This window comes from Rhinoraja longicauda, chromosome 8 (assembly GCF_053455715.1).
Source record: "Rhinoraja longicauda isolate Sanriku21f chromosome 8, sRhiLon1.1, whole genome shotgun sequence".
NCBI lineage: Eukaryota > Metazoa > Chordata > Chondrichthyes > Rajiformes > Arhynchobatidae > Rhinoraja > Rhinoraja longicauda.
Window position 1 is genome coordinate 66,735,683 of NC_135960.1, and position 576,716 is coordinate 67,312,398.

At 45.0% G+C, this 576,716-nt stretch overlaps 10 protein-coding genes and 2 non-coding genes across 26 annotated transcripts in view; 7 read left to right on the top strand and 5 right to left on the bottom strand.

The window, feature by feature from the left end:
- Nucleotides 1-842, bottom strand: part of satb2 (SATB homeobox 2) — a 205,688-nt gene extending 204,846 nt beyond the window's left edge. Inside the window, exon 1 of the mRNA XM_078404577.1 lies at nt 665-842. Within this exon, the coding sequence (XP_078260703.1) occupies nt 665-842 (178 nt within the window). The remainder of the gene's footprint in view (nt 1-664) is intronic.
- A 98,482-nt stretch (nt 843-99,324) lies between these two features.
- Nucleotides 99,325-126,902, bottom strand: ftcdnl1 (formiminotransferase cyclodeaminase N-terminal like 1). 6 transcript variants are annotated; one of them, XM_078404164.1, is made up of 7 exons: nt 125,950-126,902; nt 115,604-115,789; nt 115,354-115,495; nt 115,176-115,271; nt 112,700-112,855; nt 107,951-108,142; nt 99,325-100,723 (listed from the first exon to the last, which is right to left on the bottom strand). In XM_078404164.1, the coding sequence occupies exons 3-7, from the start codon at nt 115,466-115,468 to the stop codon at nt 100,284-100,286; spliced, it is 999 nt and encodes a 332-aa protein (XP_078260290.1). In that variant the 5' UTR covers nt 115,469-115,495; nt 115,604-115,789; nt 125,950-126,902; the 3' UTR covers nt 99,325-100,283. The 6 variants fall into 6 exon arrangements, with proteins under 6 accessions (XP_078260290.1, XP_078260292.1, XP_078260289.1 ...); XM_078404166.1 differs by lacking the exon at nt 125,950-126,902 and adding an exon at nt 120,565-120,755; XM_078404163.1 differs by lacking the exon at nt 115,604-115,789.
- On the top strand, nt 125,902-135,283 carry c8h2orf69 (chromosome 8 C2orf69 homolog). Its single transcript, XM_078404161.1, has 2 exons — nt 125,902-126,326; nt 130,548-135,283. The coding sequence occupies exons 1-2, from the start codon at nt 126,111-126,113 to the stop codon at nt 131,388-131,390; spliced, it is 1,059 nt and encodes a 352-aa protein (XP_078260287.1). The 5' UTR covers nt 125,902-126,110; the 3' UTR covers nt 131,391-135,283.
- Nucleotides 135,284-164,972: 29,689 nt separating this feature from the next.
- snx4 (sorting nexin 4) lies at nt 164,973-201,563 on the bottom strand. Its single transcript, XM_078404160.1, has 14 exons — nt 201,375-201,563; nt 194,257-194,381; nt 188,008-188,146; nt 184,426-184,575; nt 182,543-182,590; nt 179,643-179,698; nt 176,908-176,980; nt 176,641-176,702; nt 176,291-176,356; nt 175,509-175,598; nt 175,293-175,392; nt 173,381-173,526; nt 171,129-171,243; nt 164,973-166,537 (listed from the first exon to the last, which is right to left on the bottom strand). The coding sequence occupies exons 1-14, from the start codon at nt 201,546-201,548 to the stop codon at nt 166,490-166,492; spliced, it is 1,392 nt and encodes a 463-aa protein (XP_078260286.1). The 5' UTR covers nt 201,549-201,563; the 3' UTR covers nt 164,973-166,489.
- A 672-nt stretch (nt 201,564-202,235) lies between these two features.
- On the top strand, nt 202,236-274,363 carry tgfbr2l (transforming growth factor beta receptor-like). 2 transcript variants are annotated; one of them, XM_078404578.1, is made up of 8 exons: nt 202,236-203,741; nt 213,910-214,014; nt 241,980-242,133; nt 245,768-245,970; nt 249,103-249,917; nt 254,339-254,480; nt 266,218-266,345; nt 273,686-274,363. In XM_078404578.1, exons 1-8 carry the CDS (start codon nt 203,711-203,713, stop codon nt 273,914-273,916), a joined length of 1,809 nt encoding a protein of 602 aa, XP_078260704.1. In that variant the 5' UTR covers nt 202,236-203,710; the 3' UTR covers nt 273,917-274,363. The 2 variants fall into 2 exon arrangements, with proteins under 2 accessions (XP_078260704.1, XP_078260705.1); XM_078404579.1 differs by lacking the exons at nt 202,236-203,741; nt 213,910-214,014 and adding an exon at nt 215,449-215,754.
- Nucleotides 274,364-285,476: 11,113 nt separating this feature from the next.
- Nucleotides 285,477-378,078, bottom strand: osbpl11 (oxysterol binding protein-like 11). Of its 3 annotated transcripts, none has more exons than XM_078404168.1 (14): nt 377,621-378,067; nt 353,829-353,897; nt 347,290-347,465; nt 339,038-339,117; nt 335,000-335,179; nt 330,574-330,787; nt 327,148-327,293; nt 326,108-326,248; nt 312,959-313,102; nt 305,884-306,373; nt 297,042-297,228; nt 294,291-294,473; nt 289,767-289,920; nt 285,477-287,257 (listed from the first exon to the last, which is right to left on the bottom strand). In XM_078404168.1, the coding sequence occupies exons 1-14, from the start codon at nt 377,761-377,763 to the stop codon at nt 287,180-287,182; spliced, it is 2,385 nt and encodes a 794-aa protein (XP_078260294.1). In that variant the 5' UTR covers nt 377,764-378,067; the 3' UTR covers nt 285,477-287,179. The 3 variants fall into 3 exon arrangements, with proteins under 3 accessions (XP_078260294.1, XP_078260296.1, XP_078260295.1); XM_078404170.1 differs by lacking the exon at nt 377,621-378,067 and adding an exon at nt 359,950-360,081; XM_078404169.1 differs by lacking the exon at nt 326,108-326,248 and having other exon boundaries at nt 377,621-378,078.
- LOC144596064 (glycerol-3-phosphate dehydrogenase [NAD(+)], cytoplasmic-like) lies at nt 377,902-411,218 on the top strand. 3 transcript variants are annotated; one of them, XM_078404173.1, is made up of 9 exons: nt 377,912-378,224; nt 390,297-390,614; nt 392,995-393,172; nt 397,257-397,397; nt 398,063-398,201; nt 399,862-399,974; nt 402,822-403,055; nt 403,498-403,604; nt 410,409-411,218. In XM_078404173.1, the coding sequence occupies exons 2-9, from the start codon at nt 390,571-390,573 to the stop codon at nt 410,503-410,505; spliced, it is 1,053 nt and encodes a 350-aa protein (XP_078260299.1). In that variant the 5' UTR covers nt 377,912-378,224; nt 390,297-390,570; the 3' UTR covers nt 410,506-411,218. The 3 variants fall into 3 exon arrangements, with proteins under 3 accessions (XP_078260297.1, XP_078260299.1, XP_078260300.1); XM_078404174.1 differs by lacking the exon at nt 377,912-378,224 and adding an exon at nt 383,015-383,167; XM_078404171.1 differs by lacking the exon at nt 390,297-390,614 and having other exon boundaries at nt 377,902-378,224.
- A 7,082-nt stretch (nt 411,219-418,300) lies between these two features.
- On the top strand, nt 418,301-418,518 carry LOC144596403 (small nucleolar RNA U3). Its single transcript, XR_013547598.1, has one exon. It is a non-coding gene; the product is annotated as a small nucleolar RNA U3 (small nucleolar RNA).
- An 11,606-nt stretch (nt 418,519-430,124) lies between these two features.
- LOC144596404 (small nucleolar RNA U3) lies at nt 430,125-430,342 on the top strand. Its single transcript, XR_013547599.1, has one exon. It is a non-coding gene; the product is annotated as a small nucleolar RNA U3 (small nucleolar RNA).
- Nucleotides 430,343-450,471: 20,129 nt separating this feature from the next.
- znf148 (zinc finger protein 148) lies at nt 450,472-493,632 on the top strand. 3 transcript variants are annotated; one of them, XM_078404175.1, is made up of 9 exons: nt 450,472-450,663; nt 453,371-453,472; nt 467,034-467,098; nt 475,758-476,110; nt 480,379-480,525; nt 481,628-481,751; nt 483,891-483,974; nt 485,503-485,621; nt 487,916-493,632. In XM_078404175.1, the coding sequence occupies exons 4-9, from the start codon at nt 475,784-475,786 to the stop codon at nt 489,509-489,511; spliced, it is 2,397 nt and encodes a 798-aa protein (XP_078260301.1). In that variant the 5' UTR covers nt 450,472-450,663; nt 453,371-453,472; nt 467,034-467,098; nt 475,758-475,783; the 3' UTR covers nt 489,512-493,632. The 3 variants fall into 3 exon arrangements, with proteins under 3 accessions (XP_078260301.1, XP_078260303.1, XP_078260302.1); XM_078404177.1 differs by having other exon boundaries at nt 480,400-480,525; XM_078404176.1 differs by lacking the exon at nt 453,371-453,472.
- A 2,738-nt stretch (nt 493,633-496,370) lies between these two features.
- On the top strand, nt 496,371-569,607 carry slc12a8 (solute carrier family 12 member 8). 3 transcript variants are annotated; one of them, XM_078404580.1, is made up of 14 exons: nt 496,371-496,472; nt 514,491-514,708; nt 516,072-516,218; nt 517,414-517,605; nt 520,158-520,389; nt 537,656-537,769; nt 541,106-541,193; nt 543,105-543,192; nt 544,158-544,304; nt 556,072-556,756; nt 558,154-558,251; nt 560,678-560,795; nt 565,192-565,252; nt 568,425-569,607. In XM_078404580.1, the coding sequence occupies exons 2-14, from the start codon at nt 514,583-514,585 to the stop codon at nt 568,588-568,590; spliced, it is 2,262 nt and encodes a 753-aa protein (XP_078260706.1). In that variant the 5' UTR covers nt 496,371-496,472; nt 514,491-514,582; the 3' UTR covers nt 568,591-569,607. The 3 variants fall into 3 exon arrangements, 2 of the variants coding, with proteins under 2 accessions (XP_078260706.1, XP_078260707.1); XM_078404581.1 differs by having other exon boundaries at nt 496,377-496,450; XR_013547588.1 differs by lacking the exon at nt 560,678-560,795 and having other exon boundaries at nt 568,425-568,488.
- A 2,761-nt stretch (nt 569,608-572,368) lies between these two features.
- The window catches only part of LOC144596370 (collagen alpha-3(VI) chain-like), a 112,111-nt gene continuing 107,763 nt past the window's right edge, over nt 572,369-576,716 (bottom strand). Inside the window, exon 34 of the mRNA XM_078404626.1 lies at nt 572,369-572,428. Coding sequence (XP_078260752.1) covers nt 572,369-572,428 — 60 coding nt within the window. The remainder of the gene's footprint in view (nt 572,429-576,716) is intronic.

Genomic DNA, 576,716 nt, shown 5'->3' on the forward strand with positions numbered 1-576,716 from the left:
TTCTCTGCGGATTTGAGGACACCTTTGCTGAACTATTGAGAGAAGGCCAAGATGCAGACCCTCCACGGTGGCAGCGTGGAGGCCACCGACTGGAGGAGAGCCTTTGGGAGCTCGCCCTTTCGGAAGGGACGCTGTGGAGGGGTAGATGGGTGGGTAACAGTAACCTGTACCTGCCTTCTCTCCATACCCCCTGATCCCTTTAGCCACATGGGCCACATCTAACTCCCTCTTAAATATAGCCAATGAACTGGCCTCAACTACATTCTGTGGCAGAGAATTCCACAGACTCACCACTCTCTGTGTGAAGAAATGTTTTTTCATCTCGGTCCTAAAAGACTTCCCCCTTATCCTTAAGCTGTGACCCCTGGTTCTGGACTTCCCCGACATCGGGAACAATCTTCCCGCATCTAGCCTCTCCAATCCCTTAAGAATTTTATATGTTTCAATAAGATCCCCCCTCAGTCTTCTAAATTCCAGCGAGTATAAGCCTAGTCTATCCAGTCTTTCTTCATATGAAAGTCCTGCCATCCCAGGGATCAATCTGGTGAACCTTCTCTGTACTCCCTCTAAGGCTAGAATGTCTTTCCTCAGATTAGGAGACCACGACAGATGAACCGTGCCTCCCAGTATTAACGTGTCTCTACTGACAGAGTCGCATCCTTACCTCCCAGAGCTTTGACGGGTGACCCATTGGACCTGGCTCTGCTTCCGTCCGTCTGGCTACCGTTGGGCTCCAGCCTGACCTTCTTACCCGGGGGTGGCCCCTGTGCCTCCGGGCTGCTGCTCTCCCTCCCGGGGCTGTCCCGGGGGAAGGGGCGAGGGCTGCCGCTTCTGATTTCCATTCTCCGCCACCAATGCGCCGGAGATCCCGAGTGCCGGTCACCGCGGAGAGTGCATAGATCTTGGAAGAAAGGAGACAGAACTGAGCCTCACAACCTCACGGACTTGCCCGAAATCCAACACAAAGCATTTCCACCGGTCACACGGGCGCGATGGTTGACCCTTTTATTAGGCGTATCTTATCGAAACGTATAAGATTATTAAGGGGTTGGACACGTTAGAGGCAGGAAACATGTTCCCAATGTTGGGGGAGTCCAGAACCAGGGGCCACACAGTTTAAGAATAAGGGGCAGGCCATTTAGAACTGAGACGAGGAAAAACTTTTTCAGTCAGAGAGTTGTGAATCTGTGGAATTCTCTGCCTCAGAAGACAGTGGAGGCCAATTCTCTGAATGCATTCAAGAGAGAGCTAGATAGAGCTCTTAAGGATAGCGGAGTCATGGGGTATGGGGAGAAGGCAGGAACGGGGTACTGATTGAGAATGATTAGCCATGATCACATTGAATGGTGGTGCTGGCTCGAAGGGCTGAATGGCCTCCTCCTGCACCTATTGTCTATTCTAACTTTTCAAATAAAGTCGGGTCACTACTTAACGCCAGCGACGGCGAAGCCTCGATTAAAGGTGTTCTCTCTCACACACGCAGCAGGCACTGCGATATCAACACATGTACAGAAACACACAACTTAAACTTAAACGTCTCTGAAAACCAGCGGCAATTAATTTCAGGTGTCTGTGAGTGCAGTGATGAAAGTTAAGGCTTTGTAGAATGAAACCCACGCTTAGACCCCCTTCAATGGGATGCAGGGAACGAAAGTCGAGGCACCAAAAGCCATCACGGAAAAGGCTTTCGCTTAAACGAACTTGTCACATTGCAACGCGCTCGACAGCTGTTGGACATTTTTGAAACAGACAGAAGCACCTTTCCCTTCAATACTTGTGGGAGCGGCGCCGTTTGAACGCGCCTGAGAGTGGTAACAGCTCGGACACACTCAGGTGACTTCTTATGACATGGTAATCGTATTTCGTATGATTACTGTCGCTTCTACCGCTATCCCCCGGGGTTGAAATCCGACTTTTGACCGTTCTTCTATTGGAGGTGACTAGTTCGCTGGAGACGAGGCCGTGTCTCTCCCTCTCTCTCTCTCCCTCTCTCTCTCTCTCCCCCTCTCTCTCTCTCCCCCTCCCTCTCTCTCTCTCTCTCTCTCTCTCTCTCCCTCTCTCTCTCTCCCTCTCTCTCTCTCTCCCTCTCTCCCTCTCTCTATCCCCTTCTTTTCTGCGCGGCAGCCTGACATTTACGCCTGCCCCCAGTCGCGTCCCCTGCAACTTACTATCTAGGAAGTGTCTGCTGGCAGGATGTGCGGAGTTGTGGCTCTGTCCATGGGCGAGGAGCAGGGGATCCAGGTCTGGAGGTTGCGCTGCCAGGCTTCAGTCAGCGACTCGGACCCTGTCCGTATCTCCCGCCGCTCCGATGCTCGGATGTGGGTGGATGGAGAGAAGGGGTCGGCGGTGCGAAAGAAAGTGGGACTCGCACATACACACACACACGCACACACACGCATACATACACACATACACACAAACACACACACACTATACTCCAGAGGGTTCCCCTTCCAGCGGCCACCCCTTCCACCAATTCATATAGAAATTATTTGAAAGAACTATCACCCTCCAGAACAAAAAAAAATTACTTCAAAGATTCAATATGCAAAATAAAACTTCCAGTGAAGCTGGCGGGCGAGTTTAGGAGCCAAGAGCCGCCCTTGTCACTTTGATCATATCTCTCTCTCTCTCTCCACGATCGAAGCCTTGGAACTGACGGCGACAGACTGAGAGAGAGATTATTAGTTGCGTTGTCTCATCAACCCTCCTCCAGTTGTCCTCCTTTCTCCTGAATCCCTGCTCGCTTCCGTTCCTGGTCCGGGACAGACTTCTGGTTTTTTTTGTTGTTGCAATCAACGATCGAGCCTCCAAGGTGAAAGGAGAGGAGGAGGGGAGAGGGGGAGAGAGAGGGAGGAGGGTGAGGGGGTGGGGTAGTCACGGGCGTGTGGCTCTCCCTGCGGCTCTCTCGGACAGCGGCGCTCAGTTTGATTAGAGAAATAACACGAGAGAAAATGCACACCTCCCTCCTCACCAACACACACACACACACACACACACACACCAACCACATGCACTTCCCGTCTTTGACGCGCAAGAATTTTTAATCAGCTTGATTACTGTAAGACGGCCCGCATTTATTACAGATAATAACACCACATGACCAGATGATTAGATGGCTGGTTGAGCCTCCTGGATAGAGGCGCTGAATGCCGCAAACACACACACACACACACATATAAACACACACACACACACACACACACACAAATACACACACACACACACACACACATACACACACACATATATATATATATATAAACACACACACACACACGCACATACACACACACACATATATATATAAACACACACACACACACACACACAAACACAAATATACACACACACACACACACGCACACAAACACACACACCTACCCCACACATACACACACACAATCACACACACACACACACACGCGTTTACAAGCTGACCCAGAATGCAGAAAGACAGATGCAGAAAGATCAAAACTAAGGGCGCGAATAAAATTGTAGCCAAACAAACCCTAGTTGTTATTTGGAACCATGTAGGCCGACGGAGATGCACCCCGTGTGGGAAAAGCACTCTCTTTACACACGCACTGTCCCCCCTACATTACTTCGGAGTTAAATTCCTGTCACAGGGAGAAGCGTTCAACACCCACTTTCTCCCCTCGGTGTAAATAGACAATTGAGAGCACGGTCTAGTTCTTCCTTTTATTTTTATTTTTTTCAACAGGAGCGTAGTATAAATGAAACAAGTGCACTGCCGCGTAAAATTAGTTAATAATAAACTGTATTCTTGATAGACAGATGCTGTCGGCTTTTAATAATTTATCAGAACGAACGTAAATTTGTCTGGGAGCCAGCACTGAATATTTAATAAAGTCAACAGTTCTATTCGCTCCCCGCCTTTGTCTTTTCAACCCGAATGTTTGCATGTGTCACCCGGCCCTACGTAAACGTTTGCTTGCTTTGCACCGGCTGTCCTTGGGCTGGCGGACGGATAAATCCCACTCCCGGGAAAGTGGACGTGCATCGCTTTTTGCTCTTGCATTCTCACTCCCTTCTCGAATTCGACACCAGCCCGCTGCTCTTTAAACTACTGCAGAAGAGCCTTCACTTTACTGCACCTTAGCATCGTTGTTTCTCTTCATCTTTGTTAACCAGGGTGAATCCCGTACTTTGGGACTCGACACATCTTAGCAAACGATGCTTGGCCACGGCGACGACCAGGCAACCCAAACTTGCTGGGATTATTTTGTTACTTGCTTGTGCGGGCGACCCAGTCAAGAGAGCTCACAGCTTAAGGTGGCTCCTACCTAACTCTTATTAAAAAAATTAAAAAACTTAATGCCTCAATTTCGGGACAAAGTGCATTATAAAACAAAGTAGAGTCCAGTTTTTATAAATACACTCCTGCGATTTCAGAGTTACACATTATTAACCCTCCAGTAAGAATAGAGAACAGAACCGGGTTTAAAGGGTTAAATTAATCATGATCTCTAAAATGAACAATGGATATAATCTTATTTTGACCAATAATTTAGCTTACAAAAAAAAAGTTTTTCAACTGACTATCTAAACTCAACCGTCTGAGTCTGAGTCTGAAACACGGTTCTCAAGAAGCTAACGACAGTTAGATGTGGCCCTTGTGGCTAAAGGGATCAGGGGGCATGGAGAGAAGGCAGGTACGGGATACTGAGTTGGATGATCAGCCATGATCATATTGAATGGCGGTGCAGGCTCGAAGGGCCGAATGGTGTACTCCTGCACCTATTGTCTATGTTTCTATGTTTCTATGACATTATTTTGCGCTACTTGACAGCGAGTAAGTACCCCGGAATATAAAGCGTGTAATCTATTATTGCCCGGTTCATCCCCAACAATGATGTCAACTGGATTTATTTAATGATCCGGAATATGCGACTGATGCACCATCGTCCATTTCTGCAGAAGCAAAGAATGGACGAGTTTTGCGAGGGGCATTTGCCGCTTGGAGCAGCTTCTCTGCGTTTGCTCGGTCGCCAGTAGCCCAGCACCAGCAGAAATGCTGTGTGTCACCAGCAGCCCCAGCACCAGCAGCCCCAGCACCAGCAGAGATGCTGTCTGTCACCAGCAGCCCAGCACCAGCAGAGATGCTGTCTGTCACCAGCAGCCCAGCACCAGCAGAGATGCTGTCTGTCACCAGCAGCCCAGCACCAGCAGAGATGCTGTCTGTCACCAGCAGCCCAGCACCAGCAGAGATGCTGTCTGTTCCCAGCAGCCCCAGCACCAGCAGAGATGCTGTCTGTCACCAGCAGACCAGCACCAGCAGAGATGCTGTCTGTCGCCAGCAGCCCCAGCCCCAGCAGAGATGCTGTCTGTCCCCAGCAGCCCCCAGCACCAGCAGAGATGCTGTCTGTCGCCAGCAGCCCAGCACCAGCAGAGAGGCTGCTCTGTCACCAGCAGAGATGCTGTCTGTCGCCAGCAGCCCAGCACCAGCAGAGATGCTGTCTGTCACAAGCAGCCCAGCGCCAGCAGAGATGCTGCTCTGTCACCAGCAGAGATGCTGTCTGTCGCCAGCAGCCCAGCGCCAGCAGAGATGCTCTCTGTCCCCAGCCAGCCCCACGCCAGCAGAGATGCTGTCTGTCCCCAGCAGCCCCCACGCCAGCAGAGATGCTGTCTGTCCCCAGCGGCCCCACGCCAGCAGAGATGCTGCTCTGTCCCCAGCAGCACCAGCAGAGATGCTCTCTGTCGCCAGCAGCCCCACGCCAGCAGAGATGCTGTCTGTCCCCAGCAGCCCCAGCACCGATGCTCTCTGTCCCCAGCAGCCCCAGCACCAGCAGAGATGCTGTCTGTGTGCACACAACTGGTCCTCCTTAACTTCAGCAGGGAGGGCTTGCCCGTACGGTGGCGCCACTGCGCCGTACACTGGCAGCAGAGCGTAACCGGATCGCACAACTCGAAATTCCTACTTGCTCTGGCCTGCCCTGGCCACCCATTCACATGTCAGCCGCCCTCGTCTCCTCGAAAATAAAATAAAGTAGGGCCAATCGCGACTTGGATAGCGAGGTGGAGGGGGGGAGGGGGGGAGAGAGAGAGAGAGAGAGAGAGAGAGAGAGAGAGAGAGAGAGAGAGAGAGAGAGAGAGAGAGAGAGAGAGAGAGAGAGAGAGAGAGAGAGTGAGAGTGGGGAAACGCCAGGCTTGAAAGAGCAAACATTACCTTGAGACGGAGGCGGCTCGGCTGCAGGACGGGAAAGAGGAGGACAATTTGAAAGCGATCGCTGGTCTTCCCAAATAAAGGTGAAGTCGTCCCGGAGAGTTGTGCGAGGTGAGCCGGCAGCAGGCGGCCCGGAGCCCGTGAGTAGCGCCTCCCGAAGCCGCGCATTAATTGCCTGATAATATCTACCGTCGGGATGAGACGCGTGTTTGCCTTCAGTGCAGATTGGGTCGATATTCATTGCATTTTAAATGGGTTTTATTACAGATCTGCAGTTTAATGCCCCCTCGGATCGCGTGGACATTGGGTGCCCATTGAGTAGTTTTGCAATCGCAGCACGCAGTTGCTTTGCATTTGCCCTGTTTCTTTATATGAAGCGAGTGTTTATCTCCAGTGTGGTATCATTTATTAACTATTTAATGCATAAAATATGACAGCTATCACGAGGCGGCAATTAATTGCTCGAGTTTTTTTTAAAAGTTGGCGGAAGTTTGACAATCCCGGGGAGAAAAAAAAAGTCCCGTCCGTCCGTCCCCCCCCCCCCCCCCCCCCCCCAGATGTAACCGATTGCAACAGAAATTTGGATCGTTCATCAGCCATCCACTCTCCTTCCTTCCCCAGCCCGACCGGTTCTCCCTACAACTTGGCTGTGATCAGAAGTAAGATAAAGTGACCGACCTGTTTTATTTCCCGCTGTACAGCAGAAAAATTATATTCTGCCTTGAATGCGCGTTGCTCTCTAGCCTTTCAGAAATGTATCCATTCCAAACCTTGACCAAAACCGAGAGGAAATAAAATATAGAATACACGAATGAAGACGCGTCTCTGTGAAATGCGGAAGGACTAGTGAAAGATCGCTAGTATCATTCTTTTGATATTACACCTCATGTAACCATCTCTCACCTGACAGTCCAAGCGAGTCTATTATCTACCTTTAGCCAGTATGCCCACCGCTTGCATGACAGACCCGCCTGGGCTATCAGTATTGAAGGCGTGTGTTTCAGGCGAGGGAAACAATGACAAAAGGATCAAAACTGAACACTTTCTCTTTCCGAAGTTGTAGTGCTCGCAGGATACGACAATGCCCTCTCTCAAACTGTGAACACGCCAACTTCCGCAGAGCCTGGTCTTTCAATCTGTAAAATGTTCAATAACCTTTGCTGTTTCCAAAGATCTCTGGTCGTAATGATTCAAATCATGTTGTGAATTAATGCAGCTGATTACAAACTGCAAGTGTGACTGGGCTGGATGGGGATTGTAGCAGTTCCCCAGTGATACTCGATAATCCCCAAAGCACCTAGACAGGTCTGCAACCCGGCCTCGGTGAAAAGAAGCGCCCCGATTACTGACCTTGTTCAACGGAATACAAACCAGTATTAAGCGCCGTTTTCCACAAGATCTCGCTGAGACTAGAGACGCACTTTTTGGGAGTTTTCCCCAGCAATAGAACCAGCTTCCACAAAACAAAACGTGGTCGCGCCAGAGGTGTTTTGCGGCATGTTAAATGTTAAATGTTAAATGTCATGAAGCGGCACTGTGCTGCTCAAGAACAACTTGTCAACTCTGAAGTCAATTCCACGACTTCACAATGAGGTGACTTTGCCTGTGTGTCTGGGAATCGCGTAAGGGGGGAGATGCAGCCCTTAAACAGAACGCAGTGGTTGAGAAACTGGCCCAACTTTGGAAAGGAGACTGCTCATTGTCGGTGCTTGAATTCATAAATCATTGAAAAGTATATTTTAGTGGCGTTGAATCTCAGAAAGCGTTTGAAACCGTTTAATCTGCCTGTTATTTTTTAAATCTAAACCGTGCTCAATACTTAGCACGCTTTTCTATTTCCCTCATCGTACGCTTGATACAAGTAGCATTTGATGTTAAATGTTCATTTATCTTTGATATTTTAACAATAAAAGTTTGACAAATTAATCTAATTGTGATTTCGTGTTGATGAACATCAGATTTGGTTAGTTGTTTCGCGCTAGTTAATATCAGACTGGCAAAAGTAAAATAAGCCGTGGTACCAAACGTGGATCAGTGGGAGTTTGGCTATGTTTTGTTTGTGGGCTTCCTGGAAAGAAATCTGCTCGCCGAGTAGGAGCCATTAATTGGAACATCTCGTGCCTCAATATAAAGTAATCCCCCAATCTTTTCACTAACGCCCTTCTCTTCTCCGTTTTTTTCCGTAAGAGAGGTCGAAAAGGCAGGACGAATCAGGACGAATGCTTTCTTGCTCTCTCACTTGCTGTGGATTGTATAATTATCTGGAAGAGTGTTCATCTCATTGTGCGAGACACCGAAACGTTTTGCTTCCAATTGAAAGCGAACGGGGGGATAAACTATTCTGAATATAATTAGCTGGAAGAAACATTTACTGGAAGTGTATACCATGCCCAAAACGGTCTAAATAAATGTACGTGCACATGTTGTTTGTGTGTACCTGTGTGTCTGGGTGTGCTATTTAAATGCATTTAAACATGCTGGTATAAATGTGCACGGGCATTCTAGGTTTGTGAGTCTCTACCCGTTCCATTGCACTAATGGGGTTGTGAAAAAACCCGTTTCGCCTGCTTTTTGTCAAGAAATTACACCCACCGACACTGATCTTGACAGTAAGTCGCTTCTGTGACATTCGACCTGATGTGTTACAATTCGGGCTTCAGTTTGATTTTTGATAAGCTTGTTTCGCAGGGAGCGGGAGGGGAGACAATCTAAAGAAACAATTTTCATTAGCAACATAAATTGGGAATTGATTAATTTAGATACCTTGTTCTTCCAGCTTCAGCATTTATAGTCACACCGTGCAGTAAGTAGCCCAGCTTGCAGTCCCTTGTCCTCACTGATTCTGTTGAATTGTGTTAATGTTGTATCGAATAATACGCTTAATTAAATAGGCGGTCATGCAGAGAACTTAAAACTCCAGAAATGGCCTATAAAGATTATTTATTAACTTTCACATTAAAGTGTACCAGCCTCGCAAACCCGGCCAGTTTATTTAATATCTATTTCAGACTGGATGGGGCACATTTTGCGGAACGTCGTGTCCAGTTGTAAGTGGTAAAGCTAATATATTAGCTTCTTTTTTTTCTGGAATGGATTCTAAAAGCAACCAGAAATAGGTTGTCCCCTTTATTTTGTAGATGGGAGCCCTTCCCTCCCCTGCTACACACTGCTACCCCTAACAAGGGGATGCATGCATTAAATCCAGCGTGGCAGCTTCCAATTCAGAGCACTTTAGTGGCTAAGCCTTAGGTTTATTCTGAAGTGTTGTATTACAAAGTGTCCCCCCCACCCCTCCCACCCCCTCCGACCGACTGGCGGAGCCTTACAATTTCTCCTCTTTGCGCTGGCCGCGCTGAGTGTTGTCTGCTGGAACTGGCACAAGAAACTTCGACTCAAGCCCCAAAAGATGCAGAGGTAGAGACAGCAGCGAACTAGAGAGACAGGGCGAAAGCGACACCGCAGGCTCAACGTCTCCGAGACGCTTGGCCCGAAAGTTCAGAGCATCCGGGTGGGTTGGTTTGTGGACAAGTGTAAGCTATCTCGAAAATCGATTCCATCATCCATTCAATTTAGGCTCAGCTGCATCCAAGCTGGCTTAATTCATTAATTACACGATTTTATTTTTTTTTAAAAGCATTGTTCTACTCTGAGAAATGTAATTAGTGCACATTTCTTCACTGGATTTCGCATGGTTAACAACCATTCTCAAAATACACTTTTTTTAAAATGTTGAGAGAATGAACAGATTTAGATATTCAAGAATGAATTATATCCCCCCCCCCTTTCACCCCCCCCCCCCCCCCCATCCCTTTCACCCCTCTCCCCGCCATCTGAAGAATATTCGCAGTGCCTGCGTTGATGTCTGATGACTGCACGTCACATTGCCAGGAGACATGGTGTTCAGCGCGCCATCTCCTGGATCACACAGAACTTGGATCATATCTCACCTGAATCGGAAACTTTAAAAAAAACATAATCCATGAAAGGGAAACGATTATATTAGTACCATCAAACGTACTGTTTTAAATCAATTTCATTTTTTAACTCAATAGATTAACTGGGTTGCATGAAATTTTTCTGGCACCCCTTTGTTGATTAGTCAATAAACTTGGTCAATGTTTCAAAACACCTTTCGCATTCCTTCTCTTCCAGAAGCTAAAACAGTTCGAAGTCAAAGCACACACCATGCCTGACTCCTTAATGTGTGATCTCTAAAAGCGCGACGTTCGTTAAAAATATTACACAGAGTTAAGGAAATAACGATAAACGGATGCGTTACATTCCGGTCTCAATGTTAAAATGTGACCGCCGTGAACAGACGCCTTATTTAGTGCCACATTTGAAGTGACAAGCATGTAGTCTATTATTTTTGTCGGTTAACTGTGAAAAATGAAATTATTTACAACGATGCTTTCTTTCCCTTACATCTTTAAGAATCCTTTATTTTGATAACAATTTAGTCCTGCTGTTACAACAATTTATTAAAATTAGTTGCTTCCTTAGCATATCATATCATCATCATCATATATATACAGCCGGAAACAGGCCTTTTCGGCCCTCCAAGTCCGTGCCGCCCAGCGATCCCCGTACATTAACACTATCCTACACCCACTAGGGACAATTTTTACATTTACCCAGCCAATTAACCTACATACCTGTACGTCTTTGGAGTGTGGGAGGAAACCGAAGATCTCGGAGAAAACCCACGCAGGTCACGGGGAGAACGTACAAACTCCTTACAGTGCAGCACCCGTAGTCAGGATCGAACCTGAGTCTCCGGCGCTGCATTCGCTGTAAAGCAGCAACTCTACCGCTGCGCTACCGTGCCGTGTTATTGACTAGTTTCTAAGCCTGGCGTGTGTTTGGTGGAACGGCTGATGTTCAGTTCCGATCTGGGACCTGTTCACTGGACGGACATAGAAAAGGTTGTCATTTGCCACTGTTGCTTTGAAAAACAAGGTTTATTTCTCTTCGTTTTTATTTGACAATCATTTTTGTTGGCCTTCAAACAATGAAATATGTGTGTCCTCGTGGCATTATTTTGATGCGGGCGAAGGATTTCTTTTGTTTGTTTCGAACCGTGAAGAGGAATTTGTGCATACGTGTACTGTTGTATGTATGTGTCACTGTGAAGGGTGTGTGTGTGTGTAGTGCATGTGTATGTAACTATAGGGTACGTGTATGTGTGTGTGCGTATGCGCCTGTTATTTGAGTAAATGCGGTGTCGTGTGTCATATGCGGTGCCTGTTCTTTGAGTGTGTGCGGTATATGTGTGTACGCCTCTTTGAGTGTTTGCGGTGTAAATGTGTACGGCTGTTTTTTGAGTGTGTGTGTGTGTGTGTGTGTGGTATCATATGTGTGCCCGCCTGCTCTTTAAGTTTGTGTGTGGTGTATGTGCGTACGCCTGTTCTTTGAGTGTATGTGGTGCATATGTATACGCCTGCTCTTTGAGTATAATGTGGTGTATATGCATACGCCTGTTCTTTGATTGTATATGGTGTATGTGTGTACGCCTGCTCTTTAAAGTGTGTGCGGTTATGTATGTGTGTGCGCCAATTTGAGCGTATGCGGTGTATAGAAACATAGAAACATAGAAACATAGAAAATAGGTGCAGGAGTAGGCCATTCGGCCCTTCGAGCCTGCACCGCCATTCAATATGATCATGGCTGATCATTCAGCTCAGTAGCCTGTACCTGCCTTCTCTCCATACCCCCTGATCCCTTTAGCAAAAAGGGCCACATCTAACTCCCTCTTAAATATAGCCAATGAACTGGCCTCAACTACCTTCTGTGGCATCGTGTGTGTAAAACGCCTGTTCTTTGAGTGTGTGAGTGCGTGGCTGTTGTATTTGTACTATGATATATGTATTATGTATTACACATATCTAATACAATTATATTGCATGTTTATCTATACATATATAATACAATATATGTAGATATATTGTACTATGATATTTGTACTATGATATGTGTGTGTGGGTGTGTGTGCATGAAGATTCCCTTTAAATTGGGAGCAAATGTGTCTATCCGACGAGAATTCTGAATCACTTTCTAGTTATTTTCATCTTTTCAGTTAATAAAATAAAGCGCGAGATCCGGTGCAGAAACGCGTGATTCTTTAAAATATTAAACATATTAATACGATGCTGCAAATGGTGTCATTCGCTGAAATGATAAAGAGACGTCGCTTTGATTTAACGTGGCTGGGCGAACGAACGATTGATTGATTGTCTTTTACGTAACTTACATAAATCACACGGCTGTTTAGGAATAACCGAGAATATTTATATAAACCGAAATTAATCTTAATTATATCTCATAAAATATTACCCGGCTTGGTACTTAGTTTTGTAAACGTCACTGGAAAAGTTGGTGTGGGTTTTTGTTAAGTCTGGAGTTTAGAATGTAGCATTGGTCTCTAACATTTTGTTCCACCGCCCCATACCGGCAGTCTCAGAGGAAAATATAAATGTCCCATAAAATGTATTTAATATACGATGGAAAACTAAGGTAACGCTGAGGTTCTGTGAGAGGATCCCGCTTCAAGGTTGCAAGTCTAACTTGTTTAGCAACGGACGTCTGTCTGTTTGGCGTGAACTCTTGCGATCATGTGCACCTGCAATGAGGGGAAATAAGCACATTTCTGGTCACCCCAGTGTCGGTTCTTCCAACAGAAACAGGCTACCCATGAAATGGGACAACGTGCGCCGAGATTTTCATGAGCATTTGTCACAATTAAACGATCATGATACATTATATCTTAAAAGAAAACTATTTTGATTTGGCGTCAGTAAAGATCGCTGGTTCTCAATCGTAAGGTGTGAACACAACAATGGCTGAAAGTGGTGAATGTTTCACTGTAGAAGGTGATCAATTCACCTGGAAGTCAGTAGCACCATTCAAACTGTTCTGCTGAACAAAGATTAACAGCAATTAATGTTATTAATTTATAAATCTAATAATCATTATTTGTTCGTTTATATCATGTCGTCTTATTAATAACGTTGTGAATTAATTCAATTAGACAGCCTGTGTCCCGTGATCCACATCTACTGGTTGAACAGCTGAAAATAATCTTTCTTAGCCTTCAAAGAATACAAAAGCTTCAAAATGGGACGTGTAATTTCGTTTCATTTGGCGCCTGCTTAATAAAGGAGGCGAAGGGAAATGATCACAGAATCACTCAACAGCCGTTAAGATATATTCATATTTTAGCATATTTGTTAATATATATTTTTAAGGCATTTTAGAACCGCTCAAGATTCTTTATCATTTGCATTGAATGTATAACCCAATTACAAATCGGGGATAATCGATCGCCATTATTGTGTGCTTTGAGATGACAATCGATTAGGAAATAATTCCTGTAAGAAGGGTCTCGACCCGAAACGTCACCCATTCCTTCTCTCCTGGGATGCTGCCTGACCTGCTGAGTTACTCCAGTATTTTGTGAATAAATAGGAAGTATTACCTGGGTAGTATGTGTAGGAAAGAAATGCAGAAGCCGCTTAAAACCGAAGATAGACACAAAAAGCTGGAGTAACTCAGCGGGACAGGTAGCATCTCTGGAGAAAAGGAATGGGTGACGTTTCGGGTCGAGACCCTTCTTCAGAACGTAGTGCACACGTGCGGCCTTGCAAACGGATGTGTGTGGTAATCGATAATGGAAGATTTCAATATTTATATAACAATGCGAATTGTCCCGGCCGCAAACGGCATTACTCCGATTACAAACGAACATGACCTATACCGCGGAACCCGTGGCCAGGTCAATAAAACACCATGACTTATTTTTGGTGCTCCACGTGATTAAAAAGAAAGGATATTTCTACCTTCAAGGAGAATTGTGTTATTGTATAATACATTTATCAAAGCAATAAACATCGATTTTTGAACTAAACTGATGAATTGATGGATTGTGATTTTGCAAAACACCACATTAATTGCGATTAATTCACTGACTTTGTTCACCTTAGTAATTCTGTTGAACCCTGAGGTCCAATTCATTTTTGTTGGACTTATTGCCCACACCCACCTCATCAACGGTTACGCAACATAATGTAATCAGAATTTTAAGAGTAATCTTCACACAATAAAGGCATTTCCAATTAGGCTTGTTCCAGCCCTGAACCCGTCCTTCGGACTTTCAGCACAAACCGAAGTTTAATGACTTCCCCGAGCTTCAATATGCCGAATGGATAAAGTGAGACGGAGGAACGGCGCCGAAGCAGATGATGTAACCAATCTGACCAGCTCCAAATGGAAACGCTCTCTGTGGATTTAAAACTCGATGAACAACTATTGTTTACTCCTGTCCACGATTATGCTTTATGCTTTCCTTTCTTTCAAAATACAACAGATCCTTCGTGGTAACTTTACAGAATACAACGCTCCACATACATTCTGCAAAGTTAATATAAGGTCTCTTTGTGTTTGTGTTGACAGGATTGGATAAACCCGGAAAACCTCATGCGAATTTCCCACTTTCATGTCAACTTAGGTGCTTAAACTTAATCAGTTTAACATTAAAATACTGTTTTCCAAGTAAGATTTATATATATATACGATGATGCTTTATGCTTTATATATATAAATATATATATATATATAAAGCATAAAGCATCATCGTATATATATATAAATCTTACTTGGAAAACAGTATTTTAATGTTAAACTGATTAAGTTTAAGCACCTAAGTTGACATATATATATGTGTGTGTAATTATTTGAAAACCGTAAAAAGGCTCAGTTTTTCCAACGAGAAAAGTTTAGATTTTGTCAAAGATAGACACAAAAAGCCGGAGCAATCAATGGGTCAGGCAGCATCTCTGGAGGGAAATAATGGGTGACGTTTCGGATCGAGACCCTTCTTAGGCTTATCGGTACCCCATTCTGTCCCATCCCCAGTCTGTGCATTTATATGCAGGGATGGAACGGATTTTAAGGGCGCATTTTACAATTAATTGTACAACCGGTCACTATCGTCTGGTCACTGGAGGTTGCCGTTTTGGGGGATTTCTCTGCCCTCGGGCTGTGATTGCCGGCAACTACAACGCACAGCCGCTGCCGGATAGGGCAAACCTAACGAATGTTTCCTCAGCGGGAACCTACTACCGACCAATGCCGGACACAGCGCTGAAAGGTTTAATTGGTGGAAAATGTACACCCACGCAGTTGCAATCAGCCTTTACATAAACTCCTAAAGCGGGTGGGATTTTATTGCGTTCGTTTTCAATTATCACCAGCGATTTATCTTGTACTTATCTGTAACTCCAGAGCTGAAGCGGAAGCCCTTGAGTACCGCAATGCCAACACGCCGGGGCATTTGTGTTAAGGGATCCCTCCTGGAGCCGCGTGAGCTGAGTCCTGGCGTGTAATGGGATTAGCAAGGAGGTCGGGGACGCATGGGTCGAGGCGGCACAGACATGGGCTATTGAGCCAGTTGTGCATTTACAGGCCGACTCTCCCGGAGGCCCTACTCCACCCCCCCCCCCCCCCCCCCCCCCCCATCCCCATCCGATCCCAGGCGGTAAATCATCCTCGACACATGGTTTTCCTTTCCCCTAACTCCCCCTCAGTCTGAAGAAAGGTCTCGACCCGAACCGTCACCTATTCATATTCTCCAGAGATGCTGTCTGACCCGCTGAGTTCCTCCAGCTTTTTGTGTCTATCCTCCACACGGTCACCAAACCAACTTTCCATTATTAACACGGCCACTCGTCCTTAACGCTGCAGTGTATTGTGATCCAAAGTGGCGTGACCCGGACTTGTACCTTCCTCCATTCTGGTGCTCCATAAGGGCAGGAGAACCTGGGGTTTGGGACACCCCGAATGTTCTCTCCGCGGGTGTCAACAGCCAATTTGCCCTAAACAGTAAATCGCTTGAACGAATTCGGCGCGGTTAACATTAAACCGGGTACTTAACATTCAATTTCTAACCTGCCCACGAAATGTGTGAGATGATCAGATTTGGGTTCAATTGGCTCCGCGACTCAGGGGAGATTTGAGGGGGGGTTGAGGGGGGGGGGGGGTTGAGGGGGGGGGGAGAAAACCAGACAGAGGATTGTATACAATAACATATAATTAACATAAGAAAATAACTGCAGATGCTGGTACAAATCGAAGGTATTTATTCACAAAATGCTGGAGTAACTCAGCAGGTCAGGCAGCATCTCAGGAGAGAAGGAATGGGTGACGTTTCGGGTCGAGACCCTTCTTCAGACTACAATAACATACAACATTTGACAAACAAAATGGCACACGAATTAATGCATCGTTTAAAATAACTTGGAAAAGATTCGGTAAAGTGAAGAAAGATGCATTCTCTTTGGTCACCAAACACGAATAAGGCAGAACAGTTTTCGCACACAGATGAACCAAGATCTTGGGAGGTTGTTCAGGGATGACTGGGAATTGAATGCCCTGCCGGAAGGATTGCAATAACAAAAGAATTTAAAGGGAATAGGATACACACTTGTAGCCAAAGGCATGGTGGTGGGATTTAAAAAGAACAACCCAAATGGAAAACCCGACACACATCCTCGGCGAAATGCCCCCCACCCCTGACTTACTCTAACTATGGATACAGTACGTATCGAAACAGTTGGCTACTAAGGCCTTTACCTGTTTACTAAGGCTATTCTGTTTGTACTTCTCTTAAAAATACTTGAAAACAAAAACTCACGGGACCCATAGCACAAAAATAAGGCACGGCCGAGTTATTGCCTCCTTTACCTTGCACTACCTGGATGCTGTGCCCAGTATGTGACTAGGTGACTCCGGACAGGCGGCATTGGTCAGCTGAAGGTGCATTTCTCCCCGCCTTTCTCCACAGTAACATCGTTTCCAAAGCCCATTTCTAACAGCTGGGAATATTTGTTACCGGTTCATCACGTTAATCACATTGATTTCACACGATATTCTGCAAATTCACTTTTTTTTTTGCGGGCAGGTTAAATATATATATATATATATATATTGTATAAAATTGTATTTTAATATATATAAAAGAGAATTTTCAGAATAGCATGTGAAATCAAAGTAGTATAAGAAAATAACTGCAGATGCTGGTACAAATCGAAGGTATTTATTCACAAAATGCTGGAGTAACTCAGCAGGTCAGGCAGCATCTCAGGAGAGAAGGAATGGGTGACGTTTCGGGTCGAGACCCTTCTTCAGACTGAACAACTTGATCAACTTGAAGAACCGGTAACAAATATCAACAAGTGATCAACTTATACTTTCTTATACAACCTTTACAATATATATAACTTAATAACTTAATACTTAATAAAGAATATTGTTTGCAAATATGTGTGTGAGGTAATTATATAATTACCACACACACATATTTGCAAACAATATTCTTTATTAATTAGTGCACCAGATACCAGATACCAGTGTACGTACACACACACACACACACACACACACACACACACACCGATCAGCCAAAACATTATGACCACTGACAGGCGACGTGAATAACATTGATTATCTTGTTACAATGGCACCTGTCAAGGGGTGCGATATATTAGGCAGCAAGTGAACCGTCAGTTCTAGAAGTTGATATGTTGGATGCAGGAGAAATGGGCAGGAGTAAAGACCTGAGCGACTTTGACAAGGGCCAAATTGTTATGGCCAGACGACTGGGTCAGAGCATCTCTGAAACGGCAAGGCTTGTGGGGTGCTCCCGGTCAGCAGTGGTGAGTACCTACCGACAGTGGTCCGAGGAGGGACAAACCACAAACCGGCGACAGACAGGGTGTTGGGCGCCCAAGGCTCATCGATACGCGAGGGCAACGAAGGCTATCCCGTCTGGTCCGAACCGACAGAAGGTCGACTGTGGCACAAGTCACAGAAAATGTTAATGGTGGTCACGGGAGGAATGTGTCACAATACACAGTGCATCGCACCCTGCTGCGTATGGGGCTGCACATGGAGGACCAACAGCATATTAGGCAGGTGGGCATAATGTTTTGGCTCATCAGGTCATAATGTTTTGGCTGATCGGTGTATATTACAATATATAGTATAAGAAAATAACTGCAGATGCTGGTACAAATCGAAGGTATTTATTCACAAAATGCTGGAGTAACTCAGCAGGTCAGGCAGCATCTCAGGAGAGAAGGAATGCGCGACGTTTCGGGTCGCGACCCTTCTTCAAGGGTCACCTGTGAACACCTGTGAAGAAGGGTCTCGACCCGAAACGTCACCCATTCCTTCTCTCCTGAGATGCTGCCTGACCTGCTGAGTTACTCCAGCATTTTGTGAATAAATACCTTCGGTGTATATTACAAACAACATTCTTTTTAAAACATACATTCGTGCACCTGATACGAATGTGTGATCACGTCAAAAGGAATACAATTCTGACCTCTTTCTGTCGCTTTAAATGATTTCTTATTCCCCATGTCGTGGCCGAAGTGTTGTGGCAACGATTGCTGTTTACTTACTGCTGACGAACGAGTTCCACCTTGTCTTTGAGGTGCTTGGAAAGTCATTGCCTTGCCTTTAATGAATACCAACCCTCAACATTTTCTTTAAAGAATGTGAAACCTCTGCGAATTGTCACCCATCCGTAGCAGGCACGGGCAGGACCGCTTATGAACGGTGGTTTCAGGCGCACGGGGCTGCTAATTTCACCTCGGTCAGGGAGCGAAAGGGAACGCTGAACGTAAAAGTGTCGTCTCACTTATTCGTCTCACTCTACACACACGGAATTAATCGCAAGTTTTCAGCGCTTCACTGTGATAAAGTGTTTGTGGAAAGAAGCGTCCATCTCGTGTGCATCGGTGTTTTGAACATTGTTATGAGCTAAAGAAAACACGGGTAAAATTACCACAAATGATGGAAAATCGGCGAGAATTAAAGGTAGAGAAACGGAGCTGTGTGAATGCTTGCACCGGGCTGGGCATAAGATGCACGAACACCTGTCATGTCACCTCGTATCGCCAAAGAAATTACCCCAATTACCAAACGCATCTTTGCAAAATTCCCATTAATCTTCAAGTATTGAATCAAACAGGTGTTCATGGAGTTTTTACACCCGACCTTTTTCACTCCAAACACCTTGGCGATGGATAGTAATGCGTCTCCATTATACGTATTTGTCAATTTGGTAAACGCAGGAATAGGTGAAACAAACACGGTCAGAGTTTTCAAATAGTTAATTTTAATAGTGGGACCATTGACAAAGCAGCCCGTGCCACGATCCCGTATAAATCGCCGACCCGCCAGGCTTTATTGGTGATTTTGCAATATCTTAGCAATTCTCCCTGATGTTAAATATTCCCGCGAAACTTTCCTTAGATAATCCAGCGGAGGCTTGTATACACTGGAATTTAGAAGGATGAGAGGAGATCTTATCGAAACGTATAAGGGGTTGGACATGTTAGAGGCAGGAAACATGTTCCCAATGTTGGGGGAGTCCAGAACAAGGGGCCACAGTTTAAGAATAAGGGGTAGGCTATTTAGAACTGAGATGAGGAAAAACTTTTTCAGTCAGAGAGTTGTGAGGAATAGTGAATCTGTGGAATCTGTGGAATTCTCTGCCTCAGAAGGCAGTGGAGTCCAATTCTCTGAATGCATTCAAGAGAGAGCTAGATAGAGCTCTTAAGGATAGCGGAGTCAGGGGGTATGGGGAGAAGGCAGGAACGGGGTACTGATTGAGAATGATCAGCCATGATCACATTGAATGGCGGTGCTGGCTCGAAGGGCCGAATGGCCTCCTCCTGCACCTATTGTATATTGTCTATTGTCTATTGTCGGGCCCGTTCCTTTTTGAGGGAACTTTAATCCGTGAGCGTTTGATGGGGTCGTGGTCTATCTTCCCTTGTTGAATGGAGTGGACTCAGATGGGACAGTATTGTGGAAAGTTACTTAACATCTACCACATTTTTCTAAATTAAAAAAATAACATTGTGGAGTATCTATTTTAATAACCTTGTTTCAAAAACTATATACTTAAATTCCTCACGGTGATTTGTTAATGGGGCGTTTGGGCACCCATTGCAGCTGGGCCACATGACTGAAATGTCTATGAATAAACTGCAGATGCTGGTTTACACCGAAGATGGACGCAAAATGCTGGAGTAACTCAGCGGGACGGGCAACATCTCTGGAGAGAAGGAATGGGCGACGTTTCGGGTCGAGAGCCTTCTTCAGAAAGAGAGTCAGAGGAGAGGGAGATATGGAGGTATGGAAGGGTAAGGTGTGAAAACGACAGATCAAGGGGGACGCGTTCAAGGAAAATGCAGAATAGATGATTGTTCATCATTCATCTATTCTGCATGAATGATGAATAGATGCAGGGGAAGGTGACAATGAGGCATGCAATCAGTAAATTTGAATCAGGAGGACAGTGAAACTAGTCGGAGATCTAGGATGGGGAGGGAGGGAGAGAGAGGCAAGGCAAGAGCTACGAAGTTAGAGAAGGGATATAGAACAGAAATGAAAGATATGCAAAAAAGTAACGATGATGAAGGATGATCGAGGTCTATTGCTGGACGGTGGGTGGCCTTTCATTTCACTGCACACCTTGTATGTGTATGTGACAAATAAACTTGACTTGAGCAGACCATTTGTTAGTTGTGGGTTCGGCGAAAAGCAAGCGAGCAGGGTGCAATGCGCAAGACGCAGGGTGTAGGTTATGGGGGATAAAAAAGTGGGGTAAGGAAGCGCCGGCGCTGTAGTTGGGTGAATAACCCACGCTTAATGCTTTTCCCAGAGGTTTGCAAAGCCTGTCGGCATTGTTTCTCCCGCCCACGACCCACATCAATGTTTTAAGAAACATCGGATTATAAATTTGCGTTTATAGAAAACTCTTTATAATCCCCCCTTCCAGTCACACAGCTGACGAAGTGCATTGCAAAAGTACCAGCAACCAATGTCCATGCAGCAACCTCATACAAACAACAACGCGACGCTGACCAAATCATTTGATTACATAAATATTGATAAATAAATTCCCTCCTTGTTAATAGGACTGTGAGATCTTCTACATCTGCTGGAAAGACGGAGAGCAACTGGTTTCGCATCTCAAGGACAATGTTTCTACAAATGCAGCACTCCCGGGGGACTGAATTGTTGTCGGTCTGCATAACTGTACCGGGAGAAACTGGAATCCATAAAGTTCTGCAACGTTTTTCTTTACACCGACTGCCCGAGAGCGCTTCGCTTCATAAAATCACTTCAAAGTCATCCAAGAGCGACTGCAGCAGGAATGAATAAAAAGTACATTTGGACACTAAAATACTTCACATAGAAAATAACGAATGCTTATTATATTTTGACAATGAATGTAACGTTGGACTGTTTAAAGTACCATCAATGTTCGAGCTGAATAGCCGCCTTCAATTTTTTTCCCCCTAACTTTCGTATAATGAAACTAATTTTCTGGAGGCCGCAATGGAGGTTTCTTTCTTAGGTTTTTTTTAGAATCTGAAGAAGGGTCTCGACCCGAAACGTCACCTATCAATTTTCTCCAGAGATGCTGCCTGACCCGTTGAGTTCCTCCCGCGTTTTGTGTTCATCTGAGAATTCTTTAATAACTTGTTTTGGGTCCATTTATAATTTCTTAAGACCCGTGCTTAAAAAATGATCAAATGTGCATGGTACTAAATCAAATCCGGCATAGATCACGACAAACCATTTTGCCCAGCCAAAATATTCACACCTCCATATTTACTGAAGTGCGTGACAAGTTTATTTGTGTCCATTTTCAGCAAGCGAATATTTGACCTGAAATGTCAGCCGTTTCTCCATCCATAGACGTTGCCTGATCTGATGAGTCCCCGTCCCCCCCTTCCAACCCCCCCCCCCCCCCCCCCCATTTTCTGTTTTTATTTCAAATTTCCAGCATAGACAGTTATTTTTACTTTCAAGCATCTTGTTTCAACCATTTTTCTCACCATTTAAAATATTACAAATATTTGTCAAATAATGCACTTGAACCTCAGTTAGTTCCATGTTGGAAACGCCAGTCAAGTACATTCCAAAGAACTGGCACATCATTTGCAATTTCTTTGTCTGTCCTCAGATCAACCCAAAAGAGGAATGAAAGTACAATTAACATGCTTCGGCATATAACATGCACCTAAATTTAGCACTCCCAGCTCCTTCCCTGAAATCAATACGTCCCAAATCTCTAGTACTGCTATCCAGACTAAAATTTAAAATGTATCAGAGGAACCTTGCATGGTGCTCCCCAGAAATTTGATTTCATTAAGAATATTACAAAAGTTGAAAACTGAAGGCAACTATTTAGCTCAATTTTCTAGTATATTTGTAACACCTCACACATTAAATAATGCAATGTCTCAGTCTTTGACAAAATATTTGTTGTTTTCTTTGTGAATTATTTTCCTGCATATGTCCAAAATTTACTTCTTATTACGACTATAGTTGGCCCATCTCGTGCAGTGTAGTACTCTAGGCTGTTCAAGTAAATAAAGGCATTTCACAGAATTAATAAACTGAATGGCCCCTTTTCTTGTGTCGGAAGGAACTGCAGATGCTGGTTTACACTGAAGATAGACACAAAATGCTGGAGTAACTCGGCGTGTCAAGCAACATCTCTGGAGAATCTCCAGCGATGCTGCCTGTCCCGGTCCATTTCCTTGTTGCAATATAGGATTCAACAATGGGAGACATAATTCTCCCTAACAATTATTTTTAGACAGCCTTCCCTGCACCGTGTGATATAATCATAATGACATCTACAAAATTGAGAAAGTAATTTTCTCTTTTTCTGCAGAAAGTCACTATCGTGGAGTCTCCCACTATAAACTCCTGGAATTACAGTCCATTGCTGACATATATTAAATGACAGTGATCAATGTCACACAGACCGAAGGTATTTATTCACAAAATGCTGGAGTAACTCAGCAGGTCAGGCAGCATCTCAGGAGAGAAGGAATGGGTAACGTTTCGGGTCGAGACGAAGTATCTCTCCTGAGATGCTGCCTGACCTGCTGAGTTACTCCAGCATTTCGTGAATAAATACCTTCGATTTGTACCAGCATCTGCAGTTATTTTCTTACACTATAATGTCACACAGACCGACGGAATTGACATTCACTTTGATTTTACGTTGAACAAAAAATGATAGTGGAACTATTGTTGACACCTCAATGAACTAATAAGTTGCAATCCCCCACTGAGAGCTTTGCAAGGTTAATCTTGTGGAAATTCCGTTCCCCTTCAGAGGGTGAGTTAGGGCTGCAGTTTAACTGCATAGAAAAAGGTCTGGGATTGATTATCGTAGCCGGGAACAGTGGACAATATACAGTTACAAACCAACATTCCTGGTGTCATGGACACCCTATGCAGGCATGGTTACCCTCTTCGGCATGGCGCTGTTGTCCAAAATTAAAGCGGAAGTGTTTTGAGAGTGGATGGATTCAACCAAACCCTCAAAACTTAAAACAAAGCCCACCCTTTCCATTTACGATGTGCTTAGGTAAACAGGTTAATCCAGCAGTCGATAAATTCAGTTCAGTGAAACACAACTATTTCAACAGAGCCGCACTAGAGAGGAGAGGGACCTAGATCTGGAGTTACATCGCTATTTTAGCAGGAACCCTTTAATTTAGAGTGAAGCATAAGTAAAGGATTAGCTACCCTACTGAAAAGGAGCTGAAATGCTTTGATTAAAATGATAGTGTCTACAGTGGAGATTAAACGAGCTGCCTTTCCTTCTGTGCAACTATCAAATGTACATGAGATTGTCATATATTCCCTCTGCCATTACATAGAGTTATCATCAGACGCTGTCACGTATCCTTTGCCACTAATTCAGGTTCAATGATTTGCAAATGTTCAGAATTACACGCACTCTTTAGGACATTTTCAAAGAGAATGTATCGGAGCGGGACGGGTGGTGCAGCGGTAGAGTTGCTGCCTTACAGCACCAGAGACGCGGGTTCGATCCTGACCATGGGTGCTGTCTGTACGGAGTTTGTACGCTCTCCTCGTGACCTGCGTGGGGTTTCTCCGAGAGCTCCGGTTTCTTCCCGCACTCCAAAGACGTACAGGTTTGTTGGTTTGTAGGTTAATAGGCTTGGTAAAATTGTAAATTGTCCCTAGTGTGTGCAGGATAGTGTTAGTGTGCAGGGATCGCTGGTCGTGGAGCCAGTGGTACCAGTGGGCCGAAGGGCCTGTTTCCACGCTGTATCTCAAAACTAAACTGAAGCTAACTACAGTTTAGGAGCTCTGGCTCCTCCGCCCTTCAGTGATATAAGCAGACTTCTTTGGCAATAAGATTGTGATTATCCAGTCCTCCGCCCTTTCTCTCCATCACTTACAACGCCTTGTTTCTCTGGTTGCCCCTTCTAAGGTTCCCAAGTTGCCCTCCCACCCCCCCCCCCTTGCCCTCCTACCCCCACCCCCCTCATGAATTGTGTACATTCATGGTCTGCTCATTTCCAACTCAAACACTGACCTCCATTCCCAGCTGCAGAGTGCGATGATGATATTGATAATATTTCCCTGAACTCAGTTCCACGCCCCTTTTGAAAGTGTGATATCATTAACTCTCTCCTGAAAAAACCCAACTGTTGACCCTTCCTTCCCTGCAAGTTACCATATGTCCACCAACGTCTTTGCACTACTTGTACTTGCATAACGGCTTGATTATGTGTTGCATGATTTGACTTGATAACATGAAAATTAGGTTTTTCACTTCATCTGGGTAATAATAATAATAATAATAATTCAATACCAGATACCAGCTCAATAACAGATCTTCTACTTGGAATCAAAGTGTAACTTACAAAAGAAATCGGGCCCTTGACTCAATCAGTTTGCTTACTTCAAAGGATCATGCAGTTTTAACTGATAAGAAAAACTGAGCAATAACTTTACATTGACGCAGCTATTTAACCTTTGTTCACCATAATTAAAGCAAATCAAATTACCGAAAAATAGGCAAACTGAGATTTTTATAAATGTCCCTTGCACTGAATAGTCAGGCAATCACTTCCACTATTACCACCTAAAACTAAGCTCTGCTTTGAAGAAGTATTCCGTTCCAGAGAAATGTCATTCTGTAGTATGTGGTCAAGAGGCAGGCACCTCATGGCTTCTGCTATGAATCAGAAAGAAATTGATGTGATCTCTGAAGGTGAGAAAATGCTTGATGTGAATATCAGTCAAGTATAAAGAATCAAACATACTGCAGTCCAGCAATAATTGCACAATCCTCACATTTACACTGCATCTGTCATGCATCTGCACACTCACACAACCTATCCAAGTCACCCTGCATCCTCATAGCATCCTCCTCACAGTTCACACTGCCACCCAGCTTTGTATCATCTGCAAATTTGCTAATGTTACTTTTAATTCCTTCATCTAAATCATTAATATATATTGTAAATAGCTGTGGTCCCAGCACCGAGCCTTGCGGTACCCCACGAGTCACCGCCTGCCATTCTGAAAGGGACCCATTAATCCCTACACTTTTTTTTTCCTGTCGATCAACCAATTTTCTATCCATGTCAATATCCTACCCCCAATACCATGTGCTCTAATTTTGCCCACTAAACTCCCGTGTGGGACCTTGTCAAAGGTTTTCTGAAAGTCCAGATACACTACATCCACTGGCTCTCCCTTATCCATTTTACTTGTTACAAACTCAAAAAATTCTAGAAGATTAGCCAAGCTTGATATCCCCTTCATAAATCCATGCTGACTAGGACCAATCCTGTTACTGCTATCCAAATGCGCCACTATTACATCTTTAATAATTGACTCCAGCACCTTCCCCACCACTGAGGTCAGACTAACTGGTCTATAATTCCCTGTTTTCTATCTCCCTCCTTTCTTAAAAAGTGAGATAACATTAGCTACCCTCCAATCCACTAGAACTGATCCTGAATCTATAGAACGTTGGAAAATGATCACCAATGCATGCACGATTTCTAGAGCCACCTCCTTGAGAACCCTGGGATGCAGACCATCAGGCCCTGGGGATTTATCAGCCTTCAGCCCCATCAGTCTACCCAACACCATTTCCTGACTAATGTGAATTTCCTTCAGTTCCTCAGTCACCCTAGATCCTCTGTCCCCTAGTACTTCTGGGAGATTGTTTGTGTCTTCCACAGTGAAGGCAGATCCAAAGTACCTGTTCAACTCGTCTGCCATTTCCTTGCTCCCCATAATAAATTCACCTGTTTCTGTCTTCAAGGGACCCACATTTGTCTTAACTAATCTTTTCCTCTTCCATATCCGAAATAAGCTTTTACTATCCTCCTTTATATTCTTAGCTAGCTTACCTTCGTACTTCATCTTTTCTCCCCGTCTTGCCTTTTTATTTACCTTCTGTTGTTCTTTAAAGGTTTCCCAATCCTCTAGCTTCCCGTTCATCTTTGCTATGTTATACGTCTTCTCTTTTATTTTTATACTGTGCTTGACTTCCCTTGTCAGCCACGGTCGCCTCTTACTCCCCTTAGAATCTTTAAATGCAACTTGAGTTTTTTATTCTTACAAGTTATTCAAAAATGGATTTCTCCAGTAGGCTTTGTCTATAAATCATTAAACCTTCCAAGTTAGAAGCACAACAAAGAAACATGGACCAAAAGTCATTCCAGTCTAAAGTCAAGTCATTTGTTTCTAGAATCTGAAAATTAGTCATTTGTTATTCAACACAATCAAAGTTGGAACATATAACATACTGACACTTTGCTCATTCCTTGTCTTCACTTTAACTCAAAGCACGCACATTTGTAAAATAAATAATAAGGTCTTACTGCTATTTAAAGTGGGAAGGATAAATGTTTAAAGGCCTAATTTCTAAGTGACCGTGTTCTGAATTAATCACAATAACAAGTTTTAAAAAAACTAGCCTGTTCAGTTTGACTCAATTCCCTTTCTTTGCACAGCAATATGTCACATACCGTATGTCATTTTGTTATGATTTAATATTTCCTGGCTTATACCTGATAGAAGCAAAGGAAAGCTTGGACTATGTAGTGTGTGTGATTGCTGTGCATACATCATCTGTAAGGTGCACTGGAGCAACTCAAAAGAGGTTCTGTAAAAGTATTTCACAAATCTGCAATTTCAACCATTTAAAAGGATAATGGCGACAGATACACTAGAATACCTTTAACTTCATGTTGGCCTTTATCTAGAAAGAAGTCCAGAGTTTTAGACAATAGACAATAGACAATAGGTGCAGGAGTAGGCCATTTGGCCCTTCGAGCCAGCACCATCATTCAATGTGATCATGGCTGATCATTCTCAATCAGTACCCCGTTCCCGCCTTCTCCCCATACCCCCTGACTCCGCTATCCCTAAGAGCTCTATCTAGCTCTCTCTTGAATGCATTCAGAGAATTGGCCTCCACTGCCTTCTGAGGCAGTGAATTCCACAGATTCACAACTCTCTGACTGAAAAAGTTTTTCCTCATCTCCGTTCTAGATGACCTACCCTTTATTCTTAAACTGTGGACCCTGGTTCTGGACTCCCCCAACATTGGGAACATGTTTCCTGCCTCTAACGTGTCCAACCCATTAATAATCTTATATGTTTCGATAAGATCCCCTCTCATCCTTTTAAGGCAAGGAGGACTTGTTGAGATTATGTAGGACTCCAATGAGATACCTTTTGGAGTATGGTGTACAGCCTTGTGTTAGGTTCTGAGGCACACAGGAACTGGACTCAAACGCACGACTCACACACAAGAGTCAATTTGGAGAAAAAAGGCGTTCTTTAATTTCCAAATTAAAGAACACTGCGATACAAACCAAAACCCTAAACTTACTTAGCTACAAAAACATTAGTTACAAAAATACTTACTAGGATACTCACTAACTATACTACGCTTGACAAGAACTTGGAAACAATGCGGGTAAGTCGAGAATCAATGACCGAGAGCACATGAATCACAAGACGAACTGGCACAGGACAAAGGGAGGCATGGACTATATATACATGAGGTAAGGGCACACAGGTGGAAACAATCAAGGCGGGGCTGACAATTACAATGGCAGGAAGTCAAGGGACCTGAAATGAGATAAGAGGTAAGTTTCACCTTAAAACAGGAAGTGAGCGCGAGACTTGACATGAGTGATTTTAACTTGACGAACCGCACTAAGGACAAGACGTGGACATGACATGGGAATCTAAACACAGAACATGACCCAAGACTAACAGATATGACGGGACATTACAGTACCCCCCCCCCCCCCCCTTTAGGACCGACTCCTGACGGTCCAGGCTGGTCAGGATGAGTCTTGTCAAAGTCCTTGATCAAAGTCTTGTCCAAAATGAAGCTGGCAGGAATCCAGCACCTCTCCTCAGGACCGTAGCCTTCCCAGTCGACCAGAAACTGGCGACCGCGACCTCTCTTGCGGACTGCAAGAAGTGCCTTAACTGTGTAGACCGGACCACCGTCGACGAGCCGGGGGGGGGGGGGGGGGGGGTGGAGGGGGCTTGGAGGCGGGCACAAGTGCACTTTCCTTGACCGGTTTTATTTTGCTGACGTGGAATGTAGGGTGAACCCTTAATGACCTGGGGAGTTGTAGACGGACCGAAACAGGGTTAATGACTTTCGAAATGGGAAATGGACCCACGAACCTTGGAGCCAGCTTTCTGGCGTGGACGTGAAGTGGCAAGTCGTTTGTAGACAGCCATACCTTCTGGCCTGGGCGATAATGCGGAGCGGATCTGCGGTGGCGGTCGGCTGCCGCTTTCATCCGGGACTGACCCCGGAGTAGAACCCTCCGAGCTCCGTCCCAGATTCGGCAACAGCGTCGGATCATGGCGTGGGCAGAAGGCACCGTCACCTCACCCTCATAAGCTGAGAACAAGGGGGGCTGATAGCCGTAGGCACACTGGAAGGGTGTGAGTCCCGTGGCAGCCGTAGGAAGCGTGTTGCGTGCGTACTCGACCCAGATGAGATGGTCGCTCCAGGTGGTCTGGTTCTGCGCGACCAGACAGCGCAAGCAGGTCTCGAGCTCCTGGTTCATCCGCTCAGTCTGGCCATTGGATTGCGGATGGTAACCAGAAGACAGGCTGACGGTGGCACCTGTCAGGGAACAAAACTCACTCCAAAACTTGGACACAAACTGAGGGCCTCGGTCCGAGACAATGTCTGTAGGGAAACCATGGATACGGAAAACGTGAGACATCATTACCTCTGCCGTCTCTTTGGCAGAGGGGAGCTTGGCCACAGCAATAAAATGTACCATCTTTGAAAATCGGTCTACCACCGTCAGGACAGTTGTGTTACCTTTGGAGGCCGGCAACCCAGTGACAAAGTCGATAGAGATGTGGGACCAGGGCCTCTGAGGGACTGAAAGTGGGTGCAGCAGGCCCGATTGGGCTTGTCTGGAGGGCTTGCTCCTTGCACAGACAGGGCAGGCGGCCACATATTCAGCTACATCCTTCTCAAGTGAAGGCCACCAAAAATGCTGCTTAACCACAAAAACAGTTCTCTTGGCACCTGGATGGCATGTGAGCAGGGACGTGTGAGCCCAGTGGATTACCTGGGGGCGCAATGTCACAGGAACAAACAAACAGTTAGTAGGACAGCCACTCGGTGCTGGAGTCTCATCATTAGCCTGCTTCACATCTGTTTCGATCTGCCAAGACACCGCTCCTACCACACGGTTAAGTGGCAGGATGGGTTCGGGTTCTCTGGTATCAGGTTCAGGGTAATAAAGTCGGGACAGGGCGTCTGGTTTTGTGTTCTGGGAACCGGGCCTGTAAGACAGAGAAAAGTTGAACCTACTAAAAAACAGAGTCCATCTGGCCTGACGTGAGTTGAGTCTCTTGGCTTTACGGATGTATTCCAGGTTCTTGTGATCTGTCCATACCAGAAAAGGCTGCTCGGCCCCCTCCAGCCAGTGCCTCCACTCTCCCAATGCGGCTCTGACCACCAGCAGTTCTTTGTTTCCGACATCGTAATTCTTTTCTGCTGGGGTCAACTTACGTGACAGGTAGGCGCAGGGATGAATCCAGTTGTCCTTTTCCGCTCTCTGGGAAAGTACCGCCCCAATCCCCTCGTTGGAGGCATCCACCTCCACAATGAACTGTCTCTGGGGATCTGGGATGGTCAGAACAGGAGCGTTGGTGAACAATGTTTTGAGGCGCTGGAAGGCGGCTTCGGCCTGAGGATTCCACTGGAACTGGGTCGTGGAAGACGTGAGAGAGTGCAGAGGAGCAGCAACAGCACTGAAGTCTAATAAAACGTCTGTAAAAATTTGCAAATCCGTTAGTGGGGGTGGGCCAATTGGCCACCGCACTGACCTTATCAGGGTCCATCTGGATGTGGTCGGCCGATATAATGTAGCCCAGAATGGACATTGTGTCTGCGTGGAAGTCGCACTTCTCGGCCTTCACATACAGACGGTTAGCTAGGAGCTTCTGCAACACACACTTGACATGACGCTCATGAGACTGTATGTCTGGAGAGAAAATAAGAATGTCATCAAGGTTGACAAAAACACACTCATTGAGAAATTCCCCGAGGACCTCGTTCATAAAAGCTTGGAAGACTGCGGGGGCATTGGTTAACCCGAACGGCATCACCAAATACTCGTAGTGCCCGTTAGGGGTGTTAAACCCAGTTTTCCACTCATCCCCCTCTCTGATTCTCACTAGGTGGTATGCATTCCTTAAGTCTAGTTTAGTGAATACTTTGGCTTTGTGCAACAGTTCAAAAGCAGAAGACATCAAAGGAAGTGGGTAACGATTCTTGATCGTAATCTCGTTTAGGGGGCTGTAATCTATGCAGGGACAAAGTGACCCATCTTTCTTGCCCACAAAGAAAAACCCCTCGCCTGCTGTCGAGGAGGACGGGCGAATAATGCCCGTCCTCAGGGAGGACTCAATGTACTCATCCATTGCCTTCCTCTCGGGGCCGGATATGGAGTACAGTCGCCCCTTGGGAATAGGGGCCCCTGGCAGCAGGTTGATAGCGCAGTCGAAAGGTCGATGAGGAGGTAGGGTGGTGGCCCTGGACTTGTTGAACACCTCCTTCAGTTCATGGTAACAGGGTGGAACCTTCGACAGATCGGGATAGTCATCATCATCATTAGAAATCTTTATTTCTTCAGATTTAAGAACATTTATTCCCAAAACCGCCCCGATCTTCCCGTAACTCACCCCTTTGTTCACTGGTTCAACGACATGAGTGTGTGCACTCAACCCCCCATCGTCTGATCTTACCCGATCGCCAATCAATCTGAGGATTGTGTTTCTGCAGCCAGGGGAAACCAAAGACCAAGGGATGTTGAGCTGAGTCAAACAAGTGAAAAGACATTATCTCCACATGGTTAGCATTGAACATGACTTTGACAGGTTCTGTACGATGAGTTATCTCAAACAACTGACGTCCATCTAAAGCGCTCGCCACAATAGGTTGCAACAAGGGTACAGATTTAACCTTACACGATCGAGCTAGAGTCCAGTCCATGAGACTCTCGTCGGCTCTGGAGTCGATCAAAACCCCCCCGAGTCACAATTTGCTGATTCAGAGTGAGGGTTACCTGTGTCAGAGGTCGAGGAGGTAAGTCCGAAACGGGGAATTGACACACCAGTGTCCTTCTTTTCACTGGTGAGCCACCCCTTTTACCGAGCAGTCGGCCAGACGGTGTCCTTGTTGACCGCAGTAAAAGCAGGCTCCGTCCTTCAGGCGGTGCTGTCGCTGCTCCGGAGTCAGCCTGGTTCGTCCTAGCTGCATGGGTTCCTCCGACGGCTGAGAGGACGCTGTTTTCTCCGGCCAGCGATGGACAGAGAACGATGACTTCTTCGGTGTGAAGGACCCGGAGGAGCGCCCCTGGTGATTGGGAGGACGATCAGCAGCCTGGTGTCTTTCCTTTTCCTTTATCCTGTTATCGACAAGAGTAGCCCTGGTAATTAATGTCTCTAGATCACTGGGTAACTCAAAAGGTGAAAGTCTGTCCTTTATAGCCTCTGACAACCCATTCATGAATGCATCCACTTGTGCAGGCATATTCCACCCACCGTCTGCTGCAAGGGTTCGGAAGTCAATGGCATAGTCTATCACTGGGCGAGTGTTCTGTTTTAGCTGCAGTAAGACTCGGGAAGCTTCCCTAGCAGAGGAAGTGTGATCAAAAATACTGCTAAATGTTCTTTGGAAGAGGTCTAGATCCTGGCAGACTGTGGAGCCCCGAGACCACTCCGCAGTGGCCCATGCTGCGGCTCGTCCTGTCAAATGGGACACAATAAATGCTACCCTGGCCTGGTCTGAGGGGAAGTGTGCAGGGTTATGCTTGAAGTGGAGATCACATTGTACAAGGAATGATCTACAATTCTCAGAATCTCCAGAGAACTTATCTGGTGAAGCCAGGCGTAGAATCAGCGTGGGGTTCGCAGGCGTGGCCGGAACAGCAGGCGGATGGCCAGCTGGAGGTTCAACGTGAGCCAGTGGAGAAGCTGCCGAGGTTGGGTCGAGACGAGCCAGAACCTAATGGAGTTGTACAGCGAGGTGGTTAATCTGGGTCGTCACTGATGACTGGAACTCGCCTTGTCTATCGTTCAGCTCGCGCACCCCGTGACTGACTGAGCGCAGCTGCTCCTCCTGGTGCTGGATCTTAGTGCCCTGGTTGGCAAGGGCTGATTTCCAAATCTTAGAGTCGGCTGAGTCCATATTATGGCCAGTTCGTTCTGATAGGTTCTGAGGCACACAGGAACTGGACTCAAACGCACGACTCACACACAAGAGTCAATTTGGAGAAAAAAGGCATTCTTTAATTTCCAAATTAAAGAACACTGCGATACAAACCAAAACCCTAAACTTACTTAGCTACAAAAACATTAGTTACAAAAATACTTACTAGGATACTCACTAACTATACTACGCTTGACAAGAACTTGGCAACAATGCGGGTAAGTCGAGAATCAATGACCGAGAGCACAAGACGAACTGGCACAGGACAAAGGGAGGCGTGGACTATATATACATGAGGTAAGGGCACACAGGTGGAAACAATCAAGGCGGGGCTGACAATTACAATGGCAGGAAGTCAAGGGACCTGAAATGAGATAAGAGGTAAGTTTCACCTTAAAACAGGAAGTGAGCGCGAGACTTGACATGAGTGATTTTAACTTGACGAACCGCACTAAGGACAAGACATGACATGGGAATCTAAACACAGAACATGACACAAGCCTAACAGATATGACGGGACATTACACCTTGTTCTCTTCACCTCAGCAAAGATATAAGTGCAGCTTACAATCTCCTGATTTATCCTTTAAATTTTGGGGGAAGATTCCTGAATGTGTATTGTTCCAAAAAATGTAAATTATCCTTTGGTTGTGGGAAAGAACTTTTGGAATAAGACTTGAAAAAGATTGATACATGGTATTATAAATATTTAAATAAGTCTACAATGTATGAAAATACAAAGTCTCCAATGCTCTACAATACCTGGACTATCTGCGGCATGCTTTAAAAACCTATCAAAAAACAATGCCAAAAATCTGAAGGAAATGATCTGGAAATACTCTGTAGGTAAAACAGCATCTTTGCAAAGAGTGAAACAGAGTTAATGTTTCAGGTTGATGTTGTTGTTGAGAGTCAAATGAAAGGTCCTTGATTGAAATGTTAACTATATTTCTTTCTCTGCAGATGCTGCCCAATCTCCTATGTATTGCCAGCATTTTCTGTTCTTTCTTATTAAAAAAATATTCCTGCACAATTGAATTAGTTTAAAATAATTCACTAATTTAAATTTAAATCGCAATTGCATTGTGGAAGATGCTGTCAGCCAAAACCTGTACCAATGCAGGGTTTTTCAAATTGCAACTTTATCATTTTATACTTAGAACATAACATAAAGGTACACGAAATGGAGAAGCCATATAACACATTTGTTGTTTATAAAACATAAACAACGAATGTATATGACGATAGACACAAAATGCTGGAGTAACTCAGCGGGACAGGCAGCATCTCTGAATAGAAGCAATGGGTGATGTTTCGGGTCGGCCCTTCTTCAGACTAGGAGTTAGGGGAGTGGGAGACACAGAGATAAGGAAGGGTAAGGCGTGAAAACGAGACATCAAAGGGGATGGGGTGAAGGAAAATGTAGAATAGATCAATGTTAACTAGGGGAAGGTGACAACGAAGCAGACAGAGATAAAATTTAATCAGGGAGACAGTCCGACTAGTAATTGAAAGCAGACTAATTAAGTGTTGCAAATCAAATATCATGTGGATGTCAGAAATCTGAATGAAAGAAAACAGAACAGCATCTGTGGAGGGAGAAACTGAGAAGCATCTGGAGAGAGCTAAAGTTGCAGCAGCACTGGAGAAGACAAAAACATTTAAAGTTACAGAGAAGGGGAAAGGGTGGAGAGAGCAAAGGGAATGCATGCTAGGGTGTAGACCGAGGCTGTCCAGGTGACATGATGCTGACAGAAGCATCCATTTAATAAATCAGTGAACGCAACGAAGGAGAGAGAACAAAAAGAGAACATTCCGGAACTGAGGTGTGGAACACAGCAGTTTCTGTAAATCTGAAATGGAAGCAAAGACTCAGCGCATCAGGCACTTGGAAAGATAAGGCACATGCGAGCATGTTGGCCTTTATGGGAAATAGATCAGAATACAAAAGTATGGAGTCTTGCTGAGAGGATGCAGGACTTTGGTGAGGTACCATTTGAAGCATCCTGTGCAGATTTGGTCTCCTTACCTGGGAAAGATAGTTATTTTTGCGTCAGTGCAGTCTAGAATCACCAGACTGTTTCTTGGGACGAGGAAACTCTCCAGTAGAGGAGAGTAAGGGTAAGACTGGCAAAGGATTATACACAAGGGAGTTTAGAAGACTAGAAGAAATGGCAGAGTAGTCTAGCTGGAACTTGTGGGTAGTGAGTAGTGAGATGATGTGAATATAGAAAGGTATGTAGGAAAATAACTGCAGATGCTGGTACAAATCGAAGGTATCACAAAAAGCTGGAGTAACTCAGTGGGTCAGGCAGCATCTCAGGAGAGAAGGAATGGATGCTGCCTGATCCACTGAGTTCCTCCAGCTTTTTGTGATGCCCTGAATATAGAAAGGTGATGAGTTGTAATTTATTTTGGAAGATTTTGGCATTCTCTGCCTCACGAAGCTCGGAGTTCCCAATCATACAATCATACCATTAAGCAGGAAAATGCATATGCATATGGTCATGATTTTATCGAGTAGAGGATCAGGGTGGATAAGTTACCAAGCCTTTTGTATGTTATAAGCAGGCTACTGGAGAGTAAGTGTCACTGGGTTGCAGTGTCACCTCTTTGCTAATGATTGAGAGTAAACTGAGGGACAGACTGGTCTGAAGAAGCATCTCGACCCGAAACGTCACCCATTCCTTCTCTCCAGAGATGCTGCCTGTCCCGTTGAGTTACTCCAGCTTTTTGTGTCCGTCTTCAACTGGATTTGTCTTGCTCTTTATGCTCAAGGGAGAAACTTGTGGTTGAGTAGATCCCACTATTGTGGTCACACGTTAACAGCTACGTTGTGGAACAAGCTATTCCGAACTGTCATTCTTCAGAAATCCAGCTTGGATGCTATCCGGAGCTGAAGACTTTGCTTTGTCTAGTTATTCTCAGTCAATGATGAGTGTTTGACGGCACTGGGCCTGTACTCGCTGGAGTTTGGATGGATGTGAGGGGGCCTCATTGAAACTTACTGAATAGTGAAAGGCCTGGATAGAGTGGATGTGGAGAGGATGTTTCAACTAGTGAGACAGTCCAGGACCTGAGGCCACAGCCTCAGAATAAAAGGATGTTGCATAAGAAAGGAGATGAGGAGGAAGTTCTTTAGTCAGAGGGTGGTGAATCTGTAGTATTCATTGCCGCAGAAGGCTGTGGAGGCTGAGTCAATGGATATTTTTAAGGCAGATAGATTCTTGATTAGTGCGGGCTTATGGGGAGAATGGGATTGACAGGGAGAGATAGAGCAGCCATAATTGAATGGCAGAGTAGGTCTGATGGGCCGAACAGCCTAATTCTGCTCCTACAACCTCTGAACTTATGAATACTTGTCATGGCATGGAGTGGATCATGTTGCCTGAGGAGTGACCTCTGAGATGTTGGAGACCTCAGGGAGCAGCTGAGCTGGAGCTTTTAGTTGGTCCACTGGCGGAACATGTTTACAAATGTTTCAGTAATGTCGATGATACTCACATGTTGGGCCCCGCACCAAAAATAATAAGGATCTTCTCCTTCATCTCATGTTAGCTGTTTCTTTGCCCACTATCGTCAACGACTGGAATGCAGATGGTAATTAACACAATCCAGCTCCAGAGGTTCTCCCCAGTAATTAGAAAAAGCAATGCTAAATGCATGAATTATGACAAGCAATTATGACACGTGGGGTCTCGTGGACAGTGCCTTCTGCAAGTGTGGGGACCCAACACAGACAGTGGAGTACACCGTCACCAGTTGCCCCAAATACCGGCCACCGAATGGTGAACGAGGTCTGATTGACCTGGACGAGGTCTGATTGACTAGGCTCACCTCGACGGAGCTGCAGGTCTAAAAGACATACAACAGAAGAAGAAGCATTTTAATTAGTGAGCGTTGTGGCAGTAACATGGACCCAGGAAGCACAGAAGGAACAGGTGAGATGCAATAAGTGCAACAGCAAAAAGTCATCTTTGCTAAATTTCACCAAACAAATATAACATAAAAAGCAGAAGGCAGCTTTTGATAGATTAAAAACCAAGGTATATCTTCTCTTCAACGACTGTCGGTTGATACCCCTTGCCCAATCAGCAACATGCCAAGAAACGCTTGAAGAGTCGGAACAGCTTCATGGAACTAGAGCCAACCGTGCCAGGTACCAAAACCAAACAACAGAAGGAACCAGGGCACCACCTGCCTTATACTACCTGGAAAGCCCTAAACCGCCTCCGCACTGGAGTGGGACGTGGCGGACTCAACCTGAAGAAGTGGGGCTTCACGGACTCTGACAAATGCAACTGTGGAGAGGTGCAGACAGTGGCCCACCTGCTGACTTGCAGCAGAGGGGCATGCACTGCGGACGATCTCCGCACAGGCACAGATGTGGCACTGGCTGTGGCAGACCGGTGGCACAACGTCGCCTGACACCCGAGCGAACGCGATATTGGCTAAAAATAATTACAAATCACAATTACATCACAATATATACATTATTCAAAGTTTGTATTGACTGAGAACGTTTGTAAAAGCACAATGTGAATGCACAGACATTTCCTTAAACTTGCTACTATTATATTGATGTAATTTCAGGAGATTTCAGAAAAGTAATTACTTTGTGCAATATACTTCGTTGGAGCCAGGATTTTGCCATAAATGCCATAAGTGCCTTTTCACGCCTTTTTTTAAATGATTTCAGCAAGATAATGCCCTTTTCACGATCGAGTGCCTAAATCAGCCTTTCTTTTGTCGTGTTAACGTAACTTACAAGAAAATGTTCACCACCGGGGCGAAACCGTGGGCGCCACCATCGATCGTTCATTCGTGGGCAGTGGACGAGGCCCCACTCTTTTGCAGTCAGGCTGTAAGTGGGTGTTAAGTGGTGATTGGAGAATGGTGGGTGGGGAAGGTCCAGTCTTTTCAATCTGAAGTCAGGCTGTGAGTGGGTGTGAAGTGTTGGTTGGGGAGGGGTGGGGGAGGGGGTACCAGGGTTAAGTTTCTGTTTCTCAAACCTGCGGTAGAACTCGTTCAGGTCGTTGGACAGCTGGCGATTGTCCAAGGAGCGCGGGGGTTTTCCTCTTGTAGCTTGTGATTTCTTGCAAGCCCTTCCAAACTGAAGCAGAGTCATGAGCTCAGAACTTGCTCCTCAGCTTCTCAGAGTACCTTTCCTTGGCAGCTCTGATTCCCCTTCTCAGCTTGTACTTGGCCTGCATGTAGAAGTCTACATCCCCGCTCCTGTAAGATCTACACCTCCAAGCGTAAAAATGCCTAATGTCAAATCAACGCCATGTAAAAAACTGAACGATTTGGTGAGAGTGTACGGGAGTGATATATGCTCTACAGACAACTGTGTGCTGTTTTGCAAAGCATGTGAGAAAGCAGTGAATCATGAGAAGAAATATTTTGTCTCCCAGCATGTACAACAGACAGCTAAACACATTTTTAACCATATTTTGGTGGTGGAATTAAATGCCTTTTTATGCCTTTTTTTTGTCAATAAATGCCTTTTTCGTGCCTTTTTTGTAATTATATTATGCCTATTTGCCTGCCTATTTCAGAGATTTTTAGCTCCTAAACATCCTGGCTCTATACATCATGAAAGCAGACCTCAAATCCCACTTGAGTTAGAAATGTCATTTTGAAATTTACGACTCTTTTAGAGATATTGCATCATTCAACTCTCACACAATCAGAGGCTGCCAACCCACACAATCGTTGACTGCTGGCACTTTATTTTGTCTGGAAGCTGCATTGAGAAATAATGGTGGCAGCAAACCGCGTTTGAGCCAGGCTCTGATTCCACGTTAATTAAGTCGATTTATTTACCAAAATCAAACATGTCATGAGCTGCATTAGCTTACATTCAATGACTGCTGCAATCTTTGACAAATTTCTGATCTTTGAAAAAACACACTCTGTCCCTGACGACCGTAAATCTAGCCAATCGCTTCATCAGAAGTCAGTCGTACCTGTTTTCAGTTCTGCTTCACCCAAGATCATCTGGTTCCCATACTTTTGACATCCAGTTTTCCACTCTCTCATTCCTTGGATGAACATTTGGCCAGCCTAAAAGAGCAGTTAACAGGTTAGTGTTTCCTTCGACGTTTTCATTTCCAGATTTATTGATCTGTAGATTGGTGTTGTTGACTCTTTTTAAATTCTTGGCTGAAAGAACCTTCGTAGATTTGTGGTGTTGAAGCCCAAACTGGAGAGATTGCAAATTCTCCAAGGCCAGGTAAGACAGGCAGATTGATGGTGGTGGACACAATGCATTTGAAGAACTATCTATTTCTCTTCTGGTCTTGCCTCAGTCCAACTTTATACAGGGCCAATTCCTAACAAAATGGCACTGAAACTGGAATTTTGCTGGATTAACTTAGTGTGACAAGCAGCACCTCTGGAGGACATGGAAAGGTGTTGTTTTAAGTCAGAACCCTTCTTCAGACTGAAATAATGTACTTTAATTAGCAACTCTAAATCAGTAGCTTCTTTACATTAAAAAAAAGGCACAAAGTGTTGGAGTAACTCAACGCGTGAGGCAGCATCTCTGGAGAACGTGGATAGATAATGTTTCAGGTTGTGACACTTCCTCAAACTGATTGTGTGGGGAAGTGGGGGGAGGGAAGAAAGCTGATGGGATGTGGGGCAGGACGGAGCCTGGGAGGGGATAAATACATGGTTGCACAAAGGCCAGAGATGAAAAGACAGAAGGTGTGAGACAAAAGGAGCTCTTTCAAGACAGAGCTAGATAGAGCTCTTAAGGATAGCGGAGTCAGGGGGTACGGGGAGAAGGCGGGAAAGGGGTACTGATTGAGAATGATCAGCCATGATCACATTGAACGGTGGTGCTGGCTCGAAGGGCCGAATGGCCTACTCCTGCACCTATTGTCTATTGAGGAGTAGAAATGTAGGTAGAAAGGGAGGGGACAAACAGGTATGAATCCAGCTGGGGCACAGGGGAGAGAGGAGGCAAAAAGAAAAGGGAGGTGGGTGAAGTAAGGTGAGGGGGAGTTTTGTCATGAACTAATATTGGACAATTCAATGTTCATACCATTGGATTGTAAGCTAAAATCTGTCCAGGACAGGTCCTTCCAGGTGAGACAGAAGTTCACGTGCACCTCCTCTCACCTCATCTACTACATCCAGTGCTCCCGATGTGGCTTCCTTTACATCGGTGAGGCCCGGCGCGGACCAAGTGACCAATTAGGCCAAAAACGTGCGCTCGATCTGTCAAGGCCTACTAGATCTCCCGGCTGCTAACCATTTTAAATCTTCCTCCCATTCCCATACTGACCTTTCTGTCTTGGGCTTGCTCCATTGCCAGAGTGGAGCCGCATGCAAACTGGAGGAACAGCACCTCATACCCTGCTTGGGTAACTGGCAACCCAGAGGTATGAACATTCATCTCTCCAATTTTAGGTAACTACAACCCTCCCTCCCTCCCTCCCTCCCTCTTCTTCCCTCAGCCTCCCTTTCTTTCGCCTCCCCTCTCTCCCTCTGCCACACCTGGATTTGCACCTATTTCTCCCTTCCCTTTCCACATGCATTTCTCCCGCCAGCTTCACAATTTGCGACTCTTCCATCCTTCTGTCTCACACCTTCTGTCTTTTCATCTCCGTCCTTTGTCCAAACATCTGCCTATCAACACCCCCCCCCCCCCCCCCCCCCCCCCCACCCCACCCTCACCCTCACCTGTATCCACCTATTACTTTTCAAGTAGTATAAGAAAATAACTGAAAAAGATGCTGGTACAAATTGAAGGTATTTATTCACAAAATGCTAGAGTAACTCAGCAGGTCAGGCAGCATCTCAGGAGAGAAAAAGGGTGATTGCCTTTTGCCTCCTCTCTCCCCTGTGCCCACCTAGACTCATACCTGTTTGTCCCCTCCCTTTCTACCTACATTTCTACTCTTCAATAGACAATAGACAATAGGTGCAGGAGGAGGCCATTCGGCCCTTCGAGCCAGCACCGCCATTCAATGTGATCATGGCTGATCATTCTCAATCAGTACCCCTTTCCCGCCTTCTCCCCATACCCCCTGACTCCGCTATCCTTAAGAGCTCTATCCAGCTCTCTCTTGAAAGAGCTCCTTTTGTCTCACACCTTCTGTCTTTTCATCTCTGGCCTCTGTGCAACCATGTATTTATCCCCTCCCAGGCTCCGTCCTGCCCCACATCCCATCAGCTTTCTTCCCTCCCCCCCCCCCACTTCCCCACACAATCAGTTTGAGGAAGTGTCACAACCTGAAAAATTATCTATCCACGTTCTCCAGAGATGCTGCCTCACGCGTTGAGTTACTCCAACACTTTGTGCCTTTTTTTAATGTAAAGAAGCTACTGATTTAGAGTTGCTAATTATAGTACATTATTTCAGTCTGAAGAAGGGTTCTGACTTAAAACAACACCTTTCCATGTCCTCCAGAGGTGCTCCTTGTCCCACTGTTAATCCAGCAAAATTCCAGTTTCAGTGCCATTTTGTTAGGAATTCAGACTGAAGGTCTCGACCCGAAACGTCACCCATTCCTTCTCTCCTGAGATGCTGCCTGACCTGCTGAGTTACTCCAGCATTTTGTGAATATTACTTTTCAATCTCTGTCTTGCCCCACCTCTTTCCCCAGCCCATAATCAGTCTGAAGAAGGGCCCTGACCCGAAACGTCACCCATCCATGTTCTCCAGCTGACCCACTGATCCATGTTGCTCCAGCACTTTGTGTCTTTTTTTTTGTAAACCAGCATCTGCAGTTCCTTGATTCTGCTCATTTGTATCAGTTCTGTGCTTTTTTCCCTGGGACCTGCTCTGTTAAAATCTCGCCCATGAAAAAGCTTGGGCACAGGTCCATCTACAATGTAATTTCAACATTACATCTCAAACATCTGGATTTATAACCGAAGAGAGAGATGCCCCTTTGTCAGTTGGAATATGTCCTTCCAGGTGGAGCGGTTTAGACCAACAGAAATCAAATCTTATACCTAAGTTTTTCATTTTAGTTTTGATGGCACAATTTTCTTAGCTTATTTGAAAATCTAATATTGCATTTGAATCTATTCTTCAATTGGATTCATTCCTCAAATCAAACTGGGGTGGATATTTTAAAGTGGTTTATTTGAAGATTACGCACGATAGGTTTAGTATAATGTGCAAGGAGGAACTGCAAATGCTAATTTAAACCGAAGACAGACAAGAGGCTGGAGTAACTCAGCGGGTCAGGCAGCATCTCTGTAGAAAAGGAAGAGGTGACGTTTCAGGTCGAGACCCTTCTTCAGACTGAGAATCAGGAGAAAGGGGAACGAAGATATAGACGGTACTTAGGAGAAATTAATAGTAGATATGCAAAAAGCAATGATAATGAAATAAATGTGGGGCACACAACAGGCCATTGCTGGCAGTGGGTTAGGTGATAACGAGTTAGAGACAGAGGAACCCACCATGATGACAGTGGAACTAGTGCAATGACTAGGGTGGGAGAGGGACGGAGAGAGAGGGGATGCAAAGGCTAATAAAAGATAAACAATAGACAATAGGTGCAGGAGGAGGCCATTCGGCCCTTCGAGCCAGCACCGCCATTCAATGTGATCATGGCTGATCATTCCCAATCAGTACCCCGTTCCTGCCTTCTCCCCATACCCCCTGACTCCGCTATCCTTAAGAGCTCTATCTAGCTCTCTCTTGAATGCATTCAGAGAATTGGCCTCCACTGCCTTCTGAGGCAGAGAATTCCACAGATTCACAACTCTCCGACTGAAAAAGTTTTTCCTCATCTCAGTTCTAAATGGCCTACGCCTTATTCTTAAACTGTGGCCCCTGGTTCTGGACTCCCCCAATAAGATAGAGAAATCTATATTCATAACTGCTGGGTTGTAAGCTGCCCAAGCAAAATATGAGATGCCGTTCCTCCAATTTAGGTTTGGCCTCAGTCTGACAGTGGAGGAGGCCCAGGACAGAAAGGCCAGTATGGGAATGGGAGGGGGAGTTAAAGTGCTTGGCAACTGCGAAACAATCACCCAGTGTGGCTTGGCTCAGCGAAACAACAGTTTAATGTAACCACTATTACATTACACTCTAGATCATCCCAGCTACTTGTCTCTGTCAGAAAGCTACTTGTTCAAGTCCCTATCTGGAAATCTACCAACAAAGATCTCGACTGATGGTCCAATGTCGCACTGAGGGAAGATTGAACTCTCAGAGTGGCTATTTTTCAGGTGAGTGACTAAATCAGTTAGGTGATAACGAGTTAGAGACAGAGGAACTCACCAGGATGACAGTGAAACTAGTACAATGACTAGGGTGGGAGAGGGACAGAGAGAGAGGGGATGCAAAGGCTAATAAAAGATACTGTGGCGCAACGGTAGAGTTGCTGCCTTACAGCGAATACAGCACCGGAGACTCAGGTTCGATCCTGACCACGGGTGCTGTACTGTAAGGAATTTGTACGTTCTCCCCGTGACCTGCGTGAGTTTTCTCCGAGATCTTCGGTTTCCTCCCACACTCCAAAGACGTACAGGTATGTAGGTTAATTGACTGGGTAAATGTAAAAAATTGTCCCTAGTGTGTGTAGGATAGTGTTAATGTGCGGGGATCGCTGGGCGGCGCGGACTTGGTGGGCCGAAAAGGCCTGTTTCCGCGCTGTATCTGAAATATGAAATAAATATGAAATCTAAATTCATAACCGCTGGGTTGTAAACTGTCCAACAACCCAACCAAATCAGTGTTCTATCCATGGCACTGTAGGAGTAGAGGAGTAGAGTATCCTTGCCAACTTTTCCAATGTTTATCCCTCAACCAACGTCGCAAAGACAGATTACTACTTTGCCAGAATTACATTGTTATTTAGGAGAGGTTGTTATGTTTGAAAGAACTGTGTTTAAAACTGGCTGCTGCCTTAACTATCTCACCAGCTGTAAAGCTGCATTGGAACAATAGACAATAGACAATAGACAATAGGTGCAGGAGTAGGCCATTCAGCCCTTCGAGCCAGCACCGCCATTCAATGCGATCATGGCTGATCACTCAATCAGTACCCCGTTCCTGCCTTCTCCCCATACCCCCTCACTCCGCTATCCTCAAGAGCTCTATCCAGCTCTCTCTTGAAAGCATCCAACGAACTGGTCTCCACTGCCTTCTGAGGCAGAGAATTCCACACCTTCACCACCCTCTGACTGAAAAAGTTCTTCCTCATCTCCGTTCTAAATGGCCTACCCCTTATTCTCAAACTGTGGCCCCTTGTTCTGGACTCCCCTAACATTGGGAACATGTTATCTGCCTCTAATGTGTCCAATCCCCTAATTATCTTATATGTTTCAATAAGATTCCCCCTCATCCTTCTAAATTCCAGTGTATACAAGCCCAATCGCTCCAGCCTTTCAACATACGACAGTCCCGCCATTCCGGGAATTAACCTAGTGAACCTACGCTGCACGCCCTCCATAGCAAGAATATCCTTCCTCAAATTTGGAGACCAAAACTGCACACAGTACTCCAGGTGCGGTCTCACCAGGGCCCGGTACAACTGTAGAAGGACCTCTTTGCTCCTATACTCAACTCCTCTTGTTACGAAGGCCAACATTCCATTGGCTTTCTTCACTGCCTGCTGTACCTGCATGCTTCCTTTCATTGACTGATGCACTAGGACACCCAGATCTCGTTGAACTCCCCCTCCTCCTAACTTGACACCATTCAGATAATAATCTGCCTTTCTATTCTTACTTCCAAAGTGAATAACCTCACACTTATCTACATTAAACTGCATCTGCCATGTATCCGCCCACTCACACAACCTGTCCAAGTCACCCTGCAGCCTTATTGCATCTTCCTCACAATTCACACTACCCCCCAACTTAGTATCATCTGCAAATTTGCTAATGGTACTTTTAATCCCTTCGTCTAAGTCATTAATGTATATCGTAAATAGCTGGGGTCCCAGCACCGAACCTTGCGGTACCCCACTGGTCACTGCCTGCCATTCCGAAAGGGACCCATTTATCCCCACTCTTTGCTTTCTGTCTGTCAACCAATTTTCTATCCATGTCAGTACCCTACCCCCAATACCATGTGCCCTAATTTTGCCCACTAATCTCCTATGTGGGACCTTGTCGAAGGCTTTCTGAAAGTCGAGGTACACCACATCCACTGACTCTCCCTTGTCAATTTTCCTAGTTACATCCTCAAAAAATTCCAGTAGATTTGTCAAGCATGATTTCCCCTTCGTAAATCCATGCTGACTCGGAATGATCCCGTTACTGCTATCCAAATGCTCAGCAATTTCGTCTTTTATAATTGACTCCAGCATCTTCCCCACCACTGATGTCAGACTAACTGGTCTATAATTCCCCGTTTTCTCTCTCCCTCCTTTCTTAAAAAGTGGGATAACATTTGCTATCCTCCAATCCACAGGAACTGATCCTGAATCTATAGAACATTGAAAAATGATCTCCAATGCTTCCACTATTTCTAGAGCCACCTCCTTAAGTACTCTGGGATGCAGACCATCAGGCCCTGGGGATTTATCAGCCTTCAGTCCCATCAGTCTACCCAAAACCATTTCCTGCCTAATGTGGATTTCCTTCAGTTCCTCCATCACCCTAGGTTCTCCGGCCCCTAGAACATTTGGGAGATTGTGTGTATCTTCCTCAGTGAAGACAGATCCAAAGTAACGGTTTAACTCGTCTGCCATTTCTTTGTTCCCCATAATAAATTCCCCTGCTTCTGTCTTCAAGGGACCCACATTTGCCTTGACTATTTTTTTCCTCTTCACGTACCTAAAAAAACTTTTGCTATCCTCCTTTATATTATTGGCTAGTTTACCCTCGTACCTCATCTTTTCTCCCCGTATTGCCTTTTTAGTTAACTTTTGTTGCTCTTTAAAAGAGTCCCAATCCTCTGTCTTCCCACTCTTCTTTGCTATGTTATACTTCCTCTCCTTAATTTTTATGCTGTCCCTGACTTCCCTCGTCAACCAGAAAGGAACGTGATTGGAATGAAAGAAAAGCAAGTTTTTATTTCTTTTGCTTCAGTGGGTCCAACACTTATAATTTAAAGAGGATTGCCATGATTAAAGCACGGGCCTACTTAAAAAAAAAGACTTTGTTTGCAGATTTTAGAACAAGCTGTATTTTAGAGGAAGCTCCAATGTACACATTGGAATTTAGCCTGCTGACGTGCTGAACTCAGAGCACCAGGACAATGATGGAGTTACTCAAATCAATTCCAGCAGCGTGGCTCTGCTGCCTCACAGTTCCATTGACCCTGGTTCGATCCTAACCTAAGGCTAAGATAGACACAAAAAGCAGGTGTAACTCAGCGGGTCACACAACATCCCGAGACTCTTCTTCATCTATCCTTTTTCTCCAGAGATGCCGTCTGGCCCGCTGAGTTACTCCAGCATTTTGTCTCTATCTGCAGTTTAAACCAGCATCTGCAGTTCCTCCCTACACCTAACCTAAGGCTGCTCTTTGTGTGGGCTTTGCATTTCCACTCTGTGATGGTCCGGGTTTACCCCAGATGGTCTGGTTTCCCTCCACATTCCAAAGACATGGGTGGCACAGTGGCACGGTGGTAGAGTTGCTGCCTTACAGCGCCAGAGACCTGGGTTAGATCCCGACTACGGGTGCTGTCTGTATGGAGTTTGTACGTTCTCCCTGTGATTTGCGTGGGTTTTGTCCGGGATCACCGATTTCCTCCCACACTCCAAAGAAATACAGGTTTGTAGGTTAATTGTCTTGGTATAATTGTAAATTGTCCCGAATGGGAATAGATAGCATTAATGTGTGGGGATCGCTGGTCGGCGCGGACTCGGTGGGCCGAAGGGCCTATTTCCGCTCTAAATCTCTAAACTAAACAAGACATGCTGATTGGTAGGTTAATTGATTACTGTAAATTATTCCCAGTGTAGGTGGGTGGTAGGAAAACCAGTGCAGAGTTCATGGACATGCAGTATAAGAGATAATAGGTTACAGAGATATGTGGGGAAATAGAAATTCATTAAGAGCTGGAATAGTCTCAATGAACTGAATGGCCTCCTTCTCTAGCACATTGATCCAATGATCTAGTGGCATGAGTTGAGATCCAACAAGGATAACAAGATGCAATCTATTTAATGAAACTCTGGAATTTATCCCCAAAAAAGATCTGGTATAAATAAAGGTGGCTTTTTAAATTAGTTTTTTAGTTTAGTTTAGAGACACAGCGCGGAAACATGCCCTTCGGCCCACCAAGTCCGCACTGACCGGTGATCCTCACACATTAACACTACCCTACACACTAGGGACAATTTTACATTTACACCAAGCCAATTAGCCTACAAACCTGTAGGTTTTTGGAGTGTGGGAGGAAACCAAAGATCTTGGAGAAAACCCCACGGGAGAACATACAAATTCCGTCCGGACAGCACCTGTAGTCAGGATCGGACCCGGGTCTCTGGTGTTGCAAGTGATGTAAGGCAGCAACTCTACCACTGCACCACCACGATGCCCTATGTTCACTGTGTTGTTTTTGACAGAAAATCACTCATCCTTAGCTGGCCTGTTCTCTGTGTGACATCAGAACCACGCTATAATCTCGCTGACTCTGGGCTGACCTCTGATCGTCCACCCAACCCATTCAGTCTAAGGATGATTAGGAACAGGTAGCACGTGCCATCCTTACCAGTAACACTTATGCCTTGCAAATTAATAAAAACAATTCCACTTTAGGAAATAGATTAGGGCGGCACGGTGGCGCAGTGGCAGAGTTTCTGCCTTACAGCACTTGCAGCACCGGAGACCCGGGGAACGACCCTGACTACGGGTGCTGTCTGTACGGAGTTTGTACGTTCTCCCCGTGACCGCATGGGTTTTCTCCAGGATCTCCAGTTTCCTCACACACTCCAAAGACGTACAGGTGTGTAGGTTAATTGGCTTGGAAGTGTAAATTATCCCTAGTGTGTGTAGGATAGTTGTTAATGTGCGGACTCGGTAGGCCGAAGGACCTGTTTCCGCGCTGTTTCTCTGAACTAGATTGATCATCTAATTATAAAATGAAATGAAAGCAGACATTTCAGCAAATTCTCCACAGGTCAGGCAGCATCCATGGAGTCAGAAACAGAAGAAGGGGCCCAGCCCAAAATGTGACCTGTCCATGTCCTTCACGGATGCTACCTAACCTGGTGAGTTAGTCCAGCACTTTCAGGTTGCTCGAAACAGAGTTAATGTTCTTTTTCAGCGACCTTACCTGAATTTTAATAGTTGTTCTGGTTTTCACCATAGTCAGCCTGAATTCTCACTATTTGCAAAACCACCCACTTTTGTATCATCTTTGAACTTGCTAATCTTGCCATGTATGTTCTCATCCAAATCATTGACATAGACAACAAACAGTAATGGGCCCAGCACCGAACCCTGAGGCACACCACTAGTCACAGGCCTCCAGTCCGAGAAGCAACCTTCCACCATCAGCTTCTGCTTCCTTCCTTGAAGTCAGTTTTCTATCCATTCAGCTATCTCTCCTTGGATCCCGTGCGAGCTAACCTTCCAGAGCAGCCTATCATGTGGATCCTTGTCAATATATACAACATCTACAGCTCTGCCCTCATCAACCTTTTTGGTCGCACCCTTCAAAAAAATGTAAACAGGTTCGTGAGACCCAAACTCTAAAGTACAAAACCATGCTAACTTCCCTTGTCTATCTAAATGCGTGTATATCCTACCCCTCAGAATCCTCCCTCGTAACTTTCCAACTACAGATATTAAGCTCACTGGCCTATAGGAGAGATATCGGAGGTCGTTCTTTCCCGCTGTTGTGAGACTGCACAACCAGCACTACTCCCAGCAGACCAGTCAACAGACCAGTCAACAGTAACAGTAAAGTAATAACACAGTGAATGATGACAATTTATCCTTATCTTTATTTTTATTTATAATGAATGTCTCTTGCTATTCACTTTGCTGCTGTAACACTGCAAATTTCCTCGGTGTGGGACAAATAAAGGAATATATTATTATTATTATTATTATATTCCCAGCCTTTTCCCTGCAGCCCTTATTGAATCAAGCTGCTTGATAATGGAACCAGCTCGAAAAGGCTGGTTGTCATAATTCACGAGGCACTCTGGAAATATGTTCTTCATTCAAGTTCTCTTTCAACCTCGCAACACCACCTCACATACATCTCACTTCCAAGTAAAAATCCAGCCCATTGTTGTAGTAATGTTCTCCAAATAACTGGTCAGCTCTTTCTCGTAATATACCTCTGTTTAAAAGGAAACAATTTCTCCCCAGAGAATCTTGACTGTTCATTGTCTGAAAATTTACAACTGTCTTGTGAGCCATGCGTTTCAGACAATGAGGTCGTTAAGTAATACATCTGATGGTTTATCTGCTCCCCTGGTACACCTAGTGCAGAGCATCAATAGTTCCTGTCTATGCTGCCGAACTAATTAGATGGGACTGTACATACTGAAATGGGTTTTAGAGGCATTCACAAACTTGACACATTGCAAATTGCATCTTGCAGGTGGGATTGGCTTGTATTTAACAAGTGCAAAACAGTTCAGGCTGGAGGCAACTGAGGCAGTGAACTGAATCCAGCCTTTTCAGGAGCAGGTGGCAGTCAAGATGTGCACTCATTTTGATTTCAGGTCCAATTTCTCCCCATCATATAGTTTAGAGATACAGTGCGGAAACAGGCCCTTCGGCCCACCGGGTCCGCGCCGACCAGCGACCTCCGCACATTAATACTATCCTACACACACTAGGGACAATTTTTACATTTACCAAGCCAATTAACCTACAAACCTGTACGTCTTTGGAGTGTGGGAGGAAATCAAAGATCTCGGAGAAAACGCACGCAGGTCAAGGGAAGAACATACAAACTCCGTACAAACAGCACCCGGGATCGAACCCGGGTCTCCGGCGCTACATTCGCTGTAAGTCAGCAACTCTCCCGCTGCGCAACACCGTGCTGCCCTAAATTATGTCCCCTGAATTAAGAATTTGCCATCTCTCAGTATCTACTTTCTCAAGCCCCCTTTATGTTTCAATATGATCACTATTTATTCTGTAGGAAGGAACTGCAGATGCTGGTTCAAAGCGAAGATAGACACAAAAAGCTGGAGTACCTCAGTGGGACAGGCAGCAGGCATCTCTGGAGAGAAGGAATGGGTGACGTTTCTGGTTGAGACCCTTCTTCAGACTGGAGAAGGGTCTCGACCCGAAACGTCACCCATTCCTTCTCTCCAGAGATGCCTGCTGCCTGTCTCACTATTTATTCTTCTAAGTTCCAACAAGCAAAGGCACAACCTGCTAAATCCTTCCTCACATGATATCCCCTTCATGCCAGGAATCAACATAGAGGACCTTCCCTGAACTGTCTCCATTGAAAATACACCTCCTCCTAAATAAGGAGACCAAAACTGCGCACGATATTCCAGCTGTGGTATCACAGCTGTCACAACTCTTCCCCACTTACACACTCCATTCCTTTTTGTAATAAAAGGCAGCATTCCACTTTCCGTCTTAATAACTTGCTACACCTGCCTGCTAACTTGTTCTGTTTCATGTAAATGGACACCCAGATCCCTTGGTGCAGCAACATCCTGAGGTCTCACTATTAAAGTAATATTCTGCTTTTCAATTCTTCCTGATTTAAGTTTCTTCTCTCCATTCACCATTCCATTCTTTACTGTGATTTGGATTGTTTAAATATTTTCTGCAGTCAAAATATATGTGGTCAAAGTCTTTGCCACCTCATTACATACCGTTCTTCATTTCTCAGATGCATCCTCCCATCAGCCCACATTTACAATAGCTACATTCTTCCTATAAGCACACCTGGTGAAGTGCCTCCTGTGTGCATTGTGGCAGGCCTGATAGCTCACTGCTGTCTTGCTGTATATCAACATCAGCCTGGTTATGGCAAAATATCCTCAGTCGAGTCCATTGGAGCATGGGCTAACTAAACCCCAAGCCACCACACCTCTGCCCTGTGTTCCTTGAAACTGGCTCTGATTGCAGTTCTTAAATTGTGCATATAACCACCACCCTCTGACCTAATCTGCTCAGCTTTAGTGGTGCCTGTGTCTTAGAGGGTGTGTTGTGCCCTTTATCGTTGTTGTCTCCTCTTCTTCTGCCCCTCTGCTTTATCTCCCACTCCTCCACCTCTGTGACCCCTTCACTGGAGTTCTCTGGAGTTCAGGATATTCACCTCTTAACATCCCCTTTAAAGATATCACAGTAGCTGCATTTATAAGCTGCATCCAAAACATCTGCATGATGAGGCATCAGCACTGATGTTAAAGGGGGTATTTACAGTTAATCAAATCAAAAGCAATATAATAATTGAATGGAATGGAATACTCTATTGTCACACGTGGCAAGTCACAGTGAAATCCTTTGCTTGCAAATAGTTGCCACGTAAATGGCACTGACAAAGTTACAAAGTACCCCACGCCGGCTCCTCCATTGTTCTTCCCCTTCCTCCCCTCACAGTGGTTCCCCAGGCGATGACAATGGAATGCTGTTTGTGAGCAAACCATGTTAGTGCATGTTAGTGGACAAGTTAGGCCGAAGAGCCTGTTTCCACGCTGTATGACTCCATGACCTGACAGATAGCTGATTGCATTTTCCTCCTGAAGAGTTTTATAGGCTAGTGGACCTTCGGCCTGTGCAGGATGGTCTCCTCAACCTTAGTCATGTGTTGCACTCAAAATGTCTTCCCTTGATGTCTGAATGGATGCTTGACAGCGTGGTGTGTTGTGGTGCTTGTCTGACTCAGCATAAACATGGAAGAGCGGTGTTTGTAATGACCTGGGGGGGGGGGGGGGTCACTGTGCCATATCCAGTAATGTTCAGGGGTGCTTGCTTCTGGAGGAGCCAATAGCTATTACCTTCTACAAGCCTCTTTTACGAGCAAACCTAGCAGACTGTTGGCCCATCTGATGCACAGAATATCCCCCAGGTCTTTATGTCCTGCGTATGACTTTGACCTGTGAGACTGAATTGTGGTGTTCTCTCCCGCTCTCTTCCAAGACATTATTGTAGCTTGGTCACCATGGGAATGCACCTCAAGAGATGATTCGTTTCTGCCATTGATGTGTAGCAACGTTCTGGTAGCTGCTTTAAGTAGTACATGGTCCTGTGGGGAACGTACCAGGCTCGATTATAGTGCTCCGTTTTCTACCTCATTGGTGATCCTCAGACTATCTTTGATCGGACTTTGCTGGCTTTACCTTGCACTAAACGTTATTCCCTCATGTGCAGATGCTGGTTTAAACCGAAGATGGACACAAAAAGCTGGTAACTCAGCGGGTCAGGCAGCATCTCCGGAGAGAAGGAATGGGTGACGTTTCGGGTCGAGACCCTTCTCCAGATCATGCATCTATACACTGTAAATGACACGATTGTAATCATGTGTTGTCTTTCTGCTGACTGGTTAGCACGCAACAAAAGCTTCTCACTGTACCTCGGTACATGTGACATTAAACTCAACTGTAACTGTTATAGTGCGACTTTCTGAATGTAAAACAGACTGACACTTTCAAATATCACTTTGGCCAACTTTATGATATTTTTCGTATTGGCATGAAAACGGTAAAATTCAGTTACCAGGCTTCATGACTTTAGGTGCCCATGGCAATGGTCCCACTCTGGTTAATGCTACAAAGTGCATTAGCACCAGCTCACCTCCTACATTCTGCAACATTGTTCTTCAATAAAAAAGGAACGTTGCAATATGATTAGCAAATTGTTGATACAGTACCATTAGTAAAAGAGATGAAGAGCATTTTCAAAAAAAGTATTCACAAGTTCACAAGTTATAGGAGTAGAATTAGGCTATTCGGCCTATCGAGCCTACTCTGCCATTCAATCATGGCTGATCTCCGCCTCCTAATCCCATTTTCCTGCCTTCGCCCCGTAACCCTTGACACCTGTTCTAATCAAGAATTTGTCTATCTCTGCCTTAAAAATACCCACCGACTTGACCTCCACAGCCCTCTGTGGCGATGAGTTCCACAGATTAACTACCCTCTGTCTAAAGAAGTTCCTCCTCACCTCCTTTTTAAAAGAGCGCCCTTTAATTCTGAGGCTATGACCTCTGGTCCCAGTCTCTCCCACCAGTGGAAACATCCTTTCCACGTCCACTCTATCTATGCCAATATTGTCAATTCCCTCTGAATATTGACCAACATAAAACTGGTTAAGTAACTCTTTTGCTGAAGTTATGCTGGAATAACTGCACCTGTAGAGGAGTTGGAACCCGCTTTCGATACAACTGTTTAGTTTTCTCGTACTGTACAACATCAGGGTGTGTGCTCTGGCTGAATGGCTTCAATCAAATCTGGGGATCACCATTAAATACGTCCCATAGTTTTGTGCTGGGATGCTTGCTGCTGTGTGGCACTCAGGAAACTATCTGTAACAACTCTCGTGGATGTCCAATAAAGAAAAAACGAGGGGAAAAGTTGCTACTTCCCGTGGCGAATGAGACAGGAGAAATTATATTGGGCAATATGGAAAAGGGAGAATAATTAAACAAATATTTCTCATCTGAAGATCACATTTTTTTTTAAATTAATTTTATTTAAATTTTAACAAAACAAATACATGTATGAACTCATAGTACGCGATGGTACCTACATTATAAATTCGATTATACATTTTAAATTCGATTATACCTGTATTGTTCTGTATTATCTCCCCACCCACAACCCCCCTCCCCCCCACCCCCCAGTTAGAAAAAATAGGAAAAAGGAGAAGAAGAAAGATAAAGAAATAAAAATAAAAAAAGGAAAGAAAGAAAGAAAGAAGAAAGAAGGAAACCTGGAGACAAGAAGGAAACACTTCTGGCTAATTTCTTATTAAATTCTTTTTGCAAATAGTGGAATAAAGAGTTTAGAGTGATTAAGGAACTGAAAGAAATTAGCGCTGGTATCAAAATAGTAGTGGATTGAAGGGAAATAAAACCAAGCAGCTGATGAGGACAGAAGAGACCAGACGCTGCAATCTTGAGCAACAAATAAATTGTTGGAGGAGCTCAGCGGGTCAGGCAGCATCTGTGGAGGGAGACAACGTTTCAGTTCGGGGCCCCTTCTTCAGACGGATGGAGAAAGGGTGGGAGAATGCTGGAAAAGAAAAGTTGGAATGGGCAAAGCTTGGCAAATAATAGTTGGATACAGGTGGCGAAGGGATGATTGGAAGAAGAATGGAATTAGTGAGAAGGCTGGAGTGAACTGGAGACAAAAGGATGTTAGGTAAGGAAAGAGGAGGAGGACTGAAGTGTAAATCAGGAGGGAGGGATATGGGTGGAAGTGGACAGAGGGAATGGGAAAGGGGGCGGGTAAAAGCAAAATGGGAGCTCAGAGATGGGAGATGACACTAAGGTGAGGGGTCAGACTGGAGTGATGGGAATGATGGGAGAAATGTGTGCAACTGGGAGGAGAGATGATGGGGTAGGAGTGGGGAGAAAGAGAAGTAGAGGAGTCGAGGGGTATTACTTGAAATTGAAGAGTTTATTGTTCATACCATTGGGTTGTAAGCTGCCTGAACAGAATATGAGGTCCTGTATTCGCAGTTTGCGTGAGGCCTCACCCTGGCAAGGGAGGAGGTTAAGGGCAGAAAGCTGCTCAGTACAGGACTGGTAAATGGAGTGAACACGGTTAGCAACCGTGAGATCCAGTCGACGGACCCAGCGCAAGTGTTGGGCAAAACTGTCCAAGTCTATGCTTGGTCTTGCCAATGAAGAGAAGGTCACATCGGCAGTAGACAAGGGGGGAAGAGGCACAAGTGACCCTCTATCCCTCCTGGAAGTTGAGGATGTAATTAAAGAGGAACAGTTGAGGATGTACGTAAATGAGAATGCATTCCAGCCCAGTTGATCTTTGCTCTCATAATTCATGATTAGCTCGCCTGACTCTTCAATGCTGTTATTCATTGATTATCTGCTCATATACCAGCTCGGAGAAGAATTAACCTCTGAGTCAAAGGGATCTGAAGGAATATTTTCTCATTCCAGTGGCTCTAGTCAGATAGTGCCATCCCCTGTCCTTTATTGGAACTCACTCAGAGTTTCCTGTTCAAAACCCCAGCACGCCCACACCGACTGTCATATGTTGAAAGACTGGAGCGACTAGGCTTGTATACACTGGAATTTAGAAGGATGAGAGGGGATCTTATCGAAACATATAAGATTATTAACGGGTTGGACACGTTAGAGGCAGGAAATATGTTCCCAATGTTGGGGGAGTGCAGAACAAAGGGGCCACAGTTTAAGAATAAGGGGTAGGCCATTTAGAACTGAGATGAGGAAAAACTTTTTCAGTCAGAGAGTTGTGAATCTGTGGAATTCTCTGCCTCAGAAGGCAGTGGAGGCCAATTCTCTGAATGCATTCAAGAGAGAGCTAGATAGAGCTCTTAAGGATAGCGGAGTCAGGGGGTATGGGGAGAAGGCAGGAATGGGGTACTGATTGAAAATGATCAGCCATGATCACATTGAATGGTGGTGCTGGCTCGAAGGGCCGAATGGCCTCCTCCTGCACCTATTGTCTATTGTCTATTGTCTATTGACCTGCCATCTCTGGCACAGATGGTTGTAGGTGCCTGAGTTAGAAGGGGGTCTGAATGGGGTTGAAGCTGCCCCAGCAACACAAATCAAGCTTAATGCTTTAATGAAGCCATGAGGGTGTGCTGCAATGTCAGAGGTACTGCCTTATAATGAGGATATTTAACTGAGACCCTGCCCCCTGCTCAGCTCAACACTTACAAAAGAAGCATTGGATATAACAGCCAAGAAGTCAAGTTGCAGATTTATATGTCTTTACTGAGGCTGCAGTTGGGTGATGTATGCAGTTCTGTTTGCCATATTAGACTGTAGAATGGATGTGAAGGCTTTGGAGAGGGTACAGACGTCTACCAGAATGCTGCCTGGATTAGATTGTATCACCTCTAAGGAGAGGTTAGACAAATCTGGATTGTTTCCTTTGGAGCGTTTGAGGTTGTGGGGATACTGGGTGGAAGTGGATAAAATGATAAGAGGCATAGATTAGAGTCAGAACTTTCTTCACCAGGGTGGAAATCTCAAAGACAAGAGGGACGAGCTTTCAGGAGAGAGGAGCAAATTTTAAAGGTGTGCGGGGAAAATGTTTCACCCAGAGAGACGGGTGCCTGGGACAGGCTGCCAAGGTGATCGCGTAGTCTGATACCACTGTGGCGTTTAAGAGGCTTTCAGAATGGCACATGGATATGCAGGGAATGGATGGATATGCATCACATGCGGGCATAGGAGATTAATTTAACTTTGGCCGGGCCTGATCTGTGCTGTACTGTTCTATGTTCTATTATGAGACACAGTGGAGTTTTCACTCCGTGTCTTGTCTTATCCGGTAACCGTAAAATCGGCCTACCTGGTCTTTTTCATGTGGCCGTTTTCTGAAGGTTTGCTGTGTGCAAAAAGGCTGCCTTGCTTGCATTGCAACCCCATGAATCAACTTCTAAAGTGCTTAGGTTAATGTAAAAGGTAGTTGGAATTTCCTAAATAGGGTACAAACAGCAGTCTTGTGCTCACAGATTCCTTCATTACAGTGAGATAGGTTCTCTGGACTCAGTTCATGCTCCCTCAAATTATTCAGTCGAGAAAAGGTGAACATTTTAATGTTTTTATGAAGGGATTCAGGACATTAAACCGCAAAGTGCAAAGCTTGAGGAGTTCTTTGTGGATTTGGAAAGTGATAAAATATAGTGTAACAAAAAATACTCGTGTATAATGTACAGTGATGTTGTTTTCCGTGCTATTTTCAGGCAACCGGTATATTCATGCTGCAGGCCCCACATTCCCAACAGATGCTAGGTGGCTGAGAATGTACTGTATAAAGTTTCATGCATAATGACACCATTTTTTACTGCGTGTATCTGCTTAGTCCCAGCACATTATATCTGCTTGTGCAATCCAGCGGGATTATGGTAGGTTTTTTATCTGGAGTGTCGTGAGAGATGTTTAGTGCATACTTTGCACAAAACAGGCTCTACTGCCCTTAAAATCCCTGAAAGCACATGAATGTGAGTAAGGCCAGTGTCTCCGCGACCTCCAGCTGCAACTGCGATCAATAAGCAACCAAGATGAATAGTCTGACAATAACTGCAGATGCTGGTACAAATCGAAGGTATTTATTCACAAAATGCTGGAGTAACTCAGCAGGTCAGGCAGCATCTCAGGAGAGAAGGAATGGGTGACGTTCTGACATCAGCCTGAAGAAGGGTCTCGACCCGAAACGTCACCCATTCCTTCTCTCCTGAGATGCTGCCTGACCTGCTGAGGTACTCCAGCATTTTCTGAATAAAAAGATGAATAGTCTAGCTGCCTGGGAGAACAGGTAAGGTTTTGTGGAAGTATGTGTTTGCAGTGCCCGGAAAAACGTCTGATGAGTCGTGTGGACCATCGCTTGTGAGTGTGCCAGAGCTCTCGCCAGCCAGGAGCAGTGCTTGAGGTGCAGGCTGCATACTAGAGTACTGTCTCTAGCCTCACTGCAGCTTGGATCGCAGTTCACTTTGGCCTTTCCCGATGTTACAGCAGGTGACCACGATGCATGTCAATGTCGTCACCATGGGCTGCCCAGGTTGGCTCAGAGCACCGTGTTTGACTGAACTCGTGCAGCGGGGAAGGGGGGGGGCCTTTGACTACGAGCTCCAGCCGTTAGCAAAGAGAGAGCTTTTCCATACGGTTGTGAATGGCCACTGGAGTGTGAGATAGAGAAGGGACTGTAAACAAAGGGGCAAGTGATTTCCTGACGACAATGTCCAAGGTTTTGTTTTGCAAACTTGAAGTTGTTCATAAGTTCATAAGCGATAAGAGCAGAATTTAGGCCCATCAAGTCTACTCCACCATTCAATTATGGCTGACCTAACTCTCCCCCTCAACCCCATTCTCCTGCCTTCTCCCCATACTAATCAAGAATCTATCTATCTCCACCTTAAAAATACCCATTGACATCCTCCACAGCCTCCGATGGCAAAGAATTCCACAGATTCACCGCCCTCTGACTAAAGAAATTCCTCCTCATCTCCTTCCTAAAGATATGTCCTTAAATTCTGAGGCGATGACCTCTGGTCCTAGACTCTCCCACAAGTGGAAACATCCTCTCCACATCCACTCTATCCAAGCCTGGGATAGTTGTCCTTATTACTCATTCAAAGCACAGATGATGCTTGGCTGATGCATAACTCCAGCATCTCCTGTTCTACCTCCAATTTCTGGTTAGACTCACTGTATGACGCTGTGGCAAGAGGTGTTATGTGGACTCCACATTCCTTCTGTTGCTTCAGAACTGAATTGGAAGTAGGCAGACCATTGCAGCGCTGGCAAACCATGTCTTCTGTTTATTGGGTAGCTGTGCTTCCTAGGGATTGTTGCTTGTCAACCGATTCCTCATTTGCTCCAATGCCTCGTCCTCACAAGCCTGTAGTCTGAAGAAGGGTCTCGACCCGAAACATCACCCATTCCTTCTCTCCCGAGATGCTGCCTGACCTGCTGAGTTACTCCAGCATTTTGTGAATATGCAGCTTTTCTTTTACCTCTTCTGAAATGTTCCCATGTTCTAGCTGAAAATTAATCGTCCCAAGTTTAGGATAACTCACATTCCCAAGGGACACGACAAAATGCTGAAGATAGACACAAAATGCTGGAGTAAGTCAGCGGGTCAGGCAGCATCTCTGGAGAAAAGGAATAGGTGATGCTTCAAGTCGAGACCCTTCTTCAGAGTGCCGATTGCTCAGCTGTTATAGTAAAACCCCTGTCCCACTTAGGTGATATTTTAGGCGACTACAGGTGACTAAGCTGTCTCCACACAGTCGCCGGGGTGTCGCCTGTATGGTCGTGAGTCGTCTCCAAAGAGTCGAATCATTTTTCTGGTCGCCACTGGGTTTTGAATTGTTTAAAAAATTTCGACGGCTGTTGGTTTGACGCCAATGATCGTAGCTTGACGTCTCCTGACGGGGGCGCTGTCGTAGGTTGTCGCCAGGTTGTCGCCAGGTGACGTAGGTTGTCGCCGGTGCTGACTTAGTTGGATTCCATTGGCGACTACCTACGTCAACCGGCGACAGGTACCGGCGTCAAAGCCGGAGGCCAAAATGGCGTGAATTGTCTTCAGTTGTCGCCGACAGTGTCGTAGCTTGCGGTAGCTTGTCACGGGTAGATGTAGGTTGACTTCGGTTGTCGAAGGTGGCCGCATGTGTGGTGATAGGTTGTCGTAGGTGCGGTGGACATCCTAAGTCGCGACGATTGCATTGCCGGTTGTTCGTAGCTTGCCGTAGCTTGACGTCGACTAGGTGGTAGGTTGTTGTAGCTTGTCGTAGACATTGTCGTGGGGGGGTCCAGTCGCCGGTTTTTCGGCGACCTGCTACGACTATTGCAGTCGCCGGCAGCCGCCTAAAAAAACGCCCAAGTGGGACAGGGCCCTAACTAACTAACTGAGGAAACATGTTCCCAATGTTGGGGGAGTCCAGAACCAGGGGCCACAGTTTAAGAATAAGGGGTAGGCCATTTAGAACTGAGATGAGGAAAAACTTTTTCAGTCAGAGAGTTGTGAATCTGTGGAATTCTTTGCCTCAGAGGGCAGTGGAGGTCAATTCTCTGAATACATTCAAGAGAGAGCTAGATAGAGCTCTTAAGGATAGCGGAGTCAGGGGGCATGGGGAGAAAGCAGGAACGGGGTACTGATTGAGAATGATCAGCCATGATCACATTGAATGGCGGTGCTGGCTCGAAGGGCCGAATGGCCTCCTCCTGCACCTATTGTCTATTGTCTATTGTCTAACTACCTCCTCTTGCAGCTCATTCCGTATAACTATCACCTAAGGATGCCCAGGATGAATTTCTGATCTCCCAACCTACTTCGTACTTTTCCAATCTGCACTTTCTCTGTCCCTGCAACATTATACTCTGGCATTCTGTTTCTTTTTCTCTCTCGCACTACCTTGGTGTACTTATGCATGATCTGATTTGCCTGGGTTGCATGCAAATCAAAGTTTTTCACATCTGACAATAATAAAACCAATACCAATAATATTACTGACATATAAGAAAAACCTGTGGCAATATATGTGTAAACTCTTGATTGATACAGCATGCAAAGGTGATTTATTTCCTTGACAGAGAATTTTTAATACAGATGGCTGTTGTTTATCATGCTCAAAAATTAAAAACATGCTTTGGCCAAGACCATTTACTTGCTCCAAAATACCCTGATGTTATATTGACTGCAGAGAGCTGGAAATGAAGTTCTCTGGTGATTTCAACTATGGCAACCAAATGGGTGCAAACAAACTTGGGCCCTCATTTTAGATTATCGAGCTCCAGGACATCAGGTGACAAGCTTGTGTTACATGGTGTGTGCTCCCATTTCTCCACAGCAGCATGGCACCCACCTTGTTAGTTGAACACTCTGGATCGGGCTGATCACCAACGGTGATGAAACAAAATACAGAGCGGAGGTGCAGAACCTGGCGGACTGGTGCTCTGATAACAACTAGTCCCTAAATACCACCAAGACCAAGGAGCTGATCATCAACTGCCGTAGGTCACACAACGGGGAATACGCCCCGATATTAATCAACGGGGACAGTGTGGAGAGAGTGTCCAGCTTCAAGTTTCTGGGCACTCACATTTCGGAGGACCTAACATGGTCCAATAACACTGCTGCGCTGATCAAGAAGGCACAGCAACGACTGTTCTACCTAAGAACACTGAAGAAGTCTGGTCTACCCCAACAGCTGCTGACGACCTTCTACCGCTGCACCATAGAGAGCATCCTAACACATGGCATCCCTGTGTGGTACCTCAGCTGCACGGAGGCAGAGAGGAAAGCTCTTCAGCGGGTAGTCCATAGAGCTCAGAGGACCATCGGAACACAGCTACCAGCCTTGGAGGGCATCTACAACACACGATGCCTCAGAAAAGCCACCAGCATCCACAAAGACTCTTCACACCCCTGCAACAGTCTGTTCGAACTTCTACCATCGGGCAGACGATACAAGGTCTTCTACACCCGCACCTCCAGACTCAGGAACAGCTTCATCCCCAGGGCCATAGCTGTTATGAACTGGTCCTGCTGAGCCGGATGGTCACATCGCACAGTGAACCGGCACAGATCTACTTGCACTTTATTCTGTTTTAAAACTGTTACAATTTGTTTCATTGGGATGTTTAAATTAATACTGACTAGCTAATTAAATTATCGCATGGTATGGGAGGCGCATTCCCAATCTCGTTGTACCCCTGTACAATGACAATAAAGATATATTGTATTGTATTGTATTGTATTGTATTGATAGTAGGACAAGTATTAATACAAGTCAGTAAGGTAACGCAGATATCAGACACCATGTGAACCATCGACCAGGATGTTCACAGCAGCCAGACAAGCAACCTTTAAAGGAGCGCCTTGTGTTTTAAGTTTATTACAAACACCTCGTCACGGTACATTCAAGTCATTTCATCAATTTTCCTGAGGCTAGATGTAACAGTACTAAATTCAATGCTGCCTGAGTAACCTGCTCTCTATTCACATTGGGGAGAGTGAATCTACTCTCATGGCCTTGTTTTATGCAACACTGAATGATGTCCTGTTTAAGACCCGGTCAATTTTCGCACCTGGATTTGTGCTTCATGGAAGATAGACTCAAAAAGCTGGAGTAACTCAGTGGGACAGGCAACATCTCTGGAGAGAAGGAATGGGTGGTCCTTTTGGGTCCAGAACCTTCTTCAGACTTCTTCAGTTAAGTTTTCAGGTCAACATAAGGTGGTACGAGAGAGGAATGGAAAAGGACAAAGTTAAAAAAGGACGAGGCTACATCAGAGGAGATGTCTATTTTGACAATTCTCCTTCAATAACATCTCAGGGAGTGACTCACATGAATTTCAGTCTGAAGAAGGGTCTCGTCACCCATTCCTTCTCTCCAGAGATGCTGCCTGTCCTGCTGAGTTACTCCAGCTTTTTGTGCCTATCTTCAGTTTAAACCAGCATCTGCAGTTCCTTCCCACACAAGCTTAATGGAATTGGCTTGAATGACTTGTAATTCAACATATAATTAAGTGACATTTTGCAATGTTGAAAGTCTTTACTTTTGTTTAAACTTTAAAGGGTCAAAGCACAGATAAACTGATGAATGGATAGTGGGCTTCAGTTAGCATTTGAATCAATTGTTCCACCGTTGTTTTTGCTAGTTCCCACTGATCATTTTCCAGGACCCACAAATCCTCCCGCCCAAAGCTCTGCGGCCCACATTTGACCTTACACCATCCCGTTCACCCTGAGGTCACTGACCACAATGGCTTCTCAGTGCATTACATATCAACTTTAGAATTTTCACCTTCTAGTCTGATTACCTCCGTGTTCTCAGCTCATTCCACCTCTCATCCACTCCAACCTTGTATTTGATATGTTTACATAGAAACATAGAAAATAAGTGCAGAAGGGGGCCATTTGGCCCTTCTAGCCAGCACCGCCATTCATTGTGATCATGGCTGATCATCTACAATCAGTAACCTGTGCCTGCCTTCTCCCCATATCCCTTGATTCCACTAGCCCCTAGAGCTCTATCTAGCTCTCTCTTAAATTAATCCAGTGAATTGGCCTCCACTGCCTTCTGTGGCAGAGAATTCCACAAATCTACAACTCTCTGGGTGAAAATGTTTCTTCTCGCCTCAGTTTTAAATAGTCTCCCCTTTACTCTTTGACTGTGTCCCCTGGTTCTGGACTCCCCATCATTGGGAACATTTCCCCTGCATCTAGCATGTCTAGTCCTTTTATAATTTTATACGTCTCTATAGGATCCCCTCTCATCCTTCTAAACTCCAGTGAATTTCCTCCTCCAATTCCAGCCTCTTGCCCATCTCCTACCACTGGGTGGGGGGTACCTTCATTTGTTGAGGCTTTGAACAAGGTGTACAGGAGAAAAATAGAGCATCTGGTGGAATGGTGCTGGCGACAACAACTTCCAGCTCAATGTAAACAAGACCAATTGTCTAATTGTTAATAGACAATAGACAATAGACAATAGGTGCAGGAGGAGGCCATTCGGCCCTTCGAGCCAGCACCGCCATTCAATGTGATCATTGCTGATCATTCTTAATCAGTACCCCGTTCCTGCCTTCTCCCCATACCCCCTGACTCCGCTATCCTTAAGAGCTCTATCTAGCTCTCTCTTGAATGCATTCAGAGAATTGGCCTCCACTGCCTTCTGAGGCAGAGAATTCCACAGATTCACAAATATATGACTGAAAAAGTTTTTCCTCATCTCAGTTCTAAATGGCCTACCCCTTATTCTTAAACTGTGGCCCCTTGTTCTGGACTCCCCCAACATTGGGAACATGTTTCCTGCCTCTAACGTGTCCAACCCCTTAATAATCTTATATGTTTCGATAAGATCTCCTCTCATCCTTCTAAATTCCAGTGTATACAAGCCTAGTCGCTCCAGTCTTTCAACATATGACAGTCCCGCCATTCCGGGAATTAACCTAGTGAACCTACGCTGCACGCCCTCAATAGTTAACTTCAGAAAGGGGAAGTCAGGAGACCAGGCACCAGTTTTCATTGGTGGGTCGGTGATTGAGAGAGTTCAAATTCCTAGGTGCCAACATCTCAGATGACCTGTCCTGGATCCAGTACATGGGCATAATCACAAAGAAAGCACGTGAGTGACCTTACTTTCTTATCGGTCTAAAGAGATTGTTAGATATGTCTCCAAATACTCTGACAAACCTTTACAGTGGTGGGGTGAAAAGTATTCTGACCTGTGATGGTCATCATGATCTGGTACGCCAAACCTATGCACAGGATTAGAAGAGGCTGCAGTGACTCTGTCCAGTCAATCACTGGCATCAGCCTCTCCATCAAAAGCATGTGCATGAGATGATGCTTCACGAAGGAGCCATCTATCATTAAGGATCCCACCATCCGGGTCATGGCCTTTTCTCACTGCTACCATCAAGCAGGAAGTACAGGAACCCGAGGTACCACACCACCATGTTCAGAAACAGCTACCTTCCTATGACCCTCAGGTTCCTAAACCAACCTGCACAACCATAATCCTACCTCAACGACGGAACACGACAGTCCATCTCGTGCACTATCATGAAATGATGTTTTTCTATTTATGTTTTTGAACTAATGCCTTGTTTTTATGCGAAGTCTTCTTTCTTTTTGAAATACTATGTGTGATTTATGGTGTGCAGGAAAATAACTGCAGATGCTGGTACAAATCGAAGGTATCACAAAATGCTGGAGTAACTCAGCAGGTCAGGCAGCATCTAGGAAGAGAGGAAATGGGTGACGTTTCGGGTCGAGACCCTTCTTCAGTCTGAAGAAGGGTCTCGACCCGAAACGTCACCCATTCCCTCTCTTCCTAGATGCTGCCTGACCTGCTGAGTTACTCCAGCATTTTGAGATACCTATGTGTAATTTATGTTTGTGTGTTTGTCCGAATCAATATGCCTGTGACCCTGCTGCATCAAGCTTTTCCTTGTACCTGTACCTCACCGTACATGTGCATCTAATAAACTCCACTTGACTTGACTTCAAACTCTATAATTTCATCCCGAAATGTCTCCATCTTTATTTGCCCCCCTTTAATTCACATCCACTTCCTTTGATCTAGCATTTGGCCCAAATATCATTTTCTTTGCTCAGACTTCCTCTGGTCACACGCCCATGACGACTTTGGGGACATTGTTCTGTGTGAGAAGTTATAACAACATAATTACATAATAACATCGGCGAAACCAAACGCAGGCTCGGCGAACGCTTCGCTCAACACCTGCGCTCGGTCCGTGTTAACCAATCTGATCTCCCGGTGGCTGAGCACTTCAACTCCCCCTCCCATTCCCAGTCTGACCTTTCTGTCATGGGCCTCCTCCAGTGCCATAGTGAGTCCCACCGGAAATTGGAGGAACAGCACCTCATATTTCGCCTGGGCAGCTTGCAGCCCAGCGGTATGAACATCGACTTCTCCAACTTTAGATAGTTCCTCTGTCCCTCTCTTCCCCTCCCTCTTTCCAGATCTCCCACTGTCTTCCTGTCTCCACCTATATCCTTCCTTTGTCCCGCCCCCCCGACATCAGTCTGAAGAAGGGTCTCGACCCGAAACGTCTCCCATTCCTTCTCTCCTGAGATGCTGCCTGACCTGCTGAGTTACTCCAGCGTTTTGTGAATAAACAACATAATTACTACTCATTTTCTTCCAGGATGTCATTCTCTCAAACCAAGGAACTTGAACTTTTGAACCATGGTTTACAAAGAGCTTGCAGATCCCAGCACTGCAAATGTTAAATGTTTGAAGGAGGACAAAAAAACAACCTTGCTGACCTAGCTGGTCAACAACTTGTGCAGCAAATATATGTAACAGGGGTAAGCCGATTGAGCTTGCTTGGTATGGCCACTATCTATATACTAACACTCTCGTTTGTTTGTTTGTTTGTTTGTTCCTGAACTACAGCCAAAACGGTACACGATAGCATGACAATTTTCACCCCACATTACTCACCTTTGGTGATAATGGAAGAAGTTTCATTGAAATCGGTGTTTTATTTAAAAAGTTATTCACATTTTAAAATGTAAATCTATCTTCTAGGGAGGGAGGGAGGGATGGAGGGAGGGAGGGGGGAGGGAGGATAAGGGGGGAGGGGAGAGGAGGGAGGGAGGGAGGGGAGGGGTGGAGGGAGGGTGGTAGGGGAGGGGAGAGGAGGGAGGGAGGGGGGAGGGGAGGGGGAGGGGGGAGGAGAGGGTGCTGCTCCAATGCAGGAGAGGTTTGGGCCCAACGGGTCCACTAGGTCTAGTCTAATACTAACATTGCAAGTCAAGTCTTTTACGTGAAGATGGTTGTGAAAGATTGCAGCAGGATCTGGATTGATTGGCCAGGTGGGCGGAGGAATGGTTGATGAAATCTAATACAGAGGTGTTGCATTTTGGGATGTCGAACAAGGGCAGGACCTACACAGTAAATGGTAGGCCTCTGGGTAGTGTTGTAGAGCAGAGGGATCTAGAAGTACAGGTGCATGGTTCCTTGAAGGTCGAGTTGCAGGTAGATAAGATGGTCAAATAGGCTTTGGGCACTTTGTCCTTCCTCAGTCAGAATATTGAGTATAGAAGTTAGGAGGTCATGTTGCAGTTGTATAAGACGTTGGTGAGACCTAATTTAGAATATTGTGTTCAGTTTTGGGCACCATGTTATAGGAAAGATATTGTCAAGCTTGAAAGGGTTCAGAAAAGATTTACAAGGATGTTGTCAAGACTAGTGGGTGTGAGCTATAGGGAGAGGTTGAGTAGGCTGGGTCTCTATTCCATGGAGCGCAGGAGGATGAGGGGGGATCTTATAGAGGTTTTCAAAATCATGAGCGGTGCTGGCTCGAAGGGCCTCCTCCTGCACCTATTTTCTATGTTTCTATGTAGGAATAGATCGGGTAGATGCAGAGTCTCTTGCCCAGAGTAGGGGAATCGAGGACATAGGTCAAGGTGAAGAGGAAAAGATTTAATAGGAATCCGAGGGGTGATTTTTTCACACAAAGGGTGTTGGGTGTATGGAACAAGCTGCCAGAGGAGGTAGTTGAGGCTGGGACTATCCCATCGTTTAAGAAACAGTTAGACAGGTACATGGATAGGACACGTTTGGAGGGTTATAGACCAAGCGCAGGCAAGTGGGACTAGTGTAGCTGGGACATTGTTGGCCGGTGTGGGCAAGTTGGGCTGAAGGGCCTGTTTCCACACTGTATCACTCTATGACTCTAATCAGGAGCTAAGTGACAAGTTGCCATGGAACAGGACTCCAGCAAGAGTCAGCATCTTTAGGAGTATGAGGGAGAGACGTGAGTGTACATAAGTCGAGCCATCGCCAAGAAATCTCAGAACACTGGGCGGCACGGTAGCGCAGCGGTAGAGTTGCTGCTTTACAACGAATGCAGCGCCGGAGACTCAGGTTCGATCCTGACTACGGGTGCTGCACTGTAAGGAGTTTGTACGTTCTCCCCGTGACCTGCGTGAGTTTTCTCCGAGATCTTCGGTTTCCTCCCACACTCCAAAGACGTACAGGTATGTAGGTTAATTGGCTGGGTAAATGTAAAAATTGTCCCTAGTGGGTGTAGGATAGTGTTAATGTACGGGGATCGCTGGGCGGCACGGACTTGGAGGGCCGAAAAGGCCTGTTTCTGGCTGTATATATATGATATGATATGATATGATAACACAGAACAGATACCTCAGAACAAAGACTAGGCGTTAGAAGTCTGTGCTGTGATGTACTCGACAACAGGCTGGATTGCCTTAAAACAACTAGCAGGTCAGATATAACACAACTTGTTCTTGCCATCTGGTGCCCCAGCCTGGCGAGCAGGAATTGAGGGTCTCTTCAAAGGGCTTAATATCGCAATAATTGAAAACAATATATAAGGAATAGTAAAGTCATATTTATTGAAGGAATGAATTGTAAAAAAATAGGCAACCACTGAATGGTTTTAGTTACTCCGATACCTTCATTTCATAATGCAAGAAAGGAACACTTTCAACGCAGAATATGGAAATATTTTATACTGTATAATATCCTAAATTCTAGTGTAAGAACCACATTTGGAACCAGCACTATTTTAGTGTAATAAACTGCATCGAAAATAGCAATGAATTACAAACGGCAACTTAATTTCCTAGTAATTAGGATGAATGACATTGTAACCACCGATCTCAGCAGTTGCTACCACAGAGCAGTGTCTATTCTTTGGCCAGAGTCCCACTGCAGTGCATCCTGTCCATTCAGCTGCTTTCTATGTGTCCACATTAAATCTCACCAGCCATTATACAACATCTCCTTTACACAAAGGCTGGGATTCTCTGCCACCTCCCAGGGAGATAGCAGGAAATCTTCGGGTGCTGTTTTGTCAAAGCCCTGCTGATTCATGCAACTTCCAACACACCTTCGGCAGAAAGGAAACATAGAAACATCGAAACATAGAAAATAGGTGCAGGAGTAGGCCATTCGGCCCTTCGAGCCTGCACCGCCATTCAATATGATCATGGCTGATCATCCAGCTCAGTAACCTGTACCTGCCTTCTCTCTATACCCCCTGATCCCTTTAGCCACAAGGGCCACATCTGACTCCCTCTTAAATATAGCCAATGAACTGGCCTCAACTACCTTCTGTGGCAGAGAATTCCACAGACTCACCACTCTCTGTGTGAAGAAATGTTTTCTCATCTCGGTCCTAAAAGACTTCCCCCTTATCCTTAAGCTGTGACCCCTGGTTCTGGACTTCCCCAACATCGGGAACAATCTTCCCGCATCTAGCCTCTCCAACCCCTTAAGAATTTTATATGTTTCAATAAGATCCCCCCTCAGTCTTCTAAATTCCAGCGAGTACAAGCCTCCTCGTGGTGCTCATTGTGCTCATTGTGCTTCCACCAAAGTGGTGCTCATTGTGCTTCCACCAAATTTAGGTGTCACACATGGATCAATGCAGGACATGGCCTTTTGTTAACTGCATTGGCAGCTCTTAATCATTCAGCTCCCAATACCAATGCCCAACTTCTGAGCATCCATTTATTTTAGCAATTGATAATCAATCTGAAGTGTGCAGGAAGGAACTGCCGATGCTGGTTTACACTGAAGATAGACACAAAATGCTGGAGTAACTCAGCGGGACAGGTAGCATCTCTGGAGAGTTGGAATGGGTGAAGAAAGGTCTCGACCCGAAACGTCACCCATTCCTTCTCTCCAGAGATGCTGCCTGACCTGCTGAGTTACTCCAGCATTTTGTGAATAAAACCCTTCGATTTGTACCAGCATCTGCAGTTATCTTCTTATAGCATCTCTGGAGAGTTCGAATGGGTGAAGAAGGGTCTCGACCCGAAACGTCACCCATTCCTTCTCTCCAGAGATGCTGCCTGTCCCGCTGAGTTACTCCAGCATTTTGTATCTATCTTCGATAATAAATCTGATATTGCCAGCACAATAATAGTTGTATGTAATCAGCATTTAGCATGTGTTATTACGAGGAGTATTTATCTCTTTGGTGCAAACATATTGCTATTAACTATTGATTTTATACCTTTCAGCATTTTACAATTCAATTCAGTACTGATATGTATGACTCCTTCTATTCACTCCTGAAGCTTCGCCATGAATAGGCAGATGGGTGCAAAGGAATTAACAGGTAACCGAATCCTCATCCCTCCTGTCACATTACTGGTAGTTGACCTTAGACATACAGCGCCATATATATTTTATCTTTACTTCTCTGCCTCGATGCAGCCTCTTTACTAAACCACATTTTTGGACGTGAGCTGCAGTTACCCATCTGTGGCTGGCAAACTATGGGGAGCATTTGGCTGATGGATACACTTTCCGAGGCAATGTGAGCCTGGCCAAGAATATCTTTTTGCCCAGGAGGATGGTGACTAGCTGGGTGGCCAATCTGTGATGATGCAACAGAACGGCCTGGCAGGCTAGATGTGCCGCATTTCCATTAACATGTGCGTGTGTGTGTGTTGGCTTTCTCTTCCTGATCCCAGTGTGGGATATGGAGGTGTACTCAAGGTGAAAGCATGAATGGCTGCCTCACGCTTTAAGAACGTTAATTTATACTAAAAATTAAATTTATACTAGAAATTAAAATCATTCAGCAGTAAACATGTCTGTACAGTTGTTGTGAAAAATAAAAACCTTTATTCATCTCCTTAAGGGAAGGTAATCTGCCTTTCTAACCTAATCTCGCCCATGTTCAACTTTAGTTGCCATAGAAGTTGGTGACTGCCACTTGCCCTCTGTGCAGTCATCTCAAACCTCTACAGCCTGAGACTGCTTTGCCCCAAGTACTGCCGGGTGGCACGGTGGCGTAGCGGTAGAGCTACTGCCTTACAGCATAGAAACATAGAAACATAGAAAAAATAGGTGCAGGAGTAGGCCATTCGACCCTACGAGCCTGCACCACCATTCAATATGATCATGGCTGATCATCCAACTCAGTATCCCGTACCTGCCTTCTCTCCATACCCCCTGATCCCTTTAGGCACAAGGGCCACATCTAACTCCCTCTTAAATATAGCCAATGAACTGGCCGCAACTACCTTCTGTGGCAGAGAATTCCACAGATTCACCACTCTCTGTGTGAAAAAAAACTTTCTCATCTCGCTCCTAAAAGTCTTCCCCTTTATCCTTAAACTGTGACCAGCACCAGAGTCCCGGGTTCGATCTTGACGACGGATGCTGTCTGTACGGAGTTTGCACGTTCTCCCCCGTGACCTGCGTGGGTTTTCTCCGGCATCTCCGGTTTCCAACCACCCTCCAAAGACGTACTGGTTTATAGGTTAATTGGCTTGGTATAATCGTAAATTGTCCCTCGTGTGTGTAGGATGGCGCGAGTGTGCGAGGATCGCTGGTCAGTGTGGACTCGGTGGCCTGTTTCCGTGCCGTACCTCTAAACTAAACTAAACTCAAAGTAAAGAATCTCACCAGCATCTTCTCGGGGCAACTACAAATGGATGGGTCAATGCACAAGCCACCGTATGAATTTAAAGCAGCAGCAGTGTGGCCTTATGGTTTGTGCAATCAGAATCCCGCACCTTCTGCTGCAAGTAACCATCTCTTGGCAGTCCAAGGAACTGCAGTCATTACGCCCTGGGAATGAGCCAAGGCTCCAATGCTCAGCGTCCAGTGAACATCCTCCAGCAGTTGTCATTCCAATCCCCCAAGGGACAATTTACGATTATACCAAGCCAATTAACCTATAAACCTGTACGTCTTTGGAGGGTGGTTGGAAACCGGAGATGCCGGAGAAAACCCACGCAGGTCACAGGGGAGAACGTGCAAACTCTGTACAGACAGCATCCGTCGTCAAGATCGAACCCGGGACTCTGGTGCTGGTCACAGTTTAAGGATAAGGGGGAAGTCTTTTAGGACCGAGATGAGAAAGTTTTTTTTCACACAGAGAGTGGTGAATCTGTGGAATTCTCTGCCACAGAAGGTAGTTGAGGCCAGTTCATTGGCTATATTTAAGAGGGAGTTAGATGTGGCCCTTGTGGCTAAAGGGATCAGGGGTATGGAGAGAAGGCAGGTACAGGATACTGAGTTGGATGATCAGCCATGATCATATTGAATGGCGGTGCAGGCTCGAAGGGCTGAATGGCCTACTCCTGCACCTATTTTCTATGTTTCTATGTTTCTATGACACACATCCCCTCCCAGGGGGCTTAGCTTGTAGGCAGTTTCAGAAATATGTAGATATAGCTGTCCTTGTAAACTGGTTCTGATTGCGAACCTGGGTTGGCGTCTCCTGCTCTAATGTGGTACAAACATCTGCTTTGTAGTCTAATCAACATGTTCACAGTAATAGAGACACAAGACACTGCAAATGCCAGAGTCTGTTTTCAGGTAAACCGCAAGATTCTTTGCTTCTCATCCACCCCTCCCTCCCATCTTTCTCCCATTCCCCTGTTCCTTGCATCTCCTGCTTCCACTCATCTCCCACCTGTCGCTACTTCGAGTCCCTCATTTTCATTTTACCACCCCTTTTTCAGCTCCCTTCGATCCCCTTCTACTCACTATCCCTCCCTCCGGCTTTACATTTCACGCCTCTTCTTTCTTACCTGGCTCCTTTTTGCTCCATTTCACCTCTAGCCTTGGTGACTGTGTCCATCCATCTACCACCTTTACCCACATATCTTTGGCCAGTTTTTGCCCCACTCCGTCCCTTCACCTCCCTTTCCCAACTTCTCCCCTCTACTTCATTGGTCTGCAGAAGGTTCCTGGCCCGAAATGTTGCCTGTCTATTTCCCACCACAAATGCTGCCTGGCCCGCTGAGTCCTTCCAGGCAAAATGTTTATTGCTCAAGTTCATAATGATATTGCCACTGGCAAACTGAGAATTTCATCCTGAGAATCTTGAGCAAAAACAACATTGAAAATCAGTGCAAATAATCGAGATCCAAAGAACATGAAAAACTAATGCCATGTCCATATCTTGTGCTTCTCAGGTATCTCTGAACTTATCTCAGGATGAATATCATGGAATACCAAGTAACTACAGGTAAATCACCAAGTAAAACATGATATTCCAGGAGACCGAGGAGTGACCTTATTGAGATGTACAAGTCCACGAGGGGCATGGATAAAGTACACTCTGTGTGTTCACTTTATCCACAATCCCAATCACAATAATCACAATAATACTTTATTAGCCAAGTATGTTTTGCAACATACGAGGAACTTCATTTGCCATACGGTCATGACAATTAAAAAGCACGAGGAGACACTAAATACAGTTTAACATGAACATCCACCACAGTGACTCCTCCACATTCCTCACTGTGATGGAAGGCGAAAAAAAGTTCAATCTCTCCCTTCTTTGTCCTCCAGCGGTCGGGGGCCTCTAATCTTCCGTTGGCGGGACCTCCCATGACCCTTATGCTCTTGTGCACCTCAATAAGGTCATTACGGTAGAAGATTCTAAAACTAAATAGAGTGGATGTGGAGAGGATGTTTCCAGTGGTGGGACAGTCTAGGGCCAGAGGGCACAGCTTAAGGAAAAGAAGGACGTACCTTTAGAATGGAGATGAGGAGGGATTTCTATAACCAGAGGGTGGTGAATCTGTGGGATTCATTGCCACCTCGTTGGGTATTTTTAAAACAAAAAGTGATAGGTTCTTGATCCGAAAGGGCGTCAAAGGTCACGGGGAGAAGGAAGCAGAATGCGTTTGAGAGGGAAATGTAGATCAGCTTTGAACGAATGGCAGAGCAGACTTGATGGACTGAATTGCCTAATTCTGCTCCTATGTCATATGGTCTAACTAGAGGGCATAGGCTTAAAGGGAGAGGGGAGACATTTAAGAGGGACTTCAGCGGCAGCTATTTCACTCAGTGGGTAGCCTGTATTTGGAATGAGCTGCCAGAGGCAACTAGAAAAGCAGGTACTATAATGACTTTCAAAAGACATTTGGCAGATGTATGGACAGGAAGGGTTTAAAGGGATACAGGTCGAATGCAGGTAGATGGGACTAGCCCAGTGTGCCAACTTGGTCGGCATGGACAATGTAGGTCGAAGGTGCTGTTTCTGTGCTGTAAGCTCGATAACTATGACTCTATGACTCGGTGTGACTGTGAGGGTCAGATGATATGGCATGCTCCAGCTGAAAAGAACATGATGTGGCAACATGGCTAGACCTGTCCTGCAAAATACCCGAGACTGATGAAACTCGGCACAAAGCGACTCTTGGTGCTCACGTATCCACACTTCATGCACACTTTGATGCAGCTTCGTGCAAAGGGAGTCATTGGGATGAGGGCATGAGGAGTTAATTGTTCTTCCTTTCTCTGGACATTTGTACATTAAGTCTTTGTGAGGTATTGTCCAGTTTTGGCACCTGATAAAGGTGATGCCTGGAGCGCAGGATGGCAATTGAACCCCTTACCGCGGCACTTTCCATCGCCCGGTGGGGGCTTAGGACCTTCATTGGCCTGCTCGGCTCGGCCCTGGGGACTTTCCATCGCCCGGCGGGGGCTTCAAAAGTCGGGAGCCTCGATCGCCTCGAGGCAGCAGTTTGACTGCCTGACCACGGGAGAAGAATGAGGAGGAAAAGATAAGACTTTTCTTTGCCTTCCATCACAGTGAGGGTGTGCCTGGAGCAATCACTGCGATGGTTGTTTGTGTTAAATTGTAATTGTGTGTCTTGTGTTCTTTATTGTTGACTGCCGGACCCTGACGTGAGAGGACGCTGGCGCTATTTGTTCGCCGCTTCTCCGTCAGGACAAATCTTTTGTTTGTTTGTTTGTTTTTATGTCTGGTTCGCTCTGTAAAGCGTCTTTGAGTATTTTGAAAAGCGCTATGTAAAATAAATGTATTATTATTATTATTATTATTATTATTATTACAGCAGCACTGAGGACTCGTACTCGGCGACTCGGCCCCCTCCCACAATCCAATCTCCTGGCAGTGTTGCTTCTTGGTAAAGCACTCAGCCAGCTTGTGGGTGCTGACCCATGTTCCCTCCAGTCTTGGTGAACAGAACTCTGACAGTGATGGGGGACCAAGGACCAGCAAGACAGGTTTTCATTTAAACTTTGCCTCATCTAGTTTAGTTTAGAGATACAGCGCGGAAACCGGCCCTTCGGCCCACCGAGTCTGCACCAACCAGCGATCCCTGCAAATTAACACTACCTTACACACACTAGGGACAATTTTACATTTATACTAAGCCAATTAACCTACAAACCTGTATATCTTTGGAGTGTGGTCAGGTCACGCAGGTCACGGGGAGAACATAAAACTGCGTACAGACAAGCACCCATAGTCAGGATCGAACCAGGGTCTCTGGTGTTGTAAAGCAGTTGCTCTACCGCTGCACCACAGTGCCATCCCCAAATGCTATCCCCAGATAGAGGGGACGTGGCTGTGTTCTGCAGCTGCGGCTCACCGGCAGTCTCTCTGTCTTTTTTTTGTTTTTTTGTCTATTGTCATCGTTTAATGTACGTTTTGTTCTATTTTTAACTCTGTGTATGTGGGGGGGTGGTGGGGTGGTGGGGGGGTGGGGGAAACCTTTTTTCTAATCTCCTCCTCAACGGAGATGCGACCTTTACCGTGTCGTATCTCCGTTCGCGCTACGGCCTAACACCGTGGAGTCGGCGGCCTCCAGCTGGGATCGACCTTGAAGACTCCGGTCGCAGGGCCTGGACTTACCATCTCGGAGGCTTCGGCCGTGGGCCCTGCAGACCGTAACATCGGGAGCTCGCAGGTCCCTGGCTGGCAACCGGTTTTTGGGAGCTCCAGCCGTAGCAACTTCGACCGCCCCGAAGCGCGAGGTACGATCGACCCGCTCGCAGGCCCTTCATCGCCCTGCGTGGCTCGGCCGCAGCACTTTCCATCGCCCGGTGGGGGCTCAGGACCTTCATCGGCCTGCTCGGCTCGACTCGGCCCTGGGACTTTCCATCGCCCGGTGGGGGCTTCAAAAAGTTGGGAGCCTCGATCACCTCGTGGCACCATGGGAGAAGAATGAGGAGGAGATAAGACTTTTCTTTGCCTTCCATCACAGTGAGGGTGTGCCTAAAGCAATCACTGTGATGGCTGTTTGTGTAAAAATTGTATCTGTGTGTCCTGTGCTTTTTGTTGTCTACTGCCGGACCCTGACGTGAGAGGACGCTGGCGCTGTTTATTCGCCGCTTCTCCGTTAGGATAGTTTGTCTGTTTGTTTTTATGTTATGATTGTTTTTGTAAAGCGCTTTGAGCTTCTGGTAAGGCGCTATATAAAATAAATGCTTATTATTATTATTATTATTATTAAATGTATGATGCAATTATCTCAACAAATTATTTCTCAATCTCCAGATGAACAGGGGTTCCAGGCAGAAGGCAATGATTCATCCATGCACAGGGAGGCCTTGACCTATCACCTCCCCTGCCTGGCCACATCATCCTTTCTATGGCCACATTCCTCCTTATTGCTATAGCACAATCCAGAGAGAAGCCATCCCTTCCGTCTGAAGAAGGGTCTCGACACGAAACGCCACCTACTCTTTTTCTCCAGAGATGCTGTCTGACCCGCTGAGTTACTCCAGTATTTTATGTCTATATTGGGGCTCTCCGACTTGTGCAACCCAATTTAAACCCCACTATGTTTTCTGGCGTCAACAGCTTTGCAGCAGCTTCCAAACCCTCTGCACTTCCTGTAGCTGGCATCCAGCCAGCAGGAGGCAGTGATCAGCCAACGAAACGTATAAGATTATTGAGGGGTTGGACACGTTAGAGGCAGGAAACATGTTCCCAATGTTGGGGGAGTCCAGAACAAGGGGCCACAGTTTAAGAATGTGGGGTAGGCCATTTAGAACGAAGATGAGGAAAAAAAAATTCAGTCAGAGAGTTGTGAATCTGTGGAATTCTCTGCCTCAGTAGGCAGTGGAGGCCAATTCTCTGAATGCATTCAAGAAAGAGCTAGATAGAGCTCTTAAGGATAGCGGAGTCAGGGGGTATGGGGAGAAGGCAGGAACGGGGTACTGATTGAGAATGATCAGCCATTATCACATTGAATGGCGGTGCTGGATCGAAGGGCCGAATGGCCTCCTCCCGCACCTATTGTCTATTGTCTATAAGAGATTCGTCACTGGAGCTGACAGTGAGCAGTGGGACACAAACAAGAGGTCTGGCACCAGCCAAAGGGACCAGGTTGGACACTCTTGTCTCGCCCAGGCATACCAACACATCGCCCCATCTGCAGCTGGATACCTTGTGCCATTTCAATCGGAACTGTTGAGGTGGTGCCGTCTGTGCCGTCAGCTCTGCCAGGTCATCCAGCCACATCCATCAGAGAGTTGAAGTCGAGGATAGACACAAAGAGCTGGAGTAACCCAGCGGGACAGGCAGCTTCTCTGGAGAGAAGGGGGAATGGGTGACGTTTCGGGTCAGACTGACAAAGGGTCTCGACCCGAGACGTCACCCATTCCTTCTCTCCAGAGATGCTGCCTGTCCCGCCGAGTTGCTCCAGTTTTTTTGTGTCTATCTTCGGTTTAAACCAGCATCTGCAGTTCCTTCCTACACAGATAGTTGAAGTCACCGCCCAGAATGGTTGAGTGGGATGTGGACCGCAGTGGTGGGAGTCGCTGGAAGAAGGCCAATTGTTTATGCTTCGTATCTGGCCAAACACACTGATGCACTGGGATGGAGCATTTTTGTTCAGGCCGGTTATTGAGGAGACATTTTGGTTCTATGGTTCTATTTTGGGTTTGTGTCGGTGTACGGGCGTGGTGAGTCATGGCCTAAAGGTGCATAGAATAGCAACCATTGATTCCATTATCCAAGCAAGAATCGATCTCCAAACCACTTACAAATGTAACTTACATGCAGGAATCAATTTTCAAGATTCAAGATTCAATTTAATTGTCATATGTACCAATTAAGGTACAGTGAAATTTGAGCCATACTAAGTCAAAAGCAACAAGACACACAGCCATATAAAGTAAAATTTAACATAAACATCCACCACAGCGGACTCCACATTCCTCACTGTGATGGAAGGTAATAAAGTTCAACCATCTTCCTCTTTGTTCACCCGCGGTCGGGGCTGTTGAACCGTCCGCAGTCGCCGCTGCCGACTGTCCAACCCCTCGCGTCGGGATGATCGAATTCTCACGGCATGGAGCTCTGGCCTCTTCCTACCAGAGACCGCGGGCTTCCTGATGTTAAAGTCCACTAGAGCTCTCCACAGTCGATCCTCAGCAAAGGATCGCAGCTAGGCCATGTTAAAGTCCGCGCCGCGCCCGCGGTTTGAAGCGCCGGGCCGGTCTCCAGGAAAGGCCGCCAACTCCTCGACGTTAGGCCGCAGTGGGGAACGGAGATACGACACGGAGAAAAATCGCATCTCCGTCGAGGTAAGAGGTTGAAAAAAAGTTGCCCCCAATTCTGAGATTACAAGAATGGTTCATTAATAAATAGCATTGCCTATGAAGGGAGCAAGCTGTTATCTCACAAAAGGATGGCACTTAAGGCCTATGCTCGAGAAACAGAACGAAGTTGTATCTCAAGCACCTACATGGGAAGATGAAGGGGGAGGTGTTGTTAGTGAAGAGGAAGGAGTGAGCTGGGTGCCACCAGAGGAAGGGAATCGCAGAGGAGTAGAGTGTGTCACAGAGGACCCACTGATTGTGGAAGGTTGAGAGCAGAAATTCAGGAAATCGAAGAAAGGGCAAGGCACATCAGAGACCTTCATTCCTCATAACAGTGGATGGGGTGGAGCCCGCAGATCTCTGGCATGCACGCCATAACAACGTGAAGGGGAGAATAAATAACACCTTTTATCTTTTGAGTCTGAAGAAGGGTCCTGACCCAAAATGTCACTTATCCATGTCCTCCAGAGATGCTGCTTGAGTTCCTCCAACAGTCTGTTTGCTGTTCCACATTCCAGCATCTGCAGTCTCTTCTGGCTCCATGACAATAACAGTGATATTCCTGGGTAATTTCTTCTCTCCTCCTGAGCAATACACCGTGGAATGCTGCGTTTTCAGACCTCAGACAAAATCCCTGCTACCAGCTCCAAGATAAATCTGTGCTTCCCAGTAGCCTCCAAAACCAGCTCAAACCAATTTTTAGACACCATTAATGCCTGTCGCTCTATCATTATTAGGTGAGCGGACCAGTCTGGTGTTCACTGGTTCAAAACGTGTCTCTTGGAAAAAATATCCGACTAGAAGCCTGAAGCGTCAAGCAACATCTGCTTTGGTCAGCTGGACACGGCATGCCAGGGTAGAGTCCACATACTCAAATCATTTTAAGCCCTTAGGTGTTACAAGGCTGTGTGTGAAGACATTCCTTTGATTCAATCTTTGCAAGTGGTGAAATTCACAATCTGGAGAGGAAATATAACAGACGGCGAGAGTCAGATCATGTTTTCCTATCCGCTGAGAGATTCTGAGTTCAATTTTCCTTACTTACACCCGAAGCATTGGAACAGAAACCAACATATAACCTACATTCACTCAAATATGGTCATTACTTCTCTGTGTATAATTCACCCTGGTGCAGTAATATCTGCAGTGTAACCTCTGCCAAAAAAGACTTCTAAAGTAATTGAACATATTGTGGCGGATCAGGCCACTCCTCGGGTCAGCCCCCTCGTTACGTGACGGACAGGTGAAAGGAGTTAAAAGCCAGACCAAGGGAAGGCGTGGATCATCCCTTGGAGAACTACGCTGTGGGCACCAGCTCACAGCCTAATAAAGAATCTAACAAAACACTGCCTGGCGTCTTGCCTTTTCTCTGGCCTCCGCCAGGCCACTACATTGGTGACCCCGACGTGATTTGAACACGCAGCCTTCTGATCCCAGTCTGCACCACCATCAGACACCAGCAAAAGCTGGTGCTATTATCACCGTCGTTGGGGACCGAACGCCAAGCAATGTCGCCTACCCTGTGCTTTTCCGGGAAACGCGAGGGCCGGCCGTCAGTGATCCCTTCGGCGGCCGGCCAGATCCATCGCGTGTTCGCTCGGGATCGCCGCACCGGGGGTCGGTTCCTCGTCGACACTGGAGCAGAGGTGAGCGTCCTACCTCCTTCCACCGCCGATATCCATACGGGCAAACACGGCCCCCTCCTCACTGCGGCGAACGGTAGCCCCATCAACACTTACGGGGTCTGCCAGCTCGCCCTTAACTTCGGCGACAGCTGGTTCACGTGGCAGTTCATCATTGCCGATGTATCCCAGCCGCTGCTGGGCGCCGACTTCCTGCGGGCGCATTCCATGCTCGTGGATGTCGGGCGGCAGCGCCTGGTGCACTCCAGCACGCTGAGGCCGGTCTCCCCCAACGTCGGACACCTGTCGTCCGTGGATGCGACGTACGCGCGCATCCTGGCGGACTTCCCGGACATTGTGGAAACCCACTTCTCCTCCTCCACTCCCAAGCACGGGGTGCAACATCACATCCCCACCACCGGGCCACCCGTGCACGCCCGAGCGCGGCGTCTCGCTCCAGACAAGCTCCGTCTAGCTCGAGAGGAGTTTCATCAGATGGAGTCAATGGGCATCGTGCGCCCTTCCGATAGCCCGTGGGCGTCACCACTCCACTTGGTCCCCAAGGCGGACGGGGGTTGGCGACCGTGCGGGGACTATCGGCGCTTAAATGACGCGACCGTTCCCGACAGGTACCCGGTTCCGCACATCCAGGACTTTAATGCCCACCTGGCCGGAGCATCCGTGTTCTCCAAGGTGGACCTTGTGCGCGGATATAATCAAATCCCGGTCCACCCCGATGACATCCCCAAGACTGCCATCATCACCCCGTTCGGCCTATTCGAGTTCCTACGGATGCCGTTCGGGTTGAAGAACGCCGCACAGGCCTTCCAACGGCTTATGGACTGTGTGTGCCGTGGCCTAGAATTCGTCTTTGTCTACTTGGACGACGTACTCGTGGCCAGCCGCTCGAAGCAGGAGCACTGCACCCACCTCCGCCAGCTGTGTAAACGCCTCAGCGAGTACGGTTTGTCCATCAACACTTCCAAGTGCCGTTTTGGGGTGACGGCCATCGATTTCCTCGGCCATCGGGTGACCCCACAAGGGGTGGTACCTCTTCCGGACAGGGTCGAAGCTGTCCGCCGTTTCCCCCGACCGACCACTGTCAAGGGCCTGCAGGAATTCGCTGGGATGGTCTCGTTCTATCACCGCTTCCTGCCGTCGGTAGCCCGAACTATGCGCCCACTCTTCCACCTCATGGCTGGTCGCCGCAAGGAGGTCGAGTGGGACGACGAAGCAGGAGCGGCCTTTGAGCAGGCTAAGGAGGCCCTGGCCAGGGCCACGATGCTCGTCCATCCTAAGGAGGATGCCCCAACCGCCCTGACCGTGGACGCTTCGGAGGTGGCGGTCGGCGCGGTGCTAGAGCAGCACATCGACGGGTGTTGGCGGCCACTCGCCTTCTTTAGCAGGCACCTCAGCGGGGCCCAACGGCATTACAGCGCGTTCGACCGGGAGCTCCTCGCCCTCTACCTCGCGGTACGCCACTTTCGGTACTTCCTAGAAGGGAGACCTTTTACCGCGTTCACCGACCACAAGCCACTCACATTTGCGTTCGCCAAGGTTTCGGATCCGTGGTCTGCGCGGCAACAGAGACAATTGGCTTATGTGTCGGAATACACCACCTCAATTCGGTTCGTGGAGGGAAAAAACAACAGGGTGGCCGACGCCCTGTCTAGACCCGCGATCCACGCCGTCCTACAAATGGCCGGGGGGATCGACTATTCCGCCCTAGCAGCCGCACAGCTGGGGGACGAGGAGATGGCCGCCTATCGTACAGCCGTGTCCGGCCTGCAGCTGGAGGACATTGTCTGTGGCCCCGGGGATACAACACTGTTGTGCGACACCTCCACTGGCCTGCCGCGGCCCATCGTCCCTGTCGTCTGGCGTCGCAGGGTATTCGAGGTGCTCCACGAGCTGTCTCACCCCTCCATTCGGGCGACGGTGGCCCTTGTATCCTCCCGTTTCATGTGGCACGGGCTGCGTAAGCAGGTCGCACACTGGGCACGTACCTGCATCCCGTGCCAAACTTCAAAAATCCAGCGACACGTGCGTGCGCCTCTGCAAGAGTTTCGTGTCCCTCGGCAGCGTTTCGACCACATTCATGTAGACATCGTGGGGCCGCTGCCGCCGTCCCGGGGCATGACCCACCTCTTCACTGTGGTAGATCGCTTCACGCGGTGGCCGGAGGCCATTCCGCTGGCAGACACCTCGACGGCCACCTGCGCGCGGGCCTTGGCGGCGCACTGGATCGCCCGGTTCGGGGTACCACTGGACATTACATCCGACCGGGGGCCACAGTTCACTTCGGAACTGTGGTCGGCCATGGCAAGACTCTTGGGTGTCAGCCTACACCACACTACGGCGTACCATCCACAGTCGAACGGGTTGGTGGAACGCTTTCACCGCCAGCTGAAAGCTGCCTTGAAGGCTCGGCTCACGGGCCCAGACTGGGTGGACGCCCTGCCGTGGGTTTTGCTGGGGATCCGCACCGCACCCAAGGCGGACTTGGCCTCCTCCTCCGCCGAGTTGGTGTACGGGGCCCCCTTGACGGTTCCCGGGGAGTTCATCCCACCAGCGCACGGTCGAGTGGAGCAGCCTTCTGACGCCCTGCAACGTCTTCGGCAGACGGTGGGCAGGCTGGCACCTGTGCCCACATCACGTCATGGGACATTCCAGCCACACGTCCCTGCCGCTCTGGAGGACTGCCAGTTCGTGTTCCTGCGCAGGGACGCACACCGATCACTTCTCCAGCGGCCGTACGAAGGCCCCTTCCGGGTCCTACAACACGGCTTGGCCACATTCGTTCTGGACATGGGGGGTCGCAGAGAGACTGTTTCGATCGCACGGCTGAAGCCGGCACACGTGGACATTGATCGGCCGGTGCCGGTTGCACAGCCCCGCCCGCGCGGTCGCCCCCCGTCCAAGCTACCCCCTCCAGTGTCTGCTACGACCCCTCCACCTGTCGGTCAGTCGCCGGTCCCTGCGCCGGTCATGGTGCGCACCCGGGCTGGTCGCCTCGTGCGCCCTCCTGTCCGTTTTGTACCTCCGGTTCTTGGGGGGGGTCCTGTGGCGGATCAGGCCACTCCTCGGGTCAGCCCCCTCGTTACGTGACGGACAGGTGAAAGGAGTTAAAAGCCAGACCAAGGGAAGGCGTGGATCATCCCTTGGAGAACTACGCTGTGGGCACCAGCTCACAGCCTAATAAAGAATCTAACAAAACACTGCCTGGCGTCTTGCCTTTTCTCTGGCCTCCGCCAGGCCACTACAATATAATCAAATTGTTTTGATTTCTACTTCATTTATTTTTCATGGAAATGTAAAACTACATTGTTGAGATAAATCACCAATTGTGTGTCTCTGCTTGTGTGCATGTGTGTTGACATATCTATATGCATGTCTGTGCGTGTGTGGCTGTGTGCGTTCATATGTGTCTGTGAGCATGGTTATATCTGTGCGTGTGTGTGTCTGCATGTGTCTCTGTGCATGTGTGTGTCAGGAGTTGAATGTTTGCACACACTTCCATATGCATGTGCTATATGTGTGTGTGCATGCATGTCTGTGCCTGTGCAAGTGTATTTGCATGTGCAAGTATATGCATTTGTAGGGAATTCTCCACTCTCCAGTCAAGAATGATCCCAGGAATGAATAGGTTAACCTATGATGAGTGTTTGTTGGCACTGGGCCTGTACTCGCTGGAGTTTAGAAGAATGAGGGGGACCTCATTGAAATGTACAGAATAGTGAAAGGCTTGGACAGAGTGGATGTGGAGAGGATGTTTCCACTAGTGGGAGAGTCCAGGACTCGAGGTCATAGCCTCTGAATTAAAGGACGTTCTTTTAGGAAGGAGATGAGGAGAAATTTCTTTAGTTAGAGGGTGGTGAATCTTTGTCACAGAAGGCTGTAGAGGACAAGTCAGTGGATATTTTTAAGGCAGAGATAGATTTTTGATTAGTACAGGTGTCAGAGGTTATGGGGAGAAGGCTGGAGAATGGGGTTAGGAGGGGGAGATAGATCAGCCATGATTGAATGGTGGAGTAGACTTGAAGGCCTAATTCTGCTCCTATCACTTTTGACCTCATGATCTAACTCACTCAATGGATAACTCACTCAATTATTTGTTTCACCTTTTATTTTTATTTAAAAAGATCATTTATATTCATATTAAAGTATCTTCCAATTAAATATAATGATGGATCCAAAAGAAACAAAGGTAATGCGCAACATTTTACATTGTGGAGACTGCTGAATATGAGCCATTTTAGGAAGTCCCATTTTCATCACAATGGCAAGATGGTGAAACAAAAGTGAATGAAAACGGGTTTACCTCCCAGCTGGATGATGTTCACAAGTTCACAAGTTATAGGAGTAGACTATAGACAATGGACAATAGGTGCAGGAGTAGGCCATTCGGCCCTTCGAGTAGACTTCGGCCATTCAGCCCGTCGAGTCTACTCCGCCATTCAATCATGGCTGATCTCTTCCTCCTAATCCCAAACTTCCTGCCTTCTCCCCAATACCCTTGACACCCGTTCTAATCAATAAGCTTGCTCTGATAATGATCAGCAATGCTGCCAACTGGCTGGTCACACTGCCAATATTCACCCAGCGGTGTGAATATTGATTTCTCTAGCTTTGTAACCCTTGCTTTCCCTCTCTCTCGTCCCTCCCCCTCCCTAGTTCTCCAACTAGTTTCACTGTCCTGATTAATTTTATTGTTTGTATGCCTCGTTGTCACCTTCCCCCCGGCCAACATTCTACATTTCCTTGATCATCGTCTGCTTTGATCTGTCGTTTTCATCCCTTACATTCTCTGTGTTCCCTTCCATATCTCTCGTTTTACTCTCCCCTGACTTTCAGTCCGAAGAAGGGTCTCAACCCCTAAACGTCACCCATTCCTTCTCTCCAGAGATGCTGCCTGTCCCGCTGAGTTCCTCCAGCAATTTGCGCCGGCACGGTGGCGCAGCGGTAGAGTTGCAGCCTTACAGCGAATGCAGCGCCAGAGACTCAGGTTCGATCCTGACTACGGGCGCCGTCTGTACGGAGTTTGTACGTTCTCCCCGTGACCTGCGTGGGTTTTCTCCGAGATCTCGGTTTCCTCCCACACTCCAAAGACGTACAGGTATGTAGGTTAATTGACTGGGTAAATGTAAAAATTGTCCCTAGTATGTGTAGGATAGTGTTAGTGTGCGGGGATCGCTGGGCGGCGCGGACTCAGTGGGCCGAAGGGCCTGTTTCCGCGCTGTATCTCTAAATCTAAATCTAAATCTAAATTTAAAATCTATCTTCGGTTTTAATTTTCATGAGTCAGGTGGAACAACTTCCCTGGTGATTTGGAGCCATTATAATCACTACTCACCACGCCCACAAAACAATATCAATCCATATATAATTTTGTCTGAGCTCATTCTAAAATAATATTCTGTAATTTTATTAGAATATTCGGATTCTTGTTGATTTTTTAAAAAGTACTAAATTTTGGTTTTGATGCAGATCATGTGGCAGTCTCTAAAGGATTAACATTGGGTTAGTGAGGATGGGAATTTGTTTCAGATTCCACAAGATAATTTCAGCCATACAACTTCCTGTTTAGTTTAGTTTAATTTAGAGATACAGCGTGGAAACAGGCCCTTCGGCCCACCGAAACTGCACCGACCAGCGAACCCCGCACATTAACACTATCCTACGCACACCAGGGACAATTTATAACTATACCAAGCCAATTAACCTACAAACCTGTGTCTTTTGAGTGTGGGAGGAAACGGGAGATCCCATACAGGTCACAGGGAGAAAGTACAAACTCCGTACAGACAGTACCCGTAGTCAGGGTCAAACAGGGTCTTTGGCGCTGAAAGGCAGTAACTCTACAATTATGTCACTTATTGATTTCCTTTGCTCAAGCTAAAGACCAACACATCTGCCAACCTTAACTTACTGGGATTAATACATCCTGAAGTCTACCCTCTTCAGAGACTGTGCAACAATTCTCTCTTCAAACTCTACGAAAAAAACTCATCCTTTATTTCAATTCCCCAATAAATAGCTGATATTGCCTCCATGTTTGGAGACTCTTGTGGAACTGTCGTGTGGAGCAGTGAAGTCCAATTCTCAATTATCCATTTACAGAAATAAGTTATTGTTTTCTTTGGAAATCTAAACCAACACAATTAAATGTTCATCTCACGAAGAAAAAAAGAAATATTTGTAAATCTTCACAAAAATAGGAAAAGCTGGAATTGCTAAAGCAGATTTGTAAAAATCTGAAAAGAGTCAATTTAATATGCCAGGTGCAGGCTTTTCAATCATTTTTGATGAAAGGTCCAAGTCTGAAATATGAACTTATTTTGTTACTGTACAGATGCTGACATGTGTGTTGTGTATTTCCAGCACTTTCTGCTGTTTCATTCTAGGTGGAATTCAATCATCTCTGTATTTCTTTTTGACATGAACAAATGTTATTAACAATGTGTTGCTACCAGAGCTAATTACTTCAACGTGAGCAGAGGAAGAGACAGAAGGAATAGTTTTGGTTTCTGTTTTAGCATGCATTGGAAATGTACTTCCAACTTTTGAAATCGCTCATAATACAAGCAAAATGTCTAAATACATAAAGGCAATCCAATCTAAGCAGAGTGGGATTAGTAATAGGTCATACGAGCAAAAAACCAACACAGCTTCCATCAATTGAATGATCCCTGGTTCTGCAAACAACGATGGCTCTTCTGTCCTATTTCAATACAAAGTGCTACCTCAATGAAGCAACTAATGTGGAATGGTCAGCATTAATGTGGCGATCAAACTGTGAATATAATGGTAGGTGAAGCAAATTAATTATCTCTTTAATCTGCTAATTTCAGACAACTGCATCAAGTTTAAAAAGACTAACAATAAACAGGCTGTAAACAGACAGGATCGAATCCACTCAGAATAGTGACTGTAATAAATAGATATAGTCATTGGTATCTGAAATTGCAAATGAACCTGTCACTGGGTTGAAATAAAATAATAAAATGTTTTTCAGCATTAGTGGTTGATGGAGGTACTAATGTGATAAGCTCTTAAGGATAGCGGAGTCAGGGGGTATGGGGAGAAGGCAGGAACGGGGTACTGATTGAGAATGATCAGCCAAGTTAGGAGGAGGGGGAGTTCAACGAGATCTGGGTGTCCTAGTGCATCAGTCAATGAAAGGAAGCATGCAGGTACAGCAGGCAGTGAAGAAAGCCAATGGAATGTTGGCCTTCGTAACAAGAGGAGTTGAGTATAGGAGCAAAGAGGTCCTTCTACAGTTGTACCGGGCCCTGGTGAGACCGCACCTGGAGTACTGTGTGCAGTTTTGGTCTCCAAATTTGAGGAAGGATATTCTTGCTATGGAGGGCGTGCAGCGTAGGTTCACTAGGTTAATTCCCAGAATGGCGGGACTGTCGTATGTTGAAAGGCTGGAGCGATTGGGCTTGTATACACTGGAATTTAGGATGAGGGGGGATCTTATTGAAACATATAAGATAATTAGGGGATTGGACACATTAGAGGCAGGAAACATGTTCCCAATGTTGGGGGAGTCCAGAACAAGGTGCCACAGTTTAAGAATAAGGGGTAGGCCATTTAGAATGGAGATGAGGAAGAACTTTTTCAGTCAGAGAGTGGTGAAGGTGTGGAATTCTCTGCCTCAGAAGGCAGTGGAGGCCAGTTCGTTGGATGCTTTCAAGAGAGAGCTGGATAGAGCTCTTAAGGATAGCGGAGTGAGGGGGTATGGGGAGAAGGCAGGAACGGGGTACTGATTGAGAGTGATCAGCCATGATCGCATTGAATGGCGGTGCTGGCTCGAAGGGCTGAATGGCCTACTCCTGCACCTATTGTCTATTGTCTATTGTCTATTGTCTATTGCCATGATCACATTGAATGGCGGTGCTGGCTCGAAGGGCCAAATGGCCTCCTCCTGCACCTATTGTCTATTGTCTATTGTCTATTATGATATGAATGAATACAAGGATTGGGCAACACGGTAGTGCTGCAGTAGAATTGCTGCTCTACAACGCCAGAGACCCGGGTTCGATCCCGACTACCGGTGCTGTCCGTGTGGAGTTTGTACATTCTCCCCGTGACCTGCATGGGCTCTCTCTGGGTGCTTCAGTTTCCTCCCACACTCCAAAGACATGAAGGCTTGCAGGTTAATTGCCTTTGGTAAAATTGTAAATTGTCCCTCGTGTGTCCCTGGTCAGCACGGACTCAGTGGATCAAAGGGCCAGTTTCCACCCAGTATCTCTAAAACTAAAAAAAAAACAAAAAGAAAAATCATTAGTTCCATTTCTGAATGGATAATTACCTATCACCTCCCAGAACAGAACCTCCCTTTCACATAGGATCTATTGAATGTGCATCCCGAATATATCTAAAACTATAGTAAACACATAAAAAATGATAAAACGTTGATCTCATTTCTAGTTTTAAACTGAACTATTCCACTGCCGTTGTATCCAGTGAATATCAACCCTACAATCTGATTATCATTCTGTTGGGATTTTTATAGGGCTTAATTAGAGAATGTTGTTTTTGTAAGTGGGTAGAATCTGAGAAAGGACACAAAACATTGCTGGATGTGTATTTTTCATCCAAAATAAAAGCAAGCACCAGCGCAAAAATAAGAGGATGCTGCACATATTAATTTGCATACCTAAATCTGGGATGAAAATTATAACCATGGATAGAATTAAATACATTTCCTTGACCATATATTCAAGGTAGGCTACATTTGTGTCCGTCAAAACATTATTTAAAAAATGAGAAGTATGTTACTGACCAAAACCCCCCCCATTTAATTGTGCATTGTGGTTGCAGATTCTTTCCTGGTTAACCCAACATGTAGTTAGTGGCAAAGAGGAGGATAATGGTCAATAGCCAACGTATAGCATTCTGATGAAAGGTCGTCAACTTTACTTTTCTCTCGAAGATAGACACAAAATGCTGGAGTAACTCAGCGGGACAGGCAGCATCTCTGAATAGACGGAATGGGTGATGTTTCAGGTCAAGACCCTTCTTCGGACTGAGAGTCAGGGGAGAGGGAGACTGTGGGATATCGAGGAGACCCTTGTGAGGGCCTCATCTATGATGGAAGAGGGGAAGCCCCCGTTCCCTAAAGAATGAGGACATCTCACTTGTCTACTTCTCTCTGCTGATACTGCCTGAACAGCTGCATATTTCCAGCTCCGATTTCAAATTTCTGGCATTTTGCATTTGTTGTCATCAATATAAATTCCTTTTGCCAGGTGCAGCATTAATAGGACAAAGGAAAGGCGACCTTCTCCCAGCATTAGTCATCTCCTCTCCTACTGTGTGACAGTATCTTCAGTCATTTAGTGGGTCAACACTACAATCATACCACTACCTCAATCTGTCATGATGAAATTACTTCAGCACAACAGCAGCACGGAGTCATAGCGAGGAAACGGCCCCTTCGGCCCAACTTGCCCACACCGGCCGACATGTCCCAGCCACAGTAGTCCCACCTGCCTGCGTTTGGTCCATGTCCCTCCAAAACTATCCTATCCAAGTACCTGTCTAACTGTTTCTTAAACGTTGGGATAGTCCCAGCCTCAACTACCTCCTCTGGCAGCTTGTTCCATACACCCACCACCCTTTGTGTGAAAAAGTTTCCCCTCAGATTCCTATTAAATCTTTTCCCCTTCACCGTAAACCTATGTCCTCTGGCCCTCGATTCCCCTACTCTGGGCAAGAAACTCTGTGCATCCACCCGATCCTCTCAGCAGCAATAGATCTTTAGACGAGTTGATATTCCGACTCCAACTGCACTAAAGATAATAAGTGTAAAACCATCTGCAAGGGATCATTTTTTATACCCATTCGATTCTTCAAACTGGATATGCTCACTTCAATTTGATCAGTGGGGAACTTGGTGCTGGGTTTTACCAGTGCTAACAGAGAGACCATGTTCTCTATCGCACATGAATTGTCCCATTTTGTAGGAAGCAGGTTAAGGGTAGGTATGCAATGGCCAGCGTCCATTGGCCTTCTGGGTCTGCAACGAGATGAAAGCTTTGCTCTTTAAGCATAGTGAAATTTAACTAATTCGGAAACTTGGGTTATCAGGGAACATGAATTACCAGACAAGTTCACTTTAAAAAATTCAACATGTTTCATATTAGCAGTTCAGAAAGCAGCTCAACATTCACTGGTTGTATATATATATTATATATTATATAGACACACCTGCACACACACAAAACAATATATGAAATATCTATCCCTATATATGTGGTAAATGAAATATCTATCCCTATATATGTGTTTGCCTCTACATTTTACATACTACTATGATAGATTCTCAACAGAAATCCAACTCTATATGTATAAAACCGCAATGGGAAATTAATAAAGAGATCTGAATATAGGTCATAAGGTCATAAGGTCATAAGTGATAGGGGTAGAATTAGGCCGTTCGGCCCATCAAGTCTACTCCGCCATTCAATCATGGCTGATCTATCTCTCCCTCCTAACCCCATTCTCCTGCCTTCTCCCCATAACATCTGACACCTGTACCAATCAAAAATCATGTTTGACTTCATACACTTCACCTCCAATTTCCATCCTGCCCTTAAATATACCTGGACTATCTCTGACATCTCCCTCCCGTTTCTGGACCTCACCATCTCCATCACAGGAGACAGACTAGTGACGGACATTTATTACAAACCCACCGACTCGCACAGCTATCTGGACTACACTTCTTCCCACCTGGCCTCCTGCAAAAAGTCTATCCCCTACTCCCAATTCCTCCGTCTACGCCGCATCTGCGCCCGGGATGAGGTGTTTCACACTAGGGCTTCCGAGATGTCCTCGTTCTTCAGAAAACGGGGCATCCCCTCCTCCATTACAGATGAGGCTCTCACCAGGGTCTCTTCTACATCCCGCAGCTCCGCTCTTGCTCCCCCTCCCCCCACTCGCAACAAGGACAGAATCCCCCTCGTTCTCACTTTCCACCCCACCAGCCAGCGGATCCAACATATCATCCACCAACATTTCCGTCACCTACAACGGGACCCCACCACTGGCCATATCTTCCCATCCCCTCCCCTCCCTGCGTTCCGCAGAGACCGTTCCCTCCGTAACTCCCTGGTCCACTCGTCCCTTCCTACCCAAACCACCCCAACCCCGGGCACTTTCCCCTGCAACCGCACGAGATGCAACACCTGTCCCTTTACCTCCCCCCTCAACTCAATCCAAGGACCCAAACAGTCTTTCCAGGTGAGACAAAGGTTCACCTGCACCTCCTCCAATCTCATCTATTGCATCCGCTGCTCTAGATGTCAACTTATTTATATCGGCGAAACCAAGCGCAGGCTCGGCGATCACTTCGCTGAACACCTGCGCTCGGTCCGCATTAACAAAACTGATCTCCCGGTGGCCCAGCACTTTAACTCCCCCTCCCATTCCCAGTCTGACCTTTCTGTCATGGGCCTCCTCCAGTGCCATAGTGAGGCCCGCCGGAAATTGGAGGAGCAGCACCTCATATTTCGCCTGGGCAGTTTGCAGCCCGGCGGTATGAACGTCGACTTCTCCAACTTCAGATAGCTCCTCTGTCCCTCCCTTCCCCTCCTCCTTCCCAGATCTCCCTCTATCTTCCTGTCTCCACCTATATCCTTCCTTTGTCCCACCCCCGACATCAGTCTGAAGAAGGGTCTCGACCCGAAACGTCACCCATTCCTTCTCTCCCGAGATGCTGCCTGACCTGCTGAGTTACTCCAGCATTTTGTGAATAAATCGATTTGTACCAGCATCTGCAGTTATTTTCTTATACAAAAATCTATCTATCTCTGCCTTAAAAAATATCCACTGACTCGGCCTCTACAACCTTCTGTGGCAAAGAATTCCACAGATTCACCACCCTCTTAACTAAAGAAATGTCTCCTCATCTCCTTCCTTAAAGAACATCCTTTAATTCTGAGGCTATGACGTCTAGTCCTACTAGGGGACTACACATCCTCTCCAGATCCAGTCTATCCAAGCCTTTCACTATTCTGTATGTTTCATTAAGGTCCCCCCTCATTCTAGAGAGCACAGGCCCAGTGCCGACAAAGGCTCATCATATGTTAACCTATTCATTCCTGGGATTATTCTTGTAAACCTCCTCTGGACCCTCTCCAGAGCCAGCACATCCTTCCTCAGATATGGTGCCCAAAACTGCTCACAATATTCCAAATGCAGCCTTACCAGCATCTTCTAGAGCCTCAGCATTCCATGCCTGTTTTTGTATACAAGCCCTCTTGAAATAAATCCTAGCATTGAGTTTGCTTTCTTTACTACCGATTCGACTTGCAGATTAACGTTTTAGGACTCCTGCACCAGCGCTCCCAAAACAAAAGTCCCTTTGCACCTCCGATTTCTGGATTCTCTCCCCATTTAGAAAATGCCCTTATAAAGCAAATATAAAGCAAATATAATTTAAAACAACGTGAGGGAAATGAGGGAGGCATAGGAAAGTCCTAGAGACTCTATCTTTTAATGTATCAAGCCACCACTTACAGTACTAATCTCCTTTTCTCACTTACGGGGTGAAATGATTGACCTGTTCTGACAACTCAGTGGGAAAAATGCATAAGGGCTGTTCTTTTTCAGGTGCAATTTGCATTAGTATTGGTATTGATTTATTATTGTCACATGCACCAGCAAGTGGCTGCCTCGCCAACAGTCTGTCTGTCCTTTCTGCTGTTTTTGTTATTTTAACTACGTGTTAAAGAGTATGTTTTAGTGTTCCTTGGTTTGTTTTATGTGGGGGGTGGGGGGGGGGTTCTGGGGGAAACTTTTTTTTCAATCTCTTACCTCGACAGAGATGCGATTTTGTTTCCGTATTGTATCTCCGGCCAAAAATGGTGAAGTTGGCGGCCTTTCCTGGATCAATCTTACCATCGTGGAGCTTGCGATCCATTTGTCGGGGATCGACTGTGGAGAGCTCCAACCGCGGCCCTGTGGACTTTAACATCGTGGAGCCCGCGGTCCCTGGTTAGAGACCGATTCGGGAGCTCCAAGCCACGGAGAGTTTTAACCGTCCCGACGCGGGAGTTTCGATCACCCTGACGCGAGGCCTTCGGATCGCCGGCTGCAGGAGCTTAGATCGCCCCGACTGCAGATGGTTCGACAGCCCCGACCATGGGAGAATAAAGAGGGAGAAGATTGGACTTTATTACCTCCCATCACAATGAGGAATGTGGGGAATGCGGAATCCGCTGTGGTGGATGTTTATGTTAAATTTTATTTTATGTGGCTGTGTGTCTTGTTGCTTTTCATTTAGTATGGCTGTATGGTAACTCAAATTTCACTGTACCTTAGTGGTACCTGAGACATAAAGCTGACCTTGAAACCTTGAAACCCTTGAAACCATGATACAGTGAAAGTGTTTGTTTTGCATACTATCCAGGCAAATCATACCAAACATGACTACAACAAATATTGCAAAAAGTGAAAGGAAACGGAGTACAAGATATACACCGGTGAGCCAAAACATTATGACCACTGACAGGCGAAGTGAATAACATTGAATATCTTGTTACAATGGCACCTGTCAAGGGGTGGAATATGTTAGGCAGCAAGTGAGCAGTCAGTTCTTGAGGTTGATGGGTTGGATGCAGGAGAAATGGGCAGGAGTAAAGACCCGAGCGACTTTGACAAGGCCCAAATTGTTATGGCCAGACGACTGGGTCAGAGCATCTCTGAAACGGCAAGGCTTGTGGGGTGCTCCCGGTCAGCAGTGGTGAGTACCTGCCGACAGTGGTCCGAGGAGGGACAAACCACAAACCGGCGACAGACAGGGTGTTGGGTGCCCAAGGCTCATCGATGCGCGAAGGCAACGAAGGCTATCCCGTCTGGTCCGAACCGACTGTGGGAAGACGAGGGAGTGTGATGCTCCGGGCAATGTTCTGCTGGGAAACCCTGGGTCCGGCCATTCATGTGGACGTCAATTTGACACGTGTCACCTACCTAAACATCGTTGCAGACCAGGTACACCCCTTCATGGCAATTGTATTCCCTGATGGCAGTGGCCTCTTTCAGCAGGATAATGTGCCCTGCCACACTGCACACATTGTTCGGGAATGGTTTGAGGAACATGATGAAGTGTTCACGGTGTTGCCCTGGCCTCCAAATTCTCCAGATCTCAATCCGATTGACCATCTGTGGGATGTGCTGGATCGACAAGTCTGATCCACGGTGGCTCCACCTCGCAACTTACAGGACTTGAAGGATCTGCTGCTAATGTTTTGGTGCCAGATACCACAGGACACCTTCAGGAGTCCACGCCTCGGTGGGTCGGCGCTGTTTTGGCGGCACACGGAGGACCATCAGCGTATTAGGCAGGTGGTCATAATGTTTTGGCTGATCGGTGTACTGTTACAGCTACAGAGAAAGTGTAGATAACAGAAGTGCAACCATGTAGATTGGGAGAGAAGTAATACATCCTTAGCATGTGAGAGGTTCAGTCAAGTGTCTTATTACAGCAGAGAAAAAGCTCTTCTTCAATCTGGCGGTACACGCTTTAAAACGGCAACGACGTCCTAGTAACAGCAATGAAATAATAATCAGATCACCTTCTGACACCGGTGAAGGGGACCAGAACATTGAAGGAGAGCAAGGGGTTTTTCCCCCCCCAATTAATAGCTAGAAATTGTTTGCACATTACCAAAACAAAACATTACATTACACAAAAAGCTAGAGTAACTCAGCGGGTCAGACAGCATCTCTGGAGAAAAGGAATATGTAACGTTTCAGGTTTGAAGAAGGGTCTGGACCCGAAACGAGTCTGAAGAAGTGTCTCGACCCGAAATGTCTTCTATTCCTTTTCTCCGGAGATGCTGCATGACCTGCTGAGTTACTCCAGCTTTTTGTGTCTATCTTCGGTTTAAACTAGCATCAGCAGTTCCTTCCTGCACATTGCCGAGTTGACAATCGCATTAACTTGGCGCTTTTTTCCCCACACATTTCCAATGGCTAATTGGTCCCATTTGTACAAGATATTTGTGTTCACCAGTACTGTTTTTCCATCATCAGAGGATGTCAACAGTACCTCTATGTCATTGCAAGTGAAAGCTTTCAACCACATTGGCCTAAATGTACAATAGTTGCCAATCACCTTCAAAAACATCAGCTTTAATCAACACCGAAGGTTCAAAGGGAATATTATTTAAAGATGCAATCACAGCAGACTTCATCCACAGCTGAACTGTTGCCCTTGACCGCACAAATATCCAGTTCACTGCTCACACAGCAGATTGGCCTTTCCTAGACAAGGGGCAATTACAGTAGCCAATAACCTACCAACTGAGCTGGCAACCATGTGTGCATCTGCCGTTACTCACTTGCTGCCCTGCTTTTGCCATGTATTCTGATTGCCTGCTCTACTTGCAGGCATACAAGGAAACCCAAGTCCCTCTCAACACCGACACTATTCAATCTCTCACCATTTAAAGATTCATGATTCAATTTAACTGTCACATGTACCAATCAAGGTAGAGTTTCCCCATTCTTCCCCCCCCCCCCCCCCCCCCCCATCCCCATCCCCCACATAAAACAAACCAAGAAACACTAAAACATACTTTAACACATACATAAAATAATTTAAAAACAGTAGAAAGGACACAGACTGTTGGCGAGGCAACCACTGCTGATGGCGCCACCCGGTGTTTCTGGGTAAAGTACTTCACTTTACCATTTTGCTTTCTTGTGAACTGAATGAACTCAGATGTTTCCAAATTATATCAGACTGAAGAAGGGTCTCAACCCGAAACGTCACCCATTCCTTCTCCCAAGAGATGCTGCCTGTCCCGCTGAGTTACTACAGCATTTTGTGCACTTGTATACACTAGAATTTAGAAGGATGAGAGGAGATCTTATCGAAACGTATAAGATTATTAAGGAGTTGGGCACGTTAAAGGCAGGAAACATGTTCCCAATGTTTGGGGAGTCCAGAACAAGGGGCCACAGTTTAGGAATAAGGGGTAGGCCATTTAGAACTGAGATGAGGAAAAACTTTTTCAGTCAGAGTTGTGAATCTGTGGAATTCTCTGCCTCAGAAGGCAGTGGAGGCCAATTCTCTGAATGCATTCAAGAGAGAGCTAGATAGAGCTCTTAAGGATAGCGGAGTCAGGGGGTATGGGGAGAAGGCAGGAACGAGGTACTGATTGAGAATGATCAGCCATGATCACATTGAATGGCGGTGCTGGCTCGAAGGGCCAAATAGCCTCCTCCTGCACCTATTGTCTATTGTCTACCTTCGATTTAAACCAACATCTGCAGTTCTTTCCTACACATTGTTTCCAAATTGTATTCCATGCTACGATCTTCACCATTCACTGATCCTACCTCTTGCCCAACCCTCTGCATCCTCCTCACAACCCATATTGCCACCCTGCTTTGGGTCATCAGCTCACTTGATTTATTACAAATGGTCCCTGCGTCCCACTCACTGATGTTGTTTGTGGGCAGCTGGAGGCCAGGATCAATCCCCACAGAACCCGTCAGTCTCCCACCTGAAAATAATTTGTTTGCTCCAACTATAAGGAGGTTATGTTGAATCTCGAAGATAGATACGAAATGCTGGAGTAACTCAGGTAGCATCTCTGGAGAGAATAAATGGGTGAAGTTTTGGGTTGAGACCCTTCTTCAGACATGAGTCAGGGGAGAGAGAGATATAGATAAGGAGGGGTGTGAAAACTGGACAAAGGGAAATGAGATCAAGGAAAATGTAGAATAGATCATTTTTAGCTGGGAGAAGGTAGCAACAAAGCAAACAGAGATAAACTGCAGTCGGAGACAGTAGGACTGGTCGGAGAACAGGGAAAGGGGAGGGATGGAGAGAGAGGGACAAAAAGGGTTACTCGGAGTTAGAGAAGTCAATGTTCATAACGCTGAGGTGTAAGGTGCCCAAGCGAAATACGCTGTTCCTCCAATTTGTGCTGGGCCCTCACTCTGACAATGGAGGAGGCCCAGGACAGAAAGGTCAGTGTGGGAATGGGCGGGGAAGTTAAAGTCTTTAGCAACTGGGAGATCAGGTAGGTTCGGGCAAACTGAGCGGAGGTGTTCAGTGAAACGATCGTCTGGCCTGCGCTTGGTCTCGCCGATATATAGGATATTGAATCTCTCTGTCTGGTTGGGCTACAATCAGAGAATACATTCACTTCTGGTCACTACACGTTTGGAGGATTTCAGGTCCTGGAAAGTGTGTAGAATGGTTTCAGGGATTTTCAGAGCAAATATTAGACTGCCGTAAAACAGAAATATTATCTTGAGAGAAAAGAGGGGGGGGGGGGAGAGGTTTGATGGAGATGTGCATGCAGATACATGAATGGTTTATACTAAATATAAACAGCTGTTCCCTTGATTCAAGAACAATGGAGCAAAGATTTTAAGGTACAGGAAGAATAAAAGGAAGATTTGTTTTTAAACCACAGAGAGGCGCTATGCCTGGAAGGGAATGGAATCAGAGCCCACCTGGCCTTTCGATGTGAATGTGATGGACAATAGAGGAAAATTAATTTGCAGAATTACGGCAAGTATCGCAGGCTGCACGAGGAACCTGCAAGGCTGATGTACAAAGTTGCGCGTTGTTGAGTGGAAATCTGCCTAAGCCTGCATGTTTCTGCCTGGCCTGACTAACCTCCTTGATCTTGTGTGGCACAGAGCCTCACATTTCCTGCACGAGTGCTCCTGTTGCAACGTTGGGACACCAGAAGTGTGAAAGTTACAACGAGAGGCTTGTTCCTTCTTCTATTAGAGGGCATTGAATCTCAAGAATCTCCTGGCCCCAAGGATTCTGGATGCCAGGTGAGATATATTTATGGTGGAGATGGATAATTATTTGAAAGATTTGGAAATTACACTGAATGGCAGGACAACCTTGAGGGACCTGGTGCCTACTCCTGCTCCTATATTCTGGGCTGTGGCCGTTGATAGAGTTGTCATGGGACTAAATTCCAAGAGAAATACGAAACAAAGCTAAAACAAGGGAAGATGAACACAGTTCTTTAAAACTGAATGCCCTTGTTTAAGGAAGGTTACAGATCGAAGGTAGATATGAATCACCTGATGGTCACACACACACACACCATAAAGTCAGTTAATTATTATTAGCTTCAGGAAGTAGTGTTAAACTTGCTTTAACCCAGGATCTACCCTATGCATCTATTAATGAGTTCAACAGATTCCGCATTTTCTAGATTACAATCATATATAACTTTACAGCACAGAAACACGCAATAGAATATCAGCAAGTACTCCTGCACATTGAGGGAATTAGGGAACCATTATACTTCAGTGATCAGATTTGGACCAGAACTTGCAAAGAATAAAGTAAGATTTCAAGGTCATGTATATATTATAACTCTGCTCACTGCAAGCAGAAACATGCATGTTAAAGCAGAGTTCCTCTCAACAACATGGACATTTGCACGTCAGCCTTGTTCTGCCATTATTCTGCTAATATTAAAATATACGTTTCTCCATCAAGCACCCATGTGTGCACCAGGTCAGGCAGCATCTCTGGAGAACATGGATAGGTGACATTTCAGGTTGAGACCCTTCTTCAGATCCGAAGAAGGGTCGCAACAATAGATAATAGACAATAGGTGCAGGAGGAGGCCATTCGGCCCTTCGAGCCAGCACCGCCATTCAATGTGATCATGGCTGATCATTCTCAATCAGTACCCCGTTCCTGCCTTCTCCCCATACCCCCTGACTCCGCTATCCTTAAGAGCTCTATCCAGCTCTCTCTTGAATGCATTCAGAGAATTGGCCTCCACTGCCTTCTGAGGCAGAGAATTCCACAGATTCACAACTCTCTGACTGAAAAAGATTTTCTTCATCTCAGTTCTAAATGGCCTACCCCTTATTCTTAAACTGTGGCCCCTTGTTCTGGACTGTGTCCTTATGGGTGTTTGATGTTTGGTGTGCACGCAGTGACCAAGGCCCTGTCTGATGCTATAGCTCTCTATGAATCTTATGACCTGTAAAACGGCATGTGAGCACGGCAAGTCAGTGTCTTCAGAGAGAGAGGAAGTATTTTCCCAAAGATAAGACCACGGTGCAGAATCGGTGAGTCAGTGGTGAAGCAATGGTGCTTGGCACTGATCTTAAAGGAAGCTTCCTACAAAAATAACCAAGAGACCTGAGGCAAGAACTGCCTCTGTTCATGTGTTGGATCCTGCAAGGCATCCATTCAAGGAGAATTCTGGAGTTCAGCGGTTTTGTCATCAGATTTGTTGAAAAGTCAACAATACATTTGCAGAAAGAAAATCAGGAGCAAAATGATGCACTCGTTAAGAAGGTATTTATTCACAAAATGCTGGAGTAACTCAGCAGGTCAGGCAGCATCTCGGGAGAGAAGGAATGGGTGACGTTTCGGGTCGAGACCCTTCTTCAGACTGATGTCGGGGGTGGGACAAAGGAAGGATATAGGTGGAGACAGGAAGATAGAGGGAGATCTGGGAAGGAGGAGGGGAAGGGAGGGACAGAGGAGCTATCTGAAGTTGGAGAAGTCGACGTTCATACCACCGGAACATCGACTTCTCCAACTTCAGATAGCTCCTCTGTCCCTCCCTTCCCCTCCTCCTTCCCAGATCTCCCTCTATCTTCCTGTCTCCACCTATATCCTTCCTTTGTCCCACCCCCGACATCAGTCTGAAGAAGGGTCTCGACCCGAAACGTCACCCATTCCTTCTCTCCCGAGATGCTGCCTGACCTGCTGAGTTACTCCAGCATTTTGAGAAGGAATGGGTGACGTTTCGGGTCGAGACCATTCTTCAAACTCATTAAGAAACTGTTTTAAATGTTTTACAGAGTGTAAAAACAAGTCAGACCATACTCAAGATGAAAACAGTTGAAATACTTTTTAAGATTTATTTTTGAAAGGAATCCATGACATTTAAAAATCCATGGTATTTATGTGAGGAAATAATATAATTCTAACATGAGTTTTTTTTAGGCAAAATAACTTGCTCAATAGTAACCCAAGGCAGAATTATTGATTAATTCTAAATCAATATTAAATTTTGATTTAGTCCTCAAAGCATAACATTCACAGGGTATTTAACAGGAAGACTGGTTTGTACATAGCTTATGTTAGGTGATTCCCCTCAATGCAACAACCCAGCTTGTGGGGACAGACAGAATCAATAGACAATAGACAATGGACAATAGGTGCAGGAGTAGGCCATTCAGCCCTTCGAGCCAGCACCGCCATTCAATGCGATCATGGCTGATCACTCCCAATCAGTACCCCGTTCCTGCCTTCTCCCCATACCCCCTCACTCCGCTATCCTTAAGAGCTCTATCCAGCTCTCTCTTGAAAGCATCCAACGAACTGGCCTCCACTGCCTTCTGAGGCAGAGAATTCCACACCTTCACCACTCTCTGACTGAAAAAGTTCTTCCTCATCTCCGTTCTAAATGGCCTACCCCTTATTCTTAAACTGTGGCCCCTTGTTCTGGACTCCCCCAACATTGGGAACATGTTTCCTGCCTCTAATGTGTCCAATCCCCTAATTATCTTATATGTTTCAATAAGATCCCCCCTCATCCTTCTAAATTCCAGTGTATACAAGCCCAATCGCTCCAGCCTTTCAACATACGACAGTCCCGCCATTCCGGGAATTAACCTAGTGAACCTATGCTGCACGCCCTCCATAGCAAGAATATCCTTCCTCAAATCCCGGAGTCCCGGAGAGTATCTTCACATTTCTGTGCAGGAAGGAACTGCAGATGCTGGTTCACACCAATGATAGACACAAAATGCTGGAGTAACTCAGCGGGACAGGCAGCATCTCCGGAGAGAAGGAATGGGTGACCTTTCGTGTCGAGTCTGAAGAAGGGTCTATATTGACTGGGTCTGTATCGACTGTCGAGTTTATACTCAATACTCTGACTGAAGGCCAATGTGCCAAACGCCTTTTTGACCACCCTTTTTTTTTTCCTGATGTCTATTCTGGCTGCCAGACCTCCATGTGTATTTCATCCCACTCATTGAAAGTCTATCTTCTTATTAATTTTCCCAAGGTCATAACTAGCACGGTGGCGCAGCGGTAGAGTTGCTGCCTTACAGCGAATGCAGCGCCGGAGACTCAGGTTCGATCCTGACTACGGGCGCCGTCTGTACGGAGTTTGTACGTTCTCCCCGTGACCTGCGTGGGTTTTCTCCGAGATCTTCGGTTTCCTCCCACACTCCAAAGACGTACAGGTATGTAGGTTAATTGGCTGGGCAAATGTAAAAATTGTCCCTAGTGTGTGTAGGATAGTGTTAATGTGCGGGGATCGCTGGGCGGCGCGGACCCGGTGGGCCAAAGGGCCTGTTTCCGCGCTGTATCTCTAAATCTAAAAATCTAAAAAAAATATAGCAGACTGATAAAGAAACCCCCATGTAGTGCAATCAATACAATGTGATAAACACAACAGCAGTAATTATGCCAACAGGCCTCACTTTACATTGTAAGGACCTTGCGCTTCTTCCAAAACTCTCCAGTTCCTTCCCCTATGGCCTTTTCTGCCAAATGCTTGCAACGTTCAGGTGTAAAACCAACTAAAGCGGTGCCCACTGTTGCAACTCCGAAGTTGTTAGCCAGTTTTTCAATATGCTTCTCGATAGAACTTGGGGAAAAGTACACGTATTCTTCACCCTGAACGCAATAGGAAATGTGTTTCTCCATCTCTTCTGTCAGAGGTGACGAAGTTGCACCTTTAAAGCTCTCCACGTTACAGGCAATCTCCACAGTACCTTCATGAGGAAAGGCCATTGCCTGGATACCCGTGAGGCCACCAACATTTGCTCCACGGACGGCGGAGGCAATCTGTTGGCCGACGTTCAGATCCTGTGTGTCGATGGTCACGTTGCAGTTCATAACATAGGGGCTGGCACCAATACCTGAAATGTTAAAAAAAACAATTCACATCTTCGATAGATGCTGCTTTTCAGAAACAGCGTTTGCTTTCAGTGCAAAGTTTGGTTTCAAAAATACATCTTGATCTTTCCCTGATTCACATTAGTGCACAGTTATTGCTGCTGCTTTGATGTTCCCGATTCGATCCTGACCTCTGGCATTGTCTACGTACGTTCTCACCATGACTCAGTGGGCTCTCTCTAAATGCGGCAATTGTCTCAAACCAAAGACATGCTTGTAGATTAATTGGCCACGGTAAAATACGCCTAAAAAGAATCAGAGGATGTTGATGGGCATGTGTGAGACACAATAAATTGCAGAAAGATAGAGATATAAAGAATGGGGAATGGGTTTGACGGGATTATTCTCTGGAAGGCAGCATACACCCAATGGGTATTTATTCAAAAAATGCTGGAGTAACTCAGCAGGTCAGGCAGCATCTCGGGAGAGAAGGAATGGGTGACGTTTCGGGTCGAGACCCTTCTTCAGACTGAAGGGTCTCGACCCGAAACGTCACCCATTCCTTCTCTCCCGAGATGCTGCCTGACCTTCTGAGTTACTCCAGCATTTTGTGAATAAATACCTTTGATTTGTACCAGCTTCTGCAGTTATTTTCTTATACACCCAATGGGTATCTGTATTATAAAATTAACAACTTGCAAAGGGCTTTTTCAAATGCTCATCAACCTGAAATATTAAAACGGCTAATTTTTCTACAACTGTTGCCTTTCCTCTACCTCTAGCATTTTCTGTTTTTGTTTGCAAATGGTAATGGTTTTATCATTATAACACAACACAACACTAACATTGCACAAACCATTATCCAAATCTTTGTCAAAGAGGAAGATCCTAAGAAGCATTTTTTTTTAAATGAGAGAGATGTAGAGTGGTGGAAAGAGAAAGAAATTTAGGGATTAAAGATTAGGCTGCAATAACTAAAGCAATGGAAGCCAGGAATATTCAAGATGACAGAATCTCTGAGGAGATTGCAGAGATAGGAAGAGTGAAAGCCTCAAATCTGAAAACATTGAAGTGAATATTAAAACACATGCATTTCAGTCAGTAAAACAGGATGGAATATAAACCATGTACTGAATGAGCTCAGACTTAACCGACGTTACAAAGTGACGATCAGCCAGGAATGCAAAGTATAATGGTTCTGTCTAAAATTGGCAAAGGCGTGGTTGTGAATTTGCTCAGCAAACAGGGTGCAACCAGGAAGGAGGAAATGGCAGGTGACATTTTGAAATGGACAGTGTGGATCTGTAAGATTTGAGAAGTTTTCCCTCATTCTGCAATCAACACCAAACCAAAGAGCTGCAGTTTGGACATTTTAAACGGGAGACTGGGGCTGATAGCGGAGAAAGGCTGCGGTCAGTTTACCAAGGGATGTCACAATCTGTGGGTCCTAAAATGGCCGCAGGACCTCGTGACCAGCCACAAGAGCAAAAACCTTACAGCCCAGTCTCTAGGTTTCTGCAAAGCCACGGCCAGAACAATGGATGGGTATTGGCCATGCAGAAACCTGCGAAACCAGGTCGAAGTCCAGACACTGGGGCGCTGACATCAGCACACTCACAATGCCCCAAGCCGACCTACACAGTTAATCTCGTTAAGGGGGCACAATAGCCCATAGAACACTACCTGGTAGGTGATGGGAAACCAGTTAAACCCATCACCTCGCAACGAAATACCAATTAACACCGTCTGACCATCCCCGGTACCCCCGGACATAAGCGCAGATCAGAGAGAAAACTCATACATATATTTTAAACAAAGAGATCCCAAGATCTGGCGGGAGATAGGACGGGTCAGAATAGTATAACTGGCCACGACTTTTGGGTTTTAAACTCATGCAAGAAACTCAAGTCAAACGGATGCAGGAGGAAGAAAAGACAGGCAAGAAGAACGGATGCAAGAGAGAGGAACCGGCACGCAACTCGAGAAGAAATACTGCAAGAAAACCTGCAAGGAACGCAAGGAACGGAAGGAAGAAACTCACGGGACAAGCACGACCCTCACGGAAAGCAGCGGAGAAGCAGCACGAACAGCCAGTAACCCCAGTAATAGCCCCATGGTGAGCATGTACCCCAATCCTGCATATCCTGGACATAGTTTAGTGTAGAGGGGAGGGTGGTTTGAATAAACGTGGGTGTGTAAAGGAATATGTGTTGGTCAATTTTGCGATGTGTCGTACGTTCCCCATCTTACATTCGTGTATATGTCTTGTAGAACTGTGCGTTTTAGAATTCAGAGTAAAAGGTATTCATGTATATGTCTTGTAGAACTGTGCGTTTTATGATTCATAGTCAAAAGTATTCATGTAATTCGGTATGTGTCTTATAGATATGTCTTATAGAACTGTATAAGTATTCATGGACAATAGTCCCAAGCGCTCAATAAAAGCCTTTTCCATTTAAACCCTGGTCTTCAAATCTGGTCTGGTTGAATTATTCTGCACTATAAACGCTCCTGCATCTAAGACCAGTGTCTAGAACCGTAGGGGGTGAGTGGGTCGAACCACTCACGGGGAACCAGTGTGCGCGGCCTGGTCAAGGGATCAGAGCAAGGCACGGGGACCTTAGGTCGGGTGAAAGCTCGGCGCAGAAACCCCTTACAGATAATGGCGACCACGAAGGGACACTGGCAGCAGGACGATAGTGTACCAGAAAAGGATTTGAAAACTAGGGATGTAATGGACGAGCGCATTGCGGACTATGTTTTTAGCAAGGTGAATATCACCAAACAATGGATGTGTGGTTTATTAGAGGACAAGCGCCCACTGGATGCAGCGATCCGGTGGACGGCCAGTAAAGCCCACAAGAAATCTGTAGAAAAGGCGGTCTGGCTGACCTGCTATAAAAAGCAGGTCCAGCTTTTGGACCGCGTGGTTGTGGCACAGGCAGCCCAGATCAGGGACCTTCAGGAGGAGGTAGAGGAGAAGGCTGCAGGTGGGCACCACTTGATTGAGGCTCTGGACTCTTTAAACAAGGAGCGCCGGGTCGTGACCAACCGCCACGAAGCCAGGGTAGAGCTGATGGAGTGCCAGATCACTGAGGCTATGCGCAGTAAGGGCAAGCTCAGGGAACAGTGCGCTTCCCTGAGCCGCCAGCTGGAGACCCAGGAAGAGAACCTCAAGGGGGTTAGGGCAGCCTACAAAATGGTTTTGGAGGACAGGTCGGAAGGGGCCGACCACGGGGCCTGCCTGCAGGAGATAGAGGGTCTGCGGAGTGCTTTAAATAAAGTAAAAGGGTTGGTCTATCTAATGAACCCCCCAGCGAGCCAGTCGCTGGCGGTTGCGAAAGTCCCGGTTCCGGTCCCCAGAAAGACCGTGGTGGCTTCGGCCCCCAGACTCCACAATTCCTCTAGCTACGAGGCATCCTGGGAAAGGGGTAGTGTAGGGGAGAGAGAGAGAGAGGAGCTCCCGGTCGAAGACTCGGCACCGGCGCCCATGTTCCCGGTCCTGGAAACCAGACGGGGACCCACCGCGCTGAATGGGTACGCCGGACCCATTCAAAGCGAGATCGTGGTGCCCCACAGCTCCCAGCAGTTAAGAGCCATGATCAGGCATGTAACGAAATTGTCCGAATCAGGGGACCCTTCGCTGCATTTTAGGGAGGTCGAGCAAACCGCCGCAATCAACGGTTGCGACGAGGGAGAACGGGCAAAAATGTTGCTGTTCTCCCTGGACAGCTCGATCCTCCAATGCCTCTCAGATGAGAGTAAAAGAGGGACCAGGACCTACGATCTCCTACGGGACGAGGTCCTGGAAGTTTTGGGGATGGGCGATGAGGGTCCATTTGCCCGATTGGGGAGGACCCTCCAGATGGAGGGAGAACCCCCAAAGGTTTTTGCGGCGCGACTGTGGTCAGTCTACCAGAGCAACTGCCCGCACGTCCCCGCGCGGGATGATCTGGTCGGGAATGGGAGGGCCCAGTGGCTCCGCTGTTTGGTATCAAACAGCCTGGCGGCCGTCAGGGAGCAGGCGAAAGCCTGGTTTGATCCCACAAATAGTACGGAGGAGGCGGTTTTGGACCGTCTCACGGTAGGGTATAGGAACACCCGGAGTACGTCTACCCGACTCGTAACAGGGAAGGTGCACATGGCGGAGGCTACTGCACCGGTCCAAAAGGAGTGGCGACAGGAGGGTAACCCTACCGCACAGTCCAAGTGTTTCAGGTGCGGTAAGGTGGGGCACTGGCGGAAGAATTGCAGGGTCCACACCAAGGAAGATAGGGTTGGCACCACCCAGCGCACCGAGGTCCCAGTTAAGCCCGAGATCATCGAAACGATGATCGAGGTGATGCGGTCCCTCATGACAGCACAGGGGAAGGTGGCAGTCGCTACCGGCTCCCCGGGTACGGGGGGGGCACTGGACATTCCCCAATGACATCAGCCCGCGCAGCCTGCCTATCTGTGTCCTCTCCGCTACGATGCGTGGAAGAGGCCGCTTGTGGAGATGGTAGTGGAGAGGCAAAGGGGCAGTTACCTGTTGGACACGGGGGCTTCATGCACCGTGGTCCACACAGAGGAACCCTTTGACTCTCCCCTGTCCACGGGGGTCCCTTTCGCACTGGCGGGGTTCACAGGGAAGGAACAGGCTGGCGCGCGTTCCATCCCGCTGTCCATTCATTTGGGAGCACTCCGCACCACATGGGAGTGTATCCTGATGAAATGGACAGCAGGGGGTGGGAAGGGGATTAGGGGAAAAGAGGGGGAAGGGACTGTGCACCATGAAGCCGCCCGAGGGTTACGACCTCGAGCGCATGGTGGCAGAGGTCCCGGCCGAACTGCAAGAGTGTGTGGGGAACAACCTGAACGCGTTTGCGACCCACAAACACGATTGTGGTAGGGTAGGTAGTTGTAAGCCTGGAGCACAGGGGTCAACCACAGGGGCCAGCCCTGGGAGTGGGGACTCACAGCCAAGGATGAGGCAGGTCACGCAGACAGGCAAGGTTGCCTGCGTGAGGGGGGAGGACATTCTCCAGGAATGGAGAGTCTCGCGTTTTGGGTGGGATTCAGACGAGGAAGGGCCTGATCAGCTCGACCAGGGGCTGGATCCCATTACGGAGGAGTCGGAGTCGGAGGGGGACGACAGTAACGTCCCCGACTCAAGCACCAGAAGGCGGGGGTAGCGGGCGGAGGCTCACCACCTGTAGGTACAGGCAGGGTGAGGCCGGATGCCGCGGGTATACCCAGCACCAAGGGGGCAGAGCTGGATGAGGCGGGGCCAGGGTCGGCAGCTGCGGAGGGTACCCGAGCTGCGGCACGGCAGGAACCGGTCCTCAGCCAGGCTGTCCAGGGTGCAGTGCCTAAGGTGACTCTCCGTAGGTCTAGCAGGGGACCCCAACCTAGAAAGTTTTGGCCAGAGGTCAATCACGCCCCGAGGTACCGGAGCCAAGTGAGGAGGAGAGAGCTAACATTTCAGAGGAGGTTTAGCCCCCGCCAGGCAGCGACAGGCTGCAGAGGATCAAAGGTGGGAGACAGCGTGGTGCAGCCGCAGGAGACGACCCGCTGCAGCCCTGACAGGGATTAGCTGAGCCGCCCTGGGAAGGCGGCACTGTATTATATTTTAGATAGATAAGGATTAGGTAATTAGATAAGGATAAGTAATTTAGATAAGTTTTGTGGGGCAAAAGTATTCATGTAATTCAGTATGTGTCTTATAGATATGTCTTATAGAACTGTGAAGAGCATTCATGTACAATAGTCCCAAGCGCTCAATAAAAGCCTTTTCCATTTAAACCCTGGTCTTCAAATCTGGTCTGGTTGAGTTTTTCTGCACTATCAACGCTCCTGCATCTAAGTCCAGTGTCTAGAACCGTAGGGGGTGAGTGGGTCGAACCACTCACGGGGAACCAGTATGCGCGGCCTGGTCAAGGGATCAGAGCAAGGCACGGGGACCTTAGGTCGGGCGAAGGCTCGGCGCAGAAACCCCTTACAGATCATAGGGCCTGTTCCTGTGCTGAACTGTTCTAAATGATGGAGCAAATAGGGCCTTGAAGCTCATCAGATGCAAATGGTCAGATTCTGCAGCTGAACAAAGAAGAAAGACAAACTTTGAGAGAAGGTGTATGCAGTATGCTGACTCCTTAAATTACCCTTTCCTCCCTTAAAGTGAGTATTCCAGTCAATGACCAAATGAGTGTTGCCTAACTATAACCAAAAGACTCAATTCACTTTTTTATTCAACTTTATTTCGGGAGAGTTTTGCTTGGGATTCAAGACACAGTCTGAACTGTCCTCGACTTAACCAAGTCTGCTGAGCAACACCTTTTCCTTGATTAAATGCTACTGGTAACTGAATAGGAAACTATAAACCCACTACAAATATACCTTTTCAATTCACAATCCACTGATAAAAGCCCCAGAAAGGGTGCAGGTGAAGAACCTTTCTATTCTTTGCAATAAGGGAAAACTCTGCAGAACAACTTGTTGCAAAAAATGATGCTCTTAATGGTTGAATGCGATGTGCAATTATTCATTAAAATATGTCATTATCACTTTTGTGTCAACAAGAAGGGTCTCGACCCGAAACATCACCCATGCCTTCTCTCCAGAGATGCTGCCTGTCCTGCTGTTACTCCAGCATTTGTCTCTATCTTCAGTGTAAACTAGCATCTGCAGTTCCTTCCTACGCATATAGAGATTCTGACAGTTTCTGCTTTGGAATTAAGAGGACACGAAGTCCTGTACTTATAGACACCTCGACTTAATTCCTTTTCTCGGAGTAAGTGGGCCTTTGGCTGGGTGACGAGATAAAATACATAATATATGATCTGGCATATTTCAAGTGAAAATAGTATATGAATCAAACAATATTCCAGGAATCCCCTCAATCTCACTTGATGAAAATGGAGCTCTGATGTATTATGTAACACTTCAAAATCAACATCTAAAAGCTGCAAACCCACCTGACTTGAAGATACAGAGGCATTAATAACAAGGATGAAACTCTTTGTATTTCTTCTGTTTTTTGTTTTTTAATTGTTGTCTTTTAACATGTACGAAATAAAATAAAATGAATGAATGAATGAAAAGGTAATTTAGTTCAATTGAGGGAAATGGGGCAATTTGCTTAACTAAGGCAAGAAAGAACAGAAGTCACATTAATGGTATGAGTGGATTTGCAAACCTAAATTTTCTGAGTGTAATTCTGACGCTCACTTATTTCAATCACACAATCATAGATTCCAATGCAGGATGCCAACCTGTTAAACCACATCTGGAGGAAATCGCAGCTCCCACATCTGCCTTCCTTTCTGTACCCTTCAGACCGCTCCGGTTAAACCAGTTCAGTTCTTTTCTGCGTTGGACCAGGGATCGTTTGAGAGGTTGATCAGCATATCCAAAATAAAAGAGACTACAATCCGGCACATCATGCGTTAACCTTTCAGCAACATCTGTGAGTAGATGGTAAAAAGGAAAGCAAAGTAAAGCAATCCTCCACTTTCAGAGCCGACTCTTGTTATCTGCCTCCTGGACCAACACATCAGGTAAAAGAAAGTTTCTACATTGGATCAGCAGAGTACAGAAAAACAGGGAAAAAAACAGATGGAGAAAAACAATATTGTGCAACTTTGATGAGGAAAGTTATTGGATTTTCGCATTCTGAAGTGAGCATTGGGAAAAGATACTGCAAACTTTGTCAAGGTTCACAAACTACTTCACCACCGCAGCAGTCGGCTTCAGGAGAAGGGTCTCTCCTGACCTGGCCACTCCTTGGCTGGCTTATTGCTCTGATGCATCTATACGCTAAACGTCCCCACTTACCCAGATGACTAAAGAAAGAGGTGGCAGAAATGCGCGATGGTTCTCTGAACAGTTTAGGGACTGGTTAGAGGGAGGTGACTTAAACATGTATTCGATATGTCATGGCACCTTGTTAGATCTCACTTGATCATTCGTTTTCTCCCTTCTCCCTTTCACTCCCAAACATTAAACTCTTACTGGGTTACAGTTGCACAAGCACCTGCCTGCTTTAGATACCCCAACCAAATATTAAATATCAAGTTAGCTGCTGGTAGCTTACAATGCTAAGCTTGTGCAATCAGTTTTAATTACTCCCGTCTTCCCTCCTACTTGGTTCACCTTTGGAGCTGCACGATGGACTAATTCTGACCCTTTACCTAGGCTGCTCCGAGTAAACAGAATCCCCAGTCTTTAAACTTGTTTTTCATGTATTTTCACAGAAATCTTATCTTTCATATTATCTTTGAAAATCTGGGGCAATTCAGTGCGCTGATTCAAAGGTGACTCTGAGGCATTCAATTAATTCCCTCTCCTTGCTATAAAGTAATCCATCAGTATATTTCATTGAGAATGTAATTGTTATAGAATAACAACTTATGCTATCTCACAACTTAAATGTAGAAGGCAACTTTCAAGCAGCGAAATTACCCAAGGTGCTTCACAGTAGTGCTATTAAATAAAATTGGGCATGAGATCACACAAGAAACGTATAGAAAATAGCTTAAAACCTGGTCAAGGAAACTTTAGGAATACCTTAAATGATCATTTTAAAATCGAATCATTACTACACCAGGTTCCAACATGGACAGGAGGACATGTTGTAGTCCGTGACCTAACAATTAGTCCAGATTCCATCATCAAGGTTCCAGATGATATGATTGCAGGGAATCTGTAGAGAAGAAAGAGGAAGGGGCCAAGGAACGATCAGGAGGAAGAGGAGGAACTTCAGAGGGAGAAGTATGGCAGAGAAGTTATGTGGTTTGCTGGCTATGATGAGATAGATAACAAGTGGAAGAATGTCAAAAGTTGTCTTTCCTTGTCAGATGAGAGAGTGAATAATAGTATGCTCATGACACATTGTATAACTACTACCTGTTAACTACTGGCTGTTAACAAGTGCTAACAGTGGCAGTTAACAAATCGTTTTCTTCTGAGTTGAATAAAGTGATAAACGACTCGAATCTTTCTGCAGTACTCATTAAACCCGAGCTGGGAATTGAAAACTAGGGGAACGCCCCGTCCCCCTGCGTACACCCCCCCCCCCCATTTCCATCACTGTATGCTCAACCATGACAAGTGACACAGGCAGGACTAGAATCCTGCAAAACTTGCCTCAATCACAGCTATGGAGGGTGCCATTTACAAAAATAGCAACCAGAGTCCCTCGGATCATGAGGCACAGTAACGTCCCCTGTGCAAACCCACCACAACACCTCCACTGCCTGCTTTGGTGAACTCATTTGGTGAACTCATACCGAGCACGGTGGCGCAGCGGTAGAGTTGCTGCCTTACAGCGGATGCAGCGCCGGAGACTCAGGTTCGATCCTGACTACGGGCGCCGTCTGTACAGTGTTTGTACGTTCTCCCCGTGACCTGCGTGGGTTTTCTCCGAGATCTTCGGTTTCCTCCCACACTCCAAAGACGTGCAGGTATGTAGGTTAATTGACTGGGTAAAATGTAAAAATTGGCCCTAGTGTGTGTAGGATAGTGTTAATGTGCGGGGATCGCTGGGCGGCGCGGACTCGGTGGGCCGAAGGGCCTGTTTCCGCGCTGTATCTCTAAATCTAAAAAAAAATCTTTAAAAAACCCTCAGACTACCTCTGATCGGACTTTACTGGCACTAAACCTTATACCCTTATCGTGTGCCTATACACTGTAAATAGGCTCGATTGTAATCATGTATTGTCTTTCCGCTGACTGGTTAGCACGCAACAAAAGCTTTTCACTGGACCCCGATACACGTGACAATAAACTAAACTGCACTGTGGCCGGGAGGTTGCATATAATGCCAAGCTGGCAGGCAGAGGAGAAGCAACAGGCAATATGACCTTGTTGCTTATTGGATGTTGATTATCCATTCAATCAAGTTACTGCACAACCTCTATCAATTATTTGACATTACATTAATAATGAATTACATTTCAATGGTCATAACACAATTTGTTCACATGTGTGCTTGTCAAGATATATTACTACATACCACAATGAAATGAATGCAGAATCAAAGCTGGTCACCATATTGTTTATCAGTTGTCATTAAAACCACTCAGGATCTCTGCCATTTTTGGAGGTGGTCTCGGAAAGAAAGATGATCCTCAAACTGCGGAGCATCTTGGACAATACATCTCACCCCCACCCTGACACACTGGTCAACCTGAGGAGCACCTTCAGCAACAGACTGGTATCAAATTGTACAACTTGCAATTTAGCGAGAGGTACTCTTCAATAAAAGGCACAACATTTTAGGATGGACATCAAGGCATTGCAATAATGGTTCCAGAGGTTAGGGATTACAGATACGAGTTCAGACTGTAGAAACTGGGGTTGTTCTGCTTTCAGGGGTAATGATTTGGAAAAAATACAAACTGCTGGAAAAACTGAAGGAATCAAGCAGCATCTTTGGAGGTAAAGGGATGATTGGTGTTTCTGGTCGAGATTCTGCATCGGGATTGGTGTCGGCTCTCAACCCGATACGTCCGTCTTCATACAGGGTACCAACGCAAACATCAACCATCCCTTTGCCTCCACACATGTCGTTTGACCTGGTGAGTTTTTCCTGCAGTTTGTTTTTTGCTCCAGCTTCCAGTGCCCGCAGTCTCTTGTGTCTCCAATGACTTGAAAGGATCAGGAAGAATGGATTGTGAGAACCTGTTTTCAATGACTGAGTGTGCAGGAAGAATCTGGAGATGCTGGTTTAAACCGAAGATAGGCATAAAATGTTGGAGTAACTCAGCGGGACAAGCAGCATCTCTGGAGAGAAGGAATGGGCGACGTTTCAGGTCGAGACCCTTCTTCAGACTCAATGGCTGAGTGACTGCTAACTAGAGGATACTGATTTGAAGCACCACGAGGGAAAACTTCCTCATTGCCGCCAAAGGTTAGTGTTGGCATTGGCTGATAAAGGTGGTGGAAACATGCAATAAAGCGTTCAATCAGTAAAGAGGTAAATGTACAAGAGCAGGAAATGTGGGGATATGAGTACAGAACTGGTAAGCAGGGAGAACTGAATTAGTTGTCAAATGATCCAGGTCAAATGGATCAAATTGGCTCTTTTTAATACTGTAAAACGGCATGATTTTATGATGTATAGAGGATTCACCATGACTTCTGGACTTTCCAAAGGTGCTTACATACAATAAAGTATTTCAGAAGTGTGGTTACTGTTAAAATACAAGAAATATAGCAGCCAACCTGCACAGAGCAAGTTCCTACAAACAGTAATGAATTAACAGCTGCTGGTTAAGGGGTGAAGAAATCCCCTCCACCACACCAAAACACTGTGCCGATCCCATCTGCAATCTGGGCTTTCGTTTAATATATATCTCATCTTGAATATGGTACCCCTAACTCCTCGGCTCTGTAATGAAACATCACCCTAGATTTTGAGAGGAGATCTTATCGAAACGTATAAGATTATTAAGGGGTTGGACACGTTAGAGGCAGGAAACATGTTCCCAATGTTGGGGGAGTCCAGAACAAGGGGCCACAGTTTAAGAATAAGGGGTAGGCCATTTAGAACTGAGATGAGGAAAAACTTTTTCAGTCAGAGAGTTGTGAATCTGTGGAATTCTCTGCCTCAGAAGGCAGTGGAGGCCAATTCTCTGAATGCATTCAAGAGAGAGCTAGATAGAGCTCTTAAGGATAGCGGATGGGGTATGGGGAGAAGGCAGGAACGGGGTACTGATTGAGAATGATCGGCCATGATCACATTGAATGGCGGTGCTGGCTCGAAGGGCCGAAGGGCCTCCTCCTGCACCTATTGTCTATTTGATAAATGATCATCAACCTGAAACATTATCTGTTTTCCTCTGTCTGCAGATGCTGACTGCCCTGCCGAGACTTTCTCGCACTTCGTTGCTGTTGATGTGGGCTCTGAATCGAGGAGTGAGAGTGTAATTGGTGAATCAAGGCAGATGATAAGATACCAACCGAGCTGCCAATTCAACGGTGGGCGAAAAAAGAGCAAACTCACCGCGACATCAACTCACCGCAAGCCACTCTGCCACACTCCTCCAGGCTAACGGACTCTGAGAGAGGGTAAATGGGCACAAGGTCCACTGCTCCAAGGCAGGGGTGAACGCCAACATGAGCGGTCATGTCAATTAAATTAAATGCTTCAACGCAGGCTGTCAAAACCGAGTTACCTGAAAGAGGAAAATGCCAGTGTGTTTTCATCATCATTGAAACCGAGTGTAAACATGCTGCCAATTCAGTCAGTCTGAAGAAGGGTCTCGACCCGAAACGTCACCCATTCCTTCTCTCCCGAGATGCTGCCTGACCTGCTGAGTTACTCCAGCATTTTGTGAATAAATCGATTTGTACCAGCATCTGCAGTTATTTTCTTATACTATGTAAACATGCTGCCATTGCTCCAACCCTGCTCTCTCTCCCATCTCCCTTCTCACGTCCAACAAAGACTCACATTAGGAAGCTATGCATGGCATCCTTACCCGGTGCCCCGACCTAAAGGTAGGACATATCCTCAATGTTTAACTGATTTACTCCAGGGATAAAGGAGATATTACGCTGACAGGTCCAATGTGTTCAAGAGTTTAGTAGTATGGGAGGTGATCTCATTGAAAGATATAAAGTGCTTACGGGGCTTGACAGGTTCGATGCAGTGACAATGTTTCTCCTGCCTGAGGTGACTAGAACCAGGGATCTGATCTTACTTTTATTTCCAAAAATAAACTTTGTTCAGAATGAAAAAAATATATACCAAACAAATACTGTCTAAAAACTCTCCAGACACTCTCGGCATCTAAACATGCATTGGTGTCATAGCCAGTAATGTTCGCACCTATTTTTAAGCAAAACAAACCATCCTTGCCACTCATGTGGCCCCTGGGGTGATATCCTTTCCCCTCTGTGAGGGCGGTCCCCACTGGAATCTGCCCCTCAATGTCCAGCAGCGGAATGACCCTAGATTGTTGTCCTCCCCACACAGCCTTGGTGTTGGCTGCACCGAGCTTCAGCGAGTCCCTCACCATCTCACAATTTGGGGTCAGGCACGCACCATGAGAAGAAATCCTTCTGCAGTTGTACAGGGCCCTAGTGAGACCGCACCTGGAGTACTGTGCGCAGTTTTGGTCTCCAAATTTGAGGAAGGATATTCTTGCTATTGAGGGCATGCAGCGTAGGTTTACTAGGTTAATTCCCGGAATGGCGGGACTGTCATATGTTGAAAGACTGGAGTGACTAGGCTTGTATACACTGGAATTTAGAAGAATGAGAGGGGATCTTATCGAAACGTATAAGATTATTAAGGGGTAGGACACGTTAGAGGCAGGAAACATGTTCCCAATGTTGGGGGAGTCCAGAACAAGGGGCCACAGTTTAAGAATAAGGGGTAGGCCATTTAGAACGGAGATGAGGAAAAACTTTTTTAGTCACAGAGTTGTGAATCTGTGGAATTCTCTGCCTCAGAAGGCAGTGGAGGCCAATTCTCTGAATGCATTTAAGAGAGAGCTAGATAGAGCTCTTAAGGATAGCGGAGTCAGGGGGTATGGGGAGAAGGCAGGGATGGGGTACTGATTGAGAATGATCAGCCATGATCACAATGAATGGCGGTGCTGGCTCGAAGGCTGAATGGCCTCCTCCTGCACCTATTGTCTATTGTCTATTGTCTATTCACTCAGAAGAAATTCTTTACGTAGGAAGGCTGTGGAGACTCAGTCACCAAGTAAATGCAAAACAAAAATTGATAGATTTTGGTATTTCAAAAAAATCGAGGGATATGGGGCTAGTAGCAGAAAATTACCCACTGAGGTGAAAAGATTTGGTATGGTCTGACCAAGTGGCAGGGCAGGCACATGGGCCGAAAGACCTGCTCTGTTTATTTTCTCATATTCTTTGTAAGTAATGATTGAATTTGACTTTGTTGGCTTGCTCATGAGTTTCCCTTTCCTCACAAACCTTCCCTCAGAGTTCCACTGAGACAGTCCTACAAGGATCATGACTTCACTAACAAGTTTCAGAACCAACTTGTGTGGGAAGGAACTGCAGATGCTGGTTTACACCGAAGATAGAAGATACACAGAAGTTCTGGAGTAACTCAGTGGGACAGGCAGCATCTCCGGAGAGACAGAATGGGTGATGTTTCGGGTTGAGACCCTTCTTCAGACTCACCCATTACTTCTCTCCGCTGAGTTACTCCAGCATCTTGTGTCTACCTTCAGAATCAACTCGTCAGGACCATCCCACTGCCAATCAGTTGGTGCTGCCAGATTTGTTTCTCCTCTCATCTCACCAATGTGACCCAACCCCAGGCAAACTTCTCCTACATGATGAACTTGTAAATACCAAACCTAACACCCACTGAGGAACAGAATCTGAGCTTCAAACCAAAAGTTTGAACTTGGGGCCCTATCTTTGAGCACTTATGTCCCGAACCAGAAAACACTTAATTTCATCTGTTTCTGAAGTTAAGAAAAACCTTAAGAACAAAACGTGTTGAAATCTTACCCAATGTCTCAACTGGACCTGCAAGAGTTAAAACAGATCTGTTGTAGTCATAATCTGAAAATATGTTCAGCACAGTTGTTTGTATTTTCTTCTGTCCTGTAATCAAGGCCAAACACAAGCATTTCCGTAAGTTATTTTTCCTCAGAATTGTAGCAGTAATAGAAGAAATGAAATGTACCTTGGTTACCACAGAGTGCAGCTGTGGCGACCCTTTCCACAATGTCTTTCTTTCTGGCTTCAGAAATATTCAGTAAACACACAGCCAAGCGGAGACTTAATTTTCGCGATGCCATACCTTGACTTGATCAGGAAGCCAAAAACTGCAGAAAGTAAAAATGTTTCATTTTATTAATATCTTGCAGAATAATTTCCCCGATGGCGCTTACAGCTTTCCAAGCAAGAGAACAGCATTCTCTGAACTCACGCACCGACCGCGGCACGGTGGCTCAGCGGTAGAGTTGCTGCCTTACGGCGCCAGAGACCCGGGTTCGATCCTGACTACGGGTGCTGTCTGTGCGGAGTTTGTCCGTTCTCCCGTGACCTGCGTGGATTTTCTCAGCGAACTTCGGTTCCCTCCCACACTCCAACGACGTACAGGTTTGTAGGTTAATTGGCTTGGTATAAATGTAAAAAATTGTTAAAATGTAAAAAGGAAAGTGTTAATGTGCGGGGATCGCTGGTCGGTGCGGACTCGGTGGACTGAAGGGCCTGTTCAGGGCCATCTTTACAGCATTATGGGCTCCGGGCAAAGCAGTGTACTGGGGCCCCTACGACAACTACTCACAGGAATAAAAATGTAAACACAATTTCACGACTCCTGTTGTCCCCCTCCCCAGTGCCCATTCTCAGACCCCCCCCCCATTCTCTCTCCCCCAGACCAACTGTTACTCTCCGCCACCCCCTTTCCCCAGCACCCCCATTTCCCCCACTCTCTCTTCCCCCCCACCACCAACCCCCACCCTTGCTGTCCCCCTCCCCAGTCCCACTCTGCCTCCTCCCACCCCCACTCTCTCCTCCTCCCACCCTCCCCGTCGCCCCCACCGTTACTCTCCCCCACCCCCCTTTCCCTACCAGCCCCCCCCCCCCCTGTCGTGCCGGCGAAAAGCACTTAGCGATGGACTTAGGGTGATACATTGTTGCGAAAAGCACTTACAGATCGCTGTGAGAAGCACTTAGGGATGGAAAAGCAAAGCACTTAGGGAGCTAATTGTTGCGAAACAGATCGCTGTGAGAAGCACTTCGGGATGGAAAATGTTGCGAAAAAAGCACTTATTGAACCTACATTTTTAAAGTAGTATTTATTTATTGCAAGTCACTTAACATACACAGATCAGCATGGGGTCCCTATGCTCGTGGGGCCCCGGGCAAGTGCCCATCAGGCCCATGCGTTAAGACGGCCCTGGGCCTGTTGCCACGCTGTATCTCTAAACTAAACTAAACTAAACTAAACTAAACGTTTAAATGTACAGAGGAACCATGGCGCAAGTTCTTTGTCAATTTGCCTCTTGACTGGGAAATGTCCTTAACCCTGCTTTGCATTGCTGCCTGCAGCTCTGTTGATTTTGGACATTTACCTGTCCAGCTGCTGCCTGCTTTATTTTGCATTACATTAAGAGTGCTCAGAGCCGTGCAAGCACTCACCGAGCAGATAGTAGTACTGTTACAAATCCAAATCCAAATGAACTTAAAACCAAGGAGTTGTATTCTTGCAAGAAACACTTGTTAATGAACACTTACAAATATAAAATGAAACCAAAAAATTCTGGAAACACTCAGCATTTAAGAAAGTGTTTCTGGAGATGTAACGTTTCAAGAACAGATCTAACTTTTCAGGGTCAATGACCTGAAGTCAATATGAAGGATATGATATAAGAAAATAACTGCAATGCTGGTACAAAATGGAAGGTATCTATCTATTCACAAAATGCTGGAGTAACTCAGCAGGTTAGGCAGCATCTCAGGAGAGAAGGAATGGGCGACGTTTCGGGTCGAGACGTCGCCCATTCCTTCTCTCCTGAGATGCTGCCTGACCTGCTGAGTTACTCCAGCATTTTGTGAAGGATATGAATTCAGTTCTACTCTGAGTGGGTGAAACTGCCAATACTCCAACTCTTTGTACTGCAAACAGCACTGAGCTTCCTTAGGCCGCAAAAAAACAAAAAGACAAAGACTTCACATATTCGATCTTCATACATGACAATACATTAGTTCAATCACATTTTTTTCAGAAATAATATTTTGTGGCTGTGCGGATTGTTTACAAATGCATAAGAAGTAACAATGACTCTGAGACAATAAATGGCAATAAATTAAGTGATTGGGGTTGTTACATTTTATGAGTACACAAAGGTTTCACATTGATGAACACTGGGTTGAGGATGACCTTTGGAAATACAATATTGGTATCTTTAGTAGCTCAGGAGGTCATTAAACAAGCTCTTTATTATCTATCTTCTTACTGGAGCAAGCCTATAAACTGAATGTAATAATAATGCAATTAAAGGGCATATAGAACATATAGCACAGGAACAGGCGTACTGCCACATCCATTTGTACACCATTAGTTAAATGCACCCTGAACTCATGAAAGATCTATCCAGACAATTTCCAGGCAGGAGAACCTGCAGCCACCCACCAAGTTGTGCGTGGTCTCCCAGTAATTCAAGGGTATATTGTGAGTCCCAAGTACTGTGGGAGCTGGGTTCCTCCTGTGTTGGCACAGGTATCTCACTTAACACAAGCACACCAAACTAACAGACCCTCCATCACCAACACTCCTCAACACTCTCACAGGACTTCTGTCTCTTTTGCTCCTCTTAAATTCACACAACCCCCTTCTCCCACACTCCTCTTAAATCAAAGGATGTTGTTTTTAAACTCAAAGGACCTCGATCTCCAGTGATACAAGAGTTGGCCAATATCTGATGCAGACCCTTTATCCTGAGGCTGTAGCTCCTACTTAAATTCTCCCCTGGTCCACAAGATCCACTTTGCCAAACACGTCCAGAAACATCCATGTTTAAACAATATCACCTCTCATTCTTTTACACTTCAGTAAATATCAACCAAATCTCAATCATTCAATCTCTCTCAGGAAGCAATCTGATGAACCTCTGTCTTCTAGGACTGTATAAAATCATGACAGGAATATATTGGGCAGATGCACAGAGTCTCTTGCCCAGAGTAGGGGAAATCAAAATCTAGAGGGCAGTGAACGGGGAAAGACTTTACCGGAATCTGAGGGGTAACATTTTCACACAAAGGGCGATGGGTAGATGGAATGAGCTGCCGGAGGAGGTAATTCAGGCAGGAACCTTTGCGACATTTAAGAAGCAATTAGATAGTACCTGGATAAGACAGGTTTAGAGGAATATGTGCCAAGCAAGTGGGACTAGTAGTAGATGGGACATGTTTAGAGGAATATGTGCCAAGCAACAGGCAAGTGGGACTAGTGTAGATGGGACATGTTTAGAGGAATATGTGCCAAGCAACAGGCAAGTGGGACTAGTGTAGATGGGACATGTTGGTCGATGTGGGCAGGTTGGGCAAAAGGACCTGTTTCCACACTATGCTGTGACTATGACACTATGACTCCATGTTCCACAAGCTCAGCACATCTTTAAGTGCAGAGGCTAAATACAGGGCTCTAACAGTTCGTTAGACACAACTGGATCAACTTTTCCATAGAGCTCTTATTTCCCAGATGATCGCTGTTCCTTATTTATTGGCAAACATTTTAATTTCCAATTCTAATCCATTAGGTTAAGCAGCATTTGTGAATGGGAAAAACACGAGAGACCCAGATTCGATCCTGAACTCGGTTGCTGCCTGTGTGGAGTTTTCATGTTCTCCCAGTGACAGTGGGTTTCCCCCGAGTTCTCCGGTTTCCTCCCACATCCCAAAGACCTCAGGGATCTCCGGTTTCTTCCCACACTCCAAAGATATACGGGTTTGTAGGCTAATTGGCTTGGTATAATTGTAAATTGGCCCTAGTAAGTGTGCAGGATCGCTGGTCGGCACAGACTGTGTGGGCCGAACGGTCCGTTTCCGCACTGTGTCTCTAAACTAAAAACCTGTTGGTTTCTAGGTTAACTGGCCACTGTAAAATTGCTTCTATTGTGTACGAATGGGATAACATAGAACTACCGTGAACAGGTGATCGATGGTCCACATGTACTTGGTGGGCTGAAAGGTCTGTTTCCATCGAAGGTAGACACAAAATGCTGGAGTAACTCAGCGGGTCAGGCAGCATCTCTGGAGAGAAAGAATGGGTCTGTTTTCATGCTACCCAACCCACTGAGTTCGTCCAGTGGATTGTTTGTTGCACCAAATTCCTGTCTCAGCAGTTCCTTGTGCTTCCACTCATGCCTATGTACAGTAATTGATTTTTAATTTGACTCTACTTTTGATGACTTCATGCTCATCTTGGAATGAATATTAAAAAAATTATTCTGATTACTTCCCTCGAAGATCGTTTTGTAAAGATGACCAATTAACCATGTTTGTAAGAAAATAACTGCAGATGCTGGCCTTCATAACAAGAGGAGTTGAGTATAGGAGCAAAGATGACCTTCTGCAGTTGTACAGGGCCCGAGTGAGACCACACCTGGAGTACTATGTGCAGTTTTGGTCTCCAAATTTGAGGAAGGATATTCTTGCTATTGAGGGCGTGCAACGTAGGTTTACTAGATTAATTCCCGGAATGGCGGGACTGTCATATGTTAAAAGACTGGAGCGACTAGGCTTGTATACACTGGAATTTAGAAGGATGAGAGGGGATCTTATCGAAACATGTAAGATTATTAAGGGGTTGGACACGTTAGAGGCAGGAAACATGTTCCCAATGTTGGTTGAGTCCAGAACCAGGGGCCACAGTTTAAGAATAAGGGGTAGGCCATTTAGAACGAAGATGAGGAAAATCCTTTTCAGTCAGAGTTGTAAATCTGTGGAATTCTCTGCCTCAGAAGGCAGTGGTGGCCAATTCTCTGAATGCATTCATGAGAGAGCTAGATAGAGCTCTTAAGGATAGCGGAGTCAGGGGAGTACGGGTAGAAGGCAGGAACAGGGTACTGATTGAGAATGATCAGCCATCATCACATTGAACGGTGGTGCTGGCTCGAAGGGCCGAATGGCCTATTCCTGCACCTATTGTCTATTGTCTATTGTCTATTGGGACAGGCAGCATCGCTGGAGAGAAGGAATGGGTGACGTTTCGGGTCGAGATCCTTCTTCAGACTGACTTTTTATTTTATTCAAACCACTTTTTCCTATTTAATTGCCCTAGTCCATGCAGGGTGAACGTTTCTCATAATGTTTGCATTACTCTTGCTGCAATCATCCTTATATTTTAATTAATGTCACAAACAATTAATATTTTAATTGCACTCACCCTTTGATACGTGCTGATAAATTAGTTCTCACTTCTGCCGGAGTGTTGTGACTTTAAAGTGCCACCTGCATCATTCGGATCAAATTATGTTTGCTTGCAAATATTTGAAAAGGATACAAACTTGATAAAGGCGTTTCCATATTTGTTATGAATAAAGTCTATTTTTGACACTTGAAATTTAAAGCTCACCTTCAAATTGAGGACGGTTCAGTTACTCAAATTTATAAAATGGAAGCAAACAGGAGACCTTTGACCATTGGCAGCAGACTCCAAACATGACGAGTAACACAATCCAAATGTTATCAAATGGTGCCCTCCTCTGGCATTGATAAAGTATTGCTTGTCGAAATTCTGGGTTCCACAGATATGATTCAGGTTCAGATCAGATTCAAATTAATTCATTGTTATTTACAGCAAGGTGCAATGAAATTCCCTGTTTGATAAATACAACGATAAACAAATGAGTGCAAAGCAGCAGAATAGTGCAAAGATTGCAATATGATCTGAAGTGGTGCAATAAAGCCTTAAGTAAAATGTATAAACAAGTAACCACAGATGCTGGTTTACAAAACAATGTGCTGGAGTAACTCAGCGGGTCAGGCATCATCTCTGGAGAACATGGAAAGGTGGCATTTCACAGAGTGCTGGAGTAACTCAGCGGGTCAGGCAGCATCTCTGGAAAACATGGATAGGTGACGTTTCACAGAATGCTGGAGTAACTCAGCAGGGCAGGCAGCATTTCTGGAGAACATGGATAGGTGACGTTTCACAGAGTGCTGGAGGAACTCAGCGGGTCAGGCAGCATCTCTGGAGAACATGGATAGGTGGCGTTTCACAGAGTGCTGGAGTAACTCGGCGGGTCAGGCAGCATCTCTAGAGAACATGGATAGGTAGGTGACTTTTCAGGTCAGGATGCTTCTTCAGACACAGATAAATATGGAATAACGGATTGACATAGTGTTAAAGTAAGAGTACTTGGCAGCAGCTCAAAGAGGTAGACACAAAATGCTGGAGTAATTCCGCGGGACAGGCAGCATCTCTGGATAGATGTTTCGGCTCGAGACCCTTCTTCAGACTCGACCCGAAAATTCACCTATTCCTTCTATCCAGAGATACTGCCTGTCCCACTGAGTTACTCCAGCATTTTGTGTCTATCTTCAGTGTAAACCAGCATCTGCAGTTCCTTCCTACACATACCTCAAATAGGTAAATGGTTCTGGAGTCTGATAGCAGTGCGGAAGAAGCAGTACTTAATTCTAGACATCTGGGCTTTTGAGTTCCAGTATCATCCCCCAGAAGAAATAACAGAATGGCCAGGGTGTCAGCAACCCTTGACGATACTTCCAGCCTTTCTGGTGTCACGCGCCATCAAGATTCAATACTTAGGTACTTATGATGGAACCTGGATTCCTCCTGCTTTGGGAAAAAGCTAAATATCCCATGAAATGGTGTGCTGTAGTTATTGTCACAATTAAATTCACAACATTACTCCATAAGATAGTTCCTATAATAGTAAAGGGTAGGAAGAAGAAAGCAAGGCTAATGATGAAAGGGTAAATTTGAAAGTAGCTCACATGTGGAGAGAACAACATTGTCTTAGTTTCATCAGAACTTATGTTGAAAGGTTATTGTCCCAAAACAGGATTTATCTCAAGTAGTACTAGTAGCAGCATTTGCTGTTTAGTTTAAATAGTTTACAGCATGAAAACAGGCCCTTCAGCCCACCAAGTCCATGCCAACCAATGATCACCCGTACACTAGTTTTGTCCTACACACTAGCGACAATTAGATAAGCAAACTCATCTGCAAATAAGCCAACTAAACGGCGGCATGGTTGCGCAGCGGTAGAGTTGCTGCCTTACAGCGAATGCAGCGCCGGAGACTCAGGTTCGATCCTGACTACAGGCGCCGTCTGTACGGAGTTTGTACGTTCTCCCCGTGGCCTGCGTGGGTTTTCTCCGAGATCTTCGGTTTCCTCCCCCACTCCAAAGACGTACAGGTATGTAGGTTAATTGGCCGGGCAAATGTCAAAATTGTCCCTAGGGTGTGTAGGATAGTGTTAATGTGCGGGGATCGCTGGGCGGCGCGGACCCGGTGGGCCGAAGGGCCTGTTTCCGCGCTGCATCTCTAAATCTAAAAATCTAAAAAAACCTGTACGTCTTTGGAATGTGGGAGGAAACCGGAGGAGTCACGGGGAGAACATACAAGCTTCATACAGACAGCGCCCATAGGCAGGATTGAACCCGACTCTGGCGCTGTAAGGCAGCAACTCTATCTCTGCAACACCCTGCTGTTTTCATTTGTTTTCAAATAATTCATGAATAAAAAGGTGCAATTGGTAACAGACACCATGAAACTAATGAAATGCCCCCAAACATATCTGGTTTGCTATTTCTCCCTGGGAAGGGGATCAATTGTCCTTACCCCTTCTGACTTAACAATTACTCCAGAACAACGTGGTTGAGTTTTAAATGCGGTTTGAAAACCACAGAAAAACACACAAGTATGCAATTTGGCCCATCATGTCCATGACCTTTGCAAAAACAATTCAGCTTATCCTGCGCCCCCTCACAACCTGAAATTATTCACCTTTCACTTACCAATCCATTTTCCTTTTGAACATCATCATTTAATCTGCATCCATGATCCTCTAACAGTGCATTCGAGATTCTAATCACTCACTATATAAAAATATTTCTCCTAATGTTATTTTTGGTTGTTTTGACAGTTGCCTTCATTCCAAATCCTTTAGTTCTTAACTCCACTTTGTCTATACCATTCATGATTTTAAATATTGCTATCAGATCAGCTCCGAATCTCCTCTGGTGCTAAGAGAACAACCACAGCTTCTCCGGTTGATCCCTGGAATGGTTGTAATTGATTCAAAGATACAGCGTGGAAACAGGCCCTTCAGCCCACCTCGTCCATACTGACCATTGATCACCCGTTCACACGAGTTCTACGTTAACCCATTTTTGTATCTACGTCTTACGATTTAGAAATACCAATAAACCTACAAACCCAGACGTCTGTGAGATGTGGGAGGAAACTGGAGCACCTGGAAGAAACCCACACAGTCACAGGGAGAACTTGCAAATTCTGCACAGTCAGCACTGGAAGTCAGGATCGAACCTCGGTCTCCCGCACTGCGAAGCTGTAGCTCTACTAGCTGCGCCGATGAGCCGTCCTTTAATCTAGTAAGTTCTTTTCCAAAGCCCACACATTTTTAAAATATGCCGTGGCCTCCTTGCTCTTATACTCTATTTATAAATAAAAGCACTGTGAATGAGTAACAAATGCCCACATATTCAGGATGAAGTTTATAACTCCCCTCTTCAATACCATACAACTTGTCCTTAATGTTATATTTCAATTATATATGAAAGACTGCCAACGTCTTCATTTATAAAGCAAATTGTCTGTTTAAAATCATTGCAATCATCAGTCAGAACATTGAGTATAGGAATTAGGCCGCTGTGTAACAAGTGTCGATGTTGTTGGTGAGACCACACGTGGAATATTATGTGCAGTTATGGCCATCCAGCTAGAGGAAGGATATCACATATCTGGAAAGAATACAGAAAAGATTCATGAGAATGGTGCTCAGACTGATGGCCTCGATTTTAAGGAGTGGCTAGATAGGCTGGGGTTGTTTTTGCTGGAGTGTGGGAGGTTGAGCAGCGATCTTGTAGAGGTACAAAATGGATGGTCAGTTTTTTTTCTCAGGGTAGGGCAGCCTAAAACTAGAGGGGATAGATTTTAAGGTGAAAGGAGAAAAAATAAAAAAGGACATGGGGGCAACATTTTCCACACAGAGGGTAGTGAATATATGGAATATACTGTAGGTTGAAACCAGCAGATGCTGGTTTAAACCGAAGATAGACACAAAATGCTGGAGTAACTCAGGCAACATCTCTGGAGAGAAGGAATGGGTGAAATTGCGGGTCGAGTCCCTTCTTCAGACTGTATACTGGCAGTGGAAGTTGTAGAGATGGTAGACAATTAGATGGATAGGAAAGATTTCGAGAGATATGAGCCAAAACCAGGTAATAAAGGACTAGCTTAGTTAAGCAACTTGTATAGACCATGGACATGAGGGGTCAAATTGCATCCTTGTGTGCTGTCAGCATGTGCAGGTTGTGCCAAAGGGACATGTTTCTCTGCTGTGTCTTTGACAGATCTTTTTATTATTTTCTGCAAAGGGTTCCTGACACAAATGTTATCTGCTTTCTCTCCGCAAAAGCTGCTTAACAGACTGAGGTTTTCCAGCATTTCTGTTCTTTTGTTTCCAATTTCAACATCTGCAGTTTTATTTGTTTTCCTCCACAGTTCTTTCATTTTGGTTCACAGACTAATCAGTAAACCTGTAATAAAAATGAACTACAGATGCTGATTTATACCAAAGATAGACACAAAATGCTGGAGTAACTCAGCGGGTTAGAGTCTCGACAGAAAAAGTCATCTATGTATTTTCTCCAGAGATGCTGCCTGACCAGCTGAGTTACACCAGCCTTTTGTGTCTAATTAGTAAACTGCAGGTCCACTGCTGCTTTAGGCTTATCTCCTTCCTCAAGTAAAACTTCAGATACAAATGTGAAAAAGCAGTGAACAGATACAAGTTCAGAAGTTGCTGCAGCAGAATTAGGTCATCAAGTCCACTCCGCCATTCAATCATGGCTGGTCTATCCCTCTCCCTCCTAACCCCATTCTCCTGCCTTCTCCCCATAACCCCTGACAATAGTCAATAGGTGCAGGAGGAGGCCATTCGGCCCTTCGAGCCAGCACCGCCATTCGCCGTGATCATGGCTGATCATCCACAGTCAGTACCCTGTTCCTGCCTTCTCCCCAGGCCCCCTGACAGCACGGTCAAAGTGTGAAATTTTCCATGTTCTACAAGGATCTTGTTGTAACCTTTGGGATCTGGGACCATGGACACATCTGCCAGAGACGTGACAGCAGCAAACCTGTTCCCCATCACCCAGATACGGGGTGCTCTGACACTCGTACTAATCAAGACTCTATCTATCTCTGCCTTAAAAATATCCACTGACTTGGCCTCCACAGCCTTCTGTGGCAATGAATCCCACAGATTCACCACCCTCTGACTAAAGAAACTCCTCCTCATCTCCTTCCTAAAGGTACGTCCTTTTATTCTGAGGCTGTGCCCTCTAGTCCTAGACTCCCCCACTAGTGGAAGCATCCTCTCCACATCCACTCTATCCAGGGCTCTGGCTATTCGGTAAGTTTCAGTGAGGTCCCCCCTCATTCTCCAAACAAACCTCCAGCGCCTGCAGGCCCGGGGAGTGCAGGCCCAGCCCTGCGTGTCGCGTTAACCCACTCGTCGCTGGGCCTGGGATGGTCCCGGGGGAGCTCCTCTCAGCGCACCTGTGACGGGAGGAGTTGGCAGCTCCCCTCGCTCCGCTCTGCTCCGCTCCGTTCCGCCTGTCGTTCACTGGTGGTCGGGGGGGGCGGGGCGGGGATACCGGCTGCCGGGCGCTAGGTCGGACCCCGGTCTCCCGCAGCCCTGTGGCCGGGGCCTAGTGGCCATGAGCGGGCGTGTCGGGGCAGCAGAGGCCGAGGCCGCGGCCGCTGGGTCACGGAGTGTGCCCGGGGTGGAGGTGCTGAGGCTGAGCGGGGTGGCGGGCTGGGGCCCGGACAAGACCAACGACCTGCTGCTGGGGCTGGGGCCGGGGCCGGGGATGGGGCTGGGCGGGCGCCGTGCCAGCCCGCACCACCTGCTCTACTTCCCGGGGGACGTGCAGGTGAGCGCCGGGGATGGGAGTCGGGCCACGGAGCCCCGCCCGGGGATGGAGGGCTGGGCTGGGCCTCGGGCCGGGGATGGAGGGCTGGGCTGGGCCCGGGCCGGGGATGGAGGGCTGGGCTGGGCCCCGCCCGGGGATGGAGGGCTGGGCTGGGCCCGGGCCGGGGATGGAGGGCTGGGCTGGGCCCGGGCCGGGGATGGAGGGCTGGGCTGGGCCCGGGCCGGGGATGGAGGGCTGGGCTGGGCCCGGGCCGGGGATGGAGGGCTGGGCTGGGCCCGGGCCGGGGATGGAGGGCTGGGCTGGGCCCGGGGATGGAGGGCTGGGCTGGGCCTGGGCCCGGGCCGGGGATGGAGGGCTGGGCTGGGCCCGGGCCGGGGATGGAGGGCTGGGCTGGGCCCGGGGATGGAGGGCTGGGCTGGGCCCGGGCCGGGGATGGAGGGCTGGGCTGGGCCCGAGCCGGGGATGGAGGGCTGGGCTGGGCCCGGGCCGGGGAGAGGGTGAGGGACCGCGGGCTGGGGGGGCGGTGGGTCGGGTCGGGCCTTGGACTGGTGCCCGAGCAGTGGGGGGGGGGGGGGGGGGCGGTCAGGACAAAGCGCCCAGGGAGGGAAGGAGGAGAGAAGAGGGAAGGGAAGGGAAGGGAAGAAGGAAGGAAGGAAAGAAAAAGGGGGTGGAAGGAGGGGGGGGGGAGAAAGAGGAAAGGGAAGGAAAGAAAGAAGGAAGGAAGGAAAGAAAGAGGGAGGGAGGGAGAGTGGGGGGAAGGAAAGAAACAGGAAAGGGGAGGGAAGGAAGGAAAGAAAGAAAGAGGGAAGAAAGGAAGGAAAGAGGTGGGAAGGAAGGAAAGAAGGAAGGAGGGAAAGAAAGAAGGGGTGGAAGGAGGGAGGGAAAGAAAGAGGAGGAGAAGGAAGGAAAGAAAGAAGGAGGGAGGGAGGGATGGAAAGAGGGGGGAAGGAAAGAACGAGGAAAGGAAGGAAAGAAAGAGGGAAGGAAGGGATGGATGGATGGGAGGAAAGAGGGAGGTATGGCCTTGGGTTGTTTGGGGGGGGGTGCAGGGCCATGGGGGGGTGCAGGGCCATGGGGGGGGTGCAGGGCCATGGGGGGGGTGCAGGGCCATGGGGGGGTGCAGGGCCATGGGGGGTGCAGGGCCATGGGGGGGTGCAGGGCCATGGGGAGGAGACGGGGGCGAATGTGGTGTCACCTTTGCTGAATGCAGGCAGGTAGCCCCCCTTCAGTCTCCCTGCGGTGGGAGATTAGCTGCAGATGCTCCGTTGTCGCTCCGCTCATGCAGTGACTGTGTGTTTACCGTGATGAACATTGTAAAATAAATGCAGGTGGTGGATATCGGACATCAAACCAGAAGAATGTGTGGGGAGGAACTGCAAGGGAGTAAACAGACCGAGGGACTCAACAGGACGACAGTAAAACTAGTACGATGACCAGGACGAGGGAGGGACGGAGACAGACAGACAGAGAGACAGAGAGACAGACAGAGAGAGAGAGTTACTTGAAGTTAGAGAAATCAAAACTCATACCTCTAGGTATAAGCTGCCCAAGCGAAATATGAGATGCTGTTCCTCCTATTTACATTTGGCCAAAGCAGAAGATGACCCTCAGTGTTGGTCAGGTAGACCAATCTAGCAACCCCCTACTGAGGAAGCACCTTCACCACGCAGATTGAAGCCCTTCCAGGTGCCATCTCAATGTTGTCAGAGCCCGCCAGTTATCATAGGTCTAGTCAGTGAAGCCCAGCTTTCACAAATTAATATTTAAAATAATTATTATAGCCCAGATTCAGAAACAATATGACAGTCCATTGCAGTTTTCATTTCCAGACTGTTTCCGCTTAACGTTTAGGATTTTCGATTAAAAGGAAGCTGAGAGGGCAATCACACCTTCCAATTTATCTCCAATTTAAAAATATTCCTCCGTTCTATTTTTTTTTCTTGTCTGTTCACCTAACCTGCCTTTATCCCATGAAGTGCATCCTTCCAGCACACATTACCATCTAACAGGACTCCACATTGAATCCCACAACTTCAGATAACCATCCATTCCAGTTTTCAACCTTGAACATTAACTTTGTCTCCCCCCCCCCCCCCCCCCCCCCTTTCCGTACAGTTACCTAACCTGCCGGGTATTTCCAGCAGTTAGACACAAAATGCTGGAGTAATTCAGCAGCCATCAGGCTTTTGAACATGACAAGAGCACAAGAGAACCTCAGCAACATGATATTCTATGGATTGTGTCTCTAGTTATACTGCAGACTTTGGTTACCCCATATTACGGTTATATTAATTGAACTTTTGATGACTGCATGTTATCTGTGAGTTACTGTGCTTACCGGCCAGTAAAGCTACAACAAATCATGAGAGGAATAGATCAGGTAGATGCACAGAGTCTCTTGCCCAGAGTAGATGAATCGAGAACCAGAGGACATAGGTTTAAGATGGAGGGGGAAAGATTTAATAGAAATCTGAAGGGTAACGTTTTCACACAAAGGGTGGTGGGTGTATGGAACATGCTGCCAGATGAGGTAGTTGAGGCAGGGACTATCCCAAAATTTAAGAAACAGTTGGACGGGTTTAGAGGGATATGGACCAAGCGCAGGCAGGTGGGAGTAGTGTAGCTGGTGTGGGCAAGTTGGGCTGAAGGGCCTGTTTCCACACTGTATCACTCTATGACTCTTATCAAATAAGAATTTCATTATTCCATTGTTGGTACATATGACAATTAAACAGTCTTGACTCCCTCTTGACTTGGTCTGCAGGCAGCACGGGCTGCTCAGCATGAAAATCACAGCTGTGACACCTGATGAATGCCTGACTTTTGATGACCCTTTGCTTGTCCAGTCTTCCATGCTTTTATGGGATGGATGGAAACATTTGGGAAGACTGAGCTCATTTAAGAAAACCTTCTTTGGTGATCAGACCTGGCACTTTCAGGAGCTAAAGTTATTTCCTACAGAAGTGAAGTTAACAGTCAGATTAACAGAAGGAATCCTGATTGATCATAAAAGCAGAAAACATAGGGAATAGTAGGTAAAACAACAGCAGTGGAAAGAGAATGAGAGTTTCTCAGAGAATTGTTTTGATGAAGTTGGCTTGACTTAAAATGTCAAGCCAACTTCATCAAAACTATTCTTTGAGAAACTCTCTTTCTCTTTCCACTGCTGTTAACTGTTTCTCTTTCATCGGCCTTCTGAATGCGACCAGCATTTTTAGTTCTTAAGTTTTTCACATCTACAATAGTATGCTTTTTAAATTCTGATATTCTAGATTGTTTGAATCCTATTTCCACTGTTTCAGAACTATTAAAAAAAAGGATTTTAAAAATAGCCTGTTATGCTAAATCTCTCAAATAATTTGTTTATTTCGGAAAGAAACTAAAATGTGTGCATCAGTGGTTGAGAAGGGGAATGTGAGTAATTCGAGTAATTAATTTTGCAAAAATGTAAATGGAAGTATTTTCAAGTCAAAATAGGTTTGGTAAGGATTCTCTGTGTGAAGGTCGTGTTTGTGCTCTGACAGCCTAATAAGCAAATTGGGATGGCTGTTTTCCAACTTGAACTGCTTCCAAACTTGGATATTCATCAGTTTCCACTTGCAAGCCCAGGCAATAAACCATTACCAACTCTTTCTTGGAAGTCTCTTCTGTGAATTGTTTAAACCTTTAAATGCTATTTGGTCAAAACAAATCTCTTTGAAGAAGCTGGAGTGAATGTACAATAGTGTAGGTACCTGGGATTCACTGTGACTCAGTGTTTCAAAGAATTCTAAATTAGTGACTAATACCAGTGCAAAAAAAGATTTGCCCACATCTGAATTCTGGATATAACTATCTGGCTTTTACTGTCAACAGGTATTTCAGTTCAGCTCAGAAATACAGCACAGACACAGGCCCACAGAGTCCGCGATGACCAGCGATCCCGTACACTGGCACTATCCTACACACTAGGGATAATTTTACATTATTTCCAAAGCTGATTAACCCACAAACCTGTACGCCTTTGGAATGTGGGATGAAACCAGTGATACCAGAGAAAACCCACGCGGTCACGGGGCGAACGTACAAACTCTGTACAGACAGCACCCATAGTCAGGATCAAAACCGGGTATCTTGCGCTGTATGGAAGCAACTCTACCGGTGTACCATTGTGCCTTCAGGTAATGTGAATGTTTCAGTGTTTGGTGCCCTGTGAAACATGTATTTGCATTTTCTTTGCAGGATTATCATGAGCTGATGATACGCCATCCAGAAAATGTTCGCTGGCAGCAATGGAGTCTCGAAGAAGTTGCCGTTCTATTATTCCATCGTTTTCCTAACAGTCACATATGGATCATAAAGGCTTCCCGGATGCATCTACACAAGTTCAATTGCTATGACAACTTTGTGCAAAGCAATTTGTTTGGTGTTCCTGAACATAGCTCTGACTGTCGGGCTTTCAAACACTTGTATTCACTGTTGATGAATGGGTTCAAGGAAGCACGCACTGTTCTGCGCTCACGGACAAATGCTGATGGAGGGTCTCATGATTCATTTACAGCTGCCCATGATGAAGCCTGCAGTGGTCACTCTAAAATTGCAAATGGCCTTGCTTCGAAGAAGGACCTGAGTACTCCAAGTCTCTCTGGAAATTACACAGAGGTTGAAGACCAGAAATGCACTGACCCTTCATTGAAATTTACATTGGTTGGTTTCAGCAAAGGTTGTGTGGTATTGAACCAGCTACTGTATGAATTGAATGAAGCACAAAAGAACAAGGAACTAGCTGCCTTCATCAATAACATTACAGCGATGTACTGGTTGGATGGTGGTCATGCTGGGGGAAGTAATACCTGGGTCACTGATCCAGAAATCCTGAAGGGATTAGCCAAAACAGGTATTCCTGTGCATGCACATGTGACACCTTATCAAGTGCGGGATAGCATGAGGGCTTGGATTGGGAAAGAGCATAAGAAATTCATTCGACTCTTGACGGAGTTTGGTGCTAAAGTGACAAACCAGCTTCATTTTGAAAATGAAACCCCTTCTCTGGAGAATCACTTTCGGATTCTTCAAGTATTCTGATGTGCTTAGAATCCATTGTGACAGAAGAATCACTAATTGCTGGTCTGACTTGTTCTCAGTAAAGCCAAGTAGAAAAATGCTCACATGTGAAACTGGTACACCAGAGAAATACATTTAATATTTTGAGAACTGAGTAATTCCATGTAATTTTGTCCACCTCAGAACCCTAATGGCGACTAAACTATGTTTCTGCACATTAAAATAGTGTTGTGGGTACTGTCTGAATGGCCTTTACTTTGAATTCTGTTCTCTTGCATTTTGTGGACTTGCTCTAATAAAATATTTCATTTGTACATCTTCAAATGCAGTGCAAAGATTTCCAAGTGAGTGAGGGACAAGTGATTTTCTTTTGTCTAACCTAGACCGTGTTTGTAAATTGAGGTCTCCATCAACAAATTGAGGATGCTTGATTTGATTTTGGGAATTCATGCTTAATGGCTGAAGTTATCAGCACTCTTGATTCTTAAAAGCGTACTTTAAAGATTACTCATTAGGTAGTTACTAAATGAAAATTTATGGTCATTGACATGGACAGTGTAAACAATCAGAACCTTTTTCTCAGGGTGGTAATATGAAATACTGGAGGAAATAGCTTTAAGGTTAGAGGGGCAAAGTTTAGACAATAGACAATAGGTGCAGGAGTAGGCCATTCGGCCCTTTGAGCCAGCACCGCCATTCAATGTGATCATGGCTGATCATTCTGAATCAGTACCCCGTTCCTGCCTTCTCCCCATACCCCCTGACTCCGCTATCCTTAAGAGGTCTATCTATCTCTCTTGAATGCATTCAGAGAATTGGCCTCCACTGCCTTCTGAGGCAGAGAATTCCACAGATTCACAACTCTCTGACTGAAAAAGTTTTTCCTCATCTCCGTTCTAAATGGCCTACCTTCTTAAACTGTGGCCCCTGGTTCTGGACTCCCCCAACATTGGGAACATGTTTCCTGCCTCTAACGTGTCCAACCCCTTAATAATCTTATATGTTTCGATAAGATCCCCTCTCATCCTTCTAAATTCCAGTGTATACAAGCCTAGTCGCTCCAGTCTTTCAACATATGACAGTCCCACCATTCCAGGAATTAACCTAGTAAACCTACGCTGCACGCCCTCAATAGCAAGAATATCCTTCCTCAAATTTGGAGACCAAAACTGCACACAGTACTCCAGGTGCGGTCTCACTAGGGCCCTGTACAACTGCAGAAGGACTTCTGCTCCTATACTCAACTCCTCTTGTTATGAAGGCCAGCATTCCATTGGCTTTCTTCGCTGCCTGCTGCACCTGCATGCTTCCTTTCAGTGACTGAGGCACTAGGACACCCAGATCTTGTTGTACGTCCCCTTTTCCTAACTTGACACCATTCAGATAATATTCTGCCTTTCTATTCTTACCACCAAAGTGGATAACCTCGCACTTATCCACATTAAACTGCATCTGCCATGCATCCGCCCACTCACACAACCTGTCCAAGTCACCCTGCAACCTCATAGCATCTTCCTCACAGTTCACACTGCCACCAATTCTTTGTATCATCTGCAAAGGAGATGTGCGGGTATAGCTTTTTTACACAGAGAGTGATTAGTGCCTGGAATACGCTGCCAGGAGTTGATGGTGGAGGCAGCTATAATAGTGATGTTCAAGAGGCTGTTAGATAGGCACATGGATATACAGGGAATGGAGGGATATGTATTATGTCCAGGCAGATAAGGGTTTGCCATGGCATGTTTGATAAGGACAATGTGGTCCGAGGGACAAGTTCCTCTGCTGCACCGTTCAATGCTCCATGATGCTAATAAAGAGAAGGGAAGGAACTCGCATTGGCTTGGTTAGTACATACCTACAATCTTTCCATTCAATTGTTGTGACTCATCTGATTCATAAACGTAGTTGATGAGTCAAGCAAACGCCACTCTAAAATTATTTTAGATTCTCTTGCATTTAAACCCACTATATTGGTGGTGATAAGGGCACGGCAGAGTAGATTTTAATCATGTATTTGTGTAAGCATTTTTTTGTTTTACACCAGATATTATCAGACATTCAAAAAAGTAAACCTGATACTGCTTGCAATTTGTTTTCCAATACCAGGTACATAGGGTTAGCGACAAGAAAATATCATTATCTCACCATGGATAGGACAGGTTTGGAGGGATATGGACCAAGCGCAGGTAGGTGGGACTAATGTGGCTGGGACACGTTGGCTGGTGTGGGCAAGTTGTGCCGAAGGGCCTGTTTCCACACTATGACTGATTTTCTGGTAGAAAGGAAAACTTAATCCACTCTTACCAGACCCAAGATTTCCATTCTGAAGATTTAAATATGTTTTATATTGACTAACAAATTCGTAGTTCATTTCAATAGGAAGGTGTATTAAGTATTTTCCTTTCATTACGTAAGGATGTCTTGAAATAATTTACAGTTTACTATATGCTTTGAAAGTGTAGTCCTGTTGAGCTAAAACAGTGGATTCCACTTTCCAGTACACACAAGTAACTCTGGAGTTTATCAGGCGCAATGAATGTTATTAAGTCAGCGGTGTGCGAGGAGGATGTTTAATGCCAAAAGCATAATCTGCACATGGTCAGAGAGGTTGAAATTGGAGTGGTAAAAAAACAAAACTGAAAGTTATTTCAGGTTTAAAACATTAGATTTTCCGGATATACACTTTCCAAGAAAAAAACATGGCAACAAATAACATTTTCAGGAATATTAATGGAATGAAACATCCTCATAATCTTGTAAGAACCAAGAGAATGCTGAAATAAATTAGGTTGAGGAACTTCTGAGTAAATGGCCCCAGGCAGGCTGAATGATCCTCCTCATTTGTAACTTCCCTGTGATATCTTGATACTTCCCACACCGTCAAACAATCTGCAGTTTGAAAGCAGCACACTTGCCATTGTGCACAGACCCAAAAGCAAAAACAAATGTCTGAAAACAGACTTCTTGAGTAAAACCAATCTCCATTCCAGCACAATTCTATTCCCTGTGAAGCCATAGGAAAACAAAATATTGGATTAGTGCACCTCATTGTAGTTACTGGCACTCAGAAGACTACAGTCAACATTGAAGGTGTAACCAATATTTGCCAGTGACGAAGGAAATTCAAAGTGATGGCATTGGCCATTTAAACAATTAACATTTCAGTCATCTCAGAGATTGTATTTTCTATAGTAACTTGCCCCTTAAGAAGCCCAAAGTAGCCAACCAGTTGGCTTGTGGGTTGAGAAAAACATGTGTGACCTTGTATCTAAACTTGTGCATGCAACATCTAAGATTTAAAAGACAAAACCCCCTTAATTAATCACAGAGGATATAAATGGTCCTTAAAACTTTGATGTTAAGCCAGAAGTGTGTTGTAAAAAATAATATGACCTGAATGTGAAAATGCACAGCATGTTTCAATCTAGAAATGTGGTTCACCCTGGACAGATGAAAGATGCAACAAAGGCAAACAGTCAATGATGTTTGGCATCGATGTTGCGGGATAACTTGCTCTCTAAACACTGAGCCTTCCAGCATTTTGTGGAGTTCAGCTTCCTAAATTGCTGGAAGGCCTCAATGCAGGCTCACTTATGGTCCTGACTTAAACCTGCCTTGATGTGAGCTCCTGCGGAATGTTGTTCCCAGATGCCCAATGATAAATCTCTAGAGTATAGGAAAGAACTGCAGATGCTGGTTTAAATCGAAGATGGACACAAAATGCTGGAGTAACTCAGCGGGACAGGCAGCATCTCTTGAGAGAGGGAATGGGTGACATATTGGGTCCAGACCGTTCTTCAGACCACATCACCCCGATTCTGGCCTCTCTCCACTGGCTCCCAGTACAGCACAGAATCAACTTCAAGCTCCTCCTATTCACATACAAAACACTAAACGGGCTTGCCCCCCCCCCCCCCCCATATCAAGAATCTTCTAACCCACCACTCTATCTCCAGGTCGGTCAGGTCGGCCGACTTGGGGCTACTGACTGTCCCGCGGTCTAAGCTTAAGCTCAGGGGTGACGCGCTTTTGCGGTTGCAGCTCCTAGACTGTGGAACAGCATCCCTCTCCCCATCGACTCCTTTAAGTCCAGGCTCAAAACCTATTTCTACTCCCTAGCGTTTGAGGCCCTCTGAGGGGGCGCTGTGAACTGTTTATGTATGTGCTGTTATGTTTGTGTGCCATTGTATGTTCGTTCTTAGTACCTGAACTGATGTACAGCAGTTTGGTCAACGTGGGTTGTTTTTAAATGTGCTATACAAATAAAATTGACTTGACTTGACTTCAGACTGATAAATTTCTAGAGATCTTGCTTGATCTTGTCTCTGTGCTGGAGCTTCAATGTTCCACTGCTAACCCCAAATGCAAAGATGCACTTGAGAACGTAAGGTTTTAAGTAAACAAATCATTAATATTCAATTAACGATTAATGCTGGGGTGTCTCAGAATTGACATGGCCTCCACAGCCTTCTGCGGCAATGAATTCCACAGATTCACCACCCGCTAACTAAAGAAATTCCTCCTCATCTCCTTCCTAAAAGAACATCCTTTTACTCTGAGGCTATGACCTCTGGTCCAGGCTCTCCCACTAGTGGAAACAGCCTCTCCACATCCACTCTATCCAAGCATTCAAAATTCTGGTACAGAAACCTCAAAAAGTGTATTTAATTCATAACAATCCATGGAAGAAACCCACCATGAAAGGCAGACTATTTAGGGAATCTATTAAAACAGCTCCCAGGAGAGCAAGCCATGCTGGTGGATGGTTCGTGGTTAAGTAACATTTGATAGTAGTTTATCGAGAGATCCTGTTTTAAATAGTCTGTTCTAATCATGCTATCAACTGACAGAAATGAGTCACTACTCAGCCCGAGGCCATCGTACACTATGACAGAGTGCGCAATACTTCTGTTATGAAAATTTGGTTGGTACAGCATTCCAATAACATTAGTGAACAAAAGTAGCTTTGTTGCTTTGCTATTTCATCGGTCTGGAATTGATTGCACAAAATGCTTTTCACATGTAAAATCATTTTTAAATACTGTGATTTTCAGCTGAGAAGTTAAAGTTAATTTTGAAGAGAGTTCCACACTAACCAAACAATCCCACCGATTCTGTGACCTAATATGTTATTGAGTTAAGTAAAATGGAAAAATCCTCTCACGGATAGAACAGTAATTATTATCTCGTAACTGTGCTAAGGCCAAAAACTCAGCACAAAGGCTAACTGTTTGCTAGTCAATGCACTGCAGGTATTTAGAAATATCTTTGCCTTTATGAGTGTCATGAACTATTTCAGCTGAAAACATTACCCTGGAATTTGCTCAGCAGTTCCCAGATGACTTTTGACATCTCCTCTCAAAGCCATTTTCCCACATCAGAATTTCCATGCAAAAGTGGAAATCCTTGTATTATTTTAAATTGTATTAAGGAATGTCTAGTATTCAATGAACATTGATGTATATGTTGTAAACTTTCATCCCATATATCTTGCATTATAAATTGATTCAATTCGTCCTCCCATGCTCGTCTATAAGATTCTGATGACGGAATGTCAATGTCAAGGAGAATATTGTAAATAAAAGATATTAATTTATTTGAGTTATAATGTCGATTCAGGCATACATCAAGTGTTTCTGGACCTCTAAACTTATATTCTTGCATGTGTGATTTTACATAATCTCTAAGTTGTAAATATCTAAAATAATTATTAACATGTAATCCGTACTTCTGCTGTAACTCCTGAAACGAAAGAAAAGTTCCCTTATGATAAAGATCTCCCACCCTTTTGATTCCATAACTTTTCCATTGAGCAAAGCCTCTATCTAAGACAGACGGTTTAAAAGAAGGATTATTCGCAATAGGAAGGAAAACAGATAATTTACTCAATTTTAACGTAAGCTTTAATTGTTTCCAGGTACGGATAACACTATGTATAATGGGATTACCTCCATATGTTTTTTTATTTAAATTTATTGGAGCTAAGAGGATCGCACCAATATCGAATGGTAAACAATCCTCTTTCTCCATCTTTAACCAATCCGATTGTTGATCAGAATCATCCAACCAGCAGGTTATATTTTTAATATTAACCGCCCAATAATAAAATAAAAAGTTAGGTAAAGCAATTCCTCCATTAATTTTAGACTTACATAAGTGTCTTTTATTTATTCTATGAGTCTTGTAGTCCCAAATAAAATTAGTAACAATTGAATCAATTTTAAAAAAAAACTTTTTTGGAAGGTAGATCGGAATTGCTTGAAATAAGTATAATAACTGTGGAAGAAAGATCATCTTTATAGCATTACTACGACCAACTAATGATATAGGAAGTGTTTTCCAAAATTGGATATTTCTGTGTAATTTAGCAAGTAAAGGAGGAAAATTTGATTTAAATAAAGAAGTATATTTCCTAGTCACGTAAATTCCAAGATATTTAAACTTTTCATAGGCAATTTTAAAAGGAAATTGTTGAAGTATGGCCGGATTATGCTCCATTATTGGCATAATTTCACTTTTATACCAGTTAATTCTATAACCTGAAAATGAACCAAATTGAGTTATGAGATTTAATAAATTCGGAATGCTAATTTCTGGCTTTGTAATATATATTAATACATCATCCGCATATAAAGAAATTTTATTGGTTGTATATTTAGTGTTGTAGCCATAAATATCTGAATTTGATCTAATACTCTCAGCAAGTGGTTCTATAATAAGGGCAAATAAAAGTGGTGATAGTGGACATCCTTGTCTACAACCCCTAGCTAAATGAAATTTAGATGACAGCATTTGATTAGTTAATATTCTAGCTGTTGGGGATGTATATAAAAGTTTCACCCATGCACAAAAATTTTCACCTAGTTGAAATTTTTCCATCACTGAGAAAAGATAGGGCCATTCTACTTGATCCTTAGGTAGTTTAAGCAAATCTCCATTTTCTGATCTAATTTTATGAATTGTAGAGTCATCTTCTAATTTACGGAGTTGACGTGCTAGCAATTTCTGTGGTTTATCTCCAAATTCAAAATGTTTTTGTTTAGTATATTGAAAAAGCCTTAAAATATGAGCTGAAAGGATATAATTTAACTTATATTTGAGAACTGCAATTTTATTATGTATTTCAATAGAGGGAGCGATGGCATTTGTTATGTCTAACTGTCTTATCTGACTTTCCAGGTCATTCTGTTCAGCTCGGTTCTTCTTGTTTTGAGACGCTTGAAAAGCAATAATACATCCTCTCACAAACGCTTTAAATGTTTCCCAAAGCAGGGACGCAGGTGTTTCAGGAAGGTCATTTGCGTTAAAAAAAATCTCAAATTGCGATTTAAGATAATCATAACATGCTTTTTCATTTAAGATTTGCGGATTAAATCTCCAATTAGTCTGTTTCCCCGTTACTCCTTGGAGTTTTACCCTAAATGTTAAAGGGGCATGATCGGATATAATAATATTATGATATTTTGAATTATACGTATAAGGAATAAGTTTGGAGTCCACCAAGAAATAATCAATTCTTGAATAAGTTTTATGCACAGGTGAATAAAATGAATACTCTCGGCCTGAAGGATTATCAATCCTCCAAACATCTTTTATATTTGCATTATTTATATAAGAGTTTAATAATTCACACGACTTGGATTTTGTTTTCCTTTGAGTTGAAGATCTATCCAAATAAGGATCTAATGTACAATTTAAATCTCCTCCAATTATCAAGTTATATTGTCCAAATTCTGGAATGGTATTAAATATTTTTTTTTTAAATAACGGATTATCAAAATTTGGTGCGTAGACATTCACCAATATCAATTTTGTAGAATATAGTTCTCCCACTAATATAACATATCTACCTTCAGTGTCGACTATAGAGGAAGTATTTATAAATGGTATACCCTTACGAATTAAAATAGCAACACCTCTTGATTTAAAGGGAAACGATGAGTGAAATACTTTATCAATCCATTTGCCTTTCAGTCTATTATGTGCTACATTTTTAAGATGAGTTTCCTGAAGGAACATTATGTCTGCATCAATAGATTTTAAATGTCTGAAGAAGGGTCTCGACCCGAAACGTCACCCATTCCTTCTCTCCCGAGATGCTGCCTGACCTGCTGAGTTACTCCAGCATTTTGTGAATAAATCGATTTTAAATGTGAAAGTACTTTACCTCTTTTAATTGGTTCATTAACACCCTTGACATTCCAACTACAAAATGTAATACCTTTAACCCCTGTTTTCCTAATAGAATCTTGCATCTTAACCGATAAATGGGCTATAATAAAGCAAATGGTCTGGCACCCGGACTACAACATTTTTCTTGAATGAGGGGTGGATGATCTTTTGTACAGCGTAGAGTGCCTCCCGGAAATATCTCCCAAAAGTATATAATTTCTGAAAAATGACATGATAATAAAAGTTAAATCTAAAAAAAAAATCAATATATAAAAGGTTAAAAGAGTGCAGGAAAAAAGAAGAGACAACTAAAACTACAACTACAATTAGTGCAGTTAGTGTTAGCCACCCTAAGGTGGCAAAAAATCTAAGGACTTCCGTGAGATGTAAAAAAAAATTAATACTAGCTCCGTTTTTTAACACAGTTATTTATTTTTTTTTCCCGTTTTAAAATATATATATTTTTAGAAGCAAGGGGAAATAAACAGGACAGGCCCAAAGGAATTTAATCCAAAATAGGCCAGTTTTCCCCCCTAGGGTGTATTAGTTAAATGTTAAAAGTAAAATTTACATGAGTCAAGTGTTACTTGAACTTCTTATTGGTAGTGATTAATAATATTTTTTTATTAATAGTAGTTAATAAAGATTAATAGTCATATAGCTTATTCACTGGTCTTGGAACTTTAAATTATAACGCCTTATAGCCCAATCAGTTCTCTGCCAGTGATTACAGCCGTGGAGTGGTATTCATCCCTTCAGCGAGTTTTCAATCTCTCGGGCGAATTCGAATGCTTTATTGTGATCAGTATAAAAGGTTTCTGTCTGCTTGTAGGTGACTCGCAGTTTGGCCGGGTACAACATTCCGAATCTGAGCGATGGGATCTTCCTCAAAATTGATCTTGTCTCATTAAAAAGTGCTCTTTTCTTAACCACCTCAGCAGGATAATCTCTAAAAATACGGATATTGTCGCCTTGGAATGATAAGTTTCTGTTGATAGCGATTCTCGACAGAATATCTTCTAAGACGTGAGAGTAGTGTACCTTTAATATCAGATGCCTTGGGGGAGCGCCAGCAGCTGGCCGAGCTCTCAGTGCTCTGTGGGCTCGATCCAGCAAAGGTTTTGTGTCCAGTTTCAAAACATCCCGTAGGAGTTCAGCAGTGAAATCACAGAGGTTTTTTATCTTTCTCTTGGCCTTCTTTAACTCCAACAATCCTTAGGTTCTGACGTTTAGAGCGACCCTCTAAGTCAATGCATTTCTCGGTTACTTTCGCTAGTAGATCAGATAGGCGTTGAGTCTCCGTTAATACCCTTTTTGTTGTATCAGCGCTTGTCTCAGCTAGAACTTCCAACTCGCGTATAGCCTCGTCATGTTGATGTACCGTAGTAGTAATATGCTCCAACTTACTGGTAAAGTCGGAATCCAGCTTTTGTAGTTTAGAGTTTACTTCCACCATATGTTCGTTCATACTATCACATATTTCTTTCTTCACTGATGATAACTTCTCACTGATGATAGTTGATATTTCTCCCTTCAATCCTTTCAACGATATTAATTCATCTTTCATTTCCTGAAAATCATCTTTCATACTTGAAAGCTCCTCACCAACTATGGTTCGAAATTCCTCCAATCCAATTTTTTTAGGCTGTGGCTTTCGGGACTATTTGGGAATTTCTTCTTGGGTCGGCACTGGAATTGAGGCTGAGGCTGAGGCTGAGGCTGATGCTTCCATCTGACCTGATTCCTCTTCTGGCAGCCTGGCCTTGCCAGCTCGTTTTGCAGCAGTTTTTAACGGGGGAGTGCGACTTATCGACATATAAACGGTAGGAGTCACGGTCTAATGACTTCACTCACCCTTCGTTGAAAGTTATCGGCAAATTTCAGTGGACCCGTCCCGTTCTTTCCCGTTCTTTCCCCTTTAAGATCGGATAATACATAGATTACATTATTCGAAGACGAAATTAAATAGGATTTTTCCTAGTATCTCTCCTATGTGTGATAAATGTCAATTTCAAGAAGCTAATTTAACTCATATTTTCGTAACTTGTATAAAAATGCAAAACTTCTGGTTGGAGATTTTTAAAATAGTTTCTAAAGTTATTAATAAAAAATTAGATATGGACCCAAAATTAATTATATTAGGATTATCAGAACATACTACAAATTTTACAGTAAGTCAGGTACATTTTCTTGATTACAGTCTAATAACTGCGAAAAAACTAATACTTAAATTTTGGAAAAAACCAATAACCCCCACAACAGAGACCCTGTATTTGGAAAAAATAAGGTTTGCCTTAATCGACAAACCTGAGTTATTTTTAAAAATATGGTCTCCATTTATTGAATTTTTAGAAAAGTAAATGGGTTTGGCACAGGACTAAAATAAAAATAAAAATTTAAATAAAAAGTTGAAACTTGAGTTGGGGGTTGGATGTACAGCTGTGGTTTTTGTCTCCCGGATCTACTCCCGTTAATTTTTATTGTTAGATCCTTTTTTTTTTTAACCCTCTTACTCTCTCTTCCCAAGTTTATAGTTTTATATTTTTATTTTTACTTTCTCTCTTCAAAATTTTAAAAATTGAAGCTATGTAAGAACTTTGTAACAAATGTGGTTTTTTTTAAAAATTTCGATTTGTACATATGCTTTTCAAAAAAAAAAAAAAAAAGAAATCCATATAAAAAAAATAAATAAAAATAAAATTTAAAAAAAGTGGAAATCCTAAAGTTGCAGTCAGCTGCTCTTGGCTACTTTCCAGACACTGCCCCAGTGGCCCCGACTGTGAAAGTGCAGCTGTGTCTTCACACTCACACAAGTGAGCAATCTGCATGAATATTCTGTGTCAGGCATGATCTCTACCCCAGCTCTTTGGGTGGCACGGTGTCACAGCGATAAAGTTGTTGACTTACAGCGCCAGAGACCCAGGTTCAATCCTGACTACGGGTGCTGTTCATACCATTGGGCTGCAAGCTGCCCAGGCGAAATATGAGGTGCTGTTCCTCCAATTTCCAGTGGTATGAATGAACATTGACGGTGGTATGAACAGCGGTATGAACATTGACTTCTCCAACTTTAGATAGTTCCTCTGTCCCTCTCTTCCCCTCCACCTTCCCAGATCTCCCACTGTCTTCCTGTCTCCTCCTATATCCTTCCTTTGTCCCGCCCCCCTGACATCAGTCTGACGAAGGGTCTCGACCCGAAACGTCGCCCATTCCTTCTCTCCTGAGATGCTGCCTGACCTGCTGAGTTACTCCAGCATTTTGTGAATAAATACCTTCGATTTGTACCAGCATCTGCAGTTATTTTCTTACACTAGCTTCACTGGGATCAGTTGATCGAATACGGCTTAGGATCTAAATCTTTTCTGTCATGGTAGAACATAAAACTTCAAAAATAGTGCAGCACAGGAACGAGCCCTTCAGCCCACAATGTTTGCGCCAAACCTGATGCCATGTTAAACTGTTCACATCTGCCTGTATGTGATACATATCCCTCTATTCCTTGCACTTCTATGTGCCTGTCTAAAAGCCTCTTAAACACCACTAAGACATCTGCCTTCACCACCGCAATGCAATGCAATGTGTTCCAGGCCCTGACCACTCTCTAAAAAACTTGCCCCGCATTAGGTTTCAATTCCATATCAAACAGTGAGATTAGTTACTGCATATTTAATTGGATTTAAAGAATTCACATAGAACATACATGAATAAATACCTTTGATTTGTACCAGCATCTGCAGTTATTCTCTTATAGAACATAGATGAAGTTCTTGAAAATCATCCTTGAAAATCAGCTTGGCTCTATCAATAACTTTGGCATTAGTCTATAAAAGAACGGCTCGACTAGGTCTGTTTGGATATCCAGGAATACGTCGTGAGGCCACTCTCTTCCATTCCCTTCACGAGCAGAGGTGGGCAGAAACTTCAATTCTTGTGGTGCTCCAGGCTTTTACAGTGTATAATTGGCAGATATATGTTAGCCGATGGTCTTGGGCTCTGATTGAAACCCCTGGCTAAGTTTGAGGTTGCTGAAATTATCCATGGACCACCAAGGACTGAGAGACGTTGGTAGAGGTGAATCCAGATTGCTTGGGCACTGGCCATTTTACAAACTTTTATAGCAATTGTCTACAATTTTGCTGGGATTAGCACAAGAGCGTCTTGACAGGTACAATTGCAGGGTAAATGCTGGGATTGATTTTCAGCATCAATAATTTTTTTAATCAACAAAATTACAATTTCAGTCTTGTCTTTCCTACTTTGTTCAAACGTTCTTTCTCTGGAGGCAGTGGAGAAGAGATTTTGTTTTGGTGGAGACATTACTTGTAATGTGAAGTGAATACATAGTGTACTGTTACAACTTCAATAGCCAGAGAAATTAGGAGGAATGTCAAAGTGAATCTGTAGGAGATCTGCCACAAAGTAAATCCAGTTGGTCGATGCAAGAAAAAGTGAATATCGTGGCCAGAATAGAAAACATGTGAAGAGTGAAGAGGAGGATGATATCATTGAATTTACAGTGGTGCAATGGAAGCTGTGTGCCTCGGGCAGCACGGTGGTGCAGCGGTAGAGTTGCTGCCTCACAGCGTTCACAGCGCCGGAGACCCGGGTTCGATCCCGACTACGGGTGCTGTCTGTACGGAGTTTGTACGTTCTCCCCGTGACCTGCCTGGGTTTTCTCCGAGATCTTCAGTTTCCTCCCACACTCCAAACACGTACCGGTTTGTAGCTTAATTGGCTTGGTATAAGTGTAAATTGTCCCTAGTTTGTGTAAGACAGTGTTAATGTGCGGGGATCGCTGGTCGTCGCGGACTTGGTGGGCCGAAGGGCCTGTTTCCGCGTTGTATCTTTAAACTAAACTAAACCATCTTGCGATCTTTCATTGGTGGATTGCATCAATAATAGAGGTATCTTCCATTGGTCATGCACCGTCTAACTCAGCTCCACATGAATGAAGAATCTTTGAGGGATACAGCACAGAAACAGTCTGCCCACTCAGTCTGCACCTCCAGTCAACCACCCATTTACACTAATCTTACATTAATCCAGTGTTATTCTCCCACAGTCTCAGCAACTCCCCTCAGATGCCACCACTAGGAATGATGTACAGTGGCCAATTAACCTACCAGCGCACAGGGTTGGGATGAGGGAAAGGAAGCAGAGCACCCCAGGGAAATCACACACAGTAGCTTCAAATATGTACCATCACCTCATCTGCTTCTCAGTCTGTGATGTCCAACTCGATGATTATTGGTGTAGAGAACAATGTTGAAGAAAAAAAAAAGTCAACATATCTTCTCAGCGAGAGTAAGTGGTACAGAAAGGGAGGTTAAGTCGACTTTCTTGTCATATGCACAAGGTACTGTTGCAATGAAATTCTTGCTTGCAGCAGCATCACAGACACTTAGACAACACAATAAACATAAACTATACAAAAATTATACAGGGCAGAGAAACGAAAATGACTGTCCAAATTCAACACATTAGTGCAAAAACACAATTAGTGAACAGGTCCATGGTAGTGAAGCAGGTAGTCTGCTCTGTTCCAAAGCATAGGTAGGGTTAAGAAATCAATCCTGTGGTGAGCCATCATGTCCATAAGTTCAAGGAGCAGAATTAGGCCATTCAGCCCATCAAGTCTACACTGCCATTCAATCATGGCTGATCTTGATCTATTTTTCTCTCTTAACCCCATTCCACTGCCTTCTCCCCATAAGGATAGCGGAGTCAGGGGGTATGGGGAGAAGGCAGGAACGGGGTACTGATTGGAATGATCAGCCATGATCACATTGAGTGGCGGTTCTGGCTCGAAGGGCCGAATGGCCTCCTCCTGCACCTATTGTCTATTGTCTATAACCCTTAACACCCGTACCAATCAAGAATCTATCCATCTGCGCCTTTAAATTATCCATTGACTTGGCCCCCACAGCCTTCTGTGGCAATGAATTGCACAGATTCACCACTTTCTGACTGAAGAAATTCCTTTCGAAAGGTATGTCCTTTAATTCTGAGGCTGTGGCCTCTGGTCCTTGACTCTCTCACTGGTGGATACGTCCTCTCCGCATCCACTCGATCCAGGCCTTTCACTATTCGTATTGCATTGTTGTACATGGTCAAACAGCAGCCATGTCAAAGGCAGCCCCACTTTGATTTAAGCTTTTACTTTCTCGGTGGTAAAAATTATTGCAGGGAAACAGTAAGGAGGAGGAGCCAGCGCTGCCGTCGCAGCTGCGGATTGCCTGCAGTCCGCCTGTCTTTTGTGTTTTTTGTTGTTTTTGTCTGAATTGTAGTTTAATATGATGTAGTGTTGTATGTTATGTTTTGGGGGGGGGGGGGGTGGGAGGGAACGGGAACTGTAACATTCTCTCTCCCGAACGGAGACACGACCTTTGTTCTGTGTCGTGTCTCCGTTCCCGTTGCGGCCTACCACTGGCCATGCACCTGGGACCACCTGGGTCTCTGGTTCGCAGAGCCCACGGGCCGGACTCACCACCTGCGGCGCTGGCTGCCTGCGGATGCTGCGGGAACGGCTGCGACTCGTCTCCGGAGGCTCCGGCGCGGGCCGCGTGGACGTCGGAAGCCCGCAGGCCCCTGGATGGGGGCCGACATCGGGAGCTCCGGCAGCGGCAGAGGCAGCGTGTTCGCCCGCCCCGAATCGCGGGGCTTGGGTCGGCCCGCCACGGACCTTTCACCATCGGGCGCGGCCTGAAATAGGCCGCGGGATTTTTCACCGCCCAGCGGGGGCTTCAATGTCAGGAGCCTCGACCGCCCCGACGTGGCAACTCCAACAGCCTGACCGCGGGACAAGACGGCAGGGAAGAGAAAAAGACATTCTGGCCTTCCATCACAGTGAGGAGGGACTGGAGGAGACTCACTATGATGGATGTTTCTTTTTGTTTGGTGTTAGTTGTGATTGTATGTGTTATTGCATTTTTATTGATTAATCTTATTGGTCTTATTGTTCAACTGCGGGTAATGTTTCATTTCACTACACATTTATGTGTATGTGACAAATAAACGACTATTGACTATTGAGATAGAAATAAAATGCGAATCGTAGTCAACCAATTCATATCCAGAAAATCAACTGGAGCAAACAGATAAAGACCTCTCTCAAGTCTGAAACGTTTCCAGCATGTACACAATGTTTATCCAGAAATCCTGACACATTTCTGTAGTATTATCGCTGTGGTATCTTGTATTCTCATTGCTATCTCTTCAGAGCTGATTAAGCAGAGAGGATTTTGAGGTTGTTCTGTCCTGACACAGAGAGCAGCAACAATGTATTGGGTTTAAGTGCTCTGAGGTGCACCAATGATGCATCGGCCCTGGGCTTCAGTAGTGCCCACAGATAATAGAGCAGAGCAAGATAGACCACTCGACCCTAAAAACTGTAGTATGTCATGGCGCAATTTTAGTAGGCAGAAACTTGCAGAAACATTTTAAAAGGAAAATAACAAAAATCTGTGAATTGATAGATGAGATATATTCTGCATTTTTATGGTTTCATCACACATACTGTTCCCCCCCAACACTGATTACACTGCGAAAGGCACAGCGAACGGCGGGTTTTGCCTACTAAAATGGCGGGCGTTACGCTCCTTTGCGTACTACACTTCAGTATAGGCGATTTCAACAAAGTGGTTCATCTTGCTCCTCTAGTATCTTTGGTAGTGCCTGACATTTATGGGTGCATCACTTACCACAGCCCAGGTGGGGCTGGTGGGGTGGTATTGAACATTCCACACAGCTTGCTGACACACCAGATGGAAGGAACAGAATTACTCTACTGAACCTCATCAGTATAATCGTAAAGTTCATTGCCTTTTCCTTCACTGTTTTCAGGCCACATCTGTGGACTAGTTATCTGGGCTACACCTGCCTCTTGCAAAGACACCATTCCCTGCTCTCAATTCATCTGTCTCCCATCGCATCTGCTCTCAAGATGAGGCTTTCCATTCTTTGCTATCCGAGATGCCCTCTTTCTTTAGTAAACGTGTTTTCCTCCTTCTGCCACAGATGGATCCACACCCCGCATCTCCTTGCATCCTGTAGTTTTATTCTCACTCACCCTCCTCCGAGACAAACCTCATTGAAACGTACAGAATAGTGAAAGACTTGGATAGAGTGGATGTGGAGAGGATGTTTCCACTAGTGGGAGAGTCTAGGACTAGAGGTCATAGCCTCAGGATTAAAGGACGTTCTTTGAAGAAGGAGATGAGGAGAAATGTATTTAGTCAGAGGGTGGAATTCTTTGCCACAGACTATGCTCCTATCATATATGACCTTATGACCTACATTAAATTACCACTAATGACAGAACATCAGGGCTGGAGGGAAACCATGGAAAGAGAAAAAGGAGACAATGTTCCCGGCCGATTATCATTCCCCTGAACAAGACACATTCGGAAGGTTTAGTTTCATTCAGTTTATTATTATCGCGTGCACCAAAATACAGTTATAATTTTTTTTTGTTATTTGTTCCCCGCGCATTAACACTGTCCTACACACAATAGGAACAATTTTACATTTATACCAAGCCAAATAACCTACAAACCTGTATGGCTTTGGAGTGTGGGAGGAAACCGAAGATCTCGGCGAAAACCCACGCAGGCCACGGGGAGAACGTACAAACTCCGTACAGACGGCACCCGTAGTCAGGATCGAACCCGGGTCTCCGGCGCTGCATTCGCTGTAAGGCAGCAACTCTACCGCTGCGCCACCGTGCCGCCCAGTGTGGGTCAGGAGTTGGTGCAGGGAGCAATGTTCAGATATTTAGACCAGTGGGATCTCTTCTGGGGCCGAGATGGCGTGCACAAGAGGGATGGGCTGCTTCTGAACTGGAGGGAGACCAATATCCTTGCAGAGAGTTTCACTAATGCCACTTCGGGGGTTTAAACTAGAGAGGCAGTGGTGTGGATGCCAGAGTTGAAGGTCAGAAATTTGAAATAGCAATAGAAAGGTAGAGATTAGGACCAGTAAGTCTGAAAGGAAGGACTGGCAGGGAGAGGTGTAGAAATGTGGTGAAGCTGATGGATGGAACTGTGCTTATTTCATTGCAAGCAGTATTGTGGTGGAGGCAGATGAATTTAGAGCCTGAGTCAGAGCTTGGGACTGTGATACTGTGGCCATTGTGGAAGTGTAGATGAGAGAAGGACTCGACTGGATGGCTCAATGTTTCAGATGTCATAGAAACATAGACAATAGGTGCAGGAGTAGGCCATTCAGCCCTTCAAGCCAGCTCTACCATTCAACATGATCATGGCTGATGATCCAAAAAGGCTTAGAATTTTATTTAGTATAAGAAGATAACTGCAGATGCTGGTACAAATCGAAGGTATTTATTCACAAAATGCTGGAGTAACTCAGCAGGTCAGGCAGCATCTCGGGAGAGAAGGAATGGGTGACGTTTCGGGTCGAGACCCTTCTTCAGACTGAAGAAGGGTCTCGACCCGAAACGTCACCCATTCCTTCTCTCCCGAGATGCTGCCTGACCTGCTGAGTTACTCCAGCATTTTGTGAATAAATACCTTAGAATTTTATTTATTAGGTATATCTGAGAGAGTTTCTTGCAATGTACATAGATAGTCCAACCTAAGAAGGGGGCAGTTCATCAGGGACCTGGGGTGGAGGGCACTGCACCGAGGAGTCCCCTGCAACCTGTTTCTCTCGCGGAACTGCAGATGCTGGTTTACACTGAAGATAGACACAAAATGCTGGAGTAACTCGGCGGGACAGGCAGCATTGGCAGAAAAGGAATAGGTAACTAAAGGAATGTCACTAAAACGAAGGAGCTGATTGTGGACTTCAGAAGGACGTACACTCCACTGGAGATAAATGGGTCTACTGTGGATATGGTGAGCAGCTTTAAATACTTGGGAGTCCGCATCACAGAGGATCTGACGTGAGCAACGCACATTGCCGCACTGGTGGGTAAGGCAAAGCAGCGCCTTTACCACCTTAGACAACTGAGGAAATTCAGAGTGTCTCTGAGGATCCTTCATTGCTTCTACTCTGGGGCTGTAGAGAGCATCCTGTCCGGCAACATTACAGTCTGGTTTGGGAACAGCTCTGCCCAGGACAGGATGGCCCTGCAGAGAGTAGTGCGTTCGGCAGAACGCACCATGGGAACTACACTCATCCCCCTGCAGGACCTATACATCAGGAGGTGCAGATCCAGAGCAAGCAAGATTATGAGGGACCCCTGCCACCCCAATAATGGACTGTTCCAGCTGCTACGGTCAGGCAAGCGCCTCCGCTGTCACGCTGTGAAAACGGAGAGGATGAGACGGAGCTTCTTCCCACAGGCCATCAGGACTGTCAACTTTTATAACCCCAGAGACTAAATTTTTGTGTACACTATAGTAACTTATTAACTTTATTTATATGCTGTAACTGTAATTATTTTTTGTGCACAACCCGCAGGCATTGCCACTTTCATTTCACTGCACATCGTGTATGTGTACGTGACAAATAAACTTGACTTGACTTGACTTAACGTTTCAGGGGAGAGGGAAACTGGAGGTGTGACAAGGTACAACGAACAAATGAATGAAAGGTATGAAAAGAACAAACCAAAGCCAGCATTGATGCTCACGGAAAGGTGGAGCCCACAATGGTCCATTGTTGTTTGCGGAAAAGGTGATAACAAGGCGATATGAACAATGACTCTAAGCAGGACGACTGTGAAATTAGTAGCAGTGAAACAGTGAAACTCCTACAAAAAATCTTTGCTGGCTGAGGGAAAAGGTCTGAAGGGCCTGTTCCTGTGCTGTACGTACATCCAGTTCTATGTTCTACGCAGACAGTTTAATTTACAACAATCAAACATGGACAGCAGCATTGTATTGATGTCTGAAAAAAATACGTCGTGAAACTTCTGTAAAAAACAGGCCAACTATTCCAACAACTCTCTGGTTTCCACAAACTATGTCACACTTCTATTGAAATCGTGGTGGAATAATTACAGAAATTGCAAAGCACACTGAAGTTTTGCAATTTTGGTCTCCTAATTTGAGGAAGGACATTATTGCTCTTGAGGGAGTGCAGCGTAGGTTCACCAGGTTAATTCCCGGGATGGCAGATCTGACGTATGATGAAAGAGTGGGTCGACTGGGCTTGTATTCGCTGGAATTTAGAAGGATGAGAGAGGATCTTATGGACTCATATAAAATTCTTAAAGGATTGGACAGGCTAGATGCAGGAAAAATATTCCCGATGTTGGGGGAGTCCAGAACCAGGGGTCGCAGTTTAAGAATAAGGGGTGGGCCATTTAGGATTGAGATGAGGAAAAACTTTTTCACCCAGAGTGTTGTGAATCTGTAGAATTGTCTGCCACAAAAGGCAGTGGAGGTCAATTCACTGGATGTTTTCAAGAGAGAGTTAGAATTAGCTCTTAAGGCTAAAGCAATCAAGGGATATGAGGAAAAAGCTCGAACAGGGTTCTATAGACAATAGACAATAGGTGCAGGAGGAGGCCATTCGGCCCTTTGAGCCAGCACCGTCATTCAATGTGATCATGGCTGATCATTCTCAATCAGTACCCCGTTCCTGCTTTCTCCCCATACCCCATGACTCCGCTATCCTTAAGAGCTCTATCTAGCTCTCTCTTGAATGCATTCAGAGAATTGACCTCCACTGCCTTCTGAGGCAGGGAATTCCACAGATTTTGGATGATCTGCCATGATCATATTGAATGGTGGTGCTGGCTCGAAGGGCCGAATGGCCTACTCCTGCACCTATTTTCTATGTTTCTATGAAGTCACAGCACAAGAAAAAATAGACAGGCATCTTGCTTCAGTTGTGCTGTAACCTTTGTCCCATAAGTGGAGGATCTGGAGAAGGAGTGGTAACAGAGACCCCTCGGTATCTTCTGCTCAACAGCTAACCCGGGCTTTAACGAGCACAGATACCCAGCAAACCAGACCACGAACAACAGTTAGCCACCGAACAACATCAGGCAGGACCCGTCAAATGGCTCCGTGGAAATAAAATGATCTGGAAACATCGGCAGAGGAATCGCGGTCTGGATTTAACAAGAACGGATTTAACAAGAATCTCAGTCAGATTGCACCAACTTGAACTGAAGTCGTTGCTGAGTTTCCGATACTTTGCTGTGCCTATTCTGACCACCAGGTGGAGGCTGTGGACCATTGCAGCAACTTGCACCCAGTAAAATATCTTATCCAAACATATAAGATTATTAAGGGGTTGGACACGTTAGAGGCAGGAAACATGTTCCCAATTTTGGGGAGTCCAGAACCAGGGGCCACAGTTTAAGAATAAGGGGTAGGCCATTTAGAACGGAGATGAGGAAAAACGTTTTCAGTCAGAGAGTTGTGAATCTGTGGAATTCTCTGCCTCAGAAGGCAGTGGAGGCCAATTCTCTGAATGCATTCAAGAGAGAGCTAGATGGAGCTCTTAAGGATAGCGGAGTCAGGGGGTATGGGGAGAAGGCTGGAACGGGGTACTGATTGAGAATGATCAGCCATGATCACATTGAATGGCGGTGCTGGCTCGAAGGGCCGAATGGCCTCCTCCTGCACCTATTGTCTATTGTCTAAAATTAATGTCAATGCATGAACAGTTCCTTTATGGAGCTGCCAGTGTGTGAGGTGTTTAGTCAATAGCAGTCACAAATATCTTGCCTTACTTTGCGTCACGGTGTCTGATCATTTCAATATAAAAGAGTAACTACAAGGAGTACACGTTCATGTTATAGGAGAAGAATTAGGCTATTCGGCCCATCGAGTCTACCCCTGCCATTCAATCATGGCTGATCTCTGCCACCTCATTCCATTTTCCTGCCTTCCCCCCATAACCCTTGACCATTCCTGCTGGGGTCCCCTTCCAATCAACTTTAGCCGGCTCCTCCCTCATGCCTCTGTAGCCACCTTTGCTCAGCTGTAATACCAACACATCAGATTTCATTTTCTCCCTCTCAAATTTCAGGTTAAATTTTATCATATTGTGGTCTCTACCTCCACGTGGTTGATTTACCTTGAGTTCCCTTATCAAATCTGGTTCCTCACACAACATTAAATCCAGAATCACCTTTCCCTGGTAGGCTCCACTATAAGCTGCTCTAAGAAACCATCTCGGAAACACTCTACAAATTCTATTGGGGTCCAGTATCAACCTGATTTTCCCAGTCTACTGCAGATTGAAATCCCCCATGACCATCGTAACAGAATATTTCTTACTCTTGATATAATCTTGTATCTCTTGATATAATTTGTAACCCATATCCTAGCTAGTTCGGGGGCTTGTAAATAACACCCATCAGGGGCTTTTTACCCTTGCATTTTCCTAGCTCAACCCACAAGAATTCTACGTCTTCTGATCCTGTGTCACCCCCTGCTAAGGACCAAATATCATTCCTTACCAGCAGAGCTACCCCACTCCTGACAGCCCGCCTGTCTGATTTTTTGATAGGACGTGTAACCTTGAACATTCAGCTCCCAGTCCGATCCTCTTTCACCCACGTCTCTGTAATGCCATAACATTGTACCTACCAGTTTCCAACTGTGCTACAAGCTCATCTAATTAGTTCCCTATACCACGTGCATTCAATATAACACCTTCAGTTCAGTATTCGCCACCCTTCTGCTCCCATTGGCCCCAATTTTTCCTGACGTTACTATCGTATCCCTTGTTAAAAGTTCCGTCCTATTACTTCTGGAGATGCCTGTAATGTCTTCTGCGCTCTCCTACCATTTAACTATTTAAGGGCGGCGCAGTGGCGCAGCGGTAGAGTTGCGGCCTTACAGCGCCAGAGACCACGGTTCAATCCTGACTCTGGGTGCTGTCTGCACGGAGTTTGAACGTTCTCCCCGTGACCTGCGCGGGTTTTCGCCGGGATCTTCGGTTTCCTCCCACACTCCAAAGACATACAGGTTTGCAGGCTAAACTGCCTTGGTATAATTGTAAATTGTCCCCAGTGTGTAGGATAGTGTTAATGTGCGGGGATCGCTGGTCGGCGCGTACTCGGTGGGCCGAAGGGCCTGTTTCCGTGCTGTATCTCTAAACTAAACTAAACTACATCCATGCACTTTGAATTTGTTGACTACACCGCCCTCCCCCAATATTTAGCTTAAAGCCCTATTTGCGGACCTGGTTGTATGGTCTTCCAGGAATCTGGTCCCAGCCGGGTTCAAGTGGAGTCCGTCCCATCGGAACAGCTCCCTCCTTCCCATGTATTGGTGCCAATGCCCCAACGTTCAAATAAACCTCGTGGTTTTGGCACGTTGTACTTCATCAGTCACAGTATTGAGTAGAGAAGTTGGGAGGTCCTGTCACAGTCATATAAGTAATCGGTGAGGCCATATTTAGAGTATTGTGTTCAGTTCTGATCACCATGTTATAGGAAAAATGTTGTCAAGCCGGAAAGGGTGCGAATAAGATCTACGAGCGTGTTGCCACAATTCGGGGGCCTGAGCTATAGGGAGAGGCTAGGAGTTTATTCCTTCGAGCGCAGGAACATGATGGGTGTTCTTGTAGAAATTCATGAGAGGAATAGATCTGGTAAATGCGCAGATTTTTGCCCAGAGTACGGGAATCGAGAACCAGCAGTCATGGGTTTAAGGTGTGGGGGGGGGGGGGGATTTAATAGGGTGGTGTGTGTATGCAAGGGTGAATGCAAAGGGTGGTGTGTCTATGGAATGAGCTGCCAGAGGAGATAGTTGAAGTAGGCACTACTGCAACGTTTACGAAATATTTAGACAGGTACACATACAGGATAATTTTTGAGGGATATGGGCCAAACGCAGGCAGGTGTGACTAGTGTACATGGGGCATGTTGGTCAGTGCAGGAACAGTTTCCACACTGTTAAGCTCTATGACTCTATGAAATATGCACTTTCATACTCTCACACAATCTCTCGCTCACATACTCACAACTGATAAACACACACACACACACACACACACAAACACACTGCCATCCATGGACACACACAGACACTCTCACACACTAACATAATCACCCACTCACACGTTGTCACACACTCTAACACACACACTGCCACACCACCCACATACACAGTCACGTTTACGGGCACATACTCACACTCACGCACAAAATCACACACATCCACACAACGCAGGCTCAAGGACACTCACATACCAGCACACACTCTCTCACACACATTCTTCCATGTGCCCACTCACGCACTGTCACTCACAAACAATGTTGGGGGAGTCCAGAACCAGGAGCCACAGTTTAACAATAAGGGGTTGGGCCATTTAGAACGGAGATGAGGAAAAACTTTTTCAGTCAGAGAGTTGTGAATCTGTGGAATTCTCTGCCTCAGAAGGCAGTGGAGGCCAATTCTCTGAATGCCTTCAAGAGAGAGCTAGATAGAGCTCTTAAGGATAGCGGAGTCAGGGGGTATGGGGAGAAGGCAGGAACGGGGTACTGATTGAGAATGATCAGCCATGATCACATTGAATGGCGGTGCTGGCTCGAAGGGCCGAATGGCCTCCTCCTGCACCTATTGTCTATTGTCTAAAAAGGACGTTGTGAACATATGTTCCGTATAGGGGATTTTCGTCTTCAGGGTGCTAGCTCTGACATTTGCTCTGCCTGGTTGTGAACTGGCCGATTCTTCCTGCTGGCTCAGTGTACCCTTAGATCAATAGTCAATCAATAGTCGTTTATTTGTTACATACACATAAATGTGTAGTAAAATGAAACATTACCCGCAGTTGAACAATAAGACCAATAAGATTAATCAATAAAAATGCAATAACACATACAATCACAACTAATACCAAACAAAAAGAAACATCCATCACAGTGAGTCTCCTCCAGTCCCTCCTCACTGTGATGGAAGGCCAAAATGTCTTTTTCTCTTCCCTGCCGTCTTGTCCCGCGGTCAGGCTGTTGGAGTTGCCACGTCGGGGCGGTCGGGGCTCCCGATATTGAAGCCCCCGGAGACCTGGAGACTAAAAAAAAAACTCTCCCCATCCACACATCTGTCCGAAGATAGACATAAAAAGCTGGAGTAACTCAGCGGGAAAGGCAGCATCTCTGGGGAGAAGGAATGGGTGACGTTTCGGGTCGAAACCCTTCTTCAGACCTTTGTGTCTTTATTTGGTTTAAACCAGCATCTGCAGTTCCTTCCTGCACATCTGTCCCAGAGACTTTTGAAAGTTGTAATTGTATGCTTTATGCATTTACTCTACATTTAGTTTATAGTTTAATTACATGTTATATCTAATTATAATTACTCTAAAGCTCAAATGCTTCCTGTGGCAGGTCGACCCAGACGTGGACTACCCCTTGAGTGCACTATTTGATGCCAGCATCCCTCTTTAATCTCTGTCCTCTCAATTTAAGACTCTGCCCTCATGTTGTTGAGCCTTGTCCACTCTGGGAAAATGTTTGAGAGTGTTCACTTCATCGATACATTCATGAGCCTGTACACTGTAATCGGGTGACCTCTCAGCCTTGTATGCACCAGAGAGCAACCTCTCAATCCATCCAATTCCCTACAACAAACGGGCACATTCCTGGTGAATCTCTATTGGATCCTTTCCAACTAAATTGCATCCTTCTTACAACTGAGCGACCAGGACTGCACAGAGTACTCCAAGAGTGGTCACGCCAACGACTTGCCCAGCATCATCATGATGTCACAACTCTGTACCCTACCCGATAACAGCAAGCGTAACAACTCTTCTTCGCCCACCCTGCCAACATGAACCGCCAGTCGCAGACAACCAAGATATCTCTTTTCCACTAAGCTCTTCCGGGTCTCTACCAATGATTTTAATCCCTCTCCTGGTTTGACGTGGCAACATACAACATCTCACAGTATTCAGAGGTAAGACTTCTTTTGTCACTCATCTGTCCACCCTTCCAGCTGACCCAGATCTTGATGTGAACTTTGGCAACCGTACTCTCTACCAACTATGCCGCAAAAAATGTCGGTGTCAGCAGAAAATCTTCTAACGATTGTAACTGCATTGTCATTCAAATTGTCCCTGTACATGTAAAGAACTAGTGAACCTAGTACCTACCCCTGTGGCACACGACTGCTCACAGTCCTCCAATCCAAAAATAACATTCCTCCACTGCTACCCTTTGGCTCCTTCCTGCATCTCATTTTGTATCTAATTTGCCCAGTTTACTTGGATTCCATAACCAGCTCTTTTAATTGCAGCTCAGGTCGGGGAAAAAACACACAAAATAAATCTCGTAGAACGGTGTTGCGTTTCTCAAACAAATGGGCTTATTCAGGCCTTAACAGTGAGCACTCTGTGGCAACCCAAACTGTTTCACTGATTCACATCACCCACTACCTCTTATGTTCTGCATTTCAATGGGTACAGGCAGATTTTCAATTTTTGATGTAATTCATTAGTGAACAATGTTTCTTTGTCATCTTTCATTCTTGTATGAGTAACTTTTTTTCTTGTTTGTGTAACCTTCATTCTGTGAGTAACCATCAACTTTCTGTGCCAGGCTAATTAATTGAAAAAAATATCCCATTTGTCTGACAGATGCATGTAATAAAGAACCCTTCTTTTTTTCATTCTGTATGATGGTCGTTAGCCTAATTTGCCATAGTCTATGTTTATCTTTACTTTATTTTAGAGATACGGAAACAAGCCCTACGGCCCACTGAGTCCGCAGTGACCAGCGATCCTCGCACACTAACACTATCCTACACCCCTAGGGGAAATTTATAATGATACCAAGCCAATTAACCTATGAACTTGTATGTCTTTAGAGTGTGGGAGGAAACTGGAGATCCCGGAGAAAACGCACGCCGGTCACGGGGAGAACGTACAAACTCCATACAGACAGCACCCATAGTCAGGATCGAACCCGGGTCTCTGGCGCTATAAGGCAGCAACTCTACCGCTGCGCCACCGTGCTGCCCAAATTTCAACTGGATTTACCTTGTAATATGAACAACTCCTGAATCTTTCTATTGCCTCTACTAACATGACTTCTATGCCACCGCCACTATGTTAGCCTATTTTCCCAACACGTTTCCCCATTATGTATAGGAAAAAACAACTGCAGATTCTCATACAAGAATGCAGATGCTGGTTTAAATCGAAGGTAGACACAAAATTCTGGAGTAACTCAGTGGGTCAAGCAGCATCTCTGGAGAGAAGGAGGACTCGACCCTTCTTCGGTCTCCCCATTATGTATGTTTTGAGTTAAATATATTAAAACTTGCTAATTTTTCTTATCATTTCCAAAATTTAATATATGAAATGCTTCTTACACTCTTGGCTAGGCCTAAGTAAGTCACATTAAATAGCATCATCTAACACACATTCTAGAAGTAATTGTTGCCTGTTTATTTCACTTCCCTCCTGCTTGATTACTATCAAGGTCTTCAACTTATTATATTGTTCTCTATTATCACAAAATAAACAAAATCAAAACAATTACAATCAATAACAACGCAAATGCTAATATGTGCGATGTAATCCTAATGGGTGCACATTGGTATTCACTCTCCAGTCCCAGGCTGGTTGCACCAAATCCAATCTCTACTTCTCTGCTATGCTTTCCAATAGTCTGAGTGCTCTCGGACCAGTCACGAACGACCATCTCACCGCCCATCATCAGTATCTTCCAATTATCATGGAGGTGTGGTATTGTTGGAAGGTTGGATGCAATAAATCTCCTTCATGTCTCACCCAGGTCATGTCGTAGCATATTCCTCCGTCCGAATTCACAAAGCTCCTTTTTTTGTTTATCTCGCACCTTTTGACTTTTCATGTCCGGTCTTTGCCCAATTATCTGTATAGCAAATAAACCCACAGCTGTATCCACCTGTCATTTTCTAGACTGGTTCCAAAGGGGTAGAGTTGTTTTTGATACAACTATCAACTAAAAGGTAGTAACATTGTATTGTAAACTACCTTTTCTGATTATTTCATCTTTCTGGAGTCATTGGTTTGATTGTAGCACCTTGCATTGAAATGTTGTTTCAAGATTATGGAAATGAAGATAGACACAAAACGCTGGAGGAACTCAACGGGACAGGCAGCATCTCTGGAGAGAAGGAATGGGTGACGTTTCGGGTCGAGACCCTTCTTCAGACTGGAAATGAATGCTGTTTGCTGCAAACAAACTAATAACAGTATAACAGTATAACAGTATAACAGAGCTTTATTTGTCATTCGGTACCGAGGTACCGAATGAAACTACATAGCAGTCATACAAAAAAAGAACACAAGACACATAACCCCAACACAAACGTCCATCACAGTGACTCCAAACACCCCCTCACTGTGATGGAGGCAACAAAACTTCCACTCTCTTCCCCACGCCCACGGACAGACGGCTCGTCCCCGACCGACCCGCACAGTCCCCGCAAGGGGATGGAAGTCCCCGCGGCCGAGTCGCACCGGGTGCTGAAACGTCTCGCGGCCGAGCCGGGCGATGGAAGGCCCCGCGACCAAGCCTTGCGCAGCTAAGTCCCGTGGCCGAGCCGCACCGGGCGATGTTAAGTCCCGCGGCCGAGCCGCACCAGCGATGAAAAGTCCCGCAGCCGAGCTGCACCGGGCACTGTTAAGTCCAGCGGCCGAGCCGCACCAGCGATGTAAAGTCCCGCGGCCAAGCCGCACCGGGCGATGAAAAGTCCCACGGCCGAGCCGCACCGGGCACTGTTAAGTCCAGCGGCCAAGCCGCACCGGGCGATGTAAAGTCCAGCGGCCGAGCCGCACCGTGCGATGTTAGACCCCGCGGCCGAGCCGCACCCCGTGCCGTGAGGAAGAGAAAAGTTTCCCCCACCCCCCCCCACACATACACAACCAAAAAAAAAAATACAAAGACCATCCCAACACCGACACACAACAGAAAAAAAAGGAAAAAAGACGAACAGACTGCTAGCGAGCCGAGCCGCCTATTTCCAAAGCAGCATAGTTGTATTTCATACAACGCCTATCAACGAAATGTTGTAAACAACCTCTCTGATGTATTTCATCATTCTGCATCCAATGGAGTCATTGGTTTAATATAATCACCTTGCACTAAAAAGTTATTTCACGATTTATGCAAATGAATGCTCTATACAGCAAACATGCTAATTCAGAGTTTCCATATGGGAGAGTTGTTTTTAATATAATGTCTATTAACTAAAAGGAAATAAGTAACAACATGTTTTAAGCTAGCTCTTCTGGTGTATTTCATCCATCTGCATCCACTGGGGTGATTGGTTTGAGTGTAGCACCTTGCAAGTAAAAGTTATTTCAAGATGTATGGAAATGCCGATGCTGCCTGACCTGCTGGGTTACTCCAGCATTTTGTGAATAAATACCTTCGATTTGTACCAGCATCTGCAGTTATTTTCTTACCAAAAAAGTAGTAGTAAGCAACATCATGTTGTAAACTACGTTTTTTTCATGTATTTCATCACTCTGCATCCTATGGAGTCGTTGATTTGATTGTAGCACCTTGCCTTGCACTGAAAAGTAATTTCAACATGTATGGAAATGAATGATGTTTGCTACAAACAGGCTAATTCAATGTTTCCAAAGCAATAGAATTGTTTTTCATACAGCGGAAATCAACTAAAAGGTACTAAGTAACAACATATTGTAAACTAACGTTTACAAATTCCAAGAATTTGCCTTCCTTAATACCAAATCGACTTGCAAATTAACTTTTCAGGAGTCCTGTACCAGCACTTCCATGTCCCTTTGCACCTCCGATTTATGCATTCTCTCCCCATTTACAAAATAATCTACGCCTTTATTCTTATTACCAAGATGCATGACTCCGCACTTTGCTACACTGAATTTCATCGCCACTTCTCCGCCCACTCTCCTAATCTGCCCAAGTCTTTCTGCAGAGTCCATGCTTCCTCTACACTGCCTGCTCTCCACCTACCTTAGCATCATCAGCAAACTTGGCCACAAAGCCTTCATTACCTGATCCAAATCATTAATATACAACGTGGAGAGATGCGGCCCCAACACCGACCCTTGCGGAATTCCACTAGATACAATGGCTTTCAAATAAAAGTTAGTAAACTGCCTTTTCTGATGTATTTCATCACTCTGCATCCATTGGAGTCATTGGTTTAATTGTAGCACTTTACAAGTAAGTTATTTCAAGACCATGTGGCGCCGTTCGATGGCAGCCTCGCCAACAGTCAGTCTCATCCTTTTCTTCTTTTGTTGTTTTTAGTCTGTTGTTAAATGTATGTTTTAATGTATCTTTAGTTTTGTACTATGTGGGGGGGGGGTGGAGGAAACTTTTTTAATCTCTTTCCTCGATGGAGATGCAACTTTTTCCGTATCGTATCTCCGTCCGCACTGCAGCCTAACATCGTGGAGCTGGTGGTCCCTTTGCTGGGGATCGACTTCAGGAGCTCCAACCACGGGCGCCTGCGTACTGAACATCGTGGAGCTCGCTGTCCTTGGTTTAGGGACCGACTTCGGGAGCTCCAAACCGCAGGAACTCCAATCGCCCCGACGCGGGAGCTTCGACAGTGGATGGCTCGACTGCCCCGACCGTGGGAGAAAAGAAGGGAAGAAGCTAATACGTTATTGGCTTCCATCACAGTGCACTGTGGTGGATGTTTATGTTAATTTTTATGTAGTTTGTCCTGGTGCTTTTTCGGTATGATTGTATGGCAAATCAAATTCTTTCTATGTTTTTACAAACTTGTCTAACAAATTCATTACAATTACAAAGATGTATGGGAACAAATGGTGTTTGCTGCAAACAGGCTAATTCAATGTTTCCAAAGCAGTGGAGTTATTTTTCATATAGCGGCTATCAACTAAAAGGTACGAAGTAACAACATATTGTAAACTAATGGTTCTGATGTACTTCATCACTTTGCGTCCATTGGGGTGATCGGTTTGATTGTAGCATCTTGCACTGAAAAGTTATTTCACGATGAGTGGAAATGAATACAATTTATTGCAAGCAGGCTAATTCACTCTTTCCAGTGTTGGAGTTATTTTTCATACAACAGCTACAGCAATAGGGCGGCACGGTAGCGCAGCGGTAGAGTTGCTGCTTTACAGCGAATGCAGCGCCGGAGACTCAGGTTCGATCCTGACTACGGGTGCTGCACTGTAAGGAGTTTGTACGTTCTCCCCGTGACCTGCGTGGGTTTTCTCCGAGATCTTCGGTTTCCTCCCACACTCCAAAGACATACAGGTATGTAGGTTAATTGGCTGGGTAAATGTAAAAATTGTCCCTAGTGGGTGTAGGATAGTGTTAATGTATGGGGATCGCTGGGCTGCACGGACTTGGAGGGCCGAAAAGGCCTGCTTCCGGCTGTATATATATGATATGATGATGATATGATATCAACTAAATGTTATTCAGTAACAATGTGTTTTAAACTACCTTTTCTGATGTACCATCGCTTTGCATCCATTGGAGACATCGGTTTGGTTGTAGCACCTTGTACTGAAGTTATTTCAAGATGCATGGAAATGACTGCTGTTTATTCACAAAATGCTGGAGTAACTCAGCAGGTCAGGCAGCATCTCAGGAGAGAAGGAATGGGTGACGTTTCGGGTCGAGACCCTTCTTCAGACTGATGTCAGGGGGGCGGGACAAAGGAAGGATATAGGTGGAGACAGGAAGACAGAGGGAGATCTGGGAAGGGGGAGGGGAAGGGAGGGACAGAGGAACTATCTAAAGTTGGAGAAGTCGATGTTCATACCACTGGGCTGCAAACTGCCCGGGCGAAATATGAGGTGCTGTTCCTCCAATTGTGGGCCTCACTATGGCACTGGAGGAGGCCCATGACAGAAAGGTCAGACTGGGAATGGGAGGGGGAGTTGAAGTGCTCGGCCCCCGGGAGATCAGTTTGGTCAATGCGCAGGTGTTCAGCGAAGCGATAGCCGAGCCTGCGCTTGGTTTCGCCGATGTAAATAAGTTGACTGCTGTTTGCTGCAAACAAGCAACGTCACTGTTTCGAAAGCAGTAATGTTGCTTTTTCATACAACAGATTTCAACTGAAAGGTACTATGTGTTGTAAACTAGTTTCTGATGTATTTCTCTGTATCCATTGGTTTGATTGTAGCAACTTGCACAGAAACATTATTTCAAGATGTATTGAAATGAATGCCGTTTGCTGTAAACAGGCTCATTCACTGTTTTCATACGGTAATCTTTTTCATACAACGGCTATTAACTAAATGTAGGAAGTGACAACGCTTTGTAATTATTTCATCACTCTGCATCCATTTCTCTGTATCCATTGGTTTGATTGGAGTACCTTGTATTGAAAAGTTATTTCAAGATGTATGGAAATGAATGCTGTTTGCTGGAAGCAGGCAAATTCACCATTGTCAAAGCAGTGGAGCTGTCTTTCAGCCAATGGTCATCAACTAAAAAAAATCCCTCTGCACTATAACACTCCCCAGAACGCAACCATTTATTGTGTAGGTCCTTTATTCACAAAATGCTGGAGTAACTCAGCAGGTCAGGCAGCATCTCGGGAGAGAAGGAATGGGCGACGTTTCGGGTCGAGACCCTTCTTCAGTCTGAAGAAGGGTCTCGACCCGAAACGTCGCCCATTCCTTCTCTCCCGAGATGCTGCCTGACCTGCTGAGTTACTCCAGCATTTTGTGAATAAATACCTTCGATTTGTACCAGCATCTGCAGTTATTTTCTTATACGCATTGTGTAGGTTCTGCTCAACTTACCGAAACGTAACTTCTTCATATTAAAGTCCATCAACCATTTCTCAGCCAACCTGGCCAATCGTTCAAGATCCTGCTGCAATTTTTCGCAACCCATCTTCATTATCTGCAATACCAACCACTTTTGTCTCATCTGCAAACTTGCTAATCTTGCCAAGAAAGTTATCATCCAAATCATTGACATAGATGGCAAACAGTAACGGGGTCCATCACTGTACCGAGGAACACCACGAGTCACACGCCTCCAGTCTGAGAAGCAATCTTTCACCATCACCCTCGCCTTCCTTCCTTCCATGAAGCCAATGTCCTATCCGTTCTGCTATCTCTCCTTGAATCCCAGTGTTGTTTTTCATACAACGGCTATCAAAAAAAAAGTAACTACGTTTTGTAAATTACCTATTCTGATGTTTTTCATCAGTCTGCATCCACTGGACTCATTGGTTTGACTTGCACTGAAAAGTTATTTCAAGGTGTATGGAAAAGAAACCTGTTTGCTGCAAGCAAGCTAATTTATTCTCCAAATCAGTAATGTTCTTTTTCTACAATGGCTATCAACTAACGGGTAGTAAGTAACATGCGCAGGGAGGAACTGCAGATACTGGTTTAAACCAAAGATAAACACAAAAAGCTGGAGTAACCAGGCAGCATCTCTGGAGAAAAGAAATAGGTGACGTCTCAGGTCAAGAACCTTTCTCAGACGTCTGGGTTAAATTAGTTAGTGCACATAAACACTCCAAGCTCCCAGACGAAGCAGCTGTGTGTTTGAGCTGGTGCTACTGCCGTACCTTTACAAATGATCATTCTCCCTTCTAAAATCTACACCCATCTAGTTTTATCCAAATGTTACAAGTGGCAATAAGCTAAACTAAAAACAGTCCACGAAAACTTAATAATTGTGTCACCCCACTTGGTCCAAACGATGGTGAAACAATACACAACTTCAGAAAAGGAACAGGGAGACAACATACAGACAATGTACAAAGAAACAGGCAACATACAGACACTGTACAATGGAACAGGCGGGCAACATACAGACAATGTACAGAGGAACAGGCAACATACAATGTACAAAGAAACAGGCAACATACAGGCACTGTACAATGGAACAGGCGGGCAACATACAGACAGGAGATAAAGACCAACTCAATCACAGACATCATAAATGGCAGAGATGGTTCTGTTTGCACCACTGTTTGCAGGATCAAATCTAGAAAAATGCCAATCTGGATAGGCAAATAAAACACAGCATGGTATTATTCTTGGATGCCATGTTTGTATCAATTTGAATTAATATCAATGAAAAATCGTTTTATTAGATTGTGATAGATTGTTAGATTGTGTGCAGTTTATGCACATCATTTTACACAACTTGTACACAATGTTAAAGCAGTATGCAGCATTAGGCTCCAGTCCTGCTGATGGCCGCAACGCTATTCCATGTTTGATGTCATGGGTTCCATTTGGGATAAACCACCTTGATGATCATTTGGCTCGTGGTGAGTAGATACCCAGGCAGTGGGACAAGAGGCAGGCTGAAGGTACATGTCCAATGTTGCAGTGCTAGTGAGGAATCTACAATCATTTCAAAACTAATCTAGGGTGCTGCTGGACTGGGAACTAAAACAACCACATGGATAGGCAATAAAGAACTGAGGCAACAGCCTCATTGAGTCAGAAACCCTGGTCAAGAAGTTGCGATAGAATCTCAAAATCAGTTAATGTGCTGAGAACTGACCTGACTGAAGTCCAGTAAAAATCTCCAACTAGAATGAAACAAAAAAAACCATCATGTGCATTTTCAAAAGCAATTTTATTTCGCGTATTTGGCACAGTATCTACGTAGGAGGGAGAGAGTGAGTGAAGTTAACAGGAGAAACTATTATTTCTCTATAAACCAAAAGGACTAGGCCATCCATGAATTCTGAACTTTTGACAATTTAAGCAAATCAAAATAGAAATAAAAAAAACACGCAGTAATCATTTGTTCCCAGGTAAAAACGTGTACAAGACTGGCAGAAAGATTAAGGCACCTTTGTTTAGTGTTTCTTATTCAGTTTGGCATTTAAGAGAAAATGTATAAACTACAAATAGCATCCGTTACATCATTATTTTTTTTTCGCTGTCCAAACAGGTGGTGTTTACAAGTGTTCAAATTCTCCCTTTTGTCATCTGCTCTTAACCTGACAATTGGTTCTTCATTTCTTTTTAAACAAAGATCACCTTCACATTAAGTTGTAATGAGCCAAACTTTTGTAATCCACCATTTTAGTCAGAACAAAATTAAAGAATTGCACCTCTTGCGTAAAGCATGCTTACAATGGAAGTGAACTTTACCCATTGACAGTTCTGGTGTCGTTAACTTAAATAGAAAAATGGCAATTTTCCCTCCAAACTCCTGCTGTAATTACTGAAGTGTTTCACCATCAATCTTTAAACAATGATAGCATTACTGCAGTTACAAATTAGTGTCAAGAACTGAATCTTAGTATTGAAACACCAGCAGAATTTGGAGGAGGAAGAGAAAAGTATAAAAGGTACATTTCTCCCATGTTTGCAGGTAGAATTAAACTGGACTTTGGCATTGACCTGCTTGTGGACAGGTTGCAAGCCCAGTTACCCTTGGTATAATTGACACGCATGACAAAATGGCATCCAAACTGATTACCATCACTTATAACAAATGGTCATTTGCAAAATATTAAGGTCCTGTATCATTAATCAGGCTGGTGGCTGAAAGGCATTTCCTCCATATTCCAGCCAAATATTAGAACGTGCTGAATGGTCAGCCGCTCACTTATGCAATTACAAAATTCAGCTACAAAATAAACTGGAATTTTCTCAAAGGCAAAATTTAATCTAACTTTTAAAGAAAGGTTGAGACAGGACTGGAAAAGGTTAGACCCGTAACCCTATTGGAGCAGTCATACATTTTATGAAGATCATGGAAAAAAAAAGCCCCGATGAAAGCCTTTGCAAAATGTCAAAAATAACAATTGGCACAATGCGACCACATCTGGAAATGATCTGAAGCCTCCAAATCCACAGGAAGAAACCAGCATAGCATATGGATTAGTAACAGAATGAAATTCACTGCCTGCTTTCCCCTTAACCCCACATCCCTGGAAACATGAGTTTTGAACTTTATTAGTAAGACGCTTTCTTACAAAAGTTTCTTTGTGCCCAGTCAACAAGTGGATTGAGAGACACATACAATCGCTGTAAAGAGGAATCCATGTGCTCAACATATACAGTTTTGAAATCTACAATTTGTGCTTCTCTTCGTGTTCAAGTTTATTGAATACAAACGTTTACATCTTGCTAAAGCATTCCTTTGCATTGGTCCAAACTTGAATTCCCTAAAAACAAAAATGCATTTTACAATTACTTTTGGTGATATCCTTTCAAAACAATGTTAAGCAATTTAAGATGCATGCTTTTTCAAGACCAACTTGTCGACTAGAATATATTTGTTCAAGTAACAAACAAAAATAATGCTCAACTTCATTTTAATCATATGTTGTCTTCTTCCTGGATCTAACAATTTATACCGATATCAGCTATGTTTATAGTGTAAGAAAATAACTGCAGATGCTGGTACAAATCAACGGTATTTATTCACAAAATGCTGGAGTAACTCAGCAGGTCAGGCAGCATCTCAGGAGAGAAGGAATGGGTGACGTTTCGGGTCAAGACACTTCTTCAGACTGATGTCAGGGGGGCGGGACAAAGGAAGGAGATAGGTGGAGACAGGAAGACAGTGGGAGATCTAGGAAGGGGGGGGGGGGGGGGGAAGAGAGGGACAGAGGAACTATCTAAAGTTGGAGAAGTCAATGTTCATATTTATATTCACATCTCCAAACAGGACCAGCAGTACTCTGCCTCCCATCCCAATGCTAACCTGCACCCATTCACATGGTCCATGTTCATTCTTTCCCAATGGGAAAACAGTGAATCTCTATCGTTGCAAAATACACTAGGTCTCTTTTAATTAAAATTAAAACATTTAAAGCCAAGCTCCAATGTTGGTGGAAATTTGAATTATTGCCAACTTGTGCCAATTTTGGCAAAAGCACCAAATCTAAAATAATCCGCACATTTTGCAAATCACTGAATTACAATATCCTCATCCATATCAATATAATGCAACAATACTTATCTGTAACTCCTAAAAGCATTTTAATTTGCAAACAATTAATAAACCAATTTCCATTTTGCACCTCACTACCATTCATCCCAAACCAGGTAAGGGAATAAGAACAAACTATTGTACAGTATCATCTCAGATGGCTGGAGCAATTAGGCTTGTATACACTGGAATATAGAAGGATGAGGGGGGATCTGATTGAAACATATAAGATAATTAGGGGATTGGACACATTAGAGGCAAGAAACATGTTCCCAATGTTGGGGGAGTCCAGAACAAGGGGCCACAGTTTAAGAATAAGGGGTAGGCCATTTAGAATGGAGATGAGGAAGAACTTTTTCAGTCAGAGAGTGGTGAAGGTGTGGAATTCTCTGCCTCAGAAGGCAGTGGAGGCCAGTTCGTTGGATGCTTTCAAGAGAGAGCTGGATAGAGCTCTTAAGGATAGCGGAGTGAGGGGGTATGGGGAGAAGGCAGGAACGGGGTACTGATTGAGAGTGATCAGCCATGATCGCATTGAATGGCGGTGCTGGCTCGAAGGGCTGGATGGCCTACTCCTGCACCTATTGTCTATTGTCTATTGTCCATTACCTTACCAATGCAGAAATGACTGAATTGGAATCTACTATAAGCTTCAGTTCTTTCACCGCGGTGGGCATTTGCTCTCCACTGTGGGAACTGCAGCAGGATTGCCATTCATGCATGAGAAAGTAGAAGGGAACCAGGAAACTTGTGATGCATTTATATTAATCTTTTGCTGATCCCAAAACCCAGAGTTGATTTGATCATTTCAATCTATTCCCGAGCTTTAATCAAATTGATTAACAATTACAAATTGCTTTGAGTAAATGTCTTTTTTTTTTTAAATAGGGAGGAAGAGAATGTTTCTGACGTTGTTCGCAGTTGTGTTTAAACTCTCGTGTGCATCAGTTAAGTAATCTGTTCCCTTTCTTACCTCTTACAGGGATTACTGGTCGGTGCAGACACAGTGGGCCGAAGGGCCTGTTTCCGCGCTGTATCTCTAAACTACACCAAGCCTAAAGTGCATATTCATGCTAACCGAAGTACTCATCTCTTCCAAACTGGGAATGTTTCACTCAGCTGGGAAAGTTCCATCATGAAGCACAATATTTTCAGTTTCAATAATAAGTTTAAACTGTTGCCATGGTGTCGCAACGGTAGAGTTGCTGCTTTACAGCGCTTGCAGCGACAGAGACCCGGGTTCGACCCCGACTACGGGCGCCGTCTGTACGGAGTTTGTACGTTCTCCCCGTGACCGCGTGGGTTTTCTCCGAGATCTTCGGTTTCCTCCCACACTTCAAAGACGTACAGGTATGTAGGTTAATTGGCTGGGTGTATGTGTAAATTGTCCCTAGTGTGTGTAGGATAGTGTTAATGTGCGGGGATCGCTGATCGCTGGACCAACAGAGCGATAGACTCTGTGGGCTGAAGGGCCTGTTTCCGCGCTGTATCTCTAAACTAAACCAAAACTAAACTCAACCATGAACAACTTCAGAAACTTTGAAGAACTACAACAGATTGCTACTGCTTCAAGAAGCCATTTCTTCACACAGGGAAATTTGAGCGATGCATAAAAGAGTGTTTATCAAAATGTTTTTTTTACATCAAGTCAGCATTTGGAGTGTACTCGTGACTTTGTTTATTTAGTTTAAGTAATCTGATAAACTGGAGCAAATGCATGTTCTCAGCAGATCATTTAAACCTCTTTGGAAGCATTTCAGTACAACCACCAAACTGAAAATAGAACACTGTCTTAATTATTGATTGGTAAGACTATATATTCTTTTTTTAAATTAGCATTCGCACCTGGTGAGTTTTCAGACTGCAGGACTCAATAGCTGGTTTCTGTTTTACAAGGAAATTACTAGGAAGGACTGGGGTGGAGAGAGGGAGGGAAGGAGCCAAAATGTTGGAGCATAATTTTTTATTTAAAATGGCAAAACTGCACATGGAGATTTGTTGAACACATGCAATTGTCTGCTCACATACTGAACAATGGAATCAAACAACTTGCACTGTACTATCAAATCTGAATAAAAGCACTTTGAAATGAGCAATGGTTATTTTTGGAGCTCTAAAATTACCCCTAAAGAAAAATAGGCAAGTTTCTGTAATTGGCACTGACTTTCACACTGCACAGGGACAGAGTAAATCACTACCTGAAACTGGTTACACTGGTTAGAGTTCACCATTCATTTCTATCACCTTTGTTAAAAACAACCCAATCTTAACATTGCTTCATTTTTTTTAAAAACTCCCAAATCTCTCATAACTCTAGGGAATTCCAATATTCCCCATCCTTTTACTTCAAATTAAAAGTATATCTCATACCGTAGTGCTACATGCTCGACTCCTTAATGGGAATATGCCCCAATCTGAACTTCGCAACCAAAGAGAAACACTGTGAGTCTAGCCCTCGCGGAGAGAATAGGTGCACAAAATCACCCGATCAGCCTGAAGTCCCCAAGTAAACAAGCACATTCCATTCAATCTGTTATTGTCCATCATTCTCTGTCAGTAAAAATTAAAGCAAGACGCAAACACACAGGAAACACTCCGCAATATACAGTGAAAATGTTGATTGAATGGTCTCAGAACTAATGTTCCTCCCAATCATCTATCTGCAATAATGATGCCCTAACGACATACAACCGTGTAGCCATTCTTTGGCATCTAACTGAACACTACACCCATTGGCTCTGCTTTACCGACCCATTAACTACTTCTTCAAACCTGATAATCAGATGCTAGGATATCTGCTGGAGGGGATGACAATAGACAAGAGGTGCAGGAGTAGGCCATTCGGCCCTTCGAGCCAACACCACCATTCAATGTGATCATGGCTGATCATTCTCAATCAGTACCCCGTTCCTGCCCATACCCCCTGACTCCGCTATCCTTAAGAGCTCTATCTAGCTCTCTCCTGAATGCATTCAGAGACTTGGCCTCCACTGCCTTCTGAGGCAGTGAATTCCACAGATTTACAACTCTGACTGAAAAAGTTTTTCCTCATCTCCATTCTAAATGGCCTACCCCTTATTCTTAAACTGTGGCCCCTGGTTCTGGACTCCCGCAACATTGGGAACATGTTTCCTGCCTCTAACATGAACAACCCCTTAATAATCTTATGTTTCGATAAGATCCCCTCTCATCCTTCTAAATTCCAGTGTATACAAGCCTAGCCGCTCCAGTCTTTCTACATAAGACAGTTCCACCATTCCGGGAATTAACCTAGTAAACCTACGCTGCACGCCCTCAATAGCAAGAATATCCTTCCTCAAATTTGGAGACCAAAACTGCACACAGTACTCCAGGTGCGGTCTCACTAGGGCCCTGTACAACTGCAGAAGGACCTCTTTGCTCCTATACTCAACTCCTCTTGTTATGAAGGCCAACATTCCATTGGCTTTCTTCACTGCCTGCTGTACCTGCATGCTTCCTTTCAGTCACTGATGCACTAGGACACCCAGATCTCGTTGTACGTCCCCTTTTCATAACTTGACACCATTCAGATAATACTCTGCCTTCTTATTCTTACCACCTCACACTTATCCACATTAATCTGCATCTGCCATGCATCCGCCCACTCATACAACCTGTCCAAGTCACCCTGCAACCTCATAGCATCTTCCTCACAGCTCACAATACCACCCAGCTTTGTATCATCTGCAAATTTGCTAATGTTACTTTTAATCCCTTCGTCCAAGAGTGGGTTTCTCATCAGCTTTGACCCTGCATATTATAGTGTTCACATTAATTTGAGAAAATGTGAATAATCCACTCACCTTTTTACTCATGCTTATCTGCATCACCGCATAGCTGATCAGGGCCTCCTTCAAATCCTTGTTCTTCTGTTCCTTGAAACGCTCAATGTCAGTCCAAGCATTTGTCACAAAATTTCTAGAAGTAAAACATACCGTAACAGCTTTAAAACGGGAATAGAAGATGGTGTTTAAATTGAAACGAAAGCTGCGTAAAGGTGTCAAGATAAACAAAAAGAAATCCGATGCATCTCAGGTTGCTCAGCTCAACTCTCTGAAGCACAAGTTCAATACTTATTAAAAACACCATTTAAGAAACACTGAGCAAGACATTCGTAAATAGAGATCCGACATCATTTCAAAGGTTAATTAAAGTGGACCAGAAATAGTAACAGCGATCCAACCTTGCTTTCACTCCACCAGAAATACTAATATAAACTTTCTTTTCAAGAGATAAATAGCTGGGAACCATCAAAGGAAAAACATTGGAATCTTAATCTGGTTGGTAACATCAAAGATGTGCTCAAACCTCTGCCCAGTAATAGCCCGAGGCAAGATGATTAAATTGGGGCCGTTTCTACATAAATAGTCACTATAACGCAAAAATTATTCCTTAACAAAAGCCTACTCTGTGGAACAAAATCAATTCAGACCTTTTTCACTGATAGTGATGGAGTAAATGTCAGTTTAAATGGGAGCATGTCACTGCCAAACAGTCTTGGAGAACCAATAGCATCACCATCGAACCAAGGTTTTAATCGTGGATATGCCGTTAAACAGCACTCAACGTTCCTACGCAGGAGTTAAGGGCGCTGAAAGGGAAACACTCTACACAAATACCTCAAAGCACGGCATGTACTACAACCTGCATTCCATAAACTGGCAGTTTAACTTAATTAGAGAGAGCACCATGCTTTCTATGGATACCGTTAGAAAATTACTGCTAAGCTGGGGAAGCCAGGGCCATTGTTGCATTGAGTAGGCAAGGACATCCAACAGTGCATTCAATGAGAAAGCTGACGACCAAAAGACCTTGAACATAAGGGACAGTAAAGTTTTTTCATTCCGGGCTCCCCTCAACATCAAACTCATCACAGAATTCCACACAAATGCCAAATTATAAAATGCATCTATTGTGGTGTACTTGGATAAAAAAATCCATGCTCAGTTCACCAATGTGCACATGAAACCCTTCTTTGGAAGGACCCTCATGTTTTAGATCTTGTCGACTGTATCTAGGATTGTGGAAACAGGCCCTTCGGCCCAACTCGTCCATACCAACCAAGATGCCCCATCTAAGCCAGTCCCATTTCAGAATCAGAATCGCCTTTATTATCATCCAAAAAAACAAGTCTTTTGGACGAGATTTTGTCACCCACAGTCCAACAATAAGAGCAATAAAAATAAGCAATAACACACACAATCACAAACCAACACAAAACAAAACAAAAAAGAAACATCCATCACAGTGAGTCTCTTCCAGTCACCTCCGCACTGTGATGGAAGGCCAGAATGTCTTTTCTCTTCCCCTGTCGTCTTCTCCCGCGGTCAGGCTGTTGAAGTTGCCACGTCGGGGCAGTCGTGGCTCCGACATTGAAGCCCCCGCCATGCGGAGAAAATCCCGCGGCCAGTGAAAGGTCCGCGGCGAGCCGACCCAAGCCCCGCGATTCGGGGCGGGCGAAGACGCTGCCGGAGCTCCCGATATCGGCTCCCACTCAGGGGTCTGCGAGCTTCCGATATCCACGCAGCCCACGGCCGAAGCCTCCGGAGCCTCCGAAGGCAAGTCGCAGCCACAGCCCCCGAAGGCAGCCAGCTCCGCAGGTGGTGAGTACAGTCCGCAAACCAGAGCCCCAGGTGGTCCCAGCAGGAGGCCGCCAGCTCCAGGTGTTTGGCCGATGGTAAGGCGCAGGGGGAATGGAGACACCACCCAGAAAAAAAGGTCGGGTCTCCGTTCGGAAGAGACAATTTTTCCGTTTCTCCCACATATCGTACACAACCACAAAAAAACACCACATCACATCTAAACACTACAATTAAGACAAAAAACAACAAAAAAAACACACAAGACGAACGGGCTGTAGGTGAGCCACAGCTGCTGCACAGCGACGCCACTTCCTAGCTTGCAATGTTGAATCAGGAAGTCCACCAAAGGAAACACTTCCAAACAAAATAGTGCACATTGTAAATAAAATATATCTTGCACAAATTTTAATAATAATAGTGGCACAATATGTCATTTGTACTGAGTTTCAGTTTAGTTTAAGTTGTTGCCTTACTCGCACTCTAGATTTTTGGCTTTCACGAGCTCCTCTCCATCCACAATTTGCTCCTCTAACAGATTCAGCTTGGCTTCCCTTTGTTCTGCGGTCTCTTGTCCAAAGAGTTTGCTGGTCATGCCTTTCAGTGAAAATGTCCGCACAGTCTACATAAATCAGGATATAAAATTAGTAAGACTCACAGGTATAAATACAATTGTCTTTGATGTTTTAATTTTGTTCCTAGGTATGATATCCAGCATTACACCATGCGCAGAATTGAGTTCAAGGTAAGAACCTGAAGCAGGAGATGAAGCTAGTTCAGCCCTGATCTAGAAATGTTGTTTGTTTGGAGTTTACATGTTTGTTAAAATTTCTACTGGATGTTCCTGTATCCTCCCCCATTTCAAAGATGCGTCGTGGGTTAATTAGCTGCTGTAAAGTATCGCTGAGTGTGGGCACTGGCTGAGGAATTAAAAGAGAGCTGATGGGCCTGTGAGAGAAGTTGCAAAGATACAAAGAAATAAATGGCAGCTGAAAGCTGCCTTGCAGCCAGGGGGCAGAGTGGCCTCATTCGTGTCATCATTATACAAGTCTGGCACTGATTAACCAAGACACATTCAGTGAACACATCAGGCTCACTTAGCAAACTGCACAAAAGCTTGCGACAATATCGCTACATCACTTATGATGAGATATTGGCAGCATTTCAACACCGATTCAAGTAACTAGCATTATTACTGAATCATCAACATCAACAGTTTGAAATGTTTTTTGCAATTTGCTTTTCCCCATTTAGTGGAGCATCTGCTTTCCTCCCTCAAGACATCATCTATAAACAGGGTCATTTCAGCTCCTGCTGCAGATCAGTCACAACCACATGCTGGCTGGTCCTTCAAACGTGGCATTTGGCAACCAAGCTGATTTATAACAGCAATTGAAACTGGTAGGATGACAATACTAATCGCCCAGATCCACGAGGTCATAAAGGTTCTTTTCTAACCCAATGGCACATCACACACAGAGTATGGATGTGGCACAGGAGACTGTTCAGACCATCAAGTCCATATCCGGTGTAAGAGCAATCCAGATAGTCCCCCATACCTTGCAAACTCAACCTATTCAGCTCCTGTTTGAATGCTACAATGGAACATCATCCACTACCACTCTAGGCAGCAATTCCCAGACTTGCACTTGCTGTGTAACATTCTTGTACGAGTTTTGCCATTGGTCTTCATTTTGACCCCAGCTCTCAACCTCTCTGCTGTGGGAACAATTATCCTATTTCCCTCCTGATACCAAAGCTCAACCAGCTGAAAAAATGATTTTTGACTCAAAATAGATTGACTAACGTGAATTGCAAAAATACATTTACTTTAAAAGAAAAAACACCAATGTTCACACGTACACACTCACATCATAGTGTCACAGTCAGAGGCAGGCAGCACAGAAAAAGGCCTTATGGGCCAGCTTGTCCATGCTGACCAAGATGCCCCATCTACAGTAGTCCCAAATGCACATGTACAGCCCATATCCCTCTAAACCTTACTTATCCATGAACCTGTCCAACTGTCTTGTAAATGCCATGATAGAATCTGCCTCAATTACCTCATCTAGCAGCTCGTTCCATACACCCACCACCCTCTGTGAAAATGTTGTTCCGCAGTTGCATATTAAATTTTGTCCCTTTCACCTTTGCTAGGACCTCTGTTTGGTAAAGACCCTTGCAGAGCTTCACTGGTCACATGCCTCCAGCACTCTTGCACCACAAACCTGTCTCCTCTGAGAAGAATACTCCACTAAAAATTCACAATGCTATGTCATGTGGTGAAAATTCATCATTTGATTGAAACCAAGGCGCAATCTGAGAACAAGAAAGCAGAGAGGGGGCTCGGGAGTGGGGTAAAGACAAGAGGAAGGTAGTTAGTCGCACCCCAGTGGCCAGCTCTTCCCTCTGCTGTTTTTTTGTCGTTAGATCCAAAGCAGCCATCTCCAAGTCATACTGTTGTAATTCGTGTTTTCTACAAACAGACCTAGAATTTAAAAAATTGTGTTAAAAAAACTAATTATGCGACAAGTAATAAACACAAATACTGCACATTGCTAATGTTCAAATCAAATACTAAACTGTCTGGATGCCTATACACACCGAAGAGCCTCTGCAAAGAAGAGATATTCTTTCAACTGATCAGCATAGTGCTCCTCTTCTTCTAGGATGTCATCGATGGATGCTGCATATCTGAAAATGCCAACAAGTATCAGAACATTAACTGCAAAAATGTAATCTTGCAAAAATATTACAAGTGTTTCCTTTGCCACAAAAGGCATAGGCAACTTCACTGATGTGAAAACCAGTTCATTAAATCAAACAGTTATGATATTCAACGACTCCACGGAGACCCCAACTATTGTTACAGGGCAGTCTTATGTTTCAATGGAAACTATTTCCAACATGTTTATAACCACATTCTTAGATCACCAACCCACTGCATGCTGCTCGACAATTGCTTCAGTCTGATGATGGGCTTCAAACACTCCTGCGTGACCAATTTTTCCAGTCACATACAGTCCAAAGCCCTTGATACCATAATTTTGTGAAACAAATGGAACTCATCAAGTGTGCAATACAACAGCCTTTTTATTACTTCACGTATTTTGGCTGGGATTTCAAAAGGGATTTGGGAACAATGCCAAAGTGCTCCGACAATTATAAAACTAGAAATTCCCCTGGAGGTTTTATATTTAGCTACTCAAATTTCAGCTGTTTCTTTGTCTTTGAAACATATGAAAATTGTATCAGTAACATTGCGCTTTTCAACTGCTTCAAGAACAAATGTTTTAAATTCACTTGAAGCAACTGCTGGAGTTTAAGTTGGACCTGTCCACACGATAAGTTGTGAACTTTAGTTGGGACCCTTTAAATATACGTACACATCCATGTGGTGACCAGCACTCTGAAGTCCATCTCCCATTTCCTTTTCTATCGCGCTCCATTCACTATTCAATGTAAAGAAGTTTGAATTAATATTTCCATTATCCTCAATAAACAGAAAGCCTTACTCAAAATCTTCCACTGAAAAGAAAATCAAATGTTAAGCAACAAGTATTAAAAACTGTTGATGTAAGGAACTCGAGATCTGTTTACACACTCCATTAATAAACAAATTGTGGAATTATAGCATGCTCCACATGACCACATAGTTTTGAAACTTAATTTCAAAATATGTACCATTTTAAATTTTCAAACTAAAAACTCAAGTGGTACTAATTCTACGACTTGCCTGAAAACCCTTCCATAATTTCCATGAACTTTGTAAACACCATACAGACGATCTGCCACTCTCTGCAATGAAAATAAGTATTTAAGAAATCTGAAACAATTGGTCTACCCTACATGCAAAATATTACACGTACATATCTAAAAGGCTGGACAAAATCTTACATCGCAACAAAAACATGGCTGAAAATTTCTGCATGCTTTTGGAACTCAAGTTTCTCCAATTGCCGATCATGCTGGGAATGAGGGGAAATACTCTTGGAATACGTACTGCTCTGACCCGCAGAAGCTGCGATATGACGGACTGCAGTTCATCCCCATAATGTTTCAGCTCCACAAATCTCCTGCGAATAAGTGAAGAGTTCTTCATTTTTAAATCTTGACCCAGATTACAAAAATCCAAAACTAAACAGCCCCAAAGTCAGTACAGTACTTATTGTACAATAAAATGGCAATTCGCTCCCTGGAACTTAGCTCATCAACTCTGTGGGATCATCATGCGCTCTTTAAACACATTTGGTTCTCCCTTTAGTCTCATTGTCTAACATCGTAAAGTATTGGAGGATTAAGTGGAATAACATTCAACAGTTCTCAAAATGTGTATCTCTGTCACATTCAAAGTCTTGGGCACTGATTTTTAGAGATTACTATACTATCAAAGGAGTGACTACATTTGTCAGAAAACAAGCTCCTCCTGAAATCGTTTAATTTATAAAATCAACACAACCAACCAAATAGGCCAAATAACTGGTCTGGTTCTTTTAATTGATGACATCTGTCAGGGGGTATGGGGAGAAAGCAGGAACGGGGTACTGATTGAGAATGATCAGCCATGATCACATTGAATGGCGGTGTTGGCTCGAAGGGCCGAATGGCCTACTCCTGCACCTATTGTCTATTGTTTAAGAACCTAAGAATTAGCTTCCATTTATTGTTCAGCTAAATGTTTAACAATTTTAAAAGTGAAACACGGACACACGTCAAGGCATAAAGTGGAATATGTGGGAAATTTAAGAGTAATTTTTCTCATGACACAGAAGGGTTTATGTAGCATATTTTAATATCACAGGACTATTCAAAGCACCTTTGTGGCAAATGGGGTACTTTTGGCTTTTGACACACAATAATGCGGGAGCCAATATTGAAACAATTCAGGGAATCTTGACTGAGATCTCAATATTAGGCACAGGAAAGAACTCCATTAATGCCCTATTCACAAGAGACTGCAACATCAAAATAGCATTGTTGCTTGCAATTTCAGCATTGAACAGCATTGAGGAACAAATCAGCCCTCAGACTCACAAGTCAAAGGTGCTATCTACCAAGTGACAAGCTGATAAAATCACCAATAAGTAGAATGACGTGCAGAACAAAATTTAAAAGGGATGTTTAAAATCTTTCAGGTTTAGATACATTAATAAATAATGCAAATTTCAAAGGCTGTCAGGGACACTCAATTAATAAGCCAATTGCCAAAAGAAGAGGTGACATGGTTAAAATTTACAATCCATTGCAATCCACTGCCTCTGATTCGGGAGTAGATATATAATAAGAATTTGAAGCTTATGAAATTCTTCGATAAAGCACTGCTTTGCATTTTAAGGCCTTTTGTGCTCGAAATTCTGATTTTATAAATTGTTTTGACATCCATCAGAAAATACTAGGCAAAAAAACTGTCAATGAATGAATGAATGATACTTTATTATCCAAAGATGTGGTATTGGTTGAAATAAAGTGTATCAAGGTGGAGAAATCCCCAGGGCATGACCAAGTGCTTCCTCGGACCTTGTGGGAAGCCAGAGAGGAAATTGTAGAGACCCTTGCAGAAATATTTGCATCATCGTTAGCTGCAGATGAAGTTCTGGAAGACTGGAGGCTTGCTAATGTTGGATTGCTATTTAAGAAAGGCAGCAAGGATGAGTTAAGAAACTACAGGCCAGTGTGCTCAGTCAGTGGTGGGAAGGTTGGTGGGAGGGGATTCTCAAGGGTAGGATCTACCAGCCTTTGGAGAGGGACGGACTCATTTGGGATAGTCAGCTTGGTTTTGTGCATGGAAAATAGTATCTCACAACTCTGCAAGTTTTTATTTGAAGAGCTCACTAGTATTGATGAAGCCAGGGCTATAGACGTGGTCTATATGATCTTAAGCAAGGCCTTTGACAAAGGCACATAGTAGATTAGATTCATGGAATCCACGGTGAGCTAGACAATTGCTTTCAAAATTGGCTTGAAGGAAGGATTCAAAAGGTAGTTTTGGAGGCCTGTGACCAGTGATGTGCCCCAGCTGTCAGTGTTGAGCCCACTACTGTTTGTTATGTACATTAAAAGTGTTAGTAAGTTGCAGCTGACATCAGAATTGCACAGATATGGATAAGGTGTGTTTAGAGGGTTATGGGCCAAATGCTGGAAAAACATTTCACTAGTGGAAGAGTGCCCGTACCAGAGGCCATAGCCTCAGAATAAAAGGATGTGAGGAGGGATTTCTTTAGTCAGAGGGTGGTGAATCTGTGGAATTCACTGCCTCAGACTGCTGTGGAGGCCAAGTCAATTGATATTTTTCAAGGCAGAGATTGACAGATTCTTAGGGTGTCATGGGTTATGGGGAGAATGCAGGGCAATGGGGTTGAGAGGAAAAGATATGTCAGCCATGATTGAATGGCAGAGTAGACTTGATGGGCCAAATGGCCTAATTCTGCTCCTATAACTTATGATGAACATGTGACTACCCCAGTTTGTCAACTTGGTTGCTCTGGACAAGGTGGGCTGAAGGGCTCATCTCGATGCTGTACAGTTTGATGACCCTAATTACTTCAGTTATTTATGCTCTGAAAATCTAACTATTACTGCATCTGTGGAAGATGTTGCCATGCATCCCTGATAGGAAAGGAATTTAAACCACAACGTGAAGATTGATTAAAGACAAACCGCAAAATTACTAAAACAAGCCTTCGGCTTACGAGGCAAAGCAGCATTTCAAAATAAGTGACAACATAAAAGACAACTTACTTCTCGGGGTTTTTGACTCTGAATGTTGCATTGAGAGCTTTTAACCTGGAGTCTGCCTGTTTAAAAGAGTCAGATATATATTTGAAAACATTTCTCCAGAGAAAATGTTGCTCTCAAATGTTAGTCGGTTACTTCCGAACAGGGTAGATTAATAAATAATTCCTAAAATTACTAAATCATTACCCTCTTTTGAAATGGTTCATCTCCGTTCATGGATTCATCAGGATACAAAACACACCAGTGCAAACAGGAATGAAGTGCTTTACCAACAAGTGTTTGCTTTGGGCCTCACTGTGACAATACTGCTGGAGGAACAGCACTTCAACTTGTGCCTGCACGTCGCAGCCTTCTGCACACAATAGTGAATGATCCAGCTACAGGTCATTTAATTTCGTGGCCTGTATTGGCCATTCACCTGGAATAATAGCTCAGCTTTTGCCCCTGGAAGTGGAGTTCGTGCACAGTGTGTCCCGCTGGGCTTGTCCTCCTGCTCGGTGTTCGTAATTCCCACATTCTCGTAAGTTTGTTTGTCTATGTTCACTCAATGCTCCCATTCATTCACTGTTTAGATAACTTTGTTTACAGTTTATTCCTGTGGTCACCCCTACTTGAGACACCTTTAATCAGAGACACCTTTTGCCATCTCCGTCCCTAAAACTTTACAAGCTTCTTTTGACTCCTTTTCCATTCTAATGAAGATTCCCCATCCAGAAGAGTGAATAACTGTTTCTCTTCTTGTGCTGCCCGACCTGCTGAGTGTTTACAACATTTGTTGTTTTTGTTTTAGATTTCCAGCTATTGGTAGTCACAATCTGCTCTCTGCTGGTCATGAAGCTAAAGATACTGACAGGAGGCTGCTTAAGACAGGCCAAAGTTCATTCCAGAGGAATTCCTCTTTCTACCTGCATAGTCTGCAAAAGGACATGAACAGGGAATTTTTGAAATTAAGACAACTCGCATTTCATTCATTTGGAGTATTGTGCTCAGTTGAGACCACCCTGCTATAGGAAGAATGTCATTACTCTGGAAAGGGTGCGGAGAGGATTTACGATGATGTTGCCAGGAGTCGAGGGAATTAGTTACAGGGAGAGTTTGGGCACAGGATAGTGGTTTGTGTGCGTCTTAAATCTCTTACAGTCTAAATTAAGCTCTAAAGAATACCATGGAATCCCTCATCAATTCTTCAAAATGTAAAGCACCGGAGCATTTAAGGATGTCAGCAAAAGTCAAGCCTGTATTTAAAGATATGTTAAAAAAAACATCGGGGGGTGGGGGGAAGGGGGGCTCTGAGCTGCAGAATAAAATAAGGAGTTACATCCTTAATTGAAGAAATTGTGTAAAAGCTCTTTCGGCTAAAATACTGGGGATGGAGGCTACAAAGGTGTTGGCTGGCACATTTATTGTTTTGAGTAAGGTTACAGCATCAGTAACCTGAAGAGGACCAGGAGTTGCTGCAACACGACATACATTTCTAATACAGATGCTCCTCCACTTACGATGCTTCAACTTACGATATTTCGACTTCACAATGGTGCAAAAGCGATACACATTCAGCAGAAACCGTACTTCAAATTTTGAATGTTGATCTTTTCCCAGGCTCGCGATATGCAGTACGATACTCTCTCGTGATGCTGGGCAACGGCAGTGAGACGCAGCTCCCAGTCAGCCACGCGTGTAAGATGATTTTGCCCAACTGTAGGCTAATGTAAGTGTTCTGAGCATGTTTATGTTAGGCAAGGCAGATGTTTGGTAGGTTAGGTGGCTATGATGTTCATAGGTTAGTTGGCTATGATGTTTGGTAGGTTAGGTGGCTATGATGTTTGGTAGGTTAGGTGGCTAAGGTGTTCAGTGGCTATGATGTTCGGTAGGCTAGGTGGCTACGATGTTTGGTAGGCTAGGTGGCTATGATGTTCGGTAGGTTAGGTGTATTAAATGCATTTTCCATTTACGATATTTTCAATTTACGATGGGTTTATCGGAACGTAACCCCATCGTAAGTCAAGGAGCATCTGTACCAACATAGTTTTCATATCTGTGCTGACTGAGAGCCATCCCATTTCCCCAGTAATACAGTGTAATCTCTTGTCCTCACATTCGCATCAAGCTCCAGACTCTGCCTCTTGGTTGCACGCCAAGGACAAGTCACCTACAAACCCACACATAGGGTGGTGGAGAAACCAGAACCCCTGGGGAAAACCTTTATACAGGCAGCAGGGTATCAGAGGTTGAACCTTGGTCATCGTAGCCAAGCAACAGCAGCCCTACTAGTTACACCACCATGCCACTCCTTTAGTTTTGATGAACACTTAATCAAGCGCAATACATATGTACAAGAAAGAATACAAGCCATTATGAAGCTGGAAGTTCTAGGAGCAATTAATCAAATGTTATTTTTCCCCTCCCCTCCAGAGATGCATCTAATTTTGGTAAAAAGGTTGGAGAGCCTCATTAAATCCCTCCAAAGAGATGCTCCATTCAAGCAAGTTAATGTCTCCAGCCGATCAAATGGCATTTTAAGGAACAAGTGTGTCCTCCAGTTCCAAATTATGGAATTATTTTACAGACAACAATCTAGTGCATTAATTTGTTATTTCAAAATACTGACTAACCAATACGAGAATGTTTCTACAAAACATCAGGCATTGAATGTAAAACACAATACTTTGAAACAAGGCTACTTTCTCCTTTGAATTCTATTCAGTAGCCCAAAATGCATGATGTTCAACTGCAATTTGAATACAATTTCAACTCTTGGAAAATGAGAATCGTTACTGTTCCATGTGCAGTTAATGCTACCCCACCACAACTTTGCCTTTTGAAACAAATCATGCTCCATCTTGAACGGATGTTGTTATAGTTCACATTTCCTAACTTCTCCAGCAGTAAAAGGTGCAAGTTACCTTGGCTTGGAACCCCGAATCATTTACTGCTTCTTTCCAACCATCCTCCTAAAAGAATTTAAAGAAACATACAACTTAATTTTAAATTTAAAATAGTCATATACAGTTCATAGGTTAAAATAATCCTAAATGGATTTACTTGTATTTTTATTCGTGGAAATTAACAATATTTCTCTTAACTGTCAATTGGAAAATTGACAAATCATTTGATTGGAGAATGTCTGATGGCATTGTAAGAAAATAACTGCAGATGCTGGTACAAATCGAAAGTATTTATTTCACAAAATGCTGGAGTAACTCAGCAGGTCAGGCAGCATCTCAGGAGAGAAGGAATGGGTGACCTTTCGGGTCGAGACCCTTCTTCAGACTGATATCAGGCGGGCGAGACAATGGAAGGATGTAGGTGGAGACAGGAAGATAGAGGGAGAACTGGGAAGGGGGAGGGGAAGAGAGGGACAGAGGAACTATCTAAAGTTGGAGGTCAATGTTCATACTGCTGGGCTGCAAGCTGCCAAAGCGAAATATGAGGTGCTGTTCCTCCAATTTCCGGTGGGCCTCACTATGGCACTGGAGGAGGCCCATGACAGAAAGGTCAGACTGGGAGTGGGAGGGGGAGTTGAAGTGCTCGGCCACCGGGAGATCAGATTGGCCAACCCAGACCGAGCGCAGGTGTTGAGCGAAACAATCGCCGAGCCTGCGTTTGGTCTCGCCGATGTAAATAAGCTGACATCTAGTGCAGCGGATGCAATAGATGAGGTTGGAGGAGGTGCAGGTGAACCTCTGTCTCACCTGGAAAGACTGTTTGTGTCCTTGGATGGAGTTGAGTGGGGAGGTAAAGGGACAGGTGTTGCATCTCGTGCGGTTGCAGGGGAAAGTGCCCGGGGATGGGGTTGCATCCAAGGATGCAACACCTGGCCCTTTACCTCCCCCCTCAACTCCATCCAAGGATGCAACACCTGTCCCTTTACCTCCCCCCTCAACTCCATCCAAGGCCACCCCATCCCTGGGCACTTTCCCCTTCAACCGCACGAGATGCAACACCTGTCCCTTTACCTCCATCCTCAACTCCATCCAAGGCCCACCCCATCCCCGGGCACTTTCCCCTGCAACCGCACGAGATGCAACACCTGTCCCTTTACCTCCCCCCTCAACTCCATCCAAGGACCCAAACAGTCTTTCCAGGTGAAACGTCGCCCATTCCTTCTCTCCCGAGATGCTGCCTGACCTGCTGAGTTACTCCAACATTTTGCGAATAAATACCTTCGATAAATACTTTATACTATTTATATTTAAAGGATTTTTTGATTCTCACATGAGCAAATTCCACTTCACATTTCTTTGCAGGCAAAATAGGGAAGAGAACAGAATGGGGGAGAGAACAGAGAAAACTGCATATTAAACCCTTTTCAATGCAATTCTCAGAACGCAGATGGAGGAATTCTAGGAGATGGAGGAATTAAAGCAGCTGCCATATTCCCAGCTTAATTGTATGCCTCGCCAACAATAATGCAATTGTACAATATCAGTCACAACTTTTAGACACCCTAAAGTAATTAGCCTTAGCACTTTGGAAGTACGCATCACTTGCAATGCGGTAAAACGTGTTAGCCTTTCTGCACATGGCCAAGAAAATAAGCACCAATCTGATAACTGACCAATGAATCTGTTCTAATGGTGCTGGCTATCTACCTCTGATGCTATTTTCAGGGAACGATGTAAATGATACACATTGCACTCCTGGATCCTTCTGTTCTACAACACACTCCAAGGCAATGCAAAAAAAAAAAATCACTCCCTCCACACGAAACATACCAATGTAAACTAGATTGATTTCATAATAAACATGACCAAAAGCATTGAAAAATAAAGCAAGCTTCCAATACCTGTGTTAAGAATAAATACAAGATTGTGTCGAGAGAGAGAACGGAATGAGAAGCAACACGCAAAAGATAGTTTTCAAGTCCAATTCTTCGTCGTTCAACAAAATCAGGATCCATGTTATCAGCAGATAATTTATGCCAGACAAATTCAGCCTGCAAGGAATCAAAGAACAGGTCATTCACGTTGGACTTTGTTAATTGAGTTTCAGAATTATATGGACAAAACCCTGCAGATTCGTGCAACCTCTCAACTATCTTTCTTCAAGATTTTTAAATTATAGAGTGCGGACCAACAAGTCCACATCATTCCAATTGTCCAAACTCTCTCAAATGAGTGGAGATTGTTTTGCCTCCACTATCTCACCCTGAAACCCATTCAAAACATTGATCCTTATGTGAACTTCCCAACAAGCTCCCAGATTTCCACACCAATCCAAACTAATCACACAGATGTCCTTGATGTCATACAGCATGATCGCAGTATGACTGAAGGGGAAAAATTATTTGCATTTGAGAGTTTAAGTTCAAGCAATGATTTAACATACCCCCCTCCCCCAAATCCCCAAAAGAGAAAAATATTTGAAGATCAAATAACAGAAGCTTGAATGGAGTGCAGTAAATTATCAAATGCTTTCTCGAAATCCAGAGAGTTTCAAAAGGCTAGTTAAGAAACTTGAGGCACTTGGGATGTGAGGGTCAGTCAACTTAGACAAGAAGCTGATTGATCAATAAGCAACAAAAAATGGTGTCAAAAGTCTGATTTCCAGGCTGGAGGATCACACATAGCACTGTTCCAGGAGCTAGATTCACAGGGCAGAGACCTGCTGTGAAAGGAATTGAAAAACAAGGATGAGATTACATATAAACACAAAACTTGGAGAGCCTAGTTTGGCTGCTAATTAAGCAATGAGGAGGTGCTTTCCAGAACAAAATGCTCTGCAGTTTTGAAAATCCTCAGTTCACTTATGATGCTTTCGGTAGTTACCCCAAATCAGTATTCACCTCTTCATTCACCATTTTGAACATCAATTCTCCTCCAAGCATTCTTTGCACCAACACATCAGCCTCATGTTTTCAGAATCTCACCCTACAAATCCTTCATTCTTGATATTAATGTTAGAGGTTTCCTGAAACATCTTGACTCCTATTTAGTTCCAAGATCAGTTTGGAAATACTACACTGCACAACTAGAAAAATAAAGCACAAAGTGCAGGAGTAACTCAGCGGGTCGGGCAACATCTCTAGAGGACATGGATAGTGACGTTTTAGGTCAGGACCCTTCTTCAGACCTTGTCGCTGAGTTACTCCAGCACATTGTAAACCAGCATCTGCAGTTCCTGGTGTCCACTGCCCAATTGGTGTTCTGCAAACATCCAGCACAGCTTTTGCTTTTTATGGTGCTCCAGCAATGTAGCTATTTCTTTGCTTCAAGTTGTTTCAGTTTTCTAAACCAACTTTGCTCTTTAAAATAATGTTATCTTTGATAACCTTGCCTCCAACTCACCACCTTGTTCGCTCCATGCTCCTCATTTGCAATCCAAAACACTCACCTTTTCAAGCTTCCCAGATCTGGTTGGTCCTCAAGCCGACACCTCAACCATTTCTGACTACTGATGCCACTGTAACACTAAGGGTTTTCAGCATGTTGTTTTCGTCTTAGATTTCCAAACCCCCAGTTATTTACTCCAATTCCTTGCCTTTGTACTTTACTTTTGATTAAATGCTACAGAACAGCTTTCAACTTTGCCTTACCAATGAATTCCAAGTCTCTCAGCTCTAGCACACCTTCAAACTTGCCACTTCGTTTACAATGCCTTTTCCTTCGCTCCCACCAAAGCATAGACATTAACACTCGTTTCATTCCTAGCGTGCCTGACCATTTTAAGTCAGTCCTTGAAGTCTGCTTCAAAGGCACTCATTTATGATATCAGTTTATGCCATCTGCAAACTTTAGAATTATACATTCCGTGCCCAACTTCGAGATTAATAACCAGTCTTAATATTGGCACTGAGGAACACTGCATAATTCACTAGATTGGAAAAAATCCATCAGCATTTTTTGATGCCATTTGCTTTCGCTTCACTACATGTGTATTTTGTGGTACTTTAACAAAGTAAAATTCCACAATATGTTAATCCTCACCGTCATTTTTCGCAGAGCTCTTATCAAATAGATAAACGTGGTATATCTTAATACATTTATGCTGACCGCACATTTGCTTTCAGATTTCCAGATTACAAAGTCCATGCCAGAATACAGTTTCCAAAAGATTATATACTACTGCGGTACTGACCGACTCAAGTAGAATAAACACAGCATTGTAACATCTACAATCCTGTCAACCTCCCTCCCCATTCCAAACTGTCCGTTGCACAATTTTTAGTCATATTAAATAAGTATTCCCATTATCCCCAATCTGTGATTCTTGCTTCCTTTTACAATTTACTATCAACTGTCTCTCCATGATATTAATTAAATTATAAACCTGGAGAGGTATAATGGAGTTACCTTTTCCCTTCCCTCCCTCCCTCACACACCAGTGGCCTTTAATATCACATCCCAGCCCTTCCCTTGCTCGTGTCAGGTCTCTATAGTTCCCACATCACAGCTATGTGCAATATGCCTGCAGTTCATATTGATCACACATGCATTTACAAACTCCTAAACCATCTTCAGTTACTTTGCATTTGCCATATACCCAGTCTTTATTAAACTAAATTCAAATAGTTTGAGCACATGGATAAAGATGAGACTGTCCGGTTGTCCAGATGCAAAATTTGTGCAGAACTTAATTTCAGAGAGATTAGTCCTCAAATTAGCAGTGTTAAATTTATAATTTAGCATCCTTGTACAGTAGTCGACTTCTTAAATGACAGCAGTCAACAGAACTGAAGCTCCAAAGTGGAGTATAATTCACAGACACTATTGAGAGGACCAAGGTTCTCCTCCCTGCTGTCTTAACGTGATCCAGGAGGTCAATAACAAGACATGGGGCAACCCTCAGGCACGTATATTTTCCAAGCGCTGGTTTCTTGATTCCAGAGACCTACTTTAAATTTGTCCTTTAAAGATTTGCAGAATCCAAAGAGTAAGTACCTAAGTACACCATTGCTGAAGCACGTGACCTCAAGTATTGTCCGGTCAAAATATTTATTTCCAGTAACTCCACCATATCCCACTAGGTTGGTTCAACTCAACATCCATAGCAGTGAAACAGAGTCTAATGCGCCCAGACAGAAGCCAGCAAATAGTTTCAAAGCTGTCTGCTGCAGAAATGTACCTTATAGATTTAATACAGGGGATGAAATAGAAACCAACTTCCCCCTTCCTCAAAGGACATTGGGGGGTTTCCAAGTCCGGCAAGCCCGGGAATTGAGGAAAGGTCACATTCAGCCAGTGCAGCAACCTTTCATTTCCCTCTACAGTACATGTACAGTACAATACAAATAAAGAGTGGTCCTTTGCTGTTGACTGAGTCCAACTGATTCTCCAGAGTTAATGGGGCTAAGTCCAACTGACTCTCCCAAGAGGGAGTGCCAACATAAGAAAACAGAACATCAGCTAGAATTTCAAGTATTACTCACTCTTTTTTCAGGCAGAGGTGGCACCACTACACAGGGATAAGCAACAACCAAATAATTCCTCAGCAATTCAAATTCACTGTATCTCCTCCAGAGAGAGTCTGCCACACTATTCTCATCTTCACTTTGAGAATCAATTGGCCTGCATGAGGAAATAAATCCAAATCAAGGGGTTAACATTGACATCAAAATGGCAATCTCCAGGTACAAACTAATAAAAATATTTGTTTTCCTGCAGGTTAACGAAAGGTAAACATACTACTGCTAACCGACATTTTTGATATAAAGCAGATCATTCGCATTTAATAATACTATTACAACACTAAATCGAGATGGACAAGGCTTCCCAGTTATGCAAAGACAGATCACGGATGACATCTGTACCTGAAGCCCTATTTTTAATTGGCAGGGCCTTTGGCTTCTTGTCACAAAGGACAGCAAGGTTCGCTTGAATAGGGTGCTATGTGTTGGTATCACGGGCAACACGCCAAGGATGGAGCAGTGTTTTAAGAGGTCCTTACAGTGTTGCTTCCAGTAGGCGTTGACTGCTTGGTTCAGTTCAACAGGTTGGTTCCTGGTGCTCAGGATGGCGAGGACCCATAGAGCCTTGTCAGTGGTGAACCCACAAAAAGCAAGTTGCTGAACCCCGTGCTGAACCCCACTCTATTCCTCCGATTGTTTTCTCTTCTGGATTTTGCCTTCATGTGCCCGTGGATCTGTTTATTTCCCCTACACCACATCCCTCTCCCTCACTATGTGCAACAGGAGGCACTTCAACAAACCATCAGTGAGCTCCACTCATCCATGGGAGAATCATTCAATGGTGTTCACATTGTTACTTTTTGCCAGATACTCAACGACAGCTCATCCAGGCATCAAAATCCCAACTGGCTGTGAACCATCAGCCTGCAAGCAAACATGCTGCTTGCTATAGGGATTAAAAAAAGTAGATAGTCGGAGGCAGGGGGTTACATGCGATTGGAAACAAGGGCAGACCTTAGACAATAGACAATAGGTGCAGGAGGAGGCCATTCGGCCCTTCGAGCCAGCACCACCATTCAATGTGATCATGGCTGATCATTCTCAATCAGTACCCCGTTCCTGCCTTCTCCCCATACCCCCTGACTCCGCTATCCTTAAGAGCTCTATCTAGCTCTCTCTTGAATGCATTCAGAGAATTGGCCTCCACTGCCTTCTGAGGCAGAGAATTCCAGATTCACAACTCTGACTGAAAAAGTTTTTCCTCATCTCAGTTCTAAATGGCCTACCCCTTATTCTTAAACTGTGGCCCCTTGCTCTGGACTCCCCCAACATTGGGAACATGTTTCCTGCCTCTAACGTGTCCAACCCCTTAATAATCTTATACGTTTTAATCCTTCTAAATTCCAGTGTATACAAGCCTAGTCGCTCCAGTCTTTCAACATATGACAGTCCCGCCATTCCGGAAATTAACCTAGTAAACCTACGCTGCACGCCTTCAATAGCAAGAATATCCTTCCTCAAATTTGGAATCCAAAACTGCACACAGTACTCCAGGTGCGGTCTCAATAGGGCCCTGTACAACTGCAGAAGGACCTCTTTGCTCCTATACTCAACTCCCCTTGTTATGAAGACAACATTCCATTGGCTTTCTTCACTGCCTGCTGTACCTGCATGCTTCCTTTCAGTAACTGATGCACTAGGACACCCAGATCTCGTTTCCTTAACTGAAAAGCACAAAGACAACATGGTGACTTCAGTTAAAACAGAGAACAATTATCTTTAGTGGGGTTAAATTCATTTGAGAAACTGTAGACTGACCAAAGTTACTGTGAAATGGAAAGAACAGAATTTGCAATATCCTTCAGTGCAATAAGCCCATGTTCCATGATTTGGGCTTATTTTGAATTTTACCCACTCTGCCTTAAACTCAAATCCTATTAAATGTAGAAAGGTGACATCTTGTTGAATCAGGAAGACTGTCAAGGATGCCTGCCATCCTGGCAATTCCATTTACTCCATCACATTTAGTTATTCTGTTATTGCAAGTCAGTTTTTTTTGTACCACAATCTTTGCACCTTTCTGCTGTTTTGCATTTGTTGTATCTATCATTACTATAGATAGTTTACTCTGTGAGCTTCATGCAGACACATACCCTGGTGTATGTGAAATAAACTAATCTGAATCATGTGAAAGATGCAGAAAGCGCCAGGTTTCACTGGAAGCAGCTAACTCGTCACACACTGAAGATAGACACAAAAAGCTGGAGTAACTCAGCGGGACAGGCAGCATCTCTGAAGAGAAGGAATGGGTGGCGTTTCGGTTCGAGACCCTTCTTCAGACACTGCCCTGGGCAGCAGCCTTCTCATCTGCTTATAATGAAACACCAGAGGATGTAACCCAACACTCCCGAATTTGATAGTCATTGAGTATCGAAAGCGCGAAAGCAAATCATATTGCAGAAAAAAGTTTGTTCCGTTTAAGAGAATGACATTATAAATTACCAAAACCACCTTCTCTCATTATCTGTCCTCGTTCTCACCTAAGCCACCGCTAACAATGGCCTACTTCCTTTATCATCGTTACTTTTTTGCAAATCTTTTATTAATTGGTTCTATAACTCTCTACATCACCGTCTATATCTCTCTTTTCCCTTTCCCCTGAGTCTCAGTCAGAAGAAGGGTCCTGGCGCGAAATGTCATATTCTTTTTCTTCAGAGATGCTGTATGACCCGCTGAGTTTCTCCAGCTTTTTGTGTCCTTTCCTCCCCCTCACCCCACCACACTACAAATTTCTCACTCAGAGTTAAGGTAACTCACTTTGAATCATTCCAGCTGCTTCAGTGGTTATGTTGGAGCAAGAGTGAGGCAGTTTTGAACCATATTCACACAGGGTACAGAGTAGAATAATAAATCTATCATTTCAACATCAACTTTATTTTAAGAATTTTGTGCCTTGGCATGTTCAGCTTTGGAGAACATAACAAATCAAAGGCAAAAAATAAATAAAGCAACAAACATAATTCTAAAAATGTGGTCCATCCTTTATAATGGCCTGCAGTATGTTGAAGCTATTTTAACTCCGACAAACCATGTGGATTCAATTACATTTCTAGTGAACATGGATTCAGGCCCTCAGAAGACGGGTTTTAGAAATCAGTACTAAACTAGTTTCTTGTTCTGTTTCTCTTCAATTATTAGATATATTAGCCATTAACTTCAGTTAGAACGACATTTCAAACAAGACAACCCAGTGATTGTTTTATGGGCACTGATTTTTTTTTAAAATAAATCAATTAATTACAGGACTTCAGTAGCTCACTTCCATATACTTTTCAGAACTACACATTAAAAGTCAACTGTAAGGTGGGTGGTTTACACCAATTCATAAAATAAAACCTATCCCTTGAGTGGTTTTGGGAAAATGTTCCCATCTTCAAAGTTCATTGCAATTTAAAGGACTAAAATTTAATTTTGCACAAATCAATAGTCAGCAATTGGATACAGAATGCACCAGCATCAAAAAGTGGTACTTCGGTTTAGGTTTCCTGCTTCAAAATGCATGTGCAGAACTCCACATCTCTATTATGAAGGAAAATTTAAAATACTGTAGTATTATGCATTACTAATGTGCTAAATATTTCCAGACTTTTGAGAAATTCAGAGACCTTTGAGATATTCCAAAGACGCCCAGGTATGCAGGTTAATTGGCTTTGGTAAATTTGTCCCTAGTGTGGTAGGATAGTGTTAGTGTACGAGGATCGCTGGTCGACACGTACTCAGAGGGCCAAAGGGCCTGCTTCCGCACAGTGTCTCTAAAACTAAACGTGTAGGAAGGAACTGCAGATGCTGGTTTAAACATGCAACATCTCTGGAGGGACGGAATGGGTGATGTTTCGGACCTGAAACGTCACGCATTCCTTCTCTCCAGAGATGTTGCCTGGCCTGTTAAGTTATTCCAACTTTTTGTGTCTATCTCTAAAACTAAATATGGTTGTACATTTTTGACCAAATGTTAAGAGATCCAAATTACCCACTGGTTTAATACATAGAAGTGGCACCTCACAATTCATTGACTTCCATCATTTCACTCTTGTTCCCTCTTGTTCCCTCTTGTTCCTCTTTCAGAGGATGGACATCTGAACCCGGGAAATAAATTTAAAAGAGGAATACGATAGGACTAAAATTGAGAATTTAAAAAATATTAGCATAGCGAATCTTGGGAATTCACTGCTCAGATGGCTGTTGAGGCTCAAACATTGAGAGATTTCTACACAGAGTAATGAAATGAGGGCAAGACAGAAGAAATTACACATGGTAGAAGATCAAACATGGTCTTGTTGAATGGCAAAGACCAAGGCCCAATGGCCTATGAAATCCTGTTCATATTTCTAAAAACAACGACTGCACCAGAGCACAAATGCATTTTTGGAATAGTATATTTAATAGCGCGCAAGTAACCTTCAGGTCTGGCCTCAACTTATTGTGGCCTTACCACCACCATTTACCCCGACTGCACAATATGCCAAAAGGAGTCTAAAATGCACACCTTTGCTTTTTTAATTTAATAATGCATCACTACAAATAAACGATGTTAATTCTGATTTGAAATGGGTAAACAGTAAGCAGCTAAATCTTCTACAACCCCTCAATGGAGTATACGAGAGATGTAAACATGATACCAAGAGACTTCCACATAAACATGTGTTTCTCTATTGCAATAATCAGGAAGTTCTGCAAGCCTCTAATTGCTTAGCTTTATTTTCCTACCCACTACAAAAATTCACACTCAAATCGCCTGTATCTTCCTACCTCCTTTTTTGATCTTTGTTGACCAGAATTTTGAACAGAAAATTAGTCCACACCTGCAGTCCATGGGGTCTTTACCATATTTATATATTTCTCAGCAGACTAATGGGAGTTCCAAATTTTTACACAGATTCAAATGAATACAACAAAGATTCTACCTTGGTTTGGTGATCTTGAACCACAACTTAACCAAAATGTCAAGCTCACTTAAAATATAAGTTGCATCATTAGACTTTTAATACGAAGGAAAGACAAAATGCTGGAGTAACTCAGTAGGTCAGGTCAAATCCTGGAGACCATAGATAGGGGGCCATTCCTGGTTGGGACCCTTCTTCATGTTCTCCAGGGAGCAGCCTGGCCCGCCGAGTTACTCCAGCATTCTGTGTCTTTCCTTGGTGAAGCAGCATCGCCAATTCCTTGTTTCTACATTTTGACTGGGCTTTCTATGCTACCCAGTCTACTGAAGACAATAAGTAAATTGCATCAAATAGAAAGTCAGATGAAATAGTCAAGTGTAAAGTGACCATTGAAATACTCGAAATGTGATCAAATGCTAAGTCAGTGATATTACCAGGATCACAACATTCTACATGTGCACTGTATTTAATCAAACAGCAAAGTCATAATAAATCTTATTAGCAGCAACAGTAGAATCAAGTGATTTAATTGCACAAACATCTCATTGCTCTATGACATTATACAATAATTTTCTATAATAATTATACTAAACCATTTTAATAGCATTCCACGATAGCCATAACAGCATATCAAAACAAATGCAGAATGCAGTGCATTGCTGATATGTCTGCATCTTAGAAGACAATTTAGTTGGAGATGTGAAGAGTAAAAGATCGCAAACAGTCCAATGCAGATTGTTAAGGCAGCTGGTGACTTGCTCAAAGTCCCATCTACGCCTCATTCTAAATGTAGCTGAGAAGACTTCAATAGACAATAGACAATAGGTGCAGGAGTAGGCCATTTTAATAAGTTACTGGACTTTTGGCAAATGCAATTTTCACACAAAATATGAAGATTAATTAACTGCCTAATTTACAGTTCACCACAGTTCAATGTTATAAAATCAATTAACTTAAAAAACAAAGTCAATGCATCTTAATTAACTCCCAATACAAAAAAATCACGGCTAACCATCACATTTGCTGCAAGTTCTGTAAATTAACTTGTCAGCCTTGACGCTGGCCTGCCAACAAGTATCATCAGCTTCTCACCAAGGGAAAATTGTTGGATATCACACAGTCCAAGAAGAACAGTAATATTTATATAGAACAGATCATGTTTGGCTCTGCAAAGTCATGCCTATCAGAGCTGTGCAGTGATATGACCATGTTAGTCAGTGGAACTAACTAAATTGTGTGCCTGGCTACAACACAAAAATGACATCACAATGATATCAAACACTAAACCACAAGTCAGATTTAAACTTTGATCGTAAAATGCAGATACCTTGTTTCAATGAGGTACACAGTATAAATCTCCTGCATGTTCATTGCATTCTTTCCAGTTCGTTTTTCTGCTTCTGACACGCTGATCTCCAGTTTCTTCAATAAGCAGCTTTTGCCTTCCATTATCTATTACATAAAAATGCAAAGAGTGAAAATGGCCATTTTAAGTGGCAGATATTCAAACAGCAACAATACAATGCTCAGCAAGAGTTTATCTCGGACTAATTCTGTGAGAAAGGTACAGCCCATGAGGTAAAGGATAATGTTGAATTGAAAACAAGGGTATACAAAACAGCAAGGGTTATTGGGAGACCAGTGCACTGGGAATTTTATAGGATTCAACAGAATACAAAAAAAACTCAAGAAAATGAATTTTGAGAGAAAAGTTGCATGCAGTATAGATATCAGCCATGATCGCATTGAATGGCGGTGCTGGCTCGAAGGGCTGAATGGCCTACTCCTGCACCTATTGTCTATTGTCTATTGTCAAACAATAGAAGTTTATATAGAAGTTAGAAGTTTATAGTTTCATTAAGAGGCTGGTGGATATATGGAAGGAGCTGCCAGATAGGACTTGTTGAGACCAGTACTATCACAACATTTAAAAGGTACTTAGACAGGTACATGGATAGGAAATGTTGAGAGGAATATGGGCCAAACACAGGCAGCTGGGACTAGCATAGATTGGTTGGCATAGGCATAGTTCAGCCAAAGGGTCTGTTTCCACGCTGTATGACTATATGGATATAAATAGGAAGAGACAGCTAAGGTAAATGTGCGGTGTCTTGAGAACAACGTTGGTGAATGGCGGTGCTGGCTCGAAGGGCCGAATGGCCTCCTCCTGCACCTATTGTCTATTGTCTATAATAGCAAACATGTTCCCAATGTTGGGGGAAGTCCAGAACAAGGGGCCACAATTTAAGAATAAGGGGTAGGCCATTTAGAACGGAGATGAGGAAAAACTTTTTCAGTCAGAGAGTTGTGAATCTGTGGAATTCTCTGCCTCAGAAGGCAGTGGAGGCCAATTCTCTGAATGCATTCAAGAGAGAGCTAGATAGAACTCTTAAGGATAGCGGAGTCAGGGGGTATGGGGAGAAGGCAGGAACGGGGTACTGATTGAGAATGATCAGCCATGATCACATTGAATGGCGGCGCTGGCTCGAAGGGCCGAATGGCCTCCTTCTGCACCTATTGTCTATTGTCTATAATAGCAAACAAAGGAATGGCAGATATGTTGAAAAAATGTTTGCATCAATCTTTACCGTTGTTGACATTGAGAGCCCCATGATAACATGCAGGCTAATTTCATATAAAATGGGAGAAGTTACAAAAATCGCAATTTCAAAGGATAAAGTTATTAAGCCAAAAATGGATAAGTCACCAGGACCAAATGGACTGAAAAGGTTTTAAAGTGGCTAATGAGATAGTGGACCTTTCAGATAATGTGTTTCATAATAGCCATGGAGTCATATAGCATGGAAACAAACCCTTTGGTCCAACTTGGCCTTGCCGATCAAAATGTCCCATTTACGCTAGTCTGACCTGCCCATATCTGGCCCATCTCCTTCTAATCCTTTCCCATCCATGTACCTGTCCAAATGCCTTCCAAACGTTGTTATAGTATGTCTCCACTACCTCCTCCCAGCTTGTTCCATACATCAATCCACTGTGTGTGGAAAAGGTTGCCCCTCAATAGACAATAGGTGCAGGAGGAGGCCATTCAGCCCTTCGAGCCAGCAGCCCCATTCAATGTGATCATGGCTGATCATTCTCAATCAGTACCCCGTTTCTGCCTTCTCCCCATACCCCCTGACTCCGCTATCCTTAAGAGCTCTATCCAGCTCTCTCTTGAATGCATTCAGAGAATTGGCCTCCACTGCCTTCTGAGGCAGAGAATTCCACAGATTCACAACTCTCTGACTGAAAAGGTTTTTCCTCATCTCAGTTCTAAATGGCCTACCCCTTATTCTTAAACTGTGGCCCCTTGTTCTGGACTCCCCCAACATTGGGAACATGTTTCCTGCCTCTAACGTGTCCAACCCCTTAATAATCTTATATGTTTCGATAAGATCTCCTCTCATCCTTCTAAATTCCAGTGTATACAAGCCTATTCGCTCCAGTCTTTCAACATATGACAGTCCCGCCATTACGGGAATTAATCTAGTAAACCTACGCTGCACTTTGGAAGTAAGAATAGAAAGGCAGATTATTATCTGAATGGTGTCAAGTTAGGAAGAGGGGATGTTCAACGAGATCTGGGTGTCCTAGTGCATCAGTCACTGAAAGGAAGCATGCAGGTACAGCAGGCGGTGAAGAAAGCCAATGGAATGTTGGCCTTCGTAACAAGAGGGGTTGAGTATAGGAGCAAAGAGGTCCTTCTACAGTTGTACCGGGCACTGGTGAGACCGCACCTGGAGTACTGTGTGCAGTTTTGGTCTCCAAATTTGAGGAAGGATATTCTTGCTATTGAGGGCGTGCAGCGTAGGTTCACTAGGTTCATTCCCGGAATGGCGGGACTGTCGTATGTTGAAAGGCTGGAGCAATTAGGCTTGTATACACTGGAATATAGAAGGATGAGGGGGGATCTTATTGAAACATATAAGATAATTAGGGGATTGGACACATTAGAGGCAGGAAACATGTTCCCAATGTTGGGGGAGTCCAGAACAAGGGGCCACAGTTTAAGAATAAGGGGTAGGCCATTTAGAACTGAGATGAGGAAGAACTTTTTCAGTCAGAGAGTGGTGAAGGTGTGGAATTCTCTGCCTCCGAAGGCAGTGGAGGCCAGTTCGTTGGATGCTTTCAAGAGAGAGCTGGATAGAGCTCTTAAGGATAGCGGAGTGAGGGGGTATGGGGAGAAGGCAGGAACGGGGTACTGATTGAGAGTGATCAGCCATGATCGCATTGAATGGCGGTGCTGGCTCGAAGGGCTGAATGGCCTACTCCTGCATCTATTGTCTATTGTCTATAATAGCAAGGTTTCTATGACATCTTTCCTCTTTCACAAACCCATGTCCTCTGGTTCTTGAGTCCTGTACTCTGGGTAATAAACCTTTGAATTGGCCCTATCTATCCACGTCATGATCTCATCATGCCTCTGTAGATTACCCAGCAGCCTCCTGCACTCCAAGGAATAAAGTCCTAGCCTGCCCAACTCTCCTTATAGCTCGGGCCCTTAATTCCTGGCAACATCCTTTTAAATCTTCTCTGCATTCTTTCCAATTTAACAACATCTTTCCTTGAGCAGGATGACCAAAACTGAACACAATACTCCAAATGCGGCTTCACCAACATCCTGTACAATTGTAACATAACATCTCAACTTCTATACTCAATACACTGACTAATGAAGGCCAATGTACGGAAACCCATCTAGACCACCCTACCTACCTGTGACGCCACATTCAGGGAACTATCTATCTGCACTCCTCGATCCCTCTGTTCTCCTACACTCCCCAGGCCCTGCCATTCACTATGATGCTCGTGCTCTAGTTTGACTTCCCAAAAAGCAACAGCACTATAATCTGCATTAAATTCCATTATCCAACTGCCCAACCGATCAAAATTCTGCTGTTATATTTGATAACCATCTTCGCTAGCTATAATTCTACCTAATTTAGCGTCATCAGCAAACTAACTAATCATGCCTTTTGCGATCTCATCCAAATCATTGACATAAACCACAAACAACAATGGGCCCAGCACTGATCCCTAAGGCACATCACTTGTCACAGGCCTCCAGTCCAAAAAACAACTTGAAAAACACCATTCCATCATAACTCCAGGAGGGTATCAGAAAACTGGGAATCGCAGTGTTATTCCCTTTCTCAAAAAAGGAGAAAGGCAGAAGATGAGGGAACTACAGGCTAGTTAGTTTAATAGCTAATACTGTTAAGATGCTAGAGTCAAAAATGAAAGAGGAAATGGCGCATCATTTAGGAAAGCTTAAAAATAATTAAACATAGTTTAATGATAGAGTTAAGAGAGGGGTACATGTAGATGTAGTGCGTTTAATTTCTAAAAGACATTTGACAAGGTGCACAAATTAAAATCTTCAATCAGAGGAAGTGCATTGGAATGGATTAAAAACTGGTTATCTCAGAAAATAGAATTGGAATATCTTGTTAAGACTGGAAGTAAGCAACTAGTGGAGTAATGTCGATATCACTATTTAAAAGACATTTGGACAAGTAAATGGATGGGAAAGGTTTGAAGGGATATGGGCCCCAATGCAGGCAAACTGGACTAGCATAGATGGGGCATCTTGGTTGGCAAGGGCAAGTTGTGCCGAAGGGTGCTCTATGACCGTCATTTTTTGACCTGCAATTGTTCACAACTTACATTACTGTTCTGGAGGAAGGAACACAATGCAAGATTGCCAGATTTGCTGATTATACCAAACAGGATACAAATAGATTGAGTGAGTGGACACAAAATGGTGAAGTTGAGTTTAACATGGGGAACTGAGATCATGTCCCGCAGTCAAAAGGCATATTATATAAATGAAGAGACTGCAGGCGAGTGCATGAGATCTTGGTATTTGACTTCACGGACCTGGCAGACTGGTCCAACAAGTAGCAAAGGCAGAAGAATGAAAGGATCCTGCTTTGTAGTTTTTAAATGCTTTCATATCCACAGCCCTATAGTTACTTCTGGCAACTTTATAAGTTTCTGTCTTTGACTTTAATTACTAATGAGTCATAGATGAAACTATTTTTGTAGGTTTGTCCCTATTTTGTCCCTTAAAAATGATTTTGATTTTACAATTTATGCATTGTTTCTGAAGTGTGAACCATTACCTACACATGTCAGACCTTTCAATGTCCTTTCCCAATAAAACAACCAATTTGGAACTAATCAATTTCAAACTCAGTGCAAAATTCTAACTTATTGTAACCACTTTACTCAAAGGCCCCTTGATGACATTATCTTTACCCAGAACAAGATCCAAAACAGTCTTCTCACCAGTTGGTTCCTCACCATATTAATCCAGAACACACTGCTCCAGGTGAGACAGAGGTTCTCCTGCACTTCCAGGTGAGACAGAGGTTCACCTGCACTTCCAGGTGAGACAGAGGTTCACCTGCACTTCCAGGTGAGACAGAGGTTCACCTGCACCTCCGCCAACCTCATCTACTGCATCCGCTGCTCTAGATGTCAACTTCTTTACATCGGCGAAACCATACGCAGGCTCGGCGATCGTTTCGCTCAACACCTTCGCTCAGTCTGCCTTAACCAACCTGATCTCCCAGTGGCTGAGCACTTCAACTCCCCCTCCCACTCTGACCTTTCTGGCATGGGCCTCCTCCAGTGCCATAGTGAGGCCCACCGGAAATTGGAGCAACAGCACCTCATATTTCACTTGGGCAGCTTACAGCCCAGCAGTATGAACATTGACTTCTCCAACTTTAGATAGTTCCTCTGTCCCTCTCTTCCCCTTTCCAGTTCTCTCTCTATCTTCCTGTCTCCACCTATATCCTTCCTATGTCCCGCCCCCCTGACATCAGTCTGAAGAAGGGTCTCGACCCAAAACGTCGCCCATTCCTTCCCTCCTGAGATGCTGCCTGAGATGCTGCCTGACCTGCTGAGTTACTCCAGCATTTTGTGAATAAATACCTTCGATTTGTACCAGCATCTGCAGTTACTTTCTTACACTTCACCAATGTGTCTGTCACCTCGTTAGTGCTAATTTGATTTGCACAGTACACATGTAGATTTGTCCCCTCTGATTACTGCATTATCCATCTTGTACAATTCCAATTTACTGATTTGCCCCACCCAACACAACAACTACTATTTGATTGCCCATAAATAACTCCTGTCAAGGTTTTCTAAACTTTATTTCTTAGCTTTCCCAAATTGATTTTAATCCACAAATCAAGAACCATTGAAATAGATCAGGTAAATGCAGTCTTTTGCCCAGAGAAGAGGAAATCAAAAACCAGCGGACATAGGTTTAAGGTGGGGATTTAACAGAAACCCGAGGGGTGACTTTTTTTAATTACAGAGAGGGCAGTGGGTATATGGAACAAGCTGCCAGAAGAGGTAGTTGAGGCAGGTACTATCATAACATTTAAGTGACATTGGTACAGGTAGGTAGGACATGGATAAGATAGGTTTAGAGAAGGATAAGGGACAAACAGGACTAGTTTACATGGGACATGTTTGGCATGGGGAAGTTGGGCCAAAGGGTCGAGTTCCATGCTGTATGACTACATATATGAACATTTTACACAGATCTACCCCATCTTGCCCAATTGTCAAATACCATTGATCATTCAGCTCCCAGCCTTTGTGCCACATTTCCACAATGGCACTGGGATCATTCCCATTTACTTCCATTAAGTAGCCTTCAATACAATACAAATCTACACCACAAGTTAAGCACAAGCTTGTTGTTCTAATAACTACCCAAATAACTAAAATAAATATCACACTTCTGAATCAATCGATTTCAGGGTTGAACCAAGCTGTCCCAATCCCCCCCAACTCCAGCAACACAGCAGGCAGGTGGGGATGAACAAGACAGTACATTAGAGTCAGGGCAGGGCTGACAACAGAGGGACCAGGGATGGATGAACAGGACAGTGCATTGGGGTCAGGGTGGGGGATGAACAGGACGGTGCATTGGGGTCAGGGTGGGGGATGAACAGGACAGTGCATTGGGGTCAGGGTGGGGGATGAACAGGACGGTGCATTGGGGTCAGGGTGGGGGATGAACAGGATGGTGCATTGGGGTCAGAGTCATGGCCGAGAGCAGAGGGGCCGTGGCCGCAGCACATCTGCCCCCGCCCCGCCCCGCCTCACACGCCAGGTGTGCCCGGAACAGGCTGCAGGTGAAGCGGTGACAAGCCGGGCCCGGCTCCAGGCTCCAGACCCCCCACCCCGGCCCGGCCCGGCGCCTCTACCCGGGGCACCGCGGACACCAGGCCCCGGCCTCCCTCCCCAGCAACCGAGACCCCCGACTGGTGGCCGGGGTGCTGCCGCCACCAGACCAGGTCCGGCCCGGCCCGGCCCGGCCCGGCCCCGCTGGCTGCGATGCCCGTGAGCCGGAGCTGGGGCCGACCCACCGCCCGCCCGCCCGCCCGCCACCAGGCCCCGGCCCGGCCCTACCCCTACCGTGCTGCGGCTGCCCAGCGCGTCGCTGTGGTCCTGGTCGGGCTGGGCCCGGGCCCGGACCCCCGGCTCGTCCTCTTCACCCCCCGACTCTCCCTCACTCTCCCCCGGCCCCGGCCCCGGCCCCTCCACCACCGGCTCCTCCCGCCACCGCTGCCCGGCCTCGTCCGCCATCATCCCCGCACTGCGCCAGCACCGCCCCGCTGACACAGTCACAGACACCCCGCCCACCTCCCGGCGACAACCGGCGGCACCCTCCCTCACCCGGCGGCACCCTCCCTGTCACCCAGCGGCACCCTCCCTGTCACCCAGCACCCACCCACAGGCACCCAGTGGTACCCTGACACCCAGCTACAACCGGCACCCTCCCTGTCACCCAGCGGCACCCTCCCTGTCACCCAGCGGCTCCCTCCCTGACACCCAGCACCCACCCTGTCACCCAGCACCCTGTCACCCAGCACCCTGTCACCCAGCACCCTGTCACCCAGCACCCTGTCACCCAGCACCCTGTCACCCAGCACCCTGTCACCCAGCACCCTGTCACCCAGCACCCTGTCACCCAGCACCCTGTCACCCAGCGGCACCCTGTCACCCAGCACCCTGTCACCCAGCACCCTGTCACCCAGCACCCTGTCACCCAGCACCCTGTCACCCAGCACCCTGTCACCCAGCACCCTGTCACCCAGCACCCTGTCACCCAGCACCCTGTCACCCAGCACCCTGTCACCCAGCACCCTGTCACCCAGCGGCACCCTGTCACCCAGCGGCACCCTGTCACCCAGCTACAACTGGCACCCTGTCACCCAGCTACAACTGGCACCCTCCCTGTCACCCAGCGGCACCCTGTCACCGAGCTACAACCGGCACCCGGCACCCACCCACTGGCACCCAGCACCCACTGGCACCCAGCAACAACTGTCACCCAGCACCCTGTCACCCACTGTCACCAGCACCCTGTCACCCACTGTCACCCAGCACCCACCGGCACCCAGCACCCACCCACAGCAACCAGCACCCACTGTCACCCAGCAACAACTGGCACCCAGCACACTGCCACTCACTGTCACCCAGCACCCACCCACTGTCTCCCTGTCAACCACCCACCCTCACTCTGTCATCTAGCACCCACCCACTATCATCCTGTCACCAGCACCCTGTCACCCAGCACCCTGTCACCCACTGTCACACAGCACCCACTGTCACCCAGCACCCACTGGCACCCAGCACCCACTGTTACCCAGCACCCACTGTCTCCCAGCAACAACTGTCACCCGGCACCCACCCACAGCACCCTGTCACCCACAGTCACCCTGTCACCCAGTCACCCACCCAGAACCCACCCACCGTGATCCTGTCACCCACCCACTGTCATGCAGCACCCACCCACTGTCTCCCTGTCACCCACCCACTGTCACCCAGCACCCACCAACTGTCACACTGCACCCACCCACTGTCTCCTTGTCACCCAGCACCCACCCACAGACATACTGTCACCCACCCACAGACAATCTGTCACCCACCCACCCTCACCCTGTCATCTAGCACCCAGCATCCACCCAGAGTCACCCTGTCACTCAGTCTTGTCACCCTATCCCCACCGTGTCACGCACAGTCAAGCATTCACCGTCACCCTGTCCTTACCCTGGCACCCACTCTGTCACGCTGCACCTGCCCTGTCATCCGTACCATGTCTTACGTCATTGTGTACAGTGAAAAGCCTTGTTTTGTATGCTATCCAATCATAGAGTCATATTGAGTCATAGAGTTTCACAATGTGGAAACAGGACCTTCGGCCCAACTTGCCCACACCGACCAACATGTCCCACCTTTCTGCATTTGGCCCATATCCTTCTAAATCTGTCCTATCCATGTACCTGTCTAAATGTTTCTTAAACATTGTGATTGGACCTGCCTCAATGACCTCCTCTGGCAGATCGTTCCATACACCCATTGTGTGAAAAAGTTACTCCTCAGATTCCAATGAAGTCTTTCCCCCTTCACCTTAAACCTATGTCCTCTGGTTCTCGATTGCCCTAGTCTGGGCAAGAGACTCTGTGCGTCTACCCGATTCAGATCAGACAATACTGTACATAAATGCAGTCAAGTTAAACTCAAGTACAATAGGCAGAGTGAAGGAGAAGATACAGAGTGCAGGATATAGTTCTCAGCATTGTAGTGCATCAGTTCCATAGACAAAATTTAATGTCCACAATGGCTAAAGGTGAATCGCACAGTACTCTAGATTATGAAAGAACCGTTCAGAAGCCTGATAACAGAGGGGAAGAAGCTGTTCCTGAGTCTGGTGGTGCGCACTTTCAAGCTATTGTACCTTCTGCCTGATGGGAGCAAGAAGAAGAAGGAATGACCAAGGTGGGATAAATCTTTGATTATGTTGGCTGCTTTTCTGAGGTATCGCTACAAGTCTACATTTCGTCAAAGGAATGACCGAGTTGCAACTATATTTGATTATGTTGGCTGCTTTTCACAATACCTCAGAAAAGCAGCCAACATAAGTCAATGGAGGGAAGCCTGATCTGTGTGATGACTGGGCCACATCGACAACTCTGCAATTTCCTGCGGTCTTGGACAGAGCTGTTCTCAAACCAAGCTGAGGGGTAACCTGACAGTATGCTTTCTACAGTGCATCTGTAGAGGTTTGTCAGTCACTGGAAACATGCTAAATTTCCTCAATCTCTGGAAGTGGTGGTGACGGTGTGCTTTCTTGATAGTGTCATCAATGTGGTTGGTCCATATATGAAATGCTAATGCAAACTCCTGTGCGTGCTGGAAATCTGTAATAGAAACCTTTCTCCTGCCCAAGCAGATCTTTGGGGTCAGAGATTAATTGTTTTCACTATATTCTGCAGATTTTGAACGGTCTTTTCAGAGTGGATATGGAGGGACCACTGATTAAATATAAGTTATACATTTAAGAAAAAGTTGAAGGGGGATTTTTTCTCTCAGAGGGTTATGGTCTTTTGGAACTCTCGCCTACATTTTTAAGACAGAGGCAGGTGTGGACTCGGTGGGCCGAAGGGCCTGTTTCCATGTTTTATCTCTAAACTAAACTAAGATGTAATGCACATCGGGAAGTCCAAAGAAAGATCATGAAAGCTCCACTAGTCCTTACCTTAGACATGTTCAGCCACCAGATTTTGACTAGAGAACATATATAATTACATTTAACTGCTAGCAATATTTTATTCTACAAGAATGATGTGTCAAGAGTGTTTAATCGTCACGTTTACCGATAGTGGAGCAATTACATTCTTAATTGGTACAGTTTATCAGACTGTAAACACAGATGAATACATTCTAATCACTGGACAATGCATTTCATCCACATTGATGTAAAATGTGGAGTATTTCAGCAGCACAAAATGCTGGAGTATCTCAGCAGATCAAGCAGCATCTCTGGAGAGAAGGAATGGGTGACGTTTCAGGTCATTCATTTCATCACCAATTCCTTCCCTCCAGAGATGCTGCCTGTCCTGCTGAGTTACTCCAGCATTTTGTATCTATCTTCAATGTAAACCAGCATCTGCAGCTCCTTCCTATACACTTGATATAAAATGGACATCATTACACAATGTAATTTATCTGTAATTGTACATATTTAATACTTTAATGTGATATGATCCCCCCTTCATTGAAATTCATTAAATATTAATTTTGTGACTTGACGTGAAATCTTCAGTCACTATAAAATAGATTATTGAATGATTTAAGTCCTGCAAACTAATTGATAGGGAGCTGAAGAGTCAAAGACACAACACATGTATACGGAAGACGGATCTTTGAAAGAAAATTCACCAATTCTCTGTCATTATTTGATACCTGAAATATAACCATTTCTGGCAATTCCACATTTAATTCCCATCCATTCATGCACTTGAGTCGAAGATGATGTGTTGACTCCTTGGACTGTTGCAGTCCTAGCATCCCTCCCCCACCCAAGTCGCACCAGCTTTTTGTTCGCACTCAGCAAACAGCTAACAATGGCCTGTTTCTCTTTATCATTGTTACCTTTTTGCATATCTTTCATTCATTTGTTCTATATCTCTCGACATCATCGTCCATATCTCTCATTTCCCTTTCCCGTGACTTTCAGTCTGAAGAAGGGTCTCGACTCGAAACGTCACCCATTCCTTGTCTCCAGAGATGCTGCCTGCCCTGCTGAATTACTCCAGCATTTTGTGTCTATTTTCGGTTTAAACCATTATCTGCAGTTCCTTCCTACACATGATATTTTCACAGTTTGATTATGGAGGAAATTCCAGGATCTCGCTGCAGCGGATAGCAGTGGTATATTTCCAAGTCTGCATAATGCATGAGGTGCATGTTCAGCTGAAGCCTTTGTTGAGGGTCCACAGTGCACTTTGTAGATGATGCCTGATGCAGGCAAAGTTGACTGGTGACTAAGGAAATGATTTGTCCACTTTTAGTTTTTTTGTTAGATGCAAAATGCTGGAGGATCTCAGCTGGTCAGATAGCATCTCTGGAGAAAAGGAATAGGTGACATTTTGGATCGAGACTTCTTAGTTTCTTTGATTTCCCTAGTGATTTCTTTTAATCTTTTTAGGGCGGCACGGTGGCGCAGCGGTAGAGTTGCTGCCTTACAGCGAATGCAGCGCCGTAGACTCAGGTTCTACCCTGACTACAGGTGCTGTACTGTACGGAGTTTGTACGTTCTCCCCGTGACCTGCGTGGGTTTTCTCCGAGATCTTCGGTTTCCTCCCACACTCCAAAGACGTATAGGTTTGTAGGTTAATTGGCTGGGCAAATGTAAAAATTGTCCCTAGTGGGTGTAGGATAGTGTTAATGTGCGGGGATCGCTGGGCGGCGCGGACTCGGTGGGCCGAAGGGCCTGTTTCTGCTCTGTATCTCTAAAATCTAAAATCAAAAAATCAAATTGACCTTTCTTGGTCTGAGTACAATTGGCAATACCCCATGTCATAATCACTGAGGCAGCAGCAATATCAAGTATTACCAATCCACCAGGACTCTCCAAACCCCAGCTCACAATATGGTTTCAAGGAATAAGATCCCACCACCAGCTCCCTCAACAATACCACCAGGAACAACAAATGGATTTAAGCCCAGGCCAAATTCCTGACTGAAGCACAGACATTGAGTTTGTGAGTCTCTGTGGTGCCTCACCAGCTTTGATGATCATTTAGCTAGTGTGGTCCTAAACAGGAGCAAAACAACCATGGTGATGGGACTATCTGGTGCAAATCAAGCACATCTCTGCTGTCAAACAGCCAATCACAACTTTACATCCTCTCCACAAGAGAAATTTAGTGGGCATATCTTTGAGATAAATTCCCTCTCAGAAAAAGTCCAAACAATGACTGCCAAACTTCAAACTCAATTTATAAATGCTGTGCCATTTTAAAAGAAAATGGGGATTTTAATTAGCCTCTTGGCCCCATAGCAGAAGCGTCCACGTCGCGGGGCTGGAAACTGCAAGTGTCCTGAGCTAATCCTGCTACCACCATCATCTATTGTACGTGATGGCTCCCACTGATTGTCGCCGGAAGCTTGCACCCTTTTCACGACGGACGAAGACAGTGATGTATATTGAGGGCGTGCAGCGTAGGTTTACTAGGTTAATTCCCGGAATGGCGGGACTATCATATGTTGAAAGACTGGAGCGACTAGGCTTGTATACACTGGAATTTAGAAGGATGAGAGGAGATCTTATCGAAACGTATAAGATTATTAAGGGGTTGGACACGTTAGAGGCAGGAAACATGTTCCCAATGTTGGGGGAGTCCAGAACAAGGGGCCACAGTTTAAGAATAAGGGGTAGGCCATTTAGAACTGAGATGAGGAAGAACTTTTTCAGTCAGAGAGTTGTGAATCTGTGGAATTCTCTGCCTCAGAAGGCAGTGGAGGCCAATTCTCTGAATGCATTCAAAAGAGAGCTAGATAGAGATCTTAAGGATAGCGGAGTCAGGGGGTATGGGGAGAAGGCAGAAACGGGGTACTGATTGAGAATGATCAGCCATGATCACATTGAATGGCAGTGCTGGCTCGAAGGGCCGAATGGCCTCCTCCTGCACCTATTGTCTATTGTAACATTTGAAACATGGATGATGGACACGAAAGAAGAAGAATTAGCCTCTTGGTTCTCCAGAATTTCCTCTATATTGTCTGTGAATTTTACTGTAAAGACAGTTTTAAAATCTTTGTTTTGAACTTCAACCTTGTTTCCATCGTGAGCTGTAATATTCCGTGCATCTGCCTCAAAGGAATCCACAACTGTTGTTGCCCGTCGCTTTTTACATTTTTGTGGAAACTCTTAAAAATCTTTTATTAACTTTCCTGTTGATTTACTCCTTTTTTCCATCTTCTCGCTCTTGTTTCTACTTTCTTTTTCGTGTGATTCATCAGCCAATTTTAAAAGCTAAAGCCACAATGGACCAATTTGAACACACAATCCGGACTCACACATCAGTACGATGCTAGCAAACCGCCTGAGTATCATCGTGGCAACTTCCACATGCCCGGCTTGGCCGATTGAGTAAATGTGGAAATTCCTGGGAAACTATTTGAAGAAGAGAATACTTCTTGATGGCCAATATTTATTCATCGACCACCATTCATTGTAGGTATTTATTCACAAAATGCTGGAATAACTCAGCAGGTCAGGCAGCATCTCGGGAGAGAAGGAATGGGTGACGTTTCGGGTCGAGACCCTGGTCTCGCCCCTAAACGTCACCCATTCCTTCTCTCCCGAGATGCTGCCTGACCTGCTGAGTTACTCCAGCATTTTGTGAATAAATACCTTCGATTTGTACCAGCATCTGCAGTTATTTTCTTATACCATTCATTGTACAATTTGAGTAGCACTTGAGCAGTTTATTTGGCTATGCAGTGTGCAAATCATCTCCAGGTTTCCCCTACATTGCAACAATGATTAAACTTCAAACGCTGGCTGTAGGCTGCTTTGGGGCGTCATATTACCAAAGGTTCATTATATTCTTCAGCTGCTGAGAGAGGTTTCCCCGTGACTGCAACCAACCATGTGCATCTCTCTCTGGGGGAGATGCATCTCTGCCCAGCCAAGCAGGAGCCGGCTAAAGTGAAAGCAGTTCCGTTTTGTTTAAATCTGCACTGTGTGCTGTCAGTCCCAGGGTGGGAGCTGCAATGTAAATATGCACTCAATCTATCGTATTCATGTTGGAATGGCAAACCATAAAAAGGTACCACGGACCAACTGAGCTAGCGTAAATACTGCTGCGTTTCAAAATTAAGCAACGACAAGTATTATTCATCAATACTGATACTGCATTTTTATAAAGCCCTATTTTATTTGCCAGTTGCCATTTTGGACCTAGGAATAAAATAGATATTACCTTGCAGAGCAAGTTATGATATGTTTCTAAGGCATCATGCACCACAGTGTTCATGTACCACAGTGTTCATATGCTAAGGCATTCATATACCAGGTTACTCATATACCAAGGTATTCATATACCAAGGAATTCATGTACCAAGGTGTTCATGTACCGTTATTAAGCATTTCAAAGTTTATGAATGATGTTTATGCAGGAGAGGCTTGGAGCGATATTAGTCAAACATGAGCAAATGGGGCCAGCTTAAATGAGGCATCTCGGTCGACGTGGACGATTTGGACCAAAGGGCGAGTTTCTGTGCTGTATGGCTCTACGACACATTTCACTAATATTAATATGTGCATGGACAATCTGTAAGGAATCTTGTCAACTCTATTTGAGCTCTTCCTGCCTCACGTATATCATAATGGACTTGAATTTGGTTAAGAATTTACATGGGACACTGGCAGTGAGAGTGAGACGATAAGGAATAAGCAGCCACTTGACGTCTCCAAATCCCTGAGGACCTCAGGTTACTACACAACTGACTGGTTGACTGACTGACTGGTTGGATGAGTCTGAGAGGCTCAGGATTAATAATCTGCTGGAGGAACTCAGTGGATCAAACAGCATCTGTGGAGGGGAGTTTGGGGGGGGGGGAATGGTCTCGATGCAGGGTTTTCACCCAAAACATTGGTCATTCAATCCCCCACAGATGCTACTTGACCTTGACCTGCTGGGTTCCTGCAGCATATCATTTGTTGCTCCCATATCCAACACATGCAGCAGCACGTCTCAGGATTAATCATGTCAAGTGCACTGGTCAGAGATGATCACTTGAGCATCGTGGAAGGGGAAAAAAAAGAGAGCCCTTAGAAAAAAAACTGTTGCACAAGATCCAGCATCTGTCAAAGTAGAAGATGGTAAAATGAACACTCCAGTCCCAGATTTGATTATCATTCTCAGTCAATATATGACAAGGCAAAAAAGCTCTTCAGTTCAAACATCGAATGAAGGGAGATGTTTTTCAAGACAAATACTGTAATTTAATTGAAAACTGAAGGTGAGAAGGTTGTGAGTAAATTCCCAAGGAAATCCTGTCAGTAGAAACAGGGTCACATACATCTGCAACATTGGGGAAATGTGTTTATGTCCCACAGAATTGTCAATGCCCTGGTTGATAAAGTCATTGATACTTGAAAAATCATTACCAGCCAGCACCATCAGAGATTGCAGAACGTTGTAAATGTGGAATCTGAAATCAGAGATCAGAAGAGATGATTAATGATTGAATCATCTCTAATTCATGGCATTCTTCACTCACTCACCACAAGAAATGTTCGAGTCTTGACAAGCAGATGAGGATATCCATTCCAGGTTATTGAACAAGTTAGAGCTAACATTCAAACATACTTGCACCATTGCTGTATCTATCAACATAGTTTCTTAAAAAAGCAAAAGAATTTTGGGTCGCACAGATTTTCGTGTAAATGCAGTAATTGGAGCAATGTCAGGAGCAAAGATGGAAGCCTGATGTTCAATCAGGGCACATGAGGATGAGAGGCATAAAAATCAGGACCAGTGGAAAAGCTGATGACCATGGTCATTCAGAGTCGTACAGAACAGAAACTGGCCCTTCGGCCCCACTTACCCAAGCCGACTAAGATGGCACAACTTAGCTCGTCTCATCTACCTGTAGATATGCACAAAAAGCTGGAGTTTCTGTGTTTGTTCCATATCCCTCTAAACCTTTCTTATCCATGTACCTGTCCTAATGTCTTTTAAATGCGCCAGCCTCAACCACTTAGTCATGGGAATTGATCAGCACGTGTTTCAGTTAAGGGCAACAGGACAAAGCAAAGGCATATGGCATTTGCATGCAAACTAAACAGAACATGACAACCAAAATATTGGCAGTAAAGCCCAATGACATGTGGGTTGGTAAGTTAATTGCCCCTGGTGTGTGGATGAGTGGTCGAATCTGGGACGAGGTGGTGGGAATGTAGGGAAAATAAAAAGTGTGGGATTCAAGTTGGATCAGTGGAAATGGGTGATTGGTGGGTGCCACTAACTTGGTGGGCCACATGGTATGTTTCTGGGCTGCATCTCTCCGTTGCTCTCGAGACATGGAAGGGCAAAAATATAATACAATAGGAATTTACTAACATTGAGAGGATAAACAAAATGAGGAGCATTTTTAAATTCCACTGTCTTAATGAGGATGAGAAAGCTAATGATCAGCCTCAATGTGTTCATGTACCAAGGTATTCATGTACCAATATGTTCATGTACCAAGGTGTTCATGTATCACAGTGTTCACGTGCTTAGGAATTCATTAACCAGGTTATTCATATACCAAGGTATTTATGTACCAATGTATTCATGTACCACTGACAATAGACAATAGCCATTAGGTGCAGGAGTGGGCCATTCGGCCCTTCGGGCCAGCACCGCCATTCACCGTGATCATGGCTGATCATCCACAATCAGTATCCCGTTCCTTCCTTCCCCCCATTCCCTTGACTCCGCTATCATCAAAAGCTCTACCCAACTCTTGAAAGCATCCAGGGAATTGGCTTCCACTGCCTTCTGAGTAGAGAATTCCACAAATTCACAACTCTCTGAGTGAAAAAGTTTTTCCTCATCTCCGTTCTAAATGGCCTACCCCTTATTCTTAAACTGTGGCCCCTGGTTCGGATCTCCTCCAACATCGGGAACATGTTTCCCGCCTCTAGCGTGTCCAATCCCATAATAATATTATATGTTTCAATAAGATCCCCTCTCATCCTTCTAAATTCCAGAGTATACAAGCCCAGTCGCTCCAGTCTTTCAACATACGACAGTCTCGCCATTCCAGGAACTAACCTTGTGAACTTACATTGCACTTCATCAATAGTAAGAAAGTCCTTCCTCAAATTTGGAGACCAAAATTGCACACAGTACTCCAGGTGTGGTCTCACTAGGGCCCTGTACAACTGCACAAGGACCTCTTTGCTCCTATATTCAACTCCTCTTGTTATGAAGGCCAACATTCCATTAGCTTTCTTCACTGCCTGCTGTACCTGCATGCTTCCTTTCAGTGACTGATGAACTAGGACACCCAGATCTCGTTGTCCTTCCCGTTTCCTAACTTGACACCATTCAGGTAATAATCTGCCTTCCTGTTCTTTCCACCAAAGTGGATAACCTCACATTTATCCACATTCAAACTGGATGACCTCATATTTATTCACAATGTGTTCATGTACCAAGGTATTAATGTACCAAGGTGTTCATGTACCATTATTCACGTACCAAGCAATTTATATACCAAGCTATTCATGCACCACAGTATTAATATACCAAGGTATTCATGTAACAAGGTGTTCATGTACCAAGGTGTTCATATACTAAGGTATTCATATACCAGGTTATTCGAATACCAAGGTGTTCATATACCAAGGTGTTCCTATACTAAGGTATGCATGTACCAATGTATTCATATACCAAGCGACCATAAGCTGTAGAATCACCATTATTTGAGTTGACTGGGTCAGGTTGTCCAGGGTTCCAGCAAAGTTTATGATAGAGGAGAACCGTCAGAATCTTGAGGGTGATCAGTGATCTTTGTCGAGATCTTGGTCTGGTTACCCGGTATTACAGTCAATAATTTATTGATTAAAAAAAATTATTATATATTATCTGTGTGTATTGTTAATGTTAATGTGTTAAACTGCTGACTATGGGAACTTCTTTCTTCTGCCGTCGTTGGTTCATATGCCAATTAAACCCTCTGGGTCTGGGCTTGACTGTCAGGGTGAGAGCCTTCAGCATCTGATGTTTGGTTTGAGAGGGGGGGAGGGCATTGGTTTGAGAGGAGGGGGGGGGAATACAGTCTTCTCATACTCTGTCTATCAGTCTGTACAATGCCATGAATTTGATCAGAGCAGAATAACTGTCCAGAAAATGGCAAGAAGCTAACTAATTTAGAATGTAACTCTGTTTTTCTCGAGATTCTCTGTGACCTGTTGTGTTTTTATCATCTAGCATTCCGGATTTCTCAAATGTTTTGGACCAACATGATAGCACAGCAGCTGGTTCTCTTTAGACTTTCTTATTATGCTGCATTATCACATGATTGAACAGAGCAAAACTTGTAAACTATCATGTGTGGGAAGGAACTGCAGATGCTGGTTTAAACCGAAGATAGGCATAAAAAGCTGGAGTAACTCAGCGGGTCACACAGCATCTCTGGAGAAAAGATTTGGGTCAATAGACAATATACAATAGGTGCAGGAGTAGGCCATTCAGCCCTTCGAGCCAGCACCGCCATTCAATGTGATCATGGCTGATCATTCACAATCAGTACCCCGTTCCTGCCTTCTCCCCATATCCCCTGATCTTTAAGAGCTCTATCTAGCTCTCTCTTGAAAGCATCCAGAGAATTGGCCTCCACTGCCTTCTGAGGCAGAGAATTCCACAGATTTACAACTCACTGACTGAAAAGGTTTTTCCTCATCTCCGTTCTAAATGGCCTACCCCTTATTCTTAAACCGTGGCCCCTGGTTCTGGACTCCCCTAACATTGGGAACATGTTTCCTGCCTCTAATGTGTCCAATCCCTTAATAATCTTATATGTTTCAATAAGATCCCTCCTCATCCTTCTAAATTCCAGTGTATACAAGCCTAGTCGCTCCAGTCTTTCAACATACGACAGACCCGCCATTCCGGGAATTAACCTGGTGATCCTACGCTGCACGCCCTCAATAGCAAGAATATCCTTCCTCAAATTTGGAGACCATAACTGCACACAGTACTCCAGGTGTGGTCTCACTAGGGCCCTGTACAACTGCAGAAGGACCTCTTTGCTCCTATACTCAACTCTTCTTGTCATAAAGGCCAACATGCCATTAGCTTTCTTCACTGCCTGCTGTACCTGCATGATAACTTTAAGTGACTGATGAAAAAGGACACTCAGGTCTCTTTGTACTTCCCCATTGTACCCGAAACGTCACCCATTCCTTCTCTCCCGAGATGCTGCCTGACCTGCTGAGTTACGCCAGCATTTTGTGAATAAATATCTTCGGTGCATGTGAGAATAAACTGAACTAATTAAAACTAACCGACACCCATTCCTTCTCTCCTGAGATGCTGCTTGACCTGCTGAGTTACTCCAGCATTTTGAGAATAAATACCTTCAATATTTATTCTTTCAGTGAATTTGGAGGGATTTCTGGCAACGATGTATTTTTCCAATACCATGCTGATGAGCTCTGAGGGTCCCAACACACTGGAGTGCAGAAATTACTACAGCCTGGCAGGTGATGCATTTCTGTCATCTGATAGATCATATCCACTTTATTGAAAATTAATGTGATGTTTGCTTGAATTTTAGGACTAATGACCACATCATTCTGAATCGCGGTTTGATATAAATGTATTTCAATTGTATTGTTTTGAAAACCTGATCTCCAATTTTCCAACGTAAAGAAATGTATGAAGTGTGACATTATGATATTAGCGTAAAGCATAATTCTTTGGCATTCTTTCAACAGAGGAACAAAAGCAGGCGTTTCAATTTCCTCGGAACATACATAATATACACACACAGGAACAATATAATACAATACAATACAATATATCTTTATTCTCATTGTACAGGGGTACAACGAGATTGGGAATGCGCCTCCCATACGATGCGATAATTTAATTAGCTAGTCAGTATTAATTTAAACAACCCAATGAAACAAATTGTAACAGTTTTAAAACAGAATAAAGTGCAAGTAGATCTGTGCCGGTTCACTGTGCGATGTGACCATCCGGCTCAGCAGGACCGGTTCATAACAGCTATGGCCCTGGGGATGAAGCTGTTCCTGAGTCTGGAGGTGCGGGCGTAGAAGGCCTTGTATCGTCTGCCCGATGGTAGAAGTTCGAACAGACTGTTGCAGGGGTGTGAAGAGTCTTTGTGGATGCTGGTGGCTTTTCTGAGGCATCGTGTGTTGTAGATGCCCTCCAAGTCTGGAAGCTGTGTTCCGATGGTCCTCTGAACTCTATGGACTTATCGCTGAAGAGCTTTCCTCTCTGCCTCCGTGCAGCTGAGGTACCACACAGGGATGCCATGTGTTAGGATGCTCTCTATGGTGCAGCGGTAGAAGGCCGTCAGCAGCTGTTGGGGTAGACCAGACTTCTTCAGTGTTCTTAGGTAGAACAGTCGTTGCTGTGCCTTCTTGACCAGCGCAGCAGTGTTATTGGACCATGTTAGGTCCTCCGAAATGTGAGTGCCCAGCAACTTGAAGCTGGACACTCTCTCCACACTGTCCCCGTTGATAAAGATCGGGGCGTATTCCCCGTTGTGTGACCTATGGAAGTTGATGATCAGCTCCTTGTAGTTACACAGATTTAAAATATTGCTGATAGTTCTAAATGTTAAATGTTAACATTTAGCATTTATATTGCTAAACGTTATATTGCTAAATGTTATCCGGAGTTCTGGTGGGAATCATACAGTATATATTTTTTCCACAACTCCTGCCTGACTCGCCGAGTTACTTCAGCAATTTGTGTCTGTCTTTCGTATATTTTTGATGTTTTCTCTCCATGGATCTCGGTGAAACGTTTTGCAGATGCCAGAAGCCGTGGTGCGTGTGTGTGTCGCTCACGCCCTGGGTCAGACGGCTCCCAGAAACAGACGGGAGAGCTTTTTAGTTTCACCCGCTGCAGAGTTTGTACAAGAATAAATAATGCGAATACTGATTTGTCGCTGCTGGTTGAGCGGGGATGTGGTTTGTTGACGTTTGAAGCCTTCCTCTGGGCGGCCCCATCCTCCGTGCAGTTGTACTTTAAAGGCAAGCTCCCAACAACAGCTGGCGCCAGATGCAGGAGCCGCTACCCCAGCCACCACCATGAGCCCCCTTTTACGCCCAGCTTGCCCGGAGAAAGTAAGTAGGTGACGGCGGTAGAGGACAGGACAGGACGGTCCCGCCCGCCGCAGCTCGGCGCCGGGAGGAGAATGGGGCGCCTCGGGGAATCAACTCCAACCTCTATCCTCATCCTGGCCTCCGGTGAGTGAAGCTGAAGGGTCTTTTAACGGGCTTGGGGTCGTAAATCACAGCGGCTTTGCCGGCCACCAGCCCTGGCTACAGGTAGCCGAGCGGTTCAGCAAATGGCCCCAGTCTACACCAGAGTGCGGGGCTTACAGAAAGCAGGCACAGTGCTGGAGTAACTAACTCAGCGGGTAGTCCTTGCTTTCCTTCTCCATCCCTCCCAAATCTCCGTTCTCCGACCAGTCTGACTGCCCTCCTCTTTACGTGCATCCTTGCCACTTTCCCCTCGCTAACAATCATCTATCTATCCCACATTTGCCTTGACCCCCACTCCCTTTGATATCTCGTTTTCACGCCTTACCCATCCATATAAGAAAATAACTGCAGATGCTGGTACAAGTCGAAGGTATTTATTCACAAAATGCTGGAGTAACTCAGCAGGTCAGGCAGCATCTCGGGAGAGAAGGAATGGGTGACGTTTCGGGTCGAGACCCTTCTTCAGAGATACCCATCCATATCTCTGTGTCTCCTTCTCCCCGGACTCTCAGTCTGAAGAAGGGTCTCGACCGAAACGCCACCCATCCCTTCTCTCCAGAGACGCCGCCTGTCCCGCTGAGTTACTCCGGCTTTTTGTGTCTATCTTTTTGCGTAAACCAGCATCTGTGGAGAACATGATGGGTGACGTTTCGGATCGGGACCCTTCTTCAGACTGATTGGGGGAGGGGGTGGGGGGGATGACACGCTCCCGAGTTGGTATCCAGTTCTGATCTGGACCAGAGTCCGTGTAAGAAAATAACTGCAGACGCTGGTACAAATCGAAGGTGTCTATTCACAAAATGCTGGAGTAACTCAGCGGGTCAGGCAGCATCTCGGGAGAGAAGGAATGGGTGATGTTTCGGGTCGAGACCCTTGAGACCAGAGTCCAGATCATCCACGCAAAGCCAGTGGCGCAGAGACCGGCAATTATAGATGTCGTTCTTTCAACACGCTGTATTTTACTCTATTCTGAACAATCTGCAATATTTGGGATGTTAAGGCGTTTAGCGGGAGGGGTTGTTTAATGAGCTGTGTGCCATCTTTGCAATACATTTGCTTTTTTTTTGCATTGTTTTTACTTTCTGGAAACAGTTTTTGTTTTCTTTGTATTTTGGATTAATCCCAATAAAGTTGATCTTGTATGTACAAATTTTTAAAATTAAATTATAGCTGCTCCAGATATCAGAGAGTCATACAGCGTGGAAACAGGCCGTTCAGCCCAACCTGCCGACACCGGCCAACATGTCCCAGCTGCACTAGTCCAACCTGCCCGCGTTTGACCCATATCGCTCCAAAAGTTGATTTCCTCAATTTCAGATTAATACGAGCGACCCCCCCCCCCCCTCCCCCGTGCTCTGCGCTCATGTTAATCATTCCCGTTGGGGCATGCGAACCCAGTCAACCAGAGACCTTGGGATGAAGCGTAGACTTCCAAACACTGCGCTCACCAATCCTAACCAAAACCCAATATAGTCACAAAAAGCTGGAGTAACTCAGCGGGACAGGCAGCATCTCTGGAGAGAAGGAATGGGTGACGTTTCGGGTCGAGACCCTTCTTCAGACTATTCCTGAAACGTCACCCATCCCTTCTCTCCAGAGATGCTGCCTGACCCGCTGAGTTACTCCAGCTTTTTGTGTCTTATCTTCGAATCTGCAGTTCCTTCGTACACTAACCACCCGCCTTCATTGGTCATGCAAACTACGTTCAAATGCCAATGATTCGTTTGCAATGAAATGCAAGAGATCTTTTGAAAAGTTGATTGACCAATGTTAGGATGGACAGACTCTTCAGATTCCGAGGCCGTTTCCTGCTCGCAGTGAATATCCATCATCAGACAATGCTACCCGTTCGCGTCGGAGAGCTCGACTAACCGATACGATAGCTCAGAGAACAGCTATCGTTTGTAAATAAAGAAAATGTCTGGTTGGGTTTTGGTTGATGGTGTCTTTGCATTTGGCCGAGCGGTTGGCAACGTCTGGCGGCGTGGACTCAGCGCTGCAGAAACTAGGAACTGTAGATGCTGGTTTATACCAAAGGTAGAAGGCAAAGTGCTGGAGTAACCCAGCGGGTCAGGCGGCATCTCTGGAGAAGGACCTCGACCCGAAACGTCACCCGCCCTGGTTCTGGTTCTGGTTCTGCTTGATTACTGCGCAAACAACTCAGAAGTGTTATCTCGCCCTTTGTCCCCGGAGTCCCTCCAGAACTTTGGCCCGCTGAGTCACTCCAGCACTTTGTGTCTATCTTTGGCACCAGTGCTTTGAGTCCTACTGGCTGGTTTCGAAGTCGAAACAAGAAATTGCGCGTTCAACCTTCATCCTTTCTCCCTCCGACCCTTCCCCGTTCTCTCTCCCAAAGTATCAACTAGTCCTCATATTTATCACGCGGCTAAATCTGTTCATTCACCTCGTGCTCATTGGGCGGAAAAACGCCTCTGGTTTTAGTCTCAGCGTCAACAATTCATTCTATACGGAGAAGTGAACTCGTGATTATCCCAAAATTACAGCCCGGTTTCAATCGCGCTTTGTGTCGTACAACTAACAGCGCTTGTTTTAGTTATTACCTGAGCTGTTGACATACGATATTATATCAGTATTTATTTACTAAAGAACGGTATAATATGAAGAAATATTCAAGGTTGCTACGCTGCAAACAGGCAGCAATGGTTTTTTGAGGATTTAACTAGGAAAATGGACAAGGGAGAGCCAGTGGATGTAGTGTACCTGAAAGCTTTGATAAGGTCCCACATAGGAGATTAGTGGGCAAAATTAGAGCACATGGTATTGGGGGTAGGGTACTGACATGGATAGAAAATTGGTTGGCAGACAGAAAGCAAAGAGTAGGGATTAACGGGTCCCTTTCAGAATGGCAGGCAGTGACTAGTGGGGTATCGCAAGGCTCGGTGCTGGGACCGCAGCTATTTACAATATACATTAACGACTTAAATAAAGGGATTAAAATGGTGTTTGAGTTACACCCCCCTTTTCCGGGAGTTTGGTTCCGTTCAGATCTTTACCTCTCACTATTTCCTTCAGCTTCCACATCAAAGCATCAAAAGTGAATTTCAGCTTTGAATGTGTTCAATAATTCATCCTCCACAGCTGTGACAAACAGAATTTCAAAGATTCATGCCATTCTGAGGAAACAATTCCTCCTCCTGTCCTCAATGGGCATCTTATTCCTCTGTCCTCAACTGGCATCTTATTCCAGAATCTCTCATGATGGGAAGGAAGGGTTTAGAGGGCATGTGTATGAAGGAACTGCAGATGCTAGTTTAAACCAAAATGCTGGAGTAACTCAGCGAGACTGGCAGCATCTCTGGAGAGAAGGAATGGGTGACCTTTTGGGTTGAGTGGTCTGAAGAAGGGTCACGACCCAAAACGTCACCCATTCCTTCTCTCCATAGATGCTGTCTGTCCTGCTGAGTTACTGCAGCATTTTGTGTCTATCTAGAGTTTAGAAGGCCATGGGCCAAATGCAGACAAATGAGACCAGCCCAGTATGCCAACTTGGCCAGCAAGGGCCTGTGTGCATGCTGTGTGGCTGGATGATGCTGACAATGGTCTGAGGATCAAGGTAGAGAACTGTGGAAATAATGCACACCTCCAGATTTAGGGACAATTTCTTTCCAACCTTTATCAGGCAACTGAATCATCCGAACACAACCAGAGAGCAGTGCTGAACTACTATCTACCTCTTTGGTGTCCCTTGGACTATCCGTGATCGGACTGTGCTGGCTTTACCTTGCACTAAACGTTATTCCCTTATCATGTATCTGTACACTGTAAGTGGCTCGATTGTAATCCTGTATTATTTTTTCTGCTGGTAGACACAAAATGCTGGTGTAACTCAGCGGGTCAGGCAGCATCTCTTGGGAGAAGGAATGGGTGACGTTTCGGGTCGAGACCCTTCTTCAGTCTTTCTGCTGACTGGTTAGCATGCGACCAAAGCTTTTCACTGTACCTCTGTGCACGTGACAATAAACTAAAGTGAACTGAACTAATAAACTAAACTAAAATATAGCTAAAGTGGACCGAGAAAATAGAATAAAGGGTAAGATAGCATATCAATAGTAGGAGATATCTGAGGAGATATTTCTATCATGTGTACTTTCTCGGAACCTTGTACCTTTCAATAAGATCACCTCTCATTCTCCTAAACTCCAAAGATTATAGGCACAAACCGCTCAATCCTCCTGCATAAATCAATCCTTAATCCCAGGAATCGACCCGGTGAATGAAAAGCCAAAACCAACTACAGAGGCTGGAAACTGAAATAAGGGCAGACAATGCTGGAAGCAGTCAACAGCACCTGTGGAACGAGGATCAGTTATCATTTCAGATCCTTCACCCTTTGTCAGAATTGATAGGTTTGGTTGTCAATGGTCAATAGTCAATCGTCAATTCTATTTGTCACATACACATAAATGTGCAGTGAAATGAAAGATTACCCACAGTCCAACAATAAGACCAATAAAAATAAGCAATAACACACACAATCATAAACCAACACCAAACAAAAAGAAACATCCATCACAGTGAGTCTCCTCCAGTCACCTCCTCACTGTGATGGAAGGCAAGAATGTCTTTTCTCTTCCCCTGCCGTCTTCTCCCGCGGTCAGGCTGTTGAAGTTGCCACGTTCCAGGCCGCGCCGGACGGGATGGTAAAAGGTGCAAGACCCATCCCTTTACCTCTTCCCACCATCCCAGGACCCAAACGCCTTTCCAAATAAAGCAGCAGTTCACTGGAGTTTCTCACAATCGAGTATAGATATATCTCTCCTTAAACAACGTAGAAAACCAATGATAAAGACCGAACTATCAAGAATGCCCAATCGCCAGGTTTTGATGAAGTTAACATTAGACTCTGACCGTTCCTGACAATTGCCCTTTCCATCTTGCCCAAGGTGCGATGGAAAATACTGAGACCCAACCATGTCTCTTCTAAAGGTTTGTGCGTATTGAGAAGGAAAAGGTACTTTCATTTTCAGTACTGGGTAATAGTAACAGATGGCAGCAAGTTATAGGAATGGAACTTTTCTTTGCACCTGAACATCTCCAGGAAGTTATGATATAGTTTCGCTCCTCAGTGTGTACTTTTTATACCCTCTGCTTTGATTATGTGCTGAAATGTTAGGTTTCTTTGCTTCAAATGTAACCATCTCTTTTGTTCATAAACCCAGATAACTTTTCACTGAAAGAAAGGCACAAAGTGCTGGAGTATTTCAGCAGCTCAGGCAGCATTTCTGGAGAACATGGACGGAGTCTGAAGAAGGGTCCTGACCCAAAACGTCACCTATCCATGTTCTCCAGAGACACTGCCTGACCTGCTGAGTTACTCCAGAATTTTGTATCTTTTGTGTAAACCAGCATTTGCAGTTCCTTGTTTCTACATCTTATGTTTCACTGACCCAGTACCCTCATAGTTAAATGAGCTATTGCCAATCGCACGGTGGCGCAGCGGTAGAGTTGCTGCCTTACGGCGAATGCAGCGCCGGAGACTCAGGTTCGATCCTGACTACGGGCGCCGTCTGTACGGAGTTTGTACATTCTCCCCGTGACCTGCGTGGGTTTTCTCCGAGATCTTCGGTTTCCTCCCACACTCCAAAGACGTACAGGTATGTAGGTTAATTGACTGGGTAATATGTTAAAAAAATTGTCCCTAGTGTGTGTAGGATAGTGTTAATGTGCGAGGATCGCTGGGCGGTGCGGACTCGGTGGGCCGAAGGGCCTGTTTCTGCGCTGTATCTCTAAATATTTTAAAAAATCTTTAAAAATCTGCAGTTCCTTGTGTCTAGGTTAATAGTCATGTTTGTTGTTTGCCTTGTTGCATTTTTGTGTCTTATTTCTTGTTTTTCTCAGTACTTTTCTTGTCACTGTCTTGTAGAAAGTATGTGTAATTCACATGCAATGTATGTTCAGGAAAGAAAACTTCAGATGCTGGTTTAAATCGAAGGTAGACACAAAATGCTGGAGTAACTCAGCGGGTCAGGCAGCATCTCTGGAGAGAAGGGATGGGTGATGTTTTGGGTCGCGACCTTTCTTCAGACTGATGTCAGGGGATGGGGTGGGACAAAGAAAGGATGTAGTAGGAGACAGTAAGACCAATGGGAGAACTGGGAAGGGGGAGGGGAAAGAGAGGGACATAGGAACTGTCTGAAGTTAGGGAAGTCAATGTTCATACCGCTGGGGTGTAACCTGCCCAAGCGAAATATGAGATGCTGTTCCTCCAATTTGCGCTGGGCCTCACTCTGACAATGGAGGCGGCCCAGGACAGAAAGGTCAGATTGGGAATGGGAGGGGGAGTTGATGTGCTGAGCCACTGGGAGATCGGGTTGGTTAAGGCGGACTGAGCGGAGGTGTCTGTCTGTTGTCTGAGTCTGTATGCCTGAAATACTTCTGCAATAAGATTTTCATTATACCCTTATCGCACAGTACTTGTGCATATGACAAAAACTCAACTTGACTTGAAAATCATTACAAATATGCTGTATTGATAATCTAGTGCTTTGCTGATTTTTGAAAAGTTACACCTGTGAGAGTGGATCACAAAACCGTGCAGTGGATGCAGTTACATGGATTTGGACAATGGAATTGCTTCTGTTTGCTGCTTCCGTCAAGGTTAGAAATAGTTTTGGCAAGGCTTTAGCGCTTTATCAATGAAATCAATGATTTTCAGAAACCAGCTACAATCAAGGATTGTTAAAAGTCCCACCGGCAAGCAGGGTGAACTACTACATTTATTTTTGTGGTTGGAATCTTTGCAGATTCAGCAAGTTGTCTAATTCATAATTTTACTCCGTTCTTTTGACTGAAGACGACTGATTATCTAGAGGCACCAGTGTCCACGTGAAAGCTGCACTGGTGTGGAACTGAAGGTAGACACAAAATGCTGGAGTACCTCAGCGGGACAGGCAGCATCTCTGGATAGGACGAATGGGTGACGTTTTGGGTTGAGACCCTTCTTCCTGAAACGTCACCCAATCCAGAAATGCTGCGTGACCCGCTGAGCTACTTGAGCATTTTTTGTCTATCTTTGGTGCAAACCAGCATCTGCTGTTCCTTCCTACACACTGGTGTGGAACTGGCAACATGACATTGAAGACAATGAAATGGTTGTGAAAATCAACCCTAACCCTTACACAACCCTACTGATGATCCATTCTTTACACTCTTCCAGCATTACTTTAGAAGTTAGTTCAAGTAAAATTGATCCCAGATGTATTTATTAAAACCATATGTAATCTGTTTACCAAATATATGTAGCCAGAAAGCAAAGAACATTTGCCAGTACTAATCAGCAAATATTTAAGAAAAGTTCATAAGATTTGCAGATGCACTCAAGGCACATGTGGGATTAATAAATGAAATTGACTGAAAAAGTTTCATCACAAGAACGTACCTATAATTTGGAGTAAAAATGACGCAAAGTGCTGGAGTAACTCAGCGGGTCAGGCAGCATCTCTGGAGAACATGAATAGGTGACATGCCACAGAGTGCTGGAGTAACTCAGCGGGTCAGGCAGCATCCCTGGAGAACATGGATAGGTGACGTTTTACAGAGTGCTGGAGTAACTCAACGGGTCAGGCAGCATCCCTGGAGAACATGGATAGGTGGTGTTTCACAGAGTGCTGGAGTAACTCAGTGGGTCAGGCAGCATCTCTGGAGAACATGGATAGGTGACTTTTCACAGAGTGCTGGAGTAACTCAGCGGGTCAAGCAGCATCCCTGGAGAACATGGATAGGTGACTTTTCAGGTCTGGACCCTTATTCTCCTGACCTCAACCTTTAATTTTGGGTAGGAAGGAACTGCAGATGCTGGTTTAAACCAAAGATAGACACGAAAAACTGGAGTAATTCAGCGGGACAGGCAGCTTCTCTGGAGAGATGGAATGGGTGATGTTTCGGGTCTAAAAAAGGGTCTTGACCCAAAATATCACCCATTCCTTCTCTCCAGAGATGCTGCCTGTCCCGCTGTGTTACTCCAGCTTTTTGAGTCTAACTTTAATTTTGGGTGTATGTTTTTAATCAAACATGTACAGAATTCTATGTCAACATAAAATTTGGTTTCATTCAAATCATCGGGATTAGCTCCAAATGGTCATCAGAAAGAATCACGGAGAAAATTACAGTGTCGGGCAGATTACAAGACCTATGACCTTTTAAGTCCGTGTTAACGTTTTTCCAGACCAGTTGGCTTCTCTGTACCTATGTTTCTCCATATCCCTGTAATTTTGTTCACAATCAGGTATTTACCTAATGTCCGTCTGAAAGGTAACAATGAAGCCAGCATATTCCACATCCCAACCTTATGGAATTTTCTTCAGTATATCTCAGTAGTGTAAATATACACTAATAAAAACAGAAACTGCTGGGAAACCTCAAAGGTTCCGGCAGATTTCTGGTGGAAAGAAAAATAGTCAACATATCAGGTTGGAAACATTATGTATAAGAAAATAACTGCAGATGCTGGTACAAATCAAAGGTATTTATTCACAAAATGCTGGAGTAACTCAGCAGGTCAGGCAGCATCTCAGGAGAGAAGGAATGGGTGACGTTTCGGGTCGAGACCCTTCTTCAGACTGATGTGATTTGTACCATCAGTCTGAAGAAGGGTCTCGACCCGAAACGTCACCCATTCCTTCTCTCCTGAGATGCTGCCTGACCTGCTGAGTTACTCCAGCATTTTGTGAATAAATAGGTTGGAAACATTGACTGTTTCTCTTTCCACAGATGCTGCCTGACCAGCTGAGTTTCCCCACCATTTTCTGTGTTTATTTCCAATTTGCTGCTCCTGCACGTTTTTCTTCGGTTTTCTTTGATCTACCTCTAATTTTCAACCATTCAACAATGAAAACTGTTTAGTTGTATTTAAATTGTCATGATTTAAATCTATCAAATCACATCCACCCTCTGTGTCACATCTTGCCCAGTCAATCCTTGTAATGTTAATTCCTCATCCCTGGAATCAAGGCCTTCAGGTCTTTGTTAAAGCGAGGTGCCAAAACTGGATGTGATCTTCCAGTTCTGTGTACTGTGTTTCCCTGGATTGTATGTCACCATTGACTGAGACTGTTTCTGTCGACTAGCGCCCACTGAAACGAGGAGGCCATAAAACACAAACTAGGCAAAAAAACCTGGTGCAACATAGCGGGTCAGACAGCATCACTGGAGAAAAGGAATAGGTGACGTTTCGGGTCGAGACCCTTCTTCAGACTGAGAGTCAGGGGAAAGGGAAACGAGAGCCTAATATAAACGGGAGCTCTCGTTCTGAATAGACAATAGACAATAGACAATAGGTGCAGGAGGAGGCCATTCAGCCCTTCGAGCCAGCACCGCCATTCAATGTGATCATGGTTGATCATTCTCAATCAGTACCCCGTTCCTGCCTTCTCCCCATACCCCCTGACTTTGCTATCCTTAAGAGCTCCATCTAGCTCTCTCTTGAATGCATTCAGAGAATTGGCCTCCACTGCCTTCTGAGGTCTCGACCCGAAACACCATCTATTCTGTTTGACCCATTGAGTTACTCCAGGTTTTTGTGTCTATCTTCGGTTTAAATTAGCATCTGCAGTTCCTTCCTACACATAAAGCACAAGCTTCTGCCCCCAGGAATAGTGAACCCTAGGCCGCTAAATCAGAAATCAAAGTATATGTCTTTTTATGTACTTTTCCGTTCATTTTCAAAGGCATTTGCACAAGCTCTTAGAATATTATACCATACAGTATGTATTGTCTTTCCTCAATCTTTCTCCCGGTATGTATCATGTTACTTCTCTTGGTGAATTTCATCTGTCTTGTTCTACTAACTTATCTGAGTTTATATATAATCAATCACCTGCTTCATATTCACCAGGCAAAGTGTTCTATCCCTATGCCATCATTATTAATTTCCTGAATCCAGAATCAATTGTCAAAATTTAAACTCAGAGTGTCGCGGGAGCGATCGGTTCACCCCGAACTAAGGCTAGACGCCGGGTTAGTCCAGTCGGGAAGCTTTATTAACACAGCAAGCTTCCAGCACACATGTTCACACTCCTCTCTCCAGAACCCCTGCTGGCAGTGCCCAGACCCTGTCAATCTCAGTGCCGAGGGCTCGGCCAAGGAGTGGCCTAACTCTCAGGAGCCGCCACTCGACCCCCCCCTCTCCCCCTCCCCCGAACCAGAGGCACGAAACGAACCGGCGGATGAACGAGGCGCCCGGACCTCATACGCACATCTACTCTCTCAGGGGCCAGGCGTAGGCACAAGGATTGAGGACACCCCCGACGACGAGGCTGGGCCACCTGCACGGATTGACTGATGTCCAAATGGGCTGGCTTAAGGCGAGCCACCGACAGTCTCGCGCCGGCCCCCTATGTCCAAAACGAACGTGGTAGGCCCTGTCTGCAGCACCCGGAAAGGGGCCTCGTACGGCCGCTGCAGTGGCGTCCGATGAGCGTCACGACACAGGAACACGCACGGACAGTCCTGGAGACCCTGTCAGTCTCAGTGCCGAGGGCTCGGCCAAGGAGTGGCCTAACTCTCCGGAGTCGCCACCAGAGAATCCATTCCAACTTTGGAATTACTATTCAAATTCAGACAGGTACATGGATAGGACATGTTTAGAGGGATGTGGGCCAAACGCAGGAAGGTGGGACTAGTGTAGATGGGGGACATGTTGGTAGGTGTGGGCAAGCTGGGCCGAAGAGCCTGTTTCCACGCTGTAAGACTCTATGACTCTAAAGAATAATGATCTGAAGCCTGTCCAGATCGAATCACTCAACATGATAATTTTCCTGATACTTTGCAGGGCCATTTGAGATTGTAAAAATCAAGCTCGGATACACAAAAGACTGCAGATGCTGGGATCTGGAGCCAATGATTGGCGAGTTGCTGGGGGTTCAGGCAGCTTCTGTAAGTCTTGACGATGGGTGGCAACCCGAAAAATCAACCATCCAATTCCCACCGCAGATGCTGCCTGACCACCTGAGGTCCTCCAGCAACTCTCCCTTTTCTTGCTTAAAATCAAACCCACTGTTTTCTTCGATGCTTGGGCACCACAGACACTTGCAAACAATGTTAGATTTTATTTACAACATGCTGGCTGCATAATGACAACTGGTTTGTAAATTTAAAAAATAATAATTTTCAGTTATTTTTAATCAGTTGTATCACAAGTAGTGGGCCAGGCAATTTAATCAACACTTTTTTTTGGTGTGCCACATGCCCCTATTTTTAAAGCTAGGCCAATATTTACAAATGTAGCCCAGAACAATTTTTAAATTAATGTTCTTTCATAAGGTAAAAGTTCCATTGCTGCTGCTGGCTCGTGGATACAGGAGTGTGAAGCAAATACCTTGGTACTAAAGAGTGAAGCAGTTTTGCACACGATTGGTGCCAGTGTCACCTATTGTTTTCAAGTGGAAACTCTTATCCTGCATGTTTCAGGAAGATGCAGAAATTTTACTTAGAGCTGATTTGGCGACTTCTATTTATACCACAAAGGTATTTATTCACAAAATGCTGGAGTAACTCAGCAGGTCAGGCAGCATCTCAGGAGAGAAGGAATGGGCGACGTTTCGGGTCGAGACCCTTCTTCAGACTGATGTCAGGGGGGCGGGACAAAGGAAGGATATAGGTGGAGACAGGAAGATAGAGGGAGATCTGGGAAGGGGAGGGGAAGAGAGGGACAGAGGAACTATCTAAAGTTGGAGAAGTCAATGTTCATACCACTGGGCTGCAAGCTGCCCAGGCGAAATATGAGGTGCTGTTCCTCCAATTTCCGGTGGGACTCACTGTGGCACTGGAGATACCTCTGAGATATCTTATCCAATGCCACAGGGGACTCGTACACCGCTAACACTAATGGCGCCTCTTGCATGTGGGGTCAGTAAACTATTTCTGTACAATTGCTAATCAGCGGTGGTATGCTGATACTACACTGGACTGTTTGTAAGCAAAGAATTTCACTATGTGTTTGCACTTTGCACATGTGACAATGAAGCACTATTGAATATCCTAGCGCTGGATAGAAATGCCAGCCTAATCAAATTGAAGGAAAAAGTGAAAACCTTATTTCTTTCTTCCACAAACATCTATTTTGTTTCTTTCTTTGTCTTTTGCCAATGCTGCTTCCTGCAGCCTCCCCAATCTCATCACTGTGGGGTTTCTCCACCCACATCTCCCTTGCCGTGGTCTCGGCTCGTTCTCCCATGTCCTTCCATGTCACTGAATTCAGAGCCTTCGGTTGCAGCAGTCCGCAGCTCCAACTCGATCACCCTTACCCAACAACCCGTCACGTTCTCCCTCCTCCTTAGGCAATCTGGCAATGAAGCAGCAGGGAACAAGAGAAAATGAAGGAAACAGCAAATTAGTTGACAAAGAAATGCAGGAACATGCACACCAGTAATGGAGAGAACATGTCTCCTGACTTCTCCTGACGATTGCTACGAGTGATCCATCAGAAGCCTGCTTTAACTCTCTGCAATGTTTTAAATTCACGTCACATTCCGGCATCTTACTTGGAAAAATTCACATCTGTGATTTGCTTGTATAGCTCAAATCACACAATTATTTTGTGTAGTGAGAAGGGATTACATGACAGAGTTGCAGGACAGCATGACTTAGCTCTCTCAGAAAATAAACTTCACATCTCCAGCACTTGCATGGGGAAGTGTGAATGATTTTCACACCACAGCATCTTTGACCAAGAGGGTTGAGTAGCTGAATTCATGGAGGATGCTTCCCCTGGAACTTAGAATTCTTGTCTCATGATATGAGAGAGATATTTCTTCACCTGTGGAATTCCCTGACTTGGACAACTCTGTCCTACAACACTCCCCAAGGCCCTACAATTCAATATGGAAGTCCTGCCCTGGTTTGACTTCCCAAAATGTAACACCTCACACTTATGTAAATCAAACTCCATTTGCCATTCTTTGGCCCACTTGCCCAACTGATCATGATCCTGCTGTAATTTTTTATAACTATTTTTACTGTCTATGCTACCAGATTTTTTTTTTGGTGTCATCTGCAAACCTGCTCCTCCTACTTTGTACATTCTCATCCACATTACTGATATGGAAGACAAACAGTAATGGGCCCAGCACCGATCCCTGAGGCACACCACTAGTCGCAGGCCTCCAGTCCAAAACAATAACCTTCCACCCTCTGCTTCCTTCCAAAGAGCCAATTCTGTATCCAGTCGGCTAGCTCTCCATGGATGCCATGCGATCTGACCTTCCAGAGCAGCCTACCATGTGGAACCTTCTCAAATGCCTTGCTGAAGTCCATGTAGACATTGTCTTTGGTCTTGCCCTCATCACCTTTCTTGCTTCCTTCAAAAAACTCAATCCAATTTGTAAGACACAATCTCCACAAAACCATGTTGACCCTCCTTAATCAGCCCCTACATATCCAAATCCATATGTTTCCCCTCGGAATCCTCTCCAGTAACCGTCCGACCACAGATGATAGGCTTACTGGTTTGTCTTTGTTTTTGGTGTAGTCACTGTCTTATTGTAGGAAAGAGTTGTAAAGTAGGACAATTTGAGAGAGGAAGAACCTTAACTTGGGAAGTCTTATTAACTTCACAGAATGAGTGGTGGGACACCCCTGTCTACTTTTCCCACCAGGCTCACCAGCTACTACTTCAAATAAGGATGACTTCCAGGCGGGGAAAGGCTTGCAGGAATTACTTAGCTTCAGGACCTAAATGTTTTTTTCAGGAGTAGTGGTGTTCTGCTCACCGACTCTGAACAAGCACGGGAACGCAGCCTGTACTGTGTGCCGCATGTTTTAGATGGCCCAAGCCCCTATTTTGGGGCACAGGTTGAACTGAAGATTATTAAGGGGTTGGACACGTTAGAGGCAGGAAACATGTTCCCAATGTTGGGGGAGTCCAGAACAAGGGGCCACAGTTCAAGAATAAGGGGTAGGCCATTTAGAACTGAGATGAGGAAAAACTTTTTCAGTCAGAGAGTTGTGAATCTGTGGAATTCTCTGCCTCAGAAGGCAGTGGAGGCCAATTCTCTGAATGCATTCAAGAGAGAGCTGGATAGAGCTCTTAAGGATAGCGGAGTCAGGGGGGTATGGGGAGAAGGCCGGAACGGGGTACTGATTGAGAATGATCAGCCATGATCACATTGAATGGCGGTGCTGGCTCGAAGGGCCGAATGGCCTCCTTCTGCACCTATTGTCTATTGTCTATTGAACATCTGCTGCCAGGTCTCTTCCACTGGTTCTTTGCCCACCATTGTTTCAAGCTGTGCTTTTATGTACTCTAGACTTTGCCCATTGAAAAAAAAAAACGTGGTGAAATTCTCAAAAAAACCTTCAGTTAAATTCTGGAGTCACTCAGCGGGACAGACAACATCGGACTAGTCAGAGAACTAGGATAGGGGAGGGGTGGAGGGAGGGAAACCGCTGGGTTTTAAGCTTCCCAAGCGAAATGAGGTGCTGTTCCTCCATTTTGCGCTTGGCCTCACTCTGACAGATGAAAGTCGATAAAAATCGACTTCTCCTCAGATAACCCTTGCTTTCCCTCTCTCTCCATCCCTCCCTCATCCTAGTTCTCAGACCAGTCTATCTTCCTAATTAAATTGTATCTTTGTATGCTTCGTTGTCACCTTCCCCAATTTTGCAATGATCTATTCTACATTTTCGTTGAACTTTGTCCCCTCTGATCTCGTTTTCACGCCTTCCCCTTCCATATCTCTGGGTCTCCCTGTCCCCTGACTCTCAGTCTGAAGAAGCTTCTCGACCTGAAACGTCACCCATTCCTTCTCTCCAGAGCTGCTGCCTGTCCCGCTGAGTTACTCCAGCATTCTGTGTCTATCTTCGGTGCAAACCAGCATCTGCAGTTCCTTCCTACACATGTAGTCTCGCTGTATTTTCAGATCATGTTGATCACATTCCAGGGTTACTTTTCAGGTTTGTGCTTTGTCTGGTGACGCGCTGGTGTCAGGGTAGTGCGTTCACCTTCTGAAGGTCATCCTCAGCATGCACAGTGAAAGCAGAGTCGGTGAAAGGATCGCCAGTGTGTCCGCCTTCGGAAGCTGAACTAGTCAGCATGTACGGTGAAAGCATAGCTAGACAGTAAAGAGTTAATGATCCACTTCCAGCGCGCCAATGTTGTGCACAGAGCACTTCAAGTTTTTTATTATGGTATCCCTTACGGGCCCCTTTGCATGTGCCCTGTTAAAAATGTATATGACTAATGATTCCCTGATGTTGGGAACTCTGCTGACAGAGGGGGAGAAACCACCTCCAGCTCTCGAGATCTCACTGGAACCTCTTGCAGTGTTGGCTGAATAACATACACGGTGCTCCACAGACTTGTAAAGGCAACGCAATCTGACCGAGAGGATACTCAGTAAATAATTCATGTGGAGATAGGAAGCATTTCAAAAATCAATTATTTTAACTTTTTGACCAGTTACTATGAACATTTAGTATAAGAAGATAACTGCAGATGCTGGTACAAATCGAAGGTATTTATTCAAAAAATGCTGGAGTAACTCAGCAGGTCAGGCAGCATCTCAGGAGAGAAGGAATGGGTGACGTTTCGGGACGAGACCCTTCTTCGGAAGTCCGAAGTCCGAAGAAGGGTCTCGACCTGAAACGTCACCCATTCCTTCTCTCCCGAGATGCTGCCTGACCTGCTGAGTTACTCCAGCATTTTTTGAATAAATACTATGAACATTTAAGTTGATTCCCCTTGCGCAAGCAGATGGGTAATTGTAAAATGTGGGATCTTAGTTGGAACAACCTACTCTGTTTGTGAGGAACAAATCTGACCGTTTGTCTGTAATTAAGCTGCTCGGTAAATCCTCTGTCCACAGAATTAAGAAGAAAATCCCTGAAAGTTGCACGAACACAGCAATAATAATATCGGAACTGATATCGGAAACGTGTGTGCGTGAGTTTAGAAAGCATTTGGAAACAAACCCACTGATTTCACTTTAATTAATGTCTTTCTGGAGGAGGCACACATCTGGATGTGGATCTTTACACATCTGTATGTGACCCTCTGTACACATCTGTATGTGGACCAGCAGACTGCCCCTCTTATACACATCTGTACACATCAGTGCCCCATTTACTTGTTTATTCTTTTCTTAAGCTTAGCTTCATCCGTCTGCTTTGGTTTTTTTCTTTATAAATTTACATGATGTTATTTTCCATTATGTGGTGTTTTTCAAAGTTGCCTGGTGGTTTCGGAGTTCCTTGTGGCAATGACGCTGTCTCCAGAGGTGAGAGATATAGTGCCCACACAGATCACTCCCTCCTCTTCCATCTGTGTAATATTAAGCTCATCACTGTGGACTGATAACGTTTAAACCAACTTCATACTCCTTCACGGTCTCACATTAATTGTGACACAACTTTGTTCAGCAGTGACATTTTATACAGTGGGATCGAAAGATTTAGAAATAGTCCAAAATCATTGTTACAGATAATGTTTGCAGTTTTCATGATAAATTGAAAGTAATTGTTGAACACGATTTCAAAACATCAGTGAAACGAGAGAATGCTTTAATGGGCCCAATAAAACTGGAGTAACTGAGGCCAATTTCCACCCGCCGCTCCAGCTGCAACATAACGCAAATAGTAAGTTCTCCGCATGTATCTGGCACAAGGGCACTGAAATTAGCCCTATGCCAGTCTCTTGGTTTTGTTTTGCTTGCCAGATAAACCTTCCCTGTGATTGATTGATACGCTGTTGTCACGTGTACATGGTGCAGTGAGGTTGTTTGTTTTGCCTACAGTGCGTGCATGCAAGAGTCACCATGTAAAGGACGCCGACAAAGTTACAAATGTATTCACTATCCCCCCCACCCCTTCATGGGGAACATTTCCAGAAGAAATCGTACCAATTTGGAAAAGGGCCAAAGTCCTTCCCTTCACAACAGCAGCTCACACTTCATGTGCAAGATGCAGTCTGTTTATAACATGCCCTGGGGGGCCATTAGGTGTCAGGGGTTACGGGGAGAAGGCAGGAGAATGGGGTTAGGAGGGAGAGATAGACCAGCCATGATTGAATGGCGGAGTGGACTTGCTGGGCCTAATTCTGCTTCTATCATATGTGTTCAATGTTTACACGATGTTTGAGGGGCTCCCACTGGACCATGTGTCGAGTAGACTTCACTGATGCGGCTTCAGAATAATGTGTTGGAAAAAAACTGCAGATGCTGGTTAAAATCGAAGGTAGACTCAAAATGCTGCAGTAACTCAGCGGATCAGGCAGCATCTCGGGAGAGGAGGAATGGGTGACGTTTCGGGTCGAGACCCTTCTTCAGTCTCAGATTTAGGTACATTTATCTACCATTTAGGTAGATAGTAGTTTAGCCATGCTCTCTGGTTGTGGTAGGATGATTCAGTTGCCTTCTATACCTTTTGCCTGATGGGAGAGGAGAGAAGAGGGAGTGGCCTGGGTGCGGAACATCCTTGATTTTGCTGCTGGCCTTGACGAGGCAGCGTGACGTATAAATGGAGTCAATAGAAGGGAGGTTGGTTTGTGTGATGGTCTGGGCTATATCCGCACTTCGCTGCAATTTCTTGTGGTCTTGGATGGAGCTGTTCCCAAACCAATCTGTGATACATCCTAGAGTCATCAGATACAGTGAGTAAACATGATACAGTGAGTAAAGTGAATATACAACATGATACAGTGAGTAAACTGGCCCCTCAGCCCAATCTGCCCACACTGGCCAACATGTCCTAGCTACACTAGTCCCACCTGCCTGCATTGGGTCCATATCCCTACAAACCTGCCCTATCCATGTACCCGTCAAACTGTTTCTCAAAATGTTGGGATAGTCCCAGCCTCAACTGCCTCCTCTGGCAGTTTGTCCCATACATCCACTACCCTTTGTGTGAAAAAGTTACCCCTCATCTTCCTATTAAATCTTTTCCCCTTCACCTTAAACCTATGTCCTCTGGTCCTCGATTCACCTACTCACGTAAAGAGACTCTGTGCATCTACTCGATCTATTCCTCTCATGATTTTATATAATTTTACACAGGATCTCATCCACCCTGATAGAGATCCTGTATAAAAATCATGTGAGGAATAGCTCGGGTAGATGCACAGCCTCTCTTGCCCAGAGTAGGTGAATCGAGGACCAGATGAGCCTATGGTGCATCCGTAGATGTTGGTGAGAGTTGGTTTAATGGTAACTTCCTATTTAAAGAGGCCTTTGTTTCCTCACCCACCGTGTCAATTTGCCCCACCACCTTCAAGGATTTATGAATATTCATCTCCAGGATGTTTATCTCCCATAACACACAAAGCACTGGTGGAACTCAGCGGGTCAGGCAACATCTAGGGGAGTGGACAGAAGACGTTTCGTGTTGGGACCCTTGTGTCTCCGTTATCTCTGGTATCCACCTATCACTCACCAGGCTTTGTCCTGCCTCATCCACTTCTCTCTTCCAACTTTCACATCTCCCCCCCCCTCCCCAATCAGTCTGAAGAAGGGTCCCGACCTGAAACATTACCTGATCTATGCTCTCCAGGGATGCTGCCTGACCTGCTGAGTTACGCTAGCTGTGTATGTGTGCGTGTGTGTGTGTGTGTGTGTGTGTGTGTGTGTGTGTGTGTGTGTGTGTGTGTGTGTGTGTGTGTGTGCTTTGCATGTGTATGTTTATTTCTGTGTGCTTAGTCTGTGCAGCGGAATCTTGTCTCCTTGGACCTGTTTGCCGTTGGACCAAAGTCTTGCTCTGTGAAGTCTGTGTGCTAATGGTTTACAACCCTGAGCCCACGTTTCAAAGTTTCACACACATTTTCCAGACCCCAGATCTGGAATGGAAGCAAGTCATCCTTGATCCTAAAAACTTGTCTAAGAAGAAGAGTCCTAGATTTGATCTCAAACTTGACACTAGATGCTGAAGATAGACACAAAATGCTGGAGTAACACGCAGCATCTCTGGGTGGAAGGAATGGATGACGTTTCGGGTCGAGACCCTCCTTGAGTTTGAAGAAGGGTCTCGACCTGAAATGTTACCCTTTCTTTCTCTCCAGAGAGGCTGCCTGTCGCACTGAGTTACTCCAGCATTTTGTGTCTATGTTCGGTGTAAACCAGTGTCTGCAGTTCCTTCATACACACTAGATGCCAAATTGGATTCTGTGGGTCAAATGGGAGGAAGAAGGAGAACAGGCCCTCCCTTTCTCAGGGAGGTAGGGGTGTACAGCGTGCGACTCTGGCAACCTCTTCGCAAGCCATGAGAACGATAAGGAACCAGGTTGAGATTGCAGCCTGAAGTAAACACAAGCATTTCTCGAAATTTCTAAATATGTTATCTGTTATTGCCAACCCGATGATTTGGCAAAGTTCCACGTACGAATTCTCAGGACCAGGAATGAATGCAACCACAGGAAATTATACATGTTCCTGTCAGTGAATAGGCAGTCCTTAAATGGCCACAATTCCCAAACAAAATGTTGTGGAGTACATACTGATAAAGGAAATTATTCCACTGACATCTTCCAGTCGATGCCCAGCCCTTTCCAGTGATTGCCTTTTGAGCTCATAGAAATCCATGTATCATCATCATATCATCATATCATATATATACAGCCGGAAACAGGCCTTTTCGGCCCTCCAAGTCCGTGCCGCCCAGCGATCCCCGCACATTAACACTATCCTACACCCACTAGGGACAATTTTTACATTTACCCAGCCAATTAACCTACATACCTGTACGTCTTTGGAGTGTGGGAGGAAACCGAAGATCTCGGAGAAAACCCACGCAGGTCACGGGGAGAACGTACAAACTCCTTAAAGTGCAGCACCCGTAGTCAGGATCGAACCTGAGTCTCCGGCGCTGCATTCGCTGTAAAGCAGCAACTCTACCGCTGCGCTACCGTGCCGCCCTTTTGTAGTTGTGTAGGAAGGAACTGCAGATGCTGGTTTAAATCGAAGATAGACATGAAATGCTGGAGTAACTCAGCGGGACAGGCAGGAAAAGGGTCTCGACCCATAATGTTACACCTTCCTTCTCTCCAGAGATGCAGCCTGTCCCGCTGAGTTACTCCAGCATTTTGTTTCTTTTGTATTTGTCATCTTCACAGCCCAGAATTGTGTGTCTGCACAGGCTTTGCGTCAGAGAATCCCCTCATGAGTTTGTGGTGACCATCAGAACAAGGAACATAGAGCAGTACAGCACAGGAACAGGCCCTTCGGCCCACAATGTCCGTGCCGAACGTGATGCCAAGTTTAACTACTCTCCTCTGCCTGCCTGTGATCCTCATCCCTTCATTCCCTGCATATCCATGTGACTTTCAAGGGTCAAGTAGCATCTGTTAGGGAGAAAGGATCTCTTCAATTTCAAAAATAAACTAATGCATAATAAGAAAAATATACAAAGGAAAATGGTGCAAAGCTCTTGCAGTGTCAGTCTACGCATTCAGTGTTTTGGATTTATACATAGTAGTGTTAGTGTATACTGCCTGACAGGCATGTTGTGGCCCATTGTAGGTCAAGCGATCTGCAGACATGGTCAAAGAGAAATAATGTCAAAACTATCAGCTTTATGAATTGCACAATAATTCTTAACTTGCAGAATATGCATGATTGCAGGAAGAGTTTGTCACATGCAGGATATCGTAAAGGAACTACTATGGTTTCATACAGTATGCAAAGTCAGGAAGTTCCCAACTACAGGATTTGTTTTTCTAGGTCCCTTTTCATCTCATTTACTGAAGGAAAATAAGCAATAGGAGAAAGGGGTCTGCCAGATACCAGTGATACACAGCTCAGATTTCCCATCAATCAGCAGATTCAATCTGGGAACTTGACCTGAAGACCACAGTGAGAATTTTTAAAAGAATCTTCCCAACATTCTCTGGCATCTGTGCAGGAAGGAACTGCAGATGCTGATTTAAACCGAAGATAGACACAAAATGCTGGGGGAGTCCAGAACCAGGGGCCACAGTTTAAGAATAAGGGGTAGGCCATTTAGAACGGAGATGAGGAAGAACTTTTTCAGTCAGAGAGTGGTGAAGGTGTGGAATTCTCTGCCTCAGAAGGCAGTGGAGGCCAGTTCGTTGGATGCTTTCAAGAGAGAGCTGGATAGAGCTCTTAAGGATAGCGGAGTGAGGGGGTATGGGGAGAAGGCAGGAACGGGGTACTGATTGAGAATGATCAGCCATGATCACATTGAATGGCGGTGCTGGCTCGAAGGGCTGAATGGCCTACTCCTGCACCTATTGTCTATTGTCTATTGTCTATTGTCTATTGTAACTCAGCTGGACGGGCAGCCTCTCTGGATGGAAGGAATGGGTGACGTTTCGGGGCGGGATCCTTCTTCTGAACTCGCCCCATTCCTTCTATCCAGAGAAGCTGCCTGTCCTGCTGAATTACTCCAGCATTTTGTGTCTATTCTCTGGCATTTTGCTTATTTCAGAAGATACTCGGACTAATTTGTAATTTGGACGTTATTAGTTCTCTTGGGTGGAATGAGGACCAGCAGCCAGGGTTTGGAGCTTTGATGCCGAGACACAAATTCAGATCGCACCATGCCACCTGGTATGAAGCCTATGGCTAACTTGATACCATTCCGGCCAACATCGCAAGTGATGATTCAGCTGACACAATGCGTCAGGCCCCACCAAAGGGCTGCTTCAATCCCAGTTGTGACAAACTCCCTGAGGTTTGAGTGCTGAGGCACCCAGTTAGGCAAACGTAGAGATTCTGGTTGTCTTAGAGAAGAAAGGCATGAAGATAGTGCCATCGTGAAGGAAGAGGGCAAGAAGCAGATAGATACTTACACAATCTGTAGCTTGTTAATGAGTAGACATTGTGGATCATAAGGTCATAAGGAATTTCAGTCAGAGAGTTGTGAATCTGTGGAATTCTCTGCCTCAGAAGGCAGTGGAGGCCAATTCTCTGAATGCATTCAAGAGAGAACTAGATAGAGCTCTTAAGGATAGCGGAGTCAGGGGGTATGGGGAGAAGGCAGGAACGGGGTACTGATTGAGAATGATCAGCCATGATCACATTGAATGGCGGTGCTAGCTCGAAGGGCCGAATGGCCTCCTCCTGCACCTATTGTCTATTGTCTAATAGGAGTAGAATTAGACCACTCGGCCCATCAAGTCAACTCCGCCGTTCAATCATGGCTGGTCTATCTCTCCCTCCTAACCCCATTCTCCTGCCTTCTCCCCATAACCTCTGACACTCGCACTAATCAAGAATCTATCTATCTCTTCCTTAAAAATATCCACTGACTTGGCCTCCACAGCCTTCTGTGGCAATGAATTCCACAGATTCACCACCCTCTGACTAAAGAAATTTCTCCCCATCTCCTTTCTAAAAGAACGTCCTTTAATTCTGTGGCTGTGATCAATGGTCCTCGACTCTCCCACTAGTGGAAACATCCTCTCCACATCCACTCTATTCAAACCTTTCACTATTCTGTATGTTGCAATGAGGTCCCCCCTCAATCTTCTACATTCCAGCGAGTACAGGCCCAGTGCTGACAAACGCTCATCAGAGGTTAACCTATGCATTCCTGGGATTATTCTTGTAAATCTCCTCTGGACCCTCTCCAGAGCCAGCACATCCTTCCTCAGTTATGGTGCCCAGAATTGCTCACGATATTCCAAATGCGGCCTCACCAGCGCCTTATAGAGCCTCAGCAGTTATCTACCACATGGCAGGCATGCATGCACGGCTTAGCGGAGATGTGGAGCGTTCTGCAGTAATGGCTTCCCCACACCTGTCCTTGCCGCTGGAGTGCCACCTGCTCAAAGGACAGAGGTCGGTTGACCATGGAGGGTAAACGCTCAATGGGGCAGACATTTCCAGCGGCCGATATTTAAACAGCTCGATGTATCTGGTAGAAATGCAAAAGCAAATCTGCAGATAGTTACCGCAACGTGAGATCATATCATTGAAGTCAGCCAAAGTCTTTGGAGTCCTGGTCACGAATTACTGGAGACCGAAGATGAAGTTCAGAGTTGGAAAATGCTGCAATCGTACAGCGGGCCAGTCGGCATTGTGGATCAAGACCTGTCAGCTTCATGCGGACAAGGAATTTCATCGCAGCCTGGTGTATATGACAATAAACTAATCTGAATCTAAGAAACAGAGTCATGTTTCCGTGTGATGACCCCCACTGCTTCATGGTCCAGTGCTCTGCAAGGCTGCATCTGAGTTTGCATCATTTCCCACAGCTATAAGCCGTGACGTGGTGTAAGATTTCCAAGTTACTTGCACACTAATATTTTCTGTCGTCACGTGAGCACCCACACTTGCCTGCATCAACCTGAGCACCACTTTAACTGCACACACCACTCCCTCTCCTCTGCTGCCCCACACCTCCACTGAGGCATTGGCCAGACTCTGTCACCTTTCAAATGAGCAAGCACGTTGTCTGCATTGCATGGGTAGAGTGCAGATCATGGCACATTATGATCACAACGGCAACATTGGAACAAAGAACAGTACAGCACAGGACAGGCCCTTCAGCCCGCATTGTCTGTACTGAGCATGATGGCCAAGATAACTCTTATCTGCCTATCCCTCCATTCCCTGCATATCCATGTGCCTATTCAAAAGCCTCTTATATCCCACTATCATATCTGCCCCACCACCTTCTGTGTAAAAAAAACCTGCCACGCACATCTCCTCTAAACTTTGCCCCTCTCACTTTAAAGCTATACTCTCTAGTCTTTGACATTCATACCCAGGAAAAGGGGTTGACTGTCTTATTGTTTAACAATAATTTAATAAGCACTATAGTAATTTGGACATTTAACAAAGGTTTCATTAGGAAATTTGTTTCTAATGGCAACTCCGTCCGAAGTAAATGCAACACCTCTGGCTTCAATATATTAATTTATTTGTTACTTAATATGTATGTATTGGGCCTGCTAATTCATACACTTTTTTTGGTTTAAGCAAAGAGAATGTTTATATAAACTTTGGCAACAATCCATATTTCATGTTTTTGTTTCGAAACATAATCCACGATTAGACTTGGTTTACGAAAGGAAGGCAGGATTCAACGTTAGTTGGGGGGAAAATGAACTGTTTTTGATCAGTTTAATTTCACTCTATCACGGTCCCATCCAGAGGTTTTTGAAGTTTGAAATTTTGATGTTTTGGATTTGCCTCAGTGACATCTGGAACTTTTCATAAGTGCACAATCATTCTTTTTATGTTTGTGCAGCCTCATTAAATCATCGAAAGCTTAATTTGCAGGGCATCATCTGGATTTAATTAGAGTTAATGTGAACGATGTGGCAGTCAGAGCAGAGTGGTGGGGGTGGGGGAGGAGAAGCGAAGGAGGAGGGAGGGAGGGAGGGAGGGAGGGGGGCAGGGTGGAACATTTATTCCAAGAAGTTAATGTTCCTTCTGATAAAAGATTACAATCTAATTTAGTCAATTGTACTCCCTTCTACTGCTTAACGTTCCCCTTAGAAATCGCTAATGCAAAACTGTGTCTGATTTCCTCCCAGGAACTGTGGGAATCAGGCAAGGTTCAAGTCGAGCCCTGAAGACAAATGCAGGAGGCACTGGCCTGGCTTTCAGCAGCAGTTTGAAACCAGATCTCAGCAAAGCAGCTGCCTGCACCACCAGTGTACTTTTCCTTGACATTGAATTCACAGCGAGCATCTGCCCATTTTAGAAAGTGCCCAATTATCCGTGGACTTCAATGTAAAAGAGTTTTTGGGCACTTCATAAAATGGGCTGGATTTTTTGCCGTGAGCCCATTTTGTGTCATTGGCACGAGACCAATTTTATCCCCGAGTGTTTTGATAGCCATAACAGATTAGCAGGCGTGGAGCACTAAAAAGGTTTTATTCTTTATTAGAAGGATTTCTCCTGAGGAATTGCAGCATTTCTGGTGCGTTTCATTGTTGTTATGTTGATGATGTTCAGATCTTCTTTTGCAATATTCCAGGAGTTAGATTGCATTGGAAGTTTATGTTCTTTGTACTGATTGAATCCATTTCACAGCAGAAAACTTTATATTTTACCCGGTGGATAAATGCCGACTACTGAGATACTAACACATTTCCTGTTAACTGTTCACTGTTTTGCTGAGTAATTTTAGACACAAATTCTACATTCTCTCCGGCCTTTTCCCACATTTCCTTTCATCTCCTTTTCTCTGCCTTTGCTACTGAGGTGAGGGGCAAGTCTCAGGGATGCACCTACCAGTTGATGGTGCTCTGCCCGTTAAACCTTCGATGGTGCCACATGTCAGCACATGTTGTCACCTGCTGGCATACGTGGCCATCGTTGCCACATGCCACTTAACATAGAAAACATAGAAACATAGAAACATAGAAACATAGAAAACATAGAAAGACAGAAAATAGGTGCAGGAGGAGGCCATTTGGCCCTTCGAGCCAGCATCGCCATTCATTGTGATCATGGCTGATCATCCACAATCAATAACCCTTGCCTGCCTTCTCCCCATAACCTTTGATTCCGCTAGTCCCTAGAGCTCTATCTAACTCTCTTTTAAATTCATCCAGTGCATTGGCCTCCACCGCCCTCTGTGGCAGAGAATTCCACAAATTCACAACTCTCTGGGTGAAAAAGTTTTTTTCTCACCTCAGTTTTAAATGGCCTCCCCTTTATTCTTAGTGCCTGGTTCTGGACTCCCCCAACATTGGGAACATTTTTCCTGCATCTAACCTGTCCAGTCCTTTTATAATTTTATACGTTTCAAACCGTTGAACTATCAACGTTGCCACACTGACCATCGATCGCCCATTCACACTAGTTCTAAGTCCATCTCACTTTCTCATCCTTGCCCTCCGCACTAGGGGCAATTTACAGGGCCAATTACCCTATAGACCCGCACGTCTTTGGAGTGTGGGAGGAAACCAGAACAGCTGGAGAAAACCCATGCGGGTCACGGGGAGAAGGTACAAGCTCAGTACAGACAGCCTCCGAGTTCAGAATTGGTCCTGGGTCTCTGTGGCTGAGAGATAGCAGCACTACCCGCTGCACCACTGTTCCGGCCTTGATGTTTGCAGCCTGCCCTGACTGGCCCTGGGCCTGGAAGGTGATGCCAGCTGCTGGCAACACTGGCATTGAGTGCACAATGCTGACTAGTGGATCAGACAGTCACACAGCCAGGGGCATTCAGTCCTGATGGGTGGAGGCTGCAAGATGTTTGGGAGTCTCCGGTTTAAATATATCCCGTGCTTAGAGACCGCTCGTGCTGGTCCTGTTTCTGGAAGTTAGCAGTTCTTTGTTTTGCAGTTTTGAATTCCCTTGTCATCTCGATTTTCGTGGAGACGAACCTGTGCAAGTGGTGTGACTACTCCAACCCAATCTGCAAGGACAAAGTGTGCTTCAGCAACTGTACACTGAACTCCTACTGTGTGAGCTCAGAGGAAATCTGTGTGGCCATATGGTAAGTATTAGTTGTAGTTTTACATTTGCTGCCAGTATGGCTTGTGCTTGAATCATCTGAAAATATGTTGAGCTGTCATTTTCCACAGATGCAAATCTAAGCATAAACTTTTACTGCTGTTGCCAAACACCCACTCTCTCCCCTGTTCCCCATCCTCTCCCTTCCCCTCCCCTCCCCTGTTCCCTCTCCCTTCCCTTCCCCCTCCCCTCCCCTCTCCTCCCCTCCCCTCCCCGCCCCTCCCCCCCTCCCCTCTCCCCTCTCCCCTCCCCTCTCCCCTCCCCTCTCCCCCTCCCCTTTCCCCCTCCCCTCTCCCCCTCCCCTCTCCCCCTCCCCTCTCCCCCTCCCCTCTCCCCCTCCCCTCTCCCCCTCCCCTCTCCCCTCTTCCCTTCCCTCATCCTTCCCTCCCTTCCTTCCCTTTCCCTCTCTTCCCCCCTCCCTCTCCCCTCCCCTCCCCTCCCTTGTTCCCTCTCCCTTCCCTCTCCCCTCCCCTCCCCTTCCTTCCCCTCCCCTCCCTTCCCCTCCCTTCCCCTCCCCTCCCCTCCCCCTCCCCCTCCCCCTCCCCTCTCCCCCTCCCCCTCCCCTCTCCCCCTCCCCTCCCCTCTCCTCCCCTCTCCCCTCATCCCTTCCCTCATCCTTCTCCCCTCCCCTCCCCTCCCTTCCCCCCTCCCTTCCCCAGCCCTCCCTTTCCCCGCTCCCCTCTCCCCCCTTCCCGTCCCTCATCCTTCTCCCCTCCCTTCCTTCCCTTCCCCGCCCTTCCTCCCTTCCCCCAGGCCTCCCCTGTTCCCCCTCCCCTCCTCTCTCCTCCCTCCCTTCCCCCATCCCTCCCTTTCCCTGCTCCCTTCCTCCCCTTCCCCTCCACTCCCCTCCCCTCTCCCCTCCCTTCCTCTTCTCCTCCCCCTCCCTCTTCTCCTCCCTTCCATTCTCCTCCCGTCCCCGTTCCCCTCCCCCTTACCCCCTCCCTTCCATTCCCCATCCCTTCCTCCCCTCCCCTCCCCGTTCCTCTCCCCTCCTCTCTCCTCCCCTCTCTTCCCCTATCCCTCCCTTCCCCCCCTTCCTTCCCCCTTATATCTCCCCTCCACTCCGCTCCCCTCTCCCCTCCCTTCCCCCTCACCTCCATTCCATTCCCCTTCCCCTCCCCTCCCCCTCCCTCTCCCTCCTCCTCCCTCCCCCTCCCTTCCCCTCCCCTCCCCCTCCCTCCCCCTCCCTCCCCCTCCCTTCCCCTCCCCCCCCCCCCCCAACAGTTTGTTCTTTATCAGCCCAGAGCCTTTTATCTAAGTCAGCTCTACATTTTATGGTTGTTATGATTGGCTTGTGATGAAGCTGCTCAGATGCTAACGTTTTCTGAAAAATTAATGCAGCTCTTTTCTCCAGAAGATATTTACATTAAACTGAACGCTGCAGAAAGATGTTTTAACGAGCCCCATTGTCCCCACTAGAATTTAATAATGATAAATTGTATTTAGTTTCTGAAACTCATGTTATCTGAAGTTGAAACAAAATACATTAATGGTAAATAGCTGCCAACTAGAATGTTCCATCTACCAAAGTGTTTCAAATGAGCCAACAGTGTGGTCCTGACCTAGTAGTTTCAGAGCACATGTAAATTCCTAATATGGGATAAAAACTCAAGAACTTACAGTTGAATGAATGATACTTTATTGTCACATGTGATATTCTTTGTTTTGCATACCCAAGGTATGCAAAGAGTCGCTACATAAAGGGCACCAACAAAGTTGCAAAGTATCCCTTGCCAGGTCCACCTTGTACCCTCCCCCCCACGGCGACCCCCCCACGCCAGGTCCTCCATCATTCTACACCATTCAATCATGGCTGATCTTTTTCTCCCTCTCATTCCCATTTCCCATTCTTCACTTTGTAACAGTCGATGCCCTCACTAATCAACTTATACCCAATGACTTCTACCCAATACCCAGCAGTCTGTGGCAATTAATTCCATTGATTTACCACCCTCTACCAAAAGAAATTCCTCCCTATCTCCATTCTGAAGATGTTCTGAACATCTGAAAATGTTCTGATATCACCTAGGAAAACTATACTGGGAAAAGCAAGGAAGGAAGGCAATGTCTGTACACCCAGAAACTAGGCAGAGTGGCTGTGGTTACCTGTTGAAAATAACAAAAATACTTTAAAAAATGATAATATGGAAAATCTCTCCAACTTGCTTTGACCCTCACTTGAACTCAGTTACTTGAACAGCCATGCACGATTTGCGAATCTTCAGATCGCAAGACATAGGAACAGAATTATTCCATTCATCCCATCGAGACTTCTCCACCATTCAATCATGGCTGATCTTTTTCTCCCTCCACCATCCCATTCTCCTGCCTTCACTTCGTAACCTTCGATCCCTTCACTAATCAAGAACCCATCAACTTATACCCAAAGACTTGGTCTCCACAGCCGTCTGTGGCAGTGAATTCCACTGATTCACCACCCTCTGACGAAAGAAATTCCTCCACATCTCCATTCTAAAGGTCCGTCTTTTTATTCTGAGCCTGAGCCCTCAGCTCTCCCTCTCGCGGCAACAGCCCACTCTAACGAGTGCCCGAACACTCCAGGGGCACTGAGGGCTGACAGCTTCCATGCAGCCCCACCACCTTAATAATAAGTACTTTATTCGTCTCACTACGGGGAAATTTGCAGGATTACAGCAGCAAAGTGGATAGCAAAAATAAATAAGCATTCATTAAAAAAATAAAACAACGGTCATTATCTTTATTTACTGGTGTGCTGGGAGCAGTGCTGGTTGTGCAGTCTGATGGCAGCAGGAAGGATGGACCTTCGATATCTCTCCTTCACACACTTGGGGTGAAGGAGTCTGTCACTGAAGGAGCTGCTCAGTCCAGTGACAGTGTCCTGCATGGGGTGGGAGGAGTCGTCCAGCAGTGACAATAGCTTTGCCATCATCCTCCTCTCTCCCACCGCCTACACTGAGTCGAGGGGGCATCCCAGGACAGAGCTGGCCTTCTTGATCAGTTTATCCAGGCTCACCCTGTCAGCAGTTGAGATGGTGCTGCTCCAGCAGACCGCTCCATAGAAAATGGCTGCCGCCACTACAGTGTCGAAGAAGGTCCTCAGTAGCGCCCCCTGCACTCCAAAGGACCCGAGTCTCCTCAGCAGGTACAGTCTGCTCTGGCCTTTCTGATACAGTGCATTACTATTATCAGTCCAGTCCAGTTTATTGTCCTGGTTATCACCCAGGTACTTATAGGAGTCCACTCTCTCAATGTCCATTCCCTGGATGTTCGCCGGTGTCCAGGGGGCGTGGCTGCACCTACAGAAGTCCACCAGCATCATCCTGCTGTAGGAAACACCCGACAGAATTCCTGCACCAAATCCGTACCATTTGCAAACGTATTTCATCAACACGGTACAAAGACAGGTACATGGATGGGACAGGTTTGGAGGGATATGGACGAGCGCAGGCAGGTGGGACATGTTGGCCGTTGTGGACAAGTTGGGCCGAAGGGCCTGTTTCCACACTGTGTTACTCTATGACTCTATGACTCTATGACAAACTTTAGGTTTGCACGTGAGAAAAGGTGGAGCATTGATGTGATGCTTCCAGTTCACGTTCCACAAGGTTGTGATAAACGATTGCCTGTTTCCACAGGAGGAAGAACAATGAATCCATCAGTGTTCAAACCATGTGTCACTATCCTCATCTGCCGGTAGAGGACGTGGTGATCAGCACCTACAACACGACCGTGTGCATTATGACTGAGCTCCCGGCTGGCGAAGGAGCGGTGTATGTCTGTGGCTGCACCAACGAACAGGAATGCAATGACAAACTTATTTTTGAAGCTGATCTCAATGGCGAGTTCTTTATTCCTTGAACGAACCTTCTCCGACGTCTTTGCATCAGACATTTCATTTATCGTTCCCTCATCCCACACTTCTTCTGCCCACTAGAAAACGAATAAGTTCCTGCAAGACAATTGACAAACGAGCAGCTGCATTTGTTAATTTTGTCCGTCCAATCTTCATTCAGTTGTTTGTTTCATCAGGATTTAAACCAGGTCATGTTCATGAACCGGAGGGCATTGGTCTAAGGTGAGAGGGAAAAGATTTAATAGAAGCCTGAGGGACAACTTTTTCCACACGGAGGGTGGTGGGTGCATGGAACAAGCTGCCAGAGGAGGTAGTTGAGGCAGATACTGTAACAACATTTAAGGGACAATATTTGGATGGGTACAAGGATTGGTGAGGTTTAGAGGGATACCAGACCAAATGGACCCGTTGGGCCCAAACCTCTCCTGCATTGGTGCAGCACCCTCTCCTCCCCCCTCCCCTCTCCCCCCCTCACCTCTCCCCTCTCCCCTCTCCCCCCTCCCCACCTCGTTCCCTCTCCCTCTTCCCTCCCCCTCCCCTCCCCCTTCCCCTCCACCTTCCCCTCTCCCCCACTCCATCCCCCTCAACCTCCCTTATCCTCCCTCCCTCCCTAGGAGATAGATTTATACTTTAAAATGTGAATAACTTCAAAAATATAACACCGATTTCAATGAAACTTTTTTTGTTAGCACCAAAGGGATGGTGGCGAGTAAGATGGGCTTAAAATTGTCGCACTATTGTGTACCGTTTTGGCTGTAGTTCAGGAACAAACAAACAAACAAACGAGTTTTAGTATATAGATGGTTTAAACATTGGTAAATGGGACTTGTGTCGATGAGCATCTTGGTCGGTATGGAGGAGTTGGGCTGAAGGGCCTGTTTCTGTGCTGAATGGCTCCATGACTAAGACTTTAGCACACAGCTTACATTGCACAAAACCTAGCTTAAATGCAGGATAATATTCCTCTTGTGCGATGCGCACTTACAACAACTTGCACTAACACAGTTAAAGTGATCCATTGCTTGATCATTATTGGAACAGAGTTGACTGAACATTACAGACAAATATTGAGGCTGATAAAATAAGTTGTAAGGAATGTGTTAAAGGAGAATGAGTGGTGCAGATGAAACTGAAGAGCTTGGAACTTAGCTGCAAAAATGCACAGTGAACCACTGGAACAGAGAACCAGAACTGGGACAGTATGAAAGTCCTGGAGGATTAAAGTTCACAAATTATAGGAGTAGAATTAGGCCATTCGGCCCATCGAGTCTACTCCGCCATTCAATCATGGATGATCTCTGCCTCCTAATTCCATTTTCCTGCCCCATAACCCTTGACACCTGTTCTAATCAAGAATTTGTCTATCTCTGCCTTAGAAATATCCACTAGCCTCCAAGGCCCTCTGTGGCAATGAGTTCCACAGATTAACCACCCTCTGACTGAAGAAGTTCCTCCTCACCTCCTTTCTAAAAGAGCGCCCTTTTATTCTGAGGCTTCTTATTCTCTGGTCCCAGACTCTCCCACCAGTGGAAGCATCCTTTCCACATCCACTCCATCTAGGCCTTTCATTATTCTGTAAGTTAGTAAAGTGGGAGGAGAACGGGAGAGTGGGGATCACAGATTGTGAAAGCACAATGAGGAAAATTCTGACAAAGTGTCCCTCCCGCCCAGGAGCCAGCAGAGACTGGTCCGCATGGGCTGGATGGAACAGGGTGAGATTGCATGTTAGCAGCAGCAGAACTTCCTGAAGTCTTAACTCGGGGCCAACAGTTTATGGAAAAGACAAGCTGGGAGCTTTACAGTAACTTAAATATTGACATTTCCTCCTCCCAAGCCCTTCCACAAACTCGCATTTGAAAATAAATTGTTACACCATATAAAGAAATGCTTTGTACGAGTCTCGGATTGACAAAGGAAAGAGAACAAAGATTTCTCTCACTTCCCTCTCGCCTGGCAGCGGGTCATTAATGTCACGCTCTGCTCCCGCACCAGAGAGATCATTCATGGTAAAGCTTTTTTTAAACTATTTCCCTGAACTTTATATCCTGGGATGCCGTTTTATAATTTTCTTCGGCATTTGTTCAAGCGGTCGGCATGGTTAATCCAATGCATTCAATACGAATTCTGTGAGTTGTTGAACTCAGATGTTCCCCGGGGTGGCTGATGCTGGGATAAAGGGACATTATATTAAATGTGCGCTGCATGTCTTACCATTGCTCCTTCTGGGTGGGGAGTTCAATAAGTGATGGCGCTCCATTGAATCATGGTGTGGAGATGAGGAACGCAGAGCCAGTCCTGTCCTTTTTGTTTGCTTCAGCCACTGGACTCCGCATGGGCTTTGCAGCATTGTGTGCTAAGTTCTGTGCTAAGTTAATCCCATGCTTAAAGCTACCGTTTTCTCATTCTCCTGAAGGGGTGCGTTCAAAAAATGTGCACAAAATAACTGGGATTCGCACACGGGACATGGGCTCCCCGGTTAGAAACATAGAAACATAGAAAATAGGTGCAGGAGTAGGCCATTCGGCCCTTCGAGCCTGCACCGCCATTCAATATGATCATGGCTGATCATCCAACTCAGTATCCTGTACCTGCCTTCTCTCCATACCCCCTGATCCCTTTAGCCACAAGGGCCACATCTAACTCCCTCTTAAATATAGCCAATGAACTGGCCTCAACTACCTTCTGTGGCAGAGAATTCCACAGATTCACCACTCTGTGTGAAGAAATGTTTTCTCATCTCGGTCCTAAAAGACTTCCCCCTTATCCTTAAGCTGTGACCCCTGGTTCTGGACTCCCCCAACATTGGGAACAATCTTCCCGCATCTAGCCTCTCCAACCCCTTATGAATTTTATATGTTTCTATAAGATCCCCCCTCAGTCTTCTAAATTCCAGCGAGTATAAGCCTAGTTTATCCAGTCTTCATATGAAAGTCCTGCCATACCAGGGATCAATCTAGTGAACCTTCTCTGTACTCCCTCTAAGGCAAGAACGTCTTTCCTCAGATTAGGAGACCAAAACTGCACACAATACTCCAGAAATAACTGTGATTCGCACGCGGGACATGGGCTCCCCGGTTGTTTCTCTTTTAACGGAGGGGCATGTTTATTTTGCTGCAGACTATCCTGTTCCACAAAACAACGAGGTCCTCCCTGTGGCGGTGCTGAGCCTCCTGCCGCCGACCCTCATCGCTTTCATGGTGACCATGGCGTTTTACCTGTTCCGCACCCGACAACAGAGGAAAGCGACCCAAGAGTGGCCGGAAGTGGAAGGACGAGCCCAGCCTCGAACAGCCGACGGGAAACGCAGCGGGTACCAGACCAAAGGCTCGGTGGAGCCGGGTGACAGCCACTCCGACATGAGCGTGACCTGCGCCAATAACATCAACCACAACAACGAGCTGCTGCCCATCGAGCTGGACGCCGCGGTCGGCAAAGGGAGGTTCGCAGAGGTTTGGAGAGCAAAGCTCAAACACAGCGCCTCCGGGCAATACGAGACCGTCGCGGTCAAGATCTTCCCCTGCGAAGAGTACACGTCGTGGAGAAGTGAAAAGAAGATCTTTTCCGACGTTGACCTGAAACACGAGAATGTTCTCCAGTTCCTCACAGCCGAGGAGAGAGGACGAGGGCTGGAGAAGCAATATTGGCTCATCACAGCCTATTACAGCATGGGGAACCTGCAGGACTTCCTCTCCACTCACACTCTGACCTGGACAGAGATGCACACGATGGCAGGCTCCTTGGTCAATGGCGTGGCTCACCTGCACAGCGATTACACTGCCTATAGAACACCAAAGATCCCTATATCTCACAGAGACATCAAGAGCACAAACGTACTCGTTAGCAACAAAAGAGAGTGCATTCTGTGTGACTTTGGGCTGGCGCTGAGGCTTGACCCCACTCTGACAGCTGATAACTTTGCCGACAGTGGGCAGGTGAGTCTGACCTGAAATTCGAATCGGAGGAATGCATTGCCCAGGAGAGGTGAGAGGTTGGCCTTGGCAGCTTTGGGCAATATCAAAAGTAATAATAGGCAGTACCCGATCTGTGGAAACTGGGTATTGTGGAATTATCCTGGGTGTTTGATGTCCCATGTAAAGGAATGTGTCAGAAGATAGACACAAAATGCTGGAGTAACTCAGCGGGACAGCCAGCATCTCTAGAAATGATAATGAAACATGATAATGCAACAAGAGAAAGGGCATTTTGAAAAATACTTTCATTGGACACGTTAGAGGCAGGAAACATGTTCCCAATGTTGGGGGAGTCCAGAACAAGGGGCCACAGTTTAAGAATAAGGGGTAGGCCATTTAGAACTGAGATGAGGAAAAACTTTTTCAGTCAGAGAGTTGTGAATCTGTGGAATTCTCTGCCTCAGAAGGCAGTGGAGGCCAATTCTCTGAATGCATTCAAGAGAGAGCTAGATAGAGCTCTTAAGGATAGCGGAGTCAGGGGGTATGGGGAGAAGGCAGGAACGGGGTACTGATTGAGAATGATCAGCCATGATCACATTGAATGGTGGTGCTGGTTCGAAGGGCCGAATGGCCTCCTCCTGCACCTATTGTCTATTGTCTATTCCTACGTCCAGTTTTGCGTTCAGATTTAAACGTGACTGATGTTCATTGCAGTAGATACACAAATCAAGCATAAACCTGAGTTTGATTCCACTTGTGGCTTTCCACTTCCAGTTCTGCTTTGCGGGCATTTTGCGCTAAATGTTTGCAATCAAAAGCAATAATAGGCAGTACCCGATCTGTGGAAACTGGGTATTGTGGAATTATCCAGGGTGTTTGATTTCCCATGTCGAGGTATATGTCAGAAGATAGACACAAAATGCTGGAGTAACTCAGCGGGACAGGCAGCATCTCTAGAAAGAAGGAATGGGTGATTGTAGGATCTTGACCCGAAACATCACCCATTCCTTCTCTCCAGAGATGCTGCCTGTCCCGCTGAGTTACTCCAGAGAGTTTGTGTCTATTTTCGGTTTAAAGACAATAGACAATAGGTGCAGGAGTAGGCCATTCGGCCCTTCGAGCCAGCACCGCCATTCAATGTGATCATGGCTGATCATTTTCAATCAGTACCCCGTTCCTGCCTTCTCCCCATACCCCCTGACTCCGCTATCCTTAAGAGCTCTATCTAGTTCTCTCTTGAATGCATTCAAAGAATTGGCCTCCACTGCCTTCTGAAGCAGAGAATTCCACAGATTCACAACTCTCTGACTGAAATAGTTTTTCCTCGTCTCCGTTCTAAATGGCCTACCCCTTATTCTTAAACTGTGGCCCCTGGTTCTGGACTCCCCCAACATTGGGAATATGTTTCCTGCCTCTAATGTGTCCAACCCCTTAATAATCTTATACGTTTCGATAAGATCCCCTCTCATCCTAAATTCCAGTGTATACACGCCTAGTCGCTCCAGTCTTTCAACATATGACAGTCCCGCCATTCCGGGAATTAACCTCGTAAACCTACGCTGCACGCCCTCAATAGCAAGAATATCCTTCCTCAAATTTAAACCAGCATCTGCACTTCATTCCTGAACTATATGTCATAAGCTCTGAAGGCAAAAATAACATTGACATTTTTCACCAACAGGTCATTTCATATATAAGCCTAGAAATGAGATGATAACATCTTGGTCCATTATTGAAGGGAACATTATATGCTGCACCTTAATTCTGTCTTTACATATTTTCCCGATACATAAACCATCCAAGCATTCATATTGAGCGGTCATCAGAAATGTGGACCTTGGGTGATTTTGGCCCTCTGTTGCCTCATTGGCACTCGTTTTCCCTCCTGTTTCCATCAATACTTTCATTCACAAGAAATCAACCATGACATAGAAACATAGAAAGTAGGTGCAGGAGTAGGCCATTCGGCCCTTCGAGCCTGCACCGCCATTCAATATGATCATGGCTGATCATCCAACTCAGTAACCTGTACCTGCCTTCTCTCCATACCCCTGATCCCTTTAGCCACAAGGTGCCACATCTAACTCCCTCTTAAATATAGCCAATGAACTGGCCTCAACTACCTTCTGTGGCAGAGAATTCCACAGACTCACCACTCTGTGTGAAGAAATGTTTTCTCATCTCGGTCCTAAAAGACTTCCCCCTTATCCTTAAGCTGTGACCCCTGGTTCTGGACTTCCCCAACATCGGAAACATTCTTCCCGCATCTAGCCTCTCCAACCCCTTAAGAATTTTATATGTTTCTATAAGATCCCCCCTCAGTCTTCTAAATTCCAGCGAGTATAAGCCTAGTCTATCCAATCTTTCTTCATATGAAAGTCCTGCCATCCCAGGGATCAATTTGGTGAACCTTCTCTGTACTCCCTCTATGGCTGGAATGTCTTTCCTCAGATTAGGAGAACAAAACTAATGACTTTCTTTAGTTTAGTTTAGTTTAGAAATACAGCATGCAAACAGGCCCTTCGGCCCACCGAGTCCGCACCGACCAGCGATCCCCGCACATTAACACTACCCTACGCACACTCAGGATAATTTTTACACCATACCAAGCCAATTAACCTACAAACCTGTACGTCTTTGGAGCGTGGGAGGAAACCGAAGATCTCGGGGAAAATCCACGCGATCAAGGGGAAAACGTACAAACCCTGTACAGACGGCAGCTGTAGTTGGGATCGAACCCGGATTTCAGGCACTGCAAGCGCTGTAAGGCAGCAACTCTACCGCTGCGCCACCGTGCCGCCCGATACAGGAAATAATGTCATTATTCCATAAATTAAAGAAATCACCCCCAAAAATGCCTTAACATGTACATTAGTGGAAACATGATCAATTAATTGGAAAACAACCTTCCAGCAACAATTGAATAGAATTAGTGCCCTGATATTCAGAACCTTTTTCTCCAATATTCTAGTGTGTAAGGTGTGCAAGGTGCAAAAGAACTTGGGAGTGCTGGTGCAGGATTCTCAAAATGTTCATCTGCAAGTTGAATCAGTAGTAACGAGGGAAAACGCAATGCTAGCATTTATTTCGTGAGGGTTAGAATACAAAGACAGGGATGTAATACTGAGGCTTTATAAGGCGCTGGTCAGACCGCATTTGGAGTAATGTGAGCAATTTTGAACTTCATATCTGAGTAAGGATGTGCTGACTCTGGAGAGGGTCCAGAGGCGGTACTCCCAGGAATGAGTGAGTTAACATATGATGTGCGTTTGACGGCACTGGGCCTGTACTCGTTGGAATTTAGCAGGACAATGGGGGACATCATTGAAACTTACCGAATAGTGAAAAGCCTGGATAGAGTGGATGCAGAGAGGATGTCTTCAGTTGTAGGAGAGTCTCGGACCAGAGGACACAGCCTCAGAATAAAGGGGTGTTCCTTTGGGAAGGAGATGAGGAGAAATTTCTTTAGTCAGAGGGTGGTGAATCTGTGGAATTCATTGCCGCAGAAGGCGGCAGAGGCCGTCAATGGATATTTCTAAGGCAGAGATAGATAGATTCTTGATTAGTACGGGTGTCAGGGGTTATGGGGAGAAGGCAGGAGAATGGGGTTAGGAGGGAGAGATAGATCAGCCATGATTCAATGGCGGAGTAGACTTGATGGGCTGAATGGCCTAATTCTGCTCCTCTCACTTATGTAAGCAGGAAACAGTAAAATAATGTTCCTGGGCTGTAGAGTGGATGTTTCCCGTACCTCCCTGATGTGTAAAGAGGTCAATGTGTGGAAGTGATGGAGATACTTTAGTTTGCAAACAGCTGGCTCTGCCATTCTTGTCAATGTAAAGGCTGAATTCTAGGTATTGTGTCCATGTCCAAGGGAAACAACATTAGCTAACGTCTTACAAGTAACTTGGTATATTAGATAGCTTATACAACATCATTCCTGATTGTGGTACACCAATTCATCAGCTGTGAGGTGTATTTTTTATTTATTTCCATATTCATGTTTAGATTAAAATGAAGGGATAAAGGAATGAGTGAATAGATAAGAAATGCGAGGTAGGAAGGAACTGCAGATGCTGGTTTAAACCAAAGATAGACATGAAATGCTGGAGTAACTCAGCGGGACAGGCAGCATCTCTGCATTGGAGGAATGGGTGACCCAAGAAGGGTCTCGACCCGAAACGTCACCCATTCCTTCCCTCCAGAGATGCTGCCTGACCCGCTGAGTTACTCCGACTTTTTGTGACTAGAAATGGGAGGTAAATGAGTGAAATTATTATGATGGGAACATGGAAGGGTTGGGCTAAAATTGTTAACTACCATTTCAGAAGTTCAAACTGAAAATTCTGTACTTGGCTTTTATTTGATGTTCTATTCTGACCGTACTGATTGTTCATGGTGACTGACTGCCTAAGAAGCACTTGTGCTGTTGTGTTGAACAGGTCGGCACTGCCAGATACATGGCACCTGAGGTTCTGGAGTCTCGTGTTAACCTGGAAGATCTTGAGTCATTTAAACAGATGGATATCTACTCAATGGCCCTGGTCTTGTGGGAGATGGCATCTCGCTGCCAGGTCATTGGAGGTAAGATGAATCAGTTTATCAAATATACATTTTTGAATAAAACAAATAAAATGCTACTCTGTGAATGATGGGTGGAGGAAATTGTGTCTGGCACTTTGTGTTCTTTTGTGTATTAACCGGCATCTGCAGTTCTTTGTTTCTGCGATATCTACAATGAAGATTGGGTTTTTTTGGTCACAAGTTGACCAAATTGGTCACAAACTGTGGTTTAATGCTGAAATCACTTGTGGCTTTTTGTATTCAAGCAGCGTAGATTCATACAGCACAGAAACAGGCCCTTCGGCCCAACTTGCCCAAGCCTACCAACATGCCCCATCTACCCTGGTCCCACCTGCCTGCATTTGGCCCATAATCCTCTAAACATATACTGTCCATGTACCTGTCCAAATGTCTGTTAAATGTTATGATAGTACCTGCCTCGACCACCTCCTCTGGCAGTTCATTTCATATACCCATAACCCTTTGTGTAAAAAAAAAAGTGACCCCTCAGATTCCTATTATATCTTGCCCCCCTCACCTTAAAAATCTGTCCACCGTTTCTCGATTTCCCCTACGCTGGGCAAAAGATTCTATTCATCTCATGACTTTCTCCACCTCTACAAGATCACTTTTAGTCAACCTGCACTCCAAGGAATAAAGTCCGAGCCTTCTCAGCCTCTCCCTATAGAGTCCTGGCAACATCCTCGTAAATCTTCCCTGCACACTTTCCAACTTGACAACATCTTTCCTGTAACATGGTGACCAGAACTGAGCACAATACTCTAAATGCAGCCTCACCAATGTCTTGTATAACTGTAATAAAACCTCCCAACTTCTCTAATCAATACTCTGACTGATGAAGGCGAATGTGCCGAAAGCCTTTATCACTATCCTATCAACCTGAAACGCCATTTTCATGGAACTATGAAGAAGGGTCTCGACCCGAAACTTCACCCATTCCTTCTCTCCAGAGATGCTGCCTGACCCGCTGAGTTACTCCAGCATTTTGTGATACCTTCGATTTGTACCAGCATCTGCAGTTATTTTCCTACACAACCTGTACTCCTAGATCCCTCTGCACCACAACATTCCCCAGAGCCCTGCCATGCACTGTGAAGGTCCTGCACCTTGTTCGACTTCCCAAAACACCAGTGTCTTTACATGCTGATCACCTCCTGTACCTGACGGTAATGGCCCGGAAGGTGGGGGATTCCTTGATGATGGATGCTGCCTTCTTCAGGCAGCGCCTCATGTAGATGCTCTCGCTCAATGGTGGGGAGGGTTGTGCCATGTTGGACTGGGTTGAGTCCACCATCTCTGAAGCCTCTTGCACTCCTGTGCTTTGGAATTGCCCTACCAGGAATTACCATAGAAATCCTCCCCTGTATCGCCACAAAGGACTCACTCAATATCAAACGTCTCTAATTGCATGTGCTTCCGTTTTATCTCTGATTAAACCCTCCGTTGTTGACCAAAGTTCCCTAATCTTACCATCTTTGACAATAGACAATAGACAATAGGTGCAGGAGGAGGCCATTCGGCCCTTCGAGCCAGCACCGCCATTCAATGTGATCATGGCTGATCATTCTCAATCAGTACCCCGTTCCTGCCTTCTCCCCATACCCCCTGACTCCGCTATCCTTAAGAGCTCTATCTTGCTCTCTCTTGAATGCATTCAGAGAATTGGCCTCCACTGCCTTCTGAGGCAGAGAATTCCACAGATTCACAACTCTCTGACTGGAAAAGTTTTTCCTCATCTCCGTTCTAAATGGCCTACCCCTTATTGTTAAACTGTGGCCCCTGGTTCTGGACTCCCCCAACATTGGGAACATGTTTCCTGCCTCTGACGTGTCCAACCCCTTAATAATCTTATACGTTTCGATAAGATCTCCTCTCATCCTTCTAAATTCCAGTGTATACAAGCCTAGTCGCTCCAGTCTTTCAACATATGACAGTCCCGCCATTCCGGGAATTAACCTAGTAAACCTACGCTGCACGCCCTCAATTGCAAAATTGAGGTCAGTTTCCTACCCACATACTGGCACACTGTCTCTGAGCCCTCACTATCTTGCCTCGACCTGATGTTGCACTCCCCTCTGGCCACTGCACGCAATCTACATTAGCCAGGTCCTGCCTTATACTGTTGAAATCAGCCCTCCCACAAATGAAGATGTGAACTCTGGGGCCAAGCTTATCTTTTTCCCATGACTGCCATGAAACTTACCCAAGCAAACTATGCTTGCAGGTTTTCAAGCAGCTGCCCACAGACACATCCAGCACTCGCCCATTCTCACACGTGAGACACGGTCCAGTGCGGCCCATTCCCCGTGCCACCCATTCTCTCTGCATTCTGCGTCCAAATAATTTCTCGTTCCCTCCTGTGTGTGCCCTGTTTTGTTTTTTTGGTGCTTTTCAAGCAGCAAATTAGAAGCATGTGCAAACCCATTCCTTCTCTCCAGAGATGCTGCCTGTCCCGCTGTGTTACTCCAGCATTTTGTGTCAATCTTCAGTGTAAACCAGCATCTGCAGTTCCTTCCGACACAGAAGCATGTTTACCACCACTTGCAGACGTTCCCCTCGATGACTCTGGTGGTTGCAATGCCCTTTCCTTCACAGTGGTACACGTCGGTGAGGTGGATAGTTTGTAAACATTCAGGGAGTTGGCTGGGATTTGACTCACAGACTCTCATTGCATTCTATCTGGGCAGTTACTTACCACACACCCCAACCACACCAAATGCCTTCCACCACTTCTGAAGAAGGGTCTCGACCCGAAACGTCACCTATTCCTTATCTCCTGAGATGCTGCCTGACCTGCTGAGTTACTCCAGCATTTTGTGAATAAATACCTTCGATTTGTACCAGTTATTTTCTTATACTTCTGTCCTATCTTGATTCCCCCTTTCTCCGATTTCTTTTATCTTAGACTTTAACTTTTTTTAAATGTCTTCCAATTTCACCCGACTGCTCCATATTTGTAGGCCACATATCCAACACGAAAGTTTAATCTCTCTTGGATATTCCCGCGATTTACAACCCATGAAAATGAAAAGTATTGAAAGGCCAGTCCAGTGGGAAGTACAATGCAGCCAAACTGCTGCATCCAATGTTGTGCCTGCTGGTGCATGTTAAAGAGACCTTGCATACATTGCAGATAGACACAAAATGCTGGAGTAACTCAGCGGGACAGGCAGCATCTCTGGAGAGAAGGAATGGGTGATGTTTCCGGTCAAGACCCTTCTTGAGACTGATGTCAGGGGAGAGGGAAAATGTATTCGGAGGCAGTAAGATTGGTTGGAGAACTGGGAAGGGGGAGGGGATGGAGAGAGAGGGAAAGCAAGGGTTACTTGAAGTTAGAGAAGTCAATGTTCATACCGCTCAGGTGGAAGCTGCCCAAGCGAAATATGAGGTGCTGCTCCTCCAATTTGTGCTGGGCCTCACTCTGACAATGGAGGAGGCCCAGGGCAGAAAGGTCAATGTGGGAATGGGAGGGGGAGTTAAAGCATGTGCTTGGTGGATACACTTCTCACCGCTAATTGCAACATTGAACAGAGTTAACGGATGAAACTCATGGGAAAGCTGAACTCTGGAAAATGTATTTTACATTAGCTCCATTACATTTACAGTTCATGTAAGGTACAGCCTGATCCTTGGCAGGCAAATGTTTGAAAATATCTTCATATTGAGTCAAGTATAGTAAATTTGCCTTTTACATGCTAAGTAATATTATTACTATTTTAAACCTAAGTATTATAATAATGAATATTATTCTGGCACATACCAATGTTATTACATGCCATTTTGTCTCTCCTGATTATTGAATCCAGCTGCACTGCATTGCATTGTGAGCTGTGCCAAGCTTGCGATGAAATGTGCTAAACTGTGGCTCATCACTGACATATTGTGGTAATCCTGTGTTAGAGCAACCGGTGACACAGTACCTATCAAGATGTACTAATAAAGTGACTGAAGGAGAGAGCTGCCTCTGCCACTCCCAGAGATAGACGCAAAGTGCTGGGACTGTGGAGAATGTGGACAGGTGACGTTTCAGGTTGGGACCTGTCTTCTCACTACTCACTGCTCTGCCACTCCCAGCCTTGCAGCTGAATCTGCCCTCACATGGTCCCAGAATGGGCAAACATAGCCTGTTGATGCTGGCTCCAGGTGGTTGAGGCTAAAGTCTATTCTGTAATGTATTGAGAGCCTGCTGGTGTTCCCCAGATCCCTGGGGCTGATTGTCGGGTTTGGGGGGTGGGGGGGAGGGGGGATGAACGTAGAGAGTTGCTGTCCCTCCCTCAGCAGCTGGGGGAGGGGCAGTTATGGGGGCGAGAGTTCGCTTCATTAAACTGATTCTTCCTGAAAGTGTGGGCATAATTTTTTTAAATGAAACTGTTTTGACAACTTGCCTGGTTGTGTTGGGATTCTGTTGCTGCCACGGATCCAATGCAAAGGTTGCAGTGGGTGGAGCTGCTGCCTCCCATCTCCAGCCACACGGGCTTGACCCTGACCCCAGGGCCGTTTTTACAGCATTATGGGCCCCCGGGCAAAGCAGTGTACTGGGGCCCCTACCGTTACTCTCCCCCACCCCCCTTTCCCTACCAGCCCCCCCCCTGACGTGCCGGCGAAAAGCACTTACCGAAAAGCACTTAGCGATGGACTTAGGGTGCTACATTGTTGCGAAAAGCACTTACAGATCGCTGTGAGAAGCACTTAGGGATGGAGAAGCAAAGCACTTAGGGAGTTAATTGTTGCGAAACAGAACGCTGTGAGAAGCACTTAGGGACTGAAAATGTTGCGGAAAAAGCACTTATTGAACCTACATTTTTAAAGTAGTATTTATTTATTGCAAGTCACTTAACATACACAGATCAGCATGGGGGCCCCTATGCTCGTGGGGCCCCGGGCAAGTGCCCATCAGGCCCATGCGTTAAGACGGCCCTGCCTGACCCGCTATGGTGTCTGCATGGTTTGAACTTTCTCCCTGTCGGAGTGCTCCCGCTCCAACCCACTGCCCCGGAATGTGCCGGCGTGTGGGGTCCTTGGCCACTGTCAATTGTCCACAATCTACATTGTTAAGAAGGTCATAAGGAATAGGAGTAGAATTAGGCCATTCAGCCCATCGACTACTCCGCCATTCAATCGTGGCTGATCCACCTCTCCCTCCTAACCCCATTCTCCTGCCCATAACCTCAAACACCTGCACTAATCAAGAATCTATCTATCTATCCCTGCCTTAAAAGTATCCACTGACTTGGCCTCCACAGCCCTCTGGCAATGAATTCCACAGATTCACCACCCTCTGACTAAATAAATTTCTCCTCGTCTCCTTTCTAAAAGAATGTCCTGTAATTCTGAGGCTATGGCCTCTAGTTCTGGACTCTCCCATGCAAGGAAGTGTTAATGGGAGTGTGGCGACAATAACAGGTCAGGGAAGCATTCATGTAAGTGGTGGCCGATGGCCTTGCAGATTGATGGGTTGAAGGGCCTGTTCCTCTGCTGTATCCTTATACGGTTCTGACCGTTTACAGGGCTTCCCCTTGTTTACAGGGCAGGACCGGCAGCACTCCCCCAGTGGCTGTTGTTGGGAGTGATCCTATTTAGCCGGTACTTGGGAATGTTACAAATATTGGGAATTGGAATGGCTGGTCGGATGTTATTTTGGGAAGTGGATCCAAATCCCTCGTCTGTAAATGGAGTGCACTCACACTCACACTCACACTCACAGATGCTCACTGGAACCCAACACGGTTACACTAACCTCACACTCACACCCACACCCAGACACTCACATTCTCGCCTCACACTCTTCACTTCACACACTCTCACCTCACATATGCTCTCACACTCTCACTCCAACCTTACACTCTCACTCTTACCTCACACTTATACCTCACACTCTCACTCTAACCTTACACTCTCACTCTCCCCACACTCTCACCTCACATATGCTCTCACACTCTCACTCCAACCTTACACTCTCACTCTCACCTCACACACTCACCTCACACTCACACCCTAACACTCTCACTCCTCACTGTAACCTTACACTCTCACTCTCCCCTCACACTCTCACTCAACTCTCACCTCACACTCTCAGCCTCACACTCTCACCTCACACTCACCTCTCACTCTCACACTCACCTCACACTCACACCCTCATACTCTCAGCCTCACACTCTCGCCTCACACCCTCACACTCACATTCTCGCCTCACACTCACACCCTCACGCACACACCTCTCACTCTACCTTCACACTCTCACTCTCACCTCACACTCTCATCCTCACTCTCTCTCGCCTCACACTCTCACCTCACAACTAACCACGCACTCTCACTGATGAACAGCAATTTAGTTATAACGCAAAGCCAATTCTGGGGCAAAAGAAAGAAAAATAAAACATTATATTGCAAAACAATCGTATTGTAATTTCAGTTATTATTAATAGTAATTATTAGGAAATTATTATACAATGAAAGGGAATGAATTTCCTTTAACATAACCAATGCCATTAGTGCTCAGAATAAGTATTCAATCTCTACTTGGTGCGGTGCACAGGATGGAGAACGTTGAATTCAACATTGTCCCTGAACACAGCATGAAGCACATTACCATCTGCCCTTGCAGAGCAGTTCTTGCTAGAATGAGGACAATATGGTCGTTTCGTGATACTTCCTAGACTTCCCAAAGGGCTTTGCTACCACAGAGATAGGTTGTGGTTTGTTTATTGCCACAATGTAGGAAATAGCCCCACAATGCAGGTACAGCAGGCAGTGAAGAAAACCAATGGAATGTTGGCCTTCATAACAAGAGGAGTTGAGTATAGGAGCAAAGAGGTCCTTCTGCAGTTGTACAGGGCCCTAGTGAGACCGCACCTGGAGTACTGTGTGTAGTTTTGGTCTCCAAAATTAAGGAAGGATATTCTTGCTATTGAGGGCGTGCAGCATAGGTTGACTAGGTTAATTCCCGGAATGGCGGGACTGTCATATGTTGAAAGACTGGAGCGACTAGGCTTGTATACACTGGAATTTAGAAGGATAAGAGAGGATCTTATCGAAACATAAGATTATTAAGGGGTTGGAAACGTTAGAGGCAGGAAACATGTTCCCAATGTTGGGGGAGTCCAGAACAAGGGGCCACAGTTTAAGAATAAGGGGTAGGCCATTTAGAATGGAGATGAGGAAAAACCTTTTCAGTCAGAGAGTTGTGAATCTGTGGAATTCTCTGCCTCAGAAGGCAGTGGAGGCCAATTCTCTGAATGCATTCAAGAGAGAGCTGGATAGAGCTCTTAAGGATAGCGGAGTCAGTGGGTATGGGGAGAAGGCCGGAACGGGGTACTGATTGAGAATGATCAGCCATGATCACATTGAATGGCGGTGCTGGCTCGAAGGGCCGAATGGCCTCCTCCTGCACCTATTGTCTATTGTCTATTGTCTAAGTTAATGCACCAATAGCAAGTGATGCAATGACCAGCACCATGCTTGTGTAAGAAAGTAACTACAGATGCTGGTACAAATCGAAGGTATCACAAAATGGTGGAGTAACTCAGCAGGTCAGGCAGCATCTCTGGAGAGAAGGAATGGGTGACGTTTCGGGTCGAGACCCTTCTCTGACCCGCTGAGTTACTCCAGCATTTTGTGATAGCACCGTGCTTGTGGTTGGAGGTAATTGAGAGGGTGTCGTGGGGAGAAGGAATGCCTGTTTGCATTCTATTAGCAACTAACCATTCATCCAAGAGGTAGGTTGGGCCACTTTGTAAAACCTTGATCAAACGTAAAATTCGGTCCTCCAGTTCCCTTGGAGCGTATGACTGTAGATTCCAGCAGAACGATGGCGAATGTGCAGCATTTCAGGGAAATTATAAATTCCTACCTGGCGGATGCAGTGCAGTCTTGACACAAAACGCACAGGATAAAAGTGATCCTGCGATGTAATTCACGTCAATGAAAATCGCATCTCATCTGAAGCAGCGACTGTTCCTGGGGCCTGTGGGACTTTCACTGCGTTATTTAGTCACGTCGCCATGTTGAAACAGCTGCTTCTGACCTTTCATCTTCATGCGAACCTCACAGCTGGGGTTAAAGTGCCAGATGCCAAGAGATCTGGGCATCCAGTCGGCATGAAGCCAGCCTCTGATCTGTAGTTGAACAGTTCAAAGCAATCGTCCTGATCTGGAATTTCTGAGGTAGTCTGGAGGTTGTTTTGGATTTTGACAGGTAACCGAGCCCATGGACAGATTTATTTGCTTTTCCTAAAGACATCTGCCAATGTTCCTGTAAATATTATGTTTCTAAGGTGAGCGTCTTTTGGAATGTGGTTAATTGAGATACACCCGCCCCATAAAGCTGAGGTTAGCATGTTATAGTATAAAGGCAGCCTGTTACAGTTTCTGCTTCTGCTTGGATAATTGAGTGTGTGTACTGTGTGCTGCCCGGTTCATCGCGGGTACTGACCTCCCCACCATCCCAGGGATCTACAGAGAGTGGTGGACACTGCCCGGTCCATCGCATGAACGGGAAGGCAGATTATTATCTGAATGGTGTCAAGTTAGGAAATGGTTCACCAGTCACTTAAAGTTAGCATGCAGATACAGCAGGCAGTGAAGAAAGCTAATAGCGTGTTGGCCTTTATGACAAGAGGAGTTGAGTATAGGAGCAAAGAGGTCCCTCTGCAGTTGTACAGGGCCCTAGTGAGACCGCACCTGGAGTACTGTGTGCAAATTTGGTCTCCAACAAGGATATTCTTGCTATTGAGGGCGTGCAGCATAGGTTTACTAGGTTAATTCCCGGAATGACGGGACTGTCGTATGTTGAAAGACTGGAGCGACTAGATTACGCTGGAATTTAGAAGGATGAGAGGGGATCTTATTGAAACATATAAGATTATTAAGGGATTGGACACGTTAGAGGCAGGAAACATGTTCTCAATGTTAGGGGAGTCCAGAACCAGGAGCCACAGTTTATGAATAAGGGGTAGGCCATTTAGAATGGAGATGAGGAAAAACCTTTTCAATAGACAATAGACAATAGGTGCAGGAGTAGGCCATTCAGCCCTTCGAGCAAGCACCGCCATTCAATGCGATCATGGCTGATCACTCTCAATCAGTACCCCGTTCCTGCCTTCTCCCCATACCCCCTCACTCCGCTATCCTTAAGAGCTCTATCCAGCTCTCTCTTGAAAGCATCCAACGAACTGGCCTCCACTGCCTTCTGAGGCAGAGAATTCCACACCTTCACCACCCTCTGACTGAAAAAGTTCTTCCTCATCTCCGTTCTAAATGGCCTACCCCTTATTCTTAAACTGTGGCCCCTTGTTCTGGACTTCCCCAACATTGGGAACATGTTATCTGCCTCTAATGTGTCCAATCCCCTAATTATCTTATATGTTTCAATAAGATCCCCCCTCATCCTTCTAAATTCCAGTGTATACAAGCCCAATCGCTCCAGCCTTTCAACATACGACAGTCCCGCCATTCCGGGAATTAACCTAGTGAACCTACGCTGCACGCCCTCCATAGCAAGAATATCCTTCCTCAAATTTGGAGACCAAAACTGCACACAGTACTCCAGGTGCGGTCTCACCAGGGCCCGGTACAACTGTAGAAGGACCTCTTTGCTCCTATACTCAACTCCTCTTGTTATGAAGGCCAACATTCCATTGGCTTTCTTCACTGCCTGCTGTACCTGCATGCTTCCTTTCATTGACTGATGCACTAGGACACCCAGATCTCGTTGAACTCCCCCTCCTCCTAACTTGACACCATTCAGATAATAATCTGCCTTTCTATTCTTACTTCCAAAGTGAATAACCTCACACTTATCTACATTAAACTGCATCTGCCATGTATCCGCCCACTCACACAACCTGTCCAAGTCACCCTGCAGCCTTATTGCATCTTCCTCACAATTCACACTACCCCCCAACTTAGTATCATCTGCAAATTTGCTAATGGTACTTTTAATCCCTTCGTCTAAGTCATTAATGTATATCGTAAATAGCTGGGGTCCCAGCACCGAACCTTGCGGTACCCCACTGGTCACTGCCTGCCATTCCGAAAGGGACCCATTTATCCCATTTTCAGTCAGAGAGTTGTAAATCTGTGGAATTCTCTGCCTCAGAAGGCAGTGGAGGCCAATTCTCTGAATGCATTCAAGAGAGAGCTAGATAGAGCTCTTAAAGATAGCAGAGTCAGGGGGTATGGGGAGAAGGCAGGAACGGGGTACTGATTGTGAATGATCAGCCATGATCACATTGAATGGCGGTGCTGGCTCGAAGGGCCAAATGGCCTCCTCCTGCACCTATTGTCTATTGTCAGGATCGAACCCGGGTCTCCGGCGCTGTAAGGCAGCAACTCTACCACTGCACACCATGCTGCCCAGTGACTTATCTGCTCAGATGGATTAAAAGTATAAAGAATGCTTGGGAGAGGACTGTGGGATGCTCAGTTCAATGCTTACTCATCGCGGAGCCAAGACGTCATTTGGCTGGGGCATTACTGCCATGGCATCTGGGAGGGCCTTCAGCAAGAACTCATTGCTTTATTTGCGTGATTGTACATGAACCTCCTGGTGGATTAAGAAAGTAAGTTGAAAGGGAAGATGAGGGAGGGACAAGACTGACACACAGTGGAGGCAAAGCGCTGAATATTTTTCTCTTTATACAGTACGCTGTGATATCAGCGTGCACTCAGCTGCATGACTCAATAGACAATAGACAATAGGTGCAGCAGGAGGCCATTCGGCCCTTCGAGCCAGCACCGCCATTCAATGTGATCATGGCTGATCATTCTCAATCAGTACCCCGTTCCTGCCTTCTCCCCATACCCCCTGACTCCGCTATCCTTAAGAGCTCTATCCAGCTCCCTCTTGACTCCAGTCAAGGTTAAACTTACCCTTGCACTAGTCCAACATATTGGCTGCCTGTCCCGCTGAGTTACTCCAGCATTTTGTGCCTATCTTCAACATATTGACTGTTTTAGCCTCTGGAAAACCCCAAATAACATTTAAGTGTATATTGCTTCTGGTTATACAGTATCTAACTGCAAATAGTGACTTCAACTATACTAAACATGCATGCCTGTTTAAAGAGATCATAAGGTCAAACAAAGTAAAAAAAGTTTCATAACTTTACCTCCATGTTCTCATTTTCCTTTCACAAGTTTATAAGTCATAAAAGCCGAAGTAGGCCCATCGAGTCTACTCCGTCATTCAATCATGGCTGATCTATTGTTGGCACCCATACCAATCAACTATCTGTCAATCCCCGCCTTAATAATACTCCATGATTTGGCCTCCACATCTTTCTAAGTGGTTACCTTACAATTGCATGCCACAGAACTTTAAATGGAACTGCCATGAGAAAAAGGGAAGAAATGCACAGTCCCAACACCACCACTTTGGGCTTTGAATGAACACACAGATTTTCCAAAACATCAGTGGTCTCAGTTTCCTGACCTACAAGCTCAGAAGGTATAAGGTCATCAGTGATAGGAGCAGAATGATGCCATTCGGCCCATCAAGTCTACGCCACCATTCAATCATGGTTGATCTATCTCTCCCTCCTAACCCCATTCTCCTGCCTTCTCCCCACAACCCCTGACACCCGCACTGATCAAGAATCTCTCTATCTCTGCCTTAATATTATATTAATATTGATTGATATTGATTTCTCAGAGTGCCTCACGACAATCTTAGCCTAAATTCTTGCACCGTTCCTTATTTCTGAAGATTGCCATAATGTATTTTAAACTTTTGTTTACAGAGGTGAAATGTTATGAGTCTCCGTTCAGCTCGAAGGTCCGTGAACATCCGTGTGTGGAAAGCATGAGAGACATCGTACTGCGGGACAGGGGACGGCCGGAGATTCCCAGCCACTGGCAGCTGCATAAAGTAGGTAGATGGGGGCAATGGAATGACTGCTGATCCCTCCACACAAAGTCCCCTTTCAAAACAGTTACCTATTTGACATGTACTGAACGATCAGGCATATACTTTTTTTAATCAAAAATATTTATTCAAATATTAAAATAATATATACAGTACAATAAAACCAAAACAGAACCCACCACCACAATATGCGGCACGGTGGCGCAGCGGTAGAGTTGCTGCCTTACAGTGAATGCAGCGCCGGAGACTCAGGTTCGATCCTGACTACAGGCGCCGTCTGTACGGAGTTTGTACGTTCTCCCCGTGACCTGCGTGGGTTTTCTCCGAGATCTCCGGTTTCCTTCCACACTCCAAAGACGTACAGGTATGTAGGTTAATTGACTGGGTAAATGTAAAAATTGTCCCTAGTGTGTGTAGGATAGTGTTAATGTGCGGGGATCGCTGGGCAGCGCGGACTCGGTGGGCCGAAGGGCCTGTTTCCGCGCTGTATCTCTAAAAAAAAATCTAAATACAAGGCAAACAATAAACTCTTATACAACTATCTTACACTCCTTGTCGATGATGCATTCCACCCCCCGCGCCACCCAGCGGTCCCGGAAACCCCCCAGGGTGCCCGTGGACAGCGTGTAGTCCCTCTCCAACAGCACCCGGGCACGGACGTGACCCCGGAAAAGGGGCAGGCAGCCGGCTCAGGCAGAGCCCTTTTCCGCCTGGCGCCGTGACTCGCGGATGGCCAGCTTGGCCAGGCCCAGGAGCAACCCAACCAGGACATCTTAACGATCAGGCATATTGTTCTGTGCCTTAGATTTAAAGGAAACCATCTTTCCATATTTCAGGAAGAGAGTGATATTAAATATTGTAGACCCAATATTATCACGCAACTGATAATCGCCCATCCTACCACAACCAGAGAGCAGTGCTGAACTACTATCTACCTCATTGGTGACCTTCGGACTATCCTTGATCGGACTTTGTTGGCTTTACCTTGCACTAAATGTTATTCCCTTATCATGTATCTAATTGTAATTAATTTATTAGCCAACTATGTAAAAACATACAAATCATTTGATTTGCCCATACAGTCATACCAAAAAAGCAACAAGATACACAACTACATAAAAAGTAACACAAACATCCACCACAGTGCACTGTGATGGAAAGCAATAATGTATCATCTTCTTCTGTCCTTTACTGCATATTGTACAGTTCCCATCTATACACTGTGAATGGCTCGATTGTAATCATATCATATATCATATCATCATATATATACAGCCGGAAACAGGCCTTTTCGGCCCTCCAAGTCCGTGCCGCCCAGTGATCCCCGCACATTAACACTATCCTACACCCACTAGGGACAATTTTTACATTTACCCAGCCAATTAACCGACATACGTATTTGGAGTGTGGGAGGAAACCGAAGATCTCGGAGAAAACCCACGCAGGTCACGGGGAGAACGTACAAACTCCTTACAGTGCAGCACCCGTAGTCAGGATCGAACCTGAGTCTCTGGCGCTGCATTCGCTGTAAAGCAGCAACTCTACCGCTGCGCTACCGTGCCGCCCATGTACCGTACCGTGCCAATCATGTATTGTCTTTCTGCTGACTGGCTAGGGCACAACAAAAGCTTTTCACTGTACCTCAGTCCACGTAACAATGAACTAAACTGACTGATTTTTTAAAATTACCAACATAAAGAGAACATTATTGAAGTAATTTAATGTTTCCTTTTAAAAACATGGTACTTCTTTTCAAACTTACTTCATGAAATATGATTTCCCCAGGAAATGTATTATTTTCTTATGATTACTTTCAGGGAGATTTTAAAAGGGGATTATCCCAACATGACCAGTTATTTATTATTTCATCAACAGAGACTGCCTTCCATTATTAAAATTTCTGCTGCTGCTTTAGTTGTGAAGTTCCTCTGTGGGGAACTCTGCAGATTCAGATTCTGAACAATGGCAAATCGGACTGAGATGTTTGTGTAATTACATTGATGGGAACTGAGGGTGGGGAGAGAGGGTGGGGAGACAGGGTGGGGAGAGAGGGGGTGTGGAGAGAGGGTGGGGAGAGAGGGCGGGGAGACAGGGTGGGAAGAGAGAGGGTGTGGAGAGAGGGTGGGGAGAGAGGGCGGGGAGTCAGGGTGGGGAGAGAGAGGGTGTGGAGAGAGGGTGGGGAGAGAGGGCGGGGAGACAGGGTGGGGAGAGAGAGGGTGTGGAGAGAGGGTGTGGAGAGAGGGTGTGGAGAGAGGGTGGGGAGAGAGGGTGGGGAGAGAGGGTGGGGAGAGAGGGTGGGGAGACAGGGTAGGGAGAGAGGGGTGTGGAGAGAGGGTGGGGAGAGAGGGCGGGGAGACAGGGTGGGGAGAGAGAGGGTGGGGAGAGAGGGTGGGGAGACAGGGTGGGGAGAGAGAGGGTGGGGAGAGAGGGTGGGGAGACAGGGTGGGGAGAGAGGGCGGGGAGACAGGGTGGGGAGAGAGAGGGTGTGGAGAGAGGGTGGGGAGAGAGGGTGGGGAGACAGGGTGGGGAGAGAGGGCGGGGAGACAGGGTGGGGAGAGAGAGGGTGTGGAGAGAGGGTGGGGAGAGAGGGTGGGGAGACAGGGTGGGGAGAGAGGGCGGGGAGACAGGGTGGGGAGAGAGAGGGTGTGGAGAGAGGGTGGGGAGAGAGGGTGGGGAGAGAGGGCGGGGAGAGAGGGCGGGGAGACAGGGTGGGGAGAGAGAGGGTGTGGAGAGAGGGTGGGGAGAGAGGGCGGGGAGACAGGGTGGGGAGAGAGGGTGTGGAGAGAGGGTGGGGAGAGAGGGCGGGGAGAGAGGGTGGGGAGAGGGTGGGAAGTGAGGGTGGGAAGTGAGGGTGGGAGAGAGGGGTGTGGAGGGAGGGGTGGGGAGAGAGGGTGGGGAGAGAAGGTGGGGAGAGGGTGGGAAGTGAGGGTGGGAAGTGAGGGTGGGAGAGATGGGTGTGGAGGGAGGGGTGTGGAGGGAGGGGTGGGGAGAGAGGGCGGGGAGAGAGGGTGGGGAGAGAGGGTGGGGAGAGAGGGCGGGGAGAGAGGGTGGGGAGAGGGTGGGAAGTGAGGGTGGGAAGTGAGGGTGGGAGAGAGGGGTGTGGAGGGAGGGGTGGGGAGAGAGGGTGGGGAGAGAGGGTGGGGAGCGAGGGTTAGAGTGAGGGTGGGGAGCGAGGGCGTGGAGAGAGGGTGGGGAGTGAGGGTGGGGAGAGAGAGGGTGTGGAGACAGGGTGGGGAGAGAGAGGGTGTGGAGAGAGGGTGGGGAGAGAGGGTGGGGAGAGAGGGTGGGGAGTGGGGTTGGGAGTGACTGTGGGAACTGATAGTGGGAGGTGGCACCTTTGCATTTAAATCTGAACTTTGGGGCCAGAAGCCCAATTCTCGTTTTGTGATTAAGAGCCCCACACAATTTGAATAGACAAGCCAAAGTTTTTTCAGGTTTTAAGATGCCGGCTTTGCCTTCAATATGATAGGCAACATGGAATGTTCAAAGTGAACCTGGACCAGGACTTTGAGTGTTGCCTGTTGTATCGATGTAACCCAGGACTTTGACTCTGCCAGGTATATCGATCTAACCCAAGACTTTGTGTGTTGCCTGTGGTATCGATGTAACCCAGGACTTGACATCCAGAATCAAACACACTGGACAATTCCATTGAGGCCACAGCATTGGGACGCCCAACAGCTCCCCCTAGGCTAGGAACATCTAACTGCAGCCTAAAGCAGTTCAAAAAAGGTCCTCAACAAGGAGCTGCAGATGCCGGTTTACTAAACAAGACACAAAGCACTGGAGTAACTCAGTGGGTTAGGCAGCATCTCTGGAGAACATGGATAGGTGACGTTTGGAGTTGGGACCCTTCTTCAGACAAATATTTGCCTGTGAAGTCTAGACAAATGTCTAAAGATATATTTTTGTTAAAATACTTAAAATAAACACGAGTGCTTTTTCTGAACCTGGAATGCCTTCTAGTGGTTAGCTTTCCTTACTTTGACTGGCTTCTAAAATCACTGAGACAGTGTTGAAGAGCCTTTGGCTATTTGTGCTTTTGCTGATCCCAGTGGATATCGGCATTTGATCCCTCTGTGTTCTTTTTCCTCAATGCACCATAATTTCCTCTTGTCTTTAATCATTATCAGTTCTCTTTTGAACGTTACTAGTGAATCTGCCTTCATGCATTTCAGATCACAACAATGCTTTGAGCAGTAAAGCAGTGTCCTTGTGTTGATTCAGCTACCTTTGTCATTCACCTGTTTAAAAAAATGTCAGCAGCTTTTCATAATTTCGCTGCTCCTTTACAACGTGTTAATTTCTATCTATTTTCTCACTCCTTTTTCATCAATGCTCTGGCATGGAATCAACATCGATGGATTTTAGTCTGTTATAGAATCATGGATTCAAAGAGTGATACAGCGTGGAAACAGGCCCTTCGGCCCAACTTGCCCACACCGGCCAACATGTCCCAGCTACACTAGTCCCACCTGCCCGCATTTGGTCCATATCCCTTCAAACCTTTCCTTTCTTTGTACTTGTCTAACTGTTTCTTAAATGTTGGGAGAGTCCCAGCCTCAACTACCTCCTCTGGAAGCTTGTTCCATACACCCACCACTCTTTGTGTTCCAAAAATATGCAGGATGATTTCTTTAACTTAAAAACATGCAACAAAATCACTCAGCAGGTCAGACAGCATCTGGAAAAGAGAAATAGAATTTATCCTTACGGTTAATGATCATTCATCAGAAGTTTTATCTGCCATTGCCATGGGGGGATGTCTTTTCGCACCTGGAATCAAATCTCGCAGATATATCTTCATTCCCAATTTTAACATGAATCTATCTGCATACAAAATGGATTGTTGAAAACAGGCGGAGTGCCCGAAGATTGAGTCCAGAGCAATGCTCTGCGTGATTTTGTTGTGTCCCGCCCCCTCCCCTGACATCAATCTGAAGGGTCTCAACCTGAAACGTCACCCATTCCTTCTCTCCTGAGATGCTGCCTGACCTGCTGAGTTACTCCAGCATTTTGTGTCTACCTTCGATTTGAACCAGCTTCTGCAGTTATTTTCCTACACAGCATATACTGGTCACACCTGCATGGAACAATAGATGGTCAACACACAAGCATATACTGGTCAATGGCCAGAAATATTCAGGCCACTGTTTCCCCACCACCAAGCCCACTAATAGGTAATCAATCCTCTGCCATGGCCCATTGAATCATCTCGTGTCAATCCTTCAGAGGTTAGTTCCAGGAATTCTACCGACCTGCAATTTGGGGACTCTTGGACCAAAGAAGCAGCCGTATGGAAACTGCACCATCCACAAGTTGCCATTCATGGTGCATATTATCCCAACTTAGGGCGGCATGGTAGCGCACCGGTAGAGTTGCTGCCTTACAGTGCTTGCAGCGCCAAGGACCCAGGTTCAATCCCGACTACGGGTGCTCTCTGTACGGAGTTTTACGTTCTCCCCGTGACCTGCGTGGGTTTTCTCTGAGATCTTTGGTTTCCTCCCACATTCCAAAGACGTACAGGTTAAGAGGTTAATTGGTTTGGTATGAGTGTGAATTGTCCCCAGTGTGCGTTGGTTGGTGCGGACTCGGTGGGCCGAAGGGCCCGTTTCCACGCTGTATCTCTAAACTAAACTTGTAACTATATCTGTGTTTCTTCACTGGTGGTGGATCTCAATTTGCCCCAGTACCAGTGTGGGAATATCACATCCAGACACAATGGAGCTATTCCACCACACAATTCACCAACAATTCCGCAAGGCCATTTGAAGAAAAATAAATCTTAAATTCAGTTACGGGATAAAGTGTTGCGGGCAAGTTCGGTCTTTATTGCCCACCGCATGTGTTGGCCGTGGCAGCAGCACACGCATCCTATGAATTATTTTGTTTTACAACAGGGTAGTTAGTGGTGGTGACATGGATCCCCCCAATATCACTGACTGGGGGAATAGGTGTACCGGGTTAGTAGGCCATTCCCTCACCCGTGTACCACGTTGTACCGTGTGTTGTGCCATGATGTGCCGCGTGTTATACCATGATGTACCACGTGTTGTACCATGATGTACTGTGTGTTGTACCATGATGTACCGCGTGTTGTACCATGATGTACCGTGTGTTGTAACATGATGTACCGCGTGTTGTACCATAATGTACCGCGTGTTGTAACATGATGTACTGTGTGTTGTACCATGATGTACCGATTGTTGTAACATGATGTACCGCCTGTTGTACCTTGATGTACCGCCTGTTGTACCTTGATGTACCGCCTGTTGTACCTTGATGTACCGCCTGTTGTACCTTGATGTACCGCGTGTTGTACCATGATGTACCGCGTGTTGTAACATGATGTACTGCGTGTTGTACCATGATGTACGTACCATGATGTACCACGTGTTGTAACATGATGTACCGTGTGTTGTTCCATGATGTACCATGTGTTATATCATGATGAACCGTGTGTTGTACCATGAAGTACCACGTGTTGTACTATGATGTAACGTGTGTTGTACCATGATGTACTGCGTGTTTCACCATGATGTTTTACCATGTGTCATGCCACATGTTGCACCGCGTGTTGTACCATGGTGTAAATGTGTTATACCGTGATGCACACGTGTATGCCTTGTGTTGTACCGCGTGTTGCACCATGATGTCCACGTGTTGTGCTGCCCGTTGTACCGTGTGTTGTACCCCTCTTGCCCCGTCATGTTTGACGACATAACTAAAATGCTCTGGTAGAAACATTTTGAAATCATTAGCTGCTTCATCAATGATCGCCTCTGGATAATTCTGGTTCCGAGTCCAACTGTAGAACCGTGAACCCATGAGGCCTTCATTTCACTAGATCAGTAAGGGGCAGTTACAAATTTAAACACAAAATCAGCTGGTTCATAGATTTAACTCAAGAAATATTGTTCAGCCACTACATGGTAATTGTTTGATATTTCTGTAAAATATAGAAGGAAATCAATTGTGACATTATTTAACCTTGAAAACAATTGTCTGTTAATGCATTGATATTTCATTACTTTTGCTTATGGTGAAATAATCGAATATTTGCAACCAAGGTTTATTAAAGAGAGAAGATAAACACAAAAAGCTGGAGTAACTCAGGGGGACAGGCAGCATCTCTGGAGACATTTCGGATCGAGACCCTTCTTCAGACAAGATAGTTTGTTATACAATACAATAGATATTTATTGTCATTGTACAGGGTACAACGAGATTGGGAATTAATGTATTTATTGGAATTAATGTAAATATATTCCGATTTAAGTCAAAAGTAAGCTATTGGTGAAAATATGATTAGTGTTAAACTATGTTTGTTGCTCCCTCTACAGGGCATGCACTTCCTCTGCGACACCATTGTTGAGTGTTGGGACCATGACCCAGAGGCACGCTTAACAGCACACTGCGTGGCTGAAAGGATCAACATGATGGCACAAATGAACTGTGACGATGTGCTCGATAACAACTCAGCCATTGAAGCAAGAAAGGAAGGAGGTTCTGAGCCCGTAACTCTCGAAAGCACGGCTGAACATAAAAATATTCAAGTGGTCACAGACGTGTGATCAAGTGTGAACCTTGGTCTCTCAGTGCACGAGAAACGGCATGTGAACGAACACCATGTGAGAGGAACAAAACCCCCTCAAGACGAGGTATCATTAATAACAACTTAATCTGATGCGATCATCAAGTATGTGGGACTCCAGGGAAAAAGTACGTGGGATCTCGACCTGCAACATCACCCATTCCATCTCTCCAGAGATGCTGCACGTCCCGCTGTTACTCCGGCATTTTGTGTCTATCTTCGATTTAAACCAGCATCTGCAGTTCTTTCCTAAGACTTTAATATTTTAAGACTTTCCTAAGACTCTAATATTTCCTGTCTGAATTATGAAAGTAGCCCTGATTTGATATAATTATGAGATGTGATGTACTTTCCAGATTAAATCATATTACATACACAACTGGTTCTCCAAAAAACATTACATTACTCCATATAAATCTAAATTTATACCAAGTAATAAAGATACGATGAAAGGTAGCATAATCATTATAAAAGGATCCATTGGAGTTAATAAATATTTATTGGAAGTCATTTTCCACGTATTAAAGTATTGGTGAATTGGTTGCACATTGTTCGGATTCATTAGTGTACAATGCAGGCAGCAGACCAGCAAGTTGAACTTGATTCTTGAACACAACAGCCCAGCAAGTTGAACTTGATTCTTGAACACAACAGCCCAGCAGTGATGAAAACCAGACAGGGCACAATCTGCTGGCAGTAATACAACATGCAGGGTCCAATTATCTTCATATCCAGTATTAACAAAATGAATTTGCAAACCAAAACTTGTTGATGGTGTTAGATGGTGTTATGGCGTGGATGGTGTCAGACAAATACTTGATGATAACTATCTTCACAAATCAATCTTGGCTGCTGAACCCACATGTGGATCAAAATGGAGATAAATCCTTTGAACAACTTAAGCAGCAAATTATACACGTAGAAATAAATCTGTTTATAGAATAGTTTCCCAAAAATTTTAGTATCACATTTTCTTTCAAAGATTAAAATACCTGTTTTCAAATATTATAATATACAAGCTTTACATCAAATTCATATGTTTATTTGGATTTACACAAATTCTGGTACACTGGGATCCAAATGCCCACAATTCAGTTTATTATTATCACGTGTACTGAGGTACAGTGAAAAGCTTTTATTTGTGTACTATCTAGTCAAGAAAAATACTATACATGAAGACAATCAAGCCATCCACCGTGCAAAGGTAAGGGATAAAGGGTACAAAATTTAGTCCAAAGATATAACATTGAAGCCTGATTAAAGATAGTTCAAAGGTCTCAAATGAGATAGATGGGAGGCCAGGACCGCTCTCCAGTTAGTGAGAGGATGGTTCTGTTGCCTGAAAACAGCTGGGAAGAAACTATCCCTGAATCTGGAGGTGTGCGTTTTTTAAACCTCTGTACCTCTTGCCTGATGGTAGAAGAGAGAATGACTGGGGCGAGACTGGTCCTTAATTATGCTGGTGGGCTTGCCGAGGCAGTAATGGTGCAGTCAATGGAAGGGAGGCTGGTCTGTGTGATGGTCTGGGCTATGTCCACAACTCTGCAATTTCTTGTGGTCTTGGGTGGAGCTGTTCCCAAACTATGCTGTGATGCATCCTGATAAAATGTATTCTACGTCACATCTGTAGAAGTTGGTGAGTGTTATTGGAGACATGCCAAACCTCCTAAGGAAATAGAGGCATTGGTGTGCTTTCTTGGCTATTGGTTTCATGTGGCTGGTCCAGGACAGATTGCTGGTGATATTTATTCCTGGGAGCTTGAAGCTTTCAACCATCTCCACTTTGGCATCAATGTAGACTGGGGTGTATGTACTGCTTTGCGTCCTCGAGTCACTCATTATATCCTTTGTCTTGGCGACATTGAGGGAGTGATTGTTGTCTTGGCACCGGGTTACAAGATTCTCAATCACCTCCCTGTACTCCGTCTTGTCAGTATTTGATATCCAGCCCACTACGGTGGTATCATCTGCAAACCTGTCGAGTGAGTTGGATTGGTATTTGGATGCACATTTGTGAGTGTATAAAGAGTTTAGTTTAGTTTAGTTTATTGTCATGTGTACCGAGGTACAGTGAAAAGTTTTTGCTGCGTGCTAACCAGTCAGCAGAAAGACAAAACATGATACCAATTGAGCCATTTGCAGTGTACATGATAAGGGAATAACGTTTAGTGCAAGGTAAAGCCAGCAAAATCTGATCAAGGTCAAAAGCTTCAAGTTCTTAGGAATAAATATCACCAGCAATTTGGCCTGGACAAGTCAAGAAAGCCTCTATAGTCAGAGGGTCACCAATGAGGTAGATAGCAGTTCAGCACTGCTCTCTGGTTGTGGTAGGGCCTGTTTCCGCACTGTATCTCTAAATCTAAAATCTTTAAAAAAATCTAAAATCGAGTCCGTGCCGACCAGCCATCCCTGTACACTAACACTACCCTACTCACACTAAGGACCATTTACAATCTTACCAAGCCAATCAACCTACAAACCTGCACGTGGTTGGAGTGTGGAAGGAAACCGGAGATCCCGGAGAAAACCCACGCGGGTCATGGGGACAAAATTCCGCACAATCGCCTGTCGTCAGGGTCTCTGGCGCTGTGAGGCAGCAACTCTGTGCCACCCCAAGTAGAATGCGGAAAAATAACAAATCGTCCAGTTTAGCAGAAAAGTTTTTAAAAACATTTACATAAATGTTGAGGAATGGCGGAGATTTGGAAAATAGTCTTAATACATTAATTCAAAAGGTTAGCATGTTGATACATCAGCAATAGACTAAAGAAAGCAAACTTGTTGTTTATTGCTGGGGGAATTGAATGCAAAGTTAGGAAGGTTTTGCTTCAGTTGCAATATGCCAGATCTAGAGTACTGAAGATGGTATTAGTTTCCTTATTTAAGAAAGGATATCAAAGTGTTGTCAACATAGAGACTTATTAGATTAATACCTGGACAGTTTTATAAGAAATTCTGGATCTGCTGGGCTTGTGAGTTTAGTTTTATTTTAGTTTTAAAGATACAGCGCGGAAATAGACCCTACGGCCCACCGAGTCCATGCCGACCAGCGATCCCACACACATAACACTATCCTACACCTACTAGGGACTATTTACACGTATACCAAGTATACAAACCCAAGCCAATTAACCTACAAACCTGCACGTCTTTGGAGTGTGGGAGGAAACGGATGATCTCAGAGAAAACCCACGTGGTCACGGGGAGAACATTAAAAAACTCCGAACCCACGTCTCTAGCACTGCAAGCGCTGTAAGGCAGCAATTTGACCACTGCACCACCGTGCTGCCCTGTCTATTGAGGTGTATAAGCACAGAAACAAGCCCTTCAGCCCATTGAATCCATTCCGACCATCAAGACTCCATTTTTACTTTAATGCTGCACTAACCCATATTATTCTCCCTACACTGAGAAGTCACTTGATTGGAACATATGTATCCTGAAGGGTTTAGAGAATTGGTGTGCAGACGTTCATTATTGTCATATGTACTGAAATACAGAGAAAATCTTTGTTTTGCATGCGATCCGAACAGATCAGACATACAATATATAAATACAATCAAGTCAAACTCAAGTACAATAGGCAGAGCAAAGGGGAAGATAAAGAGTGCAGAATATAGTGCAGTGCAGTGCAGAATATAGTTCTCAGCATTGCAATGCAACAGTTTCATAGACAAAGTCCAATGTCCGCAATGGGATAGAGGTGATTCAACTGTACCCTAGCTTATGAAAGGACTGTTCAGGAGCCTGATAACAGAGGGGAAGAAGCTGTTCCTGAGTCTGGTGGTGCGCGCTTACACGCTTCTGCATCCTCTGCCTATTATATTGGCTCGTGGTCTTCTTGAAGTAGGTGGGGACTTCAGAATGGAGTAGTGAGAGGTTAAAGACGTGAGTGATCATCCAGCTGAGGACTAGGCCTGGGAATTTGTCCAGACCAGTTGCTCTCCGCGGGTTCGCTCTCGGGAAAGCCAATCTTACGTCTGCCACAGTGACTGTTGCCACAGGAGCACCTGAGACAGGTGGGGCAGGTGCTAACCTTCTGTTCAAAGTGGGTGGTGATTGCATGGAGTTCATCGGGGAGGGACCCGTTATTCCTAGCGATATTCCTTCCGTGCAAGCCTTGCCACAGTCTACAGGTGTTGTACCGTTGCCTCCAGACTCCACGTTGGTCCGGAATTCCCACTTGGCATTCTTAATGGCACTGCGAAGGTCGGAGATAGATTTCTTGTGACGCCCAGGATCATTTGACTTGAATGCTGCAGACTTTGACTTCACCTGTGAGTGGACCTCACGGTTCATCTACGTTTCTGGTTGGGGAATACACGTGCCATCTTTGATACTGTCCTCTACGCACTTGCTGATAAGGGCCATCAATTTACCTCCACATCCAGTCATGTGGACTGCTTTTAGTTTATGGTCGGATGTACCGAGGCACAGTGGAAAGCTTTCACTGTAAAGTGGTGTAGCAAGTAAAGCCAATGACTCACAGGGCAGAAGCCTGATGTCAGTGCTGCCCCCAGGTGCTGGCTGTGTGGAGTTTGCACGCTCCCTGCCCATGCAAGTTTCCTTCCACAGTCCAAGGCGTGCAGGTTGGGAGGATAAGTGACCTCAGAGTAGGTGAGTGATAGAATCTGAGGGGGGGAGGGAGGGAATCCATATGAAAAGATAGGTGATAGAGTCTGGAGGTGTGGGTGGAGGAGGGAATCTATATAAACATAGCACAAAAAGTAAGGAAATTTGTGTTTGGTAGATTATTTCTTTTTTGTAACAATGCTTCTTGGCAATAAATCTTATACCGTTGGAAAGCCTGTTTATTTCCCTTTTAAATGGTGCCACATTTGTAAGGAACATGCATTTGTGGGATGAGCAGCAGAGCTGAGTATATGGGTTGCGCCCATGAAAAATTTGCCAAATCTTCTCTGCCAATGCCAAACAGCTTATTCTGCTGTTGCTATTGACTCTTGTTTTGAGCTTCTGGTACCCCCAGGTGCTGACAATCAGATGCCTGATTGGCACCTGATTGGCAGCATCTGTGAGCATGGGCCCTGCTACAGTGGTCAGTAGGTGCCTGCTCCAAGAATCGGCATGCCACGTTTGACTGATCTGGATAGGGCCCGTGCGATAGGGCAACTTCAAGCTGGTATTCCGCAAAACCAAGTTGCGGCATTATTTGGAGTAAGCCCTAGTACCATCTCCAAAGTGAAGGCCAAGTTCCATATAATGGGGGATGTCAGAGACAGGCCGTGAAGTGGGCGTCCCAAGAAGACGACACCCGAAGAAGATCATTTCCTCACCCTGTCAGCACTTAGGAACCGTAGGCTGTCTTCTACAGATTTGCAGTCAAGGTTTGCAGGACGATATGGCCGATGGCTCTCTGCCCAGACAATTCGGAACAGACTGCACGCAGCCGATCTCCGGTCTCATAGGGCTGCCAGGAGGCCTGCCATGACTGCCCTTCACCGTCAGGCCCGTTTGCGCTGGTGTCGGCAACACGTGCACTGGAACCTGAACATGTGGAGGAACGTTATGTTCAGCGATGAGTCCAGATTCTGCCTACGGCAGTTGGATCATAGGGTCAAAATGTGGAGAAGACGCGGAGAACGCTATGCTGATTGCTGCACTGATAGAGTAACATCTTTTGGTGGAGGCAGTGTGATGGTGTGGGGCGGCATCTCCCTCACTGGAAAAACAAGGCTTGTCATCATTGGAGGCAATCTCAATGCAGAGAGATATCGAGATGAGATTCTGCAACCAGTGGCAATCCCATATCTCCAGTCTGGGACCGAACTCTATCCTCCAAGATGACAATGCTCGCCCCCACAGAGCAGGGTTTCTCAGAGACTACCTCCAGAATTTGGGAGTGGAGAGGATGGAATGGCCTGCCAGCAGTCCTGACCTCAACCCCATTGAACACTTGTGGGATCAGCTTGGGCGTGCTGTTCGTGCCAGAGTGACCAACACAACCACGTTGGCCGACTTGCGACAAATGCTGGTTGAAGAATGGGATGCCATCCCACAACAGTGTGTGACCAGGCTGGTGACCAGCATGAGGAGGAGGTGCCAGGCTGTTGTGGCTGTGTATGGTTCTTCCACACGCTACTGAGGCTCCTGTTTATTAAATGAATAAATTGTTAAATTGCCAATATGTCTTGTTTCTTCAGACTTCAATCATCCAATCCACCAAACAACACCAAACAAGAGTCAATGGCAGAATAAGCTGTTTGGCATTGGCAGAGATGATTTGGCAGATTTTTCATGGGCGCAACCCACATACTCAGCTCTGCTGCTCATCCCACAAATGCATGTTCCTTACAAATGTGGCACCATTTAAAAGGGAAATAAACAGGCTTTCCAACGGTATAAGATTTATTGCCAAGAAGCATTGTTACAACAAAGAAATAATCTACCAAACACAAATTTCCTTACTTTTTGTGCTATGTTTATGTAGGGGTGAGTGATAAGTGTTCTACCGGTGGGGGTAATCCACATGTGCAGGTGAATGATATTCTGGCGGTTGGGGGAATAGATGAGAATGTAGCATGAATTAAAAAATGGGATTAATGCGGTACAAGAGAGTGAAGGAGTAGCGATGGGTGGTGCAGATAGAGTGGGTGGAGGTCCTAATGGCCACTCACTAGGATGTCGAATGTAGATAGTAGATAGGTTGGAAAATGTAGATAGTGGGTGAAGACAAAATAATGTGTTATGATCTTTGTTGATTGAAATGAATAGTCTGCCAATAAATACCAGTGAAATAAGGTACTGAATCATTGTCCTTTCTAAAGTTAGAGAAGATTAGATATTCAGTGAGTGGCAATTCTGATAAATTTTATAAGTGGCAATCTTTTTTAACGTTTTTCCACTCTCTGCAATCTCTGTCTCCTGACTAACGGATCCCCTCCCCCCTCCCCCCTCCCCCCTCCCCCCTCCCCCTCTCCCTCTCCCCTCCCCCTCTCCCCTTTTTTTTTGGTCTTTTTTTTTGTCTTTTGTTTTGCTTTGTTTTGTTTTATTATATCTTTGAAACACAAAGTATGACTAGTTTTTATTTCAATCTATTGAGATACACAGTACTTTGATCGTGGTATTGCCATTTTTGTTTCTATCCTTTGACTGTGATTCTCATCATTGAACTGACATTTGTTTTTCATTTTCATGTGTCATATTTCTTAATAAAAACATAAATATATATATTTTTTTTAAAAACACCAGTGAAATAAGGTACTGAATTATTGGGAGCGGCTGAAGTAGACTTTGGCATGAGTCATTGCTGCGAGAAGTAAAACATATTAAAATGCTACTCCCTTTATAATAGTTATATTATTATAATAATAATAATATATTATTATAGTTATAATAATATATATTATAACCATTATTGTCTATAATAGAGATAATTGTTGCCTTTACATTTACATTTACTTGTTTAAATGCTCAAAGTAATTTTTCTAGCATTGCAATTTTCTACCAAAAACCTTTAAAAATCAATGTTCTTCCAAGTGAGAACCCTTTGTTGTGGAGATCTTCCATTTTTACGCTAAATGAAGATTTGACATACCTGGGTCTCGACCTTTCAACCTGGAGCTAAGACTCTGACTTGCAGAAGCCTACAGGTAAAGGGAATGTGCGGACTGCACCTTCCTCAAACTAGTGCTTCGTACAGCAACATTATATCTTCAGGAATGAATGGAACTTGGAAGGAGACAACATTTTAATGAGATGCCTTTCATCTTTAACTAAAAATAAAAAAATGAATACAGAATGCTTATAGTGTTTGTTTCAAAGAATGAAGCCACAGCATTCCTGCCCTTCAAGCTGGCAGGTCGGATTTGTGGAAGGAATTTACAATCCAGAACACCACACAGCAGATTTACGAGGCACAGTGCCTGTACCACAGACCTGACGCATGCAAACACTGAAATGCATGGTCATTACACTTGTAATTCACAGCTCACTCTTTGTTCCATGAAACATTGTCAGATATTTTATTGAAGCTCAGACAGTGAGACTTTAGCTTTGTACAGAATAGGACAGATAGTTGATTATTCACCAGGTACAGTGACTGAAAAATTTGCTGCTGAAAATATAGGGGCGTGCATTTAATGCATGTTTTCTGTGGCAAAGATTTACTGCTTTGCTGTGACGAAATTCCCTTTGATACTGTAGTTGAAAGCAGAGGAAACTAATCCCTGCCAAATGACCCATTATGATATATTTAAAGAAATATATGAATCCGTGTATGTAGATCTATCTGCCACATCGAAGGTATTTATTCACAAAATGCTGGAGTAACTCAGCAGGTCAGGCAGCATCTCGGGAGAGAAGGAATGGGTGACGTTTCGGGTCGAGGAATGGGTGACGTTTCAGTCTGAAGAAGGGGGTCTCGACCCGAAACGTCACCCATTCCTTCCCTCCCGAGATGCTGCCTGACCTGCTGAGTTACTCCAGCATTTTGTGAATAAATACCTTCGATTTGTACCAGCATCTGCAGTTATCTTCTTATTCTATCAGCCACATGGTCTGTATTGAATTTTCAACGTGGAACTGTATTACCTTTAAAGCTACTTTTAAGGTCTTATTCTATACCATTCATTTTTGCAAATGGTTCACAATGCAGTTAAGATCTTCATTAAACGGTCAAAAAATATAGCACCAAATGGTACCAATAGCAAATAAGGTGAGTTATTTGGTGGCAGTTAATAGCATTCAACCATTATTTTGGCCAATGGTTTCATGAAAGTACTTACATCGAATTATAAATGTAATAATGAAAGGCTCACAAGCTAAGAATGTGTAACATAACATACCCATAGTTCCGTCGTGACCTTCCATCCACCTCGTGTAGGAAAGAACTGCAGATGCTGGTTTAAATCAGTCTGAAGAAGGGTCTCGACCCAAAACACCACCCATTCCTTCTCTCCAGAGATGCTGCCTGTCCCGCTGAGTTACTCCAGCATTTTGTATCTACCTTCCATCTACTTCATTGGAAACCACTGAACTGTCTTTAATTGGATTTTATCTTTCACTAAGTGGTGCACCCTTTATCCTTTATGTACACAGTGGACAGCTGATTGTCATGATTTATAGTCTTTCCTTTGATTGGATATACGCAACAAAAGCTTTTCACTGTACTTTGGTGCACGTGACAATGAACTAAACTTAACACAGACAAGATGCTCATGCAGCTTCTGTGCATGTCTAGCTTAAACAGCAACAACTGTTCAAATCTGCACCTTTTGATTTTTGTATATGCTGAAATCAGTGAAATTAAACCAATAATCATTAAAAGCAGGGTTCAAGTGATTGAAGACTGTTCATGAACATGCTACTGTTTACTTGTTTCATTGGGGAGTATAAAAAGTTTTTCCAACCTATTATATCTGTTGGTATTTTGCTGGTAACACAAAGGATTTAAGTTCAGTGGAAAACCATGAAAATCAAACTTGCATGCCTTGCTGCATTCTGAATTCTGACGTTTATGTTACCTTTCCTTCTTTATAAAGGTTGTCATGGAGAACCAAAATCAACTGCTCTTTGGAATGTAATACTTTGTAACATTTATATCATCACATGCGGTTTGTGTGTCTTGCAATCAAACATGACTGAAATTTAAAATATTTCTATGTATCACGGGGTAAGTACTGCTGGGTGCATGTCTATCTTTAAGCTGTTTTAATTACTGTTTATTTTAATCTAATAAATACATTTCAGTGTGTTGCCTGTAATATTTAAATCAAGAACCACTATCTTATCAATACTTTACTGAAAAACAATTATGAAGCATCGCAATGGCAGAAAAATTAGGATCCCCTGTCGGATTACAAATTCTTCATGAAATACACTCACATCTTCAGGCAAATGAGGATCCCAAGCATTGAGGTTCATTATTATTGGTAGCTATCTGGAGGGAACCCAGAATTCAGGGCCAGTTACAACACTTTTAACATCATAAAAAGTTACAACACTTTAACATCATCTCCACATTGGTACCAGAACACCTTCTGAAATTACAAAGTGTATAAACTCTGGGTTCATTCTGCTCTAGCTCAGCTTGCTGGTGCCTTCTACCGAATGCAAGCTTGAGGTTGCAGATGAAGCGCGTTGTGGATCGGACTTGTTCACCCCCACCTGCTGCAAGGTTTGCAGTGCTCAACTGACCACAATTACAGAGAATTAGAGACGCAAATCTCTTCTGAAACAGTAGTCAGCAAACTGTCACAAATAACACGTGGGAGTGCATGCAGCACTGATTTGAAGATCAAGATGTGGTGCCTGCAGAGGTGGCCGTGGGAGGTCCTCCAGCAGCCGGGCGAGCCAGTGCACGGATGGAGCGCAACCTGCGGCGGCGGCTGCACGGAGCGGCAAGGAGCCGAGGGCATGGCGCTGGGCGCACTCCTACCTCACCCATCCAGGGCCACCAGGACACCCGTCCTTCACGTGAGGCAATAAGGAACTGTAGATCTCCCTGGGCCGATTGGACTTTTCAGAGACTTGGACTTTGCAAGATGGCGCTAGAACGTGGCCACTCCCTGCTGTTCCAGAAGAGGACCCATTGTACTCGTGTACAGTGAGATTAGACTGGACACCACACAGAACAAACCTTCCACTGTATCTCTGTACTTGTGACAATAAGTAAACTAAACTGAAAGGGATCTTAATTTTTTTCTCAGTTGCAATGCTTCATAATCAGTTTAAAGACGAGCAAGAACCATTTACTTATCATACACCTTCAGTATGGAATTTAAAGAAACAAGAGTGAAAACTGCACACAATTATTTTCGTGGAAATTTTACTGTTTTATGAAAAATTTAGCGAGGAATCCTCAACGCCTTGAACGCAGAACAAAATATCAGATTCATTAAAGTCTTTTACAGAAACAAATCTATTGTTATTATTGTGACAACTGACCTTCCCTGTGTGACAAATCTATTGTTATTATTGGACAGCATGTGTGTGGCAACTGACCTTCCCTGCCACCAATGTGCTGATGACAGGTGCTGAGAAATTGATAGGCACTTGAGACTGGGCATTAAAAGACGTCTAAATGCACCATATCCTGCAAATGGGAAGTTGATGGACATAAATTAATCAGTCTTCCCGATGCAATGCAATGGCATCACATCTGCACAACCTCTAATGTTAAAAAAATGAATAGATTCTGGATTCATACTACCAAACTACATGAGTAGTCAGAATTTAAATAAGAGTGGATTGTACACTGGAACTTGGGCTCGTAAAAACACAATGAATACATAGAAAATCACATCACAGGAACAGGCCCTTCTGCCCACATCTGTGCTGAACATGATGCCAAATTAAACTAATTCCATCTGTCTGCACATAATCCATATCCCTCCAAATCCATGTGTCCATCTAAAAGCCTCTTAAATGCTACCATTGTATCTGCCTCCACCACCACCCTCAGTAGGTCAGGCAGGCTCTCTGGTGAAAAGGAATAGGTGAAGCTTCTGGTCAAGACCCTTCTTCAGATGGATAAAGGCACATGATACAGAATGTTCTCCCACTGTTATAGAAATGTTGATTAGCGCAACTACGATCAATTATATTGTCGGCTGCCATTGTTAAGTAACATGTAATACGAAAATTTTTAAAGAAAATAATCAAAGATGGCAGGTTTTGCAGAATATTTAATTCAACTTTTTGCACACTTGCTGCTACTACTACAGGAGTGTAAATTTGAGATTCCTTCAGTGCATTATACATGATTGCAAAATATACAGGATTGTAGTATCAAAGTGGTGTGAGATAATTGATACACTTTAACTTCTATTTCAAATACAATGAGTAGCGATTGTTTTCTGGTTTATCCCACCACTGAGGCCATAGAATGAACTGTCTATGGACAGGACTATGTTCCGCTTCCCGAATATTCCTGCAACAAGGCAAAGTCTTTCCAAGTTCAATCTATTCAGTTCATTTTAATCCAACTTTAAAAAAGATGAAAATGAAGTTCCACACAAATGGAATGAACACTTAGATGACATGGAAGTTGAGTTTATAAGCTATGCCTTACACAAAACTAGAAAAACAAACATCTTTCATTTGTTGTTACATGGAACATAAACAGTTCATGAAATGTGAACAGTGCTCTCTTTGTCACAGAGCCAGTATCTGACAAAATGAAAATAAATCCTGTGACCTAACATTAAATGCTCGGTCGTAGCTTGTGGTAATTATTGCAACACTCAGAGCCACACATATAGAATCAGCAAAATAAATCTCTGGGGTGATAGTGGGTACTTTCATCATAGTGAAAGTGTAACATTTACTTTGTGCCATTAGTAGTCATAGCTGACGGGACTTCTACACACATGAAGCAACCATGGTTTCATTTTTGTTCCTTTGAACATATTTCTTTTAAAATCGCTTCCTCTTTGTAAAGCTCGTCTTTTCAGAAGTTTGCTTACCAAACAGTTTCAGCAAGAAAGTTGAAATAAAATTTATAAAATTCATTACATTTTCAGTACATGATGAAAATTAACATCCACAATTAAGCTACAACAGATAATGCCATACATACTAATTGGAAGTCTATACTAAAAAAATAACACAGTGTAAGGCACGCTTTGGAAACCAAGTATTCTCTGCTTTCAATCCACCTCCCTTTATGGGGGATTATTTCTTAATTGCCCGCAATTTTTAAAGAAATGTACCTAAAGGAACTTCATATGACCATTTCCTCCTGAATAGACTTTTTGTAAAAAAGCTTCTTATGTAATAGATGAAGCCAAAGGGTCACTCTGGCAATTCTTTGTTGCAACGGTTCCACAGGCTGATCAACAGTCCAGCACTTCAGCCACTTGTCAACTGCATGAACAGGACAAAAGAGCACTCCACAGTGCCAGTTAGAAATAGGTTTTTGTTCGGAGGCAGCAGTCATTAAAATAATACCTTTGTCAAATACAGGTGTCAAAATAACACAAGATCCTTGCCAAAAAGTAATTGCCAAAAGGCTTCAGTTAAGATATAAAATGTAGTTCAAGATAAAAACTCACTCATTTTTCCTGCAATTTTAGAGAGTCCTTTCTGCTAAACATGCCGAAGTGTGAAGCACTCTTGCAACATTATATCATACAGACACACAATATTGAATAAAAGCAGCTGAAAGATTTACTGCATTTTACAATTTAATATGAAATCATCATGGCTAAATAACATTGGTCACAACTTGAGTTGTGAAGCTCATTACTGAAAACCATGTTGCTGTATTCCAGTTGCACTGAGTCTAAGGTGTTGGTGAGGCTATCTCAGTGTTGCCTCTTGTGGATTTCCACAGGGGCTTGTAATAGATCCATCCATCACCCTACAAAAGATAGGCCAAAGAACAACATTTAGATTTATAAATTATAAAACGGATTGTAGAAATTTAGACTATTAAAAGTTGTTTCAGCAGAGTGGTTAATTCACCATTCAAATCAGGCATAAAATAGCTGGAGAAGTAAAGAAAAAAAAACAGAGTCCACAGTAACCTTCGTCCCAATTCCCATTTCTTCTCTCCAGAGATGCTGCCTGTTCCACTGAGTTACTCCAGCATATTGTGTCAATCTTCGGTTTAAACCAGCATCTGCAGTTCCCACCTACACAACCTTCGTCCAACTTGTCCATGCCGACCAAGAGGCTATCTAATCTATTCTTATTTGCTTGCATTTGATCCATAATCCTTCCTATTCGTGTACTGATCCAGGCAACTTCAGGATGCTGTTAACAAAGAACAGCACAGCACAAGAACAGGCCCTTCTGCCCACAATGTCTGTGCTGAACATGATGCCAAGACCATCTACCTACACATAATCCATATCCCTCCATTTCCTGCATTAACATGTGCCTATCCAAGAGTTTCTTAAACACCACTAAACATATATGCCTCAACCACCATCCCTGGCAGCACATTCCAGGCACTCTTTACCACTGATGAAAGTTCAACGGCCTTGCCTTCATGCAAAACCATTGACTGAATCGCTGAGTATTTCCAGCGTTTTATAGGTTGCTTTCCGATTTGTGAAAATTGAGTCCAGGGCTGAATGACTGCAGCTATGCAGGAAAGCTTGAGAATCTTGGTTTGGTATCAAAGTGAAGTCGAAGTGATGGTTTGAAAGAGACACTCATACTTATGATCGGTTTTGACACAGAAACAAAGCCACGTTTTAATAGGAGAAAATGGAGATGAATGGAAAAGAGATGAGAATCATTGTGAGCGAGAATATGCTCACTGAAGGTTTAAAGGAACTAGAATCAATATTTACATAGTCAAAAGATTTAAATAATCTAAGGAATAACAATATGCGCTGTGAAACCCGCCCCCATAAAAAAGGACTAATGAGGTACCCCAGCCAAAGAGTTGGCTCAGTCCCAGAGGGCAAACTAGTCCTTCAGAGGCACTCTATTCGATAAATAATTAAGCAGAAGAAGGCATTAGGTTGATGGAGAATACTAAACATTGGGATAGTTTTACAAAGCACAGGCACATATTGAAAGGCCTCCTTCTGTGCTATAGTTTTCCATCATGTTTTATGATCCTGTTGTCCTATTGTCAAGAATGCAACGTACATCTAGTGGGCATTCATCAGCAGACAAGCAACAAGCAACAAGCAACTACCACACACCATGGAAATTATTCTGAGAAAATATGTGCATACAGAAAACTGGCAAACAATTTAAAAGGGCAGCTGGTTAAAATTCTGTATAAGTTGAACATTTCTGGAAATATTTATTGGAGTTAGTGTGGAACAACCATAACATAACAAAAATGTCAGAGAAGGAAGAAGATACCAAAGCAGCAGAATGGCCATCTTACGGACTCCAAAGACTAACAGTGAACAGAGAAAAATATACACAATTCAATAATTTGTTGTTTCTGTGAATGATAGGGCCTTGGGGAGTGTTGTAGAGCAGAGAGATCTAGGAGTACAGGTACATAGTTCCCTGAGAGTGTTGTCACAGTTAGGCTGTTTGAAGACTTTTGGTACATTTGCCTTCAAGAGTCATGGTAATGAGTAATGAAGTTGGGATGTGTAGGAAGGAACTGCAGATGCTGATTTAAACCGAAGATAGAAATAAAATGCTGGAGTAATTTAGCGGGACAGGCAGCATCTCGGGAAAGAAGGAATGGGTGACGTTTCGGGTCGAGACCCTTCTTCAGACTCAGGGTTAGGATGTAATGGTACAGTTATATAAAACGTTGGTGAGGCCACACTTGGAGTACTCTGTTCAGTTTTGATCACACTGCTATAAAAAAAAGGGATGTAATTGAGTTGGAAAGAGTGCAGAGAAGATTTACGAGGATGTGACCAACACTCGAGGGGCTGAACTATAGGGAGAGTTTGGGCAGGTAGGAACTTATTGCTTGGGCCATAAGAGGATGAGGGGCGATCTTATGGAGGTGCATAAAATCATGAGAGAAATAAGGTGAATCAGTCTTTTACCGAGGGTAGGGAAATCAAATACAAGAGGTTTTTGATACATGTTTAAGGAGTGCGGCAAAATTTAATACGAACCCGATGGGCAACTTATTCACTGAGAGTGGTGAGTCTATAGAACAAGCTGTCAGAGGAATAGTTGGAGCAGGTACTATAACAGCTTTGAAAAGACAGTCAAACAGGTATAATGGATGGGAAAGGTTCACAGGAATATGGGCCAAACGTGGGCAAATGGGATTAGCTTGAATGGGGTATCTTGGTCAGCATGGATGACTGGGCCTAAGGGCCCGCTTCCATGCTATGATACATCCTGCTGCAATTGTGCAATGGTAATATTTATCTGTGGTTATGTATACATTTTCCATGAGTTATAGTGTTCCATGTCTAAATGCTTACCTCTTGATAGAAATACTTTGTCTTCCAATGTGTGCCCGTCTCTGCACGATGACGTGCTTCTGACCTCTGGCGTTCCTCTAGTAAGCTCTTATGTTCAGTGGCCTTCTCTATGTTTTTTACTCTCAAAGCTTCAGTCACATGCTGCCACAAGTTCCTAGTAAACACACACAAATTACATTGGTGGAGACATGATATTGAACTTTGCAGCAAACATTTGTCAGCTGGGAAAGCCCCTATTTATTTCCCATCTCAAATCACAACCATCTTGAATATCAAGCAATTTTCTTTCAATATAACAACCGCCCACTACTGTAGGGTAGGGAGTTGCAGAATTCTGACCCAGCAACAAGGAAAGAATTAATAAATGACTGAATAGTTGATGTAGGGTAGATGAAGGGTGGATGGTGGATGCCACTAATCAACCCAAAAAGTAACAATGACCACAGTTACAGTGTCTAAATTTCAGTTTCAGGACATTGTCCAAGTATTTTTCAACATTCCAAAGAATGTATACCACCAATAGGTGGTTTTGCATTATGTTAACTGTTGTACATCGCACAGTGATTAATTTGCAGACACCATAACATCAAAGTGACACTGTGATCATGGGCCCAAAAATGTGCTTTTTATAGTGATATGAATTAGGACACGGTATATCTTACCTGCTGTTTTTAAAGTTAACACAGAGAGTTTTCAAATGCCCACATAAGAACAATTTAATTTTGCCTTATTGAGCATATTACCAGAGAGCCAGTCTATAATTCTGAGCTCAAGACTGTGCCACACCAATGCAGAACCCTCCAGCTGAAAGATAGATCCCTTCGAGAGATGGTAATTAGGGCTTAGGGTGGTGTTTAGAGATGGTGAGGTTTGTGGAACTAAAAAGGCCTAGGCATGAGAACTAGGAGGCGCTGCACTGAGCAAAAATGATTAGAGTGGTCCTGATAGGATATTCCCTAGGACATTGAGGGAAGTTAGTGCAGAAATAGCAGGGGCTATGACGGAAATATTTCAAACGTCATTAGAAACGGGGATGGTGCCGGAAGATTGGCGCATTGCGCATGTTGTGCCTTTGTTTAAAAAAGGTTCTAAAAGTAAACCTAGCAATTATAGACCTATTAGTTTGACGTCTGTGGTGGGAAAATTAATGGAAAAGATACTTAGGGACAATATATATAATTATTTGGATAATCAAGGCCTGATTAGAAACAGTCAACATGGATTTGTGCCTGGAAGGTCATGTTTGACTAATCTTCTTGAATTTTTTGAAGAGGTTACCAGGGAAATTGATAAGGGCAAGGCTGTGGATGTTGTCTATATGGACTTCAGTAAGGCATTTGACAAGGTTCCACATGGAAGGTTGATTAAGAAGGTTAAATCGTTGGGTATTAATAGTGAGGTTGCAAGATGGATTCAACAATGGCTGAATGGGAGATACCAGAGGGTAACGGTTGACAATTGTATGTCAGGTTGGAGGCCAGTGTCTAGTGGAGTACCCCAAGGATCTGTGTTGGGTCCACTGTTGTTTGTCATTTACATTAATGATCTGGATGATGGTGTGGCAAATTGGATTAGTAAATATGCAGATGATACTAAGATAGGTGGAGTAGTTGATAGTGAGGTAGATTTTCAAAGTCTACAGAGAGACTTGGGCCTTTTGGAAGGGTGGGCTGAAAGATGGCAGATGGAGTTTAATGCTGATAAGTGTGAGGTGCTGCATTTTGGTAGGACAAATCAAAATAGGACGTACAGGGTAAATGGTAGGGAATTGAGGAATGCAGTGGAACAGAGGGATCTGGGAATAACTGTGCATTGTTCCCTGAAGGTGGAATCTCATGTGGATAGGGTGGTGAAGAAGGCGTTTGGTATGCTTGCCTTTATAAATCAGAGCATCGAGTATAGAAGTTGGGATGTAATGTTAAAATTGTACAGGGCATTGGTGAGGCCGAATCTGGAGTATGGTGTGCAGTTCTGGTCGCCAAATTATAGGAAGGATGTCGACAAAATGGAGAGGGTACAGAGGAGATTTACTAGAATGTTGCCTGGGTTTCAGCACTTAGGCTACAGAGAGAGGTTGAACAGGTTGGGTCTTTATTCTTTGGAGCGTAGAAGGTTGAGGGGGGACTTGATAGAGGTTTTTAAAATTTTGAGAGGGACGGACAGAGTTGACGTGGGTAGGCTTTTCCCTTTGAGAGTGGGGAAGATTCCAACAAGGGGACATAGCTTCAGAATTGAGGGACAAAGGTTTAGGGGTAACATGAGGGGGAACTTCTTTACTCAGAAGGTGGTGGCTGTATGGAATGAGCTTCCGGTGGAAGTGGTGGAGGCTGGCTCGATTTTATTATTTAAGAGTAAATTGGATAGGTATATGGATAGGAGGGGATTAAAGGGTTATGGTCTGAGTGCAGGTAGATGAGACTAGGTCAGGGAGAATGGTCGGCGTGGACTGGTAGGGCCGGACAGGCCTGTTTCCATGCTGTAGTTGTTATATGGTTATATGGTTATTGTTATATGGTGCGGGGTGGGGGCTTCTGGAATTCTGAGCCATAATCACAAAATACATTTAATTGGAGTTGATATATTTCTAGGCACAAAATAGGTGTTCAAAGTAAGCGACCAAGAAATCTGCTGGATGAAAAATGTTACGGCATCTATATCATCGATTTGGATGAAAATGTACATGGCAAGATTTGGAAAGTCTAACATGGGCAGGACTTACAGTGATGGTTGGGCTCTGGGAAGTGTTGTAGAGCAGATCTAGGAGTGGAGGTGCATAGTTCCTTGAAGGTGCTGTCACATGTAGATGGGGTGGTCAAAAAAGCTTTTGGCACATTGGCCTTCATCAGTCAGAGTACTGAGTATAAAAGTTGGGAGGTCATGTTGCAGTTATATCAGAAGTTGGGAGGCTGCATTTAGTGTATTGTGTTCAGTTCTGGGCACCGTGTCATAGGAAAGATGTTGTTGAGTTGGAAAGAGTGCAGAGAAGATTTACAAGGATGTTGCCAAGACTCGAGGATGTGAGGTGTAGGGAAAGGTTGAGCAGGCTGGAACTCTATTCCCTGGAACGCAGGAGGATGAAGGGTATAAAATCATGAGAGAAATAGATCGGGTAGACACACCAGTCTCTTGCCCAGAGTAGGGGATTCGAGAACCAGAGAACATAGGTTTAATGTGGGGGGGGGTTTACAGGAACCTGGGGGGCAAATGTTTACACAAAGGATGGTGGTTGTATGAAATGAGCTGCCAGAGGAGGAAGTTGAGGCAGGGACTATTCTAACTTTTAAGCAACAATGAAATAGGCACATGGATAGGACATGTTTAGAGGGATATGGGCCAAACACAGGCAAGTGGGACTAGTGTAGATGGGACATGTTGATCGGTGTGGGCAAGTTGGGCCGAAAGGCCTGTTTCCACATTGTACCACTCTAATGACACTTGTGAGAGTGCACTGAAGATTTACGAATTTTTGTCAGGAAAAAAACCCATTGGTGAAAGTGATTTATTTTCTTTAGCAACAAAGGAAACCAAGGAGAGTCTTATTTTATATGCATGACATTATTTGAGTCTGTAATGAACAGGAAATACTTGCAGAAACAAAAAACTGCAGATGTTGGTTTGCAAAAAAGTGTTCGAGCAACTCAGCACATCAGTCAGCGTCCCGGGAGAACATGGATGGGATTGGGACCCTTCTTCAGACTGATTGTAGGGGGAAAAGAAAGCTAGAAGAGACAGCGGCCAGGACAAAGGCCAAAATTCTACTTGTAGTGGAGTGGTCCATAACTAAGGCACAGAAATGTTGATGGAGAAGGGTAATAAGTGGCAGAAAGAGGATGGTTGAAAAAAATTGTTTTCATCTGACAGGGACTGTGAAGTCTAAATGAAAGTACAGGTGAGGAGCCTGAAACAGCTGCAAGTTACGAAGCCATGACCAAAAAGCTGGACAATGGGATTGGCCGGGGTGGACACAAGATCCAATGCCCCAAGTCTCTTGAATATTCTGGTTCTATGAATACATTGAAAGTATTGCATTTTCTTTGACATGCTTTATATGTTTTATGCTTATCTGGCAAAATGGTGTGCGTGCGATTGATGAGAAAGTAGCTGGGTTCAGCAGTGTGGATACCCGAGGAACTTACACTGAAGTGGAATAACTAACCCAGATCGGACAATAAAGCTCATGTGGTGATCAACATCTTCGACAAGAAACTGTAGCAGAGCCAAATAAGATCTGGCCCATCTCCAAAGTGTCACCATTCCCAGTAATTACTGCTGCTCATAACTGCTGGACAAGAAGGTAAAATCAGTCCTGAAAAACTCAAGGCAGATGATAAAGATTTGAAAGTTTTGTATTAAACAGTGCACATAAATTTAAAGTGTGAAGTCTATTTGCCTTGGGTGTGCCAATACCTTTTGCAAGGATTGGTGCATGCTACAGCTGGATTTATCGATGATCAATGATTTCCATTGATAACATTGTAGTTCCTGAAATCACTGTTCTGAAAACCACAAAATGACTTTCTTTACCTGGATTCAAATGGGCCTTGTTTTCCAGTCGGTCGCACTCGCTTTCTGGTGACAGGAAGTTTAGTTACATCGATGACTCTAGTTTCTCCATTGCTGTAAGTGAATTCAAGCACCCCGTTCCATTCACCCTGCACTCTGCACACCACTGTGTTTGTTGCATGATGCTTCACTTCAGCAGTGACCCTGGAGGAGGAAGGTGAAATGACCACATCACATCATTATGCCATGACACAGATTTACATTCAAAAATCAATGTCAGTCCCAGCTTCGTCCAATGTGCTGTGAATGTGGCACAGTGGCTCATCTTGGAGAACTGCTGCCTTGAAGTTCTGGGAGCCCAGATCAATCCTGACCCCCAGTGATGCCTGTGTGGAGTTATAAGAAAATAACTGCAGATGCTGGTACAAATCGAAGGTATTTATTCACAAAATGCTGGAGTAACTCAGCAGGTCAGGCAGCATCTCGGGAGAGAAGGAATGGGCGACGTTTCGGGTCGAGACCCTTCTTCAGACTGAAGAAGGGTCTCGACCCGAAACGTCGCCCATTCCTTCTCTCCCGAGATGCTGCCTGACATGCTGAGTTACTCCAGCATTTTGTGAATAAATACCTGTGTGGAGTTAGGCCATTCTCCCCGAGACTGTGCGTTTCTTCCAGGTACTCTGGTTTCCCCCGTAACCAAAGAACTACAGTATATGGTTGGTAATTTCATTTCCCTAAAGTGCAAGTGAGTGGTAGAATCTGGGTAAGAATGGGAATGTGGGAATGTATCTGCTTCCATGCTGAACGGCTCTATGATTCTCTGACTCTAACGCAAAAATAAACCAACATATTTGGAAATAACAATTAAACGCACAATTGAATACCCTGAACGTCTGCTTAGGGAAAATAAAAATTAATGGCAAGCCCTGTATAACATCATCGATGTAAAGAGGGATCGTGGGGTCCAGTCCATAAGACCCTGTATGCTTGTATTCATAGGCAATTTCATTAGAGTCAGGGAGTCACAATGTAGTTTTATAGAACTTCGCTTAGGCTGCATTTGGAGGAGAGAAGGCAATTCTCTTCACCCCATTACAGGAAAGATGTGAAGGCTCTGGAAGGGGTGCAGAGGAGGTTTACCAGAATTATGCCCAAATTAGAGGGTATTAGTAACATGGAGAGGTTTGGCCATACTTAGATTGTTTTCCCTGGAATACCAGACGTTGAGGGGAGACCTTGTAGAAGGTATATAAAATTATGAGGGGTATAGATAGGATTATGAGGGGTATATAGGATAAACCTATAAATTAGAACCTTTGTGGATGGCTCAATTGTAATCATGGCTAACCAGTCTTTCCGCTGACTGGTTAGCGCAACAAAAGCTTTTCACTGGACCTCAGTACACGTGACAATAAACTAAAATAAAACTGAACTAAAACTTGTCCAGAACAAGGGGCCACAGTTTAAGAATAAGGGGTAGGCCATTTAGAACGGAGATGAGGAAGAACTTTTTCAGTCAGAGACTGGTGAAGGTGTGGAATTCTCTGCCTCAGAAGGCAGTGGAGGCCAGTTCGTTGGATGCTTTCAAGAGAGAGCTGGATAGAGCTCTTAAGGATAGCGGAGTGAGGGGGTATGGGGAGAAGGCAGGAACGGGGTACTGATTGAGAATGATCAGCCATGATCGCATTGAATGGCGGTGCTGGCTCGAAGGGCTGAATGGCCTACTCCTGCACCTATTGTCTATTGTCTATTGTTCTAGGATGAATATATCAAATACATGAAGGTAGAGGTTTCAGGTGAGAGGGGCAAAGTTGGCGGAGATTTGTGAGGCATGTGCGTGCTACTGGGGATGGTGGTGGAGGCAGATATGATGAGGCCTTTGGATAGGTCAGTATGGGATTGGGAAGGGAAGTTTAAAAGATTAGCTAACAGTCTCATACTAACTCTTGGCCTCCTCCATTGCCAGTGAGGTCACATGCAAACTGGAGGAAATGCACCTCATTTGGGCAGTTTACAACCCAAAGGTATGAACAATCAATTCTCCAATTTTAGGTAACTTTCCAACAAACACCACCCCTCTTTCCCTATTACATCTCCTCTCTTCTATGTGCCCCGTTTGCATGTACCCCCCCTTTTCCCACGATCCCGCTTCCCTTTCACCTTCCCCAACCTCGTCTGCTTCCACCTATGCTCCTTCCTCTGGCTTTACATTTCATGCCTCTTCGCTCCTTATCTTCTGTCTTTTCATCTGTGTGTGACCTTTGTCCAACCATCTGCCAATCGAGCATCGGCGCAAGGAAGGGTGTAGGTGTACTCCTCTCCTGCATCTCCCCATCTTGCCAGGCTTTTTCCTGCCCCCACCTCTCTTCCAGCTTTCTTACCCCTACTACAATCAATCTGAAGCTGGGTCCTGCCCCAAAATGTTGCCAATTCATATCCTCCAGAAATGCTGCCCAAGTTACTCCAGCACTGTATTCTTTTCTGTCAATTAAGTATGCTGACTCAGTAACGCCATCTCTGAAGGCACAAGAAATTACAGATGTCGGAATCTATGGCAAAAGGACAGAGGCTGAGGGAACTCAGTGGATCAGGCAGCATCTGCCATTCCCTCACAGATGCTGCCTGACCTGCTGAGTTTCTCCAGCAGCTCCCTTTTTGCTCTCTCCCCCACTTTTTCCACCACACAATTTTTTACTAACCTACAGGATTCAAAGTTCAAGTGTTAATGTTACCATTACGACCACTGATGCCTGTAAGCAGGAATAACTGTACCTGTGAAGTTTTCCACCATAAAACGGCTTTGTGTGAAATGTTATAGCGGCAGAGTAACCAGTCTTTGCACAGTTGACATTGACTTTCCCTCCTAGCTCTAACCAAGGAACGGTTAAGATAGATCGAGCGTAGGCACAAGGAAGGGTAAAGGTGTACTCCTCTCCGTGGTCCAAGAGACACAGAAGACCTAAATGATAAATGGATATTCATCAACAACTGTTTCTATCCGAAAGAACCCGTTAAAATACAAAGTAACAAAAACATTCTTGAATTACTCGGGTATAGTGGAAAAAAATACTCGAAATAACTCTTCAAATTGATAGCTTTGTTAAAACTGAAACTAATCCTAAATTGGGGCAAGGCTAATTTTGGTGGAATTAGATGGGAAAGTTGCAAAAGGAGAGGCTGTTAGCAGGTAAAGGAACATAGAGCAAGTGGGAGGCTTTTGAAAGCGAGAGAGGGAGAGCTCAGGGCCAGCATGTTCCAGTTAGAATGAAGGGCACGCCTGGCAATCTTAGGGAACCCAGACTACCAAGGGACACTGAGGCTGTGGTCAGGAAAAAAGGGGCCATAAGTCAGGTAAAGGCAGCTGGGAACAAGCAAACCTCGACTCTGAGGGATGCAGTAGTACAGCAAAGAAAGAAATCATGAGGATAAAAGGGAACATGAGATACCTTGGCAGATAAAGGTCAAGGGGAATCTCAAGTGATTCATGCATATTAATAGCAAGAGTAACCATGCAGAGAATATGTCCCAGAAGAATCTCTTTGGTTGAATATGGGTGAAGCCACAAGAGATGGGCAAAGTCTGAAATCAATACTTCACCTGTATTTACTGTGTAGGAGATCATGGAAGCTAAGGTATTCACGGAAGAGAATAATGATTCCCGAGGTATACTGATAATATAACGACATGAGGTGATGGCAGTCTTGAGGCACAAAAAAGGTGAATAAATCCCTGGGGCCTGACCAAGTGCATCCCTGGACTTTGAGGAGAGAATGCAGCAAACTGCAGGTGGCTCGGCAGAAATCTTCTTGATTTTCCTTAGACACGTGCGAGGTATCAAATAACTGGAATGTGCCTAACGTTGTGCTGTTACCTAAGAAGGGCTGCACGGAAAACACAGGGAACAACAGACTTGTGAACTTTCCATCAGTGGTGGGAATGCTACGAGAGGAGATTCTAAGAGGCAGGATCTATGAGTGTGTTTTTTTGAGGAGGTAACCAAGATGATTGATGAGAGAGATAAAAGACTTTGTTTACATGGACTTCAGCAAACCTTTGACAAGACCCTGCGTGGCAGGCTGGCCCAGAAGGCTGCATAACATGGAATCCAGGGCAAGCTAGCCAATGATATACAAAATTGAAAATTCGGATGAAGAAATAGGTGGCATGATTAGTAACCTTGTGCTGACACCAAAATTGATGGTATGGTGGACCGTGAAGAAGTTACCAAGGTTACAACATGATCTAGATCAAATGCAAAGGTGGAAAAAGGAATGGCAGATGGAATTTAACTCGTGCAAAATTATGCTTTTTGGGAAATTAAACCAGGGCATATACAGTGAATAAAAGCACCCTGAGGTGCTATAGAATAAAGGGGCTTAGTACGTACAGGTTTGAGACACATAAAACTGCCATTGCTGAAGTCTACAGCAAAAAAATCCTGGTGGAGCTCAGCCTGACCAAGTCGCATCTATAGAGAGAATGGATAGATGATGTCTCAGATCAGGACCCTTCTTCAGTCTGAAGAAGGGTACCAATCCAAAACATCTTCTATCTATTTCCCTCTGCAGATGCTGCCTGATATGCTGAATATTTCCAGCAGTTTTTTTTACACAAGGTCCTCCCCAGGTTATGGCGAGGATCCATCCCCGAGAACTGTTCATAACACAAACTGTTTGCAAATAGGAAACACAACCCAAACCAAACTCCGACATGGTAGAAGATGCCTGGTTGGCAAATCCATCCCGCTGGTCTCATGAACAAATGATCCCACATACAGGACATGCATAACTTGGAACGTTCCTGACCTGGAAGGACCAGTACATCCCCAAAAAGTAGACAAAGTGGCAAAGGAGGCATGTGAAGTGTTTGCCTTCATCAGTCACGGCATTGAGTGCAAGGGGTGGACATTATCTCACAGATGTACAAGATATTAGCGAGACTACACCTGGAATATAGTGTGAGTTCGAGTCACTACACTCTAGGAAGAATATAATTAAGTTAGAGCGGGTACAGGAAAGATTCAAAACAATGTTGCTGGGAAGAGGAGATGGTTGAACTGGGATTATTTTCCCTGGAACATGTGAGGTTCAGGGGTGACCTTCAAGATTTATAAAACCGTAAGGAACATGGACAAGATGGATTATCACACTTTTTTTAATAGGGTAGAGGTGTGTATAGCAAGAGGGTTTACGGTGAGAAGTGAAGATTTGAAGTGATTCAAAGGGAACATTTTCCTGCACAGAAGGCAGTGGGTATCTGGAAAGAGATGGTGGAGCAAGTGGTGGAGGTGGATACATGTGGCAATATTTCAGATAAGTGGACAGATGTGGATTTGTCCACTTATTTGGAATGTTGTTTTAGAAACATTAGAATTGTATAGAGGGATATAGGGCAAATAGAGGGACATAAGCCAAATAGAACTGGCTCAGGAAGGCACCTTGGTTGGTATAGTTGAGTTGAGCCAAAGGGCCTTTACCTGTGCTGTGCAATTCTGACTCTAAAGATAGAGAGAACAGGATGGATAGAAATACACAAATAGCGTTACAAAGGCTTGTGAGCATCAGATGTACCCGAAGGAAGTGTAAATTTGAGTTAAACGAAATGTGAAATTAGCAAAAAGAAAGGGTAAGAGGCACAAGATTTGGAATGGCTGGTTATCAAAATGGTTGCATTCAATGTTGAATCCTAACGGCTGCAATGCGTCCAGTTGAAAGATTAGGTGATGCTGCTCAGGCTAACATTATGCTTTACTGGAACAGTGTAGGAAGCCGTGGTCAGAGAGGTCTGCGTGAGAATGGGATAGAGAATTTATCTTAATCAACAATTGTGTGCAATTTCTTCATTCTGTGCAACATGAAAATTCAAATCAAGAGGAAAAAATATATCCAATTCTTGGTGCAGTTTCTGAAACAAAAACGAATTTATCAACAACAGAAGTATATTCCAGTAAACTCTCACAGCATCGAAAACCCAACTTTAAAATGGAATAAAGAATGGCACTGAAGGCACGGGCCAACACACTACAGGATTGCGCATGAGAGGTCTGTATTGCTCGATTGCCAGGTGAGTATTATTCCATTGAATTCTCGATTGGCTTATTTTTGGAGAGTGAGAGAAGCGTGAAGTGGCTTTAGGATGCCCTGTTGACATTCTCAGCATTTTGAAACTGGTTTGATAATGTGAAACGGACAGAAAGACAGCCATGATCCATGCACTTTATTACCTTGCCAGAAGAGGGTGAACATTTCAGACTTAAAGAAATGTGCAGACTGAAACCTGACCTTACCCCAGAAATCAAGTCCTAGACTCATAACATAGATCAATCACCACATGCAGTATGATTCACTGCATTGAGAAGAGTGGAAAAATCTAAAAGCAACTCCCCACCTTGGATAGCATTCTACATTCTGAGAAAAAGGATGCATCCTCAACCTATGGCAGGGTTAGCCCAGGTTATCAATACATTAATACAAATTACAAAGCCCTTTAAGATAGCTTTGACATCATGGGATCTTTCCTTGTGCCCTACCAATGCACCTCCTTGGGCTACTTTGCAGCTTTTAACATAGAAACATAGAAAATCGAGCAGAATAGGCCATACAGCACTGCTCCAGTAATTAGCATAAACATGGAGGTTCACTTCAGTATCCACCTTCTTCACATATTCCTTGATCCTCTTCACCATTAAGAAATAGATGTCCTCTAGCAATATACATAATGACCTCCTCCACTTTCCGTAGTAGTGAACTCCACAGGTTCACCCCCTCAGAGTGGAGACATTTCTTTTGATCTTGATTCTAAAATGCTGTACACTGTATTCAGAGATAGCCTGCTGGTTCTGGACTCTCAAGACATCAGGACCATGTTCCCTGCATCAGGTCTGTCTCGACCCAAGATCCTTTCATTCTTCCCTACTCCTGTGGACACAGCCCTGACTTACCCAGTATCTCCTCGTATGTTAGACCAGCCATCTCAGGAACCAGTCGAATGCTACATTCCTTTTATAACACGAACATCCTGCCAAGCACACAGACCAAAACTGTACACAAACTCCACGTAGGGGTCTCACTAAAGCACTGCACAACTGCAGCAAGCATTTTTGCTGTTCTATTCAAACCCATTTCCAATGAAAGCCAGCATACTGTTTAATCAGAGGACGAACAAAGAAACTGTAAAGGTAAAAATGCAGTTGAGCTCTCGAGCCACATTTCAGTCAGGAATGGAGAATTTGAAATAGCAGGCAATCCATGACAGAGGGAAGGAACTAAATAAAGAATGGAGGATTATCTCACTGATACACATTCATTCTAACATGTATCATGTATAGGAGCAAAGAGGTCCTTCTGCAGTTGTACAGGGCCCTAGTGAGACCGCACCTGGAGTACTGTGTGCAGTTTTGGTCTCCAAATTTTAGGAAGGAGGGCGTGCAGCGTAGGTTTACTAGGTTAATTCCCGGAATGGCGAGACTGTCATATGTTGAAAGACTAGAGCGACTAGGCTTGTATACACTGGAATTTAGAAGGATGAGAGGGGATCTTATCGAAACATATAAGATTATTAAGGGGTTGGACACGTTAGGGGCAGGAAACGTTAGAGGCACCTATTGTCTGTTGTCTATTGTCTATGTAGCATGCTTCATCAGCAGAATTTAAGTTCAGACTAAATATATATAATAATCATGCCTTTCAAATTAAAGATCTTAAATCCAAGGCCATTTGCAGCCCATTCGGTAAAAGGACTGTTTAATTTACAGTACACCTGAAGCTGTGCAAGGTAACTTAAAAATACTAAATATAATCAACTCTAAGTTTAACACAGGGTATTTACCTCCGTATCTTCAAACGGGGAGGAGTCCCAAAAGGGCAGGGGAGCAGTCGGGTAGTGGTAATTTGTTTAGAAGGAGCTGCGATCATACAAACAGTATTCAATGTTCGTCGTTGGAATGGAGAATTATGGTGGAGGCTGAAAGGAAACTCCATCTTCAAATAGTTTTACTACAATGTTTTCTATCTGAAGTCACCAGATAATGTAATTTAGTGGATCATTTAATTATTCTTTGCTTGGAGACAATTCCATTTGAAACAAATTCATCTGGCTCAGCCAAGATCAAAAGACAAAGACCATGCAGCATTCACATATTTAACTCGATAAGCAAGCCTACAAGGAGGCAACCACTAGAATAGAACATGTATATAAGAAAATAACTGCAGATGCTGGTACAAATCGAAGGTATTTATTCACAAAATGCTGGAGTAATTCAGCAGGTCAGGCAGCATCTCAGGAGAGAAGGAATGGGTGACGTTTCGGGTCGAGACCCTTCTTCAGACGTCTGAAGAAGGGTCTCGACCCGAAACATCGCCCATTCCTTCTTCCTGAGATGCTGCCTGACCTGCTGAGTTACTCCAGCATTTTGTGAATAAACTAGAATAGAACAGGTCATTTCTTGTTGCACCTCACATACTATGTGGGGGAAAGTGGTTTATGATCAAATCATTTGGAATGGGGATAATCATTCACCTTCAAATTTAGTTTACTGACAGATGAAAAGTATGGCAATGTACAAGTATGATGAACATCTTGCAGCATTATGACGGGCATAGGGTCTCCCACAATGCACCAGACATGTTGTACAAGACAATGAAGCAAGTAAAGGCTGTGCAAAAACAAGACATTAGTGCAAAACACAGTTAGAAAACAAGTCCATAGCAGTGCAAGTCTGTTGTTGCATTGATGAGGTAAGATTAGGGTTCTTCAAGTTTGTTCAAGAACCTGATGGTTTCATCCAATAAACCTTGTTGTAGAAAAACAGCTGTTCCTAAACCTGATGGTGCAAGACTTCAGGTTTCTGTATCTCCTGTCAATAGACAATAGGTGCAGGAGTAGGCCATTCAGCCCTTCGAGCCAGCACTGCCATTCAATGCGATCATGGCTGATCACTCTCAATCAGTACCCCGTTCCTGCCTTCTCCCCATACCCCCTCACTCCACTATCCTTAAGAGCTCTATCCAGCTCTCTCTTGAAAGCATCCAACGAACTGGCCTCCACTGCCTTCTGAGGCAGAGAATTCCACACCTTCACCACTCTCTGACTGAAAAAGTTCTTCCTCATCTCCGTTCTAAATGGCCTACCCCTTATTCTTAAACTGTGGCCCCTTGTTCTGGACTCCCCCAACATTGGGAACATGTTTCCTGCCTCTAATGTGTCCAGTCCCCTAATTATCTTATATGTTTCAATAAGATCCCCTCTCATCCTTCTAAATTCCAGTGTATACAAGCCCAATCGCTCCAATGGTAACAGTGAAGAGGGGATGCCCGGATGGTGTGGGATTCTTGATAGATACAGCCTTCTTGAGGCCACACCTCATAAGATGCTTATTGATCACGGTGCTCAATTTGTCAAGTGCTAACTTGATATCTGCCCGAGGTGGAATGTAAACTGCAGCCAGGATGACAGCAGTGATCTCCCTCAGTAAGTAGAACAGTCAACACAACTGCCAGCCAGACATTTCAGGCCAGGGAAACATGAAGACAAGACAAGATTGCCATGTCCGAGCACCTCGCTTGGTCTATCATGAAGCAGGTGTCACCACCTTTTCCTTTTCCTGACTTTGCATTTGGCCCATACGGCTGGTGGGAACTTTGCTGTAATTTCCAGTTTCTTACATGTCGTGTCATTGTAAAGATGCATACAGAATTTTATGAACCACTGAATGAAAAGCTTACCGATATGCTCAGAAGAGTGGAGTTATTAGATGGATCAGGTATTTTTCATGAATAAATATCTGTTGAGGAATATAGGATAAGTATATCTGTTGCAGAAAAATATAGTGCAACAAAAATATTTATCCTACATTCTGTAGACATTTATGATATTCCAAGTCAACCAAAGTTAAATAACTTTACCTCCATGGTCTAATTTTCCTTTCATAAGTTCATGTCTTAGAAGCAAATGTAGGCCATTCAGTACATCGAGTCTACTCTGTCATTCATGGCTGATCTATCATTCCCACTCAACTCCATTCTCCTGTCTTCTCCCCATAACTGTTGACACCCTGTCAATCCCCACCTTAATAATACTCAATGATTTGGCCTCCACATCTTTCTAAGTGGTTACTATATAATTGCATTCCACAGAACTTTAAATGGAACTGCCATGAGAAAAAGGAAAGAAATCCACAGTCCCAACACCGCCACTTTGGGATTTGAATGAACACAGATTTTCCAAACAATCAGTGATCTCAGGGTGATTGGTTTCCTGACCTACAAACTCCTTAGAAGATATCAGGTCATAAGTGATAGGAGCAGAATTAGGCTATTCGGCCCATCAAGTCTACTCCGCCATTCAATCATGGTTGATCTATGTCTCCTCCTAACCCCATTCTCCTGCCTTCTCCCCACAACCCCCGACACCTGTACTGATCAAGAATCTATCTATCTCTGCCTTAAAAATATCCAGTGACTTGGCCTTTTCAGCCTGCTGTGGCAAAGAATTCCACAGATTCACCAGACCTCTGACTAAACAAATTCACCCTCATCTCCTTCTAAAGGAACGTCCTTTAATTCTATAACAAAATATTTCAGAAAACAAGAACTTCAAAACATCTGAAAGGACTCTTTCTATCAATGTTAGTGAACAGTAAACTCTTTGGGTTTTCACTAAATCACTTATTTCATGCAATGGCTCTGTACTGAGCTGCAAGAAAAGTGGCGTCCAAAATCAAACGCTCATAATATTGTAGCAATGGCACCATTGATTAATGATTCGTGGAGCTAATTAGGAAGTAAGACTTAAAGTATTAAAATAATTTTAGAAATAATTATTGAATTCCCAATCTACCAATTCTGGAAAGGTCACAGACTTTGGCATTTGAACCCCAAAGATAATGTTAGTAGCAGTTTTCTATTAAAGCTTCAGCAAAAGGCAAGTACATTTTTTGCCTAATGTTTAAATATTATGTGAAACATGATAACAGACCACAACACTGCCGGCCTGAGCATAAAATTAAGAACCCAAATTATTTCACCAGGATTGTCTCAATGAAGCATAACTTCATTCCTCTTTAGTCCTTTTCACCAATGCGAGTGAACATCAATTCGCAGAAAGGGCACGTGTCCTCTCGGATGAGATCATTTTGGTACAACTGCTGAGTTATAGACAGCAATTTATGGAAGTAGCTTGCCATTTCCCATTCACTGTCTAATAAGTCTTCACAATTTTGTTAACCTTTTGAATCATAAGGTTTTCTCTTGACAGAGAGCAGAAGTTATGAAAAGGATCTTGACCTTATCATGACACATCACATTTTTTCCCCTTGAGGTTTTCTTATAGATCATCGGCCTCAGAAGCATTAATAGCATTATAGCCACGGTGTTTTTGGGTCTTAACACATGAAGCCAATTCTAGCTTCCGTTCAAGTGTCTCAAATTATAGAGCTTAGAACTATTATATTAGCATCTGCTCATGGTATTACCGATGTCACGTGAAAATGAAATTTAATTTCTATTTTTGTCAGTAACCCAGCTCTTGTAAATTTGTCATTTCATAACTGATACCCAATTTAATAAGAAACATTTTGTCGCATTTCTTACTTTGAGACAGAAACAATGCATCTTACCTTCGCCAATCATTACAACTCCAATAGACATGCCCATGAACTTGCTCTTTGTCCATACATGAGTGTTTGCACACATGTTTTTCTCTTCACACTCTACATAAAATCCTGATACAGGTGGATGATGAGACACCTGTTCTGACACAAATCTTAAAAGATAGTCTGCTTGGCCTCTTCCCTCCGAACCACCAGAGCACTCTGTCGTTTGCCAGCAATTCTGCGATGAGCTACCACATGATTTACCACTCGTGTTTCTCGGTACATTCCATGAGCAATGAAATGTTTCACCAATAATTGGATTGTATGGTTTCTTAGCCACAGCTCCTTTACGGCCTTCGTGGAATGAGGTAAGGTAATACTCGACAAAACGGACCATTCTCTCTTCAGGATTTGCACCATCTGTGATACCAATGAAGAGATCTGGATGGGACATAAAGTCTGCATACATCTCCAGTAATGAACGTTTCTCCAGAATAAAGGTTGGAAGAACCACCTACAGGGGAACCAGAAAAACAAACTTTATATGCATTCAATTTTGGTAAAATTGTTTCTAAATTATATCCGACAACTAATGACACTTCGCAAGGTAATTATAGAATAGGAAGGTTAATTAGTTTATTCTAACATTTCACTGAAGTGCCATTACGAGCTGCAATAAAGTTTCATAGAAACATAGAAAATAGGTGCAGGAGGAGGCCATTTGGCCCTTCGAGCAAGCACCGTCATTCATTGTGATCATGGCTGATCATCCGCAATCAGTTAAATTTATTTCATTGCATAGTCCTTCATAAACCAAGTTAGAAGTCCAATAAGCTCAACATGCACATGCTATTTCCTTGAAACAGGGAACCAGTTCATCCCCTGGTTTCTGCCCATGGGCGTGAGTTTGAATACAATAAACCCTCGATGTAACGGACCATCGAGCAGGAGGAATGTTGTCCTTTATTGAAAATTGTCCGCTATAACCGAATAAGGTATTATCGTTGTATGTAGTTGAAACAAAGAACTACAGATGATGGTTAATGCACTAATGGACACAGACTCAGCAACTCAGGAAGCATCTCTGGAGAACAAGGATAGATGCATCAGGACCCTTCTTCAGACTGATACAGATTGCTATTATTCCAGCACCTTGTGTCGTTTCACCTTAAAACTAGCCGCAGGTCTGCACCAACGAGCCCTTCTTCACCGGTTGACACACCTTACTTTGTAGACCCCGACCGGACTCTTATTCTTCAGGATGCCGCTACCGAACAGAACGCACTTGGTCACTGTGAGGTTTCCCGCACCACTACAGACTCCTCCTCCACCTCTCCCACAGTCACCGACATCTTCCAAGGTATCAGCAACTCCAGGGGAGGGAGAGGACGAGGTGGCGGTGGAGGGTGGGGGGGAAGAAGAGGCTGAGTGGACAGAGCAACGGGAGAAGGTGGAGGAGGCGGTGGAGGAGGGGAGAGGCCGAGTTCACAAACGTGATGGGAGCAGGAGGCGGCGGAAGTGGACAAAGCGACGAGGAAAGGAGGCAGTGTTAGAGGGAACAGAGGCTGAGTGGCCAAAGCGATGGCCAACAGAAAGAAACAGCAGCTAGTGAGAGGGGAGGGAACCCCACGGTGACCAAGCTACAACGTGAGCTGCATCAACAATGCTATCACCTGGACGGTGAGTGAAGAAGGGCTTGCTGGTGCATCTTGTAAGCTGTGTGTGGCGTGGAAGCCGGGGGGGGGGGAAGAGGAACCGATGTGACATCAACATCTTAGAGGGATTGAGATACTTCACCAGGCTGGCAGATAGGATTAATTACAATTGCATTATGGTTGGTGCAGATATGCTGAGACAAAGTGTTTGTTCCTATGCTGTACTGTTCTATGATCCTCTCGCAAAATAAATTGCTCAGCAACTGGAAAGAATTGTGCAGGAAGAAACTGCAGAAGCTGGTTTCATTTTTTTTTTCTTCATATTTCAGATACAGCGCGGAAACAGGCCTTTTCGGCCCACCAAGTCCGCACCGCCCAGTGATTCCCGCACACTAACACTATCCTATAGACACTAGGGACAATTTTTACATTTACCCAGTCAATTAACCTACATACCTGTACGTCTTTGGACCAAAGATTTAAACCAAAGATAGACACAAAAAGCTGGAGTAACTCAGCGGGAAAGGCAGCAACTCGAGACAGAGACCCAAATGTCACCCATTCCTTCTCTCCAGAGTTGCTGCCCGTCCCGCTGAGTTACTCCAGCTTTTTGTGTCTATCAACTGGAAATAATTCACAGGTCTGATTTTCGAAGCTGCAGGTGCCATTCTAGGTTGTCTGGTACGATTAACACAAATAATTCCTTATCTGCAAGGATTTGAGATTCAAATGTGCATGAATACTGTAACTGATTATGTTTGAGATAGGCAAAGTAATGCCAGCAACATTTTTCTGATCTTGAAAGCCTGTGGTTTGAACTTGATTGAGAACATGGTGTGAAATTACTAGTTCAATTTACAGGTTTGTGAAAATGCTGCAAATTTTATGCACATATTCTGGCAACAGATGAATTAATATCATGAAGAGGTTTGGCTGCTTTTATGTGATTTTTCACACAATTCTTGGCTCTCAAGAATGGAATACTGTATGTCACACATGCTTTTTTCTTCAGAACAAAACAGAAAAGTCCATCGAAATTAGCAATCGCTCACAGCCGAAGAGCCCAACTGCAATCGGCTCACAATTTCCACACTGCAGGTTTCTCAAGCAGAATATGAGATGTGGTTCTTAATGTTTTAATTACCACATTAACCAGGAAAGGAAATTCACTTCATGTGAACATAATTCATTGTACTAAAATAAAAGTTATAAGACGGGTCTCAAAAGATGCAGCAAGCAGATACATGGTAGCTTTCCTAAATGTATTTGAACAATACTTGGCAAAAACATCAATGGGGCTACAGGGAGTGGGCAGAGGACAGAGATGGACAGAATTGCTGCAGAGGATGCCAGCACCATGATGGACAATAGCCTCCCCTCATGACTGTATTGTTTTATAAAATAACACAAAATGTGGTGGAGGGACTCAGCGAGTCATGCAGGATCTGTGGAAGCAGACGAGGAATGATGTTATGGGTTGAGACTGCAGGTCAGGACTGGGAGTATAGTGGAAAGATAGCCAGTACATAGATGTGAGAGAGAGAGAGAGAGGGGGGCGAGTCAGGGTCAGGGAGGCGATATGTAGAATCGGGTGAGGGGAGGATGATGGGGAAAAAATACTCAACACCAGTGTCCTGCAAGGATGCGTTCTCAGTCCCCTACGATACTCCCTTTACACTTAAGATTGTGCATCCAAATTAGGGACAAGTTGCAGAGGCAAAATAACCTATAAACTTACACATCTTTGGAATGTGGGAGGAAACCAGAGCACCCGGAGAAAACCCATGCGGACATCCGGAAAACATACAAACTCCGTAGACAACGCCCGTAATCAGGACCAAACCCAGGTGTCTGGTGCTGTAAGGCAGCAACTCTGGTGGTGTAAGGCAGCAACTCTACCGCTGCGTCACTTTGCCACAAATTCACCACAAATTTTCCAGTCGAGTGTCCTGCATTTGGGGACATCGCAGGAGAGTGCAATGTCCTGGGAGATCGGCCTTGTCCTGGGAGATCGGCCATCTTTACCGATTCTCCCCTGCCACGTAAGTTTGGTCAAGAGCTTCAAGTTCTTTAGTTTTATTTTGTAGCAAATGATCTGTTGTGGACCAAGCATGTTGAAGCAACAGCCAAATCAGCAAACCAACACTTCCACTTCCTTGGGAGACTCAGGAAATTTGGCATGTCTCCAGTGACCTCCAAACTTCCACAACTGTGATGCACCATGGAAAGCATACTGTTGTGTTGCATCACAGCTTGGTTCAGGAACAGCTCTGCACAAGACCGCAAGAAATTGCAGAGTTGTGGCTATAACCCAGTCCATCACACAGATTAGATTTCCCACCATCAACTCCAACTAAACTTCATGTTGCCTCGGGAAAGCAGTCAACATAATCAAAGACTTGCCACACGCTGGTCATTCCTCCTTCTCCCTACTCCCATCAGGCAGACAATAAAGGAGCCTCTGTTATCAGGTTCTGAACGGTCCTTTCAAAAGCTAGGGTATTGTCCAATTCATCTCTACCCCATTGCAGACATTGGACTATATCTCTGGAACAATATTCTGCACTCTGCATCTTCCCCTCTCCTCTACCTATTGTATTTGAGTTTAACTTGAATGTATTTATATATTATCTGATCTGATTGGATAGCATGCAAAACAAAGCTTTTCACTGTACCTCAGTGCACTTGACAATGATAAGCCTAAAATTAAAATGGAGCCAGGTGGGGGAGGTGACACGTTGGGACAAAGGATGATAAGTGGGGGGACCGCCGTGAAGAACAATGGAAGACCTGGCGTGGGGGACGGTGGGAGAACAAAGGGGGGCCCCCGGTGTGGGGCAGGGCACTTTAGGTTTAGAATCCTCTGCCCATGGTATAAGCCTTTGTTTGTTCGTTCGTTCGTTCTGGTTAAACTGCTGTGCACACAGCAGCCAGCCACTTGTCTCTTTCTTTTTAAAAAACTTTAAAATTTATTTTTAATTTCAAGTGTTCGTGTACCCTGTTGTGTGCTGTGACTGTTGGCAGACCAGGGATGATTAAAGTTCTATTGTATTGCATCGTAAGAGAGGTGAAAATAGAAAGTAGAAAATTATAGGGCGGCACGGTAGCGCAGCGGTAGAGTTGCTGCTTTACAGCGAATGCAGCGCCGTAGACTCAGGTTCGATCCTGACTACGGGTGCTGTACTGTAAGGAGTTTGTACGTTCTCCCCGTGACCTGCGTGGGTTTACTCCGAGATCTTCGGTTTCCTCCCACACTCCAAAGACGTACAGGTATGTAGGTTAATTGGCTGGGTAAATGTAAAAATTGTCCCTAGTGGGTGTAGGATAGTGTTAATGTACGGGGATCACTGGGCGGCACGGACTTGGAGGGCCGAAAAGGCCTGTTTCCGGCTGTATGTATATGATATATGATATGATATTTTGGCAGGTGGAAGTGCATGTGGGAGGGGGTGGGGGTTGTAACCAAGATAGAAGAAATGTGAGATAGACACAAAAAGCTGGAGTAACTCAGCGGGTCGGACAGCATCTTTGGAGAAGACTGCATTCTCCGACCACCTTCTATCTTTATCCCGCCAATCCCCTGACATCAGTCTGAAGAAGGGTCTCGACCCAAAACGTCACCCATTTCTTCTCTCCAGAGATGCTGCCTGGCCCGTTGAGTTACTCCAGCATTTTGTGTCTACCTTCGATTTAAACCAGCATCTGCGGTTCTTTCCTGCACACTAAAGGTTTAAGTTTATTGTTTATTATCACGATTACTTAGGTACAGTGAACCTTTGTTCTGCATGTTATGCAATCAAATCAGATAATGCTGTACATAAATACAATCAAGCCACACTCAAGCACAATAGGTAGAGCAAGGTATAGATACAAAGTGCAGAATATAATTTACAGGTAGAAAAGAGATTTAAAGAGTTGGGCGATTATTGTATCGACAATAGATCATCCACCGGGCGAGCATGCAGAGTCACCACACTCTGGCACCATCTTGGTTGGATGTGGAGGAAGGTGGAGTGAAAGTTGTGGATCAAGGTAGTGGTGTTGGGGGGGGGGGGGGGGAGGGGAGTGGGGGGGAGTAGTCATACAGAAAATGGTGGAAATGCTTGTAAAGGATCCATTAAGTACAGCAGAGAGGAAGCGACATCTTAATGGAGGGCCGTTCAGAGGTCCTAGAGCGGAAAGCATCACTTAGAGAACAGATGAGAAAGAGATGAGAAAACCGAGGGATGCCATTCTTTTAGGAGACAGGACGGAAGGTGATGTAGTTAAGATAGCTGTGGGAGTACATGGGTCAGTAGTATCTATTGGTAGATAGTTTGCAGGGATGCAGAGATTCATGTACATTCCTTTAATCTGCTCAATTGCATTGGGTGCTTGTGATGTTGTTGCCTCTACAATGACGAGACCAAGCACAGCCGAGGCAACTGTTTTACAGAGCACCTAGTTCTGTTCACAATGGCCATCCTGATTTTCCATTAGACATCAGGTCAGCACCCCTTCCCATTCCCACAACGACATGTCCATCCGTGGCCTTCTCCACTCCAACAGCGAGGCCAAATGCAAACCAGAGCGCCACCTCCTCACATTCCACTTAGATAGCCCACAACCCAGCACTATGCACTTTGTACTTTTCAGCTTCAGATTAACCCACGCCCTACGTTCCTTTCTCACTCCCAGCAGTCTATTCAGGTTTTCTCGCTTGGTTCACCTATTACATCCCTCCCCTTTGTTACCCAGACCCGTTTACCAACCCCCCCCCGGCCCACCCCTCATTCCATCTATCATCATCCCTCCCTCATCTAGTTCTATCTATCAGCCTGTCTCACTCCTCCCTCACCTCTTTGGACTCGCTAATCTCCCTCTTGGTTCCTATGCAATGTGTTGACTTGAGGCATCAACCATCTCTTGTTCTCCACAGGTGTTGCTTGACCTGATAAGTTCCTCCAGGAGATCGTTTGTTGCTTTAAATTCCAGAAATTACAGTCTTGTACCTTCCAGCAGTTTGTCGTTTTCTCCAGATTCAATCATCTGCAGTCTGTATTATTTTTATAATTCTGTGATGCTAAAAGCAAAACACACATCCCCAAAAAAATCTTTGCAGCACTTGAAATATTCCGAGTTGTCATGCTTGCCACACTAGTTTAGCTTAGAGATAGAGCACGGAAACAGGCCTTTCGGCCCACCGGATCCGCACCGACCAGCGATCCCCGCACATTAACACTATCCTACACACACTAGGGACAATTTACACATACACCAAGCCAATTAACCTACATACCTGTACGTCTTTGGAGTGTGGGAGGAAACCGAAGATCTCGGAGAAAACCCACGTGGTCACGGGGAGAACGTACAAACTCCGTACAGACAGCACCCGTAGTCGGGATTGAACCCGGGTCTCCTGCGCTGCAAGGCAGCAACTCTACCGCTACGCACGATGTACTTACTCGTGTCAAATCCATACCCAGCTTCAGCTGAGATAACAAGTGTAGAATCACACTGCGCTGTTCTTCAACAACTCCAAGATCATCTTCCACCTCATCCTCAATGGTATCTTCTGTTTCGTCATCTGGGTTTATTTCTTCCGGCTCCTGCAGACAAAAGTAAGTAAAAAAAGGTGATGAACAAATTTTTGTGAAATGATTCTAAACGTGTACATCATAGAAAAGATCCTTAAGACTATGTATCAAAATGAATGTTTTGAAAGGACCCAGTATTTCATATCCTGGGACTTAAGAATTATTAAAAGACTTGATCCAAAAACTGTAACAACAAAAAAAACTTGTACAACTTGAACTTCAGATTCTTGGTGCGTATATTAGATTATTGTAAGATAAATACCAAAATGCAACATGGCAATCACATTAAATTAAAATTTGACTTACTCCAGAATAGTTTTTGATTTTGGCAAATCATGTCATGAGTCATTTAAAAAATACAAACCTGGAGAGTGGGATTCAGTAATATACCAGAGAAGCCATTACACCACCATGGAGGAGCTGTCAGTGAGTACAAATGATAATCATGGCATGTTCAGGCAGACATTGGCTCACTCACCACTGTCCACATATTTGATCTGGTACTTTTACAGTTGTTTGCATCATTCAACTTTACTTATTGAGTCATCTGGGAGTCCTTGTGTGACCTTATTATGTTTACTCTTACTCCAGGAACTGGAACCATGGCTTTTGGCAATAAGCCCACACCCCAAAAAGTTACAGTTCCTGTAGTGTCAACATAAAGGAATGGTTAGGAGACTTGGAATAGGAGGAAGAATTGGTTGAAAGCTGAAACAGACATCGAGGGGGGGTGGGGCAAGTAATCACAACATGTTAATATTTAGATATTAGAATAAAGTGCCATGGTATCAAAGGCTATGGGTCAGATGCGAGAAACTGATATTGGTATAATTGGATATTTTATGGCCAACACCGTCACAATGGGGTGTTTCATATTGGCTGCCCTTTGGAGGCAGCGTCTTCAAGAGATAGATCCCTCTGATGGTGTGGAGGTCAGCACCGGTGATGGACATGAGCAATATTTACTGTCCAATTTCCATGCTCTATAACTTTACGTGCAGAGCAACTTCAGGACAGGATGGCAGACCACTATCGTCTTTTCTCACGTGTTCATTTTTAGGTTCTTACATACACTAATTCCCAAATGATCAGTCAATTTTAAAACAAGTTGTTAATTTTCCCCTCAATTGCATCTCCTGATTTTCTGTTTATTAATAACAAATTGCAAAGTGATTCATAACTGATTGGAAATGTAATCTTTAAACTCTTTGTCAAGTGGACGGGACGGTGTCGCAGCGGTAGATGTGCTGCCTTACTGCACCAGAGACCCAGGTTTGATCCTGACTACGGGTGCTGTCTGTACGGAGTTTGTACATTCTCCCCGTGACCTGCGCGGGTTCTGTCCGGAATATCCAGTTTTTAATGGGAGATAATACGATATTATTCCATACGATATTATTTTATACATTAGACATTGTTACGGTATTATTTTATACATTGTTGTTTAAGGTTTGTAACTACTTAGGCATTAGGCGCCTCTCTGTAACTAATTAAGGCGCTCTAGATATTCCTTACCCTTGACACGTGTCTGTAACATAACACTCCTTTGCTTTAGCCTGTACCTTTGCTTTAGCCTAGACGGTAAGGGTGGCAGAATGTGAAGAGATGCAGACATTCATCAATGAGTAGGATTTAATGGTGGCAAGAGAAGAGATAAGGAAAGACATAGACCTTGGGGTGATGGATGGATGGATGTGAGGGATGGACTAGCAGGAAATAAGGGAGGCGAAGTATGAAGGGATGTGAGCATTGAGATAAGGATATATTACTAAATGGGATTTAATGGTGGCGGGACAGACGGGTGACTACAAAGAAATGAATGACTGAAGAAAGGAGTGTGGGTATGAGGTAATGTAAAGAAGATAAGGTTTAGAAAAATCCTATAAAAATAGGCTGCCCGGTGTACTAAGTGGGCAGTCAGATGGTTGACATCCTGATTGTTCCAGCCGTTGTTTGCAAATAAAGGCTTTTAACTTCTTGAAGAATTCTCCGTGTCACCTGCTTCATTTTGAACACCGGTAACCACGACATTTTCTCCCATAATCCAAAGACATACAAGTTTGTAGGTTAATTGGCTTGGTGTAATTTGTAAATTGTCCCTGGTGCGTGTAGGATAGTGCCAGTATGCGGGGATCACAGGTTGGTGCAGACTTGGTGTGCCGAAGGGCCTATTTCCGCATTGTATCGCTAAACTAAATGTGACATAAATTGATTAAATTTAAATAAAATAAGCAAACAAGAGTGCAAAGCAAAGAGTGTTTAGTGGATGGGTGCAGAGGTAAGAAATGGGACAAATGGCTGAGAGCTCTGTCAACAATTGCGGAGGAGAGGCCACGCTGAAGAACTCACTGATGTGGAAAGTGTTATCATCAGAAAAGATGTAACGGAACCACTTGTAATCCAAGTTACCTAATCCCCTGAAATACAGTAAAGAAAAGAATCAGAGATGGACCACACAAAAGTGAGAGTGAAGTGGAAATAGACAATAAAGGGCGGCAAGGTGGTACAGCGGTAGAGTTGCTGCCTTACAGCACCAGAGACCAGTGTGCGATCCTGATTGCGGGTGCTGTCTGTATGGAGTTTGTACGTTCTCCCCATGACCTGCGTGGGGTTTTCTCTGAGAACTCTGGTTTCTTCCCACAATCCTGACATTCAGATTTGTAGATTCATTGGCTTGGTATAAATGTAAAAATTGTCCTTAGTGTGGGTAGGGTAGTGTTAGTGTGCGGGGATCACTGGTCAGTGCAGACTCGGTGGGCCGAAGGGCCTGTATCCACGCTGTATCTCGAAACTAAACTAAACTAAAGACGGTGAAACTTGAATTCTATGTTAACAAATATCCCTTTGAATGCTACAGATGCGTGGTTGCGAGCATACTGATGGGTTGCATCACGGCTGGTTCAGCAGCTTGCACACCCAGCAATTAAATAAATGATTGAAAGTGGTAAACATTGCCCCGATCCATCACAGATTTCTAAGTCTACTGGCCTCCGCACCATCGGAGGGAATTATAAGAGGTGCTGCCTTAAAAAAGGCAGCCAACATGAAAAACCACACCATCCTTGCCACGCTCTCATTTCATGCCTACCATCAGGGAGGCGATACAGGAATCATGACCACCACATTCAAAAATAGTTTCTACCCAACTACCATCAAGCTCTTGAACACCACACAACACTAACCTCAACTATGAACTTACGGACTGTCAATGGTTGCACCAAGGACTTTTATATTTTCTTGCACGAGAGTTGTGGTTATTAATTTACAGAATTGTTATTATAAATTATCTATGCATATTGTCTCTGCAGGAATGTTTTGCTGCTGCAAGTAAGAGTTTCATTGTTTGGTACTTAGTCAGATTGCGTGAGATCCAGGGAGAGCCGACAAACGATACAGAATTAGCTTCATGAAAGGAAGCAGAGGATATAGGTGGAAAAGTGTTTATTAGACGAGAGGCCGATGACCAGTGGTGTGCCTCAGAGGTGTGCTGGTTCCACTGCTGTTTGTGGTTCATATCAACGATTTGGATGAGAAAGTACGTGCCATAATTAGTAAGTTTGCAGATGACATTAAAGTTGCTAAACACATTAATTCTCCTTACCATTCCCACACTGACCTTTCTGCCCTAGGTCTCCTCCATTGTCAGAGTACGGCTAAATGCAAATTGGAGGAACAGAATCTCATAATTCGTTTGGGCAGCTTACAGCCCAGTGGTATGAATTTTGATTTCTCTCACTTCAAGTAACCCCGGTATTCCCTCTCTCTCTATCCATCTCCCACCCAGGTCACACCAGCTTCTCGGTTTCACCCAACAAACAACAAGGGCCTGTTCCTTTATCATTGTTACTTTTTTGCATACTGTATCTTCCATTCATTGTTCTTTATCTCTCTACATCATCGCCTATATCTCTCGTTTCCCTATTCCCAAACTAGTCTGAAGAAGGGTCTTGATCCAAAACGTCACCCATTCCTTCTATCCAGAGATGCTGCCTGTCCTGCTGAGTTGCTCCAGCTTTTTGTGTCTATCCGGTTTAAACCCAGCATCTGCACTTCCTTCATACACAAGTGGTATTGTCGAAAGTGAAGATACTTAGCAAATATTACAGAAGTACCATGATCAGTTGGGCAAGTGGGCTGAGGAATGGTCAAAGCAGAATACCTGAAGTCTTGCATTTTGGGAAGCCACACCAGAGCTGGCCACTCACAGTAAATGGCAGGGCTCTGGGGAATGTTGTAAAGCAGAGGGGTCTAGGAGGACAGGTGCATAGTTCCCCTAAAGTAGTGTCAAAGGTAGATACAGTGGTAAAGGAGACACTTGGTACATAGTCCTTCATCAGTCAGGGTATTGAGTATAGAAGTTGGGACGTTATGTTATAGTTGTACAAGATATTGGGGAGGCAGCACTTCAAAGTACTGTATTCACTTTTGGTCACCCTACAAAAGAAAGGATGTCATTAAGGTGGAAAGGGTGCTGAGATTTACAAGGAATGCTGATAGGATTTGAGGGCCTGAGGTTGGACAGGCCAGGACTTTATTACTTGGTGCACTATAAGCTGAGGTATGATCTTATGGACGTGTACAAAAATCATGGGGAATAGTAATGTGTGAATGCATAATCTTTTACAAAATGTAGGGAACCAAGAACCAGAAAACAAAGCTTTAAGGTGAGACGGGTGATATTTAATAACCCAAGGAGCAGGTTTTTCAGTTAGAGGGTAGTGGGTAGATGGAAAAAGCTGCAGGAGGAGGTAGTTGAGGAAGGTCTGAAACAGCATTTAAAAGGCACAGAAAAGAAAAGTTTAGAGGTAAATGAGCCAAAGGCAGCCAAATGGGGCCAGCTTAGATGGGGCATCATGGTTGTCATGGACGAGTTGGAACAAAAGGTCCGTTTCTATCATGACAATGGCATTCTTGACGATGTAATGGAGTAAAGAGATGAAGGAAAAGGCCTGTGGTAGAAATTAAACAAGGACTGTTCTACATATTGCATGAACGTGGGGGCATGAGGGTTCCCACATGGGTTCCCATAGCTATAGTTTTGATATATAGAAAAAGAGAACTCCATAACATGAACACGTTTAACCAAGTGAACAAGGATGATGCTACACTGGTTCAATCTCCATTACATTTACAAAGATGAAATCAGTCAGGGCCTGAGAAGAAAATAAAATGAGCGGAAAAGGACTAAAACAGGGAATTAGGAGCTCCAAGGAACATAAAAACACTTGGCATGTAGGATAAAAGAGACTCCCAAGGTATTTTATACAAATGTTAAAAACAAGAGGATAACGAGGGAGAGGTAAACGATATTTTACCTTTATTAAAAAGGGAAAGGTGGATTTGACATGAATTTATTGGCAAGTGAACTTCACATCAGTGATAAGGAAGGGGATTCTTAGGGATAGGATTTAAGTCGCATTTGGAAGAGAATGGGCAGTCAAAGGATGCAGAAAAATATAAATTAGTTAATGATATGGCAAGAGAAATGGGAGATGGAGTTTAAGCTGGGGAAAGTGTGAGATGTTGCACGTTAGGAGGTTAACTGCAAAAGGGGAAGCAATTAATCACAGGACCTGGAACAGCATTGCCGTACAGAGGGATTGAGGGGTCCATGTCCATGGGCCCCCAAAAGAGGTGACACCAATCAATGGAATGGTAAAGAAGGGGCATGATGTACTTGCCTTCAATCAGACAGACCACGGAGCACAAGAATCAGGAACTCATATTGCAGCTTTATAAAACTTTGGTTAGGTCATATTAGGAATATGACCTGACCTAACACATTAGGTATATGACCTAACCTTCCTTGCTTCTCTCCCGAGATCCTGCCTGACCTGCTGAGTTACTCCAGCATTTTGTGAATAAATCGATTTGTACCAGCATCTGCAGTTATTTTCTTATAGGAATATTGTGTGCAGTTTTTTTTTGTTTTTTTTAAAGAGAGATACAGGCCCTTCGGCCCACTGAGTCCGCGCCACCCAGCGATCCCCGCACATTAACACTATCCTACACACACTAGGGACAATTTTTACATTTACCCAGCCAATTAACCTACATACCTGTACGTCTTTGGAGTGTGGGAGGAAACCGAAGAGCTCGGAGAAAACCCACGCAGGTCACGGGGAGAACGTATAAACTCCGTACAGACGGCGCCCGTAGTCAGGATCGAACCCGAGTCTCCGGCGCTGCATTCGCTGTAAGGCAGCAACTCTACCGCTGCGCCACCATGCCACCCAATTTTGTACCATCACAGGAAAGATGTGGAGGGTTTGGATATGGGTGCAGAAGAGGTTTGCCAATATACTACCTGAATTAGAGGCTATTAATAATATGAAGAGGTTGGACAAACCTGGATTGTTTTCCCTGGAGCGGCAGAGGGGAAACCCAATAGAAGTTTATAAAATTATGAGGCAATTAAGATAAACAGAATTTCTTTCCCATGGTATAGATGTCAAATAATAGAGGGAACAACTTTAAGGTAAAAAGAAGAAAGTTTAAAGTGCAGGGCAAGGTTTAGTTTTATGTTGAGTTTTCTTTAAAGAGAGTGGCAATGGAAACAAATACTACAGTCGGATTCAAGGGGGTTTTATATCACCCGAGTGCAGGCAGATCAAGTCAAGTCAAGTCAAGCCTATTTGTCACATACACATACACGATGTGCAGTGAAATGAAAGTGGCAATGCCTGCGGATCGTGCAAAAAAAAATTACAATTACAGCATATAAATTAAAATTAATACAGAAAAGAAAATTTAGTCCCTGGAGTTATAATAGTTAACAGTCCTGATGGCCTGTGGGAAGAAACTCCGTCTCATCCTCTCCGTTTTCACAGCGTGACAGCGGAGGCGTTTGCCTGACTGTAGCAGCTGGAACAGTCCGTTGCTGGGGTGGCAGGGGTCCCTCATAATCTTGCTTGCTCTTGATCTGCACCTCCTGATGTATAGGTCCTGCAAGGGGGCGAGTGTAGTTTCCATGGTACATTCTGCCGAACGCACTACTCTTTTCAGGGCCTTCCTTTCCTGGGCAGAGCTGTTCCCAAACCAGACTGTGATGTTGCCGGACAGGATGCTCTCTACAGCCCCAGAGTAGAAGCAATGATGGATCCTCAGAGACACTCTGAATTTCCTCAGCTGTCTGAGGTGGTAAAGGCGCTGCCTTGCCTTACCCACCAGTGCGGGATTCATTTAATTTGACATCATATTTGGTACAGACATCAAGGGCGGAAAGACCTGTTTTTACAATGTATTGTTATATATATATATTAACCCTCAAAACCCAACTCTGAATTCAACAATTTCAAGTGTGATGGAACAAGCCAACTATGACAGAACTGTTTTACTGAGCTGATGTTACTTTCAGCACTGTGTACTTCAGATTTCCTGCAAATGTTGTGTCGGCTCTCACATCTCCAACATTTGCACTTTGTTTTACACTCATCTGCCCTTGCTCATCTCCTTCGATTTGCATATCCTACAAACAGATGAGTTGCAGTTAACAAGGTTTCACCACTATCCCAATCCACGTCTCCAGTTTTGGTCCCATTTTGTCTATGTTTTTCCAGCATATCACAGACATTCCCGCATCCATCCCACCCTCCCCCTTTTCTGCAGCTGAAAATATATTTGATCTCTAGTGTCTTGCTAGTTCTGATGAAATATTATTAATATGAAATTCCACCTGTTTGTCTTTACAGATACTGCCCGATCTTCAGAGCATTATGAGCATTTATTTTGCTTTTATTCTATCAAATATTGTTTTTTTCCCTCCAAAGCTTTAACATCACTATTGAATTGGATGAAACATCTCAATTTACATACTGGAGAAACACCTGAACAAATACGCCACAGTTATTACCGACCTCATTAGGATGTGCGGACAGGTGTGTTCCCACCAAAACCATCCGAATGTTCCCCAACCAGAAGGCTTGAATTAACCAGGAGGTCCATAATCTTCTGAGAACCAGACATTAGACATTCAAGTCTGGTGACACAGATTCATATACAAAGTCCAGATATGACCGTAATATTGCCATCACAAAAGCTAAAGGGGGTTTTTCGTTCTAAACTGGAGGATGCGTTAGACGTTCAGCAGTTGTGGCAGAGCTTGCACGCTCTTCATTTCCTACAAAGCAAAACCAGGGGGCAGCTCAGGCGACAGCGAAGCATCACTCCCAGACGAATTCAATGCGTTCTATTCACTTTTCAAAAGAGAGAACATTGATGTGCCTTCCCGGACCCCCAGAGCCCCTGATGGTATTGCAATCACAGTCATTGAAGCTGACGTCAGAAGATCTTTCTGGAGAGTGAACCCTTGGATAACAACTGGACCACATGGTACACCTGGTCACATTCTTAAAACCTGTGCGGACCAACTGGCTGGAATTTTTGTGGACCTCTTCAACAATGGCGGCACTGTGGCGTAGCGGTAGAGTTGCTGACTTACAGCAAATGCAGTGCCGGAGACTCAGGTTCGATCCTGACTATGGGCGCCATCTGTACGGAGTTTGTACGTTCTCCCCGTGACCTGCATGGGTTTTCTCCGAGATCTTCGGTTTCTTCCCACACTCCAAAGACGTACAGGTATGTAGGTTAATTGGCTGGGCAAATGTAAAGATTGTCCCTAGTGGGTGTAGGATAGTGTTAGTGTGCGGGGATCGCTGGGCGGCGCGGATCCGGGGGGCCGAAGGGCCTGTTTCTGCGCTGTATCTCTAAATCTAAATCTAAACCTAAACCTCTCATTACTGAGGACTGAGGTTCCCACCTGCTTTAAAAGGGCATCAATAACATCGGTGCCCAAGATGATTAAGGTGACCTGTCTCAATGACCAGTGCCACTAATGTCCGTGGTGATGAAGTGCTTCGACAGGTTGCTTTATGGCACATATCAACTCATACATCAGCAACAACCTGGACCTGCGACAAATTACCCACTGCCACAATAGATCAACAGAGAATGTGATCTCGCTGGCTCTACATTAGACCACTTGGACAATAAAAATACATATGTCAGGCTATTGTTCAGACTACAACGTGGCGCCCAACACCATCACCTTCTCCAAAATTGTTACCAAGCTCAGGGAACTGGGTCTCTGCACATCCCTGTACAACTGGATCCTATATTTCCTCATCAACAGGACACAAACAATATGAATCGGCAACAACACTTCGTCCTTGATAACCATCAACACTGGGGCACCTTGAGGCTGTGTGCTCAGCCTCCTGCTCGACTCACTCTACACCCATGACTGTGTAGCTGGACAGTTTCAACTCCATCTTTAAATTCGCCCACGACACCACTATCATGAACGAATTATGAATAATAAGTCGGAGGATGGGAGAGAGATCGATTGTCTGACTGAATGGTGCCAGAACAACACCTTAGTCTCAACATCAGTAAAACCAAGGAACTGATTGTTCATTTTAGAAGAGATAGGCCAAGGATCCACAAAATTGTCTTCATCGACAGGCCAGTGGTGGAGAAAGTTAACAACTTTACCATACTGGGCATGCACATCTCTGAAGATCTGTCCTGGACCCAGCACATTGATAAAGAAAGCCCAACAACGCCTCCACTTCCTTAGACGATTGAGGAGATTGGGTATGTCGACGAATGCTCTCAAACTTCTACGGGTATATGGTAGAGAGCACATTGAGTAGTTGCCTCATGGCCAGGTTCGGCAACTCAAATGCTCAGGAACGAAGGAGTTTACAAAAAGTCGTAAACATTGACCAGTCCATCATGGGCACTGGCCTCTGCCATCAAAGGGTCTCCCCATCATCCCATCGCTATCTACCGGAGGCATTGCTTCAAAAAGTTCATCAGCATCATCAAGGACCTGCACAATCCTGGCCACTCATCTCTAGTGAGTGTTATGTTTACATACCTGTTTTGGTGCTGAAAGAAAGAATTTCATTGTTGCATTTTGGGGCATATGACAATAAACGCTCTTGACTTTCCAAGTGTAATCACATAATTTCACCTTGTACCTGTGTGCATTCAGAAGGCGGCACCCCAGTTGCTAAACACTAACTGCCCTTCCCATTCCCACACTGACCTTTCTATCCTGGGCCTCCTCCACCGTCAGAGTGATGCCCAACGCAAATTGGAGGAACAGCACCTCATATTTCACCTGGGCAGCTTACAACCCAGTGGTATGAATATTGATTTCTCTAACTTCAAAAGTAACCCTTGCATCCCCTCTCTCTCCCCATCCCTCCACCACCCTAGTTCTCTGACTAGTTTCACTGTCCTTCTGATTAATTTTACTGATTGAATGCCTCATCGCCTTCCCCTCAGCTAACAATGAACCATTCTACATTTCTTTATCGTCATCTGCTTCGAACTGTCATTTTCACATCTTCCCCCACCATATTTCTGGACTCCCTCTTCCCGTGACTCTCAGAATGAAGAAAGATCGCGACCCACAACATTACCCATTCCTTCGCTCCAGAGATCCTGAGTTACTCCAGCATTTTGTGTCTATTTACGTAATGTTCCATTGAATGTCACTGTGATTCAAATGTACATGAAACTTTGAAATGTACAGTGAAGTTGAATTAGTATAACCATGACCAATTCTTAGATTGATAATTTTATCAGATTGTCATGTAGGTGAGCAGAAAGACTAAGTATTAGTCACCTGTCCTACTACTCACAGCAAGCTTATGCAACTGATACTGCATAACTCAAAGGACTGCAGCAATAAAAGTGAATACATTTTAGCATGAAAATATGAAAGGGAGTTAGATAGATACTAGAGACACAAGAGACTGGATCCTGGAGACAAGAGACCTTGTGCAACAATCAATGCACTGGGGTAACTCAGCAGGTCATGCAGCATCGATGGGGGAAGGGGGGGGTTTGCGGGGGGAATGAATTGTCAACGTTGACCCTACATCAGGAGTGAGCATGAAGAGGGGAGAGGAGCTTTGGAGCTGGCTTGTATTTATAAACAGCAGCATCTATCATGAGTTTGCTTGACATGGATTTTGCAATGTAGCTCCCCGATCAAAAACGAACTAGAAGCAATCAAAGAAGTAAACATGAATAAATCATTTGCAAGACTATCATGGCTCACATGCTCAAATAAAAACAAGAACAAGCCTTTGAAGAGGATTTGAATGGCTTTACATTTGGTCTTTCTAATTATTTTTATACATCTCAACAAAACCTGATCCAGATCAACAGAGACAAATTAGCTATACAACACAATACAAGCTTAGAACATAGAAAAGTGCAGCAGAAGAACAGACCCTTTGGCCCACAATATCTGTGCTGAACATGATGCCAAGACCAATTCTTAGCTGCCGGAACATAATCCATATCCCTCCATTCCCACCAGATCCATACGTCTATCCAAAAGCCTGTTAAATGCCACTGTTGTATCTGCCTTAGCCACCAGCCCTGGCAACGCATTCCAGGCACGCACCACCCTTTGTGTAAAAAAACCTACTCCAGGCAACTTGCTTTCAAAACCGAATGCGAGAAAGTTTAACTAAAATGTCAAACAACACCAAAATAACGATTTCTATCCAATTTAAAGAATAGCAATATCCAATTGTGTTAAAACCTCATGCTGATAAAACATTTAAAAGTACTGTGTCGGAATAATGACATCAAATAATGTGCGCAGAATATCGTGTTGCAACGGATTCAGTGACGATGAACCTACGACCACAAAGTGCCTGTTGCAAACTATCTTCATGTAATGGTTGTTGACACTCCTTCATAATATGAGCCTTTTCTTCAAAAAAAAGATTGTTTGATTACTTACAATAAGCTGGTCTTCAATATTAAATTGTTAAAGTCATAGGTTCTGAAGAAAGGACCACCAAAAGCCAAGGAAGATTTTTAGGACTGAACAGAACTGGCCTTGCTAATAAGCCTTTTGGCTGATCATTTCCATCGTGTGATATTACTATTTAATTCCACCAGACAGCTGCACCGAGCGATGGAAAGAGTTGTGTCATGTATGAAGTACAGGCGATCCCTTGTCACGCAGTTCAGACAACAGACATTTGCTCTAACAAAATTCACAAACCACTATCTGAAAATCTGGGATCGGAAATTCTCTCGTACAAAATGTGAAATGCAATAAATGAACAGATTTTTCTCAAACTTCTTGGTGCATACTTTTCATGGCAAATAATTTTCTGTGACCAAAACCCCCAGTAACGCAGGGGTCACCTACAATGAGGTGAATGAACGGGTCATGCAAAAACCCTCGTCGACAAAAGTTAACATGAGAAAAAAAAAGTTCACATCTTAGTCAATGAGAAGATATATTAAAAAAACAAGAATCATAACAACTCTGATCTTCATGAAGATTCTCCTTTATGTTGATTGACTGCCAAAGCTAATGAACTGCAAAGCTGGCCAATATTCAAATAAAAGGTTTAATTTTAAAAATATATAAACTTTGTACGTCAATTCTCAAATAAACACAATGTGCATGAGAAGAATCCACAATAAATTGCAATATTTCTATTGTCTTCTTTTCCCTGGATTTAATGCCTCTTTGAATTATTGACAGGGGAAGGGCAGGGTAATGGATAACCATCCCTGCATTTTTCATGGACTTCAGTTAATAAAAAGGTCTAACAATTTGTTTAGAATTTTGCAAATTTTACAAGTTTACAAATTTGTGAAAAAGGTCAGTGGCCACATTCCTACATTTTGCCATAAGCAGTTATGACCAAACACCTTACTTTTTCTAACAAGTGCCCTGAAAATTACAGGAGGGAAGAAAAGAAAAGGGGGGTGGGGGGGACACTTTTGATGTACTGAAAATAAAAGTACAAGATTTGAAATGAAAAATGACTTCAACATAATGATGCTAGGGGTTGGAGCATGGAAGGCATATTTGAAAAGTATAAGAAACAAGGAAAGAACGTTAGAAGGCTGCAACAGCATGTGGCTACAATAACAAAGCAGTACAATCTTTTAATAAGTTAGCTGGCACAACAGGAAACAGCTCAAGCAGCTCAAATAGATAGCCTGGTGATTCCTGAGAATACAGACCTTAGGAAAATGGTAATGAGGTACCAGAGGGAAAGCTACAGCTTTCTTATTGCCTAATGCTTTCTCCTGTAACCCTGGCTCAGCAAGATTGAATTGGTCATTCCACTTCCCAAAATGATGAAAAAGTATGCAAGGGCATTTCTGTAAGGAGAGATTGGATTTCAAAATTTATAATCTTTATTGCATTTTAATTCACATACAAAACTACTGTGCCATTTTGTCTTATGCAGAGTGAATGCGCAAAAGGAGAAAATATAAAAAGTCTTTCCTTTACAGTATTTGTGATGTAATTTGACAAGCTTGATTGTTTAACTTAAAGATAGACACAAAATGCAGGCCACGCAGCAACTCTGGATAGAAGGAATGGGTGACGTTTCTGGTCGAGACCCTTCTTCAGACTTCTACTTCAGTCTGAAGAAAGGTCTCGACCCGAACCATCAATCATCCCTTCTTTCCAGAGATGCCGCCTGTCCCGTTGAGTTACTCCAGCATTTTGTGTCTGTCTTCAATGTAAACCAGCATCTGCAGTTCCTTCCGACACATTATTTAACTAGTATTTTGTTGAAATTTAGAATATTTTACAAGGATAGGCTGACAAAATGTTTTGCTATTCTATAATTATTCCTAAATAAATACTTGGCCTTTAAATTGTAAAAAAAAGGTAAATTACCAAGTAATAAATGTAAATAACATGCTTCAAATTGCAGCTGGCAATTAAATGCATTTGGTGGAGATCAGAATAAAAAACTACTCTTTAAGAATTTATAGTCAGCCAAGTGAACTTTCAGGTTGTAGGTGATCTTCTACTTTCCCCCAGGGAAAAACAACTAGATGCTTCCTTAAGTAAACCACAACCAAGAACCATCCTACAACAGGAATGAATCAAATTCTGAACCATCAAACAATTTGCAAGGCAAAAACATTGCTATTTAAAATATTTGTAAAAGGGCTCAATAGCATTTTCTTGGAATGGATGTTGTCCATCTCAGTAATTTAAGTTCAAAGAAACATAAGATAATGAAAATTGTGAACTGCCTTACCCGTGTCATTTGGTAATGTTCAGAAATTGTCTGATCTCCACAAGCAGCGTCTGACGGAGCCTTCTCAGTTGACAGCTGGTGTTCGTTTCCATTCTTGAGGTTGTCCGATATTGATAATTTGGGTTCCAACCATTCAATTGTTGTGCCTGAAACACATGGTGAACTAGCTTGGAATTTTTTCATAATCACAAACAGAAGAAAATTGCCAGCATTGAAACTAATCACATTTTTTTAGTCACCAACTAAAACCTACAAAAGGAAATGCTACGAAAGACTGAGGCAACGCCTACTATCGTCACCAAAGGTATCAAGATACTGACTGGTGCATTCATTTTCATCTCTGTCTGTCACACCTACTGAAACCTGATAGTATAAAGGACAACTTGTAAATAATGAGTGGAAGCACAGTGTAATGCATGAAAGCATTTAAGAACCAGTCCAAAAAAAAGGGTACAGTGTACAGCAAAAAGATCTAAAATGCAAAATAGATGCTTAAAAAACAGAAAGTAATGTTATAGTTCTGGTCACAGTTATTACCACGTATTGTTAATCAATAATTCATTTTTTTCAGTCACTGTCGGTTGAGCATTACAATTTGGAACTCTGGCAAAATAGCCCAGTTAATGTTTCATGGATCTCGGGTTGCTTCAACTGTTTTCAGAGTGGCCTTGCTTTCTAATAAATTATTAAACTTTCAGTTTCAAAGACACATCAAAATTACAAGGTTTCAATTTTTTTTTAAAAAGTCTGCAGTCAATATAATCTGTATAATTCAAAAATACATAAGGCTTGAGAATGTAATTGTGCTCGTGCAGAGAAAAAAAAAGGGAACCTGAAGACCAAGAACTAGCAGATTATCGGTGGCAAGACCAAGGATAACAGAGAACCTGTATTATTTCCTGTTCTCACAAGGAAACATTCCTCTGCTTTCATTTAGTCATTGTGCAGACGGAAGCAAAGTACGAGTGGGAAAAAAAGGGGGGTTCTTTCCAGACTTCCCACATCGAGAAAAAAAACTGTCCCAGTTGACCAAGGTAAAAAACGGAAGTGATATCAAGGTCAGCCCAAAGGTATTTATTCACAAAATGCTGGAGTAACTCAGCAGGTCAGGCAGCATCTCAGGAGAGAAGGAATGGGCGACTTTTCGGGTCGAAACATTTTTCTCCTCAAGGTCAGCCTGGCCTCATCTATTTTCAGTGCCAGAGCAGCATGGCAGGTCTTGTTGCCACACAGCTCCAGCAACGATAGGTTTGGTTCTGATCTTGGAGGCTGTTTGTATTGAGTTTGCATCTTCTTACAATGACTATCTGGCCATCCCACTTCATCCCAAAGATGTGGTGGTTAGTAGTTAAATGGTTACTGTAAATTACCTCTCATGTAGGTGTGTGGGGGCAATTGGAGTTTATAGACATGCAAGGGGGAATAGGTTGCAGGGAAAACATTGAGGAGCTGGGACTAATATGAAAGGTCTGATAGACGATGAATTAAAGGCTGCCTCCGATGCTGCAAAAATGAAGATGGTGTGGAATCATTCACTGTACTTTCCACATTCAATTCCTACATGTTGCCTGACGAATCTGTTGGAATTCTTTGAGGAAGTAAATAGCAGGACAGACAAAGGAGAGTCAGTGGATGTTATTGACCTAGATTTTCAGAAAGCCTTTGATAAGGTGCCACACGTGAGGCTGCTAAGGAAGATGAGAGCCCATGATATCAAAGGGAAGATACTAGCATGGATAACAGGTTGGCTGGATGGCAGAAGGCAAATAGTGGCAATAAAGGGGGCTTTTCTAGTTGGCTGCCAGTGACTAAAAGAGTTCCGCAGGCGTCGGTGCTGGGGCCACTACAGTTCGCGTTGTATATTAATGATTTAGACGAGGGGATTGAAGGTTTTGTGGCCAAGTTTGCAGACGATACAGAGATAGGTGGAGGGGCAGGTTATGTAGAGAAAGCAGGGACTCTGCGGAAGGACTTGGACACATTGGGAGAATGGGCAAAGAAGTGGCAGTTGGAATACAGTGTAGCAAAGTGTGGAGTCATGCATTTTGGTAGCAGGAATAAAGGCGTAAACTATTTTCTAAATGGGGAGAGAATTCGGAAATTAGAGGTGCAAAGGGACTTGGGAGTGCTGGTGCAAGATTCCCAAAACGTTCATTTCAAGTCGAATTGGTAGTAAGGAAGGCAAACGCAATGCTAGCATTATTTTGAGAAGACTAGAATACAGAAAAAGGGATGTAATGCCGAGGCTCTATAAGGTACTGGTCAGACCACAGTTGGAGTATTGTGAACAATTTTGGGCCCCATACCTGAGGAAGGATGTGCTGGCATTTGAGAAGGTCCAGAGGAGGTTTACAAGAATGATCCCAGGAATGAGTGGGTTAGCATATGATGAGCATTTAACGTCACTGGGCCTGTACTCGCTGGAGTTTAGAAGGATAAGGGGGGAACCTCATTGAAACTTACCGAATAGTGAAAGGCCTGGATAGAGTGGATGTGGAGAGGATATTTCTACCAGTGGGAGAGTCTTGGACCAGAGATCATAGCCTCAGAATTAAAGGACACTCCTTTAGGAAGATGATGAGGAGGAATTTCTTCAGTCAGAAGATGGTGAATCTGTGGAATTCATTGCCACAGAAGACTGTGGAAGTCAAGTCAATGGATATTTTTAATGCAGAGATAGATAGATTCTTGATTAGTATGGGTGTCAGGGGTTATGGGGAGAAGGCAGGAGAATGGGGTTGAGGGAAAGATAGATCAGCCATGATTGAATGGCGGAGTAGACTTGACAGGCCAAATGGCCTAATTCTGTTCCTAACACTTATGAACTTATCTTCTCTGCTTCGAGTGTACAATGCTCAAATTCTGTCTTGAGCATACTCTGTGGCTGAACAGTGAACGTCCTCCGAGGTAGGAAATACCAAGATTTAACATCCTCAACTCAGTTCTAAATAACCAACCCCATTATTCTTTAATTATTATGATTCATAATGCTGGCATTCATTACATATCCCTAATCTCCAGAAAATAGTGGCAATCCACATTGTGGTCAGGTTAGGAGGCATAGGATTTAGGCTCCTTGATGATAATGGAACTATGGTATATTTCCAAGGCAGCATTGTAAGGCTGCAAAAGTAACCTTGTGCTCGTGGAATTCCCGTATCCCAACTACTCTTGTCCTTCAAGGTAAAGATTGTGGGTTTAAAAATGCTGCCACAATTGCAGTGGATTTTTATTGTCGATGGTACACACTACAACAATATGCTGGGAATAATAGCCTTGATGTCGTGCAGATCAGGTGGGCTGGAAATCTGTACATTTCCATTAAAGTCCAACAGAACCATCTGCCCGTGAAAATTTTAAGTGTTATTAAATATAAACAGACGCCTTCCAATAATATTTCAAGAATGTGGTGAAAAAGATTTATACCTCTTTCACATGAAGAAAAATAACTTTTCTGGCTGGCTGCCTGCTGAAGGTGAAGAATATGGAAACAATCACTTAAACAGTTCATTGTTGCCATTGTGGTGGCTTTAAGCATGAGTAGATCTTGGTCCAGTGATGAGATTTGTTCTCCAAAGGGAGGAAGTCCTTCAATAGTTCGGACCAATTCCTTGTGCTGCCCTTCGGCTTGGTTCATCATCTGCTCAAAGCAAAACATAATTGAACAAAACACTGTGTATAATGTATTAAATTCCATTGATTCACCTACCAACATTCTCCATCAATCAGGACACAGAACTACATTTACACCATAAATCACTTCCTCATTTACAATAACCCCAAACATCTCGTATTCATTTTTCAGTTTATGCATCAACACTCCTAACACATTTCACGATAATGATAGACCCTGCTATTGCAGAAGAAAGGAAAACAAAAAGGCTAAGTACAAGCAACGAGAAAGCAATTATCATCTATCGGAAAATCCAAGTAAGACAATCTAATGTAGCATTAGCATCCCAAAGACCGCAACATTACCCAAGCCACTGTGAAACTATCAAAATACCACAAAATGTCTGCAATTATTGGAGACAAGTACGTGGATTTAAAAGGTTTAGAGGGGTATATGCTTGGCACAGACAAGTAGGCCTAACTCAGGTAAGCAGCTTGGTCAGCATGTAGAATCGACAGTGTAGGAAAAATCAATTTTAACTGGCTATTGCTTCATTTGTCTTCCTTTAATATCAATGCCATGGAAAATATAATTGACATGCCATCAAGAACTACTTATTGCAATCTGCTCAACTGGGCCTTTGGACACCATTACACTAACAGTCCAAGTATGAAGAAAATAATTCAATAGCTGAGATGAAGTGATCCTTAACATCAAGACAGCCTTAGAATGAGGGTTCACTCACGGAACCTTAGCCAAATAATAGGAATACTTTGGAGGAAGGCTGCTACAAGAGAACAATCATCTCAGTTCCATTATCTTTATGCTGAGGATTTGCATGGTAGGCCCAAACATTTACAATTTCTCATCCATCGATCCTAACGCAAGTATTGAGAAAGCTTATGTTGTCTGCACGAATCAATAGTTGCCATTATTCAGCTAACGAAGCGGTTTACATCTGCTTGCTGCAAAAATTGGTGAGCACTGATACACAATTGGTGCTAATTGACAAGTAGCATGCTGCATAAACACCAAGTTGCAAACATTTCATAGAAACATAGAACATAGGTGCAGGAGTAGGCCATTCGGTCCTTCAAGCCAGCACCGCCATTCAATATGATCATGGCTGATCATCCAAAATCAGTACCCTGTTCCGGCTTTTTCCCCATATCGCTTAATTCCCTTAGACCTAAGAGCTAAATCTAACTCTCTCTTGAAAACATCCAGTGAATTGGCCTCCACTGCCTTTTGTGGCAGATAATTCCAGATTCACAACTCTCTGGGTGAAAAAGTATTTCCTCATCTCAGTCCTAAATGGCCCACCCCTTATTCTTAAACTGTGACCCCTGGTTCTGGATTCCCCCAACACCAGAAACATTTTTCCTGCATCTATCCTGTCCAATCCTCTAAGAATTTTATATGTTTCTCAAAGATCCTCGCTCACCCTTCTAAATTCCAACGAATACAACCCCAGTCGACTCATTCTTTCATCATACGTCAGTCCTGCCATCCTGGGAATTAACTTGGTGAACCTACGCTACACTCTCTCAATAGCAATAATGTCCTTTCTCAAATTAGGAGACCAAAATTGCACACAATACTCCAGGTGCAGTCTCACCAGGGTCGTGTACAACTGCAGTAGGACCTCCTTGCTCCTAAACTCAAATCTTCTCGCAATAAAGGCCAACATGCCATTGACTTTCTTCACTGCCTGCTGAACCTGCATGCTTACTTTCAGTATAAGAAAATAACTGCAGATGCTGGTACAAATCGATTTATTCACAAAATGCTGGAGTAACTCAGCAGGTCGGGCAGCATCTCAGGAGAGAAGGAATGGGTGACGTTTCAGGTCGAGACCCTTCTTGACTGATGAACATGCACACCCAGGCCTCGTTGCACTTCCTTCTCCTAATCTAACACCATTCAGATAATAATCTGCTTTCCCGTTCTTGCCACCAAAATGGATAACCCCACATTTATCCACATTATCTTGCATCTGCCATGCTTCTGCCCACTTACCCAACCTATCCAAGTCACCCTGCAGCCTCATAGCATCCTCCTTGCAGCTCACACTGCCACCCAGCTTTGTGTCATCTGCAAACTTAGAGATGACACATTTAATTCCCTTGTCTAAATCGTTTATATATAGTGTAAACAACTGGGGTCCCAGCACCAAGCCTTGCGGCTTCCCACTAGTCACTGCCTGCCATTCTGAAAAGGACCCATTAATTCGTACTCTTTGCCCCCTGTCTGCCAACCAGTTCTCTATCCATGTCAATACCCTACCCCCAATACCATGTGCTCTAATTTTGCACACTGATCTCTTGTGTGGGACCTTGTCAAAGGCTTTTTGAAAGTCCAGATACACCACATCCACTGGCTCTCACTTATCCATTTCTACTTGTTACATCCTCAAAAAATTCCAAAAGATTAGTCAAGCATGATTTCCCCTTCATAAATCCATGCTGACTTTGACCAATCCCGTCACTGCTTTCCAAATGCGTTGCTATAACATCTTTAATAATCGATTCCAGCTTCTTCCCCACTACCAATGCAAGGCTAACTGGTCTATAATTCCCCATTTTCTCTCTCCCTTCCTTCTTAAATAGTGGAGTTACATTGGCTACCCTCCAGTCCACAGGGACTGCTCCAAAGTTGAGAGAACATTGAAAAATGATCACCAAGCATCCACGATTTCTAGGGCTTCCTCCTTGAGTACTCTGGGATGCAGACCATCAGGCCCTGGGGATTTATCTGCCTTCAGTCCCACCAGTTTACCTAACACTATTTTCTGACTAATGTGGATTCCCTTCAGTTCCTCCCTCCCACTAGATCCTTGGTCCCCTAGTATTTCCGGTTGTTTGTGTCTTCCTTAGTGAAGATAGAACCAAAGTACTCGTTTAACTGTTCTGCCATTTCCTTGTATCCCAATTAGGGCGGCACGGTAGCGCAGCGGTAGAGTTGCTGCTTTACAGCGAATGCAGCGCCGGAGACTCAGGTTTGATCCTGACTACGGGTGCTGCACTGTAAGGAGTTTGTACGTTCTCCCTGTGACCTGCGTGGGTTTACTCCGAGATCTTCGGTTTCCTCCCACACTCCAAAGACGTACAGGTATGTAGGTTAATTGGCTGGGCAAATGTAAAAATTGTCCCTAGTGGGTGTAGGATAGTGTTAATGTACGGGGATCACTGGGCGGCACGGACTTGGAGGGCCGAAAAGGCCTGTTTCCGGCTGTATGTATATGATATGATATATAAATTCGCCCGTCTCCGACTGTAAGGGACCTAAATTCGTCTTCACTAATCTTTTCCTTTTTACATACCGAAAGAAACCTTTACAGTCAGTTTTTATATTCCCCGCAAGCTTTCTTTCATGCTCTATTTCCTCCACTCTTAATTAACTTTGTCCTCCTCTGTGGAGTTCTAAATTTCTCCCAGTCCTCTGGTTTGCCGCTTCTGGCCAATTTATATGCCCCTTCCTTGGCTTTAACACAATCATTTCCAATTTAACACTTCATTTCCAATGAAAAAGGTATATGGCCAACTACCCCTGACATTTTGCAGTAAAATTCCTGGCACCAACAATAATGGGGCATGACGGAACAGAAAGCTGACTGGACCATCCAAATAAGTATTGTAGCTGCAATAGCATATCCAAAGTTGGTCATCCTATGGTGACTTATAATCGACTCCAAAGGTCTTTCCACCATCTGCATGGCATGTTGAAAGAATTACAAAAACGCTCCAGTTGCATTGATTATGCAAATGCAAAAACACTCCGGTTGTTTGACACAAATACAAAATTTTAAAAAGAAGTATGGATGATTTTCTACCTAAATGCCAATTTCCTACACTATCCATTCATCCCCTTAATATCCAGAGAAGGTAGTCTCAACCAGCTGTGAAAATGTGCTGCCCGTGCGCAGAAAGTGTATTCACTGATGTAAAGTAGGGAGGGTTGGAGCAACTTGGGCAGAGTAGGTTCCCGTAAATAACAATTTTCTATTGCTAACTGAGCAACAAATGTTGAAAATAACTCCATTGAATTGTGACAGGACCTTTGTTTAATATTTATTTTGGAAAATATGACTTCTGACATTCAGCAGTTTACTCATCCTAGATGTTATTGTTCATATACCTGGGTTGGTATTGAACACTAATACTGTGACTTCAAAGAGAGACAGTTGGCAAAGGAACGTATAAAATTGCAAATGTCATATATATATATATATATACCAACCTCTCGAACATCGGCCAAATGGTCTGGTTGCAGGGTGAGGGATCGCTTTGACAATCCCGGAGCCTTATGAGTAACACCAAAAAACGCAGCAGCATTTTGACTTGCTCTTCTCTGCACACCTGGAGAACTGCTTCCCGGAGAAACCAAGGGGAAGCTTCTCGATTTCAAGGGTGGATTATTCTAGAAAGCAGGAGTAAAACAAGTTGTGAATATTTATTGTGTACAAAACTTATTTTGGTAGGGGGTCCAATTTCACCAAAGTACAGACAGAATAAAAGTTATTTAAATTTTCGTCAGAAGGAATCATGATCGAATTAGTACAGGATTTTACTTTAATAACTGGATGGCAATATTAAAAGAATGATAAGTAAATTTGAAAATTGATGGTAAATCTGATAGCGATAACACCATAAGCTACAAGTTGCAGAGCTAATGGAATTTAATGCTAGTAAGTGCAAGGTGATTCACTCTGGTAGCATGAACACAGTGAATGCCAAGAGAGTATTGAAGTTCATCGGGGCCTTGGTGTACAAGTCCAAGGATCCCTGAAGGTGGCAGCACATACAGGCAAGGAAGTGAAAGGGACAGAAACAAGGAACTACAGGTACTGGTTTACAAAACAAGACAAAGTGCTGGAATAACTCAGCAGGCCAGGCAGCATCTCTGGAGAACATGAATAGATGACGTTTCGAGTCAAGATTCTTCTTCAAGACTTCAGACCAATGGAAGGCAGCACATGGGATACGTGCCTTTGTCATAGGGCACAAAATAAAAGAACAGGGCATTAAGGCATTTGTCAGGCCACAACTCGAATACTGTACATGTGCACTTCTGGGATGCACTATCTTAGCAGAGTATTGATCGCACTGGAGACAGTGCAGAGAAAATTCACCATGAGGTTGATGTTAGGAAATGAGATGGGTCAGGTGACGGAGGTATGTGTTGAGGAGCACTTTGGGTCTAGTGATCATAATGCCATTAGTTTCAATATCATTATGGAGAAGGTCAAATCTGGACCAAGGGTTGAGATTTTGGATTGGAGAAAGGCTAATTTTGAGGAGATGAGAAAGGATTTAAAAGGAGTGAAATGGAAATTGTTGTTTTATGAAAAGGATATAATAGAGAAATGGAGGATATTTAAAGGTGAAATTTTGAGAGTACAGTCTTTATGTCCCTGTTCGGTGGAAAGGAAAGAATAATAATTTGAAAGAGCCGTGGTTTTCCAGGGAAATTGGACACTTGGTTCGGAAAAAGAGGGAGATATACAATAAATATAAGCGGCAGGGAGTAAATGAGGTTCTTGAGGAATATAAAGAATGTAAAAGGAATCTTAAAAAGGAAATTAGAAAAGCGAAAAAAAGATATGAGGCTGCTTTGGCAAGTAATGTAAAAGTAAACCCCAAGGGGTTCTACAGATATGTCAATAGCAAAAGGATAGTGAGGGGTAAAATTGGTCCATTAGAGAGTCAGAGTGGACAGCTATGTGCTGAGCCGGAAGAAATGGGGGAGATATTAAACAATTTCTTTTCTTCGGTATTTACCGAGGAGAAGGATATTGAATTATGTGAGGTAAGCGAAACAAGTAGAGTAGTGATGGAAATTAGGAGGATTAAAGAAGAGGAGGTACGGACACTTTTGAAGAATATAAAAGTGGATAAGTCTCCAGGTCCTGATAGGATATTCCCTAGGACATTGAGGGAAGTTAGTGCAGAAATAGCAGGGGCTATGACGGAAATATTTCAAACGTCATTAGAAACAGGGATGGTGCCGGAAGATTGGCGCATTGCGCATGTTGTGCCTTTGTTTAAAAAAGGTTCTAAAAGTAAACCTAGCAATTATAGACCTATTAGTTTGACGTCTGTGGTGGGAAAATTAATGGAAAAGATACTTAGGGACAATATATATAATTATTTGGATAATCAAGGCCTGATTAGAAACAGTCAACATGGATTTGTGCCTGGAAGGTCATGTTTGACTAATCTTCTTGAATTTTTTGAAGAGGTTACCAGGGAAATTGATAAGGGCAAGGCTGTGGATGTTGTCTATATGGACTTCAGTAAGGCATTTGACAAGGTTCCACATGGAAGGTTGATTAAGAAGGTTAAATCGTTGGGTATTAATAGTGAGGTTGCAAGATGGATTCAACAATGGCTGAATGGGAGATACCAGAGGGTAACGGTTGACAATTGTATGTCAGGTTGGAGGCCAGTGTCTAGTGGAGTGCCCCAAGGATCTGTGTTGGGTCCACTGTTGTTTGTCATTTACATTAATGATCTGGATGATGGTGTGGCAAATTGGATTAGTAAATATGCAGATGATACTAAGATAGGTGGAGTAGTTGATAGTGAGGTAGATTTTCAAAGTCTACAGAGAGACTTGGGCCTTTTGGAAGGGTGGGCTGAAAGATGGCAGATGGAGTTTAATGCTGATAAGTGTGAGGTGCTGCATTTTGGTAGGACAAATCAAAATAGGACGTACAGGGTAAATGGTAGGGAATTGAGGAATGCAGTGGAACAGAGGGATCTGGGAATAACTGTGCATTGTTCCCTGAAGGTGGAATCTCATGTGGATAGGGTGGTGAAGAAGGCGTTTGGTATGCTTGCCTTTATAAATCAGAGCATCGAGTATAGAAGTTGGGATGTAATGTTGAAATTGTACAGGGCATTGGTGAGGCCGAATCTGGAGTATGGTGTGCAGTTCTGGTCGCCAAATTATAGGAAGGATGTCGACAAAATGGAGAGGGTACAGAGGAGATTTACTAGAATGTTGCCTGGGTTTCAGCACTTAGGCTACAGAGAGAGGTTGAACAGGTTGGGTCTTTATTCTTTGGAGCGTAGAAGGTTGAGGGGGGACTTGATAGAGGTTTTTAAAATTTTGAGAGGGACGGACAGAGTTGTCGTGGGTAGGCTTTTCCCTTTGAGAGTGGGGAAGATTCCAACAAGGGGACATAGCTTCAGAATTGAGGGACAAAGGTTTAGGGGTAACATGAGGGGGAACTTCTTTACTCAGAGGGTTGTGGCTGTATGGAATGGGCTTCCGGTGGAAGTGGTGGAGGCTGGCTCGATTTTATTATTTAAGAGTAAATTGGATAGGTATATGGATAGGAGGGGATTGGAGGGTTATGGTCTGAGTGCAGGTAGATGAGACTAGGTCAGGGAGAATGGTCGGCGTGGACTGGTAGGGCCGGACAGGCCTGTTTCCATGCTGTAGTTGTTATATGTTATTTGTTATATGGATGGAGCATTTCAGTTATGAGGCAACATAGGAAAAGAGCACGTTAATTTTCTTTGTGGGAGAGGCTGAGGGGACACCTGGGAGGTATACAAAATTAGGTTTAGATTTATTATGATCATGTGTACCAAGATAAAGTGGAAAGTTTTGTTTTGCAAGCTGTCCAAACAGATCAGATAATACAATATGTCAATACAGTCAAGTCAAACTTAAGTACAATAGGTAGAACAAAGGGGAAGATACAGAGTACAGAATATAGTTCTCAGCATTGATGAGAGGCTAGAGGTAATGGGCACCATCACCAGTCTCTTGAAGCACTTCATGATGGTGACGTCAGAGCCACTGTGCAGTGGTACCATGATGATAGTGGTCTTCTTGAAGTAGGTGGAAACCTCGGAATAGAGTAGTGAGAGCTAAAGATGTGACGAGTATACAAAGGCGAGATAACACAAAACCATTCCCATGGGCACAGGGTAAAAGATTTAGAGATTCCGAGGAAAATTATTTTTCAGGGGGGTGGACTGAATCTGGAATGTATTGTTGAAAGGGCAATGGAGGCAAAAGCAATATTTAATAATCCAGATGCGTATGAATCACCAAGGCATAGAAGGCAACCTACCGAGTGACAATAAATGGGTTTGATTTTTGTACACTATATGCAAGAATAGTGAAACAAATAATCCATTTGATAACACAATGAAATGTGCCTAAATATTTATTGGAAAGTAAATAACTTACTATAAAATGTTAGTTAATAAAGAAAATGTAGAACAATTAAATTCTGGATTCAATACCAGCTCATCTCACCTTCCCAATAGCTTCCGTGTGGTGCTGAGTACAAATCTGAAGTCTGCTGACCCAGTGTTGACGTTCTTTTGCATCAGTAGCTGGAAAATATATTTTCTTAGAGTAATTAAAAGTAATTGTTTCTCAGTAACATTTATCTTGCTACCCAATGTTTAACATTCCCAAAGTGTGCTGCATTAGAAACCAAGTACTGAAAAGCAATAAAATACAAGTGCAGCTCAGGGTCGGAAAAGGACGACCTATGCTTCAACACAGAACAGAGAATAATACAACACAAATAAGCCCTTTGTCGATGCCAACCATGATGTAAAATTAAACTAATTCCAATCTTCTGCATGATCCACATCCCTCCCTTCTCCACACTTTTATGTGCTCGTCTAAATCCCCTAACGTATCTGCTTCCACAACCATCACCCCCACCTCACCACTTTTGCTGGCAGCATGTTCAAGGCACCTATTGCAGATTTTTTTTAACTTGCCCCACATCGCCTTTAAACTTCCCCGCTCTCACAAAGCTTTGCCCTCTCATATTTGACATTGCCACACTGGGAAAAGCATCGACTATCTACCCTGTCCATGCTTCTCATATCACTCCCCCGTATTTTAACTTGATCCATATCCTTTAACAAGCACCATCTTTCACAACTCCAACTACTTTTGCATCATCTGCAAACATTAATCACCCCATTACGTTTTATCCAAATTCTAGATATAATTTATACAGAGGTCCTACCATTGATCTCTGTGGAACACAGTTGGTCAGACGTTTGGTCAGAGAAACACCCCTCCACCACGACTAGTCCAAAGCAAGGTCCCACTCTAAAACACCACGTGTCCCCATAAGTGAGTTCACCCTACTGCAAGTGTCGCTGTCGTCACTGCTGAAACCAGCGTCATCCTCGATCCCACGCTGATGGAGGTGTGGGCAAGATTACACTGGCTACTTGCATGTTGAACATAGACATTTAAATGGAGGAATACTACTATTTCCAAAGTTATCTCGATGTTGATTGGGGTTCTTTTTCTGGATGTGCTGCTCCATACGTCAAGCCCCATCTTGGAGCCGCAGTATCAATCAGAAGGACTTCTCTTTAAAAGGGAAACTGGAAGGGAAATCACATTGGGACTGAATGATGTCTCTGCTGCCGAGCAAGTGTACTGCCGTGGGTGGGTTCACAGTAAAACTCCACGTTATTTTCTTGCTGTTAGAGATGTTTAACTAACTAGACAATTTGTGCTGAAAAAGTGAACAGAAAATGGTGTAAAACTGACACGAAACCTATAATACAGATTTTTTTAAAATATTCTCTCCAGCTCCAGGGTCATCGCTGGGAGAAATGGGGGTGGAGGGGGGTGGGTGGATGTGATATCGACCCCTCCCTCTGATGCCACTGTGATCTCTATCACTAGCTGACAGACCAGGAAAGGCCAATCCTCAGCATCATTGTTAACGGCTGGGCTGATTTAGCTGACATCGATTTGGCCCAACTGAACTTTGTCAGCCTACTCCTTACAAAACCCAGGCATTCCAGCCCGAGGGGAGAAGGGGGAGAGTGAGTGAAGAAGCTGAATAGAGAGAGGAAGAAGGAAGGGAGAAAAAAGAGGAAAGTAGGATGCCTCCCTGTATTCCCCAGTCACAGGTTCAAGGAAGACTGAGAGACTGGACAAACCCAAGACCACCAGTGGTCCTGGAGTTTCTTACCACTGTAAATAAAATATACACCCGAGTTCATCCTACAGACTGTCGGTGCGGTCATTGCCAAACCCTACTTCATCCCTGACACCACAATGTAGATTAAATATTTATCTGATAGAGGAAATCCAGAACAAGGGAACGTAATCTCAAGAGTAGGTCAGATTGTAAGAGTAAGAGGAGTGTTGTAGAGCAGAGAGATCTAGGAGTACAAATAGAGATAAATCCCTGAAGATAGTGTCAGAGGCAGATATGGTGGCAAAGGCTGCTTATGGCACATTGGCCTTCATCAATCAGGGAATTGAGTACAAATATTGCAACGTCATGTTATAGTAGTATAAGATGCTGGTGAAGCTGCACTTGGAGTATTGTGCTCAGTTTTGATCATCCTGCTGGAGGAAGATACCATGAAGCTGGCAAGTGTACAGAGAAGATTAATGAGAATGTTGGCAGGACTTGAGGGCCTGAGCTACAAAAAGAAGTTGGGCAGGCTAGTATGGTATTCCTTGGAGTGTACCAAACCATGAGTGCAATAGATAGAATGAAAGACGTATTTTGCCCAGGGCATGGAATCAAGAACTAGAGAGCTTAGGTTTAAGGTGAAAAGGTAAACATTTAATGAACTTGAGAGCCAATGTTTTCCCACAGGGGGGAGTGGGGTATATGGAAGGAGCTGCCAGAGCAAGTAGTTGAGGCAAGTACAATAAAAACATTTAAAAGACGTTTGGACAGGCACATGGATAGGATAGATGCGGAGGATATGGGCCAAACGAGGGGAAATGGGCTAGCTTACATGAGGGATCTTGATTGGCAAAGACAAGTTGAGCCAAAGGCTTGTTTCCATGCTGTACGACTCCGTAACTATTTTGAGGTGATATCAGGAATAAGCATACCTTACAAAAAATTGTGGAAAGCTGCAATTAAATTCATTCCATTAAAGCCTTAGGATGTTATACTAATTGTAATTTCAAGATTAAGACTGACGGAACTCAGATAAGTGTTTCAAAGAAAGCTGAACAAAGTTCACGTCCGTTTAGCCTGCGAAAGCAAGGAGTGGTGGAAGATGCCTGAGAAGTTGAAATACCTGCTCCTGCTCACATTTCACAAGGTCGTTTCATCAAATAATATAAATTGGTTCATAAGCTCAAGGAACAGAATGCCATTCGGCCCATCAAGTCTACTCCGCCATTCAACCATGACTGATCTATCTTTCCCTCTCAACCCTATTCTCGCGCCTTCGCTCCATATTCCCTGACACCCTTACTAACCAAGAATCTGTCAATCTCCGCGTTAAAAATATCCATTGACAGTAAAAAAATATCCATCTCCACATCCATCAATTCCACAGATTCACCACCCTCTGATTAAAGAAATTCCTTCTCATTTCCTTTCCAAAGGTTCGTCCTTTTATTCTGACGCTATGGCTTCTGGTCCCAGACTCTCCCACTAATGGAAACAACCTCTCCACATCAACCCTATCCAGGCCTTTCACTATTCCTCGTAAGTTTCAATGGGGTCCCACCTCATCATTCGAAACTCCAGAGTGTAGAGGGCCAGTGCCTTCAGACGCTCATCATAATCGTTCCTGGGATCATTCTCGTAAACCTCCTCAGGACCCTCTCCGACGCCAGCATATCCTTCCTCAGAAATGGGGCCCAAAGTTGCTCACAATACTCCAAATGCGATTTGACCAGTGCCTTATACAGCTTCAGCATTACTTCTATGTTTTTGTATTCTAGTACTCTCGAAATAAATACTAGCATTACATTTGTCTTCCTTAAGGCCCTGTCCCACTTAGGCGATTTTTTTGGCGACTGCCGGCGACTGTCAAAGTCGTAGCAGATCGCCAAAATTTTCTTTTCCCGACGACAATGCCGAGTCAGGTCGAGATTACACCGTCTACGGAAACATCGCAAAATTCCCACGCTGTCAATGCTTCTCCGGCGTCCTAATTTTCGTTGAAATCACTGACCAGTCGGTAAGTACTTGAGAGTTTTGAACTATAACATCTTGTATGGGTTACTTAAAAAACAAGCTTCACTTCAAAAAGGCATAAACTGGATTTACTTACAGTTTACTAATAGCAGTATTTTTAAAAAAAAATTTAAAGTGGATTTTTGTGAAAAGTGCGTGGGCATTCCTTGAAAATGTAAGGGAGATGCATATCTGGTTTCTGGGTTGAATATCTGGGTTGGTAGCCCACTTTAAATGTAATGGCTGATGTAATGGAGTCAAACTGTCACCTCCAATCTACCTGTCAAATGTCCTGACGGTAAATAAATTGGTTAAACACAAGCATTTTATGGTATTTGGAAATTACTTTACTAATTTTAATATTATGTGCTTTTAACTGCATCTAAGAGAACCTAGCAAACCTGGGGACAGCATGCGACAGAGCCCGTAATAAGCAACGATACCTGCCGACAAGCCAGCTATCGCCGAGAAATTTCAAACTGGATGATTTCTCAGCGACGCGCTATCCACTACGATTTTTGGAAGCCTCCTCACGATCATGCCCGCGACACCCCTGCGAACTGTCGGCGATAGCCTAGTCGCCGGCAGTCACCTTAAAATTGCCTAAGTGGGACAGGCCCTTTACTACCGATTCAACTTGCAAATCTTGCACCAGCACTCCCAAGTCCCTTTGCACCTCCGATTTCTAAATTCCTATTTAGAAAGTAGTCTACCCCATTATTCCTCCAACCATAATGCATGACTCCACATTTTGCAACCCTGAATTCCATCTGGCACTTCTCTGCCCACTCTACCAACCTGTCTAAGTCCTTCTGCAGAGTCCCTGCTTTCTCTACACTACCTGCCCCTCCACCTATTTTCATATCATCTGCAAACTTGTCCACGTAGCCTTCAATTCCCTCATCCAAATCCATTGATATTCATCGTGAATAGTAGTGGCCCCAGCATCGATCCCTGCAGAACACCGTTAGTCACTAGCAGCCAACCACAAAAAGCCCCCTTTATTGCCACTCTTTGCCTTCTGCCATCCAGCCAACCTGCTATACATGCTAGTATCTGCCCTTTGATACCATGGGCTCCCATCTTCTTTAGCAGCCTCACGCGCGGCCCTTTATCAAAGGCCTTCTGAAAATCCAGGTAAATCACACCCACTGACTCTCCTGCTATTTACTTCCTCAAAGAATTCCAAAAGGTTCTTCAGGCAAGATCTCCCTTTCACAAAACCACGTTGACTTCGGTCTATTTTATCATGTGCTTCTAAGTACCCAGATACCCCGTCTTTTATAATGGACTCTAAAATGTTACCAACCACTGAATCAGGCTAACTGGCATATAGTTTCAACTCTTCCTTCTTGAACAGCGGAATAATATTCTCCCCACTGACTTTAGTGATTCTTGAAAGATCACCACTAATGCCTCCACAATCTTTAAAGCCACCTCTTTCAGAACCCTGGGGTTCAGTCCATCCGGTCCAGGTGACTTATCCATCTTCAGTCCTTTCAGCTTCCCAAGCACCTTCTCTTTAGTGATGGTCATTCGACTAACTTCCAACCCTTGACTCTCTTGAATTTCTGGCAGGTAGCTGGTGTCTTTCGCTGTGAAGACTGGTGCAGAAACTTTTGTTATCCTCTTTCATGTAATCATGTGTTGTCTTTCTGCTGGCAGGTTAGCACGCACTAAAAGCTTTCCACTGTTCCTCGTTACACTGACAATAAACTAAATTGAACTTTTATATTATTGGCTAGCTTACTTTTGTTTTTCATATTTTCTCCCCGTATTCACTTTTTAGTTACTTTCTGTTGTTTTTTTTAAAAAGGCCTCCCAATCCTCCAGCTTCCCATTAATCTTTGTCATGTTATATGCCTACTCTTTTTTTTAATATATGCTGTCTTTGACTTCCCTTGTCAACCACAGTTGCCTCATTCTCCCATTAGAATTTTTCTTCTTCTTTGGAATGAAAAGATCTTAAATCTTCCAAATTGCTCCCAGAAATTCTTGCCATTGCTGTTCCATCGTCATTCCTGCTTGGGTCCCTTTCCAATCAACTTCAGCCAGTTCCTCCCTCTGTAGTCACCTTTGCCCAAAACGTTTTACCGACACATCCAATTTCATCTTCTTCCTCTCAAATTGCAGATTGAATTTTATCATATTACAAGACCAAGTGAACCCGTTGGGTCCATTCCTCGTAGAGGGGGAACAGGGTAGGGGAGAGGGTGTGACTGAGTGAGCCGTGGACCCAAAGTCTCTCCTGCATTGGTGTAGCAGCCTCAATTCCCCCCACCACGCAATCCCCCTTATCCCCCCCTCCTCCCCTACTGACCCACTCCATCCCCCCTACCCCACCCCCACTTGCCCCTCCTCTGTCCCCACCCCCACATATCCCCCCTCCTCCCCCACTGACCCACTCCATCCCCCCCTACCTCCACTTGCCGTTCCCCTGCCCCCACCCCCCAGCCCTGCCTCCACCCCTATTCCCCCCCTCCCCACCCCTATTCCCCCCCTCCCCACCCCTATTCCCCCCCTCCCCACCCCTATTCCCCCCTCCCCACCCCTATTCCCCCCTCCCCACCCCTATTCCCCCCTCCCCTTCCCTTCCTTCCCATCAACCCACTCGCCCCCACCTCCCTCCCCCACTCCCCAGCCCCACTCTCTCCTCCCCACCACCCTCTCACTCCCCTCTTCCCCTCTCCCCCACCCCCTCTCTCCTCCTCCCCACCCCCACTCTCCCCTCCTCCCCACCCCCACTCTCCCCTCCCCCACTCTCCCCTCCTCCCCACCCCACCCCCACTCTCCCCTCCTCCCCACCCCCCTCTCTCTCTTCCCCACTTCCCCCCACCCCCTCATCCCCCCCACTCTCTCTTCCCCACTTCCCCCCACCCACTTCCCCCCACCCTCATCCCCCCTCCCCACACTCCCCTCCCCCATCGCCCCCCTTCCCCCCTTCCCCTCATCCCCCTCCCCCCGACGACACCCCCCCATCGCCCCCCTTCCCCCTCATCCCCCCTTCCCCTCATCCCCCTCCCCCCGACACCCCCCCCACACTCACTCTCGCCCTCCTCCCCCACTCTCTCCTCCCGCCACCCCCACTCCCCTCTACCCCCACCCTCCCCTCCACCCACTCGGGCGCCACGCCCACTCCCCTCCGTGGAGCCGTTAGCGGCGAAAGCCACTTACCAGTGCCCGTGCGTTCAGCGCTGACTGCCGACATGCGAGTCTCCCCCAGGGCCGGGGCGTGCGAGGGAAGAGATGCGAGGGGCTGAGGCCGGGGGCGGGCGAGAGGCGAGGTGCCGAGGCCGGGCGAGGGAACGACTGAGGCCGGGCTGGCGGGTCCGCTAGCGGCGGCCATCTTGTTTTGGCGAGTGAGGAGCAAATGAAGTCGAACGTCGCCCATTGTGACATCATACGCAGAGGACTTTCAGGAAATGGGTTAGAAAGTGAATTTTTAAACTGCATAATGTAGCTTCAATTTCAATGAGTGTTGTTAGAGATTATGGGCAGGATAATGGTGAGTAACGTGGGCCAAAGATTGTGGTGCTATGGTGTGACGTTTTGGCTGTGCGAACCAAAAAAGGTTGACACATACACACAAACAAACACAGTTTTAGTAATACATAGATGGTCACTGCATCCTGGTGGCTCCTATACCTTAAGCTCCCTAATCAAACCCAGTTCAATACCAAATCCAGAGTTGCCTTTTCCCTGGTAGGTTCAACTACAAGCTGCTCCAAGAACCATATTGTATGCCCTCCACAAATTCCCTCTCTTGGGGTCCAGTACAAATCTGATTTTCTACCTGCATATTGAAATCCCCTATGACCACCGTAACATTGCCTTTCTTATATTGTATCTCCTGATGTAACTTGCACCCTACCTCCTGGCCACTGTTTGGAGGCCTATAAATAACTCCCATCAGGGTCTTCCTACCCTTGCAGTTTCTCAGCTCTACCCACGATTCTACATCTTCTGAACCAATGTCACCCCTTGCTAAGGACTGAATTCCATTCATTACCAGAAGAGCTACCCCACCCCACTGCCAACAAAGGACGTGGATATTCAACTCCCAGCTAAGATCTTCTCTCAGCCACGTCTCTCTAATGCCCACAAAATCGTACCTGCCAATTTCTAACTGCTCTATAAGCTCATCCACTTTGTTCTGTATACTACATGCATTCAAATATAACACCTTAAATTCAGTATTCACCAGCCCTTATAGCATTAATGTAAAATCAGTGAGGACAATGGTAATTATTGGTATTTAAACATTTTCCCCCCAATGTTTTGATCGATACAAGATACATCAATGATTGTTCATTTAGAGGCATCTACTTTTCAAAATTATAGCTTAAACCATGATGCTTCAGAGCCAGCACACTAAAATTCAGCAACGTGTCACCTCTATTTCTAAAGAAAGCAGAGACATCCGAGTGGATGCTGTGGGAGAGAGATGAGTGGAGGTGTGACTTAACACACGTGCTCACCATTCTGCTGAGCACAATGCACATGATTCACAGCAGTGCACAACACCACACAAATACACCTCACCAACAATCTATATCAAATGGACCACCACCCCATATTACTGTACCTCTCAGTTTATACTGTTCTCCAATGGCTGCATTGACCGTAAATGTGTGAGAGTCTTCATCACTTGGTGAGATGACTGCCCCTGCTAGCTGTAAAGTGCCCCTTGGCTTCAGACTTCTGGACTGCTCATTGACAAAATATTCTAGAAATCCAGCTTCATGATTTAAAACAAAGAACCTGGTGGAGGCAAAAAGAAGGATTCAATATGAAGAAAAATAATGGTAGTTTTCTTGCTTTAACATTTGATCCAAAAGGATCATGGCATCAATTGAATATTTTCCCATTACATTTAACCTTCCCAGAGTGCAACACCTCGCACTCGCTTGAACTCAACTCCTTTGGCGATTTCTCCAGCCATTCCTGTAGCTGCAGTAGTTGTAAGAGGGGTGCCGCCTACAGCTGAAGGCTCCCAAAAGGTGCCATGGCCTACAGGGGAAGCCGTCGAGCCGGCGGACCGCAGCCAAACACAAGCCCCGGTTCCACATGGTAGGTTACTCAGGAAAGCGGGATCCCATGGGATCCAAGGAGTTCGCTGAATAGATAGAAAATTGGCTTCATGGAAGGAAGCCGAGGGTGATGGTGGCAGGTTGCTTCTCGGAGTGGAGGCCTGTGACTAGTGGCAGGTTGCTTCTCCGACTGGAGGCCTGTGACTAGTGGCAGGTTGCTACTCGGACTGGAGGCCTGTGCCTCAGGGTTCGGTGCTGGCTCCGTTGCTGTTTGTCATCTATATCATTGATTTGGATGAGAATGTACATGGTATGATTAGCAAGTTTGCAGATGACACAACAGTGGTGGTATTGTATTTAGTGAAGGTAGTTGTCAAAAATTGCAGCAGGATCTTGATCGGTTGGGCTGAGGAATGGGTGATGGAATTTACTACTGAGAAATGTGAGGCGATTCATTTTGGGGTGACTGACATGGGGAGGACCTACACAGTGAATGGTAGGGCTCTGGGGAATGTTGTAGAGCAGAGGTATCTCGGAGTACAAGTAAATGGCTCCTTGAAAGTGGCGTTTTTGGGTGGTCGAATAAGCTTTCTGCACATTGGTCTTCATCAGTCAGAGCATTGAGAATAGAAGTTGTGAGGTTATGTTACAGTTATATAAGACGTTGGTGAGGTCACATTTAGAGATTGTGTTCAGTTTTGATCATCATGTTGTAGGAAAGATGTTGTCAAGCCGGAAAGGGTGCAGGGACGATTTACAAGAATGTTGCCAGAAACTGAAGGTCTGAGAAGAGGTTGAGCAGGTGGATGAGGGTGACCTGAAAGAGGTGTACAAAATCATGAGGAATAGATCGGGTAGGTCTTTTGTCCGGAGAGGGGAATCGAGAACCAGACGACATCGGTTTAAGACGAGGAGGGAAAGATTTAATAGGAACCCGAGGGGCAACTTTTTTTTTTTTACACGAAGAGTGGTGGGTGTATGGAACGAGCTGTCGGAGGAGGTAATTGAGGCAGGTACTATCGCAACATTTAAGCATTTATTTAGTTACTGGATAGGATAGATTTAGAGAGATATGGGCAAAATGCAGGGAAGTGGGACCAGTGTAGATGGGGCATATTGGTCGGTGTGGGCAGGTTAGGCCAACAGGCCTGTTTCCACGGACCGCCGCATGGAAGAAGGAGCTCACCGAAAGACCACAGCCCTGGAGGATAAAGCCAGTGAGAGAGGGTACATGGGTCTGGCTTACAGTGCCCTCGAGGTTGGCTGTGGGAGGCTCCCGAGGGGAAAAAAGGTGGACCTGCAAGGAGAGGACGTTGGTTGCTGGTCGACCAAGAAAGACGATGGTTGGAGGCCCGCAGCAGTCTGTGGCTTGACTGGAACGGGCACCATTTATAACAACTAGAGCCTGGACTGGTCTTCGAAAATGGGGTCAAAATATGTCACCTCTTGCATGTGGGCTCAGTGAACTATTTCTGTACAATTGCTAATTAAGGGATGGTATAATGATACTCTACAGGACTGTTTGAAAGAAAATTATTTCACTATGCGTTTGCATTTCGCACTTGTGACAATAAAGCACCATTGAACCATTGATTAAACCATTGATCTATATCCCAATGTCTACTTTGACAACTTTCCTCACAGTCCATGACGCCAGCAACCTTGGTGTCATCTGCAAATTTACAAAGCAACTCATCTATGTTTAGTTTAAGTCATTGATATATTACAAACAGCAGTGGTCCCAGCACAGATCCTTGCAGATATCTACTGCTCACAGACCTCCACAACCTTCTGTCTTCTATCAGTAAGCCAGTTCTGATACCACCAAGTCTCTGCATCTGGATCAGCCACCATGGAGGACTTTATTAATTGCCTTACTAAAGTCCATGTAGATCACATTCACCAACCTACGCTCATTGATCACCTTCACCACCTTCTCAAAAAACTTCATCAACTTAGTAAGACACGAATTGCCGTGAACGCCATGCTGACTGTCCCTAATTAACCCATTCTCCTCCAAATGGAAGTTAATACTATCTAAGGTGTATCTTGGATACACCTCACAAATCCTGCACCGTCTATGCCTGTGGCACTGAGCAAGTCCCAGTCATTATTGAGATAGTTAAAGTCACCCACTAAGGCAATCCTGTTGCTTTGGCATCTATTGGAAATCTGTCCACGTGTGTGTCCCTCTATCCCCTGCTTGCCTTTGGGGGGCCTATACTACAATCACATTAGAGTCCTTGCACCTTTCTTATTTCTAAGCTCTACCCATGTCGCCTCAGCAGCTAAACCTTCCTGTATGTCCTGAGTACCGCCTTGAGTCTCACTGATTAGTAGAGCAAACCCCCCCCCCCCCCAATCTATTTTGCTTCTCTCCTGATCACGTCTGAAATATCAAATCCCTGGAACACAGGGCTGCCAGTCGTGTCCCCTTGCAATGGGGTTTCCACAATGGTGACAACATTATCGTCCCAAGCATCGATCCAGGCTCCAGGTTTATCTGCTTCTCCACAAAACTCGTTACATTGAAATAAAACACACTTCAGCCCATCAGCATCAGCATATTCCTTCACCTCTCCCTGTCTGTCCTTCCGTTGACTGTAACTGATCCTGACCTCCACCTTCCCCTCGTCCAAAGATACTCCATTAATTTACATATTGGATAACTAAATATAGTTTAAAGTCATACAGTGTGGAAACATGCCACTAAACCTACCAAATTCAAGTTGACCATCCAGCACCTGAATCCCATTTTATCTCCCCACATTCTACCACTCACCAACGAAGGCAATTTAGTGGCTAATTAGCCTACCAACCATCACGTCTCTGTAACATGGGAGGAAAGCGAAACACTTGGAAGAAACCCATGCAGTTGCAGGATGAAAAATAACACATGCGCAAAATACACACATTCAGCACAAGAGGCCAGGATGAAATTCACTGGGGTTGAGGCAGCAACTCTACAAGCTGCACCACTCCGCTTTGCTCAACTAAAAAGTCGCATTCCTTCATTTTCCTCAATCCTCACCTAATTAATTGTACAGAAATAATTTATTTAATGTTTGTCCACACACTCACTTTGGCATGCAGATGACCAAAAAAATGTTGTTTAAGAAACAAGCTTCCTGTCTACAAACCATATTCCTGATGAGCAGATAATGGTCACGATTCTAGCACAACAGTCAGCCGACCACTTCAATGCATCACATGCGACTTTGACCTTGAGCACCAATGTAATTGCAGGCTCTGACCATTAGATGGCTCAACCAATATTTTTACTTTTTATATATTTCACTGCAGGATTGCTGGGGTTGTCAACTGTGAGGAAGGCTGTCAAAGTACACTGTGTGATAGAGATCAGCTCAGAAACGAGCGGAGAAATTGTAGAAAGAGTTAAATCTGAACAAGTGCGACGTTTTGCACTTTGGGAGGACAAATGTAAGGGGAAAATATACAATTAATGGTATGACCGTCAACAGCATTGGTGAACGTAGAGATCTTGGGGGGGTCTCAGTCCATAGCTCCCTGAAAGTTGCAACACAAGTAGGTAAAGGCGGTATATAGTATAAGAGTCAGGATGGCAACTTGAAAGGACTTTGGTTGGGCAACATTTGGAATATTGCACGCAGTTCTGATAACCACATTACAGGAAGGATGTGGAAGCTTTGGAAAGGGTGCAACAGTGGTTTAGCAGAATGTTGCCTGGATTCGGGGGTACTGGCAATAGCGAGAGGTTGGACAGACTTGGATTGTTTATGACCCACAGATATGGTAGTCAGAACCTTTTTTCCCAGGATGGAAAATTCTCATACTAGAGGGCATAGGCTTAAGCTGAGAAGGGCAAAGTTTAATGTTGTGCAGGCAGGTTCTTCTTTTAAACACAGAGTGTGGTGAGTTCGTGAAACATGTGGTCTGGGTTGGAGAGACAGATACAATAGTGACAATAGAGGCTTTTGGATAGGCATATGATTATGCAGGAAATGGAGTGATTTGGATTACATGCAGGTAGATGAGAGATGGTCTTGGCATCATGTTCGGCACAGACCTAGTGGGCTGATGGGCCTGTTGTTGTGCTGTTCTTTCTACGTACTAACCATACAACATACAGTTTACACGTGTTCAAAGCTATAGAAGCAGCTATTAACTCAAAACAAGCATTTAGTGGGCAGAAAAAGTCATTGAAAAGAGGAAGACTGCAGGTTGCCACATACCACCATGAGTAATTTATCTCAAACAAGATTTCTCCTGATACGAGGGTAACAATTTGGCCCAGAATCCAGTGCCATGGAAGTCAAGTTGGTGCAACCTATTTTATTGAATTAAGCTTGGTCCTTTGTGCATGGGAATTATACCCCATGAAATTGAGTGAGTTTCTTGAAGAAGTGACCAAGAGGACTGATGAGGATAGGGCTCAGACTTTGTCTATACATGGACTTCAGCAAGGTCTTCGACAAGGTCCCGCATGGGAAACTGGTGCAGTAGCAGAGATCACATGGGATTCAGGGGAACTAACCATCAGGAAGTTAAATTGGCTTGATAGAAGAGGACAGAGGGTGGTAGTGGAGGATGTTTTCCAGACTCGAGGCCTGTGATCTGTGGTGTGCCACACGGATCAGTGCTGGTTTACCTGTTGTTTGGTCATATACAGGAACGATTTGGACAAAAATGCAGGTGACATGACAGGTAAGCTTGCACACGATAGCAAATTTGGTTGAATGGTGAGCAGTGAAGAAAGTTGTCCAAGGTTGCAACGGGATCGAGATCAGATCTAATGGGCAAAGAGATGGCAGGTGGAGTTACTTCAGAATTAAATGAGGTTCATACTATTAACTCAGACAAGTTGAATCATAGAAGACAGAGGATTGTGGTGGAAGGATGCTAATCTGACTGGAGGTCTTTGACCAGTGAAGTTTAGTAGGGCTTTGTGCTGAGTTTGGTTGTTTATGATATACATAAATGACATTGATTTAAATGTAGGTGGGCTGGTTAGTAAATTTGCAGATGACATCAAAATTGGTAGAGTTGCAGACAATGAGGAAGGCTGTGAAAGTATGCTGTGGATGTAGATCTGCTACATAAATGGGTGGATAAATGACATGTGGAGTTTAATCCAACCAAATGAGAAGTGTTGCACTTTGTGAGGTCAAAAGGAAGGGAACATTATACAGTTAATGGCAGGGTTCGCAACAGCTTTGATGTATAGAGGGATCTTGGGGACCAAATCCATAGCTCCCTGAATGTGGCAACACAAGTAGATAGGGTGGTAAACAAGAGATATGATATGTGTGCTTTCGTCGGTGGGCGCTTGGAGCGTAAGAGTCGGGAAGTCGTGCTGCAGTTCTAAAGGTCTGGTCATTTGGAGCATAGCGAGTGGTTCTAGTCGCCCCATTACAGGAAGGAGAGATGGTGCAGAAGAAGTTTACCAGAATGCTGCGTGGATTAGAGGTGTTAGCTAAAAAAGAGTGGTTGGACAAACTTTAATTGATTTCTCTGGAATGTTGGAGGTTGACTGGGGTGGCACAGTGATGCAGCAATAGCGTTGCCGCCTTACAGCGCCAGAGATCCAGGTTTGATCCTGACTACAGGTGCTGTCTGCATGGACTTTGTACATTCTCCCTGCGACCATGTGGGTTTTCACAGGATGCTCTGTTATCCTCCTACACTCCAAAGATGTACAGGTTTGAAGGTTAATTGGCTTTGGTAAAATTGTAAATTGTCCCTAGTGTGTAGAATAGATTTAGTGTACGGGATGATCGCTGGTCAGCAGGAACTCGGTGGACCGAAGGGCCCGATTCCGACCGTATCTCTAATGTCTAACCTGATAGAAGTAAATAAAATTACAAGAGGTTTTCGATAAGGTCGACAGTCAGAACCTTTTTCCCCAGGGTGAAAATATCAAGGACTAGAGGGTATAGAGGTAGTTTAAAAGGAGATGTGCAGGGCAAGTTTCTTTAAAATGGTGGGTGCCTGAATTGATTGTATTATTGTAAAATAGGTGCAACATTGAAGGAAAGGCAATATGCTTCAATACAAGACTTTATTGCCAAAGTACCCCTGATATTGAACTTAATTGAAGCAGCAAGCAACTCACCGATATTGCCAGCCTGTGACAAGATTAGTATATTTCATCAAGTATCCACATACGTTCTCCATATGATCACTGCAGGAGAGAGAATAAATTCCAGAGATGTTAAACTACACAAGCAAAGGAGCAAATACAGCATCAGATCACACTGCACATAAGAAAATTAATATCACCTCATAATAGCAATGCAGTGGGACAACAATAGTTCGGTTTAGTGTCAGGTATACCGAGGTACAGTGAAAAGCTTTTTTGTTGCGCGCTATTCAGCAAGCGGAAAGACTACACGATTAAAATCACGCAGTCCACAGTGTACAGATACAGGATAAAGTGAATAACATTTAGAGCACGATAAAAGTCCAGTAAAGACCGATTAAAGTTATTCCAAGGCTGTCCAATGAGGTAGGTGTTAGGCCAGGACCACTCTCTGGTTGGTGATAGGATGGTTCAGTTGCCTGACAACAGCTGGGCAGAAACTGTCCCTGAATCTGAGGTGTGCGTTTTCACACTTCTATACCTCTTGCCTGAAGTGAGTTGGGAGAAGAGGGAATGTCCGGGATGAGAATTATCGTTAATTATGTTGGTGGCCTTGCCAAGGTAGCGTGAAGTGTAGATGGGAGTCAATGGAAAGTTGGTTTGCTTGATGGTCTGTGCTGCGTCCACAATTCTCTGCAATTTCTTGTGATCTTGGGTGAAGCTGTTCCCAAACCACACTGTGATGCATCGCAATAAAATTCTTTCTACAGCGCATTTGTAGAAATTTACGAGAGTTGTTGGGAACTTCCTGACCCTTCTAAGGAAGTAGAGATGTTGGTGTGTTGGTGTGCTTTCTTGGCCATTGCTTCGATATGGCTAGTTCAGGACAAGTTGCTGATGAAGTTTACTCCCAGGAACTTGAAGCCCTGATGTTGATGCTGGAGGCAGTGTGCTCTTCCTGTTGCATGCACCAGCTTAGGGACAATGTTCAGGCTTAGGCAAATATTTAGCAAATGGCTTGTGCAAAGAGGCAAATTTCCACACCATCATGAACATAGAGTTGATCCTTGACAGCCCTCTATTGAATCAGCATAATTCATTCTCTAATATCTACAACTGATCAGAGGTCAAGAGCTCGATGACAAAATATTCAACTCTTAACTCCGAAAGTCTTTCCTTACCTACAAAGTGCAAACCAGGAACATAATTGAAAAGTGATCAATTGTCCAAGAAGTACATTTGGGAAGCTGTGCCTCACCCAAGACAACAGTGTACATACTGGCTGTATTTAGTGCGTTGGTGCATAAATTACATCAGCAATGCTAAGTGGCCTCGCCAGCCACAGCCTCCATACCAATAATAGACACAAAATGCTGGAGTAACTCAGCGGGATAGACAGCATCTCTGGATAGAAGGAATGGGTGACATTTCGGATCGAGACCCTTCTTCAGACTGCTGAACTATACCAGTCTGAAGAAGGGTCTTGACCCGAAACATCGCCCATTTCTCCTATCCAGAAAATGCTTTTTGTGTCTGTCTTCAGTTTAGACCAGCATCTGCAGTTCCCTCTTACACATTTCATGTGCTCCACAGCGATATCTCCTCAAGGTATGTCTACTTTGAAGAAGTCCTCCTCCTCTCTTCGTCGAATGTTGTGCAACATCCTCTCTCGCAGCTCGCCCTCTGTGATTCCTCCTGCTCTACGACCACGTTTTAACTCAGACTACCACAGCCACATGTGCTATCTCGGTGCTTGCCTGCTTCTGTGGCGGTACCCGGGGATTAGGCCACTCCCTGGATGATCCCCCTCGGCACGGGCTGGGGGAGGGACTAGTGCCACGGGGTTTGCCTGAAGGGGCCAGAGAGATAACTCGTGCTTGAGACTGAAGAGAGTGGATGTTCTGTTGCTGGGTTAAATTACTGTTAATACTTACCTGGCGCCTTGCCTGATTCCGACCGCGTCCAGACCCACTACACTGGTGACCCTCGCCATTTCCTCGCAAGTCGCGATGGACCCGAACTTTCCTCAACACGCACTACCCGGTCAACTGCCCCTGGACCCTGCCGGCCGCGCTGCTCTCCACGCTGTGGCATTGAAACTGCCTCCCCTTTGGACCGACAAGCCTGATTTCTGATTTGACCAGGCCGAGGCACAGTTTGCACTGCGGGGAGTGACAGTCGACACCACCAAGTACTTTTACGTTATCGGCGCCCTCGACCAGGCCACTGCGCGACGGGTCAGACCTTTCCTCCGCGCCCCCCGGCGGCTACTAAGTATGAGGGCCTCAAGGCCCTTTTCCAACGGACGTTCCGCCTCAGCTAGGCCGAGCGGGCGACGCAGATCTTACGGATGACTGGCCTGGGTGACCGCCGCCCGTCGGCCCTGCTGGGCGATATGCTGGCCCTTATGGGTGGCCACGAGCTCTGCTTTTTATTTAAGCACGCTTACCTGCAGCAGCTGCCGTCGGAACTCCGCCAGCAGCTCACAAGCGACCCGTTCACCGACATGCAGGCGGTGGGCGAGCGCGCCGATGAACTCTGGAAGACCCGTCAGCTGGCCCTGGACTTTCCTCCGATGAAAGACGGTGATCAACAGGTCGGTGCCTCGATCGACCGCGTCTCCACCGCACCTAAGCGCCCTTCGCGGCTGGAACCGGCTGCCAAGGCACACCTGGCCGCCAGCGCATCTTTCCCGCGCAGCCTGCTGTCCATTCCTCCGCACGCCACCTGAGGTCGCTGGTGGTCGAATCAGCCCGCACAGCCGCCCGTTTCCACAGACGCCAGCAGAGGGGGCTGGTGCAACTTTCACCGTCAATGCCGGCAGCCCTGCTAGTTCCTGGGAAACACAGGGGCCGGCCGTCAGTGATTGCTTCGGCGGCCGGCCAGATTCATCGCGTGTTTGCGTGGGAGCGCCGCACCGGGGCTTGTTTCCTTCTTGGACACAGGGGCTGAAGTGAGCATTCTTCCCCCCTTCAAATGATGGTAAAAGCGGCCCCCTCCTCACCGAGGCAAACGGGTCTCCAATCCGCTCGTATGGGGTGCGCATGTCCTCCCACAACTTCGGAGATGGCCGCTTCTCATGGTCATTCGTCATTGCGGATGTGTCCCAGCAGTTGCTGGGCGCGGACTTTCTACGGGCACATTCCCTGCTCATGGACGTCAACCGGCAGCGTTTCGTGCACTCCGTCACTTTGGAGCCTGTTTCCCTCCGCGTGGGCAACCCGGTTGTGCTGCCTGATGGGCCCCTGTCGTCCGTGGACGCTACGTTCGTTGCTACCTTTTCGAATTCCTCCGTATGCCGTTCGGACTTAAGAACACTGCGCAGGCCTTTCAGCGGCTTATGGACTGCGTGTGCCGTGGCCTGGACTTTGTTTTCGTTTACCTCAATGACATTTTGGTGTCAAGCCACTCGGGACAGGGGGCAAAGACAACAGAGTGGCCTATGCCTTGTCTAGACCCGTGGTCCACGCCGTCCTGCAAGTGGCCGATGGCGTAGACTACTCAGCGCTGGCGGCGGCCCAGTTGACAGATGATGAGATGTCTGCCTGTCGTACCGCCGTTTCGGGCCTGCGGTTGGAGGACATTGCCTGTGGCACTGGGGACCCAACGCTGCTGTGCGACGTATCCACCGGGCAGCCGCGCCCCATCGTTCCCGTTGCCTGGCGGCGCAGAGTGTTCGAGGTGCTCCACGGGCTGGCCCACCCTTCCATTCGGGCGACAGCGGCCCTCGTGACTTCCCGTTTTGTGTGGCACGGGTTATGTAACGTTGGGCATTGGGTGCGCACCTGCATCCCGTGCCAAACTGCCAAAGTACAGCGGCATTCGCGAGCGCCACTCCAAGAGTTCATCGTCCCTCGACAGCGGTTCGACCACATCCACGTGGACATCGTGGGGCCGCTGCTGCCTTCACAGGGCTTCACCCACCTCCTGATCGTGGTCGACTGTTTCACGTGGTGACCGGAAGCAGTTCCACTGCCCGACACTTCTGCTGCTACTTGTGCCGGTGCCTTGGCGGCACACTGGATTGCCAGATTTGGAGGGCCGCTCGACATTACGTCCGACCGGGGGCCTCAGTTCACCTCCGAACTGTGGTCGGCCATGGCTCACCTACAGGGAGTTAACCTGCACTTCACCACAGCGTACCATCCGCAGGCGAACGGCCTGGTGGAGCGCTTCCACCGCCAGTTCAAGGCTGCCCTGAAGGCCCGGCTCGTTGGCCCGGACTAGGTCGACGTGTTGCCGTGGGTGTTGCTGGGCGTCCGCACTGCGCCTAAAGAGGACTTGGCCACCTCCTCAGCTGAATTGGTGTACGGGGCCCCGCTGACAGTGCCCGGTGAGTTCATTCCATCTGCCCAGGGTCAGGCGGAACATCGGCCACCCTGCAACGCCTTCGGGAGACGGTGGGCAAGCTGGCACCGGTGCCGACTGTTCGGCCACTGTTCGGTTCAGTCGCATGTCCCTCCCGCTCTGCAGGACTGTCCATTTGTTTTCCTGTGCCGGGATGCACACCGGTCGCCCCTTCAGCGTCTGTATGAAGGACCATTCAGGGTGCTCGAGCGTGGCTCTACCACCTTCGTTTTGGACATGGGGGGGGGGGTCGTCCTGAGACGGTCTCTATTGCGCGGCTGAAGCCGGCGCACGTGGACATTAGCCAGCCAGTCCTACTGGCGAGGCCTCGCTCTCGAGGTCGTCCTGCGTCCCTGCCCTTATCCCCAGCATCTCCGCAGCATTCTTCGCCTGGCAGTGTGGTTCCGGTTCCTGCAACCGCCGTGGTGCGAACACGGGCTGGTCGTCTCATACGTCCCCCTGTCCGTTTCATGTCTCCGGTTCTTGGTGGGGGGGGGGGGTCCTGTGGCGGTACCCGGGGATTAGGCCACCCCCTGGATCATCCCCCTCGGTACGGGTTAGACAGGGCTGGGGGAGGGACTAGTGCTACTGGGTTTGCCTGAAGGGGCTAGAGAGAGAGACTGAAGAGAGTGGATGTTCTGTTGCTGGATTAAATTACTGTTAATACTTACCTGTCGTCTTGCCAGATACCGACCGTGTCCAGACCCACTACACTTCTCTATCTTCTACCTCGGGGATTCCTACTCCAGTTCCAGACATCCCAGTTCGGACCCAACCCACATTACAGGTACCGACAGTCAAGTCACCGTTTTTATAACAGCTCTCCGCCTGCGTTAGATACTGGCTGCGATGCACAGCACCAGCATGCTCTCACTCTGACTCTCTGGCAGCTCCGGGCCTCACTCATCCAGACCTGCAATGAACCCCAATATTTTTCATAAAAGCAGTCTGAATAAGGGTCTCGACCTGAAATGTCAGCTGCTGAGTTACCCGAAGGTATCACAAAATGCTGGAGTAACTCAGCAGGTCAGGCAGCATCTAGGAGAGAGGGAATGGGTGACGTTTCAGGTCGAAATCCTTCTTCTCCTACTCTACGACCACATTTTGCACTCCACAAGTCAAGTCAAGTCAAGTCAAATTTATTTGTCACATACACATACTCGATGTGCAGTGAAATGAAAGTGGCAATGCCTGCGGGTTGTGCACAAAAATAATTACAGTTACAGCATATAAATAAAGTTAATAAGTTACTAAACATAGCACAAAAACTGCCGAGTTACTCCAACATTTGTGTCTATCTTCGGTGTATCTGCAGTTCTTTCCTACACATTCCCTACCAATAATGTCCAGTGTCCTGAAGGGTTAGATTGGGAGAATGGGAATCGCCAGCAAGGCATACACCATTCTGATTTTGAAATGTAATCTGTTTCCATTACAATTTTGGCTTAAATTCCTTGAATGCTCCCTTACATTACCAAAGCTGTACCTTTGTCACAAAAGTAACAGCCGTATAAAAGCACCACAGCTATTCTAAGAGACTTTGGGGAGGACATAAGAGAGGAAAGATTGAATACAAACCCGAGGGTAACATTTTTCACACACAGAGCGGCAGGTAAATAGAACAAGTTGTCAGAGGAGGTAGTTGAGACAGATAGTATAATAACCATTAAAAGCCATTTGGATAGGAACATGGATCAGGAAGGTTTAGAGGGATATGGGCCAAAATGCAGACAAGTTGGACTGCGATTCAACCCACATACTAAAACTATAACATATCCATAATCGCAAAACCATTATATAAACCTACCTCTGACAGCAATTATTTGCAATCAGGAAAATCAACAAAATTTAAAGTAGACAATCCAGGTACAACTCTTGAAGTACATTTTGGACATGAAATCGAAATCCTGTGTTCTCTGGAAGGTGCTGTTTTGGTACACAGCTGGGAACTGATCTCAAGAGCTCCAGTTAATAATTAAGTCCTCCGTAAACATCACTGAAAAAAGAAAGCCATTATCATTTGCTATTTGTTGCAGTTTCCCCAAGTGTAAAATTGGATGCCACTTTTATAAGATTAATTTTGTAGATTGCAACGGTAATTCTGTGCCTAATGTACTTCATTGGCTGTAAAGCAAGATGCTTGGGATCATAAAAGACTCCACTAAGTGCACCATATTTGATTGGCATTACTAAAAAACAATTCCTACACTGGACAAGCATCAAAACAACTGATTATTTTTCAGTTCTTCAGAGGATATTTGGAAGAACATCACATTTCCTCCTGTGTAATGAACCACCATCTGATTCTTTACTATGGCTTGGTACACTCTGCCATATACTTTATTTGCTATTTCTCGGACCTCAACAACAATTTAATGGGCAACCACATTTGCTGACATATCCAGGTGTGCACTGAAAGAAACAATGGGTTGTCCATGAAGTCCTTTGATTTAAGGACACGAGTATAGCATGCAACTGTGAAACAGCACCCATATAAGGCAGCCATCTTCATTTTATCAATCTCAAATTTACTCCCTTTATCCTAATTCACCATATCCCAATTAAATGTAAATCCACACCACAGACAGGACATAGAACATTCAAAGGTATCACAAAATTTTGATGCAACTCAGCGGGTCAGGCAGCATCTCTGGAGAGAAGGAATGGGTGACAAGTTTCGGGTCGAGACCCGCCTGCCTGACCCGCTGAGTTACTCCAGCATTTTGTGGCACCTTCGATTTATACCAGCATCTGCCGTTATTCTCCTACAGAACATAGAACATTGATCAGTACAGCACATTTTAACCCACGTTTGTGCTGAACATGATGTCCAGTTAAACTGCTCTCACCTGCCTGTACATGATCCATATCCCTCTATTCCCTGCACTTCCATGTGCCTATCTAAAAGTCTTTTAATTGCTACTATTAGTTCTGCCTCCACCGCCACCCCAGCAATGCATTCCAGGTCCCCAGCACTCTATGTAAAACAAAACTTGCCCTGCACATAGTCATTAAACTTTTCACCTCTCATCTTAAAACTATGCCCTCTAGTGTTGGACATTTCTACCCTGGGAAAAAGATTCTGTCCACCCCATCGATGTCTCTCGTAATTTTATATACTCTATCAAGTCCCCCAGCAAATTCCGGCATTCCAGAGAAAACAATCCAAGTCTGTCCAACCTCTCCCTGTAATCCAGGCAGTATTCTGGATACCTCCGCACCCTCTCCAAAGCATTCACATCTTTCCTATAATGAGACCACCCCGACTGTATGCAACACTCCAAATGCAGCCCAACCAAACTCGTATAGATCTTTGTGACATCCTTCAACCAATACATTAAACCATCCATCCACACTTCTATATCACACTACCGGCCACTTTATTACAACATTGTCAAATCTGATTGTCAATGAAAGCTTAATGAGAATTAGCTGAAGGAATCAAACATTTATTGTTTCCCAATTCCTTGATTTAATACAAGTTAAATATCAACCTGCTTTTATCCATAGTTTAGAAATGATATCTATAAGCTTTTAAAAAAAAAAAGAAAATAGCAAACCTAAACTTGAATCCAATGTGAATGAATACTTCAAGCTCTGAGATACCTACCTTCTTCGCTTGAAAGTGCGTTGAACAATCCCTGTTCCAGGCATACACTGGCCCTTTCCCCGAACTCTATCTCCGCTACATTAACGACTACATCAGGGTTCCCTCCCAACATCACCCTGATCTACAAGCAGAAGGGGGAGATGAATGACTTAAGGAATTGGAGACCCATCACATTGTTGAATGTAGACTACAAGATCCTGTCTAAGGCCATCGCCAACCGGGTCAAGTCTGCTCTGGGACAGGTGATCCACCCGGACCAAACCTGTGCTGTACCTGGCAGGAAAATCTCAGACAGCCTGGTGCTGCTGAGAGATACCATTGCCTACGTGCAGGACAGACGGGTGGATGCCTGCCTGGTCAGCTTGGACCAGGAGAAGGCCTTCGACAGGATATCGCACACGTACATGAGGGACGTGCTCTCCAAAATGGGCTTTGGGGAGGGAATCAGGAAGTGGATACAACTGCTCTACACCGATATCTGTAGTGCAGTCCAAATTAATGGGTGGGAATCAGACAGCTTCCCCGTCAGGTCTGGAGTCAGGCAGGGTTGCCCTCTTTCCCCTGTCTTGTTCGTCTGTTGCATTGAACCCTTTGCCGAATCCATCAGGAAGGATGCGAGCATAAGAGGAGTGACATTGCCAGGCAGTGGGGGCACTCAGGTCAAGGCCTCCCTGTACATGGACGATGTCGCCGTCTTCTGCTCGGATCCAGGGTCGGTCCGCAGACTGATCAGCGTCTGCGACCAGTTTGAGTTGGCCACGGGGGCCAGGGTAAACCGCAGGAAGAGCGAGGCCATGCTCTTTGGCAACTGGCCCGACCGATCTTCCATCCCCTTCACCATCAAGCCTGACTTCCTGAAGGTGCTGGGGATCTGGTTCGGGAAGGCTGAGGCATGTAACAAAAATTGGCTGGAGTGGATAGCCAAGGTGGGGAAGAAGCTGGAGCTGTGGAAGCAGCGCTCCCTCTCCATCACGGGGAAAAACCTGGTCATCAGGTGTGAGGTGCTCTCGGGGCTGCTGTACTTGGCGCAAGTGTGGCCCGTCCCTCCCTCCTACGCCACGGGGATCACCCGGGCCGTCTTCCGTTTCATCTGGGGGTCGGCGATGGACCGGGTGCGACGAGCCACAATGCACAAGTCGGCAGACAACGGGGGTAAAGACGTGCCCAACGTCGCCCTCATTCTGATGGCCACTTTCGTGTGTGGCTGCATCAGGCGGAGCATAGAGCCAAGGCACGTGGGCACCAAATGCCACTACCTGCTGAGGTTCTACCTGTCCCCGGTGTTGCGAAGGATGGGCCTGGCGCAGATGCCACGCAATGTGCCAGTCAGCTGGACATTGCCGAACCATCTGTCGTTTGTGGACAGGTTCTTCCGGACCAACACCTTTGACCACAAGTCCATCGGGCAGTGGTCAGCACGGAACGTCCTGCAGGCACTGCAGGGGAATGACTCCATGGATCCTGTGGCGTGGTTCCCAGAACAGACAGCCCAGCTTGTCTGGCAAAATGCCTCATCGCCAGTACTCACCAACAAGCACCAAGACCTGGCTTGGCTGGCGGTGAGGGGAGCCCTCCCAGTCAGATCCTTCCTGCACCGCCGGAACCTCACTACCAGCGCACGCTGCCCTCGGGACGGCTGCTACGGAGAGGAAACGGTGGCCCACCTCTTCAAAGAGTGTGGATTTGCCAGGAGAGTCTGGAGAGGTCTGCAGGGGTCCCTGTCACGATTCATTCCGAGCAGCTCCGTCACAGAGGACTCTGTGCTCTACGGACTGTTCCCAGGGACGCATTCCGAGACTGACATCGAGTGCTGCTGGAAGGTCATCAACTCGGTGAAAGACGCTCTTTGGTCTGCCCGATCCTTGTTGACCTCCCAGCGGAGCGAGCTGTCCGTCAAGGAATGTTGCCGACTGGCCCACTGCAGACTGCAGGAGTACGTGCTGAGGGACGCTCTGAAGCTCGGTGCAGCCAACGCCAAGGCCCTGTGGGGGAGGACCACAGTCTAGGGTCCTTCCGCTGCTGGACATGGGGGGCAGGGTGTGGTGGAGAGAGACGCCCCTCCAAATAAGGGATATGTATGTAAATGTATGTAAATGTCTAAGTAAATGCCTGTATTGAATATGTAACCTCCGGAAATGTCGGATGGGTTTGTTTAAAAAAGATGTTTTGTAAATGATATTTATTACTTGAATAAAGTATTTTTTGATTTAAAAAAAAAAAAAAAAAAAAAAAAAAAAAAAAAAAAAAGGGTTCCCTCCTGCACCCATGCAAAACTCATGGACTTCATTAACGTCACAACTAATTTCCATCCTGCACTCAAATTCACTTGGACCATTGCCCACATCTCCCTACCATTTCTTGATCTCGCCGTCTCCATCACAGGATAGATAGTCCGTCCGTCCGTCCGTCCGTCCGTCCGTCCGTCCGTCCGTCCGTCCGTCCATCCATCCATCCATCCATCCGTTATTAAAACTCTCGGTTTGTTTGTGTGTGTATGTTTATGTGTTTATGTGTGTACCATGCCCTCTACACAGCCAAAACGGTACACCACAGCTCGACAATTTTAGGCCCACCCTACTCACCATTCTCCCGTGGTCTGAATAAATCCACTTTTGTTACTTTTCAAAACAATTTACCTAATGAACTTTAATAAATGCGCTCCCCGCCCCCCACCCCCGGAGGACCAGCGGGAGTACCGGCGCCCGTCCCGGCGTGCCCCGTGCCTGACCTTCCTCCCATGGTGCAGCGGGGCAGCAGAGACTGTGGCAGAGGATCCACAAGATGGCCGTCCCCGCCGATCGCAGCTGAGCTGCAGGAGGCTTCGGCTCCACGCTCGGCCCGCAAAAGAATTCCCTCTGGAGTCGTCTTCTCTCTGGTCCATGCCGCCGCAGATTGTAGCCGAGCTGCAGAAGACGCTTCGGCTCCACGCCCAGCCCGCAGGAGAAACAGGGCTGAGGTCAGTGCCTTTTCCCTGTACCCCCTTGCCCGCCCACAGCGGCACTCCCCGCCCGACTCCGTCCAAGGACCTGACAGTCCTTTCAGGTGAGGTAGAGGTTGACTTGCACCTCCTCCAACCTCATCTACAGTATCTGCTGTTCCAGGTGTGGACTCCTGTATATCGGCGAGACCAAGCATAGGCTCGGCGATCGTTTCACTGAACACCTCCGCTCAGTCCGCCAAGACCTACATGATCTCCCGGTTGCTAAACACTACCTCTTCCTCCCATTCCCACACCGACCTTTCTGTCCTGAGCCTCCTCCATTGTCAGAGTGAGGCCCAACGCACATCAGAGTAACTGTATCTCATGTTTCGCTTGGGCTGCTTACAACCCAGATATTGACTTTTCTAACTTTAAATAACCCTTGCTTTCCCCCTCTCCATCCCTCCCCCATCCGAGTTCTCTGACCAGTCTGACTGTCCTCCTGATTAAATTTCATCTTTGCATGCCACGTTGTCACCTCCCACGAGCTAACAATAATCTATTCTACATTTTCCTTGATCTTCGTTCCCTTTGATTTCTCTTTGTTCCCTTCCATATTATTCTCTTTGTTACCCTTCCATATTATCTGTGTCTTCCTTCTCCCCCCCCCCCCCCCCCCCCCCCCGAGTCTGAAGAAGGGTCTCAACCCGAAATGTCACCCATTCCTTCCATCCAGAGATCCTGCCTGTCTCACTGAGTTACTCCAGCATTTTGATGTCCATCTTCCTAGCTTGAGAAATCTGTTCGACTGTCAGTTTCCTGGTGTTATTTGGAGCTCACAGATGAGAATCCAGTTAAATTTCAACTTTTAGTAAATAGCGGCTATTTAATAGCCCATCAGTTAAGGAAGCCGTAGAGTTGTAGCTCTACACAATTGCTGTGCTTTCATTGGGAAGTTTTGGACAATCCACAGTAGATTTTTAGATTTAGAGATACAGTGCGGAAACAGGCCCTTCGGCCCACCGGGTCTGCGCCGCCCAGGGATCCCCGCACATTAACAATATCCTACACACGCTAGGAACAATTTTTACATTTGCCCAGCCAATTAACCTACATACCTGTACGTCTTTGGAGTGTGGGAGGAAACCGAAGATCTCGGAGAAAACCCACGCAGGTCACGGGGAGAACGTACAAACTCCGTACAGACGGCACCCATAGTCAGGATTGAACCCGAGTCTCAGGCGCTGCATTCGCTGTAAGGTAGCAACTCTACCGCTGCGCCACCGTGCCGCCCGTAATTAAATTATCCATTCCTCCTTTCATCAACTAACATTGAAAATAATTCAAATTGGGAACGTTCGTGACAGATTTTGAGCCATAATGATTCACAACAAACTGAAGCCCTTCATGAAAAATACGATTAAAAAAAAACTAAAGATGGCTGTAGCACTATTTAATTAGCCAAAATTCTGCTGCCACTGCAAAATAATCTGCTGGTGCAATAAAACAAACTGGCTCTCACTTCCCTTCCATTGTGAGTGTTATGGATCTAACAGACTTTGATGACCATGGATAACTTGACAGATTTACTGATTAGCTTGCATATATTTAAAAAAGACAGCCAAGCAATAATGACAGATTCCAATAACAGTGTGTGCCGAACTGAAAGGCCTGCAGTTTTGAGGTTTTACCTCCTTCAGGGTTAACAATTTGTTAATGCAGCAACAAGCAGACATCCAGAAGGGAGTGGTTCACAGCTGACTGAGTGAGGGCTGTGTAAAATATAACACTATCAGTGCCAACACAAAATCCCACACTGACAAAGTGGACCTCCATTTTCAATGAGAAAGCAGCTTTGCAAACACAAAGAAACGGAAGTATTTATTCATGACTTTGTGTGGACTATAATTCACCAGTAAAGATTGCTTACTCCAAGGGACAAAAAGAAAAAAATTAAACTCGGAGATAACACAGAAGCAAAATGAGACTTCTTTTGATCCATTAAAGTATTAATTCACAATTTTTAAAAATTAATCCTGATAATCCATTTTTTACTACCACCATGACATTCTGCAGCGACCCATTCACCAAAACAATTTAATTATCCAAAACAAACATGTCCAACATTGGAACATAAAAAGCCCCCATTATTAGTCAGTAACAGGAGTGTCAATGTAAAATTCAAATAAAACACACAGTGCCCTCCATAATGTTTGGGACAAACACCCATCATTTATTTATTTGCCTCTGTACTCCACAATTTGAGATTTGTAACAGAAAAAAAATCACATGTGGTTAAAGTGCACATTGTCAGATTTTATTAAAGGGTATTTTTATACATTTTGGTTTCACCATGTAGAAATTACAGCTATGTTTATACAGAGTCCCCCATTTCAGGGCACCATAATGTTTGGGACACATGGCTTCACGTGCCTTTTTTAATTGCCCAGGTGTGTTTAAATGCCTCCTTAATGCAGGTATAAGAGAGCTCTCAGCACCTCATCTTTCCTCCAGTCTTTCCATCACCTTTGGAAAAATGTATTGCTGTTTATCAACATGAGGACCAAAGTTGTGCCAATGAAAGTCAAAGAGGCCATTATGAGACTGAGAAACAAGAATAAAACTGTTAGAGATATCAGCCAAACCTTCGGCTTACCAAAATCAACTGTTTGGAACATCATTAAGAAGAAAGAGCACTGGTGAGCTTACTAATCGCAAAGGGACTGGCAGGCCAAGGAAGACCTCCACAGCTGATGACAGAAGAATTCTCTCTATAATAAAGAAAAACCCTCAAACACCTGCCTGACAGATCAGAAACACTCTTCAGGAGTCAGGTGTGGATTTGTCAATGACCACTGTCGGCAGAAAACTTAATGAACAGAAATACAGAGGCTACACTGCAAGATGTAAACCACTGGTTAGCCGCAAATATAGGATGGCCGGATTACAGTTTGCCAAGAAGTACTTAAAAGAGCAACCACAGTTCTGGAAAAAGGTCTTGTGGACAGATAAGACGAAGATTAACATATATTAGAGTTATAGCAAGAGCAAAGTCTGGAGAAGAGAAGGAACTGCCCAAGATCCAAAGCATACCACCTCATCTGTGAAACACGGTGGTGGGGGGTGTTATAGCCTGGGCATGTATGGCTGCTGAAGGTACTGGCTCACTTATCTTCATTGATGATACATCTGCTGATACAGCCACATCCTCTCTGCTCAAGTTCAAACAAATGCTTCAAAGCTCATTGGCCAGCAGTTCATTCTGCAGCAAGACGATCCCAAACAGACTGCTAATGCAACAAAGGAGTACATAAGAGCACAGGAACAGACCCCATACAGAGAAATAACCCTCATCATAACTGACCATGGAGAGGGAATGGTGTCCATTATTGCCGATTGTCCGCTATAACAGAGTATGGCGGAAAAAATATATATATTGGGAAAACAGCCAATAAACCTACACTAAACAAGACACACAATAAACAGGAATGGACACAAAATACATAATATCCACTATAAAGGAGGTCTGTAATAATGAGGGTAGACGGTCGTCCTATCTATACAAATTGAGAGCTTAGATAAAATAAAATCCAAAACTGTGACACCATACGCACATCTGTACAAAATATAAACCAGACCATGAAATGATAGTGTACTCGATATACAACTTAGCTATCTGCGCAACATAAAAGAACAAGGAATCGGTACATAAAAATAATGCACAGTAAACAAGATAATCGCTGTTAAAAGCAAACCTTTCTGCAGCCAGAACACTTAGCCAGTCCCTCAAACACTTTCCCGCTCTTATCTGAAAACTCATATGATGCATTAAAGCCTCAGGAATCACCAAAACATTCTTGAAGTCACCTTTGTGTTTTCCTGGCCATGTACTACTGCTTCAATACCAAACTAAAATTAGAGCTCTGCTTTTGTCCATGGTTGTGCCAAAGTAAATCCTCGGAGATCTGAAGGTTCCCCACAAGGATATATGAAGGAAAGTGAAACAAAGCTGTGTACAACTCATAGAAACAGAAAATAGGTGCAGGAGTAGGCCATTCGGCCCTTTGAGCCTGCACCGTCATTCAATATGATCATGGCTGATCCTCCAGCTCAGTAAACCTGTACCTGCCTTCTCTCCATACCCCCTGATCCCATTAGCCACAAGGGCCACATCTAACTCCCTCTTAAATATAGCCAATGAACTGGCCTCAACTCAGTACAGGCTGGCTGTAGGCACCTCCATTAGCCAACGCAATATCTTTACAGGGATCTGCAATACATCGTATGTCCATCCTCTCAAATTGCCTCAACGGGCATCAGAAACATAAAATTACAATTTATAGAATTGTACAGAAGAAGTAAATGTTATTAAAAACTGGTTCCACAGGTTTTCAGAAATTTGCCTATCGTAAATTGCATCTTAGCTGCTCCCTTCGCTCTGCAGTTCATGTTTAAGATGCAGCTGGTATCTAGCAGTTTAGACTTTAGAGATACTGTGCAAAAAACATGGCCTTGTGCCCACAAAGTCCGCACCAATCAGCGATCACCCCATACACGTGCACCATTCTACACACTAGCGTGGTTATAATTTTACCAAAGCCAATTAACCTACAAATCTGTATGATTTGGAGTGTGGAAGGAAAGCAGAGCATCTAGACAAAACCCACAGCGTCACAAGAACGTATAAACTCCAAACCCCTGCCGTTAGGATCGAACCCTGATCTGTGGCGCTGTATGGCAGAGTGTTGCGCCACTGCCACCCCTCAAGTTTAGGGAAAATTATGCTACACATGTACAAAAAGTAAAAGAAATTTAGCAAATGTCTGTTTTGAAGTGAGATACGAATTAAGGTTCCTTCCTCTTCTAAAATAAATGCCTCAAGACTTAAGTACTTACTGACCTTGTTAATGTTTAATGGGACTTTACAGTACGTCCTTGCACAAGCCAACAAGCTTGCAGTTTATATTGCTTCAAATTTCCAACAAAGAATATGAACAACCCAATATCAAAAAAACATATGGTGAAAAAAAAAACTTAAGCCAATACTAAAGCAGCCTGCCAGAGGTTTGCCTAGTTGGGTTTTGAGCTACGATGTTTGAGGAAAAAAGGAAAGTTGAAAGGAGATGGGAACTATATTCTGCACTCTGTATCTTCCCCTCTGCTCTAGCTATTGTACTTGAGTTTGACTTGATTGTATTTATCTCTGGTAGCAGGCCGGGATATTCCCGGTAGGCAGCGGGCCGGGACACTCCGGGCAAGCAGCGGGCCGGGACACTCCCTGCAAGCAGCGGGCCGGGACACTCCCTGCAAGCAGCGGGCCGGGACACTCCCTGCAAGCAGCGGGCCGGGACACTCCCTGCAAGCAGCGAGCCGGGACACTCCGGGCAAGCAGCGGGCCGGGACACTCCGGGCAAGCAGCGGGCCGGGACACTCCGGGCAAGCAGCGGGCCGGGACACTCCCTGCAAGCAACGGGCCGGGACACTCCGGGCAAGCAGAGAGCCGGGACACTCCCTGCAAGCAGCGGGCCGGGACACTCCGGGCAAGCAGAGGGCCGGGTCACTCCGGGCAAGCAGAGGGCCAGGAAACTCCCGGTAAGCAGTGGGCCGGGACACTCCGGGCAAGCAGCGGGCCGGGACACTCCCTGCAACCAGTGGGCCGGGACACTCCCTGCAAGCAGCGGGCCAGGACACTCCCTGCAACCAGCGGGCCGGGACACTCCCTGCAACCAGCGGGCCGGGACACTCCCTGCAACCAGCGGGCCGGGACACTCCCTGCAACCAGCGGGCCGGGACACTCCCTGCAACCAGCGGGCCGGGACACTCTCTGCAACCAGCGGGCCGGGACACTCCCTGCAACCAGCGGGCCGGGACACTCCCTGCAACCAGCGGGCCGGGACATTCCCTGCAACCAGCGGGCCGGGACATTCCCTGCAACCAGCGGGCCAGGACACTCCCTGCAACCAGCGGGCCGGGACACTCCCTGCAACCAGTGGGCCGGGACACTCCCTGCAAGCAACGGGCCGGGACACTCCCTGCAAGCAGCGGGACGGGGCACTCCCTGCAAGCAGCGGGCCGGGACACTCCCTGCAGCCAGTGGGCCGGGACACTCCGAGCAAGCAGCGGGCCGGGACCGCTCGGGCAAGCAGGCCTTCACGACCGATGTGGATCGCTGACGCAGGACCTGCCCGGTAGTCCCGGCTCACCCGTCGCGGTCTCCAGCGGGACTAGGAACCTGCCTGAAGGCTCGTCAGTCGACTGGGAGTGGGAACCCGCCCAAAGACGAGGCACTCGGAGGGCTGGGACTCGGACACGAGGACCAAGGACTGGTAGGAGGGTGAACCGGGGTAATGCCTCTGACATGGCTATCTTATCCTTTGAACGTTAGCCACAATGTGTGCAGTATGAAGAGCACCGTGGAATGTGTCAACACCTTGCAATACCTGGCCATGGACAAGGCAGATGAGACCTTTATACAAAAGTGTGGGTTGCCACATCTCTGCACTATCGGAGTCGGCTGCGATGGTGGCCCCATGGACTGCTAGCATGTTCGGGAGGCAATGACTGTCGCGTCTTCGGCCTGGGGTGGGAACTTCAAAGTCATTGAAGTCAGGAAGATGGTTCGGGGTAGTGGATGTAATGTACCGTAACGCTCCACTCCAGCTGATCAATGTGTGCACCTCGCCTGCGTGGAGCAAGCTGCTGGCCGATCTACTGCGGCTCCCACACTGCTGGCGACATCCCGGCCGGTCGTTCTGGCCGGTGACTTCAACTGCTTCATCGATGCGGCTGGATGATCCAGTGGTACCGACAACAAACTGGACAGCACTTCCAGGCTCCTAATGGAAACGGTCAAAGGTACACAGCTGCGCGATGCCTTTAGCAACCTTGCCGGTGGATCTCAGCAGCAATTCACCTAGTCGAGACCGGATGGCGCAGACCCGTCCTGGATAGACTTCCACTTCATATTGAAGGGCATCACGGTCAGACACACAGATTCTTCTCTGACCACTGCCTCCTTTGCGTTTCCTGTCACCTACAGGAGGCAAGCAGGGGGACGTGGAAGTTAAATATCAAGCTGTTGACCCCAGAAAACATTGAGGAGCTAAAGAAGAACTACGCAGGTTGGAGAACCATGCAGCCACTCTGACTCCCCGACACCCTGCTGGGAAGCAACCAAGGCGAACATCAAGGGGTTCTCCATCCACAATGGTGTTCAGAGCAGATTTGCAGCAACTCCTCCCCCTGCAGTCGAGGGGGGTGGATGTGAGGGAGGAACTCAGAGAGTGGAAGAGCTGGCATGCCTCAGAATCCTCCAAGATCATCTTCCGATCCAGAGTCAGCCACATGGAGCAGGATGAGACGTGCTCACTCTTCTTCTTCCAAAAAGGTTCACTGGTGGAGCTCAGTGATCCACAACATTAAGGAAGAGGACGGCTCAGTAACATCCTCGTAAAGGTCATTTTGAAGATTTGCAGATCCTTCAATGCTGGTTATATGACAGAGAGGCCTATGCTTCTGGCTGGCAGCATGTTAGATTCCATGGGGAAGGCAGTATCACCCTCATCTACAAGCAGAAGGGGGAGAAGGATGATATCAGTAATGGAGACGCATGTGGCTTGTAAGATCCTGGCCAAGGCCATTGCCAACCAAGTCAAGTTTGCTCTAAGACAGGTGATCAACCCGGACCAAACCCCAGGCAGCCTGGCGCTGCTCAAGGATAACACCGCCTATGTGCAGAAAAATGTCCAGTCAGCTGGACATTGCCGTACCACCTGTCCTGTGTGGAAAGGTTCTTCCAGACCAACACCTTTGACCACAAGTCCATCAGGCAGCAGTTAGCACGGAATATCCTACAGGACAAGAACTTGATGAATCCTGTGGCGTGGTTCCCCGAGCAGACTGCCCAGTTTGTCCCACGAAGTGCCTCATCGCCGGAACTCCCCAGCAAGCACCAAGAACTTGCTTGGCTGGCAGTGAGAGGGGCCCTCCCAGTCAGATCCTTCCTGCAATAAAATCTCATTACCGATGTACAGCTGCTGCAGAGAGGAGATGGTTGCCCACCTTTTCATAGAGTGCGACTTTGCGAAGAGGGTCTGGAGAACGATGCAGTGTCCTGGTCACGGTTCATTCGAACAACTCCATAACAGAGGACGCTGATTTACAAGCTGTTCCCAGGGACACATTCGAAGACGGACATCCAGAAGCGTTGCTGGAAGATCATCAATTCGGTAAAAGATTCGTTTGGTCCCAGCAAAGCGAGATGTCTGACTGGCCCACTCCAGACTCCAGGAGTACGTGCTGAGGGATGCACTGAAGCTTGTTGCAGCCAACACCAAGGCTCTGTGAGAGAGGATCACAGCCTTGGGTCCCTCTGCTGCAGGGGCACAATCCGGTGGGGACACCCCTCAAATAAGGAAAGGGACCTCACCACAGAGGGCCACATGAGTGGCAAGAGTGCTTGGTTTAACGATAGTTGCGAACACTACTGAGTATGACACTAATTAATGTAGAGACTCTGAGAATGTCTGGAGTTTTGGCACAGTTCTGGTTTTGTCTGTTTTTTTAATACTGAATAAAGTTTATTTTTGGTTAAAAAAGTGTTCAGTGAAGGTTTGCTGGATCGATACCAGAAATAAAAGGTTTGTCACATGAAGAATGATTGCCGTCTATATTATATGGAGCTCAGCACAACCTGGGATGATTTCATTAGAATGAATGATATTTAATAATCAATGAAAATATAATAATTTTTCCCCAGACTTTCTAGATTTAATTTAAATTTAAGAAAGACACAATGAGCTATGCCTCAACGTTGCCACCTCTGAACATAAGGGACATGTCAGGTCCCCACCTACCCATTGTTTAAGGTTATGCAGTGATGGTGGCACATTATAAATAGCCCCAATAAGGAAACTTACCTGACCCACCTCCTTGCACCACAGGTCCCTCCAGCTAAACTTCATCTTTTCCACACTTTCCCAGTTCATCCACTGTCCCTGCTTAACCTGAGCCACTGCCCTTACACATCTCACTGCTTCCTCCTGACGACGTACCAGCTACTCAACCAATTTCCTCCTCTCTATTGGACCTGCCTTACTTCACACTGGTTTTCCTGTGCAAAGCCCTAGGTCTCCTTTCCCTTGCTGCACACTACCAACAACGTCTGTATGCCTCAGAGTTGCTTGTGCTTCTTGTACTACCTGCTTTGAGTTCCACCCTCCCTCTAGTTACGTTTAGCACCAGGTTACTAACTAAGGTATCCTTGCTCCCTGATAATTGCAACTCTACCTTCACTCAGCACATTTAAACTCCTCTATTAGGCTAGACAATAGTAAATGGAGAATACCTTGCCCATATAAAGCCACATTACTTAGACACCGTGAAACTCCCAACCATTTTCTAATATATGAACTAACCAATCTCTCAACCTTTCCACTTAGCAGACACAAGAACCCTAGGCACTTCACTCATCAATGTGTGTGACAAACATGATGCCAAGTGCAACTCAAAACTTCCTGCACATAATCCATATCCTAAATCCTTCTCTCCAGAGATGCTGCCTGTACCACTGAGTAACTCCAGCATTTTGTGTATATCCTAATTCTCACCTACTCAAGAGCGAAATAGGATTTACTCCCATTTGGAAGAGTATTGGCTACTTAGGCCTTGTTAATGGCAGGTTGTGTCTTATTAACTTGATTGAGTTTTGAGGTGTCGAAGCAGATCAAGGAAGGTACGACAATGGATTTTATATACATGGATTTTAGTAAGTCTTTTGATAAGGTCCCTAATGGTAGGTTGATGCAGAAGATTAAGATGTATGTGATTCATGATGATTTGGTCATATAGATTCAGAACTGGCTTGTTCATGGAAGACAAGGGGTTGCGGTGGAAGGAAGATATTCTACCCTCTGACTAAAGAAGTTCCTCTTCACCTCCTTTCTAAAAGAGTGGCCTTTAATTCTGAGGTATGACCTCTGGTGCTAGACTCTCCCGCCAGTGGAAAAATCCACTCTATCTATGCCTTTCATTATTCTGTAAGTTTCAATCAGGTCCACCCTCAACCTTCTAAACACCCGCAAGTAGAGGCCCAATACTGTCTCATCCTCCGCTGGACCCTCTCCAGAGCCAGCACATCCTTTCCCAGATATGGGGCCCAAATTTGCTCATTGTACTCCAAATTTGCTGCCACCTGGATGAGACCCAGGTTCCATCCAGACTATGGATGCTGTACATGTACGAGGTTTGCATGTACTCCCTGTGACCGTGTGGGTTTTCTCCAGGTGCCCTGGTTTCCTCCCACATTCTAAAGACGTGCAGGTTTGAAGGTTAATTGGCTTCTGTAAATTGCTCCTAGTGTGTGAGATAGAACTTGTGGCCAGGTGACTGATGGTCAACATGGACTAAGTGGGTGGAAGGGCCTTTTTCCACACTGTGTCTCTAAACTAAACACTAAACTAAGAAATAACGGGACAGAGATCAGTTGCAGAAATGGGCGGAGTAATGGCAGATGTAGTTTAAAGTGAGCAAGTGTGAAGTATTGCATTTTGGGAGGTTGACAGTAAGGGGAAAGTATACAATTAATGGCATGACCCTTAACAGCAATGATGCGCAGAGGGGTCTTGGAGTCCAATTCATAGCTCACTGAAGATGGCAGCACAAGTAGATAGGGTGGTAAAGAAGGCATATGGCACGCTTGCCTTTATTTCTAGGGGCATTGAAGAAGTTTACCAGAATGCAGCCTTAGCCTGTATTGCAGGATTTCAGCTGCAGGGAGAGGTTGGATGGATTGTTTTCTCTGTAATGTTCGAGGTTGACGGGAGGCTTGATAGAAGTATATAAAATTATGAGAGGCATAAACAGTGCAAACAGTCAGAACCTTTTTCCCAGTGTGGAAATGTCCAGCATAACTCTTGGGCAAGATGACATGGGTTGTGGACTTTAATGGCGATGCGCTAGGAAGTTTTTTTTCCACACAGAGTGGTGGGGGTCTGGAACACATTGCCAGGGTGGTGATAGAGGCAGATGTGAAAGTGGCATTTAAGAAACTTTTAGATAGGCACATGGTAGTGCCGAGAATAGAGGGATATGGATCATATACAGACAGATGAGATCAGTTTAACTTGGAGGTATTTATTCACAAAATGCTGGAGTAACTCAGCAGGTCAGGCAGCATCTCAGGAGAGAAGGAATGGGTGACGTTTCGGGTCGAGACCCTTCTTCAGACTGATGTCAGGGGGGCGGGACAAAGGAAGGATATAGGTGGAGACAGGAAGATAGAGGGAGAACTGGGAAAAGGGAGGGGAAGAGAGGGACAGAGGAACTATCTAAAGTTGAAGTCAATGTTCATACCGCTGGGCTGTATCATATTTATCATAAACATTGTGCGGCAGAGGTGGTAGTTGAGGCAGGTACTATGGCAACATTTAAAATACATTTGGACAAGTACATGGATAGTAAAGGCTTAGAGGGATATGGGCCAAATGTTGGCAAGTGGGACTAGCGCAGCGTCTGAATGGGCAGGTTGGCCCAAAGGGCCTGTTTCCAAGCTGTATGACTCTCTGACTCTATGTTCCAAGCTATAAATATCATTAATTTGGCCTGGTCCAACTACATTGACAGGACACCAAGAAAACACCAACGGCTTTAGGTCCTCAGAGGGCAAAGGAAATTCAGTGTGTCTCCATGGACCTTTACCAAGTTCCCTCCCCCTCTGCAATCAACATCATCTATACTTCAAGATACACAAAATGCTGGAGTAACTCAGTGGGACAGGCAGCATCTCTGGAGAGAAGGAATGGGTGACGTTTTGGGTCGAGACCCTTCTTCACACTCCCTCAGATAAGTAGCCAACATAATCAAGGACCACTCAAACCAAATCAGTCTGAAGAAAGGTCTCGACCCGAAATGTCACCCATTCCTTCTCTCCTGAGATGCTGCCTGACCTTACTCCAGCATTTTGTGAAATAAATACCACTCAAACCCTGGTCACTCGCTTTTCCTCTCTCCCGACAAGCAAAAAATACAAAAGCTTGAAAGCACATACCACCAGATTCAGTATCAGCCTCTTCTCTCTGTTGCTATCAGACTCTGAAATGGACAAACCACTTGACTAGGATAAACTGATCTTCCAATCTACCTCGTTGCAACCCTTGCACTTTCTTTGTAGTTGCAACCCTACATTCTGCATTTCTCTTTTGCACTACCTGAGGGACTCGAAGATGGTATTATTTACCTGGAGAGTTAAGATTTTTTCACCTCAGTACACATGACAGTAATAAACAAATACAGGTGCAGGTACAGTTGATTTTTCAGCAACTGTACCATTACCAAATAAAAACAGAAAATACTGGAAATAATCAATAGGTTAGAAAGAATATGTGGATAGGGAAACAAAGCTCACCCTTCAAGTTAATGACCCTTCATCATTGACCAAGAAAGAGTAGAGTGGGGTGGGGGGGGGGGGGGAGTGATATTGCTACTTGCTTTGTTGAAACAAGGCACTGCAGATGCTGATTTAAAAAAACACTAAATGCTGGAGTAACTCAGTGTGTCAGACAGCATCTCTGGAGAACATGATTAGGCGAGGAATGAAGGATCCCGACCAAAAGCATCTTCTGTCCATGTTCTCCAGATATATATCATATGATGCTACTCTAGAGTTACTCCAACACTTTGTGTCTTTTGTTACTTGCCTTATTTGGTGGATCGATAACAATCCATCATAGCATTAAATATGGGTCAAATTGTATCCTTCCACACTTCAAATCCTGCAATAAAACTGAAGTATTATCAACCAAACCATACGGCAACAGCAGAGAGCCACCAGATCATAACCGGGAATTGTTCAGCTCCAGGTGCTCTGGGCGGGCAGAGGTTTCTGCGACTGGAGCCAGCAGACCCGGCAGACCCCGACCCCCGGCCCCTCACCCCCGGCCCGGCCCGTACCTGTACTGCCAGCCCCGGGTTCTGGCCGCCGGCCGGTTAACAGGCGCCTCCGCTTTCACTTCCACCTGGGCCACAGTCACAGAGGCGGGTACGGGAAGGGGAGCGGGAAGGGGAGCGGCCACCGCCCCGTCTCCTCCTTGCATCGTCGAGCGCCAGAAGTCCCCGGGCGGCGACTCGGCCCCGGCACTGGGGGGGGGGGGGGGGGGGGGGGCAGAGCAGGGCGGTCCAGGCCGCGGGCTGTGTGGGAGGGGCGAGGCAGACCGGGCGGGGCCGGGCCGAGCGGGTGCGGTGTCGGGGTCAGAGGCCGGGCCGAGTGGGGGCGGTGCCAGGCCGAGAGGGGGCGGTGTCGAGGGCGGCTTGCGGTCCCGGTTGCGGTCCCGCTCCCGCTCGGGGACAGGCTGCGGCCGCGCGGCCCCTGCCCGCAGCTTCACAACAGCTGACAGAACACGTGACTGACATGGTTCCCTTCCGGGTTCTGGCGGATCGGGGCAACGTCGCTTGGTTGCTGCCCGCTCGCCATGTTTGTGCGGGGCAGAGCAACGTCGCTTCGTTGCTGCCCGCCGGCCACCATGTTTGTGCGGGGCAGAGACGGGCCTCCACACAGGTACATCTGCGCTCCTGTTGACCAACGCCGGCCGTCTCGTTTTTATTGTTGCCACTTTACGCGAATGGCTTACATGCGGTTTTGTTGTGTCACCGCACTTGTGCAGACGACAACAAACTCCGCCCGATGCCCTTTCCAGCGCAGTCTGAAGTTGGTGATGGCCAAACTCGACTCTGCTTCACCCGAACTGTACAGGTGTTTCTAAAAATCTTACATAGGTCTGGTCTCTGGATAGGAACACCTTTATTCAAAAAACACCTGCAAGCCCCGACTTCTTGAGGCCATACTTGGGTTCTTCAGGTATTGGTGTGCAGAACATAGAGTGGTACAGCAAAGGAACAGGCCCTTCGGCTACGCTATCTGTGCCGAACATGATGCCAAGACCAACTCTCGTCTGCCTTCATTCTTCTCCACCCATACTTCTCCATTCCCTGCATATCCATCCATGTGCCCAGCCAAAAATCTGTTAAACAGCACTATCGTATCTGCCTCCACCACTACCCCTGGCAGTACGTTCCAGGCGTCCACCACCCTGTGTAAAACAAAAACTGCCCCAGCACATTTCAATAGACAGTAGGCCATTCAGTCCTTTGAGCCAGCACCACCATTCAATGTGATCATGGCTGATCATTCTCAATCAGTACCCCGTTCCTGCCTTCTCCCCATACCCCCTGACTCCTCTATCCTTAAGAGCTCTATCTAGCTCTCTCTTGAATGCATTCAGAGAATTGGCCTCCACTGCCTTCTGAGGCAGAGAATTCCAAAGATTTACAACTCTCTGACTGAAAAAGTTTTTCCTCATCTCGGTTCTAAATGGCCTACCGCTTACTCTTAAACTGTGGCCCCTGGTTCTGGACTCCCCCAACATTGGGAACATGTTTCCTGCCTCTAACGTATCCAACCCCTTAATAATCTTATATGTTTCGATGAGATCCCCTCTCATCCTTCTAAATTCCAGTGTATACAAGCCTATCCGCTCCAGTCTTTCAAAATATGACAGTCCCGCCATTCCGGGAATTAACCTAGTAAACCTACGCTGCACGCCCTCAATAACAAGAATATCCTTCCTCAGATTTGGAGACCAAAACTGCACACAGCTGCGGTCTCACGAGGGCCCTGTACAACTGCAGAAGGACCTCTTTGCTCCTATACTCAACTCTTCTTGTTATGAAGGCCAACATTCCATTGGCTTTCTTCACTGCCTGCTGTACCTGCATGCTTCCTTTCAGTGACTGATGCACTAGGACACCCAGATCTCGTCGTACGTCCCCTTTTCCTAACTTGACACCATTCAGATAATAATCTGCTTTCTTATTCTTACCACCAAAATTATCCACATTAAACTGCATCTGCCATGCATTCGCCCACTCACGCAACCTGTCCAAGTCACCCTGCAACCTCATAGTCACAATTGGCCCTAACCTTACTCTCTTATCCCATCTAGAACTTCCCTTCCCATTTATTCGAGAGTCCTTTGCAATTTCTCCTGTATTCGCTTCCCCTTTAACTCCATCTTCATATTCCCAATTTGTCAACCCTTCCCCCCCACTACTTAGTTTAAAGCCACATGTGTAGCACTAGCAAACCTGCCTGCCAGAATGTTGGTGCAACCCATCCACTTTGTACAGGTCACCCTTACCCCAGAAGAGATCCCAGTGGTCTAGAAATCTAAATCCTTGCACCCTGCACCAGCCCCTCAGCCATACATTCATATACCCGATCGCTCTGTTCCTGCCCTCACCAGCACGAGGTACAGGTAACAGTCCAGAGATAACCGCCCTCGACGTCCTACTTCTCAGTCGTCTTCCTTACTCTCTAAACTCATGTTGCAGTATCTCCTTTCCCTTCCTGCCGACATCGTTCGTGCCCATGTGCACAACTACTTCCAGTTGATCGCCTTCCCTCTCTAGGATGTTCTGAAGCCAGTCTGTAATGTCTTAAACCCTGGCACCAGGGAGGCAACAGACCATCCTCAAGTCCCACCTGCCGCCACAGAATCTACTGTCCGTACCTCGGACAATGGAGTCACCCACTACTATGGCTCTTCCTGACTTCGGTCTCCCCGGTCGAGTCTCCTTGCCTGGATTAGAGCCGCCAACCTGTCCGCCGCTCGGACTGGAAGCGTCTTCTGCCCCGACAGCTCCCAAGAGGGTGTACCTGTTTGCAATAGGCACAGCCGCCGGGGCCTCCTGGAGTCCACGTTCACTCCCCCTTGAAACGATCTCCCACCTTCGCTCGACCTGGACCCTTGGAGTAACAGCCTCACAGTAGGTCCTGTCCAGGAAACTTTCGCATTCCCGGATGGCCCTGAGGTCATCCAGCTGCTTTTCCAACTCCACCACACGTCCATTCAGGAGCTGCACCTGGACACAGTTCTTGCAGGTGTAGCTCCCAGAAGTTCCAGCAGTGTCCCTACCTTCCCACATCCTGCAGGAAACACACTGCACCAACTTATCGGCCATTACTTTATTGTCTAGAAACAAATCAGGCTCAAAAACAAGTGTAACCTCCTCACCTCAGTCTCCTCGCCAAAGACTCGCACATTTCTCACAGGGCAGCCATAGACTCGCACTTTTTCTCACAGGGCAGCCAAAGACTCGCACTTTTCTCACAGGGCCGCACCTAGATAGGGACGCACCCCTTGTGCAAGCCTTGTTTATATCAGTCACTATATTGCCTAATTGGCCAATTTACCAAACTTCTAATTTAATTGATCAGCCAATCCGCGTACTCACTTCTATCCTGCCTTCCTGTCGAGCTTGGAGGTATGCGCTTCACTGATTTCCTTTAAACTTTGCCCCTCTCACCTTAAGATCACAGTCTCTAGTCTTTCATGTTTCTATCCTGGGAAAAAAAAGTTCTGACTCTCCACTCTATCTATACTTATCATAATTACATATGCTTCTATCAGGTTTCTAAGACCTCACTCCAAACAAATTTAAGCAGATCTGTGTTCATGTTTCACAGCAATGCTCTCTTTGATGTTAAAGGTTCATACACTACTAATTCCGTGAATCGGTTTCATTCGCTCTGTGATTTCAAACCTCTCTGAGCCCAGCAGCTCTAATGACTCATCCAAAATAACAAGCTCTTCAATAGCATAGCATCCCCTTTGTAAAAACAGAGTATTAGCCTTTGACAGTGCAACCCTCTATTGGCATTGCAAAGAGTGGGAAACCTGACTTACTTTGTTAATGGGATCATAATCAATTGCAATATTATAAATATTTTACCCAAAGGTAAAGTAAAATGTTGCAAATGTATGGGAATTCAAGAAACTTGAAAGAAATCCTGCATTATAAATTGTAGATTCATGTATTTCTTAAGAACTGAAAAGGTACAACTGTACAGAATTCATGTCTTTTGCCACTAATCACATGCAAAAATAACAAACAATTTCAAATATATCTCCTGTCCCTACACAAAGCTATTCAGTTGCCATCAAATGTGGACAGCATTGGGTGTCTTTTGCTTAACTGAAGATAGACACAAAATGCTGGAGTAACTCAGCAAGTCAGGCAGCATCTCTGGAGAAAATGGATAGGTGACGTTTTGGGTCAGGACCCTTCTGTTTAACTCGTCTGGTGAGAATGGATAAACTGTCATAACTCTGGTTTAAGGCTGACAGTGATAATTCAGAAGCTGTCAATTAGAATCTGGTTGACTTTTTTGTATCAGCAGAATATTCTCATAACAGGAAAACTGGGCATCCTCATCATGTACATGGGTAGGAAAGATTTAGAGGGATACGGGCCAAACACAGGCAAATGGGACTATCTTAGATGGAGCATCTTAGATGGGCGAGTTTGGCCAAATTTCCTGTTTCGTGCTGTTTGCATCGGGTGGCGCCACCACAGTGGCTGCCTCTCCAACAGTCTGTCTGTCCTTTCTACTGTTTTTATTATTTTAAGTATGTGTTAAAAGTATGTTTTTGTGTTTCTTGGTTGTTTGGTGTGGGGGGGGGGGGTGGAATTGGGGTAAACTTTTTTTTTCAATCTCTTACCTCGACGGAGATGCGATTTTTCTCTGTGTCGTATCTCCGTCCCCTCTGCGGCCTAACGTCGAAGAGTTGGCAGCCTTTCCTGGAGATCAGCCCGGCACTTCAATCGTGGAGCTGCGATCCTTTGCCGAGGATCGACTCTGGAGAGCTCCAACCGCGGGGCCTGTGGACTTTAACGTCGTGAAGCCCGTGGTCTCTGGTAAGAAGAGGTTGACTCGGGAGCTCCGTGCTGCGAAGAGTGTTTCAACCGTCCCGACCCGGGGTGTTTCGATCATCCCGGCGCGAGGGCTGAGACGTCGGCTGCGGCGACTGTGGACGGTTCAACAGCCCCGACTGCGGATGAACAGAAGAAGATGATTGAACTTTATTACATTCCAGCACAGTGAGGAATGTGGTGGAAGTTTATGTTAAATTTTACTTTATGTGGCTGTGTGTCTTGTTGCTTTTCACTTGGTATGGCGGTATGGTAACTCAAGTTTCACTGTACCCTAATTGGTATATGTGACAATAAATTTATCTTGAAATCTTGACTCCATGACCCCATAACAGGAAAACATGATCAGCTCCAGAGCAACATAGTGCACAAATGGTTGTGCCCTTTCTTTTGAGTTTTCAGCCTTTTTAGATTATGTTATTTGAGAGTCACACAGGGTGGAAACATGCCCTTCAGTCCAGCCTACTCACGCTGACCAACATGCTCCATCTACGCTACTCCAAACTACCTATGTTTGGCCCATATCCCTCTAAACCTGCACTCTCCATGTACCCTTACAAATGTCTTTTAAACTTTTTGATAGTACCTGCCTCAACTATGCAGCGCCGGAGATTCAGGTTCGATCCTGACTACGGGCGCCGCCTGTACGGAGTTTGTACGTTGTCCCCATGACCTGCGTGGGTTTTCTGCGAGATCATCTGTTTCGGCCCACACTCCAAAGACGTACAGGTATGCAGGTTAATTGACTGGGTAAATGTAAAAATTGTCCCTAGTGTGTGTAGAATAGTGTTAATGTGCGGGGATCGCTGGGCGGCGCGGACTCGGTGGGCCGAAGGGCCTGTTTCCGTGCTGTATCTCTAAATCTAAACTACCTCCTCTGGTAGCTCATTCCATATACCAACCACCCTTTCTGTGAAAACAGTTCCCTTTCAGGATTCTGTTAAATCTTTCCCCTCATCCTAAACCTATGTCCTTTGGTTCTTGATTCCCCTACTCTTGGTAAAAGACTTTTTGCATTTACCTCATCAATTTCTCTCATGATCTTATATACTTCTATAAGATCACTCCTCATCCTCCTGTGCTTCAAGGAACACAGTCCTAGCCTGCTTAACCTCTCCCTATAACTCAGGCCCTCGAGTCCCAGCAACATCTTTGTAAATCTTCTTTGAACCATTTCCAGCTTAACAATATCTTTCCGACTGAATTTTGCCTTTTAATTTCTCAGCACAGGCACGCCCCAACTTGCGTAATTGGCGACTTGCATAAACTTGCGTTTTCATAAACAAGTCTGTTGGCTTGGAAGCTCCCCTGTCGTCTCCGTGTTGGAGCTTCCACCATGTCTCCGCATTGGAGTTCCCCCATGATCTCCGTGTTGGAGCTGCTCCCACCATGTCCCCACGTTGTAGCTCCCACCATGTCTCCACGTTGGAGCTCCCATGTTGTCTCCGCATCGGAGGTCCCCCATGGACTCTGTGTCAAATAGTAAATTTACATGTGAACAATAGCATTTCCGTTTCTAACTTGTGTAACATCCGAATTATACAAGGGTCTGCAGGGAGCCTCTGTAGGGTCAAGATACATAGAACAGTACAGGACAGGAATTAAATGGGCCCTTCAGCTCACAATAGTTATGCCAAACATGATGTCAAGTTAAACTGATCTCATCTGCCTGCATATGATCCTCATCTGTCTATTCCAAATGCCTATCTAAAAGCCTCTTAAACGCCACTATCATATCTGCCTCCACTAAACCTGCCCCACACATCTCTATTAAAATTTGACCCATTATAACTATGCCCTCCAGTGTTAGACATTTCCATCCTGCAAAAAGATTCTGACTGTCTACTCTATCTATGCCTCTCATAATTTTATATACTGCTATCATTTTCCCTTAACATCCAACGTTCCAGAGAAAACAATCCCAAGTATTCAACCTATTCCTGTAGTTCAAACCCTCTAATCTAGGCAGCATTCTGATAACTTCCTCCGCACCCTCTTCAAACCTTCCGCATCCTTCCTATAATGGAGTGACCATTAGTGCACGCAGTGCTCCAAATGTAGCCGAACCAACGTGCTTTAGAGCTGCATGATGACTTCACGACTCCTACATTCAATAGTGTAGCGACGAAGACAAGCATACCGTATGCCTTCTTTACCACACCATCTACTTGTGGTGCCACCTTTAGTGAGCTATGAACTTGACTCCCAACATATAGATGAGTGATGGTCGGCGTCAGATTTAACTCCATCTGCCATTTCTCCGCCCATTTCTGCAGCTGATCTATATCCTGCTGTAACTTCTGACATCCTTCTTCACTGCCTGCAACTCCTCAAATTTTGGTGTCATCAGCAGACTTATTCACCAACCCATCTACAATTATCTACATCACAAACAGCAGAGGTCCTAGCATAGCTCCTTGCAGACAATAGGTGCAGGAGGAGGCCATTCAGCCCTTCGAGCCAGCACCGCCATTCAATGTGATCATGGCTGATCATTCTCAATCAGTACCCCGTTCCTGCCATCTCCCCATACCCCCTGACTCCTATCCTTAAGAGCTCTATCTAGCTCTCTCTTGAATGCATTCAGAGAATTGGTCTCCACTGCCTTCTGAGGCAGAAAATTCCACAGATTCACAACTCTCTGACTGAAAAAGTTTTTCCTCATCTCAGTTCTAAATGGCCTACCCCTTACTCTTAAACTGTGGCCCCTTGTTCTGGACTCCCCCAACATTGGAAACATGTTTCCTGCCTCTAACGTGTCCAACCCCTTAATAATCTTATACGTTTCGATAAGATCTCCTCTCATCCTTCTAAATTCCAGTGTATACAAGCCTAGTCGCTCCAGTCTTTCAACATATGATAGTCCCGCCATTCCGGGAATTAACCTAGTAAACCTACGCTGCACGCCCTCAATAGCAAGAATATCCTTCCTCAAATTTGGAGACCAAAACTGCACACAGTACTCCAGGTGCGGTCTCACTAGGGCCCTGTCCAACTGCAGAAGGACCTCTTTGCTCCTATACTCAACTCCTCTTGTTATGAAGGCCAACATTCCATTGGCTTTCTTCACTGCCTGCTGTACCTGCATGCTTCCTTTCAGTGACTGATGCACTAGGACACCCAGATCTCGTTGTACATCCCCTGTTCCTAACTTGACACCATTCAGATAATACTCTGCCTTCCTATTCTTACCACCAAAGTGGATAACCTCACACTTATCCACATTAAACTGCATCTGCCATGCATCCGCCCACTCACACAACCTGTCCAAGTCACCCTGCAACCTCATAGCATCTTCCTCACAGTTCACACTACCACCCAGCTTTGTATCATCTGCAAATTTGGCACGGTGACAATTATTTCCTCTCCAAGTTATGCTCATGGCCACTGGTATTCAGAGCCAGAATCCATCCCAAGCACTAATCAAGCCTGGGTCTGCTTTGCTTCTATGATCACACCAGATCAAGTACCAATGGCACTTCGGGTGCAGATGTGTGGAATAGAAGGTGAAGGCACAATTTGACTAAGCATGAATACTCTGCTGACCTTCATTGGGTGTTCAGGTGACAAAGTTAGCAACGTCAGAAAGGTAACAGGTGGTGCTAAGTACCCATGAGCCTGCACTTCAGGAGAGACAGAGAAATTTGGAGAATTAAAAAGGGAAATGGTGAGCAATTAATTCCATTGTCATTCCTTGTAATGTAGTGCATGCTCGAGAATATGTATTTTATATTCTATGAAAGCTTTATTTTATTGTCCTTATAGTTGTTATTAATGTAGTGGTTAATTTTCAGATGAATTTAGAGGTACCTTGCCATTTAACATCCATCCATAATAGCAGAAACAGAAGCAGGAGTCGCCCCATCATTTCCTATGATCATGGCGGACCCAATCTCAGCCTTAATACCACTTTTTCGTTCTCTCACTGAACCTCTTGATTAATTTGTAGTTCAAAGGTCTGTCGGCCTCTGCCTTAAAAACGATTCAGTTATTCTTTCCTCACAGTTCTCTTGAGTAAGGAAGAAATTTCTCATCATCATCATGTTAATCAGGAACCCGTTACACTGAAACTATGTCCTCTGGTTCTAGTTTCTCACACAGGAGGGAAATTCCTCTCAACATCGCCGTTGTTAATCTCTTCTCAGTTTCATGTGTTTCAAAAATGTTACCTCTTATTCTTCTAAACTCCAATGAATAAAGGCCCAATTAACTCAACCTCTCTTTACATGTCCAGGAATCAACATAGAGAGCTTTCTCTGCATTCCCCCCAATACAAATACATTCCTCCCTAAATCTAGGAATCAGAAATGTATGCATTAGTTGAGGTGGGGTCACAGCAGTATCCTGCAAGGATGCACCAGCGACCCCTATGTATTCTTCGTGCCCTCGGTAATAAGGGCCAAGATCTGTATCTCTAAATTAAACTAAACTAATCCCATGAGTTTACTCACATCTTTCTGTACCCACATGCCAACCTTTGGTATTTAGTGCTCAAGATCCCTCAGATCCCATTGTATCACAACAAATGAGCCTCACTCCTTTTGAGTAATAATCTACATTTTCATTATTTTGTCCAAAGCAGAAAGCATCACAGTTTCCCACGTAACACTCTTTTGGACAATTCTCAACCTATCTCTATATCAATTTTTTACATCTTGCTAACCCATCTACCTTCGTGCTTTTGAGGAAACCTGGCCTATTTAACTCTTTCATCCAAGTAATCATACAGATTGTAATTGCTAACAACAGGGATGCAAACAAGAATGCAAAGAGTGGAACTAGTAGGACGACTGAGGTGGGGGAGGGGGAGAGGGGGGAGAAGAAAGCACAAGTTACATTGCATCCTTATATTCTTGCCGTTAGCACATATATTCCCAGCTAACAATGGGCCATTATGAACTCCACCCTTCCTGAGGTCATCTACTGCTGGCACTATTTTGTTCTGGCCTTCTACATCTTTCAGTCTGCAGAAGGGTCTCGACCCAAAACATCACCTATCCATGTTCTCCAGAGATGCTGCTTGACCCGCTGAGTTATTCTGGCATTTTCTGTCTCTCTCCCAACTCCATGTTCTCTTTTAGTCAACCAATCCAAAACACTTGCAAATATAGTGCCCGAATCATGTTTAACAATATTAAAAAAACATTTGTACAGGTACATGGATAGGAAAGGTTTCAAAGGATGTGGTCCAAATGGGCAGGTGGGACCAACGTAGGTGGAGCATCTTGGTCGTCATCGCCAAGTTGGGTTGTTCCCGTGCTGTATAACTCTATGACCATGACTCTCGACTTGGTCCTATCTTGTGCCTTCAACCTTTTTTTGGGCAACTTCCTCATTGCCTTCTGGAAATCAAGTACACTGTACTTCCAGGTTTGTGTTGGAAGGAACTGCAGATGCTGGTTTACACCGGAAGATAGACACAATATGCTAGAGCAACTCAATGGGACAGGCGGCAGCTCTGGATAGAAGGAATGGGTGACGTTTTGGGTCGAGACCCTTCTTCAGACTGAGACTCGGGGTGGGAGACACAGAGATAAGGAAGTGTAAGTTGTGAAAACAAGACATCAAAGGAGACAATGTTCTATTAGGTTTAAGATAATTATGGATAGCGACACAGCAGGTTCACAAGTTAAAATGCTAAAGTGAGGCAAAGCCAACTTTGAGGGTATGGGACAGGAACTGGCTCAAGTAGGTTGGAGTGGGTTATTTGATGGAAAAGGAATGTCAGGAAAGTGTGATGATTTTAAAAGACAAGAGTTCAGGACATGCGCGTCCCTGTTAGAGTGAAGGGCAAGGCAGGCCAGTTAGAGTGAAGGGTCCCTGTTAGAGTGAAGGGTAAGGAAGCCTGGATGGTGAGGTAAATTGAGGCTCTGGTCAAGAGTAAGAAGGAGGCATGGGACAGGTATAGGCAGCTGAGATCAAGGGTATCCCTAGTATAAGAAAATAACTGCAGATGCTGGTACAAATCGATTTATTCTCAAAATGCTGGAGTAACTCAGCAGGTCAGGCAGCATCTCGGGAGAGAAGGAATGGGTGACATTTCGGGTCGAGACCCTTCTTCAGTCTGAAGAAGCTGCTGCCTGACCTGCTGAGTTACTCCAGCATTTTGTGAATAAATCAAGTGTATCCCTGGTGGGGTTTCAGGATCTAAGGACTAAGCTAAAGAATGAAATCAGAGGCAAAAAGGGGGCAGGTGATAGGTCTGGCAGATAGCATTAAGGGTAATCCCAAGAGATACATAAAGGCAAAAAGGGTAACCAGAGAGAGTAGGCCCACTCAGGAACAAAGTGGTCAACTCTGTGTGAAGCTACAGGAGATGGGCAAGGTCCTCGATGAGTATTTTTCCTCTGTTCTTACCGTGGAGAAAGACAGGAGAACGTGAGATCTTGGGGCAGTCACTGGAAGTGTCTTGAGAGCAGTCAGTATTACGGTCACAGGTGTGCTGATGGTCCTGACGTATTTGAAGATAGACAAATCTCCTGGGCCTGATCAGATATATCCGAGGACACTATGGGAAGCTAGAGAGGAAATTGCAGGAGCCTCCGCTGAGATTTATGAGTCGTCGCTAAATACAGGCGAGGTGCCAGAAGACTGGAGGGAGGCAAATGTGCCTCTATTCAGGAATGCTACAGTGAAAAGGCTGGGAATTACAGGCTCGTGAGCTTAACATCTGTAGTTGGAAAGGTACTAGAGTGTATTCTGAGGGATAGGATATAAATGCACTTAGATGGACAAGGGCTGATTTGGGATAGTCAACATGATTTTGGACATGGGAGGTCGTGCCACGTGGATTTTAGTAAGGCATTTGACAAGGTTCCACATGTTAGGCTGCTATGGAAGGTTAGATCCCATGGGATCAGTGTTGCAGTGTTAATCTTTCAGGTGCCGGAGCTGTCACTAGTGCCGGAGCGGCCGCTGTTAAATTCCCCGCTAGTTTAAATTCCCCTGTTTATTTTGGCTTTTTTTTTTTAAACAGAGGCGCCGGAGCGCGGTGAGCTCCGGCAGCACTGCACCCCTGCATGGGATTCAAGGAGGATCTAGGAGTGCAGGTACATGGTTCATTGAAAGTGGTATCACGGGTAGATAGGGTGATCAAAAAGGCTTTTAGCACATTGGCCTTCTTCAGTCAGAGCATTGAGTATAGACGTTTGGAGGTCAAGTTGCAGTTGTCTAAGATGTTGGTGAGGCCATATTTAGAGTATTGTGTCCAGTTTTGGGCACCATGTTATAGGAAAGATGTTGTCAAGCTGGAAAGCATACAGAGAAAATCTACAAGGATGTTGCCAGGACTCGGGGGCCTGAGCTATAGGGAGAGGTTGAGCAGGCTAGGACTCTATTCCTTAGAGCGTAGGAGGATGAGTGGTATAATGTATAAAATCATGAGAAGAATCGATTGGGTAGACACAGAGTCTCTTGCCAAGGATAGGGGAATCAAGAACCAGGAGACATAGATGCAAGGTGAGGAGGGAAAGATGTAATGGGAATTTGAGGGGTAACTCTTTCACACAAAGGGTGGTAGGTGTTTGGAACGAGCTGCCAGATGAGGTAATTGAGGCTGGAACTATCCCAACATTTAAGAAACATTTAGACAGGTACATGGATAGGTCAGGTTTGGAGGGATATGGACCAAACGCAGCCAAGTGGGACGAGTGTGGATGGGTCATGTTAGCCGGTGTGGGCAAGTTTCCACGCTGCAAGACTGTATGTTTCATTTTACTACACATTTATGTGTATGTAACAAATAAACGACTATTGACTATTGACTAAGCTTTAATTATGCGACCGTACGCTTGATTTTACATGCAGAATGAATTCTTTGGTACTTATTTTTTGTTTATTCTGGAAAATAAATGTGTAGATCGGCAAACATTTCGCATCGGAGAAAGCAGTTCAAGGCGAGTTGGTTACCTGCTCGGACACCAAAGTATTATCCCCTCTTCTGGACAATAATCGTTCTGCAGCGTTTAAAAAAAAAGACTCGCTGCATGATCGACAGAGCCGTGAACCAATTACGGAAAAAGCAGTAAGGAAGTTGCACCCGGGTCCAGTCAACCTCGCAGTGTAGAACTAGGAACACTCCAAAGAGCCGCTGAAACGTAACCGCTTTGAACTTGCTCAACACTTCACTGACCATGTCTGCCTGCAAGACGGTGTGCATCGTCGGATCCGGCAACTGGTAAGTTGGACGTTGTGTGTGACATTTGCCTGGTTGCGTGGCGTGCAAGTGGAAGGATTCCTCCCTTGTTCAGGATCTTGCGACTTCAGACTGAAGAATGTAATCCACAGCCACATAAACTGTCCAGTCGGCAGCGCGGAATGTGAATCCCAGCCGCCGCTGCCATTGCCCTCGACACCAAGGAAGACGGAATAATTCACCTAGAATCCAGCAGTAATGGAGATACAGATTGTCACGGCGATCCAACACGTCTAGAATCCACATTTAATTCAGGCTCGTTCCAGAAATGACTTTTTTTTTTTTTTAAAAGGCACCAATATTTCTTTAAGATTTCTGCATAGATTAATATTGTTAATAACGCGACCCGACCCGAGCTCTCGTCCCGAAACGTCACGCATTCCTTCTATCCAGAGATGCTGCCTGTCCCGATGAGTTACTCCAGCTTTTTGGGTCGATCTTCGGCACAACATTGTGTTGTAATAACAACTATTGCTTCGAACATCGGCTCCCCAAACTCCAGCAAATTGATCCTGAAACAAAACAGCACTCCTAGACTGGTAAATGCAAACGGATGCTAAATCCTGCCACACCTATATGTCTTCTGGAGTTTATACACGCATAATACTTGAGATAATTTAACCGGGAAAGATAAGTCACACCTGTTGCCAGGATACCTGTGCTCGGTGAAGGGGATTGCTGAGGTTTGCAAACTGACGGGGAGTTAATTCTTTTATTGCTTTTCTGTTTTGAGCCTTGCACCATTGCAATTGGCTCACATTGCAGGATTATGTGAACCTCCCAATCTCCCATGGGCTTCTCGGGAGGTTAGGAGAAGTTTTTATTTAACAACCAATATTGGAAAACACTGTTGATGTGACTTTAAAAGTAACTGCCTCCCCTTGAGTATACTGGTGCATGCTTTCAAGGACAGAGCTCAGTGATAAGAGTGCTTGCAACAGTTGCTGGTGATGGGTGATCCACTCCTCATTCTATGTCCAGGTACCCCAGCATGAACAACCTTGCCAATTCACCAAACTGACTCATGATAAAGTAATGCTTTAAAGTTAAATTCTCGAATTGTTTTCAAATTCCAAGAAGAATTTCCATATTTTTCTATAATCCCTTTTAAACTCTTCTGAGCTTCCTGCATATATCAACATTTGTCTTTTTCTTCCTCTATGAATCGTTCCATTATTGGTCTCCGTGCTTCCTGCTGCAAGGCCGCCAACTCTCCTTAAACCTCTCTGTATCTTTATCTCTATCTCCTCTTGTAGGACTATTCAAAAACTAGATCTTTGAGCAAGACTTTGGGCTAATCACTCCTTCTGTGGCCTCATATCAAATGCTCTTCAATAACACATACTTTTTTTTACATGAAAGCCCTTAAGAGATTGTGTAACCCTTGGATTTCTGCTTAATTGGATTGTGGTAATGGGACTGCAGGGTTGTTAAATTAGTGTTTGCAGACTCCATCAAAAACTGTCACATGTTCATAATTTTACAACAAATATCGAGATTCCCCCTGATATTGTCACAGTTGATGGGGGTAGAATCATGTGTGAGCAGACAGATATCAAGGTGGAGTCATGTGTATCAGTAAGCAGACAGTTACAGACACTCATCCAAAGAAACTAATCAATTGAGTGCCCATGACAAATTAGTGCTAAAACTTCAGCCTTCTCTCCAGTTGCTTTTGAACAAATTAGAGTAGCCATACCACTCTTTCTGCTGCCTCAAACGCAAGAAGAAGTCTAGATACTCCCTGCCACTGTGAATTGTTTTGTGTCCGATCATTATCAAAAATATTTAATTTGCCCATTCCCAAAGTTAAGATTTAGATTTTAGATTTAGAGATACAGCGCAGAAACAGGCCCTTCGGCCCACCGGGTCCGTGCCGCCCAGCGATCCCCGCACACGAACACTATCCTACACCCACTAGGGACAATTTTTACATTTGCCCAGCCAATTAACCTACATACCTGTACGTCTTTGGAGCGTGGGAGGAAACCGAAGATCTCGGAGAAAACCCACGCAGGTCACGGGGGAGAACGTACAAACTCCGTACAGACGGCGCCCGTAGTCAGGATCGAACCTGAGTCTCTGGCGCTGCATTCACAGTAAGGCAGCAACTCTACCGCTGCGCCACCGTGCCGCCCACGGTTAAGATATCTTTGAAGATGCGTAAGCATGAATGAAGTCAATGATGGAGGGGAGATGTGGAAGATTGATTTTGTCTGGTGGGGTAGTTGTGTTTGATGTATTTATTACCCTTTGGCATAGAGCAATACAGCATGGAAACAGGCCCTAGCCCAAGCTCCATGCTAAACAAGTTGCCTACTTGAGCTAATTCTGTCACCAAATGTTATCCTGTTTCTTTCAGGGGCTCTGCTGTTGCTACAATCATTGGAAAAAATGTTGCAAAGTCAAACCAATTTGATCCTATTGTCAAAATGTGGGTTTATGAAGAAATATTGAATGGAAGAAAACTCTCAGAAATAATAAACACAGACCATGAGAATATTAAGTACTTACCAGGTCACAAGCTGCCAGAGAATGTGGTAAGTGAAAGAGATGCATTGGAAAAAAACATGGCTCAGAAACTGAGATGTTTTATCCATTGTTCTTCAGACCATGAGTAACTGTGCACTTTGCAAAACTAATTAACCCTCTACTCTCCGCTTTTAAAAATGTCACAATCGATTTTTTAAATGCAGATATTGCTGTACTGTTATGTTCAAGATGGATGCTTTCATTTAAAATATATATTATAAAATAATGCAATGTATCAATAAAGCACTAGTAATGTTTGATACGATTTTGTGACAGACATGATCAATGTTGAAGTGAAAGGAAGTGGTAGCTCATTGGCAATTTGTTATTCATGTACACCACATTGCACAATGCAAATAAGGTTGTATCACTTTATAAGATACAACATTTTATTTAAAACAGAAAATGAATGCATTTGAGGAGGTGCATAGAAACATAGAAAATAGGTTTCTGCAGGAGTAGGCCATTCGGCCCTTCGAGCTAGCACCGCCATTCAATATGATCATGGCTGATCATCCAAAATCAGTACCCTGTTCTGGCTTATTCCCCATATCCCTTAATTCCCTTAGCCCTAAGAGCTAAATCTAACTCTCTCTTGAAAACATTCAGTGAATTGGGCTCCACTGCCCTCTGTGGCAGAGAATTCCACAGATCACAACTCTCTGGTAAAAAAGTTTTTCCTCATCTCAATCTCATCTCATCTCCCCCAACATCGGGAACATTTTTCCTGCATCTACCCTGTCCAATCTTCTAAAAATTTTATATGTTTCTCTAAGATCCCCTCTCATCCTTCTAAATTTCAGCGAATACAAGCCCAGTTGACCCATTCTTTCATCATACGTCAGTCTCGGGAATTAACCTAGTGAACCTATGCTGCATTCCCTCAATAGCAATAATGTCCTTCCTCAAATTAGGAGACCAAAATTGCACACAATACTCCAGGTGCGGTCTCACCAGGGCCCTGTACAACTGTAGTAGCACCTCCTTGCTCCTAAACTCAAATTCTCTTGCAATGAAGGCCAACATGCCATTGGCTTCAGTCACTGCCTGTTATACCTGCATGCTTACTTTCAGTGACTTTTGTAGTTAAGACAGAGAATGTATAAGCATGAAGCCTCAAGGCTCTGCCAGATAGCCCACAACAGGTTTGGTTATACTTGGAGTACTGCATACAGTTCTGATTGCAGTGTCATAATATGGGATTGCAGTGGAGAGAGTGAAGAAGCAATTTACAAGAAAGCTGGCAGAACTAGAAAATAGCAGAACTAGAGCTATGGGAAAAGATTGAAAAAAGTTAAGGTTGGTTTCTGTGGAGCCGAGGAACTGTACAGAGGTATGTGAACTTTTGTGGAGTCTCAGTAGGGTAAGTTTCCTTGGCAGAGATCAAAAAACAGTGGCCATATTACAGTAATCAGGTAAGCATTAGAAGGGAAATGATGAAACGTGTACCAGGAATTCATTGGCAGAAGGGTGGCAGAAGCAGAGATTTACACCACATTTAAAAATATTGGAGGGCTGTGGCTTGCAGTGCTAAGTAATGTGTGATTTATCAATAGCATTTCATAATCATAAATAACTTTGTTAAAAACATAATCTCACAAAATTTAAATGTTGTTTAAATGTGAGCAAAAGATGTGGAAGGTGATAAGCATTGTAATTCATTGTTCCAATAACAGAGATAAAAGGATTAATGTTTATCAACTCTGCATTAATTTAGAGTTTGGTAATATCCAACTGCAGTACATATAACCGTTGCAAAACTTGCTGAATCTTTTCTATGTAACATATTCACAGGAAATAACTTTGAACATAATACCTTTCATATTTTAAGATTTGTTAATATATTATGAAAACTTCACACAATTTTAGATTGTCCTAAATGTAATATTTGAAATCCAGTATATAGAGATTTTAGAAAATGTTGGGATTTAAAAAAAAACTGTTTCTACCTGGTGGAGACATAACTGGAGTTTAAAGAATTTTAAACAATATTGACTCCATATTTACAGATAAATCAAAGTGAGATGCTGCAGTAAGATTGTTGGACTTCGCTAAGTAGACATACATAACAATGATAATGGGCTTCAAGATCTTGCCTGACTAAATTGGTAGTCTTCAATACTGACTGATGAAACTGGCCTCTTTTTTAAAAAGAGGATAATTGAAGACGTTATCTGCCTTAGGGAATCCCTGAAACAGTAAGACAAATGGGTTTCAACTGTTTGTAGAGAGCCTTCATAAGTTCCAGGAGCCGAATTAAGCCATTTGCTCACTATGGCTGATCTATCTTTCCCATTCTCCTGCCTTCTCACATAACCCGTAACATCCTTACTAATCAAGAATTTGTCTCCGCCTTAAAAATATCCATTGACTGCCTCCACAGGTGTCTGTGGCAATGAATTCCACAGATTCACCACCCTCTGACTAAAGAAATTCCTCCTCGTCCCCACGATGTAATTCGTACCAATTTCTAACTGTGCTACAAGCTCATCCACTTTGTTCCATATACTACTTGCATTCACCTTTAGTTCGATATTCACCACCCCTCTTCTCACATTGGTCCCAATTTTACCTGACCCTAGTCTCCTATTCCTTCTTAAACTTTCTGTCCTATTATTTCTGGAGACTTCAGTAACCTCTCCTGCATTCTCCCTCCCTTTAACTTCATCCATGCATTTCCAATTTATTCATCCCACTCCCTCTCTATTTACTTTTAAACCCTATCTGCGGCCCTGTTTATGCCAGGACCCTGGTCCCAGCCGGGTTCCAGTGGAGTCTATCCCTTTGGAACTGCTCCCTCCTTCCCCAATACTGGTCTCAATGTCCCACAAATTAAAATCCACTTTTCCCACACCAATCTTTGAGCCACGCGTTCAACTCTTTAATCTTCTCAACCCAATGCCAATTTGCACATGGCTCAGGTGGCAATCCAGAGATGATTACCTTTTTGGTTCTACTTTATTAAAAGTGAATTTGATTGGACACTTAAGATCTCAAGTAAAGTCAAGTCAATTTTATTTGTATAGCACATTTAAAAACAACCCATGTTGACCAAAGTTCTGTACATCCGTTCAGGTACTAAGAACAAACATACAATGGCACACAAACATAACAGCACATACATAAACAATTCACAGCGCCCCCTCAGAGGGCCTCAAACGCTTGGGAGTAGAAATAGGTTTTAAGCCTGGACTTAAAGGAGTCGATGGAGGGGGCAGTTCTGATGGGGAGAAGGATGCTGTTCCACAGTCTAGGAGCTGCAACCGCAAAAGCGTGGTCACCCCTGAGCTTAAGCCTAGACCGCGGGATAGTCAGTAGCCCCAAGTCGGCCGACCTGAGGGACCTGGAGATAGAGTGGTGGGTTAAAAGATTTTTCATATTGGTGGGGTGGGGGGGGGGGGGGGTGGTGGGGTGGGGGGGGGGGGGGGGTGGTGGGGTGGGGGGGGGCAAGCCCGTTTAGGGCTTTGTATGTGAATAGGAGGAGCTTGAAGTTGATTCTGTATCGTACTGAGAGTCAGTGGAGAGAGGCCAGAATCGGGGTGATGTGATCCCTTTTACGGGTACCCGTCAGGAGTCTCGCTGCAGCGTTTTGGACCAATTGCAGGCGGGACAGGGATGATTGGCTGATCCCAGTGTATAGGGAGTTGCAGTAGTCTAGGCGGGAGGAAATGAATGCGTGGATGATTTTTTCAATGTCGTCAAATTGGTGGAATGGTTTGATTTTAGCTATGGTACGAAGCTGGAAGAAGCTGGCTTTTACCACAGCGTTGACTTGCTTGTCAAACTTTAATGCAGAGTCAAATATCACGCCAAGGTTTTTGACATGCGGTTTGACTAGGGAGGATAGGCTTCCAAGGCAGCCTGTTAGCGTTTTGATGGAGTCAGGGGGGCCGAATAGGATGACCTCAGACTTTCTCTCGTTTAGTTGAAGGAAGTTCTGTGCCATCCAACATTTTATGTCCTCAAGGCATGAGTGCATGAGGCTGATTAAATTTGACCGGTTGTTGGTAAAGATCTGTACTTTCAAATTTCCTTTGGTGTAGTCTGGCAACAACATAACAGATTTGCTGAAAATTATTTCGTATTTTACAGGTGGCAGTACCAAATATTGTCGAAGCGTCAGACGGGGCAGATGTATTTGTCTTTGTTCTACCCCATCAGTTTATTGGAAAAATTTGTGATCAAATAAAAAGTAAACTGAAGCCTGGTGCAATTGGAATCTCGCTGATAAAGGTAATGTTTGAGAGCTCCATGAATGCAAAATTAAGGATGGGTCAGAAAAATAATTTTCTAACTGCTGTTGATTTATTTATTTCCTTCTGTTGTCTTTTTCACGATAATTTACTATATATCTTCCTTTTGCACTTCCAGACAATTCTTTTGATCCCTTAACTACATCTTTACATATTTTAGGATTTAATCCATGCTCTTCCCACTCCAGTCACTGGGCATGATATGGACAGTGTTCATAAGTAAGTCAGGGTTTAAGTCATTAATGCTGAGATGGGAATACTCTAGTTTTTGAGTCAGATATTTGGAGTTACATTTTCCGCTCCAGAAAGTCAAGGCTGGCACAAGACATTGAGGATCTGTTGTCTTCTGGCGAGGCAGTAAATCAGGTCCTGCTAAGATGGATGTAAGAGATCCCATAACAATGCATCAAGAACAGAGGAATAAGCTCCAGTGTCCTGGTTCAGTCCTCATTACTGCAACCATTTAGCTTGCAACTTGACGTCCTAAAGAAGTGGTGTAAGTTTACTGTGGAGAACTGGAAGGGGGAAATGATGAGACCCAAGCATGTTTCTTGGGGTTGGGACCTAACTTTAGGATTCATTTTTTAAGAGAAATTAAATCGGGTTACCTATACTGAAGATCATCTTGTGCATTTAATTCTACAGGGTATCAATGAAGATTCCAATGGTCTTAAGTTAATATCACATATAGTTCATGAGAAACTTGGTATTGAAATGTCTGTGCTGATGGGTGCCAACATTGCGAATGAAGTGGCTGATGAGAAATTCTGTGAGACAACAATTGGTAGGAAATATAACATAATTATTCTTTCACTCCACTTCTGATCTTTTTTAAACTGAAATTGTGCATAAATCATTGCACAATCGCAAGTGAACTACCAATTATTAAATCACTGTGACAATTGTAGCAGAGCCATACAACTTTGAGCCAGGACCTGCAATAGAATAACTTACTAATTTTGCATAAATGTGGGCTGTTTCCTGTATCTTAAATATTGAAGTGAGAACTAGAATACCCAGCATACCCAGAACTAGAATACCCAGCATTATCCTTAACTATTGGTAGCATTGATGCTGATTGTGTCTTCCAATCTTACAAAAAATAAGCAAGTGAATTAATCACAGCAGATTAAAAAAATTATATAAATTGATGGCTCTTCTTTTAAATCTTTTACCTGTTGTGATGACTAAAAAGTGATAAGTATAATCTGGGTGCTCAGTTATATTCAAGAGTCAAGAGTATTTAATGGCCATATATACCAAAATGGAACAATTAAATTCTTACTTGCAGAAGCACAACAGGTTTAGTAAACACAGTATTCAATAGATAACATAATAACAATTTTAAAAGTTTTAAAGAGTTAAAATTAAAATTTAAAAATCTAATATAGTGCAAAACAAAACAAAGCCTGAAGTCCCTAGTGCAACAAAGACAGTTCATAGTTTAGTTGGGGTTTGCAGTGTTCAATAGCCTGATGGTGTTGGAAAGAAGCTGCTCCTGAACCTGGACATAGACACAAAATGCTGGAGTAACTCAGCGGGACAGGCAGCATCTCTGGAGAGAAGGAATGGGAAACGTTTTGGGTCGAGACCCTTCTTCAGACTCCTTGAGACATGGGTCTGAAGAAGAGTCTCGACCCGAAACGTCATCCATTCCTTTTTTTCCAGAGATACTGCCTGAGTTACTCCAGTATTTGTATCTACCTTTGATTTAAACCAGCATCTGCAGTTCTTTCCTACACCTGAAGCTGGACATTCCAGTTTTTGGACTGCTGTACCTTCCCAATGGCAGGAATGAAATGAGAGCATGGCCAGGGTGGTGTGGGTCCCTGATGAGGTTGGCTGTCTTTTTAAACCAGTGCCTCCCTTTGATGGTGGGAATGGCAGTACCCATGATAAACCGGGCAGTGTTCGCCACTTTTTGTAATCTCCTTAGTTCCTATGTGTTCGAGTTGCCGAATCAGGCTGTGATGCAATCAGTCAATGTATAATGTACCGTACACCTGTAGAGGTTCAAGAGAGTATTCCTCAACATACCAAGTCTTCTCAATCCTCAACAGATTGATGGGCATCATTTGGGATTGCTTCAATGTGTTGGGTCCAGGGCAGATCTTCGGATATATGCATGACCAGGAACTTCAAATTGTTGGCTCTCAAAATGGGGAAGTATTAGAAATGATAAAATAATAAATTTTGCTGAGTTGTGTATGTAAATTTTCAGTTTTACCTATTGCATATAATTGTGCTTACATTGTATTAGAAAATAGAGATCAATCTTTAAACTGGTGGTTTAGTACATGAACCAGTCTGTTATTACAACATGTTGCATAATTATGTTGCAATGATAATAACATTGTAATGCATAATATATGATGTTAAAATGTTTAATAAGCTTAAGTGAACTCTGTAGGAATCTGATTTTTTTCCGTCTGTTTCATTTTCAGGATCCAAAAATAAAAACCATGGAAAGATCTTTAAGGAGCTGATGCAGACTCCAAATTTCAGAATTACTGTGGTCGAAGAATGTGACACAGTGGAAATATGTGGTGCATTAAAGGTAGTTGATCAACTAGTTTTAATCAGTACTTGGAAAAAGCTACAGATGCTGGAAATCTGAAATTAAAAACCGCTAATGCTGGAAACCCTCACCGAGTGAGAGCTTCCATGGAGGGAGAAACAAGGTTAATGTTTCAGGTCAAGACCTCTCGCCAGACCTGAGCACTATCTATCCCTTTATCTGTTTGCACTTTTCCTTGCTGAAGAACAGAAAGTGATTTGGACGGTCACAGTGGCACAGCTTTAGAGTTGATGCCTTACAGCGAATGCAGCGCCGGAGACCCGGGTTCGATCCCGACTACGGGTGCTGTCTATACAGAGTTTTGTATGTTTTCCCTGTGGCCTGCGTGGGTTTTCTCCGAGATCTTCAGTTTCCTCCCACACTCCAATGACGTACAGGTTTGTAGGTTAATTGGCTTGGTAAATGACTTTTTGCTGATCCCTGCAGAATGTGATTGTACAATGAAAGCTATTGTACAATGAATAGATCAGGTCAATGCACAGAGTCTCTTGCCCAGAGAAGGGGAATCGAGGACCAGAGGTTCGAGCTGAGGGGGAAAAGATTTAATAGGAATCCTATGGGTAACTTTCTCACACAAAGGGTGGTGGGTGTATGAAACAAGCTGCTAGAGGAGGTAGGTGAGGTTGGGACTATCCCAACATTTAAGAAACAGTTAGACAGGTACATGGATAGGACAGGTTTGGAGAGATTTGGACCAAACGCAGGCAAGTGGGACTAGTGTAGCTGGGACATTGTTGGCCGGTGTGAGCAAGTTGGGCTGAAGGGCCTGTTTCCACACTATGCCTCTTATAACCCTCGGAAAGCACCTGGACCTGATGCTATACCCGGTCGAGTTCTCAAAACCTGTGCAGACCAACTGGAGTTTTTGCGGATATTGAGGTCTGAGGTTCCCACCTGCTTTAAGAGGACATCTCTCACTATTGAGGTCTGAGGTTCCCACCTGCTTTAAGAGGACATCTATAATACCAGTGCCCAAGAAGAGTAAGGTGACGTGCCTCAACGACTATCGACCAGTGGCTGGTGATGAAGTGCTTTGAGAGGTTGGTTATGCCGGGTATCAACTAACTCAACAAGAACCTCGACCCACTACAGTTTGCCTACCGTCACAACAGGTCAATGGAGGATGCGATCTCACTGGCTCTCCACTCCACACTGGACCACTTGGACAATAAAAACACTTACATCAGGCTGTTGTTTATAGACTACAGCTCAGCATTCAATACCATTATCCCCTCCAAGCTGGTTACCAAGCTCACGGAAATGGTTCTCGGCGCATCCTTCTGCAATTGGATCCTCGACTTCCTCATCCATAATGAATTGGCAGAAATACTTCTTCCTCATTAACAATCAGTACGAGAGCACCTCAAGGCTGCGTGCTCAGCCCCCTGCTCTACCCACTCTATACTCATGACTGTGTAGCCGGACACAGTGTGATCTCCATCTTCAAGTTCGCCGATGACACCACCGTTGTTGGATGAATTACAGATGGTGATGAGTCAGAGTATAGAAGTGAGAGCGACCGATTGACCAAGTGGTGCTAGCACAACAACCTGGCTCTCAATATTAGTAAAACCAATGAACTGATTGTGGACTTTGGAAGAGGAAGGATGAGGACCCACAATCCTGTTTATATCAACGGTGGAGAGAGTCAAAAACTTCAAATTCTTGTGTGTGCATATTTCCGAAGATCTTTCCAAGACCCAGCACACTGATGCAATTATAAATAAAGCACATCCACGCCTCTATTTCCTGAGAAGATTAAGGAGATTCGGGATGTCAGAGAGGATTCTCTTGAACTTCTACAGGTGTACAGCAGAGAGCACATTGACTTGTTGCATCACGACCTGGTTCAGCAACCTGAACGCTCGGGAGCGAAAGAGACTGCAAAAAGTTAAGAACGCTGCCCAGTCCATCATGGATTCTGACCTCTCCACCATCGAAGGGATTTATCGGAGTCGCTGCCTCATCAGAGACCACACCATCCTGGACACACATTCATTTCACCCCTGCCATCGGGACGAAGGTACAGGAGCCTGAAAACTGTAACGTCTAGGTTCAGGAACAGCTTCTTCCCTACAGACATCAGGCTATTAAACACTACAACCTCAAATAAGCTCTGAAGTTCAATAGACAATTATTATTATTTGTTTTTTGAGTATGTGTGTGTATGTATATGTGTGAAAAAATATATATGTATGTGGATATATACCTGTATATATTCAGTACCCAGTAGCGGTAGAGTTGCGCAGCGGTAGAGTTGTTGCTTTACAGCGAATGCAGCGCCGGAGACTCAGGTTCGATCCTGACTACGGGTGCTGCACTCTAAGGAGTTTGTACGTTCTCCCCGTGACCTGCGTGGGTTTTCTCCGAGATCTTCGGTTTCCTCCCACACTCCAAAGACGTACAGGTATGTAGGTTAATTGGCTGGGTAAATGTAAAAATTGTCCCTAGTGGGTGTAGGATAGTGTTAATGTACGGGGATCACTGGGCGGCACGGACTTGGAGGGCCGAAAAGGCCTGTTTCCGGCTGTGTATATATATGATGATATATATATGATATGATGATTTACGTTAGTATATGGAAATCTAATGATTTCTCGACTGAAATCCTAGCTTGTTACAAAATATTTGGAAACTACTTTGCAAAGTAATTTAATGTTGATATACAAAAGAGTGTAAACCTCACGAAAATAGATATGCATACTTATTTTAGTTTGTGTAATGAATAGCCAAGTGCTTATGAATTGTTATTTACTTCTGTCTGAATTGTGATTTCCCATTTTTGGAGTTCAGTTTATCAACTTCACTAACATTGTTTGTTTCCAGAATATCGTGGCCGTGGGTGCTGGCTTCTGTGATGGTCTTGGCTGTGGTGATAACACTAAAGCTGCTGTAATTCGTTTGGGATTGATGGAAATGTTAGCCTTTGCCAAATTATTTTGTGCAGGACCAGTTACATCACCTATCTTCCTGGAGAGTTGTGGAATAGCAGATCTTGTTACAACTTGTTATGGAGGGCGCAACAGGAGAGTAGCAGAAGCCTTTGTGAAAACTGGGAAAGTATGAATTAATTTTTTACATTGATTTTATAATATCTTTGCATCAATATGAATAATATTCCTATTGTAATAATCAATTCATTCAATTTATTCATGTGACAAGGCTGTATTTTGGATGGGAATGTGAAATTTTATTGGTAACATCAGTAACAGCAGATATGGACTGCTTTCCAATTTAGCTGCAAAATAGCTTTTCAATTTATACAGCATGGGAAAAGGCCCTTTGGCCCAACTCGAGCTTACTGACCAAGATGCCCCGCCTAAGCTGGTCCCATTTGCTTGCATTTGGCTCATATCCCCCAAAACCATTCCAATTCATGTATCTGTACCTATTAAATGTTCTTAATAACAACATTTACATTTTTGAGAATAATGTATGATAAATTAGACATGCCGTGTAGCAGAACTTAGATTTTTGATAACTTTTACTATCTTTTACCCAGTCTATTGAGGATTTGGAAAGCGAGATGCTGAATGGTCAAAAATTGCAAGGACCTCAGACTTCAGAAGCTGTTTATAAAGTTCTCAAACAGAAGAACTTGGTTGACAAGTAAGTATTTGAATAATAGCTACATTCTTTAATAGCATTTTCATTAAAATATAAGAAAATAAGAGCAGAAAATAAGAGCTTGTCAAATGGTTCTCCATGTCCTTCATTTCCTTGATCTTTCAAAACTATTAACTTCCTCTTTAAGTATCTTCAATGATCCAGCCACCGCAGCCCCATGGGATACTAGAATGCTTATAAATCTCAGATTATATAACAAATTAAGCAGCTTGCATTTTTTAACAGAATAATTCATCCCAAAAAGCATTATCAAATTCAACACAATGCAATGAAATGGAAAATTAGGCCAGATGAGTCAAGGCTAGGTCACTGTAACAGAAGCAACATAAGTCTTTGTGTACTCAAAGGTCAACACTGTAAGAGTTTATGGACCGAGAATGGAACCCGTAAATTCTTGCTGCAGCTTAACAGGCCCATAAATGCGATAACACGCAGATACGTTCAATTAAGCAATACATCAATAACTATAATACTTGGTAACCATAATAGTGCAAAACCAAAGTCTATAGTGCAAACAAGTTACAGTCCACAGAAGATCATAGTTGTCAAGGTTAGTGTTGCACAGTGTTCAGGAGTCTGGTTGTTGGTGGGAAGCAGGAGTTCTTAAACCTGGTGGTATTGTTGGCAAATTTAAAGGTGATGCTGGAACTGTGTCTGGCTAGACAGTCATGGGTATAGAGAGAGTAGAGCAGGAGGCTGAGCACACGGCCTTGAGGTGCCCCTGTGTTGATGGTTATTGACGAAGAAGTGTTATTGCCAATTGGTACTGATCGTGATTTGTGCTGATGAGGAAGTCATGGATCCTGTTACGTAGGGATAGGCAGAGACTGTTACAGTTAGGGTTAGATTGATAAATTTGGAAGGAATGATGGTCCTGAACATCAATCTGTAGTCGATGAACAACAGTCTGACAGACATGTTCACATTGCCCAAGTGGTCCAGTGAGAGCCCATCCCCCGTTGATTTTTTGTGGCAGTAGATAAATTGTAGTGAGTCCAAGTCTTTCCGAAGCAGGAGTTGATATGTTGATATGCATCACAACCAACCTCTCAAAGCATTTTATCACCACGAGACGACTGGTGGGTTGTCTTTGAGACATGTCACCTTATTTTTTTTGCCCTCCAATGTTATTGATGCCCTTTTAAAACAGGTGGGAACTTCAGACCTTAGTAATGCGAGAATGAATATGACCACAAAAGCTCCAGCCAGCGGGTCCATGCAAGTTCTCAAAATGCAGTCAGATACATGATTTGGGCAGATCTTACACTGCAAAATACATATAGTAGCATGCTGACTATTACCAGACGGAAGATTGAAAGGTTTGGGCAAAACTTTGAGAAGATAAGTGATCGTACCTCTTATGGGAATAACTCATCTGAAGGTGTTGATGGCCACATAAAACTGAGACCAAGAAGCCTGTACAGTACTGACAGTGTGCTGCAGTGTCGAGACGCCATTTTTTTCAATTAATATGTTAGAACATAGAATACAGAACAATACAGCACAAGAACGAGCCCTTCGGTCCACCATGTCTGTGCCAAACATGATGCCAAGATCATCTCTTATTTACCTGCACATAATCCATATACCTCCATTCCTTGCATATCTATATGCCTATTGTAAGGGGTTTCTGCGCCGAGCTTTCGCCCGACCTAAGGTCCCCGTGCCTTGCTCTGATCCCTTGACCAGGCCGCGCACACTGGTTCCCCGTGAGTGGTTCGACCCACTCACCCCCTACGGTTCTAGACACTGGACTTAGATGCAGGAGCGTTTATAGTGCAGAAAAACTCAACCAGACCAGATTTGAAGACCAGGGTTTAAATGGAAAAGGCTTTTATTGAGCACTTGGGACTATTGTCCATGAATACTTATACACAGTTCTATTAGACATATGCATAACTACACGAATACTTAGACACAGTTCTACTAGACGTATGCACACTTACACGAACACTTTTGACGCAGATCTAAAAGACATATGCATAACTACACGAATACTTAGACACAGTTCTATTAGACATATTCTTGACTGTAAGATGGGGAACGTACGACACATCGCAAACTTGACCAACACATATTCATTTACACACCCACGTTTATTCAAACCACCCTCCCCTCTACACTAAACTATGTCCAGGATGTGCAGGATCGGGGTACATGCTCACCATGGGGCTATTACTGGGGTTACTGGCTGTTCGTGCTGCTTCTCCGCTGCTTTCCGTGAGGGTCGTGCTTGTCCCCTGAGTTTCTTCCTTCCGTTTCTTGCGTTCCTGGCCAGTCGTTGCGAGCGTTGCTGTCCCTGCTGCGAGCGTGTCTTTCTTGCCTGGCTTTTCGTCTTCCTCCTGGCTTGCGTTCCTTGCAGGTTTTCTTGCAGTATTTCTTCTTGAGTTTACAACCCAAAAGTCGTGGCCAGTTATACTATTCTGACCCGTCCTATCTCCCGCCAGATCTCGGGATCTCTTTGTTTAAAAGATATGTATTGAGTTTTCCCTTTGTCCTGCGTTATGTCCGGGGGTACCGGGGATGGCCAGACGGTGTTAATTGGTATTTCGTTGCGAGGTGATGGGTTTAACTGGTTTCCCATCACCTACCAGGTAGTTTTCTATGGGCTATTGTGCCCCCTTAACGAGATTAACTGTAGGTCGGCTTGGGGCATTGTGAGTATGCTGATGTCAGCGCCCCAGTGTCTGGACTTCGACCTGGTTTCGCAGGTTTCTGCATGGCCAATATCCATCCATTGTTCTGGCCGTGGCTTTGCAGAAACCTAGAGACTGGGCTGTAAGTTTTCTTTTGCTTTTGTGGCTGGTCACGAGGTCCCGCGGCCATCTTAGGACCCACGGATTGTGACATCCCTTGGTAAACTGACCGCAGCCTTTCTCCGTTATCAGCCCCAGTCTCCCGTTTAAAATGTCCAAACTGCAGCTCTTTGGTTTGGTGTTGCTTGCAGAATGAGGGAAAACTTTTCAAATCTTACAGTCCCGCCTGTTGATTTGCATAACCCCAGCTTATCGAATCAATTAAAAAATGTGGTTGAGCAATGTTTTCCCGATTCTCCACATCCAGACCCCTGAGGTTTTAACTAACTAGTGTTCCATTGCGAACGTACAGTCCCCATCTTTTAGGCTGACCTTTACTGCCCGTGTCCCGGGCAAAACTATATTACAAGTATTTACATTTTCATGTCAGACATATACACCTACACCTTGTCCCAGGCCGATGCCTCCGCCATCCTCCTACTGGTGTCAGCTTTAATGTAGGACATGAAAACAACACAACAGCAAAACGATACATTTTGTACATTCCTTCACAATCATTCTTTATACAATTTTGAAAAGGGACAATGCAAAACATATTTCACTCGGTGCGGAGGGAGCCCGTCCTTCTAGCAGCTTGCGGCTGGGTCCTGCTCGCCCACCCGCACGTAACGGTCTCTCCATTCTCCTTGATATACCCGGTTAGTCTTTCAGTTTCCCTGGGGCACCTCCGGCAACCGCACCTCGGTGAGGTTTCAAATCACCGAGGCTACCGCGTAGTGCACCCCCTGGTACAATACCTGGTCAGTTGGTGTCAGTACCAGGCCATTCCCGGGTCCCTTAGTGGTTTTAGGGCACTCACCCTCCTGTGCTACTGCCAGCGGAACTGTGGGAGGTGTTATGTGTGGTCGTGTGATGAGTTCAGTGGCGTTTACCGGGATCGGGGAAAGGGGGACCCCACAAGCCCGCGAGCTAACATCCCACCTCATCCCCTTACCGTCATCCTGCCACTGTCTCTGGAAAAATATGCTGTTGCCCGTGGGGCAGCGATACCTCGAACCCCACATACACATATAAATCCCCTCATCCGGTTCCCACCATTTGTCCCAACACACACTCAACTGTTCATTAGTCCCAGAAATAGTTCTGTGAGTGTCGTTGTTAAGTCTCTCCCACTCAACAGTGGAGTTGGCCATTGTCCGGCTTGTTTTCCTTAGCCACCACCGCCTGCTCGCGGGGACCTTCCCCGTGCATACCAGGCAGATCCTTTTGCCAACGGTGGCGCTTACCCTTTGGGCGATGATCTTGACTCTCGGGCACAATAACGAAGTGTCCCGATAAGCAAAGCCTGAGGCGATGGAATACTCTGAAGAGTTCGATCCCAGCCACCTCGGCCACCGGCCTTCATGGAAGTGAACTGCGGTGTCCTCCGCTTCTCTCCTTCCAGTCCCATCGGTCGCGATGGGAGCCGTGTCCCCGGAGCAGCCGTAAATGATGATGTCCTTGGTGCGGCCCCGATAGGCCCACCCACATCCGATCGCCGTGGCAACGATCCACCATACGAGTGCCTCCTTCCACTCCAGAAAAACAGATAAAGAAATATGGTACAGCCAGCCTCTTGGGGAGCGCTTGGCTTTGTTAACGCCTCTGCGGGCGGGTCCCTTGACCCCCAGCCTGCACCCCACACCCACACATCCTGGACGCATCAACTTTATTTACAACTATCCCCACAAAACTTATCTATATTACTTATCCTTATCTATATTACCTAATCCTTATCTATTCTAAAATATAATACAGCGCCGCCTTCCCAGAGCGGCTCAGCTAATCCCTGTCAGGGCTGCAGCGGTTCGTCTCCTGCGGCTGCACCACGCTGTCTCCCACCTTTGATCCTCCGCAGCCTGTCGCTGCCTGGCGGGGGCTAAAGCTCCTCTGAAACGTTAGCTCCCTCCTCCTCACTTGGCTCCCGTACCTCGGGGCGTGATTGACCTCTGGCCAAAACTTTCTAGGTTGGGGTTCCCTGCTAGACCTATGGAGAGTCACCTTAGGCACTGCACCCTGGACAGCCTGGCTGAGGACCGGTTCCTGCCGTGCCGCAGCTCGGGTACCCCCCGCAGCTGCCGACCCTGGCCCCTCCTCATCCAGCTCTGCCCCCTTGGTGCTGGGTATACCCGCGGCATCCGGCCTCACCCTGGCTGTACCTACAGGTGGTGAGCCTCCGCCCGCTACCCCCGCCTTCCTGGTGCTTGAGTCGGGGACGTCCCCCTCCAACTCCGACTCCTCCGTAATGGGATCCAGCCCCTGGTCGAGCTGATCAGGTTCTTCCTCGTCTGAATCCCACCCAAAACGCGAGACTCTCCATTCCTGGAGAATGTCCTCCCCCCTCACGCAGGCAACCTTGCCTGTCTGCGTGACCTGCCTCATCCTTGGCTGTGAGTCCCCACTCACAGGGCTGGCCCCTGTGGTTGACCCCTGTGCTCCAGGCTTACAACTACCTACCCTACCACAATCGTGTTTGTGGGTCGCAAACGCGTTCAGGTTGTTCCCCACACACTCTTGCAGTTCGGCCGGGACCTCTGCCACCATGCGCTCGAGGTCGTAACCCTCGGGCGGCTTCATGGTGCCTTTCCCCTCTTTTCCCCTAATCCCCTTCCCACCCCCTGCTGTCCATTTCATCAGGATACACTCCCATGTGGTATGGAGTGCTCCCAAGTGAACGGACAGCAGGATGGAACGCGCGCCAGCCTGTTCCTTCCCTGTGAACCCCGCCAGTGTGAAAGGGACCCCTGTGGACAGGGGAGAGTCGAAGGGTTCCTCTGTGTGGACCACGGTGCATGAAGCCCCCATGTCCAACAGATAATTGCCCCTTTGCCTCTCCACTACCATCTCCACAAGCGGCCTCTTCCACGCATCGTAGCGGAGAGGACACAGATAGGCAGGCTGCGCGGGCTGATGTCATTGGGGAATGTCCAGTGCCCCCCCCCGCACCCGGGGAGCCGGTAGCGACTGCCACCTTCCCCTGTGCGGCCATGAGGGACCGCATCACCTCGATCATTGTTTCAATAATCTCGGACTTAACTGGGACCTCGGCGCGCTGGGTGGTGCCAACCCTATCTTCCTTGGTGTGGGGGTGTAGTATCTTACACTATCCATAAATCTCTTAAAAGCCACTAGCGAATCTCCCTCAACACCACCCCTGACAGTACATTTCGGACATTCACCATCCTCTGTATACGAAATTTGCCCTGCACATCTTCTTTAAACTTTGCCCCTCTCACCTTAAACCTATGCTCTCGATTATTTGATTTTTCCATCCTGGGGAAAAGGTTCTAACCGTCTACGCTATCAATGCCTCTCAAAATTTCATATATTTCTATCAGGTCACATTGCAACCTCCAGAGGAAACAATCCGAGTCGTCCAATCTCTCCCTGTCGTTAATGCCCCCTAATCCAGGCATCATTCTGGTAAATCTCCTCTGCACCCTTTCCAAAGCCTCCATGTCCTTCCTGTGATGGTGTAACCAGAATTGCATATGCGGCCGAACCAAAGTCCTGGTAAAACTGAAGTCCTGTCCATTCTCTTACGTTGATGTTAAAAGATTCCATAGCATTTTTTTAAAAAGCATGACCTGCTTTATTTACTGGTTAACAACAAGGACTAAACTTCTAATAATTGAATAACAATAATAATTGAATAAAAATGTTATTGGCCAAGTATGTATACATACAAGGAATTTGCCTTGGTGCTTTGCTCTACACACTTGATTTGCAGTAAATTTCTTGGGTTTGCTGGTAATGCTCATGTCTGAGATTGGAAAGGTAATGGAATCAGGGCAGCAGGCAGCCTTCCCAGGAGTGAACATAGCTGACAACAATGTGCCCTGTTTTCAAATCTTCTCCACTGTGCAAACTCTGCAAGAGATTGGGCAAGAATCTTATACTACTGTTGTAACATTTGTGTACTAAGGATATTAAATCCTTATTTCTTGTTCCTAGGTCAACTGTTTCAGATTGATGTTTGTACTTTTTACAGGTTTCCACTCTTTTGTGCTGTTTTTCAAATCTGTTATGAAGGTAGGCCAATCGGAGACTTCATCACCTGCTTGCAGAACCACCCAGCACATTCGTAACTGAGGACGCCAGCAAATCAATGTATATTCAGTCAATATTTCATTTTCGCAGGTAAAGAGAATGTAGTGCTGGATACTCCCTTTTATTAAAAAAATAAGATGCTTTCAATGGTGAAAAGTATCATTGAACATTTATAACCATTTCTATGGTAATCCTGCCTTTTTAAATCTTCAAATTTAGCTTTTTGACTACTTAATGAATTCCATCTCTAAAATGCTATTTTCATTAACATCTTTTCCAATATAACCTATTAGTGAACTGCGACTGTTAGCTTTGGTGTATATAATACCAATGTATGTACGCTATCGATCATGCAGAACATTGTAGTTAATGAAGCATTCCAGTCTATTTCATTCAGTAAGATCTACCTTGCATTCAGAAAGGTGATGACGTGGATAAAACATGATGGCTCTCACACGATTTAGACAGTGAAAATGCACATTTCTCCACTCAAGAACAATTTGTGTAATTATGGAGAAAAAAATGTCATATTTGTTTTCACATCTATGAAGCAGTGATATTTTTTAAACACCCTAATTATTGTAATTACATTTTTTAAGGAACTTGTTTTCAATGTACAAATCACTGCCTTTTAAAAATAAGTTTGCGAAGTGTTTTCATACAAAACTCCAATGCCAGTTGGACTGGGAATCAAAAATTATCACTTTATATTTTATATTAATTCAATTAATGTGGAATAAAAATGTTCTTTGCAGCATTCCTGTGGCAGTATATTTTTCACACATTTGTGAATAATTAATTGCTGAAATATTACAGCATCAAGGCTTATTCGATTTTGTTGCTTTCTTTTCCATTTTTCCATAGGAAGGTGGCATTGAAAATGAAGCCAGTATTTATTGTCCATTATAGAGTTGTCCTTGAGGTGGTGACAATAGTAAGCCACCACCTTGAACTACTGCAGTTAGGGTATAAGGACCCTGATGTGGCATTCCAGCATTCTGACCCAACGGCACTAACATTCATAAATATCCAAGGTAGGGTGGGGTTCCCATGTGCTGACTGCTCCTGGCCTTGTAAACAATGAAGTTGTTGCATACACACATAGTTCTGATAACACGTGATGAATGAATTGGATAGAATGCAATTAATGAATTAGGGATAAAAAATTACAGCTGGATCTTGATCAGTTGGGCAAGTGGACTGAGGAATGGTTAATAGAGTGTAATGCAGAAAGGAGTACGATGTTATATTTTGAGAAGTGAAAACAGGGAAGGACCTTCACAATGAATGGTGGGACTCTGGGGAGTGTTGCAGTGCAGAAGGATCAAGGAGTGGTACATAGTTCCTTGAAAGCAACGTAACAGGTAGATAGGGAGGTCAAGAAGGCTTTCGGCACATTGGCATTCATCAGTCAAGGTAGTGAGTATAGAAGTTGGGATGTTATGTTACAGTTTTACAGGATGTTGGTGAGGCCACATTTGGAGTATTGAGTTAAGTTTTGGTCATCGTGCTATATGAAAGATGTTGTTTAGTTGAAAGAGTGCAGAGACGATTTATGAGGATGTTGTCAGGCCTTGAGAGCCTGAAGTATAGGGAGAGGTTGGGCAGGCTAGAACTTTATTCCCTGATGTGCAGGAGGATGTTGGGGGGGGGGGGTGGTGTGATGTTATAGGAGGATGTGGGGGGGGGGGGTGATGTTATAGAGTTGTATAAGATCATGAGGGGAATAGAAAGGATAAATGACAGTCTTTTGCCCAGAGTAGGGAAATCATGAACCAGAGAATATAGGTTAAAGGTGAGGGGGGGGGAGTAGATTTAATAGGAACCTGGGAGGGGGGGATCAAGCTGCCAGAGGGGGTTGTTGAGGCAGGTACAGTAACAACATTTAAAAGACATTTGGACAGGTACGTGATAGGAAAGGTTTGGAGGGATATGGGCCCATCCAGGGAGGTGCAACTAGTGTAGATGGGGTATCTTAGTTGGCATGGGCAAGTTGGGCCAAAGGCCCTGTTTCCATGCTGTATGACTATAACTTTAATTAGGTCATTTAATGGAAAGTGCACTGCAGTTACAGCAGTTATAAAGGAAGAACCTTACCATGAAGGGAAGAAGGTTAGTCACTGCTTGCCTAAAGGGCCTGTCCCACTTAGGCGGTTTTAAGGCGACTGCCGGCGACTACGCTGTCGCGGACAGTCCGCCGGGGTGTCGCGGGCATGATCGTGAGGAGTCTTCCAAAGATCGTAGTGGATCTCGGCGCGTCGCTGAGAAATCAAACGGTTTGAAATTTCTCGGCAACAGCTGGCTTGTCGCCAGGTATTGTAGCTTATTGCGGTCACTGTCGCATGCTGTCCCCAGGTTTGATAGGTTCTCTTAAGATGCATTTAGAAGCACATAATATGAAAATAAGTAATGTAAGAAAATAACTGCAGATGCTGGTACAAATCGAAGGTATTTATTTCACAAAATGCTGGAGTAACTCAGCAGGTCAGGCAGCATCTCAGGAGAGAAGGAATGGGTGACGTTTCGGGTCGAGACCCTTCTTCAGACCCTTCTTAAAATAAGTAAAGTAATTTCAAAATACCACAAAATGCTTGTGTTTAACCAATTTATTTACCGTCAGGACATTTGACAGGTAGATTGGAGGCGACAGTTTGACGGTCAGGTAAGCGTGGGAATTTTCGCGATGTTTTTGGCCTCAGCCATTACATTTAAAGTGGGCTCCAAACCCAGATATTCAACCCAGAAACCAGATATGCATCTCCCTTACATTTTCAAAGAATGCCCACACACTTTTCACAAAAATCCACTGAACCACTTAAAAAAAAAAAAAAAATTTAATACAGCTATTAGTAAACTGGAAGTAAATCCAGTTTATTCCTTGTTGCAGTGAAGCTTGGTTTGCAAGTAACCCATACAAGGTATTATAATTCAAAGCTCTCAAGTACTTACCGACTTGTCAAGTGATTTCAGCGAAAACCAGGACGCCGGAGAAGCATTGACAGCGTGGGAATTTTCGCGATGTTTCAGAAGACGCTATAATTTCGACCTGACTCGGTATTGTCGTGGTTATTGTCGTCAGGTAAATGAAAAGTTCGGCGATCTGCTACGACTTTGACAATCGCCGGCAGTCGCCAAAAAAATCGCCTAAGTGGGACAGGCCCTTAAGAGTAACCGCCAAACCTGACGGGCTGAGCACAGATCTGGAAGAGTTAATATCACTATATTATTTTTTACTTTAATGAACAATGGAAAATATTTCATTTTGATTCCGCAATGATTCAAACCCTCCAACAGTGAGAGCACTTCAATAATGCCACACCTCATTCAGATCTGTGCATGTTTTTAATGAAATGCTTCACACAATTTTCCTTCTTTGCCAAACCTTCCTTAGCTCTCTTAAATGCTATACATTATCATTATAAAAATATTTTTAAAATATTTAACTTGAGAATAAATTACTGGAAGGTTTAAGATTATTATTAATGGAGAAGCTCCATCTTGGCCACATGTGATTCATGTAATGCAGAAGTAGTGTAGCACACACTCACTAAGTGGTAGAGCTACTGCCTTGCAGCGCCAGAGACCCGGGTTCGATCCTGACATCAGGTGCTTGTCTGTGCGGAGTTTGAATGTTCTCCCCGTGACCTGCGTGGGTTTTATCCGAGATCTTCGGTTTCCTCCCACACTCCAAAGACATACAAGTTTGTAGGTTAATTGGCTTGGTATAAATGTAAAATTGTCCCTAGTGTGTGTCGGGTAGTGTTAAAGTGCTGGGGTCGCTGGTTGGCATGGACTCGATGGGCCGAAGGGCCTGTTTCCGCGTTGTAACTCTAAACTAAACTAAAAGGCAACCAACAATATTTGGATCACGGAAAAAAACCTGCTGGTTCGCGTGCCTCGCTTTCTTTAAAGAATCACAAATATCTGAGAACAGAGATGCTATAAAAATATGGGATATATGAGCATAGCATACGTCTGAATAGTTTATTATTTTCATCCTAAGCAGATTACTTTTAATAATGTATCTTCAGTCCAATTAAAACAAACATTGCAAGAAAATTAATACAGTATCTATAGGAACCATGGTTGACACACTGGTGGGCAAACATTGCAGATGACAAAACACGATGTAGTCCAAACCCCCTGTGTTACACCCAGTCATTCATCTATACATTGACAGTGTACTAGCCTTATTTGACTGTATAAATGAGTTATCTATAACTCAAATAATCAATCAGTCAGTTGGGCAAGAAGTCTGAACGACAATCAGAAGTACTTGAATACTTATAATTTGGAGAATAAATTCATACTTATTTTTTGCCAATTTGTTGTAAATTTCCAAACTTTATTTCCTTCTCTTTATGTTCTGCTTTTGAAAGTGTATTCCTGTTTCGCCACATACATTATATCACATCTGTACGAAATGTTACTGACGAATAGATCGAGGAAAAGTACAAGGAAAATTCAAACATTTTAAAATCCTATTTTATGGACCATCTGGCCTGTGTGAAAAATGTTTTACAAATTCATAATTCCTTTGTTAATTTGAAATGTTTTAATACAAGCTTGCAATTCGATGACAATTGCAAGATCATGCTCCATTTTGGAATCAGTAAGGCAAGTGAAATGGAGGAAGTCAGGAAGTGCTGGCTTCCTGAACAGCTCAGAAAATGTGTGATGTTAAATCTTGTAAAACTTTCTTAATCATTGACCAATTTAACTTCCTGCCCCTATCTCTGTTCCTAGTTATCTCAATTACTTTCCAAATGGTAAAAGATAAATAATATTTGCAACTAAAATATGTTTTCATCATCCGTGGCTTTTTAATATATATTTTTTAATGTTTGACGATAACTAAAGTGTTATTTCTGCCAGCATCATTAGGACTCTGCCACCAGACATGTTCTCCTTCTAATTCAACAATTCAAAGGGATTGCTCCTGTTGTGACTCTCTTGTCCATTCCTTTGTCCCCACCTGTGGTATGGCACCTTTCCATTTCAAGGTTTCAAGGTCAAGATCAGTTTATTGATACATGTACCAATTAAGGTACAGTGAGATTTTAGTTACCATACAGCCATATTAAAGTGAAAAGCAACAAAACACACAACCACATAAAAGTTAACATAAACATCCATCACAGTGGATTCCACAATCCTCGCTGTGACGGAAGGCAATAAAGTTCAATCTTGTTCTCCCGCGGTTAGGGCAGTCAAACCATCCGCCGTCGGGGCGATTAAAGACCTTGCAGCCGACGACCAAAGCCCCCGTCGGAGTGATCGAAACTCCCGCGCCAGGGCGGTTGAAACTCTTTGCGGTATGGAGCTCCCAAGTCGGCCTCTTCTTACCAGAGACCACGGGCTTCATGATGTTAAAGTCCACAGGCCCTGCTGTTGGAGCTTCGATCCTCGGCAAAGGGATCATAACCTCTGCGATGCTAATGTCCCGCACACTCCCGCGGCTTGGAGCGCCCGTCGGTCTCCAGGAACGGCCACCAACTCCACGATGTTAGGCCGCAGTGGGGACGGAGATACGATACAGGAAAAAATCGCATCTCAGTCGAGATAAGAGATTGAAAAAAAGGTTTTCCCCACCCCCCCATATAAAACAAACTAAGGAACACTAAAACATACTTTAACACATACTAAAAATAACAAAAAGAAGAAAGGACAGACACGCTGTTAGCAAGGCAGCCACTGCTGGTGGCACCACCCGGTGTCCACTACAGGAGGTGTAATCTCTGTCCTCTTGCTGGAGTAACTGAAGTGTCTCGACCCGAAACGTCACCAGCTTCTCTCCAGAGATGCTGCCTGTACCGCTGAGTTACTCCAGCATTTTGAGTCTAACTTGTTGGGTGAATTGCGGATAATGATGAGTCTTAGAAGGGACTGAATGGTGTCGGAACAACAACCTTGCTCTTAACGTTGGCAAAACCAAGGAACTGATGGTTGGCTTTTGAAAAGGAAGGTTGAGGATCCACAAACATGTCTTCATCGACGACTCATGGTGGAAAGAGTCAACTACTTCAAGTTGCCGGGGGTGCATATCTCTGAAGATCTGTCCTGAACCCAGGATATTGATACAATAGTAAAGAAAGCCATTCAACGCCTCTATTTTTTCAGAAGATTTGGGCGGCACGGTAGCGCAGCGGTAGAGTTGCTGCTTTACAGCGAATGCAGCGCCGGAGACTCAGGTTCGATCCTGACTACGGGTGCTGCACTGTAAGGAGTTTGTACGTTCTCCCCGTGACCTGCGTGGGTTTTCTCCGAGATCTTCGGTTTCCTCCCACACTCCAAAGACGTACAGGTATGTAGGTTAATTGGCTGGGTAAATGTAAAAATTGTCCCTAGTGGGTGTAGGATAGTGTTACTGTTACGGGGATCGCTGGGCGGCACGGACTTGGTGGGCCGAAAAGGCCTGTTTCCGGCTGTATATATATGATATGATATGATATGATATTGAGGAGATTTGTTATGTCAGTGAATACTCTCTTGAACAGGTGTATAGTATTGAATTGAATTTATTTCCACGCATTTATTCCCTCCCGCCTGGACTACTGCATCTCCCTATACACTGGGATCAGTCAATCATCCCTGTCCCGCCTGCAATTGGGCCAAAACGCCGCAGCGAGACTCCTGACGGGTACCCGTAAAAGGGACCGCATCACCCCGATTCTGGCCTCTCTCCACTGGCTCCCAGTACGGTACAGAATTGATTTCAAGCTCCTCCTATTTGCATACAAAGCCCTAAACGGGCTTGCCCCCCCCCCCCCCCCCCCCCCCCTCCATATCAAAAATCTTCTAACCCACAACACAAACTCCAGGTCCCTCATGTCGACCAATTTGGGGCTACTGACTGTCCTGCGGTCTCGGCTTAAGCTCAGGGGTGACAGCGCTTATTGCGGTTGCAGCTCCTAGACTGGAACAGCATCCCACTCCCCATCAGAACTGCCCCCTCCATCGACTCCTTTAAGTCCAGGCTCAAAACTTACTTCTATTCCCTAGCGTTCACTGCAAACTGTTTATGTCTGTGTAGTTAGGTTTGTGTGCTATTGTATGTTCTTTTTTAGTACCTGCACTGATGTACGGCACAACTTTGGCCAATGTGGGTTGTGTTTAAATGTGCTATACAAATAAAATTGACTTGACTTGACTTGAATAAATTTTATGAGCCAAGTATGCATACATACAAGGAATTTGCCTTGGTGCTTTGCTCACAAGTAACAACATGACATACAGTAACAATTAGTAGGAGAGAGTGCATTGACTGGTTGCATCATGTCCTGGTTCGTCCTCGAACTGCAAAACGTGTTCCATCACGGGTACTGACCTTCCCACCATCGAAAGGATTTATAGGAGATGCTGCCACAAAAAGTTCTCTGTGTCCCTCTTTGACTTGAATATTGGCAGCTTAATTTCCCTCCTGCAACTACCTAATTTCCCTCCTGCAACACTTCACATTCTTTGAATTTGCTGCTACATTAGAATCACCATATCAAAATAAGTTGCAGATTAGTTTCATTTATGTGCACCCATTTTATTGATTGATTGTTTTGCTGACAGATCGGGTCTAGAACGTTACTGCAATAGTTGCCAACAAAGAAGCAAGCTATTGGCCGGTTGCTAATTTATGCAAATGAACATGTACGCTGGGAATGCTAGAGCAACTATATTTCTCCATCATTAGTAAGTTTCTAAATGACGGGAAAAGATTGCTAGAGCTGGTGTTTAATTCCATCCTGGATTTGATAGAGGGTCGAGGATTTAGGGTTTGGTCGGCCTGACTCAAAGGTGTCTTGCTGTGACTGGGGAGCGGCGCGGCGGCAGCTGAACGATAAGGCTATACTTTTAAGGATCATTTCTATAGTCTGTGACTAGAGAAATCGTGTACTAAAGAGTAAGGTCTCACCAACCACGATGAGGAGCTGCAGCGTTCCCTCCTGAGCGCGAAGCGGTCCTCCGGCTTTGTTTTATACAAGTGCTGGTGGATATTGATGACCGTTCCCTGTCCCCATTACGGGGGCTGCGGAGGGAGGAAACGCAGTCTGAGTGGTTGGCCTTCATTATAACGAATAATAGATGAATATCTTTTCACAAAACGTTGGTAACAAGATTGAAATCGCCTATACGCAAAGGCGGCTATTTTAGTAGGCAAAACCAGCCGTCGCATTGCATCTCGCAGTGTAATCGGTGTTGTGGGAGAACAGTATGTGTGATGATGAAACCATTAAAATGCAGAAAATATCTCATCCGTCAACTCTCATTTTGTTGTTATTTTTTTTAAATTTCAATAACAGCTCTGTCCTGGGTTGCCCCCTCGACTCAGTGCAGGTGGTGGGAGAGAGTAGGATGAGATGGCAAAACTAACATCGCTGCTGGGCAACAACTCCCACCCCATGCAGGACACTGTCACTGCACTGAGTAGTATGGGAAATAATACGATATTATTTTATACATGATATTATTTTATACATTAGACATTGTTACGGTATTATTTTATACATTGTTGTTTAAGGTTTGTAACTACTTAGGCAATAGGTGCCTCTCTGTAACTAATTAAGGCGCTCTAGACATTCCTTACCCTTGACACGTCGTGTCTGTAACATAACACTCCTTTGCTTTAGCCTGTACCTTTACTTTAGCCTAGACGATAAGGGTGGCAGAATGTGAAGAGATGCAGACATTCATCAATGAGTAGGATTTAATGGTGGCAAGAGAAGAGATAAGGAAAGACATAGGCCTTGGGGTGATGGATGGATGTGAGGGATGGACTAGCAGGAAATAAGGGAGGCGAAATATGAAGGGATGTGAGCATTGAGATAAGGATATATTACTAAATGGGATTTAATGGTGGCGGAACAAACGGGTACTACAAAGAAATGAAGGACTGAATAAAGGAGTGTGGGTATGAGGTAATGTAAAGGAGATAAGGTTTAGAATAATCCTATAAAAATAGGCTGCCCGGTGTACTAAGTGGGCAGTCAGATGGTTGGCATCCTGATTGTTCCAGCCGTTGTTTGCAAATAAAGGCTTTTAACTTCTTGAAGAATTCTCCGTGTCATCTGCTTCATTTTGAACACCGTTAACCACGACAAAATTGGCGTAGTCGGCAGGATCGGAAAGAGGCCCATTCGATAACAGACGACAAGCTAAAGGCGCTTCCAAGCCCGTCAGGGGCTCCCCGGTTCAACAGGTAAAGGGTGGCCACCCGCAAAAAGTTAGGCGGTTTTCCGCTTTATTTGGACTAATAGCCTGTTGAAAATGGGGGACCACTGTTGGCACAGGAGCACCCAGGCGGTCCAAGGGCCTCTCCGATCCAAAGAATCTGTCTAAACTATTCTAAAAAGAGACCCGGAGGATTGCTCAAGAAGGCTGCGCAGTGGGGTAAGTAGAAAATAGATAAGTTAAGAAAGTGGATTTGTGACGTCACTAAGACCTCGTAGATACCGCCCTAAGAGGATAGGGGACTGAATAGACGAGGCGTCCTGTGGATACCGCTCTAGTTAACTAGGGATCACTCTGGTTAGCTAGGGGTCTGTACGGACAGGATAAAACGTCCTGTGGATACCACTCTAGTTAACCAGGGATTACTCTGGTTGGCTAGGGGTCTGTACATCAAAAATTGGAATAATTGGATAGCATAAAAAATAAAAATTGCAAAATATTAAAGGAATATAGTAGAACTGTAGAAAATAGAAATAGCGTAGTAGGTAGCATAGTGACTATAGAGACGGAACGGAGTGAGAACAAGGACTGCATTTAAATTGGCTGACCAAGTGCACTAAAATAAGACAAGTACAATGAATAAAATAACTGCAGTTGAAATACTAAGTAAGAAATTCCCCGTATCCAAAGAGGATATTAAAAAACACTCTGAAAAGATGGGGAAAAAAGGACGGAAAAATTAGTCACAAAATGGCCCAGGGAAGGCACATTTGATATAAGTATGTGTGACGAAATGGAAGTGCTGATTAAGAACTACAAGCCTAAGGATAAATCAGAAATCCGAGTAACGAAAAAGGAAAAAGAACTAGACGTGCTTAAATTGTTTAGAATAGGAGAGAGGCTGAGGAAAGCATACCAGGAAAAGAATACCACCCCAAACAAGAGTGAAAAACCCGAAAAACAGCATGAAAGTCAGGAGCTTCAGGGGAAAAAATCAACTCTGTACCCCAGCCTAAGGGACCCTGGGTATCCCCCTCCCTATTCCGGCCAGGACGGAATAAAGCAGTGTCCTTTGGTAAAAGGGAATAGTGGAGATAGAGGGAGAAGTCACAACTTGGAACGATGAGCAAGACATAAAGGAATATAGACAGAGAAGGGGGCAGCGAGAAAAGGAAAGGATGAAGCAAGAAGCACGGGAACTAGAAGCAGACATCAAAAGGCTGCAGGACCTCAAGGACCTCAGGGACAGAAAGATTTATGGGACCCGTCAGGCAGCAAATGAGGAGTATGAGGGAGACAGCAACGCAGAATCACAGGCGCGTAATCAGCAGGCATCAGAGAGAGGGCAAAACTGAGAATGAAGCAGAATTAGAAAGTGATGGGGAAAGAACAAGGGAGCGTAGAAGGGAAATAGAGGCATCCATGAAGCTCTTAGAGATAGAGATAAGGGAGTTGGAAAAAGATATGGAAAGAAAAAGAAAGGAAAGCCAGGGGTACGCCCAGAGAAGAATGAGGTGGGAAAGTGTGCAGATAGAACCACAACAAGAGATGGTGAACGGGAGACAGGAGCTGAGGGGGAGAATGATGCCATTTCATCTCCATTAACAACTGTAAATCCCCCACCGCTCCCCTCCCCCAAGGTGTCCCCCAAGGCTCAGTCCTTGGCCCCCTCCTCTTCATCCTCTACCTGTTCCCCCTTGGTCAATTAATCCGCCGTCATGGTCTCAACTTCCACTGCTTCGCCGATGATATCCAGCTCCTCATCTCCACCAAGTCAATCTCCACCACCACACACTCTACACTGACAAACTGCATCACTGAAATAAAATCTTGGCTTCAATCAAATTTCCTCAAAATCAACTGCAACAAATCTGAAATCATCATCATTGGTCCAAAAACGCTCACCAAATCCACCCAAAACTTCATCCTCAATATTGATGGTCTCCCAGTATCCACCTCCCCTCACATCCGGAATCTTGGAATCATCTTTGATCAAACCCTTTCCTTCATCAAACACATCACAAAGACAGCCTTCTTCCACCTCAAAAACATTGCCCGTCTCCGTCCATCCCTCTCCTCCACAGCTGCAGAAACCCTCATCCACGCCTTCATCACCTCCCGTCTGGACTACTGCAACAGCCTCCTCTATGGCTCACCCTCAAAAATCATCAGTAAACTTCAATACATTCAAAACTCCGCTGCCCGTCTACTCACCCACTCCCCGATCCATGACCATATCACCCCCGTCCATTACAAGCTCCACTGGCTCCCCATCCCCCAGAGAATCCAGTACAAAATCCTCCTCATGACCTACAAAGCCCTCCATAACCTGGCCCCATCCTACCTGACTGACCTCCTCCACAGGCACACTCCCACCTGCACCCTCCGCTCTGCTGCTGCCAACCTCCTGTGTCCCCCCCATCCGGACCAAACTCAGATCCTGGGGGGACAGGGCTTTCTCCATCGCTGCTCCCACCCTCTGGAACTCACTACCCCAAACCGTCAGAGACTCCTCCTCACTCACCACATTCAAAACATCACTGAAGTCTCACCTGTTCAGCACTGCCGTCAACCACTGACCGTCACCTCACCTTCTGTCTCCTTTTTCTGTTCGTTTACTTATTTATCTATTTATTTTCTTCTCTATGTTCTAGTAATCCCGGTAAAGCGTCTTTGAGTGTTTGAAAAGCGCTATATAAATGTAATGCGTTATTATTATTATTATTATTACTTTTGAAAAAGGCAGGACACACCCAGTATATTCCTTGGGCGACCCGAGACCTAGAAGGGCTGAGAAACGCCTTGCCCAACATATATGACGGGGCAGGAAAATGGATTAGGGCCTTTGAGGAGAAAACTATGGGACGATTATTGGCTATGGGAGATTTGAAGGCACTACTGGTGAAGGTAATGGGAACCACGAAATTCGCAGAACTGTTTGAAATGGCTGGGATAAAAAAACGCAAATAACCCGATGATTGATGGCCAGTCATTTGACCTAGTCAGACCGAGGGTATGGCAGGCCCTCAGAGACTGTTACCCGCTCAAGGCGGACCCAAAGACATTGAGGGGAGACCCGCTGGGGGACACGGATGCCCCCTCCGGTTAAGTCCAGACTGGAGGAAGTGGTGGGATTGTCAATCATACCCCACTCCCAGTTCAGGGACCACCTGGTTCATGCAGTCGACAAATATCGTAAAGAGGGACAAAAAATGGTGAACAAACAAGAAGAGGTGCAGAGAAAGGTGATGCAAATGCAACTAGAAGAACTAAAAAAGAAAGAACGTGAAAAAGGAAAGAAAATGCTGGCAGTAACAGCAGACCTGGCTGAAACAGCAGAAGTGAACGATACACCAATGCACAGTGAGTCCTAATGCAGAGCCAGACGGGGGCTGGATAATCCCATGCCAATAATAAATGTCTTTGGGGGAGCTTCTCCTCAAATGTCCTATCAGGGGCAAATCAGATCAGGGAATTAGCCCCGACAGGATTGGGGCCCTCAAGGGGGAGCACAAGGAAGGGGAAGAGGAAGGCCAGTAGGCAGACAGGTAGTTGATAGAATATGTTGGGGATGCACCGGAGGCAGCATACTTTTCAGTGATAGATCTTTGTTCAGCATTCTTTAGCGTGCCGTTAGCAGAAAGATGCCAGTTTTTGTTTACGTTTACTTACAGGGGCATTCAATATACTTATACTAGGATGCTGCAGGGATTTAAACACTCGCCTCATGTTTTCAATCAGGTACTGAAGGCAGATTTGGAAGGTAAATCCCTACATAGTACGTTAATACAGTATGTGGATGATTTGTTGGTCTGCTCTGAGAGTGAGGAACAATGTGAGCAAGACACCCTGATTCTTTTGGAAAGGTTGGTGTACGGAGGCCATAAAGTGTCCAGAAAGAAGTTGCAATTTTGTAAGCAACAGGTGGATTATTTAGGATGACTGATCTCCGAAGGAGTAAAGGCTATAGCACCAGGTCAAATTGAGGCAATAATGAAAGCTCCCAAGCCTCAGACAGTAAAGCAAATGATGACATTTTTGGGAATGTCTGGATATAGCTCAGACTGGATTCTAGAATATGCTGAAATTGTGATGCCATTGAGAAAAATACTGAAGGAAGCGGGACACACAAATTTGAGAAATGTTTTACAATGGAATGAGGAGGCAGAGACAGCTTTTAACACCATTAAGCGAGAGTTACAGTCAGCCCCAGCCCTGGCCCTGCCAAATTATGAGAGAATCTTTCACTTGTACGTTTCCAACAGGCAGGAGGGCTATGCTGCAGCAGTACTGACGCAGGAAACAGGCATAGGTAAAGCTAAGCAGCCTGTAGCTTACTACAGTACAAAATTGGATGAGGTGGCGCAGGGTTACCCACCCTGCTATCAGGGACTGGCTGCGTTGCACTATGCGTATGACAAAGCCTCATCTATAACCATGGGCTATCCTGTAACTATATATATACACCATAAAGAAGTAGAGCTGTTGGAGAAGGGGAAGTTTGTATTAACACCGGCCAGAATAATAGCATTTCAAATGCTGTTGACATTCCCAGACATTACAATACAAAGATGCACCACAAGTAACATAGCTGATTATGTTCCACTTGACTATGAGGGGGAGCCCCATGATTGCGTTGGGGAAACGATGTTTTTTTCTAAATTAAGGACGGAATTACAATCAGAACCATTGAATGATGAGGACAAGAAAGTTTTGTTTGTGGATGGTTCATGCTATAGGGATTATGATGGCAATCATGCAGGATTTGCAGTAGTGCAGCAGGACTAATCGGGTTTTCAAACAATCAGATTAGAAGCTTGCCCACAACCTTGTTCAGCCCAGTTAGCAGAGATTAAGGCTTTAACAACAGCGTGCAAAATGATGGAGGGTGAGAAAGCTGACATTTACACAGATTCAGCATATGCACATGGGGTCTGTCACCTGTTTGGGGCAGTATGGAAGCAGCGTGGCTTCAAGAAAAGCAATGGGGACCCCATACAGCATTTTCAGCAAATTTCAGACCTAATAAAGGCACTGACTAAACCTAAGGCACTAGCTATCGTTAAATGCCAGGCACATAAAAAGGGAAACGACATGATCACAAAGGGCAATCATGCCGCAGACGAAGCAACCCACACAGGAGGATATAGTTGCAATGCAAGGTAGGGCTACTTTAGCTGAACAAACAATGTGGAGACAGAGGGGAGCCAAACAGAATGTAGAGGGCCTGTGGACTACGGATGGACGAATGTTTGCTGGCAGCACCTACACCTCTGCTAACCATTCTCATCTCAGAAGCGCATGGGCTAGACCACTGTGCAAGGGGGGAAGTGTTAAGAAAGATAAAGAGAGATGGGTTTTGGCCACCCTATCTACAGGCTTCAGTAGATTATATTTTGTCACAATGTGAGATATGTGCTCAAAACAATGTTAGAAAGGGAATAACAACACCTATAGGACATATAGGTCCTTTTTCAGTCAGAGAGTGACTGAAAGAACTTTTTCAGTCAGAGAGTGGTGAAGGGGTGGAATTCTCTGCCTCAGAAAGCAGTGGAGGCCAGTTCGTTGGATGCTTTCAAGAGAGAGCTGGATAGAGCTCTTAAGGATAGCGGAGTGAGGGGGGTATGGGGAGAAGGCAGGAACGGGGTACTGATTGAGAGTGATCAGCCATGATCGCATTGAATGGCGGTGCTGGCTCGAAGGGCTGAATGGCCTACTCCTGCACCTATTGTCTATTGTCTATTGTCTATATACCTGTGCCCGAAGGACCATTTAGGCACCTGGTTATTGACTATGTGGACATGCTGAAAAAAGTAAGAGGGAAAAGGTATATGCTGGTAGTAATTGATAGATTTAGCAGATGGGTGGAGGCAGTACCATCTAAGGATTTAGGTGCAGGAACTGTAGTCAAGTTTCTGACAAATGAGGTCATCCCACGATTCGGTATACCAACCGAAATCAGTTCCGACAATGGAGCGGCTTTTATTCAAAAAACAGTTAAGTTGGTACTGCAAGCCCTAAGAGTGAAACAAAGATTTGGGTGTGTATACCACCCTCAATCTCAGGGCATGGTAGAAAGAGTTAATGAAACATTGAAGGCTAAATTAAACAAGATTTGCGCAACTACAAAGTTAAATTGGATTGATGCCCTGCCATTGGCATTAATGAGCTGTCACATGCAAACTAATCGAATAACTCATTTAACACCACATGAGATGCTCACTGGCAGACCCATGCCAATACCCAAAGGGAGAGGTCCCTACAAGGGACCAAGCCTGGAACAATTAGAGGTAGAACTTAAACAATACATGCAACAGTTAACTATGATACACAAGTCTATTTACACGCAGGAAAAGCAAAAGGAGCCAGAGACGGACCAGGGAGAAGGACCTATTAAACCCGGAGATCAGGTCTATGTGCGAGCCTTTCGACGAAGGTGGAATGAGCCGAGAAGGGAAGGACCGTTCACAGTAACTAAGGCCTCACCGACTGCTGTTCAGGTAGAGGGCCGGTCCACGTGGTACCATCTCAATCATTGTACAAGGACTGTCCCACAGGCACAACCTGTGAATGACCTCGAGGTAAACGGGAAAGAGAACGAAAATACAGGAGTGAAAGCTACTGCGAATCAGCTGCCGTTGTTCCAGGATACGGGCAAATTTCACCTCCAAGAGAAACAGATCCCTCCGATAGAATACTATACTGTTAAGCAATTTACTCTGGAAAATTACTAAGAACATAGTTGTAAGGGAAGCTGGGTCTTTTTTCCTACCCTAGACATATGGGGGTAGGTTTTTGGCTGAGTGACCCAGGATGTTAGCATGTTGGAAGAAGAACACTGACAAACTGCACATCTATCTATCTTATCTTATATTATACTACTAAAACTCAGATCTTGTATATATATATTTTTTGGGTTTGACCTGAATATTTGATATATTTGTTCGCGCGTAACAGCGATTGCGGCAAAACGGTGAGCAGTAGCGCGACGGTTTTCGCACCGCCTTAATCGCCAACCTCCCAAACGACCGGCCGTGATATTTTCATTTGATTTAGTCGCATGTTTTTTAAGTTACAGAGGTTTTAAAGCGCTGCCCCCCCCCCCTTTTTCAGGGGGGCGCTGTGGTGCAGATTCAGTCTTCAGCTTGTGACGGCTACATTGTTTCGAAAAGTTTCCAGAAAAGCACTCAAGTCAAGTCAATTATGTTTGTATAGCACATTTAAAAACAACCCACGTTGACCAAAGTGCTGCACATCTGATTAGGAAAATTAAAAAAAAGGAAGTTATAGTGGTCACTTGACATACACAGATCAGGAGGACGGGCCCAACGGGCACACTTGGAGATTAAGAGTGGGGCTGGGGGAGGAGAGAATAGGGGGTGTGGGGACGGGCCCAACGGGCCCGCTTTGCTAGTTCTTTATAAAATCCTAAGTTGGGGGGCTAATGGTTGAGAGTGGATTTATGATTTGAGTTAACAACATGTGCATTTTTTGGTTTTCTTTTTCTGTGAGACCGTGTAGGTCTCAAAGGGGGGAATATGGGAGATAATACGATATTATTTTATACATGATATTATTTTATACATTAGACATTGTTACGGTATTATTTTATACATTGTTGTTTAAGGTTTGTAACTACTTAGGCATTAGGTGCCTCTCTGTAACTAATTAAGGCGCTCTAGACATTCCTTACCCTTGACACGTGTCTGTAACATAACACTCCTTTGCTTTAGCCTGTACCTTTGCTTTAGCCTAGACGATAAGGGTGGCAGAATGTGAAGAGATGCAGACATTCATCAATGAGTAGGATTTAATGGTGGCAAGAGAAGAGATAAGGAAAGACATAGGCCTTGGGGTGATGGATAGATGTGAGGGATGGACTAGCAGGAAATAAGGGAGGCGAAATATGAAGGGATGTGAGCATTGAGATAAGGATATATTACTAAATGGGATTTAATGGTGGCGGAACAAACGGGTTCTACAAAGAAATGAAGGACTGAAGAAAGGAGTGTGGGTATGAGGTAATGTAAAGGAGATAAGGTTTAGAATAATCCTATAAAAATAGGCTGCCCGGTTACTAAGTGGGCAGTCAGATGGTTGACATCCTGATTGTTCCAGCCGTTGTTTGCAAATAAAGGCTTTTAACTTCTTGAAGAATTCTCCGTGTCATCTGCTTCATTTTGAACACCGGTAACCACGACAGTAGCTCCTTCAGTGAGAGACTCCTTCACCCTAAGTGCGGGAAGGAGAGAAATAGGAGGTCCTTCCTTCCTGCTGCGGTGAGAATGCACAACCAGCACTGCTCCCAGCAGACGAGTCAACAATAACAGCTAAGTTTAAGTTTAAAGATCACGAAGCAGCAACTCCTCAAGAAATAGTTATAAATGTCAATTATCAACTTATCCAAGAAGTTGAACAAAAATAATTGTTTGCAAACATTTTATATACGAAGAAATCGCAGAGAGTTATGAACAGTGCCCAGTCTAGCACACAGAATCTGCCTTTCCCAAAATGGCACTAAAATTTACCCATGCCCTACTACGGTTTTCGGAGTTGAGTGGTCTATCTTGGTACTCTAGTATCTTTGGTACTAACGTTCCCACCATCAAAATGATTTTTAGGAGACTCGACCAAATGGATCCGTTGGGCCCAAACCTCTCCTGCATTGGTGCAGCACCCTCTCCTCCCCACTCCGCTCTCCTCCCTCACGCTCTCCTCCCTCTCCCACCCCCCCCCCTCCCTCCCTAGGAGATAGATTTAAACTTTAAAATGTGAATAACTTTAAAAATATAACACCGATTTCAATGAAACTTCCATTAGCACCAAAGGGACGACGGTGAGTAAGGTGGGCCTAAAATTGTCGCGCTATCGTGTACCATTTTGTCTGTAGTTCAGGAACAAACAGACAAACAAACGAGAGTTTTAATATAAGAAAATAACTGCAGATGCTGGTACAAATCGAAGGTATTTATTCACAAAGTGATGGAGTAACTCAGCAGGTCAGGCAGCATCTCGGGAGAGAAGGAATGGGTGACGTTTCAGGTCGAGACCCTTCTTCAGACTAATGTCAGGGGGGGGCGGGACAAAGGAGTTTTAATATATAGATAATAATAATAATAATAAGCATTTATTTTATATAGCGCCTTATCAGGTGCTCAAAGCGCTTTACAAAAACAATCATAACATAAAAACAAACAGACAAACTATCCTAACGGAAAAGGGGCGAATAAACAACGCCAGCGTCCTCTCACGTCAGGGTCCGGCAGTAGACAACAAAAAGCACAGGACACACAGATACAATTTTTACACAAACAGCCATCACAGTGATTGCTCTAGGCACACCCTCACTGTGATGGAAGGCAAAGAAAAGTCTTATCTCCTCCTCATTTTTCTCCCATGGTGCCACGAGGTGATCGAGGCTCTCAACTTTTTGAAGCCCCCACCGGGCGATGGAAAGTCCCAGGGCCGAGCCGAGCAGGCCGATGAAGGTCCTGAGCCCCCACTGGGCGATGAAAAGTCCCAGGGCCGAGCCGAGCAGGCCGATGAAAGTCCTGAGCCCCCACCGGGCGATGGAAAGTGCTGCGGCCAGGCCACGCAGGGCGATGAAGGGCCTGCGAGCGGGTCGATCGTACCTCGTGCTTCGGGGCGGTCGAAGCTGCTACGGCTGGAGCTCCCAAAAACCGGTCGCCAGCCAGGGACCTGCGAACTCCCGATGTTGTGGTTTGCAGGGCCCACGGCCGAAGCCTCCGAGATGGTAAGTCCAGGCCCTGCGACCGGAGTCTTCAAGGTCGATCCCAGCTGGAGGCCGCCGACTCCACGATGTTAGGCCGTAGCGCGAACGGATATACGACACGGTAAAGGTCGCATCTCCGTTGAGGAAGAGATTAGAAAAAAGGTTTCCCACCCCCCAACCAACCACACATACACAGAGTTAAAAATAGAACAAAACGCACATTAAACGATGACAATAGACAAAAAACAAAAAAAAGACAGAGAGACTGCCGGTGAGCCGCAGCTGCAGAACACAGCCACGTCCCTACTGCCTCAAACTGTTGACTTGGATATTGGCAGCTTAAATTCCCTCATGCAACTACCTAATTTCCCTCCTGCAACACTTCACATGCTATGAATTTGCTACTACATTAGAATCACCATAAGTTGCAGATTGGTTTCATTTATGTGCACCCATTTTATTGATTGCTTGTTTTGCTGACAGATCGGGACCAGGACGTTACTGCAATAGTTGCCAACAAAGAAGCAAACTATTGGCTGATTACTAATTTATGCAAATATAAATTACGCCAGGAATGATAGAGGAACAGAAACTATATTTCTCCATCATTAGTAAGTTTCTAAATGGACGGGAAAAGATTGCTAGAGCTTGTGTTTAATTCCGTTCTGGATTTGATAGAGGGTCGAGGACCTAGGGTTTGGTCGGCCTGACTGATAGGTGTCTTGCTGTGACTGGGGAGCGGCGCGGCGGCAGCTGAACGATAAGGCTATACTTTTAAGGATCATTTCTATAGTCTGTGACTAGAGAAATCGTGTACTAAAGAGTAAGGTCTCACCAACCACGATGAGGAGCTGCAGCGTTCCCTCCTGAGCGCGAAGCGGTCCTCCGGCTTTGTTTTATACAAGTGCTGGTGGATATTGATGACCGTTCCCTGTCCCCATTACGGGGGCTGCGGAGGGAGGAAACGCAGTCTGAGTGGTTGGCCTTCATTATAACGAATAATAGATGAATATTTGTCACTGAGCACCCATTCGTGACACTTAACCTGGTGTTGAACTCAGCTTCTTCTGCTAGTATCTTTTGGTTTGTCTTCCTTTTTAAATGTGTGACCAAGCGCACAATCTATAATAATCTATAATAATATAATACATTTTATTTGTCATATGTTGGCACAGGGTACAATGATATTTGACAAGACAACGGGTCACCTCAGCAGTAATATTCCAAGGATAAATAAGATTTAAAAAATGACATTAGTAAGGTAAAAAGACAATATTAAAAATAATCAACATGTATGATTTGAAATGTGTTTATGAGTTCAGAATCTGATACAAAACTTAAATCTTGTTCTTTTTAAAATACATTTTTAAAATATTTCTAATAATAAACTATACTGAATAAATACATCCAAAACAAAAAGTGTGCAAAAACTCTCCAAGGCATTCTCAACATCCATGTCAGAATATTCACACCCATCATTAAGCAGAACATTTTGAAGAAAGTGAACGGATAATGTTTCAGCTCTAAACACTGTCCGTGCCTGAAGACAACAGACTTGTCCCGATGAGGAGGGGAAATGTGGGCAACTAACGCCCTGGCATAGCAAGACAGCCGCATGGGGGAGAAAGCAACAAGAGTGCAGGATAGTTCCAGGCAAATATACTAGAGGAGCAAGATGGACCACTCGACTCCGAAAACCATAGTTTTTCATGGGTAAATTTCAGTGCCATTTTAGTAAGCAGATTCTGTGTGCTAGACTGGGCAATCAATGTTCACAACTCTCGGCGATTTCTTCGTATATAAAATGTTTGCAAACAATTTTTTTTTGTTCAACTTCTTGGATAAGTTGATAATTGACATTTATAACTATTTCTTGAAGAGTTGTTGCTTCGTTATCTTTAAACTTTGGATGTTACTGATTGAATATTTGCACTAGAGATCCACTCTGTCTGTATCTGGCCTATTGGTCATATTTAATGAACTGTTCTTTGCTTTCTCCGCTAATTTTAATTTCACCTCCACGAGCTTTATCTCGTATTGTTTTATTTTAAAAAGTCATGGAAGCAGAGATTAGGCATTTGCAAACAATAGAACACTACTGTATCCACAATATAATTGAAAATACATTTAACTTAATACTTAGAGCCAAGAACATTTCAATTGGTGAATTGATTAGTTAAAAACCCTTGACAGCCACTAAAATGACCAATGTTGCCTGACGTGGTACAGAAGCATGAATCCAATTCAAATAGACAGAGTGGTGGAGTAAATCACCGGGTCAGGCAGCATCTCTGGAGAAAAAGGATGGGTGATGTTTCAGGTTGGGACCCTTCTTCTGACAAGGGGGGGGGGGGGGGGGGGGGGAAGGTGACAGCTGGTATAAATCAGGACCTGATCTTTTCATTGGTTAGCTGATATGCGAAACAGTACAACTCTGTATATCTCGCACACAAAATGATGTAAATCTTACCATGAATGACAGGAATAAAAAGTGTTATCCTTGTTTATGAAGTTCATTTTTGAATGATTTAAAATTGAAGGGGGTTTGTGCAATATACTGCTAACCCACAAATGTGTCGTTATGAGATATTCACATTTGAAAAATCCATAAATCACAAAAAAACGCACATGGTTGAATTTAAATATGAATTTTTTACAGGTTGTAGGTTAGTGGGTAAGGATCGTGTTAATGCATGTGACTCATTTTTCACAAAAGTGAGGGTTAGCATTATATTGCACCGACATATGTTAAATTCAAAACTAAATTATGGTAGCAATGTACATTATTTGTGTATGCATTACATTTTATTACACTAATATAGAATGAAAAGAATGAAAAAATATCTTGACATGTGTATATATAAATATATATATATATATATATATATGGAGAGAGAGAGATTGAAAGAAAAAGGTTGCTAAACAAATAATTAGAGGAAATCGCAAGAAAGAAACTATATATATAAACATAGCACAAAAAGTAAGGAAATTTGTGTTTGGTAGATTATTTCTTTGTTGTAACAATGCTTCTTGGCAATAAATCTGATACCGTTGGAAAGCCTGTTTATTTCCCTTTTAAATGGTGTCACATTTGTAAGGAACATGCATTTGTGGGATGAGCAGCAGAGCTGAGTATATGGGTTGCGCCCATGAAAAATTTGCCAAATCTTCTCTGCCAATGCCAAACAACTTATTCTGCTGTTGCTATTGACTCTTGTTTTGAGCTTCTGGTACCCCCAGGTGCTGACAATCAGGTGCCTGATTGGCACCTATTTGGCAGCATCTGTGAGCATGGACCCTGCTACAGTGGTCAGTAGGTGTCTGCTCCAAGAATCGGCATGCCACGTTTGACTGATCTGGATAGGGCCCGTGCGATAGGGCAACTTCAAGCTGGTGTTCCGCAAAACCAAGTTGCGGCATTATTTGGAGTGAGCCCTAGTACCATCTCCAAAGTGAAGGCCAAGTTCCATATAACGGGGGATGTCAGAGACAGGCCGCGAAGTGGGCGTCCCAAGAAGACGACACCCGAAGAAGACCGTTTCCTCACCCTGTCAGCACTTAGGAACCATAGGCTGTTTTCTACAGATTTGCAGTCAAGGTTTGCAGGACGATATGGCCGACGGCTCTCTGCCCAGACAATTTGGAACAGACTGCACGCAGCCGATCTCCGGTCTCATAGGGCTGCCAGGAGGCCTGCCATGACTGCCCTTCACCGTCAGGCCCGTTTGCGCTGGTGTCGGCAACACGTGAACTGGAACCTGAACATGTGGAGGAACGTTATGTTCAGCGATGAGTCCAGATTCTGCCTACGGCAGTTGGATCATAGGGTCAAAGTGTGGAGAAGACGCGGAGAACGATATGCTGATTGCTGCACCGATAGAGTAACATCTTTTGGTGGAGGCAGTGTGATGGTGTGGGGCGGCATCTCCCTCACTGGAAAAACAAGGCTTGTCATCATTGGAGGCAATCTCAATGCAGAGAGATATCGAGATGAGATTCTGCAACCAGTGGCAATCTTATATCTCCACAGCCTGGGACCGAACTCTATCCTCCAAGATGACAATGCTCGCCCCCACAGAGCAGGGTTTCTCAGAGACTATCTCCAGAATTTGGGAGTGGAGAGGATGGAATGGCCTGCCAGCAGTCCTGACCTCAACCCCATTGAACACTTGTGGGATTAGCTTGGGCGTGCTGTTCATGCCAGAGTGACCAACACAACCACGTTGGCTGACTTGCGACAAATGCTGGTTGAAGAATGGGATGCCATCCCACAACAGTGTGTGACCAGGCTGGTGACCAGCATGAGGAGGAGGTGCCAGGCTGTTGTGGCTGTGTATGGTTCTTCCACACGCTACTGAGGCTCCTGTTTATTAAATGAATAAATTGTTAAATTGCCAATATGTCTTGTTTCTTCAGACTTCAATCATCCAATCCACCAAACAACACCAAACAAGAGTCAATGGCAGAATAAGCTGTTTGGCATTGGCAGAGATTTGGCAGATTTTTCATGGGCGCAACCCACATACTCAGCTCTGCTGCTCATCCCACAAATGCATGTTCCTTACAAATATGGCACCATTTAAAAGGGAAATAAACAGGCTTTCCAACGGTATAAGATTTATTGCCAAGAAGCATTGTTACAACAAAGAAATAATCTGCCAAACACAAATTTCCTTACTTTTTGTGCTATGTTTATATATATGTGTGTGGGTGTGTATATATATATATGTTTATATATATACATATATATATATATATATGCATATACATAGAAACATAGAAAATAGGTGCAGGAGTAGGCCATTCGGCCCTTCGAGCCTGCACCGCCATTCAATATGATCATGGCTGATACATAAACCATAAAGGTCGAATCGCCTTTATGGTTTATGTACATCATGTGAAAAATAAGATGAAGAGAGAAATAGAGCGCTGCTTTAAATCAAAGTTGCTTCTGATCCATGAGAAGGAACTTTGAGATCTATATATTTTTATCTTGCCTCTCACACAAAAACACACATTCAAATATCTCTCGTTTGTTCCTGAATTACAGCCAAACGGTACACGATAGCAGGACAATTTTAGGCCCACCTTACTCACCGTCATCCCTTTGGTGCTAATGGAAGAAGTTTCATTGAAATCGGTGTTATATTTTTTAAGTTATTCATATTTTAAAGTTTAAATCTATCTCCTAGGGAGGGAGGGAGGGGGAGATGGGAGGGTGAGATGGGAGGGTGAGCGAGGGGGGGAGGGGGAGAGGGGGGAGAGCGGAGTGGGGAGGAGAGGGTGCTGCACCCATGCAGGAGAGGTTTGGGCCCAACGGGTCCACTTGGTGTAATATATATATATGTTAAATTTGTGCAGTGTGTGTTTGAGCAACACTGCACAAAAGAAGGGGCTGGGGAGGGATGGGAAATGGGCAGAAACAGTAAGAAATAATAAAATCAGAGAAATTAAGCAGGGGGAAAACATTTTAAAATAAAAATAACAAACAAATATGAGTTGATAGATGAGATATTTTCTGCATATTATCATCACACATACTGTTCCCCCAAAACACTGATTACACTGCGAGAGGGATAGCGAACAGTGGGTTTTGCTTACTAAAATGGCGGCCGTTCCTCTCCTTTGCGTACTACACTTCAGTATAGGCGATTTCAACGGAGTGGTCGATCTTGTTCCTCTAGTATCTTTGGTTCCAGAGGAGGTTTACAAGAATGATCGCATAAGCTGGGGCAAACTTCTTCCCCAATGGATGATCCTTTGACTAAATCAACATTCAATTTGGAATTATTATTTGAGGCCCAAATTTAGTCGTTTGCACAAAACAAAATGGGTTACAGATATCTTGATCACCGAAGTGCGCCTGTTTCTATTTATGTGTCGGGTTTGTCCATGGGAAAGAGCATCTGCTGACACAGCTCATTTCATGTAAAGTTAGCACCTTCATAGCTAGGATGTTGCTGTGCCAGTGAAAGTAGTCAATATATTCCACTACTGTTCGGCATATGCCCTACAACTCTCACCAACTTCTGCAGATGCACAGTAGCATTGAGCCACAGCTTGCTTTGACCGCTAGAATTTGCAGCGAATTGTGGATGCAGCCCAGACCATCACGCAAACCAACCTCCCTCCCATTGACTCGGTGGATTTGGTGGAGAAAGAATGGTGTCAGTTGGAGGCAGAAAGAAAACGTTTGACATGCTGTATGTGTATTTCTTTGTAATTGTAGTCTGTGTAAGAGTATCCCAGTCTTATGCAAGGGTGATATCTGTGATGTTACATGTTTGATGATGGGCTGGGATTAGTGGAAGATAGGATGCAGGTGTTTAGAATTTGTTAGAGTGAGTTAATTGGCTACAGTTTCCTTTGTTTAGTAGATACTGGTAGCAGAGGTGGTGAGAGTAGGTATTGAGGGGAGTTGGTCTGGGACATCAGAACCAACTGTTGAGCTTCTTGAGGTGTCGTGGGCCTAACTCAACAAACACCAGTGAAGGGAGGTGCCCACTTCATGACCACAATGATATATCTTCATCTTTATGATTAGTTTTTTTTAAAAGAGCTAGTTAACATGTAGGTAGATGTTTTTTTGCATACGGAGTTACTTATTGTTGTTAGCATAAGTTGGTATATTTAGTTAGATAGTTAGATAGTTAGATAGTTAGATAATGCTTTGGGCTTTGAGCGCTTATCCTGGACAAAATAGCACAAGTACTTTGTGTTTTAATTGTAATTTAATTGGTTCATGATGGATGTGTTCTTAACTGGATGTTGTAATTATTGCAGTTTGTCCAGTTGGTAATGCTGTTCCCCTTGTTGACTGTATTGTTGCCTTAACTGTCTGGATTAGAGGGTAGTGGATCGGGGACGCTGGATAAACTGTTCCAAAGTGTCTGAGGCTGATGGGAGACATGATAGAAGTATTAAAAATATTTAGGGGATAGATGGGGTAGAGAGTCGGAGCCTTTATTCCCAGGCTGAAAATGTCACGGACTAGAGGGAATAGACTTGGAAGGAGATGTGGGCGCCTGGGTCACGGCAAGAGGTGATACCGTACAATATGATGATGACAGCTACATGTATACAGAGTGATATTGATCACGTGCAGGCAGAGAGTATTGGTTTAAGCTGGCATCTTGTTCAGCATGATATTTGTTTGCTGAAGGGCCTTGCTTTCTTTTCCTGACAAGAATAGGCCTGTCCCTTGCTATGGGCATTTCAACGGATGATCCTGTTTCTCATTTAATTTCTCTTGGAATCGCTACCCCTCGGGGTGTCCAGTGTGAAGAGGGATGTCAGTAGACTTCAAATCACTAATGCGGCATTAATTTTGTCTTGTGTAACCCCAACAAGTCTATCTGAATATGGTTGTTATGGAGTTGGTACGAAGGTAAGGCCCTGTTTAGCAACTTCTTAGATTCAATGGAGATGAATGTTTGGGAAAGATTAATGACTGTTTATCTGAACTGGTTTCTGCCTCTCTCAACACTTTAGTTTAAAGAGTAGATCCACCACCCCATGCATTAGGGTTATCTCCTTATCATGCACTTTACTCTCTTTTTGCCTCTAGCCTTTGTCACTTACTCCACCCATCTGCTAATCAGCACCTGACAGTATCCACTTATCACTCACCAGGCTTTGCCCTGCTTTCATCTCTTTTCCAGCTTTCTCCCAACTCCATCAGTCTGAAGAAGGATCCCAACCTGAAACATCCTTTACAGTCAGGCGACTGATCCACTAAGTGGTACCCCCAGCACTGGTAATCACCTAGTTATTCCTTGGTTAAAGTAATCCTCGGCAGAATGGAGTTTAATGGTCATGGCTCTTAAACAGCAGTGCAATTTACTAATCCTGCACCTTCCATTCACCTTACTGTAGTTCTTTAGAGTTGGTCTAAATCTATATTTAGTTTGGGTGTGTCTGCATTGAGACAATCTGTTTCCTTTCTGTTTTCATCTCTGAATAATTCATGTTTGTTTCCACCCAGAAACTACACACAAAATGCTGGAGTAACTTAGCGGGACAGGCAGCATCTCTGGAGAGAAGGAATGGGTGACCTTTCAGGTGGAGACTCTTCTTTGAGGGTGTCATGTGCCATGGTTTGGTTTTCTCCAGTTATTTTGAGTAGTCTGTGTGGTCTTGTTTGAGTGCAGGCTTTGATGTCCATGGTATACAGCAACAGGTGGCACAGTCAGAACACTGGATGTAACACCTGCCCTCAACCCCAGCCAGTCCTTTCAGGTGAGGCAGAGGTTCACTTGCACCAACCTCATCTAATGTATCTATTGTTCTTGGTGTGGGCTCCTATATATCAGATAGACCAAGTGCCGACTGGGTGATCATTTTGCTGAACACTCGCACTCAGTCCACCTTGACATACGCAATCTCCTGGTTGCCAAACATTTCAACTCCCCTTCCCATTCCCACACTGACCTTTCTGTCCTGGGCCTTCATTGTCAGACTGAGGCCACATGCAAATTGGAGGAACAGCCCCTCGTATTTAGCTGAGGCAGCTCACAACCCAGCAGTATGAACGTTGATTTCTCTAATTTGAAGTAATCCATGCATTCCCTCTCTCCCCCACCCTAGTCATCCTGCTAGTTCCACTGTTTGGATCCTGTATCCCTTTATCACCTCTTCCCCAGCCAACTATGGGCTCCACCCTTCCTTGGTCATCAGTTGCCAGTTCTGGCCTCTCTACCTCCCCTCCCCTACTTTAAGTCTGAAGAAGGGTTCTGACCCGAAACCTGTTGCTATTTGACCCGTTGAGTTATTCCAGCACTATCGGTATAAACTAGCATCTGTAGTTCACATTCATGTGGTGTTTGGTTTACTGGACTGTTGCTGGGCCAGTTGTTGATTAAGTCGGTGTATTCTGCTACACTGCAGGATTCACTGCTGCAGTCGCACATAATGAGCCTTCGTGGAGATTACGTCTGTAATTACAGCATAACACCACTGGGTGGGAGTGTCGGCCACAAATTGGGACCGTTTGTAGTTACAGCAGTGTACCACTGGGTGGGAGTGTCCACCACAAATTGGGACCGTTTGTAGTTACAGCAGTGTACCACTGGGTGGGAGTGTCCGCCACAAATTGGGACCGTTTGTAGTTACAACAATGCACCACTGGGTGGGAGTGTCCGCCACAAATGGGGACCGTCTGTAATTACAGCAGCCTGCTAAGCACGTCTTTTCCCTAAAGGATCGTGAGTGCCTGGAACGAGCAGCCAGGGATGGTGGTGGAGGCTGATGCATGCAAGATACTCGAGAGGCATATGGATATGGAGGGGTTTTGGGTTGGGACTGCATATCCTCAAGATTTAGGTCAATGTCTGCTGCTATCCTGTAGGAGCCACAACTACAGACAATGGTCTATCCTGGAGCTATTTCTCTAGACACTTGTCCGATGTAGAGTTTTCACATCTGGCACTTTGTTTCCCTTCCCCCCCCTCCCCCCTCCCCCCCACCTCCCCTCCACCTCCCCTCCCCCCTCACCTCCCCTCCCCTCCCCCCTCCACACCTCTTTATTCAAATTGTTTCCAGTTCATACGCCCAAACAAGATCTTTGGAGGCTGCCTAAATTTGAGGGTGTGATGAAGGGTGATGGGATATTTTAAATCATGAAAGTGGTGTTTTAATTAATTTTTTCTGTATAACTTCAAGTCCACATGGATTTGGTCTTTATGGAGATTGGAGATGCACGGCCCCTATTTCTAGCACTCTTTAGTTTAATGGAATTAATGTTTGGGAAAGATTAATGATGGCCCAATTAGTTTTCATAAGTTCTAGGAGCAGAATTGGGCCATTCGGCCCATCAAGTCTACTCTGCCATTCAATCATGGCTGGTCTATCCCTCTTGCCTAACCCCATTCTCCTGTCTTTTCCCCATAATGCCTGACACCTGGACTAATCAAGAATCTATCTCTGCCTTAAAAATATCCATTGACTTGGCCTCCCCAGCCTTCTGTGGCAATGAATCCCACAGATTCACCACCCTCTGACTTAAGGAATTCCTCCTCATCCCCCTCCTAAAAGGACATACTTTAATTCTGAAAAGCTTTCGTTGCGTGCTAACCAGTCAGCAGAAAGACAATTCATGATTACAATCCATTTACAGTGTATAGATACATAATAAGGGAACAATGTTTAGTGCAAGGTAAAGCTGGCAATGTCTGATCAAGGATAGTCTGAGGGTCATCAAAGAGGTAGTGAGTAGGTCAGTATTGCTCTCTGGTTGTGGTAGGATGGTTCATTTGCCTGATAGCAGCTGAGAAGAAGCTGTCCCCGAATTTGGTTGTGTGCGATCTCGCCTTTTGCCCGATGGGAGAGGGGAGAAGAGGGAGTGGACAGTTTGCGACTTGTCCCTGATTATGCTGCTGGCCTTGCCGAGGCAGCACGAGGTATAAATGGAGTCAATGGAAGGGAGGTTGGTTTGTGTGATGGTCTGGGCTGCGTCCACAATCTGCTGCAATTACGCGTTCTTGGATGGAGCTGTTCCCAAACCAAGCTGTGATGCATCCTGATAAAATGCTTTCTATGGTGCATCTGTAAAAGTTGGTGGGAGTTGGAGGGGACATGCCAAACCTCCTATGTCTTCTAATGAAGTCGAGCCGTTGATGTGCTTTCTTGGCCATTGCTTCAGTATGGGTGGTCCAGGAGAAGTTGGTCCAGGAGAAGTCCATCACTATCTCCTTTGTCTTGCTGACATTGAGAGAAAGGTTGTTGTCTCGACACCAGGACACCAGGTTCTCAATCTCCTTCCTGTTCTCCGTCTCATCATTATTTGACATCCGGCCCACAATGGTGGTGTCCTCTGCGAATTGGTGAATTAAATTAGATTTGTACATGGCTCAGAGAGTTGTGGGTGTACAAGGAGTAAAGAAGGGGGCTGAGAACACATCCTTGCAAAGCAGCAGTGATGAGGATTATCGTAGAGGATGATTTGTCCCCTACCTCACTGATTGGGGTCTGTTGGTCAGGAGGTCGAGGATGCAATTGCAGAGATGAGTGCTGTCACCAGGTCCCGCGAGTTCGGTGGTGAGCTTGGATGGTATAATGGTATTAAAGGCAGACCTGTAGTCTATTAATAGGAGTCTGACAAAGGTGTCTCTCTTATCCAGGCGTTCCAGGGATGAATGTGCAAGAAGGAACTGCAGATGCTGGTTTAAACGGAAGATTGACACAAAAGGCTGGAGTAACTCAGCGGGACAGGCAGCATCTCTGGAGAGAAGGAATAGGTGACGATTCGGGTCGAGACCCTTCTTCAGACTGGTTAGGGATTAGGGAAACGCAAGATATAGACGGTGATGTGGAGAGATAAAGAACAATGAATGAAAGATATGAAAAAAGTAACGATGATAAAGGAAACAGACCATTGCAAGTTGTTTGTAGGGTGAAAATGAGAAGCTAGTGTGACTTGGGTGGGGGAGGGATAGAGAGAGAGGGAATGCCAGGGCAACTTGAAGTGAGAGAAATCAATATTCATACCACTGGGCTGTAAGCTACCCAAGTGAAATATGAGATGCTGTTCCTCCAATTTGCGTTTAGCCTCACTCTGACAATGGAGGAGGCCCAGGACAGAAAGGTCTGTGTGGGAATGGGAAGGGGAATTAAAGTGTCCAGCAACCGGGAGATCAGATCGGTTCACACGGGCTGAGCGAAGGTGTTCCTCGAAACGATAGCCCAGTCTGCGTTTGGTCTCGCCGATCAAGAGTTCACATGACAACAGATACAGTAGATGAGGTTGGATGAGGTGCAAGTGAACCTCTACCTAACCTGAAAGGACTGTTGGGGTTCCCGGACAGAGTCGAGGGAGGAGGTACAGGGACAGGTGTTGCATCTCCTGCGGTTGCAGGGGAAGGTACCTGGGGAGGGGGTGGTTTGGGTGGGAAGGGATGATAACCAGGGAGTTGCAATGCCAACACTGATGGAATTGTCTGTGGACCTGCTGTTGTGGTGGGTGAACTGCAGTGGGTCAAGGCCACTGGGTAGACTGGATTTAATAAGTTCCATAGCTAGCCTCTCAAAATGTTTCACGATGGTAGATGTCAAGGCCACTGGACGGGACTAGGAGATGGTGGATGAGTATACTGATGATGGAGAAGCCCCTCTTTCCCTGCATCCCCAATCCAGGTCTGCACATTCCCATCTGATTCGCCCTCCTCTGTCGGCTCATCTCCCAGACATGAGTCCCATCTTCCTCTCTTCCCCTTCCACCCTTGTCTCTCCCTCGGGTTTTCCATTTCAAAGCTCTCCATATTTGACATTTTGTTCCCTTTCACCTTTCACCTTTGACACTTAGTCCATCCATTTGCTCATAACACCTTTGTCTGTCTCCACCTCACACTACCCTCCCCCCCCACTCTTTCTCCCCTGTACTCCATCAGTTTTAAAGCTTCTAAACTCTCATCTGTCTGCTTATTCTATAGATACTGCCTGTCCCATAAGGTCATTAGGAATAGGAGTAGAATTAGGCCATTCGGCCCATCAAGTCTACACTGCCATTCAATCATGGCTGATCTACTCTCCCTCCTAACCCCATTCTCCTGCTTTCTTCCCATAACCTCTGACACCCGTACTAATCTAGAAACTATCTCTGCCTTAAAAATATCCGCTGACAGCCTCCACGGTCTTCTGTGGCAAAGAATTCCACAGATTTACCACCCTCTGACTGAAGAAATTTCTCCTCATCTCCTTCCTGGAAGAACGTCCTTTAATTCTGAGGCTGTGACCTCTAGGTCTCAGTCCTCCCTACACTGTTATTACTTGAGATATCAGCATCTGCAATTTTGTCTCATATAACTAGATGTTACCCTGAATTATAATTGACACCATTGAGTTGAAAATCAATTTGTAAACCCCCTTCTAGTCCTGCACCAAGCATGGTGCTAAACCCAGAACAAATCCCAGTTAATAAAAACTTAGAAAATAGGTGCAGGAGGAGGCCATTTGGCCCTTCGAGCCAGCACCGCCATTCATTGTGATCATGGCTGATCATCCACAATCAGTAACCCGTGCCTGCCTTCTCACCATATCCCTTGATTCCGCTAGCCACTAGAACTCTATCTAACTCTCTTTTAAATTCAGCCATTGAATTGGCCTCCACTGCCCTCTGTGGCAGAGAATTCAGGTGGAATTCCAGGTGGAAAAAGGTTTTTCTCATCTCAGTTTTAAATGACCTCCCCTTTATCCTTGGACTGTGGCCCCTGGTTCTGGACTCTTCCAACATTGGAAACATATTTCCTGCATCTAGCCTGTCCAGTCCTTTTATAATTTTATAGTTGCCTCCTATTAGACTAAAAATGGAGTTCAATAAAGTTTCAAAGGCTGTTTGGTTTTTCATGGTTGGAAGTTTTGGGTTAGGATCATTAGGGTTGAGTTAGAGTTAGGGTTTGTTACTACTTTTAGTTGATAGCCGTTGTATGAAAAACTACTCCCCCACAATGGAAACAGTGAATTAGCCTGTTTGCAGCAAGCAGCATTCATCTCCATACACCTTGAAATAACTTTTCAGTGCAAGGTGCTACAATCAAACCAATGACTCCAGTGGATGCAGTGATGAAAAACATAAGAAAAGGCAGTGTGCATGCAACACGTTGTTACTGGTGAACTCAGTGCGTTTCTCAGCTCATGGCTGCCCCCTTGTGTTGACTGAAAGAAATCTTTGCCTTGCACAGCTTGAAGCAAACAACACTATACAATACAATACAATACAATCTATCTTTATTGTCATTGTACAGGGGTACAACGAGATTGGGAATGTGCCTCCCATACGATGCAATAAATTAATTAGCTAGTCAGTATTAATTTAAACAACCCAATGAAACAAATTGTAACGGTTTTAAAACAGAATAAAGTGCAAGTAGATCTGTGCCGGTTCACTGTGCGATGTGACCATCCGGCTCGGCAGGACCGGTTCATAGCAGCTATGGCCCTGGGGATGAAGCTGTTCCTGAGTCTGGAGGTGCGGGCGTAGAAGGCCTTGTATCGTCTGCCCGATGGTAGAAGTTCAAACAGAGTGTTGCAGGGGTGTGAAGAGTCTTTGTGGATGCTGGTGGCTTTTCTGAGGCATCGTGTGTTGTAGATGCCCTCCAAGGCTGGTAGCTGTGTTCTGATGGTCCTCTGAGCTCTATGGACTACCCGCTGAAGAGCTCTCCTCTCTGACTCTGTGCAGCTGAGATACCACACAGGGATGCCATGTGTTAGGATGCTCTCTATGGTGCAGCGGTAGAATGTCGTCAGCAGCTGTTGGGGTAGACCAGACTTCTTCAGTGTTTTTAGGTAGAACAGTCGTTGCTGTGCCTTCTTGACCAGCGCAGCAGTGTTATTGGACCATGTTAGGTCCATGCTATCTTTTACAGACACAAAATACCAGCTCTGCAACACTAACTTTGAGTTGGTTTTCGCTTGAGTTATATCTTTGGTTTATAGTAACAGGCTACAATAGAGCAAACAACACTATGGGGAATGCATAAAAACTTTAAGAGGATGGCTCATTCACAAAGGCACTCTTAGGAATTCATACATTGCATCTTTTTTAACAAAGTTATCTGTTGTTGTGGCTTAATCTGGAAATCATGACGAGTGTAAATGTATGATTTAGAATGAACAATATAACAATTTGACAATAAGAAATGCAATTAGTCTTTTACCCAGAGTAAGGGAATCAACTACCAGAGGGCAGAGGTTTAAGGTGAGAGGGGAAAAATGGGAACTTGAGGGGCAACTTTTTCACACAGTGGGTTGTGGGTATATGGAGCGAGTTGCCAGAGAAGGTACTTGCAGCAAGTGCCGTGACAACATTTAAACGACATTTGGACAGGTACATGAATAGGAAATGTTTAGAGGGATACGCACCAAACGCTGGTAGATAGGACTATTGTGGATGAGGAATCCTAATGGGCATGGATTAATTGTGTTAAAGGGTCTGTTTCTGTGTTGTATGACAATAAATATGGAAATGCTTTTAATTTTGGTAAAATTGGTTTACATCAGCAGGTTTCAGATGTATAAGTTTTTATTTGCTTTTTATTAAGACTATAGGTGGATTTAATAAAGACATCGATTAAATGAATAATTTTTATTTACTTAGGATGGGTTGGTGCTTTGGTATTTACAAAAATATTCTGTTGTGCGTAAAACATTATGAACTAATTCAAAAAGGTTAAATTCGCACTGGATCTGTGTTTGTGAAAGTATCGTTGCACGCTCAGTACATGGTGTCCACTGACAATAACGCTGAACAGCAGCTGCACCATCAGATGCATGGCAGGGCTGGCTCTGGTAGATGGTGGAGTGTTGCTGGGGAATGGCAGGAATGAGGTGAGTAACTGTATTAGCAGGGAACAAGGGAGCCACAGGCAAGGCAGAGGCAAGGCAGAGCCCTGCCAGGGCCTGAAGATCGATCCTCACCCAAAACATCATCTATCCATGTTCTCCAGAGATGCTGTCTGACCTGCTGAGTTACTCCAGCACTCTGTCCCGATGGTAATAGAAAGTTCCTTTTGCTCACCGTAGTGTTGGCAGAATTAGTAAGCGGCCAGTCTGACTGCCGAAAGAGGCAGAGCGATGAAAGAATTGAGCATGAGCCAGACCTGATTGTTTTTGCAACAGAGGGACGGAGCAGGAAACGTGGTTTATTTGGATGTGGAATGGAGATCTTGCAAGAATGTGGGTGCACCTTTCAGAGAAACATAGAAAATAGGCGCAGGAGGAGGCCATTTGGCCCTTCAAGCCAGCACCGCCATTCATTGTGAATTCAAGAGAGAGCTAGATAGAGCTCTTAAGGATAGCGGAGTCAGGGGGTATGGGGAGAAGGCAGGAACAGGGTACTGATTGAGAATGATCAGCCATGATCACATTGAATGGTGGTGCTGGCTCAAAGGGCCGAATGGCCTCCTCCTGCACCTATTGTCTATTGTGATCATGGCTGATCATCCACAATCAGTAACCCGTGCCTGCCTTCTCCCCATATCCCTTGATTCCGCTTGCCCCTAGAGCTCTATCTAACTCTCTTTTAAATTCATCCAATGAATTGGCCTCCACTGCCCTCTGTGGCAGAGAATTCCACAAATTCACAACTCTCTGGGTGAAAAAGTTTTTTCGCACCTCGGTTTTAAATGGCCTCCCCTTTATTCTCAGACTGTGGCCCCTAGTTCTGGCATGCTGCCACAGAGAGTGGCAGCCTCTTGTCGGCTGAGTTGTGTTTGCATTCTCGGAAGAGTTGAACCTTGTGGATTAGAAGGGCTGACATTCTCTTTGCAGAAACATTCCGTTTGAATTATTACTGTCATTGCTTGGGGATAACACTTGCACCAACTAAGCTCTCCCTCACCCTCACCCTCGGAAGGAACTACTCCAGTGAGAAAGGGGGGCTCTACGAGTAAGGTGTACCCTTTTCTTCCAACTCCAGAACCATTTTAACTTGAAAAATTAAATTGAATACATCACCCTGAAAGTCAATGGTTGGCCAGAGGATTTGAATTGGGTTTTTTTAAATGGTAAAACCATGAATACAATACAATACAATATATCTTTATTATCATTGTACAGGGGTACAACGAGATTGGGAATGTGCCTCCCATACGATGCAATAAATTAATTAGCTGATCAGTATTAATTTAAACAACCCAATGAAACAAATTAGAACAGTTTTAAAACAGAGTAAAGTGCAAGTAAACATAGCACAAAAAGTAAGGAAATTTGTGTTTGGTAGATTATTTCTTTGTTGTAACAATGCTTCTTGGCAATAAATCTTATACCGTTGGAAAGCCTGTTTATTTCCCTTTTAAATGGTGCCACATTTGTAAGGAACATGCATTTGTGGGATGAGCAGCAGAGCTGAGTATATGGGTTGCGCCCATGAAAAATGTGCCAAATCTTCTCTGCCAGTGCTCTCCTTATTGTTTTGAAAAAAATATTGAATGGGTGAGATATTTCACCTTGATTAGTGGCACAGGAAAGTGGGACTAGCTTAGGTGGGACACCTTGTTTGGCATGGGCAAGTTGGGCTGAAGGGCCAGGTTCCATGCTATATGACTCTAATCCTTGTACTTACAGCCTTGAGTATGTTTCCCTGTAAGCCTACATGCTGTGAAGAGTAAGCTTTGTCATGCAGCATGCATTTTGTACCACTATTGCACATGTCAATAGACAATAGACAATAGGTGCAGGAGTAGGCCATTCAGCCCTTCGAGCCAGCACCGCCATTCAATGCGATCATGGCTGATCACTCTCAATCAGTACCCCGTTCCTGCCTTCTCCCCATACCCCCTCACTCCGCTATCCTTAAGAGCTCTATCCAGCTCTCTCTTCAAAGCATCCAACGAACTGGCCTCCACTGCCTTCTGAGGCAGAGAATTCCACACCTTCACCACTCTCTGACTGAAAAAGTTCTTCCTCATCTCCGTTCTAAATGGCCTACCCCTTATTCTTAAACTGTGGCCCCTTGTTCTGGACTCCCCCAACATTGGGAACATGTTTCCTGCCTCTAATGTGTCCAATCCCCTAATTATCTTATATGTTTCAATAAGATCCCCCCTCATCCTTCTAAATTCCAGTGTATACAAGCCCAATCGTTCCAGCCTTTCAACATACGACAGTCCCGCCATTCCGGGAATTAACCTGATGTCCTGATGTCACCTTTGTGTTGGTGTTTGTGCTTTTCTGATATTAGGTTATTCTGGCATGGAGATGCAAACATTCTGAGACGTCAAACACCAGCTGCTGTGTTATTAGCTACAGTGGCACAGCAGTAGATCTGTTGCCTCACAGCACCAGAGATCCGGGTTCGATCCTGACCTCGGGCGCTGTCCGTGTGGAGTTTGAATGCTCTCCCTGTGAATGCGTGGGTTTCCTCTAGGTGCTCCAGTTCCCTCCCACATCTCAAGGACGTGCGCGTTTGTAGGTTAATTGGCCCTCTGTAAATTGCCCTTAAAGTGTAGGGAGTGGATGAGAAAGTGGGATAACATTGAACTTATATGAATGTGTGATCAATGGTCAGTGAGGACTTGGTGGGCTGAAGGCCCTGCTTCCATGTTGTATCTCTGAACTGAACCAAATCTGCTGTCGAACAAGGAATTGCAGACAAAATGTGTACGAAGGAATGCAGATGCTGGCTTATCTCAAAGATATATTGGAGTAACTCAGCCGGTCAGGCAGCATCTCTGGAGAAAAGGAATATGTGACTGAGAGTTGGGGAGAAGGAAGCAAGAGATATAGACGGTACATAGAACAAATGAATGCACAGAGGAGGTGCAGCGATAGAGGGCATTGTAGAACTCTCATTGGAGAAAGGAGAACTTCTTCAAAGTAGGCATACCTTGAGGAGATATCGCAGTGGTGCAGACAAATGTACAGGAAGGAACTGCAGATGCTGGTTTATACCAAAAATACACAACGTGCTGGAACAATGGAATACTTTATTGCCACATGTGACAAGACAGTGAAATTCTTTGTTTGCACCCAAGGTATGTAAATAGCGGTTACACACGCACTGACAAAGTTACGAAGTATCTGCGCTGAGTCCCCACAGTCCATTGTTCTTCTCCCTCCCTCACGGCAGTTCCCCCATACTGGGTCCCCATTGGTCTTCCTCCTTCCCCCCCCCCCCTCACACGGTGGTTCCCCTGCGCCCTCATCGACCGTTGGCTGACCCGCGAGGCTTCACCGGTGCCACGTGGTTGCGCCACCACTGAGGCTCCACTGATCCAGGCACGCTTTGCCGCCCGGCTTCTGCATGGCCTCCCGGGAGGCGTCCGCCGCCGTGGTCTCCTGGGATGCCTGTGGGGGTGGGGCGGGTCTACAGGGTGGGTCTACCGGTCGGTGTTGCGATTCTTCACCAGGCGAGTTGGGCCCATTGGGCGGGCGAGTCCTCGGTCTCTGCAGGCTCCTCGGGATTGGGGGACCTCCTCTGTCCTGGGCTCTGCTAAGTAAACTCCAAGCTGGGCGACTCAGTTTCTGAAGAAGGGTCTCGACCCGAAACGTCACCCATTCCTTCTCTCCTGAGATGCTGCCTGACCTGCTGAGTTACTCCAGCATTTTGTGAATAAACAGTTTCTCAACAATGTCACCACTATTGGTGGCAGAGGAAAGGTTTCCCAAATGGACTGCTGGATGGAATGCAGCATCGATGGTGCTGAAGTACAGATGGTAGGGTTCAGGTTCCTGAACGTCCATGTTTGTTTAGGACCAACCACATTGAACCGATGGCCCATAAAGTACTTGGCACTCAGGAGACTAAGTATCTTTAGCATGTCTCCAGTGCTTCCTACAAACATCTACAAAGCCACTGTAAAAATCATACTGTCGGGTTGCAGCACAGTTTGGTGTGGGAACAGCTCTGTGCAAGGAGTTGTAGATGTGGCCGAGTCATCATACAGACCATTGTCACTATCCACCACTGACTCTATCTACATTTCACGTTGCCTCGGGAACATAATCAAGGTCCTTATTCACTCCAGTCATGCCCCTCTCCCATCAGGCAGAAGATACCAAAGCTTGAAAGCATGAAACCAGATTCAGGAACAGCTTCTTCACTGCTCTTATCAGGTGACTGAATGGTCCTTTTATAAGTCAGTGTAGTCCTGATCTTCCTACCTATCTCATCATGGACCCTGGACTTTGTCTCTGTAACTGTAACGATACAATGCTGTAATCTATATTCTGCACTCTGGTATTTTTTGTTTTGCACGACCTGTTGTACTTGTGCGTGGTCTGATTTTTCTCATGAATTATAAGATTTGACTGGATAGCTGGCAAACAGCTTTTCACGATATCTTGGTACACCTGAAAATAATAAACCAATCTAGTAATCCCATTCTCGAGATCAATGGCTGTGTAGCACTTAAAGATACTATTGATAATTGACAAGAAAAATCTGAGTTGGTAATGGTACATGTTAATTGACCAACAAATTGGCGGCCCCGTGGCGCAGCGGTAGAGTTGCTGCCTTACAGCGAATGCAGCGTCGGAGACTCAGGTTCGATCCTGACCACGGGCGCTGTCTGTACGGAGTTTGTACGTTCTCCCCGTGACCTGCGTGGGTTTTCTCCGAGATCTTCAGTTTCCTCCCACACTCCAAAGACGTACAGGTATGTAGGTTAATTGACTGGGTAAATGTAAAAAATTGTCCCTAGTGGGTGTAGGATAGTGTTAAGGTGCGGGGATCGCTGGGCGGCGTGGACCCAGTGGGCCGAATGGCCTGTTTCTGCGCTGTATCTCTAAATCTAAAAAATCTAAATATTAGGTTCCAAAGATGGACACAGAAAGCTGGAGTAACTCAGCGGGACAGGCAGCATCTCCGGAGAAAAGGTGACGTTTCGGGTTGAGACCCTTCTTCAGACTGTCAGGGGAAGGAGAGATATAGAACAAAGAAATGAAAGATACGCATGATAACGGAAACGGTCTATTGTTAGCTGTGGTCTAGGTGAAAATGAGTACAGACAATGTAACTCAACAAGACAACTTTGAAGCTGGTATGACTTGGGCGGGGGAGGAATGGAGAGAGAGGGGATGCAAGGGTTACTTGAAGTTAGAGAAACCAATCTCCCGTTGCCCCCCCTTCCATTGCCCCCATCATTCTCATCCCCCATACCATAGGGTTGTAAGCTGCCCAAGCGAAATATGAGATGCTGTTTCTCCCATTTGCAGTTGGCCTCGCTCTGACAAGGGAGACCGTTCTGTGTGCACACTGATCTATTCTCTGGCTATCAATGATCTATTCTACATTTCCCTTGACCAGCGTCCCCTTTGAAGAAGGGTATCGAGGTCCCAAAACATCACCCATTGCTTCTCTCCAGAGATGCTGCCTGACCCGCTGAGTTACTCCTGCATTTTGTGTGTTCCCCTTTGATGTCTCGTTTCACACCTTACCCTTCCATATCTCTGTGTCTCCCTCTCCCCCGACTCTCATCCTGAAGATGGGTCCCGACTTGAAAAGCCACCCATTGCTTCTCCCCAGAGACGCTGCCCGTGCCGCTGAGTGACTCCAGCATTGTTGTGTCGGTGACGCAGGGTCGCGCTGCCGTAATGGCGGCCGGCTTTCCCAGACGCCCCCGCGCAGGTGCAAAGCCCCGGCCGGCGTAGCGGGGAGTGCGGCGCATGCGCGCGGGGCTGGGTGGGTAGCGGCCATGATGGCGGCGAGTGGACGAGGAGCGGCGGCGGCCGCAGGAGTGCGGCTCGGCCGGGGGCGGCCGGGGCGCTGCTGCTGCTGCTGCGGCGGCGGCCGGTGAGCGGGGCGGCGAGGCTGGGCTGGCGACGGGCAGCGACCGCATCCGCTCGACTCGGGCCGGCGGCGGAGGCGGCGGTGAGTGTCCTGGAAGCGCGCAGGCCCAAGCGCCACAAAGGGGCGTCGGGAGCGCGCGACCCGGTTCGGGGACGCGCGCGGGGCGGGAGCGCGCAGGTCTGGGGCGGGAGCGCGCAGCGGGGACGCGCGGGGACACGTCTGACGGGTGTCTGGGAACCCGGCAACGTCTGTGATGTCACAATGACCGTGACGCAGCCCAGACACGCAGCACTCATTCCCCCCCTCCTCCCGTTGCCCCCCCCCTCCCGTTGCCCCCTCCTCCCGTTGCCGCCCCCCCCTCCCGTTGCCCCCCCTTCCATTGCCCCCATCATTCTCATCCCCCTATTTTCCCCTCATTCTTATCCCCCTATTTTTCCCTCATTCTTATCCCCCTATTTTTCCCTCATTCTTATCCGCCTCCCATTATCCCCCACATTTCCTCCCCCTTTTTGCACTCCCATTCCACTCCTCACTTCCCCATTCCTTCTCTCTGCACCACCATTCAACTCTCATCCTCCCATTCTCGCCTGTGCCCCTGTTACCCCACTTCATCTCCCCCTTCCCCCATTTATTGGTACTTGAAACTATCTTAAAATGGTTATGCATAAGTATTCAAATATTTATGAAGTGCAATATTTATAATACTGGCAAAATGGGTAAATAATTGCTCACATTTTTAAACGATGGCTAGGTAAGTGGCTACAGTCCGTTATGATACAGGAAGATGGGGCAGTCATATGTTTAAGTATATGGCCTGAAATGTGGCATTCCATAAGTACTCATTTGTTTGAAGGAACTGCAGATGCTGGTTTACACCGAAGATGAACACAAAATGATGGAGTAACTCAGCGGGACGGGCAGCGATTCTGGAGAGAAGGAATGAGTGACGTTTCGGGTCGAGACTTTTCTTCTGAAAAAGAGTCCCGACCCGAAACATCACCCATTCCTTCTAACCAGAGATTCTGCCTGTCCTGAGTTACTCCAGCATTTTGTGTCTACCTTTGGCACTCATTTGTTGTGTATTTGTAAGGAAACAATCAACTTGGTAAAATATCAAATAATGGACAAAATCAAAATTGAATAGTGTGTGATTTAAGGGAAAATTAAATTGTGGATTCATGGCAGATATAATTTAATTCAGGGGCCTGCCTATTGATTCATTTGGGTGTCAACATAGCTAAGTACAATATAAATGGGATGCAGAACATCTTGGGGTTGTTCACAAACTTTTTAAAGGATTTTGCTGAAGACTTAAACAAAATGACATGAAGGACTTTGACATAATTAGCGTTATAATAGAATTGTTAGAAAAAAAAAATATATATATAAGATGTTTAAACCACATCTCCCTGATTGGTCTCAGCTGGGTTCTCAGCATAGGATTTGGCAGAAAGATAAACATCGTCGTTTTGGAGAGGAAGTTAAGAGATTATGGTCAGACCAGAGTGGTTGGGTTCACCTTTGTCACCCGATGGAACAGGTTTAAAGGAATTAGCTAAAATTTGGAACAAAGCATCTTTATTTCCACAGTGGGTTACAATGTCTGCATGAGAAAGCGACAAGCATAGACACAAAATGCTGGAGTAACTCAGCGGGACAGGCAGAGTTACTCCAGCATTTTAACCAGCATCTGTGGTTCCTGCCCACACAAAGAGACAAGCAGAACATTGCAGAGTAGTGGTTGAGTGGGTGAGTGAGACCAAATAGATTTCATTAAAGCCCATCACAATTATCGCAGTCAGGATAGCTGTTTTTAGTGCTGTAATCCATCAACTGATCTCCACTTAGCTGCTAGGGTTGGATGTAATGTGATGGGCCCATGGTAACGAGAGAGGGTGGTATAAACGGAGTCTGCCCTCAATTCAGTGGCGTCCATTACTCCTGATATTATATAAATGTAACATATGATTACAGCACTGTTGCACTCTCCAGGTTATCTGCTTCTTGTTACCGTAGTAACAAATTGTATTCCAAGGGAAAATGACACACATTGTTTATCAAAGACAGTTGCTTCGAGTGATTCTAAATGTTAAGTTCCCGTGCAAATGGGCTCACTGTATGAAACTGTATGATAACCCAAATGAAATAGTTTTATAGTTGTGTAATTCTCAAAATCTTGACAATGATGTGTCATAGTTATACTGTAGTGAAAATGCAAAATCAAATTGCACTTCAACACTATCCTACAGACAGTGAGGTACTTCATCAGTTAATCTATCTTAATCCTTTCATTTGAGGAATGAATGGTCCCATTGCACGTCGAGCAAGGTAAACTTGGTATGTCTGGTTCTTTATTCCAGTTCGGTGACATAACTGCATTGCTGTGTTTGCACTGGTGATGTGTGTCAAGTTCTCATGCCTCTTTGTACAGTTTGTGTACCATGCATTGAACTCGCGTTACTGGTGAACAGATTGGTTCAGTTATTGGGTGAGCTGGGGGTCAAGATTATAAGAATAATGATTAACTAAGATTCAAATGGATGCAAAACCATATTTACTGTTTGGCAATCGGTTTTCCATTTGCATACTGATTTTATTTGACATATTTCAACCTATAACGTTTAGTTTAGAAATACAGCATGCAAATAGTCCCTTTGGCCCACCAAGTCCACGCTCACCATCAATCATCCGTTCACACTATTTCTCTGTCATCACACTTTCTCATCCACTCCCTACACACTTGGGCCTATTTAGAGGCCAATTAACCTACAAACCCGCATGTCTTTAGGATGTGGAAGGAAACCGGAGCACCCAGAGGAAAACCAGGAGAACATGCAGACTCTGTACAGACAGCACACGAGCTCAGGATCAAACCCGGGTCTTTGGCGCTGTGAGTTAGCAGCTCTATAGCTAATTGTTTTAAACTTTATTTGTGGCATTTCAGTTCCCCTTATAGTTGTATGTGTACGTTTCATTGTTTGTAAGGAAATGTTTCCTCTCTCTGAATTATTTGATGTTGTTGGTGTAAGATGTTACGGTAGTGGATACTGTTCATCATCTACCGCCTGATTGATGGTCACTTTTAAGTCTCCACACAATCTCACTGTGTTGTCTGCTTTCGGCACCACTATTATTGGAGTAGCCCAATCACAGCGATCTGGTCTAACTAGCACACCGTTTTGTTTCATCCTTTTGATTTCATCTTTCACCTCACTTTTCAGCAAATATGGCACTGGTTGTGGTTTACAGTAGACAGGTTCCACATCGTGCCGAATTCTGATAATAGACAATAGATGCAGGAGTAGGCCATTCGGCCCTTCGAGCCAGCACCACCATTCAATGTGATCATGGCTGATCATTCACAATCAGTACCCCATTCCTGCCCCCTCCACATACCCCCTGCTGCGCTGGCTCACTCTTTATACCATCGTAGCTGTCCTTGAACATAGCAGGATTTTACTGCAACAACTGATCGACTTGGAATACAGATTTCCAGTTAGTTTGAAAATGCAGAGCCCATTTTTGCCCATCAACGTGGGCCCTATCGACATAGCTCGCAACGACTAATGGCAACTTCAGAGTCTTGCCTTTGTGTTGTGCATCACAAACTATCTGCACGTCTCCAACATTTCTCCAGGGTACATTTTCAGCTGAATGTTTGTTTCTGAGAGAGATGTATTGCTAAGCTTGGATTCATAGGTCTTTGCTTGTAATTGTGCAATCAGCAGCCTTAAGCATAGTAATTTATTGATTGACCTATGTCTGAAAGTCTTCCTTTCAATACCCACCATTCGTAGTGTAGATGCCGTATAGTCCAAGTTGATCATTCTCCGACTAATCTTCAAGGTTGTGAATCCCACACCTTTTCTTTTTGCCGAGCCTTTTGTGCTTTGTCCTGTGATTGTGCTCTGCATGCTGATGTAATATGGCCCTTTTTTGACAGGTTGTGACACTTGGAGTCCTTGAACAGGCACTTAATTGCTTTGTGTTGACCATTGCATCAATAGCATGTATCTGTGCTTTTCCCAGAACTTTGCTGTGAAGGCCTTTTCCTTGTCTTGTCATGCTTGTGTTTTGGAACTGCCTTTTGACTGTTGACAGTGCTGTTGACAGCATGTGTTGGTCGAAACTCATGTACATTTTGAGATGCCATCTCCATGGCCAAAGCATGACAAATCAAAGGTAAGGGCTGGCGTGTTCAGTAATTTTGATTGGATTCACTCATCCAATAATCCACATACAAACCTATCACATAAAGCTCAATCCAGAAATGTCCCAAAATTGCAGTGTAGAGATAACTTCTTTAATGTAATAATGTGCGCACCTCCAGTCTCACCAGACTTCTGGTTTCTTGTGTGAAATTTGTAACTTTCTGCAATCTCTATAGGCTTAGGGTGAAGTGAGCACCACATTTTGAAACAACCGTCTCAAATGAAACATTCCTTACTTTCTCTTTGACTAGGACGTTGGTAAGAATTGCATAAACTTCGGGGCCAATTGGAGTTAATAGAATGGCCTTTTTTGCGTTCTCGAAGGCCTTTATTTCATGCTCTTACCTGTACTTGATCACCATCCTCCGTTTCTTCAGCTTCAATAATGTAATTTGCATTAAAAAGCATTTCCATTCGCTCACAGTACGAAGTAAAGGTGTCCCGGTTCTTGTTGAAAGTCCCTAGTCGGCCGTTGTATCTCATGGATGCCATCTTGCCACGCAGACACAACAGAAAGATAGCATGACAATCTCTAGACGATTTGTGAAGCTGCTGTTTTAAACTACATGCATTGAAGGATCTGCAGTCCATCGTGTCCAGTTCACAAACAACTGCGACACAACTCCGTATTTGGCATTTAAAAAGCCAAACAATGCTGCATATTGCAGAACAGTCCTGCACTGAATTTAAATGTTGAGTTCATGAACTCGATCCCAACCTCGTCACCATTTGTAAGATATATGGTAGTGGGCACAATCATTAGAACGGAGATGAGGAAGAACTTTTTCAGTCAGAGAGTGGTGAAGGTGTGGAATTCTCTGCCTCAGAAGGCAGTGGAGGCCAGTTCGTTGGATGCTTTGAAGAGAGAGCTGGATAGAGCTCTTAAGGATAGCGGAGTGAGGGGGTATGGGGAGAAGGCAGGAACGGGGTACTGATTGAGAGTGATCAGCCATGATCGCATTGAATGGCGGTGCTGGCTCGAAGGGCTGAATGGCCTACTCCTGCACCTATTGTCTATTGTCTATTATCTACCGCCTGAGTGATGGCCACTTTTTAGTCTTCACACAATCTCACTGTGTTGTCTGCTTTCGGCACCACTATTATTGGAGTAGCCCAATCACTGTGATCTGGATTAACCAGCGCACTGTTTTGTTCCAACTTGTTGATTTCTACTTCCACCTTACCTTTCAGTGAATATGGCACTGGTTGCCATCTGTAAGATATTACAGTTGTGGCAAGCAGACAGAAACGGACAGGTTTTCAGTCATGTCATTGCCAGTGTGGGTCTTTTTTACAAAAGTACACTGTGCATACTCGCACATATTCACAAAACTGATAATGAATATATCACCTGGCACAACACACCATTCTAGTACTCCGATCTTAAAGATAGAGTTACCATTATACTGGTGCTCCTCGACTTACGATGGGGTTACGTTCCGATAAACCCACCATAAATTGAAAATATCGTAAGTCAAAAAAGCATATCGCTAGCCCGGGAAAAGATCAATATTCTAAATTCGAAGTACGGTTTCTACTGAATGTGTATCGCTTTTACACCATTGTAAAGTCGAAATATCGTAAGTCGAAGCATCGTACGTTGAGGAGCATCTATATACACGACCATTGGCTACTTCTGTCGCATCACATCACAGCTGTTGGGTGCCAGCAATCTCGCTGAGCCGATGACAGATATCAGCAAATATTCCAGAAGTGGAGGTGAGTGGTTCCTGTCACAAAGGCTGCCAGATCTTTGTGGGGACTTTTTCCCAGGTCAGCAAGAAGTACCACCTGTGATCCATTGACAATTTCTGGACGTTGATGCCCAGAAGTTGCTCTGTTGGCCAGCACTGACCCGCCTCATAGTTGAAGCGGGAAAAGCCCACTGACTTCAGCTTTCCTCAAAAAATTAAAACTTTGATTAAAATGTGAAATAGTTCAGTTATAAAATTCAATCAGTTCTTCTACTGACCATAAATTAAACCTTGTCAGTGAATGGGCAGCAGTGAGTTGTGATTGCATTATCACCATTGGAACTTGGTTGTCAAAAAAACCAAAGTGGATGGTTGCTTCACCAATTACTTTCTGGAACTGCCTCAAATGAAGCCTGAAGTCTGAAGAAGGGTCTCAACCCGAAAAGTCACCCATTCCTTCTCTCCAGAGATGCTGCCTGTCCCGCTGAGTTACTCCAGCTTTTTGTGTCTTATTTTCGAAGCACGTTTTAGGTTCAGTCTTGTTCTGATCAATGGGCCTTGTCTTGGGTAGGTCATCCCTGGTGTTACTTTAAGATTTGGGTCCCGGGCAGTGGAAGAAGAGGAATCATAATTAGACTTTGGAGGCATGAATGTGTCTTGATGTCCCTCTTGTCCGCACTACCCTTCAGTCAACCATAGCTGAACCTTGGGACTGGTTCCCACAGTTCACTAATTATTAGTCTCAAGCTTTGAATGTGTTTGAGCATCCTGCTGGCGCAGAAAATCTTGAAGAGACATTTCTCCTCACCCCACTGATAAAAGCTTAACATGCTGTCCAATTCTGCATTTGGCAGCCTGAGGAAACAATCTCTTGGCATCTATCCTGTGGGCCTTTCTCAAAATGTTTTAATGCCACCTTTGAGTCATAGAATCATAGAGTGATATAGTGTGGAAACAGGCCCTTCAGCTCAACTTGCCCACACTGGCCAGCATGTCCCAGCTACACTAGTCTAACCTTCCTGTGTTGGTCCATATCCCTCCAAACATGTCCTATCCATGTACCTGTCTAACTGATTCTTAAATGTTGGGAAAGTCCCTGCCTCAACTACTTCCTCTGGCAGCTTGTTCCATACATCTTATACTCTTTGTGTAAAAAAGTTACCCCTCAGATTCCTATTAAATCTTTTCCTCTTCACCTTAAACCTAGCCCTCTGGTCCTTGATTCACCTACTCTGGGCAAGAGACTCTGTGCACTTACCCGATCTATTCCTCATGATTTTATACACTTCTGTAAGATCACCCCTCATCCTTATGCGCTCCAAGGCAAGTTGTTATTTGAAGCTCCAGTGAATGTAGGGAGAACTCCCCTCAACTCATTGGCTGTTATGATCATCCCCATTGCAGGCTTTGGAACGTGTGCAGAGGAGGTTTACCAGAATTCTGCCTGGATTAGGGAATATTATCCACAGCAAGAGGTTGGAGTATTTTCTCTGGAACGCCGGAAGTTGCGGGGAGGCGTGATGGATGTAAAAGAATTGTAAGAGACATAGGTAGGGTAGACAGTTATACTTTTTTCTCAGGATGGAAACATTAAATAGATGGCATGGCTTTAAGGTGAGGAGGGGAACGTTTAAAGCAGGGAAAGTTTTATTTGGTGGCCGGTGCCTGGATGGTGGTTGAGGCAGATTTGATAGTGGTATTTAAAAGACATTAGGATAGGTTCATTTATGTGGAGGGAATGGAATGGTTTGGATTATGTCCAGGAAGATCCTATTATGCACAAACGTTGTGGGCCATTTGGCCTGTTCTTGCAGTTTAGTTTATTGTCAGGTGTAAAGAAGTACAAAGAAAAGCTTTTTTTGCGTGCTAACCAGTCAGTGCAAAGACAATACATGCTTACAATTGAGCCATCCAGAGTGAACATATACACATAGAAACAGAAAATAGGTGCAGGAGGAGGCCATTCTGGCCTTCGAGCCAGCACCGCCATTCATTGTGATCATGGCTGATCATCCACAATCAGTAACCAGTGCCTGCCTTCTCCCCATATCCCTTGATTCCACTAGTCCCGAGAGCTCTATCTAACCCCATCCAGTGATTTGGCCTCCACTGCCCTCTGGCAGAGAAATCCACAAAGTCACAACTCTCTGGGTGAAAAAGGTTCCTTCTCACCTCAGTTTTAAAAGGCCTCCCCTTTATTCTAAGACTGTGGCCCCTGGTTCTGGACTCCCCCAACATTGGGAACATTATTCCTGCATCTAGCTTGTCCAGTTCTTTTTTAATTTTATATGTCTCTATAAGATTCCCTCTCATCCTTCTAAACTCCAGTGAATACAAGCCTAGTCTTTTCAATCTTTCCTCATATGACAGTCCTGCCATCCCAGGGATCAATCTCGTGAACCTACACTGCACTGCCTCAATTGCAAGGATGTCCATCCTCAAATTAGGAGACCAAAACTGTACACAATACTCCAGATGTGGTCTTAACAGGGCCCTACACAACTGCAGAAGAACCTCTTTACTCCTATACTGGCCTGGAACGTGGCAACTTCAACAGCCTGACCGCGGGAGAAGACGGCAGGGGAAGAGAAAAGACATTCTGGCCTTCCATCAGTGAGGAGGTGACTGGAGGAGACTCACTGTGATGGATGTTTCTCTTTTTTTTGTTTTGTGTTGGTTTGTGATTGTGTGTGTAATTGCTTATTTTTATTGCTCTTATTGTTGGAGTGTGGGTGACAAAATCTCGTCCAAAAGACTTGTTTTTTTGGATGACAATAAAGGTTATTCTGATTCTGATCCTCTCATTATAAAGGCTAACATGCCATTAGCTTTCTTCACTGCCTGCTGCACCTGCACGCCAACTTTCAGTGACTGGTGTACAAGGACACCCAGGTCTCGCTGCACTTCCCCCTTACCTAACCTGACGTCATTGAGATAATAATCTGCCTCCTTGTTTTTACCGCCAAAGTGGATAACCTCACATTTATCTACATTATACTGCATCTGCCACGCATCTGCCCACTCACTCAACCAGTCCAGGTCACCCTGCAACCTTCTAACATCCTCTTTATGTCATCTGCAAACTTGCTAGTGTTACTTCTAATTCCTTCCTCCAAATCATTAATATATATGGTGAATAGTTGTGGCCCCAACACCGAGCCTTGCGGCACTCCACTTGCAACTTCCTGCCATTCTGAAAAGGACCCGTTTACTCCTACTCTTTGCTTCCTGTCTGCCAACCAATTCTCTATCCCTGTCAACACTCTACCCCCAATACCATGTGCTCTAATTTTGCTCACCAATCTCCTGTGTGGGACCTTATCAAAGGCTTTCTGAAAGTCCAGATACACTACATCCACTGGCTCCCCTTCATCCATTTTACTTGTCACATCCGCAGAAAATTCCATAAGATTTAGTCAAGCATGACTTCCCCTTCATAAATCCATGCTGACTTGGACTTATCCTTTTACAGCTATCCAAATGCACCGTTATTACCTCTTTAATAATTGACTCCAGCATCTTCCCCACCACCGATGTCAGGCTAACTGGTCTGTAATTCCCCGTTTTCTCTCCCTCTCCTTTCTTGAAAAGTGGGATAACATTAGCTATCCTCCAATCCACAGGATAAAGGGAATCATGTGAATAACATTTATTGCAAAGTTAAAGATAGTCCGAGCGTCTCAACTCTTGTAATGTACTGTTCTATGTTCTCATCAAACACCCAATCCAATGATCTGATCCAATGTATCTCCAACTACTCTACCTCCGAGACCAATATACATGCTCCTAGTTATGGAGACCAAAACTGTTTCAGATATTAACTGTGGCAGAATAAACGAAATAGTCGATACTCTGTCCTCTCTTTAACTGCAATCCAATTACGCTGTATTTTTCTGCTTCCCTTTTAACAATCTGCAATTACTGTGAAGTGGGTCTCCATCATATCTGATCAGCTGAGGCATCATTCCTGCTGTATCCATGGAGTCTTGTCACAATGTCAACCTCGCTGAATATAAAGTGTCGAAGAAAGGTGGTTTCCCCACTTGGAGAAGAGCATTTAAGTGCGTCAGATTATTTTGGTTGTGCAAAATGAGGAAGTGAGAGATAAAGTTGGAAAATAAGTCATTTTTCAAAAAGATTGCAGCTTACAACTTGCAACACATTCTCTGTCTCTGCCCCCACACCATTTTTTGTAATGTGTTTGTTTACTAAAACTTAAAAGTATGATCTGGAGAAACTTTTTTTATTTGATTAAACCGTGAAAGATGACTTGCGAAGAACAAGTGATCTGAACTTGGCAAAAGACACATAAAGCTGGAGTAACTCAGTGGAACAGGCAGCATCTGGAGAAAAAGAATAGGTGATGTTTCGGGTCGAGACCCTTCTGAACTTGGCGTATGATTTGAAAATTGTCTTGTTTTTCTTGTGTTGAATTTAAGCATGCTTAAAGGGAAAGGTACCGATTTGTTTAAGTTTGGGAATCATCCATGGGAGACAAATAAAAGGCAACATAACAGCACAGTGTAGGAATGAACTGCAGATGCTGGTTTATACCAAAGATAAACACAAAGTGCTGGAGTTACAGCGAGTCAGGCAGCATATCTGCAGAAAAAGGATGGGTGACGTTTCGGGTCGGAAACCTTCAGACCTTTCTTGCTGCCAAGCCAAGCTGTGGTACATCCTCATAGTAGCTTTCTTTGGAGCATCTGTAGAAATTGGTAATAGTCTTTGCAGATATACCCATCTATCTTGTGTAGGAAAGAAATGCAGATGCTGGTTGAAATCAAAGGTAGATACGAAATGCTGGAGTAACTCAGCGGGACAGGCAGCATCTCTGGAGAGAAGGAATGGGTGACGTTTCGGGTCGAGACCCTTCTTCAGACTGATGTCAGGGGAGTGGGTGGGACAGAGATGGAATGCAGTCGGAGACAGTAAGACTGGTGGGAGGGAGGGGATAGGGAGAGAGGGAAAGCAACGGCTATTTGAAGTTAGAGAAGTCAATGTTCATACCGCTGGAGTGTCAGCTACCCAAGCAAAATATGAGGTGCTGTTTCTCCAATTTACCCTGGGCCTCACTCTGACAATGGAGGAGGCCCAGGACAGAAAGGTTAAATTGGGAATGGGAGGGGGAGTTCAAGTGCTGAGCAACCGGGAGAGCAGGTAGGTTAAGGCGTTCTATGCGGAGGTGTTTCCTACTGAGCGGAGGTGTTCAGAGAAACGTTAAGGGAAACGTTTTGTGTGCTTTTATATGTATTTAATGTTTAGGAATTTGAATTTAAATTCTTGGAACTCTGGAATGCAGTTTGAGGTTTTGCATTGAAACTAATGGTAAAAGCCTTTTTCATTTGAATATTGGGTTGCAGGAAAGCAGTCCTTTCATAAATTAAAGAATACTTGCAGCTAAGCATTAAGTTGTAGTGATTCAATTGGCAATGTTGCAACTAAGTTGCTGGTTGTTGCTCTTTACAGATCTATTGAAATGATTGTGGCGTGCGTTTCATGAGCTGTTCAATTTTTTAATTTAAAAATAATAAATGAACAGCATTAAACTTGCCAGCTAAAAGGCAGGATGAGTAAGCTAAGGCTGTCTCATACCGATAACCCTGTAATTAAGCTATGTATGTATGTGCTTGGTACTTCAACTAAACACTATTACAAATGTGACCATTGCGGTCTATTTAATAAAATTGCAGCAGCAAGTTTGAAATAGTTATAGTGTAGGGGAACACCCTTCGGCCCAATTTGCCCATGTCGACCTCCGTCTGAAGAAGGGTCTCGGCCCAAAACGTCGCCCATTCCTTCTATCCAGAGATGCTGCCTGTCCTGTTGAGGTACTCCAGCAATTTGTGTTTATCATCTATGTTAGTCCCAGGTGCCTGCGTTTGGCCCACATCTCACACTAAACCTTTCCTATCCACGTACCTGTCCAAATGTTTTTTTAATGTTATAGAACCTCCCTTAACTACCTCTGCCATCTCATTCCATATACTCACCACCCTCTGTGTGAAAAAGATGTTTGTGGATTTTTTGTGATGCCCATAATAAGTTGGAACTTTGGGTTCTCTTATTCATTTTGCTTCAGGAAATAATGTTTATTTTCTTAGTTTTTGGGGTATTAATGACTGAATACCTGCCACAGTATTGCTAACACATTTCAATGTGTGAGAAATGGATCTTTTCATTGACTTGATAATGTTCTAAATTGATGTAAACATCTTTCTCCTCAGGGAAATGACTTATCAGGTTATTGACCACATTTTGTCTTTCACATGGTGAAATGGTTGGAGTAGGGCGTCTGTTGCACTTAACGAAACTGGCATCACTTCTGGCACTAATATCCCACAAGCAGCAACGTGGCGAATACATTTAACTGTTTCTGGTTGGCAGTTGTTAAGAAGGGGAAGGAACTGCAGATGCTGGTTTACACCGAAGATAGGCACAAAATGTTGGAGTAACTCAGTGGGACAGGCAGAATTTCTGGAGAGAAGGAATGGGTGTCGTTTCAAAACGTCACCCGTTCCTTATCTCCAGAGTTGCTGCATGTCCCGCTGAGTTACACCAGCATTTTGTGTCTACCATCTTTGTTGAGAAGGGGATATCTATCAGTTGAAGGACTTGATGCTCTCCTCTTAATGTTGACCTGAAACACTAACACTAGCACTCCTCGCAGATACTAAGCCCAACTGATATTTCATATATATAATGGAATGAACAAGTTATGTTGCTATTCATCAAGGGCAATGTTCTAATTTGTTGGAAGGTTTACTTTAAACCTTTTGATTACTGACCACATCTGTCTTTGTTTAAGAATGACCAAAATGGCGGCGCTGCCCTAGCAGCTGCGGCTTACCTGCGGTCCATTTGTCTTTGTGTTTTTGTTGTTTTTTTTGTCTTAATTGTAGTTGTGATATGGTGTTTTTGTGTTTGTGTACTATGTGTGTATGTGGGGGGGAGGGGGGAACTGTAAAATTGTAAATAGGTGTCCCTTCCGAACGGAGACCCGACCTTTGTTTCTGGGTGTTGTCTCCGTTCCTGCTGCGGCCTACCATCGGCCCAACTCCTGGAGCTGGCGGCCTCCAGGGCTCTGGTTCGCAGAGCCCGCGGATCGGACTTACCATCTGCGGAGCCGGCCGTCTTCGGAGGCTGCGGGAGCGGCTGCGACTCGCCTTAGGCTCGGGCCGCGTGGATGCCGACATCGGGAGCTCCGGCAGCGGCAGCGTGTTCGCCCGCTGGGGCTTGGGTCGCGGACATTTCACCATCCGGCGTGGCCTAAAATATGCCGCGGGATTTTTCTCTGCTGGGCGGGGGCTTCATTGTCGGGAGCCACGACCGCCCCGACGTGCAGCAACAGCGGCAGCGTGTTCGCCCGCCCCGGATCGGACTTATCATCAGCGGAGCCGGCCGTCTTCGGAGGCTGCGGGAGCGGCTGGGACTCGCCTTAGGCTCGGGCCGCTGCGGACCATCCGGCGCGGCCTGCAACCACAACAACCTGACCGCGGGAGAAGACGGCAGGAGAAGGGAAAGACATTGTGGCCTTCCATCACAGTGAGGAGAGGACTGGAGGAGACTCACTGTGATGGATGTTTCTTTGATGGATGTTTCTTTTTTTGTGTGTTTTGGGGGTTGTGTAATTTTAATGCCTATATAATGCTTTTATTGTTGGACTGTGGGTGACTGAATTTTGTCCAATATTGGATGACAAATAAAGCTATCTTGAATCTTGAATCTTGAAATGGATATTGATAACTTGATCATTTCTCAATGGTACTTTATTGTTACATGTGTACTACAGTGAATTTTTGCATATAATTCAGTAAAATCTTACTATTCATAGGCACAATCATGCTTGAGTACAAGAGTTGTACATTGTTGGCTAAAGCTTCAGTTTATATGGACCCCTGACTCGACTATTTTTCATCACAGTTAAGTGTAGTTTTGCTAAACAGATGTCATCACCCGATTCCACCGGGTGGCGCCACCACAGTGGCTGCCTTGCCAGCAGCCTGTCTGTCCTTTCTACTGTTTTATTATATTAAGTATGTGTTAAAAGTATATTTTAGTGTTTCTTGGTTTGTTTTATGTGGGGGGTGGGAGGGGGAATCAGGGGAAACTTTTTTAAATCTCTTACCTCAACGGTGATGCGATTTTTCTTCGTGTCGTATGTCCGTCCCCTCTGCGGCCTAACTTCGAGGAGTTGGCAGCTTTTCCCGGCACTTCAAGCCGTGGGCTTGGTGCAGACTTACCATCGCGGAGCTGCGGTCCTTTGCCGAGGATGGTCTGTGAAGAGCTCCAACTGCGGGGCCTGTGGACTTTAACATCGTGAAGCCCACGGTCTCTGGTAAGAAGAGGCCGACCCGGGAGCTCCATGCTGCGGAGAGTTTGTCAACCGTCCCGAAGCAAGGAGTTTCGATCATCCCGATGCGAGGGCTTGGACAATGGACCGCCAGCAGCGGCGACTGCGGACGGTTCAACTGCCCCGACCGCGGGTGAACAAAGAGGAAGATGATTTGAACTTTATTACCTTCCATCACAGTGAGGAATGTGGTGGATGTTTATGTTAAATTTTATTTTATGTGGCTGTGTGTCTTGTTGCTTTTCACTTAGTATGGCTGTATGGTAACTCAAATTTCACTGTGCCTTAATTGGCACATGTGACAATAAATTGATCTTGACATCTTGAATCTTGAAATCATTAGAAACGTAGCTTTGGTATGGTGTGGTATTCAATCTTCAATTGCAAATTTGTACGTTTTTAATTATTACTAGACCAAGTGGACCCGTTGGGCCCAAACCTCTCATGCATTGGTGCAACACCCTCTCCTCCCCCCTCCCCTTCCCCCCTCCCTCCCCTTCCCCCTCCCCCCTCCCTCCCCTTCCCCCTCCCCCCTCCCTCCCCTTCCCCCTCACCTCCCCCCACCCCTTCCCCATCCCCCTCAACCCCCCCTTATCCCTCCTTCTCCCTCCCTCCACCTCCCTCCCTTGGAGATAAGTTTAAACTTTAAAATGTGAATAACTTTAAAAATATAACACCGATTTCAACAAAACCTTCCATTAGCACCAAAGGGATGATGGTGAGTAAGGCAGGCCTAAAATTGTCACATTATCGTGTACCGTTTTGGCTGTAGTTCAGGAACAAACAAACAAACAAACGAGAGTTTTAGTATATGGATGGCACATATGGATTTGTATCCTTTTCTCATTATTTGAACTATTACTGCATATGTTTTAATTAAATTAGACAATTTTAGTTATAGCCATCAAAAATTATACAAAAGGAATCCTCTTTAGGAGCCATGGTAGATACTTTATCCTCCAGATTTGCATCTGCATTCCGTTTGTTAGTGGTGACTTGATCACCCATCTCTTGCTTTCATTCATCTCCCTTAGATTCTGTTTTTTAAAATAACTATCCATCCAAAACCCTTTCGGAGAAGAGAAACCCACGTGTTTCTCACGTGCTTTGTTTTGTTTAATGCTCACATTTTCTGGTTCTAATTTCAAGATCACGTCCCAGAATTCTTGATTTTCTGCCCATGAAATCTTTTAATATATTTTTAAAATACTGCTATGAGATCACAACCATGATTTCAAACCTGTTCTCATTATTTAATCCTCTAAGGTCCAGATATAGTTATGATATTTAGTCCTTCCAAACGGTTGGGATGTCTATTAATTTTGCAATGAGAAGGCTGCTTGAGCTCATTTCTATTACTATTACCTTTCACTAAACTGGGAGAAAACAAAAGTTTTCTTGTATATTAAAACAGTCTCCTGTATATCGCCGGGCCAGCATGGTTGTTAAGGAGAGGTGACTCTAACATCTGTAGTGATGGCATCCAAAGTTTTTGATCAAAATCAAAGGCACATCAACCAAGAACCCTCACTGGGTAACAAATGTATTCTTTATTATCTTAGGTCAATATGATTTCCCCCGTGAAAACGCACAAAAACATTCTATGTGGTAGTGAATGGCATCAAAAGCACAAAACAGAGGGGGGCAAATAATTAGTAGGAAGGAACTGCAGATGCTGACTTAAACCGAAGATAGACATAAAATGCTGGAGTAACTCAGCGGGACAGGCAGCATCTCTGGAGTTCCTTCTCTCCAGAGACGCTGCCTGTCCAGCTGAGTTACGCCAGCATTTTGTGTCTATCTTCGAGGGAAATAATGAGTTCTGCTGTTTGTAGGAATGAATATATGTACATGCGTATGTTGGACTTTTTAACATGGGAGTTTTTTTGTACGAAGGGGTATTTGTAATCTGGGGGCTGCCTGTATGCTGTTTTCTGACTGCCAATGTGATCAGGAATCCAAGGCTGACACTCCAATGAGAAGGAGTCCCGCCCGAGCCCAGTCTGGTTCATGCCTTTATCATTGAGGTGGCCAGCGTAGGGCAGAGGACTTTATTGTCTTGGTGCAACCAACAGCTTGATTTGGGGGTTTGCTGCTCCAGCTCCCCAGTCCCCACTTGCATGTGTATCATTCATTCTTGATAAAGGTTTAATAATGTTTTACTAACTTCTGACTATCGTGTTACTCCAACAGATCGTTCAATGCGCTGATCCAAGTTCTGCACCATAATGGAGGAAAATTTGCAATGAATCAATATGGTAGGCATGGCTCCATTCAGTTAAATCACAAAGCAAAATAGAGTGATACAGCGTGGAAACAGGCCCTTCGGCCCAGCTTTCCTACACCGACCAACATGTCCCATCTACATTAGTCCCACTTGCCTGTGTTTGGGCCATATCCCTCTGCTATCCTATCCATGTAACTGTCTAATTGCTCTTTAAACATTACAATAGTCCCTGCCACAACTACCTCCTCTGGCAGCTCGTTCCATGTACCCACCACTCTACCCCTCAGATTTCTATACAATCTTTCTCTCTTCACCCGAAACCTATGTTGAATGTTGATTGGGGACGATCAGCCATGATCACAATGAATGGCAGTGCTGGCACGAAGGGCCGAATGACCTGCACCTATTTTCTATGTTTCTATGCCCTCTGGTTCTTGACTCCCCAACTCTGGGCAAGTATGCGTCAGCCAGATCTATTCCTCTCATGATTTTATACACCTCTATAAGATCACCCCTCATCCTCTTGCACTCCAGGGAACAGAGTCAAACCTCTCCCTATAGCTTGAATCATGGCAATAGCCTTGTAAATGTTCTCTGCACCATGATAGATGATGATTTATTTGCTGGCAGATGGAAAAAGTATATTTCATATTTGTCAGCTTTTGCCAAGACACTTGTCCACAGGCATGATGCATCTTTGGACACTTTGGTCAGGTGGTGGTTTCTACATGGGTGGGGACAGGCGAGGAATGTCTGCTGGCCTTCTGGCCACGACAAGGTGTGCCTGCCTGGTGCTCAAGGAAATGAAATATATTGGCACACAATGTTCTGTTTAAATTATTCAGTGTTCTAAAAGCAAATGAACATTTTCTAAATTCTATTGAATATCCCATCTTCCAGCTGGATATGGGATTGGAAAGGGAATGGTGCACAGAATGGGTGGACCAGGGGAGTTGCTGAGGAGAACCAGTGGGGGTGGTAGATGGTGGGGTTTGGAGTGGAGATCGATAAGGATTGGGACGTGGGGAAATGAATGTAGCTTGAAGTAGGGAGAAGGCAACCTCGCAGGCACAGTGACCCAAACTCAAAGTGCGGGAGGAAATCTGTGAGTCAGGTGGCATCCAAGGAGGGAATGGACAGACAATGTTTCCGGTCAGGGCCGTCAAAATTGACAAGCATAATGTAGTCAGTAATGTAGTAAAGAAGAGCAGATAGGCGCAAGGAGCAGGTGAGTTTTAAAGCCAGCTTAAACCCCTGCTGAGCTGCGTGTTTGTGGGTGGGCGACAGGGTCAAAAACACCATGTTGTTCCTGGGTGGCCTGCTTAATATTTTCACCATTTACTATTCACCGTTTCTTTTTCTATACAATATGGAGGGTTCCCTTGTGTCGACAGACTTTGCCCTGGAGTTAGACTGCAACCTGACTCTGTGGTACTGTTACTTTCTATCCAGCATTTAAATGATCAGTTTTGCGTTGCAGCACATTAAATATGACTTTGCAAGCAAGACCATCACCTATCCTTGAACATGTTCTATAATTATTGGATGATGTGACATGGTCAAGTTTGAAAGGATCTTCCATTCCTTATTTTAGTGTTGGGCACAAGATTTGGCAAGATGGACACAAATACTAAATATACATGCACAGCTATTTAACTTAAGTGGCCCATTTGATCTGGACTGTTTGATTCTATTTTACCAACTCTTGTAAGTTTTGAATTTTTTTAAAGTGGAAAATGCTGTAAATGTTCCACAGGTTGGGCAACATCTGTGGCAAGAGAAAGAGAATTAATGTTTCAGCTTGATCTTTTTATCAGAATTAGGAATAGTAAGTACCAATCAGATTTTTAAATTGTGCTGGTGGGGAAACTGGATAAGAAAGTACAGAAGACAAGGTCAGGCATGTGAATTTTCTGCTTTTCCGCGCATTTTGCACGATTTCCGCGTTTTTAACTTTCCCAAAATCGCATTTACCAATGGAAAAATCGGATCGGAAAAAAGAAAAAAAATGATGTATAGACTTGTAATTAACACTGTGATTCCACTAGAGGCCGCTAGGGGTTCCGCGAGAAATCCCCCGCGCGCCCTGGAAGTCTGCCCGAAAATGTGGCACCAAGGGCTGGGTAAGGCAGCCAATCCCGACCTCATCGGGACTTCCACAGCCGATCGGTGGGTTGAATTTGCAACCTAAGGCCGGGGCTCTGGAACTCCAGCCCAGCTGGAGCCAGCACATCTATCCCCATAGCCGACTTCCTTGGCCGGCTCGATAAACCAGCAAAGCTCTGGAACCAAGAGTGCCAGAAAATCAGTGATGGAACTGTAATGAGTAAATATTAAATTTAAGTGCAAGATTATATAACTAAATTAATTAAGATGGGGTTAAAATTTAAAACACAGCAGAAAAGCCAATTAACACCTTTTTGGGCTGATTATCAATTAATGTGCCAATTTACTTAAATGGTATTAGTATACAGTGACATATTAACCTTATTTTGTAATGTCTGTTTTTACTTTGAAATGCACTAAAAGAGGCTTGAAACTAGTAATTTTGTGTGTAAATGTTCCAAATTTTTGACCCCCACCGTACAGCGCTCGGCTCTTTTCCTTTTTTGTTTTTACCTCACTCACATGCCTGCAAGGTGGCAGGATGGATTAAATCTCAAAAGAGTGAGAGAATAAAGTAGAGAAAGTCGAGAGGAGTCATTGGAAGCAAAGAGGACACTTCCCCTTTTGGAACTCTGCAACTGCGCTCAGAAACATATTGATTTCAGCTTCACCAGTTTCAGGAGCATAATCCTTCCAAAGAACACACACTGCGGTAGTTAGATTTCCAGAATGCCCAATCTGAATTATCTGTCCAGAATAGTTCATAAACTGTAGGAGCAGAATTAGGCTCTTCAGCCCATCAAGTCACTCTGTCCATCATGCAATCATGGCTGATTTATCTTAACCTCTCAACCCTATTCTTCTGCCTTCTACCCAAACCCTTGATGCCCTTGCTGATCAAGAACCTATCTATCTCCACTGTAAAAAATATCTATTGACTTGACCTCCATCGCCTTCTGTGGCAATGAATTGCACAGATTCACCACCCCCGACTAAAGAAATTCCTCCTTGTCTCCTTTCTAAAAGTCATAGGGTCATAGGTGATAGGAGTAGAATTAGGCCATTCGGCCCATCAAGGTTACTCCGCTATTCAATCATGGCTGATCTATCTCTCCCTCCTAACCCCATTCTCCTGCCTTCTCCCCATAACCTCTGACACCTGTACTAATCATAAATCTATCACTGCCTTAAAAATATCCACTGACTTGGCCTCTGCAGCCTTCTGTGACAAAGAATTCCACAGATTCACCACCCTCTGACTAAAGAAATGTCTCCACTTCTCTTTCCTAAAGGAAGGTCCTATTGGTCTGAGTCTATGGACTCTGGTCATAGACTCTCCACATCACTCTATCCAGGCCTTTCATTATTCGGTAAGTTTCAATGAGATCCTCCCTCATCCTTCTAAACTCCAGCAACCTTTCACAAAACCATGCTGTCTTCAGCCTATTTTATCATGAGCTTCGAAGTACAAAACCTCATCCTTTATAATGAATTCTAAAATCTTACCTACCACTGAAGGCAGGCTAATCTGCCTATTATTTTTCACTCTTCTGCTTTACTTCCTTCTTGAACAATAGAGTAATATTTGCAATTTTCCAATCATCTGGAACCCCTTCTGACTCCAGTGATTCTTGAAGATCACAACTAATGCTTTCACAATCTCTAAAGCCACCTCTTTCAGAACCCAAGTGTGCAATCCATCCAGTCCAGGTGACTTATCCACCTTCAGATCTTTCAGCTTCCTAAGTCTTCTTAGTGAAAGCCACTCCACTAACTTCCACCACATAACCCTTTTGTTTACTCTATTTTTTTTGTTTATTGTTACCTGTTCCAGGTACAGTTAAAAGCTTTTATTCCGTGCTATTCCGTGAAAGACAATACATGATTACAATCTAGCCATTCAGTGTACAGATACTCGTTAAGGGAATAACATTTAGTGCAAGATAAAGCCAGTAAAGTCCGAAGTAATTGTCCCAGGCGTGCATTTTCACACTTCTATACCCTTTGGCAGATGGGAGAGGGGAGAAGAGGGAGTGACCAGGGTGCGACTTGTTCTTGATTTTGCTTGTGGCCTTGCTGAGGCAGAGTGAGGTACAAATGGAGTCAATGGAAGGGAGGTTAGTTTGTGCGATGGTCTGGTCTGCATCCACAACTCTGCAATTTCTTGGGACTGTTCCCAAACCAAGCTATCAGACAGGGCATCACTGCAAACTGAGTGTAGGATCGATCAGAAAGTGATCACTGTAAACTGAGTGTAGGATCTATCAGACAGTGGTCACTGTAAACTGAGGATCTATCAGACAATGGTCACATGCCTTCATCCATGTTGTCGTGAATTTTGAGAATTGTAAGGAAGATGAGTAGGTTATAGTTTGGTTAACCCTGGAGCTCACATACTGGGGAGCATGATAGGAAAAATGGCCAAGAATGTAGTCAGAATGGCTAAAGCTGAAACATTCTGCTGTACAGCTGGCTTCGTTATCTATCCGTGTTGGGGGGGGGGGGGGAAGGAAAGAAGGATACCCTTCATAGTTCTGGCTAGGTTTTTATCTGTTGCAATCTTGAGATTACAGCTGTTCTTTGCTATTGTGTTTAGTGGGCCAAGCTGCCAAAGGTTAAGGGGACCCCATTTAGCAGTAGAATCAAAACTCCCTACAGGGATCTTGACATTTATGGTATCTACATATTAGATATATAGTGGGAGAGTTTGAAAACAACAAGAAACGTAAGATTAAAGTTAACTCTGGGAAAAGACAAAGATGAAAGTTTACAGAGACATTGATTAATGTTGGTTTATTTCAACTCCACAAGTAACCATTGTGTCATGAGGGTATAAAAATCTTGCCGTTAGTTTGGCTTGTTGACGCAGCTTGACCTTGCTCACACTTGCATCGCAAAGGCCTTTATTACACCGACCAGTTCGATAGAATCAACACTGATCTACGAGTTTTATTTTGTGTCTGTGCCTATCTGAGTAAAGTCAGATATAGGGTACGGGTAAAGTACAAAATTCCGTCCTACAATCCACAATTTCAGAGCCTGAGTTCACCAATGGGTTTATTCAGCCCTGAGGGGGGCAGTGGCAAAATATTTGTTAGTTAGTTTTCATTTATGTTCCTATGGAGCACTTCCTAAGGCAAGTGTGTGTAAAACAGAAGCACCATCTTAATCTTGTTACTTGAAGTTAGCTGCAATCTGGAATTTTGCCTGTGACAGTAAAAACTAAAATAATACAGTTGGCATGCTCCCTTGTCCATGACAACTCTATAATGCACTGGTCCACTGCTGGTTGCAGATGAAAATCATGAGATCCTAACATTAATGTCCATGCTGTGTGATATAAGTGTGCGCGGTGGTCACTCATGGGTCACACAAGTGAGTTTGAGTCATGGGCACAGGTCGATCAGCCCAGAAACAGGCCCTTCAGACCACCTAGTCCACACTGACCATCAACCACCCATTTATGCTTCAGTCATAGAGCAGGCCCTTCGGCCCAAGTCGTCCACGACGACCATTATGCTGGTCCCGTTTTCCTGTGTTTTGCCTATATCCCTCAATCTTCCCTATCCAGGTACCTGTCCAAGAGTCGTTTAAATGCTGCTATAATACCTGCCTCAACGTCCTCTGGCAGCTAATGCCATATTTCTAACACCCTCTGAGTGAAAATGCTGCCCCTCAGGTTCATATTAAATTGAGCCGTTCTCATCTTGAACCTACATCCTCTGGTTTTTGATTCCCCTATGCTGGGTAAAAGACTCTGCATTCACTCTATCTATTTCCCTCATAATTTCATACACCTATGTAAGATCACCCCTCAGCCTCCTGTGCTCCAGGGAATAGAGTCCTAGCCTTCCCATCCTCTCCCAAGAGTTCAACCTCTCCTGGCAACACCCTCGTAAATCTTCTCCGCGTCCTTTTCAGACGAATGACATCCTTTCTTTAGCTGGATTACTAAAACAACACAGTACTCTAATTGCGGCCTCACCAACATCTTGTATACCTGTAACCTAACATCGCAACTTTATACCCAATACCCTGACTGATTGAGGCCAATGTACCAAAAGGCCTTTTTTTATCGTCCTGTGACACCACTTTCAGGGAACTATATACTTGTACTCATAGATCCCTCTGCTCTACAACACTTCCCAGGGTTCTACCATTCACTGTGAATGTCCTGCCCTTGTTTAACTTCCCAAAATGCAACTTTTCGCACTTATCTGCTTTAAACTCAATTAACGTTTCCTCTGCCCACCTGCCCAGCTGATCAAAATCCTGTTGTAATGTTTGATAACCATCTTCGCTATCTACAGTGCCACCTACACTTTAGTGTCATCTGCAAACACACTAATCATGCCTTGTATATTCTCATCCAAATTGTTGATATAAACCACAAATGGCAATGGGCACAGACCGATACGTGAAGCAAACCACCATTTACAGGCCTCCTGTGTGAAAACTCATCGTCCATCATCACCCTCTGCTTTCTTCCATGAAGTCAATTCTGTATCCAGGGATCTTCCTGGATCCCTTGCGATCCCATACTAGTTCATCATTAATCGCATTGCTTTTGATGTTGTGTTTATCTTGAATTTCTAATGCCAATGTAGAGTATGAAACAGTGATTTGGAATTTCCCCCTCAATACAACCCACTACTGAGATATGCCCCTGGTGGCCATCTGCTCCTTGAAGTGCAAGACATTCATTTAGGTACAAGTAGAACAAAGGCATCTTTAATGTCTAAAGAAGGTTTGCGACCTGAAATGTCACCTATCCATGTTCTCCAGAGATGCTGCCTGACCTGCTGGGCTACTCTTGCACTTTGTGTCCTTTTGTGCAAACCAGCATCTGCAGTTACTTGTGTCGACACCTTTAATGTTGATCCCTTGTGCCCAGTTTACCTGGTTACAATAGGTTTAATTTGGCAAAAAGAGGGAATATATTTATATGATGCTCTTTAGCTAATACAGCACCTTGGTTTGCGAGGGGAAATTGGACACTGACCACGAATAAAGTTAGGGAAAATGTTCAACATAGATGCATAAGGTACAGTTGAAGGAGCTGAACTAGATAGAACAAGACGCAAGCTAAAGAGACAGTAATTTTGCAGTGCAAGACATTATCCTTTTCTAGAATTTACTTTTTTTAGTGCAAGTGTGGCTACTCTTATCATGCAAGCATATGTCTGTTTTCACTCAACAAACCTGAAACTGCAGTGAGGTAAATGACTTATATAGGCTTTGGTTGTTCATGATCTTCTACCATTTACTGGTAGCATGCAAGAGTGAAGTTTGAGCAATAGCTGTGAACAGGAAGCAGTTCTCGTGTTAGTTTTAATCTCCGTCCAGCTCCCATTCGTGATCCAACTTTGTAACTTAAAAATAGATTATTTCCACCAGTGCTGAGATGTTCATAGGAATAATATCCAATAGTCGAGAAAATCTTCCTGTCTGGCATCACTGAAGTCCGTGCACTGGATTAATGACTGTCGCTATAATTTGATAATGCCATTTGCTAAAATGGTGGCAGTTCCACCTGTGTGGAATATTAATGAAGATAATGAATGTAACACGAGAATTGTAGAATGGGGGGTGCCATCAAATGATGGACATTTTTATTGTGTGGGTAGATATACATATCTTTGGCAAGTTCTGTGAGGTATGAGGATGGTAGGTATTGACACAAGCAACTGGATAATAGTTACTGACAGGAGGGGGCCACTGGAGAATGACTGTACAAGAAGATTTTAGAAGAGTTTAGGAAAACGGACAACTCAACAGGTTGAGACGAATGCCCAGAAAAAGCAAAACACTTTACATTGTTTCAGCCCACTGCCTGCATTTGCAGACGGTATAACAGTGCCAGTGTGTGTCCATGAAGCACAGTTATCCAGTAAGCTGCAAACCTTTGCCTGTGAGTCTGATGGATGCAATGCTTGTGCATGCATGTGGAATAACTATGGACTTTTGAAACTGCATTTTGGGGCAGGGTGCAGTTGGCAGTAGTGTTCGTGGAAAGAGATAAAATACTGCACAGGAACAGCAATGAATGTTCAGCGGCACATTAGCTCATAGAACGGTTGTTTCTATGACTATTAGAGAGTAATAAAATTATACAGCTTGGAAACCGGCCGTCTGTGCCAACGCATCCATGCTAAGTCAGGTTGTCGTTCTGGGCTAGTCATATTTCGCCCCTATCCCTCTCGACCGTTCCTATCCATGAACCTGTCCAAATATCTTCTTAAAATGTAGTTATTGTACATAACTTTACCGCTTCCTTTGACAACCCGCTCCATATACCCGCTGCCCTCTGGGTGAAATTGAAACAATTGCATAGTAAAATGCAACGCATCATTAGACACATTGATGCCAAGTGATTTTTATTTTTAAGTGGGGTGGTTTTCATGCATTCTTGAAATGGGAGAGAGTATTGCTCCAGTGCAACTATGCATGTTGTAGTTTCATGAGATTATGACCAGTTATTACATTGTGGCATGGAGGCGCGAATTTGGCCGAAGGGCCAGTTTCCATGTTGTATGACTCTGTCCCTGCATTTATTCCAACTGTGTACTCTGTTTTCTTTCCAGGATTAAGAAAACAATTCCACTGAAGAATGAATCTTGAAGACAAACTCAATCGAATCTTTCTTAAATGCAGCAGTATAAATGAAATGCAGTCTTCCAGACCGCAGGTAGTGGTGGGCAGCGTTTCTGGTCAGTCTTCTGTACATATTGGACCACAGGAAACCATATTAGAAGAAAGGGAGATCTCTCATGAAGAAATTCTCCAACAAGAAACTGCTTTACAGCAAAGTGCCCTCCCACAGGAAGAGCTAATTTCACACGATGAGCTAATGATCCACGAAGAGACAGTTAAAAATGATGATGATGAACACGATGGGCGTGAAAGGCTCCCTCAGGAGTTAACGTATGAGCTAAATGTGAGTGGGCAGTGCCATTTGGCTTAATTCATCTATTTTATTTCATACAAGCAGATGGATAATTATGCCGCTTAGCTAAACTGCATTCTTGCAGTGGGAGTCAAGACTTCACCATTGTTTTTGTCTTGTTCTGCTGGGCAGAATATTGCCCAGCCTGTTCCAGTCATTGAAACCAAGCACCAAGAGTCACGGTATTTCCTCCCACCACAGGTGGGGCATCTCCTGCAGAACTGTAAAAAGTCTAAAGTTTGTGTTAAATCCTGACGTTTGCGCATTTAAGGCAAAAGTAGAATTATTTTAAAGTATTAAATACAATAATTTGATTAGAGATTTTGCTACCTCTTGCATGATACAGACTGAATTTTTTCATGGTTTTTAACAATGTTTTTGCAATGGTACTTGATTGGAAGCAAAGTGCCAGGGCACGTTAACATATGGCATGGTGTGTACTAGCATCACTACCCAGTGAGTGGATGCTTTCCATAGGATCCTTTCGATAGAAAGTTATTAGAATCTACAAGGAAAGTTGTTGTTTTTTATCTATCTTGGGTCACGTACAGCTTTAATTTGAACCAAGTCCTGTTTGGATTTTGCCGATTGGCTATCAGTGCCTGTGAAAGATTCCTGATCTCTCGTGGAGAAAGGGATACTTCAGGGATGGGGTAAAATGGGTAGTTTTGTGGATAATTGTGTGCTATACCCTTTTGTTGGTAAATGACTGGTTATGTTCGCATTTGCTATAATTTAACAAAATTATTGAGAACATGTGACTGAATTCCTTTGGTTTAAGTGCTGATGCTTTCTTAGATACTATCTGTATCATTTTATCTGTATACTTTTATAATTTTCTGCGTTAAGTAAATATTTGTGATTTGAGTGCGTGGCGCGGCGGTAGAGTTGCTGCTTTACAGCGCCAGAGACCTGGGTTCGGTCCCAACAATGGGTGCTGTCTGTACAGAGTTTGCACGTTCTCCCTGTGAACGCGTGGGTTTTCCCCAGGTGCTCCGGTTTCCTCCTGCACTCCAAAGACATGCAGGTTTGTAGGTTAATTGAGTGTGTAGGATAATGCTAGTGTACAGGTGATCGCTGATCGGCGTGGACTTGATGGGCCGAGGGGCCTGTTTCCATGCGGTATTAAACTCTCTAAAATTAAACAAAAATTAAGCACTGTTACCTGTAGCCAGTTTTGTACTCCCTTGAGATCATTGTGTGGTTTTAGAATTAAATTCAAGAACAAATTAGCGTGCCACCAAATCCGAAGTATAAAGTGCTCTCCCCAAGCGGCAGTGAAAGCAAAGCGGTGTGCTGCCATTTCCTTTCCATTTAAACGGGTGGAATTGGAACACCATCCCAACTCTTGTAGAGATCCCTGGATGGAATGTGTTCATTTCTGGGCATCCGACTTGCAAGAAGGTTGCACAGACTTTGGTGGGGTGTGCTGTGCAATATTACCAGTGTATTTCTGGGCTAAAAGAGTTACATTTATAGAGACATTTAGGAAGCACATTACACAAAAACTGATAGTAGCACGGAACTGCTGAGGATGCATCAACTACCAACAGAAGTCATGAAAGTGACTGTAATTAGAGGTTTGAAGGTCTGAAACAGGCTTTTGCAAGAGAATGGCGAGACGGTGGAAGGAATTTTCTAATTAGTATGGTGGTACAAATCGAAGGTATTTATTCACAAAATGCTGGAGTAACTCAGCAGGTCAGGCAGCATCTCGGGAGAGAAGGAATTTTCTAATTAACAATGCAGTTCAGTGAACTTGGGAGGTGATGGGGGAGTGAAGTGTCAGGTTATGAGCAGTTTGTGTTAGATTAACAATACATAGCTGTTCAGGAAAGCATTGGAAGAGCTGTAGATGGAGGTAATGTGACTGTAGGCAGTCATTACACGGGCCATTTTCTTCACCCTTCATGGATCACCATGTGTGTGCTTGCTAGCGTCCACAGAGTGTCTCCAATAGCACATAGAAATTGTTGAACTAAACTGATGACTAATAAGTGAGTGGGTACTATTGACTTCCTTGAATAAGAAACCATCAAAACCTTTGCTTGGATGAGTTACAACTATCCACTCTGAAGATTGGCTATTAAAAGATAAAGTGCACACCAAAACTTTGGGCAATCTGCAATGGAGCCCTTTATTTCCAATGAACAGTCGTGGGAGAGCCATTCCTTAAATGTTTCTACAAGATAAATTTCAAACAAAGAAGCCTCTGAAGGTAGCCAGCCAGCCTTTGTTGGTTGATATTAACTGTTTCAAGCCCAGTTCTCCATTTAAGAGGAAGCAAAATCAGAATTTACACACTTATTGATGTTTGCTTCAATACACTTGCTGCATTCAACGTTTGCACCAGGGTATTACTTCTCAGAACGTGTACCATGATGCAGAATGCCTTGATTTCAATGACATCATAGAATGATACAGTGCGTTGGCCCAACTTGCCCACGCTGGCCAACATGTCAACATGACTTGATTTCTTGATTGTAGAGCTGCAGACATAAAGCAAAGGGGAGGCCATATTTCTTTCAATTTAATTTATTTAATATAATGTATTTAATTTGATTTAAGTATAATTTTTAACTATAGTTCTTGCCTGTCTCGGTTGCAGTGAAATTAAAAATGCCCCTAATGACTTGCAGCACTTCCTGCTACCGGAGCTCTACCAGGTGGTTGACAGGCTAATGAGGCTCTGGGTGTTTTGAGATAGGATTTCTGAGTACACTTGACATTGCTAAGTACACGAGTGCTCAGTCATTTGCTGCTGGAGCCGAGGTTACTTCAGGTGGCAAGTTATGGCATAGCATCCAAGCCTGGATACCGAGGGAAGACTGGGTGGTGTGCCTTGGCCAAGACATTTGGCTCAGCATGTTTATGAATGAATGCTGCCATTGTGAAATTTGATATAGAAATTGGCATTTCTCCCAAGCGTAACTGCTAGCAAAACCAGTATTCCCACATAAAGGCAAAAGTCCCAAACCCATATGCCACTCTTGGCTGGTTTTAGCTGCTTGCACTCTGACATTGACATTACCCGGGATTCCTGAAGGAGTTCATAATCATAATTGTAATTTATTAGCCAAGTATGTTTTGCAACATACGAGGAATTTGGTTTGCCATACACTCATACCAATAAAGCAACAAGACACACAACTGTATAAAAAATTGACATAAACATCCACCACAGCGGCTCCTCCCCATTCCCCACTGTGATGGAAGGCAATAAAGTCTGATCTTCTTCCCTCCTTTTCTCCCGCGGTCGGGGGAGTCGAACTATTCGCAGTCAGGGTGATTGAAGCTCCTGCGTCGGGTTGATCGAAGCTCCCGAGTCGGGGCAGTCGAAGGTCCTGCGGCTTGGAGCTCCCGAAGTCGGTCTCTAAACCGGGACTGCGAGCTCCACGATGTTAAAATCCGCAGGCCCCCACAGTTGGAGCTTCTGAGGTCGATCCCTGGTAAAGGGATCGCCAGCTCACAAAGTTAAGTCCGCAGGCTCCCATGGTTGGGGAGCCCGAGGTCCCAGCAAGAGGCCGCCAGCTCCACGATGTTAGGCCGCAGTGCAGAAGGAGATACGACACGGAAAAAGTCGTATCTGTCGAGGAAAGAGATAAAAAAGTTTCTCCCACCTTACAACAAACTAAAAACACAAAGATGGAAAAGGATGAGACAGACCATTGGCGAGGCAGCCATCGTACGGCTCCTCCTGGTGGTGAACTATCGCAGTGCCTAGGGAATCTGTCTACTCAAATTATTCTGAATGGAGTAAAATATAAGGTGAGCTGACCAGTGCTAGAAATCAACGTTACCGAACTGATCGGTCAATATCTGTCAAATATTGTACTTGCAATCAGATTGTTAACTCTTTCCTTGAACTAATATTTTAGCGATTCCTGGACAGTTTTGATAAGGTGATGTACACCATTTATAATCAACTCAAGTATTTTATCAGCAATTTCCTACTGGACCAGGTTTGTGGTATGTTAAGTATTGTGCCTTGCTATTTGAGTCAAAAGCTAACATGGTGTATAGTTGCTTGAAGCATGATTCTGGGGTAATGGCAAGGATGTGGAACAGAGGTTGAGATCAGATCAGTGCAACCTGGCAGCCCAGCATAGTGTTTCAATTCTTCCCATCCACTGATTTATTGCGTTAATGTTCCATTGTTTCAGTAATAAAGTCTATATTGTAGAACGTGGCATTGCCGCGCAGCAGTGCTGCTGGAAAGGTGTGCTGCATCACCTGGGTTTGAATTTAATTTTTTTCAGTACCACTTTGTCGTTCCAAAGGTAAACGTAAAGCAGGAAGTCCAGTATGCTGACGAAGGTGACCAGCTGAGGAAGGATAAAGTGCAACTAAAAGAACCAATTGATTTGCAGAAGAAAAAGAAAAGGAAGCAACGATCTCCTTCCAAGGTAACTAATCCAAATTGTACAGAATGGGCCTCTGGAGGTCGACCTTCAGAGGTGCGGGAAGACAGTGCATCAGGAATGCAGTGGCTCGTGTGGTTGAATCCAAGTATGTCTGTTGTAGAAACTTCCCTGCAGCAGAAAATGTAGACAGAATGTCAGATGGAGCCTACAGACTATCAAATGATCAAAACAAACGAATGTTGAGAAGGTGAGCAAGTTTAGAGAGGTTATTCACTAAGGAAATGGAACGAAGAACAGATGTAATTGGTCACAGTATCATTGAATAAGGAAGCCGATAAATGAACCAGGGCTCCTCCTCCTGGCGATCGTGTGAATTGTGCTGAGTGTTGAGTCAGTGTGAATGGGGATTATGAACGGAGATGTGGTTTGCCTGTGCGCTCATTGGGGATTATAGTGTGATTGCCACGTGGCTCTGCAAGAGTGAAGGCTCTGGTTCCTGAGGGCAAGTAATATGTTTCCTGACAGTTTTTGGAAAGAACTCCAAACAGTTTATTCTAAAGAGTTTGTAAGAATATTCAATGTTGAATATTTATTTGATAATCTGCAATACTCTGGTTGATAACTCTTAATGATAGAATTTAATTTCTCTTGGGTAACTCTTCCATCCAGTACTGGGGTATCCTGGTTTCTATTTGTTTATTGACAGGATCTCAATGTCATGTGCATTATAGTGCGATTGCCACGTGGCTCTGCAAGAGTGAAGGCTCTGGTTCCTGAGGGCAAGTAATATGTTTCCTGACAGTTTTTGGAAAGAACTCCAAACAGTTTATTCTAAAGAGTTTGTAAGAATATTCAATGTTGAATATTTATTTGATAATCTGCAATACTCTGGTTGATAACTCTTAATGATAGAATTTAATTTCTCTTGGGTAACTCTTCCATCCAGTACTGGGGTATCATGGTTTCTATTTGTTTATTGACAGGATCTCAATGTCATGTGCAAATTTCATCAGTTTTAATTGTGATCACTTATATCTGTAGAATCTGTGTAGAACAGGTTTTAGTAAACTATCTGTGGTTAGATTTGAAAGCATTTGGGGAAACCTGTCTAATGCAATCTGTGTTTGGAATTGCATTTGTTCAGATTCTAACAATAAATGAAGATGGATCATTAGGACTTAAATGCCTGAAATCTCATATCTGTGAGCACTGCAATGCTGCTTTCCGTACCAACTATCATTTACAAAGGCATGTCTTCATTCATACAGGTATGGGTGGTCTTGTGTGCTAAACCATTCATGAACTCCACTTTGATGTTCTATCAATGCCTGCAACTTTTAAAAGAAAAATATTGTATCATTAAAGATGATGCGGGTTAACAGTATCTATAAACCTATAATATTAATGAATTTATGATTAATTGAATTCCTATTTGTTTGTTATTTTGTTGTTGCTTCCTAAAGTATGATTCATTGCAACTAAATGTATTATTTAATGTTTGTTTTATTGTATGCTTCCGAACTGCCTGAATTCTATTTCCAACATCCATGCATAATGGACCAAAACTTGCTGGGGAAAATTCAGGGTATCCCATGGAGTTGCCACCGAGTTCAGTCTCATGATGATTGTGGGAGTCCGGAGCTTGCTGGTTGCTCCATCTGTGATTTTCCCAGTTGCTGAAGATAGACACAAACAGCTGGAGTAACTCAGCGGGACAGGCAGCATCTCTGGAGATGTTTCAGGTCGAGACCCTTCTTCAGCCAACCAGTCTCGACCTGAAATGTCACCCATTCCTTCTCTCCAGAGATACTCCAGCTTTTTGTGTCTATCTTCAGTTTAAACCAGCATCTGCAGTTCCTTCCGACACATTTTCCCAGTTGTATTTGAATCTGAACTCATTGGGTCCATCAGTGGAATGCACATTTGTTTACATTGAGGAAAATGCACATTATATCTGTGCAAAGTTAAATCGGACACTCAATTTTCTGACCAGGAAATGGGTGCAAGGAACTCAGACAAGGTCCATTCTAGCCCATCCAAGTAATAGCTTAGCATGTTTAGGAGGCAATTTTGTGCTCTACCCATACCCTGTATCTGGCTTTACTCTGACTGGCACAAATACAAAATAAGACAGCTTGTAGGTCAATGGTGAGTTTATCGAACAAGTTGGTTTATTGAAAGCCTTGACAGTGTGCCGGAAAAACATTCTGGGATAACCCAAAGTGTTTCAAAGATTACAGTACCTATAGCACTTCCATGTATTCTCATGACACAATGGTTACTTGTAGATTTGAAATAAATTATCGTTGATCAATGTCTCTGTAACCTTTCATCTTTGTCTTTCCCCAGAGTTAACTTCAACTTTACGTTTCCTGTTGTTTTGACAATCTCTCGCCCATATATCTTACAAACATACGATAGGTGTCGAAATCCCTGTAAGGAGAATTGATGGGGTCTCTTATTAAAAAAGGCCGTTCGTTAACTTTTGGGAGACTTGCCTGCTAAACGCAGTGACAGAAAGCAGCTGTAATTTCAAGGATGTAATGCAACGGATAGAACCTAGACAGAACTGCAAACAATTATCCCCCCTCAATAGATAAGGAAGCCTGCTTTTCAGCAGAGTGTATTAGTTTTAGCTATTCTAATTAAGCTGTGCTGTGAAGGCTAAATATATGAACACATCTATTTTTTACCATCCTAACATTCTATGTTGGTCATTTGTTCCATCATGCTTGCCCTGTATGTGAGCTCTAGGGTTAACCAGATTATAGCCAACTCATCTTCCTTGTAATTTTCAAAATTCCCGACAACAGCATGTAATAATAAAAAGTAAATCACCTGAATTTTGGTATGTTTTAAAATTATATTCCCTTAAGTATTTTTAATTATTAATTTTTAAAGTTGCCTTTATTGGATTTTTAGTCTTTGAATGTTTCTGAATGGCCACTTTTGACATATTGGTAGCTCGCTAGCTGGCAGGTTCTTGTAGTATTTTGTGACCGGGCTTGTTTTTTCTCTTTCTCGCTCTCTGCCACAAGATGGCATTTGTGAACAAAAGCCCCATCTGCTTTAGAGCACCTTGTCATTGAGCTCAGGGTCGGCACTTAGTTGCAAATTGATGGAAGGTAAAAGTGGGTCAGCAACAAGCATATACACGCAGCTCGGGAGGGAAATTTACCCCAAAACATCTGTGAACTGTCTCTCCCTCTCACCCATAAGTGGATTACGTTTTATATAGTTGCTAAAATTGTACATGAACCTTGACATCTGTGCAGTGTCTAGGTGTTTAATTAGGGATGTTTTTTAATGTTAGCTTTTGTCCTGAGGGTTTATGTAAGATTAAAGATTCTGTTTCCCCTTTTGTGCTCTGATGTATTGCTCATCATATTAAATGTTTTATTTTGAAGGTGAAAAGCCGTATCAGTGCACTCAGTGTGCCATGCGTTTTATTCAGAAGTATTTGCTGCAAAGACACGAGAAGATTCATACTGGTAAAAGTTACAATTCATATTTCTTATTTGTCTCTTTTTCAATTTCACATTGCATGACACTTCGACATGTATTTGGAAAGCCAAGCATGTATGTGTGTTTATGAATGCAGCCAATGACAAAGATGTTGAAGTTAGGAGACGAGACATTTGCAACCTCTGGTTACCATCCCTTCAGTCATTGGAAACAGTATAATCTTATTTCTCATCACAATGCTTCGTGGCTCCAAATACCACCTTTGCAATCTTCTCCATCTTACTCATCTCCTAGCAGAGAAAGTTGATCCTCGTCTTGTCAGTCCATCTATGTGACACTAAACTTTCACCCTGAGCTGCTGAGATGCAAGAAAATTTTTAGACTTGATCTGACAATAAAGTATTATCGTATCGTACCGTGGAACCCTTTTGGGCCCTTGCTGAAACTTTTATGGTCTTCATGATGTATATGTGCAGAGTTAGTTCAGTATATTCAGTCGCTAGAGCATCATTTTATATAGATGCTTGTTGAAGCAGACTGAGCATTGCCTTGACCCGAGATCAGCCAAAGAACCACTTTGACAGTTAACTGAATGCTGTTGTGTAACTAGCTGAGCTACTGGATAAATGAAAGTACCACATATTGGTATGTGTAAAGTTGCATCAGTTAGATTCTGAATGTGATCTTTCTCATTAATTAGTCATTCAGTAATTAGTCATTACTCATTCATTCAGTAACCGCTGGCCGTTAGGAGCGCTTCTCAATCTAGTACTTTGGCCGTGTAGCTGCTTTTTCTGTAATATCGACAAATGTATCAATTTGCATTCAGCAATGTTCACCAACTAGCAAAACACATGAGTGAGATGCTAATCTGTTCTGTATAACCGGTGTGATTTTGTATCTGTGGGTTGAATTGTGCGATTTCATTCACCCAGTGGTTCATCTCGTTAACACAAACAGCACTGCCTCACAGCATCCAGATTTAACTCCTCATTTGTGCTTTGCATGTAAAGAATCAAAGGATAGAGGGTTGATGCAGGAAAATGGCCTTGAGGTAAAAGATCAACCACGATATTTTGATTAGCAGGGGAAACATGAGGTATTTCATTTTTATGTTCTCGAGAGTTATTTTAATCGGAACGGTAAAGCCGATTTGAATAGGGAGAAGAAAGTTATTTCACAGCACAGCATTACATTATTCATCTTGGCACCTTTGATAATGTAATAATACATTCGCAAATCAGAATATTCTCTATCTGATTTTTTTTTCCTAATTTGGAACATCCAGATTTCAGGTGGCATGGTCATCTAACTGTTTCCAGAGAGTTGATCCTGTCATGGATGCTTGCTTTTTTGATGCACACTTGAGTAAATATTGGGGTGATGGAAATGGAGGATTCTTTTAAATGAATTTCAAGATACCCATGTTTTGAAAGTTAATGCTGATCTATTCTCCTAAGAATGGGATCGTTCGACATTTATTAGAGTTAATGTAAAACTGAATGGAATACATTATCCAGAGACTGTGTAATGATTGGGAAATTACATTTCCAGGTGAAAAACCTTTTCAATGCGATGAATGTGACATGAGGTTTATACAGAAATACCACATGGAGAGGCATAAGCGGACTCACAGTGGGGAGAAACCATATCAGTGTGAATACTGCCACCAGGTGAGAATTAACCACCAGAATCAGAACAATGTGCGAAGCACTGATTAACCTGGAATTACTGGTGATGGATGCAAAAAGATGGAATAATTCAGCGGGTCAGACAGCATCTCTGGGGAAGAGGAATAGTCACCTCCAGAGATGCTGTCTGACCCGCTGAGTTACTCCAGCTTTTTGTGTCTATCTTCAGTTTTAACCAGCATCTGCAGTTCCTGCCTACACTGGTTCTCTGAAACAGAAATCCTGCCCAGATCCTTAATCTTTTCATGATTTCAAGAATATATCCATTTTGTGAAAAAGAACCCACTTTACCTTCAAAAACATTTGATCTTCTCCTCTGTTTCCTATGCATCACTGAATGTGAATGCTCTCCGGGTTCACCGGGATGTAGCTGGATTACTAGAAACACAAATATGAAGGAAGACAAAAGAAATGGAGTGCTTTTATTGTCAGAGGGAAATGTTTAAAAATTCTAAAAACACAGGATTGGTTTGATGTTTCCAATACTCATTTGGTATAAGGAATTTTTGATTGAACATATGAATTATATATAAGAGCGTTTAGCTGGATGTTGGTGGGGAGCTGTTGAATTTACTTCATTGGTTCGTGGTTGAGGCACAAGCTGTTAATGTCAAGTTTATAACGGGTAGAGGATGTGGGAGTGAGAACACAGTGAGAGGATCTGTTTGAGACTTCAGTTGGTTTCATGGTCATAGGGTCATATGTGATAGGAGCAGAATTAGGCCATTTGGCCCATCCAGTCTACTCTGCCATTTAATTATAGCTGATCTCTCTCTCCTAACCCCATTTTCCTGCCTTCTCCCCATAGCCCTTGACATCCGTACTAATCACTAATCTATCTCTGCCGTAAAAATATCCATTGACTTGGCTTCCACAGCCTCCTGTGGCTGGTCTACTGGACTCTGGGCTTTGTTACATGTAGTGATTTCTGTTGATTTCTACCTTTTCCTGTCATCACTTAAAAAAAAAACGTGATGTTCCACATTCTTTGTGAGATGGTTTTGAATCTGTTCTTATTGAAGTATGGAATTACCTTCTGAGCACTTCCTGTTTGTCTCTTCTTCTCATTCCTAATGAATTTTTCTATCTTTTTTTCATTAGTTTCATCCCCTGTTTTATCTTTCTGAATCCCCTCTGCAATCCGTCCATTGTCCTGTTATCTTTCCCAGAGTAACGTGTGTCTAATCCACCGTTTTGACTGTGGATTAAGTAATATTTAATGTAACTTCAACATGAGTTATTTGCTTTTTTATCCCAAAAGATGAAGTTGTGTGTGTTTTTATCGGGTTTCTGTTGGAAGTACTCAACAGGTCAGGCAGCATATGTGCAGACAAACAGTAAAGCTTCATTTTGGTGACCTTTCATCAGTGTTTGTAGCAGTTTAAAAAAATCCTTTTATTGCTTTGGTACGAATAAGGTGTTATAGTGAGAGCAGACAGGCACTAACAATGAGTTTTAGGATTTCATGTCTTCACGTTGCGCTTCACTTCAATTCACCGCAACAATTAATGGATTGTTTGTTTGAAAAGAAAAGATGTAAACCACGACACTTTGGTGTGTACATTTAAGAAGCTGTGAGTAACAAGGGAGTATAGATTTAAAGTAATGAACAGAATTAAAGGGGGATATAGGAACAGAACAGCAGATGCTGGTTTGTACCAAAGATAGGCACAAAGTGCTGGAGTAACTCAGCGGGTCAGGTAGCATCTCTGGAGAAAAGGGATAGGTGACGTTTTGGGTAGGGATTCTTCTTCAGATTTAAGAACTGTCGTTCCCATTCCCAAAGAAAGCGTTGGGTTCCTGTCAGACCTGCATCGGGCGGCAGAAATCTGAGTCTGAAGAAGGGTCCTGACCCGAAACGTCACTTTATCCACGTTCTCCATTGATGCTGCCTGATGTGCTGAGTTACTCCAGCACTTTGTCTTTTTTGTAAACCAGCATCTACCGATCCCAGTGTCTACTATCTGTTATTTGTGAGGTGTTTTTTAAATTTCAGTGTTTAGTAGTTAAGCCATCCAGTTTAAATTGGCTTCAGATTTGATCTGTGAAGAATCTACTCAGGTTCCGTTTGTTGTGTCGTGATTCTTTTCCAACAGATGATTAACTTGTTCACAGGTTTCCTGTGCTGACTATTATCGAGACGTTTTTGATGCACATAATAACTTTAATCACCTTTTTATAGCTGATGCTAAAAGGTAAACATGCCAATGTCCATTGAATTTCTTTTGGGGATTTGTGAGATTTAAATGATATTGATTATAAAGTTATTATTTCAGTATTTCTCCAGAACTGACCGTGTATTGAAGCATAAACGGATGTGCCATGAAAACAGAGATAAAAAACTGAAGTGTGCTTTGAAGATGAGTGACATGGGAGGGATTGATGACCCAAATGCCCTTTTGCAACACAAAGAGAATCCAATACCTCGGAAACGGAAGCAGAAGACGGGAGAGAAACTGAGATCCATTGATCCTCTCACTGAGAAGGTGTGCACATTGGAAAAGCTTGGCCAGAAAAAAGATGAAAATGAGAATGATTATCCATCGCTCTACAGCCTTGCCTCAAAAGTGAAAGACGAATACATGGTGACTGAATACTCTGTTGAGATACCCCATTCTTCCAGTTGTGGCAATCCTTTGGAAAGTGCTTCAGGAGATATCCACCCTCCAAAATTGGTCATCAAAAAAGTGAGCAGTAAAAGGAGTCAGAAACTCCAGCTGGAACCAAGCCAGTCAATGCCTGCTTTATCCACTTATGAAGAAAATAAAGTTACTAAGTACACTTATGAATTCATTGGTAAGCCAGGTATGCTGGATTCTGAAGGTAGCCATGACATTGATCATGTTGATTCCTTACAGGAAGTTCCCAGCAAACCTGTGCATAGCAGTAACAACTATGATGATGCCATGCAGTTTCTGAAGAAGAGGCGTTATCTGCAGGCAGCCAGCAACACCAGCAGAGAGTATGTCCTGAATGTGGGCCAGATAGCATCGCAGCCAGCTGTGACCCAAGCTGCTGTGGCCAGTGTCATCGATGAAAGTACCGCCGCATCAATGTTGGACACTCAGTCCCTGAGTGCTGAGATAAAGAACAGTCAAGACAAGAGTGGGATCCCGGATGAGGTGTTGCAGACTCTTCTCGAGCATTATTCTCACAAGGCGAACGGGCAACATGAAATGCCTTTTAGTGTTGCTGATACGGAAGTGGCCTCAAGTATGTCGATTAACGCTTCAGATGTAGCTGAGGTTTCCCAGCCCGAGAGAGTTGGTGCAAGTTCTCAATCAGCCTCTTCGGACAAAGCCAGTATGCTTCATGAATATTCAAAATTTCTCCAGCAGGCTTTGGAAAGAACAAGCCAGAATGATGCATATTTACCCAGCGCAAGCCTTGCTTTTGGAACTGAAACCGCAAACTTAAGTCAACCATTGTTCTCTTCCATGGCCTCAATGACCATGCAGCGGGGTTTTCGATCGGGCATGAATTCACCATTGCGACCTTCTTCTGAGAAGTCCCACTTCGGTTTGATGGTTGGTGAGTCGCAGCACTCCTTTTCTTTTTCAAATGAAGAGGCAAATCACAATTCTGTCTCCGCACAAGAGTTCCTGGATCAAATGACTTCTCAGAAGAAGGTGGAGGCGCAGCCAGTCCATCAGGCCTACCAGATAGGCACATTTGAGCAGACATTCAGATCTCAGTTCCAGAACGCAAGGTCAGGTATAACTCCCCCGTATACGGCTGCCAATGGACAGGTAAACGTGAGGGTGCGGGGGACTAGTGCAGAGTTTTCAGAGTTCCCATTAGTGAGCGTAGCAGAGGGAAGAACCCAAATGACTACGTCACCAGATACCACAGCTAGACAAGCCTTCGGATAGCAGGAACCTCTGATCTCTGTTTCAAAACAAAATGGGCTAGCACTTCAAATGGATGATTGTTGTATTATGCGCTGCTCTGTATAGGATGGAGTGCTGTATAATCAGTAGTTAATGCAGTTTTGGTTCAGTTTAATGCATTCATATAGAAGCCTCAACAAGGCCCCTTGAATACCAAAACTCAATGTGCTGCAGTGCATTGTAGTTACAGCATTTCCTTTGCATATTTCAGCCGTGCACAGCATGTCGCAGGTTCTTGTGTGTGGCAGGGCTTAAATGTTGTTTACCACTGATGCTTCTGCCATGCCTCATCTTGTAACATGCCCCAAAATATTTAGGCACTTTTTAAATGAAAAAAAATCAGTCACTTGTACATTTAGGGTAAAACTGAACTAATAAATTAGTTTCCTTTGATTTTCTTTTAAAATTATGCACTTTTCTACTCAGATTTACTAAGATTATAAACAAAACTAACATTTTTTCCAGTTTGTATGTAGGAGAATAATTGGAACATAATTTTTATCTAACTCACAATAAGGAAGCCCACAGATTTGATGAGTGGGAGAAGAATGAGGTTCAACAATTGAACATTCTATTTATACCATGAGTTTAAAAAAATAAAATTTTATTTATTTTAGACAAGAATATGGGAATTTTTAGTTCCTTGAACCATTCACAGCACAACAAGTGCTTTAATACTTCCCTAGTTGTGTGATGCAGATTTTGGCTCCAAGATATGAGGTTGCCTTTTAAAAAATTTAGTTTATATCCCTATTTTTGTATGTTTAGTATATAAAACATTTGTGTTTCCTTGGAGAAAATTTACCTGTTAATTTATATTACAATACCTACCCGTTTTATTGTATACCTTGTCTGCATTTAAAAAAAATCAAAATTATATAATGCAGTAGGTAAATTGTACCACAAACTATATTACGTTTTGTTCCCCTTTTTGTCAGTGATTTTGTACATTGTGGTATGCTTTGTTTTTATAGTTCACACTTCTACTTTTGAATCAGCTGATTAAGAATCTGTCTTGCATATGATTAGTAAGCTGTCATCTAATTTGGATAAATGTTTGTCCTCATTTTCATTTTCAGGCAGTAACCATTCCTTGTAACCAATTTACTGTAAGACTTTGGCTTGGCAATTGTTCACAATTCCAGTGAGTCCAAATGCTGTGACTTAATGGGTTGAAGTAACTCTTCCAGTAAAATGTCATACCAGATACTTCCATAAATATATACGAGAATAAATTGACCTGTGGTTTTGTGGATAAAGATTGAGATTGAGATGGCCAGCATTGGTTGACTGAGATTTGTATGATTTGGATTTCTGATTGGTCAGTCCCCTCCTCATTCTGTGATTTGCTTTTGAAATGTTTCAGCCAAAGATGTAAATTTCATATTTTTATATTTATATCATCTTTGTGGCATTTGAAACATACTAATAATTACCAATGGGAGTTTAGGTTGGGGTGCAGGGACTACAATAAGGTGAAAATAATGATCAGACAAACTCTTATGCATTTCTAGCGTTGCAATTTATCTGAGTTGGCCTGTGCAACTCACTGCACACATGTAGCTTATTGAAGTACAAATGCAAAGTCCTTATGGCCTTGTGTAGTTTGAGGCTAAGGCAGTGGGTAGATGTAGTGTAATGAGCTGGTGAATTGTCGTGATACCCTTCAGGAAAGCACATCTGTGTTTTAGCTGTCTTCTGGCATCATCTTCTTTTCCCAACACTGAATTCAAAATCTTTCTGTAGGGAACTGCCATGCAAGTATTGACATCCCAACTTTAAACATTGTCAACTATCCAAAGAAACAATGTGCTGTTTGGTAGAGAAAGCCTCCTTTTATTTATAGCAACGGAAATAACATACCTATAAGATGACAATTTAAAGTGAAATATCAAATTCAAAGTTCTCAAGATGTTGTGCTCCTAGTCCTCGGTACATCTGGCCCCAGGAAGACTGAGATGTACTCCTTGACAATTTTCTAGTTCTCTGCCAGACCTCATGGGCCCCAGTTTGAAAAACTTGAGTTATAAGCGACTGGTTAAAGATGTTTTTTCGACAGGATGTAGAACACAGGACCAAATAAAAGGATGCCTGGTAGATGAATAAAATCAGAGTACATTAAAGAGCCAACAGCTCAAGTCTAGAGACAAATTAAGTGAGTACATGCTTTGCTTTCTCAACTTCTGATATTCAGTAGAAATATCTTGGGGCAGTTTATCATGTGGCTGCTTCTCAAGGCTGCCTTGTGTGTACCTTGTTGCTCATGAACTTCCTTTTGCACTGAAATGAGCACTGAAACTTTAACTCGCTCTGTAAATGTTTAAACTCGTGCCAGCACTAACAGCTGTAACTAAGAAAGCATTTCACATTTGTCAAATGGAAGGATCTGCTGCCCCATGTCAATCATGCTTGATTGCTTTTATTCAAGTTTATAGTAACTGAATGGAACTTCTTTTTCCCAGTTCTGGGGATACTTAAACAAAAATGTCTAATGAGTTGATGAGGTGTGCAATGTACTTTTTGAAAATCATTAAAACGTGCACTTTTAAAATACTTTCCTTTGAAGGTGTGAGATGTACATGAAAACTATTATCAAACTGAAATCCAAAATGTTTTATTGTATTGAGGTTATTTTGTGTTATTACATTTAATACCTTCTACAAGCACAGGTAATGTTTGATTACGGCCAGTGTGTAAATGTGGATTCTTTACAGTTGATGGTGATCTGTACTTGTGATGGTTTGGGTTCTTTTCAAATACCTAATTGTATTTACCTAATACCTTTAGTGATTACAAGCTTGGTTTACACTTTTACGATTCTTTTAATTGAAACAAATGCATTCCAAGAATGTAAAATTGTATTTAGTGCTTTAGAATCTTTGCATGTATTTCTTTTAATGTGCACATTATTTGCTACATTTCATCACGCAATACCTTGGCATGAGATGTCAACCTTTTAGATCTGTGTCAGAGAAGAAAGGGAAGAACCACCCCAAAAACTGATTGAAATTTCACGCACTTGAGGAAATATTCTTTTCCCTGGATAATTGCAGAGGCATTTTATTTTTTTGTTGAGAGGAGGGGGGGGCATTTTAAATATTGAAAAAGGTGTTGTTGAAGATTTCTGTTGTAATGAGAGCTCAGCATACAATTCAGATTCATAGCTTTATGTAAATAAATGTTTAGGCAAAACGGTCAAACTAGACTAATCAGTGAGGGATTGAAACTGCATATCTATACAGAGCAGCAGAATGGATAATATAGTAACTTAGCATCAGCCTTTGTTATTCGCTAGCCATTTATACACTGATGGATGGACTTGCCAAGTGATACTTTGTTCTGGTTTCTTTTAGTACACTGGTCAATTTTATACCAAGCTTGCTTTTCTATTAATGTAGAAGCACTAACTAGAGAGATCAATTTTGTAGTATATTGTAAAAGCTAAATTTGTTACAAAATTTGTTGGCTACAGTCTATGTACAAAAACCTTTTGCTTTTGTTCAGTTGTTCACTGCTCCATAATCAGGTTGTGTGGAAGAACTGTGTTTGTAAGAGTCAGTCTTTGGTTCATCCCACAGAAAACTTATCATTGCTTCAGTATCTTTTGCAGTCAGGGTTTAAACACTGATGTGCAAATATTTTGGGGAATGAATTGATCAGTAGTAGATATTGATACACCAAGTTCAATAATAATTTGCAACGTGTCATCAAATAACAGTATAGAGATGTATCAAAACAGATTGACAAAATGCTTTAAAGTTGTCAAAAGACATACAGTGCTTTATAAACGCTGTGTTAGAGAAATCGGAAGTATCACATTTTCAACTTTAAGGACTCTTTTTAATGCATAGTTATAAATAAATGTTCAGAGATCAATTTTGTTGGTTGTTAATTTATGAACAATGATGCTGAGTGACAACATTTGAAGATGGGCAGTGCAGCCATATCGTGAAGGATTCTGCGTGGAAGTTCCCTGTATAACATTTGTGTATAAAATATGCTGTGTTATTTTCATACATCTTCACTTCCGTGACAATTTTTTATCACGGTGAAGATCTTTCTTCTGAATGACATTTGTTTTAGTTTCAAAATAAAAAAAATAAAAGAGATTGCATGTCTTTCTTTACATATAAGGTCAGCGTTAATGCACTGAGTTTCAATCTCCTCTTTTTTGATAGTGGCCTATTCCGACCACAGCAATCTTTGTCATCCGTGACCAGGTCTGCTGCATCTTTATACACAAGAAACTGCAGATGCTGGAGTGACCGAGCGGGTCATTGTGGACTTGCTGCCGTTGATTTGTCAATCAGCCATTCCTATTAAAAAGCAAATACCATCACTGGACTCTGTTGGAGCAGCAGATGGCACCGTCCTGGTTGGTGCCAGGACACCCAGTGGTGCTCAGGAGGCAGAGGGAAAGACAGCTACTGCTCTGGGAGTGAGTTTACACAAAGGCATCCGATGTAGGAGCAATACACAGGCGCGACTTGAGAATAGGAGGCACTCCCATGTGGGACACCAATAGCTACGCTGATGCGGAGGGAGCTCAGTATGTGGGGGTTAAAGTCATCCAGGGGAGCAGTGCCTCAGTGCCAGACCCAGGTTCAATCCTGGTCTCGTGTCTGTGTGGGTGGGTGTATGTGCGCAAGTGGGGATGTGTGTATGAAGGTGTGTGTCTTTGTGTCTGTATGTGGGGATATGCTTGTGTTGTCCACACATTCCTTGTACTGGTTCACCCACATCCCAAGATGTGCAGAGTGGGTGGGGGGGGGAGTGGGGGATGTAGGGTGAAGCGAATTTTTCCAATTGTGAGGGGGAGTTAGTGTTTAGCAACTGGGAGATCATATGAGTTTAGGCAGACTGAGCAGATGCATTCAGCGAAATGGTCATCGAGCCTGCGCTTGGTCTCACTGATATTTAGGCGTCCACACCTGGAACAGCAACACATTGATGACTGCATCGGGGCCTCTCCTGCACCCACGCAGAACTCGCGGACTTCATTAACTTCACTACTAATTTCCATCCTGCACTCAAATTCACTTGGACCTAACTAACTATCTCGCTACGATTTCTTGATCTCACCGTCTCCATCACAGGAGATAGACTATTGACTGACATCTGGACTACACTTCTTCCCACCCGGTTCCCTGCAAAGACTATCCCCTACGCCCGATTCCTCTATATGCCGCATCTGCGCCCAAGATGAGGTGTTCCATACCAGCACATCTGAGATGTCCTCATTCTTTAAGGAACGGGGTTCCCCTCATCCATCATAGATGAGGCCCTCACTCGTGTGTTCTCGGTACCCCACAGCTCTGCGCTTGCTCCCCCTCCCCCGAGTCGCAACAGGGATAGAGTCCCCCTGGTCCTTACCTTTCAACCCATCAGCCATCGCCTACAGCACATAGTCCACTGACACTTTCGCCACCTCCAATGGGATCCCACCACTCATCACGTCTTCCCATCTCCACCCCTTTCCACCTTCGGAAGAAACCGTTCCCTCTGCAACTCCCTGGTTAACTAATCCATTCTCACCCAAAACACCCCCTCCCCAACCCCGGCGATGCAACACCTTTTGTCCCTATCCTCCTCCCTCGACTCTGTCCAGGGACCCTGACAGTCCTTTCAGGTTAGGCAGAGGTTCACTTGCACCTCCTCCAACCTCATCTACTGCATCCATTGTTCCATGTGGACTCACAAGTTATAGTCGTAGAATTAGGCCATTCGGCCCATCGATCATGGCTGATTCAATCATGGCTGATCTCTGCCTCCTAATCCCATATTCCTGCCTTCTCATAACCCTTGACACTTGTTCTAATCAAGAATTTGTCTATCTGCCTTAAAAAATATCCGCTGACTTGGCCTCCCCTCTGTGGCAGTGAGTTCGACATATTTAACTACCCTCCGACGAAAGAAGTTCCTCCTCACCTCCTTTCTAAAAGAGCGCCCTTTAATTCTGAGGCTTTGACCTCTGGCCTTAGACTCCCACCAGTGGAAACATCCTTTCCACATCCACTCTATGCCTTTCATTATTCTGTAAGTTTCAATTAGGTCCCCCATCAACCTTCTAGACTCCTATCTATCAGCGAGACCAAGTCAGTCCCGGAACCCTGAGTGGTCCTGAGGGATGAGCAGTGATCCGCTGTTCCAGAAACAGCCGCGCTCCCGCCCTGCCCCTCCACCCCACACTTTTCAAACTGAACCAAGAGATATATTTTTTGTGCAATCAACACCGAAAAAAAAGAGGTGCTTCAACAGTGATTTCAGGACACAGTAGCCCAATCTGTTAAGAGTCAAGCGTGTTTTATTGTCATGTGTCTCAGATAGAACAATGAAATTCTTACTTGCAGCAGCCCAACAGAATATGTAAACATGTAACTCCCCCTCCCCCTTCTCATCCTTCTAAATTCCAGTGTATACAAGCCTAGTCGCTCCATATCCCTTGATTCCCTTAGCCCGAAGAGCTAAATCTAACTCCCTCTTGAAAACATCCAGTGAATTGGCCTCCACTGCCCTCTGTGGCAGAGAATTCCACAGCATGTTTGGAGAAAAAGGAATGAATGGGCGACGTTTCGGGTCGAGACTCTTTGTGAGCCTAGCTGCTCCAGGTAACGATGGGGCCCGGAGCGCAGGGGGGTCGGGTAACTGGAGCCAAGGTGGGCTGTGGTCAGGAGCAGGTTAAAGCTCTCCACGCTCCTGCTCTGAGTGGGAGTGGGGGAGTAGGAGCAGGTGCAGAGTTAGTTGTTTGCCGAGGGAGTGGCAGCCACCCTCACCCGGATCCGGATACAGGTACATTTGACATGTTGGCACGGAGACAGTCCCTCCTGCAGTTCACAGCCCGCTCCACCGAGCCCGTCCAACGTGGGAACCGCCGCCGCCGCCGCCGCCGCCGCCACCACCAACTTCAGGACATCGACCAAGGTAGCGATGTTTACCTGTTGCGGTAAGGAATGGCGTTCACACTTTATTCATCGCAGGTGACTGTGCGTCTGGCACCTGATGTTGTAGAATGTGATCTGGCACCGTTTTTACAAATTGCTGCTTGGTACAGAAACTAAATAGTTAATTATGTGGCCAGGAACTGCAGATGCCGGGGACAGACTCAAATGCAGACGCACACACCGACGATAGGCACAACTAGCCGGAGTATCTCCGCGGGACAGGCAGCATCTCTGGGGAGAAGGCGACGTTTCGGGTCGAGACCCTTCTTCAGACTGATGAGGAATGTTAATTCTTCGTTTGTTTGCCGGAGACGTGCACAGGGCAGTTGTAATACGAGCGAGAAAGAGATGCGGTAGAGACGAGGAAATCATTTCAAAGTAGAAAACACACCCTGATTTAACCTGGTGGCTCGAATGATTTCAAAGCGCCACGGTGGTGCTGATTGAAGGGAAATCTCTCCGTGTGTGTGTGTGTGTGTGCCTTGGTGTGTGTGTGTGTTCAGAAAGTGGACACTACGGACCGTGGTTGACACAGAGAGCTGGGGAAATAACTCAGCGGGTCAGGCAGCCTCTCTGGAGAACAAGGACAGGTCTGAAGAAGGGTCTCGACCCGAAACGTCACCCATTCCTTCTCTCCCGAGATGCTGCCTGACCTGCTGAGTTACTCCAGCATTTTGTGAATAAATCGATTTGTACCAGCATCTGCAGTTATTTTCTTATATATGAGGACAGGTGGCGTTCCGGGTTGGGACCCTTCCTGAGACTTCCGTATCCTCCAGCATCTGCAGTTATTGCTGCAGGACGTACACGCCACTGGAGATAAATGGGTCTACTGTGGATAGGGTGAGCAGTTTTAAATACTTGGGAGTCCGCATCACAGAGGATCTGACATGGGCAAGCACATTGCCGCACTGGTGGGTAAGGCATAGCAGCGCCTTTGCCTCCTTAGACAGTTGAGGAAATTCAGAGTGTCTCTGAGGATCCTTCAGTGCTTCTACTCTGGGGCTGTAGAGAGCATCCTGTCCGGCAACATTACAGTCTGGTTTGGGAACAGCTCTGCCCAGGACAGGATGGCCCTGCAGAGAGTAGTGCGTTCGGCAGAACGCATCATGGGAACTACACTCCCCCCCCTGCAGGACCTATACATCAGGAGGTGTAGATCCAGAGCCAGCAAGATTATGAGGGACCCCTACCACCCCAGCAACGGACTGTTCCAGCTGCTAGGATCAGGCAAACGCCTCCGCTGTCACGCTGTGAAAACGGAGAGGATGAGACGGAGTTTCTTCCCACAGGCCATCAGGACTGTCAACTTTTATAACTCCAGGGACTAAATTTTGTCCACACTATATTAACTTTATGAACTTTATTTATATGCTGTAACTGTAATTCTTTTTTGTGCACAATCCGCAGGCATTGCCACTTTCATTTCACTGCACATGCACATCGTGTATGTGACAAATAACCTTGACTTGACTTGACTACACACTGTGCGTACCGTGAACTGAATGGACGAGGGCAGCTTTTAATTCGGAACATTTGTATTCGTTCTGTAGCGGATCTCATGAACTCAGATATTTGCCAGCTTCCCACATTGTTGACGTGTTTCAGCTGTGTGGGCTCTGAGGATAAACCGTCTTGCATTGTTTTGGATATTTGATGTCGTCTGAATTGGTAAATTCGATATCTTTCTTATAATCAGCTGTTTGGTGTTAACTTCACGGTTGTGTTCCATCGTTTTCTGCAATCATTCTCCCACTTACGATTTTATTGAAGTCTTGTGCAAGTCAAGAATGTAGCAGACCCTGTCGGATATTCTCAAACCTTCTTTCCCATTTCATGGGATGGATGAGAGGAGATCTTATCGAAACGTATAAGATTATTAAGGGGTTGGACACGTTAGAGGCAGGAAACATGTTCCCAATGTTGGGGGAGTCCAGAACAAGGGGCCACAGTTTAAAAATAAGGGGTAGGCCATTTAGAACTGAGATGAGGAAAAACCTTTTCAGTCAGAGAGTTGTGAATCTGTGGAATTCTCTGCCTCAGAAGGCAGTGGAGGACAATTCTCTGAATGCATTCAAGAGAGAGCTAGATAGAGCTCTTAAGGGTAGCAGAATCAGGGGGTATGGGGAGAAGGCAGGAACGGGGTACTGATTGAGAATGATCAGCCATGATCACATTGAATGGCGGTGCTGGCTCGAAGGGCCGAATGGCCTCCTCCTGCACCGATTGTCTATTGTCTATAAGCTGTTGATTGATCCAAAAGTAAGTTCGATTCTTCGCTTGCACCATCCCACAGTGACCTTACACACTCCTGTTATCAAATATTTATTTACCAGTGCCTTAAAATATTCAGATCCTAGTTTCACCACCTTTGAGGAAAAGAATTCCAAAGACTCACAACACCTTGACGATATCAGACAGGAACGTAGTCATACAGTGTGGGGACGGGCCCTTCGGCCCAACTTTCCCATGCTGACCAACGTGCCCCGTATACACTAGTCCCACCTGCCTGCGTCTGGCCCATAATTCCTCTAAACCCATTTTATCAACGGAACTTGCAGAAGTTGATTGGAGTAAGTTGTTTGCAGGCAAAGGGATGCCCAGAGAGACGGATGCGTTTAAAAAATGTGGTGGTGAAAGTTTAAAGCGTGCATAATCCTGAGACAGGCCGTCCTCGTGTCTAACCAACCTGAAAATGACCCGATGATGTAGCTCCATGGACCTGCTGGCTGGCCAAACCTCTATCAGACCAAACCAAGCTGCAGATACCAGAATAGACTGACCTGATCTGGTTTCCCTTTCCACAGAGGCTGCTGGACTGCATGTTTTTGCAGCATTTCTGTTTTTGCCTCTATTGAGGCCGAGCTGTGATGCCTTGCCCAAGAGCAGTCGCATCTAAACCCACACACAAAAGCTCCCACAATAACCCCTTGCACAAGAGTGTTCATGTCCACAATAACCCCTTGCACAAGAGTGTTCATGCCCACCACAATAACCCCTTGCACAAGAGTGTTCATGCCCACAATAACCCCTTGCACAAGAGTGTCCATGCCCACCACAATAACCCCTTGCACAAGAGTGTTCATGCCCACAATAACCCCTTGCACAAGTGTGTTCATGCCCACCACAATAACCCCTTGCACAAGTGTCCATTCCCACCACAATAACCCCTTGCACAAGTGTCCATGCCCACCACAATAACCCCTTGCACAAGAGTGTTCATGCCCACAATAACCCCTTGCACAAGAGTGTCCATGCCCACCACAATAACCCCTTGCACAAGAGTGTCCATGCCCACCACAATAACCCCTTGCACAAGTGTCCATGCCCACCACAATAACCCCTTGCACAAGTGTCCATGCCCACCACAATAACCCCTTGCACAAGTGTCCATACACACCACAATAACCCCTTGCACAAGAGTGTTCATGCCCACCACAATAACCCCTTGCACAAGAGTGTTCATGCCCACAATAACCCCTTGCACAAGAATGTTCATGCCCACCACAATAACCCCTTGCACAAGAGTGTTCATGCCCACCACAATAACCCCTTGCACAAGAGTGTTCATGCCCACAATAACCCCTTGCACAAGTGTGTTGATGCCCACAATAACCCTTTGCACAATAACCCTTTGCACAAGAGTGCTCATGCCCACCACAATAACCCCTTTCACAAGTGTGTTGATGCCCACAATAACCCCTTGCACAAGTGTGTTGATGCCACAATAACCCCTTGCACAAGAGTGTTCATGCCCATCACAATAACCCCTTGCACAAGAGTGTTCATGCCCACCACAATAACCCCTTGCACAAGAGTGTTCATGCCCACAATAACCCCTTGCACAAGAGTGTTCATGCCCACAATAACCCCTTGCACAAGAGCTCCCACAATAACCCCTCACATGAGAGCGTTCGCGTTTAACCCTTCGCACTAGAGCGTTCACATCTAACCCCGCACACGAGATTGTTCATGTATAACCCCTCACACGAGAGCTCCCACAATAACCCCTCACTAGAGATTGTTCATGTCTAACCCCTTGCACGAGAACATTCACATCTAACCCCTCGCACGATAGTGTTTTTTCTATTATCAAAGAATTTATTCAATTATTAAAAATAATATTTACATTACAATAAAACAAAACAGAACTCACCACCATAGTCCATGACACACAAATATACTAAACGAACTATTATACAACTATGTTACAATCCTTGTCCAGGGTGCATTCAACCCCCGCGGTGCCCAACGGTCCCGGAAATCCCCCAGGGTGCCCGTGGTCAGCGCATAGTCCCTCTCTAATACCACCCGGGCACGGACGTAACCCCGAAAAAGGGGCATCACACGATAGTGTTTGGGTGTAACCCCTCGCAAGAGATGGTTCATGTCTAACCCCACACACAAGAGCGTACATGTGTAACCCCACACCCGAGCGTACATGTATAACCCCACACACAAGAATGTACATGTCTAACCCCACACACACAAGAGCGTTCATGTCTAACCCCACACACAAGAGATTGTTCACGTCTAACCCCACACACACAAGAGCGTACATGTCTAACCTCACACACAAGAGATTGTTCACGTCTAACCCCACACACACAAGAGCGTACATGTCTAACCTCACACACAAGAGATGGTTCATGTCTAACCCCACACACAAGAGATTGTTCACGTCTAACCCCACACACACAAGAGCGTACATGTCTAACCTCACACACAAGAGATGGTTCATGTCTAACCCCACACACACAAGAGCGTACATGTCTAACCCCACACACAAGAGCGTACATGTCTAACCCCACACACACAAGAGCATTCATGTCTAACCTCACACACAAGAGATTGTTCATGTTTAACCCCACACACACAAGAGCGTACATGTCTAACCCCACACACAAAAGCGTTCATGTCTAACCCCACACACAAGAGATTGTTCATGTCTAACCCCACACACAAGAGCATACATGTCAAACCCCACACACAAGAACGTACATGTCTAACCCCACACATAAGAGCGTACATGTCTAACCCCACACACAAGAATGTACATGTCTAACCCCACACACAAGAGCGTTCATGTCTAACCCCACACACAAGAATGTACACGTCTAACCACACCCAAGAGCGTACATGTCTAACACCTCACACAAGAGCGTACATGTCTAACCCCACACACAAGAGCGTACATGTCTAACCCCACACACCAGAACTTTGATGTCTAACACCTCACACAAGAGCGTTCTTGTCTCACCTCACACGAGCGTACACATCCCACAATAACCTTTGATGTGGCATGGTTTCAAAGGTCTTCCTGAAGTTCATGAGTAACACATTGGTTCACCTTGTAGTGGCCTGGCGGAGGCCAGAAAAAGGCTGGACTCCAGGCAGGTTTAGAAAGTTCTTTATTTGGTTGTGAGCCTCCACTCACAATGAAGTCCACCGTAGGGATAAACCACTCCCCCTAACGGCCTGAGTCTTAACCCCTTAAGCCTGTCCGTCAAGTGCTGAGGGGGCTGACCCTAGGAGTGGCCTGTGTAAGGGGTTTCTGCGCCGAGCTTTCGCCCGACCTAAGGTCCCCGTGCCTTGCTCTGATCCCTTGACCAGGCCGTGCACACTGGTTCCCCGTGAGTGGTTCGACCCACTCACCCCTTACGGTTCTAGACACTGGACTTAGGTGCAGGAGCTCTTATAGTGCAGAAAAAATTCAACCAGACCAGATTTCAAAACCAGGGTTTAAATGAAAAGGCTTTTATTCAGCATTTGGGACTATTGTCCATGAATACTTATACAGTTCTATAATACCTGTCTATGAAACACATACCGAATCACACGAATACTTATAACTATGAATCATTAAACACACACAGTTCCACAGGACAGATACCCGAATGCCTTTCTCGAATACTTATAACTATGAATCATTAAACACACACAGTTCCACAGGACAGATACCCGAATGCCTTTCTCGCTGATTTCTTGAAACACACAGTTCCACAAAACATATACACGAATACCCTTTTACTTATGAATTCTTAGACACACTTCTGCAAGACACATACACGACTGTAAGATGGGGAACGTACGACGCATCGCAACCTTGACCAACACATATTTTAATACACACCCAACGTTTATTCACAACCACCCTCCCCTCTACACTAAACTATGTCCAGGATATGTAGGATTTGGAGTGCATGCTCACCATGGGGCTATTACTGGGGTTACTGGCTGTTCGTTTGGCAGTATTTCTTCTCGAGTTGCGTGCCTGTTCCTCTCTCTTGCATCCGTTCTTCTTTCCGACTTTCTTCTTGACTTCAGTTGACTTCGAACCCGGTTTTCTCTGCGCTTCTTGTCTCTGTCCGTCTTGACTTGCCTGCTTGCGTTCCCTGCAGGTTTTCTTCTCGAGTTGACTTAACTTTTTCACCCAAAAGTAGTGGCCAGTTATACTGTTTCTGACCCGTCCTATCTCCCGCCAGATCTTGGAATCTCTTTGTTCAAAAAAGATATTTATGAGGTTTTCTTCTGATCTGCGCTTATGTTCGGGAATACCGGGGATGGCCAGACGGTGTTAATTGGGATTTCGTTGTGAGGTGATGGGTGTTAACTGGTTTCCCATCACCTACCAGGTAGTTTTCTATGGGCTATTGTGCCCCCTCACTGAGATGAACTGTTTAGGTCGGCTTGGGGCATTGTGAGTATGCTGATGTCAGCGCCCCAGTGTCTGGACTCCGACCTGGTTTCGTAGGTTTCTGCATGGCCAATACCCATCCTTTGTTCTGGCCGTAGCTTTGCAGAAACCTAGAGACTGGGTTGTAAGGTTTTTACTTTTTGTGGCTGGTCACGAGGTCCTGCGGCCATTTTAGGACCCACAGATTGTGACATCCTTTGTTAATCTGACCGCAGCCTTTCTCCGCTATCAGCCCCAGTCTCTTGTTTAAAATGTCCAAACTGCAGCTCTTTGGTTTGGTGTTGCTTTCCAAATGAGGGAAAGCTTCTCAAATCTTACACCTGATACCCAGGGACCGCCACAACCTTGTGTTATTTTTTCAAAGCTGTTCCCAAAGCAAGCTGTGATGCAACCTGACAGTATGCTTTCTATGATGCATCTGTAGAAGTTAGGAAGAATCATTGGAGACATGCTGAGTTTCCTCAGGAGACTGAGGAGGTAGAGCTACTGGTATGCCTTAGATAGACACAAAAAGCTGGAGTAACTTAGCGGTCATGCAGCATCTCTGGAGAGAAGGAATGGGTGACGTTTCTGGTCAAGACCCTTCTTCAGACTCGCACAAAAAGATGGAGTAACTCAGCGGGTCAGGCAGCATCTCTGGAGAGAAGGAATAGGTGATGTTTTGGGTCGAGACCCTTATTCAGACTCGCACTAGAAGCTGGAGTAACTCAGCGGGACAGGCAGCATCCCTGGAATGCCTTCTTTGCTATCTGAGGTCTCCACCTGTTTCAAGAAGACCACTATCATCAGTGTGCCAATGAAAAGTAAGGCAGTGTGCCTTAACGACTACTGTCCGGTGGCTCTGACATCCACCATCATGAAGTGCTTCAAGAGACTGGTGATGGTGCCCATTAACTCCAGCCTCTCATCAAGCCTTGAACTCCTGTACTTTCCTTACCCACACAATAGGTTCACAACAGACGCCATCTCCCTGGCCCTAACCTCATCTCTGGAATACCTAGACAACAGGGACTCCTCCGTTAGATTCCTATTGATCGACTATAACTTCACCCTCAACACTATTTCACGGTATCTCAGTACACATGGCAATAATAAACCAGTATTTAAGTGCATCCTCTGTAGTGAAGACAATGCAAAGGAAATGTTTTATTCATCAACCATTTTTTTTGTTTGCCATGACTAATTCTCCAAACTTTAAATCAGACTAACCTTTACTTTGTTAACTCTTTAAAAAAAATATTTCTGCTAACTTTTAATATCTATTTTTGTGTTTCTATCCTGCTTCATCTCCTTTATTAATCTTTTAGTCATTCTTTGATGCTTTTTATATTTTGTTCAATCTTCTGGCGTGCCACCTGTCTTTATGCTATAGTTCTTTGTTCTTAAAATTTGATAATATTTTTAACTACTTTTATTACATCACAAGACCAAGTGGACCCGTTGGGCCCAAACCTCTCCTGCATTGCTGCAGCACCCTCTCCTCCCCCCTCCTCCCTCTCCCCCCCTACCCTTCCCCCCCTCCCCTCCTCTCCCCGCCTTCCCCCCCTCCCCCCCTTGAATTAATCTCTCCTTTATCACTATACAAAAATTATTTTGGCCGGAGCTTGGTGCCTTTTGTTTTGTTTTGCATTATTGCCTTTCTTTAAAATAAATTATTTACTTCAATACATTTCAAAATCCTGTCACTTTCTAAAAGCTTCCCAGCCCCACGGCACAAAATCTCCATGGGCCTCCCCAGTCCAGGAAAACTTAACGTAGCATGACGTACATTAGGTATGATTGGTCTCCGATTGTGCTTCAGAAGTCTCTGAATCTCGGACCTGAACGCAAGGAAGGGCCTGACAGACCAAACCATTCTCAGTAGTGGACCAAAGAGGTGTCCCAACCTGAAACGTCACCTATCCAGGTTCGCCAGAGATGCTGCCTGGCCCGCTGAGTTCCACAGCACTTTGTGTCCTTTTGTGTAAACCAACGTCTGCAGTTCCTTTGTTCCAAAAACATGATGGTAGCAGGTCTATTGAAGAGGAGAGATGAGTTGGCTGGGCTGACATTTTACTTGAGTTTAGAAGACTGTGAATTAACATTAGTGAAATGTACAAAATTATTCGCTCAGCAGTTAAAAAAGGTGAGTGTGTTTCCCACAGTGAGGAATATTAAGCTCAAAATAAGTTGTTGGCCAGTTGTTGAGCATTTCTTTCACTGGAGGTGGTGGAAGTAGGAGCCTTAGGAGTCCTCTGTTCTGGAGGCTTGTGGACACTTGACCATTGAATTCAGAGATGATTGAAGCTACCTCCTGTTTTGTTTAATCGTTCATTGCCAATCATAAATGGACAAGGTAGGAAGTCAGAGTTTTAATCCGATCCATTGAGTTTGAGTTCATTCCCATCCTGTGGTTTGGCTCCGGTCCACCTTCTGAAGGTTGGCACGGAATATTGGGAGTCAACTGTTGAGGGTGTTTCCTTGCTCAATGGTAAGAGGATTGGCTGAACACCAGCTCTCACGGTGATTCTGTTGCACTGCCGCACAATATTCAGGGCTCGGTGTATAACTGGTAGCTCCCTCCCACCTCACACCTAGTTTAGTTTAGTTTAGAGATACTGTGGGTAAACAGGCCCTTTGGCCCACCAAGTCCGCACCGACTAACGATCCCCGCACATTAACGCTATCCTACACACACTGGGGACAGGTTACACTTATACCAGGCCAATGAACCTACAAATATCATATCATATCATATATATACAGCCGGAAACAGGCCTTTTCGGCCCTCCAAGTCCGTGCCGCCCAGTGATCCCCGTACATTAACACTATCCTAGGGACAATTTTTTTTTTAAACATTTACCCAGCCAATTAACCTACATACCTGTACGTCTTTGGAGTGTGGGAGGAAACCGAAGATCTCGGAGAAAATCCACGCAGGTCACGGGGAGAACGTACAAACTCCGTACAAACGGCGCCCATAGTCGTGATCAAACCCGGGTCTGCGGCGCTGCAAGCGTCGTAAGGCAGCAACTCTACCGCTGCGCCACCGTGACCACCCTTGGATCACACAGTGTAACAACACGTTCCTTAGTGAGCAGAACGTTGGGGACTGTGCAGTGGGCACCTCTACCAACATAGTTCTGAGCCGATGCGTCAGCCACAGAGTTTTCTCTGAAAATTGCTTCAGGCCGGCGGCCTGATCCCATGCACTTAGGTTATTAGCACAAACCAATTATTAAGTCGCTTGAAAACAAGTGAAACTGAATGCAGTGGTACACTCTGTTCCTTGACCTTCGAGCTCACTGTCCGTGTGACTGGCATTGTTTCTTTCCGAAGACTGTCCGGAGATGGGTCCCGACCAAAGACATCCACCTATCCACATTCTCCAGTGATGCTGCCTGACCCGCTGAGCTCCTCCAAACACGTTGTGTCTTTCCTTGGTAAACCAGTGTCTGCATTTCCTTGCTTTCTACTGTTTCAAATACCCTGCGTGTTTGTTCCTCTCCTGATAGGTTTGATATGCTTGTTCTGTCCGCAATTATCTCTGTCCTGAACATAAGGTGGTGGGTGTATGGAACGATCTGCTGGAGGAGGTAGTTGAGGCAGGTACTATCAAAACATTTAAAAGAAATCTGGACAGGTACATGGATAGGAAAGGGTCAAAGGGATGTGGCAGGGAACTTGGAGAAATCAGGGTGATCATAAGTCATATAGCACGCCCTTCGGCCCAACTTGCCCATGCCGACCAACATGCCCATTCTATACTAATCCCACCTGCCCACGTTTGACACTTATGATCACCCTGATTTCTCCAAGTTCCTTGCTGTTGCATCTTTAATGTTTCTAACACTTCGCCTCCTGAAAGAGGAGGTTGATGGAGTGGTTGATGGAGGTTGAGATGCAGATCAATTGGTAACAAAGACTGAAGAAATGGTGATGTTCTGTGAAGAGAAGGCCAGGTGGAACATTTGACGATGTTTAAAATGGGGAGTTTGGGTGGTGTAAATGAGGCGAAGAGATCAGTAACTGGGATCGAACAGAGTTAAAGTGACCACTGGTGATGAGTAAAATCGGAGTAGTTGGGGTTTGGAATATTGTGGTTTGTTGTCATCTACGACAATTTGTGTCCATCCTGTGACCTATACCCACGGCCGACACAGTTTAGATGATGGAATTAATGCTACTGGCTGTAACCAAATTGGATAAAATCTTCTATCGCAAAGGAAATTAAACACTATACAGAATAAAGATCAACTGAGAGAGGTAGTGGTCAAAGATAATAGAGCAGAGCAAGATAGACCACTCGACCCTAAAAACCGCAGTATGTCATGGCGCCATTTTAGTAAGCAGAAACTTGCAGTAACATTTTTTTTTTTTAAACCAAAATCTGTGAATTGATAGATGAGATATATTCTGCATTTTAATGGTATCATCACACATACTGTTCCCCCAAAACACTGATTACACTACGAGAGGCGGGGTTTGCCTACTAAAATGGCGGACATTACGCTCCTTTGCGTACTACACTTCAATCTAGGCGATTTCAACAGAGTGGTCCATCTTGCTCCTTGAGTATCTTTGGTAGTGGTGGGAGAAAACAAGTTTTGCAGGTTTATAGTGCACAGTGATAGTTAATACTTAATGACAATTCAGTAATGTCTGACGTGCCTGGGGTACTAGTTGTGCGTTGAGCAATCAGATATTTCTGTGATGATTAAAGCAGGTGGACAGACAATGGATGAACATGGAAGTAGCAATTGGAGTTCAATGTTCAATGTGACAGGTTTTAGTTGTGAACATCAGGTTTCAAAGCCAGTTCTGTGCAGTTCTATTTTAAGAAAGCTTTCAAGCTCAAAGCAGAAATACATGGAAAAATTATACAATCAACAGAGAGAGAAAAACAGCCTGGTGGAACGAGTTGGAAATGGTAATTTGGTGATCTTGTTAGAGTTAATCCCTTTCTGTTCTTCATTACCCCTCAGGCTGATGCCCAAATTGTGGATTATGATTAGTACTGTGGATTATGGTCAGTGCACAAAATGTCACAAGGTGCTGGAGTAACTCAGCAGGTCAGTCAGCATCTATGGAGAACATGTGAAGACTCGTACCAACCAGAAACGTCACCTATCCATGTTATCCAGAGCTATCCAGAGATGCTGCCTGACCCACTGAGTTACTCCAGCACTCTGTGAAACATCACTTATCCATGTTCTCCAGAGATGCTGCCTGACCCACTGAGTTACTCCAGCATTTTGTGTCTTTTTGTATGAACCAGCATCTGCAGTTCCTGGTCCCTACTTCTCTATCATAACGTTTCTTTGGCTGGGTAACCAAGGCCCACAGGCTGCGAACTCTCATGGTGCGGCGCTGAGAAATAGCGATGTGATATAATTTATATCACAGTTTAACACAATGTACCGTTTCCTTTAATCAAAAGGAAAGTGTGGTCGGACATGTGTAAGTGGACGAGTCCCCACCTTTGATGCAACGTCATATGTTGAAAGACTGGAGCGACTAGGCTTGTATACACAGGAATTTAGAAGGATGAGAGGAGATCTTATCGAAACGTATAAGATTATTAAGGGGTTGGACACGTTAGAGGCAGGAAACATGTTCCCAATGTTGGGGGAGTCCAGAACAAGGGGCCACAGTTTAAGAATAAGGGGTAGGCCATTTAGAACTGAGATGGGGAAAACTTTTTCAGTCAGGGAGTTGTGAATCTGTGGAATTCTCTGCCTCAGAAAGCAGTGGAGGCCAATTCTCTGAATGCATTCAAGAGAGAGCTAGATAGAGCTCTTAAGGATAGCGGAGTCAGGGGGTATGGGGAGAAGGCAGGAACGGGGTGCTGATTGAGAATGATCAGCCATGATCACATTGAATGGCGGTACTGGCTCAAAGGGCTGAATGGCCTCCTCCTGCACCTATTGTCAAGGCAGGCATAGAATAGTAGATGTCCAACGTTAGGATAGCAGTGGCTGATCTCGGTCTTGCCTGGCCTGTCCGTGCCTGGTCCAGGCCCAGACTGGGAGGGGCTTGGTCTCTGGCTGTCTGGTGTCGAACACGAGGATAACAACATGTATTATAAACCCAATGCCTTTCATAGCTATCTAGGCTACATTTCTTCCCACCCTGCTTCCTGCAAAGACTATATCCCCTACTCCCAATTCCTCTGTCTACGCCGCATCTGTGCCCAAGATGAGATGTTCCATACCAGGACATCTGAGATGTCCTCATTCTTTAGGGGAAAAAGGTTTCCCCTTTTCCATCATAGACGAGGCCCTCACAAGTGTCTCCTTGGTACACCGCAGCTCCGTCCATGCTCCCCCTCCCCGCAGTCGCAACAGGGACAGAGTCCCCCTAGTTCTCACCTTTCACCCCATCAGCCATTGTACATAATCCACTGACATTTCCGCCACCTCCAACACGATCCGACCACTAGCCACGTCTTCCCTATCTACCCCTTTCTGCCTTCCGCAGAGACCGTTCCCTCTGCAACTTTCTGTTTAGCTCATCCCTACCCACCAAAACAACCCCCTCCCCAGGTACTAAAATCCTTGCTGATCTAGAGTGGGAAACTCTTCAAGACCGTAGGACCAAATTACGCCTGACGACCATCGATAAAAGAACGCACGGGTTTATTCCAAGCGACATCAAGAGTCATCTTCAATCTGCAAATTCATCCAGACAACCAAAGACTGGGCAACCGGGGCTTTACAAATACAACATCATCCCAACAAGTAAAGACTGTTATAGGTATTCACTGTACTCCAAGACAATTCGTGAATGGAATGATCTCCACCATGACATTCGCACTGTGCCCGACGTTAAGACCTTCAAGACCAAGTTGGAAACAATCGATATTAAGACGTTGGCCTTTAAGGCCCACTTTAATATTTAATTGTGACTTGGCACATGACTCTCCTAACGTATGTGACAACCAGTGATGGTGATTATACGTCAAGATACAGAGACAGGTACTTTCCCCTGCAACCGCTGGAGGTGCAACACCTGTCCCGATAGCTCCTCCCTCAACTCTGTCCAAGGACCCTGACAGTCCTTTCAGGTGAGGCAGAGGTTCACATTGCTCCTCCTCCAACCTCATCTACTGGATCCACTGTTCTAGGTGTGGACTCCTATATATCAGCGAGACCAAGCGCAGACTCGGCGGTCATTTCACTGAACACCTCCGCTCAGTCCGCCTAGACCTACCTGATCTCCCGGTTGCTAAACACTTTAACCCCCCCCTCCCATTCCCATACTGACCTTACTGTCCTGGGACTCCACTGTCAGAGTGAAGCCAAACATAAATTGGAGGAACAGCACCTCATATTTTGCTTGGGCAGCTTACAACTGGTATGAATATTTATTTCTCTAACTTCAAGTAAACCTTGCTTACCCTCTCTCTCTCTCTGCCCCCCCCCCCCCATCCCAGTCCTCTGACTAGTTTCACTGTCCTGATTAATTTTGTTGATTGTATGCCTCTTTGTCATCTTCCCCTCAGCCAACAATGAATCATTCGACATTTCCTTGATCAGCGTCTGCTTTGATCTGTTGTTTTCACACCTTACCCTTCCATATCTCTAGTCTCCCTCCTCCCTGACAATAGTCTGAAGAAGGGTCTCGACCCAAAACGTCACCCATTTTTTCTATCCAGAGATGCTGCCTGTCCCGTTGAGTTACTCCAGCATTTTGTGCTTATCTTCAATGTAAACCAGCATCTGCAGTTTCTTAGGTAGACACAAAATGCTGGAGTAACTCAGCGGGCCAGGCAGCATCTTGGGAGATGCTGCCTGGTCCGCTGAGTTACTCCAGCATTTTGTGCCTACCTCTCCTGAGATGCTGCCTGGCCCGCTGAGTTACTCCAGCATTTTGTGTCTACCTCTCATGAGATGCTGTCAGGCCCGCTGAGTTGCTCCAGCATTTTGTGCCTGCCTTCGATTTATACCAGCATCTGCAGTTTTTTTTCCTACACATCTTCAATTCCTCGCTACGCATGAGGTTAGCAGTGGTCAAGCAGGGTCTGGCTCTGCTCTGTCCGAGCCTGGTCCTGGTCTAGAGGGACTGATATCCGTCTGGGAAGGGCTGGTCTCTGGCAGCCCAGGGGAAGCACTGACCCTGAAGGCTCCCACACTCACAAAGTGCCTCCCGTGACCGACACACCCCAGCGATGATGCACCGCTCCAGGGATCCAGAAAACCATTAAAGGCAAAGAAAGCAAATTAAAATGCTTCCAGATTATTGAAAAGTTGTTTTTTTTTAACAAAAGCCAGCTAAAATATTTATAAATTATTAAGTGCATTAAACTAAACAAAGAGTAAGAACAGCGATAGAGGGATATGGGTCATGTATTTGATTAGTACTGGTGCCAGGGGTTATGTGGAGAAGGCAGGAGAATGGGGTTGGGAGGGAGAGATCGATCAGCCACGAGTGAATGGTGGAGTGGGCTTGATGGGCCGAATGGCCTAATTTGTTCCTATCACTTGACTTTGTGCACAGGCAGATGTGATCAGTTTAAGTTGGCATCATGTTTAGCACATTAAGTTGGCATCATGTGGGCACATTCCTGTGCTTTCCTATTCTGTGTACCAGTTCCAAACAATCTATGTAATTAAGTTTGCAACCCATGCTGGGTAAATCTGAGTATCGATGACATTTAGGATAAGATTTTTATTATCCAGTGTGTTGATTACTTTGTTGGATATTTGTTGTATCTTTCTGTTTAGATTGTATCTTCCCCTTCACTCTACCTATTGTACTTGAGTTTAATTTGATTGTATTTATGTACAGCATTATCTGATTGGATAGCATGCAAAACTAAGCTTTTCACTGTACCTCGTTACGCCTGACAATAATAAACCTAAACCTAAACCTGATGGAAGTGTTTCTAAAACAACAGAATTTAAGGTTATTTTATTGAAGCATTAACCTTTGTCTGGTATTTATTCACAAAATGCTGGAGTAACTCAGCAGGTCAGGCAGCATCTCGGGAGAGAAGGAATGGGACCTTTGTCTGGTGATCGAATGAGATGTTTGAAAGTTACCGAGAATAGAGATAACTGTTCAGCCATGATCACGGTGAATGGCAGTGCTGGCTCGAAGGGCTGAATGGCCTACTCCCACACCTATTGCCTATTGTCTACTGTCTTTTGTTTCAAATTATGAAAAGAATTAAACCAGTAATTTAATATTCCTCTGTGTAGGAAGAAACTGCTGATAGTATAAGAAAATAACTGCAGATGCTGGTACAAATCGATTTATTCACAAAATGCTGGAGTAACTCAGCAGGTCAGGCAGCATCTCGGGAGAGAAGGAATGGGTGACGTTTCGGGTCGAGACCCTTCTTCAGACTGATGTCGGGGGTGGGACAAAGGAAGGATATAGGTGGAGACAGGAAGATAGAGGGAGATCTGGGAAGGAGGAGGGGAAGGGAGGGACAGAGGAGCTATCTGAAGTTGGAGAAGTCTACGTTCATACCACCGGGCCGCAAACTGCCCAGGCGAAATATGAGGTGCTGCTCCTCCAATTTCCGGGGGGCCTCACTATGGCACTGGAGGAGGCCCATGACAGAGAGGTCAGACTGGGAATGGGAGTGGGAGTTAAAGTGCTGGGCCACCGGGAGATCAGTTGCGTTAATGCAGACCGAGCGTAGGTGTTCAGCGAAGCGATCGCCGAGCCTGCGCTTGGTTTCGCCGATATAAATAAGTTGACATCTAGAGCAGCGGATGCAATAGATGAGGTTGGAGGAGGTGCAGGTGAACCTCTGTCTCACCTGGAAAGACTGTTTGGGTCCTTTGATGGAGTTGAGGGGGGAGGTAAAGGGACAGGTGTTGCATCTCGTGCGGTTGCAAGGGAAAGTGCCCGGGGTTAGGGTGGTTTGGGTAGGAAGGGACGAGTGGACCAGGGAGTTGCGGAGGGAACGGTCTCTGCGGAACGCAGAGAGGGGAGGGGATGGGAAGATATGGCCAGTGGTGGGGTCCTGTTGTAGGTGACGGAAATGTTGATGGATGATATGTTGGGTCTGCTGGCTGGTGGGGTGGAAGGTGAGAACGAGGGGGATCCTGTCCTTGTTGCGAGTGGGGGGAGGGGGAGCAAGAGCGGAGCTGCGGGATGTAGAAGAGACCCTAGTAAGAGCCTCATCTATAATGGAGGAGGGGAAGCCCCGTTTTCTGAAGAACGAGGACATCTCGGAAGCCCTAGTCTGAAACACCTCATCCCGGGCGCAGATGCGGCGTAGACGGAGGAATTGGGAGTAGGGGATAGACTTTTTGCAGGGGACCGGGTGGGAAGAAGTGTAGTCCAGATAGCTGTGCGAGTCGGTGGGCTTGTTGTAAATGTCCGTCACTAGTTTTTCTCCTGTGATGGAGATGGTGAGGTCCAGAAACGGGAGGGAGATGTCAGAGATAGTCCAGGTATATTTAAGGGCAGGATGGAAATTGGAGGTGAAGTGTATGAAGTTAGTGAGTTCTGCATGGGTGCAAGAGGTAGCACCAATGCAGTCGTCGATGTAGCGGAGTTAGAGTTCGGGGATGGGGCCAGTGTACGTCTGGAACAGGGATTGTTCGACGTACCCGACAAAGAGGCAGGCGTAGCTAGGGCCCATGCGAGTGCCCATAGCTACGCCTCTGGTTTGGAGGAAGTGGGAGGAGTCAAAGGAGAAGTTGTTGAGGGTAAGAACCAGCTCTGCTAGGTGGAGGAGAGTGTTGGTCGATGGGGATTGGCTGGTTCTACGGTCGAGGAAGAAACGGAGGGCTTCGAGACCATCCTTGTGGGGGATGTCTAGTGAGGGTAGTAGGCCATACTGGGGGGTAAAAGTGGAGGGGGTCCATTGGAGACGGGAGAAGGGGTCATCAGTGGGGGGTCGGGACTCCTTACCATGGAAAAAGGCTCGGCTGATGCCGGCTTACACCGAAGATAGACACAAAATGCTGGAGTAACTCAGCGGGACAGGCAGCATCTCTGGAGAGAAGGAATGGGTGACGTTTCGGGTCTTCAGTCTGAAGAAAGTTCTCGACCCAAAACATCACCCATCCTCATTCGGCTTGGTTCACGTCTCGTATTGTTGTACGCTGATTTTGTTCTGGAGTGACTTATGTTAATTTTTTAGAAATAAATTAAAAATAGAATAATTGCCCGTTGATCTTTTGTGAGTTTAGTTGCTTTTCTATCAAGTAACACTTGCTATTTTGCCAATGTTGTTGTATATTACACTCCGTCGTATAACACATCCTGAGGCACCTGATATGTTTTGTCAGATAATTCCCATGACCATCTGTTAGAAACTTCCACGCGATATTCCTCACTGAGTTGAGTAACTAGAGACTTGTGTTTTATTTTATTTCAGGGCAGAGAATGAAGTGGTCTCTTATGAAGACGAGAGGAGACAAGCGGATCAGACTGGGGTGTTGATGTTCCTCTCTACGCCTCTTTCCGCTCATGGAAGATGTCTGGGATGTGAGGTGTGATCGAAGAGGATCAGACAAAGCAACACTACTGATGGGTAGCGCCCAGGAATCTCCGCCCACCCGCCATGTACAAGAACTATTCCATGAAGCTGCCCAGGTTAGAATTCTGCACTTAATGTCTTGTGATCTTTCTGAACACTGAGTTCAGTTCCAGAGGCTTGTGGAAGGCAAAGTGGAGTTTCCCTGGTTCTCGCCTTTCACCCCACCAGCCTCTGCATCCAACACACCTTCCTTTGACATTCCTGCCGTCTCCAATGTGATCCCGCCACCAGTCACATATTCTCACCTCCACCCCTTTCTGTCTTCTGCAGGGACCGCTCCCTCTGCAAATCCTTTGTTCACTCACAGATAGATAGACACAAAACGCTGGAGGAACTCAGCGGGACAGGCAGCATCTCTGGAGAGAAGGAAAGGGTGAGACGTTTCGGGTCGAACCTTTCTGCAGACTCACTCATGGTCAGATGTTCACTCATTCTTTCTCAGCCAGACTACCCCTCAGCACCAACACAATGTTTCTGATAACTCTCTTAGATTTCACTATGTTATGGTGTGTAGCTTTTGCAAGAAAGCTTTCATAGAAATGTAAAATGTTTGTGAAAGATTAAATGGGATATATTATTATTTATTAAATTTAGCTGTTATTCGTGCTTGATAAAAGATAGACAAAAGGAAATGTAATGCGACCATCGCAGAGATACCATCAATATATGCGTTGCTTTATCCATGTCCAAAACACACAGAGTGCTGGAGGAACTCAGCGGGTCAGACAGCATCTGTGGAGGGAATGGACAGGCAACATTTCAGGTTGGGACCCTTCACTCCTGAAACTCCGGCTGTCTATTCCCTCCACAGATGCAGCCTGACCCGCAGAGTTCCTCCGGCACTTTGTGTTTTGCTCGAGAGGCTCATGGAATTCCAATCTGCAGTTCCTTGTGCCTCCAGTTTAACCATGTTAACAGATTAGAGCAACTAGAATCTTGTGTTGTATATGGTGAGCACAGTTGTTGAAAATATATCAGTACTTTGGAACGAATTAAGGTAATTCTCTGTTTTAAGAACTGACGTGTGTGCAATCCTATTTGTACACAATTATGGGCTACTTCAAAACTTGCATCCACAATAATTAACCACAAATATATATCATTACATATTTGATGAACGGGAGATTATAGGTTGCATCCTGCAGTTGAGTAGATTCATACTTGTTGAGATAATATGAAGACATTTCAGTTTCTGTTTCAGGAGATGGATTGTTATTGAGCACATTTTAAACAGTTAGATTGTAGGCTGTCTTCCAACAGCATAGAACATCACACATTCAAGTTCCTGGTTCTTCATGGAATCTTCTTTTTGTACCAAGTTATTGGATTAACATAGAAGCTTCGGATCAAAGAAGATGCAAGGGAAATGTAAGATGGTATGCTGGGACTAACGGAGAATGTTGCTGGATTATCTCTCAGGTTTCCCAGTCCCATGAGAAGCCCTGGTGGAAAGTGAAGATATTCGTCTGGGAACCAGTGTTATTTGGCACCTGGGATGGAGTCTTTACCACTTGTATGATCAACATCTTTGGAGTGGTTCTTTTTCTGCGGACTGGATGGCTCGTGGTAAGCCAATATTTTCCACAACTTTTATACCTGTGCTGAACTTTAAATGTGGGGGGAAAGGCACAAAATGCTGGAGTAACTCAGCGGGTCAGACAGCATCTCAGGAGAAAAGGAAGAGGCGATATTTCGGGTCGAGACCCTTCTTCAGACTGAGAGTCAGGGGAAAGGGATATGAGAGATATAGACTGTGATGTAAAGATATGCAGAACAAATGAATTAAAGATATTCAAAAAAGTAATGATGATAAAGGAAACAGGCCATTGTTTGTTGTGGCCTACGTCAGACAGACAATGAGACCCAACAACACGACTTTGAAGCTGGTACAACTTGGGTGGGGGAGGGATGGAGTGAGAGGGGATGCAAGGGTTACTTGCAGTTAGAGAAATAAATATTTATACTGCTGGGGTGTAAGCTGCCCAAGCGAAATATAGGGTGCTGTTCGTCCCATTTGCATTTGGCCTCACTCTGACAATGGAGGAGGCCCAGGTCAGTGTGGGAATGGGAAGAAGAATTAAAATGTTTGGCAACCGGGAGATCAGTTGGGTCCAGTCAGACTGAGCGAAGATGTTCAGCGAAACGATCGCCCAGTCTACGTTTGATCTCACCGATGTATAAGAGTCCACACCTTAAACAATGGATACAGTTGGAGGAGTATTGTGCGGGCACTAACCTCCTCTCAAAAAGCATCACAGTCTGTACAACATTCCCTTTCCATGTCGAAGGAAGAAATATTGGGAAAAGCAAATGAATGATTTTTGCATGGATGAGGGAACAGCAATAAATAAAAACATGTTTGACAGCCTCCTATTTCCCTGCAGTAACTTGTCATGGTTTTTTTTTTACAAAAAATGGATGGATGTGATTTGCTTCTTTTAATTTTGAAGCATTAAGCGATCTGAGTCTCAATGTCATCTTTTAAAAGTTTAGAATTTCTTTCCACATTCATTTTGTGTGCCGTAATAACAGTTTCCATATTTTATGCTGTTCGCTGAAACAAGTAGAAATTTTGATGTTTCTGGAATTTTATCTTTTCACTTGTGTGTTCTGCAAAACATTTTAAGACAGTGTAAATTGTCCCTAGTGTGTGTAGGATAGTGTTGGTGTGCAGGAGATCGCTGGTCGGTGCGGACTAGGTGGGCCCAAGGGCCCGTTTCTGCATTGTATCTCTAAACTAAACTAAACTAAACAATCTCAGGGTAATACCGGAGTCCTGCTGGGGATGTTCCTGGTCACCCTGGTGATCGTGGTGGCTTTGGTGACGGTTCTGTCGGGAATCGGCGTGTTGGAGAGGTGCAGTCTTGGCAACGGTGGAATATACTCGATGCTCTCCACGGTTCTGGGAGGTCGAGTCGGAGGAACTTTCGGATTTTTCTACGTACTTGGACAGGTAAGCGAGAGGTCACAATTATGTTTTTATTCTGAACCATGCAGATGGTTATTTTGGAGGCCCAGATTTTAACCCCTTCATCATCGGTGGCTATCACCGCCAAGGTACCACGCTCCACACGCCCTGCATCTTTTGTCCTTTTCCTTTCTTCAGACATGCCTCACAACCTCTCCCTCAGACCAAGATTTTGTTGCAGGGGGCTCCCCCATTGAGGTTGGTGATCTTCCTGAGAATCACCTTCGTGCTTAGTACCTTTCTCACCTTTGTAGATGTTCTTGGTGATGTTCGGTTTTGTAGCGTTTCAGACATTCTATGAGATTTCATGCAAACTATAATTCACGCACTCGGTCAGATTGCTGGGCTCAACGTTGAGTCTGCCTGGAGCCAACCCATAGAGTCACACAGCGCAGAAACAGGGCCTTCGGCCCAACTTATCCACGCCGACCAAGATGCCCCATCTACACTAGTCCCACATGCCTGCATTTTGCCAGTATCCCTCTAACCCTTTCCTATCCACGTGCCTGTCCAAGTGTCTTTTCTGAATGAACGAATGAATGAATGAATGATTCTCTATCATCACATGTGTCATTCTTGTGCCATTCATGTGTCACAGTGAGATTCTTTGTTTTGCATACACTAGAACTGGATGATTTCACGAGAGAGTTAGATTTAGCTCTTAGGACTAAAGGAGTCAAGGGATATGGGGGGAAAAGCAGGAACTGGGTACTGAATTTAGATTATCGTGTTGAATGCAGTGCTGGCTCGAAGGACTGCATGGCATACTTCTGCACCTATTTTCTATGTTTCTAAGAGTGGCCAGGTATAGGGTGCTGACAACATTACAAAGTATTCCAATACAAATTCGTTCCCAATGGTCCCCCTTTGTTCTCGGCAGCCCCCTCACGCTGGGTCCTCTTTTGTTCTTGGTGCCCCCCGCCTCCCCTCCCCTCAGTTTTAAATGGCCTCCCCTTTATTAATAGACCGTGCCCCCTGGTTCTGGACTCCCCCAACATTGGGAACATTTTTCCTGCATCTAGCTTGTCCAGTCCTTCTATAATTTTATACGTCTCTATAAGATCCCCTCTCATCCTTCTAAATTCCAGTGAATACAAGCCCAGTCTTTCTAATCTTTCCTCATATGACAGTCCCACCATCCCGGGGATTAACCTGGTGAATGATCTGTTTTGATCATTTGGTGGAATGGAAGGGAGGGATAGGTTTAACCATTAAGTGGTGAGGAGGAGGAAGTGCCAGCGTGTAGGTGGTGCAGCAAGGTGTCGATGTGGAGCAAGGATTTTCCACTGTACACGGCCCATCCGTGGCCACAGGCTGGTCCCTACCAGAGTGTAAACTACAGGCACCAGTGAGTCATTCAGTTTCAACAGCACCAGGCAAACAAAAAGACACACAGTGCAGGAGTAACTCTGCAGGTCAGGCAGCATCTCTGGAGAACATGGAAAAGTGACGTTTTGGGTCGGGACCCTTCAGGCTGATTGTGTGTGTGGGGGGGGGGGGGGGGGGAGCTTCAGTAGGTAAAGGTGTGAAAACAACATGTGAAAGTCTACATTTCCTTAGCATCTGCTTAGATCTTTCGCTTTCACACCTCGCCCTTCCATGTCTCTAGACTCCCTTTCCTCTGACTCAGTCTGAAAAAGGGTCTCGACCTGAAGCATCACCCATTCCTTCTCTCCAGAGATGCTGCCTGTCCCGCTGAGTTACTCCAGCATTTTGTGTCTAACTTTGTATCTGCAGTTCCTTCCTAACTTAAACATGTTGTCTGCTTTCTCTAAGCCGGCTTGGTTGCCTGGTGATAAGGCAGGTGGAGCGTGAATACATGAGGGGGTTGGATTGGATTGGCCCTATCTGCCACCTCCCCTCAATCAGATCCGCATTCTAATCCCCGTCTGAAGTCATTTAATGGAGCAATGTCCACCTGAACTTATATGATGGATTATTGTCCACCTGAAGTCATTTCAGCAAATCAAGCCTACCTGAACTCGTTTAATGGACTATTACCCTCCTTTAATTTAATTTAACCCTCATTTAATGGAGCAATGTTCACCTTAAGGAATTTGAAGACTAATTTTTTAGATTTAGATTTTTTAGATTTAGAGATACAGCGCGGAAACAGGTCCTTCGGCCCACCGAGTCCGCACCGCCCAGCGATCCCCGCACATTAACACTATCCTACACACACTAGGGACAATTTTTACATTTGCCCAGTCAATTAACCTACAAACCTGTACGTCTTTGGAGTTTGGGAGGAAACCGAAGATCTCGGAGAAAACCCACGCAGGTCACGGGGAGACCGTACAAACTCCGTACAGACGGCGCCCGTAGTCAGGATCGAACCCGAGTCTCCGGCGCTGCATTCGCTGTAAGGCAGCAACTCTACCGCTGCGCCACCATGTCTATTGTCTGTTGTCTATCATCTGCTTTCATCTGCCCCAATGTCCAGCTGAAATGCATTTCTGAGGGCAGAGAGAACATGAAGAGGAGGGAGATGTGAGGAGTGTTTGTGAGGTTGGAGGTAAAATGCCGCTCTCTTGCAGTGTGTTGCAGGCGCCATGTACATCACTGGCTTTGCCGAGTCCATTGCTGATCTGCTGAACCTGAGTAACATCTGGGCAGTTCGAGGGATTTCCATTGCCGTGCTCCTGGGATTGCTTGGAATTAACCTAGCAGGAGTCAAGTGGATCATTCGGTTTCAATTGCTATTGTTGGCCTTGCTGGCCATCTCGACGATGGATTTTGTGGTTGGGACGTACACGCATCTGGACCCTGGTAAGAATATTAATTTGTCGGAGGTGTTGGCAAGGGGGGAGCGGTTCAACAAGTCCACCTGTTTACCTGGGTGCAATGTTCATGGACGCTGGCCTCTGCTGCTCCCTCTACGTTCTGTGTCGGTCAGAGACGGTCTAACATTCTGTCAGTGATGCAGCCACCAACATTAGTCCATTCTTCCCTTTTAATGTTTACTTACTGAAATATCTTGTGTTGCCTTCAATGTAAGAGGGTTGGCTATTTTATAAAATCGAGCAAGACAACATTTCAAGCTTGAAAGGGTTCAGAAAAGATTTACAAGGATGTTGCCAGGACTAGAGGGTGTGAGTTATAGAGAGAGGTTGAGGAGGTTGGGTCTCTATTCCATGGAGTGTAGGAGGATGAGGGGGGATCTTATAGAGGTGTACAAAATCTTGAGAGGAATAGATCGGGTAGATGCACAGTCTTTTACTCAGAGTAGGGGAATCGCGGACCAGAGGACATAGATTCAAGGTGAAGGGGTAAAGATTTAACAGGAATCCGAAGGGTAACTTTTTCACACAGAGGGTGGTGGGTGTATGGAACAAGTTGCCAGAGGAGACTGGGACAATCCCATCGTTTAAGAAACAGTTAGACAGGTACATGGATTGGACAGGTTTGGAGGGATATGGACCAAGCGCAGGCAAGAGGGACTAGGGTAGCTGGGACATTGTTGGCCGGTGTGGGCGTGTTGGGCAGAAGGGCCTGTTTCCACACTGTATCAATCTATGACTCTATGCCTCGATCTAACATGTGCTATGCTTGGATATTTTCCTTGTTTGGGTATGTCAAATTATTATTTACTCTGAACAAATCAACAGAGTGCTAATGGATAAAAACAGAAAACTCTGAACATACCCAGCAGGTTAAAGAATCATAGAGGGCAATATAATGTGGAAACAGACCCTTTGGCCCAACCTGCCCGCATTTGGCCCATATCCCTCCAAGCCTGTCCTATCCAGGCAAGGTAGCCACGGTGGAGAGGGAAACAGAGTTATTGTTTCAAGGCTATGGATTTTCAGTACACCGAGGAAATCAAAGCGTGTTAAGTTGTAGACAAGGTTGAAACCAAAGGGGATGTCCGTGGAGAGGTAGAGACTGGGGGAGAGTGGACGTGATGTTTTCAAGAGCGAGTTAGATTTGGCTCTTAGGGCTAACAGAATCAAGGGATATGGGGAGAAAGCAGGAACAGGGTACTGATTTTGGATGATCAGCCATGATCATATTGAATGTTGGTGCTGGCTCGAAGGGTCGAATGGCCTACTCCCGCACCTATTTTCTATGTTTCTATCCTGTATATCCATTCACAGTTGACCAGAAACTTGGAAAGAACTTGATTATTTGCTTCCTTGTGCAGTGAGTCATCTAAAAGGTCTATAAAGAAAGACATATGGTCTTTGCTAGCAAGATAAGAGATGGGAGAAAGTATTGCACTGGCAGTATTAGTTCATCGATATGGACTGCCTCTACTATGCACAACCAGCAATACATGCAGAGTCCAGAAGAGGTCTGGACTCCAAAAAATGCTGGAGTCTCTGCTGGTCAGACCTCTGGCAGTGGCTGTTTCAACAGAAGCAAGGAATTGTTATATAAAGCCACCAAGTGCCACTGGAAATCGCAGCGTTTGCTTTTTATATATACTTTACATTTGCCAATTAGTTTTGCTGCTGAAAATGCCTCTCTGAACTGTTAAAAATCAAGTAAAATTTCTAAGGAGACGCAAGGAACTGCAGGTAGACACAATGCTGGAGTAACTCAGCGGGACAGGCAGCATCTCTGGAGAGAAGGAATGGGTGACGTTTTGGGTCGAGACCCTTCTTCAGACTGAGAGTCGGGGAGAGGGAGATACAGAGATAAGAAATGTAGCACAGAGATATGGAAGGGTAAGGTGTGAAAACTGCAGATGCTGGTTTACAAAACAAAAGGACACAAAGTGCTGGAGTAACTCAGCAGGTCAGGCAGCATCTCTGGGGAACATGGATAGTCAAGTCAAGTCAATTTTATTTGTATAGCACATTTAAAAACAACCCACGTTGACCAAAGTGCTACACATCTGATTAGGAAAAAAAAAAGAAACACAGTGGCAGGCAGCCAAACACAACGGCGCGGCCATCTTGAACAAAATGTTTAACTAAAGCAGAATGGTGTCCCGCGGCCGCGCCGCACCGGGCGATGGAAGGCCCCGCGGCCGAGCCGCACCGGGCGCTGTTCAGTCCCGCGGCCGAGCCGCGCCGGGCGATGGAAGGCCCCGCGGAAGAGACCTAAAAAAAAAAAGAAAGATTTCCCCCACCCACACACACAATGTACACACAGAGGAATGCTTCACTTTATCTTCAACCACAAACTCTTTATCAAGTGCTGCTGTGCTCAGCCTGCTGGTTCTGACTAGCTGGTGACTAGTTTTGTTTAGTTTGTTGTCAGGTGTACTGAGGTACAATGAAAAGCTTTTGTTGCGTGCTACCCAGTCTGGAGCAAGGGCAGAGTTTAGTGAGTGTACGGTTCGGGAGGATGCGGGGGTCAGATGTTGGTGTACTGCTGACCCTTCACCTTTGCCCTCTCCTTGCGCAGGTTCCCAGCAGAGAGTCAGTATTGTGTAGGAAGGAACTGCAGATGCTGGTTTAAACCGAAGGTAGGCACAAAAAGCTGGAGTAACTCAACGGGACAGGCAGCATCTCTGGAGAGAAGGAACGGGTGACGTTTCGGGTCGAGACCCTTCTTCAGACTCACTCATGTTCAGATGTTCACTCATCCTTTCCCAGCCAGTCCACTCCTCGGCACCAACACAATGCACTAATGTATCCGACCCGAAACATCACCAATTCCTTCTCTCCAGAGGTGCTGCCTGTCCCGCTGAGTTACTCCAGCTTTTTGTGTCTCTTCAGAGACTTAGTATTGCTGGCCTGAGGATTGGTGTTTGTACCTTTGTCTGTGCAAGAAGCCTACAGAATCACCCTGGAGTCTTTAAAATCATGAGAGGAATAGATCGGGTAGATGCACAGAATCTCTTGCCCAGAGTAGGGGAATTGAGAACCAGAGGGCATTTGTTTAAGGTGAAGGGGAAAAGAATTAATAGGAATCTGTCCGGTGACTTTTTCACACAAAGGGTGGTGGGTGTATGGAACGAGCTGCCAGAGGAGGTAGTTGAGGCAGGGACTATCGCAACGTTTAAGAAGCAGTTAGACAGGTACATGGATAGGATGGGTTTGTAGGGATATGGGCCAAACGCAGGCAGGTGGGACTAGTGTAGCTGGGACATGTTGGTCGGTGCGGGCTAGTTGGGCTGAAGGGCCTGTTTACACACTGTATCACTCTGTGATTCTCTCTGAGGTGATGTCTTGCTTTGAAAGCTCTTGCTTTCCCAGAATCACACTTTTACTATTTCCTGTGGGAGGGCTATTTAATTTATAATTGGATGGATGTCGTGAGGGTGAGAGGTGAGAGGTGTGGTGGAGGGGGTGAGGGATGAGGAGTGGAGGTAAAGGGTGAGGTTGAGGGGTTGGGGGGTAAGATGTGATCCCAGCTCATGTCCTCCCTCATATCAGTGACCGTCCAATTGCCGAGTAATTTCTCTCCTGCATTGCACACCCTCATCGCTAACTCCTCACTACGCACCTCGCCCACCCCCTCAACCTCGCCTCTCACCCCCCCTTATCCCCAGCCCCCCTCCCCATGCTTCGAGCTCTCACCCCTCTGCCTTACACCCCCCCTGCACCACAGTTCACTCCTCACCCCAACCCCCCTCTTGCCCTCACCCCTGACCCTTAACCCCAATCACTCACTCCTTACCTTCCCCCTCACTTCACCCTCACCTCTCAACCCAGCCCTCTCCTCACCACCCCACCTTGCCCCTCACCCTCGCCGTTCACCTTCACCCCTCAAGCTCACTGCCCTCCTCTCACCCTTTGCCCCACATTGCTCACTGAGCAACTCAAACTTCACCTCCTCATGCAGGTACAGCAGGCAGTGATGAAAGCCAATGGAATGTTGGCCTTCATAACAAGAGGCGTTGAGTATAGGAGCAAAGAGGTCCTTCTGCAGTTGTACAGGGCCCTAGTGAGACCGCACCTGGAGTACTGTGTGCAGTTTTGATCTCCAAATTTGAGGAAGGATATTCTTGCTATTGAGGGCATGCAGCGTAGGTTTACTAGGTTAATTCCCGGAATAGCGGGACTGTCGTATGTTGAAAGACTGGAGCGACTAGGCTTGTATACACTGGAATTTAGAAGGATGAGAGGGGATCTTATCGAAACGTACAAGATTATTAAGGGGCTGGACACGTTAGAGGCAGGAAACATGTTCCCAATGTTGGGGGAGTCCAGAACCAGGGGCCACAGTTTAAAAATAAGGAGTAGGCCATTTAGAATGGAGATGAGGAAAACCTTTTCTGGTCAGAGAGTTGTGAATCTGTGGAATTCTCTGCCTCAGAAGACAGTGGAGGCCAATTCTCTGAATGCATTCAAGAGAGAGCTAGATAGAGCTCTTAAGGATAGCGGAGTCAGGTGGTATGGGGAGAAGGCAGGAACGGGGTACTGATTGAGAATGATCAGCCATGATCACATTGAATGGCTCGAAGGGCCGAATGGCCTCCTCCTGCACCTGTTGTCTATTTTCTATTGTCTATTGTCACCGCCTACCCCCAGAGTTTGTGATAATTGGATACAAATAATTTTAAAATATTTTACAAATAATTGGATAGAAAACTGTAGATGGGCTGAAGCAAAAGGATGAATGTTTTGCCATGACTGAATGGACCGTAGAACTAGACAATATTATTGCCCTGAACAGAGGTACACAATATGACCATGGAGAGTGTGGACAATACTCCAGCCCCCTATACAGATACATCAAAACCTCCCTCGTTGTATATACCAAACCCCTTGCAGTACAAGCCAACATTCCCTTCTGGTCTGATGAAGGGTCCCGATCCGAAACGTCACTTATTCTTTTCCTCCAGAGATGCTGCCTGGCCAACTGAGTTGCTCCAGCACTCTGTGTCTATCTCCAACATTGCGTTAGCCCCTGAATGTCCATATCGGCAGCCAGCCCACTGTGTCTTGTACATCTCACCCCAAGGATCGTGACAGATACACGTCTGAAACATTGGGTGAGCAGGAAAGATTCCCCAGCCTATACCTGCATTCCTTGCAAAGTTCAATGTTCAGGCCTGGTGCTAGTAAAAGAAATTGAGAGTGCGACCGAGAGAAATGTTTACAGCTACTTGGGAGTTTTGGACAAGGGATCATTTATAAAATAAGAGCAAATCCATTTAGGAAGACGTCAGGAAGCACTTAGCGCAGATGCAATCAATTCTAACGCCATTTTCTCATGGTGATCCTGAGCCAAAGTTGTAACAAGACCGGATGGTGGTCGATATAGACCGGCCACAACTCAGTGAATGGAGTACAGGCTCGGCACCGAATGGTGATCCGTGTTCCAGGGGCCATCATTACATGAGACATCACCAGCATGTCCAGAAAGCTGCCGAACAGAAATAAAACACGGTCAGCAAATATATAGATCATGGCAAAGATTAAATAAAAGCTCCAAACATGGAACTGCAGATGCTGGTTTACCAAAAATAATCAGTGCTGGAGTAAGTCAGTGGGTCAGGCAGCAACTCTGGAGGACATGGATAGGTAACGTTTCAGGTTGGGTCCCTTCTTCAGTCTAAAAGCTGCCTGGTTATCTTGGCTTTGTTCCTAATATCTACAGGTATGTGAGCCTCCCACACCAATGGAATGAGGATTGACTGAGCACGTGGCATTTCCTGTGTGGTTATCACCCAATGCCAATGAAGATGCAGCAAAAAATAAACAGGAAGGAAAGGTTTACAATTTTTTTTTAAAGAATCCTGTGGTTAGATTTCATGCTGGCGCAGGGTGATTTCATGAAGAATAACTAACAAAGGATGAGATGCAGGTTAAACTGATGCAGCATTCTTGCTATTGAGGGCGTGCAGCGTAGGTTTACTAGGTTAATTCCCGGAATGGCGGGACTGTCATATGTTGAAAGACTGGAGCGACTAGGTTTGTATACACTGGAATTTAGAAGGAGGAGAGGGGATCTTATCAAAACGTATAAGATTATTAAGGGGTTGGACACGTTAGAGGCAGGAAACATGTTCCCAATGTTGGGGGAGTCCAGAACAAGGGGCCACAGTTTAAGAATAAGGGGTAGGCCATTTAGAACTGAGATGAGGAAAAACTTTTTCAGTCAGAGAGTTGTGAATCTGTGGAATTCTCTGCCTCAGAAGGCAGTGGAGGCCAATTCTCTGAATGCATTCAAGAGAGAGCTAGATAGAGCTCTTAAGGATAGCGGAGTCAGGGTGTATGGGGAGTGGGCAGGAAAGGGGTACTGATTGAGAATGATCAGCCATGATCACATTGAATGGCGGTGCTGGCTCGAAGGGCCGAATGGCCTCCTCCTGCACCTATTGTCTATTGTCTATTAAACTGAACCCTGTTACCAGGCCACCACTTCCTGTGATACTATTCTGATAAAATCAAATTGCAGAAGAAAACATAACCTTTACCACGTGCCTCGAGCTTTATGTGAGGTCTGTTTGGATCAGTCACAGCGGAAAGGCAAATTATTTTGAAGAAGGGTGTCGACCCGAAAAGTCACCTATTCTCTGTCTGACCCACTGAGTTATTCCAGCTTTTTGTGTCTATCTTTGGTTTAAACCAACATCTGCAGGTCCTTCCTACACAAGGCAAATTAATCATTCGAAATACTTTTAGTTTAGTTTAGAGATGCAGAGTGGAAACAGGCCCTTCCACCCACTGAGTCCGCACCGACCAGCGATCCCCGCACACTAACACTATCCTACGCACACTAGGGACATTTTACAATTCATACCAAGCCAATTCACCTAAAAATCTGCACGTCTTTGGAGTGTGGGAGGAAACCGGAGCACCCAGAGAAAACCCATGTGGTCACGGGGAGAACGTACAAACGTTGTACAGACAGCACCCGTGGTCAGGGTTGAACTCTGGTCTCTGGCGCTGTAAGGCAGTAGCTCTACCGCCCTTTTGACTGATCTTTGGATAATCCAGTAAGGAATCGGTTCGATATATAAAAAGAGCTGGTGATTCCACAGTTCTAGTGTTTTACTCTGATATCATCGTACATGTACTGGCAATGGCACCGGGCCACGTGACCATGGAATTCAAGTAAAGTTCATATAAAAATGTAAGCATATCTCCTTTTGAAGGACATTAGATTAATATATTTACTGTTGGAAGAAATGTTACCAAATAGAATAGTTATGTAACTGGTGATTTGCTGCAACTTCTGCCCAAACGCATAGCTTATTACCATGTCAGCTTGCCTCTGATTTATGTCTCCAACTAAAGCAAGGTATAGAGCAAGGTAGCACAGGAACAGGCCCTTCAGCCCACAATGTCTGTGTTAAGCATGTTCATTTCAAGAATCAAGAATGTTTTATTGCCGTATGTCCTGAAATGGAACAGAGAAATTCTTACTTGCACCAGCACAGCAGATATGTAAACACAGTACTCTATAATTTTAAGGAGCAATTGTGTGATCAAGAGTATAAGAAAATAACTGCAGATGCTGATACAAATCGAAGGTATTTATTCACAAAATGCTGGAGTAACTCAGCAGGTCAGGCAGCATCTCGGGAGAATTGTGTGGTCAAAGTTGAAATAAACCCACCGTGTTAAATTTTTGATTGAGTAACTAAGCCTAGTTTGGGCCATTTAATGTTTCCTGGATCTGTTATATTTGGCTATCATTTTCGGATCAAAGGGAAAAGACCATTTCATGCGATGGTCAGAGCGGCACGGTGGCGCAGCGGTAGAGTTGCTGCCTTACAGCGAATGCAGCGCCGGAGACTCAGGTTCGATCCTGACTACGGGCGCCGTCTCTACGGAGTTTGTACATTCTCCCCGTGACCTGCGTGGGTTTTCTCCGAGATCTTCGGTTTCCTCCCACACTCCAAAGACGTACAGGTATGTAGGTTAATTGACTGGGTAATATGTAAAAATTGTCCCTAGTGGGTGTAGGATAGTGTTAATGTGCAGGGACGGCGCGGACTCGGTGGGCCGAAGGGCCTGTTACCGCGCTGTATCTCTAAAAAAAAAAAGTGATAATCCCAACTGCCCCAACGTTTAAGAAACACTTGGACAGGTACATAGATAGAACAGGTTTCGAGGAATATGGACCAAACACAGGCAGGTGGGACTAGTGTAGCTGGGACATGTTGGCTGGTGTAGGCAAGTTGGGCCGAAGGGCCTGTTTCCACACTGTATCACTCTATGACTCTAAAAAGAATGAACAGAAAGTTGAAGAGTCGGGAATGATTGGTAGAATTTTCTCCATTAGGTGGAGGGCTTAGACAATAGACAATAGACAATAGGTGCAGGAGGAGGCCATTCAGCCCTTCGAGCCAGCACCGCCATTCAATGCGATCATGGCTGATCATTCTCAATCAGTACCCCGTTCCTGCCTTCTCCCCATACCCCCTCACTCCGCTATCCTTAAGAGCTCTATCCAGCTGAAAGCATCCAACGAACTGGCCTCCACTGCCTTCTGAGGCAGAGAATTCCACACCTTCACCACTCTCTGACTGAAAAAGTTCTTCCTCATCTCCGTTCTAAATGGCCTACCCCTTATTCTTAAACTGTGGCCCCTTGTTCTGGACTCCCCCAACATTGGGAACATGTTTCCTGCCTCTAATGTGTCCAATCCCCTAATTATCTTATATGTTTCAATAAGATCCCCCCTCATCCTTCTAAATTCCAGTGTATACAAGCCCAATCGCTCCAGCCTTTCAACATACGACAGTCCCGCCATTCCGGGAATTAACCTAGTGAACCTACGCTGCACGCCCTCCATAGCAAGAATATCCTTCCTCAAATTCGGAGACCAAAACTGCACACAGTACTCCAGGTGCGGTCTCACCAGGGCCCGGTACAACTGTAGAAGGACCTCTTTGCTCCTATACTCAACTCCTCTTGTTACGAAGGCCAACATTCCATTGGCTTTCTTCACTGCCTGCTGTACCTGCATGCTTCCATTCATTGACTGATGCACTAGGACACCCAGATCTCGTTGAACTCCCCCTCCTCCTAACTTGACACCATTCAGATAATAATCTGCCTTTCTATTCTTACTTCCAAAGTGAATAACCTCACACTTATCTACATTAAACTGCATCTGCCATGTATCCGCCCACTCACACAACCTGTCCAAGTCACCCTGCAGCCTTATTGCATCTTCCTCACAATTCACACTACCCCCCAGCTTAGTATCATCTGCAAATTTGCTAATGGTACTTTTAATCCCTTCGTCTGTCATTAATGTATATCGTAAATAGCTGGGGTCCCAGCACCGAACCTTGCGGTACCCCACTGGTCACTGCCTCCCATTCCGAAAGGGACCCATTTATCCCCACTCTTTGCTTTCTGTCTGTCAACCAATTTTCTATCCATGTCAATACCCTACCCCCAATACCATGTGCCCTAATTTTGCCCACTAATCTCCTATGTGGGACCTTGTCGAAGGCTTTCTGAAAGTCGAGGTACACCACATCCACTGACTCTCCCCTGTCAATTTTCCTAGTTACATCCTCAAAAAATCCCAGTAGATTTGTCAAGCATGATTTCCCCTTCGTAAATCCATGCTGACTCGGAATGATCCCGTTACTGCTATCCAAATGCTCAGCAATTTCGTCTTTTATAATTGACTCCAGCATCTTCCCCACCACTGATGTCAGACTAACTGGTCTATAATTACCCGTTTTCTCTCTCCCTCCTTTCTTAAAAAGTGGGATAACATTTGCTATCCTCCAATCCACAGGAACTGATCCTGAATCTATGGAACATTGAAAAATGATCTCCAATGCTTCCACTATTTCTAGAGCCACCTCCTTAAGTACCCTGGGATGCAGACCATCAGGCCCTGGGGATTTATCAGCCTTCAGTCCCATCAGTCTACCCAAAACCATTTCCTGCCTAATGTGGATTTCCTTCAGTTCCTCCATCACCCTAGGTTCTCCGGCCCCTAGAACATTTGGGAGATTGTGTGTATCTTCCTCAGTGAAGACAGATCCAAAGTAACGGTTTAACTCGTCTGCCATTTCTTTGTTCCCCATAATAAATTCCCCTGTTTCTGTCTTCAAGGGACCCACATTTGCCTTGACTATTTTTTTTCTCTTCACGTACCTAAAAAAACTTTTGCTATCCTCCTTTATATTATTGGCTAGTTTACCCTCGTACCTCATCTTTTCTCCCCGTATTGCCTTTTTAGTTAACCTTTGTTGCTCTTTAAAAGAGTCCCAATCCTCTGTCTTCCCACTCTTCTTTGCTATGTTATACTTCCTCTCCTTAATTTTTATGCTGTCCCTGACTTCCCTTGTCAGCCACAGGTGTCTTTTACTCCCCTTAGAGTCTTTCCGCCTCTTTGGAATAAATTGATCCTGCAACCTCTGCATTATTCCCAGGAATACCTGCCATTGCTGTTCTACCGTCTTCCCTGCTAGGGCCTCCTTCCAGTCAATTTTGGCCAGCTCCCGCCTCATGCCTCTGTAATCCCCTTTGCTATACTGTAATACCGACACTTCCGATTTTCCCTTCTGCCTTTCCATTTGCAGAGTAAAACTTATCATGTTGTGATCACTGCCTCCTAATGGCTCTTTTACCTCTAGTCCCCTTATCAGATCAGGATCATTACACAACACTAAATCCAGAATTGCCTTCTCCCTGGTAGGCTCCAGTACAAGCTGTTCTAAGAATCCATCTCGAAGGCACTCTACAAACGCTCTTTCCTGCGGTCCATTTCCAACCTGATTTTCCCAGTCTACCTGCATGTTGAAATCTCCCATAACCACAGTAGCATTACATTTTTGACACGCCAATTTTATCTCCTGATTCAACTTGCACCCTATGTCGAGACTACTGTTTGGGGGCCTATAGATAACTCCCATTAGGGTCTTTTTACCCTTACAATTTCTCATTTCTATCCATACTGATTCAACATCTCCTGATTCTATGTCACCCCTTCCAAGGGAATGAATATCATTCCTTACCATCAGAGCAACCCCACCCCCTCTGCCCTCCTGTCTGTCTTTTCTATACGTTGTGTACCCCTGAATATTCAGTTCCCAGCCCTGGTCCTCTTGTAGCCATGTCTCAGTGATCCCTACAACATCATACTTGCCCATGACTAACTGAGCCTCAAGCTCATCCACTTTATTTTTTATACTACGCGCATTTAAGTACAACACTTTAACTTCTGTATTTACCTCCCCTCTCATATCGGTCACAATTGGCCCTGCCCTTAATTTCTTTTCCCCTCTAGAACTTCTGTTCCCCTTCTCCCGAGAGTCTTTTGCAATATCTCCTGTATTCCCTTTTTTTACCTCATCTTCATATTCACAATTTGTCAACCCCTCCCCCCCTCCTATCCACAGTCCCTGGGTGGGGAGGAGGTTGGAACCTCATGTATTTCAGCTGTTTTTTAAATTGGATTTAGACACAGAGCTGGAGTAACTTAGTGAGTCAGGCAGCATCCCTGGATAAAAGGATTGGTGACGTTTCAGGTCGGAACCCTTTGTCAGACCCAACACTTTGTGTCTATCTTCGGTATCAACCAGTATTTCCAGTTCCTTCCCACATATTTTGTAGTGGATTTGGTTTGCTGCACTTGAACAGAGATCAGGTGAAATTCCTTGTGTATTATTCAGACAAATCATGAAAGTGGTGCATGGAGAAGTGGAAACATTGCAGATGAAGTGTTACAGCGGCAGAAAGTGCAGATCAAAAAAGTGCAAGGGCTGCAACAAGGTAGGTTGGGAGATCAGGAATTTTTCCTTGGTCCCTTCAGTAGTCTGATCACAGCGGGGAAGAAGCTGTTCCTGAGTCTGGTAGTGCGTGCTTTCAAGCTTTTGTATCTTCTGTGCATTGGGAGAAGGGGGAATGACCGGGGTGCTTGGCTTTGTTGGTCCTTTTTGTGATGTTGGCTGCTTTCCCAAGGCAGTGTGAAGTGTAGACGGAGTCAATGGTGGGGAGACTGGTTTGTGTGATGGATCGGGCTACATCCACAACTCTCTGCACTTTCTTGCGGTCTTGAGCAGAGCTGTTCCCAAATAAGCGGTGGTGCATCCCAATAGGATGCTTTCTATGGTGTATGTGAAGTTGGTCGTCATTCGACTGATTATCCATTAGCAACAGAAGGCCTGTTTAAAGTATTTTGTTGTTTCTGTGTCAGGAAAAATGACTAGAGATCTAGGTTTAACATACATCCACCTCTTGTGTCGCACAGAGAATGGAGAGGGTGGGCAGACAGGCCAGCTGTTTCCAGCTGTGGCTTGCAAAACCAGCGGACAATACATGATTATAATCGAGCCATTCGCAGTGGACAGATACATAATAAAGGGAATAACATGAATAACGTTCAGTACAAGATAAGGCCAGTAAAGTCTGATCAACAATACTCCGAGGTTCTCCAATGAGGTAGATAGTAGTTCAGCACTGCTCTCTGGTTGTGGTAGGATGGTTCAATTGCCTGATAACAGCTGGGAAGAAACTGTCCCTGAATCTGGAAGTGTGCGTTTTCACACTTCTGTACCTCTTGCCTGATGGGAGAGGGGGAGAAGAGGGAGTGGCCAGGGTGCGACTGGTCCTTGATTATGCTGCTGGCCTTGCCGAGGCAGCGTGAGGTATAAATGGAGTCAATGGAAGGGAGGCTGGTTTGTGCGATGGTCTGGGCTGCGTCCACAATTCTCTGCAATTTCCTGCGGTCTTGGATGGAGCTGTTCCTAAACCAGGCTGATGCATCGCGATAAAATGCTTTCCACCTAGTGTAACTGGGCTGCCTTAAAGGATTCGAATGCACAGCTGCGTAATGAGCAGACATCTATATTGGGAAAGGAACGAGGATGACATCCGAAGTGGGCTGGTTGGCCAGATACCACCAACGGCTTTGGGCCGATTGTACAAACTGCAGCAAGGCAGGAAACCGGTCTGGGTGCTGGCTTCTAACGGAAGGTTCCGGAGAATGGCTGGGATCTGCAATCAGTAGCAGCGTTGGAACAAACACACCCTGTATGAGACGGGTGGCGACTTCCTTTTGGGTAAACACGTCATTTATCTAGGAGAGCTTTTTATTTTCCAAATAGCCAGAAAGTCTCCGGGAAGCGGTTGGTTCAGCCCTGTTTTTTAAGCCACTTTTCAGGAAAATAAACTGGCTTACGGAAATCGGCATCTACTGCGTGAGATCTCCTTAGCTGATGGAGGTTCCTGCATTAGTAAATTAAAAACACCACCTCTCAAATTGTCACACAGCTCCAAAGCTTGTTTATCCTCAAACATGTGAACAGGATTATTGAATTTGGCAAAATAATTTGCAGCAAACTCTAGTCTGCCCATGTAGTTAAAGATTATGTCCCATTGTTCATTGACATAGTGATTGGTCTAACCACCGTCTGTCCACACCATGGGATCACACATAAAAAACAACACCGAGTGCTGGAGTAACTCAGCGGGTCAGGCAGCATCTCTGGAGAACATGGATAGGTGACGTTTCACAGAATGCTGGAGTAACTCAGCGGGTCAGGCAGCATCTCTGGAGAACATGGATAGGTGACGTTTCACAGAGTGCTGGAGTAACTCAGCGGGTCAGGCAGCATCTCTGGAGAACATGGATAGGTGACGTTTCACAGAGTGCTGGAGTAACTCAGCGGGTCAGGTAGCAACACACCACCTATCCATGTTCCCCAGAGATGCTGCTTGACTCGCTGAGTTACTCCAGTGTTTGTGTCATTTTTTTGTAAACCAGCATCTACAGTTCCTTGCTTGTACATGGGACGCACATGGAGTTTCAGTAAGATTATTTTACAGAACCGTCATACAATCAACCTTCATTATTCTGTCAAGAGCTTTTACAGTGAGAAAACATCAATTGATATTGGAATGTATTTTGGACTTGTCGGATATGTAGGTGGTTGTACTGGGTTGCATTGCAGAAGATTCTGCTCGTTTGGTTTTGTTTACTTGATCTGAGTTTATCCTCTTGGATCAGTCCCAGGCGGTCATTCCCACGCGGTCAGTCCTAGGCAGTCTTAGCAGCTTGTTACAGTGAAGTTACCCTTCCTTCTCCCATGTATCAAACAGCACAAATTAACCCCTGTCTTTACAGCGGGACAAGCAGCATCTCTGGAGAACATGCACAGGTGATGTGTTGCTGCCTGACCCGTTGAGTTACTCCAGCACTCTCTGAAACGTCACCTATCCATGTTCTCCAGAGATGCTGCCTGACCCGCTGAGTTACTCCAGCACTCTGTGAAACGTCACCAATCCATGTTCTTATTCCCCTGGGAGTGTCTAAGATAGAAGTGTGTTTTGTATAGTTATGCGAAAATAGGCCCTTTTTATCAGATTTTATCAAACAAATATAAATACAAAACCACACTAATTATCTCTCTCTGTCCGACTGCGTATATATCTTATCCCTCATAAGGGGAAGGAATATCCTCTCCATTAACTTACCTGCCACGGATGTTAGGCTCACTGGTCGGGTATACTCTTAGTATATTTTTCGGTACACATTTATTAATACTTAACCCAATGTTTCTCGTAAAAGGAAAATAAAAATGCCTTGGGTCACAAATGCTCCTAATTGGCCTTCACCAAGGTCCAGCAGGAAAATGACTCAAAGTTCTCTGAGCGCCAGTGAAAGCTGATGGAGACTCCAGGGGCAATGAGTATGGCCTTGTCTGTGTGGCAAAGCTAAAAATGTAACGGCGCGGTGGCGCAGCGGTAAAGTTGCTGCCTTACAGCGCTTGCAGTGCCAGAGACCCTGGCTCGATCCCGATAACGGGTGCTGTCTGTACGGAGATTGTACGTTCTCCCCATGACCTGCGTGGGTTTTCTCTGAGATCTTCGGCTTCCACCCACACTCCAAAGACGTACAGGTTTGTAGGTTAGGCTTGGTATAAATGTAAATTGTCCCTCGTGTGCGTAGAGTAGAGTTAATGTGCGGGGATCACTGGCCGGCGTGGACTCGGTGGGCTGAAGGGCCTGTTTCCATGCTGTATCTCTAAACTAAAGTAAACTAAACTAAAGTAGGTGTGGAATCCTGAGAAATACTGTAAGTGGCGATCTTGTCCAATCCACCTGAGTGTGTTCCTCCTTCACTCATAGATTGTTCATTTACTGGAGGTAAAGACCGCCATGAAAGTGGTGGGCACTTAAAGGAGACAGTTGGACAGTTTTTGGTAGATGGTGATAAATGTGGGAGTTGAGAGCATTCGTTTTACAGAATGTGTAAACTTTAATAAAGGAATTTATTTCACAATATGCTGGAGTAACTCAGCAGGTCAGACAGCATCTCAGGACGAAAGGAATGGGTGACGTTTCGGGTCGAGACCCTTCTTCTGAAGAAGGGTCTTGACCCGAAATGTCAACCATTCCTTCTCTCCTGAGATGCTGCCTGACCTGCTGAATTACTCCAGCATTTTGTGTAATAAATACCTTCGATTTGTACCAGAATCTGCAGTTATTTTCTTACACTTAATAAAGGAATTGTAATTAAGGAATTTTTTAATCAGATGTTACAAATAGAAATGAGGAGCATTGTGAGTCATAGCAAGACAGAAGTGCAGCAAATGGTAACATTCTGATGTCCTTTAGTTTACTGTATAACCCCAATCAATTGGGTTGGAAGGAGGGGGTGGTGGCGATTTTGTGTTGTGTGATCGCTCAATTTCAGCAACACTCTCCCATTCAAGTGCTTCCCAAATTGAAAGAGTGATGGGTGGGATGACTCGGAGTAAGAAGTTATATTCTTTGTGTGCACTCAATTCAACTGTAGCATCCTGATGATTATCCATTTGAGATGCACCAAGCAAGGTTGCACCATTTGCCGCATTCCACCAGTGATCTTGGGTCAGCCAGCAACTTTGGTTCAGCACATTACATGAAATATAGTAAACCCTCGTTATTACAGACCGCAGTGGTGGGGAATGGTGTGTGTTATTGCCGATTGTCCGTTTTAACCGAGTATGGTACAATCGTTGTGTAAGCAGAGGTGCAATGCTGCCGGAGCTCACCGGAGTGCTGCTCCACCACCTCTGTAAAAACAAAAAAGCCAAAATAAACTAGCGGGGAACTTAACAGCGGCCGCTCTGGCACCAGTGACAGCTCCGGCACCTAAACAATTAGCACTGCAACACTGTGTATAAGTAGTAGAAACTAGGAACCACAGATTGCTGGTTAATACACAAAAGGACACAAAGTGCTGGAGTAACTTAGTGGGTCAGGCAGCATCTCTGGGGAACATGGATAGGTGACGTTTCACAGAGTGATGGAATAACTCAGCGGGTCAGGCAGCATCTCTGGGGAACATGGATAGGTGACGTTTCACAGAGTGATGGAATAACTCAGCGGGTCAGGCAGCATCTCTGGGGAACATGGATAGGTGACGTTTCTGGTTGGAACCCTTCCTCAGACTCTTGGAATCCAGGTGAGTTGACGGCCCCTGGCGTCAGGGGGAGAGGTGAGGATTGGCGGAGCCAATGGTCGCAGGCAGCCGTAGGGCAGGTGAGGGTGTGGAGTGCTAGTGATGGAGGGTCAGGAGTGCGGGTGAGGGTCAGGAGTGCGGGCGAGGGGTCGGGAGTGCAGACGAGCGGCCGGGAGTGCGGGAGAGGGGTCGGGGGTGCGGGCGAGGGTCGGCATTGGTGGCGGGGGCAGGCGTGGGCCTGTAAGTGGCCGGGGAGACGGCGCGAGTAGGGATGGCATGTGCAGCCATCGGCAGGTCTGTTTGCCTTAACCAAAATCTATTTTAAAGAGTTCTGCAACAATTGGGGTTTACAATATAATAATAATAATAATAATAATAATTCATTTATTTTATATAGCGCCTTATCGCGTGCTCAAAGCGCTTTACAAAAACAATTAACATAGAAACAAACAGACAAACTATCCTGACGGAAAAGCGGCGAATACACAACGCCAGCGTCCTCTCACATCAGGGTCCGGCAGTAGACATTAAAAAGCACAAGACACACAGATATAATTTTTTACACAAACAGCCATCACAGTGATTGCTCTAGGCATACCCTCACTGTGATGGAAGGCAAAGTCTTATTTTGAAAATATATCTTGAAAATCTTCAGAGTCTTTGAACACTGTTGTTACATAAGTAAAAATTTAAATGTTCCATTTTGATGTTCAATTTTATTGTTTTCAGAAAGCATAAAATAAGAATATTGCTCTTGTTTCCCCAGATTTTGGGTTTGTGGGCTATAGTGAGGAAGTGCTCATGAACAATACTTTCCCAAACTACAGCCCAGAGGAGACTTTCTTTACAGTTTTTGGAGTTTTCTTTCCCACTGCTACTGGTAAGAGAATATCATTGTTTATTTGTATTTGAATACTGTTTGCGTAGGAAGGAACTGCAGATGCTGGTTTACACCGAAGACAGGGACAAAATGCTGGAGTAACTCAGCAGGTCAGGCAGCATCTCTGGAGAGAAGGAATGGGTGACGTTTTGGGTCGAGTCCCTTCTTCAGACCCGAAACGTCACCCATTCCTTCTCTCCAAAGATGCTGCCTGACCCGCTGAGTTACTCCAGCCTTTTGTGTCTATCTTCGGTTTAAACCAGCATCTGCAGTTCCTTCCTACGCAAACATTAGTTTCATCTCTCGTGTCTCGGCATATGTTCCCCACGGTTGTTACTGAAGCACAAAACAGAGGAATCAATGTAAATTCTTGCAGAAATCGAGATTTACTTCCAACTGTCAGGGTAGGAATTGTTAACTTTTGCACTGATGGTTTGATTTTTCACGAGTGAATCCACGAGTTGTTTGAGGTTTTGGCTGTAAGTTTGCTGTTGTGATGTAACTTCCGCAGTAAACCTTCCAGCACCTGCAGGGTTAAAGTGGAAATCCAGAAACGAGAAGATTTGTAATTTGTGAGAGAATTATATTTAGCTCTCAGGGCTAAAGGAATTAAGGGATATGGGGAGAAAGCAGGAACGGGGTACTGATTTTAGATGATCAGCCATGATCATATTGAATGGCGGTGCTGGCTCGAAGGGCCGAATGGCACCTATTTTTCTATGTTTCTATGTTTCTAATTATGATTTAAATGGCATGCAAATTCACAATAATTACTAAGCAAATTCTAACCTGAGAAAGTGATTTTACTGCAATGGATTGTAGCTCAGGAAAAGTTCAAAGGTTAAGTTTTAAATGTTTGGCTCTCTGAGCCTCCGCTACCTCTATGCATTGAAATGTCTGAATCTCTGTTCTACATTGTGTGAAAAAGGTTAAAAGGTAAAATAAAAATAAAACCTATTTAATTCCTGGTTTTCTAGCCAGGGAAAGGAATATAGGTGGAATGGAACGAAGGGGGGGAGTAGCGGGTTTGTGGGTGGAGGGCGGAAGAAATGGGTGCACATCTACCTGGGACACGGTGTGGGGGGGGGGGAAGGAAAGGAAAGGTGGGTGTTGTGTAGGAAGGAACTGCAGTAGCTGGTTTACAGCGAAGATAGACACAAAATGCTGGAGTAATTCAGCGGGACAGGCAGCATCTCTGGAGAAAAGGAATCGGAGATGTTTCGGGTCGAGACCCTTCTTCAGACTGAGGGTGGTGTTGTTTGTTGGATATCTGGAGGATATTTCAGTCCGATTAACTTTCATTTTGAGTCCATTCCCTCCACACACAATATCTGTAGATTGTTTTACTTAAAACAAGTGGACACGCCCAGAAATCTATCACAACCCATCAAGATAGTCACAAAATGCTAGAGTACTCAGCAGGTCAAACTGCATCTCTGGAGAAAAGGAATGGGCGACGTTTCGGGTCGAGACCCTTCTTCAGACCTTTGAGTGACTGAAGGTCCACAGTAAAGATGACGGAGTGGGGGCTCGGAAAGCAAAAGTCATTACAGAGGTGAAGGGCATGTGAGGTGTCTTGGACATGCGTCGGGAGGGATTGGACCAGGGGGGATAGGATGGAGTCGAGGTACATGGAACTGATTTCAGTGGGACAGGAGCAGGCAGAAACAATGGGTCTGCCAGGGCAGTTGTGTTTATGGATTTTGTGGAGAAGATAAAATCGGGCTGTGCGGGGCTGGAAAACGATAAGGTTGGAGGCTGTGGAGGGCAGGCAGCCGGAAGTGATAAAATCAGAAACGGTCTGTGCGATTATGGCCTGGTGCTCACCTGTGCCGTCATGGTCCAGGGGTAAGTAGGAGGAGGTGTCCGAGAGCTGGCGCCTGGCCTCAGCGCCCCGAAACTGGATAACAACAAAAAACATAAAATACATTCTTTCCTGGCATTTTGTCAAAAAAAATAAAAAGGCATTTTGTTCTTTATCTGTAAATGGTACTGATTAAATAACTTCCTGGAATGTCTGCTTCCTATCACAATATATCTTACCTTCTCAAGAAAGATTGTTTCCAAGGATGCTGTCCTCATGTTATGACCATTTCTAGAGGGTCATGCTTATTTTCACTTGAGAGAGATATTTCCCTCTTTTAATCTCCAATTTTTGCTACAAATTTTCTATTTTCTTTCAAATAGGTGCAGGAGGAGGCCATTTGGCCCTTCGAGCCAGCACCGCCATTCATTACAATCATGGCTGATCATCCACAATCAGTACCCCGTTCCTGCCTTCTCCCCATATCCTTTGATTCCGCTAGCCCCTAGAGCTCTATCTAACTCTCTTTTTAAATTCATCCAGTGAATTGGCCTCCACTGCCTTCTGTGGCAGAGAATTCCACAAATTCACAACAATGTGGGTGAAAAAGTATCTTCTCACCTCAGTTTTAAATGGCCTCCCCTTTATTCTTAGACTGTGGCCCCCTGGTTCTGGACTCCCCCAACATTGGGAACTTTTTTCCTGCATCTAGCTTGTCCAGTCCTTTTATCATTTTATACGTCCCTATAAGATCCCCTCTCATCCTTCTTAAAAACTCCAGTGAATGCAATTTATATTGCAATTTGGTGGAAAATTTGCTTCAATGTTCATCTGGTGTTGATGACTCTGACTGATCGCTGCAGATGCCGCGTGGAATGCATCCAACGGCTCTGCCCAGGACCGTCAGAGTGGCAGAGAGTTGCAAACACAGCCTGGCTCCAATGCTCCAGCTGAGGACATTGCAGATTTACACCTATGCCACTTGGGGGCGAACTCTCCAGTCGCGATGGAGGCACACACTGGCAGCTTGAGTGATAAGGAGACCCAAATGACCAGATTTGCAGCAGTACTTCCCATTGAATGGTTGTTGGATTTTCTTGTGTAAAAAAAATATGATTGCAGTTCATGTGAATCATCTAGTTTAGTTTTGTGTACTTTAGAGATACAGCGCAGAAGCAGGTCCTTCGGCCCACTATGTCCGTGCTGACCCCTGCACGGCGATCCCTGTACGCTAACCTACACACACGAGGGATAATTTTACAACTTACCGAAGCGAATTATCTTGCGAACCTGTAAGTCTTTGGAGTGTGGGAGGAAATCGGAGCACCCGGAGAAAACCCATGAGGTCACGGGGAGAAAGTGCAAACTCCCTACAGACAGCATCCGCAGTCACGATTGAACCCGGGTCTCTGGCGCTGTAAGGCAGCGACTCTACCACCGCCCCACTGTGCCGCCTATGCAAGTAAGCCTAGCTAGACAAGCAGTGATTTTGTGATTTCATGAGTGTATTAAGTGTGGTTTCTGTAACACAGGTGTGATGGCTGGATTCAACATGAGTGGAGATCTCCGGAGGCCAGCATCCAACATCCCCCTTGGGTCCCTGGCAGCCGTGGGCATCTCGTAAGTTCTGCTGAAAGTGTTCACTGAAACTAAGATGCAACCTCTGTCCTTGCTCAGTCCATGTCATAGAGTGATACAGCGTGGAAACAGGCCCATCCGCCCGACCTGCCCACGCCAACCAGCATGCCCAATCTACACCAGTCCCACCTGCCTGCATTTGGCCCATATCCCTCCAAACCTGTCCTATCCATGTACCTGTCCAAATGTTTTTTAAATGTTGTGATGGTATCTGCCTCAACTATCTCCTCCAGCAATTCGTTCCATACGCTCACCACCCTCTGTGTGTAAAAAAAAAAGTGGCCCCTCAGGTTCCTATTAAAGCTTTCCCCCCCTCGCCTTAAAACTATTCGGTAATATCAAGTAATCAGCGTTTTGTGAACGATCATGACAGCAAAAATTGTGGATGGTGCAAGTGCAAAACTGCAAGGAAGTCAAATGCAATGCTAGCAGTTTTTATTTTGCGAGGACTGGAATACAAAAACAGGGATGCTGAATCTGGGCAGACTGCATTTGGAGTATTGTGAGCAGTTTTGGGCCCCATATCTGAGGCAAGATGTGGTGGCACTGGAGAGGGTCCAGAGAATGATCCCAGGAATGAGTGGGTTAACATATGATGAGTGATTGACGGCACTGGGCCTGTACTCGCTGGAGGTTTGGAGAATGAGGGGGGAACCTCATTGAAACTTACTAAATAGTGAAAGGCCTGGATAGAGTGGATGTGGAGAGCATGTTTCTGCTAGTGGGAGAGTCTAGGACCAGAGCTGATAGCCTCAGAATTAAAGGTTGCTCCTTTGGGAAGGAGATGAGAAGGAATTTCTTTAGTCAGAGGGTGGTGAATCTGTGGAAATCATTGCTACAGACAGCCGTGGAGGCCACGTCAATGGATATTTTTAAGGCAGTGATAGATAGATTCTCGATTAGTACGGGTGTCGAGGGGTTACGGGGAGAAGGCAGGAGAATGGGGTTGAGAGGGGAGGACAGATCAGCCGTGATTGAATGGCGGAGTAAACTTGATGGGACAAAGGGCCTAATTCTGCTCCTATCACTTCTGAACGTATGAAGGATGATGCAGCTGGTCAGCCAGGATCTGTGTAAAGCCCATGCACATTGCATGCTTGTTCCGTGTGTAACGGGCTGCGCTGGCACTGTTGGGTCCCCTCGTGTTACTGTCCTTAACACTAAAGGAGCTGAGGGAACAGGCATCCTTATCGTTCACTCTAAGCTGCCATGTGTCCCACCTGTTATTCATCAACTGAATGCCTGTGGGAAGTGGCAGAATATGTAGAGCGATTAATTTTTGTGACACAACCCAGCTTCTATTTGTATACGTGTAACTGAATACTCTTAGAGAATAGAGAACACCAACAATGTGCCTATAAATCATCAGTTCACGATAAAGCTTCCAAGAACATATATTCTGCTCTCTGTTCCTCCCCGTTTGCTCTACCGATTGTGCTTAAGTTTGAGCTGATTGCGTTTGTGCACAATGTTATCTGATGTGTTTTGGTTGTATGCAAAGCAGCTTTTCACTGCACCTCGGTGCACGTGACAATAATGAACCTGAATCTAATCGAGGTAATGTAAGGTAGAAGTGAAAGTGGAAAGATCAACCATTTGGTTCAGTGGGATTCCTGAAGAGAGAACCAGAAGAGAGGTTCAGCTCCATGATACTTGGTAGTGTTTAAACAGATAACGCTCGTTGGTAGTTTCTCATGGTATCAAAACTGAAGAATGTTTCCACTGAACTTGAGTTGAAAGGGAGCGCAGCCACAAACTAAAGGACTCGGACTCTGATTTAACTTTGATGCTTAATATAAAACAAATGGGACATGTGATTATAACTGTGCTAAATAAAACCTGGTGGCATCGTTGAAACGAACAATAACAGGCGCTGGGTTTTCTTTGCTGCAGATGGTTCCTGTATTTGGTGTTTGTTTTTTTGCTGGGAGCAGTTTGTACAAGGGAGGCTCTCAGATATGACTTCATGATCGCTGAGAAGGTAAGCACACGTTGTTTCATTTAGTCTCCGCTTCCGGCTGTGTAAACTCTCCCCATGTGCTCTGGGAGGTGAGCTGTGCATTATGTGGATTGTTACCGTGGCGATGCTTACATCTGAATGTGTTCTCAATGCAGTGAAAAATTCACTAAATAAATCTCTCTTTAGATATTCCTGACCGGGTTTTCCGTTCTATAAACGTAAACAGAGGATTATGTGGGGTGTCCGGCAATCTGTCAAATGTAGACACAAAGAACAGCAGGTGCTGGAATCTGGAGGATAATAACAAAGTGCTGGAGGAACTCAGCAGGTCAGGCAGCATCTGTGGAGGGAATGGAAGGATTAGTGTCGCCTGTCTGGATTGTTCCCTGTAGACGGGATCACACAGACTGTTCCCTGTAGACGGGATCACACAGACTGTTCCCTGTAGATGGGATCACACAGACTGTTCCCTGTAGACGGGATCACACAGACTGTTCCCTGTAGACAGGATCACACACACAGGCGAAAAAAGTTCAAACTTCTTCCCTTCTTTGTCCTCCTGCGGTCTGGGACCTCGAGCCTTCCGTTGACAGGAAGATCTTGTACCCTTCAAGTCCAAAATTGTAAAAGAGATGTTAGAGTCTTAACTTGACCATAGTGGCCTGTTGACCTTTATCCAATCTAATCATCCAATCGTAGAATTGGGTATCACATGGACGTGTTCTTTCCCCTAACTCCTTACATTTGAAATTTAAAATAATTGATGGTTTAAGTTACCATTCCATCAATAAAGGAAAAAAACCACGAAAAATGGTATGTGGTTGCACATTGCAAAATTGTATGGTTGTGGTCACACGTTTATTGTGTCTTATCATAGAAACACCGGAGATGTCATTCCAAAGGATGTCATTTCTAAGGTGATTCCAAAGCAGGAATATGTGGAATCTTGTGTTGCTGACGGGCTGCGTGAATGTTTTGTGTTCTAGGTGGCCCTGGTGGGATTCCTCTGGTTGTTGGGCCTGTACATTTCCTCTTTAGCCTCTTGCATGGGAGGTCTCTACGGGGCGCCCAGAATCCTGCAGTGCATTGCGCAAGAGAGGGTGATTCCTGTCCTCGGCTTCCTGGCCAAGGTGGTGAGTATGATCTGAGTCGCCTTCATTGTCACATACTTGTTGTGGATGATCACGGTACCAGAAAGACACATACATTTGCAGCAGTAAATTTAAAATGGTAGGATCTTTAAAGCCTAGAGGACACCATTCAGCTCGCTGATGTAGTCCCATCGCGTTGAAGTGCAATCCTATTTCTCCAGACTTTCCTCCATGCTCACAAATTAGTTTAGTTTGGAGATAAAACATGGAAACAGGCCCTTCAGCCCACCAATTCCGCGTCGACCAATGATCACCCCGTACACTAGTTCGATCCTGCACACAAGGGATAATTTACAGAAGCTAATTAATCTACAATCCCGCACGTCTTTGGAGTGTGGGAGGAAACTGGAGCACCCGGAGGAAACCCACGTGGTCGCAGGGAGAACGTACAAACTCCGTACAGACAGCATCCGAAGTTAGGATTGAACCCGGGTCTCTGGCGCTGTAAGGTGGCAACTCCATCACTGTGCCACCCCATTAGTTATCTGCAAGTGTTTCTCTAATTCCCCGTTACAATTACGCGAGTCTATCTTTCTGCAGCTTCAGGCAGGGCAGACCAGATCACAACTGCTGGCTCAAGAACTCGATCACACGCCTGCATCTTTCACCACCCACTTTAGGTCTCTGTCCTTCGGTCATTGATGCACCTGCTCACAGGGACAGTTTCTATCTACTTACCTTTCATGAATTTGTGAATTCGCTCTCTTCCCCATGAAATGCAACACTCCGCGTGGCACGTGTGGCTGGTTTACACTGAAGATAGACACAGAATGCTGGAGTAACTCAGCGGGACAGGCAGCATCTCTGGATAGAGAGAATTGATGATGTTTCAGGTCGAGACCCTTCTTCAGACTGAGAGTCAGGGGAGAGGGAGACACGGAGATAAGGAAGGTTAAGGTGTGAAAACGGGACATCACCTCACCCAAGCTAACAATGATCTATTCCACATTTTCCTTGACCTTCATCTCCTTTAATGTCTCGGACCTGGTCCATGGAACTCCTGGAGTTCTGCAAGACCCTCTCTTACTGCTGTGAAATGCACAGAGGCAGCCAAGACATCCTCACAGCAGCGCCACAGTAGGGTCTTGCCATGGAGCTGGATTAAAACACTGGCTTTATGTCTCATTATCATTGTAAACATTCCAATATAGTAAATAATGCAGTCTCCACAATTACCACCAAGGGGGAACTCAGTCCTTCACTCCTCCCTGGCCCTGGGACTATTACCATTCAATGCGTTATCTCCAGTGCTATGTTTTATTTATAAACAACTTTACAACTATTTGCAACTGTAAAGTGTATAAAATCATGAGAGGAATAGATCGGGTAGATGATCAGAGTCTCTTGCCCAGAGTAGGTGAATCGAGGACCAGAGGACATAGGTTTAAGGCGAAGGGGAAAAGATTTAATAGGAATCGGAGGGGTAACTTCTTCACGCAAAGGGTGCTAATGTATGGAACAGGCTGCCAGAGGAGGTAGTTCTGGGACTATCCCAACATTTAAGAAACAGGTCGACAGGTACATGGATAGATAGGACAGGTTTGGAGGGATGTGGACCAAACGCGGGCAGGTGGGACTAGTGTAACTGGGGCATTGTTGGCTGGTGTGGGCAAGTTGGGCCAAAGGGCCTGTTTCCACACTGTATCACTCTATGCCTCTATGGCTATTTTTGAATACTTTGGCACTTTTACCCCTTTGCAAAGGAAGCAGATGCCCCGATGCAGTGAGTAAGGTTGTCAGTTTGTGAAGTCTGGCCAAGATCTCACTGACCCCTGCAGTATTCCATCCCCCTCTCGCATCCATCAACACAATCAAATCTATAGGCAGATCCTTGTGTCCAACACCCCTTGGCCAGCATTCCCAACTATTCGTGCTTTTAAGTGTCTAACTCTTTGCAGCTTTACTGTTGCATAATTCAGAATTGTGTTGTATAATTCCGCTCGTGTGCCTTTGTGTTTGCCTCCGCTGGCTTCATTATAAATCTTGGCAGAGCTGGGAAGGCTGGAACGAACATTACAAAAGAAAACCACTTTGTATCTGTTTCAAACTATTATTTGTATAATATTGCTACTTCTTCCAAATGGTCTGCTTTGAATCTGACCAGAGGGTTTACTAGTAAATGGCAGAGCAAACAGCTTTCTAAAAAGTGACACAAAATAACTTTTAATTGAATGGAATTTTCTGGATAGAATATTTTTATTTGGCTTTTTTCCCCCAGTGTTAAGAAAGTAACCTTTCCTGTCAACATACCATCCTGTGTATCTGGCAGTGTAAGTTTGTTACACTGTACAATACAAAATCAGCAACACTAACTCCCAAGATAATGAAACCCCTGTTACTATTACTGATTATTATACAATGTTCCTGCTTTAAATCTGCTCTCTGTCTGATTTAGCACTTTCAGCTCAGGCTCAGGCTAAGGTATTGCATCTTTGGTCTGCATCAGAATATTTTTTGGTCATTGTGAAATCATCTCTTCAACAACATGCAAACAATTGAAAAATATTAAAGACCAATTGCAAAGTAGTTCTGCGTTCAGGCAGCATGCAGGTGCTGTGGAGAACAATCATTATTGTCAAGGAGGAATTCCATTTAATACCGGCGGCACGGTAGCGCAGCGGTAGAGTTGCTGCTTTACAGCGAATGCAGCGCCGGCGACTCAGGTTCGATCCTGACTACGGGTGCTGCACTGTAAGGAGTTTGTACGTTCTCCCCGTGACCTGCGTGGGTTTTCTCCGAGATCTTCGGTTTCCTCCCACACTCCAAAGACGTACAGGTATGTAGGTTAATTGGCTGGGTAAATGTAAAAAAAATAAAAAATTGTCCCTAGTGGGTGTAGGATAGTGTTAGTGTACGGGGATCGCTGGGCGGCACGGACTTGGTGGGCCGAAAAGGCCTGTTTCCGGCTGTATATATATGATGATATTGTAGCGGCTCCCAAAGGTCGGGCCATACTACTACCGACCCCTCGGCACGGGAATGGACCAGTCCCGGGAGGCGGTCCTGGACTCAGGAATATAAGGACAAGGTTTGGGCGTCAAGCCATTCCGGCAGACTAGACCCGTCTGAGACCCACGATACAATAAATATACCTTCCCGAAATACCTGGCTCCTTGCCTTTATCGACGCGCTACATTGGTGACCATTAGGATGGGCACAAAAGCAAAAGCCGACCGCCCGTCCGGCTCGCAGGCCGACCAGGCCCCAGCTGTCGACGCGGTAGGAATCAAGCTCCCGACCTTCTGGACCACCCGGGCTCGCGTTTGGTTTTACCAAGCGGAGGCCCAGTTCCAGCTGCAGGGCATCACAGTGGATAACACCCGGTTTTTCCACCTGGTGGGAGCCCTTGACCAGGACACGGCCGAAGAGGTAACGGAGTTCCTCCAGGACCCACCGGCCGACGGTAAATATGAAGCCCTTAAGGAGCTGCTGCTCCAAACCTACGGGCTAACCCGAATGGAGCGGGCCGAAAGGCTCCTCCACATGCCAGGCCTCGGTGACCAGCGCCCATCTAGCCTCCTGAAGGAGATGGTCGCGCTGCTCGACGGTCACAGACCGTGCCTGATGTTTGAATATACATACCTGCACCTGCTGCCGGCCGACATTCGCCTGCAGCTCACCGACGCCTCCTTTGCAGACACCCGGGCCCTCGGCAGGCGCGCGGACGCGCTGTGGGCGGCGCGCCGTGATGACGTCAGTGCGCTTAACGTCACTCGAGAAGCGCCCGATTTTCTCCGGTCGGGCGGGGGAGCTGTGGAAGGAGTGACAGCTACGTCCCGGAGGCCTGCGAGATCGCCCCCGGTGGCCATTGCGGGTCGTGCACCTGCAGTCCCACACCAGCAGGCTCCAGCCAGCACCAGCAAGAGGTACTGGTGTTATTACCACCAGCGCTGGGGTGCGGCAGCCCGACAATGCCGCCAGCCGTGCACATTTCCAGAAAACGCCCGGGCCGGCTACCAATAGTCCCTGCGGTGGCCGGCCAGATTCACCGCCTCTTCGCCTGGGATCGGCGGTCCGGGAGCCGCTTCCTCGTGGATACCGGGGCGGAGCTGAGCGTCCTGCCCCCTTCGCCGCTGGACATTCGTTCTGGGAAGCGGGGGCCCATCCTCACCGCGGCAAATGGGAGCATTATTCGGACATATGGCGTCCGCACGGTCCACATCGTTTTCGGCGCCAGTCATTTTACGTGGCTGTTTACGATCGCCGACGTCTCCCAGCCGTTGCTCGGGGCCGATTTTCTGCGGGCGCATTCTCTCCTCGTGGACGTCAGGCAGCCGCGCTTGGTCCACTCCGCCACGATGGAGCCCATCGCGTTGCGGCTGAATGACCCCATTATACGCCCGCTGTCGTCCGTGGACTCCCATTTCGCTCGGGTGCTGGCGGACTTTCCGGATATTATGGCCCCGCAATTCCGGTCGTCGACCCCCAAGCATGGGGTGTACCATTATATCACAACTACCGGCCCACCCCTCCACGCACGAGCACGCCGACTCCCGCCTGAGAAACTACGCCTGGCACGACAGGAGTTCCGCACGATGGAGTCCTTGGGGATCGTCCGCCCTTCCAACAGCCCATGGGCATCTCCACTCCACATGGTCCCCAAGGCAAACGGGGGCTGGAGGCCTTGCGGGGATTATCGGCGGCTGAACGTCGCTACCGCCGAGGACCGATACCCCGTGCCCCACATCCAGGACTTCAACGCCCATTTGGCTGGGGCCACGATATTTTCAAAGGTGGATCTGGTGCGAGGTTACAACCAGATCCCGGTCCACCCGGAGGATGTACCCAAGACGGCAATCATCACGCCGTTCGGACTCTACGAGTTCGTACGGATGCCGTTCGGCCTCAAGAACGCCGCGCAGTCATTTCAGCGGTTAATGAACGGCGTGTGTCGCGGGCTGGATTTCCTATTTGTCTACCTTGACGACATGTTGGTAGCCAGCCGCTCGCGGCAGGAGCACTGTGCCCACCTCCGGCAGCTTTTCCAGCGGCTCAGCGAACACGGGTTGGCCATAAACCTCGCCAAGTGCCGCTTTGGCGTGGCCACAATCGACTTTCTCGGCCACCGTGTGTCCTCGCAAGGAGCGGTTCCCCTGCCGGACAAAGTAGACGCCATCCGCCGGTTTCCCCGTCCATCCTCGGTGCGTGGCCTGCAGGAGTTCGTCGGCATGGTGGCATTTTATCACCGGTTCCTGCCATCCGCGGCCCACATCATGCGGCCGCTATACGAGCTGCTGGCGGGCAAGCGTAAGACCGTCGTGTGGACCGACGAGGCCGTAACAGCCTTTGACGGCGCGAAGGAGGCCCTGGCTCGGGCTGTGCTGCTTGTTCACCCACGGGAGGATGCCCCGACAGCCCTTACGGTGGACGCCTCAGAGTTGGCGGTTGGTGCCGTACTGGAGCAACTCACGGACGGGGGTTGGCGCCCCCTGGCCTTCTTCAGCCGGCACCTCGACAACGCCCAGAGGAAGTACAGCGCCTTCGACCGCGAGCTCCTCGCCCTGTACCTGCCGTTCGTCACTTCCGCTATTTTCTGGAGGGCCGCCCGTTCACCGCTTACACGGACCACAAGCCGCTCACTTTCGCCCTGGCAAAGGTCTCCGACCCATGGTCCGCCCGACAGCAGCGCCAGTTGGCCTACATATCAGAATTCACCACCTCCATCCGCTTTATCGAGGGGAAGGAAAACCGGGTGGCCGACGCATTGTCTCGCCCCGCCATCAATGCCGTGTTAGAAGTGGCACCCGGCATTGATTATTCTGCCCTGGCGGAGGCCCAACTAACGGACGGGGAGATGCCCGCCTACCGGACTGCCATCTCTGGCCTCCGCCTTGAGGATGTTCCCCTCAGCCCCGGGGCGACGACGATACTTTGCGATGTGTCGGCAGGTCAGCCGCGCCCCATCGTCCCGGCCGCGTGGCGCAGGAGGGTGTTCGACGTGGTCCACGGGCTGGCTCACCCATCCATCCGGGCAACGATCTCATTGGTAGCTGCGCGGTTCATGTGGCATGGTCTGCGCAAGCAGGTTGGCCAATGGGCCCGCACCTGCATTCCGTGCCAGACGTCAAAGATTCAACGCCACGTCCGGGCGCCACTCCAAGGGATCGGTCTACCCTGCCGCCGTTTCGACCACCTGCACGTGGACATTGTGGGCCCGCTCCCACCGTCCCGGGGCATCACCCACCTCTTCACGGTGGTGGACCGCTTCACGCGGTGGCCGGCGGCCATACCACTGGCTGATACGTCTACAGCCACATGCGCTCGTGCGTTGGCCGCGCACTGGATTGCTCGCTTTGGTGTGCCGGTGGTCATCTCATCGGACCGGGGGCCACAGTTCACCTCCGAGCTGTGGTCGGCCATGGCCCACCTGTTGGGCGTGCGGCTGCACCACACCACGGCCTATCACCCGCAGGCAAACGGCTTGGTGGAGAGGTTCCACCGGCAGCTGAAGGCAGCGCTGAAGGCGCGACTCGCCGGCCCCGACTGGATGGACGAGCTACCATGGGTTTTGCTGGGCATCCGGACTGCCCCCAAGGAAGACCTGGCTTCATCCTCAGCGGAGCTCGTCTACGGGTCTCCGCTCACGGTGCCCGGGGAGTTCGTGCCCTCGTTGCCGGGGCGAGAGGAACCGCCCTCATCCACCCTACAGCGCCTCCGAGAGCGAGTTGGCAAGCTCGCACCCATGCCGACGTCCCGCCATGGGACATTCCGCCCTTACGTGCCATCGGCCCTCCAGGACTGCGCCTTTGTGTTCCTGCGCCGTGACGCCCACCAGGCGCCACTCCAGAGGCCGTATGAAGGCCCGTACCGGGTGCTGGAGCACGGACAGACAACCTTTGTTTTGGACATGGGGGGCCGGCCGGAGGCCATGTCAATTGACCGCCTGAAGCCGGCCCACTTAGACATCGACCAACCGGTGCGGGTGGCCCAGCCTCGGCCACGAGGTCGCCCCCCTTTGCGGGTCCCACCGCCTGTCCCGCCAACTGTGCCTCCGCCGGCCCCTCTGTCGACCGATTACCGTACGCGGTCCGGTCGGGTTGTGCGACCACCAGTGCGTTTCGTGCCTCCGGATCTGGGGGGGGGGGTACTGTGGCGGCTCCCAAAGGTCGGGCCATACTACTACCGACCCCTCGGCACGGGAATGGACCAGTCCCGGGAGGCGGTCCTGGACTCAGGAATATAAGGACAAGGTTTGGGCGCCAAGCCATTCCGGCGGACTAGACCCGTCTGAGACCCACGATACAATAAATATACCTTCCCGAAATACCTGGCTCCTTGCCTTTATCGACGCGCTACAATATGATGATAAGAGTGAGCTAAGGCGAGAGGCAAACTACTGGACAATGTCCCTGAACATTACCCGCTGCATGTGTGCAGGGAAGCGTGTGCCGGGACGTGTGTGCAGGGAAGCATTTGCAGTAACACGTGTGCAAGTAGCGCTTATGCTTGTGGACACGGTAGCAGAGGGCTGTGTTAACCTTTCAGCTGTTTGTCAATCTGAGCAATCATACGTAAAACCATTGGCTCCCTGGGATCAAGTTGGAGTGGACTTGCGTTCATGAAGTCCATGTCTGGTGCTTTGTAAAAGTGCTGTGCATCTGGTGAATGGTTCATGAAATCTCGACATCCAACTGCAAAAAATGTTGCAGCCTATTTATGCGCGTCAGGTTCCCACAACATGCATGTTCAGCCTGAAGAAGGGTCTCGACCTGAAAGGTCACCCATTCCTTCTCTCTCGAGATACTGCCTGACCCGCTGAGTTACTCCAGCATTTTGTGTCTACATGCACGTGATATTGATCAGAAAACATGCTTTGGTAATATTAGAAAATAACTGCAGATGCTGGTACAAATCGAAGGGATTTATTCACAAAATGCTGGAGTAACTCAGCAGGTCAGTCAGCATCTCAGGAGAGAAGGAATGGGTGACGTTTCGGTTTGAGACCCGTCTTCAGACTGAAGAAGTGTCTCGACCCTGATACATCACCCATTCCTTCTCTCCTGAGATGCTGCCTGACCTGCTGAGTTACTCCAGCATTTTGTGAATAAATACCTTCTTTGGTAATATTGATAGATAATTAACTTCCAGGGCATGGGTCTGTCCATCTGAGGTTCAGATTGGTTCTTGGTTTAGTCTGCAAAAGGTGGCACTTCGAATTTTCTTTTCTCAAGTCTGTAAATCGGTAGGAAGAATTGTAGTTGCTATTATGCCATCTGCCTTTCTGTTAAGTAATCAGGTTAGCTGTCAAGTAGTTCTCTTAGCCACCAGGCTTGTGTATTTTTGAGGACTAATTCTGCCACAGAGTAGATTTGAAGAGTCAGTGCTTCAGTGTGCCATCCATTTGCAGTTGATCAGAACAAGGAGAAAGAGCGGGGGAGAAAAAAAAAGAAAAGGGTGGAAATGTCAAAGACTAGAGGGCATAGCTTTAAGGTGAGAGGAGTAAAATTGAAAGGAGATATGCTTTTTTTTACACAGAGGGTGGTGTGTGCCTTGAACGTGCTTCCAGAGGTGGTGGTGGAGGCAGATAAATAGTGGTGTTTAAGAGACTTTTAGATAGGCGCATGGAAATGGAAGGATATGGATTATGTGCAGGGAAATTAAATTAGTTTAACTCGGCATCAAATTCGACACAGATATTGTGGGCAAAAGGGCCTTTTCATAAGTTCATCTTATAGGAGCAGAATTAGGCCATTCGGCCCATCAAGTCTACTCCACCTTTCAATCATAGCTGATCTATCTGTCCCTCCCAAACCCATTCTCCTGCCTTCTCCCCATAACCTCTGACACCTGTAATGATCAAGAATCTATCAATCTTTGCTTTAAAAATATCCATTGACTTGGCCACTGCAACCACTCACTCCAGGCCTTTCACTATCCAGGACATTTCGGTGCTGTACTGTTCTATGCTCAAAACCACATCCACCAACATCCATGTTTACAATCCTGATCCATTTACCCTTTAACTTAATGTCTGATATGATTATATGTGATCTGAATTCTTTGAGGGAGCGGCCTAATGATCAACTAATTCATTACAGATTAACTTTAGTAATACTGAACCTTCATTTTGCATCCCTTTTAGCTGGAGGTAAGTTCATGTTCATGTGATAGGAGAAGAATTAGGCCATTCAGCCCATCAAGTCTACTCCTCCATTCAATCATAGCTGATCTATCTTTCCTTCTCAACCCCATTCTCGTGACTTCTCGTGATAACCCTTGACACCTGTACTAATCCAGAATCTACCAAAATATTTCTTAAAAATATCCATTGAATTGGACTCCACAGCCTTCTGTGGCAATGAATTCCACTGATTCACCTCCCTCTGATGAAATAAATTCGTCTTCATCTCCTTCCTGAGGGTACGTCCTTTTATTCTAAGACAATGGCCTCTCATCCTAGACTCTTCTAATGGAAACAGCCTCTCCACATCCAATATATCTAGGCCTTCCACTATTCGGTAAGTTTCAATGAGATCCCCCCTCATCCTTCCAAACTCCAGCAAGTGCAGGCTCAGTGCCGTCAGACTTTCATCTATATGTTAACCTGATCATTCCTGGGATAATAATTCTCGTAAACCTCCTCTGGACCCTCTGCAGAGCCAGCACCTCCTCAGATATGGGGCCCAAAATTGCTCACAATTCTCTACACGAGTTGAGATGAGGGTTTTATAAGAGATTACGTTTCTTAATGAAATTTAGATTGGAATGATAAATCAGACACTAAGATGGATGTTAGAAACAGAACAACAGTAAGTTTAATTTGTGTAGGACCGTTCACATCATAAAATATCTCAAGGTGCTTCATAGAAGAAATATCAAACCAATTTTGACACCAAGCTTCAATAGATTTCAGGACGTTGTTGAAGGCAGGAACAAGAAATGGATAGATGACGTTTCACAGAGTGCTGGAGTAACTCAGCGGGTCAGGCAACGTCTCTGGAGAACATGGATAGGTGACGTTTCACAGAGTGCTGGAGTAACTCAGCAGGTCAGGCAGCATCTCTGGAGAACATGGATAGGTGATGGTTATAGACAATAGACAATAGGTGCAGGAGTAGGCCATTCGGCCCTTCGAGCCAGCACCACCATTCAATGTGATCATGGCTGATCATTCTCAATCAGTAGTCCGTTCCTGCCTTCTCCCCATTCACAGAGTGCTGGAGTAACTCAGCGGGTCAGGCAGCACCTCTGGAGAACATGGATATGTGATGATTCACAGAGTGCTGGAGTAACTCAGTGGGTCAGGCAGCATCTCTGGGAAACGTGGATTAGTGACGTTTCGGGTCGGGACCCGATTTGATAGCAACAAATCTTTAAGTTGTGAATGTGTTGCAAGTGGAATTAGTTTGGACTACTTTAGTTCAACTCGGGGTGATCAAAGGTCATGTTCCACACAAACATGGCAGTTGTTCAGAACTAATTATTCCAATATTTTTGGTCCGTGGAATGGAACTAATGTGCACAGACACACAGACGTATTTAAGTTGGACTGAACGTATGTTGCCAAGGCTATTTGGAGAGAGATTAATTTTGCATGTAGAATAATTAGCTTTTCTTGAACTGTAAATGTTCAAGTCTTCCCGAGGAGCCAAATTGTGATTTAAAACAAAAAGTGTTTATTGCCAGGGCTGGAACCTGTTGCCTCATTGAGTTGAAGTAAGTATAAAGCCTTTCAGATCTGTAAACCTCTAGATCGGAGAAACAAGCGGCTTGCTTCCCTCGATGGGTACTCCCAGGAAAAACTCATCACGAAACGAGAGATTTACTGTCTGATTTGATGTGCATTTACATGAATCAGTGAACAATTGTGTACCTTCAACTGCCCAACCATCTGTGAGGGGAAAGGTTTAAGAGGAAGCTCTGGAGCAATTTCTTGCACCCAGAGGGTAGAAGTGGATCCAATTCCGACTTTTAAAAGCCATTTGGACAGATATATGAATAGGAAGGATTTAGAGGGTTACGGGCCAAATGGGATGAGCCCAGTATGCCAACTTGGTTGGCACAGACAAGGTGGGCCAAAGGGCAAGTTTCCATGTATTACACGTGGCACCTTTTACATGTGGCACCATTTACATGTGATACATGTGGCACCTTTTACATGTGTTACATGTGGCACCATTTATATGTGGCACCTTTTACATGTATTACATGTGGCATATTTTACATGTATTACTTGTGGCACCTTTTACATGTGTAACATGTGGCACCATTTACATGTGTTACATGTGGCACCTTTTACATATATTAAATGTGGCACAATTTACATACGTTACATGTGGCACCTTTTACATGTGTTACATGTGGCAACTTTTAGATGTTACATGTGGCATCTTTTACATGTATTACATGTGGCACCATTTACATGTGTTATATCTGGCACCTTTTATATGTATTACATGTGGCACCTTTTACATATATTACATGTGGCACCTTTTACATGTGGTACCATTTACATGTGGCACCTTTTACATGTGTTACATCTGGCACCTTATACATGTGTTACATGTGGCACCATTTACATGTACTACATGTGGCACCTTTTACATTTATCACATGTGGCACCATTACCCGTCAGTTTTAGAGTTAAAGGTGTCACGTGTAGCATTGGCGTTTTGGCTCGCAATATATAAGAAACCATATTGTCTGTCGTGAGCTGTGTTACTCCAGCATTTTGTGTCTATTTTTTTCGATTTAAACCAGCATCTGCAGTTCTTTCCTACTAATTTTTAAAATGTTGTTTTCCTTGCAGAATGGAGCAAACAAAACTCCAGTGGCGGCGATATGTCTGGTCGGACTTATCACCATGGCATTCATCTTTATTGGGCAAATGAATGTTCTTGCCCCAATAGTCACCATCAACTTCATGTTGACTTACAGCGTTATAGATTACTCCTACTTCTCTGTCTGCATGAGCTATGATGTTCAGCAGAATGAAAAAAACAGAAACCAAGCCCATGCCAAAACTTGTAAATCTCAAACGTTGAACTTGGCTGGTCCACTTAAATATGGCACTGATGGGTCAGTAAAAGGCCAAACAAATGGCTCCTTGCTCGAGTTCACCAAGGACATGAACCAGATCTTTCACGGCAGGGAAGGAGAGATGAAAATGAACGAGGAGACAGAAAGAAGTGTGCCTCACCCGTCTGTACGATTGAAGAATGTGAAGAAAGCTGCAAAGCAGTCATTGCAGGACAGCTTCATGTTGGACTCAGACAATTCATTCGCAACACGTCGAGACAGCAGCAGTCAGGGCTCTGGGCACGAGCATGCAGGCGACCTGTCAGAACATGATGCTGAAGATCCTCAGCATCTCCACGATCATCCCGCAACGCGAACCATGGACAACCAACACCAACTCGACAACGACATAGCCGAGTTCACAGGAGGACAAAGCACTTCTGACACAGATGATTCAACTGTATCTTGTGGATATGGTAATTGTTTTTGGAATAGTTACTTGTGCAGCTGAGGATGAGGTCAAAATAATCTTGGTTCAGGAAGATTGGACCTCCTGCAATAGATATGATCGATTGATTTTAGTTATTAAATTATTCCCAAATTAAGTTATGGACAGAGACCATTGCTTATTGAGTAATTATTGTAAATGTCCACTTGTCTGAGTCAGGATTTAGTGTGTAAGAAGGAACTGCAGATGCTGGTTTAAACCGAAAAACATCACCTATTCCTTTTTTCCAGAGATGCTGTCTGACCCACTGAGTTACTCCAGCTTTTTTCATCTATCTTGAGTCTGGATTTACTCTGATATCACTGTGTGGCATCAATAGTTCCAATCAGTCTGAAAAGGGTTCTGTCCCGAAAGGTCATCCATCCATGTTCTCCAGAGATGCTGCCTGACCCGCTGAGTTACTCCAGCACTCTGTGAAACGTCACCTATCCATGTTCTCCAGAGATGCTGCCTGACCCGCTGAGTTACTCCAGCACTCTGTGAAACGTCACCTATCCATGTTCTCCAGAGATGCTGCCTGACCCGCTGAGTTACTCCAGTGCTCTGTGAAATGTCACCTATCCATGTTCTCCAGAGATGCTGCCTGACCCACTGAGTTACTCCAGCACTCTGTGAAACGTCACCCATCCATGTTCTCCAGAGATGCTGCCTGACCCGCTGAGTTACTCCAGCACTTTTTGTCCTTTGTGGGTTTCAATTTAAAGCACTGGTGATATCCTTGACATAACAGCTCCCACTGCTGTTTAGTTTGTCCACACACACCATGTATACATTGGACAATATCTTGGGCGAGGTAAACAGTGGAGAACTTTTACACTGCCCCAGTCTGTGGGAGCAGAGACACCAATGTGGATTTGTGCAGAAAGGAACTGCAGATGTTGGTTTAAACCAAAGATACACACAAAAAGCTGGAGTAACTCAGACAGCATCCCTGGAGAAAGGGAATAGGTGACTTTTCGGGTCAAGACCCTTCTTCAGACCCGAAGGATCTTTGTGGATTGAAGAAGAGACCTTCTTCAGAAGAAGGGTCTCTAACCGAAACGCCACCTATTCCTTTTCTCTAGAGATGCTGCCTGACCCGCTGAGTTACTCCATCACTTTGTGTCTCTATCCAATGTGGTGATGTTTTGAAAATTTGACAATAAATGTGGCATGTTTTTGTGAACTATTTGATAAACTAAGCATCTGCTTTCTGTTGAAAGAGAAAATAATGGCTTCTGACTTTACTCTCCTTGTTGGTATTAGACTAAAGGTCATAACATTCAATAAAAGAATCACTGAGGTTAATTTTTGCCATAAATACTGCATACTAGTGATGACCTATTTCTTCATTATTGTCTTTGTGTTATTGTTCTCCATTCACAGGTTCCATTGAAAGACAAAAGTCTCAGGAAGCAGAAATTTACACAATGACCAGGTCATTTTATTCCAGATTCTGCAATCGTTGGCTGTCATTAGTCGGTGTAAGTAACCACATTGATTGTACTCTGACAATAACTTGCACAAACACTTCACTTTGTGAAAGGCATAATTTCCTGTTTATAACAGTCTTGGTGCATCAAAGGCTCTGGAGAATGGAAGCTCACTTGCCGAATTTTGATGCAGTTACAATGTCAGCAATTTCTATCCCCCTTGGAACTGGGTAATTGATAGAGCAGAAGGGGAGGCCATTTGCCCCATCAGGTCTGTACTGGCTCTGAGTGGAGCAAACCCGTCCCATTGCCTTACTCGAAGGTTGACACAAAATGCTGGAGTAACTCAGCGGGACAGGCAGCATCTCTGGAGAGAAGGAAAGGGTGACGTTTCGGGTCGAGACCCTTCTTCAGACTCGCCGTTGCCTTACCCTTTTAATTTGGACAGGACTAAATTAGCAGCAGATCCCTTCATTGAGGTGGGAGCCGCTCTCTGTGCAGGTGTGTGTGGGTGTGTTCACTGTGTGGGGGTGTGTGAGAGTGTGGTATGTGTGGGAGTGTTCACTGTGTGAGTGTGTGGGAGACCACTCACTGTGTTGGTGTGTGTGGGTGTGTTCACTGTGGGGGTGTGTGAGAGTGTTCAGTGTGTGTGTGTGTGTGTGGGTGAGAGTGTTCACTGTGTGGGTGTGTTCACTGTGTGGGTATGTGGGACCACTCAATGTGTGGGTGTGTTCTCCATGTGTGTGAGAGTGATCACTGTGTGGGTGTGTGTGGGTGTGTTCATCGTGTGTGTGGGAGTGTTCACTGTGTGGGACCACTCACTGTGAGTGTGTGTGGGAGTGTTCACTGTGTGGGTGTGTGTGGGACCACTCACTGGGTGTGGGTGTGCGGGGGTGTGTTCACTGTGGGGGAGTGTTCACTGTGTGTGTGGGAGCATTCACTGTGAGGGGTGTATGCCAGGTGCCTTTGGACGTTTCAAATCTGACAGAGCTGGGATGAAGGGACAAATTGTGGGTTTGCCAAGCTTGCCCAATTTAATCCACATGTACCATTCAGCCAAGAAGGATAGTAGGGTGGCACAGTGGTACAGCCATAGAGATGCTGCCTCACAGCACCAGAGACTCGAGGTTTGATTCTGACTGCAGGTTGCTGTCTGTACGGAGTTTGTACGTTCTGCCCGTGACCACGTGGGCTTTCTCTGGGTGCACTGGTTTCCTCCCGCATCCCAAAGAAATGCAGTTTTGTAGGTTAATTGGCTTCTGTCAATTGTAATTTGCCCCTGATGTTTAGGATGGTGTTAGTGTAGGAGGTGATCACTGGTCTGCATGGACTCGGTGGGCTGAAGGAACTGTTTCCACACTGTATCTCTAAAGTCTAACGTATGAACTTGTAACATGGTACTAGTATGAAGTTTAGTCCTGTTATAACACCAGTTTGATTCTCACTAATTGTGTGTGTGTGTGTGTGTGTGGGAGGACAGGCGTGAAGGTCACAGAGAGAGTACAGCCTAGAGTTACAGGAATGACCGAGCTGAGGGATATCATCTGTGAGGTTGGACGTGAGAAGCAAGGTGGTTCTCTTTCGTTCAAAGAAACTTGAAAGGAGATTTTCTGGGGTCCCTAACATCAAGACCGATTCAAGGGAGGTACATGAGAAAGGTATTCCATCAGCAGAAGACCCAGCTGGTCGGGCAGCATCTCTGGAGAACATGGATAGACGATGCTTCCGATGTGGAACCTTCTTCAGACTCACTGAGCTGCTCCAGCACTTTGTGTATTTTTTTGTTAAACGGCAGCTGCAGTTCCCCTGGTCCATATAAAATGTGAAACCTGCTTACTATGTTCGAGCAGCATCCACACCAGGCTGTATAGGGGCAGGGTGTGTACAAACAGGGCGGCACTTTGGCGCAGTGGTAGAGTTGCTGCCTCACAGCGCCAGAGACCCGGGTTCAATCCTGGCCTTGGGTGCTGTCTGTGTGGAGTTTGCACGTTCTCCCTGTGACCGCGCGAGTTTCCTCGTGGTGCTTCAGTTTCCTCCCACATTCCAAGACATGCAGGTCTGTAGTCTAATGGGCTTCTGTGAATTGCCTCAAGTGTGTAGGGAGTGGATGCGAAAGTGGGATAACATAGAACTAGTGAGTACCGTGGGTATGGTTGGCATGGGCTCAGTGGGCCAAAGGGCCTGTTTCCATGATGAAAATCTAAACTAAACTTAAACTGAACTAAATCTATTTGGAGAGAGCAAGGGTCTGGGACTGAATAGATTGCTGTACTGAAGTGATTCAGACCCCGTATGCCAATGACTTTCATTGGTGCTGAAACCAATGAACCAACCCTGACAACAGAAACCGCTGATGATATGGAAATATTCATCAGCTGAATACTGTGGAAAAATACCAAGATGCCCTGAGTAAAAAAACTCGGCAATTTCAAGTCAAAGCATTACCTTTTTTAACTGATTCATTATTTTTTTCACAGACAATAGTATCTTTTCTAATCATGTTTGTGATTCATTGGATTTATGCATTAATTAATATTGCTCTGGCATTATTAATCTACCTTTACATTGGACAAATGAGTCCCGGACTCCCTCTTGGTGAGTATGTTTGATAGACTGCATACATCATTGATTAAATATATGTTGAAGATTTTTTAATTTAATTTTTTGACTTTCCCATGAAAATATGACAAAAGTGATGTTTTCAGCGGTGCTGTCTGTTGGGAGATTGTACCTTCTCCCCATTACCTGCGTGGGTTTACTATTTTCCATGTAAGTGAATTTTCTGATAGGACTGGAACCATGAGGTTGGGTTTGATGGGGTTCCCTGCAGCCGCGGACAGCTCTGTCATGCAGGGGTGACGAGGGTCACTCCCAGCCGCAAGGACCCGCAAGCAGCCTCCTTCCCAAAAGCCCCTCCCTGAGGTGCGATCTGATTATACTAACGAGGTTGGATTACCTGTTTCTTGGGGTTTTTGTAACAAAGAAATTGGACATGTTATGCTTCTATGTCAACCTTGATAAACTTGGGCAAGATGCTATCCATGGTGTGTAGGAAAAAACCCCTGCAGATGCTGGTTTAAATCGAAGGTAGACATAAAATGCTGGAGTAACTCAGCGGGTCAGGTAGCATCTCTGGAGAGAAGGAATGGGTGATGCTTTGGGACATACCTTGAGGAGAATTCGCAGTGGAGCGGCAAGGTGTGTGGGAAGAAAAAACTGCAGATGCTGGTTGACATACCTTGAGGAGAATTACGTCACCCATTCCTTCTCTCCAGAGATGCTGCCTGACCCACTGAGTTACTCCAGCATTTTGTGTCTACCTTATGTTATTCATGGTGCCAGATAGCAATTAAAGTGGGCACATTGGGTTATATGGAACAGTGACAATAGACAATAGACAATAGACAATAGGTGCAGGAGTAGGCCATTCAGCCCTTCGAGCCAGCACCGCCATTCAATGCGATCATGGCTGATCACTCTCAATCAGTACCCCGTTCCTGCCTTCTCCCCATACCCCCTCACTCCGCTATCCTTAAGAGCTCTATCCAGCTCTCTCTTGAAAGCATCCAACGAACTGGCCTCCACTGCCTTCTGAGGCAGAGAATTCCACACCTTCACCACTCTCTGACTGAAAAAGTTCTTCCTCATCTCCATTCTAAATGGCCTACCCCTTATTCTTAAACTGTGGCCCCTTGTTCTGGACTCCCCCAACATTGGGAACATGTTTCCTGCCTCTAATGTGTCCAATCCCCTAATTATCTTATATGTTTCAATAAGATCCCCCCTCATCCTTCTAAATTCCAGTGTATACAAGCCCAATCGCTCCAGCCTTTCAACATACGACAGTCCCGCCATTCCGGGAATTAACCTAGTGAACCTACGCTGCACGCCCTCCATAGCAAGAATATCCTTCCTCAAATTTGGAGACCAAAACTGCACACAGTACTCCAGGTGCGGTCTCACCAGGGCCCGGTACAACTGTAGAAGGACCTCTTTGCTCCTATACTCAACTCCTCAATGGGCACATTGGGTTATATGGAACAGTGGGCATATTGGGTTCTGTGAGACCATTGGGTTACATGAGACAGTTGAGTACATGAGACAGTTGAGTACATTGGGTCATATGGGACAGGGCTACATTGCGTTATATGGGGACAGTGGGAACATTGGGTTCGATTCAGTAAGGCTCTGAATGCATTCAAGAGAGGGCTAGATAGAGCTCTTACAGGTAGCGGAGTCAGGGGGTATGGGGAGAAGGCAGGAACGGGGTACTGATTGATAATGATCAGCCATGATCACATTGAATGGTGGTGCTGGCTCGAAGGGCCGAATGGCCTACTTCTGCATCTATTGTCTATCAGCCATGATTGAATGGAGGAGTGGATTCGATGGGCCAAATGGCCTAATTATACCCCTATAACTTGTGAACATGAACTTGTGAAGTCAAATAATTGCTCTGGGCATCACAGATTTATAGCCAGGAATGGAAAAACGGATTAAAATACTTTCAATAACAACTTTCTGGGTAGAAAATGGATCAGAGTCGATGTGTAGTCAAGTTTTGAAATTGCTGGGCAGAATACAAATCAATCAATGAACCAGTTAATTTAGTGTGTGGTTGGTGAGAGTTGGTGATCTGTTTATCAATATTTTAACAGATTGTCTGTAGTCCCAGATGAATCTGAAATGATGATCCTTTTTGATAGTTTGATGCAATTTAGATTTAGCTGGAAAGATGAAAGAGACGTATGTTTTTGTAACAGGGCTGCCTCATCTTACAACTTGAATTTAATTGGGTGCAAAGTGAAAGTGGCTATTTGGAGGGTGTCCAATATGGTGATGGCCACCAAGACTATATTTTACAGGCAGATTCAAAACAATCCAATTACTTCCCATCCCTAAAAGTTGGGCATTTGTTGGCTCACACAATAGGCTTCCTTCTTTATTTATTGACACATATATTGTGGCAAAGCACCCCACATGAAAAGACTCATAGGACCAAAAGTCAAAGCTTGTTATAACTTCAAATATTCCACATTTACAGCTTAATATTTCCCAGTACCATTGATTTTGTAATTCAGATCCATTCAGTCTTTTATTAACTAGTAATTCAGATCCATTCAGTCTTTTATTAACTAGTATGGTCAGATAGATACTGTGCATGTCTTACTTACGTAAGAAAGGCTAATTGGGTTGTATTAATTATCTTACTGCTGGATGTCTGATTTTTCTCAGCAAGTATTCAAGCCTATAAAGGTTAAACTTTTACTTTAATGTAACGATAATGAATCTCCTCACTGCTTCATTTGCCTAGTTACAATGAGAAAGTGATTAAGTGGCTTTAAAAGGTAGAAACAAGGAACTATAGATGCTGGTCTACCACAGAAAAATACAAAGTACTGGAGCAACCTTGGAGAATATGGATAGGTGATGTTTCAGGCCAAGATATTTTTATTTTAAAAAAGCTTACTCTATTGTTTATTGGCTAATGCCCACGTTCACAGTTTTCCAGTGCTGTTTAATGCTGTCCTTCCCACTACTATTACTGGCACCATCTGTAAATAGTTGGGGAAGTCTGTCTGCTGGATGTTGGTGATGCAAGCTTGCTCGGATTGCCGCTGCTTTGATCCTCTGGATACAAAGGCCACCATTTCTGCCCAGGTGAGACTGCTGCACCTGATGTTTTCTTGCCCCTCTCACCCACTTAGTCATTCCTGAGTGAGGTGGAAGTGCTGAGGGAAGAGGTGCAGTCACTTTGAGATAAAGCTGCGTCCTCAAATCTACCTTCAACTTAGTCAGTGTTGCCCATGATCGTGGTACCAGGTTCAAGCCTTGGTCTTTGAACAAGCATCTCTTGAGTCAGCTGATGTTTGATATTTTGGTGATGGATTCTATCATCAATGCCTGCCTTCATTGAGAGCTAGTTTGCAGGTAAAGGAAAATAATCTATGTTTTGCAAGATGCTCTCATAGTCCTGGACTGTTGGGTTGGTGTTGTGCAGTGGGGGGAGGGTGGGGGAAGATCAGTCTTCTCAACATTTAATGTCGGGACCATTTCTCTAACTTCAAAGCATCAATTATTTTACATCAGTTTGATGACCCAACAATGATCAGCATTTAATACCAACCCAATAATGGTAATAATGCTGACCAATACCGGTAGTAATACTGTTCCAGTAATTGTCGTAATACTGACTAATAACTAGCAATACCAACCCAATAACTGTAGTAATACTGACTAATACATGTAGTAATACTGACCCAATAATTGTAGTAATACTAACCAATAACCTGTAGTATACTGACCCAGTAATTATAGTAATACTGACCAATAACTAACAATACCGACCCAATAATTGTAGTAATACTAACTAATACCTGTAATATACTGACCGAGTAATTGTAGTAGTTTAGTTTAGAGATACAGCGCAGAAACAGGCCCTTTCGGCCCACCGGGTCCACGCCGACCAGTGATTCCCGCACATTAACACTATCCTATACCCACAAGGGACAATTTTTTTAACATTTACCAAGCCAATTAACCTACAACCTGTACGTCTTTGGAGTGTGGGAGGAAACCGAAGATCTCGGAGAAAATCCACGCAGGTCACGGGGAGAACATACAAACTCCGTACAGACAACACCCGTAGTCAGGATCGAACCTGGGACTCCGGCGCTGCGTTCGCTGTCAGGCAGCAACTCTACCGCTGCGCCACCGTGCCGCCCTACTGACCAATAACTGTAGTAATACCAAGTTAATAACTGTAGTAATACTGACTTCATAACTGGGTAATACTAACCCAATAACCAGTAATACTGACTTAACAAATGTAGAAATACTGAACCAAAAACCATGGTAATACTGACCAAATAATTGTATTAATAGTGCTGGGAACAAACTTAGCTTTTATCATTTTTCAAGGATTGAATTTTTAATAATTACTCCTCTCAAGCATTTGCAATGTTACCAACCTTGGATGTTGTCTCCACAGGACTAGCTAATAACTTTCACTTTTTCGAATGGATTCAGGCAACCTTCCGGGATTTGAGAAGGTTTGTAATATTTCTTGTGATTGTGGGACGAAGAGGTGCAGGAACTGAAACAAAATCTGAATGCTTAGTCCTATTTTACACCTAAAAGAGACGCCAAGTTTTTTGTTGCTAAACTGTCCTGACTTGGCCTCCGCAGCCCTCGGGGGCAATGAGTTCCACAGATTAACTGCCCTCTGACTAAAGAAACTCCTCCTCACCTCCTTTCTAAAAGAGTGCCCTTCAATTCTGAGGCTATGACCTCTGGTCCTAGACCAGGGGTCTCCAAACTATGGCCCGCGGGCCGCTTCCGGCCCGCCAAGAGATTTCATCCGGCCCGCCAAGAGATTTTAACACGTTCCGTGCTGCAGCTCGGCTTCCCCCATCAGCACGCCTCCGGCTCCTTCCCGGTGTCCAAGTGTCCCGACACCTCTCCCCGTTCCTGCGCTCCTCGCTCCTCCAAGCTCGACGCCTCTGCTCCGTGCCTCGCTTCCTGTGGCTCTTCGGCCCCTCGCCGCTCCTGCTGGCCCACCAGCCCTTCTCCCCGCTTGCCATCTCTGTCAGCCTGGCTCCATTTCCACTTGGCCTGCGCTCAACACCTCTAGGCTGGGGCTGCCGAGTAGAGCCGTGGCCTGGTCCTCCGCCTATTGCCCCGGCTTCCAGTGCCCGGCCCAGCTCTTGCTGCCGCTCGGCCTCTCCCCGGCCCCTCTTCCTCCTCCTCTTCGGGCTCAACACTCCGCTCCTCCTCTTCTTCCACCGCCTCCTCCTCCAAGGCCATCGAGCACAGCATGGGCCCTTCGCCCTCAGGCGGGTCGCCGACATCCAGCACTCGCTGCTTCTGCCCCTGCAGACCCTCCAGACCCCTCGGCTCGGGTTCTTCCCGCTGCTCCTCTCCCAGCTCACTCAACCCTGTCCTTTCCTCCTCCTCCTCCTCTTCTTCTTCCCCCGCCGGCTGGTCGGCAGCCCTCTGTTTCTGGGCCTTACTCTCCTGCCTCCCTTCACTGCCACGTTTCCCCTTCTCCCGCCGCTTGGCCAGACATCTTCCCAGCTGTTTCTTGCGTCCGCGGGCTTGGCAGCCCTTCTCCCGGTTCCTCTTCCTCCGCCGAATCCTCCAGCTTCTTCCCCATTTTTTACAGCACAAAAATTGACCATTTTGGCAGTTTTTTCAAGGTAGGAACGTACCTGTTGCATGTGTTACTAGTCTATGCCGGAAGCTGCCATGTCCTCCAGATGGCTTGAAATTCTTCCATCAGTTTTACTTAAGTTCTTTTTTGAGTTCATTAAACTTATAAAACTGAGATTTCATTTTTTTTTCTACGGCCCGCAAAAATGTGCCAAATATATAATGTGGCCCTCATGCTGAAAAGTTTGGAGGCCCCTGTCCTGGACTCTCCCACCAGTAAATGGCAGCAAATAAGCAGGTGAACCATGACTCATCCTCCACTCTGCCTGAACTATTCCATACTCATGATCGTCAATCCATCCGACAACAATGATTCTGTCCCTGAACATTTTCTCAGTAGCAGTAAGCCACTTAATCTCTGTACAACTTCTCATTTCCCTCCCTCAAATTTGGAGACCAAAACTGCACACAGTACTCCAGGTGAGGTCTCACTAGGACCCTGTACAACTGCATAAGGACCTCTTTGCTCCTATACTCAACTCCTCTTGTCATGAAGGCCAACATGCCATTAGCTTTCTTCTCTTCCTGCTGTACCTGCATGCTAACTTTAAGTGACTGATGAACAAGGACACCCAGATCTCTTTGTACTTTCCCTTTTCCTAACTTGTCACCATTCAGATAATAATCTGCCTTCCTGTTCTTTCCACCAAAGTGGATAACCTCACATTTATTCACATTAAACTGCATCTGCCATGCATCTGCCCACTCACACAACCTGTCCAAGTCACCCTGCATCCTCATAGCATCCTCCTCACAGTTCACACTGCCACCCAGCTTTGTGTCATCTGCAAATTTGCTAATGTTACTTTTAATCCCTACATCTAAGTCATTAATATATATTGTAAATAGCTGTGGTCCCAGCACCGAGCCTTGCGGTACCCCACTAGTCACTGCCTGCCATTCTGAAAGGGGCCAGTTAATCCCAACTCTTTGTTTCCTGTCTGCCAACCAATTTTCTATCCATGTCAGTACCCTACCCCCAATACCATTTGCTCTAATTTTACCCACTAATCTCCTATGTGGGACCTTATCAAAGGCTTTCTGAAAGTCCAGGTACACTACATCCACTGGCACAACCTTGTCCATTTTCTTAGTTACATCCTCAAAAAATGCCAGAAGATTAGTCAAGCATGATTTTCCCTTCGTAAATCCATGCTGACTCGGAACGATCCTGTTACTGCTATCCAAATGTCCCGCAATTTCTTCTTTTATAATTGACTCCAGCATCTTCCCCACCACTGATGTCAGACTAACTGGTCTATAATTTCCCGTTTTCTCTCTCCCTCCTTTCTTAACATTAGCTACCCTCCAATCCACGGGAACTGATCCTGAATCTATAGAACATTGGAAAATTGATCACCAATGCGTCCACGATTTCTAGAGCCACCTCCTTAAGTACCCTGGGATGCAGACCATCAGGCCCTGAGGATTTTTCAGCCTTCAGTCCCATCAGTCTACCCAACATCATTTCCTGCCTAATGTGAATTTCATTCAGTTCCTCTGTCACCCTAGGACCTCTGTCCACTAGTACATCTGGGAGATTGTTTGTGTCTTCCTTAGTGAAGACATTTGATTTCTTGACATTTGACAACAAGGAAGTAGCTCAGAAAGCAATTGCAGGACAGAGTTATTGTTTCACCAGGAAAGACTTCAGGCAGCACCAGTCCTTGCCAACCATCTGACTTCAAGAGAAAGATGATGTCCAAGGACTCTGTGCAACCAGGACAAGACCTTCACAGTGAATGGCAGGGCCATGGGGAGTGTTCTTGAGCAGAGGGATCTAGGTGTGCAGGAACATTGTTTCCTGAAATTGACGTCACAGGTAGAGAGGGAGTGTTGTTGAGCAGAGGGATCTAGGAGTACAGGTTCATTGTTTCCTGAAAGTGGCGTAACAGGTCGAAATAATAGAGAAGAATGCATTTGGTATGTTAGTCTTCATCGGTCAGGGTCCTGAGTATAGAAGTTGGGATGTTTTGTTACATATTTTACATGCAATAACTTTCTTGGTTTTAGGAAAGGCTCATCAAATGAAAAGCAGATTATTGTGACACCATCGTTTACAGGAGTTGGCATGGAAACAACTCAACTAACGGAGGAGAACGCTGACTTTGCCTCCCGAGACCGCTACCATCACTTCTCCATCATTAGTCGAGAAGATCTTCATCGTCATTTGAACTAAGTCGTTTTGTACTTATTGGGTTCTTTTTCTGGTCAGGATGTTTGCACAAATTAAAAATATGGAAGTACATTTTAAAATAGAGTTAAAATAATTATAATATATACAAACCTATTACATAAGTAAGTAGCTATTGTGCATATTTACTTCTTTGATACATGTGAACGTTTTGATTGGTCATCTACATGGCTGTGATTTAATTAAGATTTTTGCCAAGATATTTGCAATGACTTGAATGTGTAGATACACACATATATATTTATACAGTTTCTGCCTCTATGGTCAAGTGGAGGCTGAGGTATTGCTAAAATGGAGGTTTTAATATAAATGTGGGATGTTTCACCAGGATTGCTGGGCAGTCCTGATTATTTGTGTTAAAATTTGATCCCTGCTTCGGAGTGAGTGGAAGATCCAAATTCTTGAATACAAGAAGATTTTGGTGTGGAAGGATCCATTGATACGTATTGATACGCAGTTTTGGTGCTGGGAACCTTTTATATTTAGAAGAAAAATACTTGCCTTTATTTGCTTCCTGTCTACCTCTCTTTTTTTCCCAGCCTGAGGGAAATGTTCTTCTCTGGGGTGTGAAAATTTCTGGTGTCACGAATAGACAAGGCATTTTCATTGCACTTGGAAGCAGAGACTGACTGAAGCTGAACACATCACTGGTTTCCTGCGGTGGTAATCTGTGATGTGCACCTCTTCGGCAGTTCTGTTCCATTAAATATTGAAAAAATATTGTTACTGGGCAGATGGTAAATGATGGAAAGGCAATGGTATCATAATGCAAGACTAATGCTTTCAACGACTTGCAAAATAATTTAATAAATGTAAATAATAACATTTCAATAATTTTAAAGTATTCACATCTGCAAGTGGGATACATTTGCAACATGTAACAATAAAGATGCATGCAATGGTTTAATAATGAATAGAAAGTCCGCATGGAATGAGTGGAGTTTTACATCAAGTGTCTCATCATTATAAATATGTTAAAATTGGGTGGAGAATAAATAAAATAGCACAACGTTATCAAAAAACATTTTCTAATGATGTCTGTTATATTCAAGCTGGGAAATAGTAGTTTCAGGTTAATGGTACAAGTTGCTTATTTTACTGACATAATACTAGAATTAAATAGGAAGCTTCCTCTTATCATTTCCCTTATTCGCCTTCTCCCTATCCTAACATAGAAACATAGAAAATAGGTGCAGGAGGAGGCCATTCAGCCCTTTGAGCCATTCATTGTGATCATGGCTGATCGTCCACAATCAATAACCCGTGCCTGCCTTCTCCTGTTTCTTGTTCTCTCACCATTCGGAATGGGACTTGAAAATGTTCTTCTAGCCTTTGGCCAAAATCGTCCCATTAGTGCAGCTGCGGGCATAGATTGGTGGTATATGGACATCAGGTGGAACACCAATACGTAACAGAGAACACCTTTAGCACCGTCGCCAAATTCTGAGGGAGCAATTTGCCACAAACTGTAGATTTCCCAAGGAATAATAACTCTAACTCTACTAGAAGGTAGCGAGAACTACTTCTAACATTGCAGTGAAACCGCAGTTACAATCAATAATACGTCAAAATGTCCACCTGACCTCGCAACAATGGTAGAATTTTGTGAATCTCACATGTGATAATCAGTTTAGTTTATTGTCACGTCTACCAAAAATACCTGCAGCGAAAAGCTTTTGTTGCGTGCTAACCAGTCAGTGGAAAGACTCTACATGATTACAATTGAGCCATTTACAGTGTCCAGATACAAGATAAGGGGATAATGTTTAGTGCAAGGTAAAGCCAGCAAAGTCCGATCAAGGATGGTCCGAGGGTCACCAAAGAGGTAGATAGTAGTTCAGCACTGCTCTGGTTGTGGTAGGATGGTTCAGTTGCCTGATAGCAGCTGGGAAGAAACTGTCCCTGAATCTGGAGGTGTGCGTTTTCACACTTCTGTACCTTTTGCCCGATGGGAGAGGGGAGAAGAGGGAGTGGCCAGGGTGCGACTCGTCCTTGATTATGTTGCTGGCCTTGCCGAGGCAGCAGGAGGTATACTGTGGTAAATGTACACGTGTACATGTAGTAAATTGTGCAAAGAAAATTGATGTAAGTGCGAAACAATCATATTCGAGTAAAAATGCAATGGAATTCCTTAAAGTTTTAATAATGTACATTACTTTTCAAGGTGTTACTTTGATACAGCTTTTAGAACTTCCAAGTTAAACATAAAATCTCCAGTTTGAAACTTCATGTCCATCCTGCAATACCACTCTAAGCAAGATTCTCCTCAGCCATGACAGTAATTGTGCACTTGAAGAAACAAGGACCCGCCTGCAGATGCTGGTTTACAAAAAAATAAATAATTGGAGTAACTCAGCGGGTCAGGCAGCATCCCTGGGGAACATGGATAGGTGACGTTTCACAGAGTGCTGGAGTAACTCAGCGGGTCAGGCAGCATCCCTGGAGAACATGGATAGGTGACGTTTCACAGAGTGCTGGAGTAACTTAGTGGGTCAGGCAGCATCTGAAGAACATGGATAGGTGACGTTTCACAGAGTGCTGGAGTAACTCAGTGGGTCAGGCAGCATCCCTGGGGAACATGGATAGGTGACGTTTCACAGAGAGCCGGAGTAACTCAGCAGGTCAGGCAGCATCCCTGGGGAACATGGATAGGTGACGTTTCACAGAGTGCTGGAGTAACTCAGCGGGTCAGGCAGCATCCCTGGAGAATATGGATAGGTGACGTTTCACAGAGTGCTGGAGTAAGTCAGCATTCCTGGAGAACAGGGATAGGTGACGTGTCTGTCGGGACCCTTCTTCAGACTGCTTGTTCACTCTACCTGGCCACTCTCTGTGTCTTTGACATGGACAACCATGTTCATCAGCTCTTTGGGTGGTACGAAGGACTATTTGAGTCTAATTTAAAATATAAAGCTTTTTTAATCAAGAACAAAATCTATAGAATTGGTTTGTTCAAAACTATTCCAGAAGAGGTCTCAGAAAGCCTCATCTAACTTTTATTTCAGTTCTTTTAGTTTTCATAACTCCATAAGTCCTAGGAGCAAGGCCATTTGGCCCATCAAGTCTCCTTTTAAAAAAAATTCAAAATATACTTTATTTGAGAAATATATAAATATATATATACAAAACATGTTCCTTACAAAAATCCATCTGACATTCTCGGAGGCTATATATACATCTAATACATACATTCAACACTCCAATTAGATAAAATTACCCCCCACACTGGCCACTCATGTGGCCCACTGGCCTGGAATCCCTTCCTTTATTTTGAGGGGCGTCTCCACCACACCCTGCCCCCCATGTCCAGCAGCGGAAGGACCCTAGACTGTGGTCCTCCCCCACAGGGCCTTGGCGTTGGCTGCACCAAGCTTCAGTGCATCCCTCAGCATGTACTCCTGCAGTCTGCAGTGGGCCAGTCGGCAACATTCCCCCACGGACAGCTCGCTCCGCTGGGAGATCGACAAAGCTCGGACAAAGTCTACTCCGCCATTCAATCATGGCTGATCTGTCTTTCCTTCTCAACTCCATTCCCCTGCCTTCCCTCCATAACCCCTGACACGCTTTTAGCTCAATGATACCTGAAGGTATTTCTTAAAAATACCTGCAGTGTTCTTAGAAGGCCAAGAGTTGGATGTGAGGGCATATCAATTACAAACATTGACAAAAGGATTAAACTTTTGTTTGAGTTTGTATACTGTTGTAAATTACAAAAGCTGTGCCTTTAAGACATGGGAGCCTGATCCATGCTGCTCCAATAGGTTCAGCTGGTCACTTGTCCGATCTCTGGTGTATCCTCACTGACTTTAGATGACCAGTAATCCTACAGGTTTTAATACATGAAGTCAGGAAAAATGTGAACTTGTCACAGAGGGATGTTCTGAGCATTGAATTTTACACCTTAGATATCTGTGGCATAGAGTGATACAGTGTGGAAACAGGCCCTTTGGCCCAACTTGCCCACACCAGCCAACAATGCCCCAGCTACACTAGTCCCACCTGCCTGCGTTTGGTCCATATCCCTCCAAACCTGTCCTATCCATGTACCATTCTAAATGTTTCTTAAATGTTGGGATAGTCCCAGCCTCAACTACTTCCTCTGGCAGCTTGTTCCATGCACCCACCACCCTTTGTGTGAAAAAGGTGCCCCTCAGATTCCTATTAAATCTTTTTCCCCTCAGCTTGAACCTATGTCCTCTGGTCCTCGATTCCCCTACCCTGGGCAAGAGACTCTATGCATCTACCTGATCTATTCCTCTCATGATTTTATACATGAATGAAAAAGTGGGCAGGATTTAATGCAGTGGGTCCTTGCGGTCATTGATTGGGATATGATCTGGCTGTTGTCTGTCTGGCTGTCCCGCTGGCGAACACTGAGTGCACGGGCAGTGGGCAGGTCTGTCTATCGGGTCCTGACCCCTGCCGGAGTTGCAAGCAGGAAGGGTGTTGCCGAAAGGGAAGGGAACGCCTCTGATGGCATTAGTGTCACTCTGAGGCATTTCCCAGAATGGGGAGGCGGGGAGGCACTGGGGAAATCAGGAACATATCCTTTGCCTTCCCTCTAAATCTTTGCATCAAGCTGCCACACCTTGGGGACACCACGCAAGCTGGAGTTGGTCCTTGCTGTCCAGTTTACCGTTGTTGACACCAAGGTGGAACTGAGCTGAGGGGAGATTATTCTGGTTGGAAGGCAGGGTTGGTTATTCATTGTTCTATATCTCTCCACGCCATCGTCTATGTCTCTCGTTTCCCTTTCCCGTGACTTTCAGTCTGAAGAAGAGTCTGGACCCGAAACGTCACCCATTCCTTCTCTCCAGAGATGCTGCCTGTCCCCGCTGAGTTACTCCAGCATTCTGTGTCTCACATTGGAGGGAGGACATGGTATGGGGAGTGGGGCTGGGAGGCTGAGCACAACCTGAGGATTCTGGAAACAAGGTGGGAGAAGGGTTAATGGTGGGCCAGGGTAGTAGGCAATACTGGAAATATAATGGAATGTAACAAATATTATACATCCTCACAATGGGAGATGGATGTCTCAGAATCTTGGCAGTGGCCCAGGGAAGGAAGAAGCATTTAAATGGTGCCAGCAGTCAGTTTCGAAGGATGAGGGGGGGGGACCTCATTGCAACTTACTCAATAAAGGCCTGGATGGAGTGGATGTGGAGAGGATGTTTCCATGAGTAGGAGAATCTAAGTAGTTTAAAGCTTCAGAATAAAAGGACATATCTTTAGAAAGATGAGGAGGAATTTCTTTGGTCAGAGTGTGGTAAATCTGTGGAATGCATTACCACAGACGGCTGTGGAGGCCAAGTCATTGAGTATTTTTAAGGTGGATTTTAACAGATTCTTGATTGGTACCGGCTTCAGGGCTTATAGGGAGAAGGCAGGAGAATGGGGATGAGAGGGAAAGATAGACCAGCCATGGTTGAATGGCAGAGTAGACTGGATGGGCCGAATGGCTTGATTCTGCTCTCATGACATGAACAAGTGGCCTTGATATTCCAATTACAGCCTAATTCAATATCCCAACGAGGCCGGTGTGAGTGGTGGAATTTTACACAATTGATGTTAGACAAAAGTTGTACTGCATTTGATGAATTAGTGCATAGTTTTTTTGTTTAAAAAAAAATTACAAATACTTTATTCCAAAACAAAAACAAACATACAGAGTAGTAACGTGATCAAATCAAAGGTTGCCTATATTGGCAGTTTACAAACAAAACAGTTAGCAAATTAATATTTCGGCAACTTTATCAAAAATACATTCAACCTCCCGCGGTTCACCGAAGGCCTCCAAAGTCCCCGAGGACACTGCGTGTTCCCTCTCCAGGGACGCGCGGACGTAGGCCCGGAAAAGGGGCAGGCAGCCATCGACTACCCGCTGCCTGAGTGGGAGCCTTCTTTCTCTGCACCGTGTGTAAACACATGGAGGTGCAGGTTGTAAATCTGGTTGTGTGGGAAGGAAGTGCAGATGCTGGTTTTCTATAGCTGTGGGAGTCAGTAGGTTTGCGATAGACGTCAGTCGATAGTCTATCTCCAGTGATGGAGACGGTGAGAGGGCCACAGGTTTCTGCTCTGACCTGGAAAAGTCCTCAAAGTCCAAAGGTCACGGCATCATAGTTCTAAATATTGACTGTAGACTGATTGTGTAAACCACATGCAACAAAAGTATTAACATTGCTCCTGTCAATACTTCTCTCGTCTCCAAGAATGAAGCGAACAGCCCATTGCCGAGTCTGGAACCAACTCTCCTCTGAAATTGGCTTCCTTTCTTCCAAGATCCATTAAATTGCAGAATAGATCGTGTAGATACACAGAGTCTTTTGCCCAGAGTAGGGGAGTCGAGAAACAGAAGACATAGGTTTAAGGTGATGATGTGGTGGTGGGGGGGGGGGGGTTAGATTTAATAGGAATCTGAGGGATACCTGTTTTACACAGAGGGTAGTGGGTGTATGGAACAAGCTGCCAGGGGAGGTAATTGAAGTAATACCTATTGCAAGGTTTAGATTTTTTTTTTAGATTTAGAGATACAGCGCGGAAACAGGCCCTTCTGCCCACCGAGTTCGTGCCGCCCAACGATCCCCGCACATTAACACTATCCCACACACACTAGGGACAATTTTTACATTTACCCAGTCAATTAACCTACATACCTGTACGTCTTTGGAGTGTGGGAGGAAACCGAAGATCTCGGAGAAAACCCACGCAGGTCACGGGGAGAACGTACAAACTCCATACAGACGGTGCCCGTAGTCAGGATCGAACCTGAGTCTCCGGCGCTGCATTCGCTGTAAGGCAGCAACTCTACCGCTGCGCCACTGTGCTGCCTTCAAATGTTTAAGAAACATTTAGACAGGTACATGGATAGGACAGGTTTAGAGGGATGTGAGACAAACGCAGGCAGGTGGGACTACTGTAGATGGGGTATGTTGGTTGGTGTGGGCAGGGTGGGCCGAAGGGCCTGTTTCCATGCTCTATAACTCTGACTCTTTGTGTGACTCCAAATGACTTTAGATTATTTCAGGAAATGTGGCTGCTGTCAGAAACTCATTCAGACGTTCAGTCGCTGGGCTGGAGTCAACACCTCTCGTATGGGGTGGGGTAGGATGTGTGTCCCCGTGAGTTTGGCACAGCAGACATCCTTCATTTTTTCTGAACCAAAAAATAATTAAATCAATTATTTACAAGAATAATATGTACAATACAAAATAATATCAACAGGCCCACCACTAGAGCAAAAAGTGAAACAAATATTCTTAAATATCAAATATACTGAAAATTAAACAGCTTTATTACACTCCTTTATTACCCCCACAGCTTTATTACACAGCTTTATTACCCCCACGGTGCCCAGCAGTCTTGAAAATCCCCCAGGGTGCCCGTGGACAGCACGTAATTTCTCTCCAACACCACCCGTGCACGGACATAACCATGGAAAAGGGGCAGGCGGCCGGCTCGGGTAGAGCCCTCTTCCTCCTGGCGCCGTGACTGGTGGATGGCCAGCTTGGCCAGGCCCAGGAGCAACCCAACCAGGACATCTTCAGCCCTGCCCTCTCCCCTACGCATAGGGTGTCCAAAGATAAGGGTGGTGGGTGTGAAGTGCAGCCAGAAGGCAAGGAGCATCCCCTTTAGATATAGGAACAGGGGCTGCAACCTCACACACTCCATGTACACGTGGTACACAGACTCACACACTCCATGTACACGTGGTACACAGACTCACACACTCCATGTACACGTGGTACACAGACTCACACACTCCATGTACACGTGGAACACAGACTCACACACTCCATGTACACGTGGTACAGACTCACACACTCCATGTACACATGGTACACAGACTCACACTCCATGTACACGTGGTACATGTGGAACACAGACTCACACACTCCATGTGCACGTGGTACACAGACTCACACACTCCATGTAGGCGTGGAACATAGAATCGTCCAGCCCGCAAACTGTGCCGTTCGGCCATTGAGAATCTTCCTGTGTCACACCAAGTGTTTGCTGCATCTTACCCCAGTCACAAAAACAGCTTTACATGACGTTACATGTGGGATCTCTTCAGCATCACAGTGGTGCAGCGGTAGAGTTGCTGCCTTACA

Coding starts and splice junctions, on each gene's coding strand:
- ftcdnl1 (XM_078404163.1), bottom strand. CDS start 115,468: ATGGCATCGCGAAAATTAAGTCTCCGCTTGGCTGTGTGTTTACTGAAT. Junction 112,856..115,175: donor AGGTCCAGTTGAGACATTGG/GTAAGATTTCAA, acceptor TTCCTCTTTCAG/GTAACTCGGTTTTGACAGCC. Junction 108,143..112,699: donor GTGTGGCAGAGTGGCTTGCG/GTGAGTTGATGT, acceptor ATCTACTCACAG/ATGTTGCTGAAAGGTTAACG.
- c8h2orf69 (XM_078404161.1), top strand. CDS start 126,111: ATGAGCGGGCGTGTCGGGGCAGCAGAGGCCGAGGCCGCGGCCGCTGGG. Junction 126,327..130,547: donor ACTTCCCGGGGGACGTGCAG/GTGAGCGCCGGG, acceptor TTTTCTTTGCAG/GATTATCATGAGCTGATGAT.
- snx4 (XM_078404160.1), bottom strand. CDS start 201,548: ATGATGGCGGACGAGGCCGGGCAGCGGTGGCGGGAGGAGCCGGTGGTG. Junction 184,576..188,007: donor CACCTCTGCCTGAAAAAAGA/GTGAGTAATACT, acceptor GATTCCTTGCAG/GCTGAATTTGTCTGGCATAA. Junction 175,393..175,508: donor TTCTTTGCAGAGGCTCTTCG/GTGTGTATAGGC, acceptor TTTAAATTCTAG/GTCTGTTTGTAGAAAACACG.
- tgfbr2l (XM_078404578.1), top strand. CDS start 203,711: ATGGGAGCAAGAAGAAGAAGGAATGACCAAG. Junction 203,742..213,909: donor AAGAAGAAGGAATGACCAAG/GTGGGATAAATC, acceptor TTATTCTTTCAG/TGAATTTGGAGGGATTTCTG. Junction 245,971..249,102: donor TTTTGAAGCTGATCTCAATG/GCGAGTTCTTTA, acceptor ATTTTGCTGCAG/ACTATCCTGTTCCACAAAAC.
- osbpl11 (XM_078404168.1), bottom strand. CDS start 377,763: ATGCAAGGAGGAGACGGGGCGGTGGCCGCTCCCCTTCCCGCTCCCCTT. Junction 297,229..305,883: donor AGTTGTAATGATTGGCGAAG/GTAAGATGCATT, acceptor TTTATCATTTAG/GTCTTCTGTGTCTCTTGGAC. Junction 289,921..294,290: donor CAAGGCCCATTTGAATCCAG/GTAAAGAAAGTC, acceptor TGTGTTTACTAG/GAACTTGTGGCAGCATGTGA.
- LOC144596064 (XM_078404171.1), top strand. CDS start 378,139: ATGTTTGTGCGGGGCAGAGCAACGTCGCTTCGTTGCTGCCCGCCGGCC. Junction 378,225..392,994: donor AGAGACGGGCCTCCACACAG/GTACATCTGCGC, acceptor TGTTTCTTTCAG/GGGCTCTGCTGTTGCTACAA. Junction 403,605..410,408: donor CAGAAGAACTTGGTTGACAA/GTAAGTATTTGA, acceptor TACTTTTTACAG/GTTTCCACTCTTTTGTGCTG.
- znf148 (XM_078404175.1), top strand. CDS start 475,784: ATGAATCTTGAAGACAAACTCAATCGAATCTTTCTTAAATGCAGCAGT. Junction 476,111..480,378: donor AGTTAACGTATGAGCTAAAT/GTGAGTGGGCAG, acceptor AATTTTTTTCAG/TACCACTTTGTCGTTCCAAA. Junction 485,622..487,915: donor AGTGTGAATACTGCCACCAG/GTGAGAATTAAC, acceptor TTATTATTTCAG/TATTTCTCCAGAACTGACCG.
- slc12a8 (XM_078404580.1), top strand. CDS start 514,583: ATGGAAGATGTCTGGGATGTGAGGTGTGATCGAAGAGGATCAGACAAA. Junction 516,219..517,413: donor TGCGGACTGGATGGCTCGTG/GTAAGCCAATAT, acceptor AAACAATCTCAG/GGTAATACCGGAGTCCTGCT. Junction 543,193..544,157: donor ACTTCATGATCGCTGAGAAG/GTAAGCACACGT, acceptor TTTGTGTTCTAG/GTGGCCCTGGTGGGATTCCT.